Source organism: Petromyzon marinus, chromosome 11, assembly GCF_048934315.1.
Source record: "Petromyzon marinus isolate PM22_M1 ecotype Great Lakes invasive population chromosome 11, UKy_Petmar_22M1.pri1.0, whole genome shotgun sequence".
In the NCBI taxonomy this organism is placed as follows: Eukaryota; Metazoa; Chordata; class Hyperoartia; order Petromyzontiformes; family Petromyzontidae; genus Petromyzon; species Petromyzon marinus.
In genome coordinates, this window is record NC_133677.1 from 20,869,510 (window position 1) to 21,446,225 (window position 576,716).

The 576,716-nt window shown below is 45.7% G+C and overlaps 1 long non-coding RNA gene across 4 annotated transcripts; it reads left to right on the plus strand.

The window, feature by feature from the left end:
- The first annotated feature begins 43,827 nt into the window (after positions 1-43,827).
- On the plus strand, positions 43,828-49,298 carry LOC142924297 (uncharacterized). Of its 4 annotated transcripts, none has more exons than XR_012941483.1 (5): positions 43,828-43,948; positions 46,098-46,261; positions 47,331-47,571; positions 48,180-48,315; positions 48,710-49,298. It is a non-coding gene; the product is annotated as an uncharacterized LOC142924297 (long non-coding RNA). The 4 variants fall into 4 exon arrangements; XR_012941484.1 differs by having other exon boundaries at positions 43,830-43,948; positions 46,181-46,261; XR_012941485.1 differs by lacking the exon at positions 46,098-46,261 and having other exon boundaries at positions 43,833-43,948.
- Positions 49,299-576,716: the final 527,418 nt, after the last annotated feature.

The following is a 576,716-nucleotide window of genomic DNA, read 5'->3' on the forward strand; positions in this document are numbered from 1 at the left end:
GCAACTGACGCCGTTCCCAGCGCCGCCGACCTCTGCTTCCCCGGCCACGGCCACGGGGAGTTCCTCTCCTTTGCTGGACACCCCGTGTGCTGGACCTGCTGCTCCACCACACTTGCCTGCCCACTACACAGGCACAAAGAGGTACGGGCAGAACTAATGCATAAACGCTTTCAACATAAGTTGGAGAGAGCTGAGCCTTTCTAGGAATTCGGCAATGCTTTCCCACCTGTGACTGCTCCCGATATATGACTCGAGAGCATGTAGGTTTTGCTTGCAGGCCACACACACACACACATGAATGATGTGTTTGGTATTATCTCATGGAAAATAATAAGTTGCACAAGGACCAGGGTCATGCCCCATTCATTCTGAACGATTAAACCAAACTGACCCACGTTCACACACGAGAGCAGAGAGGTTGGCTGCAGGGTGATGCGCGCAAAGAACGCGTCACTGTGAAAGTGTTAGAAGGTTCCCCTTCGTACCTTCTTACTCTCCCTCCCACCCCCTCCTTCCGGTCAGGTGATTTTGAAGTGTCGTCGTCACGCGAGGACGTGGACCGAGACAGCGCGTGGAACCAGTGGCTGCGCTCCAAGATCCCGGGGCTCTTCCTGCTGGCCCTGCACACATTTACCGTGAGTTGGCGCAGATGTGGCCTCGCGACTGGGGCTGCCACCTGTCTGTGTTTGACCCCCGGACAGTGTTCGGGTGGCAGCAGGAATTGATTTGTGTCGAGATCTGGTACCCCGGGTATGACTATGGTTGAATTTTATCACCGTGAACGGCACAGTTTTAACAGTAGACCTGGGCTCGCTGAGAAATGTGCCTGGGTTTGCTCTGTCGTGGAAATGGTGGCAACTGTACTTGGGGCATCGGCACGTGTATTCGCGCTCCTGCTCCATTTACACCTAGAGTCACGTGCTCGTCTCGTGTGGGGAGTGGTGGTGTAGCTGTTAGGGGGCATCCATTTAGTATGTATGCATGGAGGGGGGAGGAGGGGTTAACCCAAATGCGTACGCTTGCGTATGGGGGTCTACTGACAATGTGTAAGCCGACTGCAACGGCATGAATCTGCCCATCGCAGTGACATGGGGAAGTAATTGCTTCCGACAAAGGCGTTCTATGACCTTTTAAATCGTACTCAGGTTTGAGAACGGGGACAGTTTGCATTAATGATCCTGAATCATTACAATTCCTTGACTCTCCGGCAGTGGTGAATCGTTCCAACCACCAGTAGGAATCGTGTATATGTGTGTACGTGTATGCACAGCTGTACCCATTGGCTTCTGTTGTGGTCATGTACGTTTATTTTTTATTTCGTGGAATATCACTTGCTGTATTCCACGCGGTGAGTTCTTTGTGTAGATAGGAATCATGTTATGTAGAGAATATAAATCTTATTCAGTACCTCTATATGTCTCCCACAGACGAGCGGGGAGACAGCAGCCAGGCGGTGAGCCGGCACTCCCAACAATCGCCCAAGATCTGCGGTTCTCTTTGCATTCCGATATTTGCAGCCACTTACTGAGTGTTTACATGTGGGGGGAAACCAGTACACTCGCAGAAAACGAACGAATGTGAGCAAGGGGGCAACGTTCTATCCCGTGCAGATGGAAAGGATTCCACAGTTGTGTTCCACTGCCTCCTGGCAAGCCAGGGTATGACTCATCCTCGATGCCCACCGGAAGGGAGATTGCACACTTGCAATTGAATTCTCTGAGATTATTTATATCATGGGGTAGGCAGTGACAAAGCCCCTGACTCACTTAACACGAACATGCGGTCCAGTGCATTGTACGTGCAAGGATACTCGCTTTCCAAAATGTATTAATGTGTGTTGTGCTTGAATCTTGACTTAAAGCTTTCGTGACTGCAGGAATTAATATTCTTTGGGTCTTTCGATAAAGTCACGTAGATAGAACAATAAAATAATAAAAATAAAGTGAATACAAAATAATAATAATAATAAAAATATCACGACGTTTCGATCGCAACACAAGCAATCTTCATCATTTTTCGCCTGATGACGATTGCTTGTGTTGCGATCGAAACGTCGTGATATATTTTACTTTTGTATTCACTTTATTTTTATTTATTGTTCTATCTACGTGACTTTACGGAAAGACCCAAAGAATATGTGTTGAACTTTTTTCGCAGTGTACGTAGCCAACCGTGCTAATCTGTGGTACATTAACACCTTGCCACAAATGCCCTGTTGCTCATAAGCCCAGCGACTCAAATGAATCAGGCGCAAGGTTTGCGTGATTAATGCTTACATAGTGGGGTCTATAATGAACAATATGGCTGAAGCTCGAGTTCTGTTCATTTAAAACCAAACGTGTTTCTTACCAACCATACCTGGTGTTTGCACACAGATACAGATTATGGGCGATGCGTTCTACACCATTCGGAATGCGCTGTTGCAATGTGCAGCCACAGCTGCTGCAAAAATATTTGTCTCGGTTTGATCCACTGAACAATATCCACTGACCACACCGCACGCACAACAATGATATAACTATGAACAAAAATATAAATAAATTAGGATGGTTTATTAAATATATTGCACGTAAGAAAATACAGCAATAGACGTAAAAATACATGGCAGTTTAACACGTAGGCTTTCGCGACAAATATCCATAATACAGGTTTTACGGGTTGGATCGCGTAAATATATGTGTCATTATGAGACCTTTGCCAGTAGCAAGATATAGTAATAGGTTTTTACCCTTTTATCTGGCACCAAAACTGACACCTTTATACAAGGGATCATGTTTGCAATAACCACAACACAAGCAGTCAAAATGCAAACAAAAAGAGACAATTCTGATAATAATATACACTGTCCTTGAAGCTGATTGGTCCACACCCGAGATGGCTTTTCTTAGAGCCTAGTCTCCACTGGTGTTGGACCAGATGACGCCAAAAGGCATACAACTCAAAAACAGCGCACTATCAGAGTATTGAGAGCTCGGGGTAAGAATTTACATTATGAGACCTCCTTTGCCAGTAGCAAGATATAGTAATAGGTTTTTACCCTTTTATCTGGCACCAAAACTGACACCTTTATACAAGGGATCATGTTTGTATAAAGGTGTTAGTTATGGTGCCAGATAAAAGGGTAAAAACCTATTACAATTTAAATGTGTCGTTAAACCCGCCACCACCCGACAGCCAACTAGTAAGGGTTGTCACGTAAACAGAACATGCCAATTCATCACTAGTACAGCACACCGGTGTGTGGTGTAGCCATTTCTGTGAGCAGTCACAAGCTAATCACTCAGCTATTTCAATGCTAAATTCTATGCTAATTCCTTTGTCAAGGGGTGCCTCTGTGGATGTGTATACTTTAACTTAGCTATTTCAATGCTAAATTCTATGCTAATTCCTTTGTCAAGGGGTGCCTTTGCGGATGTGTATGCTTTAACATAGCCATTTCTGTGACCAGTGACAAGCTAATCACTCAGCCATTTCAATGCTAAATTATATGCTAATTCCTTTGTCAAGGCACTCTGTTTCTTCTCACACAGCTTAAAGGTCGTGATCTGAGCGTGGCTTTTTTCACTCCAGTGCTGTGCTCCAGACAGTCTCGTCCCTTCACCTGATGAAGGCCGCTTGTGTTGTGGCCGAAACGTCGTGAGAATATTATTGTGTTATTTTATTTTATCAATTTATTATTTTATTCTCATTCTACGTGACTTTACCAAAAGAACCAAGAATATGTTGAACTTCTTTTATACCATACGTAGCCAACCGTGTTAATCGGAGGTATTTGTTGCTGGCCATTTGGCATTTTAGGCCTTTGGGCCTTTGTGCCTGTGGTCAGCAACCGTGATTGATAAAACGTCCCATATGCATAGTGATGCTATGGCATCCACTGCATGGTGATAAATAAATTATGTATTAGCGCGTGCGTGTGCTCAACGGTGGATGTCTTGTGTTCCAGAGGAAAAGCCCTTCCCGTGCAGCGACTGATCGTACGGAGCGACGCAGAAGTCGAAGCTCAAGAGACACGTCCTGAGCGTTCACCACGTGCCCTTCGATAGCGCGCTGGACTCGGACTGCGCCAAGAAGAGAAGGCGGCTGGCTGGGTGCCGAGACCACGGCTCAACTCTGGATTTGGAGCGCGCACGATGCTCACGGAGAACTCCCTGATGATTTATTTCATCTTGAAGATGAATCCTTGCAGTCACGAAAGCTTTTAATTGAGAGGTGGCCATGTTAGTGAGACCGCAGCCCATTAATGCAGAGGCACCTAACAGGGCAATGCAACTCAGAGAGTCGGAGACAACAGCCAAACGGCAGGAACGAATGGGAGCGCCACAGCAAGTTACGACTTTGCTTGGTTAATAACGTCCTTCCAATGATTGCTCAGCTTATACCCATCTTCTCGGTTGAAATTGTCTCCGTGTTTATTTTTCTGGATGGCTTCATGGACAAATCTTTTATGATAGCCCAAAGGTTTGCAGAGTACCTTGGCCTCGGAAAAAATAATATCGTGCGAGCCCACTGCGTTATAACAATGATCATCCACGGCAGAGGTATTGGTTCTGCCATGTTTCAAATCTGCCTTGTGTTCGCGAACACGGTCTGAGACATGTCGTTTCGTTTCCCCAATATAACTGCTGCTGCAGACACAGCTTAGTTTGTAGACGCCTGGGTATTGCATGTCAGGAATGACATCCTTCACAGGTGGGATAAAATCATGGATTTTGTGTTCTGTATTGAATCGGACCTGGATCTTGTGTTTGTTTAAGATTTTGGAAATATTTTTGGTAACACCTGCTATGTATGGCAAGGTGATGGTTTTGATTGGGCCCTCAGATGGTTGTCTCTCCATAGCTGGAGATACAGCTTTGCGGATTGTGCGGTCTGAGTATCCATTCATCTTGAGGGCTTGGTGTATGTGTAGAGGCATTAATCGGCACTGCCCATCCTGTTAGCGAGTAGCTCCCCCTTCTCTTCAACAGGGGGTGGAAGCGCTATCACGCCACTGTTAATGACTATGGCCCAAGCGGCCAACGACAATCCCTGGGAAGTGGATCCTGAGACACATTCCCCGGACCTCGGGAGGGGGGACTGGGGGATGATGTCACCTTCCAGAAAGTTTTGGAAGGGAGGCGTGGCTAGGGCGGAGCAAGCCACGAACCAGTATATAAGCCGGACCTCTCAAGGGTCCGGCTCAGGCATCTCCAAGCCGAAGACTGTAGACCTGGGCTGAAGTTAGGACCCTGGACCCCAAGCTCCGTCGTCCTTCCAAGGGTTGGAGCTCAGTGAGGCCAGTGGTCAGGACCCGAAGACCCTGGCACGGTCGGGTCAGCATAGCCTCCCCTAGGGCCCCCAGCCGGAGGACGGGGAATTAACGGGTTCCCAGTGTTAGGGCCCGTGTAGTCCGGAGGCCATACCTCCCCAGGTATCGGGTGAAGGGGCCGCTACCCCTTTGTGTTAGGGACCCTGTAAAATAATGTTAATAAATATCGTGTTGCCTCACAAGAAGTTCTCCGCCGATGATTTACCCACAACATATGTGCTCCAGTTCACTGGCTAGGTGGCGCTGGTCGGAGATGCAGTGGATTATTTTTTCCGCCTGAGGACGACCGCTTGTGTTGCGATCGAAACGTAATATATTATTTTTTATTTTATTTTTCTACCTACGTGACTTTACCGAAAGAACAAAAGGGTATGGATTTCTGCAGTCACGAAAGCTTCAAATCACCACCAAAATAAGATGTTGTATATGAACAACAATTACTAATTATCTCTATTTTCCCAATGTTACCCACCAGAGATCCTTTCTGTATATACACAACAGCAAGCTAATTATAGCACCATACGTTCAGTCCCTATTCATGACACACTTGACTCCCAATCCCCATGTAAGATTGCAATATAATTTCTGCATGAGGGCCTGTCAAAAAGTGTTGAGAATGGACACTTTTTTCAAAAAAACTACGTAAAATAGTCTTAATTAAAAGTCCAGTATAGTACTATTCGTGGCACTCATAAGTGGACTTCATTATTGCTTATGCTAATTATTACAATATTAACTATTTACCCAGGAAAGCCTCATTGAGTCTAAAGACTGATTTTTTTCAGAAGTTTCCCATTGCATTGAGATATTTGGCAATTACATTAATGAGCGTTTGGCTCTGTGTGAGTAGAACCCAGAGAGACCCCCACCTTGCACATGGGGAAACAGCACAACTCTGCACAGATTCTACCCACACTCGATAAATAATTCAAACCGATCTTGATTTGAAGCTTTTGTGACTGCAGGAATCCATACTCTTTGGTTCTTTCGGTAAAGTCACTTTGGTAGAAATAAAACAAAATAAATCACGACGTTTCGATAGCAACACAAGCCATCGTCTTCAGGTGAAAATCGCGACAGCCGCGATGTCTGCTGCGAGCAGCACGATGTCTGCTGCCTTGTGAAGAGAAGCTGCTACCAGCAAGTCCCACATCCACAATTGGAATTTTTATTTACAGGCAGTCCTCGACTTACGAACGCCCAAATTACAAACAGTCGCACTTCAGAACCAACTGCCATGAAATAATAATTATTTTATATGGGGTCGTCCATAAATGACGTCACGCGATTTTGGACGATTTTTGACCCCCCCCCCCCTCGTCACACGGCGTCACAAAAAGTCAGACCCCCCCCTCAAATATGACGTCACAAAGCTCTGCCCCCCCCCCAAACCATATTTACATTTTGAAAATTAAACATGCTTCAAATCGCTGTAAACTATTGTCATTGTAGCGCGTATTTAATGTGGTGCTGCACTCAGTTGTTGTCGGAGAAAACATTAAAAAGTCTATTTAACTAAATAGAACGTGTTGTCTATATTTATTTAAAGTTGCGCATTTGATGTGACGTCACATTTCTCAAACCCACCCCCCCTGTCACAAATGTCTGACCCCCCCTCCCCAGGTGCGTGACGTCATTTATGGACGGCCCCCATCGCCTTAAAACGCGAACTCGCGCTTGCAAACTGAAACCGCGGAACTTTTTTTGTTCAGCAGCGCGATCCTCCGCGAGATGTAATGAGTCGGCCTCGCGCTGTGAGTGAGTGTGAGTGAGACAGCATCGTCCCCCACTCCTCCTGATGTCGAGGGTAAATGGGCGAGGTTTAGGCCTGTGACTCATGCAGCTGCAATGGCTGCTTTGTGTACGCGGTCCAGACCTCCCCAGAGACCCTGGCTGACAGAGGAGGTGTTCAGGATGGTTGAGAAAAAGCGACAGGCCCACTCTAATCGTCTACAGCATTCCACGTCAGAGAATGAGGAGGCTTACCGCAGCCTTCGCTCGGAGGTTCGGAGAGCCGTGAGGCGCTGCAAGGATGGGTGGTGGTCGCGGGTTGCTGAGGAGATGGAGTCTGCCTCAGTGGCCCGCGATCACAAATCCCTATTTAACTCCATTAAAAAAGTAACCTACAGCGCCACACCTATTACCATTGTAGGGGTAATCGTCACTCACCACTCTGTGGGCTGGTAGCTTCCCCTTATCGTCAATAGGGGGCGGAAGCGCTATCACGCCAGGGCTAATGTCCATGGCCCAAAAAGGGGCCAAGACAATAAATATCGTTTTGCCTCATCAGAAGTTTATTCGTCAATTTATACCCACTACACCATCATTAGGGGAACGAAGGGTGATCCAATCTCCGACCCCCAGCGACAGGTTTGCAGATTTGCTGAGCATTTCTGTGAGGTCCTGGGGGAGGGGGAATCGCTCAGCCTGGAAAACATCATGCGGTGCCTCAAATATTGGAGGAGGAAGTCACCCTCTGTGAGTGGCTGGCTGAGGTGCCATCCGTTGAGGAAGTACTGAGGGCGATCCAGAGTCCGGGAACAGGAAAGGCACCGAGCAGAGATGATCTCCAAAGCGAAATGCTGAGGGAGGGTGGCGTTTGTGCGTAGACTGCCCTACATGACATCATAACAACAGTCTGGGCCACTGGACGGGTTCTGCAGGATTGGAAGGATGCCCTGGTGGTCCCCCTTTTTAAGAAGGGGGACCGCACAGACTGTAACAACTACAGGGCATCTCACTCCTCAGTGTGCCGGGAAAGGTCCTGGCAAGGATTATTCAACATCGCCTTGCTAGGTACGCTAAGGAGAGGCTTGCGGAGCCCCAATGCGGTTTCAAGAAAGGGCGGTCCTGCAAAAATGTCATATTTTCTGTCCGTCTGCTACAGCAGAGGTGGAGGGAATTCCAACTAGACCTACATCTCTGCTTTATTGACCTGGTTAAGGCCTATGATACCATCAGTAGGCCTGGGCTCTGGGTTGTTCTTCGTGCTTTCAGAGTCCCTGACCCTCTGCTCACACTCATTAAGGACCTTCATGATGGTGAGGAGACCCGAGTAAAACTACATAGCCGGGAGTCAGAGCCATTCCCTGCGACAGGGATGTCCTCTGGCTCCAACATTATTTAACATTTATTTCGACCACATAGTTCGTGAAGCCTTCAGTAGCTGTACCAGAGGAATTTACGTCTGGTACAGATACAATGGGAGGCTGATCGATGCCCAGGGGCGGTCAAGGGATGTCTCCCTATTGGTCAACCACATTATGTTTGCCGACGACCTGGTAATTGCTGCTCATTCAGAGGAGGAGTTGGAGGCGCTGCTGCTGAAACTGGAGTGTGCCACTAAGAGGTGGGGCCTTACCATCAGCCCCACCAAAACGAAGCACCTGCCTGGGTATTTTGTGCCATCGGGCACTCTACCCCCACAACTCCCAATCGGTGATGGGGCAGTTGGGGAGAGTGGAGAGTTTTCCATACCTGGGCAGTGTGCTCATGATCGGCTCCGGTTTAACAGCAGAGGTCTCACTCCGAATTAGTCGAGCGGCATTATCTTTTCATCGGTTGTGTAACGTTGTGTGGAAGCTACCTGGTCTGTCGCTCCGCATGAAGCTTCGGTTCTTCTCGGCCACAGTCATTCCCTCCCTTCTCTACGCTTGCAAAACGTGGACCCCCCTAATGCAGCATCTTCACTGGTTAGAAACATTTAGGCTGGCCTGCCTACGATCAATCCTGGGTTTAACCAGGCTGGATTGTGTGAGGAGCTCACAAATCCTCAAAAGATCTGGACAAAGTCCCATCGGTGAGCTCCTCCAGCAGGCAAGGCTGCGTTGGCTGGGCCATGTAGCCCGCATGCCCAATCACTGCATGCCCAAACAGCTTTTGTTCGGCCGGATCGAGGGAGCTAAACGGGCGTGGCACGGACTAGAGAAGAGATGGAGTGATGTGGTACAGGAGGATGTGGAGCTGAGTGGACTTGCCAATGACTGGTACCAGCGGTGTCAAGATCGGCCTCTGTGGAGGAGGCTCGTGAAGGACTCTACTGGGCAGTTGGAGGCAGTCGCCCTCCAACAAAAACGGAGGGCGGAGGAGCGACGCTCAGATAATCGAGCGGAGCGTCGGGTGGCTAAAGCTCAGCAAGTTGGCACAGTAGGGGGCACAGGTGGTGCATCAGCCAGTAATCTCAGTCATCTCAGTCAGTCGACCAGTGGCACCTGGGTCTGCCCCGTAACCTCCTGCCAGCCGGCGATCGACACTTCACGTAGCCTCAAGGTGCACATAGCCTGGCACAAGTGTCGTGGTGACGTCACCGCCACTTAGTGGCGAATGGTGGTTGTTGTTTTGAGACAGTAAGAGAGTGTGAGGTCGACTCAGCCTCAGATGAGTACCTGGTGCGGTGTGTCGTAAACATCGTTACTGGGGGAGACAAAGGCCGCCGTGGAGGAGAATCCTAAAATAATAAAAGCTTTTATTATAATAAAAGCTTTGATTATAATATTATGATATTATAATAAAAGCTATACTAAAAGCTTTTTAAATAAAAAAAAATAATGAAAGCTTTAATTATTAAAATTTTATTATTTATTTTTTTCAATTGGCAGAATCTACACGCCATATTCGTGGTTCTTCAGGTAACGTCACGTAGATTTGAAAATAAAAATAATTAAATTTAATTTAAAAATATAAATTATAATATTTAAACTAATAAAAGCTTTTATTATTTTCAATTTATTATTTTCAATTTATTATTTTAATTTTATTAACAGGTCCCTGCAGGGTGGGCTGGTAGGACAAGTCTCTGCGCTGTCTATTGCTGATTTTACACCCAACAGCACGAGATTTAACTTCGTTAAAGTATTGAAAGGGGACGGACGGACGGACACATTAATCTATTGCAGGCTGGTACACTCAGTTTACAACTTCGTTCCTACCAGTATTTCACTTCGTTAAAGTATTGAAAGGGGACGGACGGACGGACACATTAATCTATTGCAGGCTGGTACACTCAGTTTACAACTTCGTTCCTACCAGTATTATGACTTTACCGAAGGAAGCAATAATCTGGCGTGTAGATGCTGCCATCTGCTGGCCACCATTGTTGGGTGTAGATTGTGACTTAAAACTTTCGTGACTTCAGGAATTCATATTCTTGGTTCTTTCGGTAAAGTCACGTCCATAGAAAATAAAAAAAAAATCAAATCAAATAAACATGTGACATTTTAAATAATAAAAGCAAAAAACCCACATTCATATTCTTGGTTCTTTCGGTAAAGTCACGGAGATTAAAAAAAAATCCAATTTTAAATTATCAGTTGAATAAAAGCTTTTAATATTATTTCAGCTTTTATTATATTCAATTTATCATTTTAAATTTTTAATTGCCAGAATCTACACGCCACGTTGGTTGCCGGCAGGTGGCAACATCTACACACCGAATTCTTGTTTTTTTCGTTAAAGTCACGTAGATTTTAAAATAAAAATAATATAACTTAATTTAAAAATACAAATAATAAATTGAAAATAATAAAAGCTTTCATAATTTTCATTTTTAAAATTGTATTATTATTTTCTATCTACGTGACTTTACCGAAAGAACCAAGAATCTGGCGTGTAGAAGCTGCCATCTGGTGGCCACCAACGTTGGCAGGTGGCAGCATCTACACGCCAGATTCTTGGTTCTTTGGGTAAAATATAAATAATAAAGAAAAGTTTAAAAAAATCATGATTTAGTATTTTTTCATTTAATTCTATTATTTTCATTTTCAAATCTACGTTACTTTACCGAAAGAACCAAGAATATGGCGTGTAGATTCTGCCAATTAAAAAAAAATTGCAAATTAAAATAATAAATTGAAATAATAAAAGCTTTCATTATTTTCCATTTATCTTTTGTATTTTTTTATTTAATTTTATTATTTTTATTTTCAACCTACATGGCTTTACCGAAAAAAACTAGAATATGAATCTGGATTTTGATTACTATTTTCAATCTATTTTAATTTTTAAATTGGCAGCATCTACACGCCATATTCTTGGTTCTATCGGTAAAGTCACGTCGATAGAAAATAAAAAAAATAATCAAATAAAATCAAATAAAAAGTGTGAAATGGAAAATAATAAAAGCAAAAAAAACCCACATTCATATTCTTGGTTCTTTCGGTAAAGTCACAGAGATAAAAAAAATGAAACAAAATTTTGATTTTAAAAGAATAAATTGAAAATAATAATAAAAGCTTTTATTATTTTCCATTTTTTTGTATTTTTAAATTGGCAGAATCTACACGCTATAATCTTAGTTCTTTGGGTAAAGTCACGTAGATACAAAATATAAATAATAAAAGAAAAGTAAAATTTTTAATATTTTAAAAAATATTTATTTTATTTTATTGTTTCCTTTCTACGTGACTTTACTCAAAGAACCAATAATATGAATCCCTGCAGTCACGAAAGCTTTAAATCAAAATATAATAATAACAATTCATGATTTTCATTTAATTATTTTCTTTTTATTGTCAAATCTACGTGACTTTACCGAAAGAACCAAGCATATGGCGTGTAGATTATGCCAATTTAAAAAATTACAAATAAAAGTAATTTTATTATTTACGATTGATTTTTTCTTTAATTTATTTCATTATTTTTAAATCTACGTGACTTTACCGAAAGAAGCAAGAATATGAATCTGGATTTTTGCTTATTAATTTCAATTTTTTATTTAAATTTTTCAATTTGCAGAATCTACACGCCACGTTGGTGGCCAGCAGATGGCAGCATCTACACGCCATAATCTTTGTTCATCTTCTTTGGTTCTTTCAGTAAAGTCACGTAGCATGAGAATAAAATAATACATTTAAAAAATAAAATAATACAATAAAATTCTCACAACGTTTCGGCCACAACACAAGCGGCCTTCATCAGGTGAAGGGACGAGACTGTCTGGAGGACAGCGCTGGAGCAAACAAAGCCAAGCTCAATTCGAGACCTTTAAGCTGTGTGAGAAGAACAAAGCGCCTTGACAAAGGAATTAGCATTGAATTTAGCATTGAAATGGCTGAGTGATTAGCTTGTGACTGGTCACAGATATGGCTATGTTAAAGTCAAAGCATACACATCCACAGAGGCACCCCTTTACAAAGGAATTAGCATAGAATTTAGCATTGAAATAGCTGAGTGATTAGCTTGTGACTGGTCACAGAAATGGCTATGTTAAAGTCAAAGCATACACATTCACAGAGGCACCTAGTAAAAATCAAACCGGAAAATTTAGCATTGAAATAACTGAGTGATTAGCTTGTGACTGGTCACAGAAATGGCTATGTTAAAGTCAAAGCATACACATTCACAGAGGCACCTAGTAAAAATCAAACAGGAAAATTTAGCATTGAAATAACTGAGTGATTAGCTTGTGACTGGTCACAGAAATGGCTATGTTAAAGTCAAAGCCTACACATCTGAGCTATTAATAGTAACTGGGTCAGTGTCTACTTCAAATATTGTTCAGGCTCAGGAGACTTCCAAAGTTATTCGTGATGTTATACATTTGGTTCGTTTTGAGCATAATCGCGACCTTATATAATTATTACGTGATATACACGCTGAATATACGCACACAAACATCGTGTACACGTGTGTCGTGTCCTCTATTGTCCACATAGACGGCTTGTGCTGACGAGAGAACGATCTTAACGTACAATGTCGTGACATGTATCAGCCCTTTGTCGATCCAGCGTTTTGATAGAGGCCTCCCCCACACCATGTCGTTCGTGGGAGTTGTTTAACCATACTTCACCATGCCGGTCAATGCGGGTTTGGTGAAGTGAGGAGGCCCAGAAACTTGTATATGCAGATACGAGTTTGCCTGTGCTTGCATCTGCAGAATTACATTCTCACACATCTTCAAGTGTAGTTTAATACTTCTAAAAATGCATTTATTCTTGAGGATTCCATAAAGTACTGTGGTAAAAAGAAAACAACTTGATTTGAATAAATTTCGATTTACAGCTTTCGTGACTGCAGGGATTCATCTTCTTGGTTCTTTCGGTAAAGTCACGTAGAAGGGAAATAATAAAATAATAAAATAAAACATAATAAAATTCTCACGACGTGTCGGCCACAACACAAGCAGCCGTCCTCAGGTGAAGAAACAGAACTGTCGGAAAGACAGTGCTCCAATGAACACTGCTAAGCTTGGCAGCATATTTTAAGCTGGGTGGGAGGAGCAGAGCGCCTTGCCAAAAGAGTTTACATATCAACAGAAGAATTTAACATTGAAGTAGCTGTGTTAATGTGATAGATTAGCAGGATGGTAAAGTCATAAATTAGCATGTAACTGGGATATTAGCATGATGTTAATGTGAGGAATTAGCATGTAACTTGTCACGGAAGTAGCTATGTTAAAGTCAGAGTTTATATATCAACAGAGGCATTTAGTATATTGACGCTAAAGAACTGCAACTACCCAACTATCATACAATAAACCGATGTGAAAGAACTAAATATAAACTACATCAATATAATCAATGTACTCAATATATTCTCCACTAAGCTGAGCTACTAACAATAAGTTATTATACATTACACTTCTATGTCGCAAAAATTATTATAATATGCCTCCAAATAATATTTGTATTATAAACTGCCATAGACAGACACCAACATTGAATTATACACTGCGTTACTATACACTACCTTAGATTATAATAATATTAGACTTGTAATATTACACTATGTATTATTTTACCAACCCTACTATACCACACTGCTGTATATTGACTATACAATTACGATACTATATAATACCAAATAAATAATATTAAACATTACACTGAGTACTTTGTTGAACAGGGAATGCTTTGAGCTTGTGGGTTGAATCCATCTGTGTGGAGTTGTGTTATTTCTCCATATGCAAGGTGGGGTCTCTCTGGGATCCACTCACACAAACATCTCAATGCAATGGGACCTTTCTGAAAATGCAGTACTTAGACTCAATGAAGCTTTCCTGGGTAACTAGTTGACATTGTAATATTAGCATGAGAGATAATGACGTTCACTTATAAGTGCCATTAATAGTACTATACTGTACTTTTAATGAAGACTATTTTACGTAGTTTTTTGTAAAAAAGTGTCCATTCTCAAAACTTTTTGAGGTGTCCGTCTGAAGTTCGTCACGCGGACGTCTCGAACGGCTGACTCCCCTCCTGCGTGGACCGCGATGATTTTTGAAGAAGACTGTCTTGCTACCTGAATCCCCCTCCCTTTATCCCACCTACAACAAAGGAATTTCGCCGTTTTGCTCTCTTGGCCTCCCGTCCAATCAGGGGCTCGGATTTTCCCGCCCTTTCGATACCGGGATCCCAGCTCGGGTGATGTCGCCGCAGTGATCTCTCCGACGTCCGCTCTCTGTTCTCCCGCTACCAGTCCACTGACCCGTGCTTGTGCGTGTGTGGTTCCACTCGCGGTGGCACGATGGCCCTTGCCGTGACCATGCAACTTTAATATTAGGTCATGGCGCCGCAGTGCATGTCAGCTACAGGGGGAAGATCGCCCAATTTCCTGGCCGCAGGAAACCATGAAGTTCGATCCCATTAGGGACTTCTGGAAAAAAACCTATCGGCCGGGTGACCTCCCCTCCCGGCTCTACGTGGGGCGTGTGTGCTTTCATGCGGGGGGGGGGGGGGGGGGGTGGTGGCGAGGGTGCACCGCGTCGGCGTCGGAATCCCCCGGTGGCGGCTTCACGGTGGTGGGCACGGCCTCGGCAGAGCGGCTCTGCTGCGGCGGCCTCACGACTGTGCAGTGGGCAAAACGCGGACGTCTGAGAAGGCACCGGCCCCGGGAGAGTGGCGGGAAATCCGAGGCATCGGTGACGGCGTCGCGGCGGTGGGCACGGCTCCGCTGGAGCGGCTCCGCTGCGGCGGCACCACACCCTGCTGACTCAGACTGATTTGGGTGATAGTGGCTCGCAGACACGCCGGGAATAAATCGTTAGTGATCGATAACAGCCTCGTGTGGTTTCTACGAGTGTGGGGAAAGTGCATGGTAGTGTGTTTGCGCTCGCCGTAACGCGTGTGGTCGGCGCGCGGTGTCACGGTAGAAGAAACGCCGCGCCCGAAGGACTCGGCGAGTGAGCGCTTCGTCCTGTGACCCCGGACTCCCGCCCTGCTGCGTGCGGGCTAACACCAATCCCGAATATCCGCCCCTCCAGCCCTTTAAATAAACTCCAATACAACCCCCCAATCGGCTACGCATGTACGAGTGATGTCCCTGCCCTCTGACCCCCGACCCCCCCGTCCTGCGCGTGCGATTGGTGTGTCGCTCTAAAACCGACTCCAAATCCCCGCCCCGCAGCCCTTTAAACAATCTCCATTGCCCGCCCTCGGCGGCAACGCGTGTGCGAAGGACGTCATTCCCTCTGACCCCTGACCCCCCGTTCAGTTCGTGTGAGTGGTGCGTGGGGTTGTGTGAGCGGAGACGTCGCGTTTGAGTGGCTGAGAAGCGACGGATTGATTCCAGGCAGCCACGTGCCAGCCCCGAGCTATGCCCCACAAACAGGACCCGCGGACCCGAGGGGCTGCGGCGTGAGGGGAGGAGCCGGAGAGCGGCAGCCCTCTCACCGCGAGCGAGGAGTCGAGTAGCGGCTGCTCTCACTCGAGCGAGGAGTCCGGAGCCCGCAGCCCTCTCGAGATCAGCCCTCCCCCGGGGGGGGGAGCCGGGGGCCCGCGTCCCTCACAACTGACAACCTGTGTACCAACTGGCCGAGCGAGAGTTTGTGTGTATTTGAGCGTAATCGTGCCAGTGTTTAGCTGTACCAGGGAGTTTGATGCAGCAGAGTGTTTCGGTGTAGCAGGGTGTCCGGATTGTGCCGGCACACTATCCTTCTATCCGTAATGTCGTAGGGTGAGCTCCATTAAAAGTTTACTCGGACCCCAACCTGTCAAAGCGCCTAATCTCTGAACGTAGTTCTCAACATCGTCCCTCACCCATGCTACGTACCTTTGAGACGTCCTGCTTTAACAAATGTTGATGAACTGGAGGGCAAAGGTCTGGAGGACCCCACATGGAGTCTGGTTTCTCACACCCGAGCCTCCTGTGACATTTCTGGAGGCTTCTCTGGGATCTTTGTCCCATTTATTGAGTGCGGATTTGGCTTACTTCTGGCTTCATCCCAAGACGTCATCCAGTTGGGAAATACCCGAAGGTTGTGGGAGTCGCCCCGTGCTTCAGTTTATTTCCAACCCTCGCAATGGCCGGATGCTCACCAGCCGGAAGTCTTTTGCTGCATACACCACGACCGAGGTGTTGAGAGCAGCCATCTCGTGGCTGGTCGGCAATGGAAATGGTATTATCGATTAGGGGAGCGTGAGTCTGTGGCGTTGGTGGTGCTGCTGTCACGGAGGCGACACGAGTTTAGGAAATTCAGTTTTGTGGGTTTCCTGTAGGGAGCACTGAAAGATCCTCTATTCCTCTTTCTCCACCCTTTGTCTGTTGTCTCCATGTCCCCGTTCAACTCTTTCTACGCCGCTTTCCTTGAATGTGCAGCCGCCTTTACGGCCTCCCCTCTCCCCTTCTCTCCACCTCCAACCCATCTCCGTCGTAATCTCCTTCCCTTTGTTCAGGCTCTTCCCTTTCTTCCTCAGTCTATGGATGGGGTTATTGTTTATCGGGCTCTTATACAAAAATGGAGCTTATTTTAGCCTTTGAATTGGATTTTCTGTTTTCCTTCGGTAGTGTGTTGCGCACATAGGGAAGATCAAGCCACGCCACCGGTTCCCATTATCAAAATCTTTGTCAACTTGTCTCCCTCGGTAGGAATGCCTTTCCTTCTCCAGCAGGCAATTGTCTTCTCTCTCTCACCTCCGGTATTTCTTCCGATGCGCTATCTTAATCTCGCTTGCTGTGTGTATCGACTCTATCATTCAACAAGGGCAAATTTAAAAATTTGCTTTTTTTCCTGTGTCGAGTGGTGGCGGATTTTAACGACACGTTTCTATATGTACGCGATCTAACCCAAAAAACACCTCTATGGATAATATTGGACCCGAAAGCCTACGTGTTAAACCAAAATTTAAAATATATACAAAATAACAATAATTTCTAGATGTCCTCATTCACATCGTGATTCGTATGAAAAGACATGAGATGATTGAGACATGTTAAATCATAAACTATTTATTTATATATATATACAGAGAGTCTTCGACTGCAATGTCCTTGTCCACGTGCAAACAGAGTTAGGATAGCAGCCTCCTTTAAAAGTCAGAGCAGATTTATACACTGTAGAAGACAGTTGACGAATCCTCGCTGCTTGATTCCTCCTCGGATCCCTTCAGCAGTGAGGCGTCACCAGTCTTCTCTGCCTGCTCATTCTCCATGTGGCACCGCTGGGGTGGGTGCAATACGCCAGGAGACTGCTTATGCAGCGAGCAGCGAAGCAGGCCCATCTCTGCCTGCTCATCCTCAACGTGGAATTGAGGCGATGGCGGTGAGCTGGGGGCATCGGTGAGGAGGGTGTTACGGAGACGGCCCAGCTCTGCCTGCTGCAGAATCGTCTGTACGACGAAGCGCTCGCGGCGCATGCAGGCGCGCACATGGGATGGCGTGTCCGGGATGATGTATGCAATGCAGGCCTTCGTGAGTAACACCACGTGCTGCACACGTCCACACACAGGTAAAGGATTTTCAGTTTCAGGATTTGCATGTAAAGGGTGCTTACTAAATATAATATGGCAGCATCTCAAAGTGCTTTACATCTCAGGTCAACTATTCCGGTGACCTGAAGCCTAGGGATATTATATTGTTATGTCGTTTTTCCCAATTAATTTAAATCATTTGAGTAATTTTTGAACATTTGGCAAATTATACCGAGGCACTTTTTTTGAATTACTTAATGGGTTTTTTTACGTTCACTATGCAGCAGGCAACATTTATGATGTGCAGTTAATGCACCCACCGTATTCACCTGGGCAGCCGCAAATTACCGCAACAATCAGCAAACACACTCGGCCATGTCACCACTACAAAGATTCCCTGTGTAGCCTTTCACAGACTGAGACAAGTGCATCTATGAAGGGTGGCACAGTGCCTGTGGGGGTGGTGTGCACCTTTATCTCGCCAGTGATGATTTTCACACACTTCATCAAGTACTCATTTTAAGACAGAATCAACTTAAGGGAAGCTCAACACTGGTTCTAATATTTTCCACTGTTGTTGGTTGTGGCCAGAAATAGTACTCCGGTCACACAGGATTGGTAGCGCAGTTCACAAACAACAACGCAGCCGCTCCCCTTCCCACCCACACGCACACATGCTTACGTGTGACAAATTGCATCAACAACATGAATCGTCTGCTGCATGATGAAAGTGAGTATTGTATTACCACTATTATTTGTGATCTCAGAAATACTGTGCAATTGTGAGGTGTAATAGCATTACTGGCATTATCTGTAATGACCCATTGACAATGATCACGATTTGCTCTGCTGACCTTAACAACTGCTCACAGATGAGTCTATACGATGGTGCAGTAGTGTAAGGCATTGCACACTAGACTTGCAATCCAGAGGTCACGGGTGTGAATTGATCTTTGGTCGTGGGAGTGTAAACAATGGTGAAAGTTTTTTTACATTCCACTGCCTCTATCCACCTAGCAGTGTAAATGGAATACATCCAGTCAATTGGTCGGCTGAGTTTGGTTCTGTCCAGTGTGGGAACTCCCACATCTTCCCAAGACGTCTGACCAGTGTGGAAGAGCAGTAAAAACACATCTTAAGGGTCTCTCTTGAGCTCCCTATAGCAGGAGCGCTTTTGCCATCAGTGACATGAGCAAGTAATTGGAGGGCTGTACCTTTATCTTTCAATGGGTTTATGAATGTGTGTGTGTGTGTGCATGTTGATGTGTACCTGCATGGCAATGACGAAGGCCAGCTTTGCCGTCAGTACTTGCCAGTACTGCTTGGTGACAGAGTAGGCTTGGGGATGATCCGGCGGGTAGCGATAACCTGGATACCTACACACGTACAACCACAAGCACGCATGGACTATATTGAGCAAAGTGCCTCGAAAGTAGAGTTGGCGCTAAATTGAACAAGTATGGTTGTGCACAAATGGTATATGCGTTCACAGCCCTTAAAAAAATCCGCTTCTGAAAGAGGGCCTTCCCACAACATGCAGCTTGTGGGGGCTCTTTTGACAATGGTTCACGCTGGTCCATGCCAGGTTGGTGAAGGCAGGGAGTACAGATAATGGGAGAGCAATATAGCACAACTGTTAATTTTGCTGAACTACCCACTGCTGACAACCTAGCTCCACAGTCGCCTACTGCACCTGCATTGTGCATGGTGATCATCAATCTAACCACGAACAAGGCTCAAGCCGGCTTGACTTCCGGAATCTAAGATCAGCTGTATTCGTGGTGATTTGATCATAGTCAAGTAAGGTTATATTAAATATCGATCAATATGGTTATATTGATTATAGTTGTGTATGCCAGCAATTCAAAAACGTTAGAGAAAAGGGTTGGTAGATCGCATCAATTTCTTAACTATCTGTGCTGAGATGACCAGAAGATGGCTGTAGAGCAAGTGGTTTCATGTCTGTGTGAACCTTTAAGCTTCATTTCATTATCATGGGTTCTCCAGGACCTCTTATTGCATCCCACATGCATAAGACCACCTTAAACTGGAATCCCAATGCACGGTCTTCCTGAAAAGGGATCTTGAGACTCAATTAAGCAGTCGTGGATCGATAGATAAATAAATAACATTACTCTTTAGCAAGGTAACAATGAGCTAGAATTTATATCAATCTATTATTATATTTCTCTAAGTGGGACTTTGGTTGTGAAGTCACCCCACCCGTACCCACTGCTCCCCCCCTCCAATTCCCCCCCCACCCCCTTTACTGTCCCCACCCACCATGCACACTCTTCCCCCAACCCTACCACAACCCCTTACTACCCAACTAAGCCAAACCCTGTGTCCACGGTAAGGGGCAGGGCATAAACAGAGGTGAGGCCTAGGGGAAGTGTGGGTCTTAAAAGGAAAGTCACGGAGTGAAAAGAGGAAGAGAACGAGCCTAATCAGGAAGGGGCGGAGCCAGGAGGACGCCACACCCAGAAGGATGTCGCATCTACCTGGACAACACACCCAGACATCAGTGCATCACATTCGCAGGGACGGCACCCCCGATAGCTGGGCATGACACTGAATGGCACAAACCTGCAGGTTGTGTGGATTGCCGGATCAAACCAGGCTGGCAGGATGTTGGGATAATTTTGCTCCTTGAAGTCGCTGATCTTGAAAATTGAAAAGCTGTCCTCCGTGTACCCATGCATTGTAGGCGAACCTGTGCCATACTCTGCTGAGTATCCATAATAATACACCAGGCGTGGGATGATGTCCGTTGTGAACGCCAAGATGCATGACTGTGGAATTAGCATACGGAGGCACAGCGATAGCGGTCACTTAGCATGCAATGATTTGACCAAGGCTTCTGAACATCTTACCTTGGCAATTACATTAATTTTCACAAATACAATTTGGGGGGTTGCTGCCAGAGTGAAATGGTTACCATATAAGGACTTGCAATCTGGCAGTCGTCAGTTCAGTCTCCTGACACAACAGTTGAAGCAATGGATCATTTTCTTAAATCTCCCCCACCTCTGTCCAATTAGCAATATAAATGGGTTCATCACTGTTTTAGCACAGGTAATTCCACATCTTACAACATGTCTGGTCATCATGGAAGAGTAGGCCAAATACCGTGTAGAGGGGTTCTCTAGAGCTACCTTTAGTTGAGGCCCGTCTGCCAGCAGTGACATGAGCAAGCAATTGCAAGGCTTTACCTTTTGCGATTTTGGGAGAGAGTGGATAGGAGCGGTGGTGCAGTGATTCGTGCACTGCACTTTGAATTCAGCACACATGCAATTGACTTCCAGCTACGACTAACATCAGTGACGAGTGATACCCGAACCGCTCCTGGTCCCCCACTACACCTCTTCTCAAACCTGCCATGACCAGAATGGTGAAGTATGGTAAAAAGAACCCACACGGCTAACATGACATGTTATGTCACTCATAAGATGGGATACTGAGCGAGAAAGCGAGCGGACAATCTGGCGACTTACATTGGTGATTACAGAGAGGGTGGCAATGAAACTCAGAATGTCGGCCCAGGCTCCAATTCCTCTTGCTCGCGAAACCACAGGCCTCCTCATCTTCGTTACGAGCTTCCACGCGTCGACCCGCACTTCGATGATGTTGTTCAGCAGTGCGAGCAATGGCGCAAGTGGAAATGATGCCACGAAGAGAGTGACAAACCCGAATTGGATAACTGGGGTATATTTTGAGAATGGGTAGGGGGGCAAGGATAGGATAATGAGTGAAACAGGATATAGACACACACTCTTAATGCTGTTATGTTGTGATTACTTTAAGCAAACAAAACATGTTTTCAATGCATTGAATGTGTTTTAGTCAAAGGAGACCCCAAAATATGATCACATTTTCGTATAATTTGTTCACAAAATTATCGTGTCCATTACATTGGCCACTGAGATGCGACCAGCCACTACCATCTTTAATGCTCAGCTCTGGTTCACCTGGGTTTCTTTCGCACCATTTTCCACCACTAGGTGGCTATAATAACTAGATCACATCCTGTATTGAGGACTCCATTAACCGTACCACACATTTTTAGGCATATGCACTGTGGCTGAAATGCCAACAAATCACAGCAGTTAACCACAGTGGACATGATGCACAAGAGTTTTAAATAAATAGTAAGGGGGAGAAACGTCAACCCAAGCTGACCAATGTAGCTGCATTGGTTAGCAGACAAGAGGAGCAATTATGTGCTCCTATTGTTTCTAAAACTTAACTCCGTACATATGCACATACGCGCATGCTCAAAGACAATTGTGTTACAGTATATCCATAGATTGGTGCCTATGGCCAAATCACCCAGTATGCGTCAGATTTAATCAGATCCCAGAAGTTAAGGAGAGCTGAGCCTGAAAATTGGTTGGATGGGTGACCATGCAATAGTTATTGTGGGGTTGTGAGCAGCAGAGGACAGTGCAGCAAATTACATTGTTGTATTGTACATCTAAGCTCTTACATCTGTGCTCCCTGCCTTCAACAACCCGAAGTGTGGGTAATTTCCCTCCCACAACAATGTCCGACAGATACACAGGGGCCGTACACACGTGCCTATATAGTCAAATGATACCCAATTGTGTGTTTTTTTTAATAATAAAGTAAAACGCGTTGACTCCGTAGTGTGATCCTCTGAGCTCATTGTACCCATCTCGAGGTATTCATCAAAGAGTCCAAGTGGGCTCTGGGGCTGTAGGTCCATGTCTTGCTCCCAGCGCGTGTAGACAGCCTCAGGCCTTAGCTTGGCCCGACGCTGGGCCCACCAATTGCTGAACCATCTGGGGAATTGAGGGGGGAGGTACGCATGTGGAGACACAGAGACACCCTTACACACGTGCATATCCATTTGTTCATCAACTCTAGGTTTGCTATTTCATAGCTTTCCACTGCGTTTTCAGGTTGTATCATGTGAATATCCCAAGCACGTGGAGCGAAACGTCAAGACATGCCAAACAATATGCGATGACACAAAACATGTCAGAGAGCTGTACAAAACAACTGCTAAAACCTAAGTAGTAGCTGTTTTTCATTTAGCCCGTTGTCAATCCACTACACTCTTTCAGTCATGGGAGTTGCTTGTCTAATATTATGAAACTATGTACGAAGCGTCTGATCGGAATATCGCATGATACTAACGAGGTGAACTTTGTCCAGCTGACTGGTGCTCACTGCTTAACCAGTGCACACTGCTAACAAGCTGTCGACAGGACTTTTCGCTGAATGCGTTTTCACACAACACATTTTCATTGTAACATGGTTCCTATATTTGGGAAAACTTTTCACACAACGTGGAACGTGTCCATTATAATGTGGAATGCACACTGTTAAAACGCCGAATGCGGCCATTATAATGCTTTCCTGAGCAGTCGACGATGAACGACTGTCTTGAGTTGCGCGGCTGAGCAGTTTGATAAAGCATGCCGAATGATACAGTAACACGGCAGCCTAGCCTGAGTTATTTATCCCACCATGGGATGACTGCAGGTTGATTTTACTGTGCTAATGTGATTAACTTAGTAATTCCTTCCTTTGCGCGTTTTTACTTCACGCGGAAATTTTCAGGAACGCATCTACCGCGTTACACGAGGAAACGCCGTAATCAGACTTCACAGCTATCATGTGTTCATGCGATACTTACGGGATGATGACCTCCTGAAAATTGCCAACCATCTGCTTCACTACCATGATGACAGTGAGTTGAGAAGTCAGTTCAAAGAGACAGCCGTTTGGGGGACACTGGAGGGGGGATGAGGTGGAGAATAGATTTAGGTTAAACACTGAAGATATGAAATATTGGGTAATACATATATGGATACCACACATCATTTCTAATGATCCTCTCACATTCTTCTCTTCAGTCAATTGCACACTGCAAAACTGACGGCTCCATATGTTAGAGGGGACAGTGATTAAGAATATCAATATTCTCCAGATTATAAGAAACACTTTCCCCCTCATGTATTTTAAATAAAGAAAATGGTGGCGCATCTGATAATGTTTTGTTTGTTGTCCTTCCCCCACACATCCGATGCAGGCTGTGTACGGTGCAAAATAAGTTCAACACACAACATGCATACTGCAGTTGGTGTTTAGTATCAGGTGAGTTTAATTGCAGAGCATCGTCTAGTAAATATAATAATCGTAAAACATGAAATTAAGTTGGTAGAAAACACAGAGGCACTTAAATAATAAGCTGTATTCTTTATCCTTTATGTGTATTGTTTTTGAGAGGATATCAATCAATGAATCGCCCTCGTGACGATTTCCTACAAATCTGCAGCAGGAGAAGTAGGCACCTTAATATAACACCAAATGTACTCATTATAATCATCTCATGTGTCAACAAGTCTGCCTTCAAACAGAAACATGAGCAACAGGTGCACATTTTGGGCAATGGACTTTCTTCCGAGCATAGAGTGACTGCAAATACTCAGGGTGACTCTGAATGGCAATTATGTAAATGTTAAACTACGTGTCATTAACACTGTCTTAATGACATTGATTTAACGTGTGCACAACGCAATGCTGCTTAATTCCTTACTCCAGAATTCGTTCTTGATATCATATTACGGGGCCGTTCTCTAACACAACGTGCTCCACTGCGCCACAGTGAGTCATAGGTAGTGGCTAAACATATCCTTGAGGGGGGCTGAAATACTGTACATTTTTAAGGATGATCAAATATATAATTTTAAATAAATGGCGTTTGATAAATACGGTATATAATTGAAAATGTCCAATGAGAGACCACAAGGGTACTACTTGCAAAATATGTGATAAACTAACACCCTCAAGGTAACTGGGTTACCAATTGCATCAGTCTAACACGTGTTCTGCTCGTGGTGACCTCGTGCTCTCTCAAGTCTGGTTTCGAAAACTTTTTTACTCCGGAGACTGTGTTAATGCTAGAGCTGGTGACCAGGTGTGAAGACAATGAGGCCTTTTAGAGTTCCAAAAGAAAGAGTCCTTATTTCGACATTTCACCAACAGCACGGTGTGAAGACAATTGTTGGGAAAAATATCAACTACAAAAGTAAAACATGAAAATGTTGTACAAACAGCATAGAAAAGACAGGGCCAACCCCTCAGATCTACACACCTCCTCGATTCTCCATTTTCCAAAGTAAGTGTAGCTTCCGGGGAAGCCGATGAATTTCCCTTTGAAAAATGCAATGTAGAAAGACGCCGAGTAGAAGTTGACGAACTGAAATAAGAATTTCTTGAACGTCAGCCGATACTCATATTCTCCTTGCGTCTTGGGCATCTCTGTGGGTGTGATACAAAGGCACACAGGGACACAGACATCAAACAGGGCAATCGGTTTTGATGTTACTTACATAGTTTCTGGCACACAGGCTACGAAAAGCCACTGATAATGATGCCGCATTGAGGAATAGCAACATTTCACAATGTGACGTGCTTTGATATCCATTAAAATGAATTTGAAGATCAAAAGTGAATTTCAAAGATGTTGCTGGGGAATGAGTGACAGTGGACAAGTTGTTTACCAGGTGTTGTTCACCACATTCACCCTGTGGAGTGTCCTTCAGTCTCCATGTGCAATTAAGCCATTTACACTGTCCGTATGATGTCTGAAAGCCAGTGCACTTGATTTTCAAATATCTTTAAGGTGTATTAAATTTCGATTTAAAGCTTTCGTGACTGCAAGGATTCATTTTCTTTGGTTCTTTCGGTAAAGTCACGTAGAATGAGAATAAAATAATAAATTGATAAAATAAAATAACACAATAATATTCTCACGACGCTTCGGCCACAACACAAGCGGCCTTCATCAGGTGAAGGGACGAGACTGTCTGGAGGACAGCGCTAATTATCATGGGTCACCTTTCAGAGGGGGTGCAGGCTTCAGCAGGATAAATTACTAATAAAGGGCTCAGTAGCGGGCAACATGACCAACACAAGCAGAGAGCTGTTTGCTGGCTAGAAGGTAGCAATGCAGCAGTGAGGGTCAGCCCACAATTACATTCAGTGATTCAATGGATCGAGAGGTGAAATCAGAGCGCTAAGTTGGCACCATTGAGATCCTGGGTTTAAATCCAGGCAGCGGCCTCTGGTAACATGTGTTCTCAAGTGAAGTAAATTAATGGCTTCAGGACGATTACTAATGATGGCATTACATCTGTAACATACACCATTTGGTTCATCACTTAATTTGGTGAAATTTTAGTTGTGAGAATGAGCAATTTGACTGTTACGAGATTAACATTATATTCCGTAGCAGTGTGGATTGAAAAGTGCTTCCCTCTAATGTGTGAACCAGAGTTCACTTGAATGAAGGGTCTCAGAGGTAGCTCACTTCTAGGGCCATTTCATGACATTAAGGGTTGCACTGGTCTACAAGAGATCCCATTGGATACTTCATCTCAAGATACGATTCTGATAGCCCAATCGGAATGAAACTGGAGGAAAAATTTAACAGAGTTCTGACAAAAACAGGCAGTAGTTGAACAAGTGATTGGATGATGCACTGATGCTGCTATTCATGGCCTCATGGTGCAAGGTTAAAATCATGATGACATTTTACAGCGACAATATTTACCATGCACAACATTTATCCAATCTTCAAATTTACATGTGTTCTCTGGTGGCATATAATAAAATAAACATATGCAAACCGTGATGGTGATGACACCTACCAAGATCAGTGAGGACGAGGGCCAGCTTGTCGTAACCTTTGTTGAGTAGTAGTATGATTATGATGTTGAGGATGGAGGCCGTGATGGTGGTAACCATATCAGGTGTGAGTAGGGCACCGATCACCTTGATCTTGGTCACATGATTGGGGATACTCGAGGAGAGTATGCCAAAGATGGACAGGCGGTAAACAACCACACCCAAAATTGCAGCAAGAATCAGGAGGATCTGCCAGTAACACAAGAAACACAGAGGTGGGTGAGATTTACAGTCTTGTAGCTCTTTTCCACTGTATAACCAAGCCGTGAGTTAGCTGTGCCAAGCTAGCCTGGTGTGACTCAGGAGGTGCCAGTTCGTTTGTCTACTGCAGAACCAAATGACTGGCAAAACGTCGTACTCAGATTGTAGATATTGTGGATTTGCTGTACTAGTAACGAATTGGCATGTTCTGTTTACGTGAACAACTTTACTAATTGGCTTTGTCGGGTGGTGGTGGGTTTAATGACACATATTTACGCGATCTAATCCAAAAAAAATATTATGGATGATATTGGTCGCGAAAAGCCTACATGTTAAACAAAACCTGAGCTGTTTCGCTAACATCACACACAATGAACGTGTAATGGTAACGTCACGTGGTCAATTGTAGAAAATGATGCAAGGTTATGAAAGGAATTACTATCCCTGGCCCTGCTTGACCTCGAGCCACGTTCAGATGTGAAGTTGAGACCAAAAGCCACAGGGCCAAGGTGAGGCCAAGGCGGCAGCTTTTTAGGCCACAATCAGTGTCAAGGTCACTCAAGGTTGGGTGCGCTAGTATGAGGCCAGTGTCAAGGTCGGTACCTCTAGTAAAACTCCTCGGACTGAGGCCACACACTCAAGGCCAAGGAGCTGAGGAAATCTTTTCCATCTGGCCTTAAGGCCGAGGACTAGTCTCGAGAAACCCAAATCGAGGTTGACAGGAGCAGGTGGATAACATGATACGGCTCATGATGTATTCATTGCCTTGGGCCACCTGTAGATATTTCAGGTGATTGGATTGACAAAGGGCTGTAAGTTATATAATTATGCATGTATCTATACCCCCACTTGTAATCACTCAATGGATCACACAGGAAGAACAACATAGTTTGAGAGCGATTCTGACTGGTGGAGCAGAGTGTGGAGGTTAGGATTGGGTCAAGTAAAAATATATATGTGTATAACCCGTATATGAATCCACTGCTGGATGATGGCCTTCCCAACCCTGCGCAGATTGTCAGGGTTATTTTCCCATACTTCACCATGCACACCAGTACAGGTTGGTAAAGGATGGAAGCAAAAGAATGCAGTTCTCTGTTGGCCACAAGGTAGCTCTGCAGCAGCCTACAGTCCATTTTGTGCATGATGGTTACCCATTCGTGCAGTACCCAGGCTCAAAACCTGCTTCGCCTCCAAGATGAGGCACATAGCAGGTGACTTGGCCATAGCTCACTGGATCAGGAGAAGGGGTTCAATGTTGCTGTTGAGTTGGCGGACTCACCCAGAACAACACCATGATCCCGGAGAGGCAGTATCGGAACCTCAGTATCCTCTTAGGCATATGAGGCTCCTCCTTCTGCACTCACAATGCACGGACACAGACGGAAAAGCATTTGTACATAGATTAGTCTGTCGGAGTGACCAATGTTAGTGTGAGCCGTTAAGGTTGACTGATGAACTATTATTTGTTTTCCCCACTACTAGTTAAGCATGCGATGATATAAAGGAATGGATTTGGTGGTCCTGATGTCTGAGAGTTGAGCTGGCAGCGCTGAGATTTCTTGGTTTTAATCCAGGCAGCTGCCTCCAATAAAACCAAGTAGTAAGCCGATCAGCCTGGTCACCAATATTACATTTGTTTCTTTTCTTAATTTGGACAAATTTCACCTTTCAGAATTAAAAAAGATGAGTTTGACCATCATGAACATTTCTTTGTAGCAGGGCTGATGCGAAAGGGCCACCCTCTAGTGTGTGTTCACTTGAAGGGATCTTATAAGTAATTATGTAACATCTGCTTCAGCAAACCTTTCCATAACATAGAGTTCCAAATGGACATTGTTTCATAACGATGCCGATAGGACAATCGGGATAATATTGGGAGGAAAACACAATTGACGAAAGGCCAACAAATATGTTAGAAGAAAAACTAGGAAAACAGTGAACAGTTACACATGCAACATTACAAAACAGAGGTGTGTGTGTGCAATGAGGTAGTCGCCGTGGTGACAGCAAAAAGCATTACCATGGTGATGATGTTACATTTCGTGGTCGTGCAGCGAGCCAGGTACTCGGGCCGGATGGGGTCTCCTTCCTCCGCCGCTGCCGTCAGGTCCCAGCGGTATGCGAGCGATGCCTGGCGACGCTTCCAAAATTCCAGGAACACCGTGGCTGTTGCGACACACCACACGGGGAGGATTTACTTAGAAAAGTAATTTCACTATCGATTGCTCAAGGGTTCAAAGGTTACCTAATGTAGTCTGTTAAATGTAATGTTCAAAGTAACTTCATTAGTACTTTTTTTTCTTTCATAAATACCTTTATTGGCTTTTTTTGGTACATTGCCACAATTTTATCCCACTTGCACTGAGTGGCATGGCATGAGATTGAGTTTTCCTTTGGATCTATAACAGAGCAGTGCTGCTCTTCGTGTTACAAAACGTTACACAAAAGTGAATGTCACAGAGCTACCTCTGTGATCTCTGGTCCACACAGTAGGGGTAGCTCTTTCCCAAATGCTTTGCCACGGAGAGGAGCGTTTGTTACGTGATAGTCAAGCTAACATTTTTATTCTCAGAGCTGGAATGTAGCCTAATTAAGTACAGAACCAACTTTAACATTATGGATTTTTTGTATTTGTTGTGCAGATATCGGTGACTGAGTTGAGACCATCATCTTGCTATAATTGAGAAACTGGTTTAATCGCAGGTGGCCACTTTCATTTCAACACAGAATCTCAGCGGCGGCAACGCAGCACTCTGAACTCTGAGCCACCTGGCCACTTTGCATTTTTCATGGAATCGCCTTGGGGTACCGCATTCGTTGCTTGTTGCAGAGGTTCGTGGTTCAAATTATGTGGCTGCCCTGATTAATATTGCCCGTGTATTAATTACACAAAAATACACACCATCTGCTTCACAGTGGACATTAAAGATTATCGGTTATCATTCGTAAGAGTAGGACAATGTGTGCAAGTCATGGTCCAAATTTGCCCTCATTGAGCAGTGGGTTCATAATAGGACTGTCAGGATCACTGCATACGAACATTGCAAGACATGATGGTACTGTATATGGTTGTACGTATGTATGTTGAACTTCTTTAACACTGTATGTGGCCAAATGTGCTCATCATCATTGCAAACATGTTGATACTTGTCACTGTGTCTGGACAATGTGTGCCAATGCTTAGCATCACTTACCCCAAAGTCCCATGAAAACTGCGAAGAATATGGTGACCGGATTTTCATACATGTGTGAAGTCTGCAACGGCATAATCAGAGGTGTTAGTCACAATTAAACCTTAAATCTTAGCATCCACGTCTTTTCAATATCAACAGCAGGAAAGTAATGATGCATCGATTGATTTTTAAGTTAAAATAGATTAATCACTCATGAAACATCCATTAAATTGTGGAGATGACAATGCTCTACAATGTCTGATATTATAGCGCTATTCATGTATCAAACAAATCTGTATAAATGTGACAGAAAGAGCAAAATAAGCAATGGGCAGTTCCATGATTGTGGACATACATTTCTGACACTTTAAAGTGAATAATCATTATTTCGTTATGACATGTCAACTAATTAGCACTGAAATTCAGATTTCAAAATACTTTGTCCACTTGTATTGATCGTGGAGAAATACTCATGAAATACATCGTGTCGGATTTACTCAGACAAAGTAACTTTTGCACTCCCGCTGGGATGTGACGATGCATTCATTTTCATGTATTTGTCTAACCATCGACTTAGTCCATTAAAATGCCCTATTTGCTAAAACTATAACTAACTACCTTAAAAATGATCACACGTGTATTATTAGTATAAACATTTTTAACACCCACACGAATGGCAGCATAGTGTTTAGCATGATGTGCTGCAATCTAGTGATCATGGTTAATGTTAATGATACAATCTCAGCAACGTGAGTTGGCTTTGTGATAATGATGCACAGCACCAAAAACCAATAAGTATCCTTATTTAGAGGGAACATCGATGGTGTATTTGTGTGATACCTTCGCAGTCTCGCAGGTATCATTTAGCCTCCAAAAGGTGCATTTTTGGTCACACTGGGGACACATGACCAGGGATCCTCCGATGGTGTTGTTGCATATTTCTCCACTGCACACATAGACACGCACGAACATAAACACACTAATGGGCATAGTACACTTGGATGAGAAATATAATTTGCCTAAAGGTCATGCCACCTTTGAATGTGTCATACCCTCCCTTTAAACAAAGTCAGACTAAATTATGGGTTCCAACATCAAGCATTTTCCAAAGTAAAATGTATTTGCTGATTTCGATTTAAAGCTTTCGTGACTGCAATGATTCATCTTCTTTGGTTCTTTCGGTAAAGTCACGTAGAATGAGAATAAAATAATAAATTGATAAAATAAAATAACACAATAATATTCTCACGACGTTTCGGCCACAACACAAGCGGCCTTCATCAGGTGAAGGGACGAGACTGTCTGGTAGGACAGCGCTGGAGTGAAAGAGCCACGTTCAGATCACGGCCTTTAAGCTGTGTGAGAGGAACAAAGCGCCTTGACAAAGGAATTAGCATATAATTTAGCATTGAAATGGCTGAATGATTAGCTTGTGACTGGTCACAGAAATAGCTATGTTAAAAGTTAAAGCATACACATCCGCAGAGGCACCCCTTGATAAAGGAATTAGCATAGAATTTAGCATTGAAATAGCTAAGTTAAAGCATACACATCCGCAGAGGCACCCCTTGACAATGGAATTAGCATAGAATTTAGCATTGAAATAGCTGAGTGATTAGCTTGTAACTGCTCACAGAAATAGCTACGTTAAAGTCAGAGCATACACATTCACCGAGGCACTTAGTACAAATCAAACAGGAGAATTTAGCATTGAAATAACTAGGTGAATTTAGCATTGAAATAACTGAGTGATTAGCTAGTGACTGGTCACAGAAATGACTATGTTGAAGTCAAGGCCTACACATCTGAGCTATTCACAGTACTATATAGTGAACCAATAAAAAACTAAAATATAAATTACCTTAATGTTATCAATAAACTCTATATTCTCCAATCAGCTAAGCTACCAACAATAAGTCGTTATATATCACAATACTATATGGCGAAAAAATGGGTGGATTCTTACCCTCAACTTTAGCACAACGGATAGCTACGGGCCCCGTTCAGACGGACGAGTTCGTCCATGGTCGGAACAGAGGAGGGGGAGAGAGACAGCTGCGAGGCGCTATTATACTCCATGTTGTAAAACCATACCATTAACCGTGGTGTGAGAGGTATTAAGAGTCAATGCTGGCGAAAGAGCTGCGGTCTGAAGGTCATCGTAAAAATACAATTAATTAAGAACAGAAATGGTTTAAAACATCTTTCCAGTGGTTACTAAGCCAGAATCCATCTTCTCGGTTGAAATTGTCTCTGTGCTTGTATATGTGAATGGCCTCATGAACGAATCTCTCATGGTAGCCGGTTGGTTTGCAAAGAACCTCCGTCTTGGAGAAGTCAATGTCATGTGAGCCCACTGAATTATAACAGCGATCTGCCACGGCAGAGGAGTTCGTCCTACCGTGTTTCAAGTCTGCTTTATGTTCGCGGATGCGGTCCGAGATATGTCTTTTGGTTTCTCCAATGTAGCTACTACCACAGAGGCACTTTAGTTTGTAAACGCCCGGGTATTGTATGTCTGGAACAGCATCTTTTACAGATGGAACTAAATCACGGATTTTATGTACTGTGTTGAATCGGACCTGGATCTTGTGTTTATTCAGGATTTTGGAGATCTTTTTAGTGACCCCTGCAATGTAGGGTAAGGTGATGGTTTTGAGTGGCTCCACAAGAGGATCCTTCTTCATGACTGGAGTGATGGCTTTGCGGATTGTGTAGTCGGAGTAGCCATTAGCCCTGAGAGCCTGGTGTACGTGCTTGAGTTCACTGGTAATGTGTTCCTGGTCGGAAATGCATTGGGCTCTATGGTATAGAGTCTTGATCAGGGAGTTCTTCTGGAATGGATGGTGGTGGGAATCCGGTTTCAAGTAAGCATCTGTATGGGTAGCTTTCCTGTAGACAGAGTGGCTCATTGAACCATCATGTCTCCTTTTAATTAAGACATCCAAAAAGGGTAGTTTGCCATCTTTTTCGACCTCCATGGTAAATCTGATTGCTGGGTGTATGGAATTGATGTGGTCGCGGAATTGGTCTAGAGCAGGCTGGCCATGTGGCCAGATGACAAAGGTGTCATCAACGTACCTCTTCCATAAGGTCGGGCGTAGAGTGGCAGTCTGGATGGCGTCAGTTTCAAATTTTTCCATGAATACGTTGGCTACAACCGGAGATAGGGGGGAGCCCATTGGGGTGCCCTCAGTTTGTTTGTAGAAAGTTCCATTCCAGGTGAAGTATGTGTTGGTTAAGCAATGTCTCACCAGGGGGGGTACATCAGTATGCAGTCCTTGATGAACCAGGTCTTCAATGATAGCGATGGTGTCAGGTACCGGGACTTTGGTGAACAAGGACACCACATCAAAACTGACAAGCAGGTCGTTTGGGGACAGGGAAATGCCTTTGATTGTCGATACCAGGTGAGTAGAATTTAGTACCTCAGAGGTGGTTTTTCCAGTGAAAGGTCGCAGTATATCAGCAAGAAAACGTGCCAGTTTGTAGGTGGGGGAGTTGATAGTAGAGACGATGGGACGAAGGGGTGTATCTTCTTTGTGTATCTTTGGAAGGCCATATAATCTTGGTGGTCTGGCAGCAGAGGGTTTCAACGAGAACTGTTTGATCTCATCAATTAATGCTGTTGAATCAGAGATGATTTTGTTCGTTTTGGTGACCAGGCTGTTGGTGGGATCTCTTTTTATTTTTGTATAGCTGCCATCGTTGAGTAGTTCTCAACGATGGCAGCTACTATCAACTCCCCCACCTACAAACTGGCACGTTTTCTTATTGGTTCACTATATAGTACTGTGAATAGCTCAGATGTGTAGGCCTTGACTTCAACATAGTCATTTCTGTGATCAGTCACTAGCTAATCACTCAGTTATTTCAATGCTAAATTCGCCTAGTTATTTAAATGCTAAATTCTCCTGTTTGATTTGTACTAAGTGCCTCGGTGAATGTGTATGCTCTGACTTTAACGTAGCTATTTCTGTGAGCAGTTACAAGCTAATCACTCAGCTATTTCAATGCTAAATTCTATGCTAATTCCATTGTCAAGGGGTGCCTCTGCGGATGTGTATGCTTTAACTTAGCTATTTCAATGCTAAATTCTATGCTAATTCCTTTATCAAGGGGTGCCTCTGCGGATGTGTATGCTTTAACTTTTAACATAGCTATTTCTGTGACCAGTCACAAGCTAATCATTCAGCCATTTCAATGCTAAATTATATGCTAATTCCTTTGTCAAGGCGCTTTGTTCCTCTCACACAGCTTAAAGGCCGTGATCTGAACGTGGCTCTTTCACTCCAGCGCTGTCCTACCAGACAGTCTCGTCCCTTCACCTGATGAAGGCCGCTTGTGTTGGGGCCGAAACGTCGTGAGAATATTATTGTGTTATTTTATTTTATCAATTTATTATTTTATTCTCATTCTACATGACTTTACCGAAAGAACCAAAGAAGGTATTTGCTGATGTTTAATTATAATTTTCGTTGATATCAGTGGTGTAACATCTCTATGTATTGATTTCCAGGGGTGTTTACAGCCCTTTTATCAATCGACTTCTGGCTGAGGGCCTCCCCACACCTCGTGGGTCATGAGGGCTATTTAATTCTAGTCATCCCACACTGGTCAGTACGGGTTGAATATGGGAAGCGAAGACTCCAGACACAGAGTACAGCAATGTATTTCCTGCACTTGCTCCCCGCTGTCCGTCATGCAGCTCCAAAGAGTCTATGTGTGTAAGTCGTATTATAAGGATACGTTTCACATTTAAACATTTTGGATTTGAATATTTTTTGCTTTTGATTTTCGGATTATTTACAATTCGTAAGAATGTACAATATATTCATGTGAACAAGAGTGACGAAACCCGATGCCACGTGATATGTGTCGTCGTGAGTGACGTCACAATGGGCGATGTCATGTTTTCTGAGCAATCCAAAACAATGTTTAATTTTCCCTGGATTGTCCGAAATATTGTAGCTAGGCTTGATTTTTTGGATTTACTTTTAGAAACAGAGACATTTGGAACATATATACATATACAATATATTGAATGTACTATATTTGTACTGTATATGTATATAAACTGTATGAGATTGTATATATGTGCATATGTACTTTAATAGTGAAATGTTAAAGATGTGGCCCTGAAATTGCTTGCTCATGCCACTGCTGGTGGAAGGTCCTCCACTAAAGAATGCTCTAGATTGCCCCTCGAGATGATATTTGGCCTACTCGTCCATGATGGCCAGACGTCTTGGACACGGTGGGAGTACCCATATTTTACCCCATCACATCTGAACTGCCAATCATCTAACTGCGGTGTCTCCGTTTATACTGCTGAGCATATGTGGGATAACTGAAGAAACCTAGCCATTATTTCAGCTGCCATGCCAGGCGATCGCACTGGAAATCTATAAACTGCAATTCTAGAAATGTAACTATTACGCCATGGCAGCATCCCATGGGATTGTATATAAGTGTATATGTATGTCTATATGTACTTTACGTGTATATGTACTTGTGTATAGCCTTAGTAGGTGCTTGCTGATACTCATTGTTCAGTCTGTATTGCTATACAGGAGATCTGTGTGAATTCTACATCTGACACATGAGTGTATGTGTGTGTGTTTGTATGCATTTGTCTGTATGCATGTGTCGGGCCAGTACCTAGTGATGTCACGGTCATTGCTGAATACTCCAAAGAAAAAGGAGATCAGGCCGACGATTGCAGCGAAGATCAGCATCTTTGTGTAGAAGCCGAGCCATGCAAAATAGAGCCCCACTTGCTCCCCGAAGTATGACCTGTGCCGACAACATCACTCGCACACACAGCGCAAACATCACCAACCGCACATGGCACCAGTGGTGTAGCTATCGAATATGTAAGCAAGGACCATGGGCTGGAGGGAAATGTGAAGAGCAGGGAAGGCATGGGCAAATGCTATTCTGGAACTCCATTTCCCCAGCCGTCTGTGCTATCAACTCCCAGCTAGCATTCAAGTCCAGCCTTAGGACCTTTCTGGACAGGGCACGTCCCTAAGAGGTACGATGGCCTGTGGTCGAGACTAAGAATGATGTGGCAGTCAAGAGAAGGAATGCGTCTGAGAGGATGTGCACCACAGAGATTTAAGTAATGAAATCAGCATGTGTGCAGGAGCCACATGGATCGTTGCATCAGGAGACTGGGAGAGATGGCGAAGGCTTGGGGAAGTCTTCATCCAGCAGTGGATAGGGCATGAACTTACCGCACAAGGTCAAGAGGCTGCTCCTTGAAAGAGCGCCCGGCTCTCGCCCACTCCCGTCGCAGCGTGTTGCGGTCGCCCAGCGTGTTCGGGTTTTTGGTGGGATGAACAGACTCACTCTGACATGGGGAAAGCAATTGTTAGTCACAAACACTGCATGGACATTCACAAATTACCAGCTCCACCCCCCCAAAACTCTGCCGTGGCGCTGCTGTGGTGTAATGGTGTTGCACACTGCACTGGACTTGCAAAGTTAGAGGTCGCCCATTTGATTTCATGGGAACGACAGTTAAAACAATGACCACGTTTCTTAATCACGCTGCTTCTTCCCAGCAAGCAGTGTAAATGGGTGCACCCACAGTTAATCTATTGGTTGTTCACGTGTTGTGGGATGAAGTGTGGGTACTTCTAATTCTTCCAAAGACTTCTGTCCCACGTGAAATAGTCGGCCAAATACCCTTGAGAATGGCTCTCTAGAGTGCTCGTGGAGTCCTTTCCAATGCATGGATATTGAACTTCTTTTGCACCGTATGTAGCCAACCATGCAAATCAGAGGTGTGTTTAGTGAGCTGGGGAACCTGGACACCTATGCGGCGCATCTCTGTGGGACACTAATGTTAAGTATGTGGTAAGCTTTAGACTATGCTATAGCGTCCTATACAGGTGTGCAATTCAGGTGTCGTACCTGGGCCTCCCGTAGGGTGTCAGTGTGCCCTCCACCCCCTACCCCCCCAACAACTTACGTCATGCAGTGGATAGGCTGCAGTATAGCAGCCATTTTCAATCATTTGGTTGATATTTAATATGTTCGTGCTGTCTTGTGGCATGGGGTTTTGCAGCATGTAGTGGACCTGTGTGAGCACACATGACACACATGACAAACATAACATGCATGAAACATAGGGCTGGGTGGGTAAGCTATTATTGACTCACTCCACTCTGAAATGTTTCCCCCTCTCCAACCACCACCAGCCTACACAGTTATAATGGGCCCACAACTCTTATTGAGTCCCGACTCGGAAAGGTCCATAGAACACCCCAAAAACTGAAGCAGATATGTACCGATTTCAGCAAGTACAATATCCAGATTTCAAGGAGACATTTTATGCATGCTTCCCATGCACAAAGGCAATTTATTCAGAATACAATACTATCAAAACCCCAAATGCCCACAATATTGGCTCGACAGGATACCTGCTCACCAAGAACCATATCAACAGTAGTCTTTCATTCTTTTGTTGTGCAGGGGAGAGTGATTGAGGGGACGTGGTTATATAATGTGGGCAGGACTTACAAAGAGTGGGGCTGCTAGCTCACCATGTCTCCTGGTTAAGCATCCCAAAAATTTGGTAGCTTTCTCTACAGGGACACATATTACCACAACCCCTAAATCATAAATCCAGGTATTCTTAATAAACCATAATGATTTACACTTCTAACCACATGTCACTCAGAGATCGCAAGTTGCGATACAGAGCTGAAATCTTTAATTAAAATGATAAAAACACGACAAAACCCTATTAAATTAACATGTTTTTGCAAAAAAACCACCCCATTCTGGCATTATTTATACAGCATTATTGATACAAACGTACGATTTGGCTGCGTACGGCCGGTGGGATGAGGACGTCATGATCCTTTATAGGATAGATGTCCTGCTGCGAACGCCGGTAGGGTGCCGTGAAATAGTCCGGTTGTTTGGGCACGGCTCCCGGCTTCAGGTGGTGAATATTTCCCAGGTAGTGAAGAGGCCCACTGTCTGAGCCTGACACCTGGGGGAGGTCGCTCTCCTTGAGTGGCACCTGTTTGATTTTAAATGTATTAAACCCTTTGCCTCGAGCACATGGAATCATCATCAGCCAAAATCAGTCCATGAATGGATGAAGGTCTCCCCAAGTTGTTGCAATCTATACAAGTCCTATAATACAACAAGTCCTATAATACAACAAGTCCTTTAATACAACAAGTCCTATAATACAACAAATCCTATAATACAACAAGTCCTATAATACAACGTTCTATACAAGTCCTATAATACAACAAGTCCAATAATACAACAAGTCCTTTAATGCAAGTCCTATAATACAACAATTCCTATAATACAACAAGTCCTATAATACAACAAGTCCTATAATACAAGTCCAATAATACAACAAGTCCTATAATACAACAAGTCCTATAATACAAGTCCTATAATACAACAAGTCCTATAATACAACAAGTCCTATAATACAACAAGTCCTATAATACAACATTCTATACAAGTCCTATAATACAACAAGTCCTATAATAATACAAGTCCTATAATACAACAAGTCCTATAATACAACAAGTCCTATAATACAACAAGTCCTATAATAATACAAGTCCTATAATACAACAAGTCCTATAATACAACAAGTCCTATAATACAACACGTCCTATAATACAACAAGTCCTATAATACAACAAGTCCTATTATACAACAAGTCCTATAATACAACAAGTCCTATAATACAACATTCTATACAAGTCCTATAATACACGTCCTATAATACAACAAGTCCTATAATACAACAAGTCCTATAATGCAACAATTAATATGCCAAAAGCCTCCACTGCATATCCCACCCACTCTTCAAGTTGTCCCACCAATATCCCCAGTCATGAGCACACGCACATGAGCCAATCTTATCTCGCCATCTCTATGATATACATCATCTTGGGCACGTTCTCTCCTTCTGCTGCCACTCCAATGTCATTTTCGGCCAGCAGACATCATCCCTTCAAGCAACGTGCCCTTCCCGAGCCTATTCACTTTCCTAAAAAGAGTCAATATGTTGCTAATATGCATATTTTTCCAAATGTACGTTTTTCTAATCCGTTTGTATATTTACGTCTCTCGATATCTCGTAATGTCAGTGCTACGATTATTATCGTTGAACGTCATAAATTATAATCATCACAATCATCACCCTCACCATCATACTATGTATAACATGCATGATCATCACAATTATCATCACAACCATGATGAATCTTCACAAACATTATTGTCATCACATTCATTATCACCATCATAATCACAATCATCACCACAATCATCATCACAATCATCGGCATCATCATGATCATCATTACAATGACCATCAGAATCTTGCCTGGATGTGTAGAATCTCGGCATAGGTGGTGAGTGGGTTCCATGGCGCGTGTACTTTCACAAAGGTGGTGCGTCCGCTCACCGACTCCTAGTGGATGGCACGAAGTTCATCGTCAGACTCTAGATGAGTGCATTTAGTTGTATTTATTAGACTTTGTTTGACCAGGTGAGAGTTCAAGGGAAGAGTGTCCACGGCCGCGTGGATTTTCGTGCTTGTGTCACGTGTTGTTAGCACCTCGTGCCGATCAACGTGTGGCACAACCCAAAAGCAAATTGCATAATGTACGTGCAGTTTTCGAACACTTATTACTACAGTATAAATAGCTGGCATGCCACATTAAGGTGGAGACTGTTATACCTTCCAGTATAAAATGGGTAAGCCACAATTAATCCATCTTAAGATTGTGCATGGTGGGGTAAAGTATGGGTATTCGCTATCTCTTTCAAGACGTCTGGCAAGCATAGAAGAGTAGGCCATATACCCTCCAGCGGGGATCTTTAGCGCTCCTACTCAAGGAATGTATGCCAGCAGTGATATTATGAAGCAATCACAGTCTAACACCTTTTTATTTGTATACAGTGTCTGTCATCTATAGCAGAGAGACACGCAGGAAACTTACCTCCTTGGGTTCAATCTCGAGATCTAGCCCCATCTTCATCAGGCTTGCCTGATATTCGGTCCTCTTCTTCTGTCAAACAAAATTGACCATCTGTGTTATACATTGTTCTCAGTTGTGTCACTGTGGGAGTCAAGTCAAAAGGTGAGGAAACTTCTTGAACTCTTACAGTGAGTAGAGCCTCACATGGGAATCAATCAGAGAACGGCTCTGCAAAGTAGCATCACTGAACTGCTTCAGTCGGTGTCACTTCAGCAGACCTTAATAAAATAAAAATTTGCACAGCTCTTTGTCAATCAACTGTTTGAGTTCACCTTATTTGTTACAGGGATGGTCTCACTTAGCTAGTTGCTTTGCTATTTTACAAGAGAGATAGATCCATTGTGCGTGGGTACAATAGCAACAAAATAAACAAAAACATCAATATTGCAGAGAATGCATACTGGGTACTTCAGCACTGTTGTAATAGTTTTCCATTTGGCAGTTAGAATGTGGATATTACATATATCCTGTAAGTTATGTCTGGGTGTCGGTGTGTGCAATATGAAAGTGGTGTATTTATTGAGGAGTTGTGGATGGAGTGTGATACGTAACGATAATTGATTGTTGTTCGCCAAAGCAGTGAGGCGTATGGTTCAGGGTATGGATGTGCGAGTTGAGTGATGGGAGTCTAGCGTTCATTGACTAGCATGGTCTGCAGTTGACGATACAGTTTGATAAAGGATGTATACTGTGGATTTAAAGACTCGTATGGAGGTGGCAGGGTGACTCAGCAGTCAGAGAGCTGAGCTGGCACCACTGCGTCAAACCTAGGTTTAGAGGCGTGTGGTGTTGCACGTGGGGAGGGGTGATAATGCTGGGTGCAGGAAGGTGGAGCATTATTTGTAGGTTCCTCGTTCTCACCTGATTGTTGATGGCGTCCTGAGAATGGACCTCATCCTCGAACGCGAGGATGAAATCGATCCGACGGACTCCATCGCAAAAGTAGACAGTGTCCTACACGCAAAGGCAAGCACACACACGAATATGAGAGATGTAATAGCTTATGCATGAAATGTATATTTATTCATAAGCTCATGATACATGTATCAGGACATAAGTTAATCTGCTATTTGTATGCAAGTTGTTTATTGCTATGATGATGTACTTGTTTACCCAGGAAAACCTCAATGAGTTTACATTTTTATTTTCAAGGAGGGTCCTACCAAGTTCTGTTTTTTTGCAGTCGAGAACGAAGTTGCTTAGTTTAATTCCAATTGAATAATTTGCATGTATTTTTTCAGCATTGGTACGTTTGGCCAATACCAGCTACACTGTGTCATTTAGCTATGGGAGGAAACCAGAGACTTGGAGAAATGTGTACACAAAGCATCTAGCCCCTGTGCATTATACAAAAAACATCAGTATTTACTAAAGTGCATTGTGGTAATGCTATCTTAAACCACCATCAAAATAAAGTTGAGCAAATGTGACAGACTAACAGCAGCAGTTATGCAGTGATATGCAACTGTGGACCGGTGTAATCCTCATTCGGACTCATCAGCACTGTATAGTCACCAAAACGCACTGCTGCAAAGGCTGCAAATCTATAAATGAGGAGCAGCCATGTCTACACTTTGGGGCCCATTAGTTGGCAAATGCAAACAACAACTAAATCTGTAAATACCAGGAATCTCCCATCTTTGACATTAGCCAAGCTAATTTATAGGCTGTGCAAATCCACGTTGTGCCGCATCGTACCTGAGCCAGGGTAGATTGAAATGATGACGTCGAAAAGTCTTGCGGCACCGTTGAAGGCTGAGCCTCATGTCCCTCCGCTCCCTCCTCCTCATTCATTCTCTCCACGAGCTCTGCATAGGTAATGTGGGGGTAGAGGGTTCATTGCATTAGGGACAGGGGAGGCAGGTGCAGGGATGGGAATGTCGGTAAAGAACCGCACATGGTACTCATGTGTAAAGCTTTCTCATAAATGTCGACGCTGCTCCAGTGTGAGTACACCTGTGGTATAAAGTTGTATTACCATTAGGGGACTTTTACCCCATTGAATATCGTACACTTTAAGCAAAGCCGTGCCCAGCATGGTCAGACACAAACCAGGGCAAAAAATATTAGTTAGAATATGCAAAGTCATTTTTGCCCTGACAGCTTGTCAGCTATACTCTTTGGTTCTTTCGGTAAAGTCACGTAGGTGAAAAAAAAACAAAAAATAGAAATATAAATAAATCACCACGTTTCGCATGCAACACAAGCTATCAACATCAGGTGTGACAACCACAGCAAGGAAACTGTTTTACTGAAGTGGGAGAGAAACCAGGGTTAGGGCAGTTAAATAAGTCAGAGAGGGGGAGGGTGGGGGGTGCATGGGGCGAGGAGTGCGAGCGCTGCAAGCGCTGCAGAGACGCTGAGAGTAAAAAAAGAGGCAACATGATTACTGCCAAGATGGAAGCTTGTCAGCTTCTGCGAGAGCTTCCCCGTGACCACACAGATCATGGTGGTTACTTGACCACATTTCAATTGAAGTGCTGTCGTCCTGACAGTTCTGTTCCTTCACCTGAAGAAGGCCACTTGTGTTGTGGCCGAAACGTCGTGATTTTTGTTGTTTTATTTTTTACCTACGTGACTTTACCCAATAGAACCAAAGAGTATGGATCCTTGCAGTCACGAAAGCTTCAAATCAACATTTCACCACTCTGGTTAATGTGGGTTGGTGAAGACGTATAGTATGTATAGTACAACCAATTTTGATGGACTGCCCTTTGCTGCCCACCATGTAGCCCGACACCACACTTTTAGACCTGTTATGCACTATGCTGGCTCAAACCCTGCTGAGCGTCCGATTAAAACACTGACGAGATCTCAATATTTAAAACTGGCCCAAAGCCCCGTCATAGCACGAACATTACACTTTACCTATCTCAACAAATGTGGACATCATGAATCTTTGGTCTAATCTCTGATCTTTTGAGTTAGAACTCGGGGGCTCCTCATGCACAGCCAGCCAAGGATAACTCCCCGCTATAGTGACGTCACAGCAAAAGGGCGTGACGTTACCTAAATATGGGCGTGGTCAAAAGCGGCCCCATCCCCCGCTCTTCCCGACCTTGCTTCCCCCCTTGCCGAGGTTACCCACATGAACAATAATAATAAATCATAGATGTACATTATGAAAGGATCAATGATTTTCACAAAACTGCTCCTGTACGGCCTTTTGCAAATCCCCTGCTGGAGAGCCTCTTGACGAACGCACGAATCGTGTTGGTTATTTGCACATACTTCACCATGAAAGTGAGTATGGGTTGGTAAAGGAAAAGGAGGAGCATTAACGTACAAACAAAAAACTATTTTACTAGAATGCCTTCTGCTTCCCATCATGTAGCCTGTAACACCTGGTATGCACTACCCAGGCTCCAACCTCCTTAACGTTAGATGGAGACATCTGGCACATCCCCAGCAGTTTTGTCCACAGGCTCAACATTTAACACAAACACACATCCCTAACACTAACGTTAAACTTTACCTATCTCGACGAAGGTAGACATCGTGAATCTTTGATTTTTTCTCGAATTCAGAGTCAGAAGTCAGGAGCTCCTCGCGTGCACAGCCAGCCCACGATAAAGTCCGACCCAGAATGATGTCACCGTGACGTCGGTTCAATATAGGCGTGGCCAGAATGTGGGTGTGGCCAACGGCGGCGGCTTCCCCGCCCCCCGCTGCCCCTCCCCGCAGGTTTCTCTCAACCCTCAGTGCGCATGCGCAGGCCGCGCGTCTCGGACATCGCCTTCAGTGGCCGTTGGCGACGCGGCGGTTGTGGCGGGAAAATTAATTTAAAAAACTTCTCCGAATAACCGCGACCTTTAACTACCCTCACGGATAATCCACACGGATCTCTGGACGGCAAGGCGAAGACGATCAATGGAATAATCTCCGGTGAGAGACGGAGAGAGATGGGCAGGCGTGAGGGCGAGCCAGGTTCAACTTTGTTGAACGCTGAGCGCAGAGTGAATGGGGTTTGCTTCACTCAGCACGCGGCTTGGACACTTCGGTGTGCAAAGTGTTGTCTGGTTGTGCCGTGTAAAGGAGGAGGACATTCAGTAAATGTCGTTGGTTTGTTAATGGGAGTGTGTGGCACGGTAATGGACTGGGTACGACTTACAACACAAGTTCTGCTCACATTGCACGCTAAGGGTTAGCACGGCGATTACTACGCGTGCATTTATTAGTTATTGTTCATGTTAAAAGTAGTATTGATTGTTAAGACAATAATGTTTAGTATTTGTAGGAGAATCATTTCAATATTGTACAGTATAGCATTGTCCTGCTGTGTGGCTCTCACGTGGTGAGCATCAGTGCAGCAATATTCAGTACGTGGTTGTAATGTACTTCTATAGCTCCCCTGCCACCAGTGCAGCAATATTCAGCACATGGTTGTAATGCACTTCTATAGCCCCCTGCCACCAGTGCAGCAATATTCAGTACGTGGTTGTAATGTACTTCTATAGCCCCCTGCCACCAGTGCAGCAATATTCAGTACGTGGTTGTAATGCACTTCTATAGCCCCCTGCCATCAGTGCAGCAATATGCAGTACGTGGTTGTAATGTACTTCTATAGCCCCCTGCCATCAATGCAGCAATATTCAGTACGTGGTTGTAATGTACTTCTATAGCCCCCTGCCACCAGTGCAGCAATATTCAGCACGTGGTTGTAATGTACTTCTATAGCCCCCTGCCATCAGTGCAGCAATATTCAGTACGTGGTTGTAATGTACTTCTATAGCCCCCTGCCACAAGTGCAGCAATTTTCAGTACGTGGTTGTAATGTACTTCTATAGCCCCCTGCCATCAGTGCAGCAATATTCAGTACGTGGTTGTAATGCACTTCTATAGCCCCCTGCCACCAGTTCAGCAATATTCAGTACGTGGTTGTAATGAACTTCTATAGCCCCCTGCCACCAGTGCAGCAATATTCAGTACGTGGTTGTAATGTACTTCTATAGCCCCCTGCCATCCATGCAGCAATATTCAGTACGTGGTTGTAATGAACTTCTATAGCCCCCTGCCACCAATGCAGCTATGTTCAGTACGTGGTTGTAATGCACTTCTATAGCCCCCTGCCATCAGTGCAGCAATATTCAGTACATGGTTGTAATGCACTTCTATAGCCCCCTGCCATCACCAAACTCACACTGACCAGCGTGGTGAAGTATGGTAAATAACCCCTCCCCCTGGGAGCTGCATAGCATGGGACAGCTGTCAGCCAGCAATGGATTTAAAAAGGAGCTGTACTCCGCACACATTCTTATTCAGGGTAGGGTAAGGAACTTGGAGGTTCGGTACGCATAATGTGCTCGGAAAGTATTGTATTCTGTATGTGTGTTGAACCTCTTTCGCATCGTACAAAGCCAACCGTGCTCTTCGGAGGTGCGATAATATATAAATATAAGTAGTCATACTACTGTAATACCACTTAATATTTAGCATTCATTGTATTAGTAGTACGGAAATTTTTTTATATGCAGGTGTGCATGCCAAACGTTAACCAATGTTAAATGTTAAGCCTTCTCTTTTGAATACAGTGTGTTTTAAACATGGAGTTGTCTCCAGCTAATTCTTAAATGTATATCATTCATAATGTAGTAGTAGGCAGGTAGTGCATTTATGACACTTCAATTGTACATAGAGCTTGCAGGTGTGATGAAGGAAACCATGGGAAAGGCTGGAATTTTTGTTGAAAAAAGGACAACAGCCACAGTAGCTTAAGAGACCTAACGCGAAGTGGTCGACACTGGCCCATGCGATCGCGTTGCGACAGCGGACCCACTTTCCGCACACAGCAGCTCCTCATGGTGCCCCCCATACCAGGACCAGTGGTGACCTTGTAGCCACAGCCATTCCTCTCCCTGGCCCCATCCGGTCCAGGCATCCCAAATCGTACAAAATGTACTGCAACGGTGGTGAGACAAACAGCCCTTCGGGCGACAGCACGGTGACGGACACAAGCCCTCGCGGCAGCCTGGGCAGCACGCTGCTCCGGACCGGAAGCGGGGGCTAGCGCAGCCCTGTGGTGTGCGGAGAGCAGTGCTGCTCGTAGGCGAGCGGTGCGCTGGACGCCTACATCGAGGACTTTGAGCAGAGCGGAATCTGTGCGTCACCGCCACCCAGGATACGTGCAGAGCACAGCGCCGCGCAGCATGGCGGAGCGGAGACGCGCGGAGGAGAGGAGGATGCACAGTGTGGATGAGGGTGGGTTGCGCCTCTCGCCACGCGAGGAATCGCTCCGTGGTGCTTGCACTCGAGTGGCTATCGAGTGTGCACGCGGTGCAATGGTATTGAAGCTATAGTAATAGGTTTTTACCCTTTTATCTGGCACAAAAACTGACACCTTTATACAAGGGATCATGTTTGCAATAACCACAACACAAGTAGTCAAAATGCAAACAAAAAAGACAACTCTGATAATATGCACTGTCCTTGAATTTGATTGGTCCACACCCGAGATGGCTTTTCTGAGATCCCAGTCTCCACTGGTGTTGGACCAGAAGACGCAAAAAGGCGTCTTCTTATTCTTAGCGTCTTCTTGTTTGCATTTTGACTACTTGCGTTGTGGTTATCGCAAACATGATCCCTTGTATAAAGGTGTCAGTTTTTGTGCCAGATAAAAGGGTAAAAACCTATTACTATATCTTGTTACTGGCAAAGGAGGTCTCATAAGGTATCGAAGCTAGTTGACTGGAGGGGGGATAATTGGAGAGGAGAACCCCATTTATTTGCTTGTACTGGGTGCTTGTCAATTATGCTATGCTATCATGAATGTAATGTAATTCCCCTAGAAAAAAAACCCTTAATAAGGTCTAAAGATACATTTTCGTGAGAGTCCCACACTGGGATGCTTGGCAAATTCCATTAATGAGTTCATTTTATGTCAGAGAAAACTATCCACAGTAAGCACACGCATATGAGAGGATAGCATAGGTCTGAACAGATAGGTCGGTGCATGCATTTCTTTCTCCTGTCATCTTCCAGCAACTTCACTGATTATCGAGTTTGTAAAGTTTGTGAAATCTAAGTGATCCTCCAACCTTTGTGTCAAAATTTGCAGATCCTAGACTGGACACATCTGAAGTTTAAACAATAACAGCTCATGCACTGATTTATCCCATATTCTCACAAACTCCACAAATGGATAACATCATTAGTTACTGATGGTGCAAAGTAAGGCAACATTGCAGGATTGCCGTTCAGGGGTCAAGGAATCTAGGGGAGAGCAAATTCATTGTGTACCAGTAAAATGTCTGTGGGTCTTACATTGCAGGTGGCATGCTGCCTGTGGAGGACCTCATCTCGGGCACGTGCAGCCTCACTGCTGCGCTGCAGCGGTCAGTGCTTATAGCCCGACGGTCAGTCTAACCACGGACCAGCTCCTAGAGGCGCCAGTTGACGGTTCCTCCAAGTCCTTGTTCCGCTCGCCTGGCGCCCACCGAGACCTCGCAGTGTCGCACAGAGGCAAGCGGTCATCTCTCGGGGTCACCGCGCACAGCCTCGGCGCATCATTGGTGAGGGGCAATAAGCCAACTGAACGGTTGAGCTCAACAGCGAGAAGCAACAAGGCCCTGATGCCATTAAATGAGTCGGCAAAGCCCAAAAATTATTTCTTTTCTAACCAGAAGAATGTTTTGTTGTACTTACGGAGCAGTGAAGCAACTAGGCGTGAGCACTTGCCGAACGGCGGCTGTGCGACAAGTACCTATCCCAGGTGGTTGACAAGCCAAAAGGATGAGCTGGATGTGTCGGGGATCACGAGCATTCCTGAGCTCAGGTACCCAGCCTGGCTGCGTGACTGCGATGTGGACTCCCAGACCAGCAGCCACGAGACGGATACCAGCACGAAGAGAGCAGGTGCCGCTCAGAGCCCGCAAAGCAGACCAAAGTACCCAGAGTGGCTCAAAGATTTGGACATCTCCGGCCTTACGAATGTAGCCAACGAGGAGCCCGTGTCAGAGGACCTTAGATCCCTAGGTGTGTGTGTGTATATATATATAGTCTGTATATAGCAGATGACATTTCATATGTTTTCAGGTACATATTCAGTCTTTTCTCACAGAGACGACTGAGCGGCCACCCATGTGGTTGTGACGTGCGATGCGTGATTCTTGATGCACAGCCTCATTGGAGGAGCTGCTGAGCAGGGTGCGCAAGGAGTTGGAATCCCCCGGCTTGGAGGCCCCCTCCCCGGGCAGCTTCAACACGGACGTCTTCCTAGGGGCTGATCGTCCCTGGGAAAACCCCTCCACGCCATTGTGAATTTATCTTTATATTCACACTCACGCACAGCATAGAGGCTGCACCGCCTCTAAGTATGATGTCAGATTATGAATGTTATAAGCTAAGCAGGTAAGCCTGGTTATTACTTGGATGGGAGACTATTTGGTAATAGCATATATTATAGATTTTGGCTGCTAGGTAACCAGGAGTTAGTAATACAGCAATGGAATCTTGAATCTATATCCGGAGTTTTGCATTTTACTCCCTCTGTTTTCACCGGGTTCTCCGATTTCCTCTCACATACCACTCGCTGATGAAATTTGCAAAATATCACTGCCAAACCTGCCTGAGACTTGGTGAGATTTTTCTGGCTTCCACCATTATAATAAGTCAACCAAGTAATTTTCTCTCAATCGTGTCTCTTCTCAGGGCCGTGTACCACCTGTCGCGTCTGAAAGAGCTGGTTGACACCATCAAGGAGAACAAGGATGGCTGCATTTTAAGGCGGTGGTCGAGGTTTGTACTCAGAAGGATACGTTCGCTTGGTCCTGCTAATTCATGGTTGTTAAACATCAATGGTACTTCAGGTGCTGTGGTGTGAATCGCAATTACTTGTGAACTTGTGGGGCCCATGGGGCACAGTAATTGCCCTGTTAATGGAAGTGCCACAACAAAGTATTGGAAAAATGTGATGAAGTTCGTTCAGGGTTGGAGTTAGTGAATGGTTGCAGCAGTATTTTGCACAGCAAATCCATGCAGACTCAAATGTCACTTGAAAGAGAACGGATATGTGAAAAATATTGTGAGCACAACTAAACTTATTTTGGTTTTAGCCATTTTGGAAGGAGACTACTTTATTGGGAACATACATGCTAGTATTTGTGTAGTTATAAACATTTGGGAAATCACTGTAAAAGTACATTTGCTTATTTAGATTGCACTATACCTGTATTGTAAAATTTCAGAACCTTTTATGTAACTTGTAATCAATAAACCAAAGTTGCATATTGTATGCAAACCATGACTTGGATTGTTTTTATCATGTCTTGTTTAGCATGGTTGGTTATGTACAGTGTGAAAGAAATTCAACATACATTAAATATTTTCTGATATTTGAATGTTTATATTGTACATGTATATTTATTTTACAATAAATCTGAGACAAAGGCTTATACACATGGAATTGAAAATATTCAGCTATGATTTGTATTTCTCAAGTATTTTAAGAAAAGTCAGCGAGTCTCGTGACATGTCTTCACATTTGGGGGTAATGATTGTGATGGATATCCAAGCATTAACCTGCTTACATTCCTAGAGTATGTAAGGTGAATTTGGGCATTCTGGGTGATTGGGTTTTAGGCCAAACACAGGCAGATGGTTGGGGATAGATGTTTTCAAGCATCTATTAATTATTCATCGGCATGTACTATCTTACTATGATGTAAAGTTCAAAGACATGGTTCATGAAGGGAATGGAATAAAAACTCAACTGTGCACAAGTATGGAGGAATTAATACTTGGAATTCAATGCAAAGATCTGGCCATATGGCGTTTACTGGGCACCAGGGTTGCCAAACAACACATGAAAGATGTGTATCAGGCACAGCCTCTGCATTATGAAAAAAATATCACTTCCTGAAGAAGTGCATTTTGCTTCTCCTGTCTTAGGTCACCAAAATAAATTAGAGCAAATGTGACTCGACTGACACAGGCAGCATTTATACTTGTGAAGTGTTCTCCTTCCGACGTGTGGTGTGTGTCGCACACACTGTCGAAGACGAGGTAGTTGCAGGAGACATCGTCTCTTTATTATCTTGTTCACACCAACTCCGGCCTCACTCGACCACGTTGCCATAGAGCCCGGCCTAGACACGACCCTGTCCGTGTTGCACCGACGGCGTCGACCGAGAAGGCCAGCTACTGTCTGGCCACGCAATGATTGGGCGAATGCGGTGGCAACGACAGCGACGACGAGACGAGTCCACTCCCAGAACCGGCAGCCCGGAGCTCTCGCTCTCCGCTGCTTATATTATATTCTATATTCTACTCGGCGCGGCTTGGCTCTGCCCTATCCACGCCTCCCTTCTCGAACCGACCAGAGGGTTCCAGAGGCTTCCCTATGAGGTCTTCCATGACCCTTGCCCCAATTCCTCTGCCTGGCCGGCATACCCGTATATATGCTCAACGGCGTGTGTGCAAACTTTCCACTGCAGTTGCCGCTGCTGGACAGCAGTCAGCGCTGTGTCACTACACTTGTATGAACACAAGAATTACATAATCATGTCTACACTTATATGTAATGGGCTGAGATAGGTGCACACAACTTCTTGGGAGGCAACACTATTTATTAACACCAACACATTACACTTAACATAAATTTGGATTTAAAGCTTTCGTGACTGCGGGCTAACACCAATCCCGAATATCCGCCCCCACAGCCCTTTAAATAATCTCCAATACAGCCCCCCAATCGGCTATGCGTGTATGAGTGACGTCCCTGCCCTCTAACCCCCGACCCCCCCGTCCCGCGCGTGCGATTGGTGTGTCGCTCTAAAACTGACTCCAAATCCCCGCCCCGCAGCCCTTTAAACAATCTCCATTGCCCGGCATCGGCAGCAATGCGTGTGCGAAGGACGTCATTGCCCTCTGACCCCTGATCCCCCGTTCAGTTCGTGTGAGTGGTGCGCGGGGTTGTGTGAGCGGAGACGTCGCGTTTGAGTGGCTGAGAAGCGACGGATTGATTCCAGGCAGCCACGTGCCAGCCCCGAGCTATGCCCCACAAACAGGACCCGCGGATCCGAGGGGCTGCGGCGCGAGGAGAGGAGCCGGAGAGCGGCAGCCCTCTCACCGCGAGCGAGGAGTCGAGTAGCGGCTGCTCTCACTCGAGCGAGGAGTCCGGAGCCCGCAGCCCTCCCGAGATCAGCCCTCCCCCGGGGGGGGGGAGCCGGGGGCCCGCGTCCCCCACAACTGACAACCTGTGTACCAACTGGCCGAGCGAGAGTTTGTGTGTATTTGAGCGCAATCGTGCCAGTGTTTAGCTGTACCAGGGAGTTTGGTGCAGCAGAGTGTTTAGGTGTAGCAGGGTGTCCTGATTGTGCCGGCACACTACCCTTCTATCCATAATGTCGTAGGGTGAGCTCCATTAAACGTTAACTCGGACCCCAACCAGTCAAAGCGCCTAATCTCGGAACGTGGTTCTCAACCTCTTACCTCACCCATGCTACGTACCTTTGAGACGTCCTGCTTTTACAAATGTTGATGAACTGGAGGGCAAAGGTCTGGAGGACCCCACATGGAGTCTGGTTTCTCACACCCGAGCCTCCTGTGACATTTCTGGAGGCTTCTCTGGAATCTTTGTCCCATTTATTGAGTGCAGATTTGGCTTACTTCTAGCTTCATCCCAAGACGTCATCCAGTTTGGAAATACCCGAAGGTTGTGGGAGTCGCCCCGTGCTTCAGTTTCTTTCCAACCCTCGCAATGGCCGGTTGCTCACCAGCCGGAAGTCTTTTGCTGCATACACCACGACCGAGGTGTTGAGAGCAGCCATCTCGTGGCTGGTCGGCAATGGAGATGGTATTGTCGATTTGGGGAGCGTGAGTCTGTGGCGTTGGTGGTGCTGCTGTCACGGAGGCGACACGAGTTTAGGAAATTCAGTTTTGTGGGTTTCCTGTAGCGAGCACTGAAAGATCCTCCCTTCCTCTTTCTCCACCCTTGTCTCTACTGTCTCCATGTCCCCGTTCAACTCTTTCTACACCGCTTTCCTTGAATGTGCAGCTGCCTTTACGGCCTCCCCTCTCCCCTTCTCTCCACCTCCAACCCATCTCCGTCGTAATCTCCTCCCCTTTGTTCAGGCTCTTCCCTCTCTTCCTCAGTCTATGGATGGGGTTATTGTTTATCGGGCTCTTATACAAAAAATGGAGCTTATTTTAGCCTTTGAATAGGATTTTCTGTTTTCTTTCGGTAGCATGTTGCGTACATAGGGAAGATCGAGCCACGCCACCGGTTCCCATTATCAAAATCTTTGTCAACTTGTCTCCCTCGGTAGGAATGCCTTTCCTTCTCCAGCAAGCAATTGTCTTCTCTCTCTCCTCCGGTATTTCTTCCGATGCGCTTTCTTAATCTCGCTTGCTGTGTGTATCGGCTCTATCATTCAACAAGGGCAAATTAAAAAATTTGCTTTTTTTTCCTCCACTGCTTTACCACTATACCTCCTGAGTGGGTACTCGGAGTTTCATCTAATGTACTATTTGATGAGTCGCTTCCACACAGCAGAAAGGCGGTAGCTATCCGAACTGTAAATTTTTCTTCCAATTTCGATAGATTCTCGAATTATTCTTGGGCAGTAGTAGCTAGTTTTGCACAGAATTTCAACATTAAAATCAACTGAGTGTCCTTGTTGGCACGTGTGTTCTGCTACTGCTGAACATGGGTGCCAACAAATAATACATTATTTAAATGCATGCCTATAAAGGGCAGCATACTTCAATAGGGATTACCATTGGTACGGCTATTTTAATACACAATAGACAGGAAGGACAAGATCAAAGGGCTCTCATAATGCACATGCATAATGTACGTTGACTCGGTAATCTCCCCCCCCCCCACTTTGCGCGAGAGTGCCACAAATCTGGCTGTCGCCTGATGAAGCTAGTTGTAATTACTGGCAAAACGTCGTTCTCCGATTGTAAATGTTGTGGCTTGGCTCTCCAAAGTACCAGTGACGAATTGGCTTGTTCTGTTTCCGTGACAACCCTACTAGTTGGCTGTGTCGAGTGGTGGCGGGTTTTAACGACACGTTTATATATGTATGCGATCTAATCCAAAAAACACCTCTATGGATGATATTGGGCGCGAAAGCCTACATGTTAAACCAAAATTTAAAATATATACAAAATAACAATAATTTCTAGTTTTCCTCATTCACATCGTGATTCGTATGAAAAGACATGAGATGATTGAGACATGTTAAATCATGAACGTATTTATTAATATATATACAGATAGTCCTCGACTGCAATGTCCTTGTCCACGTGCAAACAGAGTTAGGATAGCAGCCTCCTTTAAAAGTCAGAGTAGATTTATACGCTGTAGAAGACAGTTGACGAATCCTCGTTGCTTGATTCCTCCTCGGATCCCTTCAGCAGTGAGTCGTCACCAGTCTTCTCTGCCTGCTCATTCTCCATGTGGCACCGCTGGGGTGGGTGCAATACGCCAGGAGACTCCTTATGCAGCGAGCAGCGAAGCAGGCCCATCTCTGCCTGCTCATCCTCAACGTGGAATTGAGGCGATGGCGGTGAGCTGGGGGCATCGGTGAGGAGGGTGTTACGGAGACGGCCCAGCTCTGCCTGCTGCAGAATCGTCTGTACGACGAAGCGCTCGCGGCGCCTGCAGGCGCACACATGGGATGGCGTGTCCGGGATGATGTATGCAATGCAGGCCTTCGTGAGTAACACCACGTGCTGCACACGTCCACACACAGGTAAAGGATTTTCAGTTTCAGGATTTGCATGTAAAGGGTGCTTACTAAATATAATATGGCAGCAACTCAAAGTGCTTTATATCTCTGGTCAACTATTCTGGGGACATGCAGCCTAGGGATATTATATTGTTACATCGTTTTTCCCAAATTAAATTAAGTCATTTGAGTAATTTTTGAACATTTGGCAAATTATACCGAGGCACTTTTTTTGAATTACTTAATGGGTTTTTTACTTTCACTATGCAGCAGGCAACATTTATGATGTGCAGTTAATGCACCCACCGTATTCACCTGGGCAGCCGCAAATTACCGCAACAATCAGCAAACACTTACACTCGGCCATGTCACCACTACAAAGATTCCCTGTGTAGCCTTTCACAGACTGAGACAAGTGCATCTATGAAGGTTCGCACAGTGCCTGTGGGGGTGGTGTGCACCTTTATCTCGCCAGTGATGATTTTCACAAACTTCATCAAGTACTCATTTTAAGACAGAATCGACTTAAGGGAAGCTCAACACTGGTTCTAATATTTTCCACTGTTGTTGGCTGTGGCCAGAAATAGTACTCCGGTCACACAGGATTGGTAGCGCAGTTCACAAACAACAACGCAGCCGCTCCCCTTCCCACAAGCACACATGCTTACGTGTGACAAATTGCATCAACAACATGAATCGTCTGCTGCATGATGAAAGTATTGTATTACCACTATTATTTGTGATCTCAGAAATACTGTGCAATTGTGAGGTGTAATAGCATTACTGGCATTATCTGTAATGACCCATTGACAATGATCACGGTTTGCTCTGCTGACCTTAACAACTGCTCACAGATGAGTCTATACGATGGTGCAGTAGTGTAAGGCTTTGCACACTAGACTTGCAATCCAGAGGTCACGGGTGTGAATTGATCTTTGGTCGTGGGAGTGTAAACAATGGTGAAAGTTTTTTTTACATTCCACTGCCTCTATCCACCTAGCAGTGTAAATGGAATACATCCAGTCAATTGGTCGGCTGAGTTTGGTTCTGTCCAGTGTGGGAACTCCCACATCTTCCCAAGACGTCTGACCAGTGTGGAAGAGCAGTAAAAATACATCTTAAGGGTCTCTCTTGAGCTCCCTATAGCAGGAGCGCTTTTGCCATCAGTGACATGAGCAAGTAATTGGAGGACTGTACCTTTATCTTTCAATGGGTTTATGAATTTGTGTGTGTGTGTGCATGGTGATGTGTACCTGCATGGCAATGACGAAGGCCAGCTTTGCAGTCAGTACTTGCCAGTACTGCTTGGTGACGGAGTAGGCTTGGGGATGATCCGGCGGGTAGCGATAACCTGGATACCTACACACGTACAACCACAAGCACGCATGGACTATATTTAGCAAAGTGCCTCGAAAGTAGAGTTGGCGCTAAATTGAACAAGTATGGTTGTGCACAAACGGGAAATGCGTTCACAGCCCTTAAAAAAATCCGCTTCTGAAAGAGGGCCTTCCCACAACGTGCAGCTTGTGGGGGCTCTTTTGACAATGGTTCACGCTGGTCCATGCCAGGTTGGTGAAGGCAGGGAGTACAGATAATGGGAGAGCAATATAGCACGACTGTTAATTTTGCTGAACTACCCACTGCTTACAACCTAGCTCCACAGTCGCCTACTGCACCTGCATTGTGCATGGTGATCATCAATCTAAGCACGAACAAGGCTCAAGCCGGCTTGACTTCCGGAATCTAAGATCAGCTGTATTCGTGGTGATTTGATCATAGTCAAGTAAGGTTATATTAAATATCGATCAATATGGTTATATTGATTATAGTTGTGTATGCCAGCAATTCAAAAACGTTAGAGAAAAGGGTTGGTAGATCGCATCAATTTCTTAACTATCTGTGCTGAGGTGACCAGAAGATGGCTGTAGACCAAGTGGTTTCATGTCTGTGTGAACCTTTAAGCTTCATTTCATTATCATGGGTTCTCCAGGACCTCTTATTGCATCCCACATGCATAAGACCACCTTAAACTGGAATCCCAATGCACGGTCTTCCTGAAAAGGGATCTTGAGACTTAATTAAGCAGTCGTGGATCGATAGATAAATAAATAACATTACTCTTTAGCAAGGTAACAATGAGCTGGAATTTATATCAATCTATTATTATATTTCTCTAAATGGGACTTTGGTTGTGAAGCCATCCCACCCGTACCCACTGCTCCCCCCCTCCAATTCCCCCCCCACCCCCTTTACTGTCCCCACCCACCATGCACACTCTTCCCCCAACCCTACCACAACCCCTTACTACCCAACTAAGCCAAACCCTGTGTCCACGGTAAGGGGCAGGGCATAAACAGAGGTGGGGCCTAGGGGAAGTGTGGGTCTTAAAAGGAAAGTCACGGAGTGAAATGAGGAAGAAAACGAGCCTCATCAGGAAGGGGCGGAGCCAGGAGGACGCCACACCCAGAAGGATGTCGCATCTACCTGGACAACACACCCAGACATCAGTGCATCACATTCGCAGGGACGGCACCCCCGATAGTTGGGCATGACACTGAATGGCACAAACCTGCAGGTTGTGTTGATTGCCGGATCAAACCAGGCTGGCAGGATGTTGGGATAATTTTGCTCCTTGAAGTCGCTGATCTTGAAAATTGAAAAGCTGTCTTCCGTGTACCCATGCATTGTAGGCGAACCTGTGCCATACTCTGCTGAGTATCCATAATAATACACCAGGCGTGGGATGATGTCCGTTGTGAACGCCAAGATGCATGACTGTGGAATTAGCATACGGAGGCACAGCGATAGCGGTCACTTAGCATGCAATGATTTGACCAAGGCTTCTGAACATCTTACCTTGGCAATTACATTAATTTTCACAAATACAATTTGGGGGGTTGCTGCCAGAGTGAAATGGTTACCATATAAGGACTTGCAATCTGGCACTTGAAGCAATGGATCATTTTCTTAAATCTCCCCCACCTCTGTCCAATTAGCAATATAAATGGGTTCATCACTGTTTTAGCACAGGTGTAGAGGTGTTAACTACGCGCTGTTGCGTAACCCGCATTGCCACCAGGGCGGTGCAGCATTACCCCTGGGTACAACGGTTGGGGTCAGTCGAGGTGAAACGGATCGTGGCCAGGGTTTGGTGCGAACCAATCAGACGGTTCCACGTGGGAATGTATGATTGGTTCTACCTGGCCACGAAGGGGTATAAGACGGGTGACCCAACGGACCTCGAGGAGTTCGCTCCCTGCACGAAGACAGAAGACTGGGCTGAAGCCTAGCTAGGACCCTGGACCAGCCTTTCAGCTCTTCTAAGGGCTAAGGCTCGGCATACCCAGTGGTCAGGACCCACCGGGCCAGCGGTGGGTCAGATAGCCTCCCCTAGGTCCTAGCCGGAGGACTAGGATAGCGGTAGACGTGTGAGTCCCGCCAAGTCCGGAGGTTGTACCTCCTTAGGTATCAAGGAGGTTAGTGGTAGACGTGTGAGTCCCGCCAAGTCCGGAGGCTGTACCTCCCTAGGGTATCGGGTGTGGGGACCGAATATCCCTCTGTGTGTCTTAAGCGATGTATAAGGAAATAATACAATAAACAGAGTGTGCCTCCTAAAGAAGTCTGCTCGTCCTTACAACACTACAACTGGAGTCAGAAGTGGTTGGAAATGGAAACCAGAAGTTCAGCCCACGCGCGGAGCCAGAACGAAGATGACGCTGTCTCACCTCCAAGCACCGCCAGCTCCGCTGAAAACGCTGCCGCGTTGACGGCCGCCCAGCCACCGGTTGAGCAGCCGGTTGCTCCCCCTGCCATGGGGGACGGACTCAGGGCAGCACACGGCCGTCTCGCTCAACTCCTACACGCCGCGGCCTCAATTCTCGAAGAGATCAACTTGGAGGTTGCGGGCAGGCCGAGTCAACCGCCGGCAGACGTTCCCGCCATCGGCCAGGGCAGACATTTTGATTTTCCCGCCGGGGAACCACGTGATTCCGCCGGAAGCGGAAGCCAGGGGCATCCTGGGAACGCGGGGGGCCCATCACAACCCGCAACGTCATCAGCACGCGACGCTGCGAATTCAACTTTCTCAGCGGACGCCACGTCATCACTGTACCGACACGGTACAGTAGACTCTATCGGCCGGGAAATCGCCGATCTCCGGCTCGAGACGGTACAAGCTGAGGGGGAGACGACGTCCGCCCTCCAACAACGCCTGCCCATCTTCCGAGAATTCACATCTGAAGGGGGCGACTGGGCGGCGTTCCAGCGTCGCTTCCTGAGCCACCAAGAGATGGTGGGCTGGTCGGACGCACAGGCGCTCCGAGCACTACTGGCCACTTTGGATGACGACGCTCTCGCCTCGCTCCTCACCATCCCCAGGCATCAAAGGGCGACTCTTCAATCGGCCCTCCGACGGATGTCCGACGTGTACGGGCCTCCATCCGACGTCCGCAGCCGATTTTACGACAGGCGACACCGCCCTAAAGAGTCTCCGTTGGCATTCCGGACCGCTCTACTGGCGATGGCAAGAGCGGGTTACCCTCGCATGGACGACGAGGCCATCGATGCCAGCATTCTCCAGAAGATGCTGGAGCTGGCGCGCGAGCTGCGCATCGTCATCCAAGCGGTGGACGACGACAGTATGTGCTCGCTACGAGCCGCTTGGTGCATCCACGCACATCTGCTGCTCCACACGGAATCGACCATCGCCGCCTCGGCTTCGACGTCGGAGCCTGCCAGCAGGGATGCCGAGTTCTCCCCCGACCGGGCCTTCATTGCGACCAGGTCAACGGGCCGGCGATCGTCCGACCACGCTGGTCGCCGCAACGACCAGCAGCGAGGACGGCCTGCTCCACGCGGCGACGTGACGTGCTTCAACTGTGGCCGACGAGGCCACATCTCCTCTGACTGCCGTGCGCCTCGACGACGCCCCTCCGCATCCCGGGGCCAGGACTACAGGACGTCCACGGCATCGCGGCATAACCAGGCAAGTCGCGACGCCTCTCACGCTCGGCCCTCATTCACACCATACACACTGCAACGCACCATAAGAAGGGCTCGCGATTCGGTGTGTGATGGGGGGTATTCTGGCGTTTGTTCGCGGCCACTCGAACCTGGGCAGTGGTCTGAGTTGGCCCATAGGGTAGTCGCGGCGACGGCAGGTTCATCCGTGGTTGTCGGATCAATCGAGGGTGTGGAATTTCGCGTGTTGGTCGATACTGGTGCGTCGGCTACGATCATTTCGGATCTGATTTACAATATACTGCCCGTACGATGCCGCCCCTTGGAACGGGTTTCTATCCCGTGTTTCGCCGCTAATGGCAGTTCACTTGGCATTATTGGGCAAATTCGGGCCCAAATTTCGATTGGAGACATTAAATTGGCAGGGCCTATTTTGGTCTCTTCTTCCCTCGCCGTGCCGTGTTTGTTAGGCACTGATTTTCTCGCGAAAATGCCTATTAAGATCCTTGTAGATCAAGGCTGCATCGAACTCCCGTCGGGTCGACGGATGGCGTTCTTGCCCACACCCTCACATCCGCGCATGGCTAGTGCCTCGGTGCAGGCGTTTGTTGCGAGCACAGTCCGCATTCCACCAGGGACACAAATGCTCGTGCCCTTACAACTTAAAAAACCGCTAGCCCCGGAGGCCTCGGCACATGGCATTATGCTGGGGCCTTCAAACGCAGCTGCTAAGGGGTTAGATTTGGTGGCTGCACAGACCCTCGTAGCAGCCGACAGGGAGCCGTTCTTGCAGGTTTTGAATGTCGGATTGTCCACAACCGTCATTCCGCAAGGAACTGTGCTCGCTCACGCGACCCCGGTGCCGTTGGGGACCGGAGTCGCGGGACACGTGCGTGACACGCCGCAGGTCCCACCTCCTTCCGAATCGGATGAGAGATGGTTGGACGCGCTCTGCACAGACACGGGTGATCTGTCTCATTCGCAGCGAATTAAATTGCGCGCTCTTCTGCGAGAATTTTCCGATGTCTTTAGTAAATCTAAATTTGATATTGGCTGCACCAAGCTGCTGCGTCACTACATTGATACTGGTGACGCTGCCCCGATTCGACAAAACCCGTTTCGGCTTAGCCCGGCGGAGAAACAGCATGTTAAATCGGCTGTGGATGACATGCTGAAGGCCGATATAATTTCTCCCTCCACTAGTCCCTGGGGTGCTCCAATAGTGCTGGTCAAAAAGCACGATGGCAGTCTCCGTTTTTGCGTTGATTTTCGGCGCCTAAATAAAATCTCGGTAGCGGATGCCTACCCTCTCCCTCGTATGGACGAGTCATTGGATGCCCTGGCAGGGGCGCACTATTTCTCCACCTTGGACCTTCTGTCGGGGTTTTGGCAACTCCCCCTCGACGAATCGTCAAAACCTAAGACTGCTTTTCGGACACCACAGGGCCTTTTCGAGTTTAATAGATTGCCCATGGGTCTCCACTCGGCCCCAGCGACGTTCCAGAGGCTCATGGAGCTGGTCCTCGCTGGGCTGCAGTGGGACTCATGTCTCATTTATCTTGACGACGTCATCGTCTTTAGCCGCACGTTCGGCGAACACATCGAACGGTTGCGTGCTGTCTTCTTGAAAATGCAGGCCGCTAACTTGAAATTCAAGCCGCAGAAGTGTCACCTTCTGCGTGAGTCTGTGCGCTATCTGGGCCACATAGTTAGCCGCTCGGGCATTTCTACCGACCCTGAAAAAACCAAATGTGTTCAACATTGGCCGACCCCTACATCTGCGGGCGATGTTCGTAGTTTTATTGGTTTTGCGTCGTACTACCGCCGGTTTGTTGCTGGCTTCGCGACGATTGCCAAGCCGCTCCACGCCCTTACGTCAAAAGGGGTGGCGTTTCATTGGGGGGACGCAGAACAGGCTGCGTTCGACTCCTTGCGGAACGCGCTCGTGACGGCACCGTCCCTTGCGTACCCCGATTTTTCCGTGCCATTCGTGTTGGACACCGACGCTAGCAATACGGGGATTGGGGGTGTTCTGTCACAAAAAGTTGATGGCATTGAAAGGGTTGTTGCCTATGGTAGCAGAGTCTTGTCTTTTGCTGAACAAAGATACTGTGTGACCAGACGTGAGCTGCTGGCCATTGTTTTTTTTATTCAGCAATACAGGCCGTACCTGTATGGTCAGCATTTTACCGTGCGATCTGATCATTCGGCTTTACAGTACGCTCTGCGGGTTGACCAACCATCCGGGCAGCTTTCTCGGTGGCTCGAAGTCCTTCAGGACTACGATTTCAATGTCACTTACCGTAGGGGTGCACAACACACGAATGCCGATGCGTTGTCTCGCCTTCCGCCGGCTCAAAAATGTGCGTGTTTTTTGGGCTCGGGCCGTTGTAAGCCGCCACTGCCTGCGCAGGTCGCGCCTCTCACAACGGTGTCAGCCGCACTTCCCGCCGCCTCAGCGCCGATGTTGGATCATGCAGATCCAATGGCCAGTGACGATTTGCTGGGGCTAACTTTGGCCGAATGGGGTCGGCACCAGGGCGAGGACATGTCATTATTGAGGTTGCGTCGCCACGCGAATAATGCGGTTCCAAGACAGGGCAAATTTAATTCATTTGTCATGAAGCGTGGCTTGTTGATGCATTGGGATGCTGACTCGTGTCAACATAAAATCGTCGTGCCATCCGCCTTGCGATGCAAGGCCGTATGGGCGGCGCATGAGCGTTTATTGCACCTGGGTGTTCATAAGACCATTGGGTTGTTGCGGTTGCAATTTTTCTGGCCGGGCATGCTGCGCGACGTCACTGACATTTTGCTGGGATGCACCCATTGTGCGCAACGTAAACCGCTGGCTAAACCGGCATGTCCACCCCTGCAACCCATTTCGGTCTCTCGTATAAATGAGTTGGTGGCTCTCGATATTTTGGGCCCTTTTCCTACTACGCCACGGGGTAATAAGTACCTTCTGGTTGGGGTAGAGTATTTTACACGGTGGCCTATGGCCTGGGCCCTCCCCAACCAGTCGGCGGCGGCCGTTGTGGACGCCTTTGTTCAAGGCTACGTCCTGGACAAGGGCGCACCAGAACGGTTGCTGACCGATCAGGGAAGAAATTTTTCAGGAGCCTTGTTGACTGATGTGTGCCGCCTGTTGGGCACTAATAAAGTGCGCACTTCGCCCTACCATCCCCAGACCGACGGCATGGTGGAGCGCCTTCATAGAACTCTCACCGCTATGTTATGCCATCAGGTCGATGAATCTCACCTCGATTGGGACTTGCAGGTTCCGGGGGTCCTCGCCGCATACCGTATGGCACCTCACGCGGCGACGGGATTTTCCCCGTTCTTTCTAATGTACGGCAGGGATGCCTTTCCTCCCGCCGACGTTCGGCTGGAAATCGAACAGCCACCGCAAAAGTCAAAGCTCGTTGACCACTTGCGATTCAACCTCCGTAAGTTGGCCGAGGCACGGGAGGCCGCCATTGAAAATTCGGCTTCCCGCCAAAGGGCGAATTTGCGACTGCGGGACCCTCGGTCGTACACGCATCGGTGGGCACCGGGAGACAGGGCATGGCTCCACTGCCCCCAGGTGCCGGTGTCCACGTCGGCCAAACTCCTCAGACCATGGCGAGGCCCGGTTGAGGTAGTGGAAGTCCTGCGTCCCCAATGTGTTAAAATTAGCTGGGGACGGCGTCGCTGGTGCGTTCACCCCTCTCGGTTAAAACCCTTCGTCACGCCACGCGTCCCTCCACAACACACACGACATGGGGGCCGAGTGTGCGACGCGTCCGACGAGCCAGATGTTGCCCCGTTGGTGCCTAACCCGCAGCGCAGGCGTGTCATTCCTCCTGCAGATGACGCGGGAGTGACGGCTCCATGCAGGCCACGTTCGGCCTCAATGGACCGTGGAGCAGCAGGTGTCCCCGTGGAGATGCATAAAGGCCCACCGGATGCTCTGGCTCATCCTCCTCCTTCCCTTGTGCCGCCGACAAAGCCTGCCATCCCCTACGATGGTCCCGCGAAACGCACGCGCGCGAAATCTCGCCGGTTGTTATAATGTTTTTTTGGCATGTCTAGTGCCTTGTACATACGTTATGTTGTTAAGGGGGGTATTTATAGGGGTTTAATTGTTCTTGTTGTTCGTGAGGCACACTCACAATTCTTCTACCATTGGTAATTTCGGAGTTTCCCATTGTTGCAGCCGGGACGGCTGGAGCTTCCGAAGGAGGGGGTGATGTAGAGGTGTTAACTACGTGCTGTTGCGTAACCCGCGTTGCCACCAGGGCGGTGCAGCATTACCCCTGGGTACAACGGTTGGGGTCAGTCCAGGTGAAACGGATCGTGGCCAGGGTTTGGTGCGAACCAATCAGACGGTTCCACGTGGGAATGTATGATTGGTTCTACCTGGCCACGAAGGGGTATAAGACGGGTGATCCAACGGACCTCGAGGAGTTCGCTCCCTGCACGAAGACAGAAGACTGGGCTGAAGCCTAGCTAGGACCCTGGACCAGCCTTTCAGCCCTTCTAAGGGCTAAGGCTCGGCATACCCAGTGGTCAGGACCCACCGGGCCAGCGGTGGGTCAGATAGCCTCCCCTAGGTCCTAGCCGGAGGACTAGGATAGCGGTAGACGTGTGAGTCCCGCCAAGTCCGGAGGTTGTACCTCCTTAGGTATCAAGGAGGTTAGCGGTAGACGTGTGAGTCTCGCCAAGTCCGGAGGCTGTACCTCCCTAGGGTATCGGGTGAGGGGACCGAATATCCCTCTGTGTGTCTTAAGCGATGTATAAGGAAATAATACAATAAACAGAGTGTGCCTCCTAAAGAAGTCTGCTCGTCGTTATAACACTACACAGGTAATTCCACATCTTACAACATGTCTGGTCATCATGGAAGAGTAGGCCAAATACCGTGTAGAGGGGTTCTCTAGAGCTACCTTTAGTTGAGGCCCTTCTGCCAGCAGTGACATGAGCAAGCAATTGCAAGGCTTTACCTTTTGCGATTTTGGGAGAGAGTGGATAGGAGCGGTGGTGCAGTGATTTGTGCACTGCACTTTGAATTCAGCACACATGCAATGACTTCCAGCTACGACTAACATCAGTGACGAGTGATACCCGAACCGCTCCTGGTCCCCCACTACACCTCTTCTCAAACCTGCCATGACCAGAATGGTGAAGTATGGTAAAAATAACCCACGCGGCTAACATGACATGTTATGTCACTCATAAGATGGGATATTGAGCGAGAAAGCGAGCGGACAATCTGGCGACTTACATTGGTGATTACAGAGAGGGTGGCAACGATACTCAGAATGTCGGCCCAGGCTCCAATTCCTCTTGCTCGCAAAACCACAGGCCTCCTCATCTTTGTTACGAGCTTCCACGCGTCGACCCGCACTTCGATGATGTTGTTGAGCAGTGCGAGCAATGGCGCAAGTGGAAATGATGCCACGAAGAGAGTGACAAACCCGAATTGGATAACTGGGGTATATTTTGAGAATGGGTAGGGGGGCAAGGATAGGATAATGAGTGAAACAGGATATAGACATACACTCTTAATGCTGTTATGTTGTGATTACTTTAAGCAAACAAAACATGTTTTCAATGCATTGAATGTGTTTTAGTCAAAGGAGACCCCAAAATATGATCACATTTTCGTGTCATTTGTTCACAAAATTATCGTGTCCATTACATTGGCCACTGAGATGCGACCAGCCACTACCATCTTTAATGCTCAGCTCTGGTTCACCTGGGTTTCTTTTGCACCATTTTCCACCACTAGGTGGCTATAATAACTAGATCATATCCTGTATTGAGGACTCCATTAACCGTACCACACATTTTTAGGCATATGCACTGTGGCTGAAATGCCAACAAATCACAGCAGTTAACCACAGTAGACATGATGCACAAGAGTTTAAATAAATAGTAAGGGGGAGAAACGTCAACCCAAGCTGACCAATGTAGCTGCATTGGTTAGCAGACAAGAGGGTCAAATATGTGCTCCTATTGTTTCTAAAACTTGTGGTTGTTGTGTTGCTGCCTTGCCCAAGCTTGCATTTGTTGACAAATTGGCAGGAATGTATGTACTTTGTATTTTTAGCAATTTGCTTACAATTTCTCCATCTTGCCTCTCATCGGTTTTGTAAATAGCTCGGTGACCCGCCCCTACTGGACATATGTGAAAAAGATCTTCATAGCTCATCGGATTCTTCCAGGATATCAAAAAGATTCTGATTCTGATTAATCAGTGGCGCTGCGAACAACCTATTCCCTGTATTGCTGCGGGAATCTGCATCCACACATGATCAAGCACCCCTGTGTAATGCAATACACATGGTTCCTTTGTCATAGACATGTAATTCTGCAAATGTGCAGAAATGTCTACCGTATGCGACTTACTCCAGACAAGTTTAGACTGTTAAACGTGACCTGTTGTGACTCGTCTAATGTGTATTGTGTGGTCGTTAGCACAGAAAGATGCGTCTGGTAGTGTCCTAATGGTCCAAAAATAGTAAAAAGGAGGCTGGGTCTGTGTTGTTCAGAGTGACCACCATATACAGACTCTTGTACGTACAAACGAGTTCAGTTCCAGAGGTCTGTTCGTAAGTCGATTTGTTCGTGAGTCCAACTTTCCTCCTGTCGATTTCAAACACGTTTTACGGCTTATACGCTAAACACGGGGAATGGCTTTAAAAGTTGCCTCTAGTTTTTTACGTTCTGCAGATGTAGATGCCACCATCACCACCTATTGTGTGGCGGTTGAACTTACGACTCTCGGTCCGAACAGGAAACTGGACATACGGACAGGTTTGACCATATCTCGGAAAGTTCGTAAGTCGAATGTTCGTAAGTAGAGGAGTCCCTGTGTAGTGGCATAGAATGGTAATGTAACAGTATAGCGCTGGCTGCTGGCAGGGAAAGGGATCTGCGGCTTACGGCCCTGACGTCAGCAGGCCAGGTTATACACCAGAGGGGTATCTAGGGAAAAGGTCGCAGAAGGGGCACTGAATTCATAATGATACAATAATTCAGTAAACTGTGCAAATGTACAGCATGCCAGATCATTATCTGGCCTAACCCTGGTTGGAAACACCGTGGGAGTGAAGACGAAGATGGATTAATAATCATTATTTACATTTGTAAGGTGCATTTCATCCGTATGCCACCAGACAACTTGGAGTGTCGAAATTCCCTTTGCCCACCAGAATGAACAGACCTCATCTTTCCCACCCCTGCAGACTTGGTATTGAAGTAGATACATGCTAATGTTTACAAAGTAACGGACTCTTGACCAATTTCATTTCCACATAAATCAATCATTCGGAAATAGGCCCCACTATACCCCACCAACTACAGCACTCTAATCTTGCCTCCTCGTTTTGCCTCTTCCACCTGCCTCATGCTCGTCAGCACCGCCTTTCGTGCAGCCATGCGGGTGTGAGGTCATCATCACGAGAGGCCGTGCACTTCATCCTTCGCACGCGGTGGAGGAACCACTGAAGTCAAACGTTTATATACGTGCGGTTTAGTGGGGTCATTTCTGAGCGAACTCTGTTTGAAAGTGTTTATCGTTAAATGTGGAAGGGTTTGGGTTAGTTTTCGGGTTACCACCTTTTCCACTATGGAGATCAAACTAAGACCTATGTTTCAGTCGGTCTAGGTCTGTCAACAACCATGCAGCAGCAAAGTTCAGCACAGTACCGGTACCAGATCTCGGTACAAATCAATTAATGCCACCCAAACACAGATGCCAATTCACAGACTGCCTCGGCTGGACCGGGACAGGAGGTAACCCAAGGGTAGTGGGAGGATAACCGCTTTGTGAGCTATTTGTAAGTAATGCGTTTAGAGTATTTGGCTACTATACATTTCCACGTGATAAGCTACTTCGTTAAGCTATAATTTGTGGCCAGGTCGCTTCTGAAAAAGAGCTATATAGCTCTCAATGGGCCTTACCTGGTAAATAAAAAATAGTTTACTTTAATGGCATACATACTTGAATTTTACTGCGGATGTTTTAAAACATGTCCTGTCTAACTGTCAACTTTGTTTGAATTTCAGTGGGAGAAGATGCTTCTCACACAGACGTTAAAGCAGGTACCAGAGTCCACCTGAAGCTACTGCAGTGTGCGCCTCATATAGGATTCCGTCCATTACTGTTGGTGCGATGGTTTGGATTTTCAAGTTGAAATCTCCTAGTTCATTTTATTTTTACCCAGGCAACAACTCAATTGTCAAGGGTAGTCCTGTTTGGAAGAGGCTATCCTTGTCTCTTGAGTTCCACATCTTGGAGAGGATGTGATTAGTCAGCATCGATGCCATTTTAGTTGGTGTCACGCATCATGCGTGCATTCTTAAATTACTGACGCTGACTGAAGACTGAAGATGCAAGTGTGCCATCTGACAATGATAGTTATGAAGCCATTTTTTGCCATTGCCAATCTTCCTTTGTGCTCTGTCAGAGTCTGGGATAACACGGCCTTGGTGAAGTCCCCTGGACTTGTGTAATTTCTGTATCAATTTTTTTTGTTTCATTTTGAAATCTCTGCTCCACTTCCTTCAATTGCATCCATCTGCACCTCTGATTAGCACGGCTGGCTTACGTACGGCGCGAAAGAGGTTCAACGCACATACCTACAAGGAGTGTAAATTCATACGGTGCCAGAAACTCTGCACGAGTTCGTGCCGCGCTCTCCCAATGTTGCCGTCGATGTTTGTCCAGCGACAAGCCATTCGTTGCCACACGCGAACCTGTCTCACCTCCACAATCACAGGGCCGAGTGCGTGACGTGTCCAGCAAGCCGTGTGATGTGTCTGCGGATGATAATCTTCAGCAGAGGCCTGTGCCTTCTCCCACAGACGCCGCGCAACTGACGCCGCTCCCAGCGCCGCCGACCTCTGCTTCCCTGGCCACGGCCCCGGGGAGTTCCTCTCCTCTGCTGGACACCCCGTGTGCTGGACCTGCTGCTCCACCACACTTGCCTGCCCACTACACAGGCACAAAGAGGTACGGGCAGAACTAATGCATAAACGCTTTCAACATAAGTTGGAGAGAGCTGAGCCTTTCTAGGAATTCGGCAATGCTTTCCCACCGGTGACTGTTCCCGATATGTGACTCGAGAGCATGTAGGTTTTGCTTGCAGGCCACACACACACAAACATGAATGATGTGTTTGGTATTATCTCATGGAAAATAATAAGTTGCACAAGGGCCAGGGTCATGCCCCATTCATTCTGAACGATTAAACCAAACTGACCCACGTTCACACACGAGAGCAGAGAGGTTGGCTGCAGGGTGATGCGCGCGAAGAACGCGTCACTGTGAAAGTGTTAGAAGGTTCCCCTTCGTACCTTCTTACTCTCCCTCCCACCTCCCTCCTTCCGGTCAGGTGATTTTGAAGTGTCGTCGTCACGCGAGGACGTGGACCGAGACAGCGCGTGGAACCAGTGGCTGCGCTCCGAGATCCCGGGGCTCTTCCTGCTGTCCCTGCACACATTTACCGTGAGTCGGCGCAGATGTGGCCTCGCGACTGGGGCTGCCACCTGTCCGCGTTTGACCCCCGGACAGTGTTCGGGTGGCAGCAGGAATTGATTTGTGTCGAGATCTGGTACCCCGGGTATGGCTATGGTTGAATTTTATCACCGTGAACTGCACAGTTTTAACAATAGACCTGGGCTCGCTGAGAAATGTGCCTGGGTTTGCTCTGTCGTGGAAATGGTGGCAACTGTACTTGGGGCATCGGCACGTGTATTCGCGCTCCGGCTCCATTTACACCGAGAGTCACGTGCTTGTCTCGTGTGGGGAGTGGTGGTGTAGCTGTTAGGGGGCATCCATTTAGTATGTATGCATGGAGGGGGGAGGAGGGGTTAACCCAAATGCGTACGCTTGCGTATGGGGAGGTCTACTGACAATATGTAAGCCGACTGCAATTGCATGAATCTGCCCATCACAGTGACATGGGGAAGTAATTGCTTCCGACAAAGGCGTTCTATGACCTTTTAAATCGTACTCAGGTTTGAGAACGGGGACAGTTTGCATTCATGATCCTGAATCATGACAATTCCTTGACTCTCCGGCAGTGGTGAATCGTTCCAACCATCAGTAGGAATCGTGTATATGTGTGTATGTGTATGCACAGCTGTACCCATTGGCTTCTGTTTTGGTCATGTACGTTTCTTTTTTATTTCGTGGAATATCACTTGCTGTACTCCACGCGGTGAGTGCTTTGTGTAGATAGGAATCATGTTATGTAGAGAATATAAATCTTATTCAGTACCTCCATATGTCTCCCACAGACGAGCGGGGAGACAGCAGCCAGGCAGTGAGCCGGCACTCCCAACAATCGCGCAAGCTCTGCGGTTCTCTTTACATTCCGATATTTGCAGCCACTTACTGAGTGTTTACATGTGGGGGGAAACCAGTACACTCGCAGAAAACGAACGAATGTGAGCAAGGGGGCAACGTTCTATCCCGTGCAGATGGAAAGGATTCCACAGTTGTGTTCCACTGCCTCCTGGCAAGCCAGGGTATGACTCATCCTCGATGCCCACCGGAAGGGAGATTGCACAGTTGCAATTGAATTCCCTGAGATTATTTATATCATGGGGTAGGCAGTGACAAAGCCCTTGACTCACTTAACATGAACATGCGGTCCAGTGCATTGTACGTGCGAGGATACTCGCTTTCCACAATGTATGAAAGTGTGTTGAACTTGAATCTTGACTTAAAGCTTTCGTGACTGCAGGAATTCATATTTTTTGGGTCTTTCGGTAAAGTCACGTAGATAGAACAATAAAATAATAAAAATAAAGTGAATACAAAATAATAATAAAAATATCACGACGTTTCGATCGCAACACAAGCAATCTTCATCATTTTTCTCCTGATGACGATTGCTTGTGTTGCGATCGAAACGTCGTGATATATTTTACTTTTTTATTCACTTTATTTTAATTATTTTATTGTTCTATCTACGTGACTTTACGGAAAGACCCAAATAATATGTGTTGAACTTCTTTCGCAGTGTACGTAGCCAACCGTGCTAATCTGTGGTACATTAACACCTTGCCACAAATGCCCTGTTGCTCATGAGCACACCGACTCAAATGAATCAGGCGCAAGGTTTGCGTGATTAATTCTTACAAAGTGGGGTCTATAATGAACAATATGGCTGAAGCTCGAGTTCTATTCATTTAAAACCAAACGTGTTTCTTACCAACCATACCTGGTGTTTGCACACAGATACAGATTATGGGCGATGCGTTCTACACCATTCGGAATGCGCTGTTGAAATGTGCAGCCACAGCTGCTGCAAAAATATTTGTCTCGGTTTGATCCACTGAACAATATCCACTGACCACACCGCACGCGCAACAATGATATAACTATGAACAAAAATACGAATAAATTAAGATGGTTTATTAAATATATTGCACGTAAGAAAATACAGCAATAGACGTAAAAATACATGGCAGTTTAACACGTAGGCTTTCGCGACAAATATCCATAATACAGGTTTTATGGGTTGGATCGCGTAAATATATAAATGTGTCATTATGAGACCTTTGCCAGTAGCAAGAGATAGTAATAGGTTTTTACCCTTTTATCTGGCACCAAAACTGACACCTTTATACAAGGGATCATGTTTGCAATAACCACAACACAAGCAGTCAAAATGCGAACAAAAAGAGACAACTCTGATAGTGATATACACTGTCCTTGAAGTTGATTGGTCCACACCCGAGACGGCTTTTCTTAGAGCCTAGTCTCCACTGGTGTTGGACCAGATGACGCCAAAAGGCACACAACTCATAAACAGCGCACTATCAGAGTATTGAGAGCTCGGGTTAAGCATTTGCATTATGAGACCTCCTTTGCCAGTAGCAAGATATAGTAATATGTTTTTACCCTTTTATCTGGCACCAAAACTGACACCTTTATACAAGGGTCATGTTTGCATAAAAGTGTCAGTTTTGGTGCCAGATAAAAGGGTAAAAACCTATTACAATTTAAATGTGTCGTTAAACCCGCCATCACCCGACAGCCAACTAGTAAGGGTTGTCACGTAAACAGAACATGCCAATTCATCACTAGTATAGCACACCGGTGTGTGGTGTGTTGGAGAGCCAAGCCACAACATTTACCATCGGAGTACGTCTCAGTAATTACAACTAGCTTCATCAGGCAACAGCAAGATTTGGGAGAAGTCCACCTGTTTAATTCCTTATATAGAGGCGTAGATGTGATGACAACACTTGTGAGCTCTTTGAGCGCAAAGTGGGGGGGGCGTTAATGAATCAACGTACATTATACATGCACATTATGCTAGCCCATTGATCTTGTACTTAGTGTCCATTGTGTGTACTAAAATAGCCGTACAAACGGTAATTTGATGATTCTCTTCCATGCAGCACTAAGTCGGTAGCTATCCAAACGATTAGAATTATTTTTATTTCTTTAAATTTCGATAGATTCTGTAATTAGTCTTGGCCAGTAGTAACTAGTTTTGCACAGAACTTCAACATTATCAAAATCAATTGAGTGTCCTTGTGGGCACGCGTGTTCTGCTACTGCTGACAGTTGTATTTGTGAGCATTTCATATTTCTGTGGTGTTCTTTTAGTCTCGTGCTGATCATTCGTCCTGTTTGCCCTACATAGCATTTGCCACAAGTGCAATTAATCCGGTACACACCTTCTGTTGATAGCTTCAGTAATAGAAAAGCAAAGAAATATCCAATAGGACTTTTCGTAGGTTTCCATATGCCTTCTGAATTTGCCTGGCTGATCAAAGTTTCGACCGCAGATGCCATTGGTCAGGGGTCTCTTTGTCCGTTCTCATGTGGGACTCGAGGCATGATGGCAGTTGGAATGCTTTCCCACAGACTTGGCAAGACATTTGTTTTCTCACTCTAGTGACTATGGGAGTGAGGTGGAGTCGAGACGGGCGCTGGTCAGGCGTGGCGTTTCCCAGCAGGCGCCTTCGTTCCATGCGCGGTTGCTGTGATAGCAATAACTTTGTTGCACGCAGGTGCGCCCTTTGCAGAAGGTGGCATTGTCTGCAACTCTGCCTCCTCACCACCAGGACTCGATAAGCTGCTGCTGCTGGAGCTGCTGGTGCCATCCATGGCAAAGGCAATTCTTCCAGCACCATGACTCGCAGCCGAGTAGCTCTGACACACCTTCAACACCGCATTGGCAAAATTGCCGTCATTCACCATGCCACGTGCGCCCCTTGAGTTCTTTCCGTGGGTTACTCCATATGCCTTCTGAGTTTGTAGGGCCGATCAAAGCTTTGATCGCAGATGTTGCAGCTTTGACCACCGGTCTTGTGCATTCTCATGTGGGACTCTAGGCACCATGCCAGTTGGAATGTTTTCCTGCAGACGTCGCAAGAGATTCTTTTTCTCACTCTAGTGACTCTATCAGATTCTAGTGACTCTATCGGATTCAACACCGCATTGGCAAAACTGCCGTTATTCACCAAGCCTGGTGCACCCTTTATCATGTAATCCTTTTCATGGGTTTTCATATGCATTTAGAATTTTCCTGGCTGATCAAAGCTTTGTCCACATATGCCGCCCCATTGATCACGGGTCTCCTTGTGCGTTCTTACGTGGGATTCTAGGCACCATGCCAGTTGGAATTTTTTCCCACAGACGTCACAAGAGATTAGTTTTTTCGCTCTTGTAACTCTACCGGATTGAGGTGGGGTCGAGATGGGTGCTGGTGAAGTGCCATCGATGGTAAAGGCAATTCTCCCAGCACCACCATGACTCGCAGCGGAGTTGCTCTCGCACATCTGATACAAAAGACAAAGGTCACGCGCATGACACCCGTGTCACGAGTGTACTCACAAAGGCATACTTAAGGTGACATAAGATTCATTACAACAGATTCATTATAACAGAACTCCTCAATAGTGCAGATCCTATCATCTACTATTTTACTCCTTATCCACCAAAATAAGTACTCTTTGGTTCTGTCGGTAAAGTCACGTAGGTAGGAAAAATAAAATAAAAAATAATATATCACGACCATAAATGACGTCACGCGATTTTGGACGATTTTTGACCCCCCCCCCCCCCCTCGTCACACGGCGTCACAAAAAGTCAGACCCCCCCCTCAAGTATGACGTCACAAAGCTCTGCCCCCCCCCCCAAACCATATTTTCATTTTGAAAATAAAACATGCTTCAAATCGCTTTAAACTATTGTCATTGTATTTAATGTGGCGCCGCACTCTGATGTTGTAGGAGAAAACATTTATTAAAAAGTCTATTTAACTAAATAGAACGTGTTGTCTATATTTATTTAAAGTTGCGCATTTTGACGTGACGTCACATTTCTCAAACCCCCCCCCCGTCACAAATGTCTGACCCCCCCCTCCCCAGGTGCGTGACGTCATTTATGGATGGCCCCCATCGCCTTAAAACGCGAACTCGCGCTTGCAAACTGAAACCGCGGAACTGTTTTTGTTCAGCAGCGCGATCCTCCGCGAGATGTAATGAGTCGGCCTCGTGCTGTGAGTGAGTGTGAGTGAGACAGCATCGTCCCCCACTCCTCCTGATGTCGAGGGTAAATGGGCGAGGTTTAGGTCTGTGACTCATGCAGCTGCAATGGCTGCTTTGTGTACGCGGTCCAGACCTCCCCAGAGACCCTGGCTGACAGAGGAGGTGTTCAGGATGGTTGAGAAAAAGCGACAGGCCCACTCTAATCGTCTACAGAATCCCACGTCAGAGAATGAGGAGGCTTACCGCAGCCTTCGGTCGGAGGTTCGGAGAGACGTGAGGCGCTGCAAGGATGGGTGGTGGTCGCGGGTTGCTGAGGAGATGGAGTCTGCCTCAATGGCCCGCGATCACAAATCCTTAACTCCATTAAAAAAGTAACCTACAGCGCCACACCTATTACCATTGTAGGGGTAATCGTCACTCACCACTCTGTGGGCTGGTAGCTTCCCCTTATCGTCAATAGGGGGCGGAAGCGCTATCACGCCAGGGCTAATGTCCATGGCCCAAAAAGGGGCCAAGACAATAAATATCGTGTTGCCTCATCAGAAGTTTCTTCGTCAATTTATATCCACTACACCACCATTAGGGGAACGAAGGGTGATCCAATCTCCGACCCCCAGCGACAGGTTTGCAGATTTGCTGAGCATTTCTGTGAGGTCCTGGGGGAGGGGGAATCCTTCAGCCTGGAAAACATCATGGGACAAAGTGGGGATGACTCTGCTGAGGATGCGGTGCCTCAAATATTGGAGGAGGAAGTCACCCTCTGTGAGTGGCTGGCTGAGGTACCATCCGTTGAGGAAGTACTGAGGGCGATCCAGAGTCTGAGAACAGGAAAGGCACGGAGCAAAGATGATCTCCCAAGCGAAATGCTGAGGGAGGGTGGCGTTTGTGCGCAGACTGCCCTACATGACATCATAACAACAGTCTGGGCCACTGGACGGGTTCCGCAGGATTGGAAGGATGCCCTGGCGGTCCCCCTCTTTAAGAAGGGGGACCGCACAGACTGTAACAACTACAGGGGCATCTAACTCCTCAGTGTGCCGGAAAAGGTCCTGGCAAGGATTATTCAACATCGCCTTGCTAGGTACGCTAAGGAGAGGCTTGCGGAGCCCCAATGCGGTTTCAAGAAAGGGCGGTCCTGCAAAAATGTCATATTTTCTGTCCATCTGCTACAGCAGAGGTGGAGGGAATTCCAACTATACCTACATCTCTGCTTTATTGACCTGGTTAAGGCCTATGATACCATCAGTAGGCCTGGGCTCTGGGTTGTTCTTCGTGCTTTCAGAGTCCCTGACCCTCTGCTCACACTCATTAAGGACCTTCATGATGGTGAGCAGACCCGAGTAAAACTACATAGCCGGGAGTCAGAGCCATTCCCTGCGACAGGGATGTCCTCTGGCTCCAACATTATTTAACATCTATTTCGACCACATAGTTCGTGAAGCCTTCAGTAGCTGTACGAGAGGAATTTACGTCTGGTACAGATACAATGGGAGGCTGATCGATGCCCAGGTGCGGTCAAGGGATGTCTCCCTATTGGTCAACCACATTATGTATGCCGACGACCTGGTAATTGCTGCTCATTCAGAGGAGGAGTTGGAGGCGCTGCTGCTGAAACTGGAGTGTGCCACTAAGAGGTGGGGCCTTACCATCAGCCCCACCAAAACGAAGCACCTGCCTGGGTATTTTGTGCCATCGGGCACTCTACCCCCACAACTCCCAATCGGTGATGGGGCAGTTGGGGAGAGAGTGGAGAGTTTTCCATACCTGGGCAGTGTGGTCATGATCGGCTCCGGTTTAACAGCAGAGGTCTCACTCCGAATTAGTCGAGCGGCATTATCTTTTCATCGGTTGTGTAACGTTGTGTGGAAGCTACCTGGTCTGTCGCTCCACATGAAGCTTCGGTTCTTCTCGGCCACAGTCATTCCCTCCCTTCTCTACGCTTGCAAAACGTGGACCCCCCTAATGCAGCATCTTCACCGGTTAGAAAAATTTAGGCTGGCCTGCCTACGATCAATCCTGGGTTTAACCAGGCTGGATTGGGTGAGGAGCTCACAAATCCTCGAAAGATCTGGACAAAGTCCCATCGGTGAGCTCCTCCAGCAGGCAAGGCTGCGTTGGCTGGGCCATGTAGCCCGCATGCCCAATCACCGCATGCCCAAACAGCTTTTGTTCGGCCGGATCGAGGGAGCTAAACGGGCGTGGCACGGACTAGAGAAGAGATGGAGTGATGTGGTACACGAGGATGTGGAGCTGAGTGGACTTGCCAATGACTGGTACCAGCGATGTCTCTACTAGGCAGTTGGAGGCAGTCGCCCTCCAACAACAACGGAGGGCGGAGGAGCGACGCTCAGAAAAACGAGCGGAGCGTCAGGTGGCTAAAGCTCAGCAAGTTGGCACAGTAGGGGGCACAGGTGGTGCATCAGCCAGTAATCTCAGTCATCTCAGTCAGTCGACCAGTGGCACCTGGGTCTGCCCCGTGACCTCCTGCCAGCCGGCGATCGACACTTCACGTAGCCTCAAGGTGCACATAGCCTGGCATAAGCGTCGTGGTGACGTCACCGCCACTTAGTGGCGCATGGCGGTTGTTGTTTTGAGACAGTAAGCGAGTGTGAGGTCGACTCAGCCTCAGATGAGTACCTGGTGCGGTGTGTCGTAAACATTGCTACTGGGGGAGACAAAGGCCGCCGTGGAGGAGAATCCTAAAATAATAAAAGCTTTTATTATAATAAAAGCTTTGATTATAATATTATGATATTATAATAAAAGCTATACTAAAAGCTTTTAAAATTAAAAATACAAATTTTTTTTAAATAATGAAAGCTTTTATTATTAAGAATTTATTATTTAATTTTTAAATTGACAGAATCTACACGCCATATTCTTGGTTCTTCAGGTAAAGTCACGTAGATTTGAAAATAAAAATAATTAAATTTAATTTAAAAATATAAATTTTAATATTTAAACTAATAAAAGCTTTATCATTTTCAATTTATTATTTGAAATTTTAAAATACAAAAAAATAAAATACAAATAATAAATTGAAAATAATAAAAGCTTGTATTATTTTATAATAAATTTAAAATAAAATCTTTTATTATTTTAAATTTATTATTTTAATTGTATTAACAGGTCCCTGCAGGGTGGGCTGGTAGGGAAAGTCTCTGCGCTGCCTATTGCTGATTTTACACCCAACAGCACGAGATTTCACTTCGTTAAAGTATTGAAAGGGGACGGACACATTAATCTATTGCAGGCTGGTACACTCAGTTTACAACTTCGTTCCTACCAGTATTATGACTTTACCGAAGGAAGCAATAATCTGGCGTGTAGATGCTGCCATCTGCTGGCCACCATTGTTGGGTGTAGATTGTGACTTAAAACTTTCGTGACTTCAGGAATTCATATTCTTGGTTCTTTCGGTAAAGTCACGTCCATAGAAAATAAAAATAAAAATCAAATCAAATAAAAAATGTGAAATTTTAAATAATAAAAGCAAAAAACGCACATTCATATTCTTGGTTCTTTCGGTAAAGTCACGGAGATAAAAAAAATACAATTTTAAAATAATCAATTGAATAAAAGCTTTTAATATTATTTAAGCTTTTGTTATATTCAATTTATTATTTTAATTTTTAAATTGGCAGAATCTACACGCCATATTCTTGGTTCTTCAGGTAAAGTCACGTAGATTTGAAAATAAAAATAATTAAATTTAATTTAAAAATATAAATTTTAATATTTAAACTAATAAAAGCTTTATCATTTTCAATTTATTATTTGAAATTTTAAAATACAAAAAAATAAAATACAAATAATAAATTGAAAATAATAAAAGCTTGTATTATTTTATAATTAATTTAAAATAAAAGCTGTTATTATTTTCAATTTATTATTTTAATTGTATTAACAGGTCCCTGCAGAGTGGGCTGGTAGGGCAAGTCTCTGCGCTGCCTATTGCTGATTTTACACCCAACAGCACGAGATTTCACTTCGTTAAAGTATTGAAAGGGGACGGACGGACACATTAATCTATTGCAGGCTGGTACACTCAGTTTACAACTTCGTTCCTACCAGTATTATGACTTTACCGAAGGAAGCAATAATCTGGCGTGTAGATGCTGCCATCTGCTGGCCACCATTGTTGGGTGGAGATTGTGACTTAAAACTTTCGTGACTTCAGGAATTCATATTCTTGGTTCTTTCGGTAAAGTCACGTCCATAGAAAATAAAAAAAAATATCAAATCAAATAAAAATGTGAAATTTTAAATAATAAAAGCAAAAAACCCACATTCATATTCTTGGTTCTTTCGGTAAAGTCACGGAGATAAAAAAAAATACAATTTTAAAATAATCAATTGAATAAAAGCTTTTAATATTATTTAAGCTTTTGTTATATTCAATTTATTATTTTAATTTTTAAATTGGCAGAATCTACACGCCATATTCTTGGTTCTTCAGGTAAAGTCACGTAGATTTGAAAATAAAAATAATTAAATTTAATTTAAAAATATAAATTTTAATATTTAAACTAATAAAAGCTTTATCATTTTCAATTTATTATTTGAAATTTTAAAATACAAAAAAATAAAATACAAATAATAAATTGAAAATAATAAAAGCTTGTATTATTTTATAATAAATTGAAAATAAAAGCTTTTATTATTTTAAATTTATTATTTTAATTGTATTAACAGGTCCCTGCAGGGTGGGCTGGTAGGGAAAGTCTCTGCGCTACCTATTGGTGATTTTACACCCAACAGCACGAGATTTCACTTCGTTAAAGTATTGAAAGGGGACGGACGGACACATTAATCTATTGCAGGCTGGTACACTCAGTTTACAACTTCGTTCCTACCAGTATTATGACTTTACCGAAGGAAGCAATAATCTGGCGTGTAGATGCTGCCATCTGCTGGCCACCATTGTTGGGTGGAGATTGTGACTTAAAACTTTCGTGACTTCAGGAATTCATATTCTTGGTTCTTTCGGTAAAGTCACGTCCATAGAAAATAAAAAAATATCAAATCAAATAAAAATGTGAAATTTTAAATAATAAAAGCAAAAAACCCACATTCATATTCTTGGTTCTTTCGGTAAAGTCACGGAGATAAAAAAAAATGCAATTTTAAAATAATCAATTGAATAAAAGCTTTTAATATTATTTAAGCTTTTGTTATATTCAATTTATTATTTTAATTTTTAAATTGGCAGAATCTACACGCCATATTCTTGGTTCTTCAGGTAAAGTCACGTAGATTTGAAAATAAAAATAATTAAATTTAATTTAAAAATATAAATTTTAATATTTAAACTAATAAAAGCTTTATCATTTTCAATTTATTATTTGAAATTTTAAAATACAAAAAAATAAAATACAAATAATAAATTGAAAATAATAAAAGCTTGTATTATTTTATAATAAATTGAAAATAAAAGCTTTTATTATTTTAAATTTATTATTTTAATTGTATTAACAGGTCCGTGCAGGGTGGGCTGGTAGGGAAAGTCTCTGCGCTACCTATTGCTGATTTTACACCCAACAGCACGAGATTTCACTTCGTTAAAGTATTGAAAGGGGACGGACGGACACATTAATCTATTGCAGGCTGGTACACTCAGTTTACAACTTCGTTCCTACCAGTATTATGACTTTACCGAAGGAAGCAATAATCTGGCGTGTAGATGCTGCCATCTGCTGGCCACCATTGTTGGGTGTAGATTGTGACTTAAAACTTTCGTGACTTCAGGAATTCATATTCTTGGTTCTTTCGGTAAAGTCACGTCCATAGAAAATTAAAAAAAAATCAAATCAAATAAAAAATGTGAAATTTTAAATAATAAAAGCAAAAAACCCACATTCATATTCTTGGTTCTTTCGGTAAAGTCACGGAGATAAAAAAAATACAATTTTAAAATAATCAATTGAATAAAAGCTTTTAATATTATTTAAGCTTTTGTTATATTCAATTTATTATTTTAATTTTTAAATTGGCAGAATAATAAAAGCTTTCATAATTTTCATTTTTTAATTTTATTATTATTTTCTATCTACGTGACTTTACCGAAGGAAGCAATAATATGGCGTGTAGATGCTGCCATCTGGTGGCCAACAACGTTGGCAGGTGGCAGCATCTACACGCCAGATTCTTGGTTCTTTGGGTAAAATAGAAATAATAAAGAAAAGTAAAAAAATAATAAGTCATGATTTAGTATTTTTTCATTTAATTCTATTATTTTCATTTTCAAATCTACGTTACTTTACCGAAAGAACCAAGAATATGGCGTATAGATTCTGCCAATTTAAAAAAAAAATTACAAATTAAAATAATAAATTTAAAATAATAAAAGCTTCCATTATTTTCCATTTATCTTTTGTATTTTTCATTTAATTTTATTATTTTTATTTTCAACCTACATGGCTTTACCGAAAGAACCAAGAATATGAATCTGGATTTTGATTATTATTTTCAATCTATTTTAATTTTTAAATTGGCAGCATCTACACGCCATATTCTTGGTTCTATCGGTAAAGTCATGTCGATAGAAAATAAAAAAATAATCAAATCAAATAAAAATGTGAAATTTTAAATAATAAAAGCAAAAAACCCACATTCATATTCTTGGTTCTTTCGGTAAAGTCACAGAGATAAAAAAAAATGAAACAAAATTTTGATTTTAAAATAATAAATTGAAAATAATAAAAGCTTTTATTATTATCCTTTTTTTTGTATTTTTAAATTGGCAGAATCTACACGCTATAATCTTAGTTCTTTGGGTAAAGTCACGTAGATAGAAAATATAAATAATAAAAGAAAAGTAAACATTTAAATAATATTTTAAAAAATATTTATTTTATTTTATTGTTTCCCTTCTACGTGACTTTACTGAAAGAACCAATAATATGAATCACTGCAGTCACGAAAGCTTTAAATCAAAATATAATAATAACAATTCATGATTTTCATTTAATTATTTTCTTTTTATTTTCAAATCTACGTGACTTTACCGAAAGAACCAAGAATATGGCGTGTAGATTATGCCAATTGAAAAATTACAAATAAAAGTAATTTTATTATTTCCGATTTATTTTGTATTTAAATTTATTTAATTATTTTTAAATCTACGTTACTTTACCGAAAGAACCAAGAATATGAATCTGGATTTTTGCTTATTATTTTCAATTTATTATTTTAATTTTTCAATTTGCAGAATCTACACGCCACGTTGGTGGCCGGCAGATGGCAGCATCTACACGCAATATTCTTGGTTCTTTCGGTAAAGTCACGTAGAATGAGAATAAAATAATAAATTGATAAAATAAAATAACACAATAAAATTCTCACGACGTTTCGGCCACAACACAAGCGGCCTTCATCAGGTGAAGGGACGAGACTGTCTGGAGGGCAGCGCTGGAGCGAACAAAGCCAAGCTCAGATCGAGACCTTTAAGCTGTGTGAGAAATCACAAAGCGCCTTGACAAAGGAATTAGCATTGAATTTAGCATTGAAATGGCTGAGTGATTAGCTTGTGACTGGTCACAGATATGGCTATGTTAAAGTCAAAGCATACACATCCACAGAGGCACCCCTTGACAAAAGAATTAGCATAGAATTTAGCATTGAAATAGCTGAGTGATTAGCTTGTGACTGGTCACAGAAATGGCTATATTAAAGTCAAAGCATAAACATTCACAGAGGCACCTAGTAAAAATCAAACAGGAAAATTTAGCATTGAAATAACTAGGAGAATTTAGCATTGAAATAACTGAGTGATTAGCTTGTGACTGGTCACAGAAATGGATATGTTAAAGTCAAAGCCCACACATCTGAGCTATTAATAGTAACTGGGTTAGTGTCTACTTCAAATATTGTTCAGGCTCTGGAGACTTCCAAAGTTATTCGTGATGTTATACATTTGGTTCGTTTTGAGCATAAACGCGACCTTATATAATTATTACGTGATACACACGCTGAATATACGCACACAAACATCGTGTACACATGTGTCGTGCCCTCTATTGTCCACATAGACGGCTTGTGCTGACGAGAGAACGATCTTAACAAACAATGTCGTGACATGTATCAGCCCTTTGTCGATCCAGCGTTTTGATAGAGGCCTCCCCCACACCATGTCGTTCGTGGGAGTTGTTTAACCATACTTCACCATGCCGGTCAATGCGGGTTTGGTGAAGTGAGGAGGCCCAGAAACTTGTATATGCAGATACGAGTTTGCCTGTGCTTGCATCTGCAGAATTACATTCTCACACATCTTCAAGTGTAGTTTAATACTTCTAAAAATGCATTTATTCTTGAGGATTCCATAAAGTACTGTGGTAAAAAGAAAACAACTTGATTTGAATAACTTTCGATTTAAAGCTTTCGTGACTGCAGAGATTCATCTTCTTGGTTCTTTCGGTAAAGTCACGTAGAAGGGAAATAATAAAATAATAAAAATAAAACATAATAAAATAAAATTCTCACGACGTTTCGGCCACAACACAAGCAGCCGTCCTCAGGTGAAGAAACAGAACTGTCGGAAAGACAGCACTCCAATGAACACTGCTAAGCTTGGCAGCGTATTTTAAGCTGGGTGGGAGGAGCAGAGCGCCTTGCCAAAAGAGTTTACATATCAACAGAATAATTTAGCATTGAAGTAGCTATGTTAATGTGAGATATTAACAGGATGTTAAAGTCAGAAATTAGCATGTAACTGGAAGATTAGCATGATGTTAATGTGAGGAATTAGCATGTAACTGGTCACGGAAGTAGCTATGTTAAAGTCAGAGTTTACATATCAACAGAGGCATTTAGTATATTGACGCTAAAGAACTGCAACTACCCAACTATCATACAATAAACCGATGTGAAATAACTAAATATAAACTACATCAATATAATCAATGTACTCAATATATTCTCCACTAAGCTGAGCTACTAACCATAAGTTATTATACATTACACTTCTATGTCGCAAAAATATTATAATATGCCTCCAAATAATATTTTTATTATAAACTGGCATAGACAGACCAAAACATTGAATTATACACTGAGTTACTATACACTACGTTAGATTATAATAATATTAGACTTGTAATATTACACTATGTATTATTTTACCAACCCTACTGTATACCACACTGCTGTAGATTCACTATACAATTACGATACTATATATTACCAAATAAATTATATTAAACATTACACTGAGTACTTTGTTGAACAGGGAATGCTTTGAGCTTGTGGGTTGAATCCATCTGTGTGGAGTTGTGTTATTTCCCAATATGCAAGGTGGGGTCTCTCTGGGTTCCACTCACACAAACATCTCAATGCAATGGGACCTTTCTGAAAATGCAGTACTTAGACTCAATGAAGCTTTCCTGGGTAACTAGTTAACATTGTAATATTAGCATGAGAGATAATGACGTTCACTTATAAGTGCCATTAATAGTACTATACTGTACTTTTAATGAAGACTATTTTACGTAGTTTTGTGTAAAAAAGTGTCCATTCTCAAAACTTTTTGACGGGCCCTCGTACAGAAATTATATTACAATCTTATATGGAGATTGCGAGTCAGAGTGTTGTGAATAGTGGAGTGAACGTGTGGTGCCATCATATTGTTGGTGTGTATATAGAGAAAGGCCTATTGGGTGGGTAACATTAGGAAATTGGAGGTAGTTAGTCATTGTTGTTTAGAAACAAAATATTACTTGGGTGGATAAGAGGGTAAAATCGTACATGATAGGAACTGCAATATTGTGGAGTTCTGGTATAATGAGTTGTAGTATATATGAATCTTATGTCACCTTAAGTATGCCTTTGTGAGTACACTCGTGACACGGGTGTCATGTGCGTGACCTTTGTCTTTTGTATCAGATGTGCGAGAGCAACTCCGCTGCGAGTCATGGTGGTGCTGGGAGAATTGCCTTTACCATCGATGGCACTTCACCAGCACCCGTCTCAACCCCACCTCAATCCGGTAGAGTTACAAGAGCTAAAAAACTAATCTCTTGTGACGTCTGTGCGAAAAAAATCCAGTTGGCATGGTGTCTAGAATCCCACGTAAGAACGCATAAGGAGACCCGTGAGCAATGGTGCGGCATATGTGGAAAAAGGTTTGATCAGCTAGGAAAATTCAAAAGGCATTTGAAGAGCCACGAAAAGGATTATATGATAAAGGGTGCACCAGGCTTGGTGAATAACGGCAGTTTTGCCAATGTGGTGTTGAATCCACCGTCGCCCTATGAGATGTGCTCAGTCTGCGGATTTTTAAGTCCTATTGAAATCCTGAAAACTCTTGAAAGTCTTCACGCACAGTTCTTGCTTTGGCCTAGTTCCACGTCAACAAACTGCTTCATCAGTCAGTGAGAATAAACCATACGCTGCTCTTGATCCTATTACGAGCATGAAAGTGTTGATGGCCTTGCAGCAGAAGAAGAAGGAAAAGCGAAGTAGACCTAAGCCCATTAAAATAAAGAAGACCACCACCAGCGTCACCAATTGCAGCAGTAGCAACAGCCAGAATTCGGACATCAAGAGGATGGACTGCACGGAAGCAGGACGCTGTGTGGAGCAGAGCATCCCCAAGGTGGATGAACCCAACCTGGCACCTTTAGGTACGTCCTAGTAATGCACACACTACATTTCATTTGGATGTAATTCATAATTTCACAAATTAGTTAATGTACGCATATGTTGACCATATCTGTATGCCTGCGCTGAGGAGTCTAGAGATCTGATGTGGTGCTGCTCGGATGTTGGGTTAAACCGTGAAACTCAGGGTTTCAGTCACCGAGCCATGATTAAACTGGCTTCTCATTGATGGACTTATCCAGTTACCAAACACTTCTTCCAGCAAACACTTCTGATGTCGTGTGATGTGTAGGAAATTGCAACAACCTCCTAGTGGATAAAAAACGGTCACGAAGGGATGTCATGAGTAGTGCAATGATATCTCCTTCCACGAGCTGTTCTCTTACATGAGGTGGTTCACTGCTGTGTGAGAGTTGCACAGGGATACTTCATCTCATGACATGGAGCCAAGAGCACCATTGGAAGGAAACTGAGCAAAATACATTGCTTGACAAATTACATAAAGTATCTATTTCTTAACTGGGGTAAATGTTACTTAAACAAGTGGGTAAATTTAGGGAACATTTTTGAATGTATAGACCGAGTCATTTCCACAATGGGAATTTCCTCTTCATTGTACTAACACCTAACTTCCATGTGTATTTACTCGTTCTATTGCAGGTAATTATTGTGTAATTAATGAGCTGTAATAGAATAATCTGGCTCAACCACCTCAATGTTAAATTATAGTTGTTGCTCTGCATCAACATCAACCACACGAAGAAGTGCAAAATGTTGGGGCTTCAAAATAAGCCCCAAAAATGTATTATGATATTTTTCAGGAAATCAGTATCTTGCTTTTCTACTATCTGTACGTATGTTGAACTTCTTTCGTACCATACGTAGCCAACCGTGCTAATCGGAGGTATTTGTTGCTGGCCATTTGGCATTTTGGGCCTTTGGGCCTGTGGTCAGCAACTGTGATTGATAAAACGTCCCATATACATAGTAATGCTATGGCATCCACTGCATGGTGATAAATAAATTATGTATTAGCGCGTGCGTGTGCTCAACGGTGGATGTCTTGTGTTCCAGAGGAAAAGCCCTTCCCGTGCAGTGACTGCTCGTACGGAGCGACGCAGAAGTCGAAGCTCAAGAGACACGTCCTGAGCGTTCACCACGTGCCCTTCGATAGCGCGCTGGACTCCGACTGCCCTAAGAAGAGAAGGCGGCTGGCTGGGTGCCGAGACCACGGCTCAACTCTGGATTTGGAGCGCGCACGATGCTCACGGAGAACTCCCTGATGATTTATTTCATCCTGAGGCTGAGGTACCACGTGTGGAGCGATGAACGCAAGGTTTTGTGCAGCGGACATTTCCATGATGAAATTTCGTCACGTTCACTGCTGCGAGGTTACATCTATTGCCGTATATTTTTAGTCAATTGCTGTATTTTCTGGTATACAATATAATTAATAAATTGTCCTAATTTCATAACAAAGGTTTTTGGGTTAGATCGTGTAAGTATAAATGTGTCATAACCCTACACCACCTGACACAGCCAATTAGTAAGGAATTTGTCACGTAAACAAAACTCCACTTAGTTACTACTTCAGCCCACCGGTGTTTTGGAGAGTAAATCCACAAGATGAGTACGACGTTTCACTGGTAATTACATCCAGCATCATCGGGCGATTTGCCAGAATAGTGAAGCCATCCACCTGCTTCCGGTCTTAAATAGAGAAAGGCGATGTCATCACTGAACCCATCAGGTGCAGAAATCAGAGTCGGGGAGGGGGATTATTGAAATTATATAATTGATTAGTAATAATTAAATTAGTATGTTTCCTCTATAAGTAATGATAAATGTGAGATGTCTTCTTCTTCCACGCGTTTGTTCCACTCACGAGGGGTCCGCCGTCCTTGCCACCTTCTCCACACCGCCCCGTCCCGCGCCATCTCTCCCTCCGCTCCTCGGGCCACCACGTTCGACCGCATCACCACATCGCCCCACGTCTTCTTCTTCTGCTTTCATCTCCTCATCTTACAATCACAATTACTTAATAATACGCTTCCAGGCTGCACTAAGCCTGTAGCTGTCAGAGAGGTTAAAATAATGCAAATTTTCTCAGTTTCAATGGATTCTCGAATTAGTCTTTGCCAGTAATAATGAGTTTTACACGACACTTCATCGTTATCAAAATACATGAAGTGTTCTTGTTGGCAAGCATGTACTGCAACTTCCGACAGTTATGTTTGAGAGTGTTTAATATTTATTTGGTGTTCCTTTAGTCTTACGCTAATGTCCCATCTGTCCAATATAACATCTGCCACATAAGCCATTAATCCGATACACACCATCCGTTGACAACTTAGGCAATTCATCTTAAGTACAAGATACTATTTTTTGAATTTTGTGTACCGTGCCAAATCTTACTTAGATGTTTAGCTTTTTGCTTTTCCAAAACTCGAGCTAATTTCTCAATTACTCCCACGATATATGGTATTTTAATTGTTTAATAACCTGATTCAGCAGTATTGCTGTTCGATCTTGGTTTAGCATTCATTGCTGTTAATTATTTGAGCATTATTGAAGACATTCAATCGTAGCGTTTCTTTGACATGTTCAATCTCTCTCCCCAGCCATTCACCATCTGACACTGTTTTAGCCAGATGTATGAGCATCTTGATGAGAGAGGTTTTCTGTACGGGGTGATGATGCGAATCTGCATTCAGATAGGCATCAGTATGCGTTCTCTTTTGGTAAACGCTGTGTGTGTTATTTTACCATTTAGGCCTCGTCCGATAAATCACCTCTCCCAAGGAAATAAGTATTTAGAGGCCACACGGGACCGGGTGGGGGGGGGGGGGAGTTTATCGTTGTGTTTGTCGCTGCGAGCAGACAGCGTGCAATGGAGAGCTTGCACAGAGCGGAGCTGGGCACGGACTCGGCGAGGCCGCTGGGCGCTGCGGCCGGTGGAGGCTGCATCAGCACCGGGCAGAGCTACGAGACGGGGCGCGGACACGTGTTCACCAAGATCAACGCCAAGAGCGGGGCACCTTCCTCTACGCCTCCTCACCACCTCACCTCCTCTACCCTCCTCTTCGCCTCCTCTACACCACCTTGCATCCTCGCCTCAACCTTCATTCATTCAGCCCTGTATCACTTTTTTTTCGCTGCGACTACTAGCACCACCGTGGTGAATGTTGCAGTGAACTTCCCCTCGTTGATTCCCCCCTCCACCCACGTTAAGGGACTCGGTCTACCAGACACTTTGACCGCTTCGTCTCATCCACTCCGCGGTCAACCACTGCGCCTCACTGTAGTTCACAACAACGCACTCAACTAAACAACTCGGTCACCCACTCATCCAGTCACTAACTCAATCACCCTATCACACATTCATCCAGTCACTAACTCATCCAGTCACTAACTCAATCACCCTATCACACACTTATCTCGTCACTAATTCAATCACCCTATCACCCACTCATCCAGTTAACCACTCATCCAGTCACCCACTCATTCAGTCACCCACTCATCCAGTCACCCACTCATTCAGTCACCACTCAATCACCCTATCACCCACTCATCACATCAGCCATGCATCCAGTCACCCACTCATCCAGTCATCCACTCAATCACCCTATAACCCACTCATCCACTCATCCAGTCCCCCACTCAATCACCCTATCACATACTCATCTAGTCACTAATTAAATCACCCTATCACCCACTCATTCAGTCACCCACTCATCTAGTCACCCACTCATTTAGTCCCCCACTCAATCACCCACTCATCTAATCACCCACGCATCCAGTCACCCACTCATCCGATCACTGACTCAATCACCCTATCACACACTCCTCCACTCGTTTACTCACTCACCCATTTACTCACCCACCCGCTCACCACCATGCAGGTCACCTCACTCTTCTTTTCAGATTTATCAGTTTGCACTGCTCCACTCTGGAATCCACACCCGGTCTTCCGTTTTCCCAAACTCTTGCAACAATAAACTTGATCAATTTAAGGAACGCGTTTCTTTGATCTTAATTATCTAATTACTCATTGGACAGTTATGTATTATTATTTTTTGTTGTTACTGGCCGTTTGGCGTTTTGTATTGTGTGGGGTTTGCATCGCTGTCAACCCCTCATCAGTGCCTACCTTATTACAGAACAATTCAGACCTTGTTGGTCACCCCGTGCCCCTTATAAGTCCCATGACAAGGGAGAAACACACAAATAAACTTAACAAAAATGTTGCCCGTATTGAAACGGCCGTCTGCCGTATGGACCTGACAACTCACTTTCCCCCAACAGAATACGGGTAAACCGTGTGGGTTGGCGGCTATGGGTTTTGTTGTGTTTGCGAGTCCAAGTTCTAGGACTGCACCCTGGGTTGTGCGTGGTTCTCATTGGTGGGAGATTCCCTTCGCTGTGTTGCACGCCAGTGGCTGGGGGCTGCCTGGGGCCAGTGACGTGTGAGCCGGTCGCAATGTGCACCGGCAAATATTTACCGCCAGGTGGCCCAAGTGTTTATTGCCCGTCTCCACGTGAATACCTGAAACCCATGTCAATCCACTGCTGGATGAGTCCCGCAATGAAGATACAATCAGTACATCCACTTTCCTTTTGGACACCACCTGTTCCATTGGCGGCCGAATGCGAATCTAAATGTGCATACGTTAGAGACTGGTTAATGCGCATAGAAATCAAACCAATTGACCTACGACATTTGCCCCTTCAACTTTTGTAGAATTTTAGATGTGCATTACAGCTACTTTAGCCGGATGGTTGTGGTGGCTATGTATGCCTGTAATCCACGACTACGTGGAGGTGAGGGTTGGTGGATCACAAAAATGTTGCGACAACTCCCACCCCTTGGTCGTCAAGGAGGTAGAGAAGGCGGTGTGGAATAATGTGGACTCCGCCTGTTCCATCTGTAGATTTGTGATAGAGCATTTGCTTGGATTTCACCAGGTGCTCCGATTTCCTCCCACATGTAAACACTCATTAATCTTGATTTGAAGCTTTCGTGACTGCAGGAATCCTTACTCTTTGGTTCTTTCGGTAAAGTCACGTAGGTAGAAAAAATAATAATGGATCACGACGTTTCGATCGCCACACAAGCAATCTCACTGAGTCTCAAGACTCTTGTTCAGGAGGGCCTGCCAACTTTTCGCAGGAGTAATTTGGATGTTTGGCTAGTACCAGTTACATTGTATGTTGTTGTTTTCCCATGGGAGTAAACCCATACAGAGAAAGGGACCAGAATGAGGAAAGCGAAGCCAGGCAGTCCTGGCACGGGCGTGACCACTGCACCACCTGGCACGGGCGTGACCACTGCACGACCTTGCCGCCCAAACAAATGTAATTTAAATAATGTACAATACTGGCAAATAAACCCTATTAGTATCTTCTTTGGTTCTTTCGGTAAAGTCACGTAGAATGAGAATAAAATAATAAATTGATAAAATAAAATAACAATAATATTCTCACGACGTTTCGGCCACAACACAAGCGGCCTTCATCAGGTGAAGGGGCGAGACTGTCTGGTAGGACAGCGCTGGAGTGAAAGAGCCACGTTCAGATCACGGCCTTTAAGCTGTGTGAGAGGAACAAAGCGCCTTGACAAAGGAATTAGCATATAATTTAGCATTGAAATGGCTGAATGATTAGCTTGTGACTGGTCACAGAAATAGCTATGTTAAAAGTTAAAGCATACACATCCGCAGAGGCACCCCTTGACAATGGAATTAGCATAGAATTTAGCATTGAAATAGCTGAGTGATTAGCTTGTAACTGCTACAGAAATAGCTACGTTAAAGTCAGAGCATACACATTCACCGAGGCACTTAGTACAAATCAAACAGGAGAATTTAGCATTGAAATAACTAGGCGAATTTAGCATTGAAATAACTGAGTGATTAGCTAGTGACTGGTCACAGAAATGACTACACATCTGAGCTATTCACAGTACTATATAGTGAACCAATAAAAACTAAAATATAAATTACCTTCATGTTATCAATAAACTCTATATTCTCCAATCAGCTAAGCTACCAACAATAAGTCGTTATATATCACAATGCTATATGGCGAAAAAATGGGTGGATTCTTACCCTCAAATTTCAGCACCACGGATAGCTACGGGCCCCGTTCAGACGGACGAGTTCGTCCATGGTCGGAACAGAGGAGGGGGAGAGAGACAGCTGCGAGGCCCTAGTATACTCCATGTTGTAAAACTATACCATTAACCGTGGTGTGAGATGTATTAAGAGGCAATGCTGGCAAAAGAGCTGCGGTCTGAAGGTCATCGTAAAAATACAATTAATTAAGAAAAGAAATGATTTAAAACATCTTTCCAGTGGTTACTAAGCCTGAATCCATCTTCTCGGTTGAAATTGTCTCTGTGCTTGTATATGTGAATGGCCTCATGAACGAATCTCTCATGGTAGCCGGTTGGTTTGCAAAGAACCTCCGTCTTGGAGAAGTCAATGTCATGTGAGCCCACTGAATTATAACAGTGATCTGCCACGGCAGAGGAGTTCGTCCTACCGTGTTTCAAGTCTGCTTTATGTTCGCGGATGCGGTCCGAGATATGTCTTTTGGTTTCTCCAATGTAGCTACTACCACAGAGGCACTTTAGTTTGTAAACGCCCGGGTACTGTATGTCTGGTACAGCATCTTTTACAGATGGAACTAAATCACAGATTTTATGTACTGTGTTGAATCGGACCTGGATCTTGTGTTTATTCAGGATTTTGGAGATCTTTTTAGTGACCCCTGCAATGTAGGGTAAGGTGATGGTTTTGAGTGGCTCCACAAGAGGATCCTTCTTCATGACTGGAGTGATGGCTTTGCGGATTGTGTAGTCGGAGTAGCCATTAGCCCTGAGAGCCTGGTGTACGTGCTTGAGTTCACTGGTAATGTGTTCCTGGTCGGAAATGCATTGGGCTCTATGGTATAGAGTCTTGATGAGGGAGTTCTTCTGGGATGGATGGTGGTGGGAATCCGGTTTCAAGTAAGCATCTGTATGGGTAGCTTTCCTGTAGACAGAGTGGCTCATTGAACCATCATGTCTCCTTTTAATTAAGACATCCAAAAAGGGTAGTTTGCCATCTTTTTCGACCTCCATGGTAAATCTGATGGCTGGGTGTATGGAATTGATGTGGTCGCGGAATTGGTCTAGAGCAGGCTGGCCATATGGCCAGATGACAAAGGTGTCATCAACGTACCTCTTCCATAAGGTCGGGCGTAGAGTGGCAGTCTGGATGGCGTCAGTTTTAATTTTTTCCATGAATACGTTGGATACAACCGGAGATAGGGGGGAGCCCATTGGGGTGCCCTCAGTTTGTTTGTAGAAAGTTCCATTCCAGGTGAAGTATGTGTTGGTTAAGCAATGCGTGTTCACACGATAATGCGTTTCCACTACATTGAGATTTATAAGGGCACGGGGTGACCAATAAAGTCTGAATTGGTCTGTAATAAGCTCGGCCCTGATAAGGGGTTGACAGATATGAAATAATCGAGCAGACAGACACGGGCCTGACTTCATCCACAGATGCCTTGTTGAGTCTCTAATTTTTAGGATTCTGCTTGAGATGTCTTGCCAATTCCTCACCAAATAATATGTACATGTGAGTAACCAGACCTACCTGAGATACCACGCCTCGTAGAGAGCCAAAATAAATATCGTACGTTTATAGATTGCTCGGTAACCTCCGTTCCATGCTGCCATCGACTGGCCAAGAATGTGACCTGTAGATGCTGCCATCTGCTGGCCACTGATGTAGATGGCAGCATGGAAGGTGGTGAATTGCGGTCGTTGAGATGAGTTTTGATTGGTGAGATGAGTGAGGTTGGTGCAGTGGATGAGATGGGTGCAGTCAGTATGGTGACTGTGTGGTTGGTGTGGTGAATGTAGTGGTTGGTGTGGTGAATGTAGTGGTTGGTGTGGTGAATGTAGTGGTTGGTGTGGTGAATGTAGTGGTTGGTTTGGTGAATGTAGTGGTTGGTGTGGTGAATGTAGTGGTTGGCGTGGTGAATGTAGTGGTTGGTGTGGTGAATGTAGTGGTTGGTGTGGTGAATATAGTGGTTGGTGTGGTGAATGTAGTGGTTGGTGTGGTGACTGTGTGGTTGGTGTGGTGAATGTTGGTGTGGTGAATGTAGTGGTTGGTGTGGTGAATGTAGTGGTTGGTGTGGTGAATGTAGTGGTTGGTGTGGTGAATGTAGTGGGTGGTGTGGTGACTGTGTGGTTGTTGTGGTGAATGTAGTGGGTGGTGTGGTGAATGTAGTGGTTGGTGTGGTGAATGTAGTGGTTGGTTTGGTGAATGTAGTGGGTGGTGTGGTGAATGTAGTGGGTGAGATGAGTGTAGTAGGTGTGATGAGTGCCATTTGTGCGGTTAGTGGAGTTGGTGTTTGGTGAGTGAGGTGAGTGTGGTGTGATTGGTGAGGTGTAATTGGTGAGGTTAGGTTTGTGAGGTGTAATTGGGGTGGTGAGGTGGGTGAGGTGTAATTGGTGAGGTAAAGTTGGTGAGTGTATCAGTGAGCACCTGGAGGATTCTCCTCCACGGTCGCCTTTGTCTCCCCCAGTAGCGATGTTCACTCCACACCGCACCAGGAACTCATCTGAGGCTGAGTCGACCTCACACTCTCTCACTGTCTCACAACAACAACAACAACCGCCATTCGCCACTAAGTGGCGGTGACGTCACCACGACGCTTGTGCCAGGCCATGTGCACCTTGAGGCCACGTGAAGTGTCGAACGCCCGCTGGCAGGTCACGGGGTAGACCCAGGTGGTGCCACGGGTCGACTGACTGAGATGACTGAGATGACTGGCTGATGCACCACCTGTGCCCCCTGCTCACACTCACGCACGCGCACTCACTCACAAGCGCGAGTTCGCGTTTTCAGGCGATATAAAATAATTTATATTTCATGCCAGTTGGTTCTGAAGGGCGGCTGTTTGTAATTTGGGCGTTCGTAAGTCGAGGACTGTCTGTAAATAAAGATTCCGATTGAGGATGTGGGGCTTTCACCGTGGGATGAGCTTGGCCCGATCCGCGGGGGCGTGGCTTGCACGACAGTGGGCGGGGCATAGCCGCGACGGGCGTGGCTTATCCAGGAAGTGGAGACCGCGGACGCCGGACTGCAAGCCAGAGGGAAGCGCGCTCTTTTTAAAGTTAACAACAACATTGTTAAATGTAAGTAGCGCCTCTCTACTTTATTATTGTTTTATTTGTTTAATACATTACTTGTGGTGCCGTGAGTCGAGTGAAATGAGTCAATAACCTTGCTAGACATGGCTAAGCTTTTAATAAGGGGCGCCGCGGTGTCGTGATGTTAACTACCTCGCTAGGCCTACAGCAGCGTGGAGGTTCCATCGAGACCCTGACGCCTGCTCTGTATTTGTTTATTTTTTTCCCCTGTGGTCGCGTAGATTCTTCTCCTGGTCCTTCGGTTTTCCCCTCCACATTTAGAAACGTGAGTTTAGAGTACTTGACTGCTATAAATGTCCACATGATAAGCCACTTTCGTTGAGCTATCATTTGTGTCCAGGTCGCTTCTGATAAGAGTTATATAGCTCAGTGGGCCTTACCTGGTTAAATAGAAATAGTTTATAGTTTAGTTTATAGTTCATAAGAACTCGTGACAAGGGTCAGTGTCTACTTCAAATATTGTTCAGGCTCTGGAGACCTCCAAAGTTATTCGTGATGTTATACATTTGGTTCGTTTTGAGCATAATCGCGTCCTCATAGAATTATTACGTGATACACAAGCTGAATATACGCACACAAACATCGTGTACACGTGTGTCGTGCCCTCTATTGTCCAGATAGACGGCTTGTGCTGACGAGAGAACGATCTTAACGTACAATGTCGTGACATGTATCAGCCCTTTGTCGATCCAGCGTTTTGATAGAGGCCTCCCCCACACCATGTCGTTCGTGGGAGTTGTTTAACCATACTTCACCATGCCGGTCAATGCGGGTTTGGTGAAGTGAGGAGGCCCAGAAACTTGTATATGCAGATACGAGTTTGCCTGTGCTTGCATCGGCAGAATTACATTCTCACACATCTTCAAGTGTAGTTTAATACTTCTAAAAATGCATTTATTCTTCAGGATTCCATAAAGTACTGTGGTAAAAAGAAAACAACTTGATTTGAATAAATTTCGATTTAAAGCTTTCGTGACTGCAGGGATTCATCTTCTTGGTTCTTTCGGTAAAGTCACGTAGAAGGGAAATAATAAAATAATTAACATTAAACAATAAAATTCTCACGACGTTTTGGCCACAACACAAGTAGCCTTCCTCAGGTGAAGAAACAGAACTGTCGGAAAGACAGCGCTCCAATGAACACTGCTAAGCTTGGCAGCGTATTTTAAGCTGGGTGGGAGGAGCAGAGCGCCTTGACAAAGGAGTTTACATATCAACAGAATAATTTAGCATTGAAGTAGCTGTGTTAATGTGAGATATTAGCAGGATGTTAACGTCAGAAATTAGCATGTAACTGTGAGATTAGCATGATGTTAATGCGAGGAATTAGCATGTAACTTGTCACGGAAGTAGCTATGTTAAAGTCAGAGTTTATATATCAACAGAGGCATTTAGTATATTGACGCTAAAGAACTGCAACTACCCAACTATCATACAATAAACCGATGTGAAAGAACTAAATATAAACTACATCAATATAATCAATGTACTCAATATATTCTCCACTAAGCTGAGCTACTAACAATATGTTATTATACATTACACTTCTATGTCGCAAAAAATATAATAATATGCCTCCAAATAATATTTTTATTATAAACTGGCATAGACAGACCACAACATTGAATTATACGCAGCGTTACTATACACTACCCTATACCTTAGATTATAATAATATTACACTGTATTATTTTACCAACCCTACTGTATACCACACTGCTATATATTGACTATACAATTACGATACTATATATTACCAAATAAATTATATTAAACATTACACTGAATACTTTGTTAAACAAGGAATGCTTTGAGCTTGTGGGTTGAATCCATCTGTGTGAAGAAGCTTTCCTGGGTAACTAGTTAACATTGTAATAATTAGCATGAGAGATAATGACGTTCAGTTATAAGTGCCATTAATTGTACTATACTGTACTTTTATTGAAGACTATTTTACGTAGTTGTTTGTAAAAAAAAGTGTCCATTCTCAAAACTTTTTGACGGGCCCTCGTACAGAAATGATATTACAATCTTATATGGAGATTGCGAGTCAGAGTGTTGTGAATAGTGGAGTGAACGTGTGGTGCCATCATTATATTGTTGGTGTGTATATACAGAAAGGCCTATTTGGTGGGTAACATTAGGAAAATGGAGGTAGTTCGTCATTGTTGTTAAACAAAATCTTATTTGGGTGGATAAGAGGAGTAAAATCGTACATGATAGGAACTGCAATATTGTGGAGTTCTGGTATAATGAGTTGTAGTATATATGAATCTTATGTCACCTTAAGTATGCCTGTGTGAGTACACTCGTGATACGGGTGTCATGCGCGTGACCTTTGTCTTTTGTTTCAGATGTGCGAGAGCAACTCCGCTGCGAGTCAAGGTGGTGCTGGGAGAATTGCCTTCACCATTGATGGCACTTCACCAGCACCCATCTCAACCCCACCTCAATCCGGTAGAATTACAAGAACGAAAAAACGTATCTCTTGTGACGTCTGTGGGAAAAAATTCCAGCTGGCATGGTGCCTAGAAGCCCACGTAAGAACACACAAGGAGACCCGTGATCAATGGTGCGGCATATGCGGGAAAAGGTTTGATCAGCTAGGAAAATTAAAAAGGCATTTGAAGACCCATGAGAAGGATTACGTGATAAAGGGTGCACCAGGCTTGGTGAATAACGGCAGTTTTGCCAATGTGGTGTTGAATCCACCGTCGCCCTATGAGATGTGCTCAGTCTGCGGATTTTTAAGTCCTATTGAAATCCTGAAAACTCATGAAAGTCTTCACGCACAGTTCTTGTACAGACCGAAGCCTGAACATGATTACACTTCGACAAAAGATAGCGGCGTTAAGATAAATGACATGAAATCCAATTTTCTTGATTGCTTTGGCCTAGTTCCACGTCAACAAACTGCTTCACCAGTCAGTGAGAATAAACCACACGCTGCTCTCGATCCTATGACGAGCATGAAAGTGTTGATGGCCTTGCAGCAGAAGAAGAAGGAAAAGCGAAGTAGACCTAAGCCCATTAAAAGAAAGAAGACCACCACCAGCGTCACCAATTGCAGCAGTAGCAACAGCCAGAATTCGGACATCAAGAGGATGGACTGCACGGAAGCAGGAGGCTGCGTGGAGCAGAGCATCCCCAAGGTGGATGAACCCAACCTGGCACCTTTAGGTACGTCCTAGTAATGCACACACTACATTTCATTTGGATGTAATTCATAATTTCACAAATTAGTTAATGTACGCATATGTTGACCATATCTGTATGCCTGCGCTGAGGAGTCTAGAGATCTGATGTGGTGCTGCTCGGATGTTGGGTTAAACTGTGAAACTCTGGGTTTCAGTCACCGAGCCATGATTAAACTGGCTTCTCATTGATGGTCTTATCCAGTTACCAAACACTTCTTCCAGCAAACACTTCTGATGTCGCGTGATGTGTAGGAAATTGCAATAACCTCCTAGTGGATAAAAAACGGTCACAAAGGGATGTCATGAGTAGTGCAATGATATCTCCTTCCACGAGCTGTTCTCTTACATGAGGTGGTTCACTGCTGTGTGAGAGTTGCACATGGATACTTCATCTCATAACATGGAGCCAATAGCACCATTGGAAGGAAACTGAGCAAAATACATTGCTTGACAAATTCCAAAAAGTATCTATTTCTTAACCGGGGTAAATTTTACTTAAACAAGTGGGTAAATTTAGGGAACATTTTTGAATGTATAGACCGAGTCATTTCCACAATGGGAATTTCCTCTTCATTGTACTAACACCTAACTTCCATGTGTATTTACTCGTTCTATTGCAGGTAATTATTGTGTAATTAATGAGCTGTAATAGAATAATCTGGCTCAACCACCTCAATGTTAAATTATAGTTGTTGCTCTGCATCAACATCAGCCACACGAAGAAGTGCAAAATGTTGGGGCTTCAAAATAAGCCCCAAAAATGTGTTTTTCTGATATTTTTCAGGAAATCAGTATCTTGCTTTTCTACTATTTGCACGCATGTTGAACTTCTTTCGTACCATACGTAGCCAACCGTGCTAATCGGAGGTATTTGTTGCTGGCCATTTGGCATTTTAGGCCTTTGGGCCTTTGGGCCTGTGGTCAGCAACCGTGATTGATAAAACGTCCCATATACATAGTAATGCTATGGCATCCACTGCATGGTGATAAATAAATTATGTATTAGCGCGTGCGTGTGCTCAGCGGTGGATGTCTTGTGTTCCAGAGGAAAAGCCCTTCCCGTGCAGTGACTGCTCGTACGGAGCGACGCAGAAGTCGAAGCTCAAGAGACACGTCCTGAGCGTTCACCACGTGCCCTTCGATAGCGCGCTGGACTCCGACTGCCCCAAGAAGAGAAGGCGGCTGGCTGGGTGCCGAGACCACGGCTCAACTCTGGATTTGGAGCGCGCACGATGCTCACGGAGAACTCCCTGATGATTTATTTCATCCTGAGGCTGAGGTACCACGTGTGGGGCGATGAACTCAAGGTTTTGTGCAGCGGACATTTCCATGATGAAATTTCGTCACGTTCACTGCTGCGAGGTTACATCTATTGCCGTATATGTTTAGTCAATTGCTGTATTTTCTGGTATACAATATATTTAATAAATTGTCCTAATTTCATAACAAAGGTTTTTGGGTTAGATCGTGTAAGTATAAATGTGTCATAACCCTACACCACCTGACACAGCCAATTAGTAAGGAATTTGTCACGTAAACAAAACTCCACTTAGTTACTACTTCAGCCCACCGGTGTTTTGGAGAGTAAATCCACAAGATGAGTACGACGTTTCACTGGTAATTACATCCAGCATCATCGGGCGATTTGCCAGAATAGTGAAGCCATCCACCTGCTTCCGGTCTTAAATAGAGAAAGGCGATGTCATCACTGAACCCATCAGGTGCAGAAATCAGAGGCGGGGAGGGGGATTATTGAAATTATATAATTGATTAGTAATAATTAAATTAGTATGTTTCCTCTATAAGTAATGATAAATGTGAGATGTCTTCTTCTTCCACGCGTTTGTTCCACTCACGTGGGGTCCGCCGTCCTTGCCACCTTCTCCACACCGCCCCGTCCCGCACCATCTCTCCCTCCGCTCCTCGGGCCACCACGTTCGTACCGCATCACCACATCGCCCCACGTCTTCTTCTGCCTTCATCTCCTCATCTTACAATCACAATTACTTAATAATACGCTTCCAGGCCACACTAAGCCTGTAGCTGTCAGAGAGGTTAAAATAATACAAATTTTCTCAGTTTCAATGGATTCTCGAATTAGTCTTGGCCAGTAATAATGAGTTTTACACAACACTTCATCGTTATCAAAATACATGAAGTGTTCTTGTTGGCAAGCATGTACTGCAACTTCCGACAGTTATGTTTGAGAGTGTTTAATATTTATTTGGTGTTCCTTTAATCTTACGCTAATGTTACATCCCATCTGTCCAATATAACATCTGCCACATATGCCATTTATCCGATACACACCATCCGTTGACAACTTAGGCAATTCATCTTAAGTACAAGATACTATTTTTTTAATTTTGTGTACCGTGCCAAATCTTACTTAGATGTTTAGCTTTTTGCTTTTCCAAAACTCGAGCTAATTTCTCAATTACTCCCACGATATATGGTATTTTAATTGTTTAATAACCTGATTCAGCAGTATTGCTGTTCGATCTTGGTTTAGCATTCATTGCTGTTAATTATTTGAGCATTATTGTAGACATTCAATCGTAGCATTTCTTTGACATGTTCAATCTCTCTCCCCAGACATTCACCATCTGACACTGTTTTATCCAGATGTATGAGCATCTTGATGAGAGAGGTTTTCTGTACGGGGTGATGATGCGAATCTGCATTCAGATATGCATCAGTATGCATTTCCTTTTGGTAAACGCTGTGTGTGTTATTTTACCATTTAGGCCTCATCCGATAAATCACCTCTCCCAAGGAAATAAGTATTTAGAGGCCACACGGAACCGGGGGGGGGGGGGGGGGGGGAGTTTATCGTTGTGTCTGTTGCTGCGAGCAGATAGCGCGCAATGGAGAGTTTGCTCAGATCGGAGCTGGGCACGGACTCGGCGAGGCCGCTGGGCGCTTCGGCCGGTGGAGGCTGCATCAGCACCGGGCAGAGCTACGAGACGGGGCGCGGACACGTGTTCACCAAGATCAACGCCAAGAGCGGGGCACCCTCCTCTACGCCTCCTCTACGCCTCCTCACCACCTCACCTGCTCTACCCTTCTCCTCGCCTCCTCTACGCCTCCTCACCACGCCACCTCACCACGCCACCTCACCTCCTCACCACGCCACCTCACCTCCTCACCACGCCACCTCACCTCCTCACCACGCCACCTCAACACCTCACCACCTCACCTCCTCTACCCTCCTCTTCGCCTCCTCTACACCACCCTGCATCCTTGCCTCAACCTTAATTCATTCTGCCCTGTCATTAATGTATCACTTTTTTTTTAGCTGCGACTACTAGCTAATTTGTCAGTTTCTCCCACGATATATGGTATTTTAATTGTTTAATAACCTGATTCAGCAGTATTGCTGTTTGATCTTGGTTTAGCATTCACTGCTCTGTTAATTTGAGCATTTTTGTAGACATTCAATCGTAACGTTTCTTTGACATGTTTAATCTCTCTCCTCAGACTTTGACCATCTGACACTGTTTTAGCCAGATGTATGAGCATCTTGTTGAGAAAGGATTTCTGTGCGGGGTGATGATGCCAATCTGCATTCAGATAGGCATCAGTATGTGTTCCCTTTCGGTAAACGCTGTGTGTGTTACTTTACCATTTAGGCCTCGTCCGAGCAAAATATCCAGGAAAGGGAGTGTTATTCACCTCCATTTCCATGGTGAACTGGATGGCCGGTTTTTGTGAATTGAGATGATTTAGACATTCATTCATTAAGTGTATCCTTACCATGTCGCCAGACAACCAAAGTGTCATCTACATATCTACACCAAAAAGTGGGTTTATATGTACTTGAAGCAAGTGCTCTTGCAACCCGGGGGTTGAGGACCCCTGTGTTAGAGGCCACACGGGACGGGGGGGGGGAGTTTAACGTTATGTTTGTCGCTGCGAGCAGACAGCGTGCAATGGAGAGCTTGCTCAGAGCGGAGCTGGGCACGGACTCGGCGAGGCCGCTGGGCGCTGCGGCCGGTGGAGGCTGCATCAGCACCGGGCAGAGCTACGAGACGGGGCGCGGAGACGTGTTCACCAAGATCAACGCCAAGAGCGGGGCACCCTCCTCTACGCCTCCTCACCACCTCACCTCCTCTACCCTCCTCTTCGCCTCCTCTACACCACCTTGCATCCTCGCCTCAACCTTCATTCAGTCAGCCCTGTATCACTTTTTTTCGCTGCTACTACTAGCACCACCGTGGTGAATGTTGCAGTGAACTTCCCCTCGTTGATTCCCCCCTCCACCCACGTTAAGGGACTCGGTCTACCAGACACTTTGACCGCTTCGTCTCATCCACTCCGCGTTCAACCACCGCGCCTCACTGCAGTTCACAAGAACGCACTTAACTAAACAACTCGGTCACCCACTCATCCAGTCACTAACTCAATCACCCTATCACACACTCATCCAGTCACCCACGCATCCAGTCGCCCACGCAATCACCCTATTATCCAGTCACCCACTCACTCAATCACCCTATCACACACTCATCTCGTCACTAATTCAATCACACACTCAGCTAGTCACTCAGTAAATCATCATATCACTCACTCATCCAATCACCCACTCATTCAGTCACCCATTCATCCAGTCACCCACTCATCCAGTCACCCATTCATCCAGTCACCCACTCATCCAGTCACCCACTCATCCAGTCACCCATTCAATCACGCACTCATCCACTCACCCACTCATTCAGTCACCCACTCATCCAGTCAACCACACAATCATCCTATCACCTACGCATCCTGTCACCCACTCATCCAGTCACCCACTCATCCAGTCACCCACTCATCCAGTCACCCACTCATCCAGTCACTCACGCATCTGGTCACTGACTCAATCACCCTATCACACACTCAACTCTTTTACTCAAACACTCACCCATTTACTCACCCACCCGCTCACCACTATGCAGGTCACCTCACTCTTCTTTTCAGCTTTATCAGTTTGCACTGCTCCACTCTGGAATCCACACCCGGTCTTCCTGTTTTCCCAAACTCTTGCAACAATAAACTTGATCAATTTAAGGAACGCGTTTCTTTGATCTTAATTATCTAATTACTCATTGGACAGTTATGTATTATTATTTTTTATTGTTGCTGGCCGCTTGGCGTTTTGTATTGTGTGGGGTTTGCATCGCTGTCAACCCCTCATCAGTGCCTACCTTATTACAGAACAATTCAGACCTTGTTGGTCACCCCGTGCCCCTTATAAGTCCCATGACAAGGGAGAAACACACAAATAAACTTAACAAAAATGTTGCCCGTATTGAAACGGCCGTCTGCCATATGGACCTGACAACTCACTTTCCCCCAACAGAATACGGGTAAACCGTGTGGGTTGGCGGCTATGGGTTTTGTTGTGTTTGCAAGTCCAAGTTATAGGACTGCACCCTGGGTTGTGCGTGGTTCTCATTGGTGGGAGATTCCCTTCGCTGTCTTGCACGCCAGTGGCTGGGGGCTGCCTGGGGCCAGTGACGTGTGAGCCGGTCCCAATGTGCACCGGCAAACATTTACCGCCAGGTGGCCCCAGTGTTCATTGCCCGTCCACACGTGGATACCTGAAGCCCATGTCAATCCACTGCTGGATGAGTCCCGCAATGAAGATACAATCAGTACATCCACTTTGCTTTTGGACACCACCTGTTCCATTGGCGGCCGAATGCGAATCTAAATGTGCATACGTTAGAGACTGGTTAATGCGCATAGAAATCAAACCAATTGACCTACGACCTTTACCCCATCAACTTTTGTAGAATTTTAGATGTGCATTACAGCTACTTTAGCCGGATGGTTGTGGTGGCTATGTATGCCTGTAATCCATGACTACGTGGAGGTAAGGGTTGGTGGATCACAAAAATGTTGCGACAACTCCCACCCCTTGGTCGTCAAGGAGGTAGAGAAGGCGGTGTCGAATAATGTGGACTCCTCCTGTTCCATGTGTAGATTTGTGAAAGAGCGTTGGCCCCTCATTTGCTTGGATTTCTCCAGATGCTCCGATTTCCTCCCACATGTAAACACTCATTAATCTTGATTTGAAGCTGTCGTTACTGCAGGAATCCTTACTCTTTGGTTCTTTCGGTAAAGTCACGTAAGTAGAAAAAACTAATAAAAAATAATCATCGATTGCTTGTGTGGCGATCGAAACGTCGTGATCCATTATTATTTGTTCTACCTACGCGACTTTACCTAAACAACCAAAGAGTACAAACTCTCATTAATTGTCCGATAACATCTTTATATAAAGAGGACAACAGAGCATGGGCAGGAGTGGTGGGGGGGGATGTTGCCAGCTGCTCACCATTTGACTGCTGCTGTCCCTCGTCTGTAGTTCCTCGCGTCAAAGTGAAGGAATTCTGTGTGCCAGTTACAATTATCACTTGAACGTAACGTGATGTTTCAATGTAAACAGCCACTGAGATTTAATCCTGAAAATCTTTATTTTTCACATGCAGTGAAACAATGTTGTTAGTAGGCTTGTTTCCCTGGGAAAGCCTCACTGAGTCTCAAGACTCTTTTTCAGGAGGGGCCTGCCAACTTTTCGCAGGAGTAATTTGGATGTTTGGCTAGTACCAGTTACATTGTATGTTGTTGTTGTTTTGCCATGGGAGTAAACCCATGCAGAGAAAGGGACCAGAATGAGGAAAGCGAAGCCAGGCAGTCCTTCAGAAGTTGTCATACACGGGCGTGACCACTGCACCACCCTGCCGCCCAAACAAATGTAATTTAAATAATGTACAATACTGGCAAATAAACCCTATTAGTATCAACCGAATTTTTGGACAATGTGGCACGTGTATAGCTGCATCGGTGTTTCTAAAAGTCGTGTTCACATTGCCTGAAATTAATAATATAAAGAACAGGTTTCCCACCTCTGGTTTCATTTGGATTACCGGTTGTCCTCATTATGTGTGTCACAGGTAATATGGAAAGGAAAATATTACGCAGCACGAGTTGTAGGATTAGGGCAATTATGGTGACACACGTGACCCCCTCTACACAAGAAACAGCTAAGATTCATATTCTTAGTTCTTTCGGGAAAGTCACGTCGAAGGGAAACAATAAAATAATACAAATATAAAACAATACAATTCTCGCGACCTTTTGACTACAACACAAGCAATCATCATCAGGTGTGAAAACCACAACAAGAAAATTTGAAAGAACCAAGAATATGAATCTCTGCAGTCACTAAAGCTTTAAATCAAAATTTAACAGCTGAGAGTCAATGCTGGGATGTTGTGCGATTGGTGCAAGCGACCCATCATTGTGTTTTGATGTTGAGCTGTTAAAATTGCACTGTTGTGGGGTGAGGTCAAGGCCGATGACTGCTTCCAGCGGTGTCAAGATCAGCATTTTGAAGAGGCTCGCGGAGGATGATACTGGGCACTGGGGTGCAGTCTCCCTCCATGAACAACAGAGGGCAGAGGAGCGACGCTCACAACAATTATTGGCGGAGCGCCGGGCGTATGAAACGCAAATTTGGAAGAAAGTTTATCTCGGGGAGTTAACCCACAACACCTGGGTCTGTCCCGCGTGTTCACACGATAACGCGTTTTCACTACAACGCGTTTTCTCCGTCACAACGCGCTTTCTGAGCGGACGACTTTCTTGAGCTGCGCGGTTGAGCGAGATGAGACGGTAACGCGGCGGCGTCCCCTCAAGTTATTTGGACCCCCATCTTACCGTGCGTGGACATTATTATTTACGGGAGGAAAATAGTTTCCGCTTAACGCGGCACTTTTCAGGAACGCATCTACCGCGTTAAACGAGGACTCGCCGCGTACAGGTGCCGCGCACGCTGTATCGACCCTGGAGAAATCCGAAGCGCTATGAAGCTCTTGTTCACAGACGTCCAGTAAGGGGCGGGTGGTGTTGGTGGTGTGGGCGTCACCACGTGACACACAGCTTGTCCGTGGAGTCGATCGTGAGGGTGCCGACGTCGCCTAGGCAACGCCGCCCCCCCTCTGGCTCTGCTGCTGCTGCTGCCTCGCTCTGTGCACGCGAGGCGCCAATCCGTGACGCGGGCACTGTACGCGTTGCGTCACCGTTCACCGTGGGGGGGGGGGGAGGGCCTCAGTTACGTCACGTCGTGTACAGTGGCACATTAATATTGACACTTTTACTCGTGTTTATGTGCCTCGTTATTAAAGGTGAGTTTAATAATAATCATGCTGCTACACAATGTGTGCATTGATATATACGTACAGTTTATGTGTTTAAACGCGATTGTAGTGTATGGGCCCTTGAGGGCTTTTTCGCCTCGTGTGAGGTTTTTATGCGCAACCTTAATTATTGTGCTTTTGTTAATCGTTAACATTTGGTCAGGAATAATGCACTTAAGATAAATGTTCTGGCGACGATATCTTGCTAAACAGACGATGGCAAAATTTAGATTTAAAGCTTTCGTGACTGCAAGGATTCATCTTCTTTGGTTCTTTCGGTAAAGTCACGTAGAATGAGAATAAAATAATAAATTGAATAAATAAAATAACACAATATTCTCACGACGTTTCGGCCACAACACAAGCGGCCTTCATCAGGTGAAGGGGACGAGACTGTCTGATGAAGGCCACTTGTGTTGTGGCCGAAACGTCGTGAGAATATTGTTATTTTATTTTATCAATTTATTATTTTATCTTATTCTACGTGACTTTACCGAAAGAACCAAAGAAGATGGCAAAATTGTGTATATATTGTGCGATATGTGCCACTGAAACGTCAAGAAGTCAATAACAATGACTCGTGTTGAGTGTTTAATATGCAAGCAATGGGCCCACCACAGGTTCGTTAATGTTATAATGGAAGCAGTGAAATTAATTAAAATCTTTTGCTCTGCCAATTTCATTTTAAATTACGACTCTTCAATGAGCTTTGGTTGTAGTAAGCAATATTTGAATTTGTTTAAACAACCTGTATTCTCTTACAACATGTTTTATATTCCTAGGCATTAAATGTGTACTAAAGATTCAGACTAATTGTAAATCTAATGGGACCACTTTAATCGATGTCCGTTAATATATGTAGGCGTGGTAAGGTTTCGAGACGCACTCGGCGATGCGTGAAACGCAGTCCGTGTCCTTCCTCGTCCATTTGTCTTCATTCCAACGTCAACCTTTGTTCTGCCGGTCTCTCTCATTAAGGCCACATGGCCACACTGTGTCTCTTAGTTCTTGCAAGATAAGCTTGAGTCAGTCTCTCTCATTAAGGCCACATGGCCACACTGTTTCTTAGTTCTTGCAAGCTAAGCTGGAGTGAGTCTCTCTCATTAAGGCCACATGGCCACACTGTGTCTCTTAGTTCTTGCAAGCTAAGCTTGAGTCAGTCTCTCTCATTAAGGCCACATGGCCACACAGCGTCTCTTAGTTCTTGCAAGCTAAGCTGGAGTCAGTCTCTCATTAAGGCCACATGGTCACACTGTGTCTCTTAGTTCTTGCAAGCTAAGCTGGAGTCAGTCTCTCTCATTAAGGCCACATGTCCACACTGTGTCTCTTAGTTCTTGCAAGTTAAGCTGGAGTTAGTGTCTCTCATTAAGGCCACATGGCCACACTGTGTCTCTTAGTTCTTGCAAGCTAAGCTGGAGTTAGTGTCTCTCATTAAGGCCACATGGCCACACTGTGTCTCTTAGTTCTTGCAAGCTAAGCTGGAGTCAGTCTCTCTCATTAAGGCCACATGGCCACACTGTGTCTCTTAGTTCTTGCAAGCTAAGCTGGAGTTAGTGTCTCTCATTAAGGCCACATGGCCACAGTGTGTCTCTTAGTTCTTGCAAGCTAAGCTGGAGTCAGTCTCTCTCATTAAGGCCACATGGCCACACTGTCTCTTAGTTCTTGCAAGCTAAGCTGGAGTCAGTCTCTCTCATTAAGGCCACATGGCCACACTGTGTCTCTTAGTTCTTGCAAGCTAAGGTGGAGTCAGTCTCTCTCATTAAGGCCACATGGCCACACAGTGTCTCTTAGTTCTTGCAAGCTAAGCTGGAGTCAGTCTCTCTCATTAAGGCCACATGGCCACACTGTGTCTCTTAGTTCTTGCAAGCTAAGCTGGAGTCATTCTCTTTTCGACATGTGTCCCACCAAATTCTGTAATAATAATGTTCCAGTTTCTCTATATGTTTTAAAATTTAGATTTAAATAAATCTACATTTAAAAATCCACAAATCTGGCTGCCTCCTGATGACGCTGGTTGTAATTACTGGCGAAACGTCGTACTCAGATTGTTAATGTTGTGGCTTTGCTCTCTAACACACAACCGGTGTGCTGTACTAGTAACGAATTGGCATGTTCTGTTTAAGTGACAAACCTTACTAATTGGCTGCGTCGGGTGGTGGTGGGTTTACCGACATTTTTATATTTACGTGATCTTACCTAAAAAACTTGTATTATGTAAAAATACATTTATTTTCCTCCTTTCTTTTTGGACAGTTTCAAATCTCTAACGTCTTTCAAATTGTTCTGATGTACAGTGCTTCATTTCAAATTACTGTCATGTTTGCAACGGGTTGTTTAAAATATATTTAAATGGTGTAGATTCATGTTTAAACTCGATTCGAATCTGCATTCATCATTTTCTTCTTAAGCAGTCTGTAACCACAATTGGTACATCGATGCATGACCCATTTGATTATGGTTTGTTGATCTTAATTTATCATTATCAATTAAAATGTTATTGAGTGTGCCAAATCCTAAAGAGTGGCGTTTGAGTCGACCTTATTTTATATTCACATCTGAAACGCCTGTGCACATGAATGTAATCCAGTTACACACTCTCCTACTTGTTCATCAACTCTCTTCGTGGTGTAGATTTGATGGCTTGTATAGCAACCATAAACAAACACAACAAGTCCGGGTGACTCATGATCCATGATTCACGATGCCAGTGGGCCAGGTTTCACTCTCAACTCTCTACCTGTGTGGCATGAATAAAACGCACCTGTAAATTTGACCTGAAATGATTGCACAACAATTGCCCCGCCTTCATGCGATGTTTATCCTCCACTGTTTATCTGGCTTTGACCTGAATTATATAAAAGTGCGGCTCTGCAACTGCTGTAGAGTCACATTGGAATAAACGCATTTTACAATATGAACAGTGCATTGAAAACGCGTACTATTTTATGTATCGTTTAACAAGTGTGTTCACAAATCCACACTGAGAAACACGATGATTGACAGAGGGGAGTAAATTATGTTTTCGATAGTGTATTTAAATAGAGCTACTGTAGGTAAGTAGTTTTCAGTTTTAAAGGCATAGTTTAACAAGACAACACTTGCCACCATCCTTCAAACCCATTGGTGAAAAAGAGCAAAGTTTATGTTTACATTATAATATGTTTACATTATATATAATATAATATTTACATTATATAATATATAATGTAATGTTTACATTATATATAATATAATGTTTATATATAATATATGTAATATAATGTTTATATGTAATATAATGTTTACATTATGTATAATATAATGTTTATATATAATATGGTTACATTATATATAATATATAATATAATGTTTACATTATATATGACATATAACATAAATATTATATTATATAATATATATAATATAATGTTTACATTATAATATAATGTTTATGCGCGAGCCGCCATAAGGTTCATATGAATGGTTACCTAATAACTTTTGAAACACGGTAATCGCTGTGAAGTGCAGTTTCCAATTCTTATTGTTCACTCAATCTCTCTGACCTTTCTATGCAATATGAAGAAGGATCATTGCCCGAAACATCGCTTATCGGATTATTTTCCTTTTTCAAGGTCCCAGTGCTACTGATGCATGAATTTATTTGGTATTTGAAATGATACGAAGGCTCAGCAAGTGATTCCTTGCAGACATAAACAGAAGCGATACGCGCCACCCCAGCCACCCATGTCGCGAATCAATCGATTATCGCGATTGAGGGCTCGTGAATAAATTCTAGATTCAACGCCTTGTTTTAAAACGTGAACACAGCCGGCTCTAGTGACTGGAGTGGGTGGGTGTTGGACAATGTGAAACAATGACACGCAACGTATACAAATCTAAAACATAAATTCTTACGCACGCGAACCGGTGTGCATATCGCGATCTTCAGGATGAATGATCACGTCCGAATCAATGCGTCGTCGTTGCTCCCCTAGCATGCGCTCTGCGTGACCCGCTCGTGTTGTTGTTGTTGTTTGCGGCAGAGTTTAGGACCTTCGTGGCCAAGAGCCGCAGCTCCCGAGGCAAAGGAGTGATGGCACGGTTCAAGGTGCCGGACTTGCTGAAGCATCTCATGGAACGATACGGGGCTCCGGATATTCACGATCTGGGCATCCGTATCACCAGCATACCTCTGGGCATTTCCGTACGTGCCGTGCCTGCGTGTACGAGCGTGTGTGTGTGTGTACGTGTGTATGCATTGCGTCGCTTGTTGACTGCGAATTGTATTATTATTATTGGATGCCTCAAGTTATACTCTTTGGTTCTTTCGGTAAAGTCACGTAGGTATAAAATAAAATATATCTCGACGTTTCGGGCGCAACACAAGCGTCCGTCATCAGGTGGGAAAGCCTTGGTGTGCTGCTGAGGCAGACTGTTTTAAATGGTTTGAAATGTGTGTGGCCCATGGGTCATAAAGAAGTGGCTAGGGCTAGTGATGTTAACGTGAGAAATTAGCGTGTTACTGTAAGGTAGGAAAGCGGCCTCCTCGATTTTACGTGACTTTACCGAAAGAACCAAAGAGTCTGGATTCCTGCAGTCGCGAAAGCTTCAAATCAAGATTGCCTCAAGTATGTATTGTTGTTGCCCTTGAGGGGGTTTACTTTCTGAATTAAATGCGTTCTGGAATTGCTGACACACAGCCACAACGTACGTGTCGCTGTGTTCACACCTGAGAGTGACACTGCATCAGCCTTTTACCAATATTCCCCCTCCCCTGCATTTGCCTTACACGGCCACAATGCTGAGCTATCCTCAGTTGCTCAGGCACACAAGTTTCACACCTGTCTCCCTGTCAAGTGAATGTGCTGTATCCTTTTGTCATGCAGTCTGAGACAGACTTCCAACACGACTTCAGTTTTGTGGGTGCAGTGCTGTGACAAGAGCACTGAAGTAACTGCTCGTGTAAGTACATCATGTTAATATATATCGTATTGAAGGCTGAGGCCTATTTTACTGTACCGCTCCTTACAGAAATCTTCTTTCCCGAGTGGTTGTGCATTTGTCGCTTGTTTCAGAGGTTCGCGATTCGATCCCAGGAGTCGCCCTAGTTAATATTGCGGGTGTATTATCCAAAACTGCATTTCTATATGCTTCACAAATAATGTAAAAAAAATCCCGTGTTGTTATTAATGAATGAGGAGGACATGTGTGCCGGCGTCAGAATCAAAATTTGCAAATCTAAACAAGTACTCAGAAATGACTGGATTGGGTAAAACCACATGTATATATGTTGAACTTCTTTCGCACTGTACGTAGCCAACTGTGCTAATCGGAGGTGTGGAGGGCAACAAACTGAACACAAAAAGTAGTTCTAAAGAAATTGTTTTCAATCTAGATTTAAAAGTGCATAGCTCCAATGGCTTCCTAATATCGGAAGTAAGAGTAATTACCGTGCGAGAAAATTCATGGTTCTGCTTATATTTGTCAAAATTTTCCATAATACATTTGTCCTCGGGAATTATTTAATGAGTGATAATCGCCATACGTTTCAAGTCTGTAGATACTTCCACCAGTATCAAAAGACTTGCTCTACCACTGAATTAACTCTCCTCTATAATATTTAGGGCCATCGCTTTCACAAAATTCAGTCACACGTTGAGACAAAAGTAAGGGGGGGCATTGAAATTGGTCGGACATCGATGCATGTATCACCCTCTATTTGTCCCAACAGAGTGATATGGCTGCACGTGGTTTGGGTCCTTTGTTGTTTCCACCGACAGTGTGTGCAGGACTTCCTGGGGCAGGTGAAAGGGGACACGCTGGCCCGGAAGCTGTTTCAGTTGGCCCTGTGCTGTGGCTCCCTCGAGACTCCTCGCGACCTCGTGGTCAAGGAGAAACCGGCCGCGTTTCTCGGCAACATCAGCACTCCCGACACCAGACCGCCGCTTCTTCCGGGGAGTAAGGAGACAAATTTTCACATACAGTAGACTCTCGATTATCCGCGCTAATGACGTGGAGGATGGCTGCGGATGATAAAAAATGTCGGATGATCCAAAGATATCTATATTCTGCGGATCTCTATGCCACAAACTAACGATCAACCGATTGATGCACGTGGTCGGTGATAAAACTTTCCTGCTCCCGAGCAGAAGACTCGGCCCTCTAAGTGGATAGCAGAGCCACGCCAATCACCATCAATCAAACTCCACCCACTGTTGTAAAGATATGCAACTACTGTACTGTCGAGGTGATCACGTAGATTTCGGATTCATGGGCGCACATATTTGCTCGATATAAGCACGTGACTTGTAACAAACATTTCCAAGAATTACAATGTATAACTATTTTTAGATTATTAATTTGGGCCTAAGGGAAAATCCATGAGTTATTAATAAGTAAAAATCTCATGTGCGTGGTTAATCCGCAAATCAGATAAACCGCACACGGATAATCAAGAGTCTACTGGATTGCACGCACGCTGAATTGTCGTAGCTTCTCTAAACACCTTATTTCACATCTCGTCTCGATTATTACTAATGCATTAGTAAGAGTTTGGCATATCACGACGCATCAGTTTGTCAAATTTACGTCGAGATGGCCCGGGTGGCTGAGAGAGATTATTAGCGTTGAGCTGGAAACGCTGAGATCCTGGGTTCGAATCTGGGTAACCACCTGTGATTAAACTTGCTTTTGTCAAGTGCAGCCAGTTGATGGTCTCAGCTCAGTCATTAATGACTGTCAAAAAAACCCAAAACATACTAAATAAATGGCTATGCACTTAATATCTGTTCAACAGAGTGGGTGGGAATGTGCTTCCCTTTACTCTGTGGCCTAGAGGTCACTAGAAGCAATGTCAGAGGTAGCTTTGTGATGTTCTCTTCTGCGGGCCATTCTCCAATAGGACGGGTTCCGCTTCTCTGTGAGAGATCCGAGTGGATACTCCGTCTCATGACACGATATCGAAAGCACAATCTGAATAAAATGTAGTTTCTTATATTTTACATAAGGGATCAGACCACGGAGGACCTTCAGAATGCTGAGTGTGAACTTGAAATTGATTCTGGACTGGTTCGGGGGATAGTTGAACAATTGGAATATTGGGGCGATATCGTCTTGCATACGGGTGTGAGTGAGAAGTCTGCCAGCGTTTTTTTGAGTCCATAATCGAGATTTTTGGGTTAGATCACGTAAATATGCACTCAATAATACGCGTAAATATGCACTATTTATTCGACCTAATCCAAAAATCTCTATTGCGGGTAATATTGGTCGCGAAGGCCTTCGCCTAGTTATTTCAATGCTAAATTCTCCTGTTTGATTTGTACTAGGTGCATCAGTGAATGTTTATGCTCTGACTTTAACATAGCTATTTCTGTGACCAGTCAGAAGCTAATCACTCAGCTATTTCAATGCTAAATTCTATGCTAATTCCTTTGTCAAGGGGTGCCTTTGCGGATGTGTATACTTTAACTTAGCTATTTCAATGCTAAATTCTATGCTAATTCCTTTGTCAAGGGGTGCCTTTGCGGATGTGTATGCTTTAACTTTAACATAGCCTTTTCTGTGACCAGTCACAAGCTAATCACTCAGCCATTTCAATGCTAAATTATATGCTAATTTCTTTGTCAAGGCGCTTTGTTTCTTCTCACACAGCTTAAAGGTTGTGATCTCAGCGTGGCTTTCTCACTCCAGCGCTGTCCTCCAGACAGTCTCGTCCCCTTCACCTGATGAAGGCCGCTTGTGTTGGAGCCGAAACGTCGTGAGAATATTATTGTGTTATTTTATTTGATCAATTTATTATTTTATTCTCATTCTACGTGACTTTACCGAGAGAACCAAAGAAGATGAATCCTTGCAGTCACGAAAGCTTTAAATCGAAACTCATTAATTGGCCGATAACATCTTTATATAAAGAGGACCACAGAGCATGGGCAGGAGTGGTGGGGGGGGATTTGTTGCCAGCTGCTCACCATTTGACTGCCGCCTTCTCTCATCTGTAGTTCCTCGCGCCAAAGTGAAGGAATACTGTGTGCCAGTTACAATTATCACTTGAACGTAACTTGATGTTTCAATTAAATCAGCCACTGAGATTTAATACTGAAAATCTTTATTTTTCACATGCAGTGAAACAATGTTGTTAGTAGGCTTGTTTCCCTGGGAAAGCCTCACTGAGTCTCAAGACTATTTTTTCATGAGGGGCCTGACAACTTTTCGCAGGAGTAATTTGGATGTTTGGCTAGTACCAGTTACATTGTATGTTGTTGTTGTTGTTTTGCTATGGGAGTAAACCCATACAGAGAAAGGGACCAGAATGAGGAAAGCGAAGCCAGGCAGTCCTTCAGAAGATGTCATGCACGGGCGTGACCACTGCACCACTCTGCCGCCCAAAGAAATGTAATTTAAATAATGTACAATACTGGCAAATAAACCCTATTAGTATCAACCGGATTTCTAGACAATCTAGCAGGTGTATAGCTGCATCGGTGTTTCTAAAAGTCGTGTTCAAATTGCTTATTAATAATATCATAAAGAACAGGTTTCCCACCTCTGGTTTCATTTGAATTACCGGTTGTCCTCATTATGTGTATCACAGGTAATATGGCAAGGAAAATATTACGCAGCACGAGTTGTAGGATAAGGGCAATTATGGTGACACACGTGACCCCCTCTACACCAAAAAACAGCTAAGATTCATATTCTTGGTTCTTTTGGGAAAGTCACGTCGAAGGGGAACAATAAAATAATACAAATATAAAACAATAAAATTCTCACGACCTTTTGACTGCAACACAAGCAATCATCATCAGGTGTGAAAACCACAACAAGAAAATTTGAAAGAACCAAGAATATGAATCTCTGCAGTCACTAAAGCTTTAAATCAAAATTTAACAGCTGAGAGTCAAATTTAACAGCTAGTTCTTGCAAGTTAAGCTGGAATCAGTCTGTCTCATTAAGGCCACATGGCCACACTGTGTCTCTTAGTTCTTGCAAGCTAAGCTGGAGTCAGTCTCTCTCATTAAGGCCACATGGCCACACTGTGTCTCTTAGTTCTTGCAAGCTAAGCTGGAGTCAGTCTCTCTCATTAAGGCTACATGGCCACACTGTCTCTTAGTTCTTGCAAGCTAAGCTGGAGTGAGTCTCTCATTAAGGCCACATGGCCACACTGTGTCTCTTAGTTCTTGCAAGCTAAGCTGGAGTCAGTCTCTCTCATTAAGGCCACATGGACACACTGTTTCTCTTAGTTCTTGCAAGCTAAGTTGGAGTCAGTCTCTCTCATTAAGGCCACATGGCCACACTGAGTCTCTTAGTTCTTGCAAGCTAAGCTGGAGTGAGTCTCTCTCATTAAGGCCACATGGCCACACAGTGTCTCTTAGTTCTTGCAAGCTAAGCTGGAGTGAGTCTCTCTCATTAAGGCCACATGGCCACACTGTGTCTCTTAGTTCTTGCAAGCTAAGCTTGAGTCAGTCTCTCTCATTAAGGCCACATGGCCACACTGTGTCTCTTAGTTCTTGCAAGCTAAGCTGGAGTCAGTCTCTCTCATTAAGGCCACATGGCCACACTGTGTCTCTTAGTTCTTGCAAGCTAAGCTGGAGTCAGTCTCTCTCATTAAGGCTACATGGCCACACTGTCTCTTAGTTCTTGCAAGCTAAGCTGGAGTGAGTCTCTCATTAAGGCCACATGGCCACACTGTGTCTCTTAGTTCTTGCAAGCTAAGCTGGAGTGAGTCTCTCTCATTAAGGCCACATGGCCACACAGTGTATCTTAGTTCTTGCAAGTTAAGTTGGAGTCAGTCTCTCTCATTAAGGCCACATGGCCATACTGAGTCTCTTAGTTCTTGCAAGCTAAGCTGGAGTGAGTCTTTCTCATTAAGGCCACATGGCCACACAGTGTCTCTTAGTTCTTGCAAGCTAAGCTGGAGTGAGTCTCTCTCATTAAGGCCACATGGCCACACTGTGTCTCTTAGTTCTTGCAAGCTAAGCTTGAGTCAGTCTCTCTCATTAAGGCCACATGGCCACACAGTGTCTCTTAGTTCTTGCAAGCTAAGCTGGAATCAGTCTCTCTCATTAAGGTCACATGGTCACACTGTGTCTCTTAGTTCTTGCAAGCTAAGCTGGAGTCAGTCTCATTAAGGCCACATGGCCACACTGTGTCTCTTAGTTCTTGCAAGCTAAGCTGGAATCAGTCTCTCTCATTAAGGCCACATGGCCACACTGTGTCTCTTAGTTCTTGCAAGCTAAGCTGGAGTCAGTCTCTCTCATTAAGGCCACATGGCCACACTGTGTCTCTTAGTTCTTGCAAGCTAAGCTGGAGTCAGTCTCTCTCATTAAGGCCACATGGCCACACTGTGTCTCTTAGTTCTTGCAAGCTAAGCTTGAGTCAGTCTCTCTCATTAAGGCCACATGGCCACACAGTGTCTCTTAGTTCTTGCAAGCTAAGCTGGAATCAGTCTCTCTCATTAAGGTCACATGGTCACACTGTCTCTTAGTTCTTGCAAGCTAAGCTGGAGTCAGTCTCATTAAGGCCACATGGCCACACTGTGTCTCTTAGTTCTTGCAAGCTAAGCTGGAGTCAGTCTCTCTCATTAAGGCCACATGGCCACACTGTCTCTTAGTTCTTGCAAGCTAAGCTGGAGTGAGTCTCTCTCATTAAGGCCACATGGCCACACAGTGTATCTTAGTTCTTGCAAGCTAAGCTGGAGTGAGTCTCTCTCATTAAGGCCACATGGCCACACTGTGTCTCTTAGTTCTTGCAAGCTAAGCTTGAGTCAGTCTCTCTCATTAAGGCCACATGGCCACACAGTGTCTCTTAGTTCTTGCAAGGAAAGCTGGAGTCAGTCTCTCTCATTAAGGTCACATGGGCACACTGTGTCTCTTAGTTCTTGCAAGCTAAGCTGGAGTCAGTCTCTCTCATTAAGGCCACATGGCCACACGGTCTCTTAGTTCTTGCAGCTAAGCTGGAATCAGTCTCTCTCATTAAGGCCACATGGCCACACTGTGTCTCTTAGTTCTTGCAAGCTAAGCTGGAGTGAGTCTCTCTCATTAAGGCCACATGGCCACACAGTGTCTCTTAGTTCTTGCAAGCTAAGCTGGAGTGAGTCTCTCTCATTAAGGCCACATGGCCACACTGTGTCTCTTGGTTCTTGCAAGCTAAGCTTGAGTCAGTCTCTCTCATTAAGGCCACATGGCCACACAGTGTCTCTTTGTTCTTGCAAGGTAAGCTGGAGTCAGTCTCTCTCATTAAGGTCACATGGGCACACTGTGTCTCTTAATTCTTGCAAGCTAAGCTGGAGTCAGTCTCATTAAGGCCACATGGCCACACTGTGTCGCTTTGTTCTTGCAAGTTAAGCTGGAATCAGTCTCTCTCATTAAGGCCACATGGCCACACTGTCTCTTAGTTCTTGCAAGCTAAGCTGGAGTGAGTCTCTCTCATTAAGGCCACATGGCCACACAGTGTCTCTTAGTTCTTGCAAGCTAAGCTGGAGTCAGTCTCTCTCATTAAGGCTACATGGCCACACTGTCTCTTAGTTCTTGCAAGCTAAGCTGGAGTGAGTCTCTCATTAAGGCCACATGGCCACACTGTCTCTTAGTTCTTGCAAGCTAAGCTGGAGTGAGTCTCTCTCATTAAGGCCACATGGCCACACAGTGTCTCTTAGTTCTTGCAAGCTAAGCTGGAGTCAGTCTCTCTCATTAAGGTCACATGGTCACACTGTGTCTCTTAGTTCTTGCAAGCTAAGCTGGAGTCAGTCTCTCTCATTAAGGCCACATGGCCACACTGTGTCTCTTAGTTCTTGCAAGCTAAGCTGGAATCAGTCTCTCTCATTAAGGCCACATGGCCACACTGTGTCTCTTAGTTCTTGCAAGCTAAGCTGGAGTCAGTCTCTCTCATTAAGGCCACATGGCCACACTGTGTCTCTTAGTTCTTGCAAGCTAAGCTGGAGTCAGTCTCTCTCATTAAGGCTACATGGCCACACTGTCTCTTAGTTCTTGCAAGCTAAGCTGGAGTGAGTCTCTCATTAAGGCCACATGGCCACACTGTGTCTCTTAGTTCTTGCAAGCTAAGCTGGAGTGAGTCTCTCTCATTAAGGCCACATGGCCACACAGTGTATCTTAGTTCTTGCAAGTTAAGTTGGAGTCAGTCTCTCTCATTAAGGCCACATGGCCATACTGAGTCTCTTAGTTCTTGCAAGCTAAGATGGAGTGAGTCTTTCTCATTTAAGGCCACATGGCCACACAGTGTCTCTTAGTTCTTGCAAGCTAAGCTGGAGTGAGTCTCTCTCATTAAGGCCACATGGCCACACTGTGTCTCTTAGTTCTTGCAAGCTAAGCTTGAGTCAGTCTCTCTCATTAAGGCCACATGGCCACACAGTGTCTCTTAGTTCTTGCAAGCTAAGCTGGAATCAGTCTCTCTCATTAAGGTCACATGGTCACACTGTGTCTCTTAGTTCTTGCAAGCTAAGCTGGAGTCAGTCTCATTAAGGCCACATGGCCACACTGTGTCTCTTAGTTCTTGCAAGCTAAGCTGGAATCAGTCTCTCTCATTAAGGCCACATGGCCACACTGTGTCTCTTAGTTGTTGCAAGCTAAGCTGGAGTCAGTCTCTCTCATTAAGGCCACATGGCCACACTGTGTCTCTTAGTTCTTGCAAGCTAAGCTGGAGTCAGTCTCTCTCATTAAGGCCACATGGCCACACTGTCTCTTAGTTCTTGGAAGCTAAGCTGGAGTGAGTCTCTCTCATTAAGGCCACATGGCCACACAGTGTATCTTAGTTCTTGCAAGCTAAGCTGGAGTGAGTCTCTCTCATTAAGGCCACATGGCCACACTGTGTCTCTTAGTTCTTGCAAGCTAAGCTTGAGTCAGTCTCTCTCATTAAGGCCACATGGCCACACAGTGTCTCTTAGTTCTTGCAAGGTAAGCTGGATTCAGTCTCTCTCATTAAGGTCACATGGGCACACTGTGTCTCTTAGTTCTTGGAAGCTAAGCTGGAGTCAGTCTCTCTCATTAAGGCCACATGGCCACACTGTCTCTTAGTTCTTGCAAGCTAAGCTGGAATCAGTCTCTCTCATTAAGGCCACATGGCCACACTGTGTCTCTTAGTTCTTGCAAGCTAAGCTGGAGTGAGTCTCTCTCATTAAGGCCACATGGCCACACAGTGTATCTTAGTTCTTTCAAGTTAAGTTGGAGTCAGTCTCTCTCATTAAGGCCACATGGCCACACAGTGTCTCTTAGTTCTTGCAAGCTAAGCTGGAATCAGTCTCTCTCATTAAGGTCACATGGTCACACTGTGTCTCTTAGTTCTTGCAAGCTAAGCTGGAGTCAGTCTCATTAAGGCCACATGGCCACACTGTGTCTCTTAGTTCTTGCAAGCTAAGCTGGAATCAGTCTCTCTCATTAAGGCCACATGGCCACACTGTGTCTCTTAGTTCTTGCAAGCTAAGCTGGAGTCAGTCTCTCTCATTAAGGCCACATGGCCACACTGTGTCTCTTAGTTCTTGCAAGCTAAGCTGGAGTCAGTCTCTCTCATTAAGGCCACATGGCCACACTGTCTCTTAGTTCTTGCAAGCTAAGCTGGAGTGAGTCTCTCTCATTAAGGCCACATGGCCACACAGTGTATCTTAGTTCTTGCAAGCTAAGCTGGAGTGAGTCTCTCTCATTAAGGCCACATGGCCACACTGTGTCTCTTAGTTCTTGCAAGCTAAGCTTGAGTCAGTCTCTCTCATTAAGGCCACATGGCCACACAGTGTCTCTTAGTTCTTGCAAGGTAAGCTGGAGTCAGTCTCTCTCATTAAGGTCACATGGGCACACTGTGTCTCTTAGTTCTTGCAAGCTAAGCTGGAGTCAGTCTCTCTCATTAAGGCCACATGGCCACACTGTCTCTTAGTTCTTGCAAGCTAAGCTGGAATCAGTCTCTCTCATTAAGGCCACATGGCCACACTGTGTCTCTTAGTTCTTGCAAGCTAAGCTGGAGTGAGTCTCTCTCATTAAGGCCACATGGCCACACAGTGTATCTTAGTTCTTTCAAGTTAAGTTGGAGTCAGTCTCTCTCATTAAGGCCACATGGCCATACTGAGTCTCTTAGTTCTTGCAAGCTAAGCTGGAGTGAGTCTTTCTCATTAAGGCCACATGGCCACACAGTGTCTCTTAGTTCTTGCAAGCTAAGCTGGAGTGAGTCTCTCTCATTAAGGCCACATGGCCACACTGTGTCTCTTAGTTCTTGCAAGCTAAGCTTGAGTCAGTCTCTCTCATTAAGGCCACATGGCCACACAGTGTCTCTTAGTTCTTGCAAGCTAAGCTGGAATCAGTCTCTCTCATTAAGGTCACATGGTCACACTGTGTCTCTTAGTTCTTGCAAGCTAAGCTGGAGTCAGTCTCTCTCATTAAGGCCACATGGCCACACTGTCTCTTAGTTCTTGCAAGCTAAGCTGGAATCAGTCTCTCTCATTAAGGCCACATGGCCACACTGTGTCTCTTAGTTTTTGCAAGCTAAGCTGGAGTGAGTCTCTCTCATTAAGGCCACATGGCCACACAGTGTCTCTTAGTTCTTGCAAGCTAAGCTGGAGTGAGTCTCTCTCATTAAGGCCACATGGCCACACTGTGTCTCTTGGTTCTTGCAAGCTAAGCTTGAGTCAGTCTCTCTCATTAAGGCCACATGGCCACACAGTGTCTCTTAGTTCTTGCAAGGTAAGCTGGAGTCAGTCTCTCTCATTAAGGTCACATGGGCACACTGTGTCTCTTAATTCTTGCAAGCTAAGCTGGAGTCAGTCTCATTAAGGCCACATGGCCACACTGTGTCGCTTTGTTCTTGCAAGTTAAGCTGGAATCAGTCTCTCTCATTAAGGCCACATGGCCACACTGTCTCTTAGTTCTTGCAAGCTAAGCTGGAGGCAGTCTCTCTCATTAAGGCCACATGGCCACACTGTGTCTCTTAGTTCTTGCAAGCTAAGCTGGAGTGAGTCTCTCTCATTAAGGCCACATGGCCACACAGTGTCTCTTAGTTCTTGCAAGCTAAGCTGGAGTCAGTCTCTCTCATTAAGGCCACATGGCCACACTGTGTCTCTTAGTTCTTGCAAGCTAAGCTGGAGTCAGTCTCTCTCATTAAGGCTACATGGCCACACTGTCTCTTAGTTCTTGCAAGCTAAGCTGGAGTGAGTCTCTCATTAAGGCCACATGGCCACACTGTGTCTCTTAGTTCTTGCAAGCTAAGCTGGAGTGAGTCTCTCTCATTAAGGCCACATGGCCACACAGTTTATCTTTGTTCTTGCAAGTTAAGTTGGAGTCAGTCTCTCTCATTAAGGCCACATGGCCATACTGAGTCTCTTAGTTCTTGCAAGCTAAGCTGGAGTGAGTCTTTCTCATTAAGGCCACATGGCCACACAGTGTCTCTTAGTTCTTGCAAGCTAAGCTGGTGTGAGTCTCTCTCATCAAGGCCACATGGCCACACTGTGTCTCTTAGTTCTTGCAAGCTAAGCTTGAGTCAGTCTCTCTCATTAAGGCCACATGGCCACACAGTGTCTCTTAGTTCTTGCAAGCTAAGCTGGAATCAGTCTCTCTCATTAAGGTCACATTGTCACACTGTGTCTCTTAGTTCTTGCAAGCTAAGCTGGAGTCAGTCTCTCTCATTAAGGCCACATGGCCACACTGTGTCTCTTAGTTCTTGCAAGCTAAGCTGGAATCAGTCTCTCTCATTAAGGCCACATGGCCACACTGTGTCTCTTAGTTCTTGCAAGCTAAGCTGGAGTCAAGTCTCTCTCATTAAGGCCACATGGCCACACTGTGTCTCTTAGTTCTTGCAAGCTAAGCTGAAGTCAGTCTATCTCATTAAGGCCACATGGCCACACTGTCTCTTAGTTCTTGCAAGCTAAGCTGGAGTGAGTCTCTCTCATTAAGGCCACATGGCCACACAGTGTCTCTTAGTTCTTGCAAGCTAAGCTGGAGTGAGTCTCATTAAGGCCACATGGCCACACTGTGTCTCTTAGTTCTTGCAAGCTAAGCTTGAGTCAGTCTCTCTCATTAAGGCCACATGGCCACACAGTGTCTCTTAGTTCTTGCAAGGTAAGCTGGAGTCAGTCTCTCTCATTAAGGTCACATGGGCACACTGTGTCTTTTAGTTCTTGCAAGCTAAGCTGGAGTCAGTCTCTCTCATTAAGGCCACATGGCCACACTGTCTCTTAGATCTTGCAAGCTAAGCTGGAATCAGTCTCTCTCATTAAGGCCACATGGCCACACTGTGTCTCTTAGTTCTTGCAAGCTAAGCTGGAGTGAGTCTCTCTCATTAAGGCCACATGGCCACACAGTGTCTCTTAGTTCTTGCAAGCTAAGCTGGAGTGAGTCTCTCTCATTAAGGCCACATGGCCACACTGTGTCTCTTAGTTCTTGCAAGCTAAGCTTGAGTCAGTCTCTCTCATTAAGGCCACATGGCCACACAGTGTCTCTTAGTTCTTGCAAGGTAAGCTGGAGTCAGTCTCTCTCATTAAGGCCACATGGGCACACTGTGTCTCTTAATTCTTGCAAGCTAAGCTGGAGTCAGTCTCATTAAGGCCACATGGCCACACTGTGTCGCTTTGTTCTTGCAAGTTTAGCTGGAATCAGTCTCTCTCATTACGGCCACATGGCCACACTGTCTCTTAGTTCTTGCAAGCTAAGCTGGAGTCAGTCTCTCTCATTAAGGTCACATGGTCACACTGTGTCTCTTAGTTCTTGCAAGCTAAGCTGGAGTGAGTCTCTCTCATTAAGGCCACATGGCCACACAGTGTCTCTTAGTTCTTGCAAGCTAAGCTGGAGTGAGTCTCTCTCATTAAGGCCACATGGCCACACTGTGTCTCTTAGTTCTTGCAAGCTAGCTGGAGGCAGTCTCTCTCATTATGGCCACATGGCCACACTGTGTCTCTTAGTTCTTGCAAGCTAAGCTGGAGTCAGTCTCTCTCATTAAGGCTACATGGCCACACTGTCTCTTAGTTCTTTCAAGCTAAACTGGAGTGAGTCTCTCATTAAGGCCACATGGCCACACCGTGTCTCTTAGTTCTTGCAAGCTAAGCTGGAGTGAGTCTCTCTCATTAAGGCCACATGGCCACACAGTGTCTCTTAGTTCTTGCAAGCTAAGTTGGAGTCAGTCTCTCTCATTAAGGCCACATGGCCACACTGAGTCTCTTAGTTCTTGCAAGCTAAGCTGGAGTCAGTCTCTCTCATTAAGGCCACATGGCCACACTGTGTCTCTTAGTTCTTGCAAGCTAAGCTGGAATCAGTCTCTCTCATTAAGGCCACATGGCCACACTGTGTCTCTTAGTTCTTGCAAGCTAAGCTGGAGTCAGTCTCTCTCATTAAGGCCACATGGCCACACTGTGTCTCTTAGTTCTTGCAAGCTAAGCTGGAGTCAGTCTCTCTCATTAAGGCTACATGGCCACACTGTCTCTTAGTTCTTGCAAGCTAAGCTGGAGTGAGTCTCTCATTAAGGCCACATGGCCACACTGTGTCTCTTAGTTCTTGCAAGCTAAGCTGGAGTGAGTCTCTCTCATTAAGGCCACATGGCCACACAGTGTATCTTAGTTCTTGCAAGTTAAGTTGGAGTCAGTCTCTCTCATTAAGGCCACATGGCCATACTGAGTCTCTTAGTTCTTGCAAGCTAAGCTGGAGTGAGTCTTTCTCATTAAGGCCACATGGCCACACAGTGTCTCTTAGTTCTTGCAAGCTAAGCTGGAGTCAGTCTCTCTCATTAAGGCCACATGGCCACACTGTGTCTCTTAGTTCTTGCAAGCTAAGCTGGAGTGAGTCTCTCTCATTAAGGCCACATGGCCACACTGTGTCTCTTGGTTCTTGCAAGCTAAGCTTGAGTCAGTCTCTCTCATTAAGGCCACATGGCCACACAGTGTCTCTTAGTTCTTGCAAGGTAAGCTGGAGTCAGTCTCTCTCATTAAGGTCACATGGGCACACTGTGTCTCTTAATTCTTGCAAGCTAAGCTGGAGTCAGTCTCATTAAGGCCACATGGCCACACTGTGTCGCTTTGTTCTTGCAAGTTAAGCTGGAATCAGTCTCTCTCATTAAGGCCACATGGCCACACTGTCTCTTAGTTCTTGCAAGCTAAGCTGGAGGCAGTCTCTCTCATTAAGGCCACATGGCCACACTGTGTCTCTTAGTTCTTGCAAGCTAAGCTGGAGTGAGTCTCTCTCATTAAGGCCACATGGCCACACAGTGTCTCTTAGTTCTTGCAAGCTAAGCTGGAGTCAGTCTCTCTCATTAAGGCCACATGGCCACACTGTGTCTCTTAGTTCTTGCAAGCTAAGCTGGAGTCAGTCTCTCTCATTAAGGCTACATGGCCACACTGTCTCTTAGTTCTTGCAAGCTAAGCTGGAGTGAGTCTCTCATTAAGGCCACATGGCCACACTGTGTCTCTTAGTTCTTGCAAGCTAAGCTGGAGTGAGTCTCTCTCATTAAGGCCACATGGCCACACAGTTTATCTTAGTTCTTGCAAGTTAAGTTGGAGTCAGTCTCTCTCATTAAGGCCACATGGCCACACTGTCTCTTAGTTCTTTCAAGCTAAACTGGAGTGAGTCTCTCATTAAGGCCACATGGCCACACCGTGTCTCTTAGTTCTTGCAAGCTAAGCTGGAGTGAGTCTCTCTCATTAAGGCCACATGGCCACACAGTGTCTCTTAGTTCTTGCAAGCTAAGTTGGAGTCAGTCTCTCTCATTAAGGCCACATGGCCACACTGAGTCTCTTAGTTCTTGCAAGCTAAGCTGGAGTCAGTCTCTCTCATTAAGGCCACATGGCCACACTGTGTCTCTTAGTTCTTGCAAGCTAAGCTGGAATCAGTCTCTCTCATTAAGGCCACATGGCCACACTGTGTCTCTTAGTTCTTGCAAGCTAAGCTGGAGTCAGTCTCTCTCATTAAGGCCACATGGCCACACTGTGTCTCTTAGTTCTTGCAAGCTAAGCTGGAGTCAGTCTCTCTCATTAAGGCTACATGGCCACACTGTCTCTTAGTTCTTGCAAGCTAAGCTGGAGTGAGTCTCTCATTAAGGCCACATGGCCACACTGTGTCTCTTAGTTCTTGCAAGCTAAGCTGGAGTGAGTCTCTCTCATTAAGGCCACATGGCCACACAGTGTATCTTAGTTCTTGCAAGTTAAGTTGGAGTCAGTCTCTCTCATTAAGGCCACATGGCCATACTGAGTCTCTTAGTTCTTGCAAGCTAAGCTGGAGTGAGTCTTTCTCATTAAGGCCACATGGCCACACAGTGTCTCTTAGTTCTTGCAAGTTAAGCTGGAATCAGTCTCTCTCATTAAGGCCACATGGCCACACTGTCTCTTAGTTCTTGCAAGCTAAGCTGGAGGCAGTCTCTCTCATTAAGGCCACATGGCCACACTGTGTCTCTTAGTTCTTGCAAGCTAAGCTGGAGTGAGTCTCTCTCATTAAGGCCACATGGCCACACAGTGTCTCTTAGTTCTTGCAAGCTAAGCTGGAGTCAGTCTCTCTCATTAAGGCCACATGGCCACACTGTGTCTCTTAGTTCTTGCAAGCTAAGCTGGAGTCAGTCTCTCTCATTAAGGCTACATGGCCACACTGTCTCTTAGTTCTTGCAAGCTAAGCTGGAGTGAGTCTCTCATTAAGGCCACATGGCCACACTGTGTCTCTTAGTTCTTGCAAGCTAAGCTGGAGTGAGTCTCTCTCATTAAGGCCACATGGCCACACAGTTTATCTTAGTTCTTGCAAGTTAAGTTGGAGTCAGTCTCTCTCATTAAGGCCACATGGCCATACTGAGTCTCTTAGTTCTTGCAAGCTAAGCTGGAGTGAGTCTTTCTCATTAAGGCCACATGGCCACACAGTGTCTCTTAGTTCTTGCAAGCTAAGCTGGTGTGAGTCTCTCTCATTAAGGCCACATGGCCACACTGTGTCTCTTAGTTCTTGCAAGCTAAGCTTGAGTCAGTCTCTCTCATTAAGGCCACATGGCCACACAGTGTCTCTTAGTTCTTGCAAGCTAAGCTGGAATCAGTCTCTCTCATTAAGGTCACATTGTCACACTGTGTCTCTTAGTTCTTGCAAGCTAAGCTGGAGTCAGTCTCTCTCATTAAGGCCACATGGCCACACTGTGTCTCTTAGTTCTTGCAAGCTAAGCTGGAATCAGTCTCTCTCATTAAGGCCACATGGCCACACTGTGTCTCTTAGTTCTTGCAAGCTAAGCTGGAGTCAAGTCTCTCTCATTAAGGCCACATGGCCACACTGTGTCTCTTAGTTCTTGCAAGCTAAGCTGAAGTCAGTCTATCTCATTAAGGCCACATGGCCACACTGTCTCTTAGTTCTTGCAAGCTAAGCTGGAGTGAGTCTCTCTCATTAAGGCCACATGGCCACACTGTGTCTCTTAGTTCTTGCAAGCTAAGCTTGAGTCAGTCTCTCTCATTAAGGCCACATGGCCACACAGTGTCTCTTAGTTCTTGCAAGGTAAGCTGGAGTCAGTCTCTCTCATTAAGGTCACATGGGCACACTGTGTCTTTTAGTTCTTGCAAGCTAAGCTGGAGTCAGTCTCTCTCATTAAGGCCACATGGCCACACAGTTTATCTTAGTTCTTGCAAGTTAAGTTGGAGTCAGTCTCTCTCATTAAGGCCACATGGCCATACTGAGTCTCTTAGTTCTTGCAAGCTAAGCTGGAGTGAGTCTTTCTCATTAAGGCCACATGGCCACACAGTGTCTCTTAGTTCTTGCAAGCTAAGCTTGAGTCAGTCTCTCTCATTAAGGCCACATGGCCACACAGTGTCTCTTAGTTCTTGCAAGGTAAGCTGGAGTCAGTCTCTCTCATTAAGGTCACATGGGCACACTGTGTCTCTTAATTCTTGCAAGCTAAGCTGGAGTCAGTCTCATTAAGGCCACATGGCCACACTGTGTCGCTTTGTTCTTGCAAGTTTAGCTGGAATCAGTCTCTCTCATTACGGCCACATGGCCACACTGTCTCTTAGTTCTTGCAAGCTAAGCTGGAGTCAGTCTCTCTCATTAAGGTCACATGGTCACACTGTGTCTCTTAGTTCTTGCAAGCTAAGCTGGAGTGAGTCTCTCTCATTAAGGCCACATGGCCACACAGTGTCTCTTAGTTCTTGCAAGCTAAGCTGGAGTGAGTCTCTCTCATTAAGGCCACATGGCCACACTGTGTCTCTTAGTTCTTGCAAGCTAGCTGGAGGCAGTCTCTCTCATTATGGCCACATGGCCACACTGTGTCTCTTAGTTGTTGCAAGCTAAGCTGGAGTCAGTCTCTCTCATTAAGGCTACATGGCCACACTGTCTCTTAGTTCTTTCAAGCTAAACTGGAGTGAGTCTCTCATTAAGGCCACATGGCCACACCGTGTCTCTTAGTTCTTACAAGCTAAGCTGGAGTGAGTCTCTCTCATTAAGGCCACATGGCCACACAGTGTCTCTTAGTTCTTGCAAGCTAAGTTGGAGTCAGTCTCTCTCATTAAGGCCACATGGCCACACTGAGTCTCTTAGTTCTTGCAAGCTAAGCTGGAGTCAGTCTCTCTCATTAAGGCCACATGGCCACACTGTGTCTCTTAGTTCTTGCAAGCTAAGCTGGAATCAGTCTCTCTCATTAAGGCCACATGGCCACACTGTGTCTCTTAGTTCTTGCAAGCTAAGCTGGAGTCAGTCTCTCTCATTAAGGCCACATGGCCACACTGTGTCTCTTAGTTCTTGCAAGCTAAGCTGGAGTCAGTCTCTCTCATTAAGGCTACATGGCCACACTGTCTCTTAGTTCTTGCAAGCTAAGCTGGAGTGAGTCTCTCATTAAGGCCACATGGCCACACTGTGTCTCTTAGTTCTTGCAAGCTAAGCTGGAGTGAGTCTCTCTCATTAAGGCCACATGGCCACACAGTGTATCTTAGTTCTTGCAAGTTAAGTTGGAGTCAGTCTCTCTCATTAAGGCCACATGGCCATACTGAGTCTCTTAGTTCTTGCAAGCTAAGCTGGAGTGAGTCTTTCTCATTAAGGCCACATGGCCACACTGTCTCTTAGTTCTTGCAAGCTAAGCTGGAGTCAGTCTCTCTCATTAAGGTCACATGGTCACACAGTGTCTCTTAGTTCTTGCAAGCTAAGCTGGAGTGAGTCTCTCTCATTAAGGCCACATGGCCACACTGTGTCTCTTAGTTCTTGCAAGCTAGCTGGAGGCAGTCTCTCTCATTATGGCCACATGGCCACACTGTGTCTCTTAGTTCTTGCAAGCTAAGCTGGAGTCAGTCTCTCTCATTAAGGCTACATGGCCACACTGTCTCTTAGTTCTTTCAAGCTAAACTGGAGTGAGTCTCTCATTAAGGCCACATGGCCACACCGTGTCTCTTAGTTCTTGCAAGCTAAGCTGGAGTGAGTCTCTCTCATTAAGGCCACATGGCCACACAGTGTCTCTTAGTTCTTGCAAGCTAAGTTGGAGTCAGTCTCTCTCATTAAGGCCACATGGCCACACTGAGTCTCTTAGTTCTTGCAAGCTAAGCTGGAGTCAGTCTCTCTCATTAAGGCCACATGGCCACACTGTGTCTCTTAGTTCTTGCAAGCTAAGCTGGAATCAGTCTCTCTCATTAAGGCCACATGGCCACACTGTGTCTCTTAGTTCTTGCAAGCTAAGCTTGAGTCAGTCTCTCTCATTAAGGCCACATGGCCACACAGTGTCTCTTAGTTCTTGCAAGGTAAGCTGGAGTCAGTCTCTCTCATTAAGGTCACATGGGCACACTGTGTCTTTTAGTTCTTGCAAGCTAAGCTGGAGTCAGTCTCTCTCATTAAGGCCACATGGCCACACTGTCTCTTAGATCTTACAAGCTAAGCTGGAATCAGTCTCTCTCATTAAGGCCACATGGCCACACTGTGTCTCTTAGTTCTTGCAAGCTAAGCTGGAGTGAGTCTCTCTCATTAAGGCCACATGGCCACACAGTGTCTCTTAGTTCTTGCAAGCTAAGCTGGAGTGAGTCTCTCTCATTAAGGCCACATGGCCACACTGTGTCTCTTAGTTCTTGCAAGCTAAGCTTGAGTCAGTCTCTCTCATTAAGGCCACATGGCCACACAGTGTCTCTTAGTTCTTGCAAGGTAAGCTGGAGTCAGTCTCTCTCATTAAGGTCACATGGGCACACTGTGTCTCTTAATTCTTGCAAGCTAAGCTGGAGTCAGTCTCATTAAGGCCACATGGCCACACTGTGTCGCTTTGTTCTTGCAAGTTTAGCTGGAATCAGTCTCTCTCATTACGGCCACATGGCCACACTGTCTCTTAGTTCTTGCAAGCTAAGCTGGAGTCAGTCTCTCTCATTAAGGTCACATGGTCACACTGTGTCTCTTAGTTCTTGCAAGCTAAGCTGGAGTGAGTCTCTCTCATTAAGGCCACATGGCCACACAGTGTCTCTTAGTTCTTGCAAGCTAAGCTGGAGTGAGTCTCTCTCATTAAGGCCACATGGCCACACTGTGTCTCTTAGTTCTTGCAAGCTAGCTGGAGGCAGTCTCTCTCATTATGGCCACATGGCCACACTGTGTCTCTTAGTTCTTGCAAGCTAAGCTGGAGTCAGTCTCTCTCATCAAGGCTACATGGCCACACTGTCTCTTAGTTCTTTCAAGCTAAACTGGAGTGAGTCTCTCATTAAGGCCACATGGCCACACCGTGTCTCTTAGTTCTTGCAAGCTAAGCTGGAGTGAGTCTCTCTCATTAAGGCCACATGGCCACACAGTGTCTCTTAGTTCTTGCAAGCTAAGTTGGAGTCAGTCTCTCTCATTAAGGCCACATGGCCACACTGAGTCTCTTAGTTCTTGCAAGCTAAGCTGGAGTCAGTCTCTCTCATTAAGGCCACATGGCCACACTGTGTCTCTTAGTTCTTGCAAGCTAAGCTGGAATCAGTCTCTCTCATTAAGGCCACATGGCCACACTGTGTCTCTTAGTTCTTGCAAGCTAAGCTGGAGTCAGTCTCTCTCATTAAGGCCACATGGCCACACTGTGTCTCTTAGTTCTTGCAAGCTAAGCTGGAGTCAGTCTCTCTCATTAAGGCTACATGGCCACACTGTCTCTTAGTTCTTGCAAGCTAAGCTGGAGTGAGTCTCTCATTAAGGCCACATGGCCACACTGTGTCTCTTAGTTCTTGCAAGCTAAGCTGGAGTGAGTCTCTCTCATTAAGGCCACATGGCCACACAGTGTATCTTAGTTCTTGCAAGTTAAGTTGGAGTCAGTCTCTCTCATTAAGGCCACATGGCCATACTGAGTCTCTTAGTTCTTGCAAGCTAAGCTGGAGTGAGTCTTTCTCATTAAGGCCACATGGCCACACAGTGTCTCTTAGTTCTTGCAAGCTAAGCTGGAGTCAGTCTCTCTCATTAAGGCCACATGGCCACACTGTGTCTCTTAGTTCTTGCAAGCTAAGCTGGAGTGAGTCTCTCTCATTAAGGCCACATGGCCACACTGTGTCTCTTGGTTCTTGCAAGCTAAGCTTGAGTCAGTCTCTCTCATTAAGGCCACATGGCCACACAGTGTCTCTTAGTTCTTGCAAGGTAAGCTGGAGTCAGTCTCTCTCATTAAGGTCACATGGGCACACTGTGTCTCTTAGTTCTTGCAAGCTAAGCTGGAATCAGTCTCTCTCATTAAGGCCACATGGCCACACTGTGTCTCTTAGTTCTTGCAAGCTAAGCTGGAGTCAGTCTCTCTCATTAAGGCCACATGGCCACACTGTGTCTCTTAGTTCTTGCAAGCTAAGCTGGAGTGAGTCTCTCTCATTAAGGCCACATGGCCACACTGTGTCTCTTGGTTCTTGCAAGCTAAGCTTGAGTCAGTCTCTCTCATTAAGGCCACATGGCCACACAGTGTCTCTTAGTTCTTGCAAGGTAAGCTGGAGTCAGTCTCTCTCATTAAGGTCACATGGGCACACTGTGTCTCTTAATTCTTGCAAGCTAAGCTGGAGTCAGTCTCATTAAGGCCACATGGCCACACTGTGTCGCTTTGTTCTTGCAAGTTAAGCTGGAATCAGTCTCTCTCATTAAGGCCACATGGCCACACTGTCTCTTAGTTCTTGCAAGCTAAGCTGGAGGCAGTCTCTCTCATTAAGGCCACATGGCCACACTGTGTCTCTTAGTTCTTGCAAGCTAAGCTGGAGTGAGTCTCTCTCATTAAGGCCACATGGCCACACAGTGTCTCTTAGTTCTTGCAAGCTAAGCTGGAGTCAGTCTCTCTCATTAAGGCCACATGGCCACACTGTGTCTCTTAGTTCTTGCAAGCTAAGCTGGAGTCAGTCTCTCTCATTAAGGCTACATGGCCACACTGTCTCTTAGTTCTTGCAAGCTAAGCTGGAGTGAGTCTCTCATTAAGGCCACATGGCCACACTGTGTCTCTTAGTTCTTGCAAGCTAAGCTGGAGTGAGTCTCTCTCATTAAGGCCACATGGCCACACAGTTTATCTTAGTTCTTGCAAGTTAAGTTGGAGTCAGTCTCTCTCATTAAGGCCACATGGCCATACTGAGTCTCTTAGTTCTTGCAAGCTAAGCTGGAGTGAGTCTTTCTCATTAAGGCCACATGGCCACACAGTGTCTCTTAGTTCTTGCAAGCTAAGCTGGTGTGAGTCTCTCTCATTAAGGCCACATGGCCACACTGTGTCTCTTAGTTCTTGCAAGCTAAGCTTGAGTCAGTCTCTCTCATTAAGGCCACATGGCCACACAGTGTCTCTTAGTTCTTGCAAGCTAAGCTGGAATCAGTCTCTCTCATTAAGGTCACATTGTCACACTGTGTCTCTTAGTTCTTGCAAGCTAAGCTGGAGTCAGTCTCTCTCATTAAGGCCACATGGCCACACTGTGTCTCTTAGTTCTTGCAAGCTAAGCTGGAATCAGTCTCTCTCATTAAGGCCACATGGCCACACTGTGTCTCTTAGTTCTTGCAAGCTAAGCTGGAGTCAAGTCTCTCTCATTAAGGCCACATGGCCACACTGTGTCTCTTAGTTCTTGCAAGCTAAGCTGAAGTCAGTCTATCTCATTAAGGCCACATGGCCACACTGTCTCTTAGTTCTTGCAAGCTAAGCTGGAGTGAGTCTCTCTCATTAAGGCCACATGGCCACACAGTGTCTCTTAGTTCTTGCAAGCTAAGCTGGAGTGAGTCTCATTAAGGCCACATGGCCACACTGTGTCTCTTAGTTCTTGCAAGCTAAGCTTGAGTCAGTCTCTCTCATTAAGGCCACATGGCCACACAGTGTCTCTTAGTTCTTGCAAGGTAAGCTGGAGTCAGTCTCTCTCATTAAGGTCACATGGGCACACTGTGTCTTTTAGTTCTTGCAAGCTAAGCTGGAGTCAGTCTCTCTCATTAAGGCCACATGGCCACACAGTTTATCTTAGTTCTTGCAAGTTTAGTTGAAGTCAGTCTCTCTCATTAAGGCCACATGGCCATACTGAGTCTCTTAGTTCTTGCAAGCTAAGCTGGAGTGAGTCTTTCTCATTAAGGCCACATGGCCACACAGTGTCTCTTAGTTCTTGCAAGCTAAGCTTGAGTCAGTCTCTCTCATTAAGGCCACATGGCCACACAGTGTCTCTTAGTTCTTGCAAGGTAAGCTGGAGTCAGTCTCTCTCATTAAGGTCACATGGGCACACTGTGTCTCTTAATTCTTGCAAGCTAAGCTGGAGTCAGTCTCATTAAGGCCACATGGCCACACTGTGTCGCTTTGTTCTTGCAAGTTTAGCTGGAATCAGTCTCTCTCATTACGGCCACATGGCCACACTGTCTCTTAGTTCTTGCAAGCTAAGCTGGAGTCAGTCTCTCTCATTAAGGTCACATGGTCACACTGTGTCTCTTAGTTCTTGCAAGCTAAGCTGGAGTGAGTCTCTCTCATTAAGGCCACATGGCCACACAGTGTATCTTAGTTCTTGCAAGTTAAGTTGGAGTCAGTCTCTCTCATTAAGGCCACATGGCCATACTGAGTCTCTTAGTTCTTGCAAGCTAAGCTGGAGTGAGTCTTTCTCATTAAGGCCACATGGCCACACAGTGTCTCTTAGTTCTTGCAAGCTAAGCTGGAGTCAGTCTCTCTCATTAAGGCCACATGGCCACACTGTGTCTCTTAGTTCTTGCAAGCTAAGCTGGAGTGAGTCTCTCTCATTAAGGCCACATGGCCACACTGTGTCTCTTGGTTCTTGCAAGCTAAGCTTGAGTCAGTCTCTCTCATTAAGGCCACATGGCCACACAGTGTCTCTTAGTTCTTGCAAGGTAAGCTGGAGTCAGTCTCTCTCATTAAGGTCACATGGGCACACTGTGTCTCTTAATTCTTGCAAGCTAAGCTGGAGTCAGTCTCATTAAGGCCACATGGCCACACTGTGTCGCTTTGTTCTTGCAAGTTAAGCTGGAATCAGTCTCTCTCATTAAGGCCACATGGCCACACTGTCTCTTAGTTCTTGCAAGCTAAGCTGGAGGCAGTCTCTCTCATTAAGGCCACATGGCCACACTGTGTCTCTTAGTTCTTGCAAGCTAAGCTGGAGTGAGTCTCTCTCATTAAGGCCACATGGCCACACAGTGTCTCTTAGTTCTTGCAAGCTAAGCTGGAGTCAGTCTCTCTCATTAAGGCCACATGGCCACACTGTGTCTCTTAGTTCTTGCAAGCTAAGCTGGAGTCAGTCTCTCTCATTAAGGCTACATGGCCACACTGTCTCTTAGTTCTTGCAAGCTAAGCTGGAGTGAGTCTCTCATTAAGGCCACATGGCCACACTGTGTCTCTTAGTTCTTGCAAGCTAAGCTGGAGTGAGTCTCTCTCATTAAGGCCACATGGCCACACAGTTTATCTTAGTTCTTGCAAGTTAAGTTGGAGTCAGTCTCTCTCATTAAGGCCACATGGCCATACTGAGTCTCTTAGTTCTTGCAAGCTAAGCTGGAGTGAGTCTTTCTCATTAAGGCCACATGGCCACACAGTGTCTCTTAGTTCTTGCAAGCTAAGCTGGTGTGAGTCTCTCTCATTAAGGCCACATGGCCACACTGTGTCTCTTAGTTCTTGCAAGCTAAGCTTGAGTCAGTCTCTCTCATTAAGGCCACATGGCCACACAGTGTCTCTTAGTTCTTGCAAGCTAAGCTGGAATCAGTCTCTCTCATTAAGGTCACATTGTCACACTGTGTCTCTTAGTTCTTGCAAGCTAAGCTGGAGTCAGTCTCTCTCATTAAGGCCACATGGCCACACTGTGTCTCTTAGTTCTTGCAAGCTAAGCTGGAATCAGTCTCTCTCATTAAGGCCACATGGCCACACTGTGTCTCTTAGTTCTTGCAAGCTAAGCTGGAGTCAAGTCTCTCTCATTAAGGCCACATGGCCACACTGTGTCTCTTAGTTCTTGCAAGCTAAGCTGAAGTCAGTCTATCTCATTAAGGCCACATGGCCACACTGTCTCTTAGTTCTTGCAAGCTAAGCTGGAGTGAGTCTCTCTCATTAAGGCCACATGGCCACACAGTGTCTCTTAGTTCTTGCAAGCTAAGCTGGAGTGAGTCTCATTAAGGCCACATGGCCACACTGTGTCTCTTAGTTCTTGCAAGCTAAGCTTGAGTCAGTCTCTCTCATTAAGGCCACATGGCCACACAGTGTCTCTTAGTTCTTGCAAGGTAAGCTGGAGTCAGTCTCTCTCATTAAGGTCACATGGGCACACTGTGTCTTTTAGTTCTTGCAAGCTAAGCTGGAGTCAGTCTCTCTCATTAAGGCCACATGGCCACACAGTTTATCTTAGTTCTTGCAAGTTTAGTTGGAGTCAGTCTCTCTCATTAAGGCCACATGGCCATACTGAGTCTCTTAGTTCTTGCAAGCTAAGCTGGAGTGAGTCTTTCTCATTAAGGCCACATGGCCACACAGTGTCTCTTAGTTCTTGCAAGCTAAGCTTGAGTCAGTCTCTCTCATTAAGGCCACATGGCCACACAGTGTCTCTTAGTTCTTGCAAGGTAAGCTGGAGTCAGTCTCTCTCATTAAGGTCACATGGGCACACTGTGTCTCTTAATTCTTGCAAGCTAAGCTGGAGTCAGTCTCATTAAGGCCACATGGCCACACTGTGTCGCTTTGTTCTTGCAAGTTTAGCTGGAATCAGTCTCTCTCATTACGGCCACATGGCCACACTGTCTCTTAGTTCTTGCAAGCTAAGCTGGAGTCAGTCTCTCTCATTAAGGTCACATGGTCACACTGTGTCTCTTAGTTCTTGCAAGCTAAGCTGGAGTGAGTCTCTCTCATTAAGGCCACATGGCCACACAGTGTCTCTTAGTTCTTGCAAGCTAAGCTGGAGTGAGTCTCTCTCATTAAGGCCACATGGCCACACTGTGTCTCTTAGTTCTTGCAAGCTAGCTGGAGGCAGTCTCTCTCATTATGGCCACATGGCCACACTGTGTCTCTTAGTTCTTGCAAGCTAAGCTGGAGTCAGTCTCTCTCATTAAGGCTACATGGCCACACTGTCTCTTAGTTCTTTCAAGCTAAACTGGAGTGAGTCTCTCATTAAGGCCACATGGCCACACCGTGTCTCTTAGTTCTTGCAAGCTAAGCTGGAGTGAGTCTCTCTCATTAAGGCCACATGGCCACACAGTGTCTCTTAGTTCTTGCAAGCTAAGTTGGAGTCAGTCTCTCTCATTAAGGCCACATGGCCACACTGAGTCTCTTAGTTCTTGCAAGCTAAGCTGGAGTCAGTCTCTCTCATTAAGGCCACATGGCCACACTGTGTCTCTTAGTTCTTGCAAGCTAAGCTGGAATCAGTCTCTCTCATTAAGGCCACATGGCCACACTGTGTCTCTTAGTTCTTGCAAGCTAAGCTGGAGTCAGTCTCTCTCATTAAGGCCACATGGCCACACTGTGTCTCTTAGTTCTTGCAAGCTAAGCTGGAGTCAGTCTCTCTCATTAAGGCTACATGGCCACACTGTCTCTTAGTTCTTGCAAGCTAAGCTGGAGTGAGTCTCTCATTAAGGCCACATGGCCACACTGTGTCTCTTAGTTCTTGCAAGCTAAGCTGGAGTGAGTCTCTCTCATTAAGGCCACATGGCCACACAGTGTATCTTAGTTCTTGCAAGTTAAGTTGGAGTCAGTCTCTCTCATTAAGGCCACATGGCCATACTGAGTCTCTTAGTTCTTGCAAGCTAAGCTGGAGTGAGTCTTTCTCATTAAGGCCACATGGCCACACAGTGTCTCTTAGTTCTTGCAAGCTAAGCTGGAGTCAGTCTCATTAAGGCCACATGGCCACACTGTGTCTCTTTGTTCTTGCAAGTTTAGCTGGAATCAGTCTCTCTCATTACGGCCACATGGCCACACTGTCTCTTAGTTCTTGCAAGCTAAGCTGGAGTCAGTCTCTCTCATTAAGGTCACATGGTCACACTGTGTCTCTTAGTTCTTGCAAGCTAAGCTGGAGTGAGTCTCTCTCATTAAGGCCACATGGCCACACAGTGTCTCTTAGTTCTTGCAAGCTAAGCTGGAGTGAGTCTCTCTCATTAAGGCCACATGGCCACACTGTGTCTCTTAGTTCTTGCAAGCTAGCTGGAGGCAGTCTCTCTCATTATGGCCACATGGCCACACTGTGTCTCTTAGTTCTTGCAAGCTAAGCTGGAGTCAGTCTCTCTCATTAAGGCTACATGGCCACACTGTCTCTTAGTTCTTTCAAGCTAAACTGGAGTGAGTCTCTCATTAAGGCCACATGGCCACACCGTGTCTCTTAGTTCTTGCAAGCTAAGCTGGAGTGAGTCTCTCTCATTAAGGCCACATGGCCACACAGTGTCTCTTAGTTCTTGCAAGCTAAGTTGGAGTCAGTCTCTCTCATTAAGGCCACATGGCCACACTGAGTCTCTTAGTTCTTGCAAGCTAAGCTGGAGTCAGTCTCTCTCATTAAGGCCACATGGCCACACTGTGTCTCTTAGTTCTTGCAAGCTAAGCTGGAATCAGTCTCTCTCATTAAGGCCACATGGCCACACTGTGTCTCTTAGTTCTTGCAAGCTAAGCTGGAGTCAGTCTCTCTCATTAAGGCCACATGGCCACACTGTGTCTCTTAGTTCTTGCAAGCTAAGCTGGAGTCAGTCTCTCTCATTAAGGCTACATGGCCACACTGTCTCTTAGTTCTTGCAAGCTAAGCTGGAGTGAGTCTCTCATTAAGGCCACATGGCCACACTGTGTCTCTTAGTTCTTGCAAGCTAAGCTGGAGTGAGTCTCTCTCATTAAGGCCACATGGCCACACAGTGTATCTTAGTTCTTGCAAGTTAAGTTGGAGTCAGTCTCTCTCATTAAGGCCACATGGCCATACTGAGTCTCTTAGTTCTTGCAAGCTAAGCTGGAGTGAGTCTTTCTCATTAAGGCCACATGGCCACACAGTGTCTCTTAGTTCTTGCAAGCTAAGCTGGAGTCAGTCTCTCTCATTAAGGCCACATGGCCACACTGTGTCTCTTAGTTCTTGCAAGCTAAGCTGGAGTGAGTCTCTCTCATTAAGGCCACATGGCCACACTGTGTCTCTTGGTTCTTGCAAGCTAAGCTTGAGTCAGTCTCTCTCATTAAGGCCACATGGCCACACAGTGTCTCTTAGTTCTTGCAAGGTAAGCTGGAGTCAGTCTCTCTCATTAAGGTCACATGGGCACACTGTGTCTCTTAATTCTTGCAAGCTAAGCTGGAGTCAGTCTCATTAAGGCCACATGGCCACACTGTGTCGCTTTGTTCTTGCAAGTTAAGCTGGAATCAGTCTCTCTCATTAAGGCCACATGGCCACACTGTCTCTTAGTTCTTGCAAGCTAAGCTGGAGGCAGTCTCTCTCATTAAGGCCACATGGCCACACTGTGTCTCTTAGTTCTTGCAAGCTAAGCTGGAGTGAGTCTCTCTCATTAAGGCCACATGGCCACACAGTGTCTCTTAGTTCTTGCAAGCTAAGCTGGAGTCAGTCTCTCTCATTAAGGCCACATGGCCACACTGTGTCTCTTAGTTCTTGCAAGCTAAGCTGGAGTCAGTCTCTCTCATTAAGGCTACATGGCCACACTGTCTCTTAGTTCTTGCAAGCTAAGCTGGAGTGAGTCTCTCATTAAGGCCACATGGCCACACTGTGTCTCTTAGTTCTTGCAAGCTAAGCTGGAGTGAGTCTCTCTCATTAAGGCCACATGGCCACACAGTTTATCTTAGTTCTTGCAAGTTAAGTTGGAGTCAGTCTCTCTCATTAAGGCCACATGGCCATACTGAGTCTCTTAGTTCTTGCAAGCTAAGCTGGAGTGAGTCTTTCTCATTAAGGCCACATGGCCACACAGTGTCTCTTAGTTCTTGCAAGCTAAGCTGGTGTGAGTCTCTCTCATTAAGGCCACATGGCCACACTGTGTTTCTTAGTTCTTGCAAGCTAAGCTTGAGTCAGTCTCTCTCATTAAGGCCACATGGCCACACAGTGTCTCTTAGTTCTTGCAAGCTAAGCTGGAATCAGTCTCTCTCATTAAGGTCACATTGTCACACTGTGTCTCTTAGTTCTTGCAAGCTAAGCTGGAGTCAGTCTCTCTCATTAAGGCCACATGGCCACACTGTGTCTCTTAGTTCTTGCAAGCTAAGCTGGAATCAGTCTCTCTCATTAAGGCCACATGGCCACACTGTGTCTCTTAGTTCTTGCAAGCTAAGCTGGAGTCAAGTCTCTCTCATTAAGGCCACATGGCCACACTGTGTCTCTTAGTTCTTGCAAGCTAAGCTGAAGTCAGTCTATCTCATTAAGGCCACATGGCCACACTGTCTCTTAGTACTTGCAAGCTAAGCTGGAGTGAGTCTCTCTCATTAAGGCCACATGGCCACACAGTGTCTCTTAGTTCTTGCAAGCTAAGCTGGAGTGAGTCTCATTAAGGCCACATGGCCACACTGTGTCTCTTAGTTCTTGCAAGCTAAGCTTGAGTCAGTCTCTCTCATTAAGGCCACATGGCCACACAGTGTCTCTTAGTTCTTGCAAGGTAAGCTGGAGTCAGTCTCTCTCATTAAGGTCACATGGGCACACTGTGTCTTTTAGTTCTTGCAAGCTAAGCTGGAGTCAGTCTCTCTCATTAAGGCCACATGGCCACACTGTCTCTTAGATCTTGCAAGCTAAGCTGGAATCAGTCTCTCTCATTAAGGCCACATGGCCACACTGTGTCTCTTAGTTCTTGCAAGCTAAGCTGGAGTGAGTCTCTCTCATTAAGGCCACATGGCCACACAGTGTCTCTTAGTTCTTGCAAGCTAAGCTGGAGTGAGTCTCTCTCATTAAGGCCACATGGCCACACTGTGTCTCTTAGTTCTTGCAAGCTAAGCTTGAGTCAGTCTCTCTCATTAAGGCCACATGGCCACACAGTGTCTCTTAGTTCTTGCAAGGTAAGCTGGAGTCAGTCTCTCTCATTAAGGTCACATGGGCACACTGTGTCTCTTAATTCTTGCAAGCTAAGCTGGAGTCAGTCTCATTAAGGCCACATGGCCACACTGTGTCGCTTTGTTCTTGCAAGTTTAGCTGGAATCAGTCTCTCTCATTACGGCCACATGGCCACACTGTCTCTTAGTTCTTGCAAGCTAAGCTGGAGTCAGTCTCTCTCATTAAGGTCACATGGTCACACTGTGTCTCTTAGTTCTTGCAAGCTAAGCTGGAGTGAGTCTCTCTCATTAAGGCCACATGGCCACACAGTGTCTCTTAGTTCTTGCAAGCTAAGCTGGAGTGAGTCTCTCTCATTAAGGCCACATGGCCACACTGTGTCTCTTAGTTCTTGCAAGCTAGCTGGAGGCAGTCTCTCTCATTATGGCCACATGGCCACACTGTGTCTCTTAGTTCTTGCAAGCTAAGCTGGAGTCAGTCTCTCTCATTAAGGCTACATGGCCACACTGTCTCTTAGTTCTTTCAAGCTAAGCTTGAGTCAGTCTCTCTCATTAAGGCCACATGGCCACACAGTGTCTCTTAGTTCTTGCAAGCTAAGCTGGAATCAGTCTCTCTCATTAAGGTCACATGGTCACACTGTGTCTCTTAGTTCTTGCAAGCTAAGCTGGAGTCAGTCTCATTAAGGCCACATGGCCACACTGTGTCTCTTAGTTCTTGCAAGCTAAGCTGGAATCAGTCTCTCTCATTAAGGCCACATGGCCACACTGTGTCTCTTAGTTCTTGCAAGCTAAGCTGGAGTCAGTCTCTCTCATTAAGGCCACATGGCCACACTGTGTCTCTTAGTTCTTGCAAGCTAAGCTGGAGTCAGTCTCTCTCATTAAGGCCACATGGCCACACAGTGTCTCTTAGTTCTTGCAAGCTAAGCTGGAGTGAGTCTCATTAAGGCCACATGGCCACACTGTGTCTCTTAGTTCTTGCAAGCTAAGCTTGAGTCAGTCTCTCTCATTAAGGCCACATGGCCACACAGTGTCTCTTAGTTCTTGCAAGGTAAGCTGGAGTCAGTCTCTCTCATTAAGGTCACATGGGCACACTGTGTCTTTTAGTTCTTGCAAGCTAAGCTGGAGTCAGTCTCTCTCATTAAGGCCACATGGCCACACTGTCTCTTAGATCTTGCAAGCTAAGCTGGAATCAGTCTCTCTCATTAAGGCCACATGGCCACACTGTGTCTCTTAGTTCTTGCAAGCTAAGCTGGAGTGAGTCTCTCTCATTAAGGCCACATGGCCACACAGTGTCTCTTAGTTCTTGCAAGCTAAGCTGGAGTGAGTCTCTCTCATTAAGGCCACATGGCCACACTGTGTCTCTTAGTTCTTGCAAGCTAAGCTTGAGTCAGTCTCTCTCATTAAGGCCACATGGCCACACAGTGTCTCTTAGTTCTTGCAAGGTAAGCTGGAGTCAGTCTCTCTCATTAAGGTCACATGGGCACACTGTGTCTCTTAATTCTTGCAAGCTAAGCTGGAGTCAGTCTCATTAAGGCCACATGGCCACACTGTGTCGCTTTGTTCTTGCAAGTTTAGCTGGAATCAGTCTCTCTCATTACGGCCACATGGCCACACTGTCTCTTAGTTCTTACAAGCTAAGCTGGAGTCAGTCTCTCTCATTAAGGTCACATGGTCACACTGTGTCTCTTAGTTCTTGCAAGCTAAGCTGGAGTGAGTCTCTCTCATTAAGGCCACATGGCCACACAGTGTCTCTTAGTTCTTGCAAGCTAAGCTGGAGTGAGTCTCTCTCATTAAGGCCACATGGCCACACTGTGTCTCTTAGTTCTTGCAAGCTAAGCTGGAGGCAGTCTCTCTCATTATGGCCACATGGCCACACTGTGTCTCTTAGTTCTTGCAAGCTAAGCTGGAGTCAGTCTCTCTCATTAAGGCTACATGGCCACACTGTCTCTTAGTTCTTTCAAGCTAAACTGGAGTGAGTCTCTCATTAAGGCCACATGGCCACACCGTGTCTCTTAGTTCTTGCAAGCTAAGCTGGAGTGAGTCTCTCTCATTAAGGCCACATGGCCACACAGTGTCTCTTAGTTCTTGCAAGCTAAGTTGGAGTCAGTCTCTCTCATTAAGGCCACATGGCCACACTGAGTCTCTTAGTTCTTGCAAGCTAAGCTGGAGTCAGTCTCTCTCATTAAGGCCACATGGCCACACTGTGTCTCTTAGTTCTTGCAAGCTAAGCTGGAATCAGTCTCTCTCATTAAGGCCACATGGCCACACTGTGTCTCTTAGTTCTTTCAAGCTAAGCTGGAGTCAGTCTCTCTCATTAAGGCCACATGGCCACACTGTGTCTCTTAGTTCTTGCAAGCTAAGCTGGAGTCAGTCTCTCTCATTAAGGCTACATGGCCACACTGTCTCTTAGTTCTTGCAAGCTAAGCTGGAGTGAGTCTCTCATTAAGGCCACATGGCCACACTGTGTCTCTTAGTTCTTGCAAGCTAAGCTGGAGTGAGTCTCTCTCATTAAGGCCACATGGCCACACAGTGTATCTTAGTTCTTGCAAGTTAAGTTGGAGTCAGTCTCTCTCATTAAGGCCACATGGCCATACTGAGTCTCTTAGTTCTTGCAAGCTAAGCTGGAGTGAGTCTTTCTCATTAAGGCCACATGGCCACACAGTGTCTCTTAGTTCTTGCAAGCTAAGCTGGAGTGAGTCTCTCTCATTAAGGCCACATGGCCACACTGTGTCTCTTAGTTCTTGCAAGCTAAGCTTGAGTCAGTCTCTCTCATTAAGGCCACATTGCCACACAGTGTCTCTTAGTTCTTGCAAGCTAAGCTGGAATCAGTCTCTCTCATTAAGGTCACATGGTCACACTGTGTCTCTTAGTTCTTGCAAGCTAAGCTGGAGTCAGTCTCATTAAGGCCACATGGCCACACTGTGTCGCTTAGTTCTTGCAAGCTAAGCTGGAATCAGTCTCTCTCATTAAGGCCACATGGCCACACTGTGTCTCTTAGTTCTTGCAAGCTAAGCTGGAGTCAGTCTCTCTCATTAAGGCCACATGGCCACACTGTGTCTCTTAGTTCTTGCAAGCTAAGCTGGAGTCAGTCTCTCTCATTAAGGCCACATGGCCACACTGTCTCTTAGTTCTTGCAAGCTAAGCTGGAGTGAGTCTCTCTCATTAAGGCCACATGGCCACACAGTGTATCTTAGTTCTTGCAAGCTAAGCTGGAGTGAGTCTCTCTCATTAAGGCCACATGGCCACACTGTGTCTCTTAGTTCTTGCAAGCTAAGCTTGAGTCAGTCTCTCTCATTAAGGCCACATGGCCACACAGTGTCTCTTAGTTCTTGCAAGGTAAGCTGGATTCAGTCTCTCTCATTAAGGTCACATGGGCACACTGTGTCTCTTAGTTCTTGCAAGCTAAGCTGGAGTCAGTCTCTCTCATTAAGGCCACATGGCCACACTGTCTCTTAGTTCTTGCAAGCTAAGCTGGAATCAGTCTCTCTCATTAAGGCCACATGGCCACACTGTGTCTCTTAGTTCTTGCAAGCTAAGCTGGAGTGAGTCTCTCTCATTAAGGCCACATGGCCACACAGTGTATCTTAGTTCTTTCAAGTTAAGTTGGAGTCAGTCTCTCTCATTAAGGCCACATGGCCATACTGAGTCTCTTAGTTCTTGCAAGCTAAGCTGGAGTGAGTCTTTCTCATTAAGGCCACATGGCCACACAGTGTCTCTTAGTTCTTGCAAGCTAAGCTGGAGTGAGTCTCTCTCATTATGCCACATGGCCACACTGTGTCTCTTAGTTCTTGCAAGCTAAGCTTGAGTCAGTCTCTCTCATTAAGGCCACATGGCCACACAGTGTCTCTTAGTTCTTGCAAGCTAAGCTGGAATCAGTCTCTCTCATTAAGGTCACATGGTCACACTGTGTCTCTTAGTTCTTGCAAGCTAAGCTGGAGTCAGTCTCATTAAGGCCACATGGCCACACTGTGTCTCTTAGTTCTTGCAAGCTAAGCTGGAATCAGTCTCTCTCATTAAGGCCACATGGCCACACTGTGTCTCTTAGTTCTTGCAAGCTAAGCTGGAGTCAGTCTCTCTCATTAAGGCCACATGGCCACACTGTGTCTCTTAGTTCTTGCAAGCTAAGCTGGAGTCAGTCTCTCTCATTAAGGCCACATGGCCACACTGTCTCTTAGTTCTTGCAAGCTAAGCTGGAGTGAGTCTCTCTCATTAAGGCCACATGGCCACACAGTGTATCTTAGTTCTTGCAAGCTAAGCTGGAGTGAGTCTCTCTCATTAAGGCCACATGGCCACACTGTGTCTCTTAGTTCTTGCAAGCTAAGCTTGAGTCAGTCTCTCTCATTAAGGCCACATGGCCACACTGTGTCTCTTAGTTCTTGCAAGCTAAGCTGGAGTCAGTCTCTCTCATTAAGGCCACATGGCCACACTGTGTCTCTTAGTTCTTGCAAGCTAAGCTGGAGTCAGTCTCTCTCATTAAGGCCACATGGCCACACTGTGTCTCTTAGTTCTTGCAAGCTAAGCTGGAGTCAGTCTCTCTCATTAAGGCCACATGGCCACACTGTCTCTTAGTTCTTGCAAGCTAAGCTGGAGTGAGTCTCTCTCATTAAGGCCACATGGCCACACAGTGTATCTTAGTTCTTGCAAGCTAAGCTGGAGTGAGTCTCTCTCATTAAGGCCACATGGCCACACTGTGTCTCTTAGTTCTTGCAAGCTAAGCTTGAGTCAGTCTCTCTCATTAAGGCCACATGGCCACACAGTGTCTCTTAGTTCTTGCAAGGTAAGCTGGATTCAGTCTCTCTCATTAAGGTCACATGGGCACACTGTGTCTCTTAGTTCTTGCAAGCTAAGCTGGAGTCAGTCTCTCTCATTAAGGCCACATGGCCACACTGTCTCTTAGTTCTTGCAAGCTAAGCTGGAATCAGTCTCTCTCATTAAGGCCACATGGCCACACTGTGTCTCTTAGTTCTTGCAAGCTAAGCTGGAGTGAGTCTCTCTCATTAAGGCCACATGGCCACACAGTGTATCTTAGTTCTTTCAAGTTAAGTTGGAGTCAGTCTCTCTCATTAAGGCCACATGGCCATACTGAGTCTCTTAGTTCTTGCAAGCTAAGCTGGAGTGAGTCTTTCTCATTAAGGCCACATGGCCACACAGTGTCTCTTAGTTCTTGCAAGCTAAGCTGGAGTGAGTCTCTCTCATTATGCCACATGGCCACACTGTGTCTCTTAGTTCTTGCAAGCTAAGCTTGAGTCAGTCTCTCTCATTAAGGCCACATGGCCACACAGTGTCTCTTAGTTCTTGCAAGCTAAGCTGGAATCAGTCTCTCTCATTAAGGTCACATGGTCACACTGTGTCTCTTAGTTCTTGCAAGCTAAGCTGGAGTCAGTCTCATTAAGGCCACATGGCCACACTGTGTCTCTTAGTTCTTGCAAGCTAAGCTGGAATCAGTCTCTCTCATTAAGGCCACATGGCCACACTGTGTCTCTTAGTTCTTGCAAGCTAAGCTGGAGTCAGTCTCTCTCATTAAGGCCACATGGCCACACTGTGTCTCTTAGTTCTTGCAAGCTAAGCTGGAGTCAGTCTCTCTCATTAAGGCCACATGGCCACACTGTCTCTTAGTTCTTGCAAGCTAAGCTGGAGTGAGTCTCTCTCATTAAGGCCACATGGCCACACAGTGTATCTTAGTTCTTGCAAGCTAAGCTGGAGTGAGTCTCTCTCATTAAGGCCACATGGCCACACTGTGTCTCTTAGTTCTTGCAAGCTAAGCTTGAGTCAGTCTCTCTCATTAAGGCCACATGGCCACACTGTGTCTCTTAGTTCTTGCAAGCTAAGCTGGAGTCAGTCTCTCTCATTAAGGCCACATGGCCACACTGTGTCTCTTAGTTCTTGCAAGCTAAGCTGGAGTCAGTCTCTCTCATTAAGGCCACATGGCCACACTGTGTCTCTTAGTTCTTGCAAGCTAAGCTGGAGTCAGTCTCTCTCATTAAGGCCACATGGCCACACTGTCTCTTAGTTCTTGCAAGCTAAGCTGGAGTGAGTCTCTCTCATTAAGGCCACATGGTCACACAGTGTATCTTAGTTCTTCCAAGCTAAGCTGGAGTGAGTCTCTCTCATTAAGGCCACATGGCCACACTGTGTCTCTTAGTTCTTGCAAGCTAAGCTTGAGTCAGTCTCTCTCATTAAGGCCACATGGCCACACAGTGTCTCTTAGTTCTTGCAAGGTAAGCTGGAGTCAGTCTCTCTCATTAAGGTCACATGGGCACACTGTGTCTCTTAGTTCTTGCAAGCTAAGCTGGAGTCAGTCTCTCTCATTAAGGCCACATGGCCACACTGTCTCTTAGTTCTTGCAAGCTAAGCTGGAATCAGTCTCTCTCATTAAGGCCACATGGCCACACTGTGTCTCTTAGTTTTTGCAAGCTAAGCTGGAGTGAGTCTCTCTCATTAAGGCCACATGGCCACACAGTGTCTCTTAGTTATTGCAAGCTAAGCTGGAGTGAGTCTCTCTCATTAAGGCCACATGGCCACACTGTGTCTCTTGGTTCTTGCAAGCTAAGCTTGAGTCAGTCTCTCTCATTAAGGCCACATGGCCACACAGTGTCTCTTAGTTCTTGCAAGGTAAGCTGGAGTCAGTCTCTCTCATTAAGGTCACATGGGCACACTGTGTCTCTTAATTCTTGCAAGCTAAGCTGGAGTCAGTCTCATTAAGGCCACATGGCCACACTGTGTCGCTTTGTTCTTGCAAGTTAAGCTGGAATCAGTCTCTCTCATTAAGGCCACATGGCCACACTGTCTCTTAGTTCTTGCAAGCTAAGCTGGAGGCAGTCTCTCTCATTAAGGCCACATGGCCACACTGTGTCTCTTAGTTCTTGCAAGCTAAGCTGGAGTCAGTCTCTCTCATTAAGGCTACATGGCCACACTGTCTCTTAGTTCTTGCAAGCTAAGCTGGAGTGAGTCTCTCATTAAGGCCACATGGCCACACTGTCTCTTAGTTCTTGCAAGCTAAGCTGGAGTGAGTCTCTCTCATTAAGGCCACATGGCCACACAGTGTCTCTTAGTTCTTGCAAGCTAAGCTGGAGTCAGTCTCTCTCATTAAGGCTACATGGCCACACTGTCTCTTAGTTCTTGCAAGCTAAGCTGGAGTGAGTCTCTCATTAAGGCCACATGGCCACACTGTCTCTTAGTTCTTGCAAGCTAAGCTGGAGTGAGTCTCTCTCATTAAGGCCACATGGCCACACAGTGTCTCTTAGTTCTTGCAAGCTAAGCTGGAGTCAGTCTCTCTCATTAAGGCCACATGGCCACACTGTGTCTCTTAGTTCTTGCAAGCTAAGCTGGAGTCAGTCTCTCTCATTAAGGCTACATGGCCACACTGTGTCTCTTAGTTCTTGCAAGCTAAGCTTGAGTCAGTCTCTCTCATTAAGGCCACATGGCCACACAGTGTCTCTTAGTTCTTGCAAGCTAAGCTGGAATCAGTCTCTCTCATTAAGGTCACATTGTCACACTGTGTCTCTTAGTTCTTGCAAGCTAAGCTGGAGTCAGTCTCTCTCATTAAGGCCACATGGCCACACTGTGTCTCTTAGTTCTTGCAAGCTAAGCTGGAATCAGTCTCTCTCATTAAGGCCACATGGCCACACTGTGTCTCTTAGTTCTTGCAAGCTAAGCTGGAGTCAGTCTCTCTCATTAAGGCCACATGGCCACACTGTGTCTCTTAGTTATTGCAAGCTAAGCTGGAGTCAGTCTATCTCATTAAGGCCACATGGCCACACTGTCTCTTAGTTCTTGCAAGCTAAGCTGGAGTGAGTCTCTCTCATTAAGGCCACATGGCCACACAGTGTCTCTTAGTTCTTGCAAGCTAAGCTGGAGTGAGTCTCTCATTAAGGCCACATGGCCACACTGTCTCTTAGTTCTTGCAAGCTAAGCTGGAGTGAGTCTCTCTCATTAAGGCCACATGGCCACACAGTGTCTCTTAGTTCTTGCAAGCTAAGCTGGAGTCAGTCTCTCTCATTAAGGCCACATGGCCACACTGTGTCTCTTAGTTCTTGCAAGCTAAGCTGGAGTCAGTCTCTCTCATTAAGGCTACATGGCCACACTGTGTCTCTTAGTTCTTGCAAGCTAAGCTTGAGTCAGTCTCTCTCATTAAGGCCACATGGCCACACAGTGTCTCTTAGTTCTTGCAAGCTAAGCTGGAATCAGTCTCTCTCATTAAGGTCACATTGTCACACTGTGTCTCTTAGTTCTTGCAAGCTAAGCTGGAGTCAGTCTCTCTCATTAAGGCCACATGGCCACACTGTGTCTCTTAGTTCTTGCAAGCTAAGCTGGAATCAGTCTCTCTCATTAAGGCCACATGGCCACACTGTGTCTCTTAGTTCTTGCAAGCTAAGCTGGAGTCAGTCTCTCTCATTAAGGCCACATGGCCACACTGTGTCTCTTAGTTCTTGCAAGCTAAGCTGGAGTCAGTCTATCTCATTAAGGCCACATGGCCACACTGTCTCTTAGTTCTTGCAAGCTAAGCTGGAGTGAGTCTCTCTCATTAAGGCCACATGGTCACACAGTGTATCTTAGTTCTTCCAAGCTAAGCTGGAGTGAGTCTCTCTCATTAAGGCCACATGGCCACACTGTGTCTCTTAGTTCTTGCAAGCTAAGCTTGAGTCAGTCTCTCTCATTAAGGCCACATGGCCACACAGTGTCTCTTAGTTCTTGCAAGGTAAGCTGGAGTCAGTCTCTCTCATTAAGGTCACATGGGCACACTGTGTCTCTTAGTTCTTGCAAGCTAAGCTGGAGTCAGTCTCTCTCATTAAGGCCACATGGCCACACTGTCTCTTAGTTCTTGCAAGCTAAGCTGGAATCAGTCTCTCTCATTAAGGCCACATGGCCACACTGTGTCTCTTAGTTTTTCCAAGCTAAGCTGGAGTGAGTCTCTCTCATTAAGGCCACATGGCCACACAGTGTCTCTTAGTTCTTGCAAGCTAAGCTGGAGTGAGTCTCTCTCATTAAGGCCACATGGCCACACTGTGTCTCTTGGTTCTTGCAAGCTAAGCTTGAGTCAGTCTCTCTCATTAAGGCCACATGGCCACACAGTGTCTCTTAGTTCTTGCAAGGTAAGCTGGAGTCAGTCTCTCTCATTAAGGTCACATGGGCACACTGTGTCTCTTAATTCTTGCAAGCTAAGCTGGAGTCAGTCTCATTAAGGCCACATGGCCACACTGTGTCGCTTTGTTCTTGCAAGTTAAGCTGGAATCAGTCTCTCTCATTAAGGCCACATGGCCACACTGTCTCTTAGTTCTTGCAAGCTAAGCTGGAGGCAGTCTCTCTCATTAAGGCCACATGGCCACACTGTGTCTCTTAGTTCTTGCAAGCTAAGCTGGAGTCAGTCTCTCTCATTAAGGCTACATGGCCACACTGTCTCTTAGTTCTTGCAAGCTAAGCTGGAGTGAGTCTCTCATTAAGGCCACATGGCCACACTGTCTCTTAGTTCTTGCAAGCTAAGCTGGAGTGAGTCTCTCTCATTAAGGCCACATGGCCACACAGTGTCTCTTAGTTCTTGCAAGCTAAGCTGGAGTCAGTCTCTCTCATTAAGGCTACATGGCCACACTGTCTCTTAGTTCTTGCAAGCTAAGCTGGAGTGAGTCTCTCATTAAGGCCACATGGCCACACTGTCTCTTAGTTCTTGCAAGCTAAGCTGGAGTGAGTCTCTCTCATTAAGGCCACATGGCCACACAGTGTCTCTTAGTTCTTGCAAGCTAAGCTGGAGTCAGTCTCTCTCATTAAGGCCACATGGCCACACTGTGTCTCTTAGTTCTTGCAAGCTAAGCTGGAGTCAGTCTCTCTCATTAAGGCTACATGGCCACACTGTGTCTCTTAGTTCTTGCAAGCTAAGCTTGAGTCAGTCTCTCTCATTAAGGCCACATGGCCACACAGTGTCTCTTAGTTCTTGCAAGCTAAGCTGGAATCAGTCTCTCTCATTAAGGTCACATTGTCACACTGTGTCTCTTAGTTCTTGCAAGCTAAGCTGGAGTCAGTCTCTCTCATTAAGGCCACATGGCCACACTGTGTCTCTTAGTTCTTGCAAGCTAAGCTGGAATCAGTCTCTCTCATTAAGGCCACATGGCCACACTGTGTCTCTTAGTTCTTGCAAGCTAAGCTGGAGTCAGTCTCTCTCATTAAGGCCACATGGCCACACTGTGTCTCTTAGTTCTTGCAAGCTAAGCTGGAGTCAGTCTATCTCATTAAGGCCACATGGCCACACTGTCTCTTAGTTCTTGCAAGCTAAGCTGGAGTGAGTCTCTCTCATTAAGGCCACATGGCCACACAGTGTCTCTTAGTTCTTGCAAGCTAAGCTGGAGTGAGTCTCATTAAGGCCACATGGCCACACTGTGTCTCTTAGTTCTTGCAAGCTAAGCTTGAGTCAGTCTCTCTCATTAAGGCCACATGGCCACACAGTGTCTCTTAGTTCTTGCAAGGTAAGCTGGAGTCAGTCTCTCTCATTAAGGTCACATGGGCACACTGTGTCTTTTAGTTCTTGCAAGCTAAGCTGGAGTCAGTCTCTCTCATTAAGGCCACATGGCCACACTGTCTCTTAGATCTTGCAAGCTAAGCTGGAATCAGTCTCTCTCATTAAGGCCACATGGCCACACTGTGTCTCTTAGTTCTTGTAAGCTAAGCTGGAGTGAGTCTCTCTCATTAAGGCCACATGGCCACACAGTGTCTCTTAGTTCTTGCAAGCTAAGCTGGAGTGAGTCTCTCTCATTAAGGCCACATGGCCACACTGTGTCTCTTAGTTCTTGCAAGCTAAGCTTGAGTCAGTCTCTCTCATTAAGGCCACATGGCCACACAGTGTCTCTTAGTTCTTGCAAGGTAAGCTGGAGTCAGTCTCTCTCATTAAGGTCACATGGGCACACTGTGTCTCTTAATTCTTGCAAGCTAAGCTGGAGTCAGTCTTATTAAGGCCACATGGCCACACTGTGTCTCTTAGTTCTTGCAAGCTAAGCTGGAGGCAGTCTCTCTCATTATGGCCACATGGCCACACTGTGTCTCTTAGTTCTTGCAAGCTAAGCTGGAGTCAGTCTCTCTCATTAAGGCTACATGGCCACACTGTCTCTTAGTTCTTGCAAGCTAAGCTGGAGTGAGTCTCTCATTAAGGCCACATGGCCACACCGTGTCTCTTAGTTCTTGCAAGCTAAGCTGGAGTGAGTCTCTCTCATTAAGGCCACATGGCCACACAGTGTCTCTTAGTTCTTGCAAGCTAAGCTGGAGTCAGTCTCTCTCATTAAGGCTACATGGCCACACTGTCTCTTAGTTCTTGCAAGCTAAGCTGGAGTGAGTCTCTCATTAAGGCCACATGGCCACACTGTCTCTTAGTTCTTGCAAGCTAAGCTGGAGTGAGTCTCTCTCATTAAGGCCACATGGCCACACAGTGTCTCTTAGTTCTTGCAAGCTAAGCTGGAGTCAGTCTCTCTCATTAAGGCCACATGGCCACACTGTGTCTCTTAGTTCTTGCAAGCTAAGCTGGAGTCAGTCTCTCTCATTAAGGCTACATGGCCACACTGTGTCTCTTAGTTCTTGCAAGCTAAGCTTGAGTCAGTCTCTCTCATTAAGGCCACATGGCCACACAGTGTCTCTTAGTTCTTGCAAGCTAAGCTGGAATCAGTCTCTCTCATTAAGGTCACATTGTCACACTGTGTCTCTTAGTTCTTGCAAGCTAAGCTGGAGTCAGTCTCTCTCATTAAGGCCACATGGCCACACTGTGTCTCTTAGTTCTTGCAAGCTAAGCTGGAATCAGTCTCTCTCATTAAGGCCACATGGCCACACTGTGTCTCTTAGTTCTTGCAAGCTAAGCTGGAGTCAGTCTCTCTCATTAAGGCCACATGGCCACACTGTGTCTCTTAGTTCTTGCAAGCTAAGCTGGAGTCAGTCTATCTCATTAAGGCCACATGGCCACACTGTCTCTTAGTTCTTGCAAGCTAAGCTGGAGTGAGTCTCTCTCATTAAGGCCACATGGCCACACAGTGTCTCTTAGTTCTTGCAAGCTAAGCTGGAGTGAGTCTCATTAAGGCCACATGGCCACACTGTGTCTCTTAGTTCTTGCAAGCTAAGCTTGAGTCAGTCTCTCTCATTAAGGCCACATGGCCACACAGTGTCTCTTAGTTCTTGCAAGGTAAGCTGGAGTCAGTCTCTCTCATTAAGGTCACATGGGCACACTGTGTCTTTTAGTTCTTGCAAGCTAAGCTGGAGTCAGTCTCTCTCATTAAGGCCACATGGCCACACTGTCTCTTAGATCTTGCAAGCTAAGCTGGAATCAGTCTCTCTCATTAAGGCCACATGGCCACACTGTGTCTCTTAGTTCTTGTAAGCTAAGCTGGAGTGAGTCTCTCTCATTAAGGCCACATGGCCACACAGTGTCTCTTAGTTCTTGCAAGCTAAGCTGGAGTGAGTCTCTCTCATTAAGGCCACATGGCCACACTGTGTCTCTTAGTTCTTGCAAGCTAAGCTTGAGTCAGTCTCTCTCATTAAGGCCACATGGCCACACAGTGTCTCTTAGTTCTTGCAAGGTAAGCTGGAGTCAGTCTCTCTCATTAAGGTCACATGGGCACACTGTGTCTCTTAATTCTTGCAAGCTAAGCTGGAGTCAGTCTTATTAAGGCCACATGGCCACACTGTGTCTCTTAGTTCTTGCAAGCTAAGCTGGAGGCAGTCTCTCTCATTATGGCCACATGGCCACACTGTGTCTCTTAGTTCTTGCAAGCTAAGCTGGAGTCAGTCTCTCTCATTAAGGCTACATGGCCACACTGTCTCTTAGTTCTTGCAAGCTAAGCTGGAGTGAGTCTCTCATTAAGGCCACATGGCCACACCGTGTCTCTTAGTTCTTGCAAGCTAAGCTGGAGTGAGTCTCTCTCATTAAGGCCACATGGCCACACAGTGTCTCTTAGTTCTTGCAAGCTAAGTTGGAGTCAGTCTCTCTCATTAAGGCCACATGGCCACACTGAGTCTCTTAGTTCTTGCAAGCTAAGCTGGAGTCTCTCTCATTAAGGCCACATGGCCACACTGTGTCTCTTAGTTCTTGCAAGCTAAGCTTGAGTCAGTCTCTCTCATTAAGGCCACATGGCCACACAGTGTCTCTTAGTTCTTGCAAGCTAAGCTGGAGTCAGTCTCTCTCATTAAGGTCACATAGTCACACTGTGTCTCTTAGTTCTTGCAAGCTAAGCTGGAGTCAGTCTCTCTCATTAAGGCCACATGGCCACACTGTGTCTCTTAGTTCTTGCAAGCTAAGCTGGATTCAGTCTCTCTCATTAAGGCCACATGGCCACACTGTGTCTCTTAGTTCTTGCAAGCTAAGCTGGAGTCAGTCTCTCTCATTAAGGCCACATGGCCACACTGTGTCTCTTAGTTCTTGCAAGCTAAGCTGGAGTCAGTCTCTCTCATTAAGTCTACATGGCCACACTGTCTCTTAGTTCTTGCAAGCTAAGCTGGAGTGAGTCTCTCATTAAGGCCACATGGCCACACTGTGTCTCTTAGTTCTTGCAAGCTAAGCTGGAGTGAGTCTCTCTCATTAAGGCCACATGGCCACACTGTGTCTCTTAGTTCTTGCAAGCTAAGCTTGAGTCAGTCTCTCTCATTAAGGCCACATGGCCACACAGTGTCTCTTAGTTCTTGCAAGGTAAGCTGGAGTCAGTCTCTCTCATTAAGGTCACATGGGCACACTGTGTCTCTTAATTCTTGCAAGCTAAGCTGGAGTCAGTCTCTCTCATTAAGGCCACATGGCCACACTGTGTCGCTTAGTTCTTGCAAGTTAAGCTGGAATCAGTCTCTCTCATTAAGGCCACATGGCCATACTGAGTCTCTTAGTTCTTGCAAGCTAAGCTGGAGTGTGTCTCTCATTAAGGCCACATGGCCACACCGTGTCTCTTAGTTCTTGCAAGCTAAGCTGGAGTGAGTCTCTCTCATTAAGGCCACATGGCCACACAGTGTCTCTTAGTTCTTGCAAGCTAAGTTGGAGTCAATCTCTCTCATTAAGGCCACATGGCCACACTGAGTCTCTTAGTTCTTGCAAGCTAAGCTGGAGTCTCTCTCATTAAGGCCACATGGCCACACTGTGTCTCTTAGTTCTTGCAAGCTAAGCTTGAGTCAGTCTCTCTCATTAAGGCCACATGGCCACACAGTGTCTCTTAGTTCTTGCAAGCTAAGCTGGAGTCAGTCTCTCTCATTAAGGTCACATAGTCACACTGTGTCTCTTAGTTCTTGCAAGCTAAGCTGGAGTCAGTCTCTCTCATTAAGGCCACATGGCCACACTGTGGCTCTTAGTTCTTGCAAGCTAAGCTGGATTCAGTCTCTCTCATTAAGGCCACATGGCCACACTGTGTCTCTTAGTTCTTGCAAGCTAAGCTGGACTCAGTCTCTCTCATTAAGGCCACATGGCCACACTGTGTCTCTTAGTTCTTGCAAGCTAAGCTGGAGTCAGTCTCTCTCATTAAGGCTACATGGCCACACTGTCTCTTAGTTCTTGCAAGCTAAGCTGGAGTGAGTCTCTCATTAAGGCCACATGGCCACACTGTGTCTCTTAGTTCTTGCAAGCTAAGCTGGAGTGAGTCTCTCTCATTAAGGCCACATGGCCACACTGTGTCGCTTAGTTCTTGCAAGTTAAGCTGGAATCAGTCTCTCTCATTAAGGCCACATGGCCATACTGAGTCTCTTAGTTCTTGCAAGCTAAGCTGGAGTGAGTCTTTCTCATTAAGGCCACATGGCCACACAGTGTCTCTTAGTTCTTGCAAGCTAAGCTGGAGTGAGTCTCTCTCATTAAGGCCACATGGCCACAATGTGTCTCTTAGTTCTTGCAAGCTAAGCTGGAATCAGTCTCTCTCATTGAGGTCACATGGTCACACTGTGTCTCTTAGTTCTTGCAAGCTAAGCTGGAGTCAGTCTCATTAAGGCCACATGGCCACACTGTGTCTCTTAGTTCTTGCAAGCTAAGCTGGAATCAGTCTCTCTCATTAAGGCCACATGGCCACACTGTGTCTCTTAGTTCTTGCAAGCTAAGCTGGAGTCAGTCTCTCTCATTAAGGCCACATGGCCACACTGTGTCTCTTAGTTCTTGCAAGCTAAGCTGGAGTCAGTCTCTCTCATTAAGGCCACATGGCCACACAGTGTATCTTAGTTCTTGCAAGGTAAGCTGGAGTCAGTCTCTCTCATTAAGGTCACATGGGCACACTGTGTCTCTTAGTTCTTGCAAGCTAAGCTGGAGTCAGTCTCTCTCATTAAGGCCACATGGCCACACTGTCTCTTAGTTCTTGCAAGCTAAGCTGGAATCAGTCTCTCTCCTTAAGGCCACATGGCCACACTGTGTCTCTTAGTTCTTGCAAGCTAAGCTGGAGTGAGTCTCTCTCATTAAGGCCACATGGCCACACAGTGTCTCTTAGTTCTTGCAAGCTAAGCTGGAGTGAGTCTCTCTCATTAAGGCCACATGGCCACACTGTGTCTCTTAGTTCTTGCAAGCTAAGCTTGAGTCAGTCTCTCTCATTAAGGCCACATGGCCACACAGTGTCTCTTAGTTCTTGCAAGGTAAGCTGGAGTCAGTCTCTCTCATTAAGGTCACATGGGCACACTGTGTCTCTTAGTTCTTGCAAGCTAAGCTGGAGTCAGTCTCTCTCATTAAGGCCACATGGCCACACTGTGTCTCTTAGTTCTTGCAAGTTAAGCTGGAATCAGTCTCTCTCATTAAGGCCACATGGCCACACTGTGTCTCTTAGTTCTTGCAAGCTAAGCTTGAGTCAGTCTCTCTCATTAAGGCCACATGGCCACACAGTGTCTCTTAGTTCTTGCAAGCTAAGCTGGAGTCAGTCTCTCTCATTAAGGTCACATGGTCACACTGTGTCTCTTAGTTCTTGCAAGCTAAGCTGGAGTCAGTCTCTCTCATTAAGGCCACATGGCCACACTGTGTCTCTTAGTTCTTGCAAGCTAAGCTGGGATCAGTCTCTCTCATTAAGGCCACATGGCCACACAGTGTCTCTTAGTTCTTGCAAGCTAAGCTGGAGTGAGTCTCTCTCATTAAGGCCACATGGCCACACTGTGTCTCTTAGTTCTTGCAAGCTAAGCTGGAGTCAGTCTCTCTCATTAAGGTCACATGGGCACACTGTGTCTCTTAGTTCTTGCAAGCTAAGCTGGAGTCAGTCTCTCTCATTAAGGCCACATGGCCACACTGTCTCTTAGTTCTTGCAAGCTAAGCTGGAATCAGTCTCTCTCATTAAGGCCACATGGCCACACTGTGTCTCTTAGTTCTTGCAAGCTAAGCTGGAGTGAGTCTCTCTCATTAAGGCCACATGGCCACACAGTGTCTTTTAGTTCTTGCAAGCTAAGCTGGAGTGAGTCTCTCTCATTAAGGCCACATGGCCACACTGTGTCTCTTAGTTCTTGCAAGCTAAGCTTGAGTCAGTCTCTCTCATTAAGGCCACATGGCCACACAGTGTCTCTTAGTTCTTGCAAGGTAAGCTGGAGTCAGTCTCTCTCATTAAGGTCACATGGGCACACTGTGTCTCTTAGTTCTTGCAAGCTAAGCTGGAGTCAGTCTCTCTCATTAAGGCCACATGGCCACACTGTGTCTCTTAGTTCTTGCAAGGTAAGCTGGAGTCAGTCTCATTAAGGCCACATGGCCACACTGTGTCTCTTAGTTCTTGCAAGCTAAGCTGGAATCAGTCTCTCTCATTAAGGCCACATGGCCACACTGTGTCTCTTAGTTCTTGCAAGCTAAGCTGGAGTCAGTCTCTCTCATTAAGGCCACATGGCCACACTGTGTCTCTTAGTTCTTGCAAGCTAAGCTGGAGTCAGTCTCTCTCATTAAGGCCACATGGCCACACTGTCTCTTAGTTCTTGCAAGCTAAGCTGGAGTGAGTCTCTCTCATTAAGGCCACATGGCCACACAGTGTCTCTTAGTTCTTGCAAGCTAAGCTGGAGTGAGTCTCTCTCATTAAGGCCACATGGCCACACTGTGTCTCTTAGTTCTTGCAAGCTAAGCTTGAGTCAGTCTCTCTCATTAAGGCCACATGGCCACACAGTGTCTCTTAGTTCTTGCAAGGTAAGCTGGAGTCAGTCTCTCTCATTAAGGTCACATGGGCACACTGTGTCTCTTAGTTCTTGCAAGCTAAGCTGGAGTCAGTCTCTCTCATTAAGGCCACATGGCCACACTGTCTCTTAGTTCTTGCAAGCTAAGCTGGAATCAGTCTCTCTCATTAAGGCCACATGGCCACACTGTGTCTCTTAGTTCTTGCAAGCTAAGCTGGAGTGAGTCTCTCTCATTAAGGCCACATGGCCACACAGTGTCTCTTAGTTCTTGCAAGCTAAGCTGGAGTGAGTCTCTCTCATTAAGGCCACATGGCCACACTGTGTCTCTTAGTTCTTGCAAGCTAAGCTGGAGTCAGTCTCTCTCATTAAGGCCACATGGCCACACTGTGTCTCTTAGTTCTTGCAAGTTAAGCTGGAATCAGTCTCTCTCATTTAGGCCACATGGCCACACTGTGTCTCTTAGTTCTTGCAAGCTAAGCTTGAGTCTGTCTCTCTCATTAAGGCCACATGGCCACACAGTGTCTCTTAGTTCTTGCAAGCTAAGCTGGAGTCAGTCTCTCTCATTAAGGTCACATGGTCACACTGTCTCTTAGTTCTTGCAAGCTAAGCTGGAGTCAGTCTCTCTCATTAAGGTCACATGGTCACACTGTGTCTCTTAGTTCTTGCAAGCTAAGCTGGAGTCAGTCTCTCTCATTAAGGCCACATGGCCACACTGTGTCTCTTAGTTCTTGCAAGCTAAGCTGGGATCAGTCTCTCTCATTAAGGCCACATGGCCACACAGTGTCTCTTAGTTCTTGCAAGCTAAGCTGGAGTGAGTCTCTCTCATTAAGGCCACATGGCCACACTGTGTCTCTTAGTTCTTGCAAGCTAAGCTGGAGTCAGTCTCTCTCATTAAGGTCACATGGGCACACTGTGTCTCTTAGTTCTTGCAAGCTAAGCTGGAGTCAGTCTCTCTCATTAAGGCCACATGGCCACACTGTCTCTTAGTTCTTGCAAGCTAAGCTGGAATCAGTCTCTCTCATTAAGGCCACATGGCCACACTGTGTCTCTTAGTTCTTGCAAGCTAAGCTGGAGTGAGTCTCTCTCATTAAGGCCACATGGCCACACAGTGTCTTTTAGTTCTTGCAAGCTAAGCTGGAGTGAGTCTCTCTCATTAAGGCCACATGGCCACACTGTGTCTCTTAGTTCTTGCAAGCTAAGCTTGAGTCAGTCTCTCTCATTAAGGCCACATGGCCACACAGTGTCTCTTAGTTCTTGCAAGGTAAGCTGGAGTCAGTCTCTCTCATTAAGGTCACATGGGCACACTGTGTCTCTTAGTTCTTGCAAGCTAAGCTGGAGTCAGTCTCTCTCATTAAGGCCACATGGCCACACTGTGTCTCTTAGTTCTTGCAAGGTAAGCTGGAGTCAGTCTCATTAAGGCCACATGGCCACACTGTGTCTCTTAGTTCTTGCAAGCTAAGCTGGAATCAGTCTCTCTCATTAAGGCCACATGGCCACACTGTGTCTCTTAGTTCTTGCAAGCTAAGCTGGAGTCAGTCTCTCTCGTTAAGGCCACATGGCCACACTGTGTCTCTTAGTTCTTGCAAGCTAAGCTGGAGTCAGTCTCTCTCATTAAGGCCACATGGCCACACTGTCTCTTAGTTCTTGCAAGCTAAGCTGGAGTGAGTCTCTCTCATTAAGGCCACATGGCCACACAGTGTCTCTTAGTTCTTGCAAGCTAAGCTGGAGTGAGTCTCTCTCATTAAGGCCACATGGCCACACTGTGTCTCTTAGTTCTTGCAAGCTAAGCTTGAGTCAGTCTCTCTCATTAAGGCCACATGGCCACACAGTGTCTCTTAGTTCTTGCAAGGTAAGCTGGAGTCAGTCTCTCTCATTAAGGTCACATGGGCACACTGTGTCTCTTAGTTCTTGCAAGCTAAGCTGGAGTCAGTCTCTCTCATTAAGGCCACATGGCCACACTGTCTCTTAGTTCTTGCAAGCTAAGCTGGAATCAGTCTCTCTCATTAAGGCCACATGGCCACACTGTGTCTCTTAGTTCTTGCAAGCTAAGCTGGAGTGAGTCTCTCTCATTAAGGCCACATGGCCACACAGTGTCTCTTAGTTCTTGCAAGCTAAGCTGGAGTGAGTCTCTCTCATTAAGGCCACATGGCCACACTGTGTCTCTTAGTTCTTGCAAGCTAAGCTGGAGTCAGTCTCTCTCATTAAGGCCACATGGCCACACTGTGTCTCTTAGTTCTTGCAAGTTAAGCTGGAATCAGTCTCTCTCATTTAGGCCACATGGCCACACTGTGTCTCTTAGTTCTTGCAAGCTAAGCTTGAGTCTGTCTCTCTCATTAAGGCCACATGGCCACACAGTGTCTCTTAGTTCTTGCAAGCTAAGCTGGAGTCAGTCTCTCTCATTAAGGTCACATGGTCACACTGTCTCTTAGTTCTTGCAAGCTAAGCTGGAGTCAGTCTCTCTCATTAAGGCCACATGGCCACACTGTGTCTCTTAGTTCTTGCAAGCTAAGCTGGAATCAGTCTCTCTCATTAAGGCCACATGGCCACACAGTGTCTCTTAGTTCTTGCAAGCTAAGCTGGAGTGAGTCTCTCTCATTAAGGCCACATGGCCACACTGTGTCTCTTAGTTCTTGCAAGCTAGGCTTGAGTCAGTCTCTCTCATTAAGGCCACATGGCCACACAGTGTCTCTTAGTTCTTGCAAGGTAAGCTGGAGTCAGTCTCTCTCATTAAGGTCACATGGGCACACTGTGTCTCTTAGTTCTTGCAAGCTAAGCTGGAGTCAGTCTCTCTAATTAAGGCCACATGGCCACACTGTCTCTTAGTTCTTGCATGCTAAGCTGGAATCAGTCTCTCTCATTAAGGCCACATGGCCACACAGTGTCTCTTAGTTCTTGCAAGCTAAGCTGGAGTGAGTCTCTCTCATTAAGGCCACATGGCCACACTGTGTCTCTTAGTTCTTGCAAGCTAAGCTTGAGTCAGTCTCTCTCATTAAGGCCACATGGCCACACAGTGTCTCTTAGTTCTTGCAAGGTAAGCTGGAGTCAGTCTCTCTCATTAAGGTCACATGGGCACACTGTGTCTCTTAGTTCTTGCAAGCTAAGCTGGAGTCAGTCTCTCTCATTAAGGCCACATGGCCACACTGTCTCTTAGTTCTTGCAAGCTAAGCTGGAATCAGTCTCTCTCATTAAGGCCACATGGCCACACTGTGTCTCTTAGTTCTTGCAAGCTAAGCTGGAGTGAGTCTCTCTCATTAAGGCCACATGGCCACACAGTGTCTTTTAGTTCTTGCAAGCTAAGCTGGAGTGAGTCTCTCTCATTAAGGCCACATGGCCACACTGTGTCTCTTAGTTCTTGCAAGCTAAGCTTTAGTCAGTCTCTCTCATTAAGGCCACATGGCCACACAGTGTCTCTTAGTTCTTACAAGGTAAGCTGGAGTCAGTCTCTCTCATTAAGGTCACATGGGCACACTGTGTCTCTTAGTTCTTGCAAGCTAAGCTGGAGTCAGTCTCTCTCATTAAGGCCACATGGCCACACTGTGTCTCTTAGTTCTTGCAAGCTAAGCTTGAGTCAGTCTCTCTCATTAAGGCCACATGGCCACACAGTGTCTCTTAGTTCTTGCAAGCTAAGCTGGAATCAGTCTCTCTCATTAAGGTCACATGGTCACACTGTGTCTCTTAGTTCTTGCAAGCTAAGCTGGAGTCAGTCTCATTAAGGCCACATGGCCACACTGTGTCTCTTAGTTCTTGCAAGCTAAGCTGGAATCAGTCTCTCTCATTAAGGCCACATGGCCACACTGTGTCTCTTAGTTCTTGCAAGCTAAGCTGGAGTCAGTCTCTCTCATTAAGGCCACATGGCCACACTGTGTCTCTTAGTTCTTGCAAGCTAAGCTGGAGTCAGTCTCTCTCATAAAGGCCACATGGCCACACTGTCTCTTAGTTCTTGCAAGCTAAGCTGGAGTGAGTCTCTCTCATTAAGGCCACATGGCCACACAGTGTCTCTTAGTTCTTGCAAGCTAAGCTGGAGTGAGTCTCTCTCATTAAGGCCACATGGCCACACTGTGTCTCTTAGTTCTTGCAAGCTAAGCTTGAGTCAGTCTCTCTCATTAAGGCCACATGGCCACACAGTGTCTCTTAGTTCTTGCAAGGTAAGCTGGAGTCAGTCTCTCTCATTAAGGTCACATGGGCACACTGTGTCTCTTAGTTCTTGCAAGCTAAGCTGGAGTCAGTCTCTCTCATTAAGGCCACATGGCCACACTGTCTCTTAGTTCTTGCAAGCTAAGCTGGAATCAGTCTCTCTCATTAAGGCCACATGGCCACACTGTGTCTCTTAGTTCTTGCAAGCTAAGCTGGAGTGAGTCTCTCTCATTAAGGCCACATGGCCACACTGTGTCTCTTAGTTCTTGCAAGCTAAGCTGGAGTCAGTCTCTCTCATTAAGGCCACATGGCCACACTGTCTCTTAGTTCTTGCAAGCTAAGCTGGAATCAGTCTCTCTCATTAAGGCCACATGGCCACACTGTGTCTCTTAGTTCTTGCAAGCTAAGCTGGAGTGAGTCTCTCTCATTAAGGCCACATGGCCACACAGTGTCTTTTAGTTCTTGCAAGCTAAGCTGGAGTGAGTCTCTCTCATTAAGGCCACATGGCCACACTGTGTCTCTTAGTTCTTGCAAGCTAAGCTTGAGTCAGTCTCTCTCATTAAGGCCACATGGCCACACAGTGTCTCTTAGTTCTTGCAAGGTAAGCTGGAGTCAGTCTCTCTCATTAAGGTCACATGGGCACACTGTGTCTCTTAGTTCTTGCAAGCTAAGCTGGAGTCAGTCTCTCTCATTAAGGCCACATGGCCACACTGTGTCTCTTAGTTCTTGCAAGCTAAGCTTGAGTCAGTCTCTCTCATTAAGGCCACATGGCCACACAGTGTCTCTTAGTTCTTGCAAGCTAAGCTGGAATCAGTCTCTCTCATTAAGGTCACATGGTCACACTGTGTCTCTTAGTTCTTGCAAGCTAAGCTGGAGTCAGTCTCATTAAGGCCACATGGCCACACTGTGTCTCTTAGTTCTTGCAAGCTAAGCTGGAATCAGTCTCTCTCATTAAGGCCACATGGCCACACTGTGTCTCTTAGTTCTTGCAAGCTAAGCTGGAGTCAGTCTCTCTCATTAAGGCCACATGGCCACACTGTGTCTCTTAGTTCTTGCAAGCTAAGCTGGAGTCAGTCTCTCTCATTAAGGCCACATGGCCACACTGTCTCTTAGTTCTTGCAAGCTAAGCTGGAGTGAGTCTCTCTCATTAAGGCCACATGGCCACACAGTGTCTCTTAGTTCTTGCAAGCTAAGCTGGAGTGAGTCTCTCTCATTAAGGCCACATGGCCACACTGTGTCTCTTAGTTCTTGCAAGCTAAGCTTGAGTCAGTCTCTCTCATTAAGGCCACATGGCCACACAGTGTCTCTTAGTTCTTGCAAGGTAAGCTGGAGTCAGTCTCTCTCATTAAGGTCACATGGGCACACTGTGTCTCTTAGTTCTTGCAAGCTAAGCTGGAGTCAGTCTCTCTCATTAAGGCCACATGGCCACACTGTGTCTCTTAGTTCTTGCAAGCTAAGCTTGAGTCAGTCTCTCTCATTAAGGCCACATGGCCACACAGTGTCTCTTAGTTCTTGCAAGCTAAGCTGGAATCAGTCTCTCTCATTAAGGTCACATGGTCACACTGTGTCTCTTAGTTCTTGCAAGCTAAGCTGGAGTCAGTCTCATTAAGGCCACATGGCCACACTGTGTCTCTTAGTTCTTGCAAGCTAAGCTGGAATCAGTCTCTCTCATTAAGGCCACATGGCCACACTGTGTCTCTTAGTTCTTGCAAGCTAAGCTGGAGTCAGTCTCTCTCATTAAGGCCACATGGCCACACTGTGTCTCTTAGTTCTTGCAAGCTAAGCTGGAGTCAGTCTCTCTCATTAAGGCCACATGGCCACACTGTCTCTTAGTTCTTGCAAGCTAAGCTGGAGTGAGTCTCTCTCATTAAGGCCACATGGCCACACAGTGTCTCTTAGTTCTTGCAAGCTAAGCTGGAGTGAGTCTCTCTCATTAAGGCCACATGGCCACACTGTGTCTCTTAGTTCTTGCAAGCTAAGCTTGAGTCAGTCTCTCTCATTAAGGCCACATGGCCACACAGTGTCTCTTAGTTCTTGCAAGGTAAGCTGGAGTCAGTCTCTCTCATTAAGGTCACATGGGCACACTGTGTCTCTTAGTTCTTGCAAGCTAAGCTGGAGTCAGTCTCTCTCATTAAGGCCACATGGCCACACTGTCTCTTAGTTCTTGCAAGCTAAGCTGGAATCAGTCTCTCTCATTAAGTCCACATGGCCACACTGTGTCTCTTAGTTCTTGCAAGCTAAGCTGGAGTGAGTCTCTCTCATTAAGGCCACATGGCCACACAGTGTCTCTTAGTTCTTGCAAGCTAAGCTGGAGTGAGTCTCTCTCATTAAGGCCACATGGCCACACTGTGTCTCTTAGTTCTTGCAAGCTAAGCTGGAGTCAGTCTCTCTCATTAAGGCCACATGGCCACACTGTGTCTCTTAGTTCTTGCAAGTTAAGCTGGAATCAGTCTCTCTCATTAAGGCCACATGGCCACACTGTGTCTCTTAGTTCTTGCAAGCTAAGCTTGAGTCAGTCTCTCTCATTAAGGCCACATGGCCACACAGTGTCTCTTAGTTCTTGCAAGCTAAGCTGGAGTCAGTCTCTCTCATTAAGGTCACATGGTCACACTGTCTCTTAGTTCTTGCAAGCTAAGCTGGAGTCAGTCTCTCTCATTAAGGCCACATGGCCACACTGTGTCTCTTAGTTCTTGCAAGCTAAGCTGGAATCAGTCTCTCTCATTAAGGCCACATGGCCACACAGTGTCTCTTAGTTCTTGCAAGCTAAGCTGGAGTGAGTCTCTCTCATTAAGGCCACATGGCCACACTGTGTCTCTTAGTTCTTGCAAGCTAGGCTTGAGTCAGTCTCTCTCATTAAGGCCACATGGCCACACAGTGTCTCTTAGTTCTTGCAAGGTAAGCTGGAGTCAGTCTCTCTCATTAAGGTCACATGGGCACACTGTGTCTCTTAGTTCTTGCAAGCTAAGCTGGAGTCAGTCTCTCTCATTAAGGCCACATGGCCACACTGTCTCTTAGTTCTTGCATGCTAAGCTGGAATCAGTCTCTCTCATTAAGGCCACATGGCCACCCTGTGTCTCTTAGTTCTTGCAAGCTAAGCTGGAGTGAGTCTCTCTCATTAAGGCCACATGGCCACACAGTGTCTCTTAGTTCTTGCAAGCTAAGCTGGAGTGAGTCTCTCATTAAGGCCACATGGCCACACTGTGTCTCTTAGTTCTTGCAAGCTAAGCTTGAGTCAGTCTCTCTCATTAAGGCCACATGGCCACACAGTGTCTCTTAGTTCTTGCAAGGTAAGCTGGAGTCAGTCTCTCTCATTAAGGTCACATGGGCACACTGTGTCTCTTAGTTCTTGCAAGCTAAGCTGGAGTTAGTCTCTCTCATTAAGGCCACATGGCCACACTGTGTCTCTTAGTTCTTGCAAGTTAAGCTGGAATCAGTCTCTCTCATTAAGGCCACATGGCCACACTGTGTCTCTTAGTTCTTGCAAGCTAAGCTGGAGTGAGTCTCTCTCATTAAGGCCACATGGCCACACAGTGTCTCTTAGTTCTTGCAAGCTAAGCTGGAGTGAGTCTCTCTCATTAAGGCCACATGGCCACACTGTGTCTCTTAGTTCTTGCAAGCTAAGCTTGAGTCAGTCTCTCTCATTAAGGCCACATGGCCACACAGTGTCTCTTAGTTCTTGCAAGGTAAGCTGGAGTCAGTCTCTCTCATTAAGGTCACATGGGCACACTGTGTCTCTTAGTTCTTGCAAGCTAAGCTGGAGTCAGTCTCTCTCATTAAGGCCACATGGCCACACTGTGTCTCTTAGTTCTTGCAAGTTAAGCTGGAATCAGTCTCTCTCATTAAGGCCACATGGCCACACTGTGTCTCTTAGTTCTTGCAAGCTAAGCTGGAGTGAGTCTCTCTCATTAAGGCCACATGGCCACACAGTGTCTCTTAGTTCTTGCAAGCTAAGCTGGAGTGAGTCTCTCTCATTAAGGCCACATGGCCACACTGTGTCTCTTAGTTCTTGCAAGCTAAGCTTGAGTCAGTCTCTCTCATTAAGGCCACATGGCCACACAGTGTCTCTTAGTTCTTGCAAGGTAAGCTGGAGTCAGTCTCTCTCATTAAGGTCACATGGGCACACTGTGTCTCTTAGTTCTTGCAAGCTAAGCTGGAGTCAGTCTCTCTCATTAAGGCCACATGGCCACACTGTGTCTCTTAGTTCTTGCAAGCTAAGCTTGAGTCAGTCTCTCTCATTAAGGCCACATGGCCACACAGTGTCTCTTAGTTCTTGCAAGCTAAGCTGGAGTCAGTCTCATTAAGGCCACATGGCCACACTGTGTCTCTTAGTTCTTGCAAGCTAAGCTGGAATCAGTCTCTCTCATTAAGGCCACATGGCCACACTCTCTCTTAGTTCTTGCAAGCTAAGCTGGAATCAGTCTCTCTCATTAAGGCCACATGGCCACACTGTGTCTCTTAGTTCTTGCAAGCTAAGCTGGAGTCAGTCTCTCTCATTAAGGCCACATGGCCACACTGTGTCTCTTAGTTCTTGCAAGCTAAGCTGGAGTCAGTCTCTCTCATAAAGGCCACATGGCCACACTGTCTCTTAGTTCTTGCAAGCTAAGCTGGAGTGAGTCTCTCTCATTAAGGCCACATGGCCACACAGTGTCTCTTAGTTCTTGCAAGCTAAGCTGGAGTGAGTCTCTCTCATTAAGGCCACATGGCCACACTGTGTCTCTTAGTTCTTGCAAGCTAAGCTTGAGTCAGTCTCTCTCATTAAGGCCACATGGCCACACAGTGTCTCTTAGTTCTTGCAAGGTAAGCTGGAGTCAGTCTCTCTCATTAAGGTCACATGGGCACACTGTGTCTCTTAGTTCTTGCAAGCTAAGCTGGAGTCAGTCTCTCTCATTAAGGCCACATGGCCACACTGTCTCTTAGTTCTTGCAAGCTAAGCTGGAATCAGTCTCTCTCATTAAGGCCACATGGCCACACTGTGTCTCTTAGTTCTTGCAAGCTAAGCTGGAGTGAGTCTCTCTCATTAAGGCCACATGGCCACACTGTGTCTCTTAGTTCTTGCAAGCTAAGCTGGAGTCAGTCTCTCTCATTAAGGCCACATGGCCACACTGTCTCTTAGTTCTTGCAAGCTAAGCTGGAATCAGTCTCTCTCATTAAGGCCACATGGCCACACTGTGTCTCTTAGTTCTTGCAAGCTAAGCTGGAGTGAGTCTCTCTCATTAAGGCCACATGGCCACACAGTGTCTTTTAGTTCTTGCAAGCTAAGCTGGAGTGAGTCTCTCTCATTAAGGCCACATGGCCACACTGTGTCTCTTAGTTCTTGCAAGCTAAGCTTGAGTCAGTCTCTCTCATTAAGGCCACATGGCCACACAGTGTCTCTTAGTTCTTGCAAGGTAAGCTGGAGTCAGTCTCTCTCATTAAGGTCACATGGGCACACTGTGTCTCTTAGTTCTTGCAAGCTAAGCTGGAGTCAGTCTCTCTCATTAAGGCCACATGGCCACACTGTGTCTCTTAGTTCTTGCAAGCTAAGCTTGAGTCAGTCTCTCTCATTAAGGCCACATGGCCACACAGTGTCTCTTAGTTCTTGCAAGCTAAGCTGGAATCAGTCTCTCTCATTAAGGTCACATGGTCACACTGTGTCTCTTAGTTCTTGCAAGCTAAGCTGGAGTCAGTCTCATTAAGGCCACATGGCCACACTGTGTCTCTTAGTTCTTGCAAGCTAAGCTGGAATCAGTCTCTCTCATTAAGGCCACATGGCCACACTGTGTCTCTTAGTTCTTGCAAGCTAAGCTGGAGTCAGTCTCTCTCATTAAGGCCACATGGCCACACTGTGTCTCTTAGTTCTTGCAAGCTAAGCTGGAGTCAGTCTCTCTCATTAAGGCCACATGGCCACACTGTCTCTTAGTTCTTGCAAGCTAAGCTGGAGTGAGTCTCTCTCATTAAGGCCACATGGCCACACAGTGTCTCTTAGTTCTTGCAAGCTAAGCTGGAGTGAGTCTCTCTCATTAAGGCCACATGGCCACACTGTGTCTCTTAGTTCTTGCAAGCTAAGCTTGAGTCAGTCTCTCTCATTAAGGCCACATGGCCACACAGTGTCTCTTAGTTCTTGCAAGGTAAGCTGGAGTCAGTCTCTCTCATTAAGGTCACATGGGCACACTGTGTCTCTTAGTTCTTGCAAGCTAAGCTGGAGTCAGTCTCTCTCATTAAGGCCACATGGCCACACTGTCTCTTAGTTCTTGCAAGCTAAGCTGGAATCAGTCTCTCTCATTAAGGCCACATGGCCACACTGTGTCTCTTAGTTCTTGCAAGCTAAGCTGGAGTGAGTCTCTCTCATTAAGGCCACATGGCCACACAGTGTCTCTTAGTTCTTGCAAGCTAAGCTGGAGTGAGTCTCTCTCATTAAGGCCACATGGCCACACTGTGTCTCTTAGTTCTTGCAAGCTAAGCTGGAGTCAGTCTCTCTCATTAAGGCCACATGGCCACACTGTGTCTCTTAGTTCTTGCAAGTTAAGCTGGAATCAGTCTCTCTCATTAAGGCCACATGGCCACACTGTGTCTCTTAGTTCTTGCAAGCTAAGCTTGAGTCAGTCTCTCTCATTAAGGCCACATGGCCACACAGTGTCTCTTAGTTCTTGCAAGCTAAGCTGGAGTCAGTCTCTCTCATTAAGGTCACATGGTCACACTGTCTCTTAGTTCTTGCAAGCTAAGCTGGAGTCAGTCTCTCTCATTAAGGCCACATGGCCACACTGTGTCTCTTAGTTCTTGCAAGCTAAGCTGGAATCAGTCTCTCTCATTAAGGCCACATGGCCACACAGTGTCTCTTAGTTCTTGCAAGCTAAGCTGGAGTGAGTCTCTCTCATTAAGGCCACATGGCCACACTGTGTCTCTTAGTTCTTGCAAGCTAGGCTTGAGTCAGTCTCTCTCATTAAGGCCACATGGCCACACAGTGTCTCTTAGTTCTTGCAAGGTAAGCTGGAGTCAGTCTCTCTCATTAAGGTCACATGGGCAGACTGTGTCTCTTAGTTCTTGCAAGCTAAGCTGGAGTCAGTCTCTCTCATTAAGGCCACATGGCCACACTGTCTCTTAGTTCTTGCATGCTAAGCTGGAATCAGTCTCTCTCATTAAGGCCACATGGCCACCCTGTGTCTCTTAGTTCTTGCAAGCTAAGCTGGAGTGAGTCTCTCTCATTAAGGCCACATGGCCACACAGTGTCTCTTAGTTCTTGCAAGCTAAGCTGGAGTGAGTCTCTCATTAAGGCCACATGGCCACACTGTGTCTCTTAGTTCTTGCAAGCTAAGCTTGAGTCAGTCTCTCTCATTAAGGCCACATGGCCACACAGTGTCTCTTAGTTCTTGCAAGGTAAGCTGGAGTCAGTCTCTCTCATTAAGGTCACATGGGCACACTGTGTCTCTTAGTTCTTGCAAGCTAAGCTGGAGTCAGTCTCTCTCATTAAGGCCACATGGCCACACTGTGTCTCTTAGTTCTTGCAAGTTAAGCTGGAATCAGTCTCTCTCATTAAGGCCACATGGCCACACTGTGTCTCTTAGTTCTTGCAAGCTAAGCTGGAGTGAGTCTCTCTCATTAAGGCCACATGGCCACACAGTGTCTCTTAGTTCTTGCAAGCTAAGCTGGAGTGAGTCTCTCTCATTAAGGCCACATGGCCACACTGTGTCTCTTAGTTCTTGCAAGCTAAGCTTGAGTCAGTCTCTCTCATTAAGGCCACATGGCCACACAGTGTCTCTTAGTTCTTGCAAGGTAAGCTGGAGTCAGTCTCTCTCATTAAGGTCACATGGGCACACTGTGTCTCTTAGTTCTTGCAAGCTAAGCTGGAGTCAGTCTCTCTCATTAAGGCCACATGGCCACACTGTGTCTCTTAGTTCTTGCAAGTTAAGCTGGAATCAGTCTCTCTCATTAAGGCCACATGGCCACACTGTGTCTCTTAGTTCTTGCAAGCTAAGCTGGAGTGAGTCTCTCTCATTAAGGCCACATGGCCACACAGTGTCTCTTAGTTCTTGCAAGCTAAGCTGGAGTGAGTCTCTCTCATTAAGGCCACATGGCCACACTGTGTCTCTTAGTTCTTGCAAGCTAAGCTTGAGTCAGTCTCTCTCATTAAGGCCACATGGCCACACAGTGTCTCTTAGTTCTTGCAAGGTAAGCTGGAGTCAGTCTCTCTCATTAAGGTCACATGGGCACACTGTGTCTCTTAGTTCTTGCAAGCTAAGCTGGAGTCAGTCTCTCTCATTAAGGCCACATGGCCACACTGTGTCTCTTAGTTCTTGCAAGCTAAGCTTGAGTCAGTCTCTCTCATTAAGGCCACATGGCCACACAGTGTCTCTTAGTTCTTGCAAGCTAAGCTGGAGTCAGTCTCATTAAGGCCACATGGCCACACTGTGTCTCTTAGTTCTTGCAAGCTAAGCTGGAATCAGTCTCTCTCATTAAGGCCACATGGCCACACTCTCTCTTAGTTCTTGCAAGCTAAGCTGGAATCAGTCTCTCTCATTAAGGCCACATGGCCACACTGTGTCTCTTAGTTCTTGCAAGCTAAGCTGGAGTGAGTCTCTCTCATTAAGGCCACATGGCCACACAGTGTCTCTTAGTTCTTGCAAGCTAAGCTGGAGTGAGTCTCTCTCATTAAGGCCACATGGCCACACTGTGTCTCTTAGTTCTTGCAAGCTAAGCTTGAGTCAGTCTCTCTCATTAAGGCCACATGGCCACACAGTGTCTCTTAGTTCTTGCAAGGTAAGCTGGAGTCAGTCTCTCTCATTAAGGCCACATGGCCACACAGTGTCTCTTAGTTCTTGCAAGCTAAGCTGGAGTGAGTCTCTCTCATTAAGGCCACATGGCCACACTGTGTCTCTTAGTTCTTGCAAGCTAGGCTTGAGTCAGTCTCTCTCATTAAGGCCACATGGCCACACAGTGTCTCTTAGTTCTTGCAAGGTAAGCTGGAGTCAGTCTCTCTCATTAAGGTCACATGGGCACACTGTGTCTCTTAGTTCTTGCAAGCTAAGCTGGAGTCAGTCTCTCTCATTAAGGCCACATGGCCACACTGTCTCTTAGTTCTTGCAAGCTAAGCTGGAATCAGTCTCTCTCATTAAGGCCACATGGCCACAATGTGTCTCTTAGTTCTTGCAAGCTAAGCTGGAGTGAGTCTCTCTCATTAAGGCCACATGGCCACACAGTGTCTCTTAGTTCTTGCAAGCTAAGCTGGAGTGAGTCTCTCATTAAGGCCACATGGCCACACTGTGTCTCTTAGTTCTTGCAAGCTAAGCTTGAGTCAGTCTCTCTCATTAAGGCCACATGGCCACACAGTGTCTCTTAGTTCTTGCAAGGTAAGCTGGAGTCAGTCTCTCTCATTAAGGTCACATGGGCACACTGTGTCTCTTAGTTCTTGCAAGCTAAGCTGGAGTCAGTCTCTCTCATTAAGGCCACATGGCCACACTGTGTCTCTTAGTTCTTGCAATTTAAGCTGGAATCAGTCTCTCTCATTAAGGCCACATGGCCACACTGTGTCTCTTAGTTCTTGCAAGCTAAGATGGAGTGAGTCTCTCTCATTAAGGCCACATGGCCACACAGTGTCTCTTAGTTCTTGCAAGCTAAGCTGGAGTGAGTCTCTCTCATTAAGGCCACATGGCCACACTATGTCTCTTAGTTATTGCAAGCTAAGCTTGAGTCAGTCTCTCTCATTAAGGCCACATGGCCACACAGTGTCTCTTAGTTCTTGCAAGGTAAGCTGGAGTCAGTCTCTCTCATTAAGGTCACATGGGCACACTGTGTCTCTTAGTTCTTGCAAGCTAAGCTGGAGTCAGTCTCTCTCATTAAGGCCACATGGCCACACTGTGTCTCTTAGTTCTTGCAAGCTAAGCTTGAGTCAGTCTCTCTCATTAAGGCCACATGGCCACACAGTGTCTCTTAGTTCTTGCAAGCTAAGCTGGAATCAGTCTCTCTCATTAAGGTCACATGGTCACACTGTGTCTCTTAGTTCTTGCAAGCTAAGCTGGAGTGAGTCTCTCTCATTAAGGCCACATGGCCACACTGTGTCTCTTAGTTCTTGCAAGCTAGGCTTGAGTCAGTCTCTCTCATTAAGGCCACATGGCCACACAGTGTCTCTTAGTTCTTGCAAGGTAAGCTGGAGTCAGTCTCTCTCATTAAGGTCACATGGGCACACTGTGTCTCTTAGTTCTTGCAAGCTAAGCTGGAGTCAGTCTCTCTCATTAAGGCCACATGGCCACACTGTCTCTTAGTTCTTGCAAGCTAAGCTGGAATCAGTCTCTCTCATTAAGGCCACATGGCCACACTGTGTCTCTTAGTTCTTGCAAGCTAAGCTGGAGTGAGTCTCTCTCATTAAGGCCACATGGCCACACAGTGTCTCTTAGTTCTTGCAAGCTAAGCTGGAGTGAGTCTCTCATTAAGGCCACATGGCCACACTGTGTCTCTTAGTTCTTGCAAGCTAAGCTTGAGTCAGTCTCTCTCATTAAGGCCACATGGCCACACAGTGTCTCTTAGTTCTTGCAAGGTAAGCTGGAGTCAGTCTCTCTCATTAAGGTCACATGGGCACACTGTGTCTCTTAGTTCTTGCAAGCTAAGCTGGAGTCAGTCTCTCTCATTAAGGCCACATGGCCACACTGTGTCTCTTAGTTCTTGCAAGTTAAGCTGGAATCAGTCTCTCTCATTAAGGCCACATGGCCACACTGTGTCTCTTAGTTCTTGCAAGCTAAGATGGAGTGAGTCTCTCTCATTAAGGCCACATGGCCACACAGTGTTTCTTAGTTCTTGCAAGCTAAGCTGGAGTGAGTCTCTCTCATTAAGGCCACATGGCCACACTGTGTCTCTTAGTTATTGCAAGCTAAGCTTGAGTCAGTCTCTCTCATTAAGGCCACATGGCCACACAGTGTCTCTTAGTTCTTGCAAGGTAAGCTGGAGTCAGTCTCTCTCATTAAGGTCACATGGGCACACTGTGTCTCTTAGTTCTTGCAAGCTAAGCTGGAGTCAGTCTCTCTCATTAAGGCCACATGGCCACACTGTCTCTTAGTTCTTGCAAGCTAAGCTGGAATCAGTCTCTCTCATTAAGGCCACATGGCCACACTGTCTCTTAGTTCTTGCAAGCTAAGCTGGAGTGAGTCTCTCTCATTAAGGCCACATGGCCACACAGTGTCTCTTAGTTCTTGCAAGCTAAGCTGGAGTGAGTCTCTCTCATTAAGGCCACATGGCCACACTGTGTCTCTTAGTTCTTGCAAGCTAAGCTTGAGTCAGTCTCTCTCATTAAGGCCACATGGCCACACAGTGTCTCTTTAGTTCTTGCAAGGTAAGCTGGAGTCAGTCTCTCTCATTAAGGTCACATGGGCACACTGTGTCTCTTAGTTCTTGCAAGCTAAGCTGGAGTCAGTCTCTCTCATTAAGGCCACATGGCCACACTGTGTCTCTTAGTTCTTGCAAGTTAAGCTGGAATCAGTCTCTCTCATTATGGCCACATGGCCACACTGTGTCTCTTAGTTCTTGCAAGCTAAGCTTGAGTCAGTCTCTCTCATTAAGGCCACATGGCCACACAGTGTCTCTTAGTTCTTGCAAGCTAAGCTGGAGTCAGTCTCTCTCATTAAGGTCACATGGTCACACTGTGTCTCTTAGTTCTTGCAAGCTAAGCTGGAGTCAGTCTCTCTCATTAAGGCCACATGGCCACACTGTGTCTCTTAGTTCTTGCAAGCTAAGCTGGAATCAGTCTCTCTCATTAAGGCCACATGGCCACACAGTGTCTCTTAGTTCTTGCAAGCTAAGCTGGAGTGAGTCTCTCTCATTAAGGCCACATGGCCACACAGTGTCTCTTAGTTCTTGCAAGGTAAGCTGGAGTCAGTCTCTCTCATTAAGGGCACATGGGCACACTGTGTCTCTTAGTTCTTGCAAGCTAAGCTGGAGTCAGTCTCTCTCATTAAGGCCACATGGCCACACTGTCTCTTAGTTCTTGCAAGCTAAGCTGGAATGAGTCTCTCTCATTAAGGCCACATGGCCACACTGTGTCTCTTAGTTCTTGCAAGCTAAGCTGGAGTGAGTCTCTCTCATTAAGGCCACATGGCCACGCAGTGTCTCTTAGTTCTTGCAAGCTAAGCTGGAGTGAGTCTCTCTCATTAAGGCCACATGGCCACACTGTGTCTCTTAGTTCTTGCAAGCTAAGCTTGAGTCAGTCTCTCTCATTAAGGCCACATGGTCACACAGTGTCTCTTAGTTCTTGCAAGGTAAGCTGGAGTCAGTCTCTCTCATTAAGGTCACATGGGCACACTGTGTCTCTTAGTTCTTGCAAGCTAAGCTGGAGTCAGTCTCTCTCATTAAGGCCACATGGCCACACTGTGTCTCTTAGTTCTTGCAAGTTAAGCTGGAATCAGTCTCTCTCATTAAGGCCACATGGCCACACTGTGTCTCTTAGTTCTTGCAAGCTAAGCTGGAGTCAGTCTCTCTCATTAAGGCCACATGGCCACACTGTGTCTCTTAGTTCTTGCAAGCTAAGCTGGAGTCAGTCTCTCTCATTAAGGCTACATGGCCACACTGTCTCTTAGTTCTTGCAAGCTAAGCTGGAGTGAGTCTCTCATTAAGGCCACATGGCCACACTGTGTCTCTTAGTTCTTGCAAGCTAAGCTGGAGTGAGTCTCTCTCATTAAGGCCACATGGCCACACAGTGTCTCTTAGTTCTTGCAATCTAACTTGGAGTCAGTCTCTCTCATTAAGGTCACATGGCCACACTGAGTCTCTTAGTTCTTGCAAGCTAAGCTGGAGTGAGTCTCTCTCATTAAGGCCACATGGCCACACTGTGTCTCTTAGTTCTTGCAAGCTAAGCTTGAGTCAGTCTCTCTCATTAAGGCCACATGGCCACACAGTATCTCTTAGTTCTTGCAAGCTAAGCTTGAGTCAGTCTCTCTCATTAAGGCCACATGGCCACACAGTGTCTCTTAGTTCTTGCAAGCTAAGATGGAGTCAGTCTCTCTCATTAAGGTCACATGGTCACACTGTGTCTCTTAGTTCTTGCAAGCTAAGCTGGAGTCAGTCTCTCTCATTAAGGCCACATGGCCACACTGTGTCTCTTAGTTCTTGCAAGCTAAGCTGGAATCAGTCTCTCTCATTAAGGCCACATGGCCACACAGTGTCTCTTAGTTCTTGCAAGCTAAGCTGGAGTGAGTCTCTCTCATTAAGGCCACATGGCCACACAGTGTCTCTTAGTTCTTGCAAGGTAAGCTGGAGTCAGTCTCTCTCATTAAGGTCACATGGGCACACTGTGTCTCTTAGTTCTTGCAAGCTAAGCTGGAGTCAGTCTCTCTCATTAAGGCCACATGGCCACACTGTCTCTTAGTTCTTGCAAGCTAAGCTGGAATGAGTCTCTCTCATTAAGGCCACATGGCCACACTGTGTCTCTTAGTTCTTGCAAGCTAAGCTGGAGTGAGTCTCTCTCATTAAGGCCACATGGCCACGCAGTGTCTCTTAGTTCTTGCAAGCTAAGCTGGAGTGAGTCTCTCTCATTAAGGCCACATGGCCACACTGTGTCTCTTAGTTCTTGCAAGCTAAGCTTGAGTCAGTCTCTCTCATTAAGGCCACATGGTCACACAGTGTCTCTTAGTTCTTGCAAGGTAAGCTGGAGTCAGTCTCTCTCATTAAGGTCACATGGGCACACTGTGTCTCTTAGTTCTTGCAAGCTAAGCTGGAGTCAGTCTCTCTCATTAAGGCCACATGGCCACACTGTGTCTCTTAGTTCTTGCAAGTTAAGCTGGAATCAGTCTCTCTCATTAAGGCCACATGGCCACACTGTGTCTCTTAGTTCTTGCAAGCTAAGCTGGAGTCAGTCTCTCTCATTAAGGCCACATGGCCACACTGTGTCTCTTAGTTCTTGCAAGCTAAGCTGGAGTCAGTCTCTCTCATTAAGGCTACATGGCCACACTGTCTCTTAGTTCTTGCAAGCTAAGCTGGAGTGAGTCTCTCATTAAGGCCACATGGCCACACTGTGTCTCTTAGTTCTTGCAAGCTAAGCTGGAGTGAGTCTCTCTCATTAAGGCCACATGGCCACACAGTGTCTCTTAGTTCTTGCAAGCTAACTTGGAGTCAGTCTCTCTCATTAAGGCCACATGGCCACACTGAGTCTCTTAGTTCTTGCAAGCTAAGCTGGAGTGAGTCTCTCTCATTAAGGCCACATGGCCACACTGTGTCTCTTAGTTCTTGCAAGCTAAGCTTGAGTCAGTCTCTCTCATTAAGGCCACATGGCCACACAGTATCTCTTAGTTCTTGCAAGCTAAGCTGGAGTCAGTTTCTCTCATTAAGGTCACATGGTCACACTGTGTCTCTTAGTTCTTGCAAGCTAAGCTGGAGTCAGTCTCTCTCATCAAGGCCACATGGCCACACTGTGTCTCTTAGTTCTTGCAAGCTAAGCTGGAATCAGTCTCTCTCATTAAGGCCACATGGCCACACTGTGTCTCTTAGTTCTTGCAAGCTAAGCTGGAGTCAGTCTCTCTCATTAAGGCCACATGGCCACACTGTGTCTCTTAGTTCTTGCAAGCTAAGCTGGAGTCAGTCTCTCTCATTAAGGCTACATGGCCACACTGTCTCTTAGTTCTTGCAAGCTAAGCTGGAGTGAGTCTCTCATTAAGGCCACATGGCCACACTGTGTCTCTTAGTTCTTGCAAGCTAAGCTGGAGTGAGTCTCTCTCATTAAGGCCACATGGCCACACAGTGTCTCTTAGTTCTTGCAAGCTAAGCTGGAGTCAGTCTCTCTCATTAAGGCCACATGGCCACACTGTGTCTCTTAGTTCTTGCAAGCTAAGCTTGAGTCAGTCTCTCTCATTAAGGCCACATGGCCACACAGTGTCTCTTAGTTCTTGCAAGGTAAGCTGGAGTCAGTCTCTCTCATTAAGGCCACATGGCCACACTGTGTCTCTTAGTTCTTGCAAGCTAAGCTTGAGTCAGTCTCTCTCATTAAGGCCACATGGCCACACAGTGTCTCTTAGTTCTTGCAAGCTAAGCTGGAATCAGTCTCTCTCATTAAGGTCACATGGTCACACTGTGTCTCTTAGTTCTTGCAAGCTAAGCTGGAGTCAGTCTCATTAAGGCCACTTGGCCACACTGTGTCTCTTAGTTCTTGCAAGCTAAGCTGGAATCAGTCTCTCTCATTAAGGCCACATGGCCACACTGTCTCTTAGTTCTTGCAAGCTAAGCTGGAATCAGTCTCTCTCATTAAGGCCACATGGCCACACTGTGTCTCTTAGTTCTTGCAAGCTAAGCTGGAGTCAGTCTCTCTCATCAAGGCCACATGGCCACACTGTGTCTCTTAGTTCTTGCAAGCTAAGCTGGAGTCAGTCTCTCTCATTAAGGCTACATGGCCACACTGTCTCTTAGTTCTTGCAAGCTAAGCTGGAGTGAGTCTCTCATTAAGGCCACATGGCCACACTGTGTCTCTTAGTTCTTGCAAGCTAAGCTGGAGTGAGTCTCTCTCATTAAGGCCACATGGCCACACAGTGTCTCTTAGTTCTTGCAAGCTAAGCTGGAGTGAGTCTCTCTCATTAAGGCCACATGGCCACACTGTGTCTCTTAGTTCTTGCAAGCTAAGCTTGAGTCAGTCTCTCTCATTAAGGCCACATGGCCACACAGTGTCTCTTAGTTCTTGCAAGGTAAGCTGGAGTCAGTCTCTCTCATTAAGGCCACATGGCCACACTGTGTCTCTTAGTTCTTGCAAGCTAAGCTGGAGTCAGTCTCTCTCATCAAGGCCACATGGCCACACTGTGTCTCTTAGTTCTTGCAAGCTAAGCTGGAATCAGTCTCTCTCATTAAGGCCACATGGCCACACTGTGTCTCTTAGTTCTTGCAAGCTAAGCTGGAGTCAGTCTCTCTCATTAAGGCCACATGGCCACACTGTGTCTCTTAGTTCTTGCAAGCTAAGCTGGAGTCAGTCTCTCTCATTAAGGCTACATGGCCACACTGTCTCTTAGTTCTTGCAAGCTAAGCTGGAGTGAGTCTCTCATTAAGGCCACATGGCCACACTGTGTCTCTTAGTTCTTGCAAGCTAAGCTGGAGTGAGTCTCTCTCATTAAGGCCACATGGCCACACAGTGTCTCTTAGTTCTTGCAAGCTAAGCTGGAGTGAGTCTCTCTCATTAAGGCCACATGGCCACACTGTGTCTCTTAGTTCTTGCAAGCTAAGCTTGAGTCAGTCTCTCTCATTAAGGCCACATGGCCACACAGTGTCTCTTAGTTCTTGCAAGGTAAGCTGGAGTCAGTCTCTCTCATTAAGGCCACATGGCCACACTGTGTCTCTTAGTTCTTGCAAGCTAAGCTTGAGTCAGTCTCTCTCATTAAGGCCACATGGCCACACAGTGTCTCTTAGTTCTTGCAAGCTAAGCTGGAATCAGTCTCTCTCATTAAGGTCACATGGTCACACTGTGTCTCTTAGTTCTTGCAAGCTAAGCTGGAGTCAGTCTCATTAAGGCCACTTGGCCACACTGTGTCTCTTAGTTCTTGCAAGCTAAGCTGGAATCAGTCTCTCTCATTAAGGCCACATGGCCACACTGTCTCTTAGTTCTTGCAAGCTAAGCTGGAATCAGTCTCTCTCATTAAGGCCACATGGCCACACTGTGTCTCTTAGTTCTTGCAAGCTAAGCTGGAGTCAGTCTCTCTCATCAAGGCCACATGGCCACACTGTGTCTCTTAGTTCTTGCAAGCTAAGCTGGAGTCAGTCTCTCTCATTAAGGCTACATGGCCACACTGTCTCTTAGTTCTTGCAAGCTAAGCTGGAGTGAGTCTCTCATTAAGGCCACATGGCCACACTGTGTCTCTTAGTTCTTGCAAGCTAAGCTGGAGTGAGTCTCTCTCATTAAGGCCACATGGCCACACAGTGTCTCTTAGTTCTTGCAAGCTAAGCTGGAGTGAGTCTCTCTCATTAAGGCCACATGGCCACACTGTGTCTCTTAGTTCTTGCAAGCTAAGCTTGAGTCAGTCTCTCTCATTAAGGCCACATGGCCACACAGTGTCTCTTAGTTCTTGCAAGGTAAGCTGGAGTCAGTCTCTCTCATTAAGGCCACATGGCCACACTGTGTCTCTTAGTTCTTGCAAGCTAAGCTTGAGTCAGTCTCTCTCATTAAGGCCACATGGCCACACAGTGTCTCTTAGTTCTTGCAAGCTAAGCTGGAATCAGTCTCTCTCATTAAGGTCACATGGTCACACTGTGTCTCTTAGTTCTTGCAAGCTAAGCTGGAGTCAGTCTCATTAAGGCCACTTGGCCACACTGTGTCTCTTAGTTCTTGCAAGCTAAGCTGGAATCAGTCTCTCTCATTAAGGCCACATGGCCACACTGTCTCTTAGTTCTTGCAAGCTAAGCTGGAATCAGTCTCTCTCATTACGGCCACATGGCCACACTGTGTCTCTTAGTTCTTGCAAGCTAAGCTGGAGTGAGTCTCTCTCATTAAGGCCACATGGCCACACAGTGTCTCTTAGTTCTTGCAAGCTAAGCTGGAGTGAGTCTCTCTCATTAAGGCCACATGGCCACACTGTGTCTCTTAGTTCTTGCAAGCTAAGCTTGAGTCAGTCTCTCTCATTAAGGCCACATGGCCACACAGTGTCTCTTAGTTCTTGGAAGGTAAGCTGGAGTCAGTCTCTCTCATTAAGGTCACATGGGCACACTGTGTCTCTTAGTTCTTGCAAGCTAAGCTGGAGTCAGTCTCTCTCATTAAGGCCACATGGCCACACTGTGTCTCTTAGTTCTTGCAAGCTAAGCTTGAGTCAGTCTCTCTCATTAAGGCCACATGGCCACGCAGTGTCTCTTAGTTCTTGCAAGCTAAGCTGGAATCAGTCTCTCTCATTAAGGTCACATGGTCACACAGTGTCTCTTAGTTCTTGCAAGCTAAGCTGGAGTCAGTCTCATTAAGGCTACATGGCCAGACTGTGTCTCTTAGTTCTTGCAAGCTAAGCTGGAATCAGTCTCTCTCATTAAGGCCACATGGCCACACTGTGTCTCTTAGTTCTTGCAAGCTAAGCTGGAGTCAGTCTCTCTCATTAAGGCCACATGGCCACACTGTGTCTCTTAGTTCTTGCAAGCTAAGCTGGAGTCAGTCTCTCTCATTAAGGCCACATGGCCACACTGTCTCTTAGTTCTTGCAAGCTAAGCTGGAGTGAGTCTCTCTCATTAAGGCCACATGGCCACACAGTGTCTCTTAGTTCTTGCAAGCTAAGCTGGAGTGAGTCTCTCTCATTAAGGCCACATGGCCACACTGTGTCTCTTAGTTCTTGCAAGCTAAGCTTGAGTCAGTCTCTCTCATTAAGGCCACATGGCCACACAGTGTCTCTTAGTTCTTGCAAGGTAAGCTGGAGTCAGTCTCTCTCATTAAGGTCACATGGGCACACTGTGTCTCTTAGTTCTTGCAAGCTAAGCTGGAGTCAGTCTCTCTCATTAAGGCCACATGGCCACACTGTCTCTTAGTTCTTGCAAGCTAAGCTGGAGTGAGTCTCTCTCATTAAGGCCACATGGCCACACAGTGTCTCTTAGTTCTTGCAAGCTAAGCTGGAGTGAGTCTCTCTCATTAAGGCCACATGGCCACACTGTGTCTCTTAGTTCTTGCAAGCTAAGCTTGAGTCAGTCTCTCTCATTAAGGCCACATGGCCACACAGTGTCTCTTTAGTTCATGCAAGGTAAGCTGGAGTCAGTCTCTCTCATTAAGGTCACATGGGCACACTGTGTCTCTTAGTTCTTGCAAGCTAAGCTGGAGTCAGTCTCTCTCATTAAGGCCACATGGCCACACTGTGTCTCTTAGTTCTTGCAAGTTAAGCTGGAATCAGTCTCTCTCATTAAGGCCACATGGCCACACTGTGTCTCTTAGTTCTTGCAAGCTAAGCTTGAGTCAGTCTCTCTCATTAAGGCCACATGGCCACACAGTGTCTCTTAGTTCTTGCAAGCTAAGCTGGAGTCAGTCTCTCTCATTAAGGTCACATGGTCACACTGTGTCTCTTAGTTCTTGCAAGCTAAGCTGGAGTCAGTCTCTCTCATTAAGGCCACATGGCCACACTGTGTCTCTTAGTTCTTGCAAGCTAAGCTGGAATCAGTCTCTCTCATTAAGGCCACATGGCCACACAGTGTCTCTTAGTTCTTGCAAGCTAAGCTGGAGTGGGTCTCTCTCATTAAGGCCACATGGCCACACTGTGTCTCTTAGTTCTTGCAAGCTAAGCTTGAGTCAGTCTCTCTCATTAAGGCCACATGGCCACACAGTGTCTCTTAGTTCTTGCAAGGTAAGCTGGAGTCAGTCTCTCTCTTTAAGGTCACAATGGGCACACTGTGTCTCTTAGTTCTTGCAAGCTAAGCTGGAGTCAGTCTCTCTCATTAAGGCCACATGGCCACACTGTCTTTTAGTTCTTGCAAGCTAAGCTGGAATGAGTCTCTCTCATTAAGGCCACATGGCCACACTGTGTCTCTTAGTTCTTGCAAGCTAAGCTGGAGTGAGTCTCTCTCATTAAGGCCACATGGCCACACAGTGTCTCTTAGTTCTTGCAAGCTAAGCTGGAGTGAGTCTCTCTCATTAAGGCCACATTGCCACACTGTGTCTCTTAGTTCTTGCAAGCTAAGCTTGAGTCAGTCTCTCTCATTAAGGCCACATGGCCACACAGTGTCTCTTAGTTCTTGCAAGGTAAGCTGGAGTCAGTCTCTCTCATTAAGGTCACATGGGCACACTGTGTCTCTTAGTTCTTGCAAGCTAAGCTGGAGTCAGTCTCTCTCATTAAGGCCACATGGCCACACTGTGTCTCTTAGTTCTTGCAAGTTAAGCTGGAATCAGTCTATCTCATTAAGGCCACATGGCCACACTGTGTCTCTTAGTTCTTGCAAGCTAAGCTGGAGTCAGTCTCTCTCATTAAGGCCACATGGCCACACTGTGTCTCTTAGTTCTTGCAAGCTAAGCTGGAGTCAGTCTCTCTCATTAAGGCTACATGGCCACACTGTCTCTTAGTTCTTGCAAGCTAAGCTGGAGTGAGTCTCTCATTAAGGCCACATGGCCACACTGTGTCTCTTAGTTCTTGCAAGCTAAGCTGGAGTGAGTCTCTCTCATTAAGGCCACATGGCCACACAGTGTCTCTTAGTTCTTGCAAGCTAAGCTGGAGTGAGTCTCTCTCATTAAGGCCACATGGCCACACTGTGTCTCTTAGTTCTTGCAAGCTAAGCTTGAGTCAGTCTCTCTCATTAAGGCCACATGGCCACACAGTGTCTCTTAGTTCTTGCAAGCTAAGCTTGAGTCAGTCTCTCTCATTAAGGCCACATGGCCACACTGTGTCTCTTAGTTCTTGCAAGCTAAGCTTGAGTCAGTCTCTCTCATTAAGGCCACATGGCCACACAGTGTCTCTTAGTTCTTGCAAGGTAAGCTGGAGTCAGTCTCTCTCTTTAAGGTCACAATGGGCACACTGTGTCTCTTAGTTCTTGCAAGCTAAGCTGGAGTCAGTCTCTCTCATTAAGGCCACATGGCCACACTGTCTTTTAGTTCTTGCAAGCTAAGCTGGAATGAGTCTCTCTCATTAAGGCCACATGGCCACACTGTGTCTCTTAGTTCTTGCAAGCTAAGCTGGAGTGAGTCTCTCTCATTAAGGCCACATGGCCACACAGTGTCTCTTAGTTCTAGCAAGCTAAGCTGGAGTGAGTCTCTCTCATTAAGGCCACATTGCCACACTGTGTCTCTTAGTTCTTGCAAGCTAAGCTTGAGTCAGTCTCTCTCATTAAGGCCACATGGCCACACAGTGTCTCTTAGTTCTTGCAAGGTAAGCTGGAGTCAGTCTCTCTCATTAAGGTCACATGGGCACACTGTGTCTCTTAGTTCTTGCAAGCTAAGCTGGAGTCAGTCTCTCTCATTAAGGCCACATGGCCACACTGTGTCTCTTAGTTCTTGCAAGTTAAGCTGGAATCAGTCTATCTCATTAAGGCCACATGGCCACACTGTGTCTCTTAGTTCTTGCAAGCTAAGCTGGAGTCAGTCTCTCTCATTAAGGCCACATGGCCACACTGTGTCTCTTAGTTCTTGCAAGCTAAGCTGGAGTCAGTCTCTCTCATTAAGGCTACATGGCCACACTGTCTCTTAGTTCTTGCAAGCTAAGCTGGAGTGAGTCTCTCATTAAGGCCACATGGCCACACTGTGTCTCTTAGTTCTTGCAAGCTAAGCTGGAGTGAGTCTCTCTCATTAAGGCCACATGGCCACACAGTGTCTCTTAGTTCTTGCAAGCTAAGCTGGAGTGAGTCTCTCTCATTAAGGCCACATGGCCACACTGTGTCTCTTAGTTCTTGCAAGCTAAGCTTGAGTCAGTCTCTCTCATTAAGGCCACATGGCCACACAGTGTCTCTTAGTTCTTGCAAGGTAAGCTGGAGTCAGTCTCTCTCATTAAGGTCACATGGGCACACTGTGTCTCTTAGTTCTTGCAAGCTAAGCTGGAGTCAGTCTCTCTCATTAAGGCCACATGGCCACACTGTGTCTCTTAGTTCTTGCAAGCTAAGCTTGAGTCAGTCTCTCTCATTAAGGCCACATGGCCACACAGTGTCTCTTAGTTCTTGCAAGCTAAGCTGGAATCAGTCTCTCTCATTAGGTCACATGGTCACACTGTGTCTCTTAGTTCTTGCAAGCTAAGCTGGAGTCAGTCTCATTAAGGCCACATGGCCACACTGTGTCTCTTAGTTCTTGCAAGCTAAGCTGGAATCAGTCTCTCTCATTAAGGCCACATGGCCACACAGTGTCTCTTAGTTCTTGCAAGCTAAGCTGGAGTGAGTCTCTCTCATTAAGGCCACATGGCCACACTGTGTCTCTTAGTTCTTGCAAGCTAAGCTTGAGTCAGTCTCTCTCATTAAGGCCACATGGCCACACAGTGTCTCTTAGTTCTTGCAAGGTAAGCTGGAGTCAGTCTCTCTCATTAAGGTCACATGGGCACACTGTGTCTCTTAGTTCTTGCAAGCTAAGCTGGAGTCAGTCTCTCTCATTAAGGCCACATGGCCACACTGTCTCTTAGTTCTTGCAAGCTAAGCTGGAATCAGTCTCTCTCATTAAGGCCACATGGCCACACTGTCTCTTAGTTCTTGCAAGCTAAGCTGGAGTGAGTCTCTCTCATTAAGGCCACATGGCCACACAGTGTCTCTTAGTTCTTGCAAGCTAAGCTGGAGTGAGTCTCTCTCATTAAGGCCACATGGCCACACTGTGTCTCTTAGTTCTTGCAAGCTAAGCTTGAGTCAGTCTCTCTCATTAAGGCCACATGGCCACACAGTGTCTCTTTAGTTCTTGCAAGGTAAGCTGGAGTCAGTCTCTCTCATTAAGGTCACATGGGCACACTGTGTCTCTTAGTTCTTGCAAGCTAAGCTGGAGTCAGTCTCTCTCATTAAGGCCACATGGCCACACTGTGTCTCTTAGTTCTTGCAAGTTAAGCTGGAATCAGTCTCTCTCATTATGGCCACATGGCCACACTGTGTCTCTTAGTTCTTGCAAGCTAAGCTTGAGTCAGTCTCTCTCATTAAGGCCACATGGCCACACATTGTCTCTTAGTTCTTGCAAGCTAAGCTGGAGTCAGTCTCTCTCATTAAGGTCACATGGTCACACTGTGTCTCTTTGTTCTTGCAAGCTAAGCTGGAGTCAGTCTCTCTCATTAAGGCCACATGGCCACACTGTGTCTCTTAGTTCTTGCAAGCTAAGCTGGAGTCAGTCTCTCTCATTAAGGCCACATGGCCACACAGTGTCTCTTAGTTCTTGCAAGCTAAGCTGGAGTCAGTCTCTCTCATTAAGGCCACATGGCCACACAGTGTCTCTTAGTTCTTGCAAGCTAAGCTGGAATGAGTCTCTCTCATTAAGGCCACATGGCCACACTGTGTCTCTTAGTTCTTGCAAGCTAAGCTGGAGTGAGTCTCTCTCATTAAGGCCACATGGCCACGCAGTGTCTCTTAGTTCTTGCAAGCTAAGCTGGAGTGAGTCTCTCTCATTAAGGCCACATGGCCACACTGTGTCTCTTAGTTCTTGCAAGCTAAGCTTGAGTCAGTCTCTCTCATTAAGGCCACATGGTCACACAGTGTCTCTTAGTTCTTGCAAGGTAAGCTGGAGTCAGTCTCTCTCATTAAGGTCACATGGGCACACTGTGTCTCTTAGTTCTTGCAAGCTAAGCTGGAGTCAGTCTCTCTCATTAAGGCCACATGGCCACACTGTGTCTCTTAGTTCTTGCAAGTTAAGCTGGAATCAGTCTCTCTCATTAAGGCCACATGGCCACACTGTGTCTCTTAGTTCTTGCAAGCTAAGCTGGAGTCAGTCTCTCTCATTAAGGCCACATGGCCACACTGTGTCTCTTAGTTCTTGCAAGCTAAGCTGGAGTCAGTCTCTCTCATTAAGGCTACATGGCCACACTGTCTCTTAGTTCTTGCAAGCTAAGCTGGAGTGAGTCTCTCATTAAGGCCACATGGCCACACTGTGTCTCTTAGTTCTTGCAAGCTAAGCTGGAGTGAGTCTCTCTCATTAAGGCCACATGGCCACACAGTGTCTCTTAGTTCTTGCAAGCTAACTTGGACTCAGTCTCTCTCATTAAGGCCACATGGCCACACTGAGTCTCTTAGTTCTTGCAAGCTAAGCTGGAGTGAGTCTCTCTCATTAAGGCCACATGGCCACACTGTGTCTCTTAGTTCTTGCAAGCTAAGCTTGAGTCAGTCTCTCTCATTAAGGCCACATGGCCACACAGTATCTCTTAGTTCTTGCAAGCTAAGCTGGAGTCAGTTTCTCTCATTAAGGTCACATGGTCACACTGTGTCTCTTAGTTCTTGCAAGCTAAGCTGGAGTCAGTCTCTCTCATCAAGGCCACATGGCCACACTGTGTCTCTTAGTTCTTGCAAGCTAAGCTGGAGTCAGTCTCTCTCATTAAGGCCACATGGCCACACTGTGTCTCTTAGTTCTTGCAAGCTAAGCTGGAGTCAGTCTCTCTCATTAAGGCCACATGGCCACACAGTGTCTCTTAGTTCTTGCAAGCTAAGCTGGAGTCAGTCTCTCTCATTAAGGCCACATGGCCACACAGTGTCTCTTAGTTCTTGCAAGCTAAGCTGGAATGAGTCTCTCTCATTAAGGCCACATGGCCACACTTTGTCTCTTAGTTCTTGCAAGCTAAGCTGGAGTGAGTCTCTCTCATTAAGGCCACATGGCCACGCAGTGTCTCTTAGTTCTTGCAAGCTAAGCTGGAGTGAGTCTCTCTCATTAAGGCCACATGGCCACACTGTGTCTCTTAGTTCTTGCAAGCTAAGCTTGAGTCAGTCTCTCTCATTAAGGCCACATGGTCACACAGTGTCTCTTAGTTCTTGCAAGGTAAGCTGGAGTCAGTCTCTCTCATTAAGGTCACATGGGCACACTGTGTCTCTTAGTTCTTGCAAGCTAAGCTGGAGTCAGTCTCTCTCATTAAGGCCACATGGCCACACTGTGTCTCTTAGTTCTTGCAAGTTAAGCTGGAATCAGTCTCTCTCATTAAGGCCACATGGCCACACTGTGTCTCTTAGTTCTTGCAAGCTAAGCTGGAGTCAGTCTCTCTCATTAAGGCCACATGGCCACACTGTGTCTCTTAGTTCTTGCAAGCTAAGCTGGAGTCAGTCTCTCTCATTAAGGCTACATGGCCACACTGTCTCTTAGTTCTTGCAAGCTAAGCTGGAGTGAGTCTCTCATTAAGGCCACATGGCCACACTGTGTCTCTTAGTTCTTGCAAGCTAAGCTGGAGTGAGTCTCTCTCATTAAGGCCACATGGCCACACAGTGTCTCTTAGTTCTTGCAAGCTAACTTGGACTCAGTCTCTCTCATTAAGGCCACATGGCCACACTGAGTCTCTTAGTTCTTGCAAGCTAAGCTGGAGTGAGTCTCTCTCATTAAGGCCACATGGCCACACTGTGTCTCTTAGTTCTTGCAAGCTAAGCTTGAGTCAGTCTCTCTCATTAAGGCCACATGGCCACACAGTATCTCTTAGTTCTTGCAAGCTAAGCTGGAGTCAGTTTCTCTCATTAAGGTCACATGGTCACACTGTGTCTCTTAGTTCTTGCAAGCTAAGCTGGGGTCAGTCTCTCTCATCAAGGCCACATGGCCACACTGTGTCTCTTAGTTCTTGCAAGCTAAGCTGGAATCAGTCTCTCTCATTAAGGCCACATGGCCACACTGTGTCTCTTAGTTCTTGCAAGCTAAGCTGGAGTGAATCTCTCTCATTAAGGCCACATGGCCACACAGTGTCTCTTAGTTCTTGCAAGCTAAGCTGGAGTGAGTCTCTCTCATTAAGGCCACATTGCCACACTGTGTCTCTTAGTTCTTGCAAGCTAAGCTTGAGTCAGTCTCTCTCATTAAGGCCACATGGCCACACAGTGTCTCTTAGTTCTTGCAAGGTAAGCTGGAGTCAGTCTCTCTCATTAAGGTCACATGGGCACACTGTGTCTCTTAGTTCTTGCAAGCTAAGCTGGAGTCAGTCTTTCTCATTAAGGCCACATGGCCACACTGTGTCTCTTAGTTCTTGCAAGCTAAGCTGGAGTCAGTCTCTCTCATTAAGGCCACATAGCCACACTGTGTCTCTTAGTTCTTGCAAGCTAAGCTGGAGTCAGTCTCTCTCATTAAGGCTACATGGCCACACTGTCTCTTAGTTCTTGCAAGCTAAGCTGGAGTGAGTCTCTCATTAAGGCCACATGGCCACACTGTGTCTCTTAGTTCTTGCAAGCTAAGCTGGAGTGAGTCTCTCTCATTAAGGCCACATGGCCACACAGTGTCTCTTAGTTCTTGCAAGCTAAGCTGGAGTGAGTCTCTCTCATTAAGGCCACATGGCCACACTGTGTCTCTTAGTTCTTGCAAGCTAAGCTTGAGTCAGTCTCTCTCATTAAGGCCACATGGCCACACAGTGTCTCTTAGTTCTTGCAAGGTAAGCTGGAGTCAGTCTCTCTCATTAAGGTCACATGGGCACACTGTGTCTCTTAGTTCTTGCAAGCTAAGCTGGAGTCAGTCTCTCTCATTAAGGCCACATGGCCACACTGTGTCTCTTAGTTCTTGCAAGCTAAGCTTGAGTCAGTCTCTCTCATTAAGGCCACATGGCCACACAGTGTCTCTTAGTTCTTGCAAGCTAAGCTGGAATCAGTCTCTCTCATTAAGGTCACATGGTCACACTGTGTCTCTTAGTTCTTGCAAGCTAAGCTGGGGTCAGTCTCATTAAGGCCACATGGCCACACTGTGTCTCTTAGTTCTTGCAAGCTAAGCTGGAATCAGTCTCTCTCATTAAGGCCACATGGCCACACTGTCTCTTAGTTCTTGCAAGCTAAGCTGGAATCAGTCTCTCTCATTAAGGCCACATGGCCACACTGTGTCTCTTAGTTCTTGCAAGCTAAGCTGGAGTGAGTCTCTCTCATTAAGGCCACATGGCCACACAGTGTCTCTTAGTTCTTGCAAGCTAAGCTGGAGTGAGTCTCTCTCATTAAGACCACATGGCCACACTGTGTCTCTTAGTTCTTGCAAGCTAAGCTTGAGTCAGTCTCTCTCATTAAGGCCACATGGCCACACAGTGTCTCTTAGTTCTTGCAAGGTAAGCTGGAGTCAGTCTCTCTCATTAAGGTCACATGGGCACACTGTGTCTCTTAGTTCTTGCAAGCTAAGCTGGAGTCAGTCTCTCTCATTAAGGCCACATGGCCACACTGTGTCTCTTAGTTCTTGCAAGCTAAGCTTGAGTCAGTCTCTCTCATTAAGGCCACATGGCCACCCAGTGTCTCTTAGTTCTTGCAAGCTAAGCTGGAATCAGTCTCTCTCATTAAGGTCACATGGTCACACTGTGTCTCTTAGTTCTTGCAAGCTAACCTGGAGTCAGTCTCATTAAGGCAACATGGCCACACTGTGTCTCTTAGTTCTTGCAAGCTAAGCTGGAATCAGTCTCTCTCATTAAGGCCACATGGCCACACTGTGTCTCTTAGTTCTTGCAAGCTAAGCTGGAGTCAGTCTCTCTCATTAAGGCCACATGGCCACACTGTGTCTCTTAGTTCTTGCAAGCTAAGCTGGAGTCAGTCTCTCTCATTAAGGCCACATGGCCACACTGTCTCTTAGTTCTTGCAAGCTAAGCTGGAGTGAGTCTCTCTCATTAAGGCCACATGGCCACACAGTGTCTCTTAGTTCTTGCAAGCTAAGCTGGAGTGAGTCTCTCTCATTAAGGCCACATGGCCACACTGTGTCTCTTAGTTCTTGCAAGCTAAGCTTGAGTCAGTCTCTCTCATTAAGGCCACATGGCCACACAGTGTCTCTTAGTTCTTGCAAGGTAAGCTGGAGTCAGTCTCTCTCATTAAGGTCACATGGGCACACTGTGTCTCTTAGTTCTTGCAAGCTAAGCTGGAGTCAGTCTCTCTCATTAAGGCCACATGGCCACACTGTCTCTTAGTTCTTGCAAGCTAAGCTGGAATCAGTCTCTCTCATTAAGGCCACATGGCCACACTGTCTCTTAGTTCTTGCAAGCTAAGCTGGAGTGAGTCTCTCTCATTAAGGCCACATGGCCACACAGTGTCTCTTAGTTCTTGCAAGCTAAGCTGGAGTGAGTCTCTCTCATTAAGGCCACATGGCCACACTGTGTCTCTTAGTTCTTGCAAGCTAAGCTTGAGTCAGTCTCTCTCATTAAGGCCACATGGCCACACAGTGTCTCTTTAGTTCTTGCAAGGTAAGCTGGAGTCAGTCTCTCTCATTAAGGTCACATGGGCACACTGTGTCTCTTAGTTCTTGCAAGCTAAGCTGGAGTCAGTCTCTCTCATTAAGGCCACATGGCCACACTGTGTCTCTTAGTTCTTGCAAGTTAAGCTGGAATCAGTCTCTCTCATTATGGCCACATGGCCACACTGTGTCTCTTAGTTCTTGCAAGCTAAGCTTGAGTCAGTCTCTCTCATTAAGGCCACATGGCCACACAGTGTCTCTTAGTTCTTGCAAGCTAAGCTGGAGTCAGTCTCTCTCATTAAGGTCACATGGTCACACTGTGTCTCTTAGTTCTTGCAAGCTAAGCTGGAGTCAGTCTCTCTCATTAAGGCCACATGGCCACACTGTGTCTCTTAGTTCTTGCAAGCTAAGCTGGAATCAGTCTCTCTCATTAAGGCCACATGGCCACACAGTGTCTCTTAGTTCTTGCAAGCTAAGCTGGAGTGAGTCTCTCTCATTAAGGCCACATGGCCACACAGTGTCTCTTAGTTCTTGCAAGGTAAGCTGGAGTCAGTCTCTCTCATTAAGGTCACATGGGCACACTGTGTCTCTTAGTTCTTGCAAGCTAAGCTGGAGTCAGTCTCTCTCATTAAGGCCACATGGCCACACTGTCTCTTAGTTCTTGCAAGCTAAGCTGGAATGAGTCTCTCTCATTAAGGCCACATGGCCACACTGTGTCTCTTAGTTCTTGCAAGCTAAGCTGGAGTGAGTCTCTCTCATTAAGGCCACATGGCCACGCAGTGTCTCTTAGTTCTTGCAAGCTAAGCTGGAGTGAGTCTCTCTCATTAAGGCCACATGGCCACACTGTGTCTCTTAGTTCTTGCAAGCTAAGCTTGAGTCAGTCTCTCTCATTAAGGCCACATGGTCACACAGTGTCTCTTAGTTCTTGCAAGGTAAGCTGGAGTCAGTCTCTCTCATTAAGGTCACATGGGCACACTGTGTCTCTTAGTTCTTGCAAGCTAAGCTGGAGTCAGTCTCTCTCATTAAGGCCACATGGCCACACTGTGTCTCTTAGTTCTTGCAAGTTAAGCTGGAATCAGTCTCTCTCATTAAGGCCACATGGCCACACTGTGTCTCTTAGTTCTTGCAAGCTAAGCTGGAGTCAGTCTCTCTCATTAAGGCCACATGGCCACACTGTGTCTCTTAGTTCTTGCAAGCTAAGCTGGAGTCAGTCTCTCTCATTAAGGCTACATGGCCACACTGTCTCTTAGTTCTTGCAAGCTAAGCTGGAGTGAGTCTCTCATTAAGGCCACATGGCCACACTGTGTCTCTTAGTTCTTGCAAGCTAAGCTGGAGTGAGTCTCTCTCATTAAGGCCACATGGCCACACAGTGTCTCTTAGTTCTTGCAAGCTAACTTGGAGTCAGTCTCTCTCATTAAGGCCACATGGCCACACTGAGTCTCTTAGTTCTTGCAAGCTAAGCTGGAGTGAGTCTCTCTCATTAAGGCCACATGGCCACACTGTGTCTCTTAGTTCTTGCAAGCTAAGCTTGAGTCAGTCTCTCTCATTAAGGCCACATGGCCACACAGTATCTCTTAGTTCTTGCAAGCTAAGCTGGAGTCAGTTTCTCTCATTAAGGTCACATGGTCACACTGTGTCTCTTAGTTCTTGCAAGCTAAGCTGGAGTCAGTCTCTCTCATCAAGGCCACATGGCCACACTGTGTCTCTTAGTTCTTGCAAGCTAAGCTGGAATCAGTCTCTCTCATTAAGGCCACATGGCCACACTGTGTCTCTTAGTTCTTGCAAGCTAAGCTGGAGTCAGTCTCTCTCATTAAGGCCACATGGCCACACTGTGTCTCTTAGTTCTTGCAAGCTAAGCTGGAGTCAGTCTCTCTCATTAAGGCTACATGGCCACACTGTCTCTTAGTTCTTGCAAGCTAAGCTGGAGTGAGTCTCTCATTAAGGCCACATGGCCACACTGTGTCTCTTAGTTCTTGCAAGCTAAGCTGGAGTGTGTCTCTCTCATTAAGGCCACATGGCCACACAGTGTCTCTTAGTTCTTGCAAGCTAAGCTGGAGTGAGTCTCTCTCATTAAGGCCACATGGCCACACTGTGTCTCTTAGTTCTTGCAAGCTAAGCTTGAGTCAGTCTCTCTCATTAAGGCCACATGGCCACACAGTGTCTCTTAGTTCTTGCAAGGTAAGCTGGAGTCAGTCTCTCTCATTAAGGCCACATGGCCACACTGTGTCTCTTAGTTCTTGCAAGCTAAGCTTGAGTCAGTCTCTCTCATTAAGGCCACATGGCCACACAGTGTCTCTTAGTTCTTGCAAGCTAAGCTGGAATCAGTCTCTCTCATTAAGGTCACATGGTCACACTGTGTCTCTTAGTTCTTGCAAGCTAAGCTGGAGTCAGTCTCATTAAGGCCACTTGGCCACACTGTGTCTCTTAGTTCTTGCAAGCTAAGCTGGAATCAGTCTCTCTCATTAAGGCCACATGGCCACACTGTCTCTTAGTTCTTGCAAGCTAAGCTGGAATCAGTCTCTCTCATTAAGGCCACATGGCCACACTGTGTCTCTTAGTTCTTGCAAGCTAAGCTGGAGTGAGTCTCTCTCATTAAGGCCACATGGCCACACAGTGTCTCTTAGTTCTTGCAAGCTAAGCTGGAGTGAGTCTCTCTCATTAAGGCCACATGGCCACACTGTGTCTCTTAGTTCTTGCAAGCTAAGCTTGAGTCAGTCTCTCTCATTAAGGCCACATGGCCACACAGTGTCTCTTAGTTCTTGCAAGGTAAGCTGGAGTCAGTCTCTCTCATTAAGGTCACATGGGCACACTGTGTCTCTTAGTTCTTGCAAGCTAAGCTGGAGTCAGTCTCTCTCATTAAGGCCACATGGCCACACTGTGTCTCTTAGTTCTTGCAAGCTAAGCTTGAGTCAGTCTCTCTCATTAAGGCCACATGGCCACACAGTGTCTCTTAGTTCTTGCAAGCTAAGCTGGAATCAGTCTCTCTCATTAAGGTCACATGGTCACACTGTGTCTCTTAGTTCTTGCAAGCTAAGCTGGAGTCAGTCTCATTAAGGCTACATGGCCACACTGTGTCTCTTAGTTCTTGCAAGCTAAGCTGGAATCAGTCTCTCTCATTAAGGCCACATGGCCACAATGTGTCTCTTAGTTCTTGCAAGCTAAGCTGGAGTCAGTCTCTCTCATTAAGGCCACATGGCCACACAGTGTCTCTTAGTTCTTGCAAGCTAAGCTGGAGTCAGTCTCTCTCATTAAGGCCACATGGCCACACTGTCTCTTAGTTCTTGCAAGCTAAGCTGGAGTGAGTCTCTCTCATTAAGGCCACATGGCCACACAGTGTCTCTTAGTTCTTGCAAGCTAAGCTGGAGTGACTCTCTCTCATTAAGGCCACATGGCCACACTGTGTCTCTTAGTTCTTGCAAGCTAAGCTTGAGTCAGTCTCTCTCATTAAGGCCGCATGGCCACACAGTGTCTCTTAGTTCTTGCAAGGTAAGCTGGAGTCAGTCTCTCTCATTAAGGTCACATGGGCACACTGTGTCTCTTAGTTCTTGCAAGCTAAGCTGGAGTGAGTCTCTCTCATTAAGGCCACATGGCCACACAGTGTCTCTTAGTTCTTGCAAGCTAAGCTGGAGTGAGTCTCTCTCATTAAGGCCACATGGCCACACTGTGTCTCTTAGTTCTTGCAAGCTAAGCTTGAGTCAGTCTCTCTCATTAAGGCCACATGGCCACACAGTGTCTCTTTAGTTCATGCAAGGTAAGCTGGAGTCAGTCTCTCTCATTAAGGTCACATGGGCACACTGTGTCTCTTAGTTCTTGCAAGCTAAGCTGGAGTCAGTCTCTCTCATTAAGGCCACATGGCCACACTGTGTCTCTTAGTTCTTGCAAGTTAAGCTGGAATCAGTCTCTCTCATTAAGGCCACATGGCCACACTGTGTCTCTTAGTTCTTGCAAGCTAAGCTTGAGTCAGTCTCTCTCATTAAGGCCACATGGCCACACAGTGTCTCTTAGTTCTTGCAAGCTAAGCTGGAGTCAGTCTCTCTCATTAAGGTCACATGGTCACACTGTGTCTCTTAGTTCTTGCAAGCTAAGCTGGAGTCAGTCTCTCTCATTAAGGCCACATGGCCACACTGTGTCTCTTAGTTCTTGCAAGCTGAGCTGGAATCAGTCTCTCTCATTAAGGCCACATGGCCACACAGTGTCTCTTAGTTCTTGCAAGCTAAGCTGGAGTGAGTCTCTCTCATTAAGGCCACATGGCCACACTGTGTCTCTTAGTTCTTGCAAGCTAAGCTTGAGTCAGTCTCTCTCATTAAGGCCACATGGCCACACAGTGTCTCTTAGTTCTTGCAAGGTAAGCTGGAGTCAGTCTCTCTCTTTAAGGTCACAATGGGCACACTGTGTCTCTTAGTTCTTGCAAGCTAAGCTGGAGTCAGTCTCTCTCATTAAGGCCACATGGCCACACTGTCTCTTAGTTCTTGCAAGCTAAGCTGGAATGAGTCTCTCTCATTAAGGCCACATGGCCACACTGTGTCTCTTAGTTCTTGCAAGCTAAGCTGGAGTGAGTCTCTCTCATTAAGGCCACATTGCCACACTGTGTCTCTTAGTTCTTGCAAGCTAAGCTGGAGTGAGTCTCTCTCATTAAGGCCACATTGCCACACTGTGTCTCTTAGTTCTTGCAAGCTAAGCTTGAGTCAGTCTCTCTCATTAAGGCCACATGGCCACACAGTGTCTCTTAGTTCTTGCAAGGTAAGCTGGAGTCAGTCTCTCTCATTAAGGTCACATGGGCACACTGTGTCTCTTAGTTCTTGCAAGCTAAGCTGGAGTCAGTCTCTCTCATTAAGGCCACATGGCCACACTGTGTCTCTTAGTTCTTGCAAGTTAAGCTGGAATCAGTCTATCTCATTAAGGCCACATGGCCACACTGTGTCTCTTAGTTCTTGCAAGCTAAGCTGGAGTCAGTCTCTCTCATTAAGGCCACATGGCCACACTGTGTCTCTTAGTTCTTGCAAGCTAAGCTGGAGTCAGTCTCTCTCATTAAGGCTACATGGCCACACTGTCTCTTAGTTCTTGCAAGCTAAGCTGGAGTGAGTCTCTCATTAAGGCCACATGGCCACACTGTGTCTCTTAGTTCTTGCAAGCTAAGCTGGAGTGAGTCTCTCTCATTAAGGCCACATGGCCACACAGTGTCTCTTAGTTCTTGCAAGCTAAGCTGGAGTGAGTCTCTCTCATTAAGGCCACATGGCCACACTGTGTCTCTTAGTTCTTGCAAGCTAAGCTTGAGTCAGTCTCTCTCATTAAGGCCACATGGCCACACAGTGTCTCTTAGTTCTTGCAAGGTAAGCTGGAGTCAGTCTCTCTCATTAAGGTCACATGGGCACACTGTGTCTCTTAGTTCTTGCAAGCTAAGCTGGAGTCAGTCTCTCTCATTAAGGCCACATGGCCACACTGTGTCTCTTAGTTCTTGCAAGCTAAGCTGGAATCAGTCTCTCTCATTAAGGTCACATGGTCACACTGTGTCTCTTAGTTCTTGCAAGCTAAGCTGGAGTCAGTCTCATTAAGGCCACATGGCCACACTGTGTCTCTTAGTTCTTGCAAGCTAAGCTGGAATCAGTCTCTCTCATTAAGGCCACATGGCCACACTGTCTCTTAGTTCTTGCAAGCTAAGCTGGAATCAGTCTCTCTCATTAAGGCCACATGGCCACACTGTGTCTCTTAGTTCTTGCAAGCTAAGCTGGAGTGAGTCTCTCTCATTAAGGCCACATGGCCACACAGTGTCTCTTAGTTCTTGCAAGCTAAGCTGGAGTGAGTCTCTCTCATTAAGGCCACATGGCCACACTGTGTCTCTTAGTTCTTGCAAGCTAAGCTTGAGTCAGTCTCTCTCATTAAGGCCACATGGCCACACAGTGTCTCTTAGTTCTTGCAAGGTAAGCTGGAGTCAGTCTCTCTCTTTAAGGTCACAATGGGCACACTGTGTCTCTTAGTTCTTGCAAGCTAAGCTGGAGTCAGTCTCTCTCATTAAGGCCACATGGCCACACTGTCTCTTAGTTCTTGCAAGCTAAGCTGGAATGAGCCTCTCTCATTAAGGCCACATGGCCACACAGTGTCTCTTAGTTCTTGCAAGCTAAGCTGGAGTGAGTCTCTCTCATTAAGGCCACATTGCCACACTGTGTCTCTTAGTTCTTGCAAGCTAAGCTTGAGTCAGTCTCTCTCATTAAGGCCACATGGCCACACAGTGTCTCTTAGTTCTTGCAAGGTAAGCTGGAGTCAGTCTCTCTCATTAAGGTCACATGGGCACACTGTGTCTCTTAGTTCTTGCAAGCTAAGCTGGAGTCAGTCTCTCTCATTAAGGCCACATGGCCACACTGTGTCTCTTAGTTCTTGCAAGTTAAGCTGGAATCAGTCTATCTCATTAAGGCCACATGGCCACACTGTGTCTCTTAGTTCTTGCAAGCTAAGCTGGAGTCAGTCTCTCTCATTAAGGCCACATGGCCACACTGTGTCTCTTAGTTCTTGCAAGCTAAGCTGGAGTCAGTCTCTCTCATTAAGGCTACATGGCCACACTGTCTCTTAGTTCTTGCAAGCTAAGCTGGAGTGAGTCTCTCATTAAGGCCACATGGCCACACTGTGTCTCTTAGTTCTTGCAAGCTAAGCTGGAGTGAGTCTCTCTCATTAAGGCCACATGGCCACACAGTGTCTCTTAGTTCTTGCAAGCTAAGCTGGAGTGAGTCTCTCTCATTAAGGCCACTGTGTCTCTTAGTTCTTGCAAGCTAAGCTTGAGTCAGTCTCTCTCATTAAGGCCACATGGCCACACAGTGTCTCTTAGTTCTTGCAAGGTAAGCTGGAGTCAGTCTCTCTCATTAAGGTCACATGGGCACACTGTGTCTCTTAGTTCTTGCAAGCTAAGCTGGAGTCAGTCTCTCTCATTAAGGCCACATGGCCACACTGTGTCTCTTAGTTCTTGCAAGCTAAGCTTGAGTCAGTCTCTCTCATTAAGGCCACATGGCCACACAGTGTCTCTTAGTTCTTGCAAGCTAAGCTGGAATCAGTCTCTCTCATTAAGGTCACATGGTCACACTGTGTCTCTTAGTTCTTGCAAGCTAAGCTGGAGTCAGTCTCATTAAGGCCACATGGCCACACTGTGTCTCTTAGTTCTTGCAAGCTAAGCTGGAATCAGTCTCTCTCATTAAGGCCACATGGCCACACTGTCTCTTAGTTCTTGCAAGCTAAGCTGGAATCAGTCTCTCTCATTAAGGCCACATGGCCACACTGTGTCTCTTAGTTCTTGCAAGCTAAGCTGGAGTGAGTCTCTCTCATTAAGGCCACATGGCCACACAGTGTCTCTTAGTTCTTGCAAGCTAAGCTGGAGTGAGTCTCTCTCATTAAGGCCACATGGCCACACTGTGTCTCTTAGTTCTTGCAAGCTAAGCTTGAGTCAGTCTCTCTCATTAAGGCCACATGGCCACACAGTGTCTCTTAGTTCTTGCAAGGTAAGCTGGAGTCAATCTCTCTCATTAAGGTCACATTGGCACACTGTGTCTCTTAGTTCTTGCAAGCTAAGCTGGAGTCAGTCTCTCTCATTAAGGCCACATGGCCACACTGTGTCTCTTAGTTCTTGCAAGCTAAGCTTGAGTCAGTCTCTCTCATTAAGGCCACATGGCCACACAGTGTCTCTTAGTTCTTGCAAGCTAAGCTGGAATCAGTCTCTCTCATTAAGGTCACATGGTCACACTGTGTCTCTTAGTTCTTGCAAGCTAAGCTGGAGTCAGTCTCATTAAGGCAACATGGCCACACTGTGTCTCTTAGTTCTTGCAAGCTAAGCTGGAATCAGTCTCTCTCATTAAGGCCACATGGCCACACTGTGTCTCTTAGTTCTTGCAAGCTAAGCTGGAGTCAGTCTCTCTCATTAAGGCCACATGGCCACACTGTGTCTCTTAGTTCTTGCAAGCTAAGCTGGAGTCAGTCTCTCTCATTAAGGCCACATGGCCACACTGTCTCTTAGTTCTTGCAAGCTAAGCTGGAGTGAGTCTCTCTCATTAAGGCCACATGGCCACACAGTGTCTCTTAGTTCTTGCAAGCTAAGCTGGAGTGAGTCTCTCTCATTAAGGCCACATGGCCACACTGTGTCTCTTAGTTCTTGCAAGCTAAGCTTGAGTCAGTCTCTCTCATTAAGGCCACATGGCCACACAGTGTCTCTTAGTTCTTGCAAGGTAAGCTGGAGTCAGTCTCTCTCATTAAGGTCACATGGGCACACTGTGTCTCTTAGTTCTTGCAAGCTAAGCTGGAGTCAGTCTCTCTCATTAAGGCCACATGGCCACACTGTCTCTTAGTTCTTGCAAGCTAAGCTGGAATCAGTCTCTCTCATTAAGGCCACATGGCCACACTGTCTCTTAGTTCTTGCAAGCTAAGCTGGAGTGAGTCTCTCTCATTAAGGCCACATGGCCACACAGTGTCTCTTAGTTCTTGCAAGCTAAGCTGGAGTGAGTCTCTCTCATTAAGGCCACATGGCCACACAGTGTCTCTTAGTTCTTGCAAGCTAAGCTGGAGTGAGTCTCTCTCATTAAGGCCACATGGCCACACTGTGTCTCTTAGTTCTTGCAAGCTAAGCTTGAGTCAGTCTCTCTCATTAAGGCCACATGGCCACACAGTGTCTCTTAGTTCTTGCAAGGTAAGCTGGAGTCAGTCTCTCTCATTAAGGTCACATGGGCACACTGTGTCTCTTAGTTCTTGCAAGCTAAGCTGGAGTCAGTCTCTCTCATTAAGGCCACATGGCCACACTGTGTCTCTTAGTTCTTGCAAGCTAAGCTTGAGTCAGTCTCTCTCATTAAGGCCACATGGCCACACAGTGTCTCTTAGTTCTTGCAAGCTAAGCTGGAATCAGTCTCTCTCATTAAGGTCACATGGTCACACTGTGTCTCTTAGTTCTTGCAAGCTAAGCTGGAGTCAGTCTCATTAATGCCACATGGCCACACTGTGTCTCTTAGTTCTTGCAAGCTGAGCTGGAATCAGTCTCTCTCATTAAGGCCACATGGCCACACTGTCTCTTAGTTCTTGCAAGCTAAGCTGGAATCAGTCTCTCTCATTAAGGCCACATGGCCACACTGTGTCTCTTAGTTCTTGCAAGCTAAGCTGGAGTGAGTCTCTCTCATTAAGGCCACATGGCCACACAGTGTCTCTTAGTTCTTGCAAGCTAAGCTGGAGTGAGTCTCTCTCATTAAGGCCACATGGCCACACTGTGTCTCTTAGTTCTTGCAAGCTAAGCTTGAGTCAGTCTCTCTCATTAAGGCCACATGGCCACACAGTGTCTCTTAGTTCTTGCAAGGTAAGCTGGAGTCAGTCTCTCTCATTAAGGTCACATTGGCACACTGTGTCTCTTAGTTCTTGCAAGCTAAGCTGGAGTCAGTCTCTCTCATTAAGGCCACATGGCCACACTGTGTCTCTTAGTTCTTGCAAGCTAAGCTTGAGTCAGTCTCTCTCATTAAGGCCACATGGCCACACAGTGTCTCTTAGTTCTTGCAAGCTAAGCTGGAATCAGTCTCTCTCATTAAGGTCACATGGTCACACTGTGTCTCTTAGTTCTTGCAAGCTAAGCTGGAGTCAGTCTCATTAAGGCAACATGGCCACACTGTGTCTCTTAGTTCTTGCAAGCTAAGCTGGAATCAGTCTCTCTCATTAAGGCCACATGGCCACACTGTGTCTCTTAGTTCTTGCAAGCTAAGCTGGAGTCAGTCTCTCTCATTAAGGCCACATGGCCACACTGTGTCTCTTAGTTCTTGCAAGCTAAGCTGGAGTCAGTCTCTCTCATTAAGGCCACATGGCCACACTGTCTCTTAGTTCTTGCAAGCTAAGCTGGAGTGAGTCTCTCTCATTAAGGCCACATGGCCACACAGTGTCTCTTAGTTCTTGCAAGCTAAGCTGGAGTGAGTCTCTCTCATTAAGGCCACATGGCCACACTGTGTCTCTTAGTTCTTGCAAGCTAAGCTTGAGTCAGTCTCTCTCATTAAGGCCACATGGCCACACAGTGTCTCTTAGTTCTTGCAAGGTAAGCTGGAGTCAGTCTCTCTCATTAAGGTCACATGGGCACACTGTGTCTCTTAGTTCTTGCAAGCTAAGCTGGAGTCAGTCTCTCTCATTAAGGCCACATGGCCACACTGTCTCTTAGTTCTTGCAAGCTAAGCTGGAATCAGTCTCTCTCATTAAGGCCACATGGCCACACTGTCTCTTAGTTCTTGCAAGCTAAGCTGGAGTGAGTCTCTCTCATTAAGGCCACATGGCCACACAGTGTCTCTTAGTTCTTGCAAGCTAAGCTGGAGTGAGTCTCTCTCATTAAGGCCACATGGCCACACAGTGTCTCTTAGTTCTTGCAAGCTAAGCTGGAGTGAGTCTCTCTCATTAAGGCCACATGGCCACACTGTGTCTCTTAGTTCTTGCAAGCTAAGCTTGAGTCAGTCTCTCTCATTAAGGCCACATGGCCACACAGTGTCTCTTAGTTCTTGCAAGGTAAGCTGGAGTCAGTCTCTCTCATTAAGGTCACATGGGCACACTGTGTCTCTTAGTTCTTGCAAGCTAAGCTGGAGTCAGTCTCTCTCATTAAGGCCACATGGCCACACTGTGTCTCTTAGTTCTTGCAAGCTAAGCTTGAGTCAGTCTCTCTCATTAAGGCCACATGGCCACACAGTGTCTCTTAGTTCTTGCAAGCTAAGCTGGAATCAGTCTCTCTCATTAAGGTCACATGGTCACACTGTGTCTCTTAGTTCTTGCAAGCTAAGCTGGAGTCAGTCTCATTAATGCCACATGGCCACACTGTGTCTCTTAGTTCTTGCAAGCTGAGCTGGAATCAGTCTCTCTCATTAAGGCCACATGGCCACACTGTCTCTTAGTTCTTGCAAGCTAAGCTGGAATCAGTCTCTCTCATTAAGGCCACATGGCCACACTGTGTCTCTTAGTTCTTGCAAGCTAAGCTGGAGTGAGTCTCTCTCATTAAGGCCACATGGCCACACAGTGTCTCTTAGTTCTTGCAAGCTAAGCTGGAGTGAGTCTCTCTCATTAAGGCCACATGGCCACACTGTGTCTCTTAGTTCTTGCAAGCTAAGCTTGAGTCAGTCTCTCTCATTAAGGCCACATGGCCACACAGTGTCTCTTAGTTCTTGCAAGGTAAGCTGGAGTCAGTCTCTCTCATTAAGGTCACATGGGCACACTGTGTCTCTTAGTTCTTGCAAGCTAAGCTGGAGTCAGTCTCTCTCATTAAGGCCACATGGCCACACTGTGTCTCTTAGTTCTTGCAAGCTAAGCTTGAGTCAGTCTCTCTCATTAAGGCCAAATGGCCACACAGTGTCTCTTAGTTCTTGCAAGCTAAGCTGGAATCAGTCTCTCTCATTAAGGTCACATGGTCACACTGTGTCTCTTAGTTCTTGCAAGCTAAGCTGGAGTCAGTCTCATTAAGGCAACATGGCCACACTGTGTCTCTTAGTTCTTGCAAGCTAAGCTGGAATCAGTCTCTCTCATTAAGGCCACATGGCCACACTGTGTCTCTTAGTTCTTGCAAGCTAAGCTGGAGTCAGTCTCTCTCATTAAGGCCACATGGCCACACTGTGTCTCTTAGTTCTTGCAAGCTAAGCTGGAGTCAGTCTCTCTCATTAAGGCCACATGGCCACACTGTCTCTTAGTTCTTGCAAGCTAAGCTGGAGTGAGTCTCTCTCATTAAGGCCACATGGCCACACAGTGTCTCTTAGTTCTTGCAAGCTAAGCTGGAGTGAGTCTCTCTCATTAAGGCCACATGGCCACACTGTGTCTCTTAGTTCTTGCAAGCTAAGCTTGAGTCAGTCTCTCTCATTAAGGCCACATGGCCACACAGTGTCTCTTAGTTCTTGCAAGGTAAGCTGGAGTCAGTCTCTCTCATTAAGGTCACATGGGCACACTGTGTCTCTTAGTTCTTGCAAGCTAAGCTGGAGTCAGTCTCTCTCATTAAGGCCACATGGCCACACTGTCTCTTAGTTCTTGCAAGCTAAGCTGGAATCAGTCTCTCTCATTAAGGCCACATGGCCACACTGTCTCTTAGTTCTTGCAAGCTAAGCTGGAGTGAGTCTCTCTCATTAAGGCCACATGGCCACACAGTGTCTCTTAGTTCTTGCAAGCTAAGCTGGAGTGAGTCTCTCTCATTAAGGCCACATGGCCACACTGTGTCTCTTAGTTCTTGCAAGCTAAGCTTGAGTCAGTCTCTCTCATTAAGGCCACATGGCCACACAGTGTCTCTTTAGTTCTTGCAAGGTAAGCTGGAGTCAGTCTCTCTCATTAAGGTCACATGGGCACACTGTGTCTCTTAGTTCTTGCAAGCTAAGCTGGAGTCAGTCTCTCTCATTAAGGCCACATGGCCACACTGTGTCTCTTAGTTCTTGCAAGTTAAGCTGGAATCAGTCTCTCTCATTATGGCCACATGGCCACACTGTGTCTCTTAGTTCTTGCAAGCTAAGCTTGAGTCAGTCTCTCTCATTAAGGCCACATGGCCACACAGTGTCTCTTAGTTCTTGCAAGCTAAGCTGGAGTCAGTCTCTCTCATTAAGGTCACATGGTCACACTGTGTCTCTTAGTTCTTGCAAGCTAAGCTGGAGTCAGTCTCTCTCATTAAGGCCACATGGCCACACTGTGTCTCTTAGTTCTTGCAAGCTAAGCTGGAATCAGTCTCTCTCATTAAGGCCACATGGCCACACAGTGTCTCTTAGTTCTTGCAAGCTAAGCTGGAGTGAGTCTCTCTCATTAAGGCCACATGGCCACACAGTGTCTCTTAGTTCTTGCAAGGTAAGCTGGAGTCAGTCTCTCTCATTAAGGTCACATGGGCACACTGTGTCTGTTAGTTCTTGCAAGCTAAGCTGGAGTCAGTCTCTCTCATTAAGGCCACATGGCCACACTGTCTCTTAGTTCTTGCAAGCTAAGCTGGAATGAGTCTCTCTCATTAAGGCCACATGGCCACACTGTGTCTCTTAGTTCTTGCAAGCTAAGCTGGAGTGAGTCTCTCTCATTAAGGCCACATGGCCATGCAGTGTCTCTTAGTTCTTGCAAGCTAAGCTGGAGTGAGTCTCTCTCATTAAGGCCACATGGCCACACTGTGTCTCTTAGTTCTTGCAAGCTAAGCTTGAGTCAGTCTCTCTCATTAAGGCCACATGGTCACACAGTGTCTCTTAGTTCTTGCAAGGTAAGCTGGAGTCAGTCTCTCTCATTAAGGTCACATGGGCACACTGTGTCTCTTAGTTCTTGCAAGCTAAGCTGGAGTCAGTCTCTCTCATTAAGGCCACATGGCCACACTGTGTCTCTTAGTTCTTGCAAGTTAAGCTGGAATCAGTCTCTCTCATTAAGGCCACATGGCCACACTGTGTCTCTTAGTTCTTGCAAGCTAAGCTGGAGTCAGTCTCTCTCATTAAGGCCACATGGCCACACTGTGTCTCTTAGTTCTTGCAAGCTAAGCTGGAGTCAGTCTCTCTCATTAAGGCTACATGGCCACACTGTCTCTTAGTTCTTGCAAGCTAAGCTGGAGTGAGTCTCTCATTAAGGCCACATGGCCACACTGTGTCTCTTAGTTCTTGCAAGCTAAGCTGGAGTGAGTCTCTCTCATTAAGGCCACATGGCCACACTGTCTCTTAGTTCTTGCAAGCTAAGCTGGAATCAGTCTCTCTCATTAAGGCCACATGGCCACACTGTCTCTTAGTTCTTGCAAGCTAAGCTGGAGTGAGTCTCTCTCATTAAGGCCACATGGCCACACAGTGTCTCTTAGTTCTTGCAAGCTAAGCTGGAGTGAGTCTCTCTCATTAAGGCCACATGGCCACACAGTGTCTCTTAGTTCTTGCAAGCTAAGCTGGAATCAGTCTCTCTCATTAAGGTCACATGGTCACACTGTGTCTCTTAGTTCTTGCAAGCTAAGCTGGAGTCAGTCTCATTAAGGCAACATGGCCACACTGTGTCTCTTAGTTCTTGCAAGCTAAGCTGGAATCAGTCTCTCTCATTAAGGCCACATGGCCACACTGTGTCTCTTAGTTCTTGCAAGCTAAGCTGGAGTCAGTCTCTCTCATTAAGGCCACATGGCCACACTGTGTCTCTTAGTTCTTGCAAGCTAAGCTGGAGTCAGTCTCTCTCATTAAGGCCACATGGCCACACTGTCTCTTAGTTCTTGCAAGCTAAGCTGGAGTGAGTCTCTCTCATTAAGGCCACATGGCCACACAGTGTCTCTTAGTTCTTGCAAGCTAAGCTGGAGTGAGTCTCTCTCATTAAGGCCACATGGCCACACTGTGTCTCTTAGTTCTTGCAAGCTAAGCTTGAGTCAGTCTCTCTCATTAAGGCCACATGGCCACACAGTGTCTCTTAGTTCTTGCAAGGTAAGCTGGAGTCAGTCTCTCTCATTAAGGTCACATGGGCACACTGTGTCTCTTAGTTCTTGCAAGCTAAGCTGGAGTCAGTCTCTCTCATTAAGGCCACATGGCCACACTGTCTCTTAGTTCTTGCAAGCTAAGCTGGAATCAGTCTCTCTCATTAAGGCCACATGGCCACACTGTCTCTTAGTTCTTGCAAGCTAAGCTGGAGTGAGTCTCTCTCATTAAGGCCACATGGCCACACAGTGTCTCTTAGTTCTTGCAAGCTAAGCTGGAGTGAGTCTCTCTCATTAAGGCCACATGGCCACACTGTGTCTCTTAGTTCTTGCAAGCTAAGCTTGAGTCAGTCTCTCTCATTAAGGCCACATGGCCACACAGTGTCTCTTTAGTTCTTGCAAGGTAAGCTGGAGTCAGTCTCTCTCATTAAGGTCACATGGGCACACTGTGTCTCTTAGTTCTTGCAAGCTAAGCTGGAGTCAGTCTCTCTCATTAAGGCCACATGGCCACACTGTGTCTCTTAGTTCTTGCAAGTTAAGCTGGAATCAGTCTCTCTCATTATGGCCACATGGCCACACTGTGTCTCTTAGTTCTTGCAAGCTAAGCTTGAGTCAGTCTCTCTCATTAAGGCCACATGGCCACACAGTGTCTCTTAGTTCTTGCAAGCTAAGCTGGAGTCAGTCTCTCTCATTAAGGTCACATGGTCACACTGTGTCTCTTAGTTCTTGCAAGCTAAGCTGGAGTCAGTCTCTCTCATTAAGGCCACATGGCCACACTGTGTCTCTTAGTTCTTGCAAGCTAAGCTGGAATCAGTCTCTCTCATTAAGGCCACATGGCCACACAGTGTCTCTTAGTTCTTGCAAGCTAAGCTGGAGTGAGTCTCTCTCATTAAGGCCACATGGCCACACAGTGTCTCTTAGTTCTTGCAAGGTAAGCTGGAGTCAGTCTCTCTCATTAAGGTCACATGGGCACACTGTGTCTCTTAGTTCTTGCAAGCTAAGCTGGAGTCAGTCTCTCTCATTAAGGCCACATGGCCACACTGTCTCTTAGTTCTTGCAAGCTAAGCTGGAATGAGTCTCTCTCATTAAGGCCACATGGCCACACTGTGTCTCTTAGTTCTTGCAAGCTAAGCTGGAGTGAGTCTCTCTCATTAAGGCCACATGGCCATGCAGTGTCTCTTAGTTCTTGCAAGCTAAGCTGGAGTGAGTCTCTCTCATTAAGGCCACATGGCCACACTGTGTCTCTTAGTTCTTGCAAGCTAAGCTTGAGTCAGTCTCTCTCATTAAGGCCACATGGTCACACAGTGTCTCTTAGTTCTTGCAAGGTAAGCTGGAGTCAGTCTCTCTCATTAAGGTCACATGGGCACACTGTGTCTCTTAGTTCTTGCAAGCTAAGCTGGAGTCAGTCTCTCTCATTAAGGCCACATGGCCACACTGTGTCTCTTAGTTCTTGCAAGTTAAGCTGGAATCAGTCTCTCTCATTAAGGCCACATGGCCACACTGTGTCTCTTAGTTCTTGCAAGCTAAGCTGGAGTCAGTCTCTCTCATTAAGGCCACATGGCCACACTGTGTCTCTTAGTTCTTGCAAGCTAAGCTGGAGTCAGTCTCTCTCATTAAGGCTACATGGCCACACTGTCTCTTAGTTCTTGCAAGCTAAGCTGGAGTGAGTCTCTCATTAAGGCCACATGGCCACACTGTGTCTCTTAGTTCTTGCAAGCTAAGCTGGAGTGAGTCTCTCTCATTAAGGCCACATGGCCACACTGTCTCTTAGTTCTTGCAAGCTAAGCTGGAATCAGTCTCTCTCATTAAGGCCACATGGCCACACTGTCTCTTAGTTCTTGCAAGCTAAGCTGGAGTGAGTCTCTCTCATTAAGGCCACATGGCCACACAGTGTCTCTTAGTTCTTGCAAGCTAAGCTGGAGTGAGTCTCTCTCATTAAGGCCACATGGCCACACAGTGTCTCTTAGTTCTTGCAAGCTAAGCTGGAGTGAGTCTCTCTCATTAAGGCCACATGGCCACACTGTGTCTCTTAGTTCTTGCAAGCTAAGCTTGAGTCAGTCTCTCTCATTAAGGCCACATTGCCACACAGTGTCTCTTAGTTCTTGCAAGGTAAGCTGGAGTCAGTCTCTCTCATTAAGGTCACATGGGCACACTGTGTCTCTTAGTTCTTGCAAGCTAAGCTGGAGTCAGTCTCTCTCATTAAGGCCACATGGCCACACTGTGTCTCTTAGTTCTTGCAAGCTAAGCTTGAGTCAGTCTCTCTCATTAAGGCCACATGGCCACACAGTGTCTCTTAGTTCTTGCAAGCTAAGCTGGAATCAGTCTCTCTCATTAAGGTCACATGGTCACACTGTGTCTCTTAGTTCTTGCAAGCTAAGCTGGAGTCAGTCTCATTAATGCCACATGGCCACACTGTGTCTCTTAGTTCTTGCAAGCTAAGCTGGAATCAGTCTCTCTCATTAAGGCCACATGGCCACACTGTCTCTTAGTTCTTGCAAGCTAAGCTGGAATCAGTCTCTCTCATTAAGGCCACATGGCCACACTGTGTCTCTTAGTTCTTGCAAGCTAAGCTGGAGTGAGTCTCTCTCATTAAGGCCACATGGCCACACAGTGTCTCTTAGTTCTTGCAAGCTAAGCTGGAGTGAGTCTCTCTCATTAAGGCCACATGGCCACACTGTGTCTCTTAGTTCTTGCAAGCTAAGCTTGAGTCAGTCTCTCTCATTAAGGCCACATGGCCACACAGTGTCTCTTAGTTCTTGCAAGGTAAGCTGGAGTCAGTCTCTCTCATTAAGGTCACATGGGCACACTGTGTCTCTTAGTTCTTGCAAGCTAAGCTGGAGTCAGTCTCTCTCATTAAGGCCACATGGCCACACTGTGTCTCTTAGTTCTTGCAAGCTAAGCTTGAGTCAGTCTCTCTCATTAAGGCCACATGGCCACACAGTGTCTCTTAGTTCTTGCAAGCTAAGCTGGAATCAGTCTCTCTCATTAAGGTCACATGGTCACACTGTGTCTCTTAGTTCTTGCAAGCTAAGCTGGAGTCAGTCTCATTAAGGCAACATGGCCACACTGTGTCTCTTAGTTCTTGCAAGCTAAGCTGGAATCAGTCTCTCTCATTAAGGCCACATGGCCACACTGTGTCTCTTAGTTCTTGCAAGCTAAGCTGGAGTCAGTCTCTCTCATTAAGGCCACATGGCCACACTGTGTCTCTTAGTTCTTGCAAGCTAAGCTGGAGTCAGTCTCTCTCATTAAGGCCACATGGCCACACTGTCTCTTAGTTCTTGCAAGCTAAGCTGGAGTGAGTCTCTCTCATTAAGGCCACATGGCCACACAGTGTCTCTTAGTTCTTGCAAGCTAAGCTGGAGTGAGTCTCTCTCATTAAGGCCACATGGCCACACTGTGTCTCTTAGTTCTTGCAAGCTAAGCTTGAGTCAGTCTCTCTCATTAAGGCCACATGGTCACACAGTGTCTCTTAGTTCTTGCAAGGTAAGCTGGAGTCAGTCTCTCTCATTAAGGTCACATGGGCACACTGTGTCTCTTAGTTCTTGCAAGCTAAGCTGGAGTCAGTCTCTCTCATTAAGGCCACATGGCCACACTGTGTCTCTTAGTTCTTGCAAGTTAAGCTGGAATCAGTCTCTCTCATTAAGGCCACATGGCCACACTGTGTCTCTTAGTTCTTGCAAGCTAAGCTGGAGTCAGTCTCTCTCATTAAGGCCACATGGCCACACTGTGTCTCTTAGTTCTTGCAAGCTAAGCTGGAGTCAGTCTCTCTCATTAAGGCTACATGGCCACACTGTCTCTTAGTTCTTGCAAGCTAAGCTGGAGTGAGTCTCTCATTAAGGCCACATGGCCACACTGTGTCTCTTAGTTCTTGCAAGCTAAGCTGGAGTGAGTCTCTCTCATTAAGGCCACATGGCCACACTGTCTCTTAGTTCTTGCAAGCTAAGCTGGAATCAGTCTCTCTCATTAAGGCCACATGGCCACACTGTCTCTTAGTTCTTGCAAGCTAAGCTGGAGTGAGTCTCTCTCATTAAGGCCACATGGCCACACAGTGTCTCTTAGTTCTTGCAAGCTAAGCTGGAGTGAGTCTCTCTCATTAAGGCCACATGGCCACACAGTGTCTCTTAGTTCTTGCAAGCTAAGCTGGAATCAGTCTCTCTCATTAAGGTCACATGGTCACACTGTGTCTCTTAGTTCTTGCAAGCTAAGCTGGAGTCAGTCTCATTAAGGCAACATGGCCACACTGTGTCTCTTAGTTCTTGCAAGCTAAGCTGGAATCAGTCTCTCTCATTAAGGCCACATGGCCACACTGTGTCTCTTAGTTCTTGCAAGCTAAGCTGGAGTCAGTCTCTCTCATTAAGGCCACATGGCCACACTGTGTCGCTTAGTTCTTGCAAGCTAAGCTGGAGTCAGTCTCTCTCATTAAGGCCACATGGCCACACTGTCTCTTAGTTCTTGCAAGCTAAGCTGGAGTGAGTCTCTCTCATTAAGGCCACATGGCCACACAGTGTCTCTTAGTTCTTGCAAGCTAAGCTGGAGTGAGTCTCTCTCATTAAGGCCACATGGCCACACTGTGTCTCTTAGTTCTTGCAAGCTAAGCTTGAGTCAGTCTCTCTCATTAAGGCCACATGGCCACACAGTGTCTCTTAGTTCTTGCAAGGTAAGCTGGAGTCAGTCTCTCTCATTAAGGTCACATGGGCACACTGTGTCTCTTAGTTCTTGCAAGCTAAGCTGGAGTCAGTCTCTCTCATTAAGGCCACATGGCCACACTGTCTCTTAGTTCTTGCAAGCTAAGCTGGAATCAGTCTCTCTCATTAAGGCCACATGGCCACACTGTCTCTTAGTTCTTGCAAGCTAAGCTGGAGTGAGTCTCTCTCATTAAGGCCACATGGCCACACAGTGTCTCTTAGTTCTTGCAAGCTAAGCTGGAGTGAGTCTCTCTCATTAAGGCCACATGGCCACACTGTGTCTCTTAGTTCTTGCAAGCTAAGCTTGAGTCAGTCTCTCTCATTAAGGCCACATGGCCACACAGTGTCTCTTTAGTTCTTGCAAGGTAAGCTGGAGTCAGTCTCTCTCATTAAGGTCACATGGGCACACTGTGTCTCTTAGTTCTTGCAAGCTAAGCTGGAGTCAGTCTCTCTCATTAAGGCCACATGGCCACACTGTGTCTCTTTGTTCTTGCAAGTTAAGCTGGAATCAGTCTCTCTCATTATGGCCACATGGCCACACTGTGTCTCTTAGTTCTTGCAAGCTAAGCTTGAGTCAGTCTCTCTCATTAAGGCCACATGGCCACACAGTGTCTCTTAGTTCTTGCAAGCTAAGCTGGAGTCAGTCTCTCTCATTAAGGTCACATGGTCACACTGTGTCTCTTAGTTCTTGCAAGCTAAGCTGGAGTCAGTCTCTCTCATTAAGGCCACATGGCCACACTGTGTCTCTTAGTTCTTGCAAGCTAAGCTGGAATCAGTCTCTCTCATTAAGGCCACATGGCCACACAGTGTCTCTTAGTTCTTGCAAGCTAAGCTGGAGTGAGTCTCTCTCATTAAGGCCACATGGCCACACAGTGTCTCTTAGTTCTTGCAAGGTAAGCTGGAGTCAGTCTCTCTCATTAAGGTCACATGGGCACACTGTGTCTCTTAGTTCTTGCAAGCTAAGCTGGAGTCAGTCTCTCTCATTAAGGCCACATGGCCACACTGTCTCTTAGTTCTTGCAAGCTAAGCTGGAATGAGTCTCTCTCATTAAGGCCACATGGCCACACTGTGTCTCTTAGTTCTTGCAAGCTAAGCTGGAGTGAGTCTCTCTCATTAAGGCCACATGGCCATGCAGTGTCTCTTAGTTCTTGCAAGCTAAGCTGGAGTGAGTCTCTCTCATTAAGGCCACATGGCCACACTGTGTCTCTTAGTTCTTGCAAGCTAAGCTTGAGTCAGTCTCTCTCATTAAGGCCACATGGTCACACAGTGTCTCTTAGTTCTTGCAAGGTAAGCTGGAGTCAGTCTCTCTCATTAAGGTCACATGGGCACACTGTGTCTCTTAGTTCTTGCAAGCTAAGCTGGAGTCAGTCTCTCTCATTAAGGCCACATGGCCACACTGTGTCTCTTAGTTCTTGCAAGTTAAGCTGGAATCAGTCTCTCTCATTAAGGCCACATGGCCACACTGTGTCTCTTAGTTCTTGCAAGCTAAGCTGGAGTCAGTCTCTCTCATTAAGGCCACATGGCCACACTGTGTCTCTTAGTTCTTGCAAGCTAAGCTGGAGTCAGTCTCTCTCATTAAGGCTACATGGCCACACTGTCTTTTAGTTCTTGCAAGCTAAGCTGGAGTGAGTCTCTCATTAAGGCCACATGGCCACACTGTGTCTCTTAGTTCTTGCAAGCTAAGCTGGAGTGAGTCTCTCTCATTAAGGCCACATGGCCACACTGTCTCTTAGTTCTTGCAAGCTAAGCTGGAATCAGTCTCTCTCATTAAGGCCACATGGCCACACTGTCTCTTAGTTCTTGCAAGCTAAGCTGGAGTGAGTCTCTCTCATTAAGGCCACATGGCCACACAGTGTCTCTTAGTTCTTGCAAGCTAAGCTGGAGTGAGTCTCTCTCATTAAGGCCACATGGCCACACAGTGTCTCTTAGTTCTTGCAAGCTAAGCTGGAGTGAGTCTCTCTCATTAAGGCCACATGGCCACACTGTGTCTCTTAGTTCTTGCAAGCTAAGCTTGAGTCAGTCTCTCTCATTAAGGCCACATGGCCACACAGTGTCTCTTAGTTCTTGCAAGGTAAGCTGGAGTCAGTCTCTCTCATTAAGGTCACATGGGCACACTGTGTCTCTTAGTTCTTGCAAGCTAAGCTGGAGTCAGTCTCTCTCATTAAGGCCACATGGCCACACTGTGTCTCTTAGTTCTTGCAAGCTAAGCTTGAGTCAGTCTCTCTCATTAAGGCCACATGGCCACACAGTGTCTCTTAGTTCTTGCAAGCTAAGCTGGAATCAGTCTCTCTCATTAAGGTCACATGGTCACACTGTGTCTCTTAGTTCTTGCAAGCTAAGCTGGAGTCAGTCTCATTAATGCCACATGGCCACACTGTGTCTCTTAGTTCTTGCAAGCTAAGCTGGAATCAGTCTCTCTCATTAAGGCCACATGGCCACACTGTCTCTTAGTTCTTGCAAGCTAAGCTGGAATCAGTCTCTCTCATTAAGGCCACATGGCCACACTGTGTCTCTTAGTTCTTGCAAGCTAAGCTGGAGTGAGTCTCTCTCATTAAGGCCACATGGCCACACAGTGTCTCTTAGTTCTTGCAAGCTAAGCTGGAGTGAGTCTCTCTCATTAAGGCCACATGGCCACACTGTGTCTCTTAGTTCTTGCAAGCTAAGCTTGAGTCAGTCTCTCTCATTAAGGCCACATGGCCACACAGTGTCTCTTAGTTCTTGCAAGGTAAGCTGGAGTCAGTCTCTCTCATTAAGGTCACATGGGCACACTGTGTCTCTTAGTTCTTGCAAGCTAAGCTGGAGTCAGTCTCTCTCATTAAGGCCACATGGCCACACTGTGTCTCTTAGTTCTTGCAAGCTAAGCTTGAGTCAGTCTCTCTCATTAAGGCCACATGGCCACACAGTGTCTCTTAGTTCTTGCAAGCTAAGCTGGAATCAGTCTCTCTCATTAAGGTCACATGGTCACACTGTGTCTCTTAGTTCTTGCAAGCTAAGCTGGAGTCAGTCTCATTAAGGCAACATGGCCACACTGTGTCTCTTAGTTCTTGCAAGCTAAGCTGGAATCAGTCTCTCTCATTAAGGCCACATGGCCACACTGTGTCTCTTAGTTCTTGCAAGCTAAGCTGGAGTCAGTCTCTCTCATTAAGGCCACATGGCCACACTGTGTCTCTTAGTTCTTGCAAGCTAAGCTGGAGTCAGTCTCTCTCATTAAGGCCACATGGCCACACTGTCTCTTAGTTCTTGCAAGCTAAGCTGGAGTGAGTCTCTCTCATTAAGGCCACATGGCCACACAGTGTCTCTTAGTTCTTGCAAGCTAAGCTGGAGTGAGTCTCTCTCATTAAGGCCACATGGCCACACTGTGTCTCTTAGTTCTTGCAAGCTAAGCTTGAGTCAGTCTCTCTCATTAAGGCCACATGGCCACACAGTGTCTCTTAGTTCTTGCAAGGTAAGCTGGAGTCAGTCTCTCTCATTAAGGTCACATGGGCACACTGTGTCTCTTAGTTCTTGCAAGCTAAGCTGGAGTCAGTCTCTCTCATTAAGGCCACATGGCCACACTGTCTCTTAGTTCTTGCAAGCTAAGCTGGAATCAGTCTCTCTCATTAAGGCCACATGGCCACACTGTCTCTTAGTTCTTGCAAGCTAAGCTGGAGTGAGTCTCTCTCATTAAGGCCACATGGCCACACAGTGTCTCTTAGTTCTTGCAAGCTAAGCTGGAGTGAGTCTCTCTCATTAAGGCCACATGGCCACACTGTGTCTCTTAGTTCTTGCAAGCTAAGCTTGAGTCAGTCTCTCTCATTAAGGCCACATGGCCACACAGTGTCTCTTTAGTTCTTGCAAGGTAAGCTGGAGTCAGTCTCTCTCATTAAGGTCACATGGGCACACTGTGTCTCTTAGTTCTTGCAAGCTAAGCTGGAGTCAGTCTCTCTCATTAAGGCCACATGGCCACACTGTGTCTCTTAGTTCTTGCAAGTTAAGCTGGAATCAGTCTCTCTCATTATGGCCACATGGCCACACTGTGTCTCTTAGTTCTTGCAAGCTAAGCTTGAGTCAGTCTCTCTCATTAAGGCCACATGGCCACACAGTGTCTCTTAGTTCTTGCAAGCTAAGCTGGAGTCAGTCTCTCTCATTAAGGTCACATGGTCACACTGTGTCTCTTAGTTCTTGCAAGCTAAGCTGGAGTCAGTCTCTCTCATTAAGGCCACATGGCCACACTGTGTCTCTTAGTTCTTGCAAGCTAAGCTGGAATCAGTCTCTCTCATTAAGGCCACATGGCCACACAGTGTCTCTTAGTTCTTGCAAGCTAAGCTGGAGTGAGTCTCTCTCATTAAGGCCACATGGCCACACAGTGTCTCTTAGTTCTTGCAAGGTAAGCTGGAGTCAGTCTCTCTCATTAAGGTCACATGGGCACACTGTGTCTCTTAGTTCTTGCAAGCTAAGCTGGAGTCAGTCTCTCTCATTAAGGCCACATGGCCACACTGTCTCTTAGTTCTTGCAAGCTAAGCTGGAATGAGTCTCTCTCATTAAGGCCACATGGCCACACTGTGTCTCTTAGTTCTTGCAAGCTAAGCTGGAGTGAGTCTCTCTCATTAAGGCCACATGGCCACGCAGTGTCTCTTAGTTCTTGCAAGCTAAGCTGGAGTGAGTCTCTCTCATTAAGGCCACATGGCCACACTGTGTCTCTTAGTTCTTGGAAGCTAAGCTTGAGTCAGTCTCTCTCATTAAGGCCACATGGTCACACAGTGTCTCTTAGTTCTTGCAAGGTAAGCTGGAGTCAGTCTCTCTCATTAAGGCCACATGGCCACACTGTGTCTCTTAGTTTTTGCAAGTTAAGCTGGAATCAGTCTCTCTCATTAAGGCCACATGGCCACACTGTGTCTCTTAGTTCTTGCAAGCTAAGCTGGAGTCAGTCTCTCTCATTAAGGCCACATGGCCACACTGTGTCTCTTAGTTCTTGCAAGCTAAGCTGGAGTCAGTCTCTCTCATTAAGGCTACATGGCCACACTGTCTCTTAGTTCTTGCAAGCTAAGCTGGAGTGAGTCTCTCATTAAGGCCACATGGCCACACTGTGTCTCTTAGTTCTTGCAAGCTAAGCTGGAGTGAGTCTCTCTCATTAAGGCCACATGGCCACACAGTGTCTCTTAGTTCTTGCAAGCTAACTTGGAGTCAGTCTCTCTCATTAAGGCCACATGGCCACACTGAGTCTCTTAGTTCTTGCAAGCTAAGCTGGAGTGAGTCTCTCTCATTAAGGCCACATGGCCACACTGTGTCTCTTAGTTCTTGCAAGCTAAGCTTGAGTCAGTCTCTCTCATTAAGGCCACATGGCCACACAGTATCTCTTAGTTCTTGCAAGCTAAGCTGGAGTCAGTCTCTCTCATTAAGGTCACATGGTCACACTGTGTCTCTTAGTTCTTGCAAGCTAAGCTGGAGTCAGTCTCTCTCATCAAGGCCACATGGCCACACTGTGTCTCTTAGTTCTTGCAAGCTAAGCTGGAATCAGTCTCTCTCATTAAGGCCACATGGCCACACTGTGTCTCTTAGTTCTTGCAAGCTAAGCTGGAGTCAGTCTCTCTCATTAAGGCCACATGGCCACACTGTGTCTCTTAGTTCTTGCAAGCTAAGCTGGAGTCAGTCTCTCTCATTAAGGCTACATGGCCACACTGTCTCTTAGTTCTTGCAAGCTAAGCTGGAGTGAGTCTCTCATTAAGGCCACATGGCCACACTGTGTCTCTTAGTTCTTGCAAGCTAAGCTGGAGTGAGTCTCTCTCATTAAGGCCACATGGCCACACAGTGTCTCTTAGTTCTTGCAAGCTAAGCTGGAGTGAGTCTCTCTCATTAAGGCCACATGGCCACACTGTGTCTCTTAGTTCTTGCAAGCTAAGCTTGAGTCAGTCTCTCTCATTAAGGCCACATGGCCACACAGTGTCTCTTAGTTCTTGCAAGGTAAGCTGGAGTCAGTCTCTCTCATTAAGGTCACATGGGCACACTGTGTCTCTTAGTTCTTGCAAGCTAAGCTGGAGTCAGTCTCTCTCATTAAGGCCACATGGCCACACTGTGTCTCTTAGTTCTTGCAAGCTAAGCTTGAGTCAGTCTCTCTCATTAAGGCCACATGGCCACACAGTGTCTCTTAGTTCTTGCAAGCTAAGCTGGAATCAGTCTCTCTCATTAAGGTCACATGGTCACACTGTGTCTCTTAGTTCTTGCAAGCTAAGCTGGAGTCAGTCTCATTAAGGCCACTTGGCCACACTGTGTCTCTTAGTTCTTGCAAGCTAAGCTGGAATCAGTCTCTCTCATTAAGGCCACATGGCCACACTGTCTCTTAGTTCTTGCAAGCTAAGCTGGAATCAGTCTCTCTCATTAAGGCCACATGGCCACACTGTGTCTCTTAGTTCTTGCAAGCTAAGCTGGAGTGAGTCTCTCTCATTAAGGCCACATGGCCACACAGTGTCTCTTAGTTCTTGCAAGCTAAGCTGGAGTGAGTCTCTCTCATTAAGGCCACATGGCCACACTGTGTCTCTTAGTTCTTGCAAGCTAAGCTTGAGTCAGTCTCTCTCATTAAGGCCACATGGCCACACAGTGTCTCTTAGTTCTTGCAAGCTAAGCTGGAGTCAGTCTCTCTCATTAAGGTCACATGGGCACACTGTGTCTCTTAGTTCTTGCAAGCTAAGCTGGAGTCAGTCTCTCTCATTAAGGCCACATGGCCACACTGTGTCTCTTAGTTCTTGCAAGCTAAGCTTGAGTCAGTCTCTCTCATTAAGGCCACATGGCCACACAGTGTCTCTTAGTTCTTGCAAGCTAAGCTGGAATCAGTCTCTCTCATCAAGGTCACATGGTCACACTGTGTCTCTTAGTTCTTGCAAGCTAAGCTGGAGTCAGTCTCATTAAGGCTACATGGCCACACTGTGTCTCTTAGTTCTTGCAAGCTAAGCTGGAATCAGTCTCTCTCATTAAGGTCACATGGGCACACTGTGTCTCTTAGTTCTTGCAAGCTAAGCTGGAGTCAGTCTCTCTCATTAAGGCCACATGGCCACACTGTGTCTCTTAGTTCTTGCAAGCTAAGCTTGAGTCAGTCTCTCTCATTAAGGCCACATGGCCACACAGTGTCTCTTAGTTCTTGCAAGCTAAGCTGGAATCAGTCTCTCTCATCAAGGTCACATGGTCACACTGTGTCTCTTAGTTCTTGCAAGCTAAGCTGGAGTCAGTCTCATTAAGGCTACATGGCCACACTGTGTCTCTTAGTTCTTGCAAGCTAAGCTGGAATCAGTCTCTCTCATTAAGGCCACATGGCCACACTGTGTCTCTTAGTTCTTGCAAGCTAAGCTGGAGTCAGTCTCTCTCATTAAGGCCACATGGCCACACTGTGTCTCTTAGTTCTTGCAAGCTAAGCTGGAGTCAGTCTCTCTCATTAAGGCCACATGGCCACACTGTCTCTTAGTTCTTGCAAGCTAAGCTGGAGTCAGTCTCTCTCATTAAGGCCACATGGCCACACAGTGTCTCTTAGTTCTTGCAAGCTAAGCTGGAGTGAGTCTCTCTCATTAAGGCCACATGGCCACACTGTGTCTCTTAGTTCTTGCAAGCTAAGCTTGAGTCAGTCTCTCTCATTAAGGCCACATGGCCACACAGTGTCTCTTAGTTCTTGCAAGGTAAGCTGGAGTCAGTCTCTCTCATTAAGGTCACATGGGCACACTGTGTCTCTTAGTTCTTGCAAGCTAAGCTGGAGTCAGTCTCTCTCATTAAGGCCACATGGCCACACTGTCTCTTAGTTCTTGCAAGCTAAGCTGGAATCAGTCTCTCTCATTAAGGCCACATGGCCACACTGTGTCTCTTAGTTCTTGCAAGCTAAGCTGGAGTGAGTCTCTCTCATTAAGGCCACATGGCCACACAGTGTCTCTTAGTTCTTGCAAGCTAAGCTGGAGTGATTCTCTCTCATTAAGGCCACATGGCCACACTGTGTCTCTTAGTTCTTGCAAGCTAAGCTTAAGTCAGTCTCTCTCATTAAGGCCACATGGCCACACAGTGTCTCTTTAGTTCATGCAAGGTAAGCTGGAGTCAGTCTCTCTCATTAAGGTCACATGGGCACACTGTGTCTCTTAGTTCTTGCAAGCTAAGCTGGAGTCAGTCTCTCTCATTAAGGCCACATGGCCACACTGTGTCTCTTAGTTCTTGCAAGTTAAGCTGGAATCAGTCTCTCTCATTAAGGCCACATGGCCACACTGTGTCTCTTAGTTCTTGCAAGCTAAGCTTGAGTCAGTCTCTCTCATTAAGGCCACATGGCCACACAGTGTCTCTTAGTTCTTGCAAGCTAAGCTGGAGTCAGTCTCTCTCATTAAGGTCACATGGTCACACTGTGTCTCTTAGTTCTTGCAAGCTAAGCTGGAGTCAGTCTCTCTCATTAAGGCCATATGGCCACACTGTGTCTCTTAGTTCTTGCAAGCTAAGCTGGAATCAGTCTCTCTCATTAAGGCCACATGGCCACACAGTGTCTCTTAGTTCTTGCAAGCTAAGCTGGAATGAGTCTCTCTCATTAAGGCCACATGGCCACACTGTGTCTCTTAGTTCTTGCAAGCTAAGCTGGAGTGAGTCTCTCTCATTAAGGCCACATGGCCACACACTGTCTCTTAGTTCTTGCAAGCTAAGCTGGAGTGAGTCTCTCATTAAGGCCACATGGCCACACTGTGTTTCTTAGTTCTTGCAAGCTAAGCTGGAGTCAGTCTCTCTCATTAAGGCCACATGGCCACACTGTCTCTTAGTTCTTGCAAGCTAAGCTGGAGTGAGTCTCTCTCATTAAGGCCACATGGCCACACAGTGTCTCTTAGTTCTTGCAAGCTAAGCTGGAGTGAGTCTCTCTCATTAAGGCCACATGGCCACACTGTGTCTCTTAGTTCTTGCAAGCTAAGCTTGAGTCAGTCTCTCTAATTAAGGCCACATGGCCACACAGTGTCTCTTAGTTCTTGCAAGGTAAGCTGGAGTCAGTCTCTCTCATTAAGGTCACATGGGCACACTGTGTCTCTTAGTTCTTGCAAGCTAAGCTGGAGTCAGTCTCTCTCATTAAGGCCACATGGCCACACTGTCTCTTAGTTCTTGCAAGTTAAGCTGGAATCAGTCTCTCTCATTAAGGCCACATGGCCACACTGTGTCTCTTAGTTCTTGCAAGCTAAGCTGGAGTGAGTCTCTCTCATTAAGGCCACATGGCCACACAGTGTCTCTTAGTTCTTGCAAGCTAAGCTGGAGTGAGTCTCTCTCATTAAGGCCACATGGCCACACTGTGTCTCTTAGTTCTTGCAAGCTAAGCTTGAGTCAGTCTCTCTCATTAAGGCCACATGGCCACACAGTGTCTCTTTAGTTCATGCAAGGTAAGCTGGAGTCAGTCTCTCTCATTAAGGTCACATGGGCACACTGTGTCTCTTCGTTCTTGCAAGCTAAGCTGGAGTCAGTCTCTCTCATTAAGGCCACATGGCCACACTGTGTCTCTTAGTTCTTGCAAGTTAAGCTGGAATCAGTCTCTCTCATTAAGGCCACATGGCCACACTGTGTCTCTTAGTTCTTGCAAGCTAAGCTTGAGTCAGTCTCTCTCATTAAGGCCACATGGCCACACAGTGTCTCTTAGTTCTTGCAAGCTAAGCTGGAGTCAGTCTCTCTCATTAAGGTCACATGGTCACACTGTGTCTCTTAGTTCTTGCAAGCTAAGCTGGAGTCAGTCTCTCTCATTAAGGCCACATGGCCACACTGTGTCTCTTAGTTCTTGCAAGCTAAGCTGGAATCAGTCTCTCTCATTAAGGCCACATGGCCACACAGTGTCTCTTAGTTCTTGCAAGCTAAGCTGGAGTGAGTCTCTCTCATTAAGGCCACATGGCCACACTGTGTCTCTTAGTTCTTGCAAGCTAAGCTTGAGTCAGTCTCTCTCATTAAGGCCACATGGCCACACAGTGTCTCTTAGTTCTTGCAAGGTAAGCTGGAGTCAGTCTCTCTCATTAAGGTCACATGGGCACACTGTGTCTCTTAGTTCTTGCAAGCTAAGCTGGAGTCAGTCTCTCTCATTAAGGCCACATGGCCACACTGTATCTTAGTTCTTGCAAGCTAAGCTGGAATGAGTCTCTCTCATTAAGGCCACATGGCCACACTGTGTCTCTTAGTTCTTGCAAGCTAAGCTGGAGTGAGTCTCTCTCATTAAGGCCACATGGCCACACACTGTCTCTTAGTTCTTGCAAGCTAAGCTGGAGTGAGTCTCTCATTAACGCCACATGGCCACACTGTGTTTCTTAGTTCTTGCAAGCTAAGCTGGAGTGAGTCTCTCTCATTAAGGCCACATGGCCACACAGTGTCTCTTAGTTCTTGCAAGCTAAGCTGGAGTGAGTCTCTCTCATTAAAGCCACATGGCCACACTGTGTCTCTTAGTTCTTGCCAGCTAAGCTTGAGTCAGTCTCTCTCATTAAGGCCACATGGCCACACAGTGTCTCTTAGTTCTTGCAAGCTAAGCTGGAGTCAGTCTCTCTCATTAAGGCCACATGGCCACACTGTGTCGCTTAGTTCTTGCAAGTTAAGCTGGAATCAGTCTCTCTCATTAAGGCCACATGGCCACACTGTGTCTCTTAGTTCTTGCAAGCTAAGCTGGAGGCAGTCTCTCTCATTAAGGCCACATGGCCACACTGTGTCTCTTAGTTCTTGCAAGCTAAGCTGGAGTCAGTCTCTCTCATTAAGGCTACATGGCCACACTGTCTCTTAGTTTTTGCAAGGTAAGCTGGAGTCAGTCTCTCTCATTAAGGCCACATGGTCACACTGTCTCTTAGTTCTTGAAAGCTAAGCTGGAATCAGTCTCTCTCATTAAGGCCACATGGCCACACTGTGTCTCTTAGTTCTTGCAAGCTAAGCTGGAGTGAGTCTCTCTCATTAAGGCCACATGGCCACACTGCGTCGCTTTGTTCCTGCAAGTTAAGCTGGAATCAGTCTCTCTCATTAAGGCCACATGGCCACACTGTCTCTTAGTTCTTGCAAGCTAAGCTGGAGGCAGTCTCTCTCATTAAGGCCACATGGCCACACTGTCTCTCTTAGTTCTTGCAAGCTAAGCTGGAGTCAATCTCTCTCATTAAGGCTACATGGCCACACTGTCTCTTAGTTCTTGCAAGCTAAGCTGGAGTGAGTCTCTCATTAAGGCCACATGGCCACACTGTGTCTCTTAGTTCTTGCAAGCTAAGCTGGAGTGAGTCTCTCTCATTAAGGCCACATGGCCACACAGTGTCTGTTAGTTCTTGCAAGCTAAGCTGGAGTGAGTCTCTCTCATTAAGGCCACATGGCCACACTGTGTCTCTTAGTTCTTGCAAGCTAAGCTTGAGTCAGTCTCTCTCATTAAGGCCACATGGCCACACAGTGTCTCTTAGTTCTTGCAATGTAAGCTGGAGTCAGTCTCTCTCATTAAGGTCACATGGTCACACTGTGTCTCTTAGTTCTTGCAAGCTAAGCTGGAGTCAGTCTCTCTCATTAAGGCCACATGGCCACACTGTCTCTTAGTTCTTGCAAGCTAAGCTGGAATGAGTCTCTCTCATTAAGGCCACATGGCCACACTGTGTCTCTTAGTTCTTGCAAGCTAAGCTGGAGTGAGTCTCTCTCATTAAGGCCACATGGCCACACACTGTCTCTTAGTTCTTGCAAGCTAAGCTGGAGTGAGTCTCTCATTAAGGCCACATGGCCACACTGTGTTTCTTAGTTCTTGCAAGCTAAGCTGGAGTCAGTCTCTCTCATTAAGGCCACATGGCCACACTGTCTCTTAGTTTTTGCAAGCTAAGCTGGAGTGAGTCTCTCTCATTAAGGCCACATGGCCACACAGTGTCTCTTAGTTCTTGCAAGCTAAGCTGGAGTGAGTCTCTCTCATTAAGGCCACATGGCCACACTGTGTCTCTTAGTTCTTGCAAGCTAAGCTGGAGTCAGTCTCTCTCATTAAGGCCACATGGCCACACTGTGTCTCTTAGTTCTTGCAAGTTAAGCTGGAATCAGTCTCTCTCATTATGGCCACATGGCCACACTGTGTCTCTTAGTTCTTGCAAGCTAAGCTTGAGTCAGTCTCTCTCATTAAGGCCACATGGCCACACAGTGTCTCTTAGTTCTTGCAAGCTAAGCTGGAGTCAGTCTCTCTCATTAAGGTCACATGGTCACACTGTGTCTCTTAGTTCTTGCAAGCTAAGCTGGAGTCAGTCTCTCTCATTAAGGCCACATGGCCACACTGTGTCTCTTAGTTCTTGCAAGCTAAGCTGGAATCAGTCTCTCTCATTAAGGCCACATGGCCACACAGTGTCTCTTAGTTCTTGCAAGCTAAGCTGGAGTGAGTCTCTCTCATTAAGGCCACATGGCCACACAGTGTCTCTTAGTTCTTGCAAGGTAAGCTGGAGTCAGTCTCTCTCATTAAGGTCACATGGGCACACTGTGTCTCTTAGTTCTTGCAAGCTAAGCTGGAGTCAGTCTCTCTCATTAAGGCCACATGGCCACACTGTCTCTTAGTTCTTGCAAGCTAAGCTGGAATGAGTCTCTCTCATTAAGGCCACATGGCCACACTGTGTCTCTTAGTTCTTGCAAGCTAAGCTGGAGTGAGTCTCTCTCATTAAGGCCACATGGCCACGCAGTGTCTCTTAGTTCTTGCAAGCTAAGCTGGAGTGAGTCTCTCTCATTAAGGCCACATGGCCACACTGTGTCTCTTAGTTCTTGGAAGCTAAGCTTGAGTCAGTCTCTCTCATTAAGGCCACATGGTCACACAGTGTCTCTTAGTTCTTGCAAGGTAAGCTGGAGTCAGTCTCTCTCATTAAGGCCACATGGCCACACTGTGTCTCTTAGTTTTTGCAAGTTAAGCTGGAATCAGTCTCTCTCATTAAGGCCACATGGCCACACTGTGTCTCTTAGTTCTTGCAAGCTAAGCTGGAGTCAGTCTCTCTCATTAAGGCCACATGGCCACACTGTGTCTCTTAGTTCTTGCAAGCTAAGCTGGAGTCAGTCTCTCTCATTAAGGCTACATGGCCACACTGTCTCTTAGTTCTTGCAAGCTAAGCTGGAGTGAGTCTCTCATTAAGGCCACATGGCCACACTGTGTCTCTTAGTTCTTGCAAGCTAAGCTGGAGTGAGTCTCTCTCATTAAGGCCACATGGCCACACAGTGTCTCTTAGTTCTTGCAAGCTAACTTGGAGTCAGTCTCTCTCATTAAGGCCACATGGCCACACTGAGTCTCTTAGTTCTTGCAAGCTAAGCTGGAGTGAGTCTCTCTCATTAAGGCCACATGGCCACACTGTGTCTCTTAGTTCTTGCAAGCTAAGCTTGAGTCAGTCTCTCTCATTAAGGCCACATGGCCACACAGTATCTCTTAGTTCTTGCAAGCTAAGCTGGAGTCAGTCTCTCTCATTAAGGTCACATGGTCACACTGTGTCTCTTAGTTCTTGCAAGCTAAGCTGGAGTCAGTCTCTCTCATCAAGGCCACATGGCCACACTGTGTCTCTTAGTTCTTGCAAGCTAAGCTGGAATCAGTCTCTCTCATTAAGGCCACATGGCCACACTGTGTCTCTTAGTTCTTGCAAGCTAAGCTGGAGTCAGTCTCTCTCATTAAGGCCACATGGCCACACTGTGTCTCTTAGTTCTTGCAAGCTAAGCTGGAGTCAGTCTCTCTCATTAAGGCTACATGGCCACACTGTCTCTTAGTTCTTGCAAGCTAAGCTGGAGTGAGTCTCTCATTAAGGCCACATGGCCACACTGTGTCTCTTAGTTCTTGCAAGCTAAGCTGGAGTGAGTCTCTCTCATTAAGGCCACATGGCCACACAGTGTCTCTTAGTTCTTGCAAGCTAAGCTGGAGTGAGTCTCTCTCATTAAGGCCACATGGCCACACTGTGTCTCTTAGTTCTTGCAAGCTAAGCTTGAGTCAGTCTCTCTCATTAAGGCCACATGGCCACACAGTGTCTCTTAGTTCTTGCAAGGTAAGCTGGAGTCAGTCTCTCTCATTAAGGTCACATGGGCACACTGTGTCTCTTAGTTCTTGCAAGCTAAGCTGGAGTCAGTCTCTCTCATTAAGGCCACATGGCCACACTGTGTCTCTTAGTTCTTGCAAGCTAAGCTTGAGTCAGTCTCTCTCATTAAGGCCACATGGCCACACAGTGTCTCTTAGTTCTTGCAAGCTAAGCTGGAATCAGTCTCTCTCATTAAGGTCACATGGTCACACTGTGTCTCTTAGTTCTTGCAAGCTAAGCTGGAGTCAGTCTCATTAAGGCCACTTGGCCACACTGTGTCTCTTAGTTCTTGCAAGCTAAGCTGGAATCAGTCTCTCTCATTAAGGCCACATGGCCACACTGTCTCTTAGTTCTTGCAAGCTAAGCTGGAATCAGTCTCTCTCATTAAGGCCACATGGCCACACTGTGTCTCTTAGTTCTTGCAAGCTAAGCTGGAGTGAGTCTCTCTCATTAAGGCCACATGGCCACACAGTGTCTCTTAGTTCTTGCAAGCTAAGCTGGAGTGAGTCTCTCTCATTAAGGCCACATGGCCACACTGTGTCTCTTAGTTCTTGCAAGCTAAGCTTGAGTCAGTCTCTCTCATTAAGGCCACATGGCCACACAGTGTCTCTTAGTTCTTGCAAGCTAAGCTGGAGTCAGTCTCTCTCATTAAGGTCACATGGGCACACTGTGTCTCTTAGTTCTTGCAAGCTAAGCTGGAGTCAGTCTCTCTCATTAAGGCCACATGGCCACACTGTGTCTCTTAGTTCTTGCAAGCTAAGCTTGAGTCAGTCTCTCTCATTAAGGCCACATGGCCACACAGTGTCTCTTAGTTCTTGCAAGCTAAGCTGGAATCAGTCTCTCTCATCAAGGTCACATGGTCACACTGTGTCTCTTAGTTCTTGCAAGCTAAGCTGGAGTCAGTCTCATTAAGGCTACATGGCCACACTGTGTCTCTTAGTTCTTGCAAGCTAAGCTGGAATCAGTCTCTCTCATTAAGGCCACATGGCCACACTGTGTCTCTTAGTTCTTGCAAGCTAAGCTGGAGTCAGTCTCTCTCATTAAGGCCACATGGCCACACTGTGTCTCTTAGTTCTTGCAAGCTAAGCTGGAGTCAGTCTCTCTCATTAAGGCCACATGGCCACACTGTCTCTTAGTTCTTGCAAGCTAAGCTGGAGTCAGTCTCTCTCATTAAGGCCACATGGCCACACAGTGTCTCTTAGTTCTTGCAAGCTAAGCTGGAGTGAGTCTCTCTCATTAAGGCCACATGGCCACACTGTGTCTCTTAGTTCTTGCAAGCTAAGCTTGAGTCAGTCTCTCTCATTAAGGCCACATGGCCACACAGTGTCTCTTAGTTCTTGCAAGGTAAGCTGGAGTCAGTCTCTCTCATTAAGGTCACATGGGCACACTGTGTCTCTTAGTTCTTGCAAGCTAAGCTGGAGTCAGTCTCTCTCATTAAGGCCACATGGCCACACTGTCTCTTAGTTCTTGCAAGCTAAGCTGGAATCAGTCTCTCTCATTAAGGCCACATGGCCACACTGTGTCTCTTAGTTCTTGCAAGCTAAGCTGGAGTGAGTCTCTCTCATTAAGGCCACATGGCCACACAGTGTCTCTTAGTTCTTGCAAGCTAAGCTGGAGTGATTCTCTCTCATTAAGGCCACATGGCCACACTGTGTCTCTTAGTTCTTGCAAGCTAAGCTTAAGTCAGTCTCTCTCATTAAGGCCACATGGCCACACAGTGTCTCTTTAGTTCATGCAAGGTAAGCTGGAGTCAGTCTCTCTCATTAAGGTCACATGGGCACACTGTGTCTCTTAGTTCTTGCAAGCTAAGCTGGAGTCAGTCTCTCTCATTAAGGCCACATGGCCACACTGTGTCTCTTAGTTCTTGCAAGTTAAGCTGGAATCAGTCTCTCTCATTAAGGCCACATGGCCACACTGTGTCTCTTAGTTCTTGCAAGCTAAGCTTGAGTCAGTCTCTCTCATTAAGGCCACATGGCCACACAGTGTCTCTTAGTTCTTGCAAGCTAAGCTGGAGTCAGTCTCTCTCATTAAGGTCACATGGTCACACTGTGTCTCTTAGTTCTTGCAAGCTAAGCTGGAGTCAGTCTCTCTCATTAAGGCCATATGGCCACACTGTGTCTCTTAGTTCTTGCAAGCTAAGCTGGAATCAGTCTCTCTCATTAAGGCCACATGGCCACACAGTGTCTCTTAGTTCTTGCAAGCTAAGCTGGAATGAGTCTCTCTCATTAAGGCCACATGGCCACACTGTGTCTCTTAGTTCTTGCAAGCTAAGCTGGAGTGAGTCTCTCTCATTAAGGCCACATGGCCACACACTGTCTCTTAGTTCTTGCAAGCTAAGCTGGAGTGAGTCTCTCATTAAGGCCACATGGCCACACTGTGTTTCTTAGTTCTTGCAAGCTAAGCTGGAGTCAGTCTCTCTCATTAAGGCCACATGGCCACACTGTCTCTTAGTTCTTGCAAGCTAAGCTGGAGTGAGTCTCTCTCATTAAGGCCACATGGCCACACAGTGTCTCTTAGTTCTTGCAAGCTAAGCTGGAGTGAGTCTCTCTCATTAAGGCCACATGGCCACACTGTGTCTCTTAGTTCTTGCAAGCTAAGCTTGAGTCAGTCTCTCTAATTAAGGCCACATGGCCACACAGTGTCTCTTAGTTCTTGCAAGGTAAGCTGGAGTCAGTCTCTCTCATTAAGGTCACATGGGCACACTGTGTCTCTTAGTTCTTGCAAGCTAAGCTGGAGTCAGTCTCTCTCATTAAGGCCACATGGCCACACTGTCTCTTAGTTCTTGCAAGTTAAGCTGGAATCAGTCTCTCTCATTAAGGCCACATGGCCACACTGTGTCTCTTAGTTCTTGCAAGCTAAGCTGGAGTGAGTCTCTCTCATTAAGGCCACATGGCCACACAGTGTCTCTTAGTTCTTGCAAGCTAAGCTGGAGTGAGTCTCTCTCATTAAGGCCACATGGCCACACTGTGTCTCTTAGTTCTTGCAAGCTAAGCTTGAGTCAGTCTCTCTCATTAAGGCCACATGGCCACACAGTGTCTCTTTAGTTCATGCAAGGTAAGCTGGAGTCAGTCTCTCTCATTAAGGTCACATGGGCACACTGTGTCTCTTCGTTCTTGCAAGCTAAGCTGGAGTCAGTCTCTCTCATTAAGGCCACATGGCCACACTGTGTCTCTTAGTTCTTGCAAGTTAAGCTGGAATCAGTCTCTCTCATTAAGGCCACATGGCCACACTGTGTCTCTTAGTTCTTGCAAGCTAAGCTTGAGTCAGTCTCTCTCATTAAGGCCACATGGCCACACAGTGTCTCTTAGTTCTTGCAAGCTAAGCTGGAGTCAGTCTCTCTCATTAAGGTCACATGGTCACACTGTGTCTCTTAGTTCTTGCAAGCTAAGCTGGAGTCAGTCTCTCTCATTAAGGCCACATGGCCACACTGTGTCTCTTAGTTCTTGCAAGCTAAGCTGGAATCAGTCTCTCTCATTAAGGCCACATGGCCACACAGTGTCTCTTAGTTCTTGCAAGCTAAGCTGGAGTGAGTCTCTCTCATTAAGGCCACATGGCCACACTGTGTCTCTTAGTTCTTGCAAGCTAAGCTTGAGTCAGTCTCTCTCATTAAGGCCACATGGCCACACAGTGTCTCTTAGTTCTTGCAAGGTAAGCTGGAGTCAGTCTCTCTCATTAAGGTCACATGGGCACACTGTGTCTCTTAGTTCTTGCAAGCTAAGCTGGAGTCAGTCTCTCTCATTAAGGCCACATGGCCACACTGTCTCTTAGTTCTTGCAAGCTAAGCTGGAATGAGTCTCTCTCATTAAGGCCACATGGCCACACTGTGTCTCTTAGTTCTTGCAAGCTAAGCTGGAGTGAGTCTCTCTCATTAAGGCCACATGGCCACACACTGTCTCTTAGTTCTTGCAAGCTAAGCTGGAGTGAGTCTCTCATTAACGCCACATGGCCACACTGTGTTTCTTAGTTCTTGCAAGCTAAGCTGGAGTGAGTCTCTCTCATTAAGGCCACATGGCCACACAGTGTCTCTTAGTTCTTGCAAGCTAAGCTGGAGTGAGTCTCTCTCATTAAAGCCACATGGCCACACTGTGTCTCTTAGTTCTTGCCAGCTAAGCTTGAGTCAGTCTCTCTCATTAAGGCCACATGGCCACACAGTGTCTCTTAGTTCTTGCAAGCTAAGCTGGAGTCAGTCTCTCTCATTAAGGCCACATGGCCACACTGTGTCGCTTAGTTCTTGCAAGTTAAGCTGGAATCAGTCTCTCTCATTAAGGCCACATGGCCACACTGTGTCTCTTAGTTCTTGCAAGCTAAGCTGGAGGCAGTCTCTCTCATTAAGGCCACATGGCCACACTGTGTCTCTTAGTTCTTGCAAGCTAAGCTGGAGTCAGTCTCTCTCATTAAGGCTACATGGCCACACTGTCTCTTAGTTTTTGCAAGGTAAGCTGGAGTCAGTCTCTCTCATTAAGGCCACATGGTCACACTGTCTCTTAGTTCTTGAAAGCTAAGCTGGAATCAGTCTCTCTCATTAAGGCCACATGGCCACACTGTGTCTCTTAGTTCTTGCAAGCTAAGCTGGAGTGAGTCTCTCTCATTAAGGCCACATGGCCACACTGCGTCGCTTTGTTCCTGCAAGTTAAGCTGGAATCAGTCTCTCTCATTAAGGCCACATGGCCACACTGTCTCTTAGTTCTTGCAAGCTAAGCTGGAGGCAGTCTCTCTCATTAAGGCCACATGGCCACACTGTCTCTCTTAGTTCTTGCAAGCTAAGCTGGAGTCAATCTCTCTCATTAAGGCTACATGGCCACACTGTCTCTTAGTTCTTGCAAGCTAAGCTGGAGTGAGTCTCTCATTAAGGCCACATGGCCACACTGTGTCTCTTAGTTCTTGCAAGCTAAGCTGGAGTGAGTCTCTCTCATTAAGGCCACATGGCCACACAGTGTCTGTTAGTTCTTGCAAGCTAAGCTGGAGTGAGTCTCTCTCATTAAGGCCACATGGCCACACTGTGTCTCTTAGTTCTTGCAAGCTAAGCTTGAGTCAGTCTCTCTCATTAAGGCCACATGGCCACACAGTGTCTCTTAGTTCTTGCAAGGTAAGCTGGAGTCAGTCTCTCTCATTAAGGTCACATGGTCACACTGTGTCTCTTAGTTCTTGCAAGCTAAGCTGGAGTCAGTCTCTCTCATTAAGGCCACATGGCCACACTGTCTCCTAGTTCTTACAAGCTAAGCTGGAATGAGTCTCTCTCATTAAGGCCACATGGCCACACTGTGTCTCTTAGTTCTTGCAAGCTAAGCTGGAGTGAGTCTCTCTCATTAAGGCCACATGGCCACACACTGTCTCTTAGTTCTTGCAAGCTAAGCTGGAGTGAGTCTCTCATTAAGGCCACATGGCCACACTGTGTTTCTTAGTTCTTGCAAGCTAAGCTGGAGTCAGTCTCTCTCATTAAGGCCACATGGCCACACTGTCTCTTAGTTTTTGCAAGCTAAGCTGGAGTGAGTCTCTCTCATTAAGGCCACATGGCCACACAGTGTCTCTTAGTTCTTGCAAGCTAAGCTGGAGTGAGTCTCTCTCATTAAGGCCACATGGCCACACTGTGTCTCTTAGTTCTTGCAAGCTAAGCTTGAGTCAGTCTCTCTCATTAAGGCCACATGGCCACACAGTGTCTCTTAGTTCTTGCAAGGTAAGCTGGAGTCAGTCTCTCTCATTAAGGTCACATGGGCACACTGTGTCTCTTAGTTCTTGCAAGCTAAGCTGGAGTCAGTCTCTCTCATTAAGGCCACATGGCCACACTGTCTCTTAGTTCTTGCAAGCTAAGCTGGAATCAGTCTCTCTCATTAAGGCCACATGGCCACACTGTGTCTCTTAGTTCTTGCAAGCTAAGCTGGAGTGAGTCTCTCTCATTAAGGCCACATGGCCACACAGTGTCTCTTAGTTCTTGCAAGCTAAGCTGGAGTGAGTCTCTCTCATTAAGGCCACATGGCCACACTGTGTCTCTTAGTTCTTGCAAGCTAAGCTTGAGTCAGTCTCTCTCATTAAGGCCACATGGCCACACAGTGTCTCTTTAGTTCATGCAAGGTAAGCTGGAGTCAGTCTCTCTCATTAAGGTCACATGGGCACACTGTGTCTCTTAGTTCTTGCAAGCTAAGCTGGAGTCAGTCTCTCTCATTAAGGCCACATGGCCACACTGTGTCTCTTAGTTCTTGCAAGTTAAGCTGGAATCAGTCTCTCTCATTAAGGCCACATGGCCACACTGTGTCTCTTAGTTCTTGCAAGCTAAGCTTGAGTCAGTCTCTCTCATTAAGGCCACATGGCCACACAGTGTCTCTTAGTTCTTGCAAGCTAAGCTGGAGTCAGTCTCTCTCATTAAGGTCACATGGTCACACTGTGTCTCTTAGTTCTTGCAAGCTAAGCTGGAGTCAGTCTCTCTCATTAAGGCCACATGGCCACACTGTGTCTCTTAGTTCTTGCAAGCTAAGCTGGAATCAGTCTCTCTCATTAAGGCCACATGGCCACACAGTGTCTCTTAGTTCTTGCAAGCTAAGCTGGAGTGAGTCTCTCTCATTAAGGCCACATGGCCACACTGTGTCTCTTAGTTCTTGCAAGCTAAGCTTGAGTCAGTCTCTCTCATTAAGGCCACATGGCCACACAGTGTCTCTTAGTTCTTGCAAGGTAAGCTGGAGTCAGTCTCTCTCATTAAGGTCACATGGGCACACTGTGTCTCTTAGTTCTTGCAAGCTAAGCTGGAGTCAGTCTCTCTCATTAAGGCCACATGGCCACACTGTCTCTTAGTTCTTGCAAGCTAAGCTGGAATGAGTCTCTCTCATTAAGGCCACATGGCCACACTGTGTCTCTTAGTTCTTGCAAGCTAAGCTGGAGTGAGTCTCTCTCATTAAGGCCACATGGCCACACACTGTCTCTTAGTTCTTGCAAGCTAAGCTGGAGTGAGTCTCTCATTAAGGCCACATGGCCACACTGTGTTTCTTAGTTCTTGCAAGCTAAGCTGGAGTGAGTCTCTCTCATTAAGGCCACATGGCCACACAGTGTCTCTTAGTTCTTGCAAGCTAAGCTGGAGTGAGTCTCTCTCATTAAAGCCACATGGCCACACTGTGTCTCTTAGTTCTTGCAAGCTAAGCTTGAGTCAGTCTCTCTCATTAAGGCCACATGGCCACACAGTGTCTCTTAGTTCTTGCAAGCTAAGCTGGAGTCAGTCTCTCTCATTAAGGCCACATGGCCACACTGTGTCGCTTAGTTCTTGCAAGTTAAGCTGGAATCAGTCTCTCTCATTAAGGCCACATGGCCACACTGTGTCTCTTAGTTCTTGCAAGCTAAGCTGGAGGCAGTCTCTCTCATTAAGGCCACATGGCCACACTGTGTCTCTTAGTTCTTGCAAGCTAAGCTGGAGTCAGTTTCTCTCATTAAGGCTACATGGCCACACTGTCTCTTAGTTCTTGCAAGGTAAGCTGGAGTCAGTCTCTCTCATTAAGGCCACATGGTCACACTGTCTCTTAGTTCTTGCAAGCTAAGCTGGAATCAGTCTCTCTCATTAAGGCCACATGGCCACACTGTGTCTCTTAGTTCTTGCAAGCTAAGCTGGAGTGAGTCTCTCTCATTAAGGCCACATGGCCACACTGCGTCGCTTTGTTCCTGCAAGTTAAGCTGGAATCAGTCTCTCTCATTAAGGCCACATGGCCACACTGTCTCTTAGTTCTTGCAAGCTAAGCTGGAGGCAGTCTCTCTCATTAAGGCCACATGGCCACACTGTCTCTCTTAGTTCTTGCAAGCTAAGCTGGAGTCAATCTCTCTCATTAAGGCTACATGGCCACACTGTCTCTTAGTTCTTGCAAGCTAAGCTGGAGTGAGTCTCTCATTAAGGCCACATGGCCACACTGTGTCTCTTAGTTCTTGCAAGCTAAGCTGGAGTGAGTCTCTCTCATTAAGGCCACATGGCCACACAGTGTCTGTTAGTTCTTGCAAGCTAAGCTGGAGTGAGTCTCTCTCATTAAGGCCACATGGCCACACTGTGTCTCTTAGTTCTTGCAAGCTAAGCTTGAGTCAGTCTCTCTCATTAAGGCCACATGGCCACACAGTGTCTCTTAGTTCTTGCAAGGTAAGCTGGAGTCAGTCTCTCTCATTAAGGTCACATGGTCACACTGTGTCTCTTAGTTCTTGCAAGCTAAGCTGGAGTCAGTCTCTCTCATTAAGGCCACATGGCCACACTGTCTCTTAGTTCTTGCAAGCTAAGCTGGAATGAGTCTCTCTCATTAAGGCCACATGGCCACACTGTGTCTCTTAGTTCTTGCAAGCTAAGCTGGAGTGAGTCTCTCTCATTAAGGCCACATGGCCACACACTGTCTCTTAGTTCTTGCAAGCTAAGCTGGAGTGAGTCTCTCATTAAGGCCACATGGCCACACTGTGTTTCTTAGTTCTTGCAAGCTAAGCTGGAGTCAGTCTCTCTCATTAAGGCCACATGGCCACACTGTCTCTTAGTTTTTGCAAGCTAAGCTGGAGTGAGTCTCTCTCATTAAGGCCACATGGCCACACAGTGTCTCTTAGTTCTTGCAAGCTAAGCTGGAGTGAGTCTCTCTCATTAAGGCCACATGGCCACACTGTGTCTCTTAGTTCTTGCAAGCTAAGCTTGAGTCAGTCTCTCTCATTAAGGCCACATGGCCACACAGTGTCTCTTAGTTCTTGCAAGGTAAGCTGGAGTCAGTCTCTCTCATTAAGGTCACATGGGCACACTGTGTCTCTTAGTTCTTGCAAGCTAAGCTGGAGTCAGTCTCTCTCATTAAGGCCACATGGCCACACTGTCTCTTAGTTCTTGCAAGCTAAGCTGGAATCAGTCTCTCTCATTAAGGCCACATGGCCACACTGTGTCTCTTAGTTCTTGCAAGCTAAGCTGGAGTGAGTCTCTCTCATTAAGGCCACATGGCCACACAGTGTCTCTTAGTTCTTGCAAGCTAAGCTGGAGTGAGTCTCTCTCATTAAGGCCACATGGCCACACTGTGTCTCTTAGTTCTTGCAAGCTAAGCTTGAGTCAGTCTCTCTCATTAAGGCCACATGGCCACACAGTGTCTCTTTAGTTCATGCAAGGTAAGCTGGAGTCAGTCTCTCTCATTAAGGTCACATGGGCACACTGTGTCTCTTAGTTCTTGCAAGCTAAGCTGGAGTCAGTCTCTCTCATTAAGGCCACATGGCCACACTGTGTCTCTTAGTTCTTGCAAGTTAAGCTGGAATCAGTCTCTCTCATTAAGGCCACATGGCCACACTGTGTCTCTTAGTTCTTGCAAGCTAAGCTTGAGTCAGTCTCTCTCATTAAGGCCACATGGCCACACAGTGTCTCTTAGTTCTTGCAAGCTAAGCTGGAGTCAGTCTCTCTCATTAAGGTCACATGGTCACACTGTGTCTCTTAGTTCTTGCAAGCTAAGCTGGAGTCAGTCTCTCTCATTAAGGCCACATGGCCACACTGTGTCTCTTAGTTCTTGCAAGCTAAGCTGGAATCAGTCTCTCTCATTAAGGCCACATGGCCACACAGTGTCTCTTAGTTCTTGCAAGCTAAGCTGGAGTGAGTCTCTCTCATTAAGGCCACATGGCCACACTGTGTCTCTTAGTTCTTGCAAGCTAAGCTTGAGTCAGTCTCTCTCATTAAGGCCACATGGCCACACAGTGTCTCTTAGTTCTTGCAAGGTAAGCTGGAGTCAGTCTCTCTCATTAAGGTCACATGGGCACACTGTGTCTCTTAGTTCTTGCAAGCTAAGCTGGAGTCAGTCTCTCTCATTAAGGCCACATGGCCACACTGTCTCTTAGTTCTTGCAAGCTAAGCTGGAATGAGTCTCTCTCATTAAGGCCACATGGCCACACTGTGTCTCTTAGTTCTTGCAAGCTAAGCTGGAGTGAGTCTCTCTCATTAAGGCCACATGGCCACACACTGTCTCTTAGTTCTTGCAAGCTAAGCTGGAGTGAGTCTCTCATTAAGGCCACATGGCCACACTGTGTTTCTTAGTTCTTGCAAGCTAAGCTGGAGTGAGTCTCTCTCATTAAGGCCACATGGCCACACAGTGTCTCTTAGTTCTTGCAAGCTAAGCTGGAGTGAGTCTCTCTCATTAAAGCCACATGGCCACACTGTGTCTCTTAGTTCTTGCAAGCTAAGCTTGAGTCAGTCTCTCTCATTAAGGCCACATGGCCACACAGTGTCTCTTAGTTCTTGCAAGCTAAGCTGGAGTCAGTCTCTCTCATTAAGGCCACATGGCCACACTGTGTCTCTTAGTTCTTGCAAGCTAAGCTGGAGGCAGTCTCTCTCATTAAGGCCACATGGCCACACTGTGTCTCTTAGTTCTTGCAAGCTAAGCTGGAGTCAGTTTCTCTCATTAAGGCTACATGGCCACACTGTCTCTTAGTTCTTGCAAGGTAAGCTGGAGTCAGTCTCTCTCATTAAGGCCACATGGTCACACTGTCTCTTAGTTCTTGCAAGCTAAGCTGGAATCAGTCTCTCTCATTAAGGCCACATGGCCACACTGTGTCTCTTAGTTCTTGCAAGCTAAGCTGGAGTGAGTCTCTCTCATTAAGGCCACATGGCCACACTGCGTCGCTTTGTTCCTGCAAGTTAAGCTGGAATCAGTCTCTCTCATTAAGGCCACATGGCCACACTGTCTCTTAGTTCTTGCAAGCTAAGCTGGAGGCAGTCTCTCTCATTAAGGCCACATGGCCACACTGTCTCTCTTAGTTCTTGCAAGCTAAGCTGGAGTCAGTCTCTCTCATTAAGGCTACATGGCCACACTGTCTCTTAGTTCTTGCAAGCTAAGCTGGAGTGAGTCTCTCATTAAGGCCACATGGCCACACTGTGTCTCTTAGTTCTTGCAAGCTAAGCTGGAGTGAGTCTCTCTCATTAAGGCCACATGGCCACACAGTGTCTGTTAGTTCTTGCAAGCTAAGCTGGAGTGAGTCTCTCTCATTAAGGCCACATGGCCACACTGTGTCTCTTAGTTCTTGCAAGCTAAGCTTGAGTCAGTCTCTCTCATTAAGGCCACATGGCCACACAGTGTCTCTTAGTTCTTGCAAGCTAAGCTGGAGTCAGTCTCTCTCATTAAGGTCACATGGTCACACTGTGTCTCTTAGTTCTTGCAAGCTAAGCTGGAGTCAGTCTCTCTCATTAAGGCCACATGGCCACACTGTGTCTCTTAGTTCTTGCAAGCTAAGCTGGATTCAGTCTCTCTCATTAAGGCCACATGGCCACACTGTGTCTCTTAGTTCTTGCAAGCTAAGCTGGAGTGAGTCTCTCTCATTAAGGCCACATGGCCACACTGTGTCTCTTAGTTCTTGCAAGCTAAGCTTGAGTCAGTCTCTCTCATTAAGGCCACATGGCCACACAGTGTCTCTTAGTTCTTGCAAGGTAAGCTGGAGTCAGTCTCTCTCATTAAGGTCACATGGGCACACTGTGTCTCTTAATTCTTGCAAGCTAAGCTGGAGTCAGTCTCTCTCATTAAGGCCACATGGCCACACTGTCGCTTAGTTCTTGCAAGTTAAGCTGGAATCAGTCTCTCTCATTAAGGCCACATGGCCACACTGTGTCTCTTAGTTCTTGCAAGCTAAGCTGGAGTGAGTCTCTCTCATTAAGGCCACATGGCCACACTGTGTCTCTTAGTTCTTGCAAGCTAAGCTGGAGTCAGTCTCTCTCATTAAGGCTACATGGCCACACTGTCTCTTAGTTCTTGCAAGCTAAGCTGGAGTGAGTCTCTCATTAAGGCCACATGGCCACACTGTGTCTCTTAGTTCTTGCAAGCTAAGCTGGAGTGAGTCTCTCTCATTAAGGCCACATGGCCACACAGTGTCTCTTAGTTCTTGCAAGCTAAGCTGGAGTGAGTCTCTCTCATTAAGGCCACATGGCCACACTGTGTCTCTTAGTTCTTGCAAGCTAAGCTTGAGTCAGTCTCTCTCATTAAGGCCACATGGCCACACAGTGTCTCTTAGTTCTTGCAAGGTAAGCTGGAGTCAGTCTCTCTCATTAAGGTCACATGGGCACACTGTGTCTCTTAGTTCTTGCAAGCTAAGCTGGAGTCAGTCTCTCTCATTAAGGCCACATGGCCACACTGTGTCTCTTAGTTCTTGCAAGCTAAGCTTGAGTCAGTCTCTCTCATTAAGGCCACATGGCCACACAGTGTCTCTTAGTTCTTGCAAGCTAAGCTGGAATCAGTCTCTCTCATTAAGGTCACATGGTCACACTGTGTCTCTTAGTTCTTGCAAGCTAAGCTGGAGTCAGTCTCATTAAGGCCACTTGGCCACACTGTGTCTCTTAGTTCTTGCAAGCTAAGCTGGAATCAGTCTCTCTCATTAAGGCCACATGGCCACACTGTCTCTTAGTTCTTGCAAGCTAAGCTGGAATCAGTCTCTCTCATTAAGGCCACATGGCCACACTGTGTCTCTTAGTTCTTGCAAGCTAAGCTGGAGTGAGTCTCTCTCATTAAGGCCACATGGCCACACAGTGTCTCTTAGTTCTTGCAAGCTAAGCTGGAGTGAGTCTCTCTCATTAAGGCCACATGGCCACACTGTGTCTCTTAGTTCTTGCAAGCTAAGCTTGAGTCAGTCTCTCTCATTAAGGCCACATGGCCACACAGTGTCTCTTAGTTCTTGCAAGCTAAGCTGGAGTCAGTCTCTCTCATTAAGGTCACATGGGCACACTGTGTCTCTTAGTTCTTGCAAGCTAAGCTGGAGTCAGTCTCTCTCATTAAGGCCACATGGCCACACTGTGTCTCTTAGTTCTTGCAAGCTAAGCTTGAGTCAGTCTCTCTCATTAAGGCCACATGGCCACACAGTGTCTCTTAGTTCTTGCAAGCTAAGCTGGAATCAGTCTCTCTCATCAAGGTCACATGGTCACACTGTGTCTCTTAGTTCTTGCAAGCTAAGCTGGAGTCAGTCTCATTAAGGCTACATGGCCACACTGTGTCTCTTAGTTCTTGCAAGCTAAGCTGGAATCAGTCTCTCTCATTAAGGCCACATGGCCACACTGTGTCTCTTAGTTCTTGCAAGCTAAGCTGGAGTCAGTCTCTCTCATTAAGGCCACATGGCCACACTGTGTCTCTTAGTTCTTGCAAGCTAAGCTGGAGTCAGTCTCTCTCATTAAGGCCACATGGCCACACTGTCTCTTAGTTCTTGCAAGCTAAGCTGGAGTCAGTCTCTCTCATTAAGGCCACATGGCCACACAGTGTCTCTTAGTTCTTGCAAGCTAAGCTGGAGTGAGTCTCTCTCATTAAGGCCACATGGCCACACTGTGTCTCTTAGTTCTTGCAAGCTAAGCTTGAGTCAGTCTCTCTCATTAAGGCCACATGGCCACACAGTGTCTCTTAGTTCTTGCAAGGTAAGCTGGAGTCAGTCTCTCTCATTAAGGTCACATGGGCACACTGTGTCTCTTAGTTCTTGCAAGCTAAGCTGGAGTCAGTCTCTCTCATTAAGGCCACATGGCCACACTGTCTCTTAGTTCTTGCAAGCTAAGCTGGAATCAGTCTCTCTCATTAAGGCCACATGGCCACACTGTGTCTCTTAGTTCTTGCAAGCTAAGCTGGAGTGAGTCTCTCTCATTAAGGCCACATGGCCACACAGTGTCTCTTAGTTCTTGCAAGCTAAGCTGGAGTGATTCTCTCTCATTAAGGCCACATGGCCACACTGTGTCTCTTAGTTCTTGCAAGCTAAGCTTAAGTCAGTCTCTCTCATTAAGGCCACATGGCCACACAGTGTCTCTTTAGTTCATGCAAGGTAAGCTGGAGTCAGTCTCTCTCATTAAGGTCACATGGGCACACTGTGTCTCTTAGTTCTTGCAAGCTAAGCTGGAGTCAGTCTCTCTCATTAAGGCCACATGGCCACACTGTGTCTCTTAGTTCTTGCAAGTTAAGCTGGAATCAGTCTCTCTCATTAAGGCCACATGGCCACACTGTGTCTCTTAGTTCTTGCAAGCTAAGCTTGAGTCAGTCTCTCTCATTAAGGCCACATGGCCACACAGTGTCTCTTAGTTCTTGCAAGCTAAGCTGGAGTCAGTCTCTCTCATTAAGGTCACATGGTCACACTGTGTCTCTTAGTTCTTGCAAGCTAAGCTGGAGTCAGTCTCTCTCATTAAGGCCATATGGCCACACTGTGTCTCTTAGTTCTTGCAAGCTAAGCTGGAATCAGTCTCTCTCATTAAGGCCACATGGCCACACAGTGTCTCTTAGTTCTTGCAAGCTAAGCTGGAATGAGTCTCTCTCATTAAGGCCACATGGCCACACTGTGTCTCTTAGTTCTTGCAAGCTAAGCTGGAGTGAGTCTCTCTCATTAAGGCCACATGGCCACACACTGTCTCTTAGTTCTTGCAAGCTAAGCTGGAGTGAGTCTCTCATTAAGGCCACATGGCCACACTGTGTTTCTTAGTTCTTGCAAGCTAAGCTGGAGTCAGTCTCTCTCATTAAGGCCACATGGCCACACTGTCTCTTAGTTCTTGCAAGCTAAGCTGGAGTGAGTCTCTCTCATTAAGGCCACATGGCCACACAGTGTCTCTTAGTTCTTGCAAGCTAAGCTGGAGTGAGTCTCTCTCATTAAGGCCACATGGCCACACTGTGTCTCTTAGTTCTTGCAAGCTAAGCTTGAGTCAGTCTCTCTAATTAAGGCCACATGGCCACACAGTGTCTCTTAGTTCTTGCAAGGTAAGCTGGAGTCAGTCTCTCTCATTAAGGTCACATGGGCACACTGTGTCTCTTAGTTCTTGCAAGCTAAGCTGGAGTCAGTCTCTCTCATTAAGGCCACATGGCCACACTGTCTCTTAGTTCTTGCAAGTTAAGCTGGAATCAGTCTCTCTCATTAAGGCCACATGGCCACACTGTGTCTCTTAGTTCTTGCAAGCTAAGCTGGAGTGAGTCTCTCTCATTAAGGCCACATGGCCACACAGTGTCTCTTAGTTCTTGCAAGCTAAGCTGGAGTGAGTCTCTCTCATTAAGGCCACATGGCCACACTGTGTCTCTTAGTTCTTGCAAGCTAAGCTTGAGTCAGTCTCTCTCATTAAGGCCACATGGCCACACAGTGTCTCTTTAGTTCATGCAAGGTAAGCTGGAGTCAGTCTCTCTCATTAAGGTCACATGGGCACACTGTGTCTCTTCGTTCTTGCAAGCTAAGCTGGAGTCAGTCTCTCTCATTAAGGCCACATGGCCACACTGTGTCTCTTAGTTCTTGCAAGTTAAGCTGGAATCAGTCTCTCTCATTAAGGCCACATGGCCACACTGTGTCTCTTAGTTCTTGCAAGCTAAGCTTGAGTCAGTCTCTCTCATTAAGGCCACATGGCCACACAGTGTCTCTTAGTTCTTGCAAGCTAAGCTGGAGTCAGTCTCTCTCATTAAGGTCACATGGTCACACTGTGTCTCTTAGTTCTTGCAAGCTAAGCTGGAGTCAGTCTCTCTCATTAAGGCCACATGGCCACACTGTGTCTCTTAGTTCTTGCAAGCTAAGCTGGAATCAGTCTCTCTCATTAAGGCCACATGGCCACACAGTGTCTCTTAGTTCTTGCAAGCTAAGCTGGAGTGAGTCTCTCTCATTAAGGCCACATGGCCACACTGTGTCTCTTAGTTCTTGCAAGCTAAGCTTGAGTCAGTCTCTCTCATTAAGGCCACATGGCCACACAGTGTCTCTTAGTTCTTGCAAGGTAAGCTGGAGTCAGTCTCTCTCATTAAGGTCACATGGGCACACTGTGTCTCTTAGTTCTTGCAAGCTAAGCTGGAGTCAGTCTCTCTCATTAAGGCCACATGGCCACACTGTCTCTTAGTTCTTGCAAGCTAAGCTGGAATGAGTCTCTCTCATTAAGGCCACATGGCCACACTGTGTCTCTTAGTTCTTGCAAGCTAAGCTGGAGTGAGTCTCTCTCATTAAGGCCACATGGCCACACACTGTCTCTTAGTTCTTGCAAGCTAAGCTGGAGTGAGTCTCTCATTAACGCCACATGGCCACACTGTGTTTCTTAGTTCTTGCAAGCTAAGCTGGAGTGAGTCTCTCTCATTAAGGCCACATGGCCACACAGTGTCTCTTAGTTCTTGCAAGCTAAGCTGGAGTGAGTCTCTCTCATTAAAGCCACATGGCCACACTGTGTCTCTTAGTTCTTGCCAGCTAAGCTTGAGTCAGTCTCTCTCATTAAGGCCACATGGCCACACAGTGTCTCTTAGTTCTTGCAAGCTAAGCTGGAGTCAGTCTCTCTCATTAAGGCCACATGGCCACACTGTGTCGCTTAGTTCTTGCAAGTTAAGCTGGAATCAGTCTCTCTCATTAAGGCCACATGGCCACACTGTGTCTCTTAGTTCTTGCAAGCTAAGCTGGAGGCAGTCTCTCTCATTAAGGCCACATGGCCACACTGTGTCTCTTAGTTCTTGCAAGCTAAGCTGGAGTCAGTCTCTCTCATTAAGGCTACATGGCCACACTGTCTCTTAGTTTTTGCAAGGTAAGCTGGAGTCAGTCTCTCTCATTAAGGCCACATGGTCACACTGTCTCTTAGTTCTTGAAAGCTAAGCTGGAATCAGTCTCTCTCATTAAGGCCACATGGCCACACTGTGTCTCTTAGTTCTTGCAAGCTAAGCTGGAGTGAGTCTCTCTCATTAAGGCCACATGGCCACACTGCGTCGCTTTGTTCCTGCAAGTTAAGCTGGAATCAGTCTCTCTCATTAAGGCCACATGGCCACACTGTCTCTTAGTTCTTGCAAGCTAAGCTGGAGGCAGTCTCTCTCATTAAGGCCACATGGCCACACTGTCTCTCTTAGTTCTTGCAAGCTAAGCTGGAGTCAATCTCTCTCATTAAGGCTACATGGCCACACTGTCTCTTAGTTCTTGCAAGCTAAGCTGGAGTGAGTCTCTCATTAAGGCCACATGGCCACACTGTGTCTCTTAGTTCTTGCAAGCTAAGCTGGAGTGAGTCTCTCTCATTAAGGCCACATGGCCACACAGTGTCTGTTAGTTCTTGCAAGCTAAGCTGGAGTGAGTCTCTCTCATTAAGGCCACATGGCCACACTGTGTCTCTTAGTTCTTGCAAGCTAAGCTTGAGTCAGTCTCTCTCATTAAGGCCACATGGCCACACAGTGTCTCTTAGTTCTTGCAAGGTAAGCTGGAGTCAGTCTCTCTCATTAAGGTCACATGGTCACACTGTGTCTCTTAGTTCTTGCAAGCTAAGCTGGAGTCAGTCTCTCTCATTAAGGCCACATGGCCACACTGTCTCCTAGTTCTTACAAGCTAAGCTGGAATGAGTCTCTCTCATTAAGGCCACATGGCCACACTGTGTCTCTTAGTTCTTGCAAGCTAAGCTGGAGTGAGTCTCTCTCATTAAGGCCACATGGCCACACACTGTCTCTTAGTTCTTGCAAGCTAAGCTGGAGTGAGTCTCTCATTAAGGCCACATGGCCACACTGTGTTTCTTAGTTCTTGCAAGCTAAGCTGGAGTCAGTCTCTCTCATTAAGGCCACATGGCCACACTGTCTCTTAGTTTTTGCAAGCTAAGCTGGAGTGAGTCTCTCTCATTAAGGCCACATGGCCACACAGTGTCTCTTAGTTCTTGCAAGCTAAGCTGGAGTGAGTCTCTCTCATTAAGGCCACATGGCCACACTGTGTCTCTTAGTTCTTGCAAGCTAAGCTTGAGTCAGTCTCTCTCATTAAGGCCACATGGCCACACAGTGTCTCTTAGTTCTTGCAAGGTAAGCTGGAGTCAGTCTCTCTCATTAAGGTCACATGGGCACACTGTGTCTCTTAGTTCTTGCAAGCTAAGCTGGAGTCAGTCTCTCTCATTAAGGCCACATGGCCACACTGTCTCTTAGTTCTTGCAAGCTAAGCTGGAATCAGTCTCTCTCATTAAGGCCACATGGCCACACTGTGTCTCTTAGTTCTTGCAAGCTAAGCTGGAGTGAGTCTCTCTCATTAAGGCCACATGGCCACACAGTGTCTCTTAGTTCTTGCAAGCTAAGCTGGAGTGAGTCTCTCTCATTAAGGCCACATGGCCACACTGTGTCTCTTAGTTCTTGCAAGCTAAGCTTGAGTCAGTCTCTCTCATTAAGGCCACATGGCCACACAGTGTCTCTTTAGTTCATGCAAGGTAAGCTGGAGTCAGTCTCTCTCATTAAGGTCACATGGGCACACTGTGTCTCTTAGTTCTTGCAAGCTAAGCTGGAGTCAGTCTCTCTCATTAAGGCCACATGGCCACACTGTGTCTCTTAGTTCTTGCAAGTTAAGCTGGAATCAGTCTCTCTCATTAAGGCCACATGGCCACACTGTGTCTCTTAGTTCTTGCAAGCTAAGCTTGAGTCAGTCTCTCTCATTAAGGCCACATGGCCACACAGTGTCTCTTAGTTCTTGCAAGCTAAGCTGGAGTCAGTCTCTCTCATTAAGGTCACATGGTCACACTGTGTCTCTTAGTTCTTGCAAGCTAAGCTGGAGTCAGTCTCTCTCATTAAGGCCACATGGCCACACTGTGTCTCTTAGTTCTTGCAAGCTAAGCTGGAATCAGTCTCTCTCATTAAGGCCACATGGCCACACAGTGTCTCTTAGTTCTTGCAAGCTAAGCTGGAGTGAGTCTCTCTCATTAAGGCCACATGGCCACACTGTGTCTCTTAGTTCTTGCAAGCTAAGCTTGAGTCAGTCTCTCTCATTAAGGCCACATGGCCACACAGTGTCTCTTAGTTCTTGCAAGGTAAGCTGGAGTCAGTCTCTCTCATTAAGGTCACATGGGCACACTGTGTCTCTTAGTTCTTGCAAGCTAAGCTGGAGTCAGTCTCTCTCATTAAGGCCACATGGCCACACTGTCTCTTAGTTCTTGCAAGCTAAGCTGGAATGAGTCTCTCTCATTAAGGCCACATGGCCACACTGTGTCTCTTAGTTCTTGCAAGCTAAGCTGGAGTGAGTCTCTCTCATTAAGGCCACATGGCCACACACTGTCTCTTAGTTCTTGCAAGCTAAGCTGGAGTGAGTCTCTCATTAAGGCCACATGGCCACACTGTGTTTCTTAGTTCTTGCAAGCTAAGCTGGAGTGAGTCTCTCTCATTAAGGCCACATGGCCACACAGTGTCTCTTAGTTCTTGCAAGCTAAGCTGGAGTGAGTCTCTCTCATTAAAGCCACATGGCCACACTGTGTCTCTTAGTTCTTGCAAGCTAAGCTTGAGTCAGTCTCTCTCATTAAGGCCACATGGCCACACAGTGTCTCTTAGTTCTTGCAAGCTAAGCTGGAGTCAGTCTCTCTCATTAAGGCCACATGGCCACACTGTGTCGCTTAGTTCTTGCAAGTTAAGCTGGAATCAGTCTCTCTCATTAAGGCCACATGGCCACACTGTGTCTCTTAGTTCTTGCAAGCTAAGCTGGAGGCAGTCTCTCTCATTAAGGCCACATGGCCACACTGTGTCTCTTAGTTCTTGCAAGCTAAGCTGGAGTCAGTTTCTCTCATTAAGGCTACATGGCCACACTGTCTCTTAGTTCTTGCAAGGTAAGCTGGAGTCAGTCTCTCTCATTAAGGCCACATGGTCACACTGTCTCTTAGTTCTTGCAAGCTAAGCTGGAATCAGTCTCTCTCATTAAGGCCACATGGCCACACTGTGTCTCTTAGTTCTTGCAAGCTAAGCTGGAGTGAGTCTCTCTCATTAAGGCCACATGGCCACACTGCGTCGCTTTGTTCCTGCAAGTTAAGCTGGAATCAGTCTCTCTCATTAAGGCCACATGGCCACACTGTCTCTTAGTTCTTGCAAGCTAAGCTGGAGGCAGTCTCTCTCATTAAGGCCACATGGCCACACTGTCTCTCTTAGTTCTTGCAAGCTAAGCTGGAGTCAATCTCTCTCATTAAGGCTACATGGCCACACTGTCTCTTAGTTCTTGCAAGCTAAGCTGGAGTGAGTCTCTCATTAAGGCCACATGGCCACACTGTGTCTCTTAGTTCTTGCAAGCTAAGCTGGAGTGAGTCTCTCTCATTAAGGCCACATGGCCACACAGTGTCTGTTAGTTCTTGCAAGCTAAGCTGGAGTGAGTCTCTCTCATTAAGGCCACATGGCCACACTGTGTCTCTTAGTTCTTGCAAGCTAAGCTTGAGTCAGTCTCTCTCATTAAGGCCACATGGCCACACAGTGTCTCTTAGTTCTTGCAAGGTAAGCTGGAGTCAGTCTCTCTCATTAAGGTCACATGGTCACACTGTGTCTCTTAGTTCTTGCAAGCTAAGCTGGAGTCAGTCTCTCTCATTAAGGCCACATGGCCACACTGTCTCTTAGTTCTTGCAAGCTAAGCTGGAATGAGTCTCTCTCATTAAGGCCACATGGCCACACTGTGTCTCTTAGTTCTTGCAAGCTAAGCTGGAGTGAGTCTCTCTCATTAAGGCCACATGGCCACACACTGTCTCTTAGTTCTTGCAAGCTAAGCTGGAGTGAGTCTCTCATTAAGGCCACATGGCCACACTGTGTTTCTTAGTTCTTGCAAGCTAAGCTGGAGTCAGTCTCTCTCATTAAGGCCACATGGCCACACTGTCTCTTAGTTTTTGCAAGCTAAGCTGGAGTGAGTCTCTCTCATTAAGGCCACATGGCCACACAGTGTCTCTTAGTTCTTGCAAGCTAAGCTGGAGTGAGTCTCTCTCATTAAGGCCACATGGCCACACTGTGTCTCTTAGTTCTTGCAAGCTAAGCTTGAGTCAGTCTCTCTCATTAAGGCCACATGGCCACACAGTGTCTCTTAGTTCTTGCAAGGTAAGCTGGAGTCAGTCTCTCTCATTAAGGTCACATGGGCACACTGTGTCTCTTAGTTCTTGCAAGCTAAGCTGGAGTCAGTCTCTCTCATTAAGGCCACATGGCCACACTGTCTCTTAGTTCTTGCAAGCTAAGCTGGAATCAGTCTCTCTCATTAAGGCCACATGGCCACACTGTGTCTCTTAGTTCTTGCAAGCTAAGCTGGAGTGAGTCTCTCTCATTAAGGCCACATGGCCACACAGTGTCTCTTAGTTCTTGCAAGCTAAGCTGGAGTGAGTCTCTCTCATTAAGGCCACATGGCCACACTGTGTCTCTTAGTTCTTGCAAGCTAAGCTTGAGTCAGTCTCTCTCATTAAGGCCACATGGCCACACAGTGTCTCTTTAGTTCATGCAAGGTAAGCTGGAGTCAGTCTCTCTCATTAAGGTCACATGGGCACACTGTGTCTCTTAGTTCTTGCAAGCTAAGCTGGAGTCAGTCTCTCTCATTAAGGCCACATGGCCACACTGTGTCTCTTAGTTCTTGCAAGTTAAGCTGGAATCAGTCTCTCTCATTAAGGCCACATGGCCACACTGTGTCTCTTAGTTCTTGCAAGCTAAGCTTGAGTCAGTCTCTCTCATTAAGGCCACATGGCCACACAGTGTCTCTTAGTTCTTGCAAGCTAAGCTGGAGTCAGTCTCTCTCATTAAGGTCACATGGTCACACTGTGTCTCTTAGTTCTTGCAAGCTAAGCTGGAGTCAGTCTCTCTCATTAAGGCCACATGGCCACACTGTGTCTCTTAGTTCTTGCAAGCTAAGCTGGAATCAGTCTCTCTCATTAAGGCCACATGGCCACACAGTGTCTCTTAGTTCTTGCAAGCTAAGCTGGAGTGAGTCTCTCTCATTAAGGCCACATGGCCACACTGTGTCTCTTAGTTCTTGCAAGCTAAGCTTGAGTCAGTCTCTCTCATTAAGGCCACATGGCCACACAGTGTCTCTTAGTTCTTGCAAGGTAAGCTGGAGTCAGTCTCTCTCATTAAGGTCACATGGGCACACTGTGTCTCTTAGTTCTTGCAAGCTAAGCTGGAGTCAGTCTCTCTCATTAAGGCCACATGGCCACACTGTCTCTTAGTTCTTGCAAGCTAAGCTGGAATGAGTCTCTCTCATTAAGGCCACATGGCCACACTGTGTCTCTTAGTTCTTGCAAGCTAAGCTGGAGTGAGTCTCTCTCATTAAGGCCACATGGCCACACACTGTCTCTTAGTTCTTGCAAGCTAAGCTGGAGTGAGTCTCTCATTAAGGCCACATGGCCACACTGTGTTTCTTAGTTCTTGCAAGCTAAGCTGGAGTGAGTCTCTCTCATTAAGGCCACATGGCCACACAGTGTCTCTTAGTTCTTGCAAGCTAAGCTGGAGTGAGTCTCTCTCATTAAAGCCACATGGCCACACTGTGTCTCTTAGTTCTTGCAAGCTAAGCTTGAGTCAGTCTCTCTCATTAAGGCCACATGGCCACACAGTGTCTCTTAGTTCTTGCAAGCTAAGCTGGAGTCAGTCTCTCTCATTAAGGCCACATGGCCACACTGTGTCGCTTAGTTCTTGCAAGTTAAGCTGGAATCAGTCTCTCTCATTAAGGCCACATGGCCACACTGTGTCTCTTAGTTCTTGCAAGCTAAGCTGGAGGCAGTCTCTCTCATTAAGGCCACATGGCCACACTGTGTCTCTTAGTTCTTGCAAGCTAAGCTGGAGTCAGTTTCTCTCATTAAGGCTACATGGCCACACTGTCTCTTAGTTCTTGCAAGGTAAGCTGGAGTCAGTCTCTCTCATTAAGGCCACATGGTCACACTGTCTCTTAGTTCTTGCAAGCTAAGCTGGAATCAGTCTCTCTCATTAAGGCCACATGGCCACACTGTGTCTCTTAGTTCTTGCAAGCTAAGCTGGAGTGAGTCTCTCTCATTAAGGCCACATGGCCACACTGCGTCGCTTTGTTCCTGCAAGTTAAGCTGGAATCAGTCTCTCTCATTAAGGCCACATGGCCACACTGTCTCTTAGTTCTTGCAAGCTAAGCTGGAGGCAGTCTCTCTCATTAAGGCCACATGGCCACACTGTCTCTCTTAGTTCTTGCAAGCTAAGCTGGAGTCAGTCTCTCTCATTAAGGCTACATGGCCACACTGTCTCTTAGTTCTTGCAAGCTAAGCTGGAGTGAGTCTCTCATTAAGGCCACATGGCCACACTGTGTCTCTTAGTTCTTGCAAGCTAAGCTGGAGTGAGTCTCTCTCATTAAGGCCACATGGCCACACAGTGTCTGTTAGTTCTTGCAAGCTAAGCTGGAGTGAGTCTCTCTCATTAAGGCCACATGGCCACACTGTGTCTCTTAGTTCTTGCAAGCTAAGCTTGAGTCAGTCTCTCTCATTAAGGCCACATGGCCACACAGTGTCTCTTAGTTCTTGCAAGCTAAGCTGGAGTCAGTCTCTCTCATTAAGGTCACATGGTCACACTGTGTCTCTTAGTTCTTGCAAGCTAAGCTGGAGTCAGTCTCTCTCATTAAGGCCACATGGCCACACTGTGTCTCTTAGTTCTTGCAAGCTAAGCTGGATTCAGTCTCTCTCATTAAGGCCACATGGCCACACTGTGTCTCTTAGTTCTTGCAAGCTAAGCTGGAGTGAGTCTCTCTCATTAAGGCCACATGGCCACACTGTGTCTCTTAGTTCTTGCAAGCTAAGCTTGAGTCAGTCTCTCTCATTAAGGCCACATGGCCACACAGTGTCTCTTAGTTCTTGCAAGGTAAGCTGGAGTCAGTCTCTCTCATTAAGGTCACATGGGCACACTGTGTCTCTTAATTCTTGCAAGCTAAGCTGGAGTCAGTCTCTCTCATTAAGGCCACATGGCCACACTGTCGCTTAGTTCTTGCAAGTTAAGCTGGAATCAGTCTCTCTCATTAAGGCCACATGGCCACACTGTGTCTCTTAGTTCTTGCAAGCTAAGCTGGAGTCAGTCTCTCTCATTAAGGCCACATGGCCACACTGTGTCTCTTAGTTCTTGCAATCTAAGCTGGAGTCAGTCTCTCTCATTAAGGCTACATGGCCACACTGTCTCTTAGTTCTTGCAAGCTAAGCTGGAGTGAGTCTCTCATTAAGGCCACATGGCCACACTGTGTCTCTTAGTTCTTGCAAGCTAAGCTGGAGTGAGTCTCTCATTAAGGCCACATGGCCACACAGTGTCTCTTAGTTCTTGCAAGCTAAGCTGGAGTGAGTCTCTCTCATTAAGGCCACATGGCCACACTGTGTCTCTTAGTTCTTGCAAGCTAAGCTTGAGTCAGTCTCTCTCATTAAGGCCACATGGCCACACAGTGTCTCTTAGTTCTTGCAAGCTAAGCTGGAGTCAGTCTCTCTCATTAAGGTCACATGGTCACACTGTGTCTCTTAGTTCTTGCAAGCTAAGCTGGAGTCAGTCTCTCTCATTAAGGCCACATGGCCACACTGTGTCTCTTAGTTCTTGCAAGCTAAGCTGGAATCAGTCTCTCTCATTAAGGCCACATGGCCACACTGTCTCTTAGTTCTTGCAAGCTAAGCTGGAGTCAGTCTCTCTCATTAAGGCCACATGGCCACACTGTGTCTCTTAGTTCTTGCAAGCTAAGCTGGAGTGAGTCTCTCTCATTAAGGCTACATAGCCACACTGTCTCTTAGTTCTTGCAAGCTAAGCTGGAGTGAGTCTCTCATTAAGGCCACATGGCCACACTGTGTCTCTTAGTTCTTGCAAGGTTAGCTGGAGTCAGTCTCTCTCATTAAGGCCACATGGCCACACTGTGTCTCTTAGTTCTTGCAAGCTAAGCTGGAGTCAGTCTCTCTCATTAAGGCCACATGGCCACACTGTGTCTTTAAGTTCTTGCAACCTAAGCTGGAGTCAGTCTCTCTCATTAAGCCTACATGGCCACACTGTCTCTTAGTTCTTGCAACCTAAGCTGGAGTGAGTCTCTCATTAAGGCCACATGGCCACACTGTGTCTCTTAGTTCTTGCAAGCTAAGCTGGAGTGAGTCTCTCTCATTAAGGCCACATGGCCACACTGTGTCTCTTAGTTCTTGCAAGCTAAGCTGGAGTCAGTCTCTCTCATTAAGGCTACATGGCCACACTGTCTCTTAGTTCTTGCAAGCTAAGCTGGAGTCAGTCTCTCTCATTAAGGCCACATGGCCACACTGTCTCTTAGTTCTTGCAAGCTAAGCTGGAATCAGTCTCTCTCATTAAGGCCACATGGCCACACTGTGTCTCTTAGTTCTTGCAAGCTAAGCCGGAGTGAGTCTCTCTCATTAAGGCCACATGGCCACACAGTGTCTCTTAGTTCTTGCAAGGTAAGCTGGAGTCAGTCTCTCTCATTAAGGTCACATGGGCACACTGTGTCTCTTAATTCTTGCAAGCTAAGCTGGAGTCAGTCTCATTAAGGCCACATGGCCACACTGTGTCGCTTTGTTCCTGCAAGTTAAGCTGGAATCAGTCTCTCTCATTAAGGCCACATGGCCACACTGTCTCTTAGTTCTTGCAAGCTAAGCTGGAGGCAGTCTCTCTCATTAAGGCCACATGGCCACACTGTGTCTCTTAGTTCTTGCAAGCTAAGCTGGAGTCAGTCTCTCTCATTAAGGCTACATGGCCACACTGTCTCTTAGTTCTTGCAAGCTAAGCTGGAGTGAGTCTCTCATTAAGGCCACATGGCCACACTGTGTCTCTTAGTTCTTGCAAGCTAAGCTGGAGTGAGTCTCTCTCATTAAGGCCACATGGCCACACAGTGTCTCTTAGTTCTTGCAAGCTAAGCTGGAGTGAGTCTCTCTCATTAAGGCCACATGGCCACACTGTGTCTCTTAGTTCTTGCAAGCTAAGCTTGAGTCAGTCTCTCTCATTAAGGCCACATGGCCACACAGTGTCTCTTAGTTCTTGCAAGCTAAGCTGGAGTCAGTCTCTCTCATTAAGGTCACATGGTCACACTGTGTCTCTTAGTTCTTGCAAGCTAAGCTGGAGTCAGTCTCTCTCATTAAGGCCACATGGCCACACTGTGTCTCTTAGTTCTTGCAAGCTAAGCTGGATTCAGTCTCTCTCATTAAGGCCACATGGCCACACTGTGTCTCTTAGTTCTTGCAAGCTAAGCTGGAGTGAGTCTCTCTCATTAAGGCCACATGGCCACACTGTGTCTCTTTTAGTTCTTGCAAGCTCAGCTTGAGTCAGTCTCTCTCATTAAGGCCACATGGCCACACAGTGTCTCTTAGTTCTTGCAAGGTAAGCTGGAGTCAGTCTCTCTCATTAAGGTCACATGGGCACACTGTGTCTCTTAATTCTTGCAAGCTAAGCTGGAATCAGTCTCTCTCATTAAGGCCACATGGCCACACTGTGTCGCTTAGTTCTTGCAAGTTAAGCTGGAATCAGTCTCTCTCATTAAGGCCACATGGCCACACTGTGTCTCTTAGTTCTTGCAAGCTAAGCTGGAGTCAGTCTCTCTCATTAAGGCCACATGGCCACACTGTGTCTCTTAGTTCTTGCAAGCTAAGCTGGAGTCAGTCTCTCTCATTAAGGCTACATGGCCACACTGTCTCTTAGTTCTTGCAAGCTAAGCTGGAGTGAGTCTCTCATTAAGGCCACATGGCCACACTGTGTCTCTTAGTTCTTGCAAGGTAAGCTGGAGTCAGTCTCTCTCATTAAGGCCACATGGCCACACTGTGTCTCTTAGTTCTTGCAAGCTAAGTTGGAGTCAGTCTCTCTCATTAAGGCCACATGGCCACACTGAGTCTCTCAGTTCTTGCAAGCTAAGCTGGAGTGAGTCTCTCATTAAGGCCACATGGCCACACAGTGTCTCTTAGTTCTTGCAAGCTAAGCTGGAGTGAGTCTCTCTCATTAAGGCCACATGGCCACACTGTGTCTCTTAGTTCTTGCAAGCTAAGCTTGAGTCAGTCTCTCTCATTAAGGCCACATGGCCACACAGTGTCTCTTAGTTCTTGCAAGCTAAGCTGGAGTCAGTCTCTCTCATTAAGGTCACATGGTCACACTGTGTCTCTTAGTTCTTGCAAGCTAAGCTGGAGTCAGTCTCTCATTAAGGCCACATGGCCACACTGTGTCTCTTAGTTCTTGCAAGCTAAGCTGGAGGCAGTCTCTCTCATTAAGGCCACATGGCCACACTGTGTCTCTTAGTTCTTGCAAGCTAAGCTGGAGTCAGTCTCTCTCATTAAGGCTACATGGCCACACTGTCTCTTAGTTCTTGCAAGCTAAGCTGGAATCAGTCTCTCTCATTAAGGCCACATGGCCACACTGTGTCGCTTAGTTCTTGCAAGCTAAGCTGGAGTGAGTCTCTCTCATTAAGGCCACATGGCCACACAGTGTCTCTTAGTTCTTGCAAGGTAAGCTGGAGTCAGTCTCTCTCATTAAGGTCACATGGGCACACTGTGTCGCTTAATTCTTGCAAGCTAAGCTGGAGTCAATCTCTCTCATTAAGGCCACATGGCCACACTGTCTCTTAGTTCTTGCAAGCTAAGCTGGAGGCAGTCTCTCTCATTAAGGCCACATGGCCACACTGTGTCTCTTAGTTCTTGCAAGCTAAGCTGGATTCAGTCTCTCTCATTAAGGCTACATGGCCACACTGTCTCTTAGTTCTTGCAAGCTAAGCTGGAGTGAGTCTCTCTCATTAAGGTCACATGGGCACACTGTGTCTCTTAATTCTTGCAAGCTAAGCTGGAGTCAGTCTCTCTCATTAAGGCCACATGGCCACACTGTCTCTTAGTTCTTGCAAGCTAAGCTGGAGGCTGTCTCTCTCATTAAGGCCACATGGCCACACTGTGTCGCTTAGTTCTTGCAAGCTAAGCTGGAGTGAGTCTCTCTCATTAAGGCCACATGGCCACACAGTGTCTCTTAGTTCTTGCAAGGTAAGCTGGAGTCAGTCTCTCTCATTAAGGTCACATGGGCACACTGTGTCTCTTAATTCTTGCAAGCTAAGCTGGAGTCAATCTCTCTCATTAAGGCCACATGGCCACACTGTCTCTTAGTTCTTGCAAGCTAAGCTGGAGGCAGTCTCTCTCATTAAGGCCACATGGCCACACTGTGTCTCTTAGTTCTTGCAAGCTAAGCTGGAGTCAGTCTCTCTCATTAAGGCTACATGGCCACACAGTGTCTCTTAGTTCTTGCAAGCTAAGCTGGAGTGAGTCTCTCTCATTAAGGCCACATGGCCACACTGTGTCTCTTAGTTCTTGCAAGCTAAGCTTGAGTCAGTCTCTCTCATTAAGGCCACATGGCCACACAGTGTCTCTTAGTTCTTGCAAGCTAAGCTGGAGTCAGTCTCTCTCATTAAGGTCACATGGTCACACTGTGTCTCTTAGTTCTTGCAAGCTAAGCTGGAGTCAGTCTCTCTCATTAAGGCCACATGGCCACACTGTGTCTCTTAGTTCTTGCAAGCTAAGCTGGAATCAGTCTCTCTCATTAAGGCCACATGGCCACACTGTCTCTTAGTTCTTGCAAGCTAAGCTGGAGTCAGTCTCTCTCATTAAGGCCACATGGCCACACTGTGTCTCTTAGTTCTTGCAAGCTAAGCTGGAGTGAGTCTCTCTCATTAAGGCTACATAGCCACACTGTCTCTTAGTTCTTGCAAGCTAAGCTGGAGTGAGTCTCTCATTAAGGCCACATGGCCACACTGTGTCTCTTAGTTCTTGCAAGGTTAGCTGGAGTCAGTCTCTCTCATTAAGGCCACATGGCCACACTGTGTCTCTTAGTTCTTGCAAGCTAAGCTGGAGTCAGTCTCTCTCATTAAGGCCACATGGCCACACTGTGTCTTTAAGTTCTTGCAACCTAAGCTGGAGTCAGTCTCTCTCATTAAGCCTACATGGCCACACTGTCTCTTAGTTCTTGCAACCTAAGCTGGAGTGAGTCTCTCATTAAGGCCACATGGCCACACTGTGTCTCTTAGTTCTTGCAAGCTAAGCTGGAGTGAGTCTCTCTCATTAAGGCCACATGGCCACACTGTGTCTCTTAGTTCTTGCAAGCTAAGCTGGAGTCAGTCTCTCTCATTAAGGCTACATGGCCACACTGTCTCTTAGTTCTTGCAAGCTAAGCTGGAGTCAGTCTCTCTCATTAAGGCCACATGGCCACACTGTCTCTTAGTTCTTGCAAGCTAAGCTGGAATCAGTCTCTCTCATTAAGGCCACATGGCCACACTGTGTCTCTTAGTTCTTGCAAGCTAAGCCGGAGTGAGTCTCTCTCATTAAGGCCACATGGCCACACAGTGTCTCTTAGTTCTTGCAAGGTAAGCTGGAGTCAGTCTCTCTCATTAAGGTCACATGGGCACACTGTGTCTCTTAATTCTTGCAAGCTAAGCTGGAGTCAGTCTCATTAAGGCCACATGGCCACACTGTGTCGCTTTGTTCCTGCAAGTTAAGCTGGAATCAGTCTCTCTCATTAAGGCCACATGGCCACACTGTCTCTTAGTTCTTGCAAGCTAAGCTGGAGGCAGTCTCTCTCATTAAGGCCACATGGCCACACTGTGTCTCTTAGTTCTTGCAAGCTAAGCTGGAGTCAGTCTCTCTCATTAAGGCTACATGGCCACACTGTCTCTTAGTTCTTGCAAGCTAAGCTGGAGTGAGTCTCTCATTAAGGCCACATGGCCACACTGTGTCTCTTAGTTCTTGCAAGCTAAGCTGGAGTGAGTCTCTCTCATTAAGGCCACATGGCCACACAGTGTCTCTTAGTTCTTGCAAGCTAAGCTGGAGTGAGTCTCTCTCATTAAGGCCACATGGCCACACTGTGTCTCTTAGTTCTTGCAAGCTAAGCTTGAGTCAGTCTCTCTCATTAAGGCCACATGGCCACACAGTGTCTCTTAGTTCTTGCAAGCTAAGCTGGAGTCAGTCTCTCTCATTAAGGTCACATGGTCACACTGTGTCTCTTAGTTCTTGCAAGCTAAGCTGGAGTCAGTCTCTCTCATTAAGGCCACATGGCCACACTGTGTCTCTTAGTTCTTGCAAGCTAAGCTGGATTCAGTCTCTCTCATTAAGGCCACATGGCCACACTGTGTCTCTTAGTTCTTGCAAGCTAAGCTGGAGTGAGTCTCTCTCATTAAGGCCACATGGCCACACTGTGTCTCTTTTAGTTCTTGCAAGCTCAGCTTGAGTCAGTCTCTCTCATTAAGGCCACATGGCCACACAGTGTCTCTTAGTTCTTGCAAGGTAAGCTGGAGTCAGTCTCTCTCATTAAGGTCACATGGGCACACTGTGTCTCTTAATTCTTGCAAGCTAAGCTGGAATCAGTCTCTCTCATTAAGGCCACATGGCCACACTGTGTCGCTTAGTTCTTGCAAGTTAAGCTGGAATCAGTCTCTCTCATTAAGGCCACATGGCCACACTGTGTCTCTTAGTTCTTGCAAGCTAAGCTGGAGTCAGTCTCTCTCATTAAGGCCACATGGCCACACTGTGTCTCTTAGTTCTTGCAAGCTAAGCTGGAGTCAGTCTCTCTCATTAAGGCTACATGGCCACACTGTCTCTTAGTTCTTGCAAGCTAAGCTGGAGTGAGTCTCTCATTAAGGCCACATGGCCACACTGTGTCTCTTAGTTCTTGCAAGGTAAGCTGGAGTCAGTCTCTCTCATTAAGGCCACATGGCCACACTGTGTCTCTTAGTTCTTGCAAGCTAAGTTGGAGTCAGTCTCTCTCATTAAGGCCACATGGCCACACTGAGTCTCTCAGTTCTTGCAAGCTAAGCTGGAGTGAGTCTCTCATTAAGGCCACATGGCCACACAGTGTCTCTTAGTTCTTGCAAGCTAAGCTGGAGTGAGTCTCTCTCATTAAGGCCACATGGCCACACTGTGTCTCTTAGTTCTTGCAAGCTAAGCTTGAGTCAGTCTCTCTCATTAAGGCCACATGGCCACACAGTGTCTCTTAGTTCTTGCAAGCTAAGCTGGAGTCAGTCTCTCTCATTAAGGTCACATGGTCACACTGTGTCTCTTAGTTCTTGCAAGCTAAGCTGGAGTCAGTCTCTCATTAAGGCCACATGGCCACACTGTGTCTCTTAGTTCTTGCAAGCTAAGCTGGAGGCAGTCTCTCTCATTAAGGCCACATGGCCACACTGTGTCTCTTAGTTCTTGCAAGCTAAGCTGGAGTCAGTCTCTCTCATTAAAGCTACATGGCCACACTGTCTCTTAGTTCTTGCAAGCTAAGCTGGAATCAGTCTCTCTCATTAAGGCCACATGGCCACACTGTGTCGCTTAGTTCTTGCAAGCTAAGCTGGAGTGAGTCTCTCTCATTAAGGCCACATGGCCACACAGTGTCTCTTAGTTCTTGCAAGGTAAGCTGGAGTCAGTCTCTCTCATTAAGGTCACATGGGCACACTGTGTCGCTTAATTCTTGCAAGCTAAGCTGGAGTCAATCTCTCTCATTAAGGCCACATGGCCACACTGTCTCTTAGTTCTTGCAAGCTAAGCTGGAGGCAGTCTCTCTCATTAAGGCCACATGGCCACACTGTGTCTCTTAGTTCTTGCAAGCTAAGCTGGATTCAGTCTCTCTCATTAAGGCTACATGGCCACACTGTCTCTTAGTTCTTGCAAGCTAAGCTGGAGTGAGTCTCTCTCATTAAGGTCACATGGGCACACTGTGTCTCTTAATTCTTGCAAGCTAAGCTGGAGTCAGTCTCTCTCATTAAGGCCACATGGCCACACTGTCTCTTAGTTCTTGCAAGCTAAGCTGGAGGCTGTCTCTCTCATTAAGGCCACATGGCCACACTGTGTCGCTTAGTTCTTGCAAGCTAAGCTGGAGTGAGTCTCTCTCATTAAGGCCACATGGCCACACAGTGTCTCTTAGTTCTTGCAAGGTAAGCTGGAGTCAGTCTCTCTCATTAAGGTCACATGGGCACACTGTGTCTCTTAATTCTTGCAAGCTAAGCTGGAGTCAATCTCTCTCATTAAGGCCACATGGCCACACTGTCTCTTAGTTCTTGCAAGCTAAGCTGGAGGCAGTCTCTCTCATTAAGGCCACATGGCCACACTGTGTCTCTTAGTTCTTGCAAGCTAAGCTGGAGTCAGTCTCTCTCATTAAGGCTACATGGCCACACTGTCTCTTAGTTCTTGCAAGCTAAGCTGGAGTGAGTCTCTCTCATTAAGGTCACATGGGCACACTGTGTCTCTTAATTCTTGCAAGCTAAGCTGGAGTCAGTCTCTCTCATTAAGGCCACATGGCCACACTGTCTCTTAGTTCTTGCAAGCTAAGCTGGAGGCAGTCTCTCTCATTAAGGCCACATGGCCACACTGTGTCTCTTAGTTCTTGCAAGCTAAGCTGGAGTCAGTCTCTCTCATTAAGGCTACATGGCCACACTGTCTCTTAGTTCTTGCAAGCTAAGCTGGAGTGAGTCTCTCATTAAGGCCACATGGCCACACTGTGTCTCTTAGTTCTTGCAAGCTAAGCTGGAGTGACTCTCTCTCATTAAGGCCACATGGCCACAGAGTGTCTCTTAGTTCTTGCAAGCTAAGCTGGAGTGAGTCTCTCTCATTAAGGCCACATGGCCACACTGTGTCTCTTAGTTCTTGCAATCTAAGCTTGAGTCAGTCTCTCTCATTAAGGCCACATGGCCACACAGTGTCTCTTAGTTCTTGCAAACTAAGCTGGAGTCAGTCTCTCTCATTAAGGTCACATGGTCACACTGTGTCTCTTAGTTCTTGCAAGCTAAGCTGGAGTCAGTCTCTCTCATTAAGGCCACATGGCCACACTGTGTCTCTTAGTTCTTGCAAGCTAAGCTGGATTCAGTCTCTCTCATTAAGGCCATATGGCCACACTGTGTCTCTTAGTTCTTGCAAGCTAAGCTGGAGTGAGTCTCTCTCATTAAGGCCACATGGCCACACTGTGTCTCTTAGTTCTTGCAAGCTAAGCTTGAGTCAGTCTCTCTCATTAAGGCCACATGGCCACACAGTGTCTCTTAGTTCTTGCAAGGTAAGCTGGAGTCAGTCTCTCTCATTAAGGTCACATGGCCACACTGTGTCGCTTAGTTCTTGCAAGTTAAGCTGGAATCAGTCTCTCTCATTAAGGCCACATGGCCACACTGTGTCTCTTAGTTCTTGCAAGCTAAGCTGGAGTCAGTCTCTCTCATTAAGGCCACATGGCCACACTGTGTCTCTTAATTCTTGCAAGCTAAGCTGGAGTCAGTCTCTCTCATTAAGGCTACATGGCCACACTGTCTCTTAGTTCTTGCAAGCTAAGCTGGAGTGAGTCTCTCATTAAGGCAACATGGCCACACTGTGTCTCTTAGTTCTTGCAAGCTAAGCTGGAGTCAGTCTCTCTCATTAAGGCCACATGGCCACACTGTGTCTCTTAGTTCTTGCAAGCTAAGCTGGAATCAGTCTCTCTCATTAAGGCCACATGGCCACACTGTGTCTCTTAGTTCTTGCAAGCTAAGCTGGAGTCAGTCTCTCTCATTAAGGCCACATGGCCACACTGTGTCTCTAAGTTCTTGCAACCTAAGCTGGAGTCAGTCTCTCTCATTAAGGCTACATGGCCACACTGTCTCTTAGTTCTTGCAAGCTAAGCTGGAGTGAGTCTCTCATTAAGGCCACATGGCCACACTGTGTCTCTTAGTTCTTGCAAGCTAAGCTGGAGTGAGTCTCTCTCATTAAGGCCACATGGCCACACTGTGTCTCTTAGTTCTTGCAAGCTAAGCTTGAGTCAGTCTCTCTCATTAAGGCCACATGGCCACACTGTGTCGCTTAGTTCTTGCAAGTTAAGCTGGAATCAGTCTCTCTCATTAAGGCCACATGGCCACACTGTGTCTCTTAGTTCTTGCAAGCTAAGCTGGAGGCAGTCTCTCTCATTAAGGCCACATGGCCACACTGTGTCTCTTAGTTCTTGCAAGCTAAGCTGGAGTCAGTCTCTCTCATTAAGGCTACATGGCCACACTGTCTCTTAGTTCTTGCAAGCTAAGCTGGAGTCAGTCTCTCTCATTAAGGCCACATGGCCACACAGTGTCTCTTAGTTCTTGCAAGGTAAGCTGGAGTCAGTCTCTCTCATTAAGGTCACATGGCCACACTGTGTCGCTTAGTTCTTGCAAGTTAAGCTGGAATCAGTCTCTCTCATTAAGGCCACATGGCCACACTGTGTCTCTTAGTTCTTGCAAGCTAAGCTGGAGTCAGTCTCTCTCATTAAGGCCACATGGCCACACTGTGTCTCTTAGTTCTTGCAAGCTAAGCTGGAGTCAGTCTCTCTCATTAAGGCTACATGGCCACACTGTCTCTTAGTTCTTGCAAGCTAAGCTGGAGTGAGTCTCTCATTAAGGCCACATGGCCACACTGTGTCTCTTAGTTCTTGCAAGCTAAGCTGGAGTCAGTCTCTCTCATTAAGGCCACATGGCCACACTGTGTCTCTTAGTTCTTGCAAGCTAAGCTGGAATCAGTCTCTCTCATTAAGGTCACATGGTCACACTGTGTCTCTTAGTTCTTGCAAGCTAAGCTGGAGTCAGTCTCTCTCATTAAGGCCACATGGCCACACTGTGTCTCTTAGTTCTTGCAAGCTAAGCTGGATTGAGTCTCTCTCATTAAGGCCACATGGCCACACTGTGTCTCTTAGTTCTTGCAAGCTAAGCTGGAGTGAGTCTCTCTCATTAAGGCCACATGGCCACACTGTGTCTCTTAGTTCTTGCAAGCTAAGCTTGAGTCAGTCTCTCTCATTAAGGCCACATGGCCACACAGTGTCTCTTAGTTCTTGCAAGGTAAGCTGGAGTCAGTCTCTCTCATTAAGGTCACATGGCCACACTGTGTCGCTTAGTTCTTGCAAGTTAAGCTGGAATCAGTCTCTCTCATTAAGGCCACATGGCCACACTGTGTCTCTTAGTTCTTGCAAGCTAAGCTGGAGTCAGTCTCTCTCATTAAGGCCACATGGCCACACTGTGTCTCTTAGTTCTTGCAAGCTAAGCTGGAGTCAGTCTCTCTCATTAAGGCTACATGGCCACACTGTCTCTTAGTTCTTGCAAGCTAAGCTGGAGTGAGTCTCTCATTAAGGCCACATGGCCACACTGTGTCTCTTAGTTCTTGCAAGCTAAGCTGGAGTCAGTCTCTCTCATTAAGGCCACATGGCCACACTGTGTCTCTTAGTTCTTGCAAGCTAAGCTGGAATCAGTCTCTCTCATTAAGGCCACATGGCCACACTGTGTCTCTTAGTTCTTGCAAGCTAAGCTGGAGTCAGTCTCTCTCATTAAGGCCACATGGCCACACTGTGTCTCTAAGTTCTTGCAACCTAAGCTGGAGTCAGTCTCTCTCATTAAGGCTACATGGCCACACTGTCTCTTAGTTCTTGCAAGCTAAGCTGGAGTGAGTCTCTCATTAAGGCCACATGGCCACACTGTGTCTCTTAGTTCTTGCAGGCTAAGCTGGAGTGAGTCTCTCTCATTAAGGCCACATGGCCACACTGTGTCTCTTAGTTCTTGCAAGCTAAGCTTGAGTCAGTCTCTCTCATTAAGGCCACATGGCCACACTGTGTCGCTTAGTTCTTGCAAGTTAAGCTGGAATCAGTCTCTCTCATTAAGGCCACATGGCCACACTGTGTCTCTTAGTTCTTGCAAGCTAAGCTGGAGGCAGTCTCTCTCATTAAGGCCACATGGCCACACTGTGTCTCTTAGTTCTTGCAAGCTAAGCTGGAGTCAGTCTCTCTCATTAAGGCTACATGGCCACACTGTCTCTTAGTTCTTGCAAGCTAAGCTGGAGTCAGTCTCTCTCATTAAGGCCACATGGCCACACAGTGTCTCTTAGTTCTTGCAAGGTAAGCTGGAGTCAGTCTCTCTCATTAAGGTCACATGGCCACACTGTGTCGCTTAGTTCTTGCAAGTTAAGCTGGAATCAGTCTCTCTCATTAAGGCCACATGGCCACACTGTGTCTCTTAGTTCTTGCAAGCTAAGCTGGAGTCAGTCTCTCTCATTAAGGCCACATGGCCACACTGTGTCTCTTAGTTCTTGCAAGCTAAGCTGGAGTCAGTCTCTCTCATTAAGGCTACATGGCCACACTGTCTCTTAGTTCTTGCAAGCTAAGCTGGAGTGAGTCTCTCATTAAGGCCACATGGCCACACTGTGTCTCTTAGTTCTTGCAAGCTAAGCTGGAGTCAGTCTCTCTCATTAAGGCCACATGGCCACACTGTGTCTCTTAGTTCTTGCAAGCTAAGCTTGAGTCAGTCTCTCTCATTAAGGCCACATGGCCACACTGTGTCGCTTAGTTCTTGCAAGTTAAGCTGGAATCAGTCTCTCTCATTAAGGCCACATGGCCACACTGTGTCTCTTAGTTCTTGCAAGCTAAGCTGGAGTCAGTCTCTCTCATTAAGGCCACATGGCCACACTGTCTCTTAGTTCTTGCAAGCTAAGCTGGAATCAGTCTCTCTCATTAAGGCCACATGGCCACACTGTGTCGCTTAGTTCTTGCAAGCTAAGCTGGAGTGAGTCTCTCTCATTAAGGCCACATGGCCACACAGTGTCTCTTAGTTCTTGCAAGGTAAGCTGGAGTCAGTCTCTCTCATTAAGGTCACATGGGCACACTGTGTCTCTTAATTCTTGCAAGCTAAGCTGGAGTCAATCTCTCTCATTAAGGCCACATGGCCACACTGTCTCTTAGTTCTTGCAAGCTAAGCTGGAGGCAGTCTCTCTCATTAAGGCCACATGGCCACACTGTGTCTCTTAGTTCTTGCAAGCTAAGCTGGAGTCAGTCTCTCTCATTAAGGCTACATGGCCACACAGTGTCTCTTAGTTCTTGCAAGCTAAGCTGGAGTCAGTCTCTCTCATTAAGGTCACATGGGCACACTGTGTCTCTTAATTCTTGCAAGCTAAGCTGGAGTCAGTCTCTCTCATTAAGGCCACATGGCCACACTGTCTCTTAGTTCTTGCAAGCTAAGCTGGAGGCAGTCTCTCTCATTAAGGCCACATGGCCACACTGTGTCTCTTAGTTCTTGCAAGCTAAGCTGGAGTCAGTCTCTCTCATTAAGGCTACATGGCCACACTGTCTCTTAGTTCTTGCAAGCTAAGCTGGAATCAGTCTCTCTCATTAAGGCCACATGGCCACACTGTGTCGCTTAGTTCTTGCAAGCTAAGCTGGAGTGAGTCTCTCTCATTAAGGCCACATGGCCACACAGTGTCTCTTAGTTCTTGCAAGGTAAGCTGGAGTCAGTCTCTCTCATTAAGGTCACATGGGCACACTGTGTCGCTTAATTCTTGCAAGCTAAGCTGGAGTCAATCTCTCTCATTAAGGCCACATGGCCACACTGTCTCTTAGTTCTTGCAAGCTAAGCTGGAGGCAGTCTCTCTCATTAAGGCCACATGGCCACACTGTGTCTCTTAGTTCTTGCAAGCTAAGCTGGATTCAGTCTCTCTCATTAAGGCTACATGGCCACACTGTCTCTTAGTTCTTGCAAGCTAAGCTGGAGTGAGTCTCTCTCATTAAGGTCACATGGGCACACTGTGTCTCTTAATTCTTGCAAGCTAAGCTGGAGTCAGTCTCTCTCATTAAGGCCACATGGCCACACTGTCTCTTAGTTCTTGCAAGCTAAGCTGGAGGCTGTCTCTCTCATTAAGGCCACATGGCCACACTGTGTCGCTTAGTTCTTGCAAGCTAAGCTGGAGTGAGTCTCTCTCATTAAGGCCACATGGCCACACAGTGTCTCTTAGTTCTTGCAAGGTAAGCTGGAGTCAGTCTCTCTCATTAAGGTCACATGGGCACACTGTGTCTCTTAATTCTTGCAAGCTAAGCTGGAGTCAATCTCTCTCATTAAGGCCACATGGCCACACTGTCTCTTAGTTCTTGCAAGCTAAGCTGGAGGCAGTCTCTCTCATTAAGGCCACATGGCCACACTGTGTCTCTTAGTTCTTGCAAGCTAAGCTGGAGTCAGTCTCTCTCATTAAGGCTACATGGCCACACTGTCTCTTAGTTCTTGCAAGCTAAGCTGGAGTGAGTCTCTCTCATTAAGGTCACATGGGCACACTGTGTCTCTTAATTCTTGCAAGCTAAGCTGGAGTCAGTCTCTCTCATTAAGGCCACATTGCCACACTGTCTCTTAGTTCTTGCAAGCTAAGCTGGAGGCAGTCTCTCTCATTAAGGCCACATGGCCACACTGTGTCTCTTAGTTCTTGCAAGCTAAGCTGGAGTCAGTCTCTCTCATTAAGGCTACATGGCCACACTGTCTCTTAGGTCTTGCAAGCTAAGCTGGAGTGAGTCTCTCATTAAGGCCACATGGCCACACTGTGTCTCTTAGTTCTTGCAAGCTAAGCTGGAGTGAGTCTCTCTCATTAAGGCCACATGGCCACACAGTGTCTCTTAGTTCTTGCAAGCTAAGCTGGAGTGAGTCTCTCTCATTAAGGCCACATGGCCACACTGTGTCTCTTAGTTCTTGCAATCTAAGCTTGAGTCAGTCTCTCTCATTAAGGCCACATGGCCACACAGTGTCTCTTAGTTCTTGCAAACTAAGCTGGAGTCAGTCTCTCTCATTAAGGTCACATGGTCACACTGTGTCTCTTAGTTCTTGCAAGCTAAGCTGGAGTCAGTCTCTCTCATTAAGGCCACATGGCCACACTGTGTCTCTTAGTTCTTGCAAGCTAAGCTGGATTCAGTCTCTCTCATTAAGGCCATATGGCCACACTGTGTCTCTTAGTTCTTGCAAGCTAAGCTGGAGTGAGTCTCTCTCATTAAGGCCACATGGCCACACTGTGTCTCTTAGTTCTTGCAAGCTAAGCTTGAGTCAGTCTCTCTCATTAAGGCCACATGGCCACACAGTGTCTCTTAGTTCTTGCAAGGTAAGCTGGAGTCAGTCTCTCTCATTAAGGTCACATGGCCACACTGTGTCGCTTAGTTCTTGCAAGTTAAGCTGGAATCAGTCTCTCTCATTAAGGCCACATGGCCACACTGTGTCTCTTAGTTCTTGCAAGCTAAGCTGGAGTCAGTCTCTCTCATTAAGGCCACATGGCCACACTGTGTCTCTTAGTTCTTGCAAGCTAAGCTGGAGTCAGTCTCTCTCATTAAGGCTACATGGCCACACTGTCTCTTAGTTCTTGCAAGCTAAGCTGGAGTGAGTCTCTCATTAAGGCAACATGGCCACACTGTGTCTCTTAGTTCTTGCAAGCTAAGCTGGAGTCAGTCTCTCTCATTAAGGCCACATGGCCACACTGTGTCTCTTAGTTCTTGCAAGCTAAGCTGGAATCAGTCTCTCTCATTAAGGCCACATGGCCACACTGTGTCTCTTAGTTCTTGCAAGCTAAGCTGGAGTCAGTCTCTCTCATTAAGGCCACATGGCCACACTGTGTCTCTAAGTTCTTGCAACCTAAGCTGGAGTCAGTCTCTCTCATTAAGGCTACATGGCCACACTGTCTCTTAGTTCTTGCAAGCTAAGCTGGAGTGAGTCTCTCATTAAGGCCACATGGCCACACTGTGTCTCTTAGTTCTTGCAAGCTAAGCTGGAGTGAGTCTCTCTCATTAAGGCCACATGGCCACACTGTGTCTCTTAGTTCTTGCAAGCTAAGCTTGAGTCAGTCTCTCTCATTAAGGCCACATGGCCACACTGTGTCGCTTATTTCTTGCAAGTTAAGCTGGAATCAGTCTCTCTCATTAAGGCCACATGGCCACACTGTGGCTCTTAGTTCTTGCAAGCTAAGCTGGAGGCAGTCTCTCTCATTAAGGCCACATGGCCACACTGTGTCTCTTAGTTCTTGCAAGCTAAGCTGGAGTCAGTCTCTCTCATTAAGGCTACATGGCCACACTGTCTCTTAGTTCTTGCAAGCTAAGCTGGAGTCAGTCTCTCTCATTAAGGCCACATGTCCACACAGTGTCTCTTAGTTCTTGCAAGGTAAGCTGGAGTCAGTCTCTCTCATTAAGGTCACATGGCCACACTGTGTCGCTTAGTTCTTGCAAGTTAAGCTGGAATCAGTCTCTCTCATTAAGGCCACATGGCCACACTGTGTCTCTTAGTTCTTGCAAGCTAAGCTGGAGTCAGTCTCTCTCATTAAGGCCACATGGCCACACTGTGTCTCTTAGTTCTTGCAAGCTAAGCTGGAGTCAGTCTCTCTCATTAAGGCTACATGGCCACACTGTCTCTTAGTTCTTGCAAGCTAAGCTGGAGTGAGTCTCTCATTAAGGCCACATGGCCACACTGTGTCTCTTAGTTCTTGCAAGCTAAGCTGGAGTCAGTCTCTCTCATTAAGGCCACATGGCCACACTGTGTCTCTTAGTTCTTGCAAGCTAAGCTGGAATCAGTCTCTCTCATTAAGGTCACATGGTCACACTGTGTCTCTTAGTTCTTGCAAGCTAAGCTGGAGTCAGTCTCTCTCATTAAGGCCACATGGCCACACTGTGTCTCTTAGTTCTTGCAAGCTAAGCTGGATTGAGTCTCTCTCATTAAGGCCACATGGCCACACTGTGTCTCTTAGTTCTTGCAAGCTAAGCTGGAGTGAGTCTCTCTCATTAAGGCCACATGGCCACACTGTGTCTCTTAGTTCTTGCAAGCTAAGCTTGAGTCAGTCTCTCTCATTAAGGCCACATGGCCACACAGTGTCTCTTAGTTCTTGCAAGGTAAGCTGGAGTCAGTCTCTCTCATTAAGGTCACATGGCCACACTGTGTCGCTTAGTTCTTGCAAGTTAAGCTGGAATCAGTCTCTCTCATTAAGTCCACATGGCCACACTGTCTCTTAGTTCTTGCAAGCTAAGCTGGAGTCAGTCTCTCTCATTAAGGCCACATGGCCACACTGTGTCTCTTAGTTCTTGCAAGCTAAGCTGGAGTCAGTCTCTCTCATTAAGGCTACATGGCCACACTGTCTCTTAGTTCTTGCAAGCTAAGCTGGAGTGAGTCTCTCATTAAGGCCACATGGCCACACTGTGTCTCTTAGTTCTTGCAAGCTAAGCTGGAGTCAGTCTCTCTCATTAAGGCCACATGGCCACACTGTGTCTCTTAGTTCTTGCAAGCTAAGCTGGAATCAGTCTCTCTCATTAAGGCCACATGGCCACACTGTGTCTCTTAGTTCTTGCAAGCTAAGCTGGAGTCAGTCTCTCTCATTAAGGCCACATGGCCACACTGTGTCTCTAAGTTCTTGCAACCTAAGCTGGAGTCAGTCTCTCTCATTAAGGCTACATGGCCACACTGTCTCTTAGTTCTTGCAAGCTAAGCTGGAGTGAGTCTCTCATTAAGGCCACATGGCCACACTGTGTCTCTTAGTTCTTGCAGGCTAAGCTGGAGTGAGTCTCTCTCATTAAGGCCACATGGCCACACTGTGTCTCTTAGTTCTTGCAAGCTAAGCTTGAGTCAGTCTCTCTCATTAAGGCCACATGGCCACACTGTGTCGCTTAGTTCTTGCAAGTTAAGCTGGAATCAGTCTCTCTCATTAAGGCCACATGGCCACACTGTGTCTCTTAGTTCTTGCAAGCTAAGCTGGAGGCAGTCTCTCTCATTAAGGCCACATGGCCACACTGTGTCTCTTAGTTCTTGCAAGCTAAGCTGGAGTCAGTCTCTCTCATTAAGGCTACATGGCCACACTGTCTCTTAGTTCTTGCAAGCTAAGCTGGAGTCAGTCTCTCTCATTAAGGCCACATGGCCACACAGTGTCTCTTAGTTCTTGCAAGGTAAGCTGGAGTCAGTCTCTCTCATTAAGGTCACATGGCCACACTGTGTCGCTTAGTTCTTGCAAGTTAAGCTGGAATCAGTCTCTCTCATTAAGGCCACATGGCCACACTGTGTCTCTTAGTTCTTGCAAGCTAAGCTGGAGTCAGTCTCTCCCATTAAGGCCACATGGCCACACTGTGTCTCTTAGTTCTTGCAAGCTAAGCTGGAGTCAGTCTCTCTCATTAAGGCTACATGGCCACACTGTCTCTTAGTTCTTGCAAGCTAAGCTGGAGTGAGTCTCTCATTAAGGCCACATGGCCACACTGTGTCTCTTAGTTCTTGCAAGCTAAGCTGGAGTCAGTCTCTCTCATTAAGGCCACATGGCCACACTGTGTCTCTTAGTTCTTGCAAGCTAAGCTGGAATCAGTCTCTCTCATTAAGGCCACATGGCCACACTGTGTCTCTTAGTTCTTGCAAGCTAAGCTGGAGTCAGTCTCTCTCATTAAGGCCACATGGCCACACTGTGTCTCTAAGTTCTTGCAACCTAAGCTGGAGTCAGTCTCTCTCATTAAGGCTACATGGCCACACTGTCTCTTAGTTCTTGCAAGCTAAGCTGGAGTGAGTCTCTCATTAAGGCCACATGGCCACACTGTGTCTCTTAGTTCTTGCAAGCTAAGCTGGAGTGAGTCTCTCTCATTAAGGCCACATGGCCACACTGTGTCTCTTAGTTCTTGCAAGCTAAGCTTGAGTCAGTCTCTCTCATTAAGGCCACATGGCCACACTGTGTCGCTTAGTTCTTGCAAGCTAAGCTTGAGTCAGTCTCTCTCATTAAGGCCACATGGCCACACTGTGTCGCTTAGTTCTTGCAAGTTAAGCTGGAATCAGTATCTCTCATTAAGGCCACATAGCCACACTGTGTCTCTTAGTTCTTGCAAGCTAAGCTGGAGGCAGTCTCTCTCATTAAGGCCACATGGCCACACTGTGTCTCTTAGTTCTTGCAAGCTAAGCTGGAGTCAGTCTCTCTCATTAAGGCTACATGGCCACACTGTCTCTTAGTTCTTGCAAGCTAAGCTGGAGTCAGTCTCTCTCATTAAGGCCACATGGCCACACTGTCTCTTAGTTCTTGCAAGCTAAGCTGGAATCAGTCTCTCTCATTAAGGCCACATGGCCACACTGTGTCGCTTAGTTCTTGCAAGCTAAGCTGGAGTGAGTCTATCTCATTAAGGCCACATGGCCACACAGTGTCTCTTAGTTCTTGCAAGGTAAGCTGGAGTCAGTCTCTCTCATTAAGGTCACATGGGCACACTGTGTCTCTTAATTCTTGCAAGCTAAGCTGGAGTCAATCTCTCTCATTAAGGCCACATGGCCACACTGTGTCTCTTAGTTCTTGCAAGCTAAGCTGGAGTCAGTCTCTCTCATTAAGGCTACATGGCCACACTGTCTCTTAGTTCTTGCAAGCTAAGCTGGAGTGAGTCTCTCATTAAGGCCACATGGCCACACTGTGTCTCTTAGTTCTTGCAAGCTAAGCTGGAGTCAGTCTCTCTCATTAAGGCCACATGGCCACACTGTGTCTCTTAGTTCTTGCAAGCTAAGCTGGAATCAGTCTCTCTCATTAAGGCCACATGGCCACACTGTGTCTCTTAGTTCTTGCAAGCTAAGCTGGAGTCAGTCTCTCTCATTAAGGCCACATGGCCACACTGTGTCTCTAAGTTCTTGCAACCTAAGCTGGAGTCAGTCTCTCTCATTAAGGCTACATGGCCACACTGTCTCTTAGTTCTTGCAAGCTAAGCTGGAGTGAGTCTCTCATTAAGGCCACATGGCCACACTGTGTCTCTTAGTTCTTGCAGGCTAAGCTGGAGTGAGTCTCTCTCATTAAGGCCACATGGCCACACTGTGTCTCTTAGTTCTTGCAAGCTAAGCTTGAGTCAGTCTCTCTCATTAAGGCCACATGGCCACACTGTGTCGCTTAGTTCTTGCAAGTTAAGCTGGAATCAGTCTCTCTCATTAAGGCCACATGGCCACACTGTGTCTCTTAGTTCTTGCAAGCTAAGCTGGAGGCAGTCTCTCTCATTAAGGCCACATGGCCACACTGTGTCTCTTAGTTCTTGCAAGCTAAGCTGGAGTCAGTCTCTCTCATTAAGGCTACATGGCCACACTGTCTCTTAGTTCTTGCAAGCTAAGCTGGAGTCAGTCTCTCTCATTAAGGCCACATGGCCACACAGTGTCTCTTAGTTCTTGCAAGGTAAGCTGGAGTCAGTCTCTCTCATTAAGGTCACATGGCCACACTGTGTCGCTTAGTTCTTGCAAGTTAAGCTGGAATCAGTCTCTCTCATTAAGGCCACATGGCCACACTGTGTCTCTTAGTTCTTGCAAGCTAAGCTGGAGTCAGTCTCTCTCATTAAGGCCACATGGCCACACTGTGTCTCTTAGTTCTTGCAAGCTAAGCTGGAGTCAGTCTCTCTCATTAAGGCTACATGGCCACACTGTCTCTTAGTTCTTGCAAGCTAAGCTGGAGTGAGTCTCTCATTAAGGCCACATGGCCACACTGTGTCTCTTAGTTCTTGCAAGCTAAGCTGGAGTCAGTCTCTCTCATTAAGGCCACATGGCCACACTGTGTCTCTTAGTTCTTGCAAGCTAAGCTGGAATCAGTCTCTCTCATTAAGGCCACATGGCCACACTGTGTCTCTTAGTTCTTGCAAGCTAAGCTGGAGTCAGTCTCTCTCATTAAGGCCACATGGCCACACTGTGTCTCTAAGTTCTTGCAACCTAAGCTGGAGTCAGTCTCTCTCATTAAGGCTACATGGCCACACTGTCTCTTAGTTCTTGCAAGCTAAGCTGGAGTGAGTCTCTCATTAAGGCCACATGGCCACACTGTGTCTCTTAGTTCTTGCAAGCTAAGCTGGAGTGAGTCTCTCTCATTAAGGCCACATGGCCACACTGTGTCTCTTAGTTCTTGCAAGCTAAGCTTGAGTCAGTCTCTCTCATTAAGGCCACATGGCCACACTGTGTCGCTTAGTTCTTGCAAGTTAAGCTGGAATCAGTCTCTCTCATTAAGGCCACATAGCCACACTGTGTCTCTTAGTTCTTGCAAGCTAAGCTGGAGGCAGTCTCTCTCATTAAGGCCACATGGCCACACTGTGTCTCTTAGTTCTTGCAAGCTAAGCTGGAGTCAGTCTCTCTCATTAAGGCTACATGGCCACACTGTCTCTTAGTTCTTGCAAGCTAAGCTGGAGTCAGTCTCTCTCATTAAGGCCACATGGCCACACTGTCTCTTAGTTCTTGCAAGCTAAGCTGGAATCAGTCTCTCTCATTAAGGCCACATGGCCACACTGTGTCGCTTAGTTCTTGCAAGCTAAGCTGGAGTGAGTCTATCTCATTAAGGCCACATGGCCACACAGTGTCTCTTAGTTCTTGCAAGGTAAGCTGGAGTCAGTCTCTCTCATTAAGGTCACATGGGCACACTGTGTCTCTTAATTCTTGCAAGCTAAGCTGGAGTCAATCTCTCTCATTAAGGCCACATGGCCACACTGTCTCTTAGTTCTTGCAAGCTAAGCTGGAGGCAGTCTCTCTCATTAAGGCCACATGGCCACACTGTGTCTCTTAGTTCTTGCAAGCTAAGCTGGAGTCAGTCTCTCTCATTAAGGCTACATGGCCACACTGTCTTTTAGTTCTTGCAAGCTAAGCTGGAGTGAGTCTCTCTCATTAAGGTCACATGGGCACACTGTGTCTCTTTATTCTTGCAAGCTAAGCTGGAGTCAGTCTCTCTCATTAAGGCCACATGGCCACACTGTCTCTTAGTTCTTGCAAGCTAAGCTGGAGGCAGTCTCTCTCATTAAGGCCACATGGCCACACTGTGTCTCTTAATTCTTGCAAGCTAAGCTGGAGTCAGTCTCTCTCATTAAGGCTACATGGCCACACTGTCTCTTAGTTCTTGCAAGCTAAGCTGGAGTGAGTCTCTCATTAAGGCCACATGGCCACACTGTGTCTCTTAGTTCTTGCAAGCTAAGCTGGAGTGAGTCTCTCTCATTAAGGCCACATGGCCACACTGTGTCTCTTAGTTCTTGCAAGCTAAGCTTGAGTCAGTCTCTCTCATTAAGGTCACATGGTCACACTGTGTCTCTTAGTTCTTGCAAGCTAAGCTGGAGTGAGTCTCTCTCATTAAGGCCACATGGCCACACAGTGTCTCTTAGTTCTTGCAAGGTAAGCTGGAGTCAGTCTCTCTCATTAAGGTCACATGGGCACACTGTGTCTCTTAATTCTTGCAAGCTAAGCTGGAGTCAATCTCTCTCATTAAGGCCACATGGCCACACTGTCTCTTAGTTCTTGCAAGCTAAGCTGGAGGCAGTCTCTCTCATTAAGGCCACATGGCCACACTGTGTCTCTTAGTTCTTGCAAGCTAAGCTGGAGTCAGTCTCTCTCATTAAGGCCACATGGCCACACTGTCTCTTAGTTCTTGCAAGCTAAGCTGGAGGCAGTCTCTCTCATTAAGGCCACATGGCCACACTGTGTCTCTTAGTTCTTGCAAGCTAAGCTGGAGTCAGTCTCTCTCATTAAGGCTACATGGCCACACTGTCTTTTAGTTCTTGCAAGCTAAGCTGGAGTGAGTCTCTCTCATTAAGGTCACATGGGCACACTGTGTCTCTTAATTCTTGCAAGCTAAGCTGGAGTCAGTCTCTCTCATTAAGGCCACATGGCCACACTGTCTCTTAGTTCTTGCAAGCTAAGCTGGAGGCAGTCTCTCTCATTAAGGCCACATGGCCACACTGTGTCTCTTAGTTCTTGCAAGCTAAGCTGGAGTCAGTCTCTCTCATTAAGGCTACATGGCCACACTGTCTCTTAGTTCTTGCAAGCTAAGCTGGAGTGAGTCTCTCATTAAGGCCACATGGCCACACTGTGTCTCTTAGTTCTTGCAAGCTAAGCTGGAGTGAGTCTCTCTCATTAAGGCCACATGGCCACACTGTGTCTCTTAGTTCTTGCAAGCTAAGCTTGAGTCAGTCTCTCTCATTAAGGCCACATGGCCACACTGTGTCGCTTCGTTCTTGCAAGTTAAGCTGGAATCAGTCTCTCTCATTAAGGCCACATGGCCACACTGTGTCTCTTAGTTCTTGCAAGCTAAGCTGGAGGCAGTCTCTCTCATTAAGGCCACATGGCCACACTGTGTCTCTTAGTTCTTGCAAGCTAAGCTGGAGTCAGTCTCTCTCATTAAGGCTACATGGCCACACTGTCTCTTAGTTCTTGCAAGCTAAGCTGGAGTCAGTCTCTCTCATTAAGGCTACATGGCCACACTGTCTCTTAGTTCTTGCAAGCTAAGCTGGAGTCAGTCTCTCTCATTAAGGCCACATGGCCACACTGTCTCTTAGTTCTTGCAAGCTTAGCTGGAATCAGTCTCTCTCATTAAGGCCACATGGCCACACTGTGTCGCTTAGTTCTTGCAAGCTAAGCTGGAGTGAGTCTCTCTCATTAAGGCCACATGGCCACACAGTGTCTCTTAGTTCTTGCAAGGTAAGCTGGAGTCAGTCTCTCTCATTAAGGTCACATGGGCACACTGTGTCTCTTAATTCTTGCAAGCTAAGCTGGAGTCAATCTCTCTCATTAAGGCCACATGGCCACACTGTCTCTTAGTTCTTGCAAGCTAAGCTGGAGGCAGTCTCTCTCATTAAGGCCACATGGCCACACTGTGTCTCTTAGTTCTTGCAAGCTAAGCTGGAGTGAGTCTCTCTCATTAAGGCCACATGGCCACACTGTCTCTTAGTTCTTGCAAGCTAAGCTGGAGGCAGTCTCTCTCATTAAGGCCACATGGCCACACAGTGTCTCTTAGTTCTTGCAAGCTAAGCTGGAGTCAGTCTTTCTCATTAAGGCCACATGGCCACACTGTGTCTCTTAGTTCTTGCAAGCTAAGCTGGAGTCAGTCTCTCTCATTAAGGCTACATGGCCACACTGTCTCTTAGTTCTTGCAAGCTAAGCTGGAGTGAGTCTCTCATTAAGGCCACATGGCCACACTGTGTCTCTTAGTTCTTGCAAGCTAAGCTGGAGTGAGTCTCTCTCATTAAGGCCACATGGCCACACAGTGTCTCTTAGTTCTTGCAAGCTAAGTTGGAGTCAGTCTCTCTCATTAAGGCCACATGGCCACACTGAGTCTCTTAGTTCTTGCAAGCTAAGCTGGAGTGAGTCTCTCTCATTAAGGCCACATGGCCACACAGTGTCTCTTAGTTCTTGCAAGCTAAGCTGGAGTGAGTCTCTCTCATTAAGGCCACATGGCCACACTGTGTCTCTTAGTTCTTGCAAGCTAAGCTTGAGTCAGTCTCTCTCATTAAGGCCACATGGCCACACAGTGTCTCTTAGTTCTTGCAAGCTAAGCTGGAGTCAGTCTCTCTCATTAAGGTCACATGGTCACACTGTGTCTCTTAGTTCTTGCAAGCTAAGCTGGAGTCAGTCTCTCTCATTAAGGCTACATGGCCACACTGTCTCTTAGTTCTTGCAAGCTAAGCTGGAGTGAGTCTCTCATTAAGGCCACATGGCCACACTGTGTCTCTTAGTTCTTGCAAGCTAAGCTGGAGTGAGTCTCTCTCATTAAGGCCACATGGCCACACAGTGTCTCTTAGTTCTTGCAAGCTAAGTTGGAGTCAGTCTCTCTCATTAAGGCCACATGGCCACACTGAGTCTCTTAGTTCTTGCAAGCTAAGCTGGAGTGAGTCTCTCTCATTAAGGCCACATGGCCACACAGTGTCTCTTAGTTCTTGCAAGCTGAGCTGGAGTGAGTCTCTCTCATTAAGGCCACATGGCCACACTGTGTCTCTTAGTTCTTGCAAGCTAAGCTTGAGTCAGTCTCATTAAGGCCACATGGCCACACAGTGTCTCTTTGTTCTTGCAAGCTAAGCTGGAGTCAGTCTCTCTCATTAAGGTCACATGGTCACACTGTGTCTCTTAGTTCTTGCAAGCTAAGCTGGAGTCAGTCTCTCTCATTAAGGCCACATGGCCACACTGTGTCTCTTAGTTCTTGCAAGCTAAGCTGGAATCAGTCTCTCTCATTAAGGCCACATGGCCACACTGTGTCTCTTAGTTCTTGCAAGCTAAGCTGGAGTCAGTCTCTCTCATTAAGGCCACATGGCCACACTGTGTCTCTTAGTTCTTGCAAGCTATGCTGGAGTCAGTCTCTCTCATTAAGGCTACATGGCCACACTGTCTCTTAGTTCTTGCAAGCTAAGCTGGAGTGAGTCTCTCTCATTAAGGCCACATGGCCACACTGTGTCTCTTTGTTCTTGCAAGCTAAGCTGGAGTCAGTCTCTCTCATTAAGGCTACATGGCCACACTGTCTCTTAGTTCTTGCAAGCTAAGCTGGAGTGAGTCTCTCATTAAGGCCACATGGCCACACTGTGTCTCTTAGTTCTTGCAAGATAAGCTGGAGTCAGTCTCTCTCATTAAGGTCACATGGTCACACTGTGTCTCTTAGTTCTTGCAAGCTAAGCTGGAGTCAGTCTCTCTCATTAAGGCCACATGGCCACACTGTGTCTCTTAGTTCTTGCAAGCTAAGCTTGAGTCAGTCTCTCTCATTAAGGCCACATGGCCACACAGTGTCTCTTAGTTCTTGCAAGCTAAGCTGGAGTCAGTCTCTCTCATTAAGGTCACATGGTCACACTGTGTCTCTTAGTTCTTGCAAGCTAAGCTGGAGTCAGTCTCTCTCATTAAGGCTACATGGCCACACTGTCTCTTAGTTCTTGCAAGCTAAGCTGGAGTGAGTCTCTCATTAAGGCCACATGGCCACACTGTGTCTCTTAGTTCTTGCAAGCTAAGCTGGAGTGAGTCTCTCTCATTAAGGCCACATGGCCACACAGTGTCTCTTAGTTCTTGCAAGCTAAGTTGGAGTCAGTCTCTCTCATTAAGGCCACATGGCCACACTGAGTCTCTTAGTTCTTGCAAGCTAAGCTGCAGTGAGTCTCTCTCATTAAGGCCACATGGCCACACAGTGTCTCTTAGTTCTTGCAAGCTGAGCTGGAGTGAGTCTCTCTCATTAAGGCCACATGGCCACACTGTGTCTCTTAGTTCTTGCAAGCTAAGCTTGAGTCAGTCTCTCTCATTAAGGCCACATGGCCACACAGTGTCTCTTTGTTCTTGCAAGCTAAGCTGGAGTCAGTCTCTCTCATTAAGGTCACATGGTCACACTGTGTCTCTTAGTTCTTGCAAGCTAAGCTGGAGTCAGTCTCTCTCATTAAGGCCACATAGCCACACTGTGTCTCTTAGTTCTTGCAAGCTAAGCTGGAATCAGTCTCTCTCATTAAGGCCACATGGCCACACTGTGTCTCTTAGTTCTTGCAAGCTAAGCTGGAGTCAGTCTCTCTCATTAAGGCCACATGGCCACACTGTGTCTCTTAGTTCTTGCAAGCTATGCTGGAGTCAGTCTCTCTCATTAAGGCTACATGGCCACACTGTCTCTTAGTTCTTGCAAGCTAATCTGGAGTGAGTCTCTCATTAAGGCCACATGGCCACACTGTGTCTCTTAGTTCTTGCAAGCTAAGCTGGAGTGAGTCTCTCTCATTAAGGCCACATGGCCACACAGTGTCTCTTAGTTCTTGCAAGCTAAGCTGGAGTCAGTCTCTCTCATTAAGGTCACATGGTCACACTGTGTCTCTTAGTTCTTGCAAGCTAAGCTGGAGTCAGTCTATCTCATTAAGGCCACATGGCCACACTGTGTCTCTTAGTTCTTGCAAGCTAAGCTGGAATCAGTCTCTCTCATTAAGGCCACATGGCCACACTGTGTCTCTTAGTTCTTGCAAGCTAAGCTGGAGTCAGTCTCTCTCATTAAGGCCACATGGCCACACTGTGTCTCTTAGTTCTTGCAAGCTAAGCTGGAGTGAGTCTCTCATTAAGGCCACATGGCCACACTGTGTCTCTTAGTTCTTGCAAGCTAAGCTGGAGTGAGTCTCTCTCATTAAGGCCACATGGCCACACAGTGTCTCTTAGTTCTTGCAAGCTAAGTTGGAGTCAGTCTCTCTCATTAAGGCCACATGGCCACACTGTGTCTCTTAGTTCTTGCAAGCTAAGTTGGAGTCAGTCTCTCTCATTAAGGCCACATGGCCACACTGTGTCTCTTAGTTCTTGCAAGCTAAGCTGGAATCAGTCTCTCTCATTAAGGCCACATGGCCACACTGTGTCTCTTAGTTCTTGCAAGCTTAGCTGGAGTCAGTCTCTCTCATTAAGGCTACATGGCCACACTGTCTCTTAGTTCTTGCAAGCTAAGCTGGAGTGAGTCTCTCATTAAGGCCACATGGCCACACTGTGTCTCTTAGTTCTTGCAAGCTAAGCTGGAGTGAGTCTCTCTCATTAAGGCCACATGGCCACACAGTGTCTCTTAGTTCTTGCAAGCTGAGCTGGAGTGAGTCTCTCTCATTAAGGCCACATGGCCACACTGTGTCTCTTAGTTCTTGCAAGCTAAGCTTGAGTCAGTCTCATTAAGGCCACATGGCCACACAGTGTCTCTTTGTTCTTGCAAGCTAAGCTGGAGTCAGTCTCTCTCATTAAGGTCACATGGTCACACTGTGTCTCTTAGTTCTTGCAAGCTAAGCTGGAGTCAGTCTCTCTCATTAAGGCCACATGGCCACACTGTGTCTCTTAGTTCTTGCAAGCTAAGCTGGAATCAGTCTCTCTCATTAAGGCCACATGGCCACACTGTGTCTCTTAGTTCTTGCAAGCTAAGCTGGAGTCAGTCTCTCTCATTAAGGCCACATGGCCACACTGTGTCTCTTAGTTCTTGCAAGCTATGCTGGAGTCAGTCTCTCTCATTAAGGCTACATGGCCACACTGTCTCTTAGTTCTTGCAAGCTAAGCTGGAGTGAGTCTCTCTCATTAAGGCCACATGGCCACACTGTGTCTCTTTGTTCTTGCAAGCTAAGCTGGAGTCAGTCTCTCTCATTAAGGCTACATGGCCACACTGTCTCTTAGTTCTTGCAAGCTAAGCTGGAGTGAGTCTCTCATTAAGGCCACATGGCCACACTGTGTCTCTTAGTTCTTGCAAGATAAGCTGGAGTCAGTCTCTCTCATTAAGGTCACATGGTCACACTGTGTCTCTTAGTTCTTGCAAGCTAAGCTGGAGTCAGTCTCTCTCATTAAGGCCACATGGCCACACAGTGTCTCTTTGTTCTTGCAAGCTAAGCTGGAGTCAGTCTCTCTCATTAAGGTCACATGGTCACACTGTGTCTCTTAGTTCTTGCAAGCTAAGCTGGAGTCAGTCTCTCTCATTAAGGCCACATGGCCACACTGTGTCTCTTAGTTCTTGCAAGCTAAGCTGGAATCAGTCTCTCTCATTAAGGCCACATGGCCACACTGTGTCTCTTAGTTCTTGCAAGCTAAGCTGGAGTCAGTCTCTCTCATTAAGGCCACATGGCCACACTGTGTCTCTTAGTTCTTGCAAGCTATGCTGGAGTCAGTCTCTCTCATTAAGGCTACATGGCCACACTGTCTCTTAGTTCTTGCAAGCTAAGCTGGAGTGAGTCTCTCTCATTAAGGCCACATGGCCACACTGTGTCTCTTTGTTCTTGCAAGCTAAGCTGGAGTCAGTCTCTCTCATTAAGGCTACATGGCCACACTGTCTCTTAGTTCTTGCAAGCTAAGCTGGAGTGAGTCTCTCATTAAGGCCACATGGCCACACTGTGTCTCTTAGTTCTTGCAAGATAAGCTGGAGTCAGTCTCTCTCATTAAGGTCACATGGTCACACTGTGTCTCTTAGTTCTTGCAAGCTAAGCTGGAGTCAGTCTCTCTCATTAAGGCCACATGGCCACACTGTGTCTCTTAGTTCTTGCAAGCTAAGCTTGAGTCAGTCTCTCTCATTAAGGCCACATGGCCACACAGTGTCTCTTAGTTCTTGCAAGCTAAGCTGGAGTCAGTCTCTCTCATTAAGGTCACATGGTCACACTGTGTCTCTTAGTTCTTGCAAGCTAAGCTGGAGTCAGTCTCTCTCATTAAGGCTACATGGCCACACTGTCTCTTAGTTCTTGCAAGCTAAGCTGGAGTGAGTCTCTCATTAAGGCCACATGGCCACACTGTGTCTCTTAGTTCTTGCAAGCTAAGCTGGAGTGAGTCTCTCTCATTAAGGCCACATGGCCACACAGTGTCTCTTAGTTCTTGCAAGCTAAGTTGGAGTCAGTCTCTCTCATTAAGGCCACATGGCCACACTGAGTCTCTTAGTTCTTGCAAGCTAAGCTGCAGTGAGTCTCTCTCATTAAGGCCACATGGCCACACAGTGTCTCTTAGTTCTTGCAAGCTGAGCTGGAGTGAGTCTCTCTCATTAAGGCCACATGGCCACACTGTGTCTCTTAGTTCTTGCAAGCTAAGCTTGAGTCAGTCTCTCTCATTAAGGCCACATGGCCACACAGTGTCTCTTTGTTCTTGCAAGCTAAGCTGGAGTCAGTCTCTCTCATTAAGGTCACATGGTCACACTGTGTCTCTTAGTTCTTGCAAGCTAAGCTGGAGTCAGTCTCTCTCATTAAGGCCACATAGCCACACTGTGTCTCTTAGTTCTTGCAAGCTAAGCTGGAATCAGTCTCTCTCATTAAGGCCACATGGCCACACTGTGTCTCTTAGTTCTTGCAAGCTAAGCTGGAGTCAGTCTCTCTCATTAAGGCCACATGGCAACACTGTGTCTCTTAGTTCTTGCAAGCTATGCTGGAGTCAGTCTCTCTCATTAAGGCTACATGGCCACACTGTCTCTTAGTTCTTGCAAGCTAATCTGGAGTGAGTCTCTCATTAAGGCCACATGGCCACACTGTGTCTCTTAGTTCTTGCAAGCTAAGCTGGAGTGAGTCTCTCTCATTAAGGCCACATGGCCACACAGTGTCTCTTAGTTCTTGCAAGCTAAGCTGGAGTCAGTCTCTCTCATTAAGGTCACATGGTCACACTGTGTCTCTTAGTTCTTGCAAGCTAAGCTGGAGTCAGTCTATCTCATTAAGGCCACATGGCCACACTGTGTCTCTTAGTTCTTGCAAGCTAAGCTGGAATCAGTCTCTCTCATTAAGGCCACATGGCCACACTGTGTCTCTTAGTTCTTGCAAGCTAAGCTGGAGTCAGTCTCTCTCATTAAGGCCACATGGCCACACTGTGTCTCTTAGTTCTTGCAAGCTAAGCTGGAGTGAGTCTCTCATTAAGGCCACATGGCCACACTGTGTCTCTTAGTTCTTGCAAGCTAAGCTGGAGTGAGTCTCTCTCATTAAGGCCACATGGCCACACAGTGTCTCTTAGTTCTTGCAAGCTAAGTTGGAGTCAGTCTCTCTCATTAAGGCCACATGGCCACACTGTGTCTCTTAGTTCTTGCAAGCTAAGTTGGAGTCAGTCTCTCTCATTAAGGCCACATGGCCACACTGTGTCTCTTAGTTCTTGCAAGCTAAGCTGGAATCAGTCTCTCTCATTAAGGCCACATGGCCACACTGTGTCTCTTAGTTCTTGCAAGCTTAGCTGGAGTCAGTCTCTCTCATTAAGGCTACATGGCCACACATTGTCTCTTAGTTCTTGCAAGCTAAGCTGGAGTGAGTCTCTCATTAAGGCCACATGGCCACACTGTGTCTCTTAGTTCTTGCAAGCTAAGCTGGAGTGAGTCTCTCTCATTAAGGCCACATGGCCACACAGTGTCTCTTAGTTCTTGCAAGCTAAGTTGGAGTCAGTCTCTCTCATTAAGGCCACATGGCCACACTGAGTCTCTTAGTTCTTGCAAGCTAAGCTGGAGTGAGTCTTTCTCATTAAGGCCACATGGCCACACAGTGTCTCTTAGTTCTTGCAAGCTAAGCTGGAGTGAGTCTCTCTCATTAACGCCACATGGCCACACTGCGTCTCTTAGTTCTTGCAAGCTAAGCTTGAGTCAGTCTCTCTCATTACGGCCACATGGCCACACAGTGTCTCTTAGTTCTTGCAAGCTAAACTTGAGTCAGTCTCTCTCATTAAGGTCACATGGTCACACTGTGTCTCTTAGTTCTTGCAAGCTAAGCTGGAGTCAGTCTCTCTCATTAAGGCCACATGGCCACACAGTGTCTCTTAGTTCTTGCAAGCTAAGCTGGAGTCAGTCTCTCTCATTAAGGTCACATGGTCACACTGTGTCTCTTAGTTCTTGCAAGCTTAGCTGGAGTCAGTCTCTCTCATTAAGGCTACATGGCCACACTGTCTCTTAGTTCTTGCAAGCTAAGCTGGAGTGAGTCTCTCATTAAGGCCACATGGCCACACTGTGTCTCTTAGTTCTTGCAAGCTAAGCTGGAGTGAGTCTCTCTCATTAAGGCCACATGGCCACACAGTGTCTCTTAGTTCTTGCAAGCTGAGCTGGAGTGAGTCTCTCTCATTAAGGCCACATGGCCACACTGTGTCTCTTAGTTCTTGCAAGCTAAGCTTGAGTCAGTCTCATTAAGGCCACATGGCCACACAGTGTCTCTTTGTTCTTGCAAGCTAAGCTGGAGTCAGTCTCTCTCATTAAGGTCACATGGTCACACTGTGTCTCTTAGTTCTTGCAAGCTAAGCTGGAGTCAGTCTCTCTCATTAAGGCCACATGGCCACACTGTGTCTCTTAGTTCTTGCAAGCTAAGCTGGAATCAGTCTCTCTCATTAAGGCCACATGGCCACACTGTGTCTCTTAGTTCTTGCAAGCTAAGCTGGAGTCAGTCTCTCTCATTAAGGCCACATGGCCACACTGTGTCTCTTAGTTCTTGCAAGCTATGCTGGAGTCAGTCTCTCTCATTAAGGCTACATGGCCACACTGTCTCTTAGTTCTTGCAAGCTAAGCTGGAGTGAGTCTCTCTCATTAAGGCCACATGGCCACACTGTGTCTCTTTGTTCTTGCAAGCTAAGCTGGAGTCAGTCTCTCTCATTAAGGCTACATGGCCACACTGTCTCTTAGTTCTTGCAAGCTAAGCTGGAGTGAGTCTCTCATTAAGGCCACATGGCCACACTGTGTCTCTTAGTTCTTGCAAGATAAGCTGGAGTCAGTCTCTCTCATTAAGGTCACATGGTCACACTGTGTCTCTTAGTTCTTGCAAGCTAAGCTGGAGTCAGTCTCTCTCATTAAGGCCACATGGCCACACTGTGTCTCTTAGTTCTTGCAAGCTAAGCTTGAGTCAGTCTCTCTCATTAAGGCCACATGGCCACACAGTGTCTCTTAGTTCTTGCAAGCTAAGCTGGAGTCAGTCTCTCTCATTAAGGTCACATGGTCACACTGTGTCTCTTAGTTCTTGCAAGCTAAGCTGGAGTCAGTCTCTCTCATTAAGGCTACATGGCCACACTGTCTCTTAGTTCTTGCAAGCTAAGCTGGAGTGAGTCTCTCATTAAGGCCACATGGCCACACTGTGTCTCTTAGTTCTTGCAAGCTAAGCTGGAGTGAGTCTCTCTCATTAAGGCCACATGGCCACACAGTGTCTCTTAGTTCTTGCAAGCTAAGTTGGAGTCAGTCTCTCTCATTAAGGCCACATGGCCACACTGAGTCTCTTAGTTCTTGCAAGCTAAGCTGCAGTGAGTCTCTCTCATTAAGGCCACATGGCCACACAGTGTCTCTTAGTTCTTGCAAGCTGAGCTGGAGTGAGTCTCTCTCATTAAGGCCACATGGCCACACTGTGTCTCTTAGTTCTTGCAAGCTAAGCTTGAGTCAGTCTCTCTCATTAAGGCCACATGGCCACACAGTGTCTCTTTGTTCTTGCAAGCTAAGCTGGAGTCAGTCTCTCTCATTAAGGTCACATGGTCACACTGTGTCTCTTAGTTCTTGCAAGCTAAGCTGGAGTCAGTCTCTCTCATTAAGGCCACATAGCCACACTGTGTCTCTTAGTTCTTGCAAGCTAAGCTGGAATCAGTCTCTCTCATTAAGGCCACATGGCCACACTGTGTCTCTTAGTTCTTGCAAGCTAAGCTGGAGTCAGTCTCTCTCATTAAGGCCACATGGCAACACTGTGTCTCTTAGTTCTTGCAAGCTATGCTGGAGTCAGTCTCTCTCATTAAGGCTACATGGCCACACTGTCTCTTAGTTCTTGCAAGCTAATCTGGAGTGAGTCTCTCATTAAGGCCACATGGCCACACTGTGTCTCTTAGTTCTTGCAAGCTAAGCTGGAGTGAGTCTCTCTCATTAAGGCCACATGGCCACACAGTGTCTCTTAGTTCTTGCAAGCTAAGCTGGAGTCAGTCTCTCTCATTAAGGTCACATGGTCACACTGTGTCTCTTAGTTCTTGCAAGCTAAGCTGGAGTCAGTCTATCTCATTAAGGCCACATGGCCACACTGTGTCTCTTAGTTCTTGCAAGCTAAGCTGGAATCAGTCTCTCTCATTAAGGCCACATGGCCACACTGTGTCTCTTAGTTCTTGCAAGCTAAGCTGGAGTCAGTCTCTCTCATTAAGGCCACATGGCCACACTGTGTCTCTTAGTTCTTGCAAGCTAAGCTGGAGTGAGTCTCTCATTAAGGCCACATGGCCACACTGTGTCTCTTAGTTCTTGCAAGCTAAGCTGGAGTGAGTCTCTCTCATTAAGGCCACATGGCCACACAGTGTCTCTTAGTTCTTGCAAGCTAAGTTGGAGTCAGTCTCTCTCATTAAGGCCACATGGCCACACTGTGTCTCTTAGTTCTTGCAAGCTAAGTTGGAGTCAGTCTCTCTCATTAAGGCCACATGGCCACACTGTGTCTCTTAGTTCTTGCAATCTAAGCTGGAATCAGTCTCTCTCATTAAGGCCACATGGCCACACTGTGTCTCTTAGTTCTTGCAAGCTTAGCTGGAGTCAGTCTCTCTCATTAAGGCTACATGGCCACACATTGTCTCTTAGTTCTTGCAAGCTAAGCTGGAGTGAGTCTCTCATTAAGGCCACATGGCCACACTGTGTCTCTTAGTTCTTGCAAGCTAAGCTGGAGTGAGTCTCTCTCATTAAGGCCACATGGCCACACAGTGTCTCTTAGTTCTTGCAAGCTAAGTTGGAGTCAGTCTCTCTCATTAAGGCCACATGGCCACACTGAGTCTCTTAGTTCTTGCAAGCTAAGCTGGAGTGAGTCTTTCTCATTAAGGCCACATGGCCACACAGTGTCTCTTAGTTCTTGCAAGCTAAGCTGGAGTGAGTCTCTCTCATTAACGCCACATGGCCACACTGCGTCTCTTAGTTCTTGCAAGCTAAGCTTGAGTCAGTCTCTCTCATTACGGCCACATGGCCACACAGTGTCTCTTAGTTCTTGCAAGCTAAACTTGAGTCAGTCTCTCTCATTAACGCCACATGGCCACACTGCGTCTCTTAGTTCTTGCAAGCTAAGCTTGAGTCAGTCTCTCTCATTACGGCCACATGGCCACACAGTGTCTCTTAGTTCTTGCAAGCTAAGTTGGAGTCAGTCTCTCTCATTAAGGCCACATGGCCACACTGAGTCTCTTAGTTCTTGCAAGCTAAGCTGGAGTGAGTCTTTCTCATTAAGGCCACATGGCCACACAGTGTCTCTTAGTTCTTGCAAGCTAAGCTGGAGTGAGTCTCTCTCATTAAGGCCACATGGCCACACAGTGTCTCTTAGTTCTTGCAAGCTAAGCTGGAGTGAGTCTCTCTCATTAAGGCCACATGGCCACACTGTGTCTCTTAGTTCTTGCAAGCTAAGCTTGAGTCAGTCTCTCTCATTAAGGCCACATGGCCACACAGTGTCTCTTAGTTCTTGCAAGCTAAGCTGGAGTCAGTCTCTCTCATTAAGGTCACATGGTCACACTGTGTCTCTTAGTTCTTGCAAGCTAAGCTGGAGTCAGTCTCTCTCATTAAGGCCACATGGCCACACTGTGTCTCTTAGTTCTTGCAAGCTAAGCTGGAATCAGTCTCTCTCATTAAGGCCACATGGCCACACTGTGTCTCTTAGTTCTTGCAAGCTAAGCTGGAGTCAGTCTCTCTCATTAAGGCCACATGGCCACACTGTGTCTCTTAGTTTTTGCAAGCTAAGCTGGAGTCAGTCTCTCTCATTAAGGCTACATGGCCACACTGTCTCTTAGTTCTTGCAAGCTAAGCTGGAGTGAGTCTCTCATTAAGGCCACATGGCCACACTGTGTCTCTTAGTTCTTGCAAGCTAAGCTGGAGTGAGTCTCTCTCATTAAGGCCACATGGCCACACAGTGTCTCTTAGTTCTTGCAAGCTAAGTTGCAGTCAGTCTCTCTCATTAAGGCCACATGGCCACACTGAGTCTCTTAGTTCTTGCAAGCTAAGCTGGAGTGAGTCTCTCTCATTAAGGCCACATGGCCACACAGTGTCTCTTAGTTCTTGCAAGCTAAGCTGGAGTGAGTCTCTCTCATTAAGGCCACATGGCCACACAGTGTCTCTTAGTTCTTGCAAGCTAAGCTGGAGTGAGTCTCTCTCATTAAGGCCACATGGCCACACTGTGTCTCTTAGTTCTTGCAAGCTAAGCTTGAGTCAGTCTCTCTCATTAAGGCCACATGGCCACACAGTGTCTCTTAGTTCTTGCAAGCTATGCTGGAGTCAGTCTCTCTCATTAAGGTCACATTGTCACACTGTGTCTCTTAGTTCTTGCAAGCTAAGCTGGAGTCAGTCTCTCTCATTAAGGCCACATGACCACACTGTGTCTCTTAGTTCTTGCAAGCTATGCTGGAATCAGTCTCTCTCATTAAGGCCACATGGCCACACTGTGTCTCTTAGTTCTTGCAAGCTAAGCTGGAGTCAGTCTCTCTCATTAAGGCCACATGGCCACACTGTGTCTCTTAGTTCTTGCAAGCTAAGCTGGAGTCAGTCTCTCTCATTAAGGCTACATGGCCACACTGTCTCTTAGTTCTTGCAAGCTAAGCTGGAGTGAGTCTCTCATTAAGGCCACATGGCCACACTGTGTCTCTTAGTTCTTGCAAGCTAAGCTGGAGTGAGTCTCTCTCATTAAGGCCACATGGCCACACAGTGTATCTTAGTTCTTGCAAGTTAAGTTGAGTCAGTCTCTCTCATTAAGGCCACATGGCCACACTGTGTCTCTTAGTTCTTGCAAGCTAAGCTGGAGTCAGTCTCTCTCATTAAGGCCACATGGCCACACAGTGTCTCTTAGTTCTTGCAAGCTAAGCTGGAGTCAGTCTCTCTCATTAAGGTCACATGGTCACACTGTGTCTCTTAGTTCTTGCAAGCTAAGCTGGAGTCAGTCTCTCTCATTAAGGCCACATGGCCACACTGTGTCTCTTAGTTCTTGCAAGCTTAGCTGGAATCAGTCTCTCTCATTAAGGCCACATGGCCACACTGTGTCTCTTAGTTCTTGCAAGCTAAGCTGGAGTGAGTCTCTCTCATTAAGGCCACATGGCCACACTGTGTCTCTTAGTTCTTGCAAGCTAAGCTGGAGTCAGTCTCTCTCATTTAGGCTACATGGCCACACTGTCTCTTAGTTCTTGCAAGCTAAGCTGGAGTGAGTCTCTCATTAAGGCCACATGGCCACACTGTGTCTCTTAGTTCTTGCAAGCTAAGCTGGAGTGAGTCTCTCTCATTAAGGCCACATGGCCACACAGTGTCTCTTAGTTCTTGCAAGCTAAGCTGGAGTGAGTCTCTCTCATTAAGGCCACATGGCCACACTGTGTCTCTTAGTTCTTGCAAGCTAAGCTTGAGTCAGTCTCTCTCATTAAGGCCACATGGCCACACAGTGTCTCTTAGTTCTTGCAAGGTAAGCTGGAGTCAGTCTCTCTCATTAAGGTCACATGGGCACACTGTGTCTCTTAATTCTTGCAAGCTAAGCTGGAGTCAGTCTCTCTCATTAAGGCCACATGACCACACTGTGTCGCTTAGTTCTTGCAAGTTAAGCTGGACTCAGTCTCTCTCATTAAGGCCACATGGCCACACTGTGTCTCTTAGTTCTTGCAAGCTAAGCTGGAGGCAGTCTCTCTCATTAAGGCCACATGGCCACACAGTGTCTCTTAGTTCTTGCAAGCTAAGCTGGAGTCAGTCTCTCTCATTAAGGCCACATGGCCACACTGTGTCTCTTAGTTCTTGCAAGCTAAGCTGGAGTCAGTCTCTCTCATTAAGGCTACATGGCCACACTATCTCTTAGTTCTTGCAAGCTAAGCTGGAGTGAGTCTCTCTCATTAAGGCCACATGGCCACACTGTGTCTCTTAGTTCTTGCAAGCTAAGCTTGAGTCAGTCTCTCTCATTAAGGCCACATGGTCACACAGTGTCTCTTAGTTATTGCAAGCTAAGCTGGAGTCAGTCTCTCTCATTAAGGTCACATGGTCACACTGTGTCTCTTAGTTCTTGCAAGCTAAGCTGGAGTCAGTCTCTCTCATTAAGGCCACATGGCCACACTGTGTCTCTTAGTTCTTTCAAGCTAAGCTGGAATCAGTCTCTCTCATTAAGGCCACATGGCCACACTGTGTCTCTTAGTTCTTGCAAGCTAAGCTGGAGTCAGTCTCTCTCATTAAGGCCACATGGCCACACTGTGTCTCTTTGTTCTTGCAAGCTAAGCTGGAGTCAGTCTCTCTCATTAAGGCTACATGGCCACACTGTCTCTTAGTTCTTGCAAGCTAAGCTTGAGTGAGTCTCTCATTAAGGCCACATGGCCACACTGTGTCTCTTAGTTCTTGCAAGCTAAGCTGGAGTGAGTCTCTCTCATTAAGGCCACATGGCCCCACAGTGTATCTTAGTTCTTGCAAGTTAAGTTGGAGTCAGTCTCTCTCATTAAGGCCACATGGCCATACTGAGTCTCTTAGTTCTTGCAAGCTAAGCTGGAGTGAGTCTTTCTCATTAAGGCCACATGGCCACACAGTGTCTCTTAGTTCTTGCAAGTTAAGCTGGAATCAGTCTCTCTCATTAAGGCCACATGGCCACACTGTGTCTCTTAGTTCTTGCAAGCTAAGCTGGAGGCAGTCTCTCTCATTAAGGCCACATGGCCACACTGTGTCTCTTAGTTCTTGCAAGCTAAGCTGGAGTCAGTTTCTCTCATTAAGGCTACATGGCGACACTGTCTCTTAGTTCTTGCAAGCTATGCTGGAGTGAGTCTCTCATTAAGGCCACATGGCCACACTGTGTCTCTTAGTTCTTGCAAGCTAAGCTGGAGTCAGTTTCTCTCATTAAGGCTACATGGCCACACTGTCTCTTAGTTCTTGCAAGCTAAGCTGGAGTGAGTCTCTCATTAAGGCCACATGGCTACACTGTGTCTCTTAGTTCTTGCAAGCTAAGCTGGAGTGAGTCTTTCTCATTAAGGCCACATGGCCACACAGTGTCTCTTAGTTCTTGCAAGCTAAGCTGGAGTGAGTCTCTCTCATTAAGGCCACATGGCCACACTGTGTCTCTTAGTTCTTGCAAGCTAAGCTTGAGTCAGTCTCTCTCATTAAGGCCACATGGCCACACTGTGTCGCTTAGTTCTTGCAAGTTAAGCTGGACTCAGTCTCTCTCATTAAGGCCACATGGCCACACTGTGTCTCTTAGTTCTTGCAAGCTAAGCTGGAGGCAGTCTCTCTCATTAAGGCCACATGGCCACACAGTGTCTCTTAGTTCTTGCAAGCTAAGCTGGAGTCAGTCTCTCTCATTAAGGCCACATGGCCACACTGTGTCTCTTAGTTCTTGCAAGCTAAGCTGGAGTCAGTCTCTCTCATTAAGGCCACATGGCCACACTGTGTCGCTTAGTTCTTGCAAGTTAAGCTGGACTCAGTCTCTCTCATTAAGGCCACATGGCCACACTGTGTCTCTTAGTTCTTGCAAGCTAAGCTGGAGGCAGTCTCTCTCATTAAGGCCACATGGCCACACAGTGTCTCTTAGTTCTTGCAAGCTAAGCTGGAGTCAGTCTCTCTCATTAAGGCCACATGGCCACACTGTGTCTCTTAGTTCTTGCAAGCTAAGCTGGAGTCAGTCTCTCTCATTAAGGCTACATGGCCACACTATCTCTTAGTTCTTGCAAGCTAAGCTGGAGTGAGTCTCTCTCATTAAGGCCACATGGCCACACTGTGTCTCTTAGTTCTTGCAAGCTAAGCTTGAGTCAGTCTCTCTCATTAAGGCCACATGGTCACACAGTGTCTCTTAGTTATTGCAAGCTAAGCTGGAGTCAGTCTCTCTCATTAAGGTCACATGGTCACACTGTGTCTCTTAGTTCTTGCAAGCTAAGCTGGAGTCAGTCTCTCTCATTAAGGCCACATGGCCACACTGTGTCTCTTAGTTCTTTCAAGCTAAGCTGGAATCAGTCTCTCTCATTAAGGCCACATGGCCACACTGTGTCTCTTAGTTCTTGCAAGCTAAGCTGGAGTCAGTCTCTCTCATTAAGGCCACATGGCCACACTGTGTCTCTTTGTTCTTGCAAGCTAAGCTGGAGTCAGTCTCTCTCATTAAGGCTACATGGCCACACTGTCTCTTAGTTCTTGCAAGCTAAGCTTGAGTGAGTCTCTCATTAAGGCCACATGGCCACACTGTGTCTCTTAGTTCTTGCAAGCTAAGCTGGAGTGAGTCTCTCTCATTAAGGCCACATGGCCACACAGTGTATCTTAGTTCTTGCAAGTTAAGTTGGAGTCAGTCTCTCTTATTAAGGCCACATGGCCATACTGAGTCTCTTAGTTCTTGCAAGCTAAGCTGGAGTGAGTCTTTCTCATTAAGGCCACATGGCCACACAGTGTCTCTTAGTTCTTGCAAGTTAAGCTGGAATCAGTCTCTCTCATTAAGGCCACATGGCCACACTGTGTCTCTTAGTTCTTGCAAGCTAAGCTGGAGGCAGTCTCTCTCATTAAGGCCACATGGCCACACTGTGTCTCTTAGTTCTTGCAAGCTAAGCTGGAGTCAGTTTCTCTCATTAAGGCTACATGGCGACACTGTCTCTTAGTTCTTGCAAGCTATGCTGGAGTGAGTCTCTCATTAAGGCCACATGGCCACACTGTGTCTCTTAGTTCTTGCAAGCTAAGCTGGAGTGAGTCTCTCTCATTAAGGCCACATGGCCACACAGTGTCTCTTAGTTCTTGCAAGCTAAGTTGGAGTCAGTCTCTCTCATTAAGGCCACATGGCCACACTGAGTCTCTTAGTTCTTGCAAGCTAAGCTGGAGGCAGTCTCTCTCATTAAGGCCACATGGCCACACTGTGTCTCTTAGTTCTTGCAAGCTAAGCTGGAGTCAGTTTCTCTCATTAAGGCTACATGGCCACACTGTCTCTTAGTTCTTGCAAGCTAAGCTGGAGTGAGTCTCTCATTAAGGCCACATGGCTACACTGTGTCTCTTAGTTCTTGCAAGCTAAGCTGGAGTGAGTCTTTCTCATTAAGGCCACATGGCCACACAGTGTCTCTTAGTTCTTGCAAGCTAAGTTGGAGTCAGTCTCTCTCATTAAGGCCACATGGCCACACTGAGTCTCTTAGTTCTTGCAAGCTAAGCTGGAGTGAGTCTCTCTCATTAAGGCCACATGGCCACACAGTGTCTCTTAGTTCTTGCAAGCTAAGCTGGAGTGAGTCTCTCTCATTAAGGCCACATGGCCACACTGTGTCTCTTAGTTCTTGCAAGCTAAGCTTGAGTCAGTCTCTCTCATTAAGGCCACATGGCCACACAGTGTCTCTTAGTTCTTGCAAGCTAAGCTGGAGTCAGTCTCTCTCATTAAGGCCACATGGCCACACTGTGTCTCTTAGTTCTTGCAAGCTAAGCTGGAATCAGTCTCTCTCATTAAGGCCACATGGCCACACTGTGTCTCTTAGTTCTTGCAAGCTAAGCTGGAGTCAGTCTCTCTCATTAAGGCCACATGGCCACACTGTGTCTCTTAGTTCTTGCAAGCTAAGCTGGAGTCAGTCTCTCTCATTAAGGCTACTTGGCCACACTGTCTTTTAGTTCTTGCAAGCTAAGCTGGAGTGAGTCTCTCATTAAGGCCACATGGCCACACTGTGTCTCTTAGTTCTTGCAAGCTAAGCTGGAGTGAGTCTCTCTCATTAAGGCCACATGGCCACACAGTGTATCTTAGTTCTTGGAAGTTAAGTTGGAGTCAGTCTCTCTCATTAAGGCCACATGGCCATACTGAGTCCCTTAGTTCTTGCAAGCTAAGCTGGAGTGAGTCTTTCTCATTAAGGCCACATGGCCACACAGTGTCTCTTAGTTCTTGCAAGCTAAGCTGGAGTGAGTCTCTCTCATTAAGGCCACATGGCCACACTGTGTCTCTTAGTTCTTGCAAGCTAAGCTTGAGTCAGTCTCTCTCATTAAGGCCACATGGCCACACAGTGTCTCTTAGTTCTTGCAAGCTAAGCTGGAGTCAGTCTCTCTCATTAAGGTCACATGGTCACACTGTGTCTCTTAGTTCTTGCAAGCTAAGCTGGAGTCAGTCTCTCTCATTAAGGCCACATGGCCACACTGTGTCTCTTCGTTCTTGCAAGCTAAGCTGGAATCAGTCTCTCTCATTAAGGCCACATGGCCACACTGTGTCTCTTAGTTCTTGCAAGCTAAGCTGGAGGCAGTCTCTCTCATTAAGGCCACATGGCCACACTGTGTCTCTTAGTTCTTGCAAGCTAAGCTGGAGTCAGTTTCTCTCATTAAGGCTACATGGCCACACTGTCTCTTAGTTCTTGCAAGCTAAGCTGGAGTGAGTCTCTCATTAAGGCCACATGGCCACACTGTGTCTCTTAGTTCTTGCAAGCTAAGCTGGAGTGAGTCTTTCTCATTAAGGCCACATGGCCACACAGTGTCTCTTAGTTCTTGCCAGCTAAGTTGGAGTCAGTCTCTCTCATTAAGGCCACATGGCCACACTGAGTCTCTTAGTTCTTGCAAGCTAAGCTGGAGTGAGTCTCTCTCATTAAGGCCACATGGCCACACAGTGTCTCTTAGTTCTTGCAAGCTAAGCTGGAGTGAGTCTCTCTCATTAAGGCCACATGGCCACACTGTGTCTCTTAGTTCTTGCAAGCTAAGCTTGAGTCAGTCTCTCTCATTAAGGCCACATGGCCACACAGTGTCTCTTAGTTCTTGCAAGCTAAGCTGGAGTCAGTCTCTCTCATTAAGGCCACATGGCCACACTGTGTCTCTTAGTTCTTGCAAGCTAAGCTGGAATCAGTCTCTCTCATTAAGGCCACATGGCCACACTGTGTCTCTTAGTTCTTGCAAGCTAAGCTGGAGTCAGTCTCTCTCATTAAGGCCACATGGCCACACTGTGTCTCTTAGTTCTTGCAAGCTAAGCTGGAGTCAGTCTCTCTCATTAAGGCTACATGGCCACACTGTCTCTTAGTTCTTGCAAGCTAAGCTGGAGTGAGTCTCTCATTAAGGCCACATGGCCACACTGTGTCTCTTAGTTCTTGCAAGTTAAGTTGGAGTCAGTCTCTCTCATTAAGGCCACATGGCCATACTGAGTCTCTTAGTTCTTGCAAGCTAAGCTGGAGTGAGTCTCTCTCATTAAGGCCACATGGCCACACTGTGTCTCTTAGTTCTTGCAAGCTAAGCTTGAGTCAGTCTCTCTCATTAAGGCCACATGGCCACACAGTGTCTCTTAGTTCTTGCAAGCTAAGCTGGAGTCAGTCTCTCTCATTAAGGTCACATGGTCACACTGTGTCTCTTAGTTCTTGCAAGCTAAGCTGGAGTCAGTCTCTCTCATTAAGGCCACATGGCCACACTGTGTCTCTTCGTTCTTGCAAGCTAAGCTGGAGTGAGTCTCTCATTAAGGCCACATGGCCACACTGTGTCTCTTAGTTCTTGCAAGCTAAACTGGAGTGAGTCTCTCTCATTAAGGCCACATGGCCACACAGTGTATCTTAGTTCTTGCAAGTTAAGTTGGAGTCAGTCTCTCTCATTAAGGCCACATGGCCATACTGAGTCTCTTAGTTCTTGCAAGCTAAGCTGGAGTGAGTCTTTCTCATTAAGGCCACATGGCCACACAGTGTCTCTTAGTTCTTGCAAGCTAAGCTGGAGTGAGTCTCTCTCATTAAGGCCACATGGCCACACTGTGTCTCTTAGTTCTTGCAAGCTAAGCTTGAGTCAGTCTCTCTCATTAAGGTCACATGGCCACACAGTGTCTGTTAGTTCTTGCAAGCTAAGCTGGAGTCAGTCTCTCTCATTAAGGTCACATGGTCACACTGTGTCTCTTAGTTCTTGCAAGCTAAGCTGGAGTCAGTCTCTCTCATTAAGGCCACATGGCCACACTGTGTCTCTTCGTTCTTGCAAGCTAAGCTGGAGTGAGTCTCTCATTAAGGCCACATGGCCACACTGTGTCTCTTAGTTCTTGCAAGCTAAACTGGAGTGAGTCTCTCTCATTAAGGCCACATGGCCACACAGTGTATCTTAGTTCTTGCAAGTTAAGTTGGAGTCAGTCTCTCTCATTAAGGCCACATGGCCATACTGAGTCTCTTAGTTCTTGCAAGCTAAGCTGGAGTGAGTCTTTCTCATTAAGGCCACATGGCCACACAGTGTCTCTTAGTTCTTGCAAGCTAAGCTGGAGTGAGTCTCTCTCATTAAGGCCACATGGCCACACTGTGTCTCTTAGTTCTTGCAAGCTAAGCTTGAGTCAGTCTCTCTCATTAAGGTCACATGGCCACACAGTGTCTGTTAGTTCTTGCAAGCTAAGCTGGAGTCAGTCTCTCTCATTAAGGTCACATGGTCACACTGTGTCTCTTAGTTCTTGCAAGCTAAGCTGGAGTCAGTCTCTCTCATTAAGGCCACATGGCCACACTGTGTCTCTTCGTTCTTGCAAGCTAAGCTGGAATCAGTCTCTCTCATTAAGGCCACATGGCCACACTGTGTCTCTTAGTTCTTGCAAGCTAAGCTGGAGTCAGTCTCTCTCATTAAGGCCACATGGCCACACTGTGTCTCTTAGTTCTTGCAAGCTAAGCTGGAGTCAGTCTCTCTCATTAAGGCTACATGGCCACACTGTCTCTTATTTCTTGCAAGCTAAGCTGGAGTGAGTCTCTCATGAAGGCCACATGGCCACACTGTGTCTCTTAGTTCTTGCAAGCTAAGCTGGAGTGAGTCTCTCTCATTAAGGCCACATGGCCACACAGTGTATCTTAGTTCTTGCAAGTTAAGTTGGAGTCAGTCTCTCTCATTAAGGCCACATGGCCACACTGAGTCTCTTAGTTCTTGCAAGCTAAGCTGGAGTGAGTCTTTCTCATTAAGGCCACATGGCCACACAGTGTCTCTTAGTTCTTGCAAGCTAAGCTGGAGTGAGTCTCTCTCATTAAGGCCACATGGCCACACTGTGTCTCTTAGTTCTTGCAAGCTAAGCTTGAGTCAGTCTCTCTCATTAAGGCCACATGGCCACACAGTGTCTCTTAGTTCTTGCAAGCTAAGCTGGAGTCAGTCTCTCTCATTAAGGCCACATGGCCACACTGTGTCTCTTCGTTCTTGCTAGCTAAGCTGGAATCAGTCTCTCTCATTAAGGCCACATGGCCACACTGTGTCTCTTAGTTCTTGCAAGCTAAGCTGGAGTCAGTCTCTCTCATTAAGGCCACATGGCCACACTGTGTCTCTTAGTTCTTGCAAGCTAAGCTGGAGTCAGTCTCTCTCATTAAGGCTACATGGCCACACTGTCTCTTATTTCTTGCAAGCTAAGCTGGAGTGAGTCTCTCATGAAGGCCACATGGCCACACTGTGTCTCTTAGTTCTTGCAAGCTAAGCTGGAGTGAGTCTCTCTCATTAAGGCCACATGGCCACACAGTGTCTCTTAGTTCTTGCAAGCTAAGCTGGAGTGAGTCTCTCTCATTAAGGCCACATGGCCACACTGTGTCTCTTAGTTCTTGCAAGCTAAGCTTGAGTCAGTCTCTCTCATTAAGGCCACATGGCCACACAGTGTCTCTTAGTTCTTGCAAGCTAAGCTTGAGTCAGTCTCTCTCATTAAGGTCACATGGTCACACTGTGTCTCTTAGTTCTTGCAAGCTAAGCTGGAGTCAGTCTCTCTCATTAAGGCCACATGGCCACACAGTGTCTCTTAGTTCTTGCAAGCTAAGCTGGAGTCAGTCTCTCTCATTAAGGTCACATGGTCACACTGTCTCTTAGTTCTTGCAAGCTAAGCTGTAGTCAGTCTCTCTCATTAAGGCCACATGGCCACACTGTGTCTCTTAGTTCTTGCAAGCTATGCTGGAATCAGTCTCTCTCATTAAGGCCACATGGCCACACTGTGTCTCTTAGTTCTTGCAAGCTAAGCTGGAGTGAGTCTCTCTCATTAAGGCCACATGGCCACACAGTGTTTCTTAGTTCTTGCAAGTTAAGTTGGAGTCAGTCTCTCTCATTAAGGCCACATGGCCATACTGAGTCTCTTAGTTCTTGCAAGCTAAGCTGGAGTGAGTCTTTCTCATTAAGGCCACATGGCCACACAGTGTCTCTTAGTTCTTGCAAGCTAAGCTGGAGTGAGTCTCTCTCATTAAGGCCACATGGCCACACTGTGTCTCTTAGTTCTTGCAAGCTAAGCTTGAGTCAGTCTCTCTCATTAAGGCCACATGGCCACACAGTGTCTCTTAGTTCTTGCAAGCTAAGCTGGAGTCAGTCTCTCTCATTAAGGTCACATGGTCACACTGTGTCTCTTAGTTCTTGCAAGCTAAGCTGGAGTCAGTCTCTCTCATTAAGGCCACATGGCCACACTGTGTCTCTTCGTTCTTGCAAGCTAAGCTGGAATCAGTCTCTCTCATTAAGGCCACATGGCCACACTGTGTATCTTAGTTCTTGCAAGCTAAGCTGGAGTCAGTCTCTCTCATTAAGGCCACATGGCCACACTGTGTCTCTTAGTTCTTGCAAGCTAAACTGGAGTCAGTCTCTCTCATTAAGGCTACATGGCCACACTGTCTCTTAGTTATTGCAAGCTAAGCTGGAGTGAGTCTCTCATTAAGGCCACATGGCCACACTGTGTCTCTTAGTTCTTGCAAGCTAAGCTGGAGTGAGTCTCTCTCATTAAGGCCACATGGCCACACAGTGTATCTTAGTTCTTGCAAGTTAAGTTGGAGTCAGTCTCTCTCATTAAGGCCACATGACCACACTGAGTCTCTTAGTTCTTGCAAGCTAAGCTGGAGTGAGTCTTTCTCATTAAGGCCACATGGCCACACAGTGTCTCTTAGTTCTTGCAAGCTAAGCTGGAGTGAGTCTCTCTCATTAAGGCCACATGGCCACACTGTGTCTCTTAGTTCTTGCAAGCTAAGCTTGAGTCAGTCTCTCTCATTAAGGCCACATGGCCACACAGTGTCTCTTAGTTCTTGCAAGCTAAGCTTGAGTCAGTCTCTCTCATTAAGGTCACATGGTCACACTGTGTCTCTTAGTTCTTGCAAGCTAAGCTGGAGTCAGTCTCTCTCATTAAGGCCACATGGCCACACAGTGTCTCTTAGTTCTTGCAAGCTAAGCTTGAGTCAGTCTCTCTCATTAAGGCCACATGGCCATACTGAATCTCTTAGTTCTTGCAAGCTAAGCTGGAGTGAGTCTTTCTCATTAAGGCCACATGGCCACACAGTGTCTCTTAGTTCTTGCAAGCTAAGCTGGAGTGAGTCTCTCTCATTAAGGCCACATGGCCACACTGTGTCTCTTAGTTCTTGCAAGCTAAGCTTGAGTCAGTCTCTCTCATTAAGGCCACATGGCTACACAGTGTCTCTTAGTTCTTGCAAGCTAAGCTGGAGTCAGTCTCTCTCATTAAGGCCACATGGCCACACTGTGTCTCTTCGTTCTTGCTAGCTAAGCTGGAATCAGTCTCTCTCATTAAGGCCACATGGCCACACTGTGTCTCTTAGTTCTTGCAAGCTAAGCTGGAGTGAGTCTCTCATGAAGGCCACATGGCCACACTGTGTCTCTTAGTTCTTGCAAGCTAAGCTGGAGTGAGTCTCTCTCATTAAGGCCACATGGCCACACAGTGTCTCTTAGTTCTTGCAAGCTAAGCTGGAGTGAGTCTCTCTCATTAAGGCCACATGGCCACACTGTGTCTCTTAGTTCTTGCAAGCTAAGCTTGAGTCAGTCTCTCTCATTAAGGCCACATGGCCACACAGTGTCTCTTAGTTCTTGCAAGCTAAGCTTGAGTCAGTCTCTCTCATTAAGGTCACATGGTCACACTGTGTCTCTTAGTTCTTGCAAGCTAAGCTGGAGTCAGTCTCTCTCATTAAGGCCACATGGCCACACAGTGTCTCTTAGTTCTTGCAAGCTAAGCTGGAGTCAGTCTCTCTCATTAAGGTCACATGGTCACACTGTCTCTTAGTTCTTGCAAGCTAAGCTGTAGTCAGTCTCTCTCATTAAGGCCACATGGCCACACTGTGTCTCTTAGTTCTTGCAAGCTTTGCTGGAATCAGTCTCTCTCATTAAGGCCACATGGCCACACTGTGTCTCTTAGTTCTTGCAAGCTAAGCTGGAGTGAGTCTCTCTCATTAAGGCCACATGGCCACACAGTGTATCTTAGTTCTTGCAAGTTAAGTTGGAGTCAGTCTCTCTCATTAAGGCCACATGGCCATACTGAGTCTCTTAGTTCTTGCAAGCTAAGCTGGAGTGAGTCTTTCTCATCAAGGCCACATGGCCACACAGTGTCTCTTAGTTCTTGCAAGCTAAGCTGGAGTGAGTCTCTCTCATTAAGGCCACATGGCCACACTGTGTCTCTTAGTTCTTGCAAGCTAAGCTTGAGTCAGTCTCTCTCATTAAGGCCACATGGCCACACAGTGTCTCTTAGTTCTTGCAAGCTAAGCTGGAGTCAGTCTCTCTCATTAAGGTCACATGGTCACACTGTGTCTCTTAGTTCTTGCAAGCTAAGCTGGAGTCAGTCTCTCTCATTAAGGCCACATGGCCACACTGTGTCTCTTCGTTCTTGCAAGCTAAGCTGGAATCAGTCTCTCTCATTAAGGCCACATGGCCACACTGTGTATCTTAGTTCTTGCAAGCTAAGCTGGAGTCAGTCTCTCTCATTAAGGCCACATGGCCACACTGTGTCTCTTAGTTCTTGCAAGCTAAACTGGAGTCAGTCTCTCTCATTAAGGCTACATGGCCACACTGTCTCTTAGTTCTTGCAAGCTAAGCTGGAGTGAGTCTCTCATTAAGGCCACATGGCCACACTGTGTCTCTTAGTTCTTGCAAGCTAAGCTGGAGTGAGTCTCTCTCATTAAGGCCACATGGCCACACAGTGTATCTTAGTTCTTGCAAGTTAAGTTGGAGTCAGTCTCTCTCATTAAGGCCACATGACCACACTGAGTCTCTTAGTTCTTGCAAGCTAAGCTGGAGTGAGTCTTTCTCATTAAGGCCACATGGCCACACAGTGTCTCTTAGTTCTTGCAAGCTAAGCTGGAGTGAGTCTCTCTCATTAAGGCCACATGGCCACACTGTGTCTCTTAGTTCTTGCAAGCTAAGCTTGAGTCAGTCTCTCTCATTAAGGCCACATGGCCACACAGTGTCTCTTAGTTCTTGCAAGCTAAACTTGAGTCAGTCTCTCTCATTAAGGTCACATGGTCACACTGTGTCTCTAAGTTCTTGCAAGCTAAGCTGGAGTCAGTCTCTCTCATTAAGGCCACATGGCCACACAGTGTCTCTTAGTTCTTGCAAGCTAAGCTTGAGTCAGTCTCTCTCATTAAGGCCACATGGCCATACTGAATCTCTTAGTTCTTGCAAGCTAAGCTGGAGTGAGTCTTTCTCATTAAGGCCACATGGCCACACAGTGTCTCTTAGTTCTTGCAAGCTAAGCTGGAGTCAGTCTCTCTCATTAAGGTCACATGGTCACACTGTCTCTTAGTTCTTGCAAGCTAAGCTGTAGTCAGTCTCTCTCATTAAGGCCACATGGCCACACTGTGTCTCTTAGTTCTTGCAAGCTATGCTGGAATCAGTCTCTCTCATTAAGGCCACATGGCCACACTGTGTCTCTTAGTTCTTGCAAGCTAAGCTGGAGTGAGTCTCTCTCATTAAGGCCACATGGCCACACAGTGTATCTTAGTTCTTGCAAGTTAAGTTGGAGTCAGTCTCTCTCATTAAGGCCACATGGCCATACTGAGTCTCTTAGTTCTTGCAAGCTAAGCTGGAGTGAGTCTTTCTCATTAAGGCCACATGGCCACACAGTGTCTCTTAGTTCTTGCAAGCTAAGCTGGAGTGAGTCTCTCTCATTAAGGCCACATGGCCACACTGTGTCTCTTAGTTCTTGCAAGCTAAGCTTGAGTCAGTCTCTCTCATTAAGGCCACATGGCCACACAGTGTCTCTTAGTTCTTGCAAGCTAAGCTGGAGTCAGTCTCTCTCATTAAGGTCACATGGTCACACTGTGTCTCTTAGTTCTTGCAAGCTAAGCTGGAGTCAGTCTCTCTCATTAAGGCCACATGGCCACACTGTGTCTCTTCGTTCTTGCAAGCTAAGCTGGAATCAGTCTCTCTCATTAAGGCCACATGGCCACACTGTGTCTCTTAGTTCTTGCAAGCTAAGCTGGAGGCAGTCTCTCTCATTAAGGCCACATGGCCACACTGTGTCTCTTAGTTCTTGCAAGCTAAGCTGGAGTCAGTTTCTCTCATTAAGGCTACATGGCCACACTGTCTCTTAGTTCTTGCAAGCTAAGCTGGAGTGAGTCTCTCATTAAGGCCACATGGCCACACTGTGTCTCTTAGTTCTTGCAAGCTAAGCTGGAGTGAGTCTTTCTAATTAAGGCCACATGGCCACACAGTGTCTCTTAGTTCTTGCCAGCTAAGTTGGATTCAGTCTCTCTCATTAAGGCCACATGGCCACACTGAGTCTCTTAGTTCTTGCAAGCTAAGCTGGAGTGAGTCTCTCTCATTAAGGCCACATGGCCACACAGTGTCTCTTAGTTCTTGCAAGCTAAGCTGGAGTGAGTCTCTCTCATTAAGGCCACATGGCCACACTGTGTCTCTTAGTTCTTGCAAGCTAAGCTTGAGTCAGTCTCTCTCATTAAGGCCACATGGCCACACAGTGTCTCTTAGTTCTTGCAAGCTAAGCTGGAGTCAGTCTCTCTCATTAAGGCCACATGGCCACACTGTGTCTCTTAGTTCTTGCAAGCTAAGCTGGAATCAGTCTCTCTCATTAAGGCCACATGGCCACACTGTGTCTCTTAGTTCTTGCAAGCTAAGCTGGAGTCAGTCTCTCTCATTAAGGCCACATGGCCACACTGTGTCTCTTAGTTCTTGCAAGCTAAGCTGGAGTCAGTCTCTCTCATTAAGGCTACATGGCCACACTGTCTCTTAGTTCTTGCAAGCTAAGCTGGAGTGAGTCTCTCATTAAGGCCACATGGCCACACTGTGTCTCTTAGTTCTTGCAAGTTAAGTTGGAGTCAGTCTCTCTCATTAAGGCCACATGGCCATACTGAGTCTCTTAGTTCTTGCAAGCTAAGCTGGAGTGAGTCTCTCTCATTAAGGCCACATGGCCACACTGTGTCTCTTAGTTCTTGCAAGCTAAGCTTGAGTCAGTCTCTCTCATTAAGGCCACATGGCCACACAGTGTCTCTTAGTTCTTGCAAGCTAAGCTGGAGTCAGTCTCTCTCATTAAGGTCACATGGTCACACTGTGTCTCTTAGTTCTTGCAAGCTAAGCTGGAGTCAGTCTCTCTCATTAAGGCCACATGGCCACACTGTGTCTCTTCGTTCTTGCAAGCTAAGCTGGAGTGAGTCTCTCATTAAGGCCACATGGCCACACTGTGTCTCTTAGTTCTTGCAAGCTAAACTGGAGTGAGTCTCTCTCATTAAGGCCACATGGCCACACAGTGTATCTTAGTTCTTGCAAGTTAAGTTGGAGTCAGTCTCTCTCATTAAGGCCACATGGCCATACTGAGTCTCTTAGTTCTTGCAAGCTAAGCTGGAGTGAGTCTTTCTCATTAAGGCCACATGGCCACACAGTGTCTCTTAGTTCTTGCAAGCTAAGCTGGAGTGAGTCTCTCTCATTAAGGCCACATGGCCACACTGTGTCTCTTAGTTCTTGCAAGCTAAGCTTGAGTCAGTCTCTCTCATTAAGGTCACATGGCCACACAGTGTCTGTTAGTTCTTGCAAGCTAAGCTGGAGTCAGTCTCTCTCATTAAGGTCACATGGTCACACTGTGTCTCTTAGTTCTTGCAAGCTAAGCTGGAGTCAGTCTCTCTCATTAAGGCCACATGGCCACACTGTGTCTCTTCGTTCTTGCAAGCTAAGCTGGAGTGAGTCTCTCATTAAGGCCACATGGCCACACTGTGTCTCTTAGTTCTTGCAAGCTAAACTGGAGTGAGTCTCTCTCATTAAGGCCACATGGCCACACAGTGTATCTTAGTTCTTGCAAGTTAAGTTGGAGTCAGTCTCTCTCATTAAGGCCACATGGCCATACTGAGTCTCTTAGTTCTTGCAAGCTAAGCTGGAGTGAGTCTTTCTCATTAAGGCCACATGGCCACACAGTGTCTCTTAGTTCTTGCAAGCTAAGCTGGAGTGAGTCTCTCTCATTAAGGCCACATGGCCACACTGTGTCTCTTAGTTCTTGCAAGCTAAGCTTGAGTCAGTCTCTCTCATTAAGGTCACATGGCCACACAGTGTCTGTTAGTTCTTGCAAGCTAAGCTGGAGTCAGTCTCTCTCATTAAGGTCACATGGTCACACTGTGTCTCTTAGTTCTTGCAAGCTAAGCTGGAGTCAGTCTCTCTCATTAAGGCCACATGGCCACACTGTGTCTCTTCGTTCTTGCAAGCTAAGCTGGAATCAGTCTCTCTCATTAAGGCCACATGGCCACACTGTGTCTCTTAGTTCTTGCAAGCTAAGCTGGAGTCAGTCTCTCTCATTAAGGCCACATGGCCACACTGTGTCTCTTAGTTCTTGCAAGCTAAGCTGGAGTCAGTCTCTCTCATTAAGGCTACATGGCCACACTGTCTCTTATTTCTTGCAAGCTAAGCTGGAGTGAGTCTCTCATGAAGGCCACATGGCCACACTGTGTCTCTTAGTTCTTGCAAGCTAAGCTGGAGTGAGTCTCTCTCATTAAGGCCACATGGCCACACAGTGTATCTTAGTTCTTGCAAGTTAAGTTGGAGTCAGTCTCTCTCATTAAGGCCACATGGCCACACTGAGTCTCTTAGTTCTTGCAAGCTAAGCTGGAGTGAGTCTTTCTCATTAAGGCCACATGGCCACACAGTGTCTCTTAGTTCTTGCAAGCTAAGCTGGAGTGAGTCTCTCTCATTAAGGCCACATGGCCACACTGTGTCTCTTAGTTCTTGCAAGCTAAGCTTGAGTCAGTCTCTCTCATTAAGGCCACATGGCCACACAGTGTCTCTTAGTTCTTGCAAGCTAAGCTGGAGTCAGTCTCTCTCATTAAGGCCACATGGCCACACTGTGTCTCTTCGTTCTTGCTAGCTAAGCTGGAATCAGTCTCTCTCATTAAGGCCACATGGCCACACTGTGTCTCTTAGTTCTTGCAAGCTAAGCTGGAGTCAGTCTCTCTCATTAAGGCCACATGGCCACACTGTGTCTCTTAGTTCTTGCAAGCTAAGCTGGAGTCAGTCTCTCTCATTAAGGCTACATGGCCACACTGTCTCTTATTTCTTGCAAGCTAAGCTGGAGTGAGTCTCTCATGAAGGCCACATGGCCACACTGTGTCTCTTAGTTCTTGCAAGCTAAGCTGGAGTGAGTCTCTCTCATTAAGGCCACATGGCCACACAGTGTCTCTTAGTTCTTGCAAGCTAAGCTGGAGTGAGTCTCTCTCATTAAGGCCACATGGCCACACTGTGTCTCTTAGTTCTTGCAAGCTAAGCTTGAGTCAGTCTCTCTCATTAAGGCCACATGGCCACACAGTGTCTCTTAGTTCTTGCAAGCTAAGCTTGAGTCAGTCTCTCTCATTAAGGTCACATGGTCACACTGTGTCTCTTAGTTCTTGCAAGCTAAGCTGGAGTCAGTCTCTCTCATTAAGGCCACATGGCCACACAGTGTCTCTTAGTTCTTGCAAGCTAAGCTGGAGTCAGTCTCTCTCATTAAGGTCACATGGTCACACTGTCTCTTAGTTCTTGCAAGCTAAGCTGTAGTCAGTCTCTCTCATTAAGGCCACATGGCCACACTGTGTCTCTTAGTTCTTGCAAGCTATGCTGGAATCAGTCTCTCTCATTAAGGCCACATGGCCACACTGTGTCTCTTAGTTCTTGCAAGCTAAGCTGGAGTGAGTCTCTCTCATTAAGGCCACATGGCCACACAGTGTTTCTTAGTTCTTGCAAGTTAAGTTGGAGTCAGTCTCTCTCATTAAGGCCACATGGCCATACTGAGTCTCTTAGTTCTTGCAAGCTAAGCTGGAGTGAGTCTTTCTCATTAAGGCCACATGGCCACACAGTGTCTCTTAGTTCTTGCAAGCTAAGCTGGAGTGAGTCTCTCTCATTAAGGCCACATGGCCACACTGTGTCTCTTAGTTCTTGCAAGCTAAGCTTGAGTCAGTCTCTCTCATTAAGGCCACATGGCCACACAGTGTCTCTTAGTTCTTGCAAGCTAAGCTGGAGTCAGTCTCTCTCATTAAGGTCACATGGTCACACTGTGTCTCTTAGTTCTTGCAAGCTAAGCTGGAGTCAGTCTCTCTCATTAAGGCCACATGGCCACACTGTGTCTCTTCGTTCTTGCAAGCTAAGCTGGAATCAGTCTCTCTCATTAAGGCCACATGGCCACACTGTGTATCTTAGTTCTTGCAAGCTAAGCTGGAGTCAGTCTCTCTCATTAAGGCCACATGGCCACACTGTGTCTCTTAGTTCTTGCAAGCTAAACTGGAGTCAGTCTCTCTCATTAAGGCTACATGGCCACACTGTCTCTTAGTTATTGCAAGCTAAGCTGGAGTGAGTCTCTCATTAAGGCCACATGGCCACACTGTGTCTCTTAGTTCTTGCAAGCTAAGCTGGAGTGAGTCTCTCTCATTAAGGCCACATGGCCACACAGTGTATCTTAGTTCTTGCAAGTTAAGTTGGAGTCAGTCTCTCTCATTAAGGCCACATGACCACACTGAGTCTCTTAGTTCTTGCAAGCTAAGCTGGAGTGAGTCTTTCTCATTAAGGCCACATGGCCACACAGTGTCTCTTAGTTCTTGCAAGCTAAGCTGGAGTGAGTCTCTCTCATTAAGGCCACATGGCCACACTGTGTCTCTTAGTTCTTGCAAGCTAAGCTTGAGTCAGTCTCTCTCATTAAGGCCACATGGCCACACAGTGTCTCTTAGTTCTTGCAAGCTAAGCTTGAGTCAGTCTCTCTCATTAAGGCCACATGGCCACACAGTGTCTCTTAGTTCTTGCAAGCTAAGCTGGAGTCAGTCTCTCTCATTAAGGTCACATGGTCACACTGTGTCTCTTAGTTCTTGCAAGCTAAGCTGGAGTCAGTCTCTCTCATTAAGGCCACATGGCCACACTGTGTCTCTTCGTTCTTGCAAGCTAAGCTGGAGTGAGTCTCTCATTAAGGCCACATGGCCACACTGTGTCTCTTAGTTCTTGCAAGCTAAACTGGAGTGAGTCTCTCTCATTAAGGCCACATGGCCACACAGTGTATCTTAGTTCTTGCAAGTTAAGTTGGAGTCAGTCTCTCTCATTAAGGCCACATGGCCATACTGAGTCTCTTAGTTCTTGCAAGCTAAGCTGGAGTGAGTCTTTCTCATTAAGGCCACATGGCCACACAGTGTCTCTTAGTTCTTGCAAGCTAAGCTGGAGTGAGTCTCTCTCATTAAGGCCACATGGCCACACTGTGTCTCTTAGTTCTTGCAAGCTAAGCTTGAGTCAGTCTCTCTCATTAAGGTCACATGGCCACACAGTGTCTGTTAGTTCTTGCAAGCTAAGCTGGAGTCAGTCTCTCTCATTAAGGTCACATGGTCACACTGTGTCTCTTAGTTCTTGCAAGCTAAGCTGGAGTCAGTCTCTCTCATTAAGGCCACATGGCCACACTGTGTCTCTTCGTTCTTGCAAGCTAAGCTGGAGTGAGTCTCTCATTAAGGCCACATGGCCACACTGTGTCTCTTAGTTCTTGCAAGCTAAACTGGAGTGAGTCTCTCTCATTAAGGCCACATGGCCACACAGTGTATCTTAGTTCTTGCAAGTTAAGTTGGAGTCAGTCTCTCTCATTAAGGCCACATGGCCATACTGAGTCTCTTAGTTCTTGCAAGCTAAGCTGGAGTGAGTCTTTCTCATTAAGGCCACATGGCCACACAGTGTCTCTTAGTTCTTGCAAGCTAAGCTGGAGTGAGTCTCTCTCATTAAGGCCACATGGCCACACTGTGTCTCTTAGTTCTTGCAAGCTAAGCTTGAGTCAGTCTCTCTCATTAAGGTCACATGGCCACACAGTGTCTGTTAGTTCTTGCAAGCTAAGCTGGAGTCAGTCTCTCTCATTAAGGTCACATGGTCACACTGTGTCTCTTAGTTCTTGCAAGCTAAGCTGGAGTCAGTCTCTCTCATTAAGGCCACATGGCCACACTGTGTCTCTTCGTTCTTGCAAGCTAAGCTGGAATCAGTCTCTCTCATTAAGGCCACATGGCCACACTGTGTCTCTTAGTTCTTGCAAGCTAAGCTGGAGTCAGTCTCTCTCATTAAGGCCACATGGCCACACTGTGTCTCTTAGTTCTTGCAAGCTAAGCTGGAGTCAGTCTCTCTCATTAAGGCTACATGGCCACACTGTCTCTTATTTCTTGCAAGCTAAGCTGGAGTGAGTCTCTCATGAAGGCCACATGGCCACACTGTGTCTCTTAGTTCTTGCAAGCTAAGCTGGAGTGAGTCTCTCTCATTAAGGCCACATGGCCACACAGTGTATCTTAGTTCTTGCAAGTTAAGTTGGAGTCAGTCTCTCTCATTAAGGCCACATGGCCACACTGAGTCTCTTAGTTCTTGCAAGCTAAGCTGGAGTGAGTCTTTCTCATTAAGGCCACATGGCCACACAGTGTCTCTTAGTTCTTGCAAGCTAAGCTGGAGTGAGTCTCTCTCATTAAGGCCACATGGCCACACTGTGTCTCTTAGTTCTTGCAAGCTAAGCTTGAGTCAGTCTCTCTCATTAAGGCCACATGGCCACACAGTGTCTCTTAGTTCTTGCAAGCTAAGCTGGAGTCAGTCTCTCTCATTAAGGCCACATGGCCACACTGTGTCTCTTCGTTCTTGCTAGCTAAGCTGGAATCAGTCTCTCTCATTAAGGCCACATGGCCACACTGTGTCTCTTAGTTCTTGCAAGCTAAGCTGGAGTCAGTCTCTCTCATTAAGGCCACATGGCCACACTGTGTCTCTTAGTTCTTGCAAGCTAAGCTGGAGTCAGTCTCTCTCATTAAGGCTACATGGCCACACTGTCTCTTATTTCTTGCAAGCTAAGCTGGAGTGAGTCTCTCATGAAGGCCACATGGCCACACTGTGTCTCTTAGTTCTTGCAAGCTAAGCTGGAGTGAGTCTCTCTCATTAAGGCCACATGGCCACACAGTGTCTCTTAGTTCTTGCAAGCTAAGCTGGAGTGAGTCTCTCTCATTAAGGCCACATGGCCACACTGTGTCTCTTAGTTCTTGCAAGCTAAGCTTGAGTCAGTCTCTCTCATTAAGGCCACATGGCCACACAGTGTCTCTTAGTTCTTGCAAGCTAAGCTTGAGTCAGTCTCTCTCATTAAGGTCACATGGTCACACTGTGTCTCTTAGTTCTTGCAAGCTAAGCTGGAGTCAGTCTCTCTCATTAAGGCCACATGGCCACACAGTGTCTCTTAGTTCTTGCAAGCTAAGCTGGAGTCAGTCTCTCTCATTAAGGTCACATGGTCACACTGTCTCTTAGTTCTTGCAAGCTAAGCTGTAGTCAGTCTCTCTCATTAAGGCCACATGGCCACACTGTGTCTCTTAGTTCTTGCAAGCTATGCTGGAATCAGTCTCTCTCATTAAGGCCACATGGCCACACTGTGTCTCTTAGTTCTTGCAAGCTAAGCTGGAGTGAGTCTCTCTCATTAAGGCCACATGGCCACACAGTGTTTCTTAGTTCTTGCAAGTTAAGTTGGAGTCAGTCTCTCTCATTAAGGCCACATGGCCATACTGAGTCTCTTAGTTCTTGCAAGCTAAGCTGGAGTGAGTCTTTCTCATTAAGGCCACATGGCCACACAGTGTCTCTTAGTTCTTGCAAGCTAAGCTGGAGTGAGTCTCTCTCATTAAGGCCACATGGCCACACTGTGTCTCTTAGTTCTTGCAAGCTAAGCTTGAGTCAGTCTCTCTCATTAAGGCCACATGGCCACACAGTGTCTCTTAGTTCTTGCAAGCTAAGCTGGAGTCAGTCTCTCTCATTAAGGTCACATGGTCACACTGTGTCTCTTAGTTCTTGCAAGCTAAGCTGGAGTCAGTCTCTCTCATTAAGGCCACATGGCCACACTGTGTCTCTTCGTTCTTGCAAGCTAAGCTGGAATCAGTCTCTCTCATTAAGGCCACATGGCCACACTGTGTATCTTAGTTCTTGCAAGCTAAGCTGGAGTCAGTCTCTCTCATTAAGGCCACATGGCCACACTGTGTCTCTTAGTTCTTGCAAGCTAAACTGGAGTCAGTCTCTCTCATTAAGGCTACATGGCCACACTGTCTCTTAGTTATTGCAAGCTAAGCTGGAGTGAGTCTCTCATTAAGGCCACATGGCCACACTGTGTCTCTTAGTTCTTGCAAGCTAAGCTGGAGTGAGTCTCTCTCATTAAGGCCACATGGCCACACAGTGTATCTTAGTTCTTGCAAGTTAAGTTGGAGTCAGTCTCTCTCATTAAGGCCACATGACCACACTGAGTCTCTTAGTTCTTGCAAGCTAAGCTGGAGTGAGTCTTTCTCATTAAGGCCACATGGCCACACAGTGTCTCTTAGTTCTTGCAAGCTAAGCTGGAGTGAGTCTCTCTCATTAAGGCCACATGGCCACACTGTGTCTCTTAGTTCTTGCAAGCTAAGCTTGAGTCAGTCTCTCTCATTAAGGCCACATGGCCACACAGTGTCTCTTAGTTCTTGCAAGCTAAGCTTGAGTCAGTCTCTCTCATTAAGGTCACATGGTCACACTGTGTCTCTTAGTTCTTGCAAGCTAAGCTGGAGTCAGTCTCTCTCATTAAGGCCACATGGCCACACAGTGTCTCTTAGTTCTTGCAAGCTAAGCTTGAGTCAGTCTCTCTCATTAAGGCCACATGGCCATACTGAATCTCTTAGTTCTTGCAAGCTAAGCTGGAGTGAGTCTTTCTCATTAAGGCCACATGGCCACACAGTGTCTCTTAGTTCTTGCAAGCTAAGCTGGAGTGAGTCTCTCTCATTAAGGCCACATGGCCACACTGTGTCTCTTAGTTCTTGCAAGCTAAGCTTGAGTCAGTCTCTCTCATTAAGGCCACATGGCTACACAGTGTCTCTTAGTTCTTGCAAGCTAAGCTGGAGTCAGTCTCTCTCATTAAGGCCACATGGCCACACTGTGTCTCTTAGTTCTTGCAAGCTAAGCTGGAGTGAGTCTCTCATGAAGGCCACATGGCCACACTGTGTCTCTTAGTTCTTGCAAGCTAAGCTGGAGTGAGTCTCTCTCATTAAGGCCACATGGCCACACAGTGTCTCTTAGTTCTTGCAAGCTAAGCTGGAGTGAGTCTCTCTCATTAAGGCCACATGGCCACACTGTGTCTCTTAGTTCTTGCAAGCTAAGCTTGAGTCAGTCTCTCTCATTAAGGCCACATGGCCACACAGTGTCTCTTAGTTCTTGCAAGCTAAGCTTGAGTCAGTCTCTCTCATTAAGGTCACATGGTCACACTGTGTCTCTTAGTTCTTGCAAGCTAAGCTGGAGTCAGTCTCTCTCATTAAGGCCACATGGCCACACAGTGTCTCTTAGTTCTTGCAAGCTAAGCTGGAGTCAGTCTCTCTCATTAAGGTCACATGGTCACACTGTCTCTTAGTTCTTGCAAGCTAAGCTGTAGTCAGTCTCTCTCATTAAGGCCACATGGCCACACTGTGTCTCTTAGTTCTTGCAAGCTTTGCTGGAATCAGTCTCTCTCATTAAGGCCACATGGCCACACTGTGTCTCTTAGTTCTTGCAAGCTAAGCTGGAGTGAGTCTCTCTCATTAAGGCCACATGGCCACACAGTGTATCTTAGTTCTTGCAAGTTAAGTTGGAGTCAGTCTCTCTCATTAAGGCCACATGGCCATACTGAGTCTCTTAGTTCTTGCAAGCTAAGCTGGAGTGAGTCTTTCTCATCAAGGCCACATGGCCACACAGTGTCTCTTAGTTCTTGCAAGCTAAGCTGGAGTGAGTCTCTCTCATTAAGGCCACATGGCCACACTGTGTCTCTTAGTTCTTGCAAGCTAAGCTTGAGTCAGTCTCTCTCATTAAGGCCACATGGCCACACAGTGTCTCTTAGTTCTTGCAAGCTAAGCTGGAGTCAGTCTCTCTCATTAAGGTCACATGGTCACACTGTGTCTCTTAGTTCTTGCAAGCTAAGCTGGAGTCAGTCTCTCTCATTAAGGCCACATGGCCACACTGTGTCTCTTCGTTCTTGCAAGCTAAGCTGGAATCAGTCTCTCTCATTAAGGCCACATGGCCACACTGTGTATCTTAGTTCTTGCAAGCTAAGCTGGAGTCAGTCTCTCTCATTAAGGCCACATGGCCACACTGTGTCTCTTAGTTCTTGCAAGCTAAACTGGAGTCAGTCTCTCTCATTAAGGCTACATGGCCACACTGTCTCTTAGTTCTTGCAAGCTAAGCTGGAGTGAGTCTCTCATTAAGGCCACATGGCCACACTGTGTCTCTTAGTTCTTGCAAGCTAAGCTGGAGTGAGTCTCTCTCATTAAGGCCACATGGCCACACAGTGTATCTTAGTTCTTGCAAGTTAAGTTGGAGTCAGTCTCTCTCATTAAGGCCACATGACCACACTGAGTCTCTTAGTTCTTGCAAGCTAAGCTGGAGTGAGTCTTTCTCATTAAGGCCACATGGCCACACAGTGTCTCTTAGTTCTTGCAAGCTAAGCTGGAGTGAGTCTCTCTCATTAAGGCCACATGGCCACACTGTGTCTCTTAGTTCTTGCAAGCTAAGCTTGAGTCAGTCTCTCTCATTAAGGCCACATGGCCACACAGTGTCTCTTAGTTCTTGCAAGCTAAACTTGAGTCAGTCTCTCTCATTAAGGTCACATGGTCACACTGTGTCTCTAAGTTCTTGCAAGCTAAGCTGGAGTCAGTCTCTCTCATTAAGGCCACATGGCCACACAGTGTCTCTTAGTTCTTGCAAGCTAAGCTTGAGTCAGTCTCTCTCATTAAGGCCACATGGCCATACTGAATCTCTTAGTTCTTGCAAGCTAAGCTGGAGTGAGTCTTTCTCATTAAGGCCACATGGCCACACAGTGTCTCTTAGTTCTTGCAAGCTAAGCTGGAGTCAGTCTCTCTCATTAAGGTCACATGGTCACACTGTCTCTTAGTTCTTGCAAGCTAAGCTGTAGTCAGTCTCTCTCATTAAGGCCACATGGCCACACTGTGTCTCTTAGTTCTTGCAAGCTATGCTGGAATCAGTCTCTCTCATTAAGGCCACATGGCCACACTGTGTCTCTTAGTTCTTGCAAGCTAAGCTGGAGTGAGTCTCTCTCATTAAGGCCACATGGCCACACAGTGTATCTTAGTTCTTGCAAGTTAAGTTGGAGTCAGTCTCTCTCATTAAGGCCACATGGCCATACTGAGTCTCTTAGTTCTTGCAAGCTAAGCTGGAGTGAGTCTTTCTCATTAAGGCCACATGGCCACACAGTGTCTCTTAGTTCTTGCAAGCTAAGCTGGAGTGAGTCTCTCTCATTAAGGCCACATGGCCACACTGTGTCTCTTAGTTCTTGCAAGCTAAGCTTGAGTCAGTCTCTCTCATTAAGGCCACATGGCCACACAGTGTCTCTTAGTTCTTGCAAGCTAAGCTGGAGTCAGTCTCTCTCATTAAGGTCACATGGTCACACTGTGTCTCTTAGTTCTTGCAAGCTAAGCTGGAGTCAGTCTCTCTCATTAAGGCCACATGGCCACACTGTGTCTCTTCGTTCTTGCAAGCTAAGCTGGAATCAGTCTCTCTCATTAAGGCCACATGGCCACACTGTGTATCTTAGTTCTTGCAAGCTAAGCTGGAGTCAGTCTCTCTCATTAAGGCCACATGGCCACACTGTGTCTCTTAGTTCTTGCAAGCTAAACTGGAGTCAGTCTCTCTCATTAAGGCTACATGGCCACACTGTCTCTTAGTTCTTGCAAGCTAAGCTGGAGTGAGTCTCTCATTAAGGCCACATGGCCACACTGTGTCTCTTAGTTCTTGCAAGCTAAGCTGGAGTGAGTCTCTCTCATTAAGGCCACATGGCCACACAGTGTATCTTAGTTCTTGCAAGTTAAGTTGGAGTCAGTCTCTCTCATTAAGGCCACATGACCACACTGAGTCTCTTAGTTCTTGCAAGCTAAGCTGGAGTGAGTCTTTCTCATTAAGGCCACATGGCCACACAGTGTCTCTTAGTTCTTGCAAGCTAAGCTGGAGTGAGTCTCTCTCATTAAGGCCACATGGCCACACTGTGTCTCTTAGTTCTTGCAAGCTAAGCTTGAGTCAGTCTCTCTCATTAAGGCCACATGGCCACACAGTGTCTCTTAGTTCTTGCAAGCTAAGCTTGAGTCAGTCTCTCTCATTAAGGTCACATGGTCACACTGTGTCTCTTAGTTCTTGCAAGCTAAGCTGGAGTCAGTCTCTCTCATTAAGGCCACATGGCCACACAGTGTCTCTTAGTTCTTGCAAGCTAAGCTTGAGTCAGTCTCTCTCATTAAGGCCACATGGCCATACTGAATCTCTTAGTTCTTGCAAGCTAAGCTGGAGTGAGTCTTTCTCATTAAGGCCACATGGCCACACAGTGTCTCTTAGTTCTTGCAAGCTAAGCTGGAGTGAGTCTCTCTCATTAAGGCCACATGGCCACACTGTGTCTCTTAGTTCTTGCAAGCTAAGCTTGAGTCAGTCTCTCTCATTAAGGCCACATGGCCACGCAGTGTCTCTTAGTTCTTGCAAGCTAAGCTGGAGTGAGTCTCTCATTAAGGCCACATGGCCACACTGTGTCTCTTAGTTCTTGCAAGCTAAGCTGGAGTGAGTCTCTCTCATTAAGGCCACATGGCCACACAGTGTATCTTAGTTCTTGGAAGTTAAGTTGGAGTCAGTCTCTCTCATTAAGGCCACATGGCCATACTGAGTCCCTTAGTTCTTGCAAGCTAAGCTGGAGTGAGTCTTTCTCATTAAGGCCACATGGCCACACAGTGTCTCTTAGTTCTTGCAAGCTAAGCTGGAGTGAGTCTCTCTCATTAAGGCCACATGGCCACACTGTGTCTCTTAGTTCTTGCAAGCTAAGCTTGAGTCAGTCTCTCTCATTAAGGCCACATGGCCACACAGTGTCTCTTAGTTCTTGCAAGCTAAGCTGGAGTCAGTCTCTCTCATTAAGGTCACATGGTCACACTGTGTCTCTTAGTTCTTGCAAGCTAAGCTGGAGTCAGTCTCTCTCATTAAGGCCACATGGCCACACTGTGTCTCTTCGTTCTTGCAAGCTAAGCTGGAATCAGTCTCTCTCATTAAGGCCACATGGCCACACTGTGTCTCTTAGTTCTTGCAAGCTAAGCTGGAGGCAGTCTCTCTCATTAAGGCCACATGGCCACACTGTGTCTCTTAGTTCTTGCAAGCTAAGCTGGAGTCAGTTTCTCTCATTAAGGCTACATGGCCACACTGTCTCTTAGTTCTTGCAAGCTAAGCTGGAGTGAGTCTCTCATTAAGGCCACATGGCCACACTGTGTCTCTTAGTTCTTGCAAGCTAAGCTGGAGTGAGTCTTTCTCATTAAGGCCACATGGCCACACAGTGTCTCTTAGTTCTTGCCAGCTAAGTTGGAGTCAGTCTCTCTCATTAAGGCCACATGGCCACACTGAGTCTCTTAGTTCTTGCAAGCTAAGCTGGAGTGAGTCTCTCTCATTAAGGCCACATGGCCACACAGTGTCTCTTAGTTCTTGCAAGCTAAGCTGGAGTGAGTCTCTCTCATTAAGGCCACATGGCCACACTGTGTCTCTTAGTTCTTGCAAGCTAAGCTTGAGTCAGTCTCTCTCATTAAGGCCACATGGCCACACAGTGTCTCTTAGTTCTTGCAAGCTAAGCTGGAGTCAGTCTCTCTCATTAAGGCCACATGGCCACACTGTGTCTCTTAGTTCTTGCAAGCTAAGCTGGAATCAGTCTCTCTCATTAAGGCCACATGGCCACACTGTGTCTCTTAGTTCTTGCAAGCTAAGCTGGAGTCAGTCTCTCTCATTAAGGCCACATGGCCACACTGTGTCTCTTAGTTCTTGCAAGCTAAGCTGGAGTCAGTCTCTCTCATTAAGGCTACATGGCCACACTGTCTCTTAGTTCTTGCAAGCTAAGCTGGAGTGAGTCTCTCATTAAGGCCACATGGCCACACTGTGTCTCTTAGTTCTTGCAAGCTAAACTGGAGTGAGTCTCTCTCATTAAGGCCACATGGCCACACAGTGTATCTTAGTTCTTGCAAGTTAAGTTGGAGTCAGTCTCTCTCATTAAGGCCACATGGCCATACTGAGTCTCTTAGTTCTTGCAAGCTAAGCTGGAGTGAGTCTCTCTCATTAAGGCCACATGGCCACACTGTGTCTCTTAGTTCTTGCAAGCTAAGCTTGAGTCAGTCTCTCTCATTAAGGCCACATGGCCACACAGTGTCTCTTAGTTCTTGCAAGCTAAGCTGGAGTCAGTCTCTCTCATTAAGGTCACATGGTCACACTGTGTCTCTTAGTTCTTGCAAGCTAAGCTGGAGTCAGTCTCTCTCATTAAGGCCACATGGCCACACTGTGTCTCTTCGTTCTTGCAAGCTAAGCTGGAGTGAGTCTCTCATTAAGGCCACATGGCCACACTGTGTCTCTTAGTTCTTGCAAGCTAAACTGGAGTGAGTCTCTCTCATTAAGGCCACATGGCCACACAGTGTATCTTAGTTCTTGCAAGTTAAGTTGGAGTCAGTCTCTCTCATTAAGGCCACATGGCCATACTGAGTCTCTTAGTTCTTGCAAGCTAAGCTGGAGTGAGTCTTTCTCATTAAGGCCACATGGCCACACAGTGTCTCTTAGTTCTTGCAAGCTAAGCTGGAGTGAGTCTCTCTCATTAAGGCCACATGGCCACACTGTGTCTCTTAGTTCTTGCAAGCTAAGCTTGAGTCAGTCTCTCTCATTAAGGCCACATGGCCACACAGTGTCTGTTAGTTCTTGCAAGCTAAGCTGGAGTCAGTCTCTCTCATTAAGGTCACATGGTCACACTGTGTCTCTTAGTTCTTGCAAGCTAAGCTGGAGTCAGTCTCTCTCATTAAGGCCACATGGCCACACTGTGTCTCTTCGTTCTTGCAAGCTAAGCTGGAATCAGTCTCTCTCATTAAGGCCACATGGCCACACTGTGTCTCTTAGTTCTTGCAAGCTAAGCTTGAGTCAGTCTCTCTCATTAAGGCCACATGGCCACACAGTGTCTCTTAGTTCTTGCAAGCTAAGCTGGAGTCAGTCTCTCTCATTAAGGCCACATGGCCACACTGTGTCTCTTCGTTCTTGCTAGCTAAGCTGGAATCAGTCTCTCTCATTAAGGCCACATGGCCACACTGTGTCTCTTAGTTCTTGCAAGCTAAGCTGGAGTCAGTCTCTCTCATTAAGGCCACATGGCCACACTGTGTCTCTTAGTTCTTGCAAGCTAAGCTGGAGTCAGTCTCTCTCATTAAGGCTACATGGCCACACTGTCTCTTATTTCTTGCAAGCTAAGCTGGAGTGAGTCTCTCATGAAGGCCACATGGCCACACTGTGTCTCTTAGTTCTTGCAAGCTAAGCTGGAGTGAGTCTCTCTCATTAAGGCCACATGGCCACACAGTGTCTCTTAGTTCTTGCAAGCTAAGCTGGAGTGAGTCTCTCTCATTAAGGCCACATGGCCACACTGTGTCTCTTAGTTCTTGCAAGCTAAGCTTGAGTCAGTCTCTCTCATTAAGGCCACATGGCCACACAGTGTCTCTTAGTTCTTGCAAGCTAAGCTTGAGTCAGTCTCTCTCATTAAGGTCACATGGTCACACTGTGTCTCTTAGTTCTTGCAAGCTAAGCTGGAGTCAGTCTCTCTCATTAAGGCCACATGGCCACACAGTGTCTCTTAGTTCTTGCAAGCTAAGCTGGAGTCAGTCTCTCTCATTAAGGTCACATGGTCACACTGTCTCTTAGTTCTTGCAAGCTAAGCTGTAGTCAGTCTCTCTCATTAAGGCCACATGGCCACACTGTGTCTCTTAGTTCTTGCAAGCTATGCTGGAATCAGTCTCTCTCATTAAGGCCACATGGCCACACTGTGTCTCTTAGTTCTTGCAAGCTAAGCTGGAGTGAGTCTCTCTCATTAAGGCCACATGGCCACACAGTGTTTCTTAGTTCTTGCAAGTTAAGTTGGAGTCAGTCTCTCTCATTAAGGCCACATGGCCATACTGAGTCTCTTAGTTCTTGCAAGCTAAGCTGGAGTGAGTCTTTCTCATTAAGGCCACATGGCCACACAGTGTCTCTTAGTTCTTGCAAGCTAAGCTGGAGTGAGTCTCTCTCATTAAGGCCACATGGCCACACTGTGTCTCTTAGTTCTTGCAAGCTAAGCTTGAGTCAGTCTCTCTCATTAAGGCCACATGGCCACACAGTGTCTCTTAGTTCTTGCAAGCTAAGCTGGAGTCAGTCTCTCTCATTAAGGTCACATGGTCACACTGTGTCTCTTAGTTCTTGCAAGCTAAGCTGGAGTCAGTCTCTCTCATTAAGGCCACATGGCCACACTGTGTCTCTTCGTTCTTGCAAGCTAAGCTGGAATCAGTCTCTCTCATTAAGGCCACATGGCCACACTGTGTATCTTAGTTCTTGCAAGCTAAGCTGGAGTCAGTCTCTCTCATTAAGGCCACATGGCCACACTGTGTCTCTTAGTTCTTGCAAGCTAAACTGGAGTCAGTCTCTCTCATTAAGGCTACATGGCCACACTGTCTCTTAGTTCTTGCAAGCTAAGCTGGAGTGAGTCTCTCATTAAGGCCACATGGCCACACTGTGTCTCTTAGTTCTTGCAAGCTAAGCTGGAGTGAGTCTCTCTCATTAAGGCCACATGGCCACACAGTGTATCTTAGTTCTTGCAAGTTAAGTTGGAGTCAGTCTCTCTCATTAAGGCCACATGACCACACTGAGTCTCTTAGTTCTTGCAAGCTAAGCTGGAGTGAGTCTTTCTCATTAAGGCCACATGGCCACACAGTGTCTCTTAGTTCTTGCAAGCTAAGCTGGAGTGAGTCTCTCTCATTAAGGCCACATGGCCACACTGTGTCTCTTAGTTCTTGCAAGCTAAGCTTGAGTCAGTCTCTCTCATTAAGGCCACATGGCCACACAGTGTCTCTTAGTTCTTGCAAGCTAAGCTTGAGTCAGTCTCTCTCATTAAGGTCACATGGTCACACTGTGTCTCTTAGTTCTTGCAAGCTAAGCTGGAGTCAGTCTCTCTCATTAAGGCCACATGGCCACACAGTGTCTCTTAGTTCTTGCAAGCTAAGCTTGAGTCAGTCTCTCTCATTAAGGCCACATGGCCATACTGAATCTCTTAGTTCTTGCAAGCTAAGCTGGAGTGAGTCTTTCTCATTAAGGCCACATGGCCACACAGTGTCTCTTAGTTCTTGCAAGCTAAGCTGGAGTGAGTCTCTCTCATTAAGGCCACATGGCCACACTGTGTCTCTTAGTTCTTGCAAGCTAAGCTTGAGTCAGTCTCTCTCATTAAGGCCACATGGCTACACAGTGTCTCTTAGTTCTTGCAAGCTAAGCTGGAGTCAGTCTCTCTCATTAAGGCCACATGGCCACACTGTGTCTCTTCGTTCTTGCTAGCTAAGCTGGAATCAGTCTCTCTCATTAAGGCCACATGGCCACACTGTGTCTCTTAGTTCTTGCAAGCTAAGCTGGAGTCAGTCTCTCTCATTAAGGCCACATGGCCACACTGTGTCTCTTAGTTCTTGCAAGCTAAGCTGGAGTCAGTCTCTCTCATTAAGGCTACATGGCCACACTGTCTCTTATTTCTTGCAAGCTAAGCTGGAGTGAGTCTCTCATGAAGGCCACATGGCCACACTGTGTCTCTTAGTTCTTGCAAGCTAAGCTGGAGTGAGTCTCTCTCATTAAGGCCACATGGCCACACAGTGTCTCTTAGTTCTTGCAAGCTAAGCTGGAGTGAGTCTCTCTCATTAAGGCCACATGGCCACACTGTGTCTCTTAGTTCTTGCAAGCTAAGCTTGAGTCAGTCTCTCTCATTAAGGCCACATGGCCACACAGTGTCTCTTAGTTCTTGCAAGCTAAGCTTGAGTCAGTCTCTCTCATTAAGGTCACATGGTCACACTGTGTCTCTTAGTTCTTGCAAGCTAAGCTGGAGTCAGTCTCTCTCATTAAGGCCACATGGCCACACAGTGTCTCTTAGTTCTTGCAAGCTAAGCTGGAGTCAGTCTCTCTCATTAAGGTCACATGGTCACACTGTCTCTTAGTTCTTGCAAGCTAAGCTGTAGTCAGTCTCTCTCATTAAGGCCACATGGCCACACTGTGTCTCTTAGTTCTTGCAAGCTATGCTGGAATCAGTCTCTCTCATTAAGGCCACATGGCCACACTGTGTCTCTTAGTTCTTGCAAGCTAAGCTGGAGTGAGTCTCTCTCATTAAGGCCACATGGCCACACAGTGTATCTTAGTTCTTGCAAGTTAAGTTGGAGTCAGTCTCTCTCATTAAGGCCACATGGCCATACTGAGTCTCTTAGTTCTTGCAAGCTAAGCTGGAGTGAGTCTTTCTCATCAAGGCCACATGGCCACACAGTGTCTCTTAGTTCTTGCAAGCTAAGCTGGAGTCAGTCTCTCTCATTAAGGTCACATGGTCACACTGTGTCTCTTAGTTCTTGCAAGCTAAGCTGGAGTCAGTCTCTCTCATTAAGGCCACATGGCCACACTGTGTCTCTTCGTTCTTGCAAGCTAAGCTGGAATCAGTCTCTCTCATTAAGGCCACATGGCCACACTGTGTATCTTAGTTCTTGCAAGCTAAGCTGGAGTCAGTCTCTCTCATTAAGGCCACATGGCCACACTGTGTCTCTTAGTTCTTGCAAGCTAAACTGGAGTCAGTCTCTCTCATTAAGGCTACATGGCCACACTGTCTCTTAGTTCTTGCAAGCTAAGCTGGAGTGAGTCTCTCATTAAGGCCACATGGCCACACTGTGTCTCTTAGTTCTTGCAAGCTAAGCTGGAGTGAGTCTCTCTCATTAAGGCCACATGGCCACACAGTGTATCTTAGTTCTTGCAAGTTAAGTTGGAGTCAGTCTCTCTCATTAAGGCCACATGACCACACTGAGTCTCTTAGTTCTTGCAAGCTAAGCTGGAGTGAGTCTTTCTCATTAAGGCCACATGGCCACACAGTGTCTCTTAGTTCTTGCAAGCTAAGCTGGAGTGAGTCTCTCTCATTAAGGCCACATGGCCACACTGTGTCTCTTAGTTCTTGCAAGCTAAGCTTGAGTCAGTCTCTCTCATTAAGGCCACATGGCCACACAGTGTCTCTTAGTTCTTGCAAGCTAAGCTTGAGTCAGTCTCTCTCATTAAGGTCACATGGTCACACTGTGTCTCTAAGTTCTTGCAAGCTAAGCTGGAGTCAGTCTCTCTCATTAAGGCCACATGGCCACACAGTGTCTCTTAGTTCTTGCAAGCTAAGCTTGAGTCAGTCTCTCTCATTAAGGCCACATGGCCATACTGAATCTCTTAGTTCTTGCAAGCTAAGCTGGAGTGAGTCTTTCTCATTAAGGCCACATGGCCACACAGTGTCTCTTAGTTCTTGCAAGCTAAGCTGGAGTCAGTCTCTCTCATTAAGGTCACATGGTCACACTGTCTCTTAGTTCTTGCAAGCTAAGCTGTAGTCAGTCTCTCTCATTAAGGCCACATGGCCACACTGTGTCTCTTAGTTCTTGCAAGCTATGCTGGAATCAGTCTCTCTCATTAAGGCCACATGGCCACACTGTGTCTCTTAGTTCTTGCAAGCTAAGCTGGAGTGAGTCTCTCTCATTAAGGCCACATGGCCACACAGTGTATCTTAGTTCTTGCAAGTTAAGTTGGAGTCAGTCTCTCTCATTAAGGCCACATGGCCATACTGAGTCTCTTAGTTCTTGCAAGCTAAGCTGGAGTGAGTCTTTCTCATTAAGGCCACATGGCCACACAGTGTCTCTTAGTTCTTGCAAGCTAAGCTGGAGTGAGTCTCTCTCATTAAGGCCACATGGCCACACTGTGTCTCTTAGTTCTTGCAAGCTAAGCTTGAGTCAGTCTCTCTCATTAAGGCCACATGGCCACACAGTGTCTCTTAGTTCTTGCAAGCTAAGCTGGAGTCAGTCTCTCTCATTAAGGTCACATGGTCACACTGTGTCTCTTAGTTCTTGCAAGCTAAGCTGGAGTCAGTCTCTCTCATTAAGGCCACATGGCCACACTGTGTCTCTTCGTTCTTGCAAGCTAAGCTGGAATCAGTCTCTCTCATTAAGGCCACATGGCCACACTGTGTATCTTAGTTCTTGCAAGCTAAGCTGGAGTCAGTCTCTCTCATTAAGGCCACATGGCCACACTGTGTCTCTTAGTTCTTGCAAGCTAAACTGGAGTCAGTCTCTCTCATTAAGGCTACATGGCCACACTGTCTCTTAGTTCTTGCAAGCTAAGCTGGAGTGAGTCTCTCATTAAGGCCACATGGCCACACTGTGTCTCTTAGTTCTTGCAAGCTAAGCTGGAGTGAGTCTCTCTCATTAAGGCCACATGGCCACACAGTGTATCTTAGTTCTTGCAAGTTAAGTTGGAGTCAGTCTCTCTCATTAAGGCCACATGACCACACTGAGTCTCTTAGTTCTTGCAAGCTAAGCTGGAGTGAGTCTTTCTCATTAAGGCCACATGGCCACACAGTGTCTCTTAGTTCTTGCAAGCTAAGCTGGAGTGAGTCTCTCTCATTAAGGCCACATGGCCACACTGTGTCTCTTAGTTCTTGCAAGCTAAGCTTGAGTCAGTCTCTCTCATTAAGGCCACATGGCCACACAGTGTCTCTTAGTTCTTGCAAGCTAAGCTTGAGTCAGTCTCTCTCATTAAGGTCACATGGTCACACTGTGTCTCTTAGTTCTTGCAAGCTAAGCTGGAGTCAGTCTCTCTCATTAAGGCCACATGGCCACACAGTGTCTCTTAGTTCTTGCAAGCTAAGCTTGAGTCAGTCTCTCTCATTAAGGCCACATGGCCATACTGAATCTCTTAGTTCTTGCAAGCTAAGCTGGAGTGAGTCTTTCTCATTAAGGCCACATGGCCACACAGTGTCTCTTAGTTCTTGCAAGCTAAGCTGGAGTGAGTCTCTCTCATTAAGGCCACATGGCCACACTGTGTCTCTTAGTTCTTGCAAGCTAAGCTTGAGTCAGTCTCTCTCATTAAGGCCACATGGCCACACAGTGTCTCTTAGTTCTTGCAAGCTAAGCTGGAGTCAGTCTCTCTCATTAAGGTCACATGGTCACACTGTGTCTCTTAGTTCTTGCAAGCTAAGCTGGAGTCAGTCTCTCTCATTAAGGCCACATGGCCACACTGTGTCTCTTCGTTCTTGCAAGCTAAGCTGGAATCAGTCTCTCTCATTAAGGCCACATGGCCACACTGTGTATCTTAGTTCTTGCAAGCTAAGCTGGAGTCAGTCTCTCTCATTAAGGCCACATGGCCACACTGTGTCTCTTAGTTCTTGCAAGCTAAACTGGAGTCAGTCTCTCTCATTAAGGCTACATGGCCACACTGTCTCTTAGTTCTTGCAAGCTAAGCTGGAGTGAGTCTCTCATTAAGGCCACATGGCCACACTGTGTCTCTTAGTTCTTGCAAGCTAAGCTGGAGTGAGTCTCTCTCATTAAGGCCACATGGCCACACAGTGTATCTTAGTTCTTGCAAGTTAAGTTGGAGTCAGTCTCTCTCATTAAGGCCACATGACCACACTGAGTCTCTTAGTTCTTGCAAGCTAAGCTGGAGTGAGTCTTTCTCATTAAGGCCACATGGCCACACAGTGTCTCTTAGTTCTTGCAAGCTAAGCTGGAGTGAGTCTCTCTCATTAAGGCCACATGGCCACACTGTGTCTCTTAGTTCTTGCAAGCTAAGCTTGAGTCAGTCTCTCTCATTAAGGCCACATGGCCACACAGTGTCTCTTAGTTCTTGCAAGCTAAGCTTGAGTCAGTCTCTCTCATTAAGGTCACATGGTCACACTGTGTCTCTTAGTTCTTGCAAGCTAAGCTGGAGTCAGTCTCTCTCATTAAGGCCACATGGCCACACAGTGTCTCTTAGTTCTTGCAAGCTAAGCTTGAGTCAGTCTCTCTCATTAAGGCCACATGGCCATACTGAATCTCTTAGTTCTTGCAAGCTAAGCTGGAGTGAGTCTTTCTCATTAAGGCCACATGGCCACACAGTGTCTCTTAGTTCTTGCAAGCTAAGCTGGAGTGAGTCTCTCTCATTAAGGCCACATGGCCACACTGTGTCTCTTAGTTCTTGCAAGCTAAGCTTGAGTCAGTCTCTCTCATTAAGGCCACATGGCTACACAGTGTCTCTTAGTTCTTGCAAGCTAAGCTGGAGTCAGTCTCTCTCATTAAGGCCACATGGCCACACTGTGTCTCTTCGTTCTTGCTAGCTAAGCTGGAATCAGTCTCTCTCATTAAGGCCACATGGCCACACTGTGTCTCTTAGTTCTTGCAAGCTAAGCTGGAGTCAGTCTCTCTCATTAAGGCCACATGGCCACACTGTGTCTCTTAGTTCTTGCAAGCTAAGCTGGAGTCAGTCTCTCTCATTAAGGCTACATGGCCACACTGTCTCTTATTTCTTGCAAGCTAAGCTGGAGTGAGTCTCTCATGAAGGCCACATGGCCACACTGTGTCTCTTAGTTCTTGCAAGCTAAGCTGGAGTGAGTCTCTCTCATTAAGGCCACATGGCCACACAGTGTCTCTTAGTTCTTGCAAGCTAAGCTGGAGTGAGTCTCTCTCATTAAGGCCACATGGCCACACTGTGTCTCTTAGTTCTTGCAAGCTAAGCTTGAGTCAGTCTCTCTCATTAAGGCCACATGGCCACACAGTGTCTCTTAGTTCTTGCAAGCTAAGCTTGAGTCAGTCTCTCTCATTAAGGTCACATGGTCACACTGTGTCTCTTAGTTCTTGCAAGCTAAGCTGGAGTCAGTCTCTCTCATTAAGGCCACATGGCCACACAGTGTCTCTTAGTTCTTGCAAGCTAAGCTGGAGTCAGTCTCTCTCATTAAGGTCACATGGTCACACTGTCTCTTAGTTCTTGCAAGCTAAGCTGTAGTCAGTCTCTCTCATTAAGGCCACATGGCCACACTGTGTCTCTTAGTTCTTGCAAGCTATGCTGGAATCAGTCTCTCTCATTAAGGCCACATGGCCACACTGTGTCTCTTAGTTCTTGCAAGCTAAGCTGGAGTGAGTCTCTCTCATTAAGGCCACATGGCCACACAGTGTATCTTAGTTCTTGCAAGTTAAGTTGGAGTCAGTCTCTCTCATTAAGGCCACATGGCCATACTGAGTCTCTTAGTTCTTGCAAGCTAAGCTGGAGTGAGTCTTTCTCATCAAGGCCACATGGCCACACAGTGTCTCTTAGTTCTTGCAAGCTAAGCTGGAGTGAGTCTCTCTCATTAAGGCCACATGGCCACACTGTGTCTCTTAGTTCTTGCAAGCTAAGCTTGAGTCAGTCTCTCTCATTAAGGCCACATGGCCACACAGTGTCTCTTAGTTCTTGCAAGCTAAGCTGGAGTCAGTCTCTCTCATTAAGGTCACATGGTCACACTGTGTCTCTTAGTTCTTGCAAGCTAAGCTGGAGTCAGTCTCTCTCATTAAGGCCACATGGCCACACTGTGTCTCTTCGTTCTTGCAAGCTAAGCTGGAATCAGTCTCTCTCATTAAGGCCACATGGCCACACTGTGTATCTTAGTTCTTGCAAGCTAAGCTGGAGTCAGTATCTCTCATTAAGGCCACATGGCCACACTGTGTCTCTTAGTTCTTGCAAGCTAAACTGGAGTCAGTCTCTCTCATTAAGGCTACATGGCCACACTGTCTCTTAGTTCTTGCAAGCTAAGCTGGAGTGAGTCTCTCATTAAGGCCACATGGCCACACTGTGTCTCTTAGTTCTTGCAAGCTAAGCTGGAGTGAGTCTCTCTCATTAAGGCCACATGGCCACACAGTGTATCTTAGTTCTTGCAAGTTAAGTTGGAGTCAGTCTCTCTCATTAAGGCCACATGACCACACTGAGTCTCTTAGTTCTTGCAAGCTAAGCTGGAGTGAGTCTTTCTCATTAAGGCCACATGGCCACACAGTGTCTCTTAGTTCTTGCAAGCTAAGCTGGAGTGAGTCTCTCTCATTAAGGCCACATGGCCACACTGTGTCTCTTAGTTCTTGCAAGCTAAGCTTGAGTCAGTCTCTCTCATTAAGGCCACATGGCCACACAGTGTCTCTTAGTTCTTGCAAGCTAAGCTTGAGTCAGTCTCTCTCATTAAGGTCACATGGTCACACTGTGTCTCTAAGTTCTTGCAAGCTAAGCTGGAGTCAGTCTCTCTCATTAAGGCCACATGGCCACACAGTGTCTCTTAGTTCTTGCAAGCTAAGCTTGAGTCAGTCTCTCTCATTAAGGCCACATGGCCATACTGAATCTCTTAGTTCTTGCAAGCTAAGCTGGAGTGAGTCTTTCTCATTAAGGCCACATGGCCACACAGTGTCTCTTAGTTCTTGCAAGCTAAGCTGGAGTCAGTCTCTCTCATTAAGGTCACATGGTCACACTGTCTCTTAGTTCTTGCAAGCTAAGCTGTAGTCAGTCTCTCTCATTAAGGCCACATGGCCACACTGTGTCTCTTAGTTCTTGCAAGCTATGCTGGAATCAGTCTCTCTCATTAAGGCCACATGGCCACACTGTGTCTCTTAGTTCTTGCAAGCTAAGCTGGAGTGAGTCTCTCTCATTAAGGCCACATGGCCACACAGTGTATCTTAGTTCTTGCAAGTTAAGTTGGAGTCAGTCTCTCTCATTAAGGCCACATGGCCATACTGAGTCTCTTAGTTCTTGCAAGCTAAGCTGGAGTGAGTCTTTCTCATTAAGGCCACATGGCCACACAGTGTCTCTTAGTTCTTGCAAGCTAAGCTGGAGTGAGTCTCTCTCATTAAGGCCACATGGCCACACTGTGTCTCTTAGTTCTTGCAAGCTAAGCTTGAGTCAGTCTCTCTCATTAAGGCCACATGGCCACACAGTGTCTCTTAGTTCTTGCAAGCTAAGCTGGAGTCAGTCTCTCTCATTAAGGTCACATGGTCACACTGTGTCTCTTAGTTCTTGCAAGCTAAGCTGGAGTCAGTCTCTCTCATTAAGGCCACATGGCCACACTGTGTCTCTTCGTTCTTGCAAGCTAAGCTGGAATCAGTCTCTCTCATTAAGGCCACATGGCCACACTGTGTATCTTAGTTCTTGCAAGCTAAGCTGGAGTCAGTCTCTCTCATTAAGGCCACATGGCCACACTGTGTCTCTTAGTTCTTGCAAGCTAAACTGGAGTCAGTCTCTCTCATTAAGGCTACATGGCCACACTGTCTCTTAGTTCTTGCAAGCTAAGCTGGAGTGAGTCTCTCATTAAGGCCACATGGCCACACTGTGTCTCTTAGTTCTTGCAAGCTAAGCTGGAGTGAGTCTCTCTCATTAAGGCCACATGGCCACACAGTGTATCTTAGTTCTTGCAAGTTAAGTTGGAGTCAGTCTCTCTCATTAAGGCCACATGACCACACTGAGTCTCTTAGTTCTTGCAAGCTAAGCTGGAGTGAGTCTTTCTCATTAAGGCCACATGGCCACACAGTGTCTCTTAGTTCTTGCAAGCTAAGCTGGAGTGAGTCTCTCTCATTAAGGCCACATGGCCACACTGTGTCTCTTAGTTCTTGCAAGCTAAGCTTGAGTCAGTCTCTCTCATTAAGGCCACATGGCCACACAGTGTCTCTTAGTTCTTGCAAGCTAAGCTTGAGTCAGTCTCTCTCATTAAGGTCACATGGTCACACTGTGTCTCTTAGTTCTTGCAAGCTAAGCTGGAGTCAGTCTCTCTCATTAAGGCCACATGGCCACACAGTGTCTCTTAGTTCTTGCAAGCTAAGCTTGAGTCAGTCTCTCTCATTAAGGCCACATGGCCATACTGAATCTCTTAGTTCTTGCAAGCTAAGCTGGAGTGAGTCTTTCTCATTAAGGCCACATGGCCACACAGTGTCTCTTAGTTCTTGCAAGCTAAGCTGGAGTGAGTCTCTCTCATTAAGGCCACATGGCCACACTGTGTCTCTTAGTTCTTGCAAGCTAAGCTGGAGTGAGTCTCTCTCATTAAGGCCACATGGCCACGCAGTGTCTCTTAGTTCTTGCAAGCTAAGCTGGAGTGAGTCTCTCTCATTAAGGCCACATGGCCACACTGTGTCTCTTAGTTCTTGCAAGCTAAGCTTGAGTCAGTCTCTCTCATTAAGGCCACATGGCCACACAGTGTCTCTTAGTTCTTGCAAGCTAAGCTTGAGTCAGTCTCTCTCATTAAGGTCACATGGTCACACTGTGTCTCTTAGTTCTTGCAAGCTAAGCTGGAGTCAGTCTCTCTCATTAAGGCCACATGGCCACACAGTGTCTCTTAGTTCTTGCAAGCTAAGCTGGAGTCAGTCTCTCTCATTAAGGTCACATGGTCACACTGTCTCTTAGTTCTTGCAAGCTAAGCTGTAGTCAGTCTCTCTCATTAAGGCCACATGGCCACACTGTGTCTCTTAGTTCTTGCAAGCTATGCTGGAATCAGTCTCTCTCATTAAGGCCACATGGCCACACTGTGTCTCTTAGTTCTTGCAAGCTAAGCTGGAGTGAGTCTCTCTCATTAAGGCCACATGGCCACACAGTGTATCTTAGTTCTTGCAAGTTAAGTTGGAGTCAGTCTCTCTCATTAAGGCCACATGGCCATACTGAGTCTCTTAGTTCTTGCAAGCTAAGCTGGAGTGAGTCTTTCTCATCAAGGCCACATGGCCACACAGTGTCTCTTAGTTCTTGCAAGCTAAGCTGGAGTGAGTCTCTCTCATTAAGGCCACATGGCCACACTGTGTCTCTTAGTTCTTGCAAGCTAAGCTTGAGTCAGTCTCTCTCATTAAGGCCACATGGCCACACAGTGTCTCTTAGTTCTTGCAAGCTAAGCTGGAGTCAGTCTCTCTCATTAAGGTCACATGGTCACACTGTGTCTCTTAGTTCTTGCAAGCTAAGCTGGAGTCAGTCTCTCTCATTAAGGCCACATGGCCACACTGTGTCTCTTCGTTCTTGCAAGCTAAGCTGGAATCAGTCTCTCTCATTAAGGCCACATGGCCACACTGTGTATCTTAGTTCTTGCAAGCTAAGCTGGAGTCAGTCTCTCTCATTAAGGCCACATGGCCACACTGTGTCTCTTAGTTCTTGCAAGCTAAACTGGAGTCAGTCTCTCTCATTAAGGCTACATGGCCACACTGTCTCTTAGTTCTTGCAAGCTAAGCTGGAGTGAGTCTCTCATTAAGGCCACATGGCCACACTGTGTCTCTTAGTTCTTGCAAGCTAAGCTGGAGTGAGTCTCTCTCATTAAGGCCACATGGCCACACAGTGTATCTTAGTTCTTGCAAGTTAAGTTGGAGTCAGTCTCTCTCATTAAGGCCACATGACCACACTGAGTCTCTTAGTTCTTGCAAGCTAAGCTGGAGTGAGTCTTTCTCATTAAGGCCACATGGCCACACAGTGTCTCTTAGTTCTTGCAAGCTAAGCTGGAGTGAGTCTCTCTCATTAAGGCCACATGGCCACACTGTGTCTCTTAGTTCTTGCAAGCTAAGCTTGAGTCAGTCTCTCTCATTAAGGCCACATGGCCACACAGTGTCTCTTAGTTCTTGCAAGCTAAGCTTGAGTCAGTCTCTCTCATTAAGGTCACATGGTCACACTGTGTCTCTAAGTTCTTGCAAGCTAAGCTGGAGTCAGTCTCTCTCATTAAGGCCACATGGCCACACAGTGTCTCTTAGTTCTTGCAAGCTAAGCTTGAGTCAGTCTCTCTCATTAAGGCCACATGGCCATACTGAATCTCTTAGTTCTTGCAAGCTAAGCTGGAGTGAGTCTTTCTCATTAAGGCCACATGGCCACACAGTGTCTCTTAGTTCTTGCAAGCTAAGCTGGAGTCAGTCTCTCTCATTAAGGTCACATGGTCACACTGTCTCTTAGTTCTTGCAAGCTAAGCTGTAGTCAGTCTCTCTCATTAAGGCCACATGGCCACACTGTGTCTCTTAGTTCTTGCAAGCTATGCTGGAATCAGTCTCTCTCATTAAGGCCACATGGCCACACTGTGTCTCTTAGTTCTTGCAAGCTAAGCTGGAGTGAGTCTCTCTCATTAAGGCCACATGGCCACACAGTGTATCTTAGTTCTTGCAAGTTAAGTTGGAGTCAGTCTCTCTCATTAAGGCCACATGGCCATACTGAGTCTCTTAGTTCTTGCAAGCTAAGCTGGAGTGAGTCTCTCTCATTAAGGCCACATGGCCACGCAGTGTCTCTTAGTTCTTGCAAGCTAAGCTGGAGTGAGTCTCTCTCATTAAGGCCACATGGCCACACTGTGTCTCTTAGTTCTTGCAAGCTAAGCTTGAGTCAGTCTCTCTCATTAAGGCCACATGGCCACACAGTGTCTCTTAGTTCTTGCAAGCTAAGCTTGAGTCAGTCTCTCTCATTAAGGTCACATGGTCACACTGTGTCTCTTAGTTCTTGCAAGCTAAGCTGGAGTCAGTCTCTCTCATTAAGGCCACATGGCCACACAGTGTCTCTTAGTTCTTGCAAGCTAAGCTGGAGTCAGTCTCTCTCATTAAGGTCACATGGTCACACTGTCTCTTAGTTCTTGCAAGCTAAGCTGTAGTCAGTCTCTCTCATTAAGGCCACATGGCCACACTGTGTCTCTTAGTTCTTGCAAGCTATGCTGGAATCAGTCTCTCTCATTAAGGCCACATGGCCACACTGTGTCTCTTAGTTCTTGCAAGCTAAGCTGGAGTGAGTCTCTCTCATTAAGGCCACATGGCCACACAGTGTATCTTAGTTCTTGCAAGTTAAGTTGGAGTCAGTCTCTCTCATTAAGGCCACATGGCCATACTGAGTCTCTTAGTTCTTGCAAGCTAAGCTGGAGTGAGTCTTTCTCATCAAGGCCACATGGCCACACAGTGTCTCTTAGTTCTTGCAAGCTAAGCTGGAGTGAGTCTCTCTCATTAAGGCCACATGGCCACACTGTGTCTCTTAGTTCTTGCAAGCTAAGCTTGAGTCAGTCTCTCTCATTAAGGCCACATGGCCACACAGTGTCTCTTAGTTCTTGCAAGCTAAGCTGGAGTCAGTCTCTCTCATTAAGGTCACATGGTCACACTGTGTCTCTTAGTTCTTGCAAGCTAAGCTGGAGTCAGTCTCTCTCATTAAGGCCACATGGCCACACTGTGTCTCTTCGTTCTTGCAAGCTAAGCTGGAATCAGTCTCTCTCATTAAGGCCACATGGCCACACTGTGTATCTTAGTTCTTGCAAGCTAAGCTGGAGTCAGTCTCTCTCATTAAGGCCACATGGCCACACTGTGTCTCTTAGTTCTTGCAAGCTAAACTGGAGTCAGTCTCTCTCATTAAGGCTACATGGCCACACTGTCTCTTAGTTCTTGCAAGCTAAGCTGGAGTGAGTCTCTCATTAAGGCCACATGGCCACACTGTGTCTCTTAGTTCTTGCAAGCTAAGCTGGAGTGAGTCTCTCTCATTAAGGCCACATGGCCACACAGTGTATCTTAGTTCTTGCAAGTTAAGTTGGAGTCAGTCTCTCTCATTAAGGCCACATGACCACACTGAGTCTCTTAGTTCTTGCAAGCTAAGCTGGAGTGAGTCTTTCTCATTAAGGCCACATGGCCACACAGTGTCTCTTAGTTCTTGCAAGCTAAGCTGGAGTGAGTCTCTCTCATTAAGGCCACATGGCCACACTGTGTCTCTTAGTTCTTGCAAGCTAAGCTTGAGTCAGTCTCTCTCATTAAGGCCACATGGCCACACAGTGTCTCTTAGTTCTTGCAAGCTAAGCTTGAGTCAGTCTCTCTCATTAAGGTCACATGGTCACACTGTGTCTCTAAGTTCTTGCAAGCTAAGCTGGAGTCAGTCTCTCTCATTAAGGCCACATGGCCACACAGTGTCTCTTAGTTCTTGCAAGCTAAGCTTGAGTCAGTCTCTCTCATTAAGGCCACATGGCCATACTGAATCTCTTAGTTCTTGCAAGCTAAGCTGGAGTGAGTCTTTCTCATTAAGGCCACATGGCCACACAGTGTCTCTTAGTTCTTGCAAGCTAAGCTGGAGTCAGTCTCTCTCATTAAGGTCACATGGTCACACTGTCTCTTAGTTCTTGCAAGCTAAGCTGTAGTCAGTCTCTCTCATTAAGGCCACATGGCCACACTGTGTCTCTTAGTTCTTGCAAGCTATGCTGGAATCAGTCTCTCTCATTAAGGCCACATGGCCACACTGTGTCTCTTAGTTCTTGCAAGCTAAGCTGGAGTGAGTCTCTCTCATTAAGGCCACATGGCCACACAGTGTATCTTAGTTCTTGCAAGTTAAGTTGGAGTCAGTCTCTCTCATTAAGGCCACATGGCCATACTGAGTCTCTTAGTTCTTGCAAGCTAAGCTGGAGTGAGTCTTTCTCATTAAGGCCACATGGCCACACAGTGTCTCTTAGTTCTTGCAAGCTAAGCTGGAGTGAGTCTCTCTCATTAAGGCCACATGGCCACACTGTGTCTCTTAGTTCTTGCAAGCTAAGCTTGAGTCAGTCTCTCTCATTAAGGCCACATGGCCACACAGTGTCTCTTAGTTCTTGCAAGCTAAGCTGGAGTCAGTCTCTCTCATTAAGGTCACATGGTCACACTGTGTCTCTTAGTTCTTGCAAGCTAAGCTGGAGTCAGTCTCTCTCATTAAGGCCACATGGCCACACTGTGTCTCTTCGTTCTTGCAAGCTAAGCTGGAATCAGTCTCTCTCATTAAGGCCACATGGCCACACTGTGTATCTTAGTTCTTGCAAGCTAAGCTGGAGTCAGTCTCTCTCATTAAGGCCACATGGCCACACTGAGTCTCTTAGTTCTTGCAAGCTAAGCTGGAGTGAGTCTTTCTCATTAAGGCCACATGGCCACACAGTGTCTCTTAGTTCTTGCAAGCTAAGCTGGAGTGAGTCTCTCTCATTAAGGCCACATGGCCACACTGTGTCTCTTAGTTCTTGCAAGCTAAGCTTGAGTCAGTCTCTCTCATTAAGGCCACATGGCCACACAGTGTCTCTTAGTTCTTGCAAGCTAAGCTTGAGTCAGTCTCTCTCATTAAGGTCACATGGTCACACTGTGTCTCTTAGTTCTTGCAAGCTAAGCTGGAGTCAGTCTCTCTCATTAAGGCCACATGGCCACACAGTGTCTCTTAGTTCTTGCAAGCTAAGCTTGAGTCAGTCTCTCTCATTAAGGCCACATGGCCATACTGAATCTCTTAGTTCTTGCAAGCTAAGCTGGAGTGAGTCTTTCTCATTAAGGCCACATGGCCACACAGTGTCTCTTAGTTCTTGCAAGCTAAGCTGGAGTGAGTCTCTCTCATTAAGGCCACATGGCCACACTGTGTCTCTTAGTTCTTGCAAGCTAAGCTTGAGTCAGTCTCTCTCATTAAGGCCACATGGCCACGCAGTGTCTCTTAGTTCTTGCAAGCTAAGCTGGAGTCAGTCTCTCTCATTAAGGTCACATGGTCACACTCTGTCTCTTAGTTCTTGCAAGCTAAGCTGGAGTGAGTCTCTCATTAAGGCCACATGGCCACACTGTGTCTCTTAGTTCTTGCAAGCTAAGCTGGAATCAGTCTCTCTCATTAAGGCCACATGGCCACACTGTGTCTCTTAGTTCTTGCAAGCTAAGCTGGAGTCAGTCTCTCTCATTAAGGCCACATGGCCACACTGTGTCTCTTAGTTCTTGCATGCTAAGCTGGAGTCAGTCTCTCTCATTAAGGCTACATGGCCACAGTCTCTTAGTTCTTGCAAGCTAAGCTGGAGTGAGTCTCTCATTAAGGCCACATGGCCACACTGTGTCTCTTAGTTCTTGCAAGCTAAGCTGGAGTGAGTCTCTCTCATTAAGGCCACATGGCCACAGAGTGTATCTTAGTTCTTGCAAGTTAAGTTGGAGTCAGTCTCTCTCATTAAGGCCACATGGCCACACTGAGTCTCTTAGTTCTTGCAAGCTAAGCTGGAGTGAGTCTTTCTCATTAAGGCCACATGGCCACACAGTGTCTCTTAGTTCTTGCAAGCTAAGCTGGAGTGAGTCTCTCTCATTAAGGCCACATGGCCACACTGTGTCTCTTAGTTCTTGCAAGCTAAGCTTGAGTCAGTCTCTCTCATTAAGGCCACATGGCCACACAGTGTCTCTTAGTTCTTGCAAGCTAAGCTGGAGTCAGTCTCTCTCATTAAGGTCACATGGTCACACTGTGTCTCTTAGTTCTTGCAAGCTAAGCTGGAGTGAGTCTCTCTCATTAAGGCCACATGGCCACACAGTGTCTCTTAGTTCTTGCAAGCTAAGCTGGAGTCAGTCTCTCTCATTAAGGCCACATGGCCACACAGTGTCTCTTAGTTCTTGCCAGCTAAGTTGGAGTCAGTCTCTCTCATTAAGGCCACATGGCCACACTGAGTCTCTTAGTTCTTGCAAGCTAAGCTGGAGTGAGTCTCTCTCATTAAGGCCACATGGCCACACAGTGTATCTTAGTTCTTGCAAGTTAAGTTGGAGTCAGTCTCTCTCATTAAGGCCACATGGCCATACTGAGTCTCTTAGTTCTTGCAAGCTAAGCTGGAGTCAGTCTCTCTCATTAAGGCCACATGGCCACACTGTGTCTCTTAGTTCTTGCAAGCTAAGCTGGAATCAGTCTCTCTCATTAAGGCCACATGGCCACACTGTGTCTCTTAGTTCTTGCAAGCTAAGCTGGAGTCAGTCTCTCTCATTAAGGCCACATGGCCACACTGTGTCTCTTAGTTCTTGCAAGCTAAGCTGGAGTCAGTCTCTCTCATTAAGGCTACATGGTCACACTGTGTCTCTTAGTTCTTGCAAGCTAAGCTGGAGTGAGTCTCTCATTAAGGCCACATGGCCACACAGTGTATCTTAGTTCTTGGAAGTTAAGTTGGAGTCAGTCTCTCTCATTAAGGCCACATGGCCATACTGAGTCTCTTAGTTCTTGCAAGCTAAGCTGGAGTGAGTCTTTCTCATTAAGGCCACATGGCCACACAGTGTCTCTTAGTTCTTGCAAGCTAAGCTGGAGTGAGTCTCTCTCATTAAGGCCACATGGCCACACTGTGTCTCTTAGTTCTTGCAAGCTAAGCTTGAGTCAGTCTCTCTCATTAAGGCCACATGGCCACACAGTGTCTCTTAGTTCTTGCAAGCTAAGCTGGAGTCAGTCTCTCTCATTAAGGCCACATGGCCACACTGTGTCTCTTCGTTCTTGCAAGCTAAGCTGGAATCAGTCTCTCTCATTAAGGCCACATGGCCACACTGTGTCTCTTAGTTCTTGCAAGCTAAGCTGGAGGCAGTCTCTCTCATTAAGGCCACATGGCCACACTGTGTCTCTTAGTTCTTGCAAGCTAAGCTGGAGTCAGTTTCTCTCATTAAGGCTACATGGCCACACTGTCTCTTAGTTCTTGCAAGCTAAGCTGGAGTGAGTCTCTCATTAAGGCCACATGGCCACACTGTGTCTCTTAGTTCTTGCAAGCTAAGCTGGAGTGAGTCTTTCTCATTAAGGCCACATGGCCACACAGTGTCTCTTAGTTCTTGCAAGCTAAGTTGGAGTCAGTCTCTCTCATTAAGGCCACATGGCCACACTGAGTCTCTTAGTTCTTGCAAGCTAAGCTGGAGTGAGTCTCTCTCATTAAGGCCACATGGCCACACAGTGTCTCTTAGTTCTTGCAAGCTAAGCTGGAGTGAGTCTCTCTCATTAAGGCCACATGGCCACACTGTGTCTCTTAGTTCTTGCAAGCTAAGCTTGAGTCAGTCTCTCTCATTAAGGCCACATGGCCACACAGTGTCTCTTAGTTCTTGCAAGCTAAGCTGGAGACAGTCTCTCTCATTAAGGCCACATGGCCACACTGTGTCTCTTAGTTCTTGCAAGCTAAGCTGGAATCAGTCTCTCTCATTAAGGCCACATGGCCACACTGTGTATCTTAGTTCTTGCAAGCTAAGCTGGAGTCAGTCTCTCTCATTAAGGCCACATGGCCACACTGTGTCTCTTAGTTCTTGCAAGCTAAGCTGGAGTCAGTCTCTCTCATTAAGGCTACATGGCCACACTGTCTCTTAGTTCTTGCAAGCTAAGCTGGAGTGAGTCTCTCATTAAGGCCACATGGCCACACTGTGTCTCTTAGTTCTTGCAAGCTAAGCTGGAGTGAGTCTCTCTCATTAAGGCCACATGGCCACACAGTGTATCTTAGTTCTTGCAAGTTAAGTTGGAGTCAGTCTCTCTCATTAAGGCCACATGGCCATACTGAGTCGCTTAGTTCTTGCAAGCTAAGCTGGAGTGAGTCTTTCTCATTAAGGCCACATGGCCACACAGTGTCTCTTAGTTCTTGCAAGCTAAGCTGGAGTGAGTCTCTCTCATTAAGGCCACATGGCCACACTGTGTCTCTTAGTTCTTGCAAGCTAAGCTTGAGTCAGTCTCTCTCATTAAGGCCACATGGCCACACAGTGTCTCTTAGTTCTTGCAAGCTAAGCTGGAGTCAGTCTCTCTCATTAAGGTCACATGGTCACACTGTGTCTCTTAGTTCTTGCAAGCTAAGCTGGAGTCAGTCTCTCTCATTAAGGCCACATGGCCACACTGTGTCTCTTCGTTCTTGCTAGCTAAGCTGGAATCAGTCTCTCTCATTAAGGCCACATGGCCACACTGTGTCTCTTAGTTCTTGCAAGCTAAGCTGGAGTCAGTCTCTCTCATTAAGGCCACATGGCCACACTGTGTCTCTTAGTTCTTGCAAGCTAAGCTGGAGTCAGTCTCTCTCATTAAGGCTACATGGCCACACTGTCTCTTATTTCTTGCAAGCTAAGCTGGAGTGAGTCTCTCATGAAGGCCACATGGCCACACTGTGTCTCTTAGTTCTTGCAAGCTAAGCTGGAGTGAGTCTCTCTCATTAAGGCCACATGGCCACACAGTGTCTCTTAGTTCTTGCAAGCTAAGCTGGAGTGAGTCTCTCTCATTAAGGCCACATGGCCACACTGTGTCTCTTAGTTCTTGTAAGCTAAGCTTGAGTCAGTCTCTCTCATTAAGGCCACATGGCCACACAGTGTCTCTTAGTTCTTGCAAGCTAAGCTTGAGTCAGTCTCTCTCATTAAGGTCACATGGTCACACTGTGTCTCTTAGTTCTTGCATGCTAAGCTGGAGTCAGTCTCTCTCATTAAGGCTACATGGCCACAGTCTCTTAGTTCTTGCAAGCTAAGCTGGAGTGAGTCTCTCATTAAGGCCACATGGCCACACTGTGTCTCTTAGTTCTTGCAAGCTAAGCTGGAGTGAGTCTCTCTCATTAAGGCCACATGGCCACACAGTGTATCTTAGTTCTTGCAAGTTAAGTTGGAGTCAGTCTCTCTCATTAAGGCCACATGGCCACACTGAGTCTCTTAGTTCTTGCAAGCTAAGCTGGAGTGAGTCTTTCTCATTAAGGCCACATGGCCACACAGTGTCTCTTAGTTCTTGCAAGCTAAGCTGGAGTGAGTCTCTCTCATTAAGGCCACATGGCCACACTGTGTCTCTTAGTTCTTGCAAGCTAAGCTTGAGTCAGTCTCTCTCATTAAGGCCACATGGCCACACAGTGTCTCTTAGTTCTTGCAAGCTAAGCTGGAGTCAGTCTCTCTCATTAAGGTCACATGGTCACACTGTGTCTCTTAGTTCTTGCAAGCTAAGCTGGAGTGAGTCTCTCTCATTAAGGCCACATGGCCACACAGTGTCTCTTAGTTCTTGCAAGCTAAGCTGGAGTCAGTCTCTCTCATTAAGGCCACATGGCCACACAGTGTCTCTTAGTTCTTGCCAGCTAAGTTGGAGTCAGTCTCTCTCATTAAGGCCACATGGCCACACTGAGTCTCTTAGTTCTTGCAAGCTAAGCTGGAGTGAGTCTCTCTCATTAAGGCCACATGGCCACACAGTGTATCTTAGTTCTTGCAAGTTAAGTTGGAGTCAGTCTCTCTCATTAAGGCCACATGGCCATACTGAGTCTCTTAGTTCTTGCAAGCTAAGCTGGAGTCAGTCTCTCTCATTAAGGCCACATGGCCACACTGTGTCTCTTAGTTCTTGCAAGCTAAGCTGGAATCAGTCTCTCTCATTAAGGCCACATGGCCACACTGTGTCTCTTAGTTCTTGCAAGCTAAGCTGGAGTCAGTCTCTCTCATTAAGGCCACATGGCCACACTGTGTCTCTTAGTTCTTGCAAGCTAAGCTGGAGTCAGTCTCTCTCATTAAGGCTACATGGTCACACTGTGTCTCTTAGTTCTTGCAAGCTAAGCTGGAGTGAGTCTCTCATTAAGGCCACATGGCCACACTGTGTCTCTTAGTTCTTGCAAGCTAAGCTGGAGTGAGTCTCTCTCATTAAGGCCACATGGCCACACAGTGTATCTTAGTTCTTGGAAGTTAAGTTGGAGTCAGTCTCTCTCATTAAGGCCACATGGCCATACTGAGTCTCTTAGTTCTTGCAAGCTAAGCTGGAGTGAGTCTTTCTCATTAAGGCCACATGGCCACACAGTGTCTCTTAGTTCTTGCAAGCTAAGCTGGAGTGAGTCTCTCTCATTAAGGCCACATGGCCACACTGTGTCTCTTAGTTCTTGCAAGCTAAGCTTGAGTCAGTCTCTCTCATTAAGGCCACATGGCCACACAGTGTCTCTTAGTTCTTGCAAGCTAAGCTGGAGTCAGTCTCTCTCATTAAGGCCACATGGCCACACTGTGTCTCTTCGTTCTTGCAAGCTAAGCTGGAATCAGTCTCTCTCATTAAGGCCACATGGCCACACTGTGTCTCTTAGTTCTTGCAAGCTAAGCTGGAGGCAGTCTCTCTCATTAAGGCCACATGGCCACACTGTGTCTCTTAGTTCTTGCAAGCTAAGCTGGAGTCAGTTTCTCTCATTAAGGCTACATGGCCACACTGTCTCTTAGTTCTTGCAAGCTAAGCTGGAGTGAGTCTCTCATTAAGGCCACATGGCCACACTGTGTCTCTTAGTTCTTGCAAGCTAAGCTGGAGTGAGTCTTTCTCATTAAGGCCACATGGCCACACAGTGTCTCTTAGTTCTTGCAAGCTAAGTTGGAGTCAGTCTCTCTCATTAAGGCCACATGGCCACACTGAGTCTCTTAGTTCTTGCAAGCTAAGCTGGAGTGAGTCTCTCTCATTAAGGCCACATGGCCACACAGTGTCTCTTAGTTCTTGCAAGCTAAGCTGGAGTGAGTCTCTCTCATTAAGGCCACATGGCCACACTGTGTCTCTTAGTTCTTGCAAGCTAAGCTTGAGTCAGTCTCTCTCATTAAGGCCACATGGCCACACAGTGTCTCTTAGTTCTTGCAAGCTAAGCTGGAGTCAGTCTCTCTCATTAAGGCCACATGGCCACACTGTGTCTCTTAGTTCTTGCAAGCTAAGCTGGAATCAGTCTCTCTCATTAAGGCCACATGGCCACACTGTGTATCTTAGTTCTTGCAAGCTAAGCTGGAGTCAGTCTCTCTCATTAAGGCCACATGGCCACACTGTGTCTCTTAGTTCTTGCAAGCTAAGCTGGAGTCAGTCTCTCTCATTAAGGCTACATGGCCACACTGTCTCTTAGTTCTTGCAAGCTAAGCTGGAGTGAGTCTCTCATTAAGGCCACATGGCCACACTGTGTCTCTTAGTTCTTGCAAGCTAAGCTGGAGTGAGTCTCTCTCATTAAGGCCACATGGCCACACAGTGTATCTTAGTTCTTGCAAGTTAAGTTGGAGTCAGTCTCTCTCATTAAGGCCACATGGCCATACTGAGTCTCTTAGTTCTTGCAAGCTAAGCTGGAGTGAGTCTTTCTCATTAAGGCCACATGGCCACACAGTGTCTCTTAGTTCTTGCAAGCTAAGCTGGAGTGAGTCTCTCTCATTAAGGCCACATGGCCACACTGTGTCTCTTAGTTCTTGCAAGCTAAGCTTGAGTCAGTCTCTCTCATTAAGGCCACATGGCCACACAGTGTCTCTTAGTTCTTGCAAGCTAAGCTGGAGTCAGTCTCTCTCATTAAGGTCACATGGTCACACTGTGTCTCTTAGTTCTTGCAAGCTAAGCTGGAGTCAGTCTCTCTCATTAAGGCCACATGGCCACACTGTGTCTCTTCGTTCTTGCTAGCTAAGCTGGAATCAGTCTCTCTCATTAAGGCCACATGGCCACACTGTGTCTCTTAGTTCTTGCAAGCTAAGCTGGAGTCAGTCTCTCTCATTAAGGCCACATGGCCACACTGTGTCTCTTAGTTCTTGCAAGCTAAGTTGGAGTCAGTCTCTCTCATTAAGGCCACATGGCCATACTGAGTCTCTTAGTTCTTGCAAGCTAAGCTGGAGTGAGTCTTTCTCATTAAGGCCACATGGCCACACAGTGTCTCTTAGTTCTTGCAAGCTAAGCTGGAGTGAGTCTCTCTCATTAAGGCCACATGGCCACACTGTGTCTCTTAGTTCTTGCAAGCTAAGCTTGAGTCAGTCTCTCTCATTAAGGCCACATGGCCACACAGTGTCTCTTAGTTCTTGCAAGCTAAGCTGGAGTCAGTCTCTCTCATTAAGGTCACATGGTCACACTGTGTCTCTTAGTTCTTGCAAGCTAAGCTGGAGTCAGTCTCTCTCATTAAGGCCACATGGCCACACTGTGTCTCTTCGTTCTTGCTAGCTAAGCTGGAATCAGTCTCTCTCATTAAGGCCACATGGCCACACTGTGTCTCTTAGTTCTTGCAAGCTAAGCTGGAGTCAGTCTCTCTCATTAAGGCCACATGGCCACACTGTGTCTCTTAGTTCTTGCAAGCTAAGCTGGAGTCAGTCTCTCTCATTAAGGCTACATGGCCACACTGTCTCTTATTTCTTGCAAGCTAAGCTGGAGTGAGTCTCTCATGAAGGCCACATGGCCACACTGTGTCTCTTAGTTCTTGCAAGCTAAGCTGGAGTGAGTCTCTCTCATTAAGGCCACATGGCCACACAGTGTCTCTTAGTTCTTGCAAGCTAAGCTGGAGTGAGTCTCTCTCATTAAGGCCACATGGCCACACTGTGTCTCTTAGTTCTTGCAAGCTAAGCTTGAGTCAGTCTCTCTCATTAAGGCCACATGGCCACACAGTGTCTCTTAGTTCTTGCAAGCTAAGCTTGAGTCAGTCTCTCTCATTAAGGTCACATGGTCACACTGTGTCTCTTAGTTCTTGCAAGCTAAGCTGGAGTCAGTCTCTCTCATTAAGGCCACATGGCCACACAGTGTCTCTTAGTTCTTGCAAGCTAAGCTGGAGTCAGTCTCTCTCATTAAGGTCACATGGTCACACTGTCTCTTAGTTCTTGCAAGCTAAGCTGGAGTCAGTCTCTCTCATTAAGGCCACATGGCCACACTGTGTCTCTTAGTTCTTGCAAGCTATGCTGGAATCAGTCTCTCTCATTAAGGCCACATGGCCACACTGTGTCTCTTAGTTCTTGCAAGCTAAGCTGGAGTGAGTCTCTCTCATTAAGGCCACATGGCCACACAGTGTATCTTAGTTCTTGCAAGTTAAGTTGGAGTCAGTCTCTCTCATTAAGGCCACATGGCCATACTGAGTCTCTTAGTTCTTGCAAGCTAAGCTGGAGTGAGTCTTTCTCATTAAGGCCACATGGCCACACAGTGTCTCTTAGTTCTTGCAAGCTAAGCTGGAGTGAGTCTCTCTCATTAAGGCCACATGGCCACACTGTGTCTCTTAGTTCTTGCAAGCTAAGCTTGAGTCAGTCTCTCTCATTAAGGCCACATGGCCACACAGTGTCTCTTAGTTCTTGCAAGCTAAGCTGGAGTCAGTCTCTCTCATTAAGGTCACATGGTCACACTGTGTCTCTTAGTTCTTGCAAGCTAAGCTGGAGTCAGTCTCTCTCATTAAGGCCACATGGCCACACTGTGTCTCTTCGTTCTTGCAAGCTAAGCTTGAGTCAGTCTCTCTCATTAAGGCCACATGGCCACACAGTGTCTCTTAGTTCTTGCAAGCTAAGCTGGAGTCAGTCTCTCTCATTAAGGCCACATGGCCACACTGTGTCTCTTAGTTCTTGCAAGCTAAGCTGGAATCAGTCTCTCTCATTAAGGCCACATGGCCACACTGTGTATCTTAGTTCTTGCAAGCTAAGCTGGAGTCAGTCTCTCTCATTAAGGCCACATGGCCACACTGTGTCTCTTAGTTCTTGCAAGCTAAGCTGGAGTCAGTCTCTCTCATTAAGGCTACATGGCCACACTGTCTCTTAGTTCTTGCAAGCTAAGCTGGAGTGAGTCTCTCATTAAGGCCACATGGCCACACTGTGTCTCTTAGTTCTTGCAAGCTAAGCTGGAGTGAGTCTCTCTCATTAAGGCCACATGGCCACACAGTGTATCTTAGTTCTTGCAAGTTAAGTTGGAGTCAGTCTCTCTCATTAAGGCCACATGGCCATACTGAGTCTCTTAGTTCTTGCAAGCTAAGCTGGAGTGAGTCTTTCTCATTAAGGCCACATGGCCACACAGTGTCTCTTAGTTCTTGCAAGCTAAGCTGGAGTGAGTCTCTCTCATTAAGGCCACATGGCCACACTGTGTCTCTTAGTTCTTGCAAGCTAAGCTTGAGTCAGTCTCTCTCATTAAGGCCACATGGCCACACAGTGTCTCTTAGTTCTTGCAAGCTAAGCTGGAGTCAGTCTCTCTCATTAAGGTCACATGGTCACACTGTGTCTCTTAGTTCTTGCAAGCTAAGCTGGAGTCAGTCTCTCTCATTAAGGCCACATGGCCACACTGTGTCTCTTCGTTCTTGCTAGCTAAGCTGGAATCAGTCTCTCTCATTAAGGCCACATGGCCACACTGTGTCTCTTAGTTCTTGCAAGCTAAGCTGGAGTCAGTCTCTCTCATTAAGGCCACATGGCCACACTGTGTCTCTTAGTTCTTGCAAGCTAAGCTGGAGTCAGTCTCTCTCATTAAGGCTACATGGCCACACTGTCTCTTATTTCTTGCAAGCTAAGCTGGAGTGAGTCTCTCATGAAGGCCACATGGCCACACTGTGTCTCTTAGTTCTTGCAAGCTAAGCTGGAGTGAGTCTCTCTCATTAAGGCCACATGGCCACACAGTGTCTCTTAGTTCTTGCAAGCTAAGCTGGAGTGAGTCTCTCTCATTAAGGCCACATGGCCACACTGTGTCTCTTAGTTCTTGCAAGCTAAGCTTGAGTCAGTCTCTCTCATTAAGGCCACATGGCCACACAGTGTCTCTTAGTTCTTGCAAGCTAAGCTTGAGTCAGTCTCTCTCATTAAGGTCACATGGTCACACTGTGTCTCTTAGTTCTTGCAAGCTAAGCTGGAGTCAGTCTCTCTCATTAAGGCCACATGGCCACACAGTGTCTCTTAGTTCTTGCAAGCTAAGCTGGAGTCAGTCTCTCTCATTAAGGTCACATGGTCACACTGTCTCTTAGTTCTTGCAAGCTAAGCTGGAGTCAGTCTCTCTCATTAAGGCCACATGGCCACACTGTGTCTCTTAGTTCTTGCAAGCTATGCTGGAATCAGTCTCTCTCATTAAGGCCACATGGCCACACTGTGTCTCTTAGTTCTTGCAAGCTAAGCTGGAGTGAGTCTCTCTCATTAAGGCCACATGGCCACACAGTGTATCTTAGTTCTTGCAAGTTAAGTTGGAGTCAGTCTCTCTCATTAAGGCCACATGGCCATACTGAGTCTCTTAGTTCTTGCAAGCTAAGCTGGAGTGAGTCTTTCTCATTAAGGCCACATGGCCACACAGTGTCTCTTAGTTCTTGCAAGCTAAGCTGGAGTGAGTCTCTCTCATTAAGGCCACATGGCCACACTGTGTCTCTTAGTTCTTGCAAGCTAAGCTTGAGTCAGTCTCTCTCATTAAGGCCACATGGCCACACAGTGTCTCTTAGTTCTTGCAAGCTAAGCTGGAGTCAGTCTCTCTCATTAAGGTCACATGGTCACACTGTGTCTCTTAGTTCTTGCAAGCTAAGCTGGAGTCAGTCTCTCTCATTAAGGCCACATGGCCACACTGTGTCTCTTCGTTCTTGCAAGCTAAGCTGGAATCAGTCTCTCTCATTAAGGCCACATGGCCACACTGTGTCTCTTAGTTCTTGCAAGCTAAGCTGGAGTCAGTCTCTCTCATTAAGGCCACATGGCCACACTGTGTCTCTTAGTTCTTGCAAGCTAAACTGGAGTCAGTCTCTCTCATTAAGGCTACATGGCCACACTGTCTCTTAGTTCTTGCAAGCTAAGCTGGAGTGAGTCTCTCATTAAGGCCACATGGCCACACTGTGTCTCTTAGTTCTTGCAAGCTAAGCTGGAGTGAGTCTCTCTCATTAAGGCCACATGGCCACACAGTGTATCTTAGTTCTTGCAAGTTAAGTTGGAGTCAGTCTCTCTCATTAAGGCCACATGGCCACACTGTGTCTCTTAGTTCTTGCAAGCTATGCTGGAATCAGTCTCTCTCATTAAGGCCACATGGCCACACTGTGTCTCTTAGTTCTTGCAAGCTAAGCTGGAGTGAGTCTCTCTCATTAAGGCCACATGGCCACACAGTGTATCTTAGTTCTTGCAAGTTAAGTTGGAGTCAGTCTCTCTCATTAAGGCCACATGGCCATACTGAGTCTCTTAGTTCTTGCAAGCTAAGCTGGAGTGAGTCTTTCTCATTAAGGCCACATGGCCACACAGTGTCTCTTAGTTCTTGCAAGCTAAGCTTGAGTCAGTCTCTCTCATTAAGGCCACATGGCCACACAGTGTCTCTTAGTTCTTGCAAGCTAAGCTGGAGTGAGTCTCTCTCATTAAGGCCACATGGCCACACTGTGTCTCTTAGTTCTTGCAAGCTAAGCTTGAGTCAGTCTCTCTCATTAAGGCCACATGGCCACACAGTGTATCTTAGTTCTTGCAAGTTAAGTTGGAGTCAGTCTCTCTCATTAAGGCCACATGGCCACACAGTGTCTCTTAGTTCTTGCAAGCTAAGCTGGAGTGAGTCTCTCTCATTAAGGCCACATGGCCACACTGTGTCTCTTAGTTCTTGCAAGCTAAGCTTGAGTCAGTCTCTCTCATTAAGGTCACATGGTCACACTGTCTCTTAGTTCTTGCAAGCTAAGCTGGAGTCAGTCTCTCTCATTAAGGCCACATGGCCACACTGTGTCTCTTAGTTCTTGCAAGCTATGCTGGAATCAGTCTCTCTCATTAAGGCCACATGGCCACACTGTGTCTCTTAGTTCTTGCAAGCTAAGCTGGAGTGAGTCTCTCTCATTAAGGCCACATGGCCACACAGTGTATCTTAGTTCTTGCAAGTTAAGTTGGAGTCAGTCTCTCTCATTAAGGCCACATGGCCATACTGAGTCTCTTAGTTCTTGCAAGCTAAGCTGGAGTGAGTCTTTCTCATTAAGGCCACATGGCCACACAGTGTCTCTTAGTTCTTGCAAGCTAAGCTGGAGTGAGTCTCTCTCATTAAGGCCACATGGCCACACTGTGTCTCTTAGTTCTTGCAAGCTAAGCTTGAGTCAGTCTCTCTCATTAAGGCCACATGGCCACACAGTGTCTCTTAGTTCTTGCAAGCTAAGCTGGAGTCAGTCTCTCTCATTAAGGTCACATGGTCACACTGTGTCTCTTAGTTCTTGCAAGCTAAGCTGGAGTCAGTCTCTCTCATTAAGGCCACATGGCCACACTGTGTCTCTTCGTTCTTGCAAGCTAAGCTGGAATCAGTCTCTCTCATTAAGGCCACATGGCCACACTGTGTCTCTTAGTTCTTGCAAGCTAAGCTGGAGTCAGTCTCTCTCATTAAGGCCACATGGCCACACTGTGTCTCTTAGTTCTTGCAAGCTAAACTGGAGTCAGTCTCTCTCATTAAGGCTACATGGCCACACTGTCTCTTAGTTCTTGCAAGCTAAGCTGGAGTGAGTCTCTCATTAAGGCCACATGGCCACACTGTGTCTCTTAGTTCTTGCAAGCTAAGCTGGAGTGAGTCTCTCTCATTAAGGCCACATGGCCACACAGTGTATCTTAGTTCTTGCAAGTTAAGTTGGAGTCAGTCTCTCTCATTAAGGCCACATGGCCACACTGTGTCTCTTAGTTCTTGCAAGCTATGCTGGAATCAGTCTCTCTCATTAAGGCCACATGGCCACACTGTGTCTCTTAGTTCTTGCAAGCTAAGCTGGAGTGAGTCTCTCTCATTAAGGCCACATGGCCACACAGTGTATCTTAGTTCTTGCAAGTTAAGTTGGAGTCAGTCTCTCTCATTAAGGCCACATGGCCATACTGAGTCTCTTAGTTCTTGCAAGCTAAGCTGGAGTGAGTCTTTCTCATTAAGGCCACATGGCCACACAGTGTCTCTTAGTTCTTGCAAGCTAAGCTTGAGTCAGTCTCTCTCATTAAGGCCACATGGCCACACAGTGTCTCTTAGTTCTTGCAAGCTAAGCTGGAGTGAGTCTCTCTCATTAAGGCCACATGGCCACACTGTGTCTCTTAGTTCTTGCAAGCTAAGCTTGAGTCAGTCTCTCTCATTAAGGCCACATGGCCACACAGTGTATCTTAGTTCTTGCAAGTTAAGTTGGAGTCAGTCTCTCTCATTAAGGCCACATGGCCACACAGTGTCTCTTAGTTCTTGCAAGCTAAGCTGGAGTGAGTCTCTCTCATTAAGGCCACATGGCCACACTGTGTCTCTTAGTTCTTGCAAGCTAAGCTTGAGTCAGTCTCTCTCATTAAGGCCACATGGCCACACAGTGTCTCTTAGTTCTTGCAAGCTAAGCTGGAGTCAGTCTCTCTCATTAAGGTCACATGGTCACACTGTGTCTCTTAGTTCTTGCAAGCTAAGCTGGAGTCAGTCTCTCTCATTAAGGCCACATGGCCACACTGTGTCTCTTCGTTCTTGCAAGCTAAGCTGGAATCAGTCTCTCTCATTAAGGCCACATGGCCACACTGTGTCTCTTAGTTCTTGCAAGCTAAGCTGGAGTGAGTCTCTCTCATTAAGGCCACATGGCCACACTGTGTCTCTTAGTTCTTGCAAGCTAAACTGGAGTCAGTCTCTCTCATTAAGGCTACATGGCCACACTGTCTCTTAGTTCTTGCAAGCTAAGCTGGAGTGAGTCTCTCATTAAGGCCACATGGCCACACTGTGTCTCTTAGTTCTTGCAAGCTAAGCTGGAGTGAGTCTCTCTCATTAAGGCCACATGGCCACACAGTGTATCTTAGTTCTTGCAAGTTAAGTTGGAGTCAGTCTCTCTCATTAAGGCCACATGGCCACACTGAGTCTCTTAGTTCTTGCAAGCTAAGCTGGAGTGAGTCTTTCTCATTAAGGCCACATGGCCACACAGTGTCTCTTAGTTCTTGCAAGCTAAGCTGGAGTGAGTCTCTCTCATTAAGGCCACATGGCCACACTGTGTCTCTTAGTTCTTGCAAGCTAAGCTTGAGTCAGTCTCTCTCATTAAGGCCACATGGCCACACAGTGTCTCTTAGTTCTTGCAAGCTAAGCTTGAGTCAGTCTCTCTCATTAAGGTCACATGGTCACACTGTGTCTCTTAGTTCTTGCAAGCTAAGCTGGAGTCAGTCTCTCTCATTAAGGCCACATGGCCACACAGTGTCTCTTAGTTCTTGCAAGCTAAGCTTGAGTCAGTCTCTCTCATTAAGGCCACATGGCCATACTGAATCTCTTAGTTCTTGCAAGCTAAGCTGGAGTGAGTCTTTCTCATTAAGGCCACATGGCCACACAGTGTCTCTTAGTTCTTGCAAGCTAAGCTGGAGTGAGTCTCTCTCATTAAGGCCACATGGCCACACTGTGTCTCTTAGTTCTTGCAAGCTAAGCTTGAGTCAGTCTCTCTCATTAAGGCCACATGGCCACGCAGTGTCTCTTAGTTCTTGCAAGCTAAGCTGGAGTCAGTCTCTCTCATTAAGGTCACATGGTCACACTGTGTCTCTTAGTTCTTGCAAGCTAAGCTGGAGTGAGTCTCTCATTAAGGCCACATGGCCACACTGTGTCTCTTAGTTCTTGCAAGCTAAGCTGGAGTGAGTCTCTCTCATTAAGGCCACATGGCCACACAGTGTATCTTAGTTCTTGCAAGTTAAGTTGGAGTCAGTCTCTCTCATTAAGGCCACATGGCCACATCTGAGTCTCTTAGTTCTTGCAAGCTAAGCTGGAGTGAGTCTTTCTCATTAAGGCCACATGGCCACACAGTGTCTCTTAGTTCTTGCAAGCTAAGCTGGAGTGAGTCTCTCTCATTAAGGCCACATGGCCACACTGTGTCTCTTAGTTCTTGCAAGCTAAGCTTGAGTCAGTCTCTCTCATTAAGGCCACATGGCCACACAGTGTCTCTTAGTTCTTGCAAGCTAAGCTTGAGTCAGTCTCTCTCATTAAGGTCACATGGTCACACTGTGTCTCTTAGTTCTTGCAAGCTAAGCTGGAGTCAGTCTCTCTCATTAAGGCCACATGGCCACACAGTGTCTCTTAGTTCTTGCAAGCTAAGCTTGAGTCAGTCTCTCTCATTAAGGCCACATGGCCATACTGAATCTCTTAGTTCTTGCAAGCTAAGCTGGAGTGAGTCTTTCTCATTAAGGCCACATGGCCACACAGTGTCTCTTAGTTCTTGCAAGCTAAGCTGGAGTGAGTCTCTCTCATTAAGGCCACATGGCCACACTGTGTCTCTTAGTTCTTGCAAGCTAAGCTTGAGTCAGTCTCTCTCATTAAGGCCACATGGCCACGCAGTGTCTCTTAGTTCTTGCAAGCTAAGCTGGAGTCAGTCTCTCTCATTAAGGTCACATGGTCACACTGTGTCTCTTAGTTCTTGCAAGCTAAGCTGGAGTGAGTCTCTCATTAAGGCCACATGGCCACACTGTGTCTCTTAGTTCTTGCAAGCTAAGCTGGAATCAGTCTCTCTCATTAAGGCCACATGGCCACACTGTGTCTCTTAGTTCTTGCAAGCTAAGCTGGAGTCAGTCTCTCTCATTAAGGCCACATGGCCACACTGTGTCTCTTAGTTCTTGCATGCTAAGCTGGAGTCAGTCTCTCTCATTAAGGCTACATGGCCACACTGTCTCTTAGTTCTTGCAAGCTAAGCTGGAGTGAGTCTCTCATTAAGGCCACATGGCCACACTGTGTCTCTTAGTTCTTGCAAGCTAAGCTGGAGTGAGTCTCTCTCATTAAGGCCACATGGCCACACAGTGTATCTTAGTTCTTGCAAGTTAAGTTGGAGTCAGTCTCTCTCATTAAGGCCACATGGCCACACTGAGTCTCTTAGTTCTTGCAAGCTAAGCTGGAGTGAGTTTTTCTCATTAAGGCCACATGGCCACACAGTGTCTCTTAGTTCTTGCAAGCTAAGCTGGAGTGAGTCTCTCATTAAGGCCACATGGCCACACTGTGTCTCTTAGTTCTTGCAAGCTAAGCTGGAGTGAGTCTCTCTCATTAAGGCCACATGGCCACACAGTGTATCTTAGTTCTTGCAAGTTAAGTTGGAGTCAGTCTCTCTCATTAAGGCCACATGGCCACACTGAGTCTCTTAGTTCTTGCAAGCTAAGCTGGAGTGAGTCTTTCTCATTAAGGCCACATGGCCACACAGTGTCTCTTAGTTCTTGCAAGCTAAGCTGGAGTGAGTCTCTCTCATTAAGGCCACATGGCCACACTGTGTCTCTTAGTTCTTGCAAGCTAAGCTTGAGTCAGTCTCTCTCATTAAGGCCACATGGCCACACAGTGTCTCTTAGTTCTTGCAAGCTAAGCTGGAGTCAGTCTCTCTCATTAAGGTCACATGGTCACACTGTGTCTCTTAGTTCTTGCAAGCTAAGCTGGAGTCAGTCTCTCTCATTAAGGCCACATGGCCACACTGTGTCTCTTAGTTCTTGCAAGCTAAGCTGGAGTCAGTCTCTCTCATTAAGGCCACATGGCCACACTGTGTCTCTTAGTTCTTGCAAGCTAAGCTTGAGTCAGTCTCTCTCATTAAGGCCACATGGCCACACAGTGTCTCTTAGTTCTTGCAAGCTAAGCTGGAGTCAGTCTCTCTCATTAAAGTCACATGGTCACACTGTGTCTCTTAGTTCTTGCAAGCTAAGCTGGAGTGAGTCTTTCTCATTAAGGCCACATGGCCACACAGTGTCTCTTAGTTCTTGCAAGCTAAGCTGGAGTGAGTCTCTCTCATTAAGGCCACATCGCCACACTGTGTCTCTTAGTTCTTGCAAGCTAAGCTTGAGTCAGTCTCTCTCATTAAGGCCACATGGCCACACAGTGTCTCTTAGTTCTTGCAAGCTAAGCTGGAGTCAGTCTCTCTCATTAAGGTCACATGGTCACACTGTGTCTCTTAGTTCTTGCAAGCTAAGCTGGAGTCAGTCTCTCTCATTAAGGCCACATGGCCACACTGTGTCTCTTAGTTCTTGCAAGCTAAGCTGGAGTCAGTCTCTCTCATTAAGGCCACATGGCCACACTGTGTCTCTTAGTTCTTGCAAGCTAAGCTGGAGTCAGTCTCTCTCATTAAGGCCACATGGCCACACTGTCTCTTAGTTCTTGCAAGCTAAGCTGGAGTGAGTCTCTCATTAACGCCACATGGCCACACTGTGTCTCTTAGTTCTTGCAAGCTAAGCTGGAGTGAGTCTCTCTCATTAAGGCCACATGGCCACACAGTGTCTCTTAGTTCTTGCAAGCTAATCTGGAGTGAGTCTCTCTCATTAAGGCCACATGGCCACACTGTGTCTCTTAGTTCTTGCAAGCTAAGCTGGAGTGAGTCTCTCTCATTAAGGCCACATGGCCACACAGTGTCTCTTAGTTCTTGCAAGCTAAGCTGGAGTGAGTCTCTCATTAAGGCCACATGGCCACACTGTCTCTTAGTTCTTGCAAGCTAAGCTGGAGTGAGTCTCTTTTCGACATGTCTCACCAAATTCTGTAATAATAATGTTCCAGTTTCTCTATTTGTTTTTAAATTTAGATTTAAATAAATCTACATTTAAAAATCCACAAATCTGGCTGCCTCCTGATGACGCTGGTTGTAATTACTGGCGAAACGTCGTACTCAGATTGTTAATGTTGTGGCTTTGCTCTCTAACACACAACCGGTGTGCTGTACTAGTAACGAATTGGCATGTTCCGTTTAATTGACAAACCTTACTAATTGGCTGTCGGGTGGTGGTGGGTTTACCGACATATTTTTATATTTACGCGATCTTACCCAAAAAACCTGTATTATGTAAAAATATATTTATTTTCCCCCTTTCTTTTTGGACAGTTTCAAATCTCTAACGTCTTTCAAATTGTTCTGATGTATAGTGCTACATTTCAAATTGCTGTCATGTTTGCAACGGGTTGTTTAAAATATATTTAAATGGTGTAGATTCACGTTTAAACTCGCTTCGAATCTGCATTCATCATTTTCTTCTTTAGCAGTCCGTAACCACAATTGGTACATCGATGCATGATCCATTTGATTATGGTTTGTTGGTCTTAATTTATCAATTAAAATGTTATTGAGTGTGCCAAATCCTAAAGAGTGGCGTTTGAGTCGACCTTATTTATATTCACATCTGAAACGCCTGTGCACATGAATGTAATCCAGTTACACACTCTCCTACTTGTTCATCAACTCTCTTCGTGGTGTAGATTTGATGGCTTGTATAGCAACCATAAACAAACACAACAAGTCCGGGTGACTCATGATCCATGACTCACGATGCCAGTGGGCCAGGTTTCACTCTCAACTCTCTACCTGTGTGGCATGAATAAAACGCACCTGTAAATTTGACCTGAAATGATTGCACAAAAATTGCCCCGCCTTCATGCGATGTTTATCCTCCACTGTTTATCTGGCTTTGACCTGAATTATATAAAAGTGCGGCTCTGCAACTGCTGTAGAGTCACATTGGAATAAACACATTTTACAATATGAACAGCGCATTGAAAACGCGTACTATTTTATGTATTGTTTAACAAGTGTGTTTACAAATCCACACTGAGAAACACGATGATTGACAGAGGGGAGTAGATTATGTTTTCGATAGTGTATTTAAATAGAGCTACTGTAGGTAAGTAGTTTTCAGTTTTAAAGGCATAGTTTAACAAGACAACACTTGCCACCATCCTTCAAACCCATTGGTGAAAAAGACCACAGTTTATGTTTACATTATAATATGTTTACATTATATATAATATATATAATGTTTACATTATATATATAATATAATGTTTATATATAATATAATGTTTACATTATAATACAATGTTTACATTATATATAATATAATGTTTATGCAAGAGCCGGAGACTTATGGGACCCCGGGGTCCCACCATAAGGTTCATATGAATGGTTACCTAATAACTTTTGAAACACGGTAATCGCTGTGAAGTGCAGTTTCCAATTCTTATTGTTCATTCAATCTCTCTGGCCTTTCTATGCAATATGAAGAAGGGTCATTGCCCAAAACGTCGCTTATCGGATTTTTTCCATTTTTCAAGGCACCCGTGCTACTGATGCATGAATTTGTTTGGTATTTGAAATGATACGAAGGCTCAGCAAGTGATTCCTTGCAGACATAAACAGAAGCGATACGCGCCACCCCAGCCACCCATGTCGCGAATCAATCGATTATCGCGATTGAGGGCTCGTAAATAAATTCTAGATTCAACGCCTTGTTTTAAAACGTGAACACAGCCGGCTCTAGTGACTGGAGTGGGTGGGTGTGGGACAATGTGAAACAATGACACGCAACGTATACAAATCTAAAACATAAATTCTTACGCACGCGATCCGGTGTGCATATCGCGATCTTCAGGATGAATGATCACGTCCGAATCAATGCGTCGTCGTTGCTCCCCTAGCATGCGCTCTGCGTAACCCGCTCGTGTTGTTGTTGTTGTTTGCGGCAGAGTTTAGGACCTTCGTGGCCAAGAGCCGCAGCTCCTGAGGCAAAGGAGTGATGGCACGCTTCAAGGTGCCGGACTTGCTGAAGCATCTCATGGAACGATACGGGGCTCCGGATATTCACGATCTGGGCATCCGTATCACCAGCATACCTCTGGGCATTTCCGTACGTGCCGTGCCTGCGTGTACGAGCGTGTGTGTGTGTGTGTACGTGTGTATGAATTGCGTCGCTTGTTGACTGCGAATTGTATTATTATTCGATGCCTCAAGTTATACTCTTTGGTTCTTTCGGTAAAGTCACGTAGGTATAAAATAAATCATGACGTTTTGGGCGCGACACAAGCGTCCGTCATCAGGTGATAAAGCCTTGGTGTGCTGCTGAGGCAGACTGTTTTAAATTGTTTGAAATGTGTGTAGCCCATGGGTCATAAAGAAGTGTCCAGGGCTAGTGATGTTAACGTGAGAAATTAGCGTGTAACTGTAAGGTAGGAAAGCGGCCTCCTCCTCGATTTTACGTGACTTTACCGAAAGAACCAAAGAGTGTGGATTCCTGCAGTCGCGAAAGCTTCAAATCAAGATTGCCTCAAGTATGTATTGTTGTTGCCCTTGAGGGGGTTTACTTTCGGAATTAAATGCGTTCTGGAATTGCTGACACACAGCCACAACGTACGTGTCGCTGTGTTCACACCTGAGAGTGACACTGCATCAGCCTTTTACCAATATTCCCCCGCCCCTGCGTTTGCCTTACACGGCCACAATGCTGAGCTATCCTCAGTTGCTCAGGCACACAAGTTTCACACCTGTCTCCCTGTCAAGTGAATGTGGTGTATCCTTTTGTCATGCAGTCTGAGACAGACTTCCAACACGACTTCAGTTTTGTGGGTGCAGTGCTGTGACAAGAGCACTGAAGTAACTGCTCGTGTAAGTACATCATGTTAATATATATCGTATTGAAGGATGAGGCCTATTTTACTGTACCGCTCCTTACAGAAATCTTCTTTCCCGAGTGGTTGTGCATTTGTCGCTTGTTTCAGAGGCATTTGTCGCTTGTTTCAGAGGTTCGCGATTCGATCCCAGGAGTCGCCCTAGTTCATATTGCGGGTGTATTATCCAAAACTGCATTTCTATATGCTTCACAAATAATGTAAAAAAAAAATCCCGTGTTATTATTAATGAATGAGGAGGACGTGTGTGCCGGCGTCAGAATCAAAATTTGCAAATCTAAACAAGTACTCAGAAATGACTGGATTGGGTAAAACCACATGTATATATGTTGAACGTCTTTCGCACTGTACGTAGCCAACTGTGCCAATCAGAGGTGTGGAGGACAACAAACTGAACACAAAAAGCAGTTCTAAAGAAATTGTTTTCAATCTAGATTTTAAAGTGCAAAGCTCCAATGGCTTACTAATATCGGAAGGAAGAGCATTCCAGTTGGCCGCAGAAGCCCATCTGAAAGCGAGTGATGCGGTGACTGTCTTTGGTCGATGGCTTGCCAAAAGCCACTGCCGCTAGGATTATCCACCAATCCCATCTCTCGATTGCAGTCTTGCATTAGCAGCACACCTTGCATTCGCTGTTGAACCACTCGTCCATCACGTGTTCCATCATCGCAACTACAGCACTGCCCTGCACCTGTGGCCGCCACAGTTGCTAACATTGTGTTGTTTGTTTAGGTGATTGGCAAGGCCCAGAAAGGCGAGCGGGAGGCGATGGACCGTGGGCTGGCTCGCATCGAGTGTGACATCAAGCAGGGGGTGGAGGGCCAGCCACACAAGGTCAAGGAATACCTGTTGGAGTCGTTCCCCTTGCCAGGGACGAGCGCCGATCTTCGCCGACAGTTCACGACACAGCCGGCGGCCGAGATGGTGCTGCAGGTTTTCCAGAATGCCGAGGACATCTTTGTGAATAAGCTGAAGAAGGTGGGGGCCATGGCGTCTGGACTTAATGCAACAAAATTACCGTGCGAGAAAGTTCATGCATTTGCTTTCATTTGTCAAAGATTTTCCATAATACATTTGTCCTCGGAATTATTTAATGAGTGATAATCGCCATACGTTTCAAGTCTGTGGATACTTCCACCATTATCAAAAAACTTTCTCTACCACTGAATTAACTCTCCTCTATAATATTTAGGGCCATCGCTTTCACAAAATTCAGTCACACATTGAGACAAAAGTAAGGGGGGGCATTGAAATTGGTCGGACATCTATGCATGTATCACCCTCTATTTGTCCCAACAGAGTGATATGGCTGCAAGTGGTTTGGGTCCTTTATTGTTTCCACCAACAGTGTGTGCAGGACTTCCTGGGGCAGGTGAAAGGGGACACGCTGGCCCGGAAGCTGTTTCAGTTGGCCCTGTGCTGTGGCTCCCTCGAGACTCCTCGCGACCTCGTGGTCAAGGAGAAACCGGCCGCGTTTCTCGGCAACATCAGCACTCGCGACACGAGACCGCCGCCTCCTCCGGGGAGTAAGGAGACAAATTTTCACATACAGTAGACTCTCGATTATCCGCGCTAATTACGGGGAAGATGGCTGTGGATGATAAAAATCTCGGATGATCCAAATATATCTATTTTCTGCGGATCTCTATGCCACAAACTAACGATCAACCGATCGATGCACGTGGTCGGTGATAAAACTTTCCTGCTCCCGAGCAGAAGACTCGGCCCTCTAAGTGGATAGCAGAGCCACGCCAATCGCCATCAATCAAACTCCACCCACTGTTGTAAAGATATGCAACTACTGTACTGTCGAGGTGATCACGTAGATTTCGGATTCATGGGCGCACATATTTGCTCGATATAAGCACGTGACTTGTAACAAACATTTCCAAGAATTACAATGTATAACTATTCTTAGATTATTAATTTGGGCCTAAGGGAAAATCCATGAGTTATTAATAAGTAAAAATCTCATGTGGGTGGTTAATCTGCAAATCAGATAAACCGCACACGGATAATCAAGAGTCTACTGGATTGCACGCACGCTGAATTGTCGTAGCTTCTCTAAACACCTTATTTCACATCTCGTCTCGATTATTACTAATGCATTAGTAAGAGTTTGGCATATCACGACGCATCAGTTTGTCAAATTTACGTCGAGATGACCCGGGTGGCTGAGAGAGATTATTAACGTTGAGCTGGAAACGCTGAGATCCTGGGTTCGAATCTGGGTAACCACCTGTGATTAAACTTGCTTTTGTCAAGTGCAGCCAGTTGATGGTCTCAGCTCGGTCATTAATGACTGTCAAAAAAACCCAAAATATACTAAATAAATGGCTATGCACTTAATTTGACCAAGTCCAATAATGGCTCAACAGAGTGGGTGGGAATGTGCTTCCCTTTACTCTGTGGACCAGAGGTCACTAGAAGCAATGTCAGAGGTAGCTTTGTGATGTTCTCTTCTGCGGGCCATTCTCCAATAGGACGGGTTCCGCTGCTCTGTGAGAGATCCGAGTGGATACTCCGTCTCATGACACGATATCGAAAGCACAATCTGAATAAAATGTAGTTTCTTGTATTGTACATAGGGGGTCAGACCACGGAGGACCTTCAGAATGCTGAGTGTGATCTTGAAATTAATCCTGGACTGGTTCGGGGGATAGTTGAACAATTCGAATATTGGGGCGATATCGTCTTGCATACGGGTGTGAGAAGTCTGCCAGTGGTTTTTTTAGTCCATCTAGATTTTTGGGTTAGATCATGTAAACATGCACTCAATAATACGCGTTAATATGCACTATTTACGTGACCTAACCCAAAAAGCTCTATTATGGATAATCATGGTCGCGAAGGCCTTCGTGTTAAACTTGTTTTTTGAGTCATCTGGAGAGTGATGATGAAACGTATCGGGAGGCCGTAGATGAGACGTGGGGGGTGGGAGGGCAGAGAGAGAGTTGCAGTTGTTGAGCCTATTGGAGCGAGTTACAGCATCGTTGTCCTCTCCTGCAATGGCATTGCTTGTCTCCTTCGCAGAGGCGGTAGCCAAGCATCTGGTCCGTCTGCTGAGCCACGCAAGTAAGATGGCAGAGCCCCTGGGCCTACCCGCGCTGTCACGCGTGGAGAAGCAGCTTGCCGAGCTTTTGACTCGCGCAACCTCCCCAGCCTGGGCCTCGGCTCCTTCTTGGACATCCTCCATCGCAACGCACAGGTGCGTACGTGGCGTGCGTGAGCCCACCCGCCTCCAGCTGGTAAGAGGCAGTACAGCAAGTAGGTGTACGACACTGCCCGTGCAAAGTTTGAGTGTACTTATCGCCTCCGAGTGGCGCTCAATGTTAAGTTTGTTTCCAAAATTGTGCGCGGTAATATTAGTTTATTATTACCAACTTAAAACTCATTTGTCGATAACTCAAATACGTTTAAGCGTTATTTAATCACTGCCAATGCAGAGCACAACAAAGTGTCACGTAAGATGCATGGGTTTTCTCTTGTCACTCTTAAAAAATATCTGTGAATTTGGCAAACATCCCAAAGGTAGATATTGAAAATCACCGTTAAAATTGAGTGTACAGCGGTGACATTCAGATAAAATATATGATAACACTATATATGCAAAGTGGACGGGTGGCTCAGAGATCAAAGCGGTGCGTTGGCAATAATGAGATTCTGGGCTTGAATCTGGATTTTGACTGCTTGGGTTGAAACCGAGGTCTCAAGTCTTATCAAGTCGATCGTCCGAGCCCCGTCACCAGCGACTGCACAAAATTACAGTCTCATTAAACTTGGGTTTTGCACTTCATTTTCCTAATTCCATCTCTGAGAATAACAATTTCAGCTTGACTCTCGTGCGCCGCACAATCTCATAACACAGCTAATGTGAAAGTGTTGGCTCCTATTGTGTACAAGATAAAAGGCCACCCACCGCATTTTATGACACAAGGCCTGCACGGCTATGCGAGATTTACGAATGGATGATTTATTTGTCTCTTGACATTACGCCGATAGCGCATTTGGAAAACTAAAATTGAGAACGAATTTTGTGTTAATTTGCAAACTTAAATCTGTATTATTTAATCAGTTTTCGTGCACTGCATTGTGAGATGCAGCTCCATGCGTATCGTTTAGCTTTAAGCCGGTGTTTGCCTTGCGGAGAGAGGAGCCGGAGAGCGGCAGCCCTCTCCCCGCGAGCGAGGAGTCGAGTAGCGGCTGCTCTCACTCGAGCGAGGAGTCCGGAGCCCGCAGCCCTCTCGAGATCAGCCCTCCCCCGGGTGGGGAGCCGGGGGCCCGCATCCCCCACAACTGACAACCTGTGTACCAACTGGCTGAGCGAGAGTTTGTGTGTATTTGAGCGTAATCGTGCCAGTGTTTAGCTGTACCAGGGAGTTTGATGCAGCAGAGTGTTTCGGTGTAGCAGGGTGTCTGGATTGTGCCGGCACACTATCCTTCTATCCGTAATGTCGTAGGGTGAGGTCCATTAAAAGTTTACTCGGACCCCAACCTGTCAAAGCGCCTAATCATGGAACGTGGTTCTCAACATCGTCCCTCACCCATGCTACGTACCTTTGAGACGTCCTGCTTTTACAAATGTTGATGAACTGGAGGGCAAAGGTCTGGAGGACCCCACATGGAGTCTGGTTTCTCACACCCGAGCCTCCTGTGACATTTCTGGAGGCTTCTCTGGGATCTTTGTCCCATTTATTGAGTGCGTATTTGGCTTACTTCTAGCTTCATCCCAAGACGTCATCCAGTTGGGAAATACCCGAAGGTTGTGGGAGTCGCCCCGTGCTTCAGTTTATTTCCAACCCTCGCAATGGCCGGATGCTCACCAGCCGGAAGTCTTTTGCTGCTTACACCACGACCGAGGTGTTGAGAGCAGCCATCTCGTGGCTGGTCGGCAATGGAGATGGTATTGTCGATTTGGGGAGCGTGAGTCTGTGGCGTTGGTGGTGCTGCTGTCACGGAGGCGACACGAGTTTAGGAAATTCAGTTTTGTGGGTTTCCTGTAGGGAGCACTGAAAGATCCTGCCTTCCTCTTTCTCCACCCTTTGTCTGTTGTCTCCATGTCCCCGTTCAACTCTTTCTACGCCGCTTTCCTTGAATGTGCAGCCGCCTTTACGGCCTCCCCTCTCCCCTTCTCTCCACCTCCAACCCATCTCCGTCGTAATCTCCTCCCCTTTGTTCAGGCTCTTCCCTTTCTTCCTCAGTCTATGGATGGGGTTATTGTTTATCCGGCTCTTATACAAAAAATGGAGCTTATTTTAGCCTTTGAATAGGATTTTGTTTTCTTTCGGTAGCGTGTTGCGCACCTAGGGAAGATCGAGCCACGCCACCGGTTCCCATTATCAAAATCTTTGTCAACTTGTCTCCCTCGGTAGGAATGCCTTTCCTTCTCCAGGAGGCAATTGTTTCTCTCTCTCACCTCCGTTATTTCTTCCGATGCGCTTTCTTAATCTCGCTTGCTGTGTGTCTCGACTCTATCATTCAACAAGGGCAAATTTAAAAATTTGCTTTTTTTTCCTCCACTGCTTTACCACTATACCTCCTGAGTGGGTACTTGGAGTTTCATCTAATGTACTATTTGATGGGTCGCTTTCACACAGCACAAAGGCGGTAGCTATCCGAACGGTACATTTTTCTTTCAATTTCGATAGATTCTCGAATTATTCTTGGCCAGCAGTAGCTAGTTTTGCACAGAACTTCAACATTAAAATCAACTGAGTGTCCTTGTTGGCACGTGTGCTCTGCTACTGCTGAACACGGGTGCCAACAAATAATACATTATTTAAATGCATGCCTATAAAGGGCACCATACTTCAATAGGGATTACCATTGGTACGGCTATTTTAATACACAATAGACAGGAAGGACAAGATCAAAATGCTCTCATTATGCACATGCATAATGTACGTTGACTCGGTAATCTCCCCCCCCCCCCCACTTTGCGCGAGAGTGTCACAAATCTGGCTGTCGCCTGATGAAGCTAGTTGTAATTACTGGCAAAACGTCGTACTCCGATTATAAATGTTGTGGCTTGGCTCTCCAAAGTACCAGTGACGAATTGGCTTGTTCTGTTTCCGTGACAACCCTTACTAGTTGGCTGTATCGAGTGGTGGCGGGTTTTAATGACACGTTTATATATGTACGCGATCTAACCCAAAAAACACCTCTATGGATGATATTGGGCCCGAAAGCCTACGTGTTAAACCAAAATAAAAAATATTTACAAAATAACAATAATTTCTAGTTTTCCTCATTCACATCGTGATTCGTATGAAAAGACATGAGATGATTGAGACATGTTAAATCATAAACTATTTATTAATATATACAGATAGTGTTCGACTGCAATGTCCTTGTCCACGTGCAAACAGCGTTAGGATAGCAGCCTCCTTTAGAAGTCTGAGTAGATTTATATGCTGTAGAAGACAGTTGACGAATCCTCGCTGCTTGATTCCTCCTCGGATCCCTTCAGCAGTGAGTCGTCACCAGTCTTCTCTGCCTGCTCATTCTCCATGTGGCACCGCTGGGGTGGGTGCAATACGCCAGGAGACTCCTTATGCAGTGAGCAGCGAAGCAGGCCCATCTCTGCCTGCTCATCCTCAACGTGGAATTGAGGCGATGGCGGTGAGCTGGGGGCATCGGTGAGGAGGGTGTTTCGGAGACGGCCCAGCTCTGCCTGCTGCAGAATCGTCTGTACGACGAAGCGCTCGCGGCGCATGCAGGCGCGCACATGGGATGGCGTGTCCGGGATGATGTATGCAATGCAGGCCTTCGTGAGTAACACCACGTGCTGCACACGTCCACACACAGGTAAAGGATTTTCAGTTTCAGGATTTGCATGTAAAGGGTGCTTACTAAATATAATATGGCAGCATCTCAAAGTGCTTTACATCTCAGGTCAACTATTCCGGGGACCTGCAGCCTAGGGATATTATATTGTTACGTCGTTTTTCCCAAATTAAATTAAGTCATTTGAGTAATTTTTGAACATTTGGCAAATTATACCGAGGCACTTTTTTTGAATTACTTAATGGATTTTTTACGTTCACTATGCAGCAGGCAACATTTATGATGTGCAGTTAATGCACCCACCGTATTCACCTGGGCAGCCGCAAATTACCGCAACAATCAGCAAACACTTACACTCGGCCATGTCACCACTACAAAGATTCCCTGTGTAGCCTTTCACAGACTGAGACAAGTGCATCTATGAAGGTTCGCACAGTGCCTGTGGGGGTGGTGTGCACCTTTATCTCGCCAGTGATGATTTTCACACACTTCATCAAGTACTCATTTTAAGACAGAATCAACTTAAGGGAAGCTCAACACTGGTTCTAATATTTTCCACTGTTGTTGGCTGTGGCCAGAAATAGTACTCCGGTCACACAGGATTGGTAGCGCAGTTCACAAACAACAACGCAGCCGCTCCCCTTCCCACAAGCACACATGCTTACGTGTGACAAATTGCATCAACAACATGAATCGTCTGCTGCATGATGAAAGTATTGTATTACCACTATTATTTGTGATCTCAGAAATACTGTGCAATTGTGAGGTGTAATAGCATTACTGGCATTATCTGTAATGACCCATTGACAATGATCACGGTTTGCTCTGCTGACCTTAACAACTGCTCACAGATGAGTCTGTACGATGGTGCAGTAGTGTAAGGCTTTGCACACTAGACTTGCAATCCAGAGGTCACGGGTGTGAATTGATCTTTGGTCGTGGGAGTGTAAACAATGGTGAAAGTTTTTTTTTTACATTCCACTGCCTCTATCCACCTAGCAGTGTAAATGGAATACATCCAGTCAATTGGTCGGCTGAGTTTGGTTCTGTCCAGTGTGGGAACTCCCACATCTTCCCAAGACGTCTGACCAGTGTGGAAGAGCAGTAAAAATACATCTTAAGGGTCTCTCTTGAGCTCCCTATAGCAGGAGCGCTTTTGCCATCAGTGACATGAGCAAGTAATTGGAGGGCTGTACCTTTATCTTTCAATGGGTTTATGAATGTGTGTGTGTGTGTGTGCATGTTGATGTGTACCTGCATGGCAATGACGAAGGCCAGCTTTGCCGTCAGTACTTGCCAGTACTGCTTGGTGACGGAGTAGGCTTGGGGATGATCCGGCGGGTAGCGATAACCTGGATACCTACACACGTACAACCACAAGCATGCATGGACTATATTGAGCAAAGTGCCTCGAAAGTAGAGTTGGCGCTAAATTGAACAAGTATGGTTGTGCACAAACGGTAAATGCGTTCACAGCCCTTAAAAAAATCCGCTTCTGAAAGAGGGCCTTCCCACAACGTGCAGCTTGTGGGGGCTCTTTTGACAATGGTTCACGCTGGTCCATGCCAGGTTGGTGAAGGCAGGGAGTACAGATAATGGGAGAGCAATATAGCACAACTGTTAATTTTGCTGAAGTACCCACTGCTGACAACCTAGCTCCACAGTCGCCTACTGCACCTGCATTGTGCATGGTGATCATCAATCTAAGCACGAACAAGGCTCAAGCCGGCTTGACTTCCGGAATCTAAGATCAGCTGTATTCGTGGTGATTTGATCATAGTCAAGTAAGGTTATATTAAATATCGATCAATATGGTTATATTGATTATAGTTGTGTATGCCAGCAATTCAAAAACGTTAGAGAAAAGGGTTGGTAGATCGCATCAATTTCTTAACTATCTGTGCTGAGGTGACCAGAAGATGGCTGTAGACCAAGTGGTTTCATGTCTGTGTGAACCTTTAAGCTTCATTTCATTATCATGGGTTCTCCAGGACCTCTTATTGCATCCCACATGCATAAGACCACCTTAAACTGGAATCCCAATGCACGGTCTTCCTGCAAATGGATCTTGAGACTCAATTAAGCAGTCGTGGATCGATAGATAAATAAATAACATTACTCTTTAGCAAGGTAACAATGAGCTAGAATTTATATCAATCTATTATTATATTTCTCTAAGTGGGACTTTGGTTGTGAAGCCATCCCACCCGTACCCACTGCTCCCCCCCTCCAATTCCCCCCCCACCCCCTTTACTGTCCCCACCCACCATGCACACTCTTCCCCCAACCCTACCACAACCCCTTACTACCCAACTAAGCCAAACCCTGTGTCCACGGTAAGGGGCAGGGCATAAACAGAGGTGGGGCCTAGGGGAAGTGTGGGTCTTAAAAGGAAAGTCACGGAGTGAAAAGAGGAAGAAAACGAGCCTAATCAGGAAGGGGCGGAGCCAGGAGGACGCCACACCCAGAAGGATGTCGCATCTACCTGGACAACACACCCAGACATCAGTGCATCACATTCGCAGGGACGGCACCCCCGATAGCTGGGCATGACACTGAATGGCACAAACCTGCAGGTTGTGTGGATTGCCGGATCAAACCAGGCTGGCAGGATGTTGGGATAATTTTGCTCCTTGAAGTCGCTGATCTTGAAAATTGAAAAGCTGTCCTCCGTGTACCCATGCATTGTAGGCGAACCTGTGCCATACTCTGCTGAGTATCCATAATAATACACCAGGCGTGGGATGATGTCCGTTGTGAACGCCAAGATGCATGACTGTGGAATTAGCATACGGAGGCACAGCGATAGCGGTCACTTAGCATGCAATGATTTGACCAAGGCTTCTGAACATCTTACCTTGGCAATTACATTAATTTTCACAAATACAATTTGGGGGGTTGCTGCCAGAGTGAAATGGTTACCATATAAGGACTTGCAATCTGGCAGTTGTCAGTTCAGTCTCCTGACACAACAGTTGAAGCAATGGATCATTTTCTTAAATCTCCCCCACCTCTGTCCAATTAGCAAAATAAATGGGTTCATCACTGTTTTAGCGCAGGTAATTCCACAACTTACAACATGTCTGGTCATCATGGAAGAGTAGGCCAAATACCGTGTAGAGGGGTTCTCTAGAGCTACCTTTAGTTGAGGCCCTTCTGCCAGCAGTGACATGAGCAAGCAATTGCAAGGCTTTACCTTTTGCGATTTTGGGAGAGAGTGGATAGGAGCGGTGGTGCAGTGATTCGTGCACTGCACTTTGAATTCAGCACACATGCAATTGACTTCCAGCTACGACTAACATCAGTGACGAGTGATACCCGAACCGCTCCTGGTCCCCCACTACACCTCTTCTCAAACCTGCCATGACCAGAATGGTGAAGTATGGTAAAAAGAACCCACACGGCTAACATGACATGTTATGTCACTCATAAGATGGGATACTGAGCGAGAAAGCGAGCGGACAATCTGGCGACTTACATTGGTGATTACAGAGAGGGTGGCAATGATACTCAGAATGTCGGCCCAGGCTCCAATTCCTCTTGCTCGCGAAACCACAGGCCTCCTCATCTTTGTTACGAGCTTCCACGCGTCGACCCGCACTTCGATGATGTTGTTCAGCAGTGCGAGCAATGGCGCAAGTGGAAATGATGCCACGAAGAGAGTGACAAACCCGAATTGGATAACTGGGGTATATTTTGAGAATGGGTAGGGGGGCAAGGATAGGATAATGAGTGAAACAGGATATAGACACACACTCTTAATGCTGTTATGTTGTGATTACTTTAAGCAAACAAAACATGTTTTCAATGCATGGAATGTGTTTTAGTCAAAGGAGACCCCAAAATATGATCACATTTTCGTATCATTTGTTCACAAAATTATCGTGTCCATTACATTGGCCACTGAGATGCGACCAGCCACTACCATCTTTAATGCTCAGCTCTGGTTCACCTGGGTTTCTTTTGCACCATTTTCCACCACTAGGTGGCTATAATAACTAGATCACATCCTGTATTGAGGACTCCATTAACCGTACCACACATTTTTAGGCATATGCACTGTGGCTGAAATGCCAACAAATCACAGCAGTTAACCACAGTGGACATTATGCACAAGAGTTTTAAATAAATAGTAAGGGGGAGAAACGTCAACCCAAGCTGACCAATGTAGCTGCATTGGTTAGCAGACAAGAGGAGCAAATATGTGCTCCTATTGTTTCTAAAACTTAACTCCGTACATATGCACATACACGCATGCTCAAAGACAATTGTGTCACAGTATATCCATAGATTGGTGCCTATGGCCAAATCACCCAGTATGCGTCAGATTTAATCAGATCCCAGAAGTTAAGGAGAGCTGAGCCTGAAAATTGGTTGGATGGGTGACCATGCAATAGTTATTGTGGGGTTGTGAGCAGCATAGGACAGTGCAGCAAATTACATTGTTGTATTGTACATCTAAGCTCTTACATCTGTGCTCCCTGCCTTCAACAACCCGAAGTGTGGGTAATTTCCCTCCCACAACAATGTCCGACAGATACACAGGGGCCGTACACACGTGTCTATATAGTCAAATGATACCCAATTGTGTGTTTTTTTTATAATAAAGTAAAACGCGTTGACTCCGTAGTGTGATCCTCTGAGCTCATTGTACCCATCTCGAGGTATTCATCAAAGAGTCCAAGTGGGCTCTGGGGCTGTAGGTCCATGTCTTGCTCCCAGCGCGTGTAGACAGCCTCAGGCCTTAGCTTGGCCCGACGCTGGGCCCACCAATTGCTGAACCATCTGGGGAATTGAGGGGGGAGGTACGCATGTGCAGACACAGAGACACCCTTACACACGTGCATATCCATTTGTTCATCAACTCTAGGTTTGCTATTTCATAGCTTTCCACTGCGTTTTCAGGTTGTATCATGTGAATATCCCAAGCACGTGGAGCGAAACGTCAAGACATGCCAAACAATATGCGGTATGACACAAAACATGTCAGAGAGCTGTACAAAACAACTGCTAAAACCTAAGTAGTAGCTGTTTTTCATTTAGCCCGTTGTCAATCCACTACACTCTTTCAGTCATGGGAGTTGCTTGTCTAATATTATGAAACTATGTACAAAGCGTCTGATCGGAATATCGCATGATACTAACGAGGTGAACTTTGTCCACTTGACTGGTGTTCACTGCTTAACCAGTGCACACTGCTAACAAGCTGTCGACCCGACTTTTCGCTGAATGCGTTTTCACACAACACATTTTCATTGTAACATGGTTTATATATTTGGGAAAACTTTTCACACAACGTGGAACGTGTCCATTATAATGTGGAATGCACACTGTTAAAACGCCGAACGCGGCCATTATGATGCGTTCCTGAGCAGTCGACGATGAACGACTGTCTTGAGTTGCGCGGCTGAGCAGTTTGATAAAGTATACGAATGATACAGTCACACGGCAGCCTAGCCTGAGTTATTTATCCCACCATGGGATGACTGCAGGTTGAATTTACTGTGAAAATGTGATTAACTCAGTAATTCCTTGCTTTGCGCGTTTTTACTTCACGCGGAAATTTTCAGGAACGCATCTACCGCGTTACACGAGGAAACGCCGTAATCAGACTTCACAGCTTTCATGTGTTCATGCGATACTTACGGGATGATGACCTCCTGAAAATTGCCAACCATCTGCTTCACTACCATGATGACAGTGAGTTGAGAAGTCAGTTCAAAGAGACAGCCGTTTGGGGGACACTGGAGGGGGGATGGGGTGGAGAATAGATTCAGGTTAAACACTGAAGATATGAAATATTGGGTAATACATATATGGATACCACACATCATTTCTAATGATCCTCTCACATTCTTCTCTTCAGTCAATTGCACACTGCAAAAGTGACGGCTCCATATGTTAGAGGGGACAGTGATTAAGAATATCAATATTCTCCAGATTATAAGAAACACTTTCCCCCTCCCCCTCATGTATTTTAAATAAAGAAAATGGTGGCGCATCTGATAATGTTTTGTTTGTTGTCCTTCCCCCACACATCCGATGCAGGCTGTGTACGGTGCAAAATAAGTTCAACACACAACATGCATACTGCAGTTGGTGTTTAGTATCAGGTGAGTTTAATTCCAGAGCATCGTCTAGTAAATATAATAATCGTAAAACATTAAATTAAGTTGGTAGAAAACACAGAGGCACTTAAATAATAAGCTGTATTCTTTATCCTTTATGTGTATTGTTTTTGAGAGGATATCAATCAATGAATCGCCCTCGTGACGATTTTCTACAAATCTGCAGCAGGAGAAGTAGGCACCTTAATATAACACCAAATATACTCATTATAATCATCTCATGTGTCAACAAGTCTGCCTTCAAACAGAAACATGAGCAACAGGTGCACATTTTGGGCAATGGACTTTCTTCCGAGCATAGAGTGACTGCAAATACTCAGGGTGACTCTGAATGGCAATTATGTAAATGTTAAACTACGTGTCATTAACACTGTCTTAATGACATTGATTTAACGTGTGCACAACGCAATGCTGCTTAATTCCTTACTCCAGAATTCGTTCTTGATATCATATTACGGGGCCGTTCTCTAACACAACATGCTCCACTGCACCACAGTGAGTCATAGGTAGTGGCTAAACATATCCTTGAGGGGGGCTGAAATACTGTACATTTTTAAGGATGATCAAATATATAATTTTAAATAAATGGCGTTTGATAAATACGGTATATAATTGAAAATGTCCAATGAGAGACCACAAGGGTACTACTTGCAAAATATGTGATAAACTAACACCCTCAAGTTAACTGGGTTACCAATTGCATCAGTCTAACACGTGTTCTGCTCGTGGTGACCTCATGCTCTCTCAAGTCTGGTTTCGAAAACTGTTTTACTCCGGAGACTGTGTTAATGCTAGAGCTGGTGACCAGGTGTGAAGACAATGAGGTCTTTTAGAGTTCCAAAAGAAAGAGTCCTTATTTCGACATTTCACAAACAGCACGGTGTGAAGACAATTGTTGGGAAAAATATCAACTACAAAAGTAAAACATAAAAATGTTGTACAAACAGCATAGAAAACAGAGGGGCCAACCCCTCAGATCTACACACCTCCTCGATTCTCCATTTTCCAAAGTAAGTGTAGCTTCCGGGGAAGCCGATGAATTTCCCCTTGAAAAATGCAATGTAGAAAGACGCCGAGTAGAAGTTGACGAACTGAAATAAGAATTTCTTGAACGTCAGCCGATACTCATATTCTCCTTGCGTCTTGGGCATCTCTGTGGGTGTGATACAAAGGCACACATGGACACAAACATCAAACAGGGCAATCAGTTTTGATGTTACTTTCATAGTTTCTGGCACACAGGCTACGAGAAGCCACTGATAATGATGCCGCATTGAGGAATAGCAACATTTCACAATGTAACGTGCTTTGATATCCATTAAAATTAATTTGAAGATCAAAAGTTAATTTCAAAGATGTTGCTGGGGAATGAGTGACAGTGCACAAGTTGTTTACCAGGTGTTGTTCACCACATTCGCCCTGTGGAGTGTCCTTCAGTCTCCATTTGCAATTAAGCCATTTACACTGTCCGTATGATGTCTGAAAGCCAGTGCACTTGATTCTCAAATATCTATAAGGTGTATCTTAGTAATTATCATGGGTCACCTTTCAGAGGGGGTGCAGGCTTCAGCAGGATAAATTACTAATAAAGGGCTCAGTAGCTGGCAACATGAGCAACACAAGCAGATAGCTGACAGCTGACTAGAAGGTAGCAATGCAGCAGTGAGGGTCAGCCCACAATTACATTCAGTGATTCAATGGATCGAGAGGTGAAATCAGAGTGCTAAGTTGGCACCATTGAGATCCTGGGTTTAAATCCAGGCAGCGGCCTCTGGTAACATGTGTTCTCAAGTGCAGTGAATTGATGACTTCAGGACGGTTACTAATGATGGCATATACATTTGTAACATACACCATTTGGTTCATCACTTAATTTGGTGAAATTCTAGTTGTGAGAATGAGCAATTTGACTGTTACGAGATTAACATTATATTCCGTAGTAGTGTGGATTGAAAAGTGCTTCCCCCTAATGTGTGAACCAGAGTTCACTTGAATGAAGGGTCTCAGAGGTAGCTCAGTGATATTCACTTCTAGGGCCATTTCATGACATTAAGGGTTGCACTGGTCTACAAGAGATCCCATTGGATACTTCATCTCAAGACACGATTCTGATAGCCCAATCGGAATGAAACTGGAGGAAAAATTTAAGAGAGTTCTGACAAAAACAGGCAGTAGTTGAACAAGTGACTGGATGATGCACTGATGCTGCTATTCATGGCCCCATGGTGCAAGGTTAAAATCATGATGACATTTTTACAGCGACATTATTTACCATGCACAACATTTATCCAAGCTTCAAATTTACATGTGTTCTCTTGTGGCGTATAATAAAATAAACATATGCAAACCGTGATGGTGATGACACCTACCCAGATCAGTGAGGACGAGGGCCAGCTTGTCGTAACCTTTGTTGAGTAGTAATATGATTACGATGTTGAGGATGGAGGCCGTGATGGTGGTAACCATATCAGGTGTGAGTAGGGCACCGATCACCTTGATCTTGGTCACATGATTGGGGATACTCGAGGAGAGTATGCCAAAGATGGACAGGCGGTAAACAACCACACCCAAAATTGCAGCAAGAATCAGGAGGATCTGCCAGTAACACAATAAACACACAGGTGGGTGAGATTGACAGTCTTGTAGCTCTTTTCCACTATATAACCAAGCCGTGAGTTAGCTGTGCCGAGCTAGCCTGGTGTGGCTCAGGAGGTGCCAGTTCGTTTGTCTACAGCAGAACCAAATGACTGGCAAAACGTCGTACTCAGATTGTAGATATTGTGAATTTGCTATACTAGTAACGAATTGGCATGTTCTGTTTACGTGAACAACTTTACTAATTGGCTTTGTCGGGTGGTGGTGGGTTTAATGACACATATTTACGCGATCTAATCCAAAAAAAATATTATGGATGATATTGGTCGCGAAAAGCCTACATGTTAAACAAAACCTGAGCTGTTTCGCTAACATCACACACAATGAACGTGTAATGGTAACGTCACGTGGTCAATTGTAGAAAATGATGCAAGGTTATGAAAGGAATTACTATCCCTGGCCCTGCTTGACCTCGAGCCACGTTCAGATGTGAAGTTGAGACCAAAAGCCACAGGGCCAAGGTGAGGCCAAGGCGGCAGCTTTTTAGGCCACAATCAGTGTCAAGGTCACTCAAGGTTGGGTGTGCTAGTATGAGGCCAGTGTCAAGGTCGGTACCTCTAGTAAAACTCCTCGGACTGAGGCCACACACTCAAGGCCAAGGAGCTGAGGAAATCTTTTCCATCTGGCCTTAAGGCCGAGGATTAGTCTCGAGAAACCCAAATCGAGGTTGACAGGAGCAGGTGGATAAAATGATACGGCTCATGATGTATTCATTGCCTTGGGCCACCTGTAGATATTTCAGGTGATTGGATTGCCAAAGGGCTGTAAGTTATCTAATTATGCATGTATCTATACCCCTACTTGTAATCACTCAATGGATCACACAGGAGGAACAACATAGTTTGAGAGCGATTCTGACTGGTGGAGCAGAGTGTGGAGGTTAGGATTGGGTCAAGTAAAAATATATATATGTGTATAACCCGTATATGAATCCACTGCTGGATGATGGCCTTCCCAACCCTGCGCAGATTGTCAGGGTTATTTTCCCATACTTCACCATGCACACCAGTACAGGTTGGTAAAGGATGGAAGCAAAAGAATGCAGTTCTCTGTTGGCCACAAGGTAGCTCTGCAGCAGCCTACAGTCCATTTTGTGCATGATGGTTACCCATTCGTGCAGTACCCAGGCTCAAAACCTGCTTCGCCTCCAAGATGAGGCACATAGCAGGTGACTTGGCCATAGCTCACTGGATCAGGAGAAGGGGTTCAATGTTGCTGTTGAGTTGGCGGACTCACCCAGAACAACACCATGATCCCGGAGAGGCAGTATCGGAACCTCAGTATCCTCTTAGGCATATGAGGCTCCTCCTTCTGCACTCACAATGCACGGACACAGACGGAAAAGCATTTGTATATAGATTAGTCTGTCGGAGTGACCAATGTTAGTGTGAGCCGTTAAGGTTAACTGATGAACTAATATTTGTTTTCCCCACTACTAGTTAAGCATGCGATGATATAAAGGAATGGATTTGATGGTCCTGATGTCTGAGAGTTGAGCTGGCAGAGCTGAGATTTCTTGGTTTTAATCCAGGCAGCTGCCTCCAATAAAACCAAGTAGTAAGCCGATCAGCCTGGTCACCAATATTATATTTGTTTCTTTTCTTAATTTGGACAAATTTCACCTTTCAGAATTAAAAAAGATGAGTTTGACCATCATGAACATTTCTTTGTAGCAGGGCTGATGCGAAAGGGCCACCCTCTAGTGTGTGTTCACTTGAAGGGATCTTAGAAGTAATTATGTAACATCTGCTTGAGCAAACCTTTCCATAACATAGAGTTCCAAATGGACATTGTTTCATAACGATTCCGATAGTACAATCGGGATAATATTTGGAGGAAAACACAATTGACCAAAGGCCAACAAATATGTTAGAAGAAAAACTAGGAAAACAGTGAACAGTTACACATGCAACATTACAAAACAGAGGTGTGTGTGTGCCATGAGGTAGTCGCCGTGGTGACAGCAGAAAGCATTACCATGGTGATGATGTTACATTTCGTGGTCGTGCAGCGAGCCAGGTACTCGGGCCGGATGGGGTCTCCTTCCTCCGCCGCTGCCGTCAGGTCCCAGCGGTATGCGAGCGATGCCTGGCGACGCTTCCAAAATTCCAGGAACACCGTGGCTGTTGCGACACACCACACGGGGAGGATTTACTTAGAAAAGTAATTTCACTATCGATTGCTCAAGGGTTCAAAGGTTACCTAATGTAGTCTGTTAAATGTAATGTTCAAAGTAACTTCATTAGTACTTTTTTTTCTTTCATAAATACCTTTATTGGCTTTTTTTGGTACATTGCCACAATTTTATCCCACTTGCACTGAGTGGCATGGCATGAGATTGAGTTTTCCTTTGGATCTATAACAGAGCAGTGCTGCTCTTCGTGTTACAAAACGTTACACAAAAGTGAATGTCACAGAGCTACCTCTGTGATCTCTGGTCCACACAGTAGGGGTAGCTCTTTCCCAAATGCTTTGCCACGGAGAGGAGCGTTTGTTACGTGATAGTCAAGCTAACATTTTTATTCTCAGAGCTGGAATGTAGCCTAATTAAGTACAGAACCAACTTTAACATTATGGATTTTTTGTATTTGTTGTGCAGATATCGGTGACTGAGTTGAGACCATCATCTTGCTATAATTGAGAAACTGGTTTAATCGCAGGTGGCCACTTTCATTTCAACACAGAATCTCAGCGGCGGCAACGCAGCACTCTGAACTCTGAGCCACCTGGCCACTTTGCATTTTTCATGGAATCGCCTTGGGGTACCGCATTCGTTGCTTGTTGCAGAGGTTCGTGGTTCAAATTATGTGGCTGCCCTGATTAATATTGCCCGTGTATTAATTACACAAAAATACACACCATCTGCTTCACAGTGGACATTAAAGATTATCGGTTATCATTCGTAAGAGTAGGACAATGTGTGCAAGTCATGGTCCAAATTTGCCCTCATTGAGCAGTGGGTTCATAATAGGACTGTCAGGATCACTGCATACGAACATTGCAAGACATGATGGTACTGTATATGGTTGTACGTATGTATGTTGAACTTCTTTAACACTGTATGTGGCCAAATGTGCTCATCATCATTGCAAACATGTTGATACTTGTCACTGTGTCTGGACAATGTGTGCCAATGCTTAGCATCACTTACCCCAAAGTCCCATGAAAACTGCGAAGAATATGGTGACCGGATTTTCATACATGTGTGAAGTCTGCAACGGCACAATCAGAGGTGTTAGTCACAATTAAACCTTAAATCTTAGCATCCACGTCTTTTCAATATCAACAGCAGGAAAGTAATGATGCATCGATTGATTTTTAAGTTAAAATAGATTAATCACTCATGAAACATCCATTAAATTGTGGAGATGACAATGCTCTACAATGTCTGATATTATAGCGCTATTCATGTATCAAACAAATCTGTATAAATGTGACAGAAAGAGCAAAATAAGCAATGGGCAGTTCCATGATTGTGGACATACATTTCTGACACTTTAAAGTGAATAATCATTATTTCGTTATGACATGTCAACTAATTAGCACTGAAATTCAGATTTCAAAATACTTTGTCCACTTGTATTGATCGTGGAGAAATACTCATGAAATACATCGTGTCGGATTTACTCAGACAAAGTAACTTTTGCACTCCCGCTGGGATGTGACGATGCATTCATTTTCATGTATTTGTCTAACCATCGACTTAGTCCATTAAAATGCCCTATTTGCTAAAACTATAACTAACTACCTTAAAAATGATCACACGTGTATTATTAGTATAAAAAAATTTAACACCCACACGAATGGCAGCATAGTGTTTAGCATGATGTGCTGCAATCTAGTGATCATGGTTAATGTTAATGATACAATCTCAGCAACGTGAGTTGGCTTTGTGATAATGATGCACAGCACCAAAAACCAATAAGTATCCTTATTTAGAGGGAACATCGATGGTGTATTTGTGTGATACCTTCGCAGTCTCGCAGGTATCATTTAGCCTCCAAAAGGTGCATTTTTGGTCACACTGGGGACACATGACCAGGGATCCTCCGATGGTGTTGTTGCATATTTCTCCACTGCACACATAGACACGCACGAACATAAACACACTAATGGGCATAGTACACTTGGATGAGAAATATAATTTGCCTAAAGGTCATGCCACCTTTGAATGTGTCATAACCTCCCTTTAAACAAAGTCAGACTAAATTATGGGTTCCAACATCAAGCATTTTCCAAAGTAAAATGTATTTGCTGATTTCGATTTAAAGCTTTCGTGACTGCAATGATTCATCTTCTTTGGTTCTTTCGGTAAAGTCACGTAGAATGAGAATAAAATAATAAATTGATAAAATAAAATAACACAATAATATTCTCACGACGTTTCGGCCACAACACAAGCGGCCTTCATCAGGTGAAGGGACGAGACTGTCTGGTAGGACAGCGCTGGAGTGAAAGAGCCACGTTCAGATCACGGCCTTTAAGCTGTGTGAGAGGAACAAAGTGCCTTGACAAAGGAATTAGCATATAATTTAGCATTGAAATGGCTGAATGATTAGCTTATGACTGGTCACAGAAATAGCTATGTTAAAAGTTAAAGCATACACATCCGCAGAGGCACCCCTTGATAAAGGAATTAGCATAGAATTTAGCATTGAAATAGCTAAGTTAAAGCATACACATCCGCAGAGGCACCCCTTGACAATGGAATTAGCATAGAATTTAGCATTGAAATAGCTGAGTGATTAGCTTGTAACTGCTCACAGAAATAGCTACGTTAAAGTCAGAGCATACACATTCACCGAGGCACTTAGTACAAATCAAACAGGAGAATTTAGCATTGAAATAACTAGGTGAATTTAGCATTGAAATAACTGAGTGATTAGCTAGTGACTGGTCACAGAAATGACTATGTTGAAGTCAAGGCCTACACATCTGAGCTATTCACAGTACTATATAGTGAACCAATAAAAAACTAAAATATAAATTACCTTAATGTTATCAATAAACTCTATATTCTCCAATCAGCTAAGCTACCAACAATAAGTCGTTATATATCACAATGCTATATGGCGAAAAAATGGGTGGATTTTTACCCTCAACTTTAGCACCACGGATAGCTACGGGCCCCGTTCAGACGGACGAGTTCGTCCATGGTCGGAACAGAGGAGGGGGAGAGAGACAGCTGCGAGGCGCTATTATACTCCATGTTGTAAAACCATACCATTAACCGTGGTGTGAGAGGTATTAAGAGTCAATGCTGGCGAAAGAGCTGCGGTCTGAAGGTCATCGTAAAAATACAATTAATTAAGAACAGAAATGGTTTAAAACATCTTTCCAGTGGTTACTAAGCCAGAATCCATCTTCTCGGTTGAAATTGTCTCTGTGCTTGTATATGTGAATGGCCTCATGAACGAATCTCTCATGGTAGCCGGTTGGTTTGCAAAGAACCTCCGTCTTGGAGAAGTCAAAGTCATGTGAGCCCACTGAATTATAACAGTGATCTGCCACGGCAGAGGAGTTCGTCCTACCGTGTTTCAAGTCTGCTTTATGTTCGCGGATGCGGTCCGAGATATGTCTTTTGGTTTCTCCAATGTAGCTACTACCACAGAGGCACTTTAGTTTGTAAACGCCCGGGTATTGTATGTCTGGAACAGCATCTTTTACAGATGGAACTAAATCACGGATTTTATGTACTGTGTTGAATCGGACCTGGATCTTGTGTTTATTCAGGATTTTGGAGATCTTTTTAGTGACCCCTGCAATGTAGGGTAAGGTGATGGTTTTGAGTGGCTCCACAAGAGGATCCTTCTTCATGACTGGAGTGATGGCTTTGCGGATTGTGTAGTCGGAGTAGCCATTAGCCCTGAGAGCCTGGTGTACGTGCTTGAGTTCACTGGTAATGTGTTCCTGGTCGTAAATGCATTGGGCTCTATGGTATAGAGTCTTGATGAGGGAGTTCTTCTGGAATGGATGGTGGTGGGAATCCGGTTTCAAGTAAGCATCTGTATGGGTAGCTTTCCTGTAGACAGAGTGGCTCATTGAACCATCATGTCTCCTTTTAATTAAGACATCCAAAAAGGGTAGTTTGCCATCTTTTTCGACCTCCATGGTAAATCTGATTGCTGGGTGTATGGAATTGATGTGGTCGCGGAATTGGTCTAGAGCAGGCTGGCCATGTGGCCAGATGACAAAGGTGTCATCAACGTACCTCTTCCATAAGGTCGGGCGTAGAGTGGCAGTCTGGATGGCGTCAGTTTCAAATTTTTCCATGAATACGTTGGCTACAACCGGAGATAGGGGGGAGCCCATTGGGGTGCCCTCAGTTTGTTTGTAGAAAGTTCCATTCCAGGTGAAGTATGTGTTGGTTAAGCAATGTCTCACCAGGGGGGGTACATCAGTATGCAGTCCTTGATGAACCAGGTCTTCAATGATAGCGATGGTGTCAGGTACCGGGACTTTGGTGAACAAGGACACCACATCAAAACTGACAAGCAGGTCGTTTGGGGACAGGGAAATGCCTTTGATTGTCGATACCAGGTGAGTAGAATTTAGTACCGCAGAGGTGGTTTTTCCAGTGAAAGGTCGCAGTATATCAGCAAGAAAACGTGCCAGTTTGTAGGTGGGGGAGTTGATAGTAGAGACGATGGGACGAAGGGGTGTATCTTCTTTGTGTATCTTTGGAAGGCCATATAATCTTGGTGGTCTGGCAGCAGAGGGTTTCAACGAGAACTGTTTGATCTCATCAATTAATGCTGTTGAATCAGAGATGATTTTGTTCGTTTTGGTGACCAGGCTGTTGGTGGGATCTCTTTTTATTTTTGTATAGCTGCCATCGTTGAGTAGTTCTCAACGATGGCAGCTACTATCAACTCCCCCACCTACAAACTGGCACGTTTTCTAATTGGTTCACTATATAGTACTGTGAATAGCTCAGATGTGTAGGCCTTGACTTCAACATAGTCATTTCTGTGATCAGTCACTAGCTAATCACTCAGTTATTTCAATGCTAAATTCGCCTAGTTATTTCAATGCTAAATTCTCCTGTTTGATTTGTACTAAGTGCCTCGGTGAATGTGTATGCTCTGACTTTAACGTAGCTATTTCTGTGAGCAGTTACAAGCTAATCACTCAGCTATTTCAATGCTAAATTCTATGCTAATTCCATTGTCAAGGGGTGCCTCTGCGGATGTGTATGCTTTAACTTAGCTATTTCAATGCTAAATTCTATGCTAATTCCTTTATCAAGGGGTGCCTCTGCGGATGTGTATGCTTTAACTTTTAACATAGCTATTTCTGTGACCAGTCACAAGCTAATCATTCAGCCATTTCAATGCTAAATTATATGCTAATTCCTTTGTCAAGGCGCTTTGTTCCTCTCACACAGCTTAAAGGCCGTGATCTGAACGTGGCTCTTTCACTCCAGCGCTGTCCTACCAGACAGTCTCGTCCCTTCACCTGATGAAGGCCGCTTGTGTTGGGGCCGAAACGTCGTGAGAATATTATTGTGTTATTTTATTTTATCAATTTATTATTTTATTCTCATTCTACATGACTTTACCGAAAGAACCAAAGAAGGTATTTGCTGATGTTTAATTATAATTTTCGTTGATATCAGTGGTGTAACATCTCTATGTATTGATTTCCAGGGGTGTTTACAGCCCTTTTATCAATCGACTTCTGGCTGAGGGCCTCCCCACACCTCGTGGGTCATGAGGGCTATTTAATTCTAGTCATCCCACACTGGTCAGTACGGGTTGAATATGGGAAGCGAAGAATCCAGACACAGAGTACAGCAATGTATTTCCTGCACTTGCTCCCCGCTGTCCGTCATGCAGCTCCAAAGAGTCTATGTGTGTAAGTCGTATTATAAGGATACGTTTCACATTTAAACATTTTGGATTTGAATATTTTTTGCTTTTGATTTTCGGATTATTTACAATTCGTAAGAATGTACAATATATTCATGTGAACAAGAGTGACGAAACCCGATGCCACGTGATACGTGTCGTCGTGAGTGACGTCACAATGGGCGATGTCATGTTTTCTGAGCAATCCAAAACAATGTTTAATTTTCCCTGGATTGTCCGAAATATTGTAGCTAGGCTTGATTTTTTGGATTTACTTTTAGAAACAGAGACATTTGGAACATATATACATATACAATATATTGAATGTACTATATTTGTACTGTATATGTATATAAACTGTATGAGATTGTATATATGTGCATATGTACTTTAATAGTGAAATGTTAAAGATGTGGCCCTGAAATTGCTTGCTCATGCCACTGCTGGTGGAAGGTCCTCCACTAAAGAATGCTCTAGATTGCCCCTCGAGATGATATTTGGCCTACTCGTCCATAATGGCCAGACGTCTTGGACACGGTGGGAGTACCCATATTTTACCCCATCACATCTGAACTGCCAATCATCTAACTGCGGTGTCTCCGTTTATACTGCTGAGCATATGTGGGATAACTGAAGAAACCTAGCCATTATTTCAGCTGCCATGCCAGGCGATCGCACTGGAAATCTATAAACTGCAATTCTAGAAATGTAACTATTACGCCATGGCAGCATCCCATGGGATTGTATATAAGTGTATATGTATGTCTATATGTACTTTACGTGTATATGTACTTGTGTATAGCCTTAGTAGGTGCTTGCTGATACTCATTGTTCAGTCTGTATTGCTATACAGGAGATCTGTGTGAGTTCTACATCTGACACATGAGTGTATGTGTGTGTGTGTTTGTATGCATTTGTCTGTATGCATGTGTCGGGCCAGTACCTAGTGATGTCACGGTCATTGCTGAATACTCCAAAGAAAAAGGAGATCAGGCCGACGATTGCAGCGAAGATCAGCATCTTTGTGTAGAAGCCGAGCCATGCAAAATAGAGCCCCACTTGCTCCCCGAAGTATGACCTGTGCCGACAACATCACTCGCACACACAGCGCAAACATCACCAACCGCACATGGCACCAGTGGTGTAGCTATCGAATATGTAAGCAAGGACCATGGGCTGGAGGGAAATGTGAAGAGCAGGGAAGGCATGGGCAAATGCTATTCTGGAACTCCATTTCCCCAGCCGTCTGTGCTATCAACTCCCAGCTAGCATTCAAGTCCAGCCTTAGGACCTTTCTGGACAGGGCACGTCCCTAAGAGGTACGATGGCCTGTGGTCGAGACTAAGAATGATGTGGCAGTCAAGAGAAGGAATGCGTCTGAGAGGATGTGCACCACAGAGATTTAAGTAATGAAATCAGCATGTGTGCAGGAGCCAAATGGATCGTTGCATCAGGAGACTGGGAGAGATGGCGAAGGCTTGGGGAAGTCTTCATCCAGCAGTGGATAGGGCATGAACTTACCGCACAAGGTCAAGAGGCTGCTCCTTGAAAGAGCGCCGGGCTCTCGCCCACTCCCGTCGCAGCGTGTTGCGGTCGCCCAGCGTGTTCGGGTTTTTGGTGGGATGAACAGACTCACTCTGACATGGGGAAAGCAATTGTTAGTCACAAACACTGCATGGACATTCACAAATTACCAGCTCCACCCCCCCAAAACTCTGCCGTGGCGCTGCTGTGGTGTAATGGTGTTGCACACTGCACTGGACTTGCAAAGTTAGAGGTCGCCCATTTGATTTCATGGGAACGACAGTTAAAACAATGACCACGTTTCTTAATCACGCTGCTTCTTCCCAGCAAGCAGTGTAAATGGGTGCACCCACAGTTAATCTATTGGTTGTTCACGTGTTGTGGGATGAAGTGTGGGTACTTCTAATTCTTCCAAAGACTTCTGTCCCACGTGAAATAGTCGGCCAAATACCCTTGAGAATGGCTCTCTAGAGTGCTCGTGGAGTCCTTTCCAATGCATGGATATTGAACTTCTTTTGCACCGTATGTAGCCAACCATGCAAATCAGAGGTGTGTTTAGTGAGCTGGGGAACCTGGACACCTATGCGGCGCATCTCTGTGGGACACTAATGTTAAGTATGTGGTAAGCTTTAGACTATGCTATAGCGTCCTATACAGGTGTGCAATTCAGGTGTCGTACCTGGGCCTCCCGTAGGGTGTCAGTGTGCCCTCCACCCCCTACCCCCCCAACAACTTACGTCATGCAGTGGATAGGCTGCAGTATAGCAGCCATTTTCAATCATTTGGTTGATATTTAATATGTTCGTGCTGTCTTGTGGCATGGGGTTTTGCAGCATGTAGTGGACCTGTGTGAGCACACATGACACACATGACAAACATAACATGCATGAAACATAGGGCTGGGTGGGTAAGCTATTATTGACTCACTCCACTCTGAAATGTTTCCCCCTCTCCAACCACCACCAGCCTACACAGTTATAATGGGCCCACAACTCTTATTGAGTCCCGACTCGGAAAGGTCCATAGAACACCCCAAAAACTGAAGCAGATATGTACCGATTTCAGCAAGTACAATATCCAGATTTCAAGGAGACATTTTATGCATGCTTTCCATGCACAAAGGCAATTTATTCAGAATACAATACTATCAAAACCCCAAATGCCCACAATATTGGCTCGACAGGATACCTGCTCACCAAGAACCATATCAACAGTAGTCTTTCATTCTTTTGTTGTGCAGGGGAGAGTGATTGAGGGGACGTGGTTATATAATGTGGGCAGGACTTACAAAGGGTGGGGCTGCTAGCTCACCATGTCTCCTGGTTAAGCATCCCAAAAATTTGGTAGCTTTCTCTACAGGGACACATATTACCACAACCCCTAAATCATAAATCCAGGCATTCTTAATAAACCATAATGATTTACACTTCTAACCACATGTCACTCAGAGATCGCAAGTTGCGATACAGAGCTGAAAACTTTAATTAAAATGATAAAAACACGACAAAACCCTTTTAAATTAACATGTTTTTGCAAAAAAACCACCCCATTCTGGCATTATTTATACAGCATTATTGATACAAACGTACGATTTGGCTGCGTACGGCCGGTGGGATGAGGACGTCATGATCCTTTATAGGATAGATGTCCTGCTGCGAACGCCGGTAGGGTGCCGTGAAATAGTCCGGTTGTTTGGGCACGGCTCCCGGCTTCAGGTGGTGAATATTTCCCAGGTAGTGAAGAGGCCCACTGTCTGAGCCTGACACCTGGGGGAGGTCGCTCTCCTTGAGTGGCACCTGTTTGATTTTAAATGTATTAAACCCTTTGCCTCGAGCACATGGAATCATCATCAGCCAAAATCAGTCCACGAATGGATGAAGGTCTCCCCAAGTTGTTGCAATCTATACAAGTCCTATAATACAACAAGTCCGATAATACAACAAGTCCTTTAATACAACAAGTCCTATAATACAACAAATCCTATAATACAACAAGTCCTATAATACAACGTTCTATACAAGTCCTATAATACAACAAGTCCTATAATACAACAAGTCCTCTAATACAAGTCCTATAATACAACAATTCCTATAATACAACAAGTCCTATAATACAACAAGTCCTATAATGCAAGTCCAACAATACAACAAGTCCTATAATAATACAAGTCCTATAATACAACAAGTCCTATAATACAACAAGTCCTATAATACAACAAGTCCTATAATAATACAAGTCCTATAATACAACAAGTCCTATAATACAACAAGTCCTATAATTCAACAAGTCCTATAATACAACAAGTCCTATAATACAACAAGTCCTATAATACAACAAGTTCTATAATACAACATTATATACAAATCCTATAATACAAGTCCTATAATACAACAAGTCCTATAATACAACAAGTCCTATAATGCAACAATTAATATGCCAAAAGCCTCCACTGCATATCCCACCCACTCTTCAAGTTGTCCCACCAATATCCCCAGTCATGAGCACACGCACATGAGCCAATCTTATCTCGCCATCTCTATGATATACATCATCTTGGGCACGTTCTCTCCTTCTGCTGCCACTCCAATGTCATTTTCGGCCAGCAGACATCATCCCTTCAAGCAACGTGCCCTTCCCGAGCCCATTCACTTTTCTAAAAAGAGTCAATATGTTGCTAATATGCATATTTTTCCAAATGTACGTTTTTCTAATCCGTTTGTATATTTACGTCTCTCGATATCTCGTAATGTCAGTGCTACGATTATTATCGTTGAACGTCATAAATTATAATCATCACAATCATCACCCTCACCATCATACTCTGTATCACATGCATGATCATCGCAATTATCATCACAACCATGATGAATCTTCACAAAAATTATTGTCATCACATTCATTATCACCATCATAATCACAATCATCACCACAATCATCATCACAATCATCGGCATCATCATGATCATCATTACAATGACCATCAGAATCTTGCCTGGATGTGTAGAATCTCGGCATAGGTGGTGAGTGGGTTCCATGGCGCATGTACTTTCACAAAGGTGGTGCGTCCGCTCACCGACTCCTAGTGGATGGCACGAAGTTCATCGTCAGACTCTAGATGAGTGCATTTAGTTGTATTTATTAGACTTTGTTTGACCAGGTGAGAGTTCAAGGGAACAGGATGGTCTCATTTGGAAGAGTGTCCACGGCCGCGTGGATTTTCGTGCTTGTGTCATGTGTTGTTAGCACCTCGTGCCGATCAACGTGTGGCACAACCCAAAAGCAAATTGCATAACGTACGTGCAGTTATCGAACACTTATTACTACAGTATAAATAGCTGGCATGCCACATTAAGGTGGAGACTGTTATACCCTCCAGTATAAATGGGTAAGCCACAATTAATCCATCTTAAGATTGTGCATGGTGGGGTAAAGTATGGGTATTCGCTATCTCTTTCAAGACGTCTGGCAAGCAGAGAAGAGTAGGCCATATACCCTCCAGCGGGGATCTTTAGCGCTCCTACTCAAGGAATGTATGCCAGCAGTGAAATTATGAAGCAATCACAGTCTAACACCTTTTTATTTGTATACAGTGTCTGTCATCTATAGCAGAGAGACACGCAGGAAACTTACCTCCTTGGGTTCAATCTCGAGATCTAGCCCCATCTTCATCAGGCTTGCCTGATATTCGGTCCTCTTCTTCTGTCAAACAAAATTGACCATCTGTGTTATACATTGTTCTCAGTTGTGTCACTGTGGGAGTCAAGTCAAGAGGTGAGGAAACTTCTTGAACTCTTACAGTGAGTAGAGCCTCACATGGGAATCAATCAGAGAACGGCTCTGCAAAGTAGCATCACTGAACTGCTTCAGTCGGTGTCACTTCAGCAGACCTTAATAAAATAAAAATTTGCACAGCTCTTTGTCAATCAACTCTTTGAGTTTAACTTATTTGTTACAGGGATGGTCTCACTTAGCTAGTTGCTTTGCTATTTTACAAGGGAGATAGATCCATTGTGCGTGGGTACAATAGCAACAAAATAAACAAAAACATCAATATTGCAGAGAATGCATACTGGGTACTTCAGCACTGTTATAATAGTTTTCCATTTGGCAGTTAGAATGTGGATATTACATATATCCTGTAAGTTATGTCTGGGTGTCGGTGTGTGCAATATGAAAGTGGTGTATTTATTGAGGAGTTGTGGATGGAGTGTGATACGTAACGATAATTGATTGTTGTTCGCCAAAGCAGTGAGGCGTATGGTTCAGGGTATGGATGTGCGAGTTGAGTGATGGGAGTCTAGCGTTCATTGACTAGCGTGGTCTGCAGTTGACGATACAGTTTGATAAAGGATGTATACTGTGGATTTAAAGACTCGTATGGAGGTGGCAGGGTGACTCAGCAGTCAGAGAGCTGAGCTGGCACCACTGCGTCAAACCTAGGTTTAGAGGCGTGTGGTGTTGCACGTGGGGAGGGGTGATAATGCTGGGTGCAGGAAGGTGGAGCATTATTTGTAGGTTCCTCGTTCTCACCTGATTGTTGATGGCGTCCTGAGAATGGACCTCATCATCGAACGCGAGGATGAAATCGATCCGACGGACTCCATCGCAAAAGTAGATAGTGTCCTACATGCAAAGGCAAGCACACACACGAATATGAGAGATGTAATAGCTTATGCATGAAATGTATATTTATTCATAAGCTCATGATACATGTATCAGGACATAAGTTAATCTGCTATTTGTATGCAAGTTGTTTATTGCTATGATGATGTACTTGTTTACCCAGGAAAACCTCAATGAGTTTACATTTTTATTTTCAAGGAGGGTCCTACCAAGTTCTGTTTTTTTGCAGTCGAGAACGAAGTTGCTTAGTTTAATTCCAATTGAATAATTTGCATGTATTTTTTCAGCATTGGTACGTTTGGCCAATACCAGTTACACTGTGTCATTTAGCTATGTGAGGAAACCAGAGACCTGGAGAAATGTGTACACAAAGCATCTAGCCCCTGTGCATTATACAAAAAACATCAGTATTTTCTAAAGTGCATTGTGGTAATGCTATCTTAAACCACCATCAAAATAAAGTTGAGCAAATGTGACAGACTAACAGCAGCAGTTATGCAGTGATATGCAACTGTGGACCGGTGTAATCCTCATTCGGACTCATCAGCACAGTATAGTCACCAAAACGCACTGCTGCAAAGGCTGCAAATCTATAAATGAGGAGCAGCCATGTCTACACTTTGGGGCCCATTAGTTGGCGAATGCAAACAACAACTAAATCTGTAAATACCAGGAATCTCCCATCTTTGACATTAGCCAAGCTAATTTATAGGCTGTGCAAATCCACGTTGTGCCGCATCGTACCTGGGCCAGGGTAGATTGAAATGATGACGTCGAAAAGTCTTGCGGCACCGTTGAAGGCTGAGCCTCATGCCCCTCCGCTCCCTCCTCCTCATTCATTCTCTCCACGAGCTCTGCATAGGTAATGTGGGGGTAGAGGGTTCATTGCATTAGGGACAGGGGAGGCAGGTGCAGGGATGGGAATGTCGGTAAAGAACCGCACATGGTACTCATGTGTAAAGCTTTCTCATAAATGTCGACGCTGCTCCAGTGTGAGTACACCTGTGGTATAAAGTTGTATTACCATTAGGGGACTTTTACCCCATTGAATATCGTACACTTTAACAAAGCCGTGCCCAGCATGGTCAGACACAAACCAGGGCAAAAAATATTAGTTGGAATATGCAAAGTCATTTTTGCCCTGACAGCTTGTCAGCTATACTCTTTGGTTCTTTCGGTAAAGTCACGTAGGTGAAAAAAAAAATAGAAATAGAAATAAATCACGACGTTTCGAATGCAACACAAGCACTCATCATCAGGTGTGACAACCACAGCAAGGAAACTGTTTTACTGAAGTGGGAGAGAAACCAGGGTTAGGGCAGTTAAATAAGTCAGAGAGGGGGAGGGTGGGGGGTGCATGGGGCGAGGAGTGCGAGCGCTGCAAGCGCTGCAGAGACGCTGAGAGTAAAAAAGAGGCAACATGATTACTGCCAAGATGGAAGCTTGTCAGCTTCTGCGAGAGCTTCCCCGTGACCACACAGATCATGGTGGTTACTTGACCACATTTCAATTGAAGTGCTGTCGTCCCGACAGTTCTGTTCCTTCACCTGAAGAAGGCCACTTGTGTTGTGGCCAAAACGTCGTGATTTTTGTTGGTTTATTTTTTACCTACATGACTTTACCCAATAGAACCAAAGAGTATGGATCCTTGCAGTCACGACAGATTCAAATCCACATTTCACCACTCTGGTTAATGTGGGTTGGTGAAGACGTATAGTATGTATAGTACAACCAATTTTGATGGACTGCCCTTTGCTGCCCACCATGTAGCCCGACACCACACTTTTAGACCTGTTATGCACTATCCTGGCTCAAACCCTGCTGGGTTATCACTTTTTTTTTTATCACCATGCCTCGATTCTTCCTCTTAACCTGCATTTTGTATCCACGGGATAACATGTGCAGTTTTATATGGACGTGCCAACAGTGCCTCCCACATTTCTATTGCCTGGTTCTCCACTGGCCGTTTTCCATGTTGCGCTAGAACCAAAAACCGGGATACGCTAACCTCACGCGGTGTCTGAATATGGCTTGGGGCCAAGCAGGGCCAGGGGCGGGGATAATGACGCGTACATTGTGAGTGACATTCGGTGAGTGCACGGTAAGGACACCAGCGCACATCACACCAGTGGTTCTCAACCGTTGTTGGCTACCGGTGCCCCCCCTCGTTGTTGAATTTAGTTTAAACCGAGTAGCCCCCCCCACTCCCCCCTTGACCCAACGTGGTTCTGAGAAATCAACGTGTGAATAATGAACGTCAATATTTTAACCAATTGTCCACTTTGTGAGAGGTATATCCTAACCAGCTGCTAGTAACTGCAAGCGAATAAAAACAAATTAAACGGACGCTCTGCACGCGAGACGTCATTAGTTCCCTGGCTGCTCTTGTAAACCCGCATTGTGTACGATCAGTGAGCTTAGAAAGTGCTTTCATATCGTTCCAGGTTACCACGTGGATACAAATTGTATCGTAGTTACTTTACATTGTCCGATTCATACATGACTATTCACCAATGACTCATGTCCGATATGATTTCACATATTTATACATTATCTCACGTACACCCTGGGGCATTGCCACATAGCCCCCAGGGGTCCGCGTACCCCCGAGTAAAAAAAAAAAGAAAATTACTGCACTACACCACCCACATGCGTCTCGACGCGCTCGTCACACGTCCGTGGCACGGCTCGGGTTCCGCAGTGGAAACATAACTTGGTGCCTTGAGAGCCACACGGGGCTGGCTCGGCACTGCCCTGGCGCGGCTTGGTAGCGAGGTGGAAAATAATTCGCATCACGTGGAAATTTATAGCAGCCAAATAACTCTGAAAGCACGTTGATTCTAAATGTTAAAGGAACAACCGGAGGACCCAGGGAATAATCCACGCGGCCACGAGAAGACAGAGAAAGAGACACGCAAACTCCAAATATTACAGGCGTCACAATTTGGATCGAACTCACGGACTTCCTGCATACGAGGTGAGGGAGATAACATCTTGCGAGGGAGATAATATCTTGTCATGGAGATAACATCGTGTCAGGGAGATAACATCTTGTGAGGGAGATAATATCTTGTCAGGGAGATAACATCTTGCGCGGGAGATAACATCTTGCGAGGGAGATACCATATTGCGCGGGAGATAACATATGTACTCTTTGGTTCTATTCGGTAAAGTCACGTAGGGAAAAATAAATAAATAAAATGAACAACAATCACGACGTTTCGGCCACAAAACAAGTGGCCTTCATCAGGTGAAGGGACCAAAGAGTATGGATCCTTGCAGTCACGAAAGCTTCAAATCCACATTTCACCACTCTGGTTAATGTGGGTTGGTGAAGACGTATAGTATGTATAGTACAACCAATTTTGATGGACTGCCCTTTGCTGCCCACCATGTAGCCCGACACCACACTTTTAGACCTGTTATGCACTATCCTGGCTCAAACCCTGCTGAGCGTCCGATTAAAACACTGACGAGATCTCAATATTTAAAAGTGGCCCAAAGCCCCGTCATAGCACGAACATTACACTTTACCTATCTCAACAAATGTGGACATCATGAATCTTTGGTCTAATCTCAGATCTTGTGAGTTATAACTCGGGAGCTCCTCATGCACAGCCAGCCAAGGATAACTCCCTGCTATAGTGACGTCACAGCAAAAGGGCGTGACGTCACCTAAATATGGGCGTGGTCAAAAGCGGCCCCATCCCCCGCTCTTCCCGACCTTGCTTCCCCCCTCGCCGAGGTTACCCACATGAACAATAATAATAAATCATAGATGTACATTATGAAAGAATCAATGATTTTTCACAAAACTGCTCCTGTACGGCCTTTTGCCAATCCCCTGCTGGAGAGCATCTTGACGATCGCACGAATCGTGTTGGTTATTTGCACATACTTCACCATGCCGGTGAGTATGGGTTGGTAAAGGAAAAGGAGGAGCATTAACGCACAAACAAAAACCTATTTTACTAGAATGCCTTCTGCTTCCCATCATGTAGCCTGTAGCACCTGGTATGCACTATCCAGGCTCCAACCTCCTTAACGTTAGATGGAGACATCTGGCACATCCCCAGCAGTTTTGTCCACAGGCTCAACATTTAACACAAACACACATCTCTAACACTAACGTTAAACTTTACCTATCTCGACGAAGGTAGACATCGTGAATCTTTGATTTTTTCTCGAATTCAGAGTCAGAAGTCAGGAGCTCCTCGCGTGCACAGCCAGCCCACGATAAAGTCCGACCCAGAATGATGTCACCGTGACGTCGGTTCAATATAGGCGTGGCCAGAATGTGGGTGTGGCCAACGGCGGCGGCTTCCCCGCCCCCCGCTGCCCCTCCCCGCAGGTTTCTCTCAACCCTCAGTGCGCATGCGCAGGCCGCGCGTCTCGGACATCGCCTTCAGCGGCCGTTGGCGACGCGGCGGTTGTGGCGGGAAAATTAATAAAAAAAACTTCTCCGAATAACCGCGACCTTTAACTACCCTCACGGATAATCCACACGGATCTCTGGACGCCAAGGCAAGACGATCAATGGAATAATCTCCGGTGAGAGACGGAGAGAGATGGGCAGGCGTGAGGGCGAGCCAGGTTCAACTTTGTTGAACGCTGAGCGCAGAGTGAATGGGGTTTATACTCTTTGGTTCTATTGGGTAAAGTCACGTAGGTGAAAATAAAATAACAATTTTCACCTACGTGACTTTACCCAATAGAACCAAAGAGTATGGATCCTAGCAGTCACGAAAGCTTTAAATCTAGAATTGAATGGGGTTTGCTTCACTCAGCACGCGGCTTGGACACTTCGGTGTGCAAAGTGTTGTCTGGTTGTGCCGTGTAAAGGAGGAGGACATTCAGTAAATGTCGTTGGTTTGTTAATGGGAGTGTGTGGCACGGTAATGGACTGGGTACGACTTACAACACAAGTTCTGCTCACATTGCACGCTAAGGGTTAGCACGGCGATTACTACGTGTGCATTTATTAGTTATTGTTCATGTTAAAAGTAGTATTGATTGTTAAGACAATGATGTTTAGTATTTGTAGGAGAATCATTTCAATATTGTACAGTATAGCATTGTCCTGCTGTGTGGCTTTCAGGTGGCGAGCATCAGTGCAGCAATATTCAGTACGTGGTTGTAATGTACTTCTATAGCCCCCTGCCACCAGTGCAGCAATATTCAGTACATGGTTGTAATGTACTTCTATAGCCCCCTGCCACCAGTGCAGCAATATTCAGTACGTGGTTGTAATGTACTTCTATAGCCCCCTGCCACCAGTGCAGCAATATTCAGTACGTGGTTGTAATGTACTTATATAGCCCCCTGCCACCAGTGCAGCAATATTCAGTACGTGGTTGTAATGTACTTCTATAGCCCCCTGCCATCAGTGCAGCAATATTCAGTACGTGGTTGTAATGTACTTCTATAGCCCCCTGCCATCAATGCAGCAATATTCAGTACGTGGTTGTAATGTACTTCTATAGCCCCCTGCCACCAGTGCAGCAATATTCAGCACGTGGTTGTAATGTACTTCTATAGCCCCCTGCCATCAGTGCAGCAATATTCAGTACGTGGTTGTAATGTACTTCTATAGCCCCCTGCCACAAGTGCAGCAATTTTCAGTACGTGGTTGTAATGTACTTCTATAGCCCCCTGCCATCAGTGCAGCAATATTCAATACGTGGTTGTAATGCACTTCTATAGCCCCCTGCCACCAGTTCAGCAATATTCAGTACGTGGTTGTAATGAACTTCTATAGCCCCCTGCCACCAGTGCAGCAATATTCAGTACGTGGTTGTAATGTACTTCTATAGCCCCCTGCCATCCATGCAGCAATATTCAGTACGTGGTTGTAATGAACTTCTATAGCCCCCTGTCACCAATGCAGCTATGTTCAGTACGTGGTTGTAATGCACTTCTATAGCCCCCTGCCATCAGTGCAGCAATATTCAGTACATGGTTGTAATGCACTTCTATAGCCCCCTGCCATCACCAAACTCACACTGACCAGCGTGGTGAAGTATGGTAAATAACCCCTCCCCCTGGGAGCTGCATAGCATGGGACAGCTGTCAGCCAGCAATGGATTTAAAAAGGAGCTGTACTCCGCACACATTCTTATTCAGGGTAGGGTAAGGAACTTGGAGGTTCGGTACGCATAATGTGCTCGGAAAGTATTGTATTCTGTATGTGTGTTGAACCTCTTTCGCATCGTACAAAGCCAACCGTGCTCTTCGGAGGTGCGATAATATATAAGTAGTCATACCACTGTAATACCACTTAATATTTAGCATTCATTGTATTAGTAGTACGGTAATTTTTTTATATGCAGGTGTGCATGCCAAACGTTAACCAATGTTAAATGTTAAGCCTTCTCTTTTGAATACAGTGTGTTTTAAACATGGAGTTGTCTCCAGCTAATTCTTAAATGTATATCATTCATAATGTAGTAGTAGGCAGGTAGTGCATTTATGACACTTCAATTGTACATAGAGCTTGCAGGTGTGATGAAGGAAACCATGGGAAAGGCTGGAATTTTTGTTGAAAAAAGGACAACAGCCACAGTAGCTTAAGAGACCTAACGCGAAGTGGTCGACACTGGCCCATGCGATCGCGTTGCGACAGCGGACCCACTTTCCGCACACAGCAGCTCCTCATGGTGCCCCCCATACCAGGACCAGTGGTGACCTGGTAGCCACAGCCATTCCTCTCCCTGGCCCCATCCGGTCCAGGCATCCCAAATCGTACAAAATGTACTGCAACGGTGGTGAGACAAACAGCCCTTCGGGCGACAGCACGGTGACGGACACAAGCCCTCGCGGCAGCCTGTGCAGCACGCTGCTCCGGACCGGAAGCGGGGGCTAGCGCAGCCCTGTGGTGTGCGGAGAGCAGTGCTGCTCGTAGGCGAGCGGTGCGCTGGACGCCTACATCGAGGACTTTGAGCAGAGCGGAATCTGTGCGTCACCGCCACCCAGGATACGTGCAGAGCACAGCACTGCGCAGCATGGCGGAGCGGAGACGCGCGGAGGAGAGGAGGATGCACAGTGTGGATGAGGGTGGGTTGCGCCTCTCGCCACGCGAGGAATCGCTCCGTGGTGCTTGCGCTCGAGTGGCTATCGAGTGTGCACGCGGTGCAATGGTATTGAAGCTATAGTAATAGGTTTTTACCCTTTTATCTGGCACAAAAACTGACACCTTTATACAAGGGATCATGTTTGCAATAACCACAACACAAGTAGTCAAAATGCAAACAAAAAAGACAACTCTGATAATATGCACTGTCCTTGAATTTGATTGGTCCACACCCGAGATGGCTTTTCTGAGATCCCAGTCTCCACTGGTGTTGGACTAGAAGACGCAAAAAGGCGTCTTCTTATTCTTAGCGTCTTCTTGTTTGCATTTTGACTACTTGCGTTGTGGTCATCGCAAACATGATCCCTTGTATAAAGGTGTCAGTTTTTGTGCCAGATAAAAGGGTAAAAACCTATTACTATATCTTGTTACTGGCAAAGGAGGTCTCATAAGGTATCGAAGCTAGTTGACTGGAGGGGGGATAATTGGAGAGGAGAACCCCATTTATTTGCTTGTACTGGGTGCTTGTCAATTATGCTATGCTATCATGAATGTAATGTAATTCCCCTAGAAAAAAACCCTTAATAAGGTCTAAAGATACATTTTCGTGAGAGTCCCACACTGGGATGCTTGGCAAATTCCATTAATGAGTTCATTTTATGTCAGAGAAAACTATCCACAGTAAGCACACGCATATGAGAGGATAGCATAGGTCTGAACAGATAGGTCGGTGCATGCATTTCTTTCTCCTGTCATCTTCCAGCAACTTCACTGATTATCGAGTTTGTAAAGTTTGTGAAATCTAAGTGATCCTCCAACCTTTGTGTCAAAATTTGCAGATCCTAGACTGGACACATCTGAAGTTTAAACAATAACAGCTCATGCACTGATTTATCCCATATTCTCACAAACTCCACAAACGGATAACATCATTAGTTACTGATGGTGCAAAGTAAGGCAACATTGCAGGATTGCCGTTCAGGGGTCAAGGAATCTAGGGGAGAGCAAATTCATTGTGTACCAGTAAAATGTCTGTGGGTCTTACATTGCAGGTGGCATGCTGCCTGTGGAGGACCTCATCTCGGGCACGTGCAGCCTCACTGCTGCGCTGCAGCGGTCATGGCTTATAGCCCGACGGTCAGTCTAACCACGGACCAGCTCCTAGAGGCGCCAGTTGACGGTTCCTCCAAGTCCTTGTTCCGCTCGCCTGGCGCCCACCGAGACCTCGCAGTGTCGCACAGAGGCAAGCGGTCATCTCTCGGGGTCACCGCGCACAGCCTCGGCGCATCATTGGTGAGGGGCAATAAGCCAACTGAACGGTTGAGCTCAACAGCGAGAAGCAACAAGGCCCTGATGCCATTAAATGAGTCGGCAAAGCCCAAAAATTATTTCTTTTCTAACCAGAAGAATGTTTTGTTGTACTTACGGAGCAGTGAAGCAACTAGGCGTGAGCACTTGCCGAACGGCGGCTGTGCGACAAGTACCTATCCCAGGTGGTTGACAAGCCAAAAGGATGAGCTGGATGTGTCGGGGATCACGAGCATTCCTGAGCTCAGGTACCCGGCCTGGCTGCGTGACTGCGATGTGGACTCCCAGACCAGCAGCCACGAGACGGATACCAGCACGAAGAGAGCAGGTGCCGCTCAGAGCCCGCAACGCAGACCAAAGTACCCAGAGTGGCTCAAAGATTTGGACATCTCCGGCCTTACGAATGTAGCCAACGAGGAGCCCGTGTCAGAGGACCTTAGATCCCTAGGTGTGTGTGTGTATATATATAGTCTGTATATAGCAGATGACATTTCATATGTTTTCAGGTACATATTCAGTCTTTTCTCACAGAGACGACTGAGCGGCCACCCATGTGGTTGTGACGTGCGATGCGTGATTCTTGATGCACAGCCTCATTGGAGGAGCTGCTGAGCAGGGCGCGCATGGAGTTGGAATCCCCCGGCTTGGAGGCCCCCTCCCCGGGCAGCTTCAACACGGACGTCTTCCTAGGGGCTGATCGTCCCTGGGAAAACCCCTCCACGCCATTGTGAATTTATCTTTATATTCACACTCACGCACAGCATAGAGGCTGCACCGCCTCTAAGTATGATGTCAGATTATGAATGTTATAAGCTAAGCAGGTAAGCCTGGTTATTACTTGGATGGGAGACTTTGGTAATAGCATATATTATAGATTTTGGCTGCTAGGTAACCAGGAGTTAGTAATACAGCAATGGAATCTTGAATCTATATCCGGAGTTTTGCATTTTACTCCCTCTGTTTTCACCGGGTTCTCCGATTTCCTCTCACATACCACTCGCTGATGAAATTTGCAAAATATCACTGCCAAACCCGCCTGAGACTTGGTGAGATTTTTCTGGCTTCCACCATGATAATAAGTCAACCAAGTAATTTTCTCTCAATCGTGTCTCTTCTCAGGGCCGTGTACCACCTGTCGCGTCTGAAAGAGCTGGTTGACACCATCAAGGAGAACAGGGATGGCTGCATTTTAAGGCGGTGGTCGAGGTTTGTACTCAGAAGGATACGTTCGCTTGGTCCTGCTAATTCATGGTTGTTAAACATCAATGGTACTTCAGGTGCTGTGGTGTGAATCGCAATTACTTGTGAACTTGTGAGGCCCATGGGGCACAGTAATTGCCCTGTTAATGGAAGTGCCACAACAAAGTATTGGAAAAATGTGATGAAGTTCGTTCAGGGTTGGAGTTAGTGAATGGTTGCAGCAGTATTTTGCACAGCAAATCCATGCAGACTCAAATGTCACTTGAAAGAGAACGGATATGTGAAAAATATTGTGAGCACAACTAAACTTATTTTGGTTTTAGCCATTCTGGAAGGAGACTACTTTATTGGAAACATACATGCTAGTATTTGTGTAGTTATAAACATTTGGGAAATCACTGTAAAGTACATTTGCTTATTTAGATTGCACTATACCTGTATTGTAAAATTTCAGAACCTTTTATGTAACTTGTAATCAATAAACCAAAGTTGCATATTGTATGCAACCCATGACTTGGATTGTTTTTATCATGTCTTGTTTAGCATGGTTGGTTATGTACAGTGTGAAAGAAATTCAACATACATTAAATATTTTCTGATATTTGAATGTTTATATTGTACATGTATGTTTATTTTTCAATAAATCTGAGACAAAGGCTTATACACATGGAATTGAAAATATTCCGCTATGATTTGTATTTCTCAAGTATTTTAAGAAAAGTCAGCGAGTCTCGTGACATGTCTTCACATTTGGCGGTGATGATTGTGATGGATATCCAAGCATTAACCTGCTTACATTCCTAGAGTATGTAAGGTGAATTTGGGCATTCTGGGTGATTGGGTTTTAGGCCAAACACAGGCAGATGGTTGGGGATAGATGTTTTCAAGCATCTATTAATTATTCATCGGCATGTACTATCTTACTATGATGTAAAGTTCAAAGACATGGTTCATGAAGGGAATGGAATAAAAACTCAACTGTGCACAAGTATGGAGGAATTAATACTTGGAATTCAATGCAAAGATCTGGCCATATGGCGTTTACTGGGCACCAGGGTTGCCAAACAACACATGAAAGATGTGTATCAGGCACAGCCTCTGCATTATGAAAAAAATATCACTTCCTGAAGAAGTGCATTTTGCTTCTCCTGTCTTAGGTCAACGGCGTGTGTGCAAACTTTCCACTGCAGTTGCCGCTGCTGGACAGCAGTCAGCGCTGTGTCACTACACTTGTATGAACACAAGAATTACATAATCATGTCTACACTTATATGTAATGGGCTGAGATAGGCGCACACAACTTCTTGGGAGGCAACACTATTTATTAACACCAACACATTACACTTAACATAAATTTCGATTTAAAGCTTTCGTGACTGCGGGCTAACACCAATCCCGAATATCCGCCCCCACAGCCCTTTAAATAATCTCCAATACAGCCCCCCAATCGGCTATGCGTGTATGAGTGACGTCCCTGCCCTCTAACCCCCGACCCCCCCGTCCCGCGCGTGCGATTGGTGTGTCGCTCTAAAACTGACTCCAAATCCCCGCCCCGCAGCCCTTTAAACAATCTCCATTGCCCGGCATCGGCGGCAACGCGTGTGCGAAGGACGTCATTGCCCTCTGACCCCTGACCCCCCGTTCAGTTCGTGTGAGTGGTGCGGGGGGTTGTGTGAGCGGAGACGTCGCGTTTGAGTGGCTGAGAAGCGACGGATTGATTCCAGGCAGCCACGTGCCAGCCCCGAGCTATGCCCCACAAACAGGACCCGCGGACCCGAGGGGCTGCGGCGCGAGGAGAGGAGCCGGAGAGCGGCAGCCCTCTCACCGCGAGCGAGGAGTCGAGTAGCGGCTGCTCTCACTCGAGCGAGGAGTCAGGAGCCCGCAGCCCTCCCGAGATCAGCCCTCCCCCGGGGGGGGGGGGAGCCGGGGGCCCGCGTCCCCCACAACTGACAACCTGTGTACCAACTGGCCGAGCGAGAGTTTGTGTGTATTTGAGCGCAATCGTTTCAGTGTTTAGCTCAGTGGTTCTTAACCTTGTTGGAGGTACCGAACCCCACCAGTTTCATATGCGCATTCACCGAACCCCTCTTTAGTGAAAAATAAAATGTGATTTTTTTTCAAATTCAAGACATAGATATGTTTTTTACTGGTACACAAAATGAGCCGTGCATGAACATTACCTTGTTCAAAGAATAAAACCAACACAATGCATAAACTCACAACAAATTACATACCTGGAAATCAATGTGACTTCTGCTGTTGCCGTTGAGAGATCAGTTCAGATATGCGTGGCTTCACCTTGGCAAGTGCCACTCTCATGTTATTTTCACAGCAAAGTCTGTTCCTTTTCTTCGTTTTTATGTCCAGCATCCTCGAAAAGGATTGCTCACAAAGATATGTTGTATCAAATGGTATAAAAAAATCCAGGGCTTTCTTAGCAATAACTGGATACTTGTTCATTTGTCGACACCAAAACGTTGAGAGCGTTGTTGTTCTGAAGAGTTGCTGTTGAACCTGGCTCTGCTGAATTTCAATGATTTCGTCGAGGAATTCATCATTGACATCTGCTGTTTCAACAGCAAACGTGAACGGCTGTCTCACCCATGCTGGATATGACTCTCTTGTAGGGAAATATCCGTCGAGAGACTTTGCAAGCTCATCTAAGTGCGTGGCAATTGTTTGCTTCAGTTCCGTGGATACAGAAATATCTCCGATTCCAGACACATCTTCGATCTTACTTGCACAGTCGTCCAGAAGCGGGAAGTTTGCGAAGTTATTGTTCTCTGTTCGTCGTTTCCATAACGGTAGCTTTTTTTGAAAAGCCTTCAGGTGTTCTTCCGCTTCCATGATATTGACTCCACCACCCTGCATCTGCTGATTGAGATGATTGAGAGCTGCGAATATATCAGCCATGTACGCTAAAATGAGAATGAACTCAGGATTTTTGAAGCAATCTGCATGGCAGTGTTGGTGCTCTTGCAAAAACAGGGCTAATTCCACACGCATGGCAAAAACACGATTCAGCACCTGTCCCCGGGATAACCACCGAATATTAGAATGGAGCAGAAGTACCTCAAATTCAGAGCCCATTTCTTTACACAGCTCACTGAAGATGCGGTGCCTCAGAGCACTTTTTCGCACATAGTTCACACATTCCACCACAGTTTTTAATACTTCTGCCATTTTTGGAGGTAAGATTTTTGTTGCCAACGCATGCCTGTGCAGAATACAATGCGTCACAATGATGTGTGGTGCATCGGCCTTTACTAGCGCACCAAAACCAGACTTTCTTCCCAGCATGACTGGAGCTCCGTCCGTACAAACTGCAGAAACCATATCCCATGAAAGATTGTTGTCTCTGAAGAAGTCATCCACAAGCTTCTTCACATCGGCTGCCTTCGTTGTTGTTGTAAGAGGCTTACAAAATAAAAACTCTTCTTTTATCATGTCGTCTTTCACATAGCGTACAAAAACAGCAAGCTGGCTTAGATCAGAAACGTCTGTGGTTTCGTCGAGTTGAAGGCTGAATTTTGCCGGGCTTGAAATCAGATCCGCGACTACTTGAGCCAAGATGTCTTTACTCAAGTCTTCTATTCTGTCACTGACGGTGTCATTGAAAGGGGAATTTGGGATAATTTACCTTCGGCCGCTGTTCCGAGTATCAGATTCGCCATCTTTAATGCAGCTGGTTTCACAAGTGTTTCACCAATGGTGTGTGGCTTGCCCTGCTTTGCGATCAGGTAAGCAACTTCGTACGATGCTGTCAGGATCGGTTTGTTAACAGGTACAAATCCAAGAGCAGGCAGAGTGGCCCTTTCATCGAATCTGGCTCTCTTCACCCTGAATTCAGCAAGTGTTGTGTTCTTGTATTCCCCGTCTCCATGCAGCTTCAAGAAGTGTTCCTTTAGTTTTGCCGGTGCAAGACTAGAGTTGCTCAACTTGGCGTTGCAAATCATGCAGATAGGACGCTCACTCCCATCACGTTCCGTGATACATGAGAATCCATGTTGTACATATTCGTCCGACCACTTTCTTCTTTTGCCCGACATAGTTAGTATGGATAAAATATTAAAGAAATCACACGACGTACGACAACAACAGTCACATGTTGACTACTGAGTACGCACTAAATTCCCCGCAGCGCTGATTGGCCAAGCAGTGTAGCATGATCATCTGCAGCCAGTGATGGCCAAGCGGGCCGTGTGTGTCATCACAAATTTACACAATAATTCAAGTGTGTCCGGACCTCCGTGGCGGGGGCTCTGCCGAACCCCTGAGATCGACTCACCGAACCCCTGGGGTTCGATCGAACCCAGGTTAAGAACCACTGGTTTAGCTGTACCAGGGAGTTTGGTGCAGCAGAGTGTTTCGGTGTAGCAGGGTGTCCGGATTGTGCCGGCACACTACCCTTCTATCCATAATGTCGTAGGGTGAGCTCCATTAAACGTTAACTCGGACCCCAACCTGTCAAAGCGCCTAATCTCGGAACGTGGTTCTCAACCTCTTACCTCACCCATGCTACGTACCTTTGAGACGTCCTGCTTTTACAAATGTTGATGAACTGGAGGGCAAAGGTCTGGAGGACCCCACATGGAGTCTGGTTTCTCACACCCCAGCCTCCTGTGACATTTCTGGAGGCTTCTCTGGAATCTTTGTCCCATTTATTGAGTGCAGATTTGGCTTACTTCTAGCTTCATCCCAAGACGTCATCCAGTTTGGAAATACCCGAAGGTTGTGGGAGTCGCCCCGTGCTTCAGTTTCTTTCCAACCCTCGCAATGGCCGGATGCTCACCAGCCGGAAGTCTTTTGCTGCTTACACCACGACCGAGGTGTTGAGAGCAGCCGTCTCGTGGCTGGTCGGCAATGGAGATGGTATTGTCGATTTGGGGAGCGTGAGTCTGTGGCGTTGGTGGTGCTGCTGTCACGGAGGCGACACGAGTTTAGGAAATTCAGTTTTGTGGGTTTCCTGTAGCAAGCACTGAAAGATCCTCCCTTCCTCTTTCTCCACCCTTGTCTCTGCTGTCTCCATGTCCCCGTTCAACTCTTTCTACACCGCTTTCCTTGAATGTGCAGCTGCCTTTACGGCCTCCCCTCTCCCCTTCTCTCCACCTCCAACCCATCTCCGTCGTAATCTCCTCCCCTTTGTTCAGGCTCTTCCCTCTCTTCCTCAGTCTATGGATGGGGTTATTGTTTATCGGGCTCTTATACAAAAAATTGAGCTTATTTTAGCCTTTGAATAGGATTTTCTGTTTTCTTTCGGTAGCATGTTGCGTACATAGGGAAGATCGAGCCACGCCACCGGTTCCCATTATCAAAATCTTTGTCAACTTGTCTCCCTCGGTAGGAATGCCTTTCCTTCTCCAGCAAGCAATTGTCTTCTCTCTCTCCTCCGGTATTTCTTCCGATGCGCTTTCTTAATCTCGCTTGCTGTGTGTATCGGCTCTATCATTCAACAAGGGTAAATTAAAAAAAATGCTTTTTTTTCCTCCACTGCTTTACCACTATACCTCCTGAGTGGGTACTCGGAGTTTCATCTAATGTACTATTTGATGAGTCGCTTCCACACAGCAGAAAGGCGGTAGCTATCCGAACTGTAAATTTTTTTCCAATTTCGATAGATTCTCGAATTATTCTTGGGCAGTAGTAGCTAGTTTTGCACAGAATTTCAACATTAAAATCAACTGAGTGTCCTTGTTGGCACGTGTGTTCTGCTACTGCTGAACATGGGTGCCAACAAATAATACATTATTTAAATGCATGCCTATAAAGGGCAGCATACTTCAATAGGGATTAACATTGGTACGGCTATTTTAATACACAATAGACAGGAAGGACAAGATCAAAGGGCTCTCATAATGCACGTTGACTCGGTAATCTCCCCCCCCCCCCCCCCCACTTTGCGCGAGAGTGCCACAAATCTGGCTGTCGCCTGATGAAGCTAGTTGTAATTACTGGCAAAACGTCGTACTCCGATTGTAAATGTTGTGGCTTGGCTCTCCAAAGTACCAGTGACGAATTGGCTTGTTCTGTTTCCGTGACAACCCTACTAGTTGGCTGTGTCGAGTGGTGGCGGGTTTTAACGACACGTTTATATATGTATGCGATCCAATCCAAAAAACACCTCTATGGATGATATTGGGCGCGAAAGCCTACATGTTAAACCAAAATTTAAAATATATACAAAATAACAATAATTTCTAGTTTTCCTCATTCACATCGTGATTCGTATGAAAAGACATGAGATGATTGAGACATGTTAAATCATAAACGTATTTATTAATATATATACAGATAGTCCTCGACTGCAATGTCCTTGTCCACGTGCAAACAGAGTTAGGATAGCAGCCTCCTTTAAAAGTCAGAGTAGATTTATACGCTGTAGAAGACAGTTGACGAATCCTCGTTGCTTGATTCCTCCTCGGATCCCTTCAGCAGTGAGTCGTCACCAGTCTTCTCTGCCTGCTCATTCTCCATGTGGCACCGCTGGGGTGGGTGCAATACGCCAGGAGACTCCTTATGCAGCGAGCAGCGAAGCAGGCCCATCTCTGCCTGCTCATCCTCAACGTGGAATTGAGGCGATGGCGGTGAGCTGGGGGCATCGGTGAGGAGGGTGTTACGGAGACGGCCCAGCTCTGCCTGCTGCAGAATCGTCTGTACGACGAAGCGCTCGCGGCGCATGCAGGCGCGCACATGGGATGGCGTGTCCGGGATGATGTATGCAATGCAGGCCTTCGTGAGTAACACCACGTGCTGCACACGTCCACACACAGGTAAAGGATTTTCAGTTTCAGGATTTGCATGTAAAGGGTGCTTACTAAATATAATATGGCAGCATCTTAAAGTGCTTTACATCTCAGGTCAACTATTCCGGGGACCTGAAGCCTAGGATATTATATTGTTACGTCGTTTTTCCCAATTAAATTAAGTCATTTGAGTAATTTTTGAACATTTGGCAAATTATACCGAGGCACTTTTTGAATTACTTAATGGGTTTTTTACGTTCACTATGCAGCAGGCAACATTTATGATGTGCAGTTAATGCACCCACAGTATTCACCTGGGCAGCCGCAAATTACCGCAACAATCAGCAAACACTTACACTCGGCCATGTCACCACTACAAAGATTCCCTGTGTAGCCTTTCACAGACTGAGACAAGTGCATCTATGAAGGGTGGCACAGTGCCTGCGGGGGTGGTGTGCACCTTTATCTCGCCAGTGATGATTTTCACACACTTCATCAAGTACTCATTTTAAGACAGAATCAACTTAAGGGAAGCTCAACACTGGTTCTAATATTTTCCACTGTTGTTGGCTGTGGCCAGAAATAGTACTCCGGTCACACAGGATTGGTAGCGCGGTTCACGAACAACTACGCAGCCGCTCCCCTTCCCACACGCACACATGCTTACGTGTGACAAATGTCATAAACAACATGGATCGTCTGCTGCATGATGACAGAGCGTATTGTATTACCACTATTATTTGTGATCTCAGAAATACTGTGCAATTGTGAGGTGTAATAGCATTACTGGCATTATCTGTAATGACCCATTGACAATGATCACGGTTTGCTCTGCTGACCTTAACAACTGCTCACAGATGAGTCTATACGATGGTGCAGTAGTGTAAGGCTTTGCACACTAGACTTGCAATCCAGAGGTCGCGGGTGTGAATTGATCTTTGATCGTGGCAGTGTAAACAATGGTGAAAGTTTTTTTTTACATTCCACTGCCTCTATCCACCTAGCAGTGTAAATGGAATACATCCAGTCAATTGGTCGGCTGAGTTTGGAGCTGTTCAGTGCGGGAACTCCCAGCTCTTCCCAAGACGTCTGACCAGTGTGGAAGAGCAGTTCAAATACATCTTAAGGGTCTCTCTTGAGCTCCCTATAGCAGGAGCCCTTTTGCCATCAGTGACATGAGCAAGTAATTGGAGGGCTGTACCTTTATCTTTCAATGGGTTTATGAATGTGTGTGTGTGCATGTTGATGTGTACCTGCATGGCAATGACGAAGGCCAGCTTTGCCGTCAGTACTTGCCAGTACTGCTTGGTGACGGAGTAGGCTTGGGGATGATCCGGCGGGTAGCGATAACTTGGATACCTACACACATACAACCACAAGCACGCATGGACTATATTGAGCAAAGTGCCTCGAAAGTAGAGTTGGCGCTAAATTGAACAAGTGGTTGTGTACAAACGGTATATGCGTTCACAGCCCTTTAAAAAATCCGCTTCTGAAAGAGGGCCTTCCCACAACGTGCAGCTTGTGGGGGCTCTATTGACCATGGTTCACGCTGGTCCGTACCAGGTTGGTGAAGGTAGGGAGTACAGATAATGGGAGAACAATATAGCACAACTATAAATTTTTCTGAACTACCCACTGCTGACAACCTAGCTCCAAAGTCGCCTACTGCACCTGCATTGTGCATGGTGTTCATCAATCTAAGCACGAACAAGGCTCAAGCCTGCTTGACTTCCGGAATCTAATATTAGCTGTATTCGTGGTGATTTGGTCATAGTCAAGTAAGGTTATATTAAATATCGATCAATATGGTTATATTGATTATAGTTGTGTATGCCAGCAATTCAAAAACGTTACAGAAAAGGGTTGGAAGATCGCATCAATTTCCTAACTAACTGTGCTGTGAGGAGACCAGAAGATGGCTGTAGAGCAAGTGGTTTCATGTCTGTGTGGACCTTTAAGCTTCATTTCATTACCATGGGTTCTCCAGGACCTCTTATTGCATCCCACATGCATAAAACCACCTTAAACTGGAATCCCAATGCACGGTCTTCCTGAAAAGGGATCTTGAGACTCAATTAAGCAGTTGTGGATCGATAGATAAATAAATAACATTACTCTTTAGCAGGGTAACAATGAGCTTTAATTTATATCAATCTATTATTATATTTCTCTAAGTGGGACTTTGGTTGTGAAGCCATCCCACCCGTACCCACTGCTCCCCCCCTCCAATTCCCCCCCCCCCACCCCCTTTACTGTCCCCGCCCACCACGCACACTCCTCCCCCAACCCTACCACAACCCCTTACTTCCCAACTAAGCCAAACCCTGTGTCCAGGGTAAGGGGCAGGGCCTAAACAGAGGTGGGGCCTAGGGGAAGTGTGGGTCTTAAAAGGAAAGTCACGGAGTGAAAAGAGGAAGAAAACGAGACTAATCAGGAAGGGGCGGAGCCAGGAGGACGCCACACCCAGAAGGATGTCGCATCTACCTGGACAACACACCCAGAGATCAGTGCATCACATTCGCAGGGACGGCACCCCCGATAGCTGGGCATGACACTGAATGGCACAAACCTGCAGGTTGTGTGGAATGCCGGATCAAACCAGGCTGGCAGGATGTTGGGATGATTTTGCTCCTTGAAGTCGCTGATCTTGAAAATTGAAAGGCTGTCCTCCGTGTACCCATGCATTGTAGGCGAACCTGTGCCATACTCTGCTGAGTATCCATAATAATACACCAGGCGTGGGATGATGTCCGTTGTGAACGCCAAGATGCATGACTGTGGAATTAGCATACGGAGGCACAGCGATAGCGGTCACTTAGCATGCAATGATTTGACCAAGGCTTCTGAACATCTTACCTTGGCAATTACCTTGGCAATTACATTAATTTTCACAAATACAATTTGGGGGGTTGCTGCCAGAGTGAAATGGTTACCATATAAGGACTTGCAATCTGGCAGTCGTCAGTTCAGTCTCCTGACACAACAGTTGAAGCAATGGATCATTTTCTTAAATCTCCCCCACCTCTGTCCAATTAGCAATATAAATGGGTTCATCACTGTTTTAGCGCAGGTAATTCCACATCTTACAACATGTCTGGTCATCATGGAAGAGTAGGCCAAATACCGTGTAGAGGGGTTCTCTAGAGCTACCTTTAGTTGAGGCCCTTCTGCCAGCAGTGACATGAGCAAGCAATTGCAAGGCTTTACCTTTTGCGATTTTGGGAGAGAGTGGATAGGAGCGGTGGTGCAGTGATTCGTGCACTGCACTTTGAATTCAGCACACATGCAATTGACTTCCAGCTACGACTAACATCAGTGACGAGTGATACCCGAACCGCTCCTGGTTCCCCACTACACCTCTTCTCAAACCTGCCAGGACCAGAATGGTGAAGTATGGTAAAAAGAACCCACACGGCTAACATGACATGTTATGTCACTCATAAGATGGGATATTGAGCGAGAAAGCGAGCGGACAATCTGGCGACTTACATTGGTGATTACAGAGAGGGTGGCAACGATACTCAGAATGTCGGCCCAGGCTCCAATTCCTCTTGCTTGCGAAACCACAGGCCTCCTCATCTTTGTTACGAGCTTCCACGCGTCGACCCGCACTTCGATGATGTTGTTGAGCAGTGCGAGCAATGGCGCAAGTGGAAATGATGCCACGAAGAGAGTGACAAACCCGAATTGGATAACTGGGGTATATTTTGAGAATGGGTAGGGGGGCAAGGATAGGATAATGAGTGAAACAGGATATAGACATACACTCTTAATGCTGTTATGTTGTGATTACTTTAAGCAAACAAAACATGTTTTCAATGCATTGAATGTGTTTTAGTCAAAGGAGACCCCAAAATATGGTCACATTTTCGTGTCATTTGTTCACAAAATTATCGTGTCCATTACATTGGCCACTAAGATGCGATCAGCCACTACCATCTTTAATGCTCAGCTCTGGTTCACCTGGGTTTCTTTTGCACCATTTTCCACCACTAGGTGGCTATAATAACTAGATCACATCCTGTATTGAGGACTCCATTAAACGTACCACACATTTTTAGGCATATGCACTGTGGCTGAAAAGCCAACAAATCACAGCAGTTAACCACAGTGGACATGATGCACAAGAGTTTTAAATAAATAGTAAGGGGGAAAAACGTCAATCCAAGCTGACCAATGTAGCTGCATTGGTTAGCAGACAAGAGGAGCAAATATGTGCTCCTATTGTTTCTAAAACTTAACTCCGTACATATGCACATACGCGCATGCTCAAAGACAATTGTGTTACAGTATATCCATAGATTGGTGCCTATGGCCAAATCACCCAGTATGCGTCAGATTTAATCAGATCCCAGAAGTTAAGGAGAGCTGAGCCTGAAAATTGGTTGGATGGGTGACCATGCAATAGTTATTGTGGGGTTGTGAGCAGCAGAGGACAGTGCAGAAAATTACATTGTTGTATTGTACATCTAAGCTCTTACATCTGTGCTCCCTGCCTTCAACAACCCGAAGTGTGGGTAATTTCCCTCCCACAACAATGTCCGACTGATACACAGGGGCCGTACACACGTGCCTATATAATCAAATGATACCCAATTGTGTGTTTTTTTTATAATAAAGTAAAACGCGTTGACTCCGTAGTGTGATCCTCTGAGCTCATTGTACCCATCTCGAGGTATTCATCAAAGAGTCCAAGTGGGCTCTGGGGCTGTAGGTCCAAGTGTTTGCTGGAAGAAGTGTTTGGTAACTGGATAAGACCATCAATGAGAAGCCAGTTGAATCGTGGTTCGGTGACAGAAAACCCAGAGTTTCACGGTTTAACCCAACATCCGAGCAGCACCACATCAGATCTCTAGACTCCTCAGCGCAGGCATACAGATATGGTCAACATATGCGTACATTAACTAATTTGTGAAATTATGAATTACATCCAAATGAAATGTAGTGTGTGCATTACTAGGACGTACCTAAAGGTGCCAGGTTGGATTCATCCACCTTGGGGATGCTCTGCTCCACGTAGCCTCCTGCTTCCGTGCAGTCCATCCTCTTGATGTCCGAATTCTGGCTGTTGCTACTGCTGCAATTGGTGACACTGGTGGTGGTCTTCTTTCTTTTAATGGACTTAGGTCTACTTCGCTTTTCCTTCTTCTTCTGCTGCAAGGTCATCAACACTTTCATGCTCGTAAAAGGATCGAGAGCAGCATATGGTTTATTCTCACTGACTGGTGAATCAGTTTGTTGATGTGGAACTAGGCCAAAGCATTCAAGAAATTTGGATTTCATGTCATTTATCTTAACGCCGCTATCTTTTGTCGAAGTGTAATCATGTTCAGGCTTCGGTCTGTACAAGAACTGTGCGTGAAGACTTTCATGAGTTTTCAGGATTTCAATAGGACTTAAAAATCCGCAGACTTAGCACACCTCATAGGGCGATGGTGGATTCAACACCGCATTGGCAAAACTGCCGTTATTCACCAAACCTGGTGCACCCTTTATCATATAATCCTTTTCATGGGTCTTCATGTGCCTTTTTAATTTTCCTGGCTGATTAAACCTTTGTCCACATATGCCGCACCATTGATCACGGGTCTCCTTATGCGTTCTTACGTGGGCTTCTACGCACCATGCCAGTTGGATTTTTTTCCCACAGACGTCACAAGAGATGAGTTTTTTAGCTCTTGTAACTCTACCGGATTGAGGTGGGGTTGAGACGGGTGCTGGTGAAGTGCCATCGATGGTGAAGGCAATTCTCCCAGCACCACCATGACTCGCAGCGGAGTTGCTCTCGCACATCTGAAACAAAAGACAAAGGTCACGCGCATGACACCCGTGTCACGAGTGTACTCGCACAGGCATACTTAAGGTGACATAAGATTCATATATACTACAACTCATTATACCAGAACTCCACAATATTGCAGTTCCTATCATGTACGATTTTACCCTCTTATCCACCCAAGTAATATTTTGTTTCTAAACAACAATGACTAACTACCTCCATTTTCCTAATGTTACCCACCAAATAGGTATTTCTGTATATACACACCAACAATATAATGATTGCACCACACGTTCACTCCACTATTCACAACACTCTGACTCACAATCTCCATGTAAGATTGTAATATCATTTCTGTATGAGGGCCCGTCAAGAAGTTTTGGGAATGGACACTTTTTTACAAACAACTGCGTAAAATAGTCTTCATTAAAAGTACAGGATAGTACTACTAATGGCACTTATAAGGGAACGTCATTATCTCTCATGCTAATTATTACAATGTTAACTAGTTACCCAGGAAAGCTTCATTGCGTCTAAGTACTGCATTTTCAGAAAGGTCCCATTGCATTGAGATGTTTGCGTGAGTGGAACCCAGAGAGACCCCACCTTGCATAATGCGAAATAACACAACTCCACACAGATGGATTCAACCCACAAGCTCAAAGCATTCCCTGTTCAACAAAGTACTCAGTGTAATGTTTAATATAATTTATTTGGTAATATACAGTATCGTAATTGTATAGTGAATCTACAGCAGTGAGGTATACAGTAGGGTTGGTAAAATAATACATAGTGTAATATTACAAGTTTAATATTATTATAATCTAACGTATAGGGTAGTGTATAGTAACGCAGTGTATAATTCAATGTTGTGGTCTGTCTATGGCAGTTTATAATAAAAAATATTATTTGGAGGCATATTATAATATTTTTTGCGACATAGAAGTGTAATGTATAGTAACTTATTGTTAGTAGCTCAGCTTAGTGGAGAATATATTGAGTACATTGATTATATTGATGTATATTCTTAGTTTTTTCGGTAAAGTCACGTTGAAGAGAAACAAACAAAATAATATAATATATAAAACAATCAAAATTCTCACGACGTTTCGACCATAACTCAAACGGTCATCTTCACGACGTTTCGACCATAACTCAAACGGTCATCTTCACACCTGAAGATGACCGTTTGAGTTATGGTCGAAACGTCGTGAGAATTTTTATTGTTTTATATATATTATATTATTTTGTTTGTTTCTCTTCAACGTGACTTTACCGAAAAAACTAAGAATATGAATTACTGCAGTCACGAAAGCTTTAAATCAAAATTTATATTGATGTAGTTTATATTTAGGTCTTTCACATCGGTTTATTGTATGATAATTGGGTAGTTGCAGTTCTTTAGCGTCAATATACTAAATGCCTCTGTTGATTTGTAAACTCTGACTTTAACATAGCTACTTCTGTCACCAGTTACATGCTAATTCCTCACATTAACATCATGCTAATCTCCCAGTTACATGCTAATTTCTGACTTTAACATCCTGCTAATTTATCACATTAACACAGCTACTTCAATGCTAAATTCTTCTGTTGATATGTAAACTCCTTTGTCAAGGAGCTCTGCTCCTCCCACCCAGCTTAAAATACGCTGCCAAGCTTTGCAGTGTTCATTGGAGCGCTGTCTTTCCGACAGTTCTGTTTCTTCACCTGAGGAAGGCTACTTGTGTTGTGGCCAAAACGTCGTGAGAATTTTATTATGTTTTGATTTTATTATGTTATTATTTCCCTTCTACGTGACTTTACCGAAAGAACCAAGAAGATGAATCCCTGCAGTCACGAAAGCTTTAAATCGAAATTTATTCAAATCAAGTTGTTTTATTTTTTCCACAGTACTTTATGGAATCCTCAAGAATTAATGCATTTTTATAAGTATTAAACTATACTTGAAGATGTGTCAGAATATAATTCTGCAGATGCAAGCACAGGCAAACTCGTATCTGCATATGCAAGTTTCTGGGCCTCCTCACTTCACCAAACCCGCATTGACCGGCATGGTGAAGTATGGTTAAACAACTCCCACGAACGACATGGTGTGGGGGAGGCCTCTATCAAACGCTGGATCGACAAAGGGCTGATACATGTCACGACATTGTACGTTAAGACCGTTCTCTCGTCAGCACAAGCCGTCTATGTGGACAATAGAGGGCACGACACACATGTACACGATGTTTGTGTGCGTATATTCAGCGTGTGTATCACGTAATAATTATATAAGGTCGCGATTATGCTCAAAACGAACCAAATGTATAACATCACGAATAACTTTGGAGGTCTCCAGAGCCTGAACAATATTTGAAGTAGACACTGACCCTTGTCACGAGTTCTTATGAACTATAAACTAAACTATAAACTATTTATATTTACCAGGTAAGGCCCACTGAGCTATATAACTCTTATCAGAAGCGACCTGGACACAAATGATAGCTCAACAAAAGTGGCTTATCATGTGGACATTTATAGCAGCCAAGTACTCTGAACTCACGTTTCTAAATGTGGAGGGGAAAACCGAAGGACCAGGAGAAGAATCTACGCGACCACAGGGGAAAAAAATAAACAAATACAGAGCAGGCGTCAGGGTCTGGATGGAACCTCCACGCTGCTGTAGGCCTGGCGAGGTAGTTAACATCTCGACACCGCGGCGCCCCTTATTAAAAGCTTAGCCATGTCTAGCAAGGTTATTGACTCATTTCACTCGACTCACGGCACCACAAGTAATGTATTAAACAAATAAAACAATAATAAAGTAGAGAGGCGCTACTTACATTTAACAATGTTGTTGTTAACTTTAAAAGGAGCGCGCTTCTCTCTGGCTTGCAGTCCGGTGATCGCGGTCTCCTTTGCGATTGGTCAGCGCAGGCGTCACCCAGGGTGACACTCCACGTCCCCTTTGTTATTGCACGCCCCCACGTAGGCTCGAGACTCCTCCTCCCACTTCCTGGATAAGCCACGCCTGTCGCGGCTGTGCCCCGCCCACTGTCGTGCAAGCCACGCCCCCGCGGATCGGGCCAAGCTCACCCCACGGTGAAAGCCCCACATCCACAATCGGAATCTTTATTTACAGGCAGTCCTCGACTTACGAACGCCCAAATTACAAACAGCCGCCCTTCAGAACCAACTGGCATGAAATATACATTATTTTATATCACCTGAAAACGCGAACTCGCGCTTGTGAGTGAGTGCGCGTGAGTGTGAGGAGGGGGCACAGGTGGTGCATCAGCCAGTCATCTCAGTCATCTCAGTCAGTCGACCAGTGGCACCCTTGGGTCTGCCCCGTGACCTCATGCCAGCGGGCGTTCGACACTTGACGTGGCCTCAAGGTGCACATGGCCTGGCACAAGCGTCGTGGTGACGTCACCGACACTTAGTGGCGAATGGCGGTTGTTGTTGTGAGACAGTGAGAGAGTGTGAGGTCGACTCAGCCTCAGATGAGTTCCTGGTGCGGTGTGGAGTGAACATCGCTACTGGGGGAGACAAAGGCGACCGTGGAGGCGAATCCTCCAGGTGCTCACCGACACACTCACCATGCAACTCACCAACATCACCAACCCAATCACCTCTCAAATCACACCGGGCAGCATCTGCACGCCACGTTGGTGGCCGGCAGGTGGCAGCATCTACACGCCGTATTCTTGGTTATGTCGGTAATGTCACGTCGATAGAAAATACAAATAATTAAATAAAATTGAAAATAATAAAAGCTTTTATTATAAGCTTTTATTATAAGCTTTTATTATTATTTTCAAAATAATAAAAGCTTTTATTATTTTCAATTTATCATTTGTATTTTTTAATTTAAAATAATTAAAAAATTTTTTTTTATTAAATTCGATTATTTTATTTTCAAATCTACGTGACTTTACCGAAAGAACCGAGAATATTTTTCGATTTAAAGCTTTCGTGACTGCAAAGATTCATCTTCTTTGGTTCTTTCGGTTAACGTCACGTAGAATGAGAATAAAATAATAAATTGATAAAATAAAATAACAATAAAATTCTAACGACGTTTCGGCCTGTGTCATTTTATTTTATTATTTTATGCTCATTCTACGTGACTTTACCGAAAGAACCAAGATTATGGCGTGTAGATGCTGCCATCTGCCGGCCACCAACGTGGCGTGTAGATTCTGCCAATTGAAAAATGAAAATAATAAATTGAAAATAATAAGCAAAAATCCAGATTCATATTCTTGGTTCTTTCGGTAAAGTCATGTAGATTTAAAAATAAGCAAATAAATTTAAAACAAAATAAATCGGAAATAATAAAAGCTTTTATTATTTTCAATTTATTACTTTTATTTGTTATTTTTAAATTGACATAATCTACACGCCGTATTCTTGGTTCTTTCGGTAAAGTCACGTAGATTTGAAAATAAAAATAAAAGAATTAAATGAAAAATCATGAATTGTTATTATTAAATTTTGATTTAAAGCTTTCGTGACTGCAGGGATTCATATTATTGGTTCTTTCAGTAAAGTCACGTAGAAGGGAAACAATAAAATAATAAAAATATTTGAAAAAATATTGTTAAAAATGTTACTTTTCTTTTATTATTTATATTTTCTATCTACGTGACTTTACCCAAAGAACCAAGAAAATGGCGTGTAGATTCTGCCAATTTAAAAATACAAAAAAATAAATGGAAAATAATAAAAGCTTTTATTATTGTCAATTTATTATTTTAAAATCAAAATTTTGTTTCATTTTTTTTAATCTCTGTGACTTTACCGAAAGAACCAAGAATATGAATGTGGGTTTTTTGCTTTAATTATTTTCAATTTCACACTTTTTATTTGATTTGATTTTTTTTTCTATCAACGTGACTTTACCGATAGAACCAAGAATATGGCGTGTAGATGCTGCCAATTTAAAAATTAGAATAGATTGAAAATAATAATCAAAAATCCAGATTCATATTCTTGGTTCTTTCGGTAAAGCCATGTAGGTTGAAAATAAAAATAATAAAATTAAATAAATAAAAAATAAATGGAAAATTATGAAAGCTTTTATTATTTTCAATTTATTTTAATTTGTAATTTTTTTTAAATTGGCAGAATCTACACGCCATATTCTTGGTTATTTTGGTAAAGTAACGTAGATTTGAAAATGAAAATAATAGAATTAAATGAAAAAATACTAAATCATGAATTGTTAGTTTTTTACTTTTCTTTATTATTTATATTTTACCCAAAGAAACAAGAATATGGCGTGTAGATGCTGCCACCTGCCACCGTTGGTGGCCACCAGATGGCAGCATCTACACGCCAGATTATTGCTTCCTTCGGTAAAGTTATAATAAAATTAAAATAATAAATTGAAAATAATAAAAGCTTTTCTTATTTTCAATTTATTATAAAATAATAAAAGCTTTTATTATTTTCAATTTATTATTTGTATTTTATTTTTTTATATTTTAAAATTTCAAGTAATAAATTGAAAATAATAAAAGCTTTTATTAGTTTCAATATATAATTTATATTTTTCATTTGAATTGAATTATTTTTATTTTCAAATCTACGTGACTTTACCTGAAGAACCAAGAATATGGCGTGTAGATTCTGCCAATTTAAAAAATTAAACAATAAATTGAAAATAATAAAAGCTTTTATTAGTTTCAATATATAATTTATATTTTTGAATTAAATTGAATTATTTTTATTTCAAATCTACGTTACTTTACCTGAAGAACCAAGAATATGGCGTGTAGATTCTGCCAATTAAAAAAATTAAATAATAAATTGAAAATAATAAAAGCTTTCATTATTTAAAATGTATTTTTTGAATTTTTAATTTAAAAAAATAAATTTTATCTTATTATTTTAGTTTTATTTCTATCTACGTGACTTTACCGAAGCAACCAAGAATATGAATCTGGGTTTTTGCTTATTATTTTCAATTTCTTATTTTTATTAGTAACTTTTTAATTTGGCAGAATCTACACGCCACGTTGGTGGCCGGCAGGTGGCAGCAAAATAAAAATAATAAATTGTAAATAATCAAAGCTTTTATTATTTTAAATTTATTATTTGTATTTCTTTTCATAACAAATTGAAATTTTATTATAATAAAAGCTTTAAGTATAGCTTTTATTATAATATTAATATAATATTACAATCAAAGTTTTTATTATAATAAAAGCTTTTATTATTTTAGGATTCTCCTCCACGGCGATGTTTACGACACACCGCACCAGGTACTCATCTGAGGCTGAGTCGACCTCACACTCTCTTACTGTCTCAAAACAACCGCAATTCGCCACTAAGTGGTGGTGACGTCACCACGACGCTTGTGCCAGGCCATGTGCACCTTGAGGCCACGTGAAGTGTCGATCGCCGGCTGGCAGGAGGTCACGGGGCAGACTCAGGTGCCAATGGTCGACTGACTGACATGACTGAGATGACTGGCTGATGCACCACCTGTGCCCCCTACTGTGCCAACTTGCTGAGCTTTAGCCACCCGACGCTCCGCTCGTTTTCCTGAGCGTCGCTCCTCTGCCCTCCGTTGTTGTTGGAGGGCGACTGCCTCCAACTGCCCAGTAGCGTCCTTTACAAGCCTCCTCCACAGAGGCTGATCTTGACACCGCTGGTACCAGTCATCGGCAAGTCCACTCAGCTCCACATCCTCCTGTACCACATCACTCCATCTCTTCTCAAGTCCGTGCCACGCCCGTTTAACTCCATCAATCCGGCCGAACAAAAGCTGTTTGGGCATGCGGTGATTGGGCATGCGGGCTACATGCCCAGCCAACACAGCCTTGCCTGCTGGAGGAGCTCGCCGATGGGACTTTGTCCAGATCTTTCGAGAATTTGTGAGCTCCTCACACAATCCAGCCTGGTTAAACCTAGGATTGATCGTAGGCAGGCCAGCCTAAATGTTTCTAACCGGTGAAGATGCTGCATTAGGGGGGTCCACGTTTCGCAAGCGTAGAGGGAGGGAATGACTGTGGCCGAGAAGACCCGAAGCTTCATGCGGAGCGACAGACCAGGTAGCTTCCACACATTACACAACCGATGAAAAGATAATGCCGCTCGACTAATTCGGAGTGAGACCTCTGTTGTTAAACCAGAGCCGATCATGAGCACACTGCCCAGGTATGGGAAACTCTCCACTCTCTTCCCAACTGCCCCATCACCGATTGGGAGTTGTGGGGGTGGAGTGCCCGATGGCACAAAATACCCAGGCAGGTGCTTCGTTTTGGTGGGGCTGATGGTAAGGCCCCACCTCTTAGTGGCACACTCCAGTTTCAGCAGCAGCGCCTCCAACTCTTCCTCTGAATGAGCAGCAATTACCAGGTCGTCGGCATACATAATGTGGTTGACCAATAGGGAGCCATCCCTTGACCGCACCCGGGCATCGATCAGCCTCCCATTATATCTGTACCAGACGTAAATTGCTCTGGTACAGCTACTGAAGGCTTCACGAACTATGTGGTCGAAATAGATGTTAAATAATGTTGGAGCCAGAGGACATCCCTGTCGCAGGGAATGGCTCTGACTCCCGGCTACGTAGTTTTACCCGGGCCTGCTCACCATCATGAAGGTCCTTAATGAGTGTGAGCAGAGGGTCAGGGACTCTGAAAGCACGAAGAAAAACCCAGAGCCCAGGCCTACTGATGGTATCATAGGCCTTGACCAGGTCAATAAAGCAGAGATGTAGGTCTTGTTGGAATTCCCTCCACCTCTGCTGTAGCATACGGACAGAAAATATGACATCTGTGCAGGACCGCCCTTTCCTGAAACCGCATTGGGGCTCCGCAAGCCTCTGCTCAGCGTACCTAGCAAGGCGATGTTGAATAATCCTTGCCAGGACCTTTCCCAGCACACTGAGTGAGATGCCCCTGTAGTTGTTACAGTCTGTGCGGTCCCCCTTCATAAAGAGGGGGACCACCAGGGCATCCTTCCAATCCTGCGGAACCCATCCAGTGGCCCAGACTGTTGTTATGATGTCATGTAGGTCAGTCTACGCACAAACGCAACCCTCCCTCAGCATTTCGCTTGGGAGATCATCTCTGCTCGGTGCCTTTCCTGGTCTCAGACTCTGGATCGCCCTCAGTACTTCCTCAATGGATGGTACCTCAGCCAGCCACTCACAGGGGGTGACTTCCTCCTCTAATATTTGAGGCACCGCATCCTCAGCAGGGTCATCCCCACTTTGTCCCATGATGTTTTCCAGGCTGAGGGATTCCCCCTCCCCCAGGACCTCACAGAAATGCTCAGCAAATCTGCAAACCTGTCCCTGGGGGTCGGAGATTGGATCACCCTTCGTTCCCCTAATGGTGGTGTAGTGGGTATAAATTGACGAATAAACTTCTGATGAGGCAACACGATATTTATTGTCTTCCTTACAAGTCTCTAACACAAAGGGTATTACGGTCCCTTTACCCGATACCTGGGGAGGTATGGCCTCCGGATTATGTGGGCCCTATCACTAGGTACCCCGTTACCCTTCGTGCTCCGGCTGGGACCCTAGGAGAGGCTATTTGACCTGACCGTACCCGGTCCGTGGGTCCTGACCACTGGCCTCACTGAGCTCCGGCCCTTAGAAGGACAACGGAGCTTGGGGTCCAGAGTCCTATCGTCAGCCCTGGTCTTCATTCGTCAGCTTGCAGATGACTGAGCCAGACCTCTGAGAGGTCCGGCTTATGGTTCGTGGCTTGCTCCGCCCTAGCCACGCTTCCCTTCTAGAACGTTCTGGAAGGTGACATCATCCCCCGGTTCCCTCCTTCCGGGGCCCCGGGGAATGTGTCCCAGGATCCGTTTGCTAGGGTTTGTCGTTGGCCCCTTTTTGGGCCATGGACATTAGCCCTGGCGTGATAGCGCTTCCGCCCCCTATTGACGATAAGGGGAAGCTACCAGCCCACAGAGTGGTGAGTGACGATTACCCCTAAAATGGTAATAGGTGTGGCGCTGTAGGTTACTTTTTTGATGGAGTTAAATAGGGATTTGTGATCGCGGGCAATTGAGGCAGACTCCATCTCCTCAGCAACCCGCGACCACCACCCATCCTTGCAGCGCCTCACGGCTCTCCGAACCTCCGAGCGAAGGCTGCGGTAAGCCTCCTCATTCTCTGACGTGGGATGCTGTAGACGATTAGAGTGGGCCTGTCGCTTTTTCTCAAACATCCTGAACACCTCCTCTGTCAGCCAGGGTCTCTGGGGAGGTCTGGACCGCGTACACAAAGCAGCCATTGCAGCTGCATGAGTCACAGGCTTAAACCTCGCCCATTTACCCTCGACATCAGGAGGAGTGGGGGACGATGCTGTCTCACTCACACTCACTCACAGCACGATGCCGACTCATTACATCTCGCGGAGGATCACGCTGCGGAACAAAAAAAATGCCGCGGTTTCAGTTTGCAAGCGCGAGTTCGCGTTTTAAGGCGATGGGGGCCGTCCATAAATGACGTCACACACCTGGGGAGGGGGGGTCAGACATTTGTGACGAGGGGGGGGGGGTTTGAGAAATGTGACGTCACGTCAAAATGCGCAACTTTAAATAAATATAGACGACACGTTCTATTTAGTTAAATATACTTTTTAATAAATGTTTTCTCCTACAACATCAGAGTGCAGCGCCACATTAAATACAATGACAATAGTTTAAAGCGATTTGGAACATGTTTTATTTTCAAAATGAAAATATGGTTGGGGGGGGGGGCAGAGCTTTGTGACGTCATACTTGAGGGGGGGGGATCTGACTTTTTGTGACGCCGTGTGACGAGGGGGGGGGGGTCAAAAATCGCGTGGCGTCATTTATGGTCGTGATATATTATTTTTTATTTTATTTTTCCTACCTACGTGACTTTACCGAAAGAACCAAAGAGTACTTAGTTGGGTGGATAAGGAGTGAAATAGTAGATGATAGGATCTGCACTATTGAGGAGTTCTGTTATAATGAATCTGTTGTAATGAATCTTACGTCACCTTAAGTATGCCTTTGTGAGTACACTCGTGACACGGGTGTCATGCGCGTGACCTTTGTCTTTTGTTTCAGATGTGCGAGAGCAACTCCGCTGCGAGTCATGGTGGTGCTGGAAGAATTGCCTTTACCATCGATGGCACTTCACCAGCACCCGTCTCGACCCCACCTCAATCCGGTAGAGTTACAAGAGCGAAAAAACTCATCTCTTGTGACGTCTGTGGGAAAAAATTCCAACTGGCGTGGTGCCTAGAAGCCCACGTAAGAACGCACAAGGAGACCCGTGAGCAATGTTGCGGCTTATGTGGACGAAGCTTTGATCAGCCATGAAAATTCAAAAGGCATATGAAGACCCACGAAAAGTATTACATGATAAAGGGTGCAGCAGGCTTGGTGAACAACGGCAGTTTTGCCAATGCGGCGTTGAATCCGATAGTCACTAGAATCCGATAGAGTCACTAGAGTGAGAAAACGAATCTCTTGCGACGTCTGCAGGAAAACATTCCAACTGGCATGGTGCCTAGAGTCCCACATGAGAATGCACAAGACCGGTGGTCAAAGCTGCCACATCTGCGATCAAAGCTTTGTTCAGCCCTACAAACTCAGAAGGCATATGGAGACCCACGGAAAGAACTCAAGGGGCGCACGTGGCATGGTGAATGACGGCAATTTTGCCAATGCGGTGTTGAAGGTGTGTCAGAGCTACTCGGCTGCGAGTCATGGTGCTGGAAGAATTGCCTTTGCCATGGATGGCACCAGCAGCTCCAGCAGCAGCAGCTTGTCGAGTCCTGGTGGTGAGGAGGCAGAGTTGCAGACAATGCCACCTTCTGCAAAGGGCTCACCTGCGTGCAACAAAGTTATTGCTATCACAACAACCGCGCATGGAACGAAGGCGCCTGCTGGGAAACGCCACGCCTGACCAGCGCCCGTCTCGACTCCACCTCACTCCCATAGTCACTAGAGTGAGAAAACAAATGTCTTGCCAAGTCTGTGGGAAAGCATTCCAACTGCCATCATGCCTAGAGTCCCACATGAGAACGGACAAAGAGACCCCTGACCAATGGCATCTGCGGTCGAAACTTTGATCAGCCAGGCAAATTCAGAAGGCATATGGAAACCTACGAAAAGGACTATTGAATATTTCTTTGCTTTTCTATTACTGAAGCTATCAACAGAAGGTGTGTACCGGATTAATTGCACTTGTGGCAAATGCTATGTAGGGCAAACAGGACGAATGATCAGCACGAGACTAAAAGAACACCACAGAAATATGAAATGCTCACAAATACAACTGTCAGCAGTAGCAGAACACGCGTGCCCACAAGGACACTCAATTGATTTTGATAATGTTGAAGTTCTGTGCAAAACTAGTTACTACTGGCCAAGACTAATTACAGAATCTATCGAAATTTAAAGAAATAAAAATAATTATAATCTTTTGGATAGCTACCGACTTAGTGCTGCATGGAAGCGAATCATCAAATTACCGTTTGTACGGCTATTTTAGTACACACAATGGACACTAAGTACAAGCTCAATGGGCTAGCATAATGTGCATGTATAATGTACGTTGATTCATTAATCCCCCCCCCCTACCATGCGCTCAAAGAGAGCACAAGTGTTGTCACCACATCTACGCCTCTATATAAGGAATTAAACAGGTGGACTTCTCCCAAATCTTGCTGTTGCCTGATGAAGCTAGTTGTAATTACTGAAACGTCGTACTCCGATGGTAAATGTTGTGGCTTGGCTCTCCAACACACCACACACCGGTGTGCTGTACTAGTGATGAATTGGCATGTTCTGTTTACGTGACAACCCTTAATAGTTGGCTGTCGGGTGGTGGCGGATTTAACGACATATTTACGCGATCCAACCCATAAAACCTGTATTATGGATATTTGTCGCGAAAGCCTACGTGTTAAACTGCCATGTATTTTTACGTCTATTGCTGTATTTTCCTACGTGCAATATATTTAATAAACCATCTTAATTTATTCATATTTTGTTCATAGTTATAGCATTGTTGCGCGTGCGGTGTGGTCAGTGGATATTGTTCAGTGGATCAAACCGAGACATATTTTTGCAGCAGCTGTGGCTGCACATTGCAACAGCGCATTCGGAATGGTGTAGAACGCATCGCCCAGAATCTGTATCTGTGTGCAAACACCAGGTATGGTTGGTAAGAAACACGTTTGGTTTTAAATGAATAGAACTCGAGCTTCAGCCATTTTGTTCATTATAGACCCCACTTTGTAAGAATTAATCACGCAAACCTTGCGCCTGATTCATTTGAGTCGCTGCGCTCATGAGCAACAGGGCATTTGTGGCAAGGTGTTAATGTACCACAGATTAGCACGGTTGGCTACGTACACTGCGAAAGAAGTTCAACACATATTCTTTGGGTCTTTCCGTAAAGTCACGTAGATAGAACAATAAAATAATAAAAATAAAGTGAATAAAAAAGTAAAATATATCACGACGTTTCGATCGCAACACAAGCAATTGTCATCAGGAGAAAAATGATTAAGATTGCTTGTGTTGCGATCGAAACGTCGTGATATTTTTATTATTATTTTGTATTCACTTTATTTTTATTATTTTATTGTTCTATCTACGTGACTTTATCGAAAGACCCAAAGAATATTCATTCCTGCAGTCACGAAAGCTTTAAGTCAAGATTCAAGTTCAACACACATTCATACATTTTGGAAAGCGAGTATCCTTGCACGTACAATGCACTGGACCGCATGTTCGTGTTAAGGGAGTCAGGGGCTTTGTCACTGCCTACCCCATGATATAAATAATCTCAGGGAATTAAATTGCAAGTGTGCAATCTCCCTTCCGGTGGGCATCGAGGATGAGTCATACCCTGGCTTGCCAGGAGGCAGTGGAACACAACTGTGGAATCCTTTCTATCTGCACGGGATAGAACGTTGCCCCCATGCTCACATTCGTTCGTTTTCTGCGAGTGTACTGGTTTCCCCCCACATGTAAACACTCAGTAAGTGGCTGCAAATATCGGAATGTAAAGAGAACCGCAGATCTTGGGCGATTGTTGGGAGTGCCAGCTCACCACCTGGCTGCTGTCTCCCCGCTTGTCTGTGGGAGACATATAGAGGTACTGAATTAGATTTATATTCTCTACATAACATGATTCTTATCTACACAAAGCACTCACCGCGTGGAGTACAGCAAGTGATATTCCACGAAATAAAAAACCACGGTTGGAACGATTCACCACTGCCGGAGAGTCAAGGAATTGTTATGATTCAGGATCATGAATGCAAACTGTCCCCGTTCTCAAACCTGAGTACGATTTAAAAGGTCATAGAACGCCTTTGTCGGAAGCAATTATTTCCCCATGTCACTGCGATGGGCAGATTCATGCCGTTGCAGTCGGCTTACACATTGTCAGTAGACCCCCCATACGCAAGCGTACGCATTTGGGTTAACCCCTCCTCCCCCCTCCATGCATACATACTAAATGGATGCCCCCTAACAGCTACACCACCACTCCCCACACGAGACAAGCACGTGACTCTCGGTGTAAATGGAGCCGGAGCGCGAATAAACGTGCCGATGCCCCAAGTACAGTTGCCACCATTTCCACGACAGAGCAAACCCAGGCACATTTCTCAGCGAGCCCAGGTCTATTGTTAAAACTGTGCAGTTCACGGTAATAAAATTCAACCACAGCTATACCCGGGGTACCAGATCTTGGCCCAAATCAATTCCTGCAGCCACCCGAACACTGTCCGGGGGTCAAACGCAGACAGGTGGCAGCCCCAGTCGAGAGGCCACATCTGCGCCGACTCACGGTAAATGTGTGCAGGGCCAGCAGGAAGAGCCCCGGGATCTCGGAGCGCAGGCACTGGTTCCACGCGCTGTCTCGGTCCACGTCCTCGCGTGACAACGACACTTCAAAATCACCTGACCGGAAGGAGGGGGGTGGGAGGGAGAGTAAGAAGGTACGAAGGGGAACCTTCTAACTCTTTCACAGCGACGCGTTCTTCGCGTGCGTCACCCTGCAGCCAACCTCTCTGCTCTCGTGTGTGAACGTGGGTCAGTTTGGTTTAATCGTTCAGAATGAATGGGGCATGACCCTGTCCCTTGTGCAACTTATTATTTTCCATGAGATAATACCAAACACATAATTCATGTGTGTGTGTGTGGCCTGCAAGAAAAACCTACATGCTCTCGAGTCATATATCGGGAGCAGTCACAGGTGGGAAAGCATTGCCAAATTCCTAGAAAGGCTCAGCTCTCTCCAACTTATGTTGAAAGCATTTATGCATTAGTTCTGCCCGTACCTCTTTGTGCCTGTGTAGTGGGCAGGCAAGTGTGGTGGAGCAGCAGGTCCAGCACACGGGGTGTCCAGCAGAGGAGAGGAACTCCCCGTGGCCGTGGCCGGGGAAGCAGAGGTCGGCGGTGCTGGGAGCGGCGTCAGTTGCGCGGCGTCTGTGGAAGAAGGCACAGGCCTCTGCTGAAGATTATCATCCGCAGACACATCACACGGCTTGCCGGACACGTCACACACTCGGCCCTGTGATTGTGGAGGTGAGACAGGTTCGCGCGTGGCAACGAATGGCTTGTCTCTGGACAAACATCGACGGCAACATCGGGAGAACGCGGCACGAACTCGTGCAGAGTTTCTGGCACCGTATGAATTTACACTCCTTGTAGGTATGTGCGTTGAACCTCTTTCGCGCCGTACGTCAGCCAGCCGTGCTAATCGGAGGTGCAGATGGATGCCATTGAAGGAAGTGGAGCAGAGGTTTCAAAATGAAAAAAAAATTGATACAGAAATTACACAAGTCCAGGGGACTTCACCAAGGCAGTGTTATCCCAGACTCTGACAGAGCACAAAGGAAGATTGGCAATGGCAAAAAATGGCTTCATAACTATCATTGTCAGATGGCACACTTGCATCTTCAGTCTTCAGTCGGCGTCAGTAATTTAAGAATGCACGCATGATGCGTGACACCAACTACAATGGCATCGATGCTGACTAATCACATCCTCTCCAAGATGTGGAACTCAAGAGACAAGGATGCCTCTTCCAAACAGGACTACCCTTGACAATTGCGTTATCGCCTGGGTAAAAATAAAATGAACTAGGAGATTTCAACTTGAAAATCCAAACCATCGCACCAACAGTAATGGATGGAATCCTATATGAGGCGCACACTGCAGTAGCTTCAGGTGGACGCTGGTACCTGCTTTAACGTCTGTGTGAGAAGCATCTTCTCCCACTGAAATTCAAACAAAGTTGACAATTAGACAGGACATGTTTTAAAACATCCGCAGTAAAATTCAAGTATGTATACCATTAAAGTAAACTATTTTTTATTTACCAGGTAAGGCCCATTGAGAGCTATATAGCTATTTTTCAGAAGCGACCTGGCCACAAATTATAGCTTAACGAAGTGGCTTATCACGTGGAAATTTATAGTAGCCAAATACTCTAAACGCATTACTTACAAATAGCTCACAAAGCGGTTATCCTCCCACTACCCTTGGGTTACCTCCTGTCCCGGTCCAGCCGAGACAGTCTGTGAATTGGCATCTGTGTTTGAGTGGCATGAATTAATTTGTACCGAGATCTGGTACCGGTACTGTGCTGAACTTTACTACTGCATGGTTGTTGACAGACCTAGACAGACTGAAACATAGGTCTGGGTTTGATCTCCATAGTGGAACAGGTGGTAACCCGAAAACTAACCCAAACCCTTCCACATTCAACGATAACCACTTTCAAACCGAGTTCGCTCGGAAATGACCCCACTAAACCGCACGTATGTAAACGTTTGACTTCAGTGGTTCCTCCGCCGCGTGCGAACGATGAAGTGCACGGCCTCTCGTGATGATGACCTCACACCCGCATGGCTGCACGAAAGGCGGTGCTGACGAGCATGAGGCAGGTGGAAGAGGCAAAACGAGGAGGCAAGATTAGAGTGCTGTAGTCGGTGGGGTATAGTGGGGCCTATTTCCGAATGATTGATTTATGTGGAAATGAAATTGGTCAAGAGTCCGTTACTTTGTAAACATTAGCATGTATCTACTTTAATACCAAGTCTGCAGGGGTGGAAAAGATGAGGTCTGTTCATTCTGGTGGGCAAAGGGAATTTAGACACTCCAATTTAAGTCTGGTGGCATACGGATGAAATGCACCTTACAAATGTAAATTATTATTAATCCATCTTCTTCTTCACTCCCACGGTGTTTCCAACCAGGGTTAGGCCATGTAATGATCTGACGTGCTGTACACTTGTACAGTGTTACTGAATTATTGTATCATTATGAATTCAGTGCCCCTTCTGCGACCTTTCCCTAGATCCCCCTCTTGTGTATAACCTGGCCTGCTGACGTCAGGGCCGTAAGCCTCAGATCCCTTTCCCTGCCAGCAGCAGGCGCTATGCTGTTACATTACGATTCTATGCCACTACACAGGGACTCCTCTACTTACGAACATTCGACTTACGAACTTTCAGAGATATGATCAAACCTGTCCGTATGTCCAGTTCCCTGTTCGGACCGAGAGTCGCAAGTTCAACCACCGCACAATAGGTGGTGATGGTGGCATCTACATCTGCAGAACGTGAAGAACCAGAGGCAACTGTTAAAGCCATTCCCCGTGTTTAGTGTACAAGCCGTAAAACGTGTTTGAAATCAACGGGAGTAAAGTTGGACTCACGAACAAATCGACTTACGAACAGACCTATGGAACCGAACTCGTTTGTACGTACAGGAGTCTGTATATGGTGGTCACTCTGAACAACACAGACCCAGCCTCCTTTTTACTATTTTTGGTCCATTAGGACATTACCAGATGCATCTTTCTGTGCTAACGACCACACAATACACATTAGACGTGTCACAACAGTTCACGTTTAATAGTCTAACCTTGTCAGGAGTAAGTCGCATACGGTAGACATTTCTGCACATTTCCAGAATGACATGCCTATGACAAAGGAACCATGTGTATTGCATTAGACAGGGGTGCAGAATTACATGCCTATGACAAAGGAACCATGTGTATTGCATTAGACAGAGGTGCTTGATCATGTGTGGATGCAGATTCCCGCAGCAATAGAGGGAATAGTTTGTTCGCAGCGCCACTGATTAATCAGAATCAGAATCTATTTTATATCCTGGAGGAATCCGATGAGCTATGAAGATCTTTTTCACATATGTCCAGTAGGGGAGGGTCAGCGAGCTATTTCCAAAACCGATGAGAGGCAAGATGGAGAAAATGTAAGCAAATTGCTAAAAATACAAAGTACATACATTCCTGCCAATTTGTCAATAAATGCAAGCTTGGGCAAGGTAGCAACACAACAACCACAGCTCCAGACCACGACAAGACTCCACAAAGTCCCTCAATTGCATTGCATTAAAATTGAACGTTAAATGAGCGATATTTGAAATAGCGTTACCTAATGACAATATTCCCTTCGAATACCTGACTAATGAATGAGGCTAAGACGCTTGCAGTAATGTTCAAATATGCATCACAAGCCATTCAGAAGTGGTAGGCCTCACGTGACCACAGGGCACCACAGTGGCAATATGTTAACTACCTTGCCTGGTACGCAGGAGGCCGTGGATTCAATCCCGACCCTGTCGCCTGCTGTATATTTTGAGGTTGCATGTCTCTCTCACTACATTTAGAATAAACATCACGCGTTTAGAGCATTTGGCCTCTATACATTTCCACGGGATAAGCCACTTCGTTGAAGATAACATTTGTGATAGCCAGGTTGCTTCTGAAAAATAGCTCCATAGCTCAGTGGGGCCTCAAACTGGTAAAATAAAAAAAAATATAGTTTGTATTCTTGGTTCTTTCGGTAAAGTCGCATAGAAAGGAAACAATAAAATAATAAAAATATAAAACAATAAAATTCTCACGACGTTTCGACTGCAACACAAGCAATCATCAGGTGATGATGATCATCATCAGGTGATGATGATTGCTTGTGTTGCAGTCGAAACGTCGTGATAATTTTATTGTTTTATATTTTTATTATTTTATTGTTTCCCTTCTACGTGACTTTACCGAAAGAACCAAGAATATGAATCCCTGCATTCACGAAAGCTTTAAATCAAAATATAGTTTAGTTTAAAAGTTATAGTTTGAGAATGGCGGTCCGATGGGAGGGAGTGAAGGGGTATTGTGAGGAGGCGTCATCGGGAGTGGAAGCTGCTGGTGGGAGCATGGGAGGTGTGGGGAGTGTGAGTTGCATCGGCATTGTGGAGAGGGAAGGGGTGAGAGTGTTGTAAGCGATGGGGCTGGGGGAGGAGTGTTGGATATGACGATGTGGAAGCTGTGTCGGTGATGAGGTGTGTGCTTGAAGTGAGGATTACATGGGGAGCGGTGCCGAAGTGGTTAGCGCACCGTGCGACGGGATCCGGCGACCCGAGTTCTATTCCCACTCACGGCCAACATCGGTGACGAGTATCTGAACCAATCTCGGTCCCATCCCAGGTCTATTCTGCCTTAAAATTAGTATCCAGGTTCAGTGAATGGGAGGAGACAAAGGCGGCCAGGCGTGGTGCTGGCCACCCATCCCATCTCAGCGAGTCGACCCCATGGCACCTGGGTAATGGAGGTGGTGATGAAGATGATGACGACGGTGATGATGATGTCGATGACGATGGTGATGACGAGTCACTCACTCAGACTCACAGAGCCACACTCAAGAGACTCACAGCCACACTCAAGAGACTCACAGTCACTCACTCAGACTCACAGAGCCACACTCAAGAGACTCACTGAGTCACTCAGAGAATCACAGTCACTCACACAGACTTACACTGACTCAAGGAGACCCACAGACTCACTCACAGACTTACTCACACAGACTCACAGAGTAACTCATACACAGACTCACACTCACAGACTAATTCTGACACACACAGACTCGCAGAGTAACACGCACTCAGAGACTCACAGAGTCACACTCAGTCACTCACTCAGGGACTCACAGCCACTCCCTCAGAGACTCGCACGCACTCACAGAGCCACACTCAGAGATCCAGTCACTCACTCAGAGACTCACAAAGTCACTCACTCAGAGAATCAGAGCCACACTCAGAGACTCGCAAAGTCACTCACTCAGAGACTCAGGGTCACTCACTCAGAGACTCAGAGCCACAGCCTCACAGAGCCACACTCACAGACTCAGAGCCACACTCAGGGACTCATTTGAGGCCGAGTCGACCTAGGGGAGGCCCAAGACCTGTTCAGATAATCGTCACCGGTGTTGGTGGCCGTGAGCGGGAATCGAACTCGGGTCGCCGGGTTCGTAGCGCAGCGTAGCGCTAACCGCTGCGCCACCGCTCCCCACACCCTCGCTCACAAACACAACGCAGGCAGCGTGGGCAGCCCTGGTCCATCCACTGCTGGATGAGGGCCTTGCCATGCCGTGCGAGTTATTTGACCAGAAGCGCAGTGCGTGTTGTTAACATTCCCCGTGTGGTGGATAGAATCGGAGGGCTTTCCCCAGCCCTCACCCACCAGGAATGGTGAAGTATAGTCAAATACTTCCTGTGACCAACACGGCGTTAGGAGACATTCATACACCCCACAGATGGACTAATAATTATTGTAAGTACTGTGGTGTACTTAAAATAATGTGTGGAGGAGGAAGAAGCTCCAGAAGTCGCACTTCAGCAGCCACCACTGCCCCTTCGCAGTATCAACAACCACGCGGACAAATGCACTGCCACATCCTACAACACGCGTTTGTTCCTTCAAAGTAGTGAATTAGCGTCCCAACACGCTGGTTCACGAAGATGGAGCGGTCATATAATGAGCTGGACAGCGACAACAACTTAAATCAGCGGTAATAATGCGGCAGACACGCAGGAAGCAATACTTAGGTAGGTCGCGATGAGACCACGGGGCTCGGATGGCGACCCTGCCTGGGAAGGTGCACACAAACTCCTCACAGAGTGAGCACCACAATGTTGTCCTTACAACACACAGTGGTCTCGCTTTTCTTTCATATCCACGAGCACAGCAACATCCAGCAACACATATCTCCTCACATTGTGCCCAGGACTGCTTTAAATAAAGATTTTAAATAAACTTTCCCGCCAAAAAATGTAATTGAGGCGTGTGTGGGTATCGATGTGGAACTTGTGATCACATTGCTAAGAGCCGAAACACAAGGCACCCACCACCCCACACATCCTACTACTACTACTGCTGCTGTTGCTGCCTTGTGAAGTCTATGATGATGAGCAGCAGCAGCAGCGAGATAATGAGGAGGTTGAATGTGATGATGATAATGTGGAGTAGAGTCAGGGGGGTTATGCCCAAAGTTCTCTGTCCTCACCTCCCCACCACCGCCACGTCCCAACTCTGAACATCCACACATCATCATCATCGACCAGCAATGACCAACAGCAGCTCACAGCCCATTAAATACACCACCAGTAGGACAATTGTATGGAGGAGGCCAAACAAACATCTAAAACTAACAAAATAACAATTGCCACCGAGAACTGTTTCACATAACTCGTGCACTCAAAGTCCTCAGACAATTGCAGTTATATTTCGATTTAAAGCTTTCGTGACTGCAAGGATTCATCTTCTTTGGTTCTTTCGGTAAAGTCACGTAGAATGAGAATAAAATAATAAATTGATAAAATAAAATAACACAATAATATTCTCACGACGTTTCGGCCACAACACAAGCGGCCTTCATCAGGTGAAAGGACGAGACTGTCTGGTAGGACAGCGCTGGAGTGAAAAAAGCCACGTTCAGATCACGACCTTTAAGCTGTGTCAGAAGAAACAAAGTGCCTTGACAAAGGAATTAGCATATAATTTAGCATTGAAATGGCCGAGTGATTAGCTTGTGACTGGTCACAGAAATGGCTATGTTAAAGTTAAAGCATACACATCCGCAGAGGCACCCCTTGACAAAGGAATTAGCATAGAATTTAGCATTGAAATAGCTAAGTTAAAGCATACACATCCGCAGAGGCACCCCTTGACAAAGGAATTAGCATAGAATTTAGTGAGAGAGATTAAACACGTTAAAGACGCACTACGACAGAATGGCTACAATAATGCTCAAATTAACAGAGCACTGAATGCCAAATCACGATCGCAAAGCAATACTGCTGAAAGCGACCAGATTGTTAAAACAATAAAAATTCCATATATCTCAGGAGTAACTGACAAATTAGCCCGCGTTTTGCAAAAGCAAAACGTTACAGTAAGATTTGGTACAGTACACAAAATTCAAAAACTAGTATCTTGCACTAAAGACGCATTACCTAAACTATCAACAGAAGGTGTATATCTGATTAATTGTTCATGTGGCAGCTGCTACATTGGGCAGACGGGACGTAACATCAGTGTAAGACTAAAAGAACATCAGAGAAATATTAAATTATCTCAAACACAACTGTCGGCAGTGGCAGAACATGCTTGTCAACAAGGACACTCAATTGATTTTGACAATGTTGCAGTGGTGTGTAAAACTAATTATTACTGGCAAAGACTAATTAGAGAATCCATTGAAATTGAGAGGAACAAGAATAACTTTAATCGCTCTGACAGCTACCGGCTTAGTGCGGCCTGGAAGCGTATTATTAAATAATACACATTACATTTTGATTTAAAGAATTACTAATCTACAACTCATTACTAATCATAACCAATGACTGATTACTAATCGATTATATAATTACATTACCCCCCCCCTCCGCCTCTAATCACTGCACCTGATATGAGTTAAGTGATGACGTCACCCTGCTGCTCTATATAAAACCGGGAGCAAGCGAGGGCTTTACCATTCTGGCGAATTGCCCGATGATGCTGGAAGTATTTACCAGCGAAACGTCGTACTCAAACTGTAAATGTGGATTCACTCTTCAACACACCGGTGGGCTAAAGTAGTGAATTATTTGTCTTTTGTCAACGTGACACTTTTTTTTGCTGATTGGCCGTGTCGGGTGGTGGAGGGTTACGACACATTTATAAATAAACGCGATCTACCCCAAAAACCGTTATTATGAATAGAATTTAGCATTGAAATAGCTGAGTGATTAGCTTGTAACTGGTCACAGAAATAGCTATGTTTAAAGTCAGAGCATACACATTCACCGAGGCACCTAGTACAAATCAAACAGGAGAATTTAGCATTGAAATACCTAGGCGAATTTAGCATTGAAATAACTGAGTGACTAGCTAGTGACTGGTCACAGAAATGGCTATGTTGAAGTCAAGGTCTACACATCTGAGCTATTCACAGTAACTGGGTATACAATACAATGTATAATGAATACTACATAGTGAACCAATAAAACAACTAAATTACCTTAATGTTATCAATAAACTCTATATTCTCCAATCAGCTAAGCTACCAACAATAAGTCGTTATATATCACAATGCTATATGGCGAAAAAAATGGGTGGATTCTTACCCTCAACTTTAGCAACACAGATAGCTACGGGCCCCATTCAGACGGACGAGTTCATCCAAGGTCGGAACAGAGGAGGGGGAGAGAGACAGCTGCGAGGCGCTATTATACTCCATGTTGTAAACCATACCATTAACCGTGGTGTGAGAGGTATTAAGAGTCAATGCTGGTGAAAGAGCTGCGGTCTGAAGGTCATCGTAAAATACAATTAATTAAGAACGGAAATGGTTTAAAACATCTTTCCAATGGTTACTAAGCCAGAATCCATCTTCTCGGTTGAAATTGTCTCTGTGCTTGTATATGTGAATGGCCTCATGAACGAATCTCTCATGGTAGCCGGTTGGTTTGCAAAGAACCTCCGTCTTGGAGAAGTCAATGTCATGTGAGCCCACTGAATTATAACAGTGATCTGCCACGGCAGAGGAGTTCGTCCTACCGTGTTTCAAGTCTGCTTTATGTTCACGGATGCGGTCCGAGATACGTCGTTTGGTTTCTACCACAGAGGCACTTTAGTTTATAAACGCCCGGGTACTGTATGTCTGGAACAGCATATTTTACAGATGGAACTAGATCACGGATTTTATGTATTGTGTTGAATCGGACCTGGATCTTGTGTTTATTCAGGATTTTGGAGATATTTTTAGTGACCCCTGCAATGTAGGGTAAGGTGATGGTTTTGAGTGGCTCCACAAGAGAATCCTTCTTCATGACTGGAGTGATGGCTTTGCAGATTGTGTAGTCGGAGTAACCATTAGCCCTGAGAGCCTGGTGTACGTGCTTGAGTTCACTGGTAATGTGTTCCTGGTCGGAAATGCATTGGGCTCTATGGTATAGAGTCTTGATGAGGGAGTTCTTTTGGGATGGATGGTGGTGGGAATCCGGTTTCAAGTAAGCATCTGTATGGGTGGCTTTCCTGTAGACAGAGTGGCTCATTGAACCATCATGTCTCCTTTTAATTAAGACATCCAAAAATGGTAGTTTGCCATCTTTTTCGGCCTCCATGGTAAATCTGATGGCTGGGTGTATGGAATTGATGTGGTCGCGGAATTGGTCTAGAGCAGGCTGGCCATGTGGCCAGATGACAAAGGTGTCATCCACGTACCTCTTCCATAAGGTCGGGCGTAGAGTGGCAGTCTGTATGGCGTTAGTTTCAAATTTGATGTACCCCCCCTGGTGAGACATTGCTTAACCAACACATACTTCACCTGGAATGGAACTTTCTACAAACCAACTGAGGGCACCCCAATGGGCTCCCCCCTATCTCCGGTTGTAGCCAACGTATTCATGGAAAAATTTGACGCCATCCCGACTGCCACTCTACATTAAGCAATGTTTTGTTTGTTAGTCTGTGAGTCTGTGTGAGTGAGTTACTTTGTGAGTTCATGTGAGTTACTCCGAGTCTGTGAGTGTGTTACCCGGTGAGACTGAGTTGAGAGGGAGTGACTGTGAGTTACTGTGTAAGTCTGTGAGTGTGTGAGTTACTCTGAGTCTGTGTGAGTCTCCGAGTGTCTGAGTGAGTGAGTGACTTTGTGAGTCTCTGAGTGAGTGACTCCGTGCGTCTCTGAATGTGGCTCTGTGAGTCTGTGGCTCTGAGTCTCTGAGTGAGTGACTTTGTGAGTCTCTAAGTGAGTGACTGACCGTGAGTCTCTGAGTGTGGCTCTGAGTCTCTGAGTGAGTGTCTGAATCTCTGAGTGTGGCTTTGTGAGTGCGTGCGAGTTTCTGAGTGAGTGACTGTGAGTCCCTGAGTGAGTGACTGAGCGTGACTCTGTGAGTCTCTGAGTGCGTGTTACTCTGCGAGTCTGTGTGTGTGTCAGAACTAGTATGTGAGTGTGAGTCTGTGTGTGAGTTACTCTGTGAGTCTGTGAGTGAGTCTGTGGGTCTCCTTGAGTGAGTGTGAGTCTGTGTGAGTGACTGTGATTCTCGGAGTGACTGTCAGTCTCTTGAGTGTGGCTCTGTGAGTCTGAGTGAGTGACTCTGTGAGTCTCTGAGTGTGGCTCTGTGAGTCTGAGTGAGTGACTCTGTGAGTCTCTGAGTGTGGCTCTGTGAGTCTGAGTGAGTGACTGTGAGTCTCTGAGTGTGGCTGTGAGTCTGTGGCTCTGTGAGTCTGAGTGAGTGACTGTGAGTCTCTTGAGTGTGGCTGTGAGTCTCTTGAGTGTGGCTCTGTGATTCTATGTGAGTGACTGTGAGTCTCTGAGTGTGGCTCTGTGAGTCTAAGTGAGTGACTGTGAGTCTCTGAGTGTGGCTCTGTGAATCTGAGTGAGTGACTCGTCATCACCATCGTCATCAACATCATCATCACTGTCGTCACCATCTTCATCACCACCTCCATTACCCAGGTGCCATGGGGTGACACGCTGAGATGGGATGGGTAGCCAGCACCACGCCTGGCCGCCTTTGTCTCCTCCCATTCACCGAACCTGGATACTCATTTTAAGGCAGAATAGACCTGGGATGGGACCGAGATTGGTTCAGATACTCGTCACCGATGTTGGCCGTGAGTGGGAATAGAACTCGGGTCGCCGGGTCCCGTCGCACGGTGCGCTAACCACTTCGGCACCGCTCCCCATGTAATCCTCACTTCAAGCACACACCTCATCACCGACACAGCTTCCACATCGTCATATCCACCACTCCTCCCCCAGGCCCATCGCTTACAACACTCTCACCCCTTCCCTCTCCACAATGCCGATGCACCTCACACTCCCCACACCTCCCATGCTCCCACCAGCAGCTTCCACTCACGATGACGCCTCCTCACAATACCCCTTCACTCCCTCCCATCGGACCGCCGTTCTCAAACTATAACTTTTAAACTAAACTATATTTTGATTTAAAGCTTTCGTGAATGCAGGGATTCATATTCTTGGTTCTTTCGGTAAAGTCACGTAGAAGGGAAACAATAAAATAATAAAAATATTAAACAATAAAATTCTCACGACGTTTCGACTGCAACACAAGCAATCATCATCACCTGATGATGATCATCATCACCTGATGATTGCTTGTGTTGCAGTCGAAACGTCATGAGAATTGTATTGTTATATATTTTTATTATTTTATTGTTTCCCGTCTATGCGACTTTACCGAAAGAACCAAGAATATAAACTATATTTTTTATTTTACCAGTTTGAGGCCACACTGAGCTATGGAGCTATTTTTCAGAAGCAACCTGGCTATCACAAATGTTATCTTCAACGAAGTGGCTTATCCCGTGGAAATTTATAGAGGCCAAATACTCTAAACGCGTGATGTTTATTCTAAATGTAGTGAGAGAGACATGCAACCTCAAAATATACAGCAGGCGACAGGGTCGGGATTGCATCCACGGCCTCCTGCGTACCAAGCGAGGTAGTTAACATATTGCCACTGTGGTGCCCTGTGGTCACGTGAGGCCTACCACTTCTGAATGGCTTGTGATGCATATTTGAACATTACTGCAAGCGTCTTAGCCTCATTCATTAGTCAGGTATTCGAAGGGAATATTGTCATTTGGTAACGCTATTTCAAATATCGCTCATTAAACGTTCAATTTTAATGCAATGCAATTGAGGGACTTTGTGGAGTCTTGTCGTGGTCTGGAGCTGTGGTTGTTGTGTTGCTACCTTGCCCAAGCTTGCATTTGTTGACAAATTGGCAGGAATGTATGTACTTTGTATTTTTAGAAATTTGCTTACATTTTCTCCATCTTGCCTCTCATCGGTTTTGGAAATAGCTCGCTGACCCTCCCCTACTGGACATATGTGAAAAAGATCTTCATAGCTCATCGGATTCCTCCAGGATATAAAAAAGATTCTGATTCTGATTAATCAGTGGCGCTGCGAACAACCTATTCCCTCTATTGCAGCGGGAATCTGCATCCACACATGATCAAGCACCCCTGTCTAATGCAATACACATGGTTCCTTTGTCATAGGCATGTAATTCTGGAAATGTGCAGAAATGTCTACCGTATGCGACTTACTCCAGACAAGGTTAGACTATTAAACGTGACCTGTTGTGACACGTCTAATGTGTATTGTGTGGTCGTTAGCACAGAAAGATGCATCTGGTAATGTCCTAATGGACCAAAAATAGTAAAAAGGAGGCTGGGTCTGTGTTGTTCAGAGTGACCACCATATACAGACTCTTGTACGTACAAACGAGTTCGGTTCCAGAGGTCTGTTCGTAAGTCGATTTGTTCGTGAGTCCAACTTTACTCCCGTCGATTTCAAACACGTTTTACGACTTGTACACTAAACACGGGGAATGGCTTTAACACTTGCCTCTGGTTCTTCACGTTCTGCAGATGTAGATGCCACCATCACCACCTATTGTGCGGTGGTTGAACTTGCGACTCTCGGTCCGAACAGGAAACTGGACATACGGACAGGTTTGATCATATCTCTGAAAGTTTGTAAGTCGAATGTTCGTAAGTAGAGGAGTCCCTGTGTAGTGGCATAGAATCGTAATGTAACAGCATAGCGCCTGCTGCTGGCAGGGAAAGGGATCTGAGGCTTACGGCCCTGACGTCAGCAGGCCAGGTTATACACCAGAGGGGGTACTAGGGAAAGGTCGCAGAAGGGGCACTGAATTCATAATGATACAATAATTCAGTAACACTGTACAAGTGTACAGCACGTCAGATCATTACATGGCCTAACCCTGGTTGGAAACACCGTGGGAGTGAAGAAGAAGATGGATTAATAATCATTATTATTTACATTTGTAAGGTGCATTTTATCCGTATGCCACCAGACTTAACTTGGAGTGTCTAAATTCCCTTTGCCCACCAGAATCAATAGACCTCATCTTTCCCACCCCTGCAGACTTGGTATTAAAGTAGATACATGCTAATGTTTACAAAGTAACGGGCTCTTGACCAATTTGATTTCCAGATAAATCACTCATTCGGAAATAGGCCCCACTATACCCCACCAACTACAGCACTCTAATCTTGCCTCCTCGTTTTGCCTCTTCCACCTGCCTCATGCTCGTCAGCACCGCCTTTCGTGCAGCCATGCGGGTGTGAGGTCATCATCACGAGACGCCGTGCACTTCATCGTTCGCACACGGCGGAGGAACCACTGAAGTCAAACGTTTACATATGTGCGGTTTAGTGGGGTCATTTTCGAGCGAACTCGGTTTTAGAAGTGTTTATCGTTGAATGTGGAAGGGTTTGGGTTAGTTTTCGGGTTACCACCTTTTCCACTATGGAGATCAAACCCAGACCTATGTTTCAGTCTGTCTAGGTCTCTCAACAACCATGCAGTAGTAAAGTTCAGCACAGTACCGGTACCAGATCTCGGTACAAATTAATTCATGCCACCCAAACACAGATGCCAATTCACAGACTGCCTCGGCTGGACCGGGACAGGAGGTAACCCAAGGGTAGTGGGAGGATAACCGCTTTGTGAGCTATTTGTAAGTAATGCGTTTAGAGTATTTGGCTACTATAAATTTCCACGTGATAAGCCACTTCGTTAAGCTATAATTTGTGGCCAGGTCGCTTCTGAAAAAGAGCTATATAGCTCTCAATGGGCCTTACCTGGTAAATAAAGAATAGTTTACTTTAATGGTATACATACTTGAATTTACTGCGGATGTTTTAAAACATGTCCTGTCTAACTGTCAACTTTGTTTGAATTTCAGTGGGAGAAGATGCTTCTCACACAGACGTTAAAGCAGGTACCAGAGTCCACCTGAAGCTACTGCAGTGTGCGCCTCATATAGGATTCCATCCATTACTGTTGGTGCGATGGTTTGGATTTTCAAGTTGAAATCTCCTAGTTCATTTTATTTTTACCCAGGTGACAACTCAATTGTCAAGGGTAGTCCTGTTTGGAAGAGGCATCCTTGTATCTTGAGTTCCACATCTTGGAGAGGATGTGATTAGTCAGCATCGATGCCATTTTAGTTGGTGTCACGCATCATGCGTGCATTCTTAAATTACTGACGCTGACTGAAGACTGAAGATGCAAGTGTGCCATCTGACAATGATAGTTATGAAGCCATTTTTTGCCATTACCAATCTTCCTTTGTGCTCTGTCAGATTCTGGGATAACACGGCCTTGGTGAAGTCCCCTGGACTTGTGTAATTTCTGTATCAATTTTTTTTGTTTCATTTTGAAATCTCTGCTCCACTTCCTTCAATTGCATCCATCTGCACCTCCGATTAGCACGGCTGGCTGACGTACGGCGCGAAAGAGGTTCAACGCACATACCTACAAGGAGTGTAAATTCATACGATGCCAGAAACTCTGCACGAGTTCGTGCCGCGTTCTCCCGATGTTGCCGTCGATGTTTGTCCTGCGACAAGCCATTCGTTGCCACGGGCGAACCTGTCTCACCTCCACAATCACAGGGCCGAGTGCGTGACGTGTCCGGCAAGCCGTGTGATGTGTCTGCGGATGATAATCTTCAGCAGAGGCCTGTGCCTTCTCCCACAGACGTCGCGCAACTGACGCCGCTCCCAGCGCCGCCGACCTCTGCTTCCCCGGCCACGGCCACGGGGAGTTCATCTCCTCTCCTGGACACCCCGTGTGCTGGACCTGCTGCTCCACCACACTTGCCTGCCCACTATACAGGCATAAAGAGGTACGGGCAGAACTAATGCATAAACGCTTTCAACATAAGTTGGAGAGAGCTGAGCCTTTCTAGGAATTCGGCAATGCTTTCCCACCTGTGACTGCTCCCGATATATGACTCGAGAGCATGTAGGTTTTGCTTGCAGGCCACACACACACACATGAATGATGTGTTTGGTATTATCTCATGGAAAATAATAAATTGCACAAGGGCCAGGGTCATGCCCCATTCATTCTGAACGATTAAACCAAACTGACCCACGTTCACACACGAGAGCAGAGAGGTTGGCTGCAGGGTGACGCATGAGAAGAACACGTCCCTGTGAAAGAGTTAGAAGGTTCCCCTTCGTACCTTCTTACTCTCCCTCCCACCCCCCTCCTTCCGGTCAGGTGATTTTGAAGTGTCGTCGTCGTCACGCGAGGACGTGGACCGAGACAGCGCGTGGAACCAGTGGCTGCGCTCCGAGATCCCGGGGATCTTCCTGCTGGCCCTGCACACGTTTACCGTGAGTCGGCGCAGATGTGGCCTCGCGACTGGGGCTGCCACCTGTCCGCGTTTGACCCCCGGACAGGGTTCGGGTGGCAGCAGGAATTGATTTGTGTCGAGATCTGGTACCCCGGGTATGGCTATGGTTTAATTTTATCACTGTGAACTGCACAGTTTTAACAATAGACCTGGGCTCGCTGAGAAATGTGCCTGGGTTTGCTCTGTCGTGGAAATGGTGGCAACTGTACTTGGGGCATCGGCACGTTTATTCGCGCTCCGGCTCCATTTACACCGAAAGTCACGTGCTTGTCTCGTGTGGGGAGTGGTGGTGTAGCTGTTAGGGGGCATCCATTTAGTATGTATGCATGGAGGGGGGAGGAGGGGTTAACCCAAATGCGTACGCTTGCGTATGGGGGGTCTACTGACAATGTGTAAGCCGACTGCAACGGCATGAATCTGCCCATCGCAGTGACATGGGGAAGTAATTGCTTCCGACAAAGGCGTTCTATGACCTTTTAAATCGTACTCAGGTTTGAGAACGGGGACAGTTTGCATTCATGATCCTGAATCATAACAATTCCTTGACTCTCCGGCAGTGGTGAATCGTTCCAACCATGTTTTTTTATTTCGTGGAATATCACTTGCTGTACTCCACGCGGTGAGTGCTTTGTGTAGATAGGAATCATGTTATGTAGAGAATATAAATCTAATTCAGTACCTCTATATGTCTCCCACAGACGAGCGGGGAGACAGCAGCCAGGCGGTGAGCCGGCACTCCCAACAATCGCCCAAGATCTGCGGTTCTCTTTACATTCCGATATTTGCAGCCACTTACTGAGTGTTTACATGTGGGGGGAAACCAGTACACTCGCAGAAAACGAACGAATGTGAGCAAGGGGGCAACGTTCTATCCCGTGCAGATGGAAAGGATTCCACAGTTGTGTTCCACTGCCTCCTGGCAAGCCAGGGTATGACTCATCCTCGATGCCCACCGGAAGGGAGATTGCACACTTGCAATTGAATTCCCTGAGATTATTTATATCATGGGGTAGGCAGTGACAAAGCCCCTGACTCACTTAACACGAACATGCGGTCCAGTGCATTGTACGTGCAAGGATACTCGCTTTCCAAAATGTATGAATGTGTGTTGAACTTGAATCTTGACTTAAAGCTTTCGTGACTGCAGGAATTCATATTCTTTGGGTCTTTCGGTAAAGTCACGTAGATAGAACAATAAAATAATAAAAATAAAGTGAATACGAAATAATAATTAAAATATCACGTTTCGATCACAACACAAGCAATCGTCATCATTTTTCTCCTGATGACGATTGCTTGTGTTGCGATCGAAACGTTGTGATATATTTTACTTTTTTATTCACTTTATTTTTATTTATTGTTCTATCTACGTGACTTTACGGAAAGACCCAAAGAATATGTGTTAAACTTCTTTCGCAGTGTACGTAGCCAACCGTGCTAATCTGTGGTACATTAACACCTTGCCACAAATGCCCTGTTGCTCATGAGCACAGCGACTCAAATGAATCAGGCGCAAGGTTTGCGTGATTCATTCTTACAAGTGGGGTCTATAATGAACAATATGGCTGAAGCTCGAGTTCTATTCATTTAAAACCAAACGTGTTTCTTACCAACCATACCTGGTGTTTGCACACAGATACAGATTATGGGCGATGCGTTCTACACCATTCGGAATGCGCTGTTGCAATGTGCAGCCACAGCTGCTGCAAAAAATATTCGTCTCGGTTTGATCCACTGAACAATATCCACTGACCACACCGCACGCGCAACAATTATATGACTATGAACAAAAATATGAATAAATTAAGATGGTTTATTAAATATATTGCACGTAAGAAAATACAGCAATAGACGTAAAAAATACATGGCAGTTTAACACGTAGGCTTTCGGGACAAATATCCATAATACAGGTTTTATGGGTTGGATCAAGTAAATATATAAATGTGTCGTTAAAGCCGCCACGACCCGACAGCCAACTAGTAAGGGTTGTCACGTAAACAGAACATGCCAATTCATCACTAGTACAGCACACCGGTGTGTGGTGTGTTGGAGAGCCAAGCTACAACATTAACCATCGGAGTATGACGTTTCAGTAATTACAACTAGCTTCATCAGGCAACACAAGGTTTGGGAGAAGTCCACCTGTTTAATTCCTTATATAGAGGCGTAGATGTGGTGACAACACTTGTGCGCTCTTTGACCGCAAAGTTGGGGGGGGGGATTAATGAATCAACGTACATTATACATGCACATTATGCTAGCCCATTGATCTTGTACTTAGTGTCCATTGTGTGTACTAAAACAGCCGTACAAACGGTAATTTGATGATTCTCTTCCAAGCAGCACTAAGTCGGTAGCTATCCAAACGATTACAATTATTTTTATTTCTTTAAATTTCGATAGATTCTGTAATTAGTCTTGGCCCGTAGTAACTAGTTTTGCACAGAACTTCAACATTATCAAAATCAATTGAGTGTCCTTGTGGGCACGCGTGTTCTGCTGCTGCTGACAGTTGTATTTGTGAGCATTTCATATTTCTGTGGTGTTCTTTTAGTCTCGTGCTGATCATTCGTCCTGTTTGCCATACATAGCATTTGCCACAAGTGCAATTAATCCGGTACACACCTTCTGTTGATCGCTTCAGTAATAGAACAGCAAAGAAATATCCAATAGGCCTTTTCGTAGGTTTCCATATGCCTTCTGAATTTGCCTGGCTGATCAAAGTTTCGACCGCAGATGCCATTGGTCAGGGGTCTCTTTGTCCGTTCTCATGTGGGACTCTAGGCATGATGGCAGTTGGAATGCTTTCCCACAGACTTGGCAAGACATTTGTTTTCTCACTCTAGTGACTATGGGAGTGAGGTGGAGTCGAGACGGGCGCTGGTCAGGCGTGGCGTTTCCCAGCAGGCGCCTTCGTTCCATGCACGGTTGCTGTGATAGCAATAACTTCGTTGCACGCAGGTGCGCCCTTTGCAGTAGGTGGCATTGTCTGCAACTCTGCCTCCTCACCACCAGGACTCGACAAGCTGCTGCTGCTGGAGCTGCTGGTGCCATCCATGGCAAAGGCAATTCTTCCAGCACCATGACTCGCAGCCGAGTAGCTCTGACACACCTTCAACACCGCATTGGCAAAATTGCCGTCATTCACCATGCCACGTGCGCCCCTTGAGTTCTTTCCATGGGTCTCCATATGCCTTCTGAGTTTGTAGGGCTGATCAAAGCTTTGATCGCAGATGTTGCAGCTTTGACCACCGGTCTTGTGCATTCTCATGTGGGACTCTAGGCACCATGCCAGTTGGAATGTTTTCCTGCAGACGTCGCAAGAGATTCGTTTTCTCACTCTAGTGATACTATCAGATTCTAGTGACTCTATCGGATTCAACACCGCATTGGCAAAACTGCCGTTATTCACCAAGCCTGGTGCACCCTTTATCATGTAATCCTTTTCGTGGGTCTTCATATGCCTTTTGAATTTTCCTTGCTGATCAAAGCTTCGTCCGCATATGCCGCAACATTGATCACGGGTCTCCTTGTGCGTTCTTACGTGGGATTCTAGGCACCATGCCAGTTGGAATTTTTTTCCCACAGACGTCACAAGAGATGAGTTTTTTCGCTCTTGTAACTCTACCGGATTGAGACGGGTGCTGGTGAAGTGCCATCGATGGTAAAGGCAATTCTCTCAGCACCACCATGACTCGCAGCGGAGTTGCTCTCGCACATCTGAAACAAAAGACAAAGGTCAAGCGCATTACACCTGTGTCATATGTGGACTCACAAAGGCATACTTAAGGTGACGTAAGATTCATTATAACAGATTCATTATAACAGAAGTCCTCAATAGTGCAGATCCTATCATCTACTATTTTACTCCTTATCCACCCAAATAAGTACTCTTTGGTTCTTTCAGTAACGTCACGTACGTAGAAAAATAAAATAAAAAACAACATTACGACATTTCGATCGCAACACAAGTGTTCGTCATCAGGCGGAAAAAATAATCCAGCGGTAGAACTGCTGAACCAGTGAGAGAGCTGTTACAACAAGAGGTTATATACGTGGTGAAGGGCAAGCAGGTGGGGTCTGAGCTGGAAAGGAATTCCATCCCCGGATGCAAGCACGTCAGTTGTGTTAATGGGGGAGATTAGGGAGAAGATTAGCATGAAATGAGCTTCCGTCGCCGCATAAGAGTATCGTCCTCGCATATGGGCACAAGAGCAGTGTTAATGGGAGATAAGCACTGTGTTGATGGGAGAGATTAGGCAGAGAGATTAGGGAGATTAGCAAGTTAATGTCATGTCTATGTGTAACACAAGCTGCGGCGCTGCCAACTGCGCTGTGAGAGGCAAGCACGTCCACGCAAGAGAACCACCGCAGTGAGACACACAGCCCATCACACAGCCAGAACCATCGATACATCGAGGCTAAGGGAGCAGAGGTGGCCATGTTAGTGAGACCCCAGCCCATTAATGCAGAGGCACCTAACAGGGCAATGCAACTCAGAGAGTCGGAGATAACAGCCAAACGGCAGGGAAGAATGGGAGCGCCACAGCAAGTTACGACTTTGCTTGGTTAATAACGTCCTTCCAATGATTGCTCAGCTTATACCCATCTTCTCGGTTGAAATTGTCTCCGTGTTTATTTTTCTGGATGGCTTCATGGACAAATCTTTGATGGTAGCCCGAAGGTTTGCAGAGTACCTTGGTCTCGGAAAAAATAATATCGTGCGAGCCCACTGCGTTATAACAATGATCATCCACGGCAGAGGTATTGGTTCTGCCGTGTTTCAAATCTGCCTTGTGTTCGCGAACACAGTCCGAGACATGTCGTTTCGTTTCCCCAATGTAACTGCTGCCGCAGACACAACTTAGTTTGTAGACACCAGGGTATTGCATGTCAGGAATGACATCCTTCACAGGTGGGATCAAATCACGGATTTTGTGTACTGTATTGAATCGGACCTGGATCTTGTGTTTATTTAAGATTTTGGAAATCTTTTTGGTGACACGTGCTATGTACGGTAAGGTGATTGTTTTTATTGGATCCTCAGAAGGTTGTCTCCCCATGGTTGGAGATACAGCTTTGCGGATTGTGCGGTCTGAGTATCCATTCATCTTGAGGGCTTGGTGTATGTGTAGAGGCATTAATCGGCACTCCCCATCCTGTTAGCGGGTAGCTTCCCCTTTCTCGTCAACAGGGGGCGGAAGCGCTATCACGCCACTGTTAATGACTATGGCCCAAGGGGCCAACGACAATCCCTGGGAAGCGGATCCTGAGACACATTCCCCAGACCCCGGGAGGGGGGACTGGGGGATGATGTCACCTTCCAGAAAGTTCTGTAAGGGAGGCGTGGCTAGGGCGGAGCAAGCCACGAACCAGTATATAAGCCGGACCTCTCAAGGGTCCGGCTCAGGCATCTCCAAGCCGAAGACTGTAGACCTGGGCTGAAGTTAGGACCCTGGACCCCAAGCTCCGTCGTCCTTCCAAGGGTCGGAGCTCAGTGAGGCCAGTGGTCAGGACCCGAAGACCCTGGCACGGTCGGGTCAGCATAGCCTCCCCTAGGGCCCCCAGCCGGAGGACAGGGAATTAACGGGTTCCCAGTGTTAGGGCCCGTGTAGTCCGGAGGCCATACCTCCCCAGGTATCGGGTGAAGGGGCCGCTACCCCTTTGTGTTAGGGACCCTGTAAAATAGTGTTAATAAATATCGTGTTGCCTTGCAAGAAGTTCTCCGCCGATTATTTACCCACTTCATATGTGCTCCAGTTCACTGGCTAGGTGGCGCTGGTCGGAGATGCAGCGGATTATTTTTTCCACCTGAGGACGACCGCTTGTGTTGCGATAGAAACATCGTTATATGTTATTTTTTATTTTATTTTTCTACCTACGTGACTTTACCGAAAGAACCAAAGAGTATGGATTTCTGCAGTCACAAAAGCTTAAAATCATCACCCAAATAAGATTTTGTATATGAACAACAATGACTATCTCCAATTTCCAAATGTTACCCACCAGAGATCCTTTCTGTATATACACAACAGCAAGCTAATTATAGCACCATACGTTCAGTCCCTATTCATGACACACTTGACTCCCAATCCTCATGTAAGATTGCAATATAATTTCTGCATGAGGGCCCGTCAAAAAGTGTTGAGAATGGACACTTTTTCCAAAAAACTACGTAAAATATGCTTAATTAAAAGTCCAGTATAGTACTCTTCGTGGCACTCATAAGTGAACTTCATTATTCCTCATGTTAATTATTACAATATTAACTATTTACCCAGGAAAGCCTCATTGAGTCTAAAGACTGATTTTTTTCAGAAGTTTCTCATTGCAATGAGATATTTGGCAATTATATTAATGAGCGTTTGGCTCTGTGTGAGTTGAACCCAGAGAGACCCCCACCTTGCACATGGGGAAACAGCACAACTCTGCACAGATTCTACCCACACTCGATAAATAATTAAAACCGATCTTGATTTGAAGCTTTTGTGACTGCAGGAATCCATACTCTTTGGTTATTTCGGTAAAGTCACGTAGGTAGAAATAAAACAAAATAAATCACGACGTTTCGATAGCAACACAAGCCATCGTCTTCAGGTGAAAATCGCGACAGCCGCGATGTCTGCTGCGAGCAGCACGATGTCTGCTGCCTTGTGAAGAGAAGCTGTTACCAGCAAGAGTTTATATAAGTTTTTGAGAACAAAGGTAGCCAAAGTAGTGCTAATGGGTTATTATAGTGTAAAGGTAATAAATAGCGTGCCATGTTAAAGGAAATGAACTTAGATGAGCATGTTGGATTATAGTGCAAAGTTAATTTGCTTCCGTAGCGCATAAGAGTTCAGATTAGCATGTAGGATTAGCATATGTATTTTGATAAGAGATGCATGTAAAAGTTAGTGAAAAAAATAGCAAGTTAATGTCAGTCTATGTGTAACCAAGAATAGCATGTTAAAGTTGATGAGAAAAGTATGTCAAAGTCAATGAGCGAAGTTAATGAGAATATCATGTTAAAGTCAATGAGAGATGAGCAAGTCGATGTCAGTCTACGTGTAATAAATAGCGTGGTATGTTAAAGTTAATGAACTTAGCATAAGAACGGCTGGCGGGAGAGAGAGAGAGAATGTGTTTTAATGAGAGAAGCATGTAAAAGTTATTGAAAAAATTAGTAAGTTAATGTCAGTCTATGTGTAACCAAGAGTGGCATGTTAAAGTTAAAGAGAAAAGCATGTAAAAGTACATGAACGAAGTCAATGAGAATATCATGTTGAAGGCAATGAGAGATGAGCAAGTCGATGCAGTCATGCCGGTGGTAGCATGTCCACGTGTGACAAAAGCAGCCGTGTTAGCGATCCAAAAGATGGCCGTGCCAACGCGTTCGGGTGCGGAGCTCGCTCCCGCCGCGGAGCTCGCTCCCGCCGCGGAGCTCGCTCCCGCCACGGAGCTCGCTCCCGCCACGGAGCTCGCTCCCGCCACGGAGCTCGCTCCCGCTAGGAGCTCGCTCCCGCCACGGAGCTCGCTGACGTCACAAAGCTCTGCCCCCCCCCCCAAAACCATATTTCCATTTTGAAAATAAAACATGCTTCAAATCGCTTTAAACTATTGTCATTGTATTTAATGTGGCGCTGCACTCTGATGTTGTAGGAGAAAACATTTATTAAAAAGTCTATTTAACTAAGTAGAACATGTTGTCTATATTTATTTTAAGTTGCGCATTTTGACGTGACGTCACATTTCTCAACCCCCCCCCCTCGTCACAAATGTCTGACCCCCCCCCCTCCCCAGGTGTGTGACGTCATTTATGGACGGCCCCCATCGCCTTAAAACGCAAACTCACGCTTGCAAACTGAACCCGCGGAACTTTTTTTATTCAGCAGCGCGATCCTCCGCGAGATGTAATGAGTCGGCCTCGCGCTGTGAGTGAGTGTGAGTGAGACAGCATCGTCCCCCACTCCTCCTGATGTCGAGGGTAAATGGGGGAGGTTTAGGCCTGTGACTCATGCAGCTGCAATGACTGCTTTGTGTACGCGGTCCAGACCTCCCCAGAGATCCTGGCTGACAGAGGAGGTGTTCAGGATTGTTGAGAAAAAGCGACAGGCCCACTCTAATCGTCTACAGCATCCCACGTCAGAGAATGAGGAGGCTTACCGCAGCCTTCGCTCGGAGGTTCGGAGAGCCGTGAGGCGCTGCAAGGATGGGGGGTGGTCGCGGGTTGATGAGGAGATGGAGTCTGCCTCAATGGCCCGCGATCACAAATTCCTATTTAACTCCATCAAAAAAGTAACCTACAGCGCCACACCTATTACCATTGTAGAGGTAATCGTCACTCACCACTCTGTGGGCTGGTAGCTTCCCCTTATCGTCAATAGGGGGCGGAAGCGCTATCACGCCAGGGCTAATGTCCATGGCCCAAAAAGGGGCCAAGACAATACATATCGTGTTGCCTCAGAAGTTTATTCGTCAATTTATACCCACTACACCATCATTAGGGGAACGAAGGGTGATCCAATCTCCGACCCCCAGCGACAGGTTTGCAGATTTGCTGAGCATTTCTGTGAGGTCCTGGGGGAGGGGGAATCCCTCAGCCTGGAAAACATCATGGGACAAAGTGGGGATGACCCTGCTGAGGATGCGGTGCCTCAAATATTGGAGGAGGAAGTCACCCTCTGTGAGTGGCTGGCTGAGGTACCATCCGTTGAGGAAGTACTGAGGGCGATCCAGAGTCCGAGAACAGGAAAGGCACCGAGCAGAGATGATCTCCAAAGCGAAATGCTGAGGGAGGGTGGCGTTTGTGCGTAGACTGCCCTACATGACATCATATGGCGGTTGTTGTTTTGAGACAGTAAGAGAGTGTGAGGTCGACTCTGCCTCAGATGAGTACCTGGTGTGGTGTGTCGTAAACATCGCTACTGGGGGAGACAAAGGCCGCCGTGGAGGAGAATCCTAAAATAATAAAAGCTTTGATTATAATATTATGATATTATAATAAAAGCTACACTAAAAGCTTTTTAAATTAAAAATACAAAAAATTTTGAAATAATGAAAGCTTTTATTATTTAAAATTTATTATTTAATTTTTAAATTGGCAGAATCTACACGCCATATTCTTGGTTCTTCAGGTAAGTCACGTAGATTTGAAAATAAAAATAATTAAATTTAATTTAAAAATATAAATTATTATATTTAAACTAATCAAAGCTTTATTATTTGCAATTTATTATTTGAAATTTTAACATACAAAAAAATAAAATACAAATAATAAATTGAAAATAATAAAAGCTTTTATTATTTTAACATAAATTGAAAATAAAAGCTTTTATTATTTTCAATTTATTATTTAAATTTTATTAACAGGTCCCTGCAGGGTGGGCTGGTAGGGCAAGTCTCTGCGCTGCCTATTGCTGATTTTACACCCAACAGCACGAGATTTCACTTCGTTAAAGTATTGAAAGGGGACGGACGGACACATTAATCTATTGCAGGCTGGTATACTCAGTTTACAACTTCGTTCCTACCAGTATTATGACTTTACCGAAGGAAGCAATAATCTGGCGTGTAGATGCTGCCATCTGCTGGCCACCATTGTTGGGTGTAGATTGTGACAAACTTTCGTGACTTCAGGAATTCATATTCTTGGTTCTTTCGGTAAAGTCACGTCCATAGAAAATAAAAAAAAAATATCAAATCAAATAAAAATGTGAAATTTTAAATAATAAAAGCAAAAAACCCACATTCATATTCTTGGTTCTTTCGGTAAAGTTACGGAGATAAAAAAAATACAATTTAAAATAATCAATTGAATAAAAGCTTTTAATATTATTTAAGCTTTTGTTATATTCGATTTATTTTTTTAATTTTTAAATTGGCAGAATCTACACGCCACGTTGGTGGCCGGCAGGTGGCAACATCTGCACGCCGAAATCTTGGTTTTTTCGTTAAAGTCACGTAGATTTTAAAATAAAAATAATATAATTAAATTTAAAAATACAAATAATAAATTGAAAATACTAAAAGCTTTCATAATTTTCATTTTTTTAATTTTATTATTATTTTCTATCTACGTGACTTTACCGAAGGAAGCAATAATATGGCGTGTAGATGCTGCCATCTGGTGGCCAACAACGTTGGCAGGTGGCAGCATCTACACGCCAGATTCTTGGTTCTTTGGGTAAAATAGAAATAATAAAAAAAAGTTTAAAAAACATGATTTAGTATTTTTTCATTTAATTCTATTATTTTCATTTTCAAATCTACGTTACTTTACCGAAAGAACCAAGAATATGGCGTGTAGATTCTGCCAATTTAAAAAAAAATTACAAATTAAAATAATAAATTAAAAATAATAAAAGCTTTCATTATTTTCCATTTATCTTTTGTATTTTTATTTAATTTTATTATTTTTATTTTCAACCTACATGGCTTTACCGAAAGAACCAAGAATATGAATCTCGATTTTGATTATTATTTTCAATCTATTTTAATTTCTAAATTGGCAGCATCTACACGCCATATTCTTGGTTCTATCGGTAAAGTCACGTCGATAGAAAATAAAAAAAAATCAAATCAAATCAAATAAAAAGTGTGAAATGGAAAATAATAAAAGCAAAAAACCCACTTTCATATTCTTGGTTCTTTCGGTAAAGTCACAGAGATAAAAAAATGAAACAAAATTTTGATTTTATAATAATAAATTGAAAATAATAAAAGCTTTTATTATTTTCCATTTATTTTTTTGTATTTTTAAATTGGCAGAATCTACACGCTATATTCTTAGTTCTTTGGGTAAAGTCACGTAGATAGAAAATATAAATAATAAAAGAAAAGTAAAAATTTAAATAATATTTTTAAAAATATTTATTTTATTTTATTGTTTCCCTTGTACGTGACTTTACTGAAAGAACCAATAATATGAATCACTGCAGTCACGAAAGCTTTAAATCAAAATATAATAATAACAATTCATGATTTTCATTTAATTATTTTATTTTTATTTTCAAATCGACGTCACTTTACCGAAATAACCAAGAATATGGCGTGTAGATTATGCCAATTTAAAAATTACAAATAAAAGTAATTTTATTATTTCCGATTTATTTTTTATTAAATTTATTTCATTATTTTTAAATCTACGTGACTTTTCCGAAAGAACCAAGAATATGAATCTGGATTTTTGCTTATTATTTTCAATTTATTATTTTAATTTTTCAATTTGCAGAATCTACACGCCACGTTGGTGGCCGGCAGATGGCAGCATCTACACGCCATATTCTTGCTTCATCTTCTTTGGTTCTTTCGGTAAAGTCACGTAGCATGAGAATAAAATAATAAATTGAAAAAATAAAATAACACAATAAAATTCTCACGACGTTTCGGCCACAACACAAGCGGCCTTCATCAGGTGAAGGGACGAGACTGTCTGGAGGACAGCGCTGGAGCGAACAAAGCCAAGCTCAGATCGAGACCTTTAAGCTGTGTGAGAAGCAACAAAGCGCCTTGACAAAGGAATTAGCATTGAATTTAGCATTGAAATGGCTGAGTGATTAGCTTGTGACTGGTCACAGATATGGCTATGTTAAAGTCAAAGCATACACATCCACAGAGGCACCCCTTGACAAAGGAATTAGCATAGAATTTAGCATTGAAATAGCTGAGTGATTAGCTTGTGACTGGTCACAGAAATGGCTATGTTAAAGTCAAAGCATACACATTCACAGAGGCACCTAGTAAAAATCAAACAGGAAAATTTAGCATTGAAATAACTAGGAGAATTTAGCATTGAAATAACTGAGTGATTAGCTTGTGACTGGTCACAGAAATGGATGTGTTAAAGTCAAAGCCTACACATCTGAGCTATTAATAGTAACTGGGTCAGTGTCTACTTCAAATATTGTTCAGGCTCTGGAGACTTCCAAAGTTATTCGTGATGTTATACATTTGGTTCGTTTTGAGCATAATCGCGACCTTATATAATTATGACGTAATATACACGCTGAATATACGAACACAAACATCGTGTACACGTGTGTCGTGCCCTCTATTGTCCACATAGACGGCTTGTGCTGACTAGAGAACGATCTTAACAAACAATGTCGTGACATGTATCAGCCCTTTGTCGATCCAGCGTTTTGATAGAGGCCTCCCCCACACCATGTCGTTCGTGGGAGTTGTTTAACCATACTTCACCATGCCGGTCAATGCGGGTTTGGTGATGTGAGGAGGCCCAGAAACTTGTATATGCAGATACGAGTTTGCCTGTGCTTGCATCTGCAGAATTACATTCTCACACATCTTCAAGTGTAGTTTAATACTTCTAAAAATGCATTTATTCTTCAGGATTCCATAAAGTACTGTGGTAAAAAGAAAACAACTTGATTTGAATAAATTTCGATTTAAAGCGTTCGTGACTGCAGGGATTCATCTTCTTGGTTCTTCGGTAAAGTCACGTCGAAGGGAAATAATAAAATAATTAAAATTAAACAATAAAATTCTCACGACGTTTCGACCACAACACAAGTAGCCTTCCTCAGGTGAAGAAACAGAACTGTCGGAAAGACAGCGCTCCAATGAACACTGCTAAGCTTGGCAGCGTATTTTAAGCTGGGTGGGAGGAGCAGAGCGCCTTGACAAAGGAGTTTACATATCAACAGAATAATTTAGCATTGAAGTAGCTGTGTTAATGTGAGATATTAGCAGGATGTTAACGTCAGAAATTAGCATGTAACTGGGAGATTAGCATGATGTTAATGCGAGGAATTAGCATGTAACTTGTCACGGAAGTAGCTATGTTAAAGTCAGAGTTTATATATCAACAGAGGCATTTAGTATATTGACGCTAAAGAACTGCAACTAACCAACAATCATACAACAAACCGATGTGAAAGAACTAAATATAAACTACATCAATATAATCAATGTACTCAATATATTCTCCACTAAGCTGAGCTACTAACAATACGTCATTATACATTACACTTCTATGTCGCAAAAATTATTATAATATGCCTCCAAATAATGTTTTATTATAAACTGCCATAGACAGACCCCAACATTGAATTATATGCAGCGTTACTATACACTACCCTATACCTTAGATTATAATAATATTACACTGTATTATTTTACCAACCCTACTGTATACCACACTGCTATATATTGACTATACAACTACGATACTATATATTACCAAATAAATTATATTAAACATTACACTGAATACTTTGTTAAACAAGGAATGCTTTGAGCTTGTGGGTTGAATCCATCTGTGTGAAGTTGTGTTATTTCCCCATATGCAAGGTGGGGTCTCTCTGGGTTCCACTCACACAAACATCTCAATGCAATGGGACTTTTCTGAAAATGCAGTACTTAGACTCAATGAAGCTTTCCTGGGTAACTAGTTAACATCGTAATAATTAGCATGAGAGATAATGACGTTCAGTTATAAGTGCCATTAATAGTACTATACTGTACTTTTATTGAAGACTATTTTACGTAGTTGTTTGTAAAAAAAAGTGTCCATTCTAAAAACTTTTTGACGGGCCCTCGTACAGAAATGATATTACAATCTTATATGGAGATTGCGAGTCAGAGTGTTGTGAATAGTGGAGTGAACGTGTGGTGCCATCATTATATTGTTGGTGTGTATATACAGAAAGGCCTATTTGGTGGGCAACATTAGGAAAATGGAGGTAGTTCGTCATTGTTGTTAAACAAAATCTTATTTGGGTGGATAAGAGGAGTAAAATCGTACATGATAGGAACTGCAATATTGTGGAGTTCTGGTATAATGAGTTGTAGTATATATGCATCTTATGTCACCTTAAGTATGCCTGTGTGAGTACACTCGTGACACGGGTGTCATGCGCGTGACCTTTGTCTTTTGTTTCAGATGTGCAAGAGCAACTCCGCTGCGAGTCAAGGTGGTGCTGGGAGAATTGCCTTCACCATTGATGGCACTTCACCAGCATCCATCTCAACCCCACCTCAATCCGGTAGAATTACAAGAACGAAAAAACGTATCTCTTGTGACGTCTGTGGGAAAAAATTCCAGCTGGCATGGTGCCTAGAAGCCCACGTAAGAACGCACAAGGAGACCCGTGATCAATGGTGCGGCATATGCGGAAAAAGGTTTGATCAGCTAGGAAAATTAAAAAGGCATTTGAAGACCCATGAGAAGGATTACATGATAAAGGGTGCACCAGGCTTGGTGAATAACGGCAGTTTTGCCAATGCGGTGTTGAATCCACCGTCGCCCTATGAGATGTGCTCAGTCTGCGGATTTTTAAGTCCTATTGAAATCCTGAAAACTCATGAAAGTCTTCACGCACAGTTTTTGTACAGACCGAAGCCTGAACATGATTACACTTCGACAAAAGATAGCGGGGTTAAGATAAATGACATGAAATCCAATTTTCTTGAATGCTTTGGCCTAGTTCCACGTCAACAAACTGCTTCACCAGTCAGTGAGAATAAACCATACGCTGCTCTCGATCCTATGACGAGCATGAAAGTGTTGATGGCCTTGCAGCAGAAGAAGAAGGAAAAGCGAAGTAGACCTAAGCCCATTAAAAGAAAGAAGACCACCACCAGCGTCACCAATTGCAGCAGTAGCAACAGCCAGAATTCGGACATCAAGAGGATGGACTGCACGGAAGCAGGAGGCTGCGTGGAGCAGAGCATCCCCAAGGTGGATGAACCCAACCTGGCACCTTTAGGTACGTCCTAGTAATGCACACACTACATTTCATTTGGATGTAATTCATAATTTCACAAATTAGTTAATGTACGCATATGTTGACCATATCTGTATGCCTGCGCTGAGGAGTCTAGAGATCTGATGTGGTGCTGCTCGGATGTTGGGTTAAACCGTGAAACTCTGGGTTTCAGTCACCGAGCCATGATTAAACTGGCTTCTCATTGATGGTCTTATCCAGTTACCAAACTTCTTCCAGCAAACACTTCTGATGTCGCGTGATGTGTAGGAAATTGCAATAATCTCCTAGTGGATAAAAAACGGTCACGAAGGGATGTCATGAGTAGTGCAATGATATCTCCTTCCACGAGCTGTTCTCTTACATGAGGTGGTTCACTGCTGTGTGAGAGTTGCACAGGGATACTTCATCTCATGACATGGAGCCAATAGCACCATTGGAAGGAAACTGAGCAAAATACATTGCTTGACAAATTCCAAAAAATATCTATTTCTTAACCGGGGTAACTTTTACTTAAACAAGTGGGTAAATTTAGGGAACATTTTTGAATGTATAGACCGAGTAATTTCCACAATGGGAATTTCCTCTTCATTGTACTAACACCTAACTTCCATGTGTATTTACTCGTTCTATTGCAGGTAATTATTGTGTAATTAATGAGCTGTAATAGAATAATCTGGCTCAACCACCTCAATGTTAAATTATAGTCGTTGCTCTGCATCAACATCAACCACACGAAGAAGTGCAAAATGTTGGGGCTTCAAAATAAGCCCCAAAAATGTATTATGATATTTTTCAGGAAATCAGTATCTTGCTTTTCTACTATTTGTACGTATGTTGAACTTCTTTCGTACCATACGTAGCCAACCGTACTAATCGGAGGTATTTGTTGCTGGCCATTTGGCATTTTGGGCCTTTGGGCCTGTGGTCAGCAACCGTGATTGATAAAACGTCCCATATACATAGTAATGCTATGGCATCCACTGCATGGTGATAAATAAATTATGTATTAGCGCGTGCGTGTGCTCAACGGTGGATGTCTTGTGTTCCAGAGGAAAAGCCCTTCCCGTGCAGTGACTGCTCGTACGGAGCGACGCAGAAGTCGAAGCTCAAGAGACACATCCTGAGCGTTCACCACGTGCCCTTCGATAGCGCGCTGGACTCCGACTGCCCCAAGAAGAGAAGGCGGCTGGCTGGGTGCCGAGACCACGGCTCAACTCTGGATTTGGAGCGCGCACGATGCTCACGGAGAACTCCCTGATGATTTATTTCATCCTGAGGCTGAGGTACCACGTGTGGGGCGATGAACGCAAGGTTTTGTGCAGCGGACATTTCCATGATGAAATTTCGTCACGTTCACTGCTGCGAGGTTACATCTATTGCCGTATATTTTTAGTCAATTGCTGTATTTTCTGGTATACCATATATTTTAGAAATTGTCCTAATTTCATAACAAAGGTTTTTGGGTTAGATCGTGTAAGTATAAATGTGTCATAACCCTCCACCACCTGACACAGCCAATTAGTAAGGAATTTGTCACGTAAACAAAACTCCACTTAGTTACTACTTCAGCCCACCGGTATTTTGGAGAGTAAATCTACAAGATGAGTACGACGTTTCACTGGTAATTACATCCAGCATCATCGGGCGATTTGCCAGAATAGTGAAGCCATCCACCTGCTTCCGGTCTTAAATAGAGAAAGACGATGTCATCACTGAACCCATCAGGTGCAGAAATCAGCGGCGTGGGAGGGGGGTTATTGAAATTATATAATTGAATAGTAATAATTAAATTAGTATGTTTCCTCTATAAGTAATGATAAATGTGAGATGTCTTCTTCCTCCACGCGTTTGTTCCACTCACGTGGGGTCCGCCGTCCTTGCCACCTTCTCCACACCGCCCCGTCCCGCGCCATCTCTCCCTCCACTCCTCGGGCCACCACGTTCGACCGCATCACCACATCGCCCCACGTCTTCTTCTTCTGCCTTCATCTCCTCATCTTACAATCACAATTACTTAATAATACGCTTCCAGGCCGCACTAAGCCTGTAGCTGTCAGAGAGGTTAAAATAATACAAATTTTCTCAGTTTCAATGGATTCTCGAATTAGTCTTGGCCAGTAATAATGAGTTTTACACAACACTTCTTCGTAATCAAAATACATGAAGTGTTCTTGTTGACAAGCATGTACTGCAACTTCCGACAGTTATGTTTGAGAGTGTTTAATATTTATTTGGTGTTCCTTTAGTCTTACGCTAATATTACGTCCCATCTGTCCAATATAACATCTGCCACATAAGCCATTAATCCGATACACACCATCCGTTGACAACTTAGGCAATTCATCTTAAGTACAAAATACTATTTTTTTAATTTTGTGTACCGTGCCAAATCTTACTTAGATGTTTAGCTTTTTGCTTTTCCAAAACTCGAGCTAATTTCTCAATTACTCCCACGATATATGTTATTTTAATTGTTTAATAACCTGATTCAGCAGTATTGCTGTTCGATCTTGGTTTAGCATTCATTGCTGTTAATTATTTGAGCATTATTTTAGACATTCAATCGTAGCGTTTCTTTGACATGTTCAATCTCTCTCCCCACACATTCACCATCTGACACTGTTTTAGCCAGATGTATGAGGCTCTTGATGAGAGAGGTTTTCTGTATGGGGTGATGATGCGAATCTGCATTCAGATAGGCATCAGTATGCGTTCCCTTTTGGTAAACGCTGTGTGTGTTATTTTACCATTTAGGCCTCGTCCGATAAATCACCTCTCCCAAGGAAATAAGTATTTAGAGGCCACACGGGACCGGTGGGGGGGGGGGGAGTTTATCGTTGTGTCTGTTGCTGAGAGCAGATAGCGCGCAATGGAGAGCTTGCTCAGAGCGGGGCTGGGCACGGACTCGGCGAGGACGCTGGGCGCTTCGGCCGGTGGAGGCTGCATCAGCACCGGGCAGCGCTACGAGACGGGGCGCGGACACGTGTTCACCAAGATCAACGCCAGGAGCGGGGCACCCTCCTCTACGCATCCTCTACGCCTCCTCACCACCTCACCTCCTCTACCCTTATCCTCGCCTCCTCTACGCCTCCTCACCACGCCACCTCACCTCCTCACCACGCCACCTCACCTCCTCACCACGCCACCTCACCTCCTCACCACGCCACCTCAACACCTCACCACCTCACCTCCTCTACCCTCCTCTTCGCCTCCTCTACACCATCCTGCATCCTTGCCTCAACCTTCATTCATTCAGCCCTGTCATTAATGTATCACTTTTTTTTAGCTGCGACTACTAGCTAATTTGTCAGTTACTCCCTCGATATATGGTATTTTAATTGTTTAATAACCTGATTCAGCAGTATTGCTGTTCGATCTTGGTTTAGCATTCATTGCTGTTAATTATTTGACCATTATTTTAGACATTCAATCGTAGCGTTTCTTTGACATGTTTAATCGCTCTCCTCAGACTTTGACCATCTGACACTGTTTTGGCCAGATGTATGAGCATCTTGTTGAGAAAGGATTTCTGTGCGGGGTGATGATGCCAATCTGCATTCAGATAGGCATCAGTATGTGTTCCCTTTCGGTAAACGCTGTGTGTGTTACTTTACCATTTAGGCCTCGTCCGAGCAGAAAATATCCAGGAAAGGGAGTGTGTTATTCACCTCCATTTCCATGGTGAACTGGATGGCCGGTTTTTGTGAATTGAGATGATTTAGACATTCATTCATTAAGTGTATCCTTCCCATGTCGCCAGACAACCAAAGTGTCATCTACATATCTACACCAAAAAGTGGGTTTTAATGTACTTGAAGCAAGTGCTCTTGCAACCCGGGGGTTGAGGACCCCTGTGTTAGAGGCCACACGGGACGGGGTGGGGGGGGGGGAGTTTAACGTTGTGTTTGTCGCTGCGAGCAGACAGCGTGCAATGGAGAGCTTGCTCAGAGCGGAGCTGGGCACGGACTCGGCGAGGCCGCTGGGCGCTGCGGCCGGTGGAGGCTGCATCAGCACCGGGCAGAGCTACGAGACGGGGCGCGGACACGTGTTCACCAAGATCAACGCCAAGAGCGGGGCACCCTCCTCTACGCCTCCTCACCACCTCACCTCCTCTACCCTCCTCTTCGCCTCCTCTACACCACCTTGCATCCTCGCCTCAACCTTCATTCAGTCAGCCCTGTATCACTTTTTTTCGCTGCGACTACTAGCACCACCGTGGTGAATGTTGCAGTGAACTTCCCCTCGTTGATTCCCCCCTCCACCCACGTTAAGGGACTCGGTCTACCAGACACATTGACCGCTTCGTCTCATCCACTCCACGTTCAACCACCGTGCCTCACTGCAGTTCACAACAACGCACTCAACTAAACAACTCGGTCACCCACTCATCCAATCACTAACTCAATCACCCTATCACACATTCATCCAGTCACTAACTCATCCAGTCACTAACTCAATCACCCTATCACACACTTATCTCGTCACTAATTCAATCACCCTATCACCCACTCATTCAGTTAACCACTCATCCAGTCACCCACTCATTCAGTCACCCACTCATCCAGTCACCCACTCATTCGGTCACCCACTCAATCACCCTATCACCCACTCATCAAATCAGCCACGCATCCAGTCACCCACTCATCCAGTCATCCACGCAATCACCCTATAACCCACTCATCCAGTCACCCACTCAATCACCCTATCACATACTCATCTAGTCACTAATTAAATCACCCTATCACCCACTCATCCAGTCACCCACTCATCTAGTCACCCACTCATTTAGTCACCCACTCAATCACCCACTCATCTAATCACCCACGCATTCAGTCACCCACGCATCCATTCACCCACTCATCCGGTCACTGGCTCAATCACCCTATCACACACTCCTCCACTCGTTTACTCAAACACTCACCCATTTACTCACCCACCCGCTCACCACCATCCAGGTCACCTCACTCTTCTTTTCAGATTTATCAGTTTGCACTGCTCCACTCTGGAATCCACACCCGGTCTTCCTGTTTTCCCAAACTCTTGCAACAATAAACTTGATCAATTTAAGGAACGCGTTTCTTTGATCTTAATTATCTAATTACTTATTATTACTGGCCGTTTGGCGTTTTGTATTGTGTGGGGTTTGCATCGCTGTCAACCCCTCATCAGTGCCTACCTTATTACAGAACAATTCAGACCTTGTTGGTCACCCCGTGCCCCTTATAATTCCCATGACAAGGGAGAAACACAAATAAACTTAACAAAAATGTTGCCCGTATTGAAACGGCCGTGTGCCGTATGGACCTGACAACTCACTTTCCCCCAACAGATTACGGGTAAACCGTGTGGGTTGGCGGCTATGGGTTTTGTTGTGTTTGCGAGTCCAAGTTATAGGACTGCACCCTGGGTTGTGCGTGGTTCTCATTGGTGGGAGATTCCCTTCGCTGTGTTGCACGCCAGTGGCTGGGGGCTGCCTGGGGCCAGTGACGTGTGAGCCGGTCCCAATGTGCACCGGCAAACATTTACCGCCAGGTGGCCCCAGTGTTTATTGCCCGTCTCCACGTGGATACCTGAAACCCATGTCAATCCACTGCTGGATGAGTCCCGCAATGAAGATACAATCAGTACATCCACTTTGCTTTTGGACTCCACCTGTTCCATTGGCGGCCGAATGCGAATCTAAATGTGCATACGTTAGAGAATGGTTAATGCACATAGAAATCAAACCAATTGACCTACGACATTTGCCCCATCAACTTTTGTAGAATTTTAGATGTGCATTACAGCTACTTTAGCCGGATGGTTGTGGTGGCTATGTATGCCTGTAAACCACCACTACGTGGAGGTGAGGGTTGGTGGATCACAAAAATGTTGCGACAACTCCCACCCCTTGGTCGTCAAGGAGGTAGAGAAGGCGGTGTCGAATAATGTGGACTCCGCCTGTTCCATCTGTAGATTTGTGATAGAGCATTTGCTTGGATTTCTCCAGGTGCTCCGATTTCCTCCCACATGTAAACACTCATTAATCTTGATTTCAAGCTTTCGTGACTGCAGGAATCCTTACTCTTTGGTTCTTTCGGTAAAGTCACGTAGGTAGAAAAAATAATAATGGATCACGACGTTTCGATCGCCACACAAGCAATCTCACTGAGTCTCAAGACTCTTGTTCAGGAGGGGCCTGACAACTTTTCGCAGGAGTAATTTGGATGTTTGGCTAGTACCAGTTACATTGTATGTTGTTGTTGTTTTGCCATGGGAGTAAACCCATACAGAGAAAGGGACCAGAATGAGGAAAGCGAAGCCAGGCAGTCCTTCAGAAGATGTCATGCACGGGCGTGCCCACTGCACCACCCTGCCGCCCAAACAAATGTAATTTAAATAATGTACAATACTGGCAAATAAACCCTATTAGTATCAACCAAATGTCTGGACAATCTGGCATGTGTATAGCTGCATCGGTGTTTCTAAAAGTCGTGTTCAAATTGCCTGCTATTATTAATATTATAAAGAACAGGTTTCCAACCTCTGGTTTCATTTGACTTACCGGTTGTCCTCATTATGTGTGTCACAGGTAATATGGCAAGGAAAATATTACGCAGCACGAGTTTCAGGATTAGCGCAATTATGATGACACACGTGACCCTCTCTACACAAGAAACAGCTGAGAGTCAATGCTGTGGTGTTGTGCGATTGGTGCAAGCGATCCATCATTGTGTTTTGATGTTGAGCTGTTAAAATTGCACTGTTGTGAGGTGAGGTCAAGGCCGATGACTGCTTCCAGCGGTGTCAAGATCAGCATTTTGAAGAGGCTCGCGGAGGACGATACTGGGCACTAGGGTGCAGTCTCCCTCCATGAACAACAGAGGGCAGAGGAGCGACGCTCACAACAATTATTGGCGGAACGCCGGGCGTATAAAACACAAAGTTGGAAGAAAGTTTATCTCGGGGAGTTAACCCACAACACCTGGGTCTGTCCCGCGTGTTCACACGATAACGCGTTGTCACTACAACGCGTTTTCTTTACTTTAGGGAACGCTTCTCGCACAACGCGGAACGCGCTCCGTCACAACGCGCTTTCTGAGCCACAGTGTGTCTCTTAGTTCTTGCAAGCTAAGCTGGAGTCAGTCTCTCTCATTAAGGCCACATGGCCACACTGTGTCTCTTAGTTCTTGCAAGCTAAGCTGGAGTGAGTCTCTTTCATTAAGGCCACATGGCCACACTGTGTCTCTTAGTTCTTGCAAGCTAAGCTGGATTCAGTCTCTCTCATTAAGGCCACATGGCCACACTGTGTCTCTTAGTTCTTGCAAGCTAAGCTGGAGTCAGTCTCTCTCATTAAGGCCGCATGGCCACACTATGTCTCTTAGTTCTTGCAAGCTAAGCTGGAGTCATTCTCTTTTCGACATATGTCCCACCAAATTCTGTAATAATAATGTTCCAGTTTCTCTATATGTTTTTAAATTTAGCTTTAAATAAATCTACATTTAAAAATACACAAATCTGGCTGCCTCCTGATGACGCTGGTTGTAATTACTGGCAAAACGTCGTACTCAGATTGTTAATGTTGTGGCTTTGCTCTCTAACACACAACCGGTGTGCTGTACTAGTAACGAATTGGCATGTTCTGTTTAAGTGACAAACCTTACTAATTGGCTGTTTCGGGTGGTGGTGGGTTTACCGACATTTTTATATTTACGTGATCTTACCTAAAAAACCTGTTTTATGTAAAAATACATTTATTTTCCTCCTTTCTTTTTGGACAGTTTCAAATCTCTAACGTCTTTCAAATTGTTCTGATGTACAGTGCTACATTTCAAATTACTGTCATGTTTGCAACGGGTTGTTTAAAATATATTTAAATGGTGTAGATTCATGTTTAAACTCGCTTCGAATCTGCATTCATCATTTTCTTCTTAAGCAGTCCGTAACCACAATTGGTGCATCGATGCATGACCCATTTGATTATTGTTTGTTGGTCTTAATTTATCAATTAAAATGTTGAGTGTGCCAAATCCTAAAGAGTGGCGTTTGAGTCGACCTTATTTATTTTATATTCACATCTGAAACGCCTGTGCACATTAATGTAATCCAGTTACACACTCTCCTACTTGTTCATCAACTCTCTTCGTGGTGTAGATTTGATGGCTTGTATAGCAACCATAAACAAACACAACAAGTCCGGGTGACTCATGATCCATGACTCACGATGCCAGTGGGCCAGGTTTCACTCTCAACTCTCTACCTGTGTGGCATGAATAAAACGCACCTGTAAATTTGACCTGAAATGATTGCACAACAATTGCCCCGCCTTCATGCGATGTTTATCCTCCACTGTTTATCTGGCTTTGACCTGAATTATATAAAAGTGCGGCTCTGCAACTGCTGTAGAGTCACATTGGTATAAACACATTTTACAATATGAACAGCGCATTGAAAACGCGTACTATTTTATGTATTGTTTAACAAGTGTGTTCACAAATCCACACTGAGAAACACGATGATTGGCAGAGGGGAGTAAATTATGTTTTCGATAGTGTATTTAAATAGAGCTACTGTAGGTAAGTAGTTTTCATTTTTAAAGGCATAGTTTAACAAGACAACACTTGCCACCATCCTTCAAACCCATTGGTGAAAAAGACCACAGTTTATGTTTACATTATAATATGTTTACATTATATATAATATAATGTTTATATTATAATATAATGTTTACATTATATATAATATAATGTTTATATAATATATAATATAATGTTTACATTATAATACAATGTTTACATTATATATAATATAATGTTTATGCAAGAGCCGGGGACTTATGGGACCCCGGGGTCCCACCATAAGGTTCATATGAATGGTTACCTAATAACTTTTGAAACACGGTAATCACTGTGAAGTGCAGTTTCCAATTCTTATTGTTGACTCAATCTCTCTGGCCTTTCTATGCAATATGAAGAAGGGTCATTGCCCGAAACGTCGCTTATCGGATGTTTTCCCTTTTTCAAGGCCCCAGTCCTACTGATGCATGAATTTGTTTGGTATTTGAAATGATACGAAGGCTCAGCAAGTCATTCCTTGCAGACATAAACAGAAGCGATACGTGCCACCCCAGCCACCCATGTCGCGAATCAATCGATTATCGCGATTGAGGGCTCGTGAATAAATTCTAGATTCAACGCCTTTTTTTAAAACGTGAACACAGCCGGCTCTAGTGACTGGAGTGGGTGGGTGTTGGACAATGTGAAACAATGACACGCAACGTATACAAATCTAAAACATAAATTCTTACGCACGCGATCCGGTGTGCATATCGCGATCTTCAGGATGAATGATCACGTCCAAATCAATGCGTCGTCGTTGCTCCCCTAGCATGCGCTCTGCGTAACCCGCTCGTGTTGTTGTTGTTTGCGGGAGAGTTTAGGACCTTCGTGGCCAAGAGCCGCAGCTCCCGAGGCAAAGGAGTGATGGCACGCTTCAAGGTGCCGGACTTGCTGAAGCATCTCATGGAACGATACGGGCCTCCGGATATTCACGATCTGGGCATCCGTATCACCAGCATACCTCTGGGCATTTCCGTACGTGCCGTGCCTGCATGTACGAGCGTGTGTGTGTGTGTGTACGTGTGTATGCATTGCGTCGCTTGTTGGCTGCGAATTGTATTATTATTGGATGCCTCAAGTAGACTCTTTGGTTCTTTCGGTAAAGTCACGTAGGTATAAAATCAAATAAATCACGACGTTTCGGGCGCAACACAAGCGTCCGTCATCAGGTGGGAAAGCCTTGGTGTGCTGCTGAGGCAGACTGTTTTAAATGGTTTGAAATGTGTGTAGCCCATGGGTCATAAAGAAGTGGCCAGTGCTAGTGATGTTAACGTGAGAAATTAGCGTGTAACTGTAAGGTAGGAAAGCGGCCTCCTCCTCGATTTTACGTGACTTTACCGAAAGAACCAAAGAGTGTGGATTCCTGCAGTCGCGAAAGCTTCAAATCTAGATTGCCTCAAGTATGTATTGTTGTTGCCCTTGAGGGGGTTTACTTTCGGAATTAAATGCGTTCTGGAATTGCTGACACACAGCCACAACGTACGTGTCGCTGTGTTCACACCTGAGAGTGACACTGCATCAGCCTTTTACCAATATTCCCCCGCCCCTGCGTTTGCCTTACACGGCCACAATGCTGAGCTATCCTCAGTTCCTCAGGCACACAAGTTTCACACCTGTCTCCCTGTCAAGTGAATGTGGTGTATCCTTTTGTCATGCAGTCTGAGACAGACTTCCAACACGACTTCAGTTTTGGGGGTGCAGTGCTGTGACAAGAGCACTGAAGTAACTGCTCGTGTAAGTACATCATGTTAATATATATCGTATTGAAGGCTGAGGCCTATTTTACTGTACCGCTCCTTACAGAAATTTTCTTTCCCGAGTGGTTGTGCATTTGTCGCTTGTTTCAGAGGTTCGCGATTCGATCCCAGGAGTCGCCCTAGTTAATATTGCGGGTGTATTATCCAAAACTGCATTTCTATATGCTTCACAAATAATGTAAAAAAATATCCCGTGTTGTTATTAATGAATGAGGAGGACATGTGTGCCGGCGTCAGAATCAAAATTTGCAAATCTAAACAAGTACTCAGAAATGACTGGATTGGGTAAAACCACTTGTATATATGTTGAACTTCTTTCGCACTGTACGTAGCCAACTGTGCTAATCGGAGGTGTGGAGGGCAACAAACTGAACACAAAAAGCAGTTCTAAAGAAATTGTTTTCAATATAGATTTAAAAGTGCATAGCTGCAATGGCTTCCTAATATCGGAAGGAAGAGCATTCCAGTTGGCCGCAGAAGCCCATCTGAAAGCGAGTGATGCGGTAACTGTCTTTGTTCGATGGCTTGCCAAAAGCCACTGCTGCTAGGATGATCCACCAATCCCATCTCTCGATTGCAATCGTGCATTAGCAGCACACCTTGCATTAGCTGTTGAACCACTCGTCCATCACGTGTTCCATCATCGCAACTACAGCACTGCCCTGCACCTGTGGCCGCCACAGTTGCTAACATTGTGTTGTTTGTTTAGGTGATCGGCAAGGCCCAGAAAGGCGAGCGGGAGGCGATGGACCGTGGGCTGGCTCGCATCGAGTGTGACATCAAGCAGGAGGTGGAGGGCCGGCCACACAAGGTCAAGAAATACCTGTTGGAGTCGTTCCCCTTGCCAGGGACGAGCGCCGATCTTCGCCGACAGTTCACAACACAGCCGGCGACCGAGATGGTGCTGCAGGTCTTCCAGAACGCCGAGGACATCTTTGTGAATAAGCTGAAGAAGGTGGGGGCCATGGCGTCTGGACTTAATGCAACAAAATTACCGTGCGAGAAAGTTCATGCATTTGCTTACATTTGTCAAAGATTTTCCATAATACATTTGTCCTCGGAATTATTTAATGAGTGATAATCGCCATACGTTTCAAGTCTGTGGATACTTCCACCATTATCAAAAAACTTTCTCTACCACTGCATTAACTCTCCTCTATAATATTTAGGGCCATCGCTTTCACAAAATTCAGTCACACGTTGAGACAAAAGTAAGGGGGGGCATTGAAATTGGTCGGACATCTATGCATGTGTCACCCTCTATTTGTCCCAACAGAGTGATATGGCTGCATGTGGTTTGGGTCCTTTATTGTTTCCACCAACAGTGTGTGCAGGACTTCCTGGGGCAGGTGAAAGGGGACACGCTGGCCCGGAAGCTGTTTCAGTTGGCCCTGTGCTGTGGCTCCCTCGAGACTCCTCGCGACCTCGTGGTCAAGGAGAAACCGGCCGCGTTTCTCGGCAACATCAGCACTCCCGACACCAGACCGCCGCTTCTTCCGGGGAGTAAGGAGACAAATTTTCACATACAGTAGACTCTCGATTATCCGCGCTAATTACGGGGAAGATGGCTGCCGATGATAAAAAATCTCGGATCATCCAAAGATATCTATTTTCTGTGGATCTCTATGCCACAAACTAACGATCAACCGATCGATGCACGTGGTCGGTGATAAAACTTTCCTGCTCCCGAGCAGAAGACTCGGCCCTCTAAGTGGATAGCAGAGCCACGCCAATCACCATCAATCAAACTCCACCCACTGTTGTAAAGATATGCAACTACTGTACTGTCGAGGTGATCACGTAGATTTCGGATTCATGGGCGCACATATTTGCTCGATATAAGCACGTGACTTGTAACAAACATTTCCAAGAATTACAATGTATAACTATTTTTAGATTATTAATTTGGGCCTAAGGGAAAATCCATGAGTTATTAATAAGTAAAAATCTCATGTGCGTGGTTAATCCGCAAATCAGATAAACCGCACACGGATAATCAAGAGTCTACTGGATTGCACGCGCGCTGAAGTGTCGTAGCTTCTCTAAACACCTTATTTCACATTTCGTCTCGATTATTACTAATGCATTAGTAAGAGTTTGGCATATCACGACGCATCAGTTTGTCAAATTTACATCGAGATGACCCGGGTGGCTGAGAGAGATTATTAGCATTGAGCTGGAAACGCTGAGATCCTGGGTTCGAATCTGGGTAACCACCTTTGATTAAACTTGCTTTGTCAAGTGCAGCCAGTTGATGGTCTCAGCTCGGTCATTAATGACTGTCAAAAAAACCCAAGACATACTAAATAAATGGCTATGCACTTAATTTGACCAAGTCCAATATCGGCTCAACAGAGTGGGTGGGAATGTGCTTCCCTTTACTCTGTGGACCAGAGGTCACTAGAAGCAATGTCAGAGGTAGCTTTGTGATGTTCTCTTCATTCTCCAATAGGACGGGTTCCGCTGCTCCGTGAGAGATCCGAGTGGATACTCCGTCTCATTACACGATATCGAAAGCACAATCTGAATAAAATGTAGTTTCTTGTATTGTACATAGGGGGTCAGACCACGGAGGACCTTCAGAATGCTGAGTGTGATCTTGAAATTAATCCTGGACTGGTTCGGGGGATAGTTGAACAATTCGAATATTGGGGCGATATCGTCTTGCATACGGGTGCGAGAAGTCTGCCAGTGTTTTTTTTAGTCCATCTAGATTTTTGGGTTAGATCATGTAAACATGCACTCAATAATACGCTTTAAAATGCACTATTTATGTGACCTATCCCAAAAATCTCTATTATGGATAATATTGGTCGCGAAGGCCTTCGTGTTAAACTTGTTTTTTGAGTCATCTGGAGAGTGATGATGAAACTCATCGGGAGGCCGTAGATGAGACGTGGGGGGTGGGAGGGCAGAGAGAGAGTTGCAGTTGTTGAGCCTATTGGAGCGAGTTACAGCATCGTTGTCCTCTCCTGCAATGGCATTGCTTGTCTCCTTCGCAGAGGCGGTAGCCGAGCATCTGGTTCGTCTGCTGAGCCACGCAAGTAAGATGGCAGAGCCCCTGGGCCTACCCGCGCTGTCACGCGTGGAGAAGCAGCTTGCCGAGCTTTTGACTCGCGCAACCTCCCCAGCCTGGGCCTCGGCTCCTTCTTGGACATCCTCCATCGCAACGCCCAGGTGCGTACGTGGCGTGCGTGAGCCCACCCGCCTCCAGCTGGTAAGAGGCAGTACAGCAAGTAGGTGTACGACACTGCCCGTGCAAAGTTTGAGTGTACTTATCGCCTCCGAGTGGCGCTCAATGTTAAGTTTGTTTCCAAAATTGTGCGCGGTAATATTAGTTTATTATTACGAACTTAAAACTCATTTGTCGATAACTCAAATACGTTTAAGCGTTATTTAATCACTGCCAATGCAGAGCACAACAAAGTGTCACGTAAGATGCATGGGTTTTCTCTTGTCACTCTTAAAAAATATCTGTGAATTTGGCAAACATCCCAAAGATAGATATTGAAAATCACCGTTAAAATTGAGTGTACAGCGGTGACATTCAGATAAAATATATGATAACACTATATATGCAAAGTGGACGGGTGGCTCAGAGATCAAAGCGGTGCGTTGGCAATAATGAGATTCTGGGCTTGAATCTGGATTTTGACCGCTTGGGTTGAAACCGAGGTCTCAAGTCTTATCAAGTCGATCGTCCGAGCCCCGTCACCAGCGACTGCACAAAATTACAGTCTCATTAACCTTGGGTTTTGCACTTCATTTTCCTAATTCCATCTCTGAGAATAACAATTTCAGCTTGACTCTCGTGCGCCACACAATCTCATAACACAGCTAATGTGAAAGTGTTGGCTCCTATTGTGTACAAGATAAAAGGCCACCCACCGCATTTTATGACACAGGGCCTGCACGGCTATGCGAGATTTACGAATGGATGATTTATTTGTCTCTTGACATTACGCCGATAGCGCATTTGGAAAACTAAAATTGAGAACGAATTTTGTGTTAATTTGCAAACTTAAATCTGTATTATTTAATCAGTTTTCGTGCACTGCATTGTGAGATGCAGCTCCATGCGTATCGTTTAGCTTTAAGCCGGTGTTTGCCTTGTGGTCGCCTCGGTGTCAACCAACTGATGTTGACGGATTTGTTGTGTCTGTGGTAGCTGTTGGAGGAGACTGGGGTTGTGATCTCCGTCCTGGGTGGATCTGGAGCCAGAGAGAGGAGCCGGAGAGCGGCAGCCCTCTCCCCGCGAGCGAGGAGTCGAGTAGCGGCTGCTCTCACTCGAGCGAGGAGTCCGGAGCCCGCAGCCCTCTCGAGATCAGCCCTCCCCCGGGGGGGAAGCCGGGGGCCCGCGTCCCCCACAACTGACAACCTGTGTACCAACTGGCTGAGCGAGAGTTTGTGTGTATTTGAGCGTAATCGTGCCAGTGTTTAGCTGTACCAGGGAGTTTGATGCAGCAGAGTGTTTCGGTGTAGCAGGGTGTCCGGATTGTGCCGGCACACTATCCTTCTATCCGTAATGTCGTAGGGTGAGGTCCATTAAAAGTTTACTCGGACCCCAACCTGTCAAAGCGCCTAATCATGGAACGTGGTTCTCAACATCGTCCCTCACCCATGCTACGTACCTTTGAGACGTCCTGCTTTTACAAATGTTGATGAACTGGAGGGCAAAGGTCTGGAGGACCCCACATGGAGTCTGGTTTCTCACACCCGAGCCTCCTGTGACATTTCTGGAGGCTTCTCTGGGATCTTTGTCCCATTTATTGAGTGCGGATTTGGCTTACTTCTGGCTTCGTCCCAAGACGTCATCCAGTTGGGAAATACCCGAAGGTTGTGGGAGTCGCCCCGTGCTTCAGTTTATTTCCAACCCTCGCAATGGCCGGTTGCTCACCAGCCGGAAGTCTTTTGCTGCATACACCACGACCGAGGTGTTGAGAGCAGCTATCTCGTGGCTGGTCGGCAATGGAGATGGTATTATCGATTAGGGGAGCGTGAGTCTGTGGCGTTGGTGGTGCTGCTGTCACGGAGGCGACACGAGTTTAGGAAATTCAGTTTTGTGGGTTTCCTGTAGCGAGCACTGAAAGATCCTCTCTTCCTCTTTCTCCACCCTTTGTCTGTTGTCTCCATGTCCCCGTTCAACTCTTTCTACGCCGCTTTCCTTGAATGTGCAGCCGCCTTTACGGCCTCCCCTCTCCCCTTCTCTCCACCTCCAACCCATCTCCGTCGTAATCTCCTCCCCTTTGTTCAGGCTCTTCCCTTTCTTCCTCAGTCTATGGATGGGGTTATTGTTTATCGGGCTCTTATACAAAAAATGGAGCTTATTTTAGCCTTTGAATAGGATTTTGTTTTCCTTCGGTAGCGTGTTGCGCACATAGGGAAGATCGAGCCACGCCACCGGTTCCCATTATCAAAATCTTTGTCAACTTGTCTCCCTCGGTAGGAATGCCTTTCCTTCTCCAGCAGGCAATTGTTTCTCTCTCTCACCTCCGTTATTTCTTCCGATGCGCTTTCTTAATCTCACTTGCTGTGTCTCGACTCTATCATTCAACAAGGGCAAATTTAAAAATTTGCTTTTTTTTCCTCCACTGCTTTACCACTATACCTCCTGAGTGGGTACTCGGAGTTTCATCTAATGTACTATTTGATGGGTCGCTTCCACACAGCACAAAGGCGGTAGCTATCCGAACGGTAAATTTTTCTTTCAATTTCGATAGATTCTCGAATTATTCTTGGCCAGCAGTAGCTAGTTTTGCACAGAATTTCAACATTAAAATCAACTGAGTGTCCTTGTTGGCACGTGTGCTCTGCTACTGCTGAACACGGGTGCCAACAAATAATACATTATTTAAATGCATGCCTATAAAGGGCACCATACTTCAATAGGGATTACCATTGGTACGGCTATTTTAATACACAATAGACAGGAAGGACAAGATCAAAATGCTCTCATTATGCACATGCATAATGTACGTTGACTCGGTAATCTCCCCCCCCCCCCCCCCCACTTTGCGCAAGAGTGTCACAAATCTGGCTGTCGCCTGATGAAGCTAGTTGTAATTACTGGCAAAACGTCGTACTCCGATTATAAATGTTGTGGCTTGGCTCTCCAAAGTACCAGTGACGAATTGGCTTGTTCTGTTTCCGTGACAACCCTTACTAGTTGGCTGTATCGAGTGGTGGCGGGTTTTAACGACACGTTTATATATGTACGCGATCTAACCCAAAAAACACCTCTATGGATGATATTGGGCCCGAAAGCCTACGTGTTAAACCAAAATAAAAAAAAATATTTACAAAATAACAATAATTTCTAGTTTTCCTCATTCACATCGTGATTCGTATGAAAAGACATGAGATGATTGAGACATGTTAAATCATAAACTATTTATTAATATATATATACAGATAGTCCTCGACTGCAATGTCCTTGTCCACGTGCAAACAGCGTTAGGATAGCAGCCTCCTTTAAAAGTCTGAGTAGATTTATATGCTGTAGAAGACAGTTGACGAATCCTCGCTGCTTGATTCCTCCTCGGATCCCTTCAGCAGTGAGTCGTCACCAGTCTTCTCTGCCTGCTCATTCTCCATGTGGCACCGCTGGGGTGGGTGCAATACGCCAGGAGACTCCTTATGCAGTGAGCAGCGAAGCAGGCCCATCTCTGCCTGCTTATCCTCAACGTGGAATTGAGGCGATGGCGGTGAGCTGGGGGCATCGGTGAGGAGGGTGTTATGGAGACGGCCCAGCTCTGCCTGCTGCAGAATCGTCTGTACGACGAAGCGCTCGCGGCACATGCAGGCACGCACATGGGATGGCGTGTCCGGGATGATGTATGCAATGCAGGCCTTCGTGAGTAACACCACGTGCTGCACACGTCCACACACAGGTAAAGGATTTTCAGTTTCAGGATTTGCATGTAAAGGGTGCTTACTAAATATAATATGGCAGCATCTTAAAGTGCTTTACATCTCAGGTCAACTATTCCGGGGACCTGAAGCCTAGGGATATTATATTGTTACGTCGTTTTTCCCAATTAAATTAAGTCATTTGAGTAATTTTTGAACATTTGGCAAATTATACCGAGGCACTTTTTGAATTACTTAATGGGTTTTTTTACATTCACTATGCAGCAGGCAACATTTATGATGTGCAGTTAATGCACCCACAGTATTCACCTGGGCAGCCGCAAATTACCGCAACAATCAGCAAACACTTACACTCGGCCATGTCACCACTACAAAGATTCCCTGTGTAGCCTTTCACAGACTGAGACAAGTGCATCTATGAAGGGTGGCACAGTGCCTGCGGGGGTGGTGTGCACCTTTATCTCGCCAGTGATGATTTTCACACACTTCATCAAGTACTCATTTTAAGTCAGAATCAACTTAAGGGAAGCTCAACACTGGTTCTAATATTTTCCACTGTTGTTGGCTGTGGCCAGAAATAGTACTCCGGTCACACAGGATTGGTAGCGCAGTTCACAAACAACAACGCAGCCACTCCCCTTCCCACAAGTACACATGCTTACCTGTGACAAATTGCATTAACAACATGAATCGTCTGCTGCATGATGAAAGTATTGTATTACCACTATTATTTGTGATCTCAGAAATACTGTGCAATTGTGAGGTGTAATAGCATTACTGGCATTATCTGTAATGACCCATTGACAATGATCACGGTTTGCTCTGCTGACCTTAACAACTGCTCACAGATGAGTCTATACGATGGTGCAGTAGTGTAAGGCTTTGCACACTAGACTTGCAATCCAGAGGTCACGGGTGTGAATTGATCTTTGGTCGTGGGAGTGTAAACAATGGTAAAGTTTTTTTTACATTCCACTGCCTCTATCCACCTAGCAGTGTAAATGGAATACATCCAGTCAATTGGTCGGCTGAGTTTGGTTCTGTCCAGTGTGGGAACTCCCACATCTTCCCAAGACGTCTGACCAGTGTGGAAGAGCAGTTCAAATACATCTTAAGGGTCTCTCTTGAGCTCCCTATAGCAGGAGCGCTTTTGCCATCAGTGACATGAGCAAGTAATTGCAGGGCTGTACCTTTATCTTTCAATGGGTTTATGAATGTGTGTGTGTGTGTGTGCATGTTGATGTGTACCTGCATGGCAATGACGAAGGCCAGCTTTGCCGTCAGTACTTGCCAGTACTGCTTGGTGACGGAGTAGGCTTGGGGATGATCCGGCGGGTAGCGATAACCTGGATACCTACACACGTACAACCACAAGCATGCATGGACTATATTGAGCAAAGTGCCTCGAAAGTAGAGTTGGCGCTAAATTGAACAAGTATGGTTGTGCACAAACGGTAAATGCGTTCACAGCCCTTAAAAAAATCCGCTTCTGAAAGAGGGCCTTCCCACAACGTGCAGCTTGTGGGGGCTCTTTTGACAATGGTTCACGCTGGTCCATGCCAGGTTGGTGAAGGCAGGGAGTACAGATAATGGGAGAGCAATATAGCACAACTGTTAATTTTGCTGAAGTACCCACTGCTGACAACCTAGCTCCACAGTCGCCTACTGCACCTGCATTGTGCATGGTGATCATCAATCTAAGCACGAACAAGGCTCAAGCCTGCTTGACTTCCGGAATCTAAGATTAGCTGTATTCGTGGTGATTTGATCATAGTCAAGTAAGGTTATATTAAATATCGATCAATATGGTTATATTGATTATAGTTGTGTATGCCAGCAATTCAAAAACGTTAGAGAAAAGGGTTGGTAGATCGCATCAATTTCTTAACTATCTGTGCTGAGGTGACCAGAAGATGGCTGTAGACCAAGTGGTTTCATGTCTGTGTGAACCTTTAAGCTTCATTTCATTATCATGGGTTCTCCAGGACCTCTTATTGCATCCCACATGCATAAGACCACCTTAAACTGGAATCCCAATGCACGGTCTTCCTGCAAATGGATCTTGAGACTCAATTAAGCAGTCGTGGATCGATAGATAAATAAATAACATTACTCTTTAGCAAGGTAACAATGAGCTAGAATTTATATCAATCTATTATTATATTTCTCTAAGTGGGACTTTGGTTGTGAAGCCATCCCACCCATACCCACTGCTCCCCCCCTCCAATTCCCCCCCCACCCCCTTTACTGTCCCCACCCACCATGCACACTCTTCCCCCAACCCTACCACAACCCCTTACTACCCAACTAAGCCAAACCCTGTGTCCACGGTAAGGGGCAGGGCATAAACAGAGGTGGGGCCTAGGGGAAGTGTGGGTCTTAAAAGGAAAGTCACGGAGTGAAAAGAGGAAGAAAACGAGCCTAATCAGGAAGGGGCGGAGCCAGGAGGACGCCACACCCAGAAGGATGTCGCATCTACCTGGACAACACACCCAGACATCAGTGCATCACATTCGCAGGGACGGCACCCCCGATAGCTGGGCATGACACTGAATGGCACAAACCTGCAGGTTGTGTGGATTTCCGGATCAAACCAGGCTGGCAGGATGTTGGGATAATTTTGCTCCTTGAAGTCGCTGATCTTGAAAATTGAAAAGCTGTCCTCCGTGTACCCATGCATTGTAGGCGAACCTGTGCCATACTCTGCTGAGTATCCATAATAATACACCAGGCGTGGGATGATGTCCGTTGTGAACGCCAAGATGCATGACTGTGGAATTAGCATACGGAGGCACAGCGATAGCGGTCACTTAGCATGCAATGATTTGACCAAGGCTTCTGAACATCTTACCTTGGCAATTACATTAATTTTCACAAATACAATTTGGGGGGTTGCTGCCAGAGTGAAATGGTTACCATATAAGGACTTGCAATCTGGCAGTCGTCAGTTCAGTCTCCTGACACAACAGTTGAAGCAATGGATCATTTTCTTAAATCTCCCCCACCTCTGTCCAATTAGCAAAATAAATGGGTTCATCACTGTTTTAGCGCAGGTAATTCCACAACTTACAACATGTCTGGTCATCATGGAAGAGTAGGCCAAATACCGTGTAGAGGGGTTCTCTAGAGCTACCTTTAGTTGAGGCCCTTCTGCCAGCAGTGACATGAGCAAGCAATTGCAAGGCTTTACCTTTTGCGATTTTGGGAGAGAGTGGATAGGAGCGGTGGTGCAGTGATTCGTGCACTGCACTTTGAATTCAGCACACATGCAATTGACTTCCAGCTACGACTAACATCAGTGACGAGTGATACCCGAACCGCTCCTGGTCCCCCACTACACCTCTTCTCAAACCTGCCATGACCAGAATGGTGAAGTATGGTAAAAAGAACCCACACGGCTAACATGACATGTTATGTCACTCATAAGATGGGATACTGAGCGAGAAAGCGAGCGGACAATCTGGCGACTTACATTGGTGATTACAGAGAGGGTGGCAATGATACTCAGAATGTCGGCCCAGGCTCCAATTCCTCTTGCTCGCGAAACCACAGGCCTCCTCATCTTTGTTACGAGCTTCCACGCGTCGACCCGCACTTCGATGATGTTGTTCAGCAGTGCGAGCAATGGCGCAAGTGGAAATGATGCCACGAAGAGAGTGACAAACCCGAATTGGATAACTGGGGTATATTTTGAGAATGGGTAGGGGGGCAAGGATAGGATAATGAGTGAAACAGGATATAGACACACACTCTTAATGCTGTTATGTTGTGATTACTTTAAGCAAACAAAACATGTTTTCAATGCATGGAATGTGTTTTAGTCAAAGGAGACCCCAAAATATGATCACATTTTCGTATCATTTGTTCACAAAATTATCGTGTCCATTACATTGGCCACTGAGATGCGACCAGCCACTACCATCTTTAATGCTCAGCTCTGGTTCACCTGGGTTTCTTTTGCACCATTTTCCACCACTAGGTGGCTATAATAACTAGATCACATCCTGTATTGAGGACTCCATTAACCGTACCACACATTTTTAGGCATATGCACTGTGGCTGAAATGCCAACAAATCACAGCAGTTAACCACAGTGGACATTATGCACAAGAGTTTTAAATAAATAGTAAGGGGGAGAAACGTCAACCCAAGCTGACCAATGTAGCTGCATTGGTTAGCAGACAAGAGGAGCAAATATGTGCTCCTATTGTTTCTAAAACTTAACTCCGTACATATGCACATACACGCATGCTCAAAGACAATTGTGTCACAGTATATCCATAGATTGGTGCCTATGGCCAAATCACCCAGTATGCGTCAGATTTAATCAGATCCCAGAAGTTAAGGAGAGCTGAGCCTGAAAATTGGTTGGATGGGTGACCATGCAATAGTTATTGTGGGGTTGTGAGCAGCATAGGACAGTGCAGCAAATTACATTGTTGTATTGTACATCTAAGCTCTTACATCTGTGCTCCCTGCCTTCAACAACCCGAAGTGTGGGTAATTTCCCTCCCACAACAATGTCCGACAGATACACAGGGGCCGTACACACGTGCCTATATAGTCAAATGATACCCAATTGTGTGTTTTTTTTTATAATAAAGTAAAACGCGTTGACTCCGTAGTGTGATCCTCTGAGCTCATTGTACCCATCTCGAGGTATTCATCAAAGAGTCCAAGTGGGCTCTGGGGCTGTAGGTCCATGTCTTGCTCCCAGCGCGTGTAGACAGCCTCAGGCCTTAGCTTGGCCCGACGCTGGGCCCACCAATTGCTGAACCATCTGGGGAATTGAGGGGGGAGGTACGCATGTGCAGACACAGAGACACCCTTACACACGTGCATATCCATTTGTTCATCAACTCTAGGTTTGCTATTTCATAGCTTTCCACTGCGTTTTCAGGTTGTATCATGTGAATATCCCAAGCACGTGGAGCGAAACGTCAAGACATGCCAAACAATATGCGGTATGACACAAAACATGTCAGAGAGCTGTACAAAACAACTGCTAAAACCTAAGTAGTAGCTGTTTTTCATTTAGCCCGTTGTCAATCCACTACACTCTTTCAGTCATGGGAGTTGCTTGTCTAATATTATGAAACTATGTACAAAGCGTCTGATCGGAATATCGCATGATACTAACGAGGTGAACTTTGTCCACTTGACTGGTGTTCACTGCTTAACCAGTGCACACTGCTAACAAGCTGTCGACCCGACTTTTCGCTGAATGCGTTTTCACACAACACATTTTCATTGTAACATGGTTTATATATTTGGGAAAACTTTTCACACAACGTGGAACGTGTCCATTATAATGTGGAATGCACACTGTTAAAACGCCGAACGCGGCCATTATGATGCGTTCCTGAGCAGTCGACGATGAACGACTGTCTTGAGTTGCGCGGCTGAGCAGTTTGATAAAGTATACGAATGATACAGTCACACGGCAGCCTAGCCTGAGTTATTTATCCCACCATGGGATGACTGCAGGTTGAATTTACTGTGAAAATGTGATTAACTCAGTAATTCCTTGCTTTGCGCGTTTTTACTTCACGCGGAAATTTTCAGGAACGCATCTACCGCGTTACACGAGGAAACGCCGTAATCAGACTTCACAGCTTTCATGTGTTCATGCGATACTTACGGGATGATGACCTCCTGAAAATTGCCAACCATCTGCTTCACTACCATGATGACAGTGAGTTGAGAAGTCAGTTCAAAGAGACAGCCGTTTGGGGGACACTGGAGGGGGGATGGGGTGGAGAATAGATTCAGGTTAAACACTGAAGATATGAAATATTGGGTAATACATATATGGATACCACACATCATTTCTAATGATCCTCTCACATTCTTCTCTTCAGTCAATTGCACACTGCAAAAGTGACGGCTCCATATGTTAGAGGGGACAGTGATTAAGAATATCAATATTCTCCAGATTATAAGAAACACTTTCCCCCTCCCCCTCATGTATTTTAAATAAAGAAAATGGTGGCGCATCTGATAATGTTTTGTTTGTTGTCCTTCCCCCACACATCCGATGCAGGCTGTGTACGGTGCAAAATAAGTTCAACACACAACATGCATACTGCAGTTGGTGTTTAGTATCAGGTGAGTTTAATTCCAGAGCATCGTCTAGTAAATATAATAATCGTAAAACATTAAATTAAGTTGGTAGAAAACACAGAGGCACTTAAATAATAAGCTGTATTCTTTATCCTTTATGTGTATTGTTTTTGAGAGGATATCAATCAATGAATCGCCCTCGTGACGATTTTCTACAAATCTGCAGCAGGAGAAGTAGGCACCTTAATATAACACCAAATATACTCATTATAATCATCTCATGTGTCAACAAGTCTGCCTTCAAACAGAAACATGAGCAACAGGTGCACATTTTGGGCAATGGACTTTCTTCCGAGCATAGAGTGACTGCAAATACTCAGGGTGACTCTGAATGGCAATTATGTAAATGTTAAACTACGTGTCATTAACACTGTCTTAATGACATTGATTTAACGTGTGCACAACGCAATGCTGCTTAATTCCTTACTCCAGAATTCGTTCTTGATATCATATTACGGGGCCGTTCTCTAACACAACATGCTCCACTGCGCCACAGTGAGTCATAGGTAGTGGCTAAACATATCCTTGAGGGGGGCTGAAATACTGTACATTTTTAAGGATGATCAAATATATAATTTTAAATAAATGGCGTTTGATAAATACGGTATATAATTGAAAATGTCCAATGAGAGACCACAAGGGTACTACTTGCAAAATATGTGATAAACTAACACCCTCAAGTTAACTGGGTTACCAATTGCATCAGTCTAACACGTGTTCTGCTCGTGGTGACCTCATGCTCTCTCAAGTCTGGTTTCGAAAACTGTTTTACTCCGGAGACTGTGTTAATGCTAGAGCTGGTGACCAGGTGTGAAGACAATGAGGTCTTTTAGAGTTCCAAAAGAAAGAGTCCTTATTTCGACATTTCACAAACAGCACGGTGTGAAGACAATTGTTGGGAAAAATATCAACTACAAAAGTAAAACATAAAAATGTTGTACAAACAGCATAGAAAACAGACGGGCCAACCCCTCAGATCTACACACCTCCTCGATTCTCCATTTTCCAAAGTAAGTGTAGCTTCCGGGGAAGCCGATGAATTTCCCCTTGAAAAATGCAATGTAGAAAGACGCCGAGTAGAAGTTGACGAACTGAAATAAGAATTTCTTGAACGTCAGCCGATACTCATATTCTCCTTGCGTCTTGGGCATCTCTGTGGGTGTGATACAAAGGCACACATGGACACAAACATCAAACAGGGCAATCAGTTTTGATGTTACTTTCATAGTTTCTGGCACACAGGCTACGAGAAGCCACTGATAATGATGCCGCATTGAGGAATAGCAACATTTCACAATGTAACGTGCTTTGATATCCATTAAAATGAATTTGAAGATCAAAAGTTAATTTCAAAGATGTTGCTGGGGAATGAGTGACAGTGCACAAGTTGTTTACCAGGTGTTGTTCACCACATTCGCCCTGTGGAGTGTCCTTCAGTCTCCATTTGCAATTAAGCCATTTACACTGTCCGTATGATGTCTGAAAGCCAGTGCACTTGATTCTCAAATATCTATAAGGTGTATCTTAGTAATTATCATGGGTCACCTTTCAGAGGGGGTGCAGGCTTCAGCAGGATAAATTACTAATAAAGGGCTCAGTAGCTGGCAACATGAGCAACACAAGCAGATAGCTGACAGCTGACTAGAAGGTAGCAATGCAGCAGTGAGGGTCAGCCCACAATTACATTCAGTGATTCAATGGATCGAGAGGTGAAATCAGAGTGCTAAGTTGGCACCATTGAGATCCTGGGTTTAAATCCAGGCAGCGGCCTCTGGTAACATGTGTTCTCAAGTGCAGTGAATTGATGACTTCAGGACGGTTACTAATGATGGCATATACATTTGTAACATACACCATTTGGTTCATCACTTAATTTGGTGAAATTCTAGTTGTGAGAATGAGCAATTTGACTGTTACGAGATTAACATTATATTCCGTAGTAGTGTGGATTGAAAAGTGCTTCCCCCTAATGTGTGAACCAGAGTTCACTTGAATGAAGGGTCTCAGAGGTAGCTCAGTGATATTCACTTCTAGGGCCATTTCATGACATTAAGGGTTGCACTGGTCTACAAGAGATCCCATTGGATACTTCATCTCAAGACACGATTCTGATAGCCCAATCGGAATGAAACTGGAGGAAAAATTTAAGAGAGTTCTGACAAAAACAGGCAGTAGTTGAACAAGTGACTGGATGATGCACTGATGCTGCTATTCATGGCCCCATGGTGCAAGGTTAAAATCATGATGACATTTTTACAGCGACATTATTTACCATGCACAACATTTATCCAAGCTTCAAATTTACATGTGTTCTCTTGTGGCGTATAATAAAATAAACATATGCAAACCGTGATGGTGATGACACCTACCCAGATCAGTGAGGACGAGGGCCAGCTTGTCGTAACCTTTGTTGAGTAGTAATATGATTACGATGTTGAGGATGGAGGCCGTGATGGTGGTAACCATATCAGGTGTGAGTAGGGCACCGATCACCTTGATCTTGGTCACATGATTGGGGATACTCGAGGAGAGTATGCCAAAGATGGACAGGCGGTAAACAACCACACCCAAAATTGCAGCAAGAATCAGGAGGATCTGCCAGTAACACAATAAACACACAGGTGGGTGAGATTGACAGTCTTGTAGCTCTTTTCCACTATATAACCAAGCCGTGAGTTAGCTGTGCCGAGCTAGCCTGGTGTGGCTCAGGAGGTGCCAGTTCGTTTGTCTACAGCAGAACCAAATGACTGGCAAAACGTCGTACTCAGATTGTAGATATTGTGAATTTGCTATACTAGTAACGAATTGGCATGTTCTGTTTACGTGAACAACTTTACTAATTGGCTTTGTCGGGTGGTGGTGGGTTTAATGACACATATTTACGCGATCTAATAAAAAAAAAATATTATGGATGATATTGGTCGCGAAAAGCCTACATGTTAAACAAAACCTGAGCTGTTTCGCTAACATCACACACAATGAACGTGTAATGGTAACGTCACGTGGTCAATTGTAGAAAATGATGCAAGGTTATGAAAGGAATTACTATCCCTGGCCCTGCTTGACCTCGAGCCACGTTCAGATGTGAAGTTGAGACCAAAAGCCACAGGGCCAAGGTGAGGCCAAGGCGGCAGCTTTTTAGGCCACAATCAGTGTCAAGGTCACTCAAGGTTGGGTGTGCTAGTATGAGGCCAGTGTCAAGGTCGGTACCTCTAGTAAAACTCCTCGGACTGAGGCCACACACTCAAGGCCAAGGAGCTGAGGAAATCTTTTCCATCTGGCCTTAAGGCCGAGGATTAGTCTCGAGAAACCCAAATCGAGGTTGACAGGAGCAGGTGGATAAAATGATACGGCTCATGATGTATTCATTGCCTTGGGCCACCTGTAGATATTTCAGGTGATTGGATTGCCAAAGGGCTGTAAGTTATCTAATTATGCATGTATCTATACCCCTACTTGTAATCACTCAATGGATCACACAGGAGGAACAACATAGTTTGAGAGCGATTCTGACTGGTGGAGCAGAGTGTGGAGGTTAGGATTGGGTCAAGTAAAAATATATATATGTGTATAACCCGTATATGAATCCACTGCTGGATGATGGCCTTCCCAACCCTGCGCAGATTGTCAGGGTTATTTTCCCATACTTCACCATGCACACCAGTACAGGTTGGTAAAGGATGGAAGCAAAAGAATGCAGTTCTCTGTTGGCCACAAGGTAGCTCTGCAGCAGCCTACAGTCCATTTTGTGCATGATGGTTACCCATTCGTGCAGTACCCAGGCTCAAAACCTGCTTCGCCTCCAAGATGAGGCACATAGCAGGTGACTTGGCCATAGCTCACTGGATCAGGAGAAGGGGTTCAATGTTGCTGTTGAGTTGGCGGACTCACCCAGAACAACACCATGATCCCGGAGAGGCAGTATCGGAACCTCAGTATCCTCTTAGGCATATGAGGCTCCTCCTTCTGCACTCACAATGCACGGACACAGACGGAAAAGCATTTGTATATAGATTAGTCTGTCGGAGTGACCAATGTTAGTGTGAGCCGTTAAGGTTAACTGATGAACTAATATTTGTTTTCCCCACTACTAGTTAAGCATGCGATGATATAAAGGAATGGATTTGATGGTCCTGATGTCTGAGAGTTGAGCTGGCAGAGCTGAGATTTCTTGGTTTTAATCCAGGCAGCTGCCTCCAATAAAACCAAGTAGTAAGCCGATCAGCCTGGTCACCAATATTATATTTGTTTCTTTTCTTAATTTGGACAAATTTCACCTTTCAGAATTAAAAAAGATGAGTTTGACCATCATGAACATTTCTTTGTAGCAGGGCTGATGCGAAAGGGCCACCCTCTAGTGTGTGTTCACTTGAAGGGATCTTAGAAGTAATTATGTAACATCTGCTTGAGCAAACCTTTCCATAACATAGAGTTCCAAATGGACATTGTTTCATAACGATTCCGATAGTACAATCGGGATAATATTTGGAGGAAAACACAATTGACCAAAGGCCAACAAATATGTTAGAAGAAAAACTAGGAAAACAGTGAACAGTTACACATGCAACATTACAAAACAGAGGTGTGTGTGTGCCATGAGGTAGTCGCCGTGGTGACAGCAGAAAGCATTACCATGGTGATGATGTTACATTTCGTGGTCGTGCAGCGAGCCAGGTACTCGGGCCGGATGGGGTCTCCTTCCTCCGCCGCTGCCGTCAGGTCCCAGCGGTATGCGAGCGATGCCTGGCGACGCTTCCAAAATTCCAGGAACACCGTGGCTGTTGCGACACACCACACGGGGAGGATTTACTTAGAAAAGTAATTTCACTATCGATTGCTCAAGGGTTCAAAGGTTACCTAATGTAGTCTGTTAAATGTAATGTTCAAAGTAACTTCATTAGTACTTTTTTTTCTTTCATAAATACCTTTATTGGCTTTTTTTGGTACATTGCCACAATTTTATCCCACTTGCACTGAGTGGCATGGCATGAGATTGAGTTTTCCTTTGGATCTATAACAGAGCAGTGCTGCTCTTCGTGTTACAAAACGTTACACAAAAGTGAATGTCACAGAGCTACCTCTGTGATCTCTGGTCCACACAGTAGGGGTAGCTCTTTCCCAAATGCTTTGCCACGGAGAGGAGCGTTTGTTACGTGATAGTCAAGCTAACATTTTTATTCTCAGAGCTGGAATGTAGCCTAATTAAGTACAGAACCAACTTTAACATTATGGATTTTTTGTATTTGTTGTGCAGATATCGGTGACTGAGTTGAGACCATCATCTTGCTATAATTGAGAAACTGGTTTAATCGTAGGTGGCCACTTTCATTTCAACACAGAATCTCAGCGGCGGCAACGCAGCACTCTGAACTCTGAGCCACCTGGCCACTTTGCATTTTTCATGGAATCGCCTTGGGGTACCGCATTCGTTGCTTGTTGCAGAGGTTCGTGGTTCAAATTATGTGGCTGCCCTGATTAATATTGCCCGTGTATTAATTACACAAAAATACACACCATCTGCTTCACAGTGGACATTAAAGATTATCGGTTATCATTCGTAAGAGTAGGACAATGTGTGCAAGTCATGGTCCAAATTAGCCCTCATTGAGCAGTGGGTTCATAATAGGACTGTCAGGATCACTGCATACGAACATTGCAAGACATGATGGTACTGTATATGGTTGTACGTATGTATGTTGAACTTCTTTAACACTGTATGTGGCCAAATGTGCTCATCATCATTGCAAACATGTTGATACTTGTCACTGTGTCTGGACAATGTGTGCCAATGCTTAGCATCACTTACCCCAAAGTCCCATGAAAACTGCGAAGAATATGGTGACCGGATTTTCATACATGTGTGAAGTCTGCAACGGCACAATCAGAGGTGTTAGTCACAATTAAACCTTAAATCTTAGCATCCACGTCTTTTCAATATCAACAGCAGGAAAGTAATGATGCATCGATTGATTTTTAAGTTAAAATAGATTAATCACTCATGAAACATCCATTAAATTGTGGAGATGACAATGCTCTACAATGTCTGATATTATAGCGCTATTCATGTATCAAACAAATCTGTATAAATGTGACAGAAAGAGCAAAATAAGCAATGGGCAGTTCCATGATTGTGGACATACATTTCTGACACTTTAAAGTGAATAATCATTATTTCGTTATGACATGTCAACTAATTAGCACTGAAATTCAGATTTCAAAATACTTTGTCCACTTGTATTGATCGTGGAGAAATACTCATGAAATACATCGTGTCGGATTTACTCAGACAAAGTAACTTTTGCACTCCCGCTGGGATGTGACGATGCATTCATTTTCATGTATTTGTCTAACCATCGACTTAGTCCATTAAAATGCCCTATTTGCTAAAACTATAACTAACTACCTTAAAAATGATCACACGTGTATTATTAGTATAAAAAAATTTAACACCCACACGAATGGCAGCATAGTGTTTAGCATGATGTGCTGCAATCTAGTGATCATGGTTAATGTTAATGATACAATCTCAGCAACGTGAGTTGGCTTTGTGATAATGATGCACAGCACCAAAAACCAATAAGTATCCTTATTTAGAGGGAACATCGATGGTGTATTTGTGTGATACCTTCGCAGTCTCGCAGGTATCATTTAGCCTCCAAAAGGTGCATTTTTGGTCACACTGGGGACACATGACCAGGGATCCTCCGATGGTGTTGTTGCATATTTCTCCACTGCACACATAGACACGCACGAACATAAACACACTAATGGGCATAGTACACTTGGATGAGAAATATAATTTGCCTAAAGGTCATGCCACCTTTGAATGTGTCATAACCTCCCTTTAAACAAAGTCAGACTAAATTATGGGTTCCAACATCAAGCATTTTCCAAAGTAAAATGTATTTGCTGATTTCGATTTAAAGCTTTCGTGACTGCAATGATTCATCTTCTTTGGTTCTTTCGGTAAAGTCACGTAGAATGAGAATAAAATAATAAATTGATAAAATAAAATAACACAATAATATTCTCACGACGTTTCGGCCACAACACAAGCGGCCTTCATCAGGTGAAGGGACGAGACTGTCTGGTAGGACAGCGCTGGAGTGAAAGAGCCACGTTCAGATCACGGCCTTTAAGCTGTGTGAGAGGAACAAAGTGCCTTGACAAAGGAATTAGCATATAATTTAGCATTGAAATGGCTGAATGATTAGCTTATGACTGGTCACAGAAATAGCTATGTTAAAAGTTAAAGCATACACATCCGCAGAGGCACCCCTTGATAAAGGAATTAGCATAGAATTTAGCATTGAAATAGCTAAGTTAAAGCATACACATCCGCAGAGGCACCCCTTGACAATGGAATTAGCATAGAATTTAGCATTGAAATAGCTGAGTGATTAGCTTGTAACTGCTCACAGAAATAGCTACGTTAAAGTCAGAGCATACACATTCACCGAGGCACTTAGTACAAATCAAACAGGAGAATTTAGCATTGAAATAACTAGGTGAATTTAGCATTGAAATAACTGGGTGATTAGCTAGTGACTGGTCACAGAAATGACTATGTTGAAGTCAAGGCCTACACATCTGAGCTATTCACAGTACTATATAGTGAACCAATAAAAAACTAAAATATAAATTACCTTAATGTTATCAATAAACTCTATATTCTCCAATCAGCTAAGCTACCAACAATAAGTCGTTATATATCACAATGCTATATGGCGAAAAAATGGGTGGATTTTTACCCTCAACTTTAGCACCACGGATAGCTACGGGCCCCGTTCAGACGGACGAGTTCGTCCATGGTCGGAACAGAGGAGGGGGAGAGAGACAGCTGCGAGGCGCTATTATACTCCATGTTGTAAAACCATACCATTAACCGTGGTGTGAGAGGTATTAAGAGTCAATGCTGGCGAAAGAGCTGCGGTCTGAAGGTCATCGTAAAAATACAATTAATTAAGAACAGAAATGGTTTAAAACATCTTTCCAGTGGTTACTAAGCCAGAATCCATCTTCTCGGTTGAAATTGTCTCTGTGCTTGTATATGTGAATGGCCTCATGAACGAATCTCTCATGGTAGCCGGTTGGTTTGCAAAGAACCTCCGTCTTGGTGAAGTCAAAGTCATGTGAGCCCACTGAATTATAACAGTGATCTGCCAGGGCAGAGGAGTTCGTCCTACCGTGTTTCAAGTCTGCTTTATGTTCGCGGATGCGGTCCGAGATATGTCTTTTGGTTTCTCCAATGTAGCTACTACCACAGAGGCACTTTAGTTTGTAAACGCCCGGGTATTGTATGTCTGGAACAGCATCTTTTACAGATGGAACTAAATCACGGATTTTATGTACTGTGTTGAATCGGACCTGGATCTTGTGTTTATTCAGGATTTTGGAGATCTTTTTAGTGACCCCTGCAATGTAGGGTAAGGTGATGGTTTTGAGTGGCTCCACAAGAGGATCCTTCTTCATGACTGGAGTGATGGCTTTGCGGATTGTGTAGTCGGAGTAGCCATTAGCCCTGAGAGCCTGGTGTACGTGCTTGAGTTCACTGGTAATGTGTTCCTGGTCGGAAATGCATTGGGCTCTATGGTATAGAGTCTTGATGAGGGAGTTCTTCTGGAATGGATGGTGGTGGGAATCCGGTTTCAAGTAAGCATCTGTATGGGTAGCTTTCCTGTAGACAGAGTGGCTCATTGAACCATCATGTCTCCTTTTAATTAAGACATCCAAAAAGGGTAGTTTGCCATCTTTTTCGACCTCCATGGTAAATCTGATTGCTGGGTGTATGGAATTGATGTGGTCGCGGAATTGGTCTAGAGCAGGCTGGCCATGTGGCCAGATGACAAAGGTGTCATCAACGTACCTCTTCCATAAGGTCGGGCGTAGAGTGGCAGTCTGGATGGCGTCAGTTTCAAATTTTTCCATGAATACGTTGGCTACAACCGGAGATAGGGGGGAGCCCATTGGGGTGCCCTCAGTTTGTTTGTAGAAAGTTCCATTCCAGGTGAAGTATGTGTTGGTTAAGCAATGTCTCACCAGGGGGGGTACATCAGTATGCAGTCCTTGATGAACCAGGTCTTCAATGATAGCGATGGTGTCAGGTACCGGGACTTTGGTGAACAAGGACACCACATCAAAACTGACAAGCAGGTCGTTTGGGGACAGGGAAATGCCTTTGATTGTCGATACCAGGTGAGTAGAATTTAGTACCGCAGAGGTGGTTTTTCCAGTGAAAGGTCGCAGTATATCAGCAAGAAAACGTGCCAGTTTGTAGGTGGGGGAGTTGATAGTAGAGACGATGGGACGAAGGGGTGTATCTTCTTTGTGTATCTTTGGAAGGCCATATAATCTTGGTGGTCTGGCAGCAGAGGGTTTCAACGAGAACTGTTTGATCTCATCAATTAATGCTGTTGAATCAGAGATGATTTTGTTCGTTTTGGTGACCAGGCTGTTGGTGGGATCTCTTTTTATTTTTGTATAGCTGCCATCGTTGAGTAGTTCTCAACGATGGCAGCTACTATCAACTCCCCCACCTACAAACTGGCACGTTTTCTAATTGGTTCACTATATAGTACTGTGAATAGCTCAGATGTGTAGGCCTTGACTTCAACATAGTCATTTCTGTGATCAGTCACTAGCTAATCACTCAGTTATTTCAATGCTAAATTCGCCTAGTTATTTCAATGCTAAATTCTCCTGTTTGATTTGTACTAAGTGCCTCGGTGAATGTGTATGCTCTGACTTTAACGTAGCTATTTCTGTGAGCAGTTACAAGCTAATCACTCAGCTATTTCAATGCTAAATTCTATGCTAATTCCATTGTCAAGGGGTGCCTCTGCGGATGTGTATGCTTTAACTTAGCTATTTCAATGCTAAATTCTATGCTAATTCCTTTATCAAGGGGTGCCTCTGCGGATGTGTATGCTTTAACTTTTAACATAGCTATTTCTGTGACCAGTCACAAGCTAATCATTCAGCCATTTCAATGCTAAATTATATGCTAATTCCTTTGTCAAGGCGCTTTGTTCCTCTCACACAGCTTAAAGGCCGTGATCTGAACGTGGCTCTTTCACTCCAGCGCTGTCCTACCAGACAGTCTCGTCCCTTCACCTGATGAAGGCCGCTTGTGTTGGGGCCGAAACGTCGTGAGAATATTATTGTGTTATTTTATTTTATCAATTTATTATTTTATTCTCATTCTACATGACTTTACCGAAAGAACCAAAGAAGGTATTTGCTGATGTTTAATTCTAATTTTCGTTGATATCAGTGGTGTAACATCTCTATGTATTGATTTCCAGGGGTGTTTACAGCCCTTTTATCAATCGACTTCTGGCTGAGGGCCTCCCCACACCTCGTGGGTCATGAGGGCTATTTAATTCTAGTCATCCCACACTGGTCAGTACGGGTTGAATATGGGAAGCGAAGAATCCAGACACAGAGTACAGCAATGTATTTCCTGCACTTGCTCCCCGCTGTCCGTCATGCAGCTCCAAAGAGTCTATGTGTGTAAGTCGTATTATAAGGATACGTTTCACATTTAAACATTTTGGATTTGAATATTTTTTGCTTTTGATTTTCGGATTATTTACAATTCGTAAGAATGTACAATATATTCATGTGAACAAGAGTGACGAAACCCGATGCCACGTGATACGTGTCGTCGTGAGTGACGTCACAATGGGCGATGTCATGTTTTCTGAGCAATCCAAAACAATGTTTAATTTTCCCTGGATTGTCCGAAATATTGTAGCTAGGCTTGATTTTTTGGATTTACTTTTAGAAACAGAGACATTTGGAACATATATACATATACAATATATTGAATGTACTATATTTGTACTGTATATGTATATAAACTGTATGAGATTGTATATATGTGCATATGTACTTTAATAGTGAAATGTTAAAGATGTGGCCCTGAAATTGCTTGCTCATGCCACTGCTGGTGGAAGGTCCTCCACTAAAGAATGCTCTAGATTGCTCCTCGAGATGATATTTGGCCTACTCGTCCATAATGGCCAGACGTCTTGGACACGGTGGGAGTACCCATATTTTACCCCATCACATCTGAACTGCCAATCATCTAACTGCGGTGTCTCCGTTTATACTGCTGAGCATATGTGGGATAACTGAAGAAACCTAGCCATTATTTCAGCTGCCATGCCAGGCGATCGCACTGGAAATCTATAAACTGCAATTCTAGAAATGTAACTATTACGCCATGGCAGCATCCCATGGGATTGTATATAAGTGTATATGTATGTCTATATGTACTTTACGTGTATATGTACTTGTGTATAGCCTTAGTAGGTGCTTGCTGATACTCATTGTTCAGTCTGTATTGCTATACAGGAGATCTGTGTGAGTTCTACATCTGACACATGAGTGTATGTGTGTGTGTGTTTGTATGCATTTGTCTGTATGCATGTGTCGGGCCAGTACCTAGTGATGTCACGGTCATTGCTGAATACTCCAAAGAAAAAGGAGATCAGGCCGACGATTGCAGCGAAGATCAGCATCTTTGTGTAGAAGCCGAGCCATGCAAAATAGAGCCCCACTTGCTCCCCGAAGTATGACCTGTGCCGACAACATCACTCGCACACACAGCGCAAACATCACCAACCGCACATGGCACCAGTGGTGTAGCTATCGAATATGTAAGCAAGGACCATGGGCTGGAGGGAAATGTGAAGAGCAGGGAAGGCATGGGCAAATGCTATTCTGGAACTCCATTTCCCCAGCCGTCTGTGCTATCAACTCCCAGCTAGCATTCAAGTCCAGCCTTAGGACCTTTCTGGACAGGGCACGTCCCTAAGAGGTACGATGGCCTGTGGTCGAGACTAAGAATGATGTGGCAGTCAAGAGAAGGAATGCGTCTGAGAGGATGTGCACCACAGAGATTTAAGTAATGAAATCAGCATGTGTGCAGGAGCCACATGGATCGTTGCATCAGGAGACTGGGAGAGATGGCGAAGGCTTGGGGAAGTCTTCATCCAGCAGTGGATAGGGCATGAACTTACCGCACAAGGTCAAGAGGCTGCTCCTTGAAAGAGCGCCCGGCTCTCGCCCACTCCCGTCGCAGCGTGTTGCGGTCGCCCAGCGTGTTTGGGTTTTTGGTGGGATGAACAGACTCACTCTGACATGGGGAAAGCAATTGTTAGTCACAAACACTGCATGGACATTCACAAATTACCAGCTCCACCCCCCCAAAACTCTGCCGTGGCGCTGCTGTGGTGTAATGGTGTTGCACACTGCACTGGACTTGCAAAGTTAGAGGTCGCCCATTTGATTTCATGGGAACGACAGTTAAAACAATGACCACGTTTCTTAATCACGCTGCTTCTTCCCAGCAAGCAGTGTAAATGGGTGCACCCACAGTTAATCTATTGGTTGTTCACGTGTTGTGGGATGAAGTGTGGGTACTTCTAATTCTTCCAAAGACTTCTGTCCCACGTGAAATAGTCGGCCAAATACCCTTGAGAATGGCTCTCTAGAGTGCTCGTGGAGTCCTTTCCAATGCATGGATATTGAACTTCTTTTGCACCGTATGTAGCCAACCATGCAAATCAGAGGTGTGTTTAGTGAGCTGGGGAACCTGGACACCTATGCGGCGCATCTCTGTGGGACACTAATGTTAAGTATGTGGTAAGCTTTAGACTATGCTATAGCGTCCTATACAGGTGTGCAATTCAGGTGTCGTACCTGGGCCTCCCGTAGGGTGTCAGTGTGCCCTCCACCCCCTACCCCCCCAACAACTTACGTCATGCAGTGGATAGGCTGCAGTATAGCAGCCATTTTCAATCATTTGGTTGATATTTAATATGTTCGTGCTGTCTTGTGGCATGGGGTTTTGCAGCATGTAGTGGACCTGTGTGAGCACACATGACACACATGACAAACATAACATGCATGAAACATAGGGCTGGGTGGGTAAGCTATTATTGACTCACTCCACTCTGAAATGTTTCCCCCTCTCCAACCACCACCAGCCTACACAGTTATAATGGGCCCACAACTCTTATTGAGTCCCGACTCGGAAAGGTCCATAGAACACCCCAAAAACTGAAGCAGATATGTACCGATTTCAGCAAGTACAATATCCAGATTTCAAGGAGACATTTTATGCATGCTTTCCATGCACAAAGGCAATTTATTCAGAATACAATACTATCAAAACCCCAAATGCCCACAATATTGGCTCGACAGGATACCTGCTCACCAAGAACCATATCAACAGTAGTCTTTCATTCTTTTGTTGTGCAGGGGAGAGTGATTGAGGGGACGTGGTTATATAATGTGGGCAGGACTTACAAAGGGTGGGGCTGCTAGCTCACCATGTCTCCTGGTTAAGCATCCCAAAAATTTGGTAGCTTTCTCTACAGGGACACATATTACCACAACCCCTAAATCATAAATCCAGGCATTCTTAATAAACCATAATGATTTACACTTCTAACCACATGTCACTCAGAGATCGCAAGTTGCGATACAGAGCTGAAAACTTTAATTAAAATGATAAAAACACGACAAAACCCTTTTAAATTAACATGTTTTTGCAAAAAAACCACCCCATTCTGGCATTATTTATACAGCATTATTGATACAAACGTACGATTTGGCTGCGTACGGCCGGTGGGATGAGGACGTCATGATCCTTTATAGGATAGATGTCCTGCTGCGAACGCCGGTAGGGTGCCGTGAAATAGTCCGGTTGTTTGGGCACGGCTCCCGGCTTCAGGTGGTGAATATTTCCCAGGTAGTGAAGAGGCCCACTGTCTGAGCCTGACACCTGGGGGAGGTCGCTCTCCTTGAGTGGCACCTGTTTGATTTTAAATGTATTAAACCCTTTGCCTCGAGCACATGGAATCATCATCAGCCAAAATCAGTCCACGAATGGATGAAGGTCTCCCCAAGTTGTTGCAATCTATACAAGTCCTATAATACAACAAGTCCGATAATACAACAAGTCCTTTAATACAACAAGTCCTATAATACAACAAATCCTATAATACAACAAGTCCTATAATACAACGTTCTATACAAGTCCTATAATACAACAAGTCCTATAATACAACAAGTCCTCTAATACAAGTCCTATAATACAACAATTCCTATAATACAACAAGTCCTATAATACAACAAGTCCTATAATGCAAGTCCAACAATACAACAAGTCCTATAATAATACAAGTCCTATAATACAACAAGTCCTATAATACAACAAGTCCTATAATACAACAAGTCCTATAATAATACAAGTCCTATAATACAACAAGTCCTATAATACAACAAGTCCTATAATTCAACAAGTCCTATAATACAACAAGTCCTATAATACAACAAGTCCTATAATACAACAAGTTCTATAATACAACATTATATACAAATCCTATAATACAAGTCCTATAATACAACAAGTCCTATAATACAACAAGTCCTATAATGCAACAATTAATATGCCAAAAGCCTCCACTGCATATCCCACCCACTCTTCAAGTTGTCCCACCAATATCCCCAGTCATGAGCACACGCACATGAGCCAATCTTATCTCGCCATCTCTATGATATACATCATCTTGGGCACGTTCTCTCCTTCTGCTGCCACTCCAATGTCATTTTCGGCCAGCAGACATCATCCCTTCAAGCAACGTGCCCTTCCCGAGCCCATTCACTTTTCTAAAAAGAGTCAATATGTTGCTAATATGCATATTTTTCCAAATGTACGTTTTTCTAATCCGTTTGTATATTTACGTCTCTCGATATCTCGTAATGTCAGTGCTACGATTATTATCGTTGAACGTCATAAATTATAATCATCACAATCATCACCCTCACCATCATACTCTGTATCACATGCATGATCATCGCAATTATCATCACAACCATGATGAATCTTCACAAAAATTATTGTCATCACATTCATTATCACCATCATAATCACAATCATCACCACAATCATCATCACAATCATCGGCATCATCATGATCATCATTACAATGACCATCAGAATCTTGCCTGGATGTGTAGAATCTCGGCATAGGTGGTGAGTGGGTTCCATGGCGCGTGTACTTTCACAAAGGTGGTGCGTCCGCTCACCGACTCCTAGTGGATGGCACGAAGTTCATCGTCAGACTCTAGATGAGTGCATTTAGTTGTATTTATTAGACTTTGTTTGACCAGGTGAGAGTTCAAGGGAACAGGATGGTCTCATTTGGAAGAGTGTCCACGGCCGCGTGGATTTTCGTGCTTGTGTCATGTGTTGTTAGCACCTCGTGCCGATCAACGTGTGGCACAACCCAAAAGCAAATTGCATAACGTACGTGCAGTTATCGAACACTTATTACTACAGTATAAATAGCTGGCATGCCACATTAAGGTGGAGACTGTTATACCCTCCAGTATAAATGGGTAAGCCACAATTAATCCATCTTAAGATTGTGCATGGTGGGGTAAAGTATGGGTATTCGCTATCTCTTTCAAGACATCTGGCAAGCAGAGAAGAGTAGGCCATATACCCTCCAGCGGGGATCTTTAGCGCTCCTACTCAAGGAATGTATGCCAGCAGTGAAATTATGAAGCAATCACAGTCTAACACCTTTTTATTTGTATACAGTGTCTGTCATCTATAGCAGAGAGACACGCAGGAAACTTACCTCCTTGGGTTCAATCTCGAGATCTAGCCCCATCTTCATCAGGCTTGCCTGATATTCGGTCCTCTTCTTCTGTCAAACAAAATTGACCATCTGTGTTATACATTGTTCTCAGTTGTGTCACTGTGGGAGTCAAGTCAAGAGGTGAGGAAACTTCTTGAACTCTTACAGTGAGTAGAGCCTCACATGGGAATCAATCAGAGAACGGCTCTGCAAAGTAGCATCACTGAACTGCTTCAGTCGGTGTCACTTCAGCAGACCTTAATAAAATAAAAATTTGCACAGCTCTTTGTCAATCAACTCTTTGAGTTTAACTTATTTGTTACAGGGATGGTCTCACTTAGCTAGTTGCTTTGCTATTTTACAAGGGAGATAGATCCATTGTGCGTGGGTACAATAGCAACAAAATAAACAAAAACATCAATATTGCAGAGAATGCATACTGGGTACTTCAGCACTGTTATAATAGTTTTCCATTTGGCAGTTAGAATGTGGATATTACATATATCCTGTAAGTTATGTCTGGGTGTCGGTGTGTGCAATATGAAAGTGGTGTATTTATTGAGGAGTTGTGGATGGAGTGTGATACGTAACGATAATTGATTGTTGTTCGCCAAAGCAGTGAGGCGTATGGTTCAGGGTATGGATGTGCGAGTTGAGTGATGGGAGTCTAGCGTTCATTGACTAGCGTGGTCTGCAGTTGACGATACAGTTTGATAAAGGATGTATACTGTGGATTTAAAGACTCGTATGGAGGTGGCAGGGTGACTCAGCAGTCAGAGAGCTGAGCTGGCACCACTGCGTCAAACCTAGGTTTAGAGGCGTGTGGTGTTGCACGTGGGGAGGGGTGATAATGCTGGGTGCAGGAAGGTGGAGCATTATTTGTAGGTTCCTCGTTCTCACCTGATTGTTGATGGCGTCCTGAGAATGGACCTCATCATCGAACGCGAGGATGAAATCGATCCGACGGACTCCATCGCAAAAGTAGATAGTGTCCTACATGCAAAGGCAAGCACACACACGAATATGAGAGATGTAATAGCTTATGCATGAAATGTATATTTATTCATAAGCTCATGATACATGTATCAGGACATAAGTTAATCTGCTATTTGTATGCAAGTTGTTTATTGCTATGATGATGTACTTGTTTACCCAGGAAAACCTCAATGAGTTTACATTTTTATTTTCAAGGAGGGTCCTACCAAGTTCTGTTTTTTTGCAGTCGAGAACGAAGTTGCTTAGTTTAATTCCAATTGAATAATTTGCATGTATTTTTTCAGCATTGGTACGTTTGGCCAATACCAGTTACACTGTGTCATTTAGCTATGTGAGGAAACCAGAGACCTGGAGAAATGTGTACACAAAGCATCTAGCCCCTGTGCATTATACAAAAAACATCAGTATTTTCTAAAGTGCATTGTGGTAATGCTATCTTAAACCACCATCAAAATAAAGTTGAGCAAATGTGACAGACTAACAGCAGCAGTTATGCAGTGATATGCAACTGTGGACTGGTGTAATCCTCATTCGGACTCATCAGCACAGTATAGTCACCAAAACGCACTGCTGCAAAGGCTGCAAATCTATAAATGAGGAGCAGCCATGTCTACACTTTGGGGCCCATTAGTTGGCGAATGCAAACAACAACTAAATCTGTAAATACCAGGAATCTCCCATCTTTGACATTAGCCAAGCTAATTTATAGGCTGTGCAAATCCACGTTGTGCCGCATCGTACCTGGGCCAGGGTAGATTGAAATGATGACGTCGAAAAGTCTTGCGGCACCGTTGAAGGCTGAGCCTCATGCCCCTCCGCTCCCTCCTCCTCATTCATTCTCTCCACGAGCTCTGCATAGGTAATGTGGGGGTAGAGGGTTCATTGCATTAGGGACAGGGGAGGCAGGTGCAGGGATGGGAATGTCGGTAAAGAACCGCACATGGTACTCATGTGTAAAGCTTTCTCATAAATGTCGACGCTGCTCCAGTGTGAGTACACCTGTGGTATAAAGTTGTATTACCATTAGGGGACTTTTACCCCATTGAATATCGTACACTTTAACAAAGCCGTGCCCAGCATGGTCAGACACAAACCAGGGCAAAAAATATTAGTTGGAATATGCAAAGTCATTTTTGCCCTGACAGCTTGTCAGCTATACTCTTTGGTTCTTTCGGTAAAGTCACGTAGGTGAAAAAAAAAATAGAAATAGAAATAAATCACGACGTTTCGAATGCAACACAAGCACTCATCATCAGGTGTGACAACCACAGCAAGGAAACTGTTTTACTGAAGTGGGAGAGAAACCAGGGTTAGGGCAGTTAAATAAGTCAGAGAGGGGGAGGGTGGGGGGTGCATGGGGCGAGGAGTGCGAGCGCTGCAAGCGCTGCAGAGACGCTGAGAGTAAAAAAGAGGCAACATGATTACTGCCAAGATGGAAGCTTGTCAGCTTCTGCGAGAGCTTCCCCGTGACCACACAGATCATGGTGGTTACTTGACCACATTTCAATTGAAGTGCTGTCGTCCCGACAGTTCTGTTCCTTCACCTGAAGAAGGCCACTTGTGTTGTGGCCAAAACGTCGTGATTTTTGTTGGTTTATTTTTTACCTACGTGACTTTACCCAATAGAACCAAAGAGTATGGATCCTTGCAGTCACGACAGATTCAAATCCACATTTCACCACTCTGGTTAATGTGGGTTGGTGAAGACGTATAGTACAACCAATTTTGATGGACTGCCCTTTGCTGCCCACCATGTAGCCCGACACCACACTTTTAGACCTGTTATGCACTATCCTGGCTCAAACCCTGCTGGGTTATCACGTTTTTTTTATCACCGTGCCTCGATTCTTCCTCTTAACCTGCATTTTGTATCCACGGGATAACATGTGCAGTTTTATATGGACGTGCCAACAGTGCCTCCCACATTTCTATTGCCTGGTTCTCCACTGGCCGTTTTCCATGTTGCGCTAGAACCAAAAACCGGGATACGCTAACCTCACGCGGTGTCTGAATATGGCTTGGGGCCAAGCAGGGCCAGGGGCGGGGATAATGACGCGTACATTGTGAGTGACATTCGGTGAGTGCACGGTAAGGACACCAGCGCACATCACACCAGTGGTTCTCAACCGTTGTTGGCTACCGGTGCCCCCCCTCGTTGTTGAATTTAGTTTAAACCGAGTAGCCCCCCCCACTCCCCCCTTGACCCAACGTGGTTCTGAGAAATCAACGTGTGAATAATGAACGTCAATATTTTAACCAATTGTCCACTTTGTGAGAGGTATATCCTAACCAGCTGCTAGTAACTGCAAGCGAATAAAAACAAATTAAACGGACGCTCTGCACGCGAGACGTCATTAGTTCCCTGGCTGCTCTTGTAAACCCGCATTGTGTACGATCAGTGAGCTTAGAAAGTGCTTTCATATCGTTCCAGGTTACCACGTGGATACAAATTGTATCGTAGTTACTTTACATTGTCCGATTCATACATGACTATTCACCAATGACTCATGTCCGATATGATTTCACATATTTATACATTATCTCACGTACACCCTGGGGCATTGCCACATAGCCCCCAGGGGTCCGCGTACCCCCGAGTAAAAAAAAAAAGAAAATTACTGCACTACACCACCCACATGCGTCTCGACGCGCTCGTCACACGTGACGTCCGTGGCACGGCTCGGGTTCCGCAGTGGAAACATAACTTGGTGCCTTGAGAGCCACACGGGGCTGGCTCGGCACTGCCCTGGCGCGGCTTGGTAGCGAGGTGGAAAATAATTCGCATCACGTGGAAATTTATAGCAGCCAAATAACTCTGAAAGCACGTTGATTCTAAATGTTAAAGGAACAACCGGAGGACCCAGGGAATAATCCACGCGGCCACGAGAAGACAGAGAAAGAGACACGCAAACTCCAAATATTACAGGCGTCACAATTTGGATCGAACTCACGGACTTCCTGCATACGAGGTGAGGGAGATAACATCTTGCGAGGGAGATAATATCTTGTCATGGAGATAACATCGTGTCAGGGAGATAACATCTTGTGAGGGAGATAATATCTTGTCAGGGAGATAACATCTTGCGCGGGAGATAACATCTTGCGAGGGAGATACCATATTGCGCGGGAGATAACATATGTACTCTTTGGTTCTATTCGGTAAAGTCACGTAGGGAAAAATAAATAAATAAAATGAACAACAATCACGACGTTTCGGCCACAAAACAAGTGGCCTTCATCAGGTGAAGGGACCAAAGAGTATGGATCCTTGCAGTCACGAAAGCTTCAAATCCACATTTCACCACTCTGGTTAATGTGGGTTGGTGAAGACGTATAGTATGTATAGTACAACCAATTTTGATGGACTGCCCTTCGCTGCCCACCATGTAGCCCGACACCACACTTTTAGACCTGTTATGCACTATCCTGGCTCAAACCCTGCTGAGCGTCCGATTAAAACACTGACGAGATCTCAATATTTAAAAGTGGCCCAAAGCCCCGTCATAGCACGAACATTACACTTTACCTATCTCAACAAATGTGGACATCATGAATCTTTGGTCTAATCTCAGATCTTGTGAGTTATAACTCGGGAGCTCCTCATGCACAGCCAGCCAAGGATAACTCCCTGCTATAGTGACGTCACAGCAAAAGGGCGTGACGTCACCTAAATATGGGCGTGGTCAAAAGCGGCCCCATCCCCCGCTCTTCCCGACCTTGCTTCCCCCCTCGCCGAGGTTACCCACATGAACAATAATAATAAATCATAGATGTACATTATGAAAGAATCAATGATTTTTCACAAAACTGCTCCTGTACGGCCTTTTGCCAATCCCCTGCTGGAGAGCCTCTTGACGATCGCACGAATCGTGTTGGTTATTTGCACATACTTCACCATGCTGGTGAGTATGGGTTGGTAAAGGAAAAGGAGGAGCATTAACGCACAAACAAAAACCTATTTTACTAGAATGCCTTCTGCTTCCCATCATGTAGCCTGTAGCACCTGGTATGCACTATCCAGGCTCCAACCTCCTTAACGTTAGATGGAGACATCTGGCACATCCCCAGCAGTTTTGTCCACAGGCTCAACATTTAACACAAACACACATCTCTAACACTAACGTTAAACTTTACCTATCTCGACGAAGGTAGACATCGTGAATCTTTGATTTTTTCTCGAATTCAGAGTCAGAAGTCAGGAGCTCCTCGCGTGCACAGCCAGCCCACGATAAAGTCCGACCCAGAATGATGTCACCGTGACGTCGGTTCAATATAGGCGTGGCCAGAATGTGGGTGTGGCCAACGGCGGCGGCTTCCCCGCCCCCCGCTGCCCCTCCCCGCAGGTTTCTCTCAACCCTCAGTGCGCATGCGCAGGCCGCGCGTCTCGGACATCGCCTTCAGCGGCCGTTGGCGACGCGGCGGTTGTGGCGGGAAAATTAATAAAAAAAAACTTCTCCGAATAACCGCGACCTTTAACTACCCTCACGGATAATCCACACGGATCTCTGGACGCCAAGGCAAGACGATCAATGGAATAATCTCCGGTGAGAGACGGAGAGAGATGGGCAGGCGTGAGGGCGAGCCAGGTTCAACTTTGTTGAACGCTGAGCGCAGAGTGAATGGGGTTTATACTCTTTGGTTCTATTGGGTAAAGTCACGTAGGTGAAAATAAAATAACAATTTTCACCTACGTGACTTTACCCAATAGAACCAAAGAGTATGGATCCTAGCAGTCACGAAAGCTTTAAATCTAGAATTGAATGGGGTTTGCTTCACTCAGCACGCGGCTTGGACACTTCGGTGTGCAAAGTGTTGTCTGGTTGTGCCGTGTAAAGGAGGAGGACATTCAGTAAATGTCGTTGGTTTGTTAATGGGAGTGTGTGGCGCGGTAATGGACTGGGTACGACTTACAACACAAGTTCTGCTCACATTGCACGCTAAGGGTTAGCACGGCGATTACTACGTGTGCATTTATTAGTTATTGTTCATGTTAAAAGTAGTATTGATTGTTAAGACAATGATGTTTAGTATTTGTAGGAGAATCATTTCAATATTGTACAGTATAGCATTGTCCTGCTGTGTGGCTTTCAGGTGGCGAGCATCAGTGCAGCAATATTCAGTACGTGGTTGTAATGTACTTCTATAGCCCCCTGCCACCAGTGCAGCAATATTCAGTACATGGTTGTAATGTACTTCTATAGCCCCCTGCCACCAGTGCAGCAATATTCAGTACGTGGTTGTAATGTACTTCTATAGCCCCCTGCCATCAGTGCAGCAATATTCAGTACGTGGTTGTAATGTACTTCTATAGCCCCCTGCCATCAATGCAGCAATATTCAGTACGTGGTTGTAATGTACTTCTATAGCCCCCTGCCACCAGTGCAGCAATATTCAGCACGTGGTTGTAATGTACTTCTATAGCCCCCTGCCATCAGTGCAGCAATATTCAGTACGTGGTTGTAATGTACTTCTATAGCCCCCTGCCACAAGTGCAGCAATTTTCAGTACGTGGTTGTAATGTACTTCTATAGCCCCCTGCCATCAGTGCAGCAATATTCAGTACGTGGTTGTAATGCACTTCTATAGCCCCCTGCCACCAGTTCAGCAATATTCAGTACGTGGTTGTAATGTACTTCTATAGCCCCCTGCCATCCATGCAGCAATATTCAGTACGTGGTTGTAATGAACTTCTATAGCCCCCTGTCACCAATGCAGCTATGTTCAGTACGTGGTTGTAATGCACTTCTATAGCCCCCTGCCATCAGTGCAGCAATATTCAGTACATGGTTGTAATGCACTTCTATAGCCCCCTGCCATCACCAAACTCACACTGACCAGCGTGGTGAAGTATGGTAAATAACCCCTCCCCCTGGGAGCTGCATAGCATGGGACAGCTGTCAGCCAGCAATGGATTTAAAAAGAAGCTGTACTCCGCACACATTCTTATTCAGGGTAGGGTAAGGAACTTGGAGGTTCGGTACGCATAATGTGCTCGGAAAGTATTGTATTCTGTATGTGTGTTGAACCTCTTTCGCATCGTACAAAGCCAACCGTGCTCTTCGGAGGTGCGATAATATATAAGTAGTCATACCACTGTAATACCACTTAATATTTAGCATTCATTGTATTAGTAGTACGGTAATTTTTTTATATGCAGGTGTGCATGCCAAACGTTAACCAATGTTAAATGTTAAGCCTTCTCTTTTGAATACAGTGTGTTTTAAACATGGAGTTGTCTCCAGCTAATTCTTAAATGTATATCATTCATAATGTAGTAGTAGGCAGGTAGTGCATTTATGACACTTCAATTGTACATAGAGCTTGCAGGTGTGATGAAGGAAACCATGGGAAAGGCTGGAATTTTTGTTGAAAAAAGGACAACAGCCACAGTAGCTTAAGAGACCTAACGCGAAGTGGTCGACACTGGCCCATGCGATCGCGTTGCGACAGCGGACCCACGTTCCGCACACAGCAGCTCCTCATGGTGCCCCCCATACCAGGACCAGTGGTGACCTGGTAGCCACAGCCATTCCTCTCCCTGGCCCCATCCGGTCCAGGCATCCCAAATCGTACAAAATGTACTGCAACGGTGGTGAGACAAACAGCCCTTCGGGCGACAGCACGGTGACGGACACAAGCCCTCGCGGCAGCCTGTGCAGCACGCTGCTCCGGACCGGAAGCGGGGGCTAGCGCAGCCCTGTGGTGTGCGGAGAGCAGTGCTGCTCGTAGGCGAGCGGTGCGCTGGACGCCTACATCGAGGACTTTGAGCAGAGCGGAATCTGTGCGTCACCGCCACCCAGGATACGTGCAGAGCACAGCACCGCGCAGCATGGCGGAGCGGAGACGCGCGGAGGAGAGGAGGATGCACAGTGTGGATGAGGGTGGGTTGCGCCTCTCGCCACGCGAGGAATCGCTCCGTGGTGCTTGCGCTCGAGTGGCTATCGAGTGTGCACGCGGTGCAATGGTATTGAAGCTATAGTAATAGGTTTTTACCCTTTTATCTGGCACAAAAACTGACACCTTTATACAAGGGATCATGTTTGCAATAACCACAACACAAGTAGTCAAAATGCAAACAAAAAAGACAACTCTGATAATATGCACTGTCCTTGAATTTGATTGGTCCACACCCGAGATGGCTTTTCTGAGATCCCAGTCTCCACTGGTGTTGGACTAGAAGACGCAAAAAGGCGTCTTCTTATTCTTAGCGTCTTCTTGTTTGCATTTTGACTACTTGCGTTGTGGTCATCGCAAACATGATCCCTTGTATAAAGGTGTCAGTTTTTGTGCCAGATAAAAGGGTAAAAACCTATTACTATATCTTGTTACTGGCAAAGGAGGTCTCATAAGGTATCGAAGCTAGTTGACTGGAGGGGGGATAATTGGAGAGGAGAACCCCATTTATTTGCTTGTACTGGGTGCTTGTCAATTATGCTATGCTATCATGAATGTAATGTAATTCCCCTAGAAAAAAACCCTTAATAAGGTCTAAAGATACATTTTCGTGAGAGTCCCACACTGGGATGCTTGGCAAATTCCATTAATGAGTTCATTTTATGTCAGAGAAAACTATCCACAGTAAGCACACGCATATGAGAGGATAGCATAGGTCTGAACAGATAGGTCGGTGCATGCATTTCTTTCTCCTGTCATCTTCCAGCAACTTCACTGATTATCGAGTTTGTAAAGTTTGTGAAATCTAAGTGATCCTCCAACCTTTGTGTCAAAATTTGCAGATCCTAGACTGGACACATCTGAAGTTTAAACAATAACAGCTCATGCACTGATTTATCCCATATTCTCACAAACTCCACAAACGGATAACATCATTAGTTACTGATGGTGCAAAGTAAGGCAACATTGCAGGATTGCCGTTCAGGGGTCAAGGAATCTAGGGGAGAGCAAATTCATTGTGTACCAGTAAAATGTCTGTGGGTCTTACATTGCAGGTGGCATGCTGCCTGTGGAGGACCTCATCTCGGGCACGTGCAGCCTCACTGCTGCGCTGCAGCGGTCATGGCTTATAGCCCGACGGTCAGTCTAACCACGGACCAGCTCCTAGAGGCGCCAGTTGACGGTTCCTCCAAGTCCTTGTTCCGCTCGCCTGGCGCCCACCGAGACCTCGCAGTGTCGCACAGAGGCAAGCGGTCATCTCTCGGGGTCACCGCGCACAGCCTCGGCGCATCATTGGTGAGGGGCAATAAGCCAACTGAACGGTTGAGCTCAACAGCGAGAAGCAACAAGGCCCTGATGCCATTAAATGAGTCGGCAAAGCCCAAAAATTATTTCTTTTCTAACCAGAAGAATGTTTTGTTGTACTTACGGAGCAGTGAAGCAACTAGGCGTGAGCACTTGCCGAACGGCGGCTGTGCGACAAGTACCTATCCCAGGTGGTTGACAAGCCAAAAGGATGAGCTGGATGTGTCGGGGATCACGAGCATTCCTGAGCTCAGGTACCCGGCCTGGCTGCGTGACTGCGATGTGGACTCCCAGACCAGCAGCCACGAGACGGATACCAGCACAAAGAGAGCAGGTGCCGCTCAGAGCCCGCAAAGCAGACCAAAGTACCCAGAGTGGCTCAAAGATTTGGACATCTCCGGCCTTACGAATGTAGCCAACGAGGAGCCCGTGTCAGAGGACCTTAGATCCCTAGGTGTGTGTGTGTATATATATAGTCTGTATATAGCAGATGACATTTCATATGTTTTCAGGTACATATTCAGTCTTTTCTCACAGAGACGACTGAGCGGCCACCCTTGTGGTTGTGACGTGCGATGCGTGATTCTTGATGCACAGCCTCATTGGAGGAGCTGCTGAGCAGGGCGCGCATGGAGTTGGAATCCCCCGGCTTGGAGGCCCCCTCCCCGGGCAGCTTCAACACGGACGTCTTCCTAGGGGCTGATCGTCCCTGGGAAAACCCCTCCACGCCATTGTGAATTTATCTTTATATTCACACTCACGCACAGCATAGAGGCTGCACCGCCTCTAAGTATGATGTCAGATTATGAATGTTATAAGCTAAGCAGGTAAGCCTGGTTATTACTTGGATGGGAGACTTTGGTAATAGCATATATTATAGATTTTGGCTGCTAGGTAACCAGGAGTTAGTAATACAGCAATGGAATCTTGAATCTATATCCGGAGTTTTGCATTTTACTCCCTCTGTTTTCACCGGGTTCTCCGATTTCCTCTCACATACCACTCGCTGATGAAATTTGCAAAATATCACTGCCAAACCCGCCTGAGACTTGGTGAGATTTTTCTGGCTTCCACCATGATAATAAGTCAACCAAGTAATTTTCTCTCAATCGTGTCTCTTCTCGTGGCCGTGTACCACCTGTCGCGTCTGAAAGAGCTGGTTGACACCATCAAGGAGAACAGGGATGGCTGCATTTTAAGGCGGTGGTCGAGGTTTGTACTCAGAAGGATACGTTCGCTTGGTCCTGCTAATTCATGGTTGTTAAACATCAATGGTACTTCAGGTGCTGTGGTGTGAATCGCAATTACTTGTGAACTTGTGAGGCCCATGGGGCACAGTAATTGCCCTGTTAATGGAAGTGCCACAACAAAGTATTGGAAAAATGTGATGAAGTTCGTTCAGGGTTGGAGTTAGTGAATGGTTGCAGCAGTATTTTGCACAGCAAATCCATGCAGACTCAAATGTCACTTGAAAGAGAACGGATATGTGAAAAATATTGTGAGCACAACTAAACTTATTTTGGTTTTAGCCATTCTGGAAGGAGACTACTTTATTGGAAACATACATGCTAGTATTTGTGTAGTTATAAACATTTGGGAAATCACTGTAAAGTACATTTGCTTATTTAGATTGCACTATACCTGTATTGTAAAATTTCAGAACCTTTTATGTAACTTGTAATCAATAAACCAAAGTTGCATATTGTATGCAACCCATGACTTGGATTGTTTTTATCATGTCTTGTTTAGCATGGTTGGTTATGTACAGTGTGAAAGAAATTCAACATACATTAAATATTTTCTGATATTTGAATGTTTATATTGTACATGTATGTTTATTTTTCAATAAATCTGAGACAAAGGCTTATACACATGGAATTGAAAATATTCCGCTATGATTTGTATTTCTCAAGTATTTTAAGAAAAGTCAGCGAGTCTCGTGACATGTCTTCACATTTGGGGGTGATGATTGTGATGGATATCCAAGCATTAACCTGCTTACATTTCTAGAGTATGTAAGGTGAATTTGGGCATTCTGGGTGATTGGGTTTTAGGCCAAACACAGGCAGATGGTTGGGGATAGATGTTTTCAAGCATCTATTAATTATTCATCGGCATGTACTATCTTACTATGATGTAAAGTTCAAAGACATGGTTCATGAAGGGAATGGAATAAAAACTCAACTGTGCACAAGTATGGAGGAATTAATACTTGGAATTCAATGCAAAGATCTGGCCATATGGCGTTTACTGGGCACCAGGGTTGCCAAACAACACATGAAAGATGTGTATCAGGCACAGCCTCTGCATTATGAAAAAAATATCACTTCCTGAAGAAGTGCATTTTGCTTCTCCTGTCTTAGGTCAACGGCGTGTGTGCAAACTTTCCACTGCAGTTGCCGCTGCTGGACAGCAGTCAGCGCTGTGTCACTACACTTGTATGAACACAAGAATTACATAATCATGTCTACACTTATATGTAATGGGCTGAGATAGGCGCACACAACTTCTTGGGAGGCAACACTATTTATTAACACCAACACATTACACTTAACATAAATTTCGATTTAAAGCTTTCGTGACTGCGGGCTAACACCAATCCCGAATATCCGCCCCCACAGCCCTTTAAATAATCTCCAATACAGCCCCCCAATCGGCTATGCGTGTATGAGTGACGTCCCTGCCCTCTAACCCCCGACCCCCCCGTCCCGCGCGTGCGATTGGTGTGTCGCTCTAAAACTGACTCCAAATCCCCGCCCCGCAGCCCTTTAAACAATCTCCATTGCCCGGCATCGGCGGCAACGCGTGTGCGAAGGACGTCATTGCCCTCTGACCCCTGACCCCCCGTTCAGTTCGTGTGAGTGGTGCGGGGGGTTGTGTGAGCGGAGACGTCGCGTTTGAGTGGCTGAGAAGCGACGGATTGATTCCAGGCAGCCACGTGCCAGCCCCGAGCTATGCCCCACAAACAGGACCCGCGGACCCGAGGGGCTGCGGCGCGAGGAGAGGAGCCGGAGAGCGGCAGCCCTCTCACCGCGAGCGAGGAGTCGAGTAGCGGCTGCTCTCACTCGAGCGAGGAGTCAGGAGCCCGCAGCCCTCCCGAGATCAGCCCTCCCCCGGGGGGGGGGGAGCCGGGGGCCCGCGTCCCCCACAACTGACAACCTGTGTACCAACTGGCCGAGCGAGAGTTTGTGTGTATTTGAGCGCAATCGTTTCAGTGTTTAGCTCAGTGGTTCTTAACCTTGTTGGAGGTACCGAACCCCACCAGTTTCATATGCGCATTCACCGAACCCCTCTTTAGTGAAAAATAAAATGTGATTTTTTTTCAAATTCAAGACATAGATATGTTTTTTACTGGTACACAAAATGAGCCGTGCATGAACATTACCTTGTTCAAAGAATAAAACCAACACAATGCATAAACTCACAACAAATTACATACCTGGAAATCAATGTGACTTCTGCTGTTGCCGTTGAGAGCTCAGTTCAGATATGCGTGGCTTCACCTTGGCAAGTGCCACTCTCATGTTATTTTCACAGCAAAGTCTGTTCCTTTTCTTCGTTTTTATGTCCAGCATCCTCGAAAAGGATTGCTCACAAAGATATGTTGTAACAAATGGTATAAAAAAATCCAGGGCTTTCTTAGCAATAACTGGATACTTGTTCATTTGTCGACACCAAAACGTTGAGAGCGTTGTTGTTCTGAAGAGTTGCTGTTGAACCTGGCTCTGCTGAATTTCAATGATTTCGTCGAGGAATTCATCATTGACATCTGCTGTTTCAACAGCAAACGTGAACGGCTGTCTCACCCATGCTGGATATGACTCTCTTGTAGGGAAATATCCGTCGAGAGACTTTGCAAGCTCATCTAAGTGCGTGGCAATTGTTTGCTTCAGTTCCGTGGATACAAAAATATCTCCGATTCCAGACACATCTTCGATCTTACTTGCACAGTCGTCCAGAAGCGGGAAGTTTGCGAAGTTATTGTTCTCTGTTCGTCGTTTCCATAACGGTAGCTTTTTTTGAAAAGCCTTCAGGTGTTCTTCCGCTTCCATGATATTGACTCCACCACCCTGCATCTGCTGATTGAGATGATTGAGAGCTGCGAATATATCAGCCATGTACGCTAAAATGAGAATGAACTCAGGATTTTTGAAGCAATCTGCATGGCAGTGTTGGTGCTCTTGCAAAAACAGGGCTAATTCCACACGCATGGCAAAAACACGATTCAGCACCTGTCCCCGGGATAACCACCGAATATTAGAATGGAGCAGAAGTACCTCAAATTCAGAGCCCATTTCTTTACACAGCTCACTGAAGATGCGGTGCCTCAGAGCACTTTTTCGCACATAGTTCACACATTCCACCACAGTTTTTAATACTTCTGCCATTTTTGGAGTTAAGATTTTTGTTGCCAACGCATGCCTGTGCAGAATACAATGCGTCACAATGATGTGTGGTGCATCGGCCTTTACTAGCGCACCAAAACCAGACTTTCTTCCCAGCATGACTGGAGCTCCGTCCGTACAAACTGCAGAAACCATATCCCATGAAAGATTGTTGTCTCTGAAGAAGTCATCCACAAGCTTCTTCACATCGGCTGCCTTCGTTGTTGTTGTAAGAGGCTTACAAAATAAAAACTCTTCTTTTATCATGTCGTCTTTCACATAGCGTACAAAAACAGCAAGCTGGCTTAGATCAGAAACGTCTGTGGTTTCGTCGAGTTGAAGGCTGAATTTTGCCGGGCTTGAAATCAGATCCGCGACTACTTGAGCCAAGATGTCTTTACTCAAGTCTTCTATTCTGTCACTGACGGTGTCATTTGAAAGGGGAATTTGGGATAATTTACCTTCGGCCGCTGTTCCGAGTATCAGATTCGCCATCTTTAATGCAGCTGGTTTCACAAGTGTTTCACCAATGGTGTGTGGCTTGCCCTGCTTTGCGATCAGGTAAGCAACTTCGTACGATGCTGTCAGGATCGGTTTGTTAACAGGTACAAATCCAAGAGCAGGCAGAGTGGCCCTTTCATCGAATCTGGCTCTCTTCACCCTGAATTCAGCAAGTGTTGTGTTCTTGTATTCCCCGTCTCCATGCAGCTTCAAGAAGTGTTCCTTTAGTTTTGCCGGTGCAAGACTAGAGTTGCTCAACTTGGCGTTGCAAATCATGCAGATAGGACGCTCACTCCCATCACGTTCCGTGATACATGAGAATCCATGTTGTACATATTCGTCCGACCACTTTCTTCTTTTGCCCGACATAGTTAGTATGGATAAAATATTAAAGAAATCACACGATGTACGACAACAACAGTCACATGTTGACTACTGAGTACGCACTAAATTCCCCGCAGCGCTGATTGGCCAAGCAGTGTAGCATGATCATCTGCAGCCAGTGATGGCCAAGCGGGCCGTGTGTGTCATCACAAATTTACACAATAATTCAAGTGTGTCCGGACCTCCGTGGCGGGGGCTCTGCCGAACCCCTGAGATCGACTCACCGAACCCCTGGGGTTCGATCGAACCCAGGTTAAGAACCACTGGTTTAGCTGTACCAGGGAGTTTGGTGCAGCAGAGTGTTTCGGTGTAGCAGGGTGTCCGGATTGTGCCGGCACACTACCCTTCTATCCATAATGTCGTAGGGTGAGCTCCATTAAACGTTAACTCGGACCCCAACCTGTCAAAGCGCCTAATCTCGGAACGTGGTTCTCAACCTCTTACCTCACCCATGCTACGTACCTTTGAGACGTCCTGCTTTTACAAATGTTGATGAACTGGAGGGCAAAGGTCTGGAGGACCCCACATGGAGTCTGGTTTCTCACACCCCAGCCTCCTGTGACATTTCTGGAGGCTTCTCTGGAATCTTTGTCCCATTTATTGAGTGCAGATTTGGCTTACTTCTAGCTTCATCCCAAGACGTCATCCAGTTTGGAAATACCCGAAGGTTGTGGGAGTCGCCCCGTGCTTCAGTTTCTTTCCAACCCTCGCAATGGCCGGTTGCTCACCAGCCGGAAGTCTTTTGCTGCTTACACCACGACCGAGGTGTTGAGAGCAGCCGTCTCGTGGCTGGTCGGCAATGGAGATGGTATTGTCGATTTGTGGAGCGTGAGTCTGTGGCGTTGGTGGTGCTGCTGTCACGGAGGCGACACGAGTTTAGGAAATTCAGTTTTGTGGGTTTCCTGTAGCGAGCACTGAAAGATCCTCCCTTCCTCTTTCTCCACCCTTGTCTCTGCTGTCTCCATGTCCCCGTTCAACTCTTTCTACACCGCTTTCCTTGAATGTGCAGCTGCCTTTACGGCCTCCCCTCTCCCCTTCTCTCCACCTCCAACCCATCTCCGTCGTAATCTCCTCCCCTTTGTTCAGGCTCTTCCCTCTCTTCCTCAGTCTATGGATGGGGTTATTGTTTATCGGGCTCTTATACAAAAAATTGAGCTTATTTTAGCCTTTGAATAGGATTTTCTGTTTTCTTTCGGTAGCATGTTGCGTACATAGGGAAGATCGAGCCACGCCACCGGTTCCCATTATCAAAATCTTTGTCAACTTGTCTCCCTCGGTAGGAATGCCTTTCCTTCTCCAGCAAGCAATTGTCTTCTCTCTCTCCTCCGGTATTTCTTCCGATGCGCTTTCTTAATCTCGCTTGCTGTGTGTATCGGCTCTATCATTCAACAAGGGTAAATTTAAAAAAATGCTTTTTTTTCCTCCACTGCTTTACCACTATACCTCCTGAGTGGGTACTCGGAGTTTCATCTAATGTACTATTTGATGAGTCGCTTCCACAAAGCAGAAAGGCGGTAGCTATCCGAACTGTAAATTTTTTTCCAATTTCGATAGATTCTCGAATTATTCTTGGGCAGTAGTAGCTAGTTTTGCACAGAATTTCAACATTAAAATCAACTGAGTGTCCTTGTTGGCACGTGTGTTCTGCTACTGCTGAACATGGGTGCCAACAAATAATACATTATTTAAATGCATGCCTATAAAGGGCAGCATACTTCAATGGGGATTAACATTGGTACGGCTATTTTAATACACAATAGACAGGAAGGACAAGATCAAAGGGCTCTCATAATGCACGTTGACTCGGTAATCTCCCCCCCCCCCCCACTTTGCGCGAGAGTGCCACAAATCTGGCTGTCGCCTGATGAAGCTAGTTGTAATTACTGGCAAAACGTCGTACTCCGATTGTAAATGTTGTGGCTTGGCTCTCCAAAGTACCAGTGACGAATTGGCTTGTTCTGTTTCCGTGACAACCCTACTAGTTGGCTGTGTCGAGTGGTGGCGGGTTTTAACGACACGTTTATATATGTATGCGATCCAATCCAAAAAACACCTCTATGGATGATATTGGGCGCGAAAGCCTACATGTTAAACCAAAATTTAAAATATATACAAAATAACAATAATTTCTAGTTTTCCTCATTCACATCGTGATTCGTATGAAAAGACATGAGATGATTGAGACATGTTAAATCATAAACGTATTTATTAATATATATACAGATAGTCCTCGACTGCAATGTCCTTGTCCACGTGCAAACAGAGTTAGGATAGCAGCCTCCTTTAAAAGTCAGAGTAGATTTATACGCTGTAGAAGACAGTTGACGAATCCTCGTTGCTTGATTCCTCCTCGGATCCCTTCAGCAGTGAGTCGTCACCAGTCTTCTCTGCCTGCTCATTCTCCATGTGGCACCGCTGGGGTGGGTGCAATACGCCAGGAGACTCCTTATGCAGCGAGCAGCGAAGCAGGCCCATCTCTGCCTGCTCATCCTCAACGTGGAATTGAGGCGATGGCGGTGAGCTGGGGGCATCGGTGAGGAGGGTGTTACGGAGACGGCCCAGCTCTGCCTGCTGCAGAATCGTCTGTACGACGAAGCGCTCGCGGCGCATGCAGGCGCGCACATGGGATGGCGTGTCCGGGATGATGTATGCAATGCAGGCCTTCGTGAGTAACACCACGTGCTGCACACGTCCACACACAGGTAAAGGATTTTCAGTTTCAGGATTTGCATGTAAAGGGTGCTTACTAAATATAATATGGCAGCATCTTAAAGTGCTTTACATCTCAGGTCAACTATTCCGGGGACCTGAAGCCTAGGATATTATATTGTTACGTCGTTTTTCCCAATTAAATTAAGTCATTTGAGTAATTTTTGAACATTTGGCAAATTATACCGAGGCACTTTTTGAATTACTTAATGGGTTTTTTACGTTCACTATGCAGCAGGCAACATTTATGATGTGCAGTTAATGCACCCACAGTATTCACCTGGGCAGCCGCAAATTACCGCAACAATCAGCAAACACTTACACTCGGCCATGTCACCACTACAAAGATTCCCTGTGTAGCCTTTCACAGACTGAGACAAGTGCATCTATGAAGGGTGGCACAGTGCCTGCGGGGGTGGTGTGCACCTTTATCTCGCCAGTGATGATTTTCACACACTTCATCAAGTACTCATTTTAAGACAGAATCAACTTAAGGGAAGCTCAACACTGGTTCTAATATTTTCCACTGTTGTTGGCTGTGGCCAGAAATAGTACTCCGGTCACACAGGATTGGTAGCGCGGTTCACGAACAACTACGCAGCCGCTCCCCTTCCCACACGCACACATGCTTACGTGTGACAAATGTCATAAACAACATGGATCGTCTGCTGCATGATGACAGAGCGTATTGTATTACCACTATTATTTGTGATCTCAGAAATACTGTGCAATTGTGAGGTGTAATAGCATTACTGGCATTATCTGTAATGACCCATTGACAATGATCACGGTTTGCTCTGCTGACCTTAACAACTGCTCACAGATGAGTCTATACGATGGTGCAGTAGTGTAAGGCTTTGCACACTAGACTTGCAATCCAGAGGTCGCGGGTGTGAATTGATCTTTGATTGTGGCAGTGTAAACAATGGTGACATTTTTTTTTACATTCCACTGCCTCTATCCACCTAGCAGTGTAAATGGAATACATCCAGTCAATTGGTCGGCTGAGTTTGGAGCTGTTCAGTGCGGGAACTCCCAGCTCTTCCCAAGACGTCTGACCAGTGTGGAAGAGCAGTTCAAATACATCTTAAGGGTCTCTCTTGAGCTCCCTATAGCAGGAGCCCTTTTGCCATCAGTGACATGAGCAAGTAATTGGAGGGCTGTACCTTTATCTTTCAATGGGTTTATGAATGTGTGTGTGTGCATGTTGATGTGTACCTGCATGGCAATGACGAAGGCCAGCTTTGCCGTCAGTACTTGCCAGTACTGCTTGGTGACGGAGTAGGCTTGGGGATGATCCGGCGGGTAGCGATAACTTGGATACCTACACACATACAACCACAAGCACGCATGGACTATATTGAGCAAAGTGCCTCGAAAGTAGAGTTGGCGCTAAATTGAACAAGTGGTTGTGTACAAACGGTATATGCGTTCACAGCCCTTTAAAAAATCCGCTTCTGAAAGAGGGCCTTCCCACAACGTGCAGCTTGTGGGGGCTCTATTGACCATGGTTCACGCTGGTCCGTACCAGGTTGGTGAAGGTAGGGAGTACAGATAATGGGAGAACAATATAGCACAACTATAAATTTTTCTGAACTACCCACTGCTGACAACCTAGCTCCAAAGTCGCCTACTGCACCTGCATTGTGCATGGTGTTCATCAATCTAAGCACGAACAAGGCTCAAGCCTGCTTGACTTCCGGAATCTAATATTAGCTGTATTCGTGGTGATTTGGTCATAGTCAAGTAAGGTTATATTAAATATCGATCAATATGGTTATATTGATTATAGTTGTGTATGCCAGCAATTCAAAAACGTTACAGAAAAGGGTTGGAAGATCGCATCAATTTCCTAACTAACTGTGCTGTGAGGAGACCAGAAGATGGCTGTAGAGCAAGTGGTTTCATGTCTGTGTGGACCTTTAAGCTTCATTTCATTACCATGGGTTCTCCAGGACCTCTTATTGCATCCCACATGCATAAAACCACCTTAAACTGGAATCCCAATGCACGGTCTTCCTGAAAAGGGATCTTGAGACTCAATTAAGCAGTTGTGGATCGATAGATAAATAAATAACATTACTCTTTAGCAGGGTAACAATGAGCTATAATTTATATCAATCTATTATTATATTTCTCTAAGTGGGACTTTGGTTGTGAAGCCATCCCACCCGTACCCACTGCTCCCCCCCTCCAATTCCCCCCCCCCCCACCCCCTTTACTGTCCCCGCCCACCACGCACACTCCTCCCCCAACCCTACCACAACCCCTTACTTCCCAACTAAGCCAAACCCTGTGTCCAGGGTAAGGGGCAGGGCCTAAACAGAGGTGGGGCCTAGGGGAAGTGTGGGTCTTAAAAGGAAAGTCACGGAGTGAAAAGAGGAAGAAAACGAGACTAATCAGGAAGGGGCGGAGCCAGGAGGACGCCACACCCAGAAGGATGTCGCATCTACCTGGACAACACACCCAGAGATCAGTGCATCACATTCGCAGGGACGGCACCCCCGATAGCTGGGCATGACACTGAATGGCACAAACCTGCAGGTTGTGTGGAATGCCGGATCAAACCAGGCTGGCAGGATGTTGGGATGATTTTGCTCCTTGAAGTCGCTGATCTTGAAAATTGAAAGGCTGTCCTCCGTGTACCCATGCATTGTAGGCGAACCTGTGCCATACTCTGCTGAGTATCCATAATAATACACCAGGCGTGGGATGATGTCCGTTGTGAACGCCAAGATGCATGACTGTGGAATTAGCATACGGAGGCACAGCGATAGCGGTCACTTAGCATGCAATGATTTGACCAAGGCTTCTGAACATCTTACCTTGGCAATTACCTTGGCAATTACATTAATTTTCACAAATACAATTTGGGGGGTTGCTGCCAGAGTGAAATGGTTACCATATAAGGACTTGCAATCTGGCAGTCGTCAGTTCAGTCTCCTGACACAACAGTTGAAGCAATGGATCATTTTCTTAAATCTTCCCCACCTCTGTCCAATTAGCAATATAAATGGGTTCATCACTGTTTTAGCGCAGGTAATTCCACATCTTACAACATGTCTGGTCATCATGGAAGAGTAGGCCAAATACCGTGTAGAGGGGTTCTCTAGAGCTACCTTTAGTTGAGGCCCTTCTGCCAGCAGTGACATGAGCAAGCAATTGCAAGGCTTTACCTTTTGCGATTTTGGGAGAGAGTGGATAGGAGCGGTGGTGCAGTGATTCGTGCACTGCACTTTGAATTCAGCACACATGCAATTGACTTCCAGCTACGACTAACATCAGTGACGAGTGATACCCGAACCGCTCCTGGTTCCCCACTACACCTCTTCTCAAACCTGCCAGGACCAGAATGGTGAAGTATGGTAAAAAGAACCCACACGGCTAACATGACATGTTATGTCACTCATAAGATGGGATATTGAGCGAGAAAGCGAGCGGACAATCTGGCGACTTACATTGGTGATTACAGAGAGGGTGGCAACGATACTCAGAATGTCGGCCCAGGCTCCAATTCCTCTTGCTTGCGAAACCACAGGCCTCCTCATCTTTGTTACGAGCTTCCACGCGTCGACCCGCACTTCGATGATGTTGTTGAGCAGTGCGAGCAATGGCGCAAGTGGAAATGATGCCACGAAGAGAGTGACAAACCCGAATTGGATAACTGGGGTATATTTTGAGAATGGGTAGGGGGGCAAGGATAGGATAATGAGTGAAACAGGATATAGACATACACTCTTAATGCTGTTATGTTGTGATTACTTTAAGCAAACAAAACATGTTTTCAATGCATTGAATGTGTTTTAGTCAAAGGAGACCCCAAAATATGGTCACATTTTCGTGTCATTTGTTCACAAAATTATCGTGTCCATTACATTGGCCACTAAGATGCGATCAGCCACTACCATCTTTAATGCTCAGCTCTGGTTCACCTGGGTTTCTTTTGCACCATTTTCCACCACTAGGTGGCTATAATAACTAGATCACATCCTGTATTGAGGACTCCATTAACCGTACCACACATTTTTAGGCATATGCACTGTGGCTGAAAAGCCAACAAATCACAGCAGTTAACCACAGTGGACATGATGCACAAGAGTTTTAAATAAATAGTAAGGGGGAAAAACGTCAATCCAAGCTGACCAATGTAGCTGCATTGGTTAGCAGACAAGAGGAGCAAATATGTGCTCCTATTGTTTCTAAAACTTAACTCCGTACATATGCACATACGCGCATGCTCAAAGACAATTGTGTTACAGTATATCCATAGATTGGTGCCTATGGCCAAATCACCCAGTATGCGTCAGATTTAATCAGATCCCAGAAGTTAAGGAGAGCTGAGCCTGAAAATTGGTTGGATGGGTGACCATGCAATAGTTATTGTGGGGTTGTGAGCAGCAGAGGACAGTGCAGAAAATTACATTGTTGTATTGTACATCTAAGCTCTTACATCTGTGCTCCCTGCCTTCAACAACCCGAAGTGTGGGTAATTTCCCTCCCACAACAATGTCCGACTGATACACAGGGGCCGTACACACGTGCCTATATAATCAAATGATACCCAATTGTGTGTTTTTTTTTATAATAAAGTAAAACGCGTTGACTCCGTAGTGTGATCCTCTGAGCTCATTGTACCCATCTCGAGGTATTCATCAAAGAGTCCAAGTGGGCTCTGGGGCTGTAGGTCCAAGTGTTTGCTGGAAGAAGTGTTTGGTAACTGGATAAGACCATCAATGAGAAGCCAGTTGAATCGTGGTTCGGTGACAGAAAACCCAGAGTTTCACGGTTTAACCCAACATCCGAGCAGCACCACATCAGATCTCTAGACTCCTCAGCGCAGGCATACAGATATGGTCAACATATGCGTACATTAACTAATTTGTGAAATTATGAATTACATCCAAATGAAATGTAGTGTGTGCATTACTAGGACGTACCTAAAGGTGCCAGGTTGGATTCATCCACCTTGGGGATGCTCTGCTCCACGTAGCCTCCTGCTTCCGTGCAGTCCATCCTCTTGATGTCCGAATTCTGGCTGTTGCTACTGCTGCAATTGGTGACACTGGTGGTGGTCTTCTTTCTTTTAATGGACTTAGGTCTACTTCGCTTTTCCTTCTTCTTCTGCTGCAAGGTCATCAACACTTTCATGCTCGTAAAAGGATCGAGAGCAGCGTATGGTTTATTCTCACTGACTGGTGAATCAGTTTGTTGATGTGGAACTAGGCCAAAGCATTCAAGAAATTTGGATTTCATGTCATTTATCTTAACGCCGCTATCTTTTGTCGAAGTGTAATCATGTTCAGGCTTCGGTCTGTACAAGAACTGTGCGTGAAGACTTTCATGAGTTTTCAGGATTTCAATAGGACTTAAAAATCCGCAGACTTAGCACACCTCATAGGGCGATGGTGGATTCAACACCGCATTGGCAAAACTGCCGTTATTCACCAAACCTGGTGCACCCTTTATCATATAATCCTTTTCATGGGTCTTCATGTGCCTTTTTAATTTTCCTGGCTGATTAAACCTTTGTCCACATATGCCGCACCATTGCTCACGGGTCTCCTTATGCGTTCTTACGTGGGCTTCTACGCACCATGCCAGTTGGATTTTTTTCCCACAGACGTCACAAGAGATGAGTTTTTTAGCTCTTGTAACTCTACCGGATTGAGGTGGGGTTGAGACGGGTGCTGGTGAAGTGCCATCGATGGTGAAGGCAATTCTCCCAGCACCACCATGACTCGCAGCGGAGTTGCTCTCGCACATCTGAAACAAAAGACAAAGGTCACGCGCATGACACCCGTGTCACGAGTGTACTCGCACAGGCATACTTAAGGTGACATAAGATTCATATATACTACAACTCATTATACCAGAACTCCACAATATTGCAGTTCCTATCATGTACGATTTTACCCTCTTATCCACCCAAGTAATATTTTGTTTCTAAACAACAATGACTAACTACCTCCATTTTCCTAATGTTACCCACCAAATAGGTATTTCTGTATATACACACCAACAATATAATGATTGCACCACACGTTCACTCCACTATTCACAACACTCTGACTCACAATCTCCATGTAAGATTGTAATATCATTTCTGTATGAGGGCCCGTCAAGAAGTTTTGGGAATGGACACTTTTTTACAAACAACTGCGTAAAATAGTCTTCATTAAAAGTACAGGATAGTACTACTAATGGCACTTATAAGGGAACGTCATTATCTCTCATGCTAATTATTACAATGTTAACTAGTTACCCAGGAAAGCTTCATTGCGTCTAAGTACTGCATTTTCAGAAAGGTCCCATTGCATTGAGATGTTTGCGTGAGTGGAACCCAGAGAGACCCCACCTTGCATATTGCGAAATAACACAACTCCACACAGATGGATCCAACCCACAAGCTCAAAGCATTCCCTGTTCAACAAAGTACTCAGTGTAATGTTTAATATAATTTATTTGGTAATATACAGTATCGTAATTGTATAGTGAATCTACAGCAGTGAGGTATACAGTAGGGTTGGTAAAATAATACATAGTGTAATATTACAAGTTTAATATTATTATAATCTAACGTATAGGGTAGTGTATAGTAACGCAGTGTATAATTCAATGTTGTGGTCTGTCTATGGCAGTTTATAATAAAAAATATTATTTGGAGGCATATTATAATATTTTTTGCGACATAGAAGTGTAATGTATAGTAACTTATTGTTAGTAGCTCAGCTTAGTGGAGAATATATTGAGTACATTGATTATATTGATGTATATTCTTAGTTTTTTCGGTAAAGTCACGTTGAAGAGAAACAAACAAAATAATATAATATATAAAACAATCAAAATTCTCACGACGTTTCGACCATAACTCAAACGGTCATCTTCACGACGTTTCGACCATAACTCAAACGGTCATCTTCACACCTGAAGATGACCGTTTGAGTTATGGTCGAAACGTCGTGAGAATTTTTATTGTTTTATATATATTATATTATTTTGTTTGTTTCTCTTCAACGTGACTTTACCGAAAAAACTAAGAATATGAATTACTGCAGTCACGAAAGCTTTAAATCAAAATTTATATTGATGTAGTTTATATTTAGGTCTTTCACATCGGTTTATTGTATGATAATTGGGTAGTTGCAGTTCTTTAGCGTCAATATACTAAATGCCTCTGTTGATTTGTAAACTCTGACTTTAACATAGCTACTTCTGTCACCAGTTACATGCTAATTCCTCACATTAACATCATGCTAATCTCCCAGTTACATGCTAATTTCTGACTTTAACATCCTGCTAATTTATCACATTAACACAGCTACTTCAATGCTAAATTCTTCTGTTGATATGTAAACTCCTTTGTCAAGGAGCTCTGCTCCTCCCACCCAGCTTAAAATACGCTGCCAAGCTTTGCAGTGTTCATTGGAGCGCTGTCTTTCCGACAGTTCTGTTTCTTCACCTGAGGAAGGCTACTTGTGTTGTGGCCAAAACGTCGTGAGAATTTTATTATGTTTTGATTTTATTATGTTATTATTTCCCTTCTACGTGACTTTACCGAAAGAACCAAGAAGATGAATCCCTGCAGTCACGAAAGCTTTAAATCGAAATTTATTCAAATCAAGTTGTTTTATTTTTACCACAGTACTTTATGGAATCCTCAAGAATTAATGCATTTTTATAAGTATTAAACTATACTTGAAGATGTGTCAGAATATAATTCTGCAGATGCAAGCACAGGCAAACTCGTATCTGCATATGCAAGTTTCTGGGCCTCCTCACTTCACCAAACCCGCATTGACCGGCATGGTGAAGTATGGTTAAACAACTCCCACGAACGACATGGTGTGGGGGAGGCCTCTATCAAACACTGGATCGACAAAGGGCTGATACATGTCACGACATTGTACGTTAAGACCGTTCTCTCGTCAGCACAAGCCGTCTATGTGGACAATAGAGGGCACGACACACATGTACACGATGTTTGTGTGCGTATATTCAGCGTGTGTATCACGTAATAATTATATAAGGTCGCGATTATGCTCAAAACGAACCAAATGTATAACATCACGAATAACTTTGGAGGTCTCCAGAGCCTGAACAATATTTGAAGTAGACACTGACCCTTGTCACGAGTTCTTATGAACTATAAACTAAACTATAAACTATTTATATTTACCAGGTAAGGCCCACTGAGCTATATAACTCTTATCAGAAGCGACCTGGACACAAATGATAGCTCAACAAAAGTGGCTTATCATGTGGACATTTATAGCAGCCAAGTACTCTGAACTCACGTTTCTAAATGTGGAGGGGAAAACCGAAGGACCAGGAGAAGAATCTACGCGACCACAGGGGAAAAAAATAAACAAATACAGAGCAGGCGTCAGGGTCTGGATGGAACCTCCACGCTGCTGTAGGCCTGGCGAGGTAGTTAACATCTCGACACCGCGGCGCCCCTTATTAAAAGCTTAGCCATGTCTAGCAAGGTTATTGACTCATTTCACTCGACTCACGGCACCACAAGTAATGTATTAAACAAATAAAACAATAATAAAGTAGAGAGGCGCTACTTACATTTAACAATGTTGTTGTTAACTTTAAAAGGAGCGCGCTTCTCTCTGGCTTGCAGTCCGGTGATCGCGGTCTCCTTTGCGACCCAGGGTGACACTCCACGTCCCCTTTGTTATTGCACGCCCCCACGTAGGCTCGAGACTCCTCCTCCCACTTCCTGGATAAGCCACGCCTGTCGCGGCTGTGCCCCGCCCACTGTCGTGCAAGCCACGCCCCCGCGGATCGGGCCAAGCTCACCCCACGGTGAAAGCCCCACATCCACAATCGGAATCTTTATTTACAGGCAGTCCTCGACTTACGAACGCCCAAATTAAAACAGCCGCCCTTCAGAACCAACTGGCATGAAATATACATTATTTTATATCACCTGAAAACGCGAACTCGCGCTTGTGAGTGAGTGCGCGTGAGTGTGAGGAGGGGGCACAGGTGGTGCATCAGCCAGTCATCTCAGTCATCTCAGTCAGTCGACCAGTGGCACCCTTGGGTCTGCCCCGTGACCTCATGCCAGCGGGCGTTCGACACTTGACGTGGCCTCAAGGTGCACATGGCCTGGCACAAGCGTCGTGGTGACGTCACCGACACTTAGTGGCGAATGGCGGTTGTTGTTGTGAGACAGTGAGAGAGTGTGAGGTCGACTCAGCCTCAGATGAGTTCCTGGTGCGGTGTGGAGTGAACATCGCTACTGGGGGAGACAAAGGCGACCGTGGAGGCGAATCCTCCAGGTGCTCACCGACACACTCACCATGCAACTCACCAACATCACCAACCCAATCACCTCTCAAATCACACCGGGCAGCATCTGCACGCCACGTTGGTGGCCGGCAGGTGGCAGCATCTACACGCCGTATTCTTGGTTATGTCGGTAATGTCACGTCGATAGAAAATACAAATAATTAAATAAAATTGAAAATAATAAAAGCTTTTATTATAAGCTTTTATTATAAGCTTTTATTATTATTTTCAAAATAATAAAAGCTTTTATTATTTTCAATTTATCATTTGTATTTTTTAATTTAAAATAATAAAAAAATTTGTTTTTATTAAATTCGATTATTTTATTTTCAAATCTACGTGACTTTACCGAAAGAACCGAGAATATTTTTCGATTTAAAGCTTTCGTGACTGCAAAGATTCATCTTCTTTGGTTCTTTCGGTTAACGTCACGTAGAATGAGAATAAAATAATAAATTGATAAAATAAAATAACAATAAAATTCTAACGACGTTTCGGCCTGTGTCATTTTATTTTATTATTTTATGCTCATTCTACGTGACTTTACCGAAAGAACCAAGATTATGGCGTGTAGATGCTGCCATCTGCCGGCCACCAACGTGGCGTGTAGATTCTGCCAATTGAAAAATGAAAATAATAAATTGAAAATAATAAGCAAAAATCCAGATTCATATTCTTGGTTCTTTCGGTAAAGTCATGTAGATTTAAAAATAAGCAAATAAATTTAAAACAAAATAAATCGGAAATAATAAAAGCTTTTATTATTTTCAATTTATTACTTTTATTTGTTATTTTTAAATTGACATAATCTACACGCCGTATTCTTGGTTCTTTCGGTAAAGTCACGTAGATTTGAAAATAAAAATAAAAGAATTAAATGAAAAATCATGAATTGTTATTATTAAATTTTGATTTAAAGCTTTCGTGACTGCAGGGATTCATATTATTGGTTCTTTCAGTAAAGTCACGTAGAAGGGAAACAATAAAATAATAAAAATATTTGAAAAAATATTGTTAAAAATGTTACTTTTCTTTTATTATTTATATTTTCTATCTACGTGACTTTACCCAAAGAACCAAGAAAATGGCGTGTAGATTCTGCCAATTTAAAAATACAAAAAAATAAATGGAAAATAATAAAAGCTTTTATTATTGTCAATTTATTATTTTAAAATCAAAATTTTGTTTCATTTTTTTTAATCTCTGTGACTTTACCGAAAGAACCAAGAATATGAATGTGGGTTTTTTGCTTTAATTATTTTCAATTTCACACTTTTTATTTGATTTGATTTTTTTTTCTATCAACGTGACTTTACCGATAGAACCAAGAATATGGCGTGTAGATGCTGCCAATTTAAAAATTAGAATAGATTGAAAATAATAATCAAAAATCCAGATTCATATTCTTGGTTCTTTCGGTAAAGCCATGTAGGTTGAAAATAAAAATAATAAAATTAAATAAATAAAAAATAAATGGAAAATTATGAAAGCTTTTATTATTTTCAATTTATTTTAATTTGTAATTTTTTTAAATTGGCAGAATCTACACGCCATATTCTTGGTTCTTTTGGTAAAGTAACGTAGATTTGAAAATGAAAATAATAGAATTAAATGAAAAAATACTAAATCATGAATTGTTAGTTTTTTACTTTTCTTTATTATTTATATTTTACCCAAAGAAACAAGAATATGGCGTGTAGATGCTGCCACCTGCCACCGTTGGTGGCCACCAGATGGCAGCATCTACACGCCAGATTATTGCTTCCTTCGGTAAAGTTATAATAAAATTAAAATAATAAATTGAAAATAATAAAAGCTTTTCTTATTTTCAATTTATTATAAAATAATAAAAGCTTTTATTATTTTCAATTTATTATTTGTATTTTATTTTTTTATATTTTAAAATTTCAAGTAATAAATTGAAAATAATAAAAGCTTTTATTAGTTTCAATATATAATTTATATTTTTCATTTGAATTGAATTATTTTTATTTTCAAATCTACGTGACTTTACCTGAAGAACCAAGAATATGGCGTGTAGATTCTGCCAATTTAAAAAATTAAACAATAAATTGAAAATAATGAAAGCTTTTATTAGTTTCAATATATAATTTATATTTTTGAATTAAATTGAATTATTTTTATTTCAAATCTACGTTACTTTACCTGAAGAACCAAGAATATGGCGTGTAGATTCTGCCAATTAAAATAAATAAATAATAAATTGAAAATAATAAAAGCTTTCATTATTTAAAATGTATTTTTTGAATTTTTAATTTAAAAAAATAAATTTTATCTTATTATTTTAGTTTTATTTCTATCTACGTGACTTTACCGAAGCAACCAAGAATATGAATCTGGGTTTTTGCTTATTATTTTCAATTTCTTATTTTTATTAGTAACTTTTTAATTTGGCAGAATCTACACGCCACGTTGGTGGCCGGCAGGTGGCAGCAAAATAAAAATAATAAATTGTAAATAATCAAAGCTTTTATTATTTTAAATTTATTATTTGTATTTCTTTTCATAACAAATTGAAATTTTATTATAATAAAAGCTTTAAGTATAGCTTTTATTATAATATTAATATAATATTACAATCAAAGTTTTTATTATAATAAAAGCTTTTATTATTTTAGGATTCTCCTCCACGGCGATGTTTACGACACACCGCACCAGGTACTCATCTGAGGCTGAGTCGACCTCACACTCTCTTACTGTCTCAAAACAACCGCAATTCGCCACTAAGTGGTGGTGACGTCACCACGACGCTTGTGCCAGGCCATGTGCACCTTGAGGCCACGTGAAGTGTCGATCGCCGGCTGGCAGGAGGTCACGGGGCAGACCCAGGTGCCAATGGTCGACTGACTGACATGACTGAGATGACTGGCTGATGCACCACCTGTGCCCCCTACTGTGCCAACTTGCTGAGCTTTAGCCACCCGACGCTCCGCTCGTTTTCCTGAGCGTTGCTCCTCTGCCCTCCGTTGTTGTTGGAGGGCGACTGCCTCCAACTGCCCAGTAGCGTCCTTTACAAGCCTCCTCCACAGAGGCTGATCTTGACACCGCTGGTACCAGTCATCGGCAAGTCCACTCAGCTCCACATCCTCCTGTACCACATCACTCCATCTCTTCTCAAGTCCGTGCCACACCCGTTTAGCTCCATCAATCCGGCCGAACAAAAGCTGTTTGGGCATGCGGTGATTGGGCATGCGGGCTACATGCCCAGCCAACACAGCCTTGCCTGCTGGAGGAGCTCGCCGATGGGACTTTGTCCAGATCTTTCGAGAATTTGTGAGCTCCTCACACAATCCAGCCTGGTTAAACCTAGGATTGATCGTAGGCAGGCCAGCCTAAATGTTTCTAACCGGTGAAGATGCTGCATTAGGGGGGTCCACGTTTCGCAAGCGTAGAGGGAGGGAATGACTGTGGCCGAGAAGACCCGAAGCTTCATGCGGAGCGACAGACCAGGTAGCTTCCACACATTACACAACCGATGAAAAGATAATGCCGCTCGACTAATTCGGAGTGAGACCTCTGTTGTTAAACCAGAGCCGATCATGAGCACACTGCCCAGGTATGGGAAACTCTCCACTCTCTTCCCAACTGCCCCATCACCGATTGGGAGTTGTGGGGGTGGAGTGCCCGATGGCACAAAATACCCAGGCAGGTGCTTCGTTTTGGTGGGGCTGATGGTAAGGCCCCACCTCTTAGTGGCACACTCCAGTTTCAGCAGCAGCGCCTCCAACTCTTCCTCTGAATGAGCAGCAATTACCAGGTCGTCGGCATACATAATGTGGTTGACCAATAGGGAGCCATCCCTTGACCGCACCCGGGCATCGATCAGCCTCCCATTATATCTGTACCAGACGTAAATTGCTCTGGTACAGCTACTGAAGGCTTCACGAACTATGTGGTCGAAATAGATGTTAAATAATGTTGGAGCCAGAGGACATCCCTGTCGCAGGGAATGGCTCTGACTCCCGGCTACGTAGTTTTACCCGGGCCTGCTCACCATCATGAAGGTCCTTAATGAGTGTGAGCAGAGGGTCAGGGACTCTGAAAGCACGAAGAAAAACCCAGAGCCCAGGCCTACTGATGGTATCATAGGCCTTGACCAGGTCAATAAAGCAGAGATGTAGGTCTTGTTGGAATTCCCTCCACCTCTGCTGTAGCATACGGACAGAAAATATGACATCTGTGCAGGACCGCCCTTTCCTGAAACCGCATTGGGGCTCCGCAAGCCTCTGCTCAGCGTACCTAGCAAGGCGATGTTGAATAATCCTTGCCAGGACCTTTCCCAGCACACTGAGTGAGATGCCCCTGTAGTTGTTACAGTCTGTGCGGTCCCCCTTCATAAAGAGGGGGACCACCAGGGCATCCTTCCAATCCTGCGGAACCCATCCAGTGGCCCAGACTGTTGTTATGATGTCATGTAGGTCAGTCTACGCACAAACGCAACCCTCCCTCAGCATTTCGCTTGGGAGATCATCTCTGCTCGGTGCCTTTCCTGGTCTCAGACTCTGGATCGCCCTCAGTACTTCCTCAATGGATGGTACCTCAGCCAGCCACTCACAGGGGGTGACTTCCTCCTCTAATATTTGAGGCACCGCATCCTCAGCAGGGTCATCCCCACTTTGTCCCATGATGTTTTCCAGGCTGAGGGATTCCCCCTCCCCCAGGACCTCACAGAAATGCTCAGCAAATCTGCAAACCTGTCCCTGGGGGTCGGAGATTGGATCACCCTTCGTTCCCCTAATGGTGGTGTAGTGGGTATAAATTGACGAATAAACTTCTGATGAGGCAACACGATATTTATTGTCTTCCTTACAAGTCTCTAACACAAAGGGTATTACGGTCCCTTTACCCGATACCTGGGGAGGTATGGCCTCCGGATTATGTGGGCCCTATCACTAGGTACCCCGTTACCCTTCGTGCTCCAGCTGGGACCCTAGGAGAGGCTATTTGACCTGACCGTACCCGGTCCGTGGGTCCTGACCACTGGCCTCACTGAGCTCCGGCCCTTAGAAGGACAACGGAGCTTGGGGTCCAGAGTCCTATCGTCAGCCCTGGTCTTCATTCGTCAGCTTGCAGATGACTGAGCCAGACCTCTGAGAGGTCCGGCTTATGGTTCGTGGCTTGCTCCGCCCTAGCCACGCTTCCCTTCTAGAACGTTCTGGAAGGTGACATCATCCCCCGGTTCCCTCCTTCCGGGGCCCCGGGGAATGTGTCCCAGGATCCGTTTGCTAGGGTTTGTCGTTGGCCCCTTTTTGGGCCATGGACATTAGCCCTGGCGTGATAGCGCTTCCGCCCCCTATTGACGATAAGGGGAAGCTACCAGCCCACAGAGTGGTGAGTGACGATTACCCCTAAAATGGTAATAGGTGTGGCGCTGTAGGTTACTTTTTTGATGGAGTTAAATAGGGATTTGTGATCGCGGGCAATTGAGGCAGACTCCATCTCCTCAGCAACCCGCGACCACCACCCATCCTTGCAGCGCCTCACGGCTCTCCGAACCTCCGAGCGAAGGCTGCGGTAAGCCTCCTCATTCTCTGACGTGGGATGCTGTAGACGATTAGAGTGGGCCTGTCGCTTTTTCTCAAACATCCTGAACACCTCCTCTGTCAGCCAGGGTCTCTGGGGAGGTCTGGACCGCGTACACAAAGCAGCCATTGCAGCTGCATGAGTCACAGGCTTAAACCTCGCCCATTTACCCTCGACATCAGGAGGAGTGGGGGACGATGCTGTCTCACTCACACTCACTCACAGCACGATGCCGACTCATTACATCTCGCGGAGGATCACGCTGCGGAACAAAAAAAATGCCGCGGTTTCAGTTTGCAAGCGCGAGTTCGCGTTTTAAGGCGATGGGGGCCGTCCATAAATGACGTCACACACCTGGGGAGGGGGGGTCAGACATTTGTGACGAGGGGGGGGGGGTTTGAGAAATGTGACGTCACGTCAAAATGCGCAACTTTAAATAAATATAGACGACACGTTCTATTTAGTTAAATATACTTTTTAATAAATGTTTTCTCCTACAACATCAGAGTGCAGCGCCACATTAAATACAATGACAATAGTTTAAAGCGATTTGGAACATGTTTTATTTTCAAAATGAAAATATGGTTGGGGGGGGGGGGCAGAGCTTTGTGACGTCATACTTGAGGGGGGGGGGATCTGACTTTTTGTGACGCCGTGTGACGAGGGGGGGGGGTCAAAAATCGCGTGGCGTCATTTATGGTCGTGATATATTATTTTTTATTTTATTTTTCCTACCTACGTGACTTTACCGAAAGAACCAAAGAGTACTTAGTTGGGTGGATAAGGAGTGAAATAGTAGATGATAGGATCTGCACTATTGAGGAGTTCTGTTATAATGAATCTGTTGTAATGAATCTTACGTCACCTTAAGTATGCCTTTGTGAGTACACTCGTGACACGGGTGTCATGCGCGTGACCTTTGTCTTTTGTTTCAGATGTGCGAGAGCAACTCCGCTGCGAGTCATGGTGGTGCTGGAAGAATTGCCTTTACCATCGATGGCACTTCACCAGCACCCGTCTCGACCCCACCTCAATCCGGTAGAGTTACAAGAGCGAAAAAACTCATCTCTTGTGACGTCTGTGGGAAAAAATTCCAACTGGCGTGGTGCCTAGAAGCCCACGTAAGAACGCACAAGGAGACCCGTGAGCAATGTTGCGGCTTATGTGGACGAAGCTTTGATCAGCCATGAAAATTCAAAAGGCATATGAAGACCCACGAAAAGTATTACATGATAAAGGGTGCAGCAGGCTTGGTGAACAACGGCAGTTTTGCCAATGCGGCGTTGAATCCGATAGTCACTAGAATCCGATAGAGTCACTAGAGTGAGAAAACGAATCTCTTGCGACGTCTGCAGGAAAACATTCCAACTGGCATGGTGCCTAGAGTCCCACATGAGAATGCACAAGACCGGTGGTCAAAGCTGCCACATCTGCGATCAAAGCTTTGTTCAGCCCTACAAACTCAGAAGGCATATGGAGACCCACGGAAAGAACTCAAGGGGCGCACGTGGCATGGTGAATGACGGCAATTTTGCCAATGCGGTGTTGAAGGTGTGTCAGAGCTACTCGGCTGCGAGTCATGGTGCTGGAAGAATTGCCTTTGCCATGGATGGCACCAGCAGCTCCAGCAGCAGCAGCTTGTCGAGTCCTGGTGGTGAGGAGGCAGAGTTGCAGACAATGCCACCTTCTGCAAAGGGCTCACCTGCGTGCAACAAAGTTATTGCTATCACAACAACCGCGCATGGAACGAAGGCGCCTGCTGGGAAACGCCACGCCTGACCAGCGCCCGTCTCGACTCCACCTCACTCCCATAGTCACTAGAGTGAGAAAACAAATGTCTTGCCAAGTCTGTGGGAAAGCATTCCAACTGCCATCATGCCTAGAGTCCCACATGAGAACGGACAAAGAGACCCCTGACCAATGGCATCTGCGGTCGAAACTTTGATCAGCCAGGCAAATTCAGAAGGCATATGGAAACCTACGAAAAGGACTATTGAATATTTCTTTGCTTTTCTATTACTGAAGCTATCAACAGAAGGTGTGTACCGGATTAATTGCACTTGTGGCAAATGCTATGTAGGGCAAACAGGACGAATGATCAGCACGAGACTAAAAGAACACCACAGAAATATGAAATGCTCACAAATACAACTGTCAGCAGTAGCAGAACACGCGTGCCCACAAGGACACTCAATTGATTTTGATAATGTTGAAGTTCTGTGCAAAACTAGTTACTACTGGCCAAGACTAATTACAGAATCTATCGAAATTTAAAGAAATAAAAATAATTATAATCTTTTGGATAGCTACCGACTTAGTGCTGCATGGAAGCGAATCATCAAATTACCGTTTGTACGGCTATTTTAGTACACACAATGGACACTAAGTACAAGCTCAATGGGCTAGCATAATGTGCATGTATAATGTACGTTGATTCATTAATCCCCCCCCCCTACCATGCGCTCAAAGAGAGCACAAGTGTTGTCACCACATCTACGCCTCTATATAAGGAATTAAACAGGTGGACTTCTCCCAAATCTTGCTGTTGCCTGATGAAGCTAGTTGTAATTACTGAAACGTCGTACTCCGATGGTAAATGTTGTGGCTTGGCTCTCCAACACACCACACACCGGTGTGCTGTACTAGTGATGAATTGGCATGTTCTGTTTACGTGACAACCCTTACTAGTTGGCTGTCGGGTGGTGGCGGATTTAACGACATATTTACGCGATCCAACCCATAAAACCTGTATTATGGATATTTGTCGCGAAAGCCTACGTGTTAAACTGCCATGTATTTTTACGTCTATTGCTGTATTTTCCTACGTGCAATATATTTAATAAACCATCTTAATTTATTCATATTTTGTTCATAGTTATAGCATTGTTGCGCGTGCGGTGTGGTATTGTTCAGTGGATCAAACCGAGACATATTTTTGCAGCAGCTGTGGCTGCACATTGCAACAGCGCATTCGGAATGGTGTAGAACGCATCGCCCAGAATCTGTATCTGTGTGCAAACACCAGGTATGGTTGGTAAGAAACACGTTTGGTTTTAAATGAATAGAACTCGAGCTTCAGCCATTTTGTTCATTATAGACCCCACTTTGTAAGAATTAATCACGCAAACCTTGCGCCTGATTCATTTGAGTCGCTGCGCTCATGAGCAACAGGGCATTTGTGGCCAGGTGTTAATGTACCACAGATTAGCACGGTTGGCTACGTACACTGCGAAAGAAGTTCAACACATATTCTTTGGGTCTTTCCGTAAAGTCACGTAGATAGAACAATAAAATAATAAAAATAAAGTGAATAAAAAAGTAAAATATATCACGACGTTTCGATCGCAACACAAGCAATCGTCATCAGGAGAAAAATGATTAAGATTGCTTGTGTTGCGATCGAAACGTCGTGATATTTTTATTATTATTTTGTATTCACTTTATTTTTATTATTTTATTGTTCTATCTACGTGACTTTATCGAAAGACCCAAAGAATATTCATTCCTGCAGTCACGAAAGCTTTAAGTCAAGATTCAAGTTCAACACACATTCATACATTTTGGAAAGCGAGTATCCTTGCACGTACAATGCACTGGACCGCATGTTCGTGTTAAGGGAGTCAGGGGCTTTGTCACTGCCTACCCCATGATATAAATAATCTCAGGGAATTAAATTGCAAGTGTGCAATCTCCCTTCCGGTGGGCATCGAGGATGAGTCATACCCTGGCTTGCCAGGAGGCAGTGGAACACAACTGTGGAATCCTTTCTATCTGCACGGGATAGAACGTTGCCCCCATGCTCACATTCGTTCGTTTTCTGCGAGTGTACTGGTTTCCCCCCACATGTAAACACTCAGTAAGTGGCTGCAAATATCGGAATGTAAAGAGAACCGCAGATCTTGGGCGATTGTTGGGAGTGCCAGCTCACCACCTGGCTGCTGTCTCCCCGCTTGTCTGTGGGAGACATATAGAGGTACTGAATTAGATTTATATTCTCTACATAACATGATTCTTATCTACACAAAGCACTCACCGCGTGGAGTACAGCAAGTGATATTCCACGAAATAAAAAACCACGGTTGGAACGATTCACCACTGCCGGAGAGTCAAGGAATTGTTATGATTCAGGATCATGAATGCAAACTGTCCCCGTTCTCAAACCTGAGTACGATTTAAAAGGTCATAGAACGCCTTTGTCGGAAGCAATTATTTCCCCATGTCACTGCGATGGGCAGATTCATGCCGTTGCAGTCGGCTTACACATTGTCAGTAGACCCCCCATACGCAAGCGTACGCATTTGGGTTAACCCCTCCTCCCCCCTCCATGCATACATACTAAATGGATGCCCCCTAACAGCTACACCACCACTCCCCACACGAGACAAGCACGTGACTCTCGGTGTAAATGGAGCCGGAGCGCGAATAAACGTGCCGATGCCCCAAGTACAGTTGCCACCATTTCCACGACAGAGCAAACCCAGGCACATTTCTCAGCGAGCCCAGGTCTATTGTTAAAACTGTGCAGTTCACGGTAATAAAATTCAACCACAGCTATACCCGGGGTACCAGATCTTGGCCCAAATCAATTCCTGCAGCCACCCGAACACTGTCCGGGGGTCAAACGCAGACAGGTGGCAGCCCCAGTCGAGAGGCCACATCTGCGCCGACTCACGGTAAATGTGTGCAGGGCCAGCAGGAAGAGCCCCGGGATCTCGGAGCGCAGGCACTGGTTCCACGCGCTGTCTCGGTCCACGTCCTCGCGTGACAACGACACTTCAAAATCACCTGACCGGAAGGAGGGGGGTGGGAGGGAGAGTAAGAAGGTACGAAGGGGAACCTTCTAACTCTTTCACAGCGACGCGTTCTTCGCGTGCGTCACCCTGCAGCCAACCTCTCTGCTCTCGTGTGTGAACGTGGGTCAGTTTGGTTTAATCGTTCAGAATGAATGGGGCATGACCCTGTCCCTTGTGCAACTTATTATTTTCCATGAGATAATACCAAACACATAATTCATGTGTGTGTGTGTGGCCTGCAAGAAAAACCTACATGCTCTCGAGTCATATATCGGGAGCAGTCACAGGTGGGAAAGCATTGCCAAATTCCTAGAAAGGCTCAGCTCTCTCCAACTTATGTTGAAAGCATTTATGCATTAGTTCTGCCCGTACCTCTTTGTGCCTGTGTAGTGGGCAGGCAAGTGTGGTGGAGCAGCAGGTCCAGCACACGGGGTGTCCAGCAGAGGAGAGGAACTCCCCGTGGCCGTGGCCGGGGAAGCAGAGGTCGGCGGTGCTGGGAGCGGCGTCAGTTGCGCGGCGTCTGTGGAAGAAGGCACAGGCCTCTGCTGAAGATTATCATCCGCAGACACATCACACGGCTTGCCGGACACGTCACACACTCGGCCCTGTGATTGTGGAGGTGAGACAGGTTCGCGCGTGGCAACGAATGGCTTGTCTCTGGACAAACATCGACGGCAACATCGGGAGAACGCGCCACGAACTCGTGCAGAGTTTCTGGCACCGTATGAATTTACACTCCTTGTAGGTATGTGCGTTGAACCTCTTTCGCGCCGTACGTCAGCCAGCCGTGCTAATCGGAGGTGCAGATGGATGCAATTGAAGGAAGTGGAGCAGAGGTTTCAAAATGAAAAAAAAATTGATACAGAAATTACACAAGTCCAGGGGACTTCACCAAGGCAGTGTTATCCCAGACTCTGACAGAGCACAAAGGAAGATTGGCAATGGCAAAAAATGGCTTCATAACTATCATTGTCAGATGGCACACTTGCATCTTCAGTCTTCAGTCGGCGTCAGTAATTTAAGAATGCACGCATGATGCGTGACACCAACTACAATGGCATCGATGCTGACTAATCACATCCTCTCCAAGATGTGGAACTCAAGAGACAAGGATGCCTCTTCCAAACAGGACTACCCTTGACAATTGCGTTATCGCCTGGGTAAAAATAAAATGAACTAGGAGATTTCAACTTGAAAATCCAAACCATCGCACCAACAGTAATGGATGGAATCCTATATGAGGCGCACACTGCAGTAGCTTCAGGTGGACGCTGGTACCTGCTTTAACGTCTGTGTGAGAAGCATCTTCTCCCACTGAAATTCAAACAAAGTTGACAATTAGACAGGACATGTTTTAAAACATCCGCAGTAAAATTCAAGTATGTATACCATTAAAGTAAACTATTTTTTATTTACCAGGTAAGGCCCATTGAGAGCTATATAGCTATTTTTCAGAAGCGACCTGGCCACAAATTATAGCTTAACGAAGTGGCTTATCACGTGGAAATTTATAGTAGCCAAATACTCTAAACGCATTACTTACAAATAGCTCACAAAGCGGTTATCCTCCCACTACCCTTGGGTTACCTCCTGTCCCGGTCCAGCCGAGACAGTCTGTGAATTGGCATCTGTGTTTGGGTGGCATGAATTAATTTGTACCGAGATCTGGTACCGGTACTGTGCTGAACTTTACTACTGCATGGTTGTTGACAGACCTAGACAGACTGAAACATAGGTCTGGGTTTGATCTCCATAGTGGAACAGGTGGTAACCCGAAAACTAACCCAAACCCTTCCACATTCAACGATAAACACTTTCAAACCGAGTTCGCTCGGAAATGACCCCACTAAACCGCACGTATGTAAACGTTTGACTTCAGTGGTTCCTCCGCCGCGTGCGAACGATGAAGTGCACGGCCTCTCGTGATGATGACCTCACACCCGCATGGCTGCACGAAAGGCGGTGCTGACGAGCATGAGGCAGGTGGAAGAGGCAAAACGAGGAGGCAAGATTAGAGTGCTGTAGTCGGTGGGGTATAGTGGGGCCTATTTCCGAATGATTGATTTATGTGGAAATGAAATTGGTCAAGAGTCCGTTACTTTGTAAACATTAGCATGTATCTACTTTAATACCAAGTCTGCAGGGGTGGAAAAGATGAGGTCTGTTCATTCTGGTGGGCAAAGGGAATTTAGACACTCCAATTTAAGTCTGGTGGCATACGGATGAAATGCACCTTACAAATGTAAATGATTATTAATCCATCTTCTTCTTCACTCCCACGGTGTTTCCAACCAGGGTTAGGCCATGTAATGATCTGACGTGCTGTACACTTGTACAGTGTTACTGAATTATTGTATCATTATGAATTCAGTGCCCCTTCTGCGACCTTTCCCTAGATCCCCCTCTTGTGTATAACCTGGCCTGCTGACGTCAGGGCCGTAAGCCTCAGATCCCTTTCCCTGCCAGCAGCAGGCGCTATGCTGTTACATTACGATTCTATGCCACTACACAGGGACTCCTCTACTTACGAACATTCGACTTACGAACTTTCAGAGATATGATCAAACCTGTCCGTATGTCCAGTTCCCTGTTCGGACCGAGAGTCGCAAGTTCAACCACCGCACAATAGGTGGTGATGGTGGCATCTACATCTGCAGAACGTGAAGAACCAGAGGCAACTGTTAAAGCCATTCCCCGTGTTTAGTGTACAAGCCGTAAAACGTGTTTGAAATCAACGGGAGTAAAGTTGGACTCACGAACAAATCGACTTACGAACAAACCTATGGAACCGAACTCGTTTGTACGTACAGGAGTCTGTATATGGTGGTCACTCTGAACAACACAGACCCAGCCTCCTTTTTACTATTTTTGGTCCATTAGGACATTACCAGATGCATCTTTCTGTGCTAACGACCACACAATACACATTAGACGTGTCACAACAGTTCACGTTTAATAGTCTAACCTTGTCAGGAGTAAGTCGCATACGGTAGACATTTCTGCACATTTGCAGAATTACATGCCTATGACAAAGGAACCATGTGTATTGCATTAGACAGGGGTGCAGAATTACATGCCTATGACAAAGGAACCATGTGTATTGCATTAGACAGAGGTGCTTGATCATGTGTGGATGCAGATTCCCGCAGCAATAGAGGGAATAGTTTGTTCGCAGCGCCACTGATTAATCAGAATCAGAATCTATTTTATATCCTGGAGGAATCCGATGAGCTATGAAGATCTTTTTCACATATGTCCAGTAGGGGAGGGTCAGCGAGCTATTTCCAAAACCGATGAGAGGCAAGATGGAGAAAATGTAAGCAAATTGCTAAAAATACAAAGTACATACATTCCTGCCAATTTGTCAATAAATGCAAGCTTGGGCAAGGTAGCAACACAACAACCACAGCTCCAGACCACGACAAGACTCCACAAAGTCCCTCAATTGCATTGCATTAAAATTGAACGTTAAATGAGCGATATTTGAAATAGCGTTACCTAATGACAATATTCCCTTCCAATACCTGACTAATGAATGAGGCTAAGACGCTTGCAGTAATGTTCAAATATGCATCACAAGCCATTCAGAAGTGGTAGGCCTCACGTGACCACAGGGCACCACAGTGGCAATATGTTAACTACCTTGCCTGGAACGCAGGAGGCCGTGGATTCAATCCCGACCCTGTCGCCTGCTGTATATTTTGAGGTTGCATGTCTCTCTCACTACATTTAGAATAAACATCACGCGTTTAGAGCATTTGGCCTCTATACATTTCCACGGGATAAGCCACTTCGTTGAAGATAACATTTGTGATAGCCAGGTTGCTTCTGAAAAATAGCTCCATAGCTCAGTGGGGCCTCAAACTGGTAAAATAAAAAAAATATAGTTTGTATTCTTGGTTCTTTCGGTAAAGTCGCATAGAAAGGAAACAATAAAATAATAAAAATATAAAACAATAAAATTCTCACGACGTTTCGACTGCAACACAAGCAATCATCAGGTGATGATGATCATCATCAGGTGATGATGATTGCTTGTGTTGCAGTCGAAACGTCGTGAGAATTTTATTGTTTTATATTTTTATTATTTTATTGTTTCCCTTCTACGTGACTTTACGGAAAGAACCAAGAATATGAATCCCTGCATTCACGAAAGCTTTAAATCAAAATATAGTTTAGTTTAAAAGTTATAGTTTGAGAATGGCGGTCCGATGGGAGGGAGTGAAGGGGTATTGTGAGGAGGCGTCATCGGGAGTGGAAGCTGCTGGTGGGAGCATGGGAGGTGTGGGGAGTGTGAGTTGCATCGGCATTGTGGAGAGGGAAGGGGTGAGAGTGTTGTAAGCGATGGGGCTGGGGGAGGAGTGTTGGATATGACGATGTGGAAGCTGTGTCGGTGATGAGGTGTGTGCTTGAAGTGAGGATTACATGGGGAGCGGTGCCGAAGTGGTTAGCGCACCGTGCGACGGGATCCGGCGACCCGAGTTCTATTCCCACTCACGGCCAACATCGGTGACGAGTATCTGAACCAATCTCGGTCCCATCCCAGGTCTATTCTGCCTTAAAATTAGTATCCAGGTTCAGTGAATGGGAGGAGACAAAGGCGGCCAGGCGTGGTGCTGGCCACCCATCCCATCTCAGCGAGTCGACCCCATGGCACCTGGGTAATGGAGGTGGTGATGAAGATGATGACGACGGTGATGATGATGTTGATGACGATGGTGATGACGAGTCACTCACTCAGACTCACAGAGCCACACTCAAGAGACTCACAGCCACACTCAAGAGACTCACAGTCACTCACTCAGACTCACAGAGCCACACTCAAGAGACTCACTGAGTCACTCAGAGAATCACAGTCACTCACACAGACTTACACTGACTCAAGGAGACCCACAGACTCACTCACAGACTTACTCACACAGACTCACAGAGTAACTCATACACAGACTCACACTCACAGACTAATTCTGACACACACAGACTCGCAGAGTAACACGCACTCAGAGACTCACAGAGTCACACTCAGTCACTCACTCAGGGACTCACAGCCACTCCCTCAGAGACTCGCACGCACTCACAGAGCCACACTCAGAGATCCAGTCACTCACTCAGAGACTCATAAAGTCACTCACTCAGAGAATCAGAGCCACACTCAGAGACTCGCAAAGTCACTCACTCAGAGACTCAGGGTCACTCACTCAGAGACTCAGAGCCACAGCCTCACAGAGCCACACTCACAGACTCAGAGCCACACTCAGGGACTCACAGTCACTCACTCAGAGACGCACACTCAGACTCAGAGCCACAGACTCACAGAGCCACACTCAGAGACGCACACTCACACTCAGAGACTCACAAAGTCACTCACTCACACACTCACAGACTTACACAGTAACTCGCAGTCACTGCCACTGAACTCAGTCTCACCGGGTAACACACTCACAGACTCGGAGTAACTCACATGAACTCACAAAGTAACTCACTCACACAGACTCGGAGTAACTCACATGAACTCACAAAGTAACTCACTCACACAGACTCACAGAGCCACAGAGACACACGGAGTCACTCACTCAGAGACTCACATAGTCACTCACTCTGACACTCGGAGACTCACTCAGACTCACACAGACTCAGAGTAACTCACACACTCACAGACTTACACAGTAACTCACAGTCACTCCCACTCAACTCAGTCTCACCGGGTAACACACTCACAGACTCGGAGTAACTCACATGAACTCACAAAGTAACTCACTCACACAGACTCACAGACTAACAAAAAACAACAAAGATCCCCAGTGAACCCTTAACAGACTGTAGGGGCAAGTGCTGTTAGCGAGCACCTACGAAGGCCGGCACGGCACACGAGGGGGTGGGTGGCCAGCACCACGCCCGGCCGCCTTTGTCTCCCCCATTGGCGATGTTTACACACCGCAACTAGGTACTCATTTGAGGCCGAGTCGACCTAGGGGAGGCCCAAGACCTGTTCAGATAATCGTCACCGGTGTTGGTGGCCGTGAGCGGGAATCGAACTCGGGTCGCCGGGTTCGTAGCGCAGCGTAGCGCTAACCGCTGCGCCACCGCTCCCCACACCCTCGCTCACAAACACAACGCAGGCAGCGTGGGCAGCCCTGGTCCATCCACTGCTGGATGAGGGCCTTGCCATGCCGTGCGAGTTATTTGACCAGAAGCGCAGTGCGTGTTGTTAACATTCCCCGTGTGGTGGATAGAATCGGAGGGCTTTCCCCAGCCCTCACCCACCAGGAATGGTGAAGTATAGTCAAATACTTCCTGTGACCAACACGGCGTTAGGAGACATTCATACAACCCACAGATGGACTAATAATTATTGTAAGTACTGTGGTGTACTTAAAATAATGTGTGGAGGAGGAGGAAGAAGCTCCAGAAGTCGCACTTCAGCAGCCACCACTGCCCCTTCGCAGTATCAACAACCACGCGGACAAATGCACTGCCACATCCTACAACACGCGTTTGTTCCTTCAAAGTAGTGAATTAGCGTCCCAACACGCTGGTTCACGAAGATGGAGCGGTCATATAATGAGCTGGACAGCGACAACAACTTAAATCAGCGGTAATAATGCGGCAGACACGCAGGAAGCAATACTTAGGTAGGTCGCGATGAGACCACGGGGCTCGGATGGCGACCCTGCCTGGGAAGGTGCACACAAACTCCTCACAGAGTGAGCACCACAATGTTGTCCTTACAACACACAGTGGTCTCGCTTTTATTTCATATCCACGAGCACAGCAACATCCAGCAACACATATCTCCTCACATTGTGCCCAGGACTGCTTTAAATAAAGATTTTAAATAAACTTTCCCGCCAAAAAATGTAATTGAGGCGTGTGTGGGTATCGATGTGGAACTTGTGATCACATTGCTAAGAGCCGAAACACAAGGCACCCACCACCCCACACATCCTACTACTACTACTGCTGCTGTTGCTGCCTTGTGAAGTCTATGATGATGAGCAGCAGCAGCAGCGAGATAATGAGGAGGTTGAATGTGATGATGATAATGTGGAGTAGAGTCAGGGGGGTTATGCCCAAAGTTCTCTGTCCTCACCTCCCCACCACCGCCACGTCCCAACTCTGAACATCCACACATCATCATCATCGACCAGCAATGACCAACAGCAGCTCACAGCCCATTAAATACACCACCAGTAGGACAATTGTATGGAGGAGGCCAAACAAACATCTAAAACTAACAAAATAACAATTGCCACCGAGAACTGTTTCACATAACTCGTGCACTCAAAGTCCTCAGACAATTGCAGTTATATTTCGATTTAAAGCTTTCGTGACTGCAAGGATTCATCTTCTTTGGTTCTTTCGGTAAAGTCACGTAGAATGAGAATAAAATAATAAATTGATAAAATAAAATAACACAATAATATTCTCACGACGTTTCGGCCACAACACAAGCGGCCTTCATCAGGTGAAAGGACGAGACTGTCTGGTAGGACAGCGCTGGAGTGAAAAAAGCCACGTTCAGATCACGACCTTTAAGCTGTGTCAGAAGAAACAAAGTGCCTTGACAAAGGAATTAGCATATAATTTAGCATTGAAATGGCCGAGTGATTAGCTTGTGACTGGTCACAGAAATGGCTATGTTAAAGTTAAAGCATACACATCCGCAGAGGCACCCCTTGACAAAGGAATTAGCATAGAATTTAGCATTGAAATAGCTAAGTTAAAGCATACACATCCGCAGAGGCACCCCTTGACAAAGGAATTAGCATAGAATTTAGTGAGAGAGATTAAACACGTTAAAGACGCACTACGACAGAATGGCTACAATAATGCTCAAATTAACAGAGCACTGAATGCCAAATCACGATCGCAAAGCAATACTGCTGAAAGCGACCAGATTGTTAAAACAATAAAAATTCCATATATCTCAGGAGTAACTGACAAATTAGCCCGCGTTTTGCAAAAGCAAAACGTTACAGTAAGATTTGGTACAGTACACAAAATTCAAAAACTAGTATCTTGCACTAAAGACGCATTACCTAAACTATCAACAGAAGGTGTATATCTGATTAATTGTTCATGTGGCAGCTGCTACATTGGGCAGACGGGACGTAACATCAGTGTAAGACTAAAAGAACATCAGAGAAATATTAAATTATCTCAAACACAACTGTCGGCAGTGGCAGAACATGCTTGTCAACAAGGACACTCAATTGATTTTGACAATGTTGCAGTGGTGTGTAAAACTAATTATTACTGGCAAAGACTAATTAGAGAATCCATTGAAATTGAGAGGAACAAGAATAACTTTAATCGCTCTGACAGCTACCGGCTTAGTGCGGCCTGGAAGCGTATTATTAAATAATACACATTACATTTTGATTTTAAGAATTACTAATCTACAACTCATTACTAATCATAACCAATGACTGATTACTAATCGATTATATAATTACATTACCCCCCCCCTCCGCCTCTAATCACTGCACCTGATATGAGTTAAGTGATGACGTCACCCTGCTGCTCTATATAAAACCGGGAGCAAGCGAGGGCTTTACCATTCTGGCGAATTGCCCGATGATGCTGGAAGTATTTACCAGCGAAACGTCGTACTCAAACTGTAAATGTGGATTCACTCTTCAACACACCGGTGGGCTAAAGTAGTGAATTATTTGTCTTTTGTCAACGTGACACTTTTTTTTGCTGATTGGCCGTGTCGGGTGGTGGAGGGTTACGACACATTTATAAATAAACGCGATCTACCCCAAAAACCGTTATTATGAATAGAATTTAGCATTGAAATAGCTGAGTCATTAGCTTGTAACTGGTCACAGAAATAGCTATGTTTAAAGTCAGAGCATACACATTCACCGAGGCACCTAGTACAAATCAAACAGGAGAATTTAGCATTGAAATACCTAGGCGAATTTAGCATTGAAATAACTGAGTGACTAGCTAGTGACTGGTCACAGAAATGGCTATGTTGAAGTCAAGGTCTACACATCTGAGCTATTCACAGTAACTGGGTATACAATACAATGTATAATGAATACTACATAGTGAACCAATAAAACAACTAAATTACCTTAATGTTATCAATAAACTCTATATTCTCCAATCAGCTAAGCTACCAACAATAAGTCGTTATATATCACAATGCTATATGGCGAAAAAAATGGGTGGATTCTTACCCTCAACTTTAGCAACACAGATAGCTACGGGCCCCATTCAGACGGACGAGTTCATCCAAGGTCGGAACAGAGGAGGGGGAGAGAGACAGCTGCGAGGCGCTATTATACTCCATGTTGTAAACCATACCATTAACCGTGGTGTGAGAGGTATTAAGAGTCAATGCTGGTGAAAGAGCTGCGGTCTGAAGGTCATCGTAAAATACAATTAATTAAGAACGGAAATGGTTTAAAACATCTTTCCAATGGTTACTAAGCCAGAATCCATCTTCTCGGTTGAAATTGTCTCTGTGCTTGTATATGTGAATGGCCTCATGAACGAATCTCTCATGGTAGCCGGTTGGTTTGCAAAGAACCTCCGTCTTGGAGAAGTCAATGTCATGTGAGCCCACTGAATTATAACAGTGATCTGCCACGGCAGAGGAGTTCGTCCTACCGTGTTTCAAGTCTGCTTTATGTTCACGGATGCGGTCCGAGATACGTCGTTTGGTTTCTACCACAGAGGCACTTTAGTTTATAAACGCCCGGGTACTGTATGTCTGGAACAGCATATTTTACAGATGGAACTAGATCACGGATTTTATGTATTGTGTTGAATCGACCTGGATCTTGTGTTTATTCAGGATTTTGGAGATATTTTTAGTGACCCCTGCAATGTAGGGTAAGGTGATGGTTTTGAGTGGCTCCACAAGAGAATCCTTCTTCATGACTGGAGTGATGGCTTTGCAGATTGTGTAGTCGGAGTAACCATTAGCCCTGAGAGCCTGGTGTACGTGCTTGAGTTCACTGGTAATGTGTTCCTGGTCGGAAATGCATTGGGCTCTATGGTATAGAGTCTTGATGAGGGAGTTCTTTTGGGATGGATGGTGGTGGGAATCCGGTTTCAAGTAAGCATCTGTATGGGTGGCTTTCCTGTAGACAGAGTGGCTCATTGAACCATCATGTCTCCTTTTAATTAAGACATCCAAAAATGGTAGTTTGCCATCTTTTTCGGCCTCCATGGTAAATCTGATGGCTGGGTGTATGGAATTGATGTGGTCGCGGAATTGGTCTAGAGCAGGCTGGCCATGTGGCCAGATGACAAAGGTGTCATCCACGTACCTCTTCCATAAGGTCGGGCGTAGAGTGGCAGTCTGTATGGCGTCAGTTTCAAATTTGATGTACCCCCCCTGGTGAGACATTGCTTAACCAACACATACTTCACCTGGAATGGAACTTTCTACAAACCAACTGAGGGCACCCCAATGGGCTCCCCCCTATCTCCGGTTGTAGCCAACGTATTCATGGAAAAATTTGACGCCATCCCGACTGCCACTCTACATTAAGCAATGTTTTGTTTGTTAGTCTGTGAGTCTGTGTGAGTGAGTTACTTTGTGAGTTCATGTGAGTTACTCCGAGTCTGTGAGTGTGTTACCCGGTGAGACTGAGTTGAGAGGGAGTGACTGTGAGTTACTGTGTAAGTCTGTGAGTGTGTGAGTTACTCTGAGTCTGTGTGAGTCTCCGAGTGTCTGAGTGAGTGAGTGACTTTGTGAGTCTCTGAGTGAGTGACTCCGTGCGTCTCTGAATGTGGCTCTGTGAGTCTGTGGCTCTGAGTCTCTGAGTGAGTGACTTTGTGAGTCTCTAAGTGAGTGACTGACCGTGAGTCTCTGAGTGTGGCTCTGAGTCTCTGAGTGAGTGTCTGAATCTCTGAGTGTGGCTTTGTGAGTGCGTGCGAGTTTCTGAGTGAGTGCCTGTGAGTCCCTGAGTGAGTGACTGAGCGTGACTCTGTGAGTCTCTGAGTGCGTGTTACTCTGCGAGTCTGTGTGTGTGTCAGAACTAGTATGTGAGTGTGAGTCTGTGTGTGAGTTACTCTGTGAGTCTGTGAGTGAGTCTGTGGGTCTCCTTGAGTGAGTGTGAGTCTGTGTGAGTGACTGTGATTCTCGGAGTGACTGTCAGTCTCTTGAGTGTGGCTCTGTGAGTCTGAGTGAGTGACTCTGTGAGTCTCTGAGTGTGGCTCTGTGAGTCTGAGTGAGTGACTCTGTGAGTCTCTGAGTGTGGCTCTGTGAGTCTGAGTGAGTGACTGTGAGTCTCTGAGTGTGGCTGTGAGTCTGTGGCTCTGTGAGTCTGAGTGAGTGACTGTGAGTCTCTTGAGTGTGGCTGTGAGTCTCTTGAGTGTGGCTCTGTGATTCTATGTGAGTGACTGTGAGTCTCTGAGTGTGGCTCTGTGAGTCTAAGTGAGTGACTGTGAGTCTCTGAGTGTGGCTCTGTGAATCTGAGTGAGTGACTCGTCATCACCATCGTCATCAACATCATCATCACTGTCGTCACCATCTTCATCACCACCTCCATTACCCAGGTGCCATGGGGTGACACGCTGAGATGGGATGGGTAGCCAGCACCACGCCTGGCCGCCTTTGTCTCCTCCCATTCACCGAACCTGGATACTCATTTTAAGGCAGAATAGACCTGGGATGGGACCGAGATTGGTTCAGATACTCGTCACCGATGTTGGCCGTGAGTGGGAATAGAACTCGGGTCGCCGGGTCCCGTCGCACGGTGCGCTAACCACTTCGGCACCGCTCCCCATGTAATCCTCACTTCAAGCACACACCTCATCACCGACACAGCTTCCACATCGTCATATCCACCACTCCTCCCCCAGGCCCATCGCTTACAACACTCTCACCCCTTCCCTCTCCACAATGCCGATGCACCTCACACTCCCCACACCTCCCATGCTCCCACCAGCAGCTTCCACTCACGATGACGCCTCCTCACAATACCCCTTCACTCCCTCCCATCGGACCGCCGTTCTCAAACTATAACTTTTAAACTAAACTATATTTTGATTTAAAGCTTTCGTGAATGCAGGGATTCATATTCTTGGTTCTTTCGGTAAAGTCACGTAGAAGGGAAACAATAAAATAATAAAAATATTAAACAATAAAATTCTCACGACGTTTCGACTGCAACACAAGCAATCATCATCACCTGATGATGATCATCATCACCTGATGATTGCTTGTGTTGCAGTCGAAACGTCATGAGAATTTTATTGTTATATATTTTTATTATTTTATTGTTTCCCGTCTATGCGACTTTACCGAAAGAACCAAGAATATAAACTATATTTTTTATTTTACCAGTTTGAGGCCACACTGAGCTATGGAGCTATTTTTCAGAAGCAACCTGGCTATCACAAATGTTATCTTCAACGAAGTGGCTTATCCCGTGGAAATTTATAGAGGCCAAATACTCTAAACGCGTGATGTTTATTCTAAATGTAGTGAGAGAGACATGCAACCTCAAAATATACAGCAGGCGACAGGGTCGGGATTGCATCCACGGCCTCCTGCGTACCAAGCGAGGTAGTTAACATATTGCCACTGTGGTGCCCTGTGGTCACGTGAGGCCTACCACTTCTGAATGGCTTGTGATGCATATTTGAACATTACTGCAAGCGTCTTAGCCTCATTCATTAGTCAGGTATTCGAAGGGAATATTGTCATTTGGTAACGCTATTTCAAATATCGCTCATTAAACGTTCAATTTTAATGCAATGCAATTGAGGGACTTTGTGGAGTCTTGTCGTGGTCTGGAGCTGTGGTTGTTGTGTTGCTACCTTGCCCAAGCTTGCATTTGTTGACAAATTGGCAGGAATGTATGTACTTTGTATTTTTAGAAATTTGCTTACATTTTCTCCATCTTGCCTCTCATCGGTTTTGGAAATAGCTCGCTGACCCTCCCCTACTGGACATATGTGAAAAAGATCTTCATAGCTCATCGGATTCCTCCAGGATATAAAAAAGATTCTGATTCTGATTAATCAGTGGCGCTGCGAACAACCTATTCCCTCTATTGCAGCGGGAATCTGCATCCACACATGATCAAGCACCCCTGTCTAATGCAATACACATGGTTCCTTTGTCATAGGCATGTAATTCTGGAAATGTGCAGAAATGTCTACCGTATGCGACTTACTCCAGACAAGGTTAGACTATTAAACGTGACCTGTTGTGACACGTCTAATGTGTATTGTGTGGTCGTTAGCACAGAAAGATGCATCTGGTAATGTCCTAATGGACCAAAAATAGTAAAAAGGAGGCTGGGTCTGTGTTGTTCAGAGTGACCACCATATACAGACTCCTGTACGTACAAACGAGTTCGGTTCTAGAGGTCTGTTCGTAAGTCGATTTGTTCGTGAGTCCAACTTTACTCCCGTCGATTTCAAACACGTTTTACGACTTGTACACTAAACACGGGGAATGGCTTTAACAGTTGCCTCTGGTTCTTCACGTTCTGCAGATGTAGATGCCACCATCACCACCTATTGTGCGGTGGTTGAACTTGCGACTCTCGGTCCGAACAGGAAACTGGACATACGGACAGGTTTGATCATATCTCTGAAAGTTTGTAAGTCGAATGTTCGTAAGTAGAGGAGTCCCTGTGTAGTGGCATAGAATCGTAATGTAACAGCATAGCGCCTGCTGCTGGCAGGGAAAGGGATCTGAGGCTTACGGCCCTGACGTCAGCAGGCCAGGTTATACACCAGAGTGGTATCTAGGGAAAGGTCGCAGAAGGGGCACTGAATTCATAATGATACAATAATTCAGTAACACTGTACAAGTGTACAGCACGTCAGATCATTACATGGCCTAACCCTGGTTGGAAACACCGTGGGAGTGAAGAAGAAGATGGATTAATAATCATTATTATTTACATTTGTAAGGTGCATTTTATCCGTATGCCACCAGACTTAACTTGGAGTGTCTAAATTCCCTTTGCCCACCAGAATCAATAGACCTCATCTTTCCCACCCCTGCAGACTTGGTATTAAAGTAGATACATGCTAATGTTTACAAAGTAACGGGCTCTTGACCAATTTGATTTCCAGATAAATCACTCATTCGGAAATAGGCCCCACTATACCCCACCGACTACAGCACTCCAATCTTGCCTCCTCGTTTTGCCTCTTCCACCTGCCTCATGCTCGTCAGCACCGCCTTTCGTGCAGCCATGCGGGTGTGAGGTCATCATCACGAGAGGCCGTGCACTTCATCGTTCGCACACGGCGGAGGAACCACTGAAGTCAAACGTTTACATATGTGCGGTTTAGTGGGGTCATTTTCGAGCGAACTCGGTTTTAGAAGTGTTTATCGTTGAATGTGGAAGGGTTTGGGTTAGTTTTCGGGTTACCACCTTTTCCACTATGGAGATCAAACCCAGACCTATGTTTCAGTCTGTCTAGGTCTCTCAACAACCATGCAGTAGTAAAGTTCAGCACAGTACCGGTACCAGATCTCGGTACAAATTAATTCATGCCACCCAAACACAGATGCCAATTCACAGACTGCCTCGGCTGGACCGGGACAGGAGGTAACCCAAGGGTAGTGGGAGGATAACCGCTTTGTGAGCTATTTGTAAGTAATGCGTTTAGAGTATTTGGCTACTATAAATTTCCACGTGATAAGCCACTTCGTTAAGCTATAATTTGTGGCCAGGTCGCTTCTGAAAAAGAGCTATATAGCTCTCAATGGGCCTTACCTGGTAAATAAAAAATAGTTTACTTTAATGGTATACATACTTGAATTTACTGCGGATGTTTTAAAACATGTCCTGTCTAACTGTCAACTTTGTTTGAATTTCAGTGGGAGAAGATGCTTCTCACACAGACGTTAAAGCAGGTACCAGAGTCCACCTGAAGCTACTGCAGTGTGCGCCTCATATAGGATTCCATCCATTACTGTTGGTGCGATGGTTTGGATTTTCAAGTTGAAATCTCCTAGTTCATTTTATTTTTACCCAGGTGACAACTCAATTGTCAAGGGTAGTCCTGTTTGGAAGAGGCATCCTTGTATCTTGAGTTCCACATCTTGGAGAGGATGTGATTAGTCAGCATCGATGCCATTTTAGTTGGTGTCACGCATCATGCGTGCATTCTTAAATTACTGACGCTGACTGAAGACTGAAGATGCAAGTGTGCCATCTGACAATGATAGTTATGAAGCCATTTTTTGCCATTACCAATCTTCCTTTGTGCTCTGTCAGATTCTGGGATAACACGGCCTTGGTGAAGTCCCCTGGACTTGTGTAATTTCTGTATCAATTTTTTTTGTTTCATTTTGAAATCTCTGCTCCACTTCCTTCAATTGCATCCATCTGCACCTCCGATTAGCACGGCTGGCTGACGTACGGCGCGAAAGAGGTTCAACGCACATACCTACAAGGAGTGTAAATTCATACGATGCCAGAAACTCTGCACGAGTTCGTGCCGCGTTCTCCCGATGTTGCCGTCGATGTTTGTCCTGCGACAAGCCATTCGTTGCCACGGGCGAACCTGTCTCACCTCCACAATCACAGGGCCGAGTGCGTGACGTGTCCGGCAAGCTGTGTGATGTGTCTGCGGATGATAATCTTCAGCAGAGGCCTGTGCCTTCTCCCACAGACGTCGCGCAACTGACGCCGCTCCCAGCGCCGCCGACCTCTGCTTCCCCGGCCACGGCCACGGGGAGTTCATCTCCTCTCCTGGACACCCCGTGTGCTGGACCTGCTGCTCCACCACACTTGCCTGCCCACTATACAGGCATAAAGAGGTACGGGCAGAACTAATGCATAAACGCTTTCAACATAAGTTGGAGAGAGCTGAGCCTTTCTAGGAATTCGGCAATGCTTTCCCACCTGTGACTGCTCCCGATATATGACTCGAGAGCATGTAGGTTTTGCTTGCAGGCCACACACACACACATGAATGATGTGTTTGGTATTATCTCATGGAAAATAATAAATTGCACAAGGGCCAGGGTCATGCCCCATTCATTCTGAACGATTAAACCAAACTGACCCACGTTCACACACGAGAGCAGAGAGGTTGGCTGCAGGGTGACGCATGAGAAGAACACGTCCCTGTGAAAGAGTTAGAAGGTTCCCCTTCGTACCTTCTTACTCTCCCTCCCACCCCCCTCCTTCCGGTCAGGTGATTTTGAAGTGTCGTCGTCGTCACGCGAGGACGTGGACCGAGACAGCGTGTGGAACCAGTGGCTGCGCTCCGAGATCCCGGGGATCTTCCTGCTGGCCCTGCACACGTTTACCGTGAGTCGGCGCAGATGTGGCCTCGCGACTGGGGCTGCCACCTGTCCGCGTTTGACCCCCGGACAGGGTTCGGGTGGCAGCAGGAATTGATTTGTGTCGAGATCTGGTACCCCGGGTATGGCTATGGTTTAATTTTATCACTGTGAACTGCACAGTTTTAACAATAGACCTGGGCTCGCTGAGAAATGTGCCTGGGTTTGCTCTGTCGTGGAAATGGTGGCAACTGTACTTGGGGCATCGGCACGTTTATTCGCGCTCCGGCTCCATTTACACCGAAAGTCACGTGCTTGTCTCGTGTGGGGAGTGGTGGTGTAGCTGTTAGGGGGCATCCATTTAGTATGTATGCATGGAGGGGGGAGGAGGGGTTAACCCAAATGCGTACGCTTGCGTATGGGGGGTCTACTGACAATGTGTAAGCCGACTGCAACGGCATGAATCTGCCCATCGCAGTGACATGGGGAAGTAATTGCTTCCGACAAAGGCGTTCTATGACCTTTTAAATCGTACTCAGATTTGAGAACGGGGACAGTTTGCATTCATGATCCTGAATCATAACAATTCCTTGACTCTCCGGCAGTGGTGAATCGTTCCAACCATGTTTTTTTATTTCGTGGAATATCACTTGCTGTACTCCACGCGGTGAGTGCTTTGTGTAGATAGGAATCATGTTATGTAGAGAATATAAATCTAATTCAGTACCTCTATATGTCTCCCACAGACGAGCGGGGAGACAGCAGCCAGGCGGTGAGCCGGCACTCCCAACAATCGCCCAAGATCTGCGGTTCTCTTTACATTCCGATATTTGCAGCCACTTACTGAGTGTTTACATGTGGGGGGAAACCAGTACACTCGCAGAAAACGAACGAATGTGAGCAAGGGGGCAACGTTCTATCCCGTGCAGATGGAAAGGATTCCACAGTTGTGTTCCACTGCCTCCTGGCAAGCCAGGGTATGACTCATCCTCGATGCCCACCGGAAGGGAGATTGCACACTTGCAATTGAATTCCCTGAGATTATTTATATCATGGGGTAGGCAGTGACAAAGCCCCTGACTCACTTAACACGAACATGCGGTCCAGTGCATTGTACGTGCAAGGATACTCGCTTTCCAAAATGTATGAATGTGTGTTGAACTTGAATCTTGACTTAAAGCTTTCGTGACTGCAGGAATTCATATTCTTTGGGTCTTTCGGTAAAGTCACGTAGATAGAACAATAAAATAATAAAAATAAAGTGAATACGAAATAATAATTAAAATATCACGTTTCGATCACAACACAAGCAATCGTCATCATTTTTCTCCTGATGACGATTGCTTGTGTTGCGATCGAAACGTTGTGATATATTTTACTTTTTTATTCACTTTATTTTTATTTATTGTTCTATCTACGTGACTTTACGGAAAGACCCAAAGAATATGTGTTAAACTTCTTTCGCAGTGTACGTAGCCAACCGTGCTAATCTGTGGTACATTAACACCTTGCCACAAATGCCCTGTTGCTCATGAGCACAGCGACTCAAATGAATCAGGCGCAAGGTTTGCGTGATTCATTCTTACAAGTGGGGTCTATAATGAACAATATGGCTGAAGCTCGAGTTCTATTCATTTAAAACCAAACGTGTTTCTTACCAACCATACCTGGTGTTTGCACACAGATACAGATTATGGGCGATGCGTTCTACACCATTCGGAATGCGCTGTTGCAATGTGCAGCCACAGCTGCTGCAAAAAATATTCGTCTCGGTTTGATCCACTGAACAATATCCACTGACCACACCGCACGCGCAACAATTATATGACTATGAACAAAAATATGAATAAATTAAGATGGTTTATTAAATATATTGCACGTAAGAAAATACAGCAATAGACGTAAAAAATACATGGCAGTTTAACACGTAGGCTTTCGGGACAAATATCCATAATACAGGTTTTATGGGTTGGATCAAGTAAATATATAAATGTGTCGTTAAAGCCGCCACGACCCGACAGCCAACTAGTAAGGGTTGTCACGTAAACAGAACATGCCAATTCATCACTAGTACAGCACACCGGTGTGTGGTGTGTTGGAGAGCCAAGCTACAACATTAACCATCGGAGTATGACGTTTCAGTAATTACAACTAGCTTCATCAGGCAACACAAGGTTTGGGAGAAGTCCACCTGTTTAATTCCTTATATAGAGGCGTAGATGTGGTGACAACACTTGTGCGCTCTTTGACCGCAAAGTTGGGGGGGGGGATTAATGAATCAACGTACATTATACATGCACATTATGCTAGCCCATTGATCTTGTACTTAGTGTCCATTGTGTGTACTAAAACAGCCGTACAAACGGTAATTTGATGATTCTCTTCCAAGCAGCACTAAGTCGGTAGCTATCCAAACGATTACAATTATTTTTATTTCTTTAAATTTCGATAGATTCTGTAATTAGTCTTGGCCCGTAGTAACTAGTTTTGCACAGAACTTCAACATTATCAAAATCAATTGAGTGTCCTTGTGGGCACGCGTGTTCTGCTGCTGCTGACAGTTGTATTTGTGAGCATTTCATATTTCTGTGGTGTTCTTTTAGTCTCGTGCTGATCATTCGTCCTGTTTGCCATACATAGCATTTGCCACAAGTGCAATTAATCCGGTACACACCTTCTGTTGATCGCTTCAGTAATAGAACAGCAAAGAAATATCCAATAGGCCTTTTCGTAGGTTTCCATATGCCTTCTGAATTTGCCTGGCTGATCAAAGTTTCGACCGCATATGCCATTGGTCAGGGGTCTCTTTGTCCGTTCTCATGTGGGACTCTAGGCATGATGGCAGTTGGAATGCTTTCCCACAGACTTGGCAAGACATTTGTTTTCTCACTCTAGTGACTATGGGAGTGAGGTGGAGTCGAGACGGGCGCTGGTCAGGCGTGGCGTTTCCCAGCAGGCGCCTTCGTTCCATGCACGGTTGCTGTGATAGCAATAACTTCGTTGCACGCAGGTGCGCCCTTTGCAGTAGGTGGCATTGTCTGCAACTCTGCCTCCTCACCACCAGGACTCGACAAGCTGCTGCTGCTGGAGCTGCTGGTGCCATCCATGGCAAAGGCAATTCTTCCAGCACCATGACTCGCAGCCGAGTAGCTCTGACACACCTTCAACACCGCATTGGCAAAATTGCCGTCATTCACCATGCCACGTGCGCCCCTTGAGTTCTTTCCATGGGTCTCCATATGCCTTCTGAGTTTGTAGGGCTGATCAAAGCTTTGATCGCAGATGTTGCAGCTTTGACCACCGGTCTTGTGCATTCTCATGTGGGACTCTAGGCACCATGCCAGTTGGAATGTTTTCCTGCAGACGTCGCAAGAGATTCGTTTTCTCACTCTAGTGATACTATCAGATTCTAGTGACTCTATCGGATTCAACACCGCATTGGCAAAACTGCCGTTATTCACCAAGCCTGGTGCACCCTTTATCATGTAATCCTTTTCGTGGGTCTTCATATGCCTTTTGAATTTTCCTTGCTGATCAAAGCTTCGTCCGCATATGCCGCAACATTGATCACGGGTCTCCTTGTGCGTTCTTACGTGGGATTCTAGGCACCATGCCAGTTGGAATTTTTTTCCCACAGACGTCACAAGAGATGAGTTTTTTCGCTCTTGTAACTCTACCGGATTGAGACGGGTGCTGGTGAAGTGCCATCGATGGTAAAGGCAATTCTCTCAGCACCACCATGACTCGCAGCGGAGTTGCTCTCGCACATCTGAAACAAAAGACAAAGGTCAAGCGCATTACACCTGTGTCATATGTGGACTCACAAAGGCATACTTAAGGTGACGTAAGATTCATTATAACAGATTCATTATAACAGAAGTCCTCAATAGTGCAGATCCTATCATCTACTATTTTACTCCTTATCCACCCAAATAAGTACTCTTTGGTTCTTTCAGTAACGTCACGTACGTAGAAAAATAAAATAAAAAACAACATTACGACATTTCGATCGCAACACAAGTGTTCGTCGTCAGGCGGAAAAAATAATCCAGCGGTAGAACTGCTGAACCAGCGAGAGAGCTGTTACAACAAGAGGTTATATACGTGGTGAAGGGCAAGCAGGTGGGGTCTGAGCTGGAAAGGAATTCCATCCCCGGATGCAAGCACGTCAGTTGTGTTAATGGGGGAGATTAGGGAGAAGATTAGCATGAAATGAGCTTCCGTCGCCGCATAAGAGTATCGTCCTCGCATATGGGCACAAGAGCAGTGTTAATGGGAGATCAGCACTGTGTTGATGGGAGAGATTAGGCAGAGAGATTAGGGAGATTAGCAAGTTAATGTCATGTCTATGTGTAACACAAGCTGCGGCGCTGCCAACTGCGCTGTGAGAGGCAAGCACGTCCACGCAAGAGAACCACCGCAGTGAGACACACAGCCCATCACACAGCCAGAACCATCGATACATCGAGGCTAAGGGAGCAGAGGTGGCCATGTTAGTGAGACCCCAGCCCATTAATGCAGAGGCACCTAACAGGGCAATGCAACTCAGAGAGTCGGAGATAACAGCTAAACGGCAGGGAAGAATGGGAGCGCCACAGCAAGTTACGACTTTGCTTGGTTAATAACGTCCTTCCAATGATTGCTCAGCTTATACCCATCTTCTCGGTTGAAATTGTCTCCGTGTTTATTTTTCTGGATGGCTTCATGGACAAATCTTTGATGGTAGCCCGAAGGTTTGCAGAGTACCTTGGTCTCGGAAAAAATAATATCGTGCGAGCCCACTGCGTTATAACAATGATCATCCACGGCAGAGGTATTGGTTCTGCCGTGTTTCAAATCTGCCTTGTGTTCGCGAACACAGTCCGAGACATGTCGTTTCGTTTCCCCAATGTAACTGCTGCCGCAGACACAACTTAGTTTGTAGACACCAGGGTATTGCATGTCAGGAATGACATCCTTCACAGGTGGGATCAAATCACGGATTTTGTGTACTGTATTGAATCGGACCTGGATCTTGTGTTTATTTAAGATTTTGGAAATCTTTTTGGTGACACGTGCTATGTACGGTAAGGTGATTGTTTTTATTGGATCCTCAGAAGGTTGTCTCCCCATGGTTGGAGATACAGCTTTGCGGATTGTGCGGTCTGAGTATCCATTCATCTTGAGGGCTTGGTGTATGTGTAGAGGCATTAATCGGCACTCCCCATCCTGTTAGCGGGTAGCTTCCCCTTTCTCGTCAACAGGGGGCGGAAGCGCTATCACGCCACTGTTAATGACTATGGCCCAAGGGGCCAACGACAATCCCTGGGAAGCGGATCCTGAGACACATTCCCCAGACCCCGGGAGGGGGGACTGGGGGATGATGTCACCTTCCAGAAAGTTCTGTAAGGGAGGCGTGGCTAGGGCGGAGCAAGCCACGAACCAGTATATAAGCCGGACCTCTCAAGGGTCCGGCTCAGGCATCTCCAAGCCGAAGACTGTAGACCTGGGCTGAAGTTAGGACCCTGGACCCCAAGCTCCGTCGTCCTTCCAAGGGTCGGAGCTCAGTGAGGCCAGTGGTCAGGACCCGAAGACCCTGGCACGGTCGGGTCAGCATAGCCTCCCCTAGGGCCCCCAGCCGGAGGACAGGGAATTAACGGGTTCCCAGTGTTAGGGCCCGTGTAGTCCGGAGGCCATACCTCCCCAGGTATCGGGTGAAGGGGCCGCTACCCCTTTGTGTTAGGGACCCTGTAAAATAGTGTTAATAAATATCGTGTTGCCTTGCAAGAAGTTCTCCGCCGATTATTTACCCACTTCATATGTGCTCCAGTTCACTGGCTAGGTGGCGCTGGTCGGAGATGCAGCGGATTATTTTTTCCACCTGAGGACGACCGCTTGTGTTGCGATAGAAACATCGTTATATGTTATTTTTTATTTTATTTTTCTACCTACGTGACTTTACCGAAAGAACCAAAGAGTATGGATTTCTGCAGTCACAAAAGCTTAAAATCATCACCCAAATAAGATTTTGTATATGAACAACAATGACTATCTCCAATTTCCAAATGTTACCCACCAGAGATCCTTTCTGTATATACACAACAGCAAGCTAATTATAGCACCATACGTTCAGTCCCTATTCATGACACACTTGACTCCCAATCCTCATGTAAGATTGCAATATAATTTCTGCATGAGGGCCCGTCAAAAAGTGTTGAGAATGGACACTTTTTCCAAAAAACTACGTAAAATATGCTTAATTAAAAGTCCAGTATAGTACTCTTCGTGGCACTCATAAGTGAACTTCATTATTCCTCATGTTAATTATTACAATATTAACTATTTACCCAGGAAAGCCTCATTGAGTCTAAAGACTGATTTTTTTCAGAAGTTTCTCATTGCAATGAGATATTTGGCAATTATATTAATGAGCGTTTGGCTCTGTGTGAGTTGAACCCAGAGAGACCCCCACCTTGCACATGGGGAAACAGCACAACTCTGCACAGATTCTACCCACACTCGATAAATAATTAAAACCGATCTTGATTTGAAGCTTTTGTGACTGCAGGAATCCATACTCTTTGGTTATTTCGGTAAAGTCACGTAGGTAGAAATAAAACAAAATAAATCACGACGTTTCGATAGCAACACAAGCCATCGTCTTCAGGTGAAAATCGCGACAGCCGCGATGTCTGCTGCGAGCAGCACGATGTCTGCTGCCTTGTGAAGAGAAGCTGTTACCAGCAAGAGTTTATATAAGTTTTTGAGAACAAAGGTAGCCAAAGTAGTGCTAATGGGGTATTATAGTGTAAAGGTAATAAATAGCGTGCCATGTTAAAGGAAATGAACTTAGATGAGCATGTTGGATTATAGTGCAAAGTTAATTTGCTTCCGTAGCGCATAAGAGTTCAGATTAGCATGTAGGATTAGCATATGTATTTTGATAAGAGATGCATGTAAAAGTTAGTGAAAAAAATAGCAAGTTAATGTCAGTCTATGTGTAACCAAGAATAGCATGTTAAAGTTGATGAGAAAAGTATGTCAAAGTCAATGAGCGAAGTTAATGAGAATATCATGTTAAAGTCAATGAGAGATGAGCAAGTCGATGTCAGTCTACGTGTAATAAATAGCGTGGTATGTTAAAGTTAATGAACTTAGCATAAGAACGGCTGGCGGGAGAGAGAGAGAGAGAATGTGTTTTAATGAGAGAAGCATGTAAAAGTTAATGAAAAAATTAGTAAGTTAATGTCAGTCTATGTGTAACCAAGAGTGGCATGTTAAAGTTAAAGAGAAAAGCATGTAAAAGTACATGAACGAAGTCAATGAGAATATCATGTTGAAGGCAATGAGAGATGAGCAAGTCGATGCAGTCATGCCGGTGGTAGCATGTCCACGTGTGACAAAAGCAGCCGTGTTAGCGATCCAAAAGATGGCCGTGCCAACGCGTTCGGGTGCGGAGCTTGCTCCCGCCACGGAGCTTGCTCCCGCCACGGAGCTCGCTCCCGCCACGGAGCTCGCTCCCGCCACGGAGCTCGCTCCCGCCACGGAGCTCGCTCCCGCCACGGAGCTCGTTCCCGCCACGAAGCTCGCTCCCGTTACGGAGCTCGCTCCCGCCGCGGAGCTCGCTCCCGCCGCGGAGCTCGCTCCCGCCGCAGAGCTCGCTCCCGCCGCGGAGCTCGCTCCCGCCGCGGAGCTCGCTGACGTCACAAAGCTCTGCCCCCCCCCAAAACCATATTTCCATTTTGAAAATAAAACATGCTTCAAATCGCTTTAAACTATTGTCATTGTATTTAATGTGGCGCTGCACTCTGATGTTGTAGGAGAAAACATTTATTAAAAAGTCTATTTAACTAAGTAGAACATGTTGTCTATATTAATTTTAAGTTGCGCATTTTGACGTGACGTCACATTTCTCAACCCCCCCCCTCGTCACAAATGTCTGCCCCCCCCCCTCCCCAGGTGCGTGACGTCATTTATGGACGGCCCCCATTGCCTTAAAACGCGAACTCGCGCTTGCAAACTGAAACCGCGGAACTTTTTTTGTTCAGCAGCGCGATCCTCCGCGAGATGTAATGAGTCGGCCTCGCGCTGTGAGTGAGTGTGAGTGAGACAGCATCGTCCCCCACTCCTCCTGATGTCGAGGGTAAATGGGCGAGGTTTAGGTCTGTGACTCATGCAGCTGCAATGGCTGCTTTGTGTACGTGGTCCAGACCTCCCCAGAGACCTTGGCCGACAGAGGAGGCGTTCAGGATGGTTGAGAAAAAGCAACAGGCCCACTCTAATCGTCTACAGCATCCCACGTCAGAGAATGAGGAGGCTTACCGCAGCCTTCGCTCGGAGGTTCGGAGAGACGTGAGGCGCTGCAAGGATGGGTGGTGGTCGCGGGTTGCTGAGGAGATGGAGTCTGCCTCAATGGCCCGCGATCACAAATCCCTATTTAACTCCATTAAAAAAGTAACCTACAGCGCCACACCTATTACCATTGTAGGGGTAATCGTCACTCACCACTCTGTGGGCTGGTAGCTTCCCCTTATCGTCAATAGGGGGCGGAAGCGCTATCACGCCAGGGCTAATGTCCAGGCCCAAAAAGGGGCCAAGACAATAAATATCGTGTTGCCTCATCAGAAGTTTCTTCGTCAATTTACCCACTACACCATCATTAGGGGAACGAAGGGTGATCCAATCTCCGACCCCCAGCGACAGGTTTGCAGATTTGCTGAGCATTTCTGTGAGGTCCTGGGGGAGGGGGAATCCATCAGCCTGGAAAACATCATGGGACAAAGTGGGGATGACCCTGCTGAGGATGCGGTGCCTCAAATATTGGAGGAGGATGTCACCCTCTGTGAGTGGCTGGCTGAGGTACCATCCGTTGAGGAAGTACTGAGGGCGATCCAGAGTCCGAGAACAGGAAAGGCACCGAGCAGAGATGATCTCCAAAGCGAAATGCTGAGGGAGGGTGGCGTTTGTGCGCAGACTGCCCTACATGACATCATAACAACAGTCTGGGCCACTGGACGGGTTCCGCAGGATTGGAAGGATGCCCTGGCGGTCCCCCTCTCTAAGAAGGGGGACCGCACAGACTGTAACAACTACAGGGGCATCTAACTCCTCAGTGTGCCGGGAAAGGTCCTGGCAAGGATTATTCAACATCGCCTTGCTAGGTACGCTAAGGAGAAGCTTGCGGAGCCCCAATGCGGTTTCAAGAAAGGGCGGTCCTGCAAAAATGTCATATTTTCTGTCCGTCTGCTACAGCAGAGGTGGAGGGAATTCCAACTAGACCTGCATCTCTGCTTTATTGACCTGGTTAAGGCCTATGATACCATCAGTAGGCCTGGGCTCTGGGTTGTTCTTCGTGCTTTCAGAGTCCCTGACCCTCTGCTCACACTCATTAAGGACCTTCATGATGGTGAGCAGACCCGAGTAAAACTACATAGCCGGGAGTCAGAGCCATTCCCTGCGACAGGGATGTCCTCTGGCTCCAACATTATTTAACATCTATTTCGACCACATAGTTCGTGAAGCCTTCAGTAGCTGTACCAGAGGAATTTACGTCTGGTACAGATACAATGGGAGGCTGATCGATGCCCAGGTGCGGTCAAGGGATGTCTCCCTATTGGTCAACCACATTATGTATGCCGACGACCTGGTAATTGCTGCTCATTCAGAGGAGGAGTTGGAGGCGCTGCTGCTGAAACTGGAGTGTGCCACTAAGAGGTGGGGCCTTACCATCAGCCCCACCAAAACGAAGCACCTGCCTGGGTATTTTGTGCCATCGGGCACTCTACCCCCACAACTCCCAATCGGTGATGGGGCAGTTGGGGAGAGAGTGGAGAGTTTTCCATACCTGGGCAGTGTGCTCATGATCGGCTCCGGTTTAACAGCAGAGGTCTCACTCCGAATTAGTCGAGCGGCATTATCTTTTCATCGGTTGTGTAACGTTGTGTAGAAGCTACCTGGTCTGTCGCTCCGCATGAAGCTTCGGTTCTTCTCGGCCACAGTCATTCCGTCCCTTCTCTACGCTTGCAAAACGTGGACCCCCCTAATGCACCATCTTCACCGGTTAGAAACATTTAGGCTGGCCTGCCTACGATCAATCCTGGGTTTAATCAGGCTGGATTGTGTGAGCTCACAAATCCTCGAAAGATCTGGACAAAGTCCCATCGGTGAGCTCCTCCAGCAGGCAAGGCTGCGTTGGTTGGGCCATGTAGCCCGCATGCCCAATCACCGCATGCCCAAACAGCTTTTGTTCGGCCGGATCGAGGGAGCTAAACGGGCGTGGCACGGACTAGAGAAGAGATGGAGTGATGTGGTACAGGAGGATGTGGAGCTGAGTGGACTTGCCAATGACTGGTACCAGCGGTGTCTCTACTGGGCAGTTGGAGGCAGTCGCCCTCCGACAACAACGGAGGGCGGAGGAGCGACGCTCAGAAAAACGAGCGGAGCGTCGGGTGGCTAAAGCTCAGCAAGTTGGCACAGTAGGGGGCACAGGTGGTGCATCAGCCAGTAATCTCAGTCATCTCAGTCAGTCGACCAGTGGCACCTGGGTCTGCCCCGTGACCTCCTGCCAGCCGGCGATCGACACTTCACGTAGCCTCAAGGTGCACATAGCCTGGCATAAGCGTCGTGGTGACGTCACCGCCACTTAGTGGCGCATGGCGGTTGTTGTTTTGAGACAGTAAGAGAGTGTGAGGTCGACTCAGCCTCAGATGAGTACCTGGTGCGGTGTGTCGTATACATCGCTACTGGGGGAGACAAAGGCCGCCGTGGAGGAGAATCCTAAAATAATAAAAGCTTTTATTATAATAAAAGCTTTGATTATAATATTATGATATTATAATAAAAGCTATACTAAAAGCTTTTTGAATTAAAAATACAAGAAAATAGAAATAATGAAAGCTTTTATTATTTAATTTTTATTATTTAATTTTTTTAAATTGGCAGAATCTACACGCCATATTCTTGGTTCTTCAGGTAAAGTCACGTAGATTTGAAAATAAAAATAATTAAATTTAATTTAAAAATATAAATTATAATATTTAAACTAATAAAAGCTTTATTATTTTCAATTTATTATTTGAAATTTTAAAATACAAAAAAATAAAATAAAAATAACAAATTGAAAATAATAAATGCTTTTATTATTTTATAATACATGCAAAATAAAAGCTTTTATTATTTTCAATTTATTATTTTAATTTTATTAACAGGTCCCTGCAGGGTGGGCTGGTAGGGCAAGTCTCTGCGCTGCCTATTGCTGATTTTACACCCAACAGCACGAGATTTCACTTCGTTAAAGTATTGAAAGGGGACGGACGGACACATTAATCTATTGCAGGCTGGTACACTCAGTTTACAACTTCGTTCCTACCAGTATTATGACTTTACCGAAGGAAGCAATAATCTGGCGTGTAGATGCTGCCATCTGCTGGCCACCATTGTTGGGTGTAGATTGTGACTTAAAACTTTCGTGACTTCAGGAATTCATATTCTTGGTTCTTTCGGTAAAGTCACGTCCATAGAAAATAAAAAATTATCAAATCAAATAAAAATGTGAAATTTTAAATAATAAAAGCAAAAAAACCCACATTCATATTCTTGGTTCTTTCGGTAAAGTCACGGAGATAAAAAAAAATACAATTTTAAAATAATCAATTGAATAAAAGCTTTTAATATTATTTAAGCTTTTGTTATATTCAATTTATTATTGTAATTTTTAAATTGGCAGAATCTACACGCCACGTTGGTGGCCGGCAGGTGGCAACATCTACACGCCGAATTCTTGTTTTTTTCGTTAAAGTCACGTAGATTTAAACATAATATAATTTAATTTAAAAATACAAATAATAAATTGAAAATAATAAAAGCTTTAATAATTTTCATTTTTTAATTTTATTATTATTTTCTTTCTACGTGACTTTACCGAAGGAAGCAATAATATGGCGTGTAGATGCTGCCATCTCGTGGCCAACAACGTTGGCAGGTGGCAGCATCTACACGCCAGATTCTTGGTTCTTTGGGTAAAATATAAATAATAAAGAAAAGTAAAAAAATAATAATTCATGATTTAGTATTTTTTCATTTAATTCTATTATTTTCATTTTCAAATCTACGTTACTTTACCGAAAGAACCAAGAATATGGCGTGTAGATTCTGCCAATTTAAAAAAATGACAAATTAAAATAATAAATTTAAAATAATAAAAGCTTTCATTATTTTCCATTTATCTTTTGTTTTTTTAATTTTATTATTTTTATTTTCAACCTACATGGCTTTACCGAAATAACCAAGAATATGAATCTGGATTTTGATTATTTTCAATCTATTTTAATTTTTAAATTGGCAGCATCTACACGCCATATTCTTGGTTCTATCGGTAAAGTCACGTCGATAGAAAATAAAAAAAATAATCAAATCAAATCAAGTAAAAAGTGTGAAATGGAAAATAATAAAAGCAAAAAACCCACATTCATATTCTTGGTTCTTTCGGTAAAGTCACAGAGATAAAAAAAAAATGAAACAAAATTTTGATTTTAAAATAATAAATTGAAAATAATAAAAGCTTTTATTATTTTCCATTTATTTTTTTGTATTTTTTAATTGGCAGAATCTACACGCTATATTTCTAGTTCTTTGGGTAAAGTCACGTAGATAGAAAATATAAATAATAAAAGAAAAGTAAAATTTAAAATACTATTTTAAAAAATATTTATTTTATTTTATTGTTTCCCTTCTACGTGACTTTGCTGAAAGAACCAATAATATGAATCACTGCAGTCACGAAAGCTTTAAATCAAAATATAATAATAACAATTCATGATTTTCATTTAATTATTTTCTTTTTATTTTCAAATCTACGTGACTTTACCGAAAGAACCAAGAATATGAATCTTGGTCGTCAAGGAGGTAGAGAAGGCAGTGTGGAATAATGTGGACTCCGCCTGTTCCATCTGTAGATTTGTGATAGAGCGTTGCCCCCCCCCCCCCCCATTTGCTTGGATTTCTCCAGGTGCTCCGATTTCCTCCCACATGTAAACACTCATTAATCTTGATTTCAAGCTTTCGTGACTGCAGGAATCCTTACTCTTTGGTTCTTTCGGTAAAGTCACGTAGGTAGAAAAAATAATAATGGATCACGACGTTTCGATCGCCACACAAGCAATCTCACTGAGTCTCAAGACTCTTGTTCAGGAGGGGCCTGACAACTTTTCGCAGGAGTAATTTGGATGTTTGGCTAGTACCAGTTACATTGTATGTTGTTGTTTTGCTATGGGAGTAAACCCATACAGAGAAAGGGACCAGAATGAGGAAAGCGAAGCCAGGCAGTCCTTCAGAAGATGTCATGCACGGGCATGACCACTGCACCACCCTGCCGCCCAAACAAATATAATTTAAATTATGTACAATACTGGCAAATAAACCCTATTAGTATCAACTGAATTTCTGGATAATGTGGCACGTGTATAGCTGCATCGGTGTTTCTAAAAGTCGTGTTCAAATTGCCTATTTAAAATATTATAAAGAACAGGTTTCCCACCTCTGGTTTCATTTGACTTACCGGTTGTCCTCATTATGTGTGTCACAGGTAATATGGCAAGGAAAATATTACGCAGCACGAGTTGTAGGATTAGGGCAATTATGGTGACACACGTGACCCCCTCTACACAAGTAACAGCTGAGAGTCAATGCTAGGATGTTGTGCGATTGGTGCAAGCGACCCATCATTGTGTTTTGATGTTGAGCTGTTAAAATTGCACTGTTGTGAGGTGAGGTCAAGGCCGATGACTGCTTCCAGCGGTGTCAAGATCAGCATTTTGAAGAGGCTCGCGGAGGATGATACTGGGCACTGGGGTGCAGTCTCCCTCCATGAACAACAGAGGGCAGAGGAGCGACACTCACAACAATTATTGGCGCAGCGCCGGGCGTATAAAAGTTGGAAGAAAGTTTATCTCGGGGAGTTAACCCACAACACCTGGGTCTGTCCCGCGTGTTCACACGATAACGCGTTTTCACTACGTTGAGATTTATAAGGACACGGGGTGACCAATAAAGTCTGAATTGGTCTGTGATAAGCTCGGCCCTGATAAGGGGTTGACAGATATGAAATAATCGAGCAGACAGACACGGGCCTGACTTCATCCACAGATGCCTTGTTGAGTCTCTAATTTTTAGGATTCTGCTTGGGACGTCTTGCCAATTCCTCACCAAATAATATGTACGTGTGAGTAACCAGACCTACCTGAGATACCACGCCTCGTAGAGAGCCAAAATAAATATCGTACGTTTATAGATTGCTCGGTAACCTCCGTTCCATGCTGCCATCGACTGGCCAAGAATGTGGCCTGTAGATGCTGCCATCTGCTGGCCACTGATGTAGATGGCAGCATGGAAGGTGGTGAATTGCGGTCGTTGAGATGAGTTTTGATTGGTGAGATGAATGAGGTTGGTGCTGTGGATGAGATGGGTGCAGTCAGTCTGGTGACTGTGTGGTTGGTGTGGTGAATGTAGTGGGTGGTGTGGTGAATGTAGTGGTTGGTGTGGTGAATGTAGTGGTTGGTTTGGTGAATGTAGTGGGTGGTGTGGTGAACGTAGTGGGTGGTGTGGTGAATGTAGTGGTTGGTGTGGTGAATGTAGTGGTTCGTGTAGTGAATGTAGCGGTTGGTGTGGTGAATGTAGTGGTTGGTGTAGTGAATGTAGTGGGTGGTGTGGTGAATGTAGTGGTTGGTGTGGTGAATGTAGTGGTTGGTGTGGTGAATGTAATGGTTGGTGTGGTGAATGTAGTGGGTGGTGTGGTGACTGTGTGGTTGGTGTGGTGAATGTAGGGGGTGGTGTGGTGAATGTAGTGGGTGGTGTGGTGAATGTAGTGGTTGGTGTGGTGAATGTAGTGGTTGGTTTGGTGAATGTAGTGGTTGGTGTGGTGAATGTAGTGGGTGAGATGAGTGTAGTAGGTGTGATGAGTGCCATTTGTGCGGTTAGTGGAGTTGGTGTTTGGTGAGTGAGGTGAGTGTGGTGTGATTGGTGAGGTGTAATTGGTGAGGTTAGGTTGGTGAGGTGTAATTGGGGTGGTGAGGTGGGTGAGGTGTAATTGGTGAGGTAAAGTTGGTGAGTGTATCAGTGAGCACCTGGAGGATTCTCCTCCACGGTCGCCTTTGTCTCCCCCAGTAGCGATGTTCACTCCACACCGCACCAGGAACTCATCTGAGGCTAAGTCGACCTCACACTCTCTCACTGTCTCACAACAACAACAGCCATTCGCCACTAAGTGGCGGTGACGTCACCACGACGCTTGTGCCAGGCCATGTGCACCTTGAGGCCACGTGAAGTGTCGAACGCCCGCTGGCAGGTCACGGGGCAGACCCAGGTGGTGCCACGGGTCGACTGACTGAGATGACTGAGATGACTGGCTGATGCACCACCTGTGCCCCCTGCTCACACTCACGTACGCGCACTCACTCACAAGCGCGAGTTCGCGTTTTCAGGCGATATAAAATAATTTATATTTCATGCCAGTTGGTTCTGAAGGACGGCTGTTTGTAATTTGGGCGTTCGTAAGTCGAGGACTGTCTGTAAATAAAGATTCCGATTGTGGGGCTTTCACCGTGGGATGAGCTTGGCCCGATCCGCGGGGGCGTGGCTTGCACGACAGTGGGCGGGGCATAGCCGCGACGGGCGTGGCTTATCTAGGAAGTGGAGACCGCGAACGCCGGACTGCAAGCCAGAGGGAAGCGCGCTCCTTTTAAAGTTAACAACAACATTGTTAAATGTAAGTAGCGCCTCTCTACTTTATTATTGTTTTATTTGTTTAATACATTACTTGTGGTGCCGTGAGTCGAGTGAAATGAGTCAATAACCTTGCTAGACATGGCTAAGCTTTTAATAAGGGGCGCCGCGGTGTCGAGATGTTAACTACCTCGCTAGGCCTACAGCAGCGTGGAGGTTCCATCGAGACCCTGACGCCTGCTCTGTATTTGTTTATTTTTTTTCCCCTGTGGTCGCGTAGATTCTTCTCCTGGTCCTTCGGTTTTCCCCTCCACATTTAGAAACGTGAGTTTAGAGTACTTGACTGCTATAAATGTCCACATGATAAGCCACTTTCGTTGAGCTATCATTTGTGTCCAGGTCGCTTCTGATAAGAGTTATATAGCTCAGTGGGCCTTACCTGGTTAAATAGAAATAGTTTATAGTTTAGTTTATAGTTCATAAGAACTCGTGACAAGGGTCAGTGTCTACTTCAAATGTTGTTCAGGCTCTGGAGACCTCCAAAGTTATTCGTGATGTTATATATTTGGTTCGTTTTGAGCATAATCGCGACCTTGTATAATTATGACGTGATACACACGCTGAATATACGCACACAACCATCGTGTACACGTGTGTCGTGCCCTCTATTGTCCACATAGACGGCTTGTGCTGACGAGAGAACGATCTTAACGTACAATGTCGTGACATGTATCAGCCCTTTGTCGATCCAGCGTTTTGATAGAGGCCTCCCCCACACCATGCCGTTCGTGGGAGTTGTTTAACCATACTTCACCATGCCGGTCAATGCGGGTTTGGTGAAGTGAGGAGGCCCAGAAACTTGTATATGCAGATACGAGTTTGCCTGTGCTTGCATCTGCAGAATTACATTCTCACACATCTTCAAGTGTAGTTTAATACTTCTAAAAATGCATTTATTCTTGAGGATTCCATAAAGTACTGTGGTAAAAAGAAAACAACTTGATTTGAATAAATTTCGATTTAAAGCTTTCGTGACTGCAGAGATTCATCTTCTTGGTTCTTTCGGTAAAGTCACGTAGAAGGGAAATAATAAAATAAAACATAATAAAATTTAATTCTCACGACGTTTCGGCCACAACACAAGCAGCCGTCCTCAGGTGAAGAAACAGAACTGTCGGAAAGACAGCGCTCCAATGAACACTGCTAAGCTTGGCAGCGTATTTTAAGCTGGGTGGGAGGAGCAGAGCGCCTTGCCAAAAGAGTTTACATATCAACAGAATAATTTAGCATTGAAGTAGCTGTGTTAATGTGATAGATTAGCAGGATGTTAAAGTCAGAAATTAGCATGTAACTGGGAGATTAGCATGATGTTAATGTGAGGAATTAGCATGTAACTGGTCACGGAAGTAGCTATGTTAAAGTCAGAGTTTACATATCAACAGAGGCATTTAGTATATTGATGCTAAAGAACTGCAACTACCCAACTATCATACAATAAACCGATGTGAAAGAACTAAATATAAACTACATCAATATAATCAATGTACTCAATATATTCTCCACTAAGCTGAGCTACTAACAATAAGTTATTATACATTACACTTCTATGTCGCAAAAAATATTATAATATGCCTCCAAATAATATTTTTTTATTATAAACTGGCATAGACAGACCACAACATTGAATTATACACTGAGTTACTATACACTACCCTATACGTTAGATTATAATAATATTAGACTTGTAATATTACACTATGTATTATTTTACCAAACCTACTGTATACCACACTGCTGTAGATTCACTATACAATTACGATACTATATATCACCAAATAAATTATATTAAACATTACACTGAGTACTTTGTTGAACAGGGAATGCTTTGAGCTTGTGGGTTGAATCCATCTGTGTGGAGTTGTGTTATTTCCCAATATGCAAGGTGGGGTCTCTCTGGGTTCCACTCACACAAACATCTCAATGCAATGGGACCTTTCTGAAAATGCAGTACTTAGACTCAATGAAGCTTTCCTGGGTAACTAGTTAACATTGTAATTTTAGCATGAGAGATAATGACGTTCACTTATAAGTGCCATTAATAGTACTATACTGTACTTTTAATGAAGACTATTTTACGTAGTTTTTTGTAAAAAAGTGTCCATTCTCAAAACTTTTTGACGGGCCCTCGTACAGAAATTATATTACAATCTTATATGGAGATTGCGAGTGTTGTGAATAGTGGAGTGAACGTGTGGTGCCATCATTATATTGTTAGTGCGTATATACAGAAAGGCCTATTGGGTGGGTAACATTAGGAAATTGGAGGTAGTTAGTCATGTTGTTTAGAAACAAAATATTACTTGGGTGGATAAGAGGGTAAAATCGTACATGATAGGAACTGCAATATTGTGGAGTTCTGGTATAATTAGTTGCAGTATATATGAATCTTATGTCACCTTAAGTATGCCTTTGTGAGTACACTCGTGACACGGGTGTCATGCGCGTGACCTTTGTCTTTTGTTTCAGATGTGTGAGAGCAATTCGGCGGCGAGTCATGGTGGTGCTGGGAGAATTGCCTTTACCAGCGATGGCACTTCACCAGCACCCGTCTCAACCCTACCTCAATCCGGTAGAGTTACGAGAGCTAAAAAACTAATCTCTTGTGACGTCTGTGGGAAAAAATTCCAGCTGGCATGGTGCCTAGAAGCCCACGTAAGAACGCATAAGGAGACCCATGAGCAATGGTGCGGCATATGTGGACAAAGGTTTGATCAGCCAGGAAAATTCAAAAGGCATTTGAAGAGCCACGAAAAGGATTATATGATCAAGGGTGCACCAGGCTTGGTGAATAACAGCAGTTTTGCCAATGCGGTGTTGAATCCACCGTCGCCCTATGAGATGTGCTCAGTCTGCGGATTTTTAAGTCCTATTGAAATCCTGAAAACTCATGAAAGTCTTCACCCACAGTTCTTGTACAGACCGAAGCCTGAACATGATTACACTTCGACAAAAGATAGCGGCGTTAAGATAAATGACATGAAATCCAATTTTCTTGAATGCTTTGGCCTAGTTCCACATCAACAAACTGCTTCACCAGTCAGTGAGAATAAACCATACGCTGCTCTCGATCCTATTACGAGCATGAAAGTGTTGATGGCCTTGCAGCAGAAGAAGAAGGAAAAGCGAAGTAGACCTAAGTCCATTAAAAGAAAAAAGACCACCACCAGCGTCACCAATTGCAGCAGTAGCAACAGCCAGAATTCGGACATCAAGAGGATGGACTGCACGGAAGCAGGAGGCTGCGTGGAGCAGAGCATCCCCAAGGTGGATGAACCCAACCTGGCACCTTTAGGTACGTCCTAGTAATGCACACACTACATTTCATTTGGATGTAATTCATAATTTCACAAATTAGTTAATGTACGCATATGTTGACCATATCTGTATGCCTGCGCTGAGGAGTCTAGAGATCTGATGTGGTGCTGCTCGGATGTTGGGTTAAACCGTGAAACTCTGGGTTTCAGTCACCGAGCCATGATTAAACTGGCTTCTCATTGATGGTCTTATCCAGTTACCAAACTTCTTCCAGCAAACACTTCTGATGTCGCGTGATATTTTTCAGGAAATCAGTATCTTGCTTTTCTACTATTTGTACGTATGTTGAACTTCTTTCGTACCATACGTAGCCAACCGTGCTAATCGGAGGTATTTGTTGCTGGCCATTTGGCATTTTGGGCCTTTGGGCCTGTGGTCAGCAACCGTGATTGATAAAACGTCCCATATACATAGTAATGCTATGGCATCCACTGCATGGTGATAAATAAATTATGTATTAGCACGTGCGTGTGCTCAACGGTGGATGTCTTGTGTTCCAGAGGAAAAGCCCTTCCCGTGCAGTGACTGCTCGTACGGAGCGACGCAGAAGTCGAAGCTCAAGAGACACGTCCTGAGCGTTCACCACGTGCCCTTCGATAGCGCGCTGGACTCCGACTGCCCCAAGAAGAGAAGGCGGCTGGCTGGGTGCCGAGACCACGGCTCAACTCTGGATTTGGAGCGCGCACGATGCTCACGGAGAACTCCCTGATGATTTATTTCATCCTGAGGCTGAGGTACCACGTGTGGGGCGATGAATGCAAGGTTTTGTGCAGCGGACATTTCCATGATGAAATTTTGTTACGTTCACTGCTGCGAGGTTACATCTATTGCCGTATATTTTTAGTCAATTGCTGTATTTTCTGGTATACAATATATTTAATAAATTGTCCTAATTTCATAACAAAGGTTTTTGGGTTAGATCGTGTAAATATAAATGTGTCATAACCCTACACTACCTGACACAGCCAATTAGTAAGGAATTTGTCACGTAAACAAAACTCCACTTAGTTACTACTTCAGCCGACCGGTGTTTTGGAGAGTAAATCCACAAGATGAGTACGACGTTTCACTGGTAATTACATCCAGCATCATCGGGCGATTTGCCAGAATAGTGAAGCCATCCCCCTGCTTCCGGTCTTAAATAGAGAAAGGCGATGTCATCACTGAACCCATCAGGTGCAGAAATCAGAGGCGGGGAGGGGGATTATTGAAATTATATAATTGATTAGTAATCATTTAATTAGTATGTTTCCTCTATAAGTAATGATAAATGAGAGATGTCTTCTTCCTCCACGCGTTTGTTCCACTCACGTGGGGTCCACCGTCCTTGCCATCTTCTCCACACCGCCCCGTCCCGCGCCATCTCTCCTTCCGCTCCTCGGGCCACCACGTTCGACCGCATCACCACATCGCCTAACGTCTTCTTCTTCTGCCTTCATCTCCTCATCTTACAATCACAATAACTTAATAATACGCTTCCAGGCCGCACTAAGCCTGTAGCTGTCAGAGAGGTTAAAATAATACAAATTTTCTCAGTTTCAATGGATTCTCGAATTAGTCTTGGCCAGTAATAATGAGTTTTACACCACTTCATCGTTATCAAAATACATTAGGTGTCCTTGTTGGCAAACATGTTCTGCAACTTCCAACAGTTATGTTTGAGAGTGTTTAATATTTATTTGGTGTTCTTTTAGTCTTACGCTAATGTTACGTCTCATCTGTCCAATATAACATCTGCCACATAAGCCATTAATCCGATACACACCATCCGTTGACAACTTAGGCAATTCATCTTAAGTACAAGATACTATATTTTGAATTTTGTGTACCATGCCAAATCTTACTTAGATGTTTAGCTTTTTGCTTTTCCAAAACTCGAGCTAATTTCTCAATTACTCCCACGATATATGGTATTTTAATTGTTTAATAACCTGATTCAGCAGTATTGCTGTTCGATCTTGGTTTAGCATTCATTGCTGTTAATTTGAGCATTATTGTAGACATTCAATCGTAGCGTTTCTTTGACATGTTCAATCTCTCTCCCCAGACATTCACCATCTGACACTGTTTTAGCCAGATGTATGAGCATCTTGATGAGAGAGGTTTTCTGTACGGGGTGATGATGCGAATCTGCATTCAGATAGGCATCAGTATGCGTTCCCTTTTGGTAAACGCTGTGTGTGTTATTTTACCATTTAGGCCTCGTCCGATAAATCACCTCTCCTAAGGAAATAAGTATTTAGAGGCCACACGGGACCGGGGGGGGGGGGGGGGGAGTTTATCGTTGTGTCTGTTGCTGCGAGCAGATAGCGCGCAATGGAGAGCTTGCTCAGAGCGGAGCTGGGCACGGACTCGGCGAGGACGCTGGGCGCTTCGGCCGGTGGAGGCTGCATCAGCACCGGGCAGAGCTACGAGACGGGGCGCGGACACGTGTTCACCAAGATCAACGCCAAGAGCGGGGCATCCTCCTCTACGCCTCCTCTACGCCTCCTCACCACCTCACCTCCTCTACCCTTCTCCTCGCCTCCTCTACGCCTCCTCACCACGCCACCTCACCACGCCACCTCACCTCCTCACCACGCCACCTCACCTCCTCACCACGCCACCTCACCTCCTCACCACGCCACCTCACCTCCTCACCACGCCACCTCACCTCCTCACCACGCCACCTCAACACCTCACCACCTCACCTCCTCTACCCTCCTCTTCGCCTCCTCTACACAACCCTGCATCCTTGCCTCAACCTTCATTCATTCAGCCCTGTCATTAATGTATCACTTTTTTTTTTTTTAGCTGCGACTACTAGCTAATTTGTCAGTTTCTCCCACGATATATGGTATTTTAATTGTTTAATAACCTGATTCAGCAGTATTGCTGTTTGATCTTGGTTTAGCATTCACTGCTCTGTTAATTTGAGCATTTTTGTAGACATTCAATCGTAACGTTTCTTTGACATGTTTAATCTCTCTCCTCAGACTTTGACCATCTGACACTGTTTTAGCCAGATGTATGAGCATCTTGTTGAGAAAGGATTTCTGTGCGGGGTGATGATGCCAATCTGCATTCAGATAGGCATCAGTATGTGTTCCCTTTCGGTAAACGCTGTGTGTGTTACTTTACCATTTAGGCCTCGTCCGAGCAAAATATCCAGGAAAGGGAGTGTGTTATTCACCTCCATTTCCATGGTGAACTGGATGGCCGGTTTTTGTGAATTGAGATGATTTAGACATTCATTCATTAAGTGTATCCTTACCATGTCGCCAGACAACCAAAGTGTCATCTACATATCTACACAAAAAAGTGGGTTTATATGTACTTGAAGCAAGTGCTCTTGCAACCCGGGGGTTGAGGACCCCTGTGTTAGAGGCCACACGGGACGGGGGGGGGGGGGAGTTTAACGTTATGTTTGTCGCTGCGAGCAGACAGCGTGCAATGGAGAGCTTGCTCAGATAGGAGCTGGGCACGGACTCGGCGAGGCCGCTGGGCGCTGCGGCCGGTGGAGGCTGCATCAGCACCGGGCAGAGCTACGAGACGGGGCGCGGACACGTGTTCACCAAGATCAACGCCAAGAGCGGGGCACCCTCCTCTACGCCTCCTCACCACCTCACCTCCTCTACCCTCCTCTTCGCCTCCTCTACACCACCTTGCATCCTGGCCTCAACCTTCATTCAGTCAGCCCTGTATCACTTTTTTTCGCTGCGACTACTAGCACCACCGTGGTGAATGTTGCAGTGAACTTCCCCTCGTTGATTCCCCCCTCCACCCACGTTAAGGGACTCGGTCTACCAGACACTTTGACCGCTTCGTCTCATCCACTCCGCGTTCAACCACCGCGCCTCACTGCAGTTCACAAGAACGCACTCAACTAAACAACTCGGTCACCCACTCATCCAGTCACTAACTCAATCACCCTATCACACACTCATCCAGTCACCCACGCATCCAGTCGCCCACGCAATCACCCTATCATCCAGTCACCCACTCACTCAATCACCCTATCACACACTCATCTCGTCACTAATTCAATCACACACTCAGCTAGTCACTCAGTAAATCATCCTATCACTCACTCATCCAATCACCCACTCATTCAGTCACCCATTCATCCAGTCACCCACTCATCCAGTCACCCATTCATCCAGTCACCCACTCATCCAGTCACCCACTCATCCAGTCACCCATTCAATCACGCACTCATCCACTCACCCACTCATTCAGTCACCCACTCATCCAGTCAACCACACAATCATCCTATCACCTACGCATCCTGTCACCCACTCATCCAGTCACCCACTCATCCAGTCACTCACGCATCTGGTCACTGACTCAATCACCCTATCACACACTCAACTCTTTTACTCAAACACTCACCCATTTACTCACCCACCCGCTCACCACTATGCAGGTCACCTCACTCTTCTTTTCAGCTTTATCAGTTTGCACTGCTCCACTCTGGAATCCACACCCGGTCTTCCTGTTTTCCCAAACTCTTGCAACAATAAACTTGATCAATTTAAGGAACGCGTTTCTTTGATCTTAATTATCTAATTACTCATTGGACAGTTATGTATTATTATTTTTTATTGTTGCTGGCCGCTTGGCGTTTTGTATTGTGTGGGGTTTGCATCGCTGTCAACCCCTCATCAGTGCCTACCTTATTACAGAACAATTCAGACCTTGTTGGTCACCCCGTGCCCCTTATAAGTCCCATGACAAGGGAGAAACACACAAATAAACTTAACAAAAATGTTGCCCGTATTGAAACGGCCGTCTGCCATATGGACCTGACAACTCACTTTCCCCCAACAGAATACGGGTAAACCGTGTGGGTTGGCGGCTATGGGTTTTGTTGTGTTTGCAAGTCCAAGTTATAGGACTGCACCCTGGGTTGTGCGTTTTTCTCATTGGTGGGAGATTCCCTTCGCTGTCTTGCACGCCAGTGGCTGGGGGCTGCCTGGGGCCAGTGACGTGTGAGCCGGTCCCAATGTGCACCGGCAAACATTTACCGCCAGGTGGCCCCAGTGTTCATTGCCCGTCCACACGTGGATACCTGAAGCCCATGTCAATCCACTGCTGGATGAGTCCCGCAATGAAGATACAATCAGTACATCCACTTTGCTTTTGGACACCACCTGTTCCATTGGCGGCCGAATGCGAATCTAAATGTGCATACGTTAGAGACTGGTTAATGCGCATAGAAATCAAACCAATTGACCTACGACCTTTACCCCATCAACTTTTGTAGAATTTTAGATGTGCATTACAGCTACTTTAGCCGGATGGTTGTGGTGGCTATGTATGCCTGTAATCCACGACTACGTGGAGGTAAGGGTTGGTGGATCACAAAAATGTTGCGACAACTCCCACCCCTTGGTCGTCAAGGAGGTAGAGAAGGCGGTGTCGAATAATGTGGACTCCGCCTGTTCCATGTGTAGATTTGTGAAAGAGCGTTGGCCCCTCATTTGCTTGGATTTCTCCAGATGCTCCGATTTCCTCCCACATGTAAACACTCATTAATCTTGATTTGAAGCTGTCGTTACTGCAGGAATCCTTACTCTTTGGTTCTTTCGGTAAAGTCACGTAAGTAGAAAAAACTAATAAAAAATAATCGATTGCTTGTGTGGCGATCGAAACGTCGTGATCCATTATTATTTGTTCTACCTACGCGACTTTACCTAAACAACCAAAGAGTACAAACTCTCATTAATTGTCCGATAACATCTTTATATAAAGAGGACAACAGAGCATGGGCAGGAGTGGTGGGGGGGGATGTTGCCAGCTGCTCACCATTTGACTGCTGCTGTCCCTCGTCTGTAGTTCCTCGCGCCAAAGTGAAGGGATACTGTGTGCCAGTTGCAATTATCACTTGAACGTAACGTGATGTTTCAATGAAAACAGCCACAGATTTAATCCTGAAAATCTTTATTTTTCACATGCAGTGAAACAATGTTGTTAGTAGGCTTGTTTCCCTGGGAAAGCCTCACTGAGTCTCAAGACTCTTTTTCAGGAGGGGCCTGCCAACTTTTCGCAGGAGTAATTTGGATGTTTGGCTAGTACCAGTTACATTGTATGTTGTTGTTTTGCCATGGGAGTAAACCCATGCAGAGAAAGGGACCAGAATGAGGAAAGCGAAGCCAAGCAGTCCTTCAGAAGATGTCATGCACGGGCGTGACCACTGCACCACCCTGCCGCCCAAACAAATGTAATTTAAATAATGTACAATACTGGCAAATAAACCCTATTAGTATCAACCGAATTTTTGGACAATGTGGCACGTGTATAGCTGCATCGGTGTTTCTAAAAGTCGTGTTCACATTGCCTGAAATTAATAATATAAAGAACAGGTTTCCCACCTCTGGTTTCATTTGGATTACCGGTTGTCCTCATTATGTGTGTCACAGGTAATATGGAAAGGAAAATATTACGCAGCACGAGTTGTAGGATTAGGGCAATTATGGTGACACACGTGACCCCCTCTACACAAGAAACAGCTAAGATTCATATTCTTAGTTCTTTCGGGAAAGTCACGTCGAAGGGAAACAATAAAATAAAAAAAAATATAAAACAATAAAATTCTCGCGACCTTTTGACTGCAACACAAGCAATCATCATCAGGTGTGAAAACCACAACAAGAAAATTTGAAAGAACCAAGAATATGAATCTCTGCAGTCACTAAAGCTTTAAATCAAAATTTAACAGCTGAGAGTCAATGCTGGGATGTTGTGCGATTGGTGCAAGCGACCCATCATTGCGTTTTGATGTTGAGCTGTTAAAATTGCACTGTTGTGGGGTGAGGTCAAGGCCGATGACTGCTTCCAGCGGTGTCAAGATCAGCATTTTGAAGAGGCTCGCGGAAGATGATACTGGGCACTGGGGTGCAGTCTCCCTCCATGAACAACAGAGGGCAGAGGAGCGACGCTCACAACAATTATTGGCGGAGCGCCGGGCGTATAAAACACAAAGTTGGGAGAAAGTTTATCTCGGGGAGTTAACCCACAACACCTGCGTCTGTCCCGCGTGTTCACACGATAACGCGTTTTCACTACAACGCGTTTTCTCCGTCACAACGCGCTTTCTGAGCGGTCGACTTTCTTGAGCTGCGCGGTTGAGCGAGATGAGACGGTAACGCGGCGGCGGAGGCGGCATCCCCTCAAGTTATTTGGACCCCCATCTTACCGTGCGTGGACATTATTATTTACGGGAGGAAAATAGTTTCCGCTTAACGCGACACTTTTCAGGAACGCATCTACCGCGTTAAACGAGGACTCGCCGCGTACAGGTGCCGCGCACGCTGTATCGACCCTGGAGAAATCCGAAGCGCTATGAAGCTCTTGTTCACAGACGTCCAGTAAGGGGCGGGTGGTGTTGGTGGTGTGGGCGTCACCACGTGACACACAGCTTGTCCGTGGAGTCGATCGTGAGGGTGCCGACGTCGCCTAGGCAACGCCGCCCCCCCTCTGGCTCTGCTGCTGCTGCTGCCTCGCTCTGTGCACGCGAGGCGCCAATCCGTGACGCGGGCACTGTACGCGTTGCGTCACCGTTCACCGTGGGGGGGGCGGGGCCTCAGCCTCGTCACGTCGTGTACAGTGGCACATTAATATTGACACTTTTACTCGTGTTTATGTGCCTCGTTATTAAAGGTGAGTTTAATAATCATGCTGCTGCTACACAATGTGTGCATTGATATATACGTACAGTTTATGTGTTTAAACGCGATTGTAGTTTATGGGCCCTTGAGGGCTTTTTCGCCTCGTGTGAGGTTTTTATGCGCAACCTTAATTATTGCGCTTTTGTTAATCGTTAACATTTGGTCAGGAATAATGTACTTAAGATAAATGTTCTGGCGACGATATTTTGCAAAACAGACGATGGCAAAATTTCGATTTAAAGCTTTCGTGACTGCAAGGATTCATCTTCTTTGGTTCTTTCGGTAAAGTCACGTAGAATGAGAATAAAATAATAAATTGATCAAATAAAATAACACAACAATATTCTCACGACGTTTCGGCCACAACACAAGCGGCCTTCATCAGGTGAAGGGGACGAGACTGTCTGATAAAGGCCACTTGTGTTGTGGCCGAAACGTCGTGAGAATATTGTTATTTTATTTTATCAATTTATTATTTTATCTTATTCTACGTGACTTTACCGAAATAACCAAAGAAGATGGCAAAATTGTGTATATATTGTGCGATATGTGCCACTGAAACGGCAAGAAGTCAATAACAATGACTCGTGTTGAGTGTTTAATATGCAAGCAATGAGCCCACCACAAGTTCGTTAATGTTATAATGGAAGCAGTGAAATTAATGAAAATCTTTTGCTCTGCCAATTTCATTTTAAATTACGACTCTTCAATGAGCTTTGGTTGTAGTAAGCAATATTTGAATTTGTTTAAACGACCTGTATTCTCTTACAACATGTTTTATATTCCTAAGCATTAAATGTGTACTAAAGATTCAGACTAATTGTAAATCTAATGGGACCACTTTAATCGATGTCCGTTAATATATGTAGGCGTGGTAAGATTTCGAGACGCACTCGGCGATGCGTGAAACGCAGTCCGTGTCCTTCCTCATCCATTTGTCTTCATTCCAACGTCAACTTTGTTCTGCCGGTCTCTCTCATTAAGGCCACATGGCCACACTGTGTCTCTTAGTTCTTGCAAGCTAAGCTGGAGTCAGTCTCTCTCATTAAGGCCACATGGCCACACTGTGTCTCTTAGTTCTTGCAAGCTAAGCTGGAGTCAGTCGCTCTCATTAAGGCCACATGGCCACACTGTGTCTCTTAGTTCTTGCAAGCTAAGCTGGAGTCAGTCTCTCTCATTAAGGCCACATGGCCACACTGTGTCTCTTAGTTCTGGCAAGCTAAGCTGGAGTCAGTTTCTCTCATTAAGGCCACATGGCCACACTGTGTCTCTTAGTTCTTGCAAGCTAAGCTGGAGTCAGTCTCTCTCATTAAGGCGACATGGCCACACTGTGTCTCTTAGTTCTTGCAAGCTAAGCTGACGTCAGTCTCTCTCATTAAGGCCACATGGCCACACTGTGTCTCTTAGTTCTTGCAAGCTAAGCTGGAGTCAGTCTCTCATTAAGGCCACATGGCCACACTGTGTCTCTTAGTTCTTGCAAGCTAAGCTGGAGTCAGTCTCTCTCATTAAGGCCACATGGCCACACTGTGTCTCTTAGTTCTTGCAAGCTGAGCTGGAGTTAGTCTCTCTCATTAAGGCCACATGGCCACACTGTCTCTTAGTTCTTGCAAGATAAGCTGGAGTCAGTCTCTCTCATTAAGGCCACATGGCCACACTGTGTCTCTTAGTTTTTGCAAGCTAAGCTGGAGTCAGTCTCTCTCATTAAGGCCACATGGCCACACTGTGTCTCTTAGTTCTTGCAAGCTAAGCTGGAGTCATTTTCTCTCATTAAGGCCACATGGCCACACTGTGTCTCTTAGTTCTTGCAAGCTGAACTGGAGTTAGTCTCTCTCATTAAGGCCACATGGCCACACTGTGTCTCTTAGTTCTTGCAAGATAAGCTGGAGTCAGTCTCTCTCATTAAGGCCACATGGCCACACTGTGTCTCTTAGTTCTTGCAAGCTGAGCTGGAGTTAGTCTCTCTCATTAAGGCCACATGGCCACACTGTGTCTCTTAGTTCTTGCAAGCTAAGCTGGAGTCAGTCTCTCTCATTAAGGCCACACGGCCACACTGTGTCTCTTAGTTCTTGCAAGCTAAGCTGGAGTCAGTCCCTCTCATTAAGGCCACATGGCCACACTGTGTCTCTTAGTTCTTGCAAGCTAAGCTGGAGTGAGTCTCTCTCATTAAGGCCACATGGCTACACTGTCTCTTAGTTCTTGCAAGCTAAGCTGGAGTGAGTCTCTCTCATTAAGGCCACATGGCCACACTGTGTCTCTTAGTTCTTGCAAGCTAAGTTGGAGTGAGTCTCTCTCATTAATGCCACATGGCTACACTGTGTCTCTTAGTTCTTGCAAGCTAAGCTGGAGTCAGTCTCTCTCATTAAGGCCACATGGCCACACTGTGTCTCTTAGTTCTTGCAAGCTAAGCTGGAGTCAGTCTCTCATTAAGGCCACATGGCCACACTGTGTCTCTTAGTTCTTGCAAGCTAAGCTGGAGTCAGTCTCTCTCATTAAGGCCACATGGCCACACTGTGTCTCTTAGTTCTTGCAAGCTGAGCTGGAGTTAGTCTCATTAAGGCCACATGGCCACACTGTGTCTCTTAGTTCTTGCAAGATAAGCTGGAGTCAGTCTCTCTCATTAAGGCCACATGGCCACACTGTGTCTCTTAGTTCTTGCAAGCTAAGCTGGAGTCAGTCTCTCTCATTAAGGCCACATGGCCACACTGTGTCTCTTAGTTCTTGCAAGCTAAGCTGGAGTCATTTTCTCTCATTAAGGCCACATGGCCACACTGTGTCTCTTAGTTCTTGCAAGCTGAGCTGGAGTTAGTCTCTCTCATTAAGGCCACATGGCCACACTGTGTCTCTTAGTTCTTGCAAGATAAGCTGGAGTCAGTCTCTCTCATTAAGGCCACATGGCCACACTATGTCTCTTAGTTCTTGCAAGCTGAGCTGGAGTTAGTCTCTCTCATTAAGGCCACATGGCCACACTGTGTCTCTTAGTTCTTGCAAGCTAAGCTGGAGTCAGTCTCTCTCATTAAGGCCACATGGCCACACTGTGTCTCTTAGTTCTTGCAAGCTAAGCTGGAGTCAGTCCCTCTCATTAAGGCCACATGGCCACACTGTGTCTCTTAGTTCTTGCAAGCTAAGCTGGAGTGAGTCTCTCTCATTAAGGCCACATGGCTACACTGTCTCTTAGTTCTTGCAAGCTAAGCTGGAGTGAGTCTCTCTCATTAAGGCCACATGGCCACACTGTGTCTCTTAGTTCTTGCAAGCTAAGTTGGAGTGAGTCTCTCTTATTAATGCCACATGGCTACACTGTGTCTCTTAGTTCTTGCAAGCTAAGCTGGAGTCAGTCTCTCTCATTAAGGCCACATGGCCACACCGTGTCTCTTAGTTCTTGCAAGCTAAGCTGGAGTCAGTCTCTCTCATTAAGGCCACATGGCCACACTGTGTCTCTTAGTTCTTGCAAGCTAAGCTGGAGCCAGTCTCTCTCATTAAGGCCACATGGCCACACAGTGTCTCTTAGTTCTTGCAAGCTAAGCTGGAGTCAGTCTCTCTCATTAAGGCCACATGGCCACACTGTGTCTCTTAGTTCTTGCAAGCTAAGCTGGAGTCAGTCTCTCTCATTAAGGCCACATGGCCACACTGTCTCTTAATTCTTACAAGCTAAGCTGGAGTCAGTCTCTCTCATTAAGGCCACATGGCCACTGTCTCTTAGTTCTTGCAAGCTAAGCTGGAGTCAGTCTCTCTCATTAAGGCCACATGGCCACACTGTGTCTCTTAGTTATTACAAGCTAAGCTGGAGTCAGTCTCTCTCATTAAGGCCACATGGCCACACAGTGTATCTTAGTTCTTGCAAGCTAAGCTGGAGTCAGTCTCTCTCATTAAGGCCACATGGCCACACTGTGTCTCTTAGTTCTTGCAAGCTAAGCTGGAGCCAGTCTCTCTCATTAAGGCCACATGGCCACACAGTGTCTCTTAGTTCTTGCAAGCTAAGCTGGAGTCAGTCTCTCTCATTAAGGCCACATGGCCACGCTGTGTCTCTTAGTTCTTGCAAGCTAAGCTGGAGTCAGTCTCTCTCATTAAGGCCACATGGCCACACTGTCTCTTAATTCTTACAAGCTAAGCTGGAGTCAGTCTCTCTCATTAAGGCCACATGGCCACTGTCTCTTAGTTCTTGCAAGCTAAGCTGGAGTCAGTCTCTCTCATTAAGGCCACATGGCCACACTGTGTCTCTTAGTTATTACAAGCTAAGCTGGAGTCAGTCTCTCTCATTAAGGCCACATGGCCACACAGTGTATCTTAGTTCTTGCAAGCTAAGCTGGGGTCATTCTCTTTTCGACATATGTCCAACCAAATTCTGTAATAATAATGTTCCAGTTTCTCTATATGTTTTTAAATATAGATTTAAATAAATCTACATTTAAAAATCCACAAATCTGGCTGCCTCCTGATGATGCTGGTTGTAATTACTGGCAAAACGACGTACTCAGATTGTTAATGTTGTGGCTTTGCTCTCTAACACACAACCGGTGTGCTGTACTAGTAACGAATTGGCATGTTCTGTTTAAGTGACAAATCTTACTAATTGGCTGTGTCGGGTGGTGGTGGGTTTACCGACATATTTTTATATTTACGCAATCTTACGCAAAAAACCTGTATTATGTAAAAATAAATTTATTTTCCTCCTTTCTTTTTGGACAGTTTCAAATCTCTAACGTCTTTCAAATTGTTCTGATGTACAGTGCTACATTTCAAATTACTGTCATGTTTGCAACGGGTTGTTTACAATATATTTAAATGGTGTAGATTCATGTTTAAACTCGCTTCGAATCTGCATTCATCATTTTCTTCTTAAGTAGTCCGTAGCTACAATTGATACATCGATGCATGACCCATTTGATTATGGTTTATTGGTCTTTATTTATCAATTAAAATGTTATTGAGTGTGCCAAATCCTAAAGAGTGGCGTTTGAGTCTACCTTATTTATTTCATATTCACATCTAAAACGCCTGTGCACATGAATGTAATCCAGTTACACACTCTCCTACTTGTTCATCAACTCTCTTCGTGGTGTAGATTTGATGGCTGGTATAGCAACCATAAACAAACACAACAAGTCCGGGTGACTCATGATCCATGACTCACGATGCCAGTGGTCCAGGTTTCACTATCAACTCTCTACCTGTGTGGCATGAATAAAACGCACCTGTAAATTTGACCTGAAATTATTGCACAACAATTGCCCCGCCTTCATGGGATGTTTATCCTCCACTGTTTATCTGGCTTTGACCTGAATTATATAAAAGTGCGGCTCTGCAACTGCTGTAGAGTCACATTGGTATAAACGCATTTTACAATATGAACAGCGCATTGAAAACGCGTACTATTTTATGTATTGTTTAACAAGTGTGTTCACAAATCCACACTGAGAAACACGATGATTGACAGAGGGGAGTAGATTATGTTTTCGATGGTGTATTTAAATAGAGCTACTGTAGGTAAGTAGTTTTCAGTTTTAATGGCATAGTTTAACAAGACAACACTTGCCACCATCCTTCAAACCCATTGGTGAAAAAGAGCACAGTTTATGTTTACATTATAATATAATGTTTACATTATATATAATATATAATATAATGTTTACATTATATATAATGCTTACATTATATATAATATAATGTTTACATGATATGTTTACATATAATGTTTACATTATATATAATATAATGTTTATGCGCGAGTCGCCATAAGGTTCATATGAATGGTTACCTAATAACTTTTGAAACACGGTAATCGCTGTGAAGTGCAGTTTCCAATTATTATTGTTCACTCAATCTCTCTGGCCTTTCTATGCAATATGAAGAAGGGTCATTGCCCGAAACGTCGCTTATCGGATGTTTTCCCTTTTGCAAGGCCACAGTCCTACTGATGCATGAATTTGTTTGGTATTTGAAATGATACGAAGGCTCAGCAAGTGATTCCTTGCAGACATAAACAGAAGCGATACGCGCCACCCCAGCCACCCATGTCGCGAATCAATCGATTATCGCGATTGAGGGCTCGTGAATAAATTCTAAATTCAACGCCTTGTTTTAAAACGTGAACACAGCCGGCTCTAGTGACTGGAGTGGGTGGGTGTTGGACAATGTGAAACAATGACACGCAACGTATACAAATCTAAAACATAAATTCTTACGCACGCGATCCGGTGTGCATATCGCGATCTTCAGGATGAATGATCACGTCCGAATCAATGCGTCGTCGTTGCTCCCCTAGCATGCGCTCTGCGTAACCCGCTCGTGTTGTTGTTGTTTGCGGCAGAGTTTAGGACCTTCGTGGCCAAGAGCCGCAGCTCCCGAGGCAAAGGAGTGATGGCACGCTTCAAGGTGCCGGACTTGCTGAAGCATCTCATGGAACGATACGGGGCTCCGGATATTCACGATCTGGGCATCCGTATCACCAGCATACCTCTGGGCATTTCCGTACGTGCCGTGCCTGCGTGTACGAGCGTGTGTGTGTGTGTGTACGTGTGTATGCATTGCGTCGCTTGTTGACTGCGAATTGTATTATTATTGGATGCCTCAAGTTATACTCTTTGGTTCTTTCGGTAAAGTCACGTAGGTATAAAATAAAATAAATCACGACGTTTCGGGCGCGACACAAGCGTCCGTCATCAGGTGATAAAGCCTTGGTGTGCTGCTGAGGCAGACTGTTTTAAATGGTTTGAAATGTGTGTAGCCCATGGGTCATAAAGAAGTGGCCAAGGCTAGTGATGTTAACGTGAGAAATTAGCGTGGAACTGTAAGGTAGGAAAGCGGCCTCCTCGATTTTACGTGACTTTACCGAAAGAACCAAAGAGTCTGGATTCCTGCAGTCGCGAAAGCTTCAAATCAAGATTGCCTCAAGTATGTATTGTTGTTGCCCTTGAGGGGGTTTACTTTCGGAATTAAATGCGTTCTGGAATTGCTGACACAGCCACAACGTACGTGTCGCTGTGTTCACACCTGAGAGTGACACTGCATCAGCCTTTTACCAATATTCCCCCGCCCCTGCGTTTGCCTTACACGGCCACAATGCTGAGCTATCCTCAGTTGCTCAGGCACACAAGTTTCACACCTGTCTCCCTGTCAAGTGAATGTGGTGTATCCTTTTGTCATGCAGTCTGAGACAGACTTCCAACACGACTTCAGTTTTGTGGGTGCAGTGCTGTGACAAGAGCACTGAAGTAACTGCTCGTGTAAGTACATCATGTTAATATATATCGTATTGAAGGCTGAGGCCTATTTTACTGTACCGCTCCTTACAGAAATCTTCTTTCCCGAGTGGTTGTGCATTTGTCGCTTGTTTCAGAGGTTCGCGATTCGATCCCAGGAGTCGCCCTCGTTAATATTGCGGGTGTATTATCCAAAACTGCATTTCTATATGCTTCACAAATAATGTAAAAAAAAAATCCCGTGTTGTTATTAATGAATGAGGAGGACATGTGTGCCGGCGTCAGAATCAAAATTTGCAAATCTAAACAAGTTCTCAGAAATGACTGGATTGGGTAAAACCACAAGTATATATGTTGAACTTCTTTCGCACTGTACGTAGCCAACTGTGCTAATCGGAGGTGTGGAGGGCAACAAACTGAACACAAAAAGCAGTTCTAAAATTGTTTTCAATCTAGATTTAAAAGTGAATAGCTCCAATGGCTTCCTAATATCGGAAGTAAGAGTAATTACCGTGCGAGAAAATTCATGGATCTGCTTATATTTGTCAAAATTTTCCATAATACATTTGTCCTCGGGAATTATTTAATGAGTGATAATCGCCATACGTTTCAAGTCTGTGGATACTTCCACCAGTATCAAAAGACTTGCTCTATCACTGAATTAACTCTCCTCTATAATATTTAGGGCTATCGCTTTCACAAAATTCAGTCACGTTGAGACAAAAGTAAGGGGGGGCATTGAAATCGGTCGGACATCTATGCATGTGTCACCCTCTATTTGTCCCAACAGAGTGATATGGCTGCACGTGGTTTGGGTCCTTTGTTGTCTCCACCAACAGTGTGTGCAGGACTTCCTGGGGCAGGTGAAAGGGGACACGCTGGCCCGGAAGCTGTTTCAGTTGGCCCTGTGCTGTGGCTCCCTCGAGACTCCTCGCGACCTCGTGGTCAGGGAGAAACCGGCCGCGTTTCTCGGCAACATCAGCACTCCCGACACCAGACCGCCGCCTCCTCCAGGGAGTAAGGAGACAAATTTTCACATACAGTAGACTCTCGATTGTCCGCGCTAATGACGTGGAAGATGGCTGCGGATGATAAAAAATCTCGGATGATCCAAAGATATCTATTTTCTGCGGATCTCTATGCCACAAACTAACGATCGACCGATCGATGCATGTGGTCGGTGATAAAACTTTCCTGCTCCCGAGCAGAAGACTCGGCCCTCTAAGTGGATAGCAGAGCCACGCCAATCACCATCAATCAAACTCCACCCACTGTTGTAAAGATATGCAACTACTGTACTGTCGAGGTGATCACGTAGATTTTGGATTCATGGGCGCACATATTTGCTCGATATAAGCACGTGACTTGTAACAAACATTTCCAAGAATTACAATGTATAACTATTTTTCGATTATTAATTTGGGCCTAAGGGGAAATCCATGAGATATTAATAAGTAAAAATCTCACGTGCGTGGTTAATCCGCAAATCAGATAAACCGCACACGGATAATCAAGAGTCTACTGGATTGCACGCGCGCTGAATTGTCGTAGCTTCTCTAAACACCTTATTTCACATCTCGTCTCGATTATTACTAATGCATTAGTAAGAGTTTGGCATATCACGACGGATCAGTTTGTTAAATTTACGTCGAGATGGCCCGGGTGGCTGAGAGAGATTATTAGCGTTGAGCTGGAAACGCTGAGATCCTGGGTTCGAATCTGGGTAACCACCTCTGATTAAACTTGCTTTTGTCAAGTGCAGCCAGTTGATGGTCTCAGCTCGGTCATTAATGACTGTCAAAAAAACCCAAAACATACTAAATAAATGGCTATGCACTTAATTTGACCAAGTCCAATATCGGTTCAACAGAGTGGGTGGGAATGTGCTTCCCTTTACTCTGTGGCCTAGAGGTCACTAGAAGCAATGTCAGAGGTAGCTTTGTGATGTTCTCTTCTGCGGGCCATTCTCCAATAGGACGGGTTCCGCTGCTCTGTGAGAGATCCGAGTGGATACTCGGTCTCATGACACGATATCGAAAGCACAATCTGAATAAAATGTAGTTTCTTATATTGTACATAAGGGATCAGACCACGGAGGACCTTCAGAATGCTGAGTGTGAACTTGAAATTGATTCTGGACTGGTTCGGGGGATAGTTGAACAATTCGAATATTGGGGCGATATCGTCTTGCATACGGGTGTGAGTGAGAAGTCTGCCAGCGTTTTTTTGAGTCCATAATCGAGATTTTTGGGTTAGATCACGTAAATATGCACTCAATAATACGCGTAAATATGCACTATTTATTCGACCTAATCCAAAAATCTCTATTGCGGGTAATATTGGTCGCGAAGGCCTTCGCCTAGTTATTTCAATGCTAAATTCTCCTGTTTGATTTGTACTAGGTGCATCAGTGAATGTATATGCTCTGACTTTAACATAGCTATTTCTGTGACCAGTCAGAAGCTAATCACTCAGCTATTTCAATGCTAAATTCTATGCTAATTCCTTTGTCAAGGGGTGCCTTTGCGGATGTGTATACTTTAACTTAGCTATTTCAATGCTAAATTCTATGCTAATTCCTTTGTCAAGGGGTGCCTTTGCGGATGTGTATGCTTTAACTTTAACATAGCCTTTTCTGTGACCAGTCACAAGCTAATCACTCAGCCATTTCAATGCTAAATTATATGCTAATTCCTTTGTCAAGGCGCTTTGTTTCTTCTCACACAGCTTAAAGGTCGTGATCTCAGCGTGGCTTTCTCACTCCAGCGCTGTCCTCCAGACAGTCTCGTCCCCTTCACCTGATGAAGGCCGCTTGTGTTGTGGCCGAAACATCGTGAGAATATTATTGTGTTATTTTATTTGATCAATTTATTATTTTATTCTCATTCTACGTGACTTTACCGAGAGAACCAAAGAAGATGAATCCTTGCAGTCACGAAAGCTTTAAATCGAAACTCATTAATTGGTCGATAACATCTTTATATAAAGAGGACCACAGAGCATGGGCAGGAGTGGTGGGGGGGGATTTGTTGCCAGCTGCTCACCATTTGACTGCCGCCTTCCCTCATCTGTAGTTCCTCGCGCCAAAGTGAAGGAATACTGTGTGCCAGTTACAATTATCACTTGAACGTAACTTGATGTTTCAATTAAATCAGCCACTGAGATTTAATACTGAAAATCTTTATTTTTCACATGCAGTGAAACAATGTTGTTAGTAGGCTTGTTTCCCTGGGAAAGCCTCACTGAGTCTCAAGACTATTTTTTCAGGAGGGGCCTGCCAACTTTTCGCAGGAGTAATTTGGATGTTTGGCTAGTACCAGTTACATTGTATGTTGTTGTTGTTGTTTTGCTATGGGAGTAAACCCATACAGAGAAAGGGACCAGAATGAGGAAAGCGAAGCCAGGCAGTCCTTCAGAAGATGTCATGCACGGGCGTGACCACTACACCACTCTGCCGCCCAAAGAAATGTAATTTAAATAATGTACAATACTGGCAAATAAACCCTATTAGTATCAACCGAATTTCTAGACAATCTAGCACGTGTATAGCTGCATCGGTGTTTCTAAAAGTCGTGTTCAAATTGCTTATTAATAATATCATAAAGAACAGGTTTCCCACCTCTGGTTTCATTTGAATTACCGGTTGTCCTCATTATGTGTATCACAGGTAATATGGCAAGGAAAATATTACGCAGAACGAGTTGTAGGATAAGGGCAATTATGGTGACACACGTGACCCCCTCTACACCAAAAAACAGCTAAGATTCATATTCTTGGTTCTTTTGGGAAAGTCACGTCGAAGGGGAACAATAAAATAATACAAATATAAAACAATAAAATTCTCACGACCTTTTGACTGCAACACAGCAATCATCATCAGGTGTGAAAACCACAACAAGAAAATTTGAAAGAACCAAGAATATGAATCTCTGCAGTCACGAAAGCTTTAAATCAAAATTTAACAGCTGAGAGTCAATGCTGGGATGTTGTGCGATTGGTGCAAGCGACCCATTATTGTGTTTTGATGTTGAGCTGTTAAAATTGCACTGTTGTGGGGTGAGGTCAAGGCCGATGACTGCTTCCAGCGGTGTCAAGATCAGCATTTTGAAGAGGCTCGCGGAGGATGATACTGGGCACTAGGGTGCAGTCTCCCTCCATGAACAACAGAGGGCAGAGGAGCGACGCTCACAACAACAATTGGCGGTGCACCGGGCGTATAAAACACAAAGTTGGAAGAAAGTTTATTTCGGGGAGTTAACCCACAACACCTGGGTCTGTCCCGCGTGTTCACACGATAACGCGTTTTCACTACAACGCGTTTTCTTTACTTTAGGGAACGCTTCTCGCACAACGCGGAACACGCTCCGTCACAACGCGCTTTCTGAGCCACAGTGTGTCTCTTAGTTCTTGCAAGCTAAGCTGGAGTCAGTCTCTCTCATTAAGGCCACATGGCCACACTGTGTCTCTTAGTTCTTGCAAGCTAAGCTGGAGTGAGTCTCTCTCATTAAGGCCACATGGCCACACAGTGTATCTTAGTTCTTGCAAGCTAAGCTGGAGTGAGTCTCTCTCATTAAGGCCACATGGCCACACTGTGTCTCTTAGTTTTTGCAAGCTAAGCTTGAGTCAGTCTCTCTCATTAAGGCCACATGGCCACACAGTGTCTCTTAGTTCTTGCAAGGTAAGCTGGAGTCAGTCTCTCTCATTAAGGTCACATGGGCACACTGTCTCTTAGTTCTTGCAAGTTAAGCTGGAATCAGTCTCTCTCATTAAGGCCACATGGCCACACTGTGTCTCTTAGTTCTTGCAAGCTAAGCTGGAGTCAGTCTCTCTCATTAAGGCCACATGGCCACACTGTGTCTCTTAGTTCTTGCAAGCTAAGCTGGAGTCAGTCTCTCTCATTAAGGCTACATGGCCACACTGTCTCTTAGTTCTTGCAAGCTAAGCTGGAGTGAGTCTCTCATTAAGGCCACATGGCCACACTGTGTCTCTTAGTTCTTGCAAGCTAAGCTGGAGTCAGTCTCTCTCATTAAGGCCACATGGCCACACTGTGTCTCTTAGTTCTTGCAAGCTAAGTTGGAGTCAGTCTCTCTCATTAAGGCCACATGGCCACACTGAGTTTCTTAGTTCTTGCAAGCTAAGCTGGAGTGAGTCTCTCTCATTAAGGCCACATGGCCACACAGTGTCTCTTAGTTCTTGCAAGCTAAGCTGGAGTGAGTCTCTCTCATTAAGGCCACATGGCCACACTGTCTCTTAGTTCTTGCAAGCTAAGCTTGAGTCAGTCTCTCTCATTAAGGCCACATGGCCACACAGTGTCTCTTAGTTCTTACAAGCTAAGCTGGAGTCAGTCTCTCTCATTAAGGTCACATGGTCACACTGTGTCTCTTAGTTCTTGCAAGCTAAGCTGGAGTCAGTCTCTCTCATTAAGGCCACATGGCCACACTGTGTCTCTTAGTTCTTGCAAGCTAAGCTGGAATCAGTCTCTCTCATTAAGGCCACATGGCCACACTGTGTCTCTTAGTTCTTGCAAGCTAAGCTGGAGTCAGTCTCTCTCATTAAGGCCACATGGCCACACTGTGTCTCTTAGTTCTTGCAAGCTAAGCTGGAGTCAGTCTCTCTCATTAATGCTACATGGCCACACTGTCTCTTAGTTCTTGCAAGCTAAGCTGGAGTGAGTCTTTCTCATTAAGGCCACATGGCCACACAGTGTCTCTTAGTTCTTGCAAGCTAAGCTGGAGTGAGTCTCTCTCATTAAGGCCACATGGCCACACTGTGTCTCTTAGTTCTTGCAAGCTAAGCTTGAGTCAGTTTCTCTCATTAAGGCCACATGGCCACACAGTGTCTCTTAGTTCTTGCAAGGTAAGCTGGAGTCAGTCTCTCTCATTAAGGTCACATGGGCACACTGTGTCTCTTAGTTCCTGCAAGCTAAGCTGGAGTCAGTCTCTCTCATTAAGGCCACATGGCCACACTGTGTCTCTTAGTTCTTGCAAGTTAAGCTGGAATCAGTCTCTCTCATTAAGGCCACATGGCCACACTGTGTCTCTTAGTTCTTGCAAGCTAAGCTGGAGTCAGTCTCTCTCATTAAGGCTACATGGCCACACTGTCTCTTAGTTCTTGCAAGCTAAGCTGGAGTGAGTCTCTCATTAAGGCCACATGGCCACACTGTGTCTCTTAGTTCTTGCAAGCTACGCTTGAGTCAGTCTCTCTCATTAAGGCCACATGGCCACACTGAGTCTCTTAGTTCTTGCAAGCTAAGCTGGAGTGAGTCTCTCTCATTAAGGCCACATGGCCACACAGTGTCTCTTAGTTCTTGCAAGCTAAGCTGGAGTCAGTCTCTCTCATTAAGGCCACATGGCCACACTGTGTCTCTTAGTTCTTGCAAGCTAAGCTTGAGTCAGTCTCTCTCATTAAGGCCACATGGCCACACAGTGTCTCTTAGTTCTTGCAAGCTAAGCTGGAGTCAGTCTCATTAAGGTCACATGGTCACACTGTGTCTCTTAGTTCTTGCAAGCTAAGCTGGAGTCAGTCTCTCTCATTAAGGTCACATGGCCACACTGTGTCTCTTAGTTCTTGCAAGCTAAGCTGGAGTCAGTCTCTCTCATTAAGGCCACATGGCCACACTGTGTCTCTTAGTTCTTGCAAGCTAAGATGGAGTCAGTCTCTCTCATTAAGGCTACATGGCCACACTGTCTCTTAGTTCTTGCAAGCTAAGCTGGAGTGAGTCTCTCATTAAGGCCACATGGCCACACTGTGTCTCTTAGTTCTTGCAAGCTAAGCTGGAGTGAGTCTCTCTCATTAAGGCCACATGGCCACACAGTGTATCTTAGTTCTTGCAAGTTAAGTTGGAGTCAGTCTCTCTCATTAAGGCCACATGGCCATACTGAGTCTCTTAGTTCTTGCAAGCTAAGCTGGAGTGAGTCTTTCTCATTAAGGCCACATGGCCACACAGTGTCTCTTAGTTCTTGCAAGTTAAGCTGGAATCAGTCTCTCTCATTAAGGCCACATGGCCACACTGTGTCTCTTAGTTCTTGCAAGCTAAGCTGGAGGCAGTCTCCCTCATTAAGGCCACATGGCCACACTGTGTCTCTTAGTTTTTGCAAGCTAAGCTTGAGTCAGTCTCTCTCATTAAGGCCACATGGCCACACAGTGTCTCTTAGTTCTTGCAAGGTAAGCTGGAGTCAGTCTCTCTCATTAAGGTCACATGGGCACACTGTCTCTTAGTTCTTGCAAGTTAAGCTGGAATCAGTCTCTCTCATTAAGGCCACATGGCCACACTGTGTCTCTTAGTTCTTGCAAGCTAAGCTGGAGTCAGTCTCTCTCATTAAGGCCACATGGCCACACTGTGTCTCTTAGTTCTTGCAAGCTAAGTTGGAGTCAGTCTCTCTCATTAAGGCCACATGGCCACACTGAGTCTCTTAGTTCTTGCAAGCTAAGCTGAAGTGAGTCTCTCTCATTAAGGCCACATGGCCACACAGTGTCTCTTAGTTCTTGCAAGCTAAGCTGGAGTGAGTCTCTCTCATTAAGGCCACATGGCCACACTGTCTCTTAGTTCTTGCAAGCTAAGCTTGAGTCAGTCTCTCTCATTAAGGCCACATGGCCACACAGTGTCTCTTAGTTCTTACAAGCTAAGCTGGAGTCAGTCTCTCTCATTAAGGTCACATGGTCACACTGTGTCTCTTAGTTCTTGCAAGCTAAGCTGGAGTCAGTCTCTCTCATTAAGGCCACATGGCCACACTGTGTCTCTTAGTTCTTGCAAGCTAAGCTGGAATCAGTCTCTCTCATTAAGGCCACATGGCCACACTGTGTCTCTTAGTTCTTGCAAGCTAAGCTGGAGTCAGTCTCTCTCATTAAGGCCACATGGCCACACTGTGTCTCTTAGTTCTTGCAAGCTAAGCTGGAGTCAGTCTCTCTCATTAAGGCTACATGGCCACACTGTCTCTTAGTTCTTGCAAGCTAAGCTGGAGTGAGTCTTTCTCATTAAGGCCACATGGCCACACTGTGTCTCTTAGTTCTTGCAAGCTAAGCTGGAGTCAGTCTCTCTCATTAAGGCCACATGGCCACACTGTGTCTCTTAGTTCTTGCAAGCTAAGTTGGAGTCAGTCTCTCTCATTAAGGCCACATGGCCACACTGAGTTTCTTAGTTCTTGCAAGCTAAGCTGGAGTGAGTCTCTCTCATTAAGGCCACATGGCCACACAGTGTCTCTTAGTTCTTGCAAGCTAAGCTGGAGTGAGTCTCTCTCATTAAGGCCACATGGCCACACTGTCTCTTAGTTCTTGCAAGCTAAGCTTGAGTCAGTCTCTCTCATTAAGGCCACATGGCCACACAGTGTCTCTTAGTTCTTACAAGCTAAGCTGGAGTCAGTCTCTCTCATTAAGGTCACATGGTCACACTGTGTCTCTTAGTTCTTGCAAGCTAAGCTGGAGTCAGTCTCTCTCATTAAGGCCACATGGCCACACTGTGTCTCTTAGTTCTTGCAAGCTAAGCTGGAATCAGTCTCTCTCATTAAGGCCACATGGCCACACTGTGTCTCTTAGTTCTTGCAAGCTAAGCTGGAGTCAGTCTCTCTCATTAAGGCCACATGGCCACACTGTGTCTCTTAGTTCTTGCAAGCTAAGCTGGAGTCAGTCTCTCTCATTAAGGCTACATGGCCACACTGTCTCTTAGTTCTTGCAAGCTAAGCTGGAGTGAGTCTTTCTCATTAAGGCCACATGGCCACACTGTGTCTCTTAGTTCTTGCAAGCTAAGCTGGAGTCAGTCTCTCTCATTAAGGCCACATGGCCACACTGTGTCTCTTAGTTCTTGCAAGCTAAGTTGGAGTCAGTCTCTCTCATTAAGGCCACATGGCCACACTGAGTTTCTTAGTTCTTGCAAGCTAAGCTGGAGTGAGTCTCTCTCATTAAGGCCACATGGCCACACAGTGTCTCTTAGTTCTTGCAAGCTAAGCTGGAGTGAGTCTCTCTCATTAAGGCCACATGGCCACACTGTCTCTTAGTTCTTGCAAGCTAAGCTTGAGTCAGTCTCTCTCATTAAGGCCACATGGCCACACAGTGTCTCTTAGTTCTTACAAGCTAAGCTGGAGTCAGTCTCTCTCATTAAGGCCACATGGCCACACTGTGTCTCTTAGTTCTTGCAAGCTAAGCTGGAGTCAGTCTCTCTCATTAAGGCCACATGGCCACACAGTGTCTCTTAGTTCTTACAAGCTAAGCTGGAGTCAGTCTCTCTCATTAAGGTCACATGGTCACACTGTGTCTCTTAGTTCTTGCAAGCTAAGCTGGAGTCAGTCTCTCTCATTAAGGCCACATGGCCACACTGTGTCTCTTAGTTCTTGCAAGCTAAGCTGGAATCAGTCTCTCTCATTAAGGCCACATGGCCACACTGTGTCTCTTAGTTCTTGCAAGCTAAGCTGGAGTCAGTCTCTCTCATTAAGGCCACATGGCCACACTGTGTCTCTTAGTTCTTGCAAGCTAAGCTGGAGTCAGTCTCATTAATGCTACATGGCCACACTGTCTCTTAGTTCTTGCAAGCTAAGCTGGAGTGAGTCTTTCTCATTAAGGCCACATGGCCACACAGTGTCTCTTAGTTCTTGCAAGCTAAGCTGGAGTGAGTCTCTCTCATTAAGGCCACATGGCCACACTGTGTCTCTTAGTTCTTGCAAGCTAAGCTTGAATCAGTCTCTCTCATTAAGGCCACATGGCCACACAGTGTCTCTTAGTTCTTGCAAGGTAAGCTGGAGTCAGTCTCTCTCATTAAGGTCACATGGTCACACTGTGTCTCTTAGTTCTTGCAAGCTAAGCTGGAGTCAGTCTCTCTCATTAAGGCCACATGGCCACACTGTGTCTCTTAGTTCTTGCAAGCTAAGCTGGAATCAGTCTCTCTCATTAAGGCCACATGGCCACACTGTGTCTCTTAGTTCTTGCAAGCTAAGCTGGAGTCAGTCTCTCTCATTAAGGCCACATGGCCACACTGTGTCTCTTAGTTCTTGCAAGCTAAGCTGGAGTCAGTCTCTCTCATTAATGCTACATGGCCACACTGTCTCTTAGTTCTTGCAAGCTAAGCTGGAGTGAGTCTTTCTCATTAAGGCCACATGGCCACACAGTGTCTCTTAGTTCTTGCAAGCTAAGCTGGAGTGAGTCTCTCTCATTAAGGCCACATGGCCACACTGTGTCTCTTAGTTCTTGCAAGCTAAGCTTGAGTCAGTCTCTCTCATTAAGGCCACATGGCCACACAGTGTCTCTTAGTTCTTGCAAGGTAAGCTGGAGTCAGTCTCTCTCATTAAGGTCACATGGGCACACTGTGTCTCTTAGTTCCTGCAAGCTAAGCTGGAGTCAGTCTCTCTCATTAAGGCCACATGGCCACACTGTGTCTCTTAGTTCTTGCAAGTTAAGCTGGAATCAGTCTCTCTCATTAAGGCCACATGGCCACACTGTGTCTCTTAGTTCTTGCAAGCTAAGCTGGAGTCAGTCTCTCTCATTAAGGCTACATGGCCACACTGTCTCTTAGTTCTTGCAAGCTAAGCTGGAGTGAGTCTCTCATTAAGGCCACATGGCCACACTGTGTCTCTTAGTTCTTGCAAGCTACGCTTGAGTCAGTCTCTCTCATTAAGGCCACATGGCCACACTGAGTCTCTTAGTTCTTGCAAGCTAAGCTGGAGTGAGTCTCTCTCATTAAGGCCACATGGCCACACAGTGTCTCTTAGTTCTTGCAAGCTAAGCTGGAGTCAGTCTCTCTCATTAAGGCCACATGGCCACACTGTGTCTCTTAGTTCTTGCAAGCTAAGCTTGAGTCAGTCTCTCTCATTAAGGCCACATGGCCACACAGTGTCTCTTAGTTCTTGCAAGCTAAGCTGGAGTCAGTCTCATTAAGGTCACATGGTCACACTGTGTCTCTTAGTTCTTGCAAGCTAAGCTGGAGTCAGTCTCTCTCATTAAGGTCACATGGCCACACTGTGTCTCTTAGTTCTTGCAAGCTAAGCTGGAGTCAGTCTCTCTCATTAAGGCCACATGGCCACACTGTGTCTCTTAGTTCTTGCAAGCTAAGATGGAGTCAGTCTCTCTCATTAAGGCTACATGGCCACACTGTCTCTTAGTTCTTGCAAGCTAAGCTGGAGTGAGTCTCTCATTAAGGCCACATGGCCACACTGTGTCTCTTAGTTCTTGCAAGCTAAGCTGGAGTGAGTCTGTCTCATTAAGGCCACATGGCCACACAGTGTATCTTAGTTCTTGCAAGTTAAGTTGGAGTCAGTCTCTCTCATTAAGGCCACATGGCCATACTGAGTCTCTTAGTTCTTGCAAGCTAAGCTGGAGTGAGTCTTTCTCATTAAGGCCACATGGCCACACAGTGTCTCTTAGTTCTTGCAAGTTAAGCTGGAATCAGTCTCTCTCATTAAGGCCACATGGCCACACTGTGTCTCTTAGTTCTTGCAAGCTAAGCTGGAGGCAGTCTCCCTCATTAAGGCCACATGGCCACACTGTGTCTCTTAGTTTTTGCAAGCTAAGCTTGAGTCAGTCTCTCTCATTAAGGCCACATGGCCACACAGTGTCTCTTAGTTCTTGCAAGGTAAGCTGGAGTCAGTCTCTCTCATTAAGGTCACATGGGCACACTGTCTCTTAGTTCTTGCA